General features: G+C 62.5%; 28 protein-coding genes, 1 long non-coding RNA gene, 2 other non-coding genes and 2 pseudogenes across 120 annotated transcripts; 15 read left to right on the top strand and 18 right to left on the bottom strand.

Annotated features, from left to right (window-relative positions):
• Nucleotides 1–4170: 4170 nt before the first annotated feature.
• On the bottom strand, nt 4171–6535 carry LY6H (lymphocyte antigen 6 family member H). 2 transcript variants are annotated; one of them, XM_047726748.1, is made up of 4 exons: nt 6425–6535; nt 5802–5929; nt 4937–5056; nt 4171–4657 (listed from the first exon to the last, which is right to left on the bottom strand). In XM_047726748.1, the coding sequence occupies exons 2-4, from the start codon at nt 5866–5868 to the stop codon at nt 4422–4424; spliced, it is 423 nt and encodes a 140-aa protein (XP_047582704.1). In that variant the 5' UTR covers nt 5869–5929; nt 6425–6535; the 3' UTR covers nt 4171–4421. The 2 variants fall into 2 exon arrangements, with proteins under 2 accessions (XP_047582704.1, XP_047582705.1); XM_047726749.1 differs by lacking the exon at nt 6425–6535 and adding an exon at nt 6207–6385.
• An 18521-nt stretch (nt 6536–25056) lies between these two features.
• GPIHBP1 (glycosylphosphatidylinositol anchored high density lipoprotein binding protein 1) lies at nt 25057–28918 on the top strand. Of its 7 annotated transcripts, none has more exons than XM_047728659.1 (6): nt 25092–25139; nt 26379–26479; nt 26984–27088; nt 27576–27728; nt 28277–28393; nt 28576–28918. In XM_047728659.1, exons 2-6 carry the CDS (start codon nt 26392–26394, stop codon nt 28770–28772), a joined length of 660 nt encoding a protein of 219 aa, XP_047584615.1. In that variant the 5' UTR covers nt 25092–25139; nt 26379–26391; the 3' UTR covers nt 28773–28918. The 7 variants fall into 7 exon arrangements, with proteins under 7 accessions (XP_047584618.1, XP_047584617.1, XP_047584615.1 ...); XM_047728655.1 differs by having other exon boundaries at nt 25106–25139; nt 28537–28918; XM_047728657.1 differs by having other exon boundaries at nt 25112–25139; nt 27609–27728; nt 28537–28918.
• An 8785-nt stretch (nt 28919–37703) lies between these two features.
• Nucleotides 37704–47321, top strand: ZFP41 (ZFP41 zinc finger protein). Of its 10 annotated transcripts, none has more exons than XM_047728652.1 (5): nt 37704–38695; nt 39295–40803; nt 41122–41604; nt 42258–42393; nt 45275–47321. In XM_047728652.1, the coding sequence occupies exons 1-2, from the start codon at nt 38635–38637 to the stop codon at nt 40080–40082; spliced, it is 849 nt and encodes a 282-aa protein (XP_047584608.1). In that variant the 5' UTR covers nt 37704–38634; the 3' UTR covers nt 40083–40803; nt 41122–41604; nt 42258–42393; nt 45275–47321. The 10 variants fall into 10 exon arrangements, with proteins under 10 accessions (XP_047584608.1, XP_047584607.1, XP_047584606.1 ...); XM_047728651.1 differs by having other exon boundaries at nt 41122–41753; XM_047728650.1 differs by having other exon boundaries at nt 41122–42026.
• Nucleotides 47322–49665: 2344 nt separating this feature from the next.
• On the top strand, nt 49666–56384 carry GLI4 (GLI family zinc finger 4). Of its 4 annotated transcripts, none has more exons than XM_047728640.1 (4): nt 49666–49789; nt 51336–51498; nt 54508–54624; nt 55343–56384. In XM_047728640.1, exons 2-4 carry the CDS (start codon nt 51375–51377, stop codon nt 56254–56256), a joined length of 1155 nt encoding a protein of 384 aa, XP_047584596.1. In that variant the 5' UTR covers nt 49666–49789; nt 51336–51374; the 3' UTR covers nt 56257–56384. The 4 variants fall into 4 exon arrangements, with proteins under 4 accessions (XP_047584596.1, XP_047584597.1, XP_047584598.1 ...); XM_047728641.1 differs by lacking the exon at nt 49666–49789 and adding an exon at nt 49899–50627; XM_047728642.1 differs by lacking the exons at nt 49666–49789; nt 51336–51498 and adding an exon at nt 52499–52929 and having other exon boundaries at nt 54018–54624.
• A 2240-nt stretch (nt 56385–58624) lies between these two features.
• ZNF696 (zinc finger protein 696) lies at nt 58625–73101 on the top strand. The gene is made up of 5 exons (XM_047728800.1): nt 58625–58775; nt 59016–59034; nt 59462–60453; nt 68783–68890; nt 71481–73101. Exons 1-5 carry the CDS (start codon nt 58625–58627, stop codon nt 72587–72589), a joined length of 2379 nt encoding a protein of 792 aa, XP_047584756.1. The 3' UTR covers nt 72590–73101.
• Nucleotides 73102–95924: 22823 nt separating this feature from the next.
• Nucleotides 95925–105651, top strand: RHPN1 (rhophilin Rho GTPase binding protein 1). 9 transcript variants are annotated; one of them, XM_047727997.1, is made up of 15 exons: nt 95925–96108; nt 99071–99186; nt 100258–100389; nt 100737–100812; nt 101404–101481; nt 101933–102057; nt 102171–102337; nt 102623–102672; nt 103039–103195; nt 103270–103389; nt 103694–103888; nt 104323–104399; nt 104596–104742; nt 104880–105041; nt 105361–105651. In XM_047727997.1, the coding sequence occupies exons 1-15, from the start codon at nt 96028–96030 to the stop codon at nt 105520–105522; spliced, it is 1845 nt and encodes a 614-aa protein (XP_047583953.1). In that variant the 5' UTR covers nt 95925–96027; the 3' UTR covers nt 105523–105651. The 9 variants fall into 9 exon arrangements, with proteins under 9 accessions (XP_047583953.1, XP_047583949.1, XP_047583946.1 ...); XM_047727993.1 differs by having other exon boundaries at nt 101305–101481; nt 102479–102672; XM_047727996.1 differs by having other exon boundaries at nt 95926–96108; nt 102479–102672.
• Nucleotides 105652–138072: 32421 nt separating this feature from the next.
• MAFA (MAF bZIP transcription factor A) lies at nt 138073–140609 on the bottom strand. The gene has a single exon (XM_047728356.1). The coding sequence runs from the start codon at nt 140241–140243 to the stop codon at nt 139206–139208; it is 1038 nt and encodes a 345-aa protein (XP_047584312.1). The 5' UTR covers nt 140244–140609; the 3' UTR covers nt 138073–139205.
• A 5874-nt stretch (nt 140610–146483) lies between these two features.
• On the bottom strand, nt 146484–228600 carry ZC3H3 (zinc finger CCCH-type containing 3). Its single transcript, XM_047726294.1, has 12 exons — nt 228446–228600; nt 225834–227139; nt 224688–224884; nt 195124–195277; nt 170877–171064; nt 165761–165803; nt 165507–165668; nt 165330–165399; nt 163386–163517; nt 149633–149811; nt 148587–148984; nt 146484–146907 (listed from the first exon to the last, which is right to left on the bottom strand). The coding sequence occupies exons 1-12, from the start codon at nt 228531–228533 to the stop codon at nt 146876–146878; spliced, it is 2949 nt and encodes a 982-aa protein (XP_047582250.1). The 5' UTR covers nt 228534–228600; the 3' UTR covers nt 146484–146875.
• Nucleotides 160222–163355, bottom strand: LOC125097986 (uncharacterized; annotated as a pseudogene).
• A 7338-nt stretch (nt 228601–235938) lies between the features above and the next one.
• GSDMD (gasdermin D) lies at nt 235939–240311 on the top strand. 3 transcript variants are annotated; one of them, XM_047724787.1, is made up of 11 exons: nt 235939–236077; nt 236989–237210; nt 237366–237558; nt 238105–238273; nt 238408–238510; nt 238701–238763; nt 239036–239104; nt 239221–239396; nt 239480–239621; nt 239718–239791; nt 239894–240311. In XM_047724787.1, the coding sequence occupies exons 2-11, from the start codon at nt 236994–236996 to the stop codon at nt 240143–240145; spliced, it is 1458 nt and encodes a 485-aa protein (XP_047580743.1). In that variant the 5' UTR covers nt 235939–236077; nt 236989–236993; the 3' UTR covers nt 240146–240311. The 3 variants fall into 3 exon arrangements, with proteins under 3 accessions (XP_047580743.1, XP_047580744.1, XP_047580746.1); XM_047724788.1 differs by having other exon boundaries at nt 235971–236077; nt 236950–237210; XM_047724790.1 differs by having other exon boundaries at nt 235986–236118.
• A 1294-nt stretch (nt 240312–241605) lies between these two features.
• Nucleotides 241606–248476, bottom strand: MROH6 (maestro heat like repeat family member 6). Of its 5 annotated transcripts, XM_047724783.1 has the most exons (14): nt 247099–248476; nt 246836–246988; nt 246561–246715; nt 245875–245992; nt 245510–245694; nt 245289–245426; nt 245062–245176; nt 244821–244964; nt 244573–244746; nt 244269–244436; nt 243912–244031; nt 243554–243656; nt 243376–243441; nt 241608–243213 (listed from the first exon to the last, which is right to left on the bottom strand). In XM_047724783.1, exons 1-14 carry the CDS (start codon nt 247312–247314, stop codon nt 242954–242956), a joined length of 2115 nt encoding a protein of 704 aa, XP_047580739.1. In that variant the 5' UTR covers nt 247315–248476; the 3' UTR covers nt 241608–242953. The 5 variants fall into 5 exon arrangements, with proteins under 5 accessions (XP_047580738.1, XP_047580737.1, XP_047580736.1 ...); XM_047724781.1 differs by having other exon boundaries at nt 241607–243213; nt 244573–244964; nt 245871–245992; XM_047724780.1 differs by having other exon boundaries at nt 241607–243213; nt 244573–245176; nt 245510–245622.
• A 624-nt stretch (nt 248477–249100) lies between these two features.
• NAPRT (nicotinate phosphoribosyltransferase) lies at nt 249101–252561 on the bottom strand. Of its 2 annotated transcripts, none has more exons than XM_047724786.1 (13): nt 252281–252561; nt 252014–252102; nt 251775–251857; nt 251394–251524; nt 251184–251299; nt 250748–250944; nt 250532–250672; nt 250139–250223; nt 249961–250041; nt 249773–249875; nt 249534–249688; nt 249321–249428; nt 249101–249217 (listed from the first exon to the last, which is right to left on the bottom strand). In XM_047724786.1, the coding sequence occupies exons 1-13, from the start codon at nt 252504–252506 to the stop codon at nt 249155–249157; spliced, it is 1578 nt and encodes a 525-aa protein (XP_047580742.1). In that variant the 5' UTR covers nt 252507–252561; the 3' UTR covers nt 249101–249154. The 2 variants fall into 2 exon arrangements, with proteins under 2 accessions (XP_047580742.1, XP_047580741.1); XM_047724785.1 differs by having other exon boundaries at nt 251975–252102; nt 252281–252560.
• Nucleotides 252562–253658: 1097 nt separating this feature from the next.
• Nucleotides 253659–268043, bottom strand: EEF1D (eukaryotic translation elongation factor 1 delta). 2 transcript variants are annotated; one of them, XM_047724778.1, is made up of 8 exons: nt 267766–268043; nt 258978–259101; nt 258313–258384; nt 254790–254889; nt 254588–254688; nt 254196–254414; nt 253863–254057; nt 253659–253755 (listed from the first exon to the last, which is right to left on the bottom strand). In XM_047724778.1, the coding sequence occupies exons 2-8, from the start codon at nt 259092–259094 to the stop codon at nt 253717–253719; spliced, it is 843 nt and encodes a 280-aa protein (XP_047580734.1). In that variant the 5' UTR covers nt 259095–259101; nt 267766–268043; the 3' UTR covers nt 253659–253716. The 2 variants fall into 2 exon arrangements, with proteins under 2 accessions (XP_047580734.1, XP_047580733.1); XM_047724777.1 differs by lacking the exon at nt 267766–268043 and adding an exon at nt 260757–261859.
• Nucleotides 268044–268299: 256 nt separating this feature from the next.
• On the top strand, nt 268300–272409 carry TIGD5 (tigger transposable element derived 5). The gene has a single exon (XM_047724784.1). It carries the CDS (start codon nt 268300–268302, stop codon nt 270250–270252), a length of 1953 nt encoding a protein of 650 aa, XP_047580740.1. The 3' UTR covers nt 270253–272409.
• A 127-nt stretch (nt 272410–272536) lies between these two features.
• Nucleotides 272537–278219, bottom strand: PYCR3 (pyrroline-5-carboxylate reductase 3). Of its 7 annotated transcripts, none has more exons than XM_047724802.1 (7): nt 278064–278219; nt 276365–276429; nt 275678–275857; nt 275142–275354; nt 274738–274830; nt 274340–274529; nt 272563–272787 (listed from the first exon to the last, which is right to left on the bottom strand). In XM_047724802.1, the coding sequence occupies exons 1-6, from the start codon at nt 278164–278166 to the stop codon at nt 274347–274349; spliced, it is 837 nt and encodes a 278-aa protein (XP_047580758.1). In that variant the 5' UTR covers nt 278167–278219; the 3' UTR covers nt 272563–272787; nt 274340–274346. The 7 variants fall into 7 exon arrangements, with proteins under 7 accessions (XP_047580759.1, XP_047580758.1, XP_047580754.1 ...); XM_047724798.1 differs by lacking the exon at nt 272563–272787 and adding an exon at nt 273170–274050; XM_047724797.1 differs by lacking the exon at nt 272563–272787 and adding an exon at nt 273170–273928.
• Nucleotides 278220–278481: 262 nt separating this feature from the next.
• On the top strand, nt 278482–282094 carry LOC125097204 (uncharacterized). The gene is made up of 3 exons (XR_007126517.1): nt 278482–278581; nt 281270–281332; nt 281950–282094. It is a non-coding gene; the product is annotated as an uncharacterized LOC125097204 (long non-coding RNA).
• GFUS (GDP-L-fucose synthase) lies at nt 280476–286098 on the bottom strand. Of its 2 annotated transcripts, none has more exons than XM_047724794.1 (11): nt 285496–286098; nt 284407–284563; nt 283963–284077; nt 282670–282798; nt 282521–282594; nt 282195–282328; nt 282036–282100; nt 281607–281673; nt 281355–281434; nt 281092–281191; nt 280476–280824 (listed from the first exon to the last, which is right to left on the bottom strand). In XM_047724794.1, the coding sequence occupies exons 2-11, from the start codon at nt 284550–284552 to the stop codon at nt 280769–280771; spliced, it is 966 nt and encodes a 321-aa protein (XP_047580750.1). In that variant the 5' UTR covers nt 284553–284563; nt 285496–286098; the 3' UTR covers nt 280476–280768. The 2 variants fall into 2 exon arrangements, with proteins under 2 accessions (XP_047580750.1, XP_047580751.1); XM_047724795.1 differs by lacking the exon at nt 285496–286098 and adding an exon at nt 284935–285425.
• A 9831-nt stretch (nt 286099–295929) lies between these two features.
• LOC125099298 (translation initiation factor IF-2-like) lies at nt 295930–301835 on the bottom strand. The gene is made up of 4 exons (XM_047728776.1): nt 301731–301835; nt 297590–297943; nt 296918–297501; nt 295930–296855 (listed from the first exon to the last, which is right to left on the bottom strand). The coding sequence occupies exons 1-4, from the start codon at nt 301833–301835 to the stop codon at nt 296513–296515; spliced, it is 1386 nt and encodes a 461-aa protein (XP_047584732.1). The 3' UTR covers nt 295930–296512.
• ZNF623 (zinc finger protein 623) lies at nt 297526–309505 on the top strand. 3 transcript variants are annotated; one of them, XM_047724791.1, is made up of 2 exons: nt 297526–297613; nt 305707–309505. In XM_047724791.1, the coding sequence occupies exon 2, from the start codon at nt 305784–305786 to the stop codon at nt 307281–307283; it is 1500 nt and encodes a 499-aa protein (XP_047580747.1). In that variant the 5' UTR covers nt 297526–297613; nt 305707–305783; the 3' UTR covers nt 307284–309505. The 3 variants fall into 3 exon arrangements, with proteins under 3 accessions (XP_047580747.1, XP_047580748.1, XP_047580749.1); XM_047724792.1 differs by lacking the exon at nt 297526–297613 and adding an exon at nt 301360–302420; XM_047724793.1 differs by lacking the exon at nt 297526–297613 and adding an exon at nt 302437–302517.
• A 20442-nt stretch (nt 309506–329947) lies between these two features.
• On the bottom strand, nt 329948–331649 carry CCDC166 (coiled-coil domain containing 166). The gene is made up of 3 exons (XM_047728835.1): nt 330820–331649; nt 330250–330737; nt 329948–330219 (listed from the first exon to the last, which is right to left on the bottom strand). The coding sequence occupies exons 1-3, from the start codon at nt 331258–331260 to the stop codon at nt 329952–329954; spliced, it is 1197 nt and encodes a 398-aa protein (XP_047584791.1). The 5' UTR covers nt 331261–331649; the 3' UTR covers nt 329948–329951.
• A 3058-nt stretch (nt 331650–334707) lies between these two features.
• LOC125099322 (uncharacterized) lies at nt 334708–336349 on the bottom strand (annotated as a pseudogene).
• An 8082-nt stretch (nt 336350–344431) lies between these two features.
• MAPK15 (mitogen-activated protein kinase 15) lies at nt 344432–350664 on the top strand. Of its 3 annotated transcripts, XM_047728483.1 has the most exons (14): nt 344434–344584; nt 345988–346086; nt 346307–346336; nt 346447–346537; nt 347028–347158; nt 347248–347411; nt 347629–347768; nt 348492–348549; nt 348949–349086; nt 349237–349342; nt 349469–349670; nt 349787–349920; nt 349997–350125; nt 350236–350549. In XM_047728483.1, the coding sequence occupies exons 1-14, from the start codon at nt 344516–344518 to the stop codon at nt 350419–350421; spliced, it is 1677 nt and encodes a 558-aa protein (XP_047584439.1). In that variant the 5' UTR covers nt 344434–344515; the 3' UTR covers nt 350422–350549. The 3 variants fall into 3 exon arrangements, with proteins under 3 accessions (XP_047584437.1, XP_047584438.1, XP_047584439.1); XM_047728481.1 differs by having other exon boundaries at nt 344432–344584; nt 349015–349086; nt 349997–350664; XM_047728482.1 differs by lacking the exon at nt 348492–348549 and having other exon boundaries at nt 344433–344584; nt 348984–349086; nt 349997–350664.
• Nucleotides 350665–352052: 1388 nt separating this feature from the next.
• FAM83H (family with sequence similarity 83 member H) lies at nt 352053–364892 on the bottom strand. Of its 3 annotated transcripts, none has more exons than XM_047727530.1 (5): nt 364742–364892; nt 357621–358082; nt 356750–356914; nt 356545–356669; nt 352053–356324 (listed from the first exon to the last, which is right to left on the bottom strand). In XM_047727530.1, the coding sequence occupies exons 2-5, from the start codon at nt 358065–358067 to the stop codon at nt 353498–353500; spliced, it is 3564 nt and encodes a 1187-aa protein (XP_047583486.1). In that variant the 5' UTR covers nt 358068–358082; nt 364742–364892; the 3' UTR covers nt 352053–353497. The 3 variants fall into 3 exon arrangements, with proteins under 3 accessions (XP_047583486.1, XP_047583487.1, XP_047583488.1); XM_047727531.1 differs by lacking the exon at nt 364742–364892 and adding an exon at nt 361220–361424; XM_047727532.1 differs by lacking the exon at nt 364742–364892 and adding an exon at nt 358765–361161 and having other exon boundaries at nt 357621–358085.
• A 1889-nt stretch (nt 364893–366781) lies between these two features.
• Nucleotides 366782–371147, top strand: LOC125098586 (uncharacterized). 6 transcript variants are annotated; one of them, XM_047727545.1, is made up of 4 exons: nt 366782–366917; nt 368005–368524; nt 368759–368926; nt 369439–371147. In XM_047727545.1, exons 2-4 carry the CDS (start codon nt 368261–368263, stop codon nt 370090–370092), a joined length of 1086 nt encoding a protein of 361 aa, XP_047583501.1. In that variant the 5' UTR covers nt 366782–366917; nt 368005–368260; the 3' UTR covers nt 370093–371147. The 6 variants fall into 6 exon arrangements, with proteins under 6 accessions (XP_047583501.1, XP_047583506.1, XP_047583504.1 ...); XM_047727550.1 differs by lacking the exon at nt 368005–368524; XM_047727548.1 differs by lacking the exon at nt 366782–366917 and having other exon boundaries at nt 367556–368152; nt 368791–368926.
• Nucleotides 371148–380756: 9609 nt separating this feature from the next.
• IQANK1 (IQ motif and ankyrin repeat containing 1) lies at nt 380757–383920 on the top strand. 5 transcript variants are annotated; one of them, XM_047727537.1, is made up of 12 exons: nt 380757–381235; nt 381336–381476; nt 381529–381720; nt 381798–381923; nt 382257–382396; nt 382475–382529; nt 382661–382753; nt 382916–383024; nt 383123–383219; nt 383295–383429; nt 383495–383582; nt 383615–383913. In XM_047727537.1, exons 1-12 carry the CDS (start codon nt 380885–380887, stop codon nt 383795–383797), a joined length of 1710 nt encoding a protein of 569 aa, XP_047583493.1. In that variant the 5' UTR covers nt 380757–380884; the 3' UTR covers nt 383798–383913. The 5 variants fall into 5 exon arrangements, with proteins under 5 accessions (XP_047583493.1, XP_047583490.1, XP_047583492.1 ...); XM_047727535.1 differs by having other exon boundaries at nt 380759–381235; nt 383123–383429; nt 383495–383920; XM_047727534.1 differs by having other exon boundaries at nt 380757–381476; nt 381529–381923; nt 383495–383920.
• Nucleotides 383868–403614, bottom strand: SCRIB (scribble planar cell polarity protein). 7 transcript variants are annotated; one of them, XM_047727523.1, is made up of 37 exons: nt 403435–403614; nt 402318–402435; nt 402114–402192; nt 401932–402021; nt 401762–401818; nt 401596–401659; nt 401426–401500; nt 401213–401357; nt 400709–400827; nt 400329–400528; nt 400074–400240; nt 399838–399968; nt 399621–399746; nt 398810–398956; nt 398295–398684; nt 397607–397669; nt 397148–397237; nt 396615–396692; nt 395750–396073; nt 395568–395648; nt 395232–395486; nt 394791–394901; nt 394400–394693; nt 394108–394296; nt 388105–388215; nt 387975–388022; nt 387699–387773; nt 386638–386700; nt 385846–385953; nt 385598–385757; nt 385387–385507; nt 385091–385282; nt 384861–385003; nt 384747–384784; nt 384560–384634; nt 384342–384393; nt 383868–384250 (listed from the first exon to the last, which is right to left on the bottom strand). In XM_047727523.1, exons 1-37 carry the CDS (start codon nt 403591–403593, stop codon nt 384105–384107), a joined length of 4884 nt encoding a protein of 1627 aa, XP_047583479.1. In that variant the 5' UTR covers nt 403594–403614; the 3' UTR covers nt 383868–384104. The 7 variants fall into 7 exon arrangements, with proteins under 7 accessions (XP_047583479.1, XP_047583481.1, XP_047583480.1 ...); XM_047727525.1 differs by having other exon boundaries at nt 385598–385721; XM_047727524.1 differs by having other exon boundaries at nt 395589–395648.
• A 921-nt stretch (nt 403615–404535) lies between these two features.
• PUF60 (poly(U) binding splicing factor 60) lies at nt 404536–416844 on the bottom strand. Of its 6 annotated transcripts, none has more exons than XM_047727542.1 (12): nt 416706–416844; nt 412440–412523; nt 410106–410201; nt 409902–409991; nt 408917–408967; nt 406562–406723; nt 406387–406479; nt 406023–406236; nt 405740–405930; nt 405460–405595; nt 405058–405293; nt 404536–404958 (listed from the first exon to the last, which is right to left on the bottom strand). In XM_047727542.1, exons 1-12 carry the CDS (start codon nt 416727–416729, stop codon nt 404659–404661), a joined length of 1677 nt encoding a protein of 558 aa, XP_047583498.1. In that variant the 5' UTR covers nt 416730–416844; the 3' UTR covers nt 404536–404658. The 6 variants fall into 6 exon arrangements, with proteins under 6 accessions (XP_047583498.1, XP_047583494.1, XP_047583499.1 ...); XM_047727538.1 differs by having other exon boundaries at nt 412440–412520; nt 416706–416834; XM_047727543.1 differs by lacking the exon at nt 408917–408967.
• Nucleotides 416845–420881: 4037 nt separating this feature from the next.
• On the bottom strand, nt 420882–428268 carry NRBP2 (nuclear receptor binding protein 2). 3 transcript variants are annotated; one of them, XM_047727387.1, is made up of 18 exons: nt 427903–428267; nt 427286–427408; nt 427113–427214; nt 426913–427002; nt 426716–426756; nt 426534–426628; nt 426395–426418; nt 426240–426323; nt 426112–426167; nt 425934–426029; nt 424742–424874; nt 424549–424651; nt 424390–424440; nt 424180–424315; nt 423121–423174; nt 422952–423015; nt 422789–422844; nt 420882–422702 (listed from the first exon to the last, which is right to left on the bottom strand). In XM_047727387.1, the coding sequence occupies exons 1-18, from the start codon at nt 428023–428025 to the stop codon at nt 422634–422636; spliced, it is 1500 nt and encodes a 499-aa protein (XP_047583343.1). In that variant the 5' UTR covers nt 428026–428267; the 3' UTR covers nt 420882–422633. The 3 variants fall into 3 exon arrangements, with proteins under 3 accessions (XP_047583343.1, XP_047583344.1, XP_047583345.1); XM_047727388.1 differs by lacking the exon at nt 426395–426418 and having other exon boundaries at nt 427903–428268; XM_047727389.1 differs by lacking the exon at nt 427286–427408.
• Nucleotides 428269–430490: 2222 nt separating this feature from the next.
• EPPK1 (epiplakin 1) lies at nt 430491–444918 on the bottom strand. Its single transcript, XM_047727556.1, has 3 exons — nt 444885–444918; nt 433098–439762; nt 430491–431522 (listed from the first exon to the last, which is right to left on the bottom strand). Exons 2-3 carry the CDS (start codon nt 439704–439706, stop codon nt 430863–430865), a joined length of 7269 nt encoding a protein of 2422 aa, XP_047583512.1. The 5' UTR covers nt 439707–439762; nt 444885–444918; the 3' UTR covers nt 430491–430862.
• A 7384-nt stretch (nt 444919–452302) lies between these two features.
• Nucleotides 452303–452452, top strand: LOC125099372 (U12 minor spliceosomal RNA). The gene has a single exon (XR_007127135.1). It is a non-coding gene; the product is annotated as a U12 minor spliceosomal RNA (small nuclear RNA).
• A 9901-nt stretch (nt 452453–462353) lies between these two features.
• On the top strand, nt 462354–462492 carry LOC125099423 (U4 spliceosomal RNA). The gene has a single exon (XR_007127156.1). It is a non-coding gene; the product is annotated as a U4 spliceosomal RNA (small nuclear RNA).
• Nucleotides 462493–470759: 8267 nt separating this feature from the next.
• Nucleotides 470760–524357, bottom strand: PLEC (plectin). 19 transcript variants are annotated; one of them, XM_047726358.1, is made up of 34 exons: nt 524238–524357; nt 522880–523075; nt 493756–493817; nt 493491–493505; nt 493294–493383; nt 492334–492411; nt 492126–492218; nt 491123–491289; nt 490440–490555; nt 490254–490360; nt 490039–490158; nt 489868–489963; nt 489554–489681; nt 489228–489321; nt 488625–488779; nt 488232–488541; nt 488069–488146; nt 487816–487977; nt 487567–487671; nt 487320–487415; nt 487002–487127; nt 485968–486120; nt 485731–485885; nt 485522–485648; nt 485236–485419; nt 484986–485143; nt 484707–484885; nt 483554–483692; nt 483092–483448; nt 482932–483015; nt 482709–482813; nt 482517–482615; nt 478172–481552; nt 470760–478068 (listed from the first exon to the last, which is right to left on the bottom strand). In XM_047726358.1, the coding sequence occupies exons 2-34, from the start codon at nt 523067–523069 to the stop codon at nt 471850–471852; spliced, it is 13728 nt and encodes a 4575-aa protein (XP_047582314.1). In that variant the 5' UTR covers nt 523070–523075; nt 524238–524357; the 3' UTR covers nt 470760–471849. The 19 variants fall into 19 exon arrangements, with proteins under 19 accessions (XP_047582314.1, XP_047582315.1, XP_047582316.1 ...); XM_047726359.1 differs by lacking the exon at nt 524238–524357 and adding an exon at nt 523632–523829; XM_047726360.1 differs by lacking the exon at nt 493491–493505.
• Nucleotides 524358–533232: 8875 nt separating this feature from the next.
• Nucleotides 533233–536528, top strand: GRINA (glutamate ionotropic receptor NMDA type subunit associated protein 1). Of its 2 annotated transcripts, none has more exons than XM_047728087.1 (7): nt 533233–533388; nt 534357–534714; nt 534803–534915; nt 534999–535199; nt 535340–535468; nt 535568–535711; nt 535803–536528. In XM_047728087.1, exons 2-7 carry the CDS (start codon nt 534381–534383, stop codon nt 535950–535952), a joined length of 1071 nt encoding a protein of 356 aa, XP_047584043.1. In that variant the 5' UTR covers nt 533233–533388; nt 534357–534380; the 3' UTR covers nt 535953–536528. The 2 variants fall into 2 exon arrangements, with proteins under 2 accessions (XP_047584043.1, XP_047584044.1); XM_047728088.1 differs by having other exon boundaries at nt 533238–533495.
• The last annotated feature ends 929 nt before the right edge of the window (nt 536529–537457 follow it).

Raw genomic sequence — 537457 nt, 5'->3', positions numbered from 1 at the left:
ATTATGAATAAAGAGCACGAGCCGAACAGAGTCTGATTTCAAGTCCAAAGGCAAACGCTGACCCAAGGTGCCGCAGGGAGGACGGACGGTGAACCCAGACTGCCCCGGCCAGTGTCATCACTCCGCTGAGCCGCAGGCCCCGCCAGCGCGGCGGAAGCACAAACAGCGTGAGCGCGAACTGCTGGGAAAGCAGAGTCGTGTCTCCATTTGCTCACAGCCTGTGGCACGCCTTGAAAATCCAGGATCATGGACCACGCAGAGCTCGGGGGGAGAACAAGTAGCTTTTCCCTGCGTGGGTTCAGCGCCAACAGTGGCCGCCCTCGTCACCCTCACTCCCTCTGCACCCTCACTCCCAGCTGCCCCTGCTCTTGCATTTCTGGAATTCACGCTGCACTCAGCAGCCTCCCAGCCCCTAAGGCATCTCTCTGTAACCTTGGCTTTGCTGGGAGATGCGTCCAGACCACACCACAGAAGAGGGCTGTGGGGGGGCGGGCAAGGAGCACCTGCCCGCCTGGAGCAGCCCCCCTCCCCTGCCAGCAGAGCCCCCCGAAAGCCCTCCACATATGAGCACAGCCCCCAAGCCCAGGCGAGAAGAACAGAACTTTAACCTTTCTGTCACCGTTCTTCTCTCCAGACCCGTCTCTCCAGATGGCAGAAGCCTGACGTCTTGGTCTTTTCCGTCCCAGGGCTGCGTGCAGTGAGGGACGGCTGGCGGACCCACAGCCTTACCCCAGCCCGTCTGGTCCTCGCCCAGTGCCAGGACCCACAGGCTGTGCCCTCGCTCAGGTCACGGGGGCCTGGCCCTGACCCTGCTCCCAGGCCCACCGCAGCATGGAGGCCCGCGGCTGTCTGCAGCCCCCAGCCCAGACCTCCACCAGTGGGTATCGCTCGGAGGTCCTGCCCCTCGGGAGCCTCTCTCTGGGACCCACCCTCGGCTCCCCTCCCGCCAGCCCACTGCCCTCTCAGCCCCGGGCATCTCCGCCTAGTTGGAGGCAGCCCCCTCTCTCCTCCCTCCGCATCTTGTGGTGCAACGGGCCTGTCTGCAGACTCACTCCCGCCATCTTGGAGAGGCCTGTGGCGGGGGCTTCTGGAAACACGGAGGCCAGTGACCCACGGGCTCCCTCGGTTGTCTGCCATACTGAGCCCCCAGACCTCCCAGCTTAAATGGAGACCAGCTGGGGGCGGGGGGACTTCTGGAAAGAATGGCATGAAGAAAATGGAAAACATCAGCTTGCCGCACGGAAAATGACCGCTTTGGCTTAAAGAAAAGGAGGAAATCTCAATTACAAGCACCAAAACTGCCCGTTACCTAGCTTTGGCGTGGGGGAGGTACAAAGCCCGCAGGGGAAAACGAGCTGGAACAGGGCTCGATCCGGGCCCACGGGACGGAAGGAGCGCCACGCTGGCGCTGGGGAGCCCTCGCACAGGCGGGGCACATCGGCCCCAGCGGCAGGCCCAGACGGTGACCGCCGCTCCCGAGCACCATTCCGGAACCGGACAAACGGACCCCAGCGCTCACCTGTAAGAACAAGTCGCGAGAAGTGTCAAAAGAGGAGCGAGGAGGGGACTCGCCTCACCGGCCAGGAGCAAGGCGCCCGGTGGGGCCCATCACCGCGGCCAGAACATCCTGGCTCGTGCCGTGACCCAGGCAGCACCTGGAGTCACGGGGGACAGACGGGCGCGTTCAAGATCGGCGCTGAGAAACACCAGCCACGTATTTCAGAGAAGTCCTGACTCCTGCCATGTGGTAAGCACACTGGGGGACCTTCCGGGATCAGAGGGAAGGAGCCCAATCCGGAACAAAGCGCGGAATAGGAAGACCGTTTTCATATGATAAGCACCGAGGAGGCTCTCCTCAGATCTGAAAGCCAGAAACAACAAAGATCGACTACACTCAGCCACACGGAACCTGAGGACATGCCTGCGTGTGCAGGAAAATGCCCCAAAATGAAGGTCCTTGGAAAACACAAACCACGGGCAGCCGGTACCCCATTCAAAAAAAGGGTCTCACACTTCAGTAAGAAAAGACAAAAGCCACAGCGGAAAAGCGGACCAAGGCAATTACGAGGAAACACTCACAAGTCAGGACTTACGTTCCATCTCACTAATAAGCTCTCCAAGGGAAATCAGGATGAGATTCTAGTGTTCGTCTCCCAGGCGGACACGGAAGCTCCTGGGGGATCGCACGGGGAAAGGTGGGAGGAGCCTCCCTTCGAGGAGATCAGCTCCTTCCAAGGAGACGTTTTCCTGGCTCAGCTGCACACTCCCGGAATCCCCGGAGATGAGAGTCACTCGACCCCATAAGGACACCAGGCCAAGGGCGCTCACAGCCTGGCTGATCAGAGACAGAGAGCAGCCCCTCTGCCCGCAGGGGAGGGGTGGTTAAGAAAGGCAGTTGGCTCATTCAGAGGGACACTAAGCAGACCCCAAAAACAAAAGGTGTGCGTAGATCCTGAAGGACGACCTTGGTGGAGACTTTAGAAAAATAATCAGGGGGCACATGGGTTTACCAGCACCTGCCCTGCTGGTCTCAGCATGCCACACGGACAGTGGGGTTTGACCCTGCAAGGACAGATCACCCTGGGGGACAGGGCTCGCTCGCTCTCAGGCATGAGGACTCAGACTTAGACGGGGCAGCCAGAAGCGGAGAGCAAAGAGGTCCAAGTGGGCTCTCTGGGTCACGCTGTCCCCAAGCCCCCATCTGCCTGGAATCGCACTGCTCTCTCAAAGAGCTGGAAGAAGCTCCCCACTTTCTGTGCTTTAAATACTTCCCTCAGATAATAAAGTCAGCACACAAAGATTGACCTGAAAGTGGGCTTGAACCCGGTGCCACGGGGTGGCCCTCGTCCTCCGGGAACCTCCGGAGCCCCCACGGCGTCCTGTCCTCGCTGGCACCAGCGTTTGGCCTCTGGGTCCTCAAGGCGCTCTTTGCACTTGCCCTACATGACAGTGCCCGGTCCCTACACACCCCAGACACCAGGCCCCGCGGCGGACAGCACATGGTGCGGAGGTTTGGACGCCGTGGGAACCGGGTGCATTGTAGACCGAAGTTACAACAGAGCAGGAGACACGTCCCTGGCCGGTCCCACCAGCAGGAAGTGGACATGGTCTCCAGCGACCCCTCTCCCATCTGGCTCACCCCGGGCTTCCAGATTCCTCTCCGTCACGCGCGCGGGAGCCCCGGGAGGAACGCCACGGCGGCTCCTACGGAAACCACGGTTCTTGTCACGGGCTCCCGGCCCCGTGGGTGACCACAGCCTGGGTCAGCCACGAAGGATAAGGAAGGACCAATTGAAGGCCAGACCCCAGCAGAGCCTGCAGTGGCTACTGACCTCACATGGCGAGCCCGGGCCCCAGGGTGACGCACGTGGCCAGAAGTGTGGGAGACCGGGCTGAACCCAGCGGTGCAGAGACCCACGGCTACAGCAGGTCCCTAAGAATGACCTGTCGGTGCCCCTGCCTCCTCCCTCCCGAAGCACCCCGTCCCTCTGCGCCACTCCACATGGGCTGCCTCAGCCTCCACTCAGGGACTGGCCTTCACGACCCTCTCTGAGAAGGTGCCCTTGGTGGAGGCAGGGGTGTCTGGCTAAGAGGCAGAGTCTGGGCAGGAGCTCCCGACAGCGCTCTGGGGAGCAGGCCCCGAGTCCGATCACCCCAAGGCTCCACGAGAGAGCAAGCGAGAAAAAGAGCGAGAGCGGCGGACACGCAGGGCGTGTGTGCCCGTGTGTCCCTGTGTGTGCAAGGTGCTGAGGGCCAGGGATAGTGTACACGCAGATGTGAGTGTGTGGGGGCTGGGGCACACCAGTCCAGGCGCTGGTGGGACAGCACTGTTTCGGCGTGCACACCTGTGGACGTCTGCAGGGCGCGCGTGCACGCGGGTGTGGATGCAGGCATGGGTGTACACGTCTAGCGTGCCCATCTGCACGTCTGGCTGTCCACATGCACATACGCGCACTGACAAGGCCTTACCCTCATGTCCCGGCCCCGAGATTCTGCCCACTCTAACCTCCCCTCCCATCCGCTACCAGGCCCCAGGCCCCCCAGCAGCCCCCGTGCACCACAGACCCCCAGTCCCCATGCCCCACGCATCTCCACCCTCGGCCTGCACATCCTCAGAACCCCTCACTGCTCTGCCGGCCTCATCCCGACACCCAGGCTCAGACCCAGGTCTCTGGACCACAAGTGAGTTTATTTCTCCACGGAAGATGCCCTCGCAGCCAGGCTGTTGGGCTGGGCCTGGCTCTGCCTGGCTTCCCCTAGGAGACCTGGGGGTCCCAGCCCCCAGCCCGCCCCCCCTACCCAGGGCCTCCTGCAGACACTGGAGCTCAGAGCTGGTGGAGAGAGAGAGGCTTCCCTGTGGAGGGAGGGGTGAGGCCAGGCTCTGGGGAGGAAGCTGGGAGGCCTGCAGCTGCAGGAGGAGCTCAGGGCCCAGCCCCCAGGACGGCGGGCCCCAGGCTGAGCAGGAGCCCCCCGGCCAGGGCCCAGGGGCTGCCCCCCGCCTCCGGCCCCCCGTTGCACAGGTCTCCCCCACAACAGTCCACGTCCACTTTTAAGATCCCAGAGTTAATGAAGCCCATCAGATAGTCTGAGAAGAAGTGTCGCTTCACGAAGTCACAAGACGAGGCGCACATCTTGTTGACAGAGTGGTCTTTCCGGCCTGGGAGAGAGGTAGGGAGCCTGGGACGGGAGCTACACCCCGCCCTCTCCGCCTCACGCCCGGGGCCCGGATCGCCACCCCAGCCAGCAGAGCTGAGTCCCCCCACCCGCCCACACCATCTCCAGATATGGAGAGGGCCACACAGGGCCCAGGGCTGGAGAGGCACCTGCCGGGCCTCACACTGGGCAGCATCCTGCCCACAGCCCTGTGCCCTCAGCCAAGGACAGAGGGGCTCAGATGACACCCGCTGCTCCCGCCCAAGTCCTGGGCCTGACTCACTGCTGCTGGGGTCGGTGATCCGCACGCTGGCGCACACTGTGTCCGACGGCTGACACTGCTTTGGGGTGCAGTGGCTCGAGTTGGTGGTCAGGGTGCAGTCCTGGCACCACAGACCGTGAGCTGGGCAGGGCACAGGGACACGGATGACCGGAGGAGCTGGGGGGGGTCAAGCCCGCCGTCCCTCTGCCCCCACCCGCCCACGGCAGGCACTGCTGAGAGAACCAGGCCGCGGTAGGAGGCCGAGCACCCCCTGCCAGGAGCAAGCAGGCCAGGCTGGCACCTGGAGGTCAGGCCCTGGGAGAACCTCTGTGCCTTCCTAGCAGTTGGGGGGGGTCCCCCCACTGGAACTCTGGCAGCCCTGGGCACCCTCTGTGGCCCGTTCGCAGGTGTGCCCACACTCCAGCCACACAACTCCCGCACCTCTGGGGCTCTCCTGCACACTCCTACCCCATTCCCACACCTCCCCTTGGGCTTCAGTTGGGTCCAAGGAAGGAAGGACCACACAGACTTGATGTGAGGCCATGTGGGGCTCTGGGGGGGTTGATGGGGCGCGAGAACCCCGCCCCCTGCACCGGGCCAGGGGTGTCTGGGCGGGACTAGCTGCAGCGGGCTGCCGGGTGGGGATGGGGGGGGCGGAAGTCGCTCGGTGCCCTCAGAAGCTGGGAGGGCCCCACGTGGCTGGGGCTGGAGCTGGGGCTGGAGCTGGAGCACCAAGAGTGAAGGCGACAGGCGCGAGGGCCTGGAGAGGGCGTGGATGTGACGGGCGCCGTCGGAGGATGGCGGCCCCGCAGCCAGGATCTCTCCGGAGCCGCCTCGGGCTCTTCCGGCGACCTGGCCCAGCCCCACGGGCCGCCCCCAGACTCACCGGGCGCAGAGCACAGCAGGCCGGCGAGCAGCACCAGGCCGAGACTGTTCATGGCCGCAGGCGGCATGCTCCGGGCGGGCCTCGGGAAGGCGCGGGGGTTGTGGGCGGAGGTCCTCCGGGGCGCGGGCCTGGCAAGGAGGGGCCTCGGTCAGGAGCCCCAGCCTCCTGCGGAACCCGCAGCCCCCCCCCTTTTTCCGGGACGGGAGGGCAACCTCCCCCCCACACCTCGGAATCACCGGCCCGGGCAGGGGGGTCGGGGGAGGGGGTCGTTCACGAGCTCGAAAAGCCCCACCCCCAGCCCATCCCCCCCAGAGCGTCCACCATCACAGCATCCCCTCCAGGGAGAATAGGTCCGCCGTCTCGGGCAGGGTGACAGCTCGAAACGCCCCAACCCGCTCCTGGCACCTGTGGGGTGGGGGGTCGGGGGGGGAGCGCGTCTTCTCCTCCCTGGGGAGCGGTAGGTGCGTCCGGAGAGAAAAGGGCCAGACAAGGTGCGAGCAGGCGGTACCTGCCGATGGGGGAGGGGCGCGCGCCACGTCCCCACCCCCACCCCTGGGCTGGGGGCCCGGGAACCCCGCGCCGAGCCCCCTCACACGGCCTCCCGCGCGCGTCCGGGTGCTCACCGCAGGTCGGGGCGTGGAGCGCGGGCCTCGGGTCGGGGGCGCACTCACATCCCTGAGGGGTCGGCGCTCCGGGGCTCTGGGAGGCACGGGGAGCGGTGCCCTTCGGTCTCCCTGCGGACCAGAACCCGGGCGCAGCCTTGTCTTTCGGGGAACGCAGCCGCAGACGCGGACCCCGCGCAAGGGGCGGAGCGGAGCCGGGGCGGGGGCGCGCGGGGGGCGGGGGCGGCGGGAGAAGCGCGGGCGGGGCGCCCGGGGCTCTGGGCCGCGGCGGGTCGCGCCCCTCGACAGCCGGCGCCGGGCCCGCGCGTCCGCCCCCTCCGGTGCCAGCTCCTGCGGCGGCCGCCCCGCGCAGCCCTCCCCGGGCGTGGGCAAGATCCCTTCCCCCGCTGCTTGGCCGAGATCCCCTCGGAATCTCTCGGAAGGACGTTTACTGCGAAAGGAAGCGATCGAAGCGCACAAAGACGCAGAGAGAGGAGGAGGTAACAACCAAGGTGGTCCGCGCAGGGCCCGTCCGCGCTCCCCTCCCCAGCCCCGCTGTCCGGCTCCGGTGCTTTGAGGCTGCGCTCCCCCCATCCGCCGCGACCCTGAGCACCCGCGACGCCCCGGCCAGCCACCACTGCCCCCAGGCCTGCGGCTCCAACCACGCCCGCCCCCCGCCCGAGGGCGGAGGCCCGAGTGCTGGTCGCGGCGTTCAAGGCCGTCGGCCGCCCGCTCGGCCAGTTTCTCAGCTTTGTCCCTCGCCTTCCGGCCCCACGAAGCTTCTGAGTGTCGTGCCTTTGCATTTGCGGTCTGTCCGCGTGCCTGGAATCATCTCTGCTGAGCACGTGCTGGGGGTCCTTCCTCTTTGCCCGCCTTCATTTGGCCAACAAATGGTCACCGAATGTCCCCTGTTGGCGGGTCGCCGCCCGGGGCCTGGCGCCACAAAGGAGAAGATTCACCCAGTCTTGCCTCCGACAAAGGATCATCACTGATATGCCCTCGTGAGATGATCCAGTCACCGTGGGCACTGACCAGGCGCTCCCTATGTGCTCTGCTCCCCGCATCTGCGTCGTTAGAGCCTCACCCCCACCCGCGGGGAAGGTCTCTCCACATCCCCACCTTATAAGGAGAAAGCCTGAGCACAGAGACCTTGAGCTCCCTGCCCAAGGTCACACGGTGACAGGTGACACAGCCAGTGCTGGAACACCCCCCCCCCACCCCACCCACCCCCCCACCCCCCCCCCCAGGGCTCTGGAGGCCTGAAGACAAAGGAGACAGACAAGCAAACCCAGCCCCGATACTGGGGCTCCCACAAAGTCCATTCAAATAGGAGCTCAAAGTCAAAACTTAGTAAACATCCAAAGAACACAAACCTGCAATGACACGACAGAAACCATGAAGAGCGACCGATTTAAATCTCCACAAACTTTCTAAACTGGAAGTGATAGATATAGGATATAAAATTAACCTGTCTTGTGGGTTTAAGATATATTTAAAGGAAAGAAAACTGACCAGGCTTCGCTGTGAAAAACAGGAGAGCCTCTGGAAATGAAAAACTCTCCAGAGAAATTAAAAGGTCATCAGAAACGTTGAAAGATGTTTGCCAAATAAACATAAAAGTCGTTTTAAAACACGTGGCATGGTTTCACTTCTGTGAGACGTCCAGAATGCGAAAGCCAAAAAAGAGAGAATGGAGATTCATGGGTGCCTCGGCCTGGGAGGAAGAAGGAATGGGGAGTTTCCGCCAAGGTCAAGGGGTTTCCTTGTAAGTGATGAAATGTTTTTTTAAAAGATAGTGATGGGGACACCTGGGGGGCTCAGTGGGTTAAGCCTCTGCCTTTGGCTCAGGTCATGGTCTCAGGGTCCTGGGATCGAGCCCCGCATCGGGGTCTCTGCTCAGTGGGGAGCCTGCTTCCTCCTCTCTCTCTGCCTGCCTCTCTGCCTGCTTGCGATCTCTGTCTCTCAAATAAATAAATAAAATCTTAAAAAAAATTAGTGATGATAGTTGCACAACACTGAATGTACTTGAACCCACTGGATTAGAAACTTTAAAAGGGTGAACTTCATAGTACGGGAGTTACATCTCAGTCAAGCTGTTGACACAACTGAAGAAGGAGTTTGTGAACTGGAATGTGAGTCTCCAGAAATGATCAAGAATGTGTGCAAGGGGTAAGGAGATAGAAGACAGGAGAGGTTGGGGCACACAAAGGGTCCCGTGCTGAGCACTGAGGGAAGTCGCGTGGGTGCTGTCCTGAGCAGGGTAGGGGGAGCCTACTGGAGATGCTCTCTCTCCCATTCCCCTTCCCGCTCACACTCTCTCTTGAAAAAAAGGCTGATGAAAGATAAGCGTTTACAGGGAAACACAATGTGTACTAAATGGAATCAATAAACAATGATCCACGCCTCATGCAGCATCTGAAGCTGCAGACCGCTGAAGACGAAAGAAGATGCTTCAATAGCCGGCCAGAAAGGGACCTGAGCTCCACAGATACAGCCACTCCCGCCGAGGCGGGGACTGAGGGCCCGGGAAACGTGCTCAGATGAGAGGAACGGTCAGCTAAGAACTTCACACACAGTTTCCCAAAAATCAGTGCAAAATAAAATTTTCAGATCATTAAAACTTTAGACAAATATATTTTTTCAGATAAAATTTTGGAGATGTTGAGAGAGGTTAGGACTAGCAGGCACTTTTCTTTTTTTAAAATATTATTTGTCTATTTATTTGACAGAGATCACAAGTAGGCAGAGAGGCAGGCAGAGAAAGAGAGGGAAGCAGGCTCCCTGCTGAGCAGAGAACCCCATGCGGGGCTCGATCCCAAGACCCTGAGATCATGACCTGAGCCAAAGGCAGCAGCTTTAACCCACTGAGCCACCCAGGCACCCCATATATCCATAGACTCCGAGTGAAGCAAGTTGCGTTCCATGGTGTGGGTGGGCCTCGACCAATCAGTTGAAGACCTGAGAAGAAGGAAACACTGACTTACTCCGAGCATGAGGGAATTCCCGGCAGCCGGCCTTGAACTCGAACTGGAACCCCAGCTCTCACTGACCCTCCTGCCAGACTCCGATTCACATGAGCCAGTTCCTTAACCTGAATCTGTCTGTATAAACATACATATCCCACTGGCTCTGCTTCTCTGGAGAACCCTGCCCGCCACGGGGACTGACTGACACCCGGAGAGTCAGGGCTGGTGGGGCTCGAAGCTCACCGGAGGCTCTGGCCCCTCCCCCCGGGCCTCACGGCCTTCCAGTCAATATCAAAAGAAGACACACAGGGGAAAGGGAGCTGGGACAGCTCCAAGCTCCGTGGTCAGCCAAGTCCGCCGGAGCAGGGCTGGAAAGGGCTAAGGCAGGGCACACATACCATCCGCTGACGTTTCAGGCGATCTCAAGAGTCCCGGGTCTCAGAGGAGGGTCTGGAGTGGAGACATCCATGCGGTCCTGGTCAGCACAAAGGGACAGACGGCGTCACCAGGTGAGGAGGTGGAGAGCGAGAAACCACAAGCAGCTGCACCCAAGTCCTTCACAGCCTCCCGGGTCCCTCGGGAGCAGGAGTGCCTCACCGGGAGTCACTGTTGCCCGCGCCCGGCTGCCCTGAGTCCAGGAGCTGTCTGTCCGCCTGTCCTCCTCTCAAGGCCACTGGGCCCACTTCGGCTCACGTGCCTGCAGGTGTTCACGCACAGGGCCCTTCCCCTCTCTGGTCCCGCTGCCCCTCTGGAGCCACCCCTCCTGAACCTGCTGCTGCCGCCTCCAAGGCTCCCAGAGCCACCTGTGCCCCAGCTGTGCCCACAGGACTCCCTGGCAAAGCCCCCGTGTTCTCTCAGCTCTGGGAGACCCCTCCTCTGCCCCACCCCACACGTCCTAATTCTTCTCAGCTGAAATCCCCTCCCAAGACCCCCCGCTCCTGCCCAGGTCTGAGTCTGGGTCGAGTACAGGGGTGGCTATCCCCGTCTCACATGGGACAGTCTGCTCCTTCCAGGCTGGCATCCTGAGGCATTTCTGCCGCCAGCCTTCAGCACCCACACTGCTCCCCCCTGCTGCCCTCCTCTCCACGCTCCCTGTGCGACGGTCCAGGTGATCCCAGGAAGGTCCCTGCCGAGGAAGTTGCACCAGGTCAAGCACAGCCTCAGAGGCACTGTCCTCCCTGCACGTTTCGTTCCTCTCACTCAGCCTTTCCTTGCACGCTCCCAGCCCTGGAACACCCATCCCACACCTCACGCTGGGCACACGGAAACCCTCCCACCCCGCACTTTGTTTTTGTAGTAAAAGGTCCTGGACACCTCCCCCAAACGGACCTTCTGGTAGCTCTGGACCTGAAGCCAAGGTCTGATCTTAGGCCTTCCTATCCCCTCCCCCGAAGGCACTGTCTCTGGGAACCATCCACCATCCTGCACCAGCACCGAGTAGCTGCATGACCCAGCCACCATGCCAGGGCTCCAAGGCCAACGTGCCTGCAGCTGCTTTTGCCCAAGACCAACTCTCAGCAGGCAGGGTCTCCTTAAGGACCCCTGGCCTTCCTGGATGCTCAGGTCTGCTCCAAAGAACCCCTTCCCATGCCAGCATGAGAAGCTCCCGGGAGCAGCTGTGCTAGGGAGACTCTGCAAGGAACCCTTGAGCCTGGGAGCCATGCTCGCCCCAGGGTCCAGCAGGGGAAAGAGCCCCCAGCCCAGCCAGGCTGTAGCAGGGAAGCCGGGTGCACGCCGGGCTCCTCACCCCCTCCCCCGGCTGCCTACACTTGTGCACACACTCCACACACTCGTGCAAACATACACACACTCACCCACACACATCACGTTCATACCAATGCGTTTCCACTGTCACCCCTGCACACCTGCACACACGTACACAGTCACACACTCACTGAGACCTCAGGCCCTGTGGGTCAGCCCTGTGGCTCTCAACACTGCCCAGGGCTCTGTTCTGTGCTCTCATGGGCATTCTGCGTGTCTGCACAGCTGGCCTGGTCTGGGCAGAGCGGCACAGTGGTGAGATTGGGGCTCTGAGCACAGACAGCATGAGTCACCCCCAAGGCGTGTGGCTCTGAGCGTGCTGTGTGACCTCCTGAGCCTCAGTCCCTCATCTGCAGAATGGGGCAGGGCCAACAGTGGAATGCTCACTGGGCGTCCAGCCCAGGGGCCTGGGAGCGCACCATCAGGACAGTCATATTTCCGCCACACCACGTGCCAGACACGGTTGGGCCCCTGCCCCATGAAGGCAGGCAGGCATGACTGGGCAAACAGAAAGGTGGCTCTGGAGTGATGTGAGCGGTTCTGAGAGCAATCTGGGGGCAGGGACAAGGCCTCTTTGAAGGGGACATTGAGCCAAGGCGGGGAAGATGAGGCTGCCTGGAGCTCCACGTCCCAGAGCTGGGAGCAGGCAGGAGCCTTTGGGAGAGGAGCCAAGCAAGGGGAGGAGGGCAGAGCAGGAAGAGGGAGGGGGAGGAGGAGGAGAGAGAGGGGAAGGGGAAGGAGAGAGGAAGGAGAGGGGGAGAGGGGAGAGATGCAGGTGGAGGGGACTGGGAAGATGGAGGAGGGAGAGGGAGGAAGAGGAGGGGAAGAGAGAAAGGGGAAGAGGGGAAGGGGGGAGAGGGAAGGAGGGGAAGACGGAAGGAGGGGGAGAGAAGGGGAGGGTGTAGGAAGGCTGTGTGCAGAAAGGGTCTGGAGTTTGTCCTAAAAGCCGTGGGGCCCCAGGAAGTTTCCAGGCTGGGTTGTGCCCAGACCCCGTCATCCTCCTCAGAACTGACACACGCATTTCAGATTAACACTGCCTTCTTCGTGGGACTGGGGGCGGGCGGTGGACAGATGTGTCTGGGTGTCTGCCACAAGGCCAGCCTCTGTCCCCTTCTGGTCAGCTCTATTCCAGGTGCCCCGCCCAGTCATGGGGTACTTGCAGGGGGCACTTGGGGTCCCTGCCAACCACGGTCAGTCCACTCCAGGAATATGATTTTCAGCCAAATCTCTGTCCAGAGATGAATAAGGTTCCTGCCGGGCCTGGGGTGGGAAGGCCAGCCCCAACATCTGGAAATGGTGGCATGGTGGGTGGACTGGCAGAGCCCCTGGGCCAGTGCCCACACTAGGCTGGGCTTCATGGAGCACTCCTCTTGGGCCTGGGCTGGACTTAGCCATCTTCTTCTAGCGAAGAGAGGAGGGCAGAGGGACAGAGGGACAAGATGTCACTCTGAGACAAGGTTATAAAAAGACAGAGGCTTCTGAGGCAGGCTCCCTCCCACTCCCAGACCACGCATACTGGGGAAGCCAGCTGCCCCGCGGCAGGAGTGAGGTCACAAGGGCAGGAGTGAGGTCTGCCGAGAACCACACAAGGGAGCTTGGGTGCCGACCACCCCACCCAGCTCCCCCCCACCCCCGTCAGATGAGACCACAGAGGACAGCAATCTCCTGAGGGGCCCCAGTGAGGCCATGCCTGGAATTCTGGCCCCCAGACACCGGGAGAGCATAAACCGTATTGTCTGAAGCCCCTAAATTTGGGGTAATTTGTTATGCAGTAAGAGACAGCGCAGGAGGGTCAAGTCTGACTTGGGCATGCTGTGAGGGAACAGATGTCAGGTGTCTGAAGAGTGAAGTCTGAGGAGGCTGGTGCCAAGCCCTGGGGAGGCGATCTGGGCCCACTCCGCGGAGACCGAGAGCAGAGATGGCACTGTCCCCTCCCCCCTTGGTGGGCTTGGTTGCCAGGGAGACGGAGATTCCTAACCCAGTTTCCAAGCCACTCCGCCTCCTCCCAAGCATGTGGGTCAGTTTTACCCTATCAGGATTTTTGCAAACAAAGAATAACAATCAGTCATGATTAGCAGAAGAAAGGGCTTTCTGTAAAGCAGTGGGAGCAGGAGTCCATGTGTGTCCTAGGCCCTTGCGGTCTGGACATCTCCTGCACAGAGCTGCTGACCACCAGGCTTGCTCTCCATCTTCCCACGCTGCCCTGGCCCAGAGGCCCAGATCCTGGTGAGGGAGCACGGGGATCTGGCCCTGCCCAGTTTGGGGGGAGGGCCCTCTGCACCCGGAGCAGCTATATGGCAGCCCAAATCGCATGCTATGCTCAGGGCCCAGGATGATTGGCGGAGGGCCCCTCCTCACTGCAGAGGCCAAGCTCAGGTGGTCAGAACCAGGGACAGCGTCAAAAGCCCTTGCACTTGGCCAGAGCATCCTGAGTCTCTAAGCCCACACAGAAGCCGAGAGGACAGGCCTCTCTGAGGACAGGCCAGGAGCAGGCTGAGGTTGGGGTCCTGAGACCCGCTCCCAGAGCTTCCTGCCTTGTGTTTTGGCCACACTATCAGAACCCCTCCAAGCCATCCCAGACTGGCTACAAAGGAGTTTGTCCCCAAAGACTGCCCTGCCCCCTAGAGAGGGCCAGCCTCTCCACCAAGGGTGGACACTGTCACTCACGTGTCAAACACTTCCTGAAGGGCTGCCAAACTCAGGGAGGGAGGAAGTTTCTGATCCCCAGGATCTGCCCCCCCAGAAGAGTGGGTGCAGGGTGTGTGCTGGGCCAAAGTGTGGCCCCAACAACATGGCCAAGTCATGACCCCAGAATGTGACCTTGTTTGGAGATTAAGTTAAGGATCTGGAGATGAGGTCATCCTGCATCTGGCGTGGGCCCCACACCCACCATCTGGCACCCTTAGCCAGAAGGGAGAGATATGAGGCACAAACCTCCCGGGGAAAGGTCTCTTGGCAGCGGAGACCTACCCTGGGGGGAGGAGTGTGGCCGCAGGCCACCGCCCTCCTGGAGCCACCAGACTAGGAAGGAGCCAGAAAGAAGAGGAAGGACCCACCAAGTCTGCGATTTGCTGCAGGAAACAAACACAGGGTGTCTCAGGCACCGGGAGAGGGGAAGGTACTCCCCAGCCCTGGCCAGCTGCCGGTGTGCGAGAAGCCGGAAGGGCCTCCTGGGCTCTGAGCACCCAGGGACCCGTCCTGGGCCCAGGACAGGCAACAGAGGGATGCTCCGGCTCCCACTCACAGTCACACTCAGGCGCGTCTGCGGAGGGGCGGGGCCGAGGGGCGGAGGGGCGGGGCCGAAGGAGGAGGAGCGGACAGTGAAGCCTTGGCTAGGAGAGGAGCAGGGGGAGGCCAGGAAGAGGAAGGAGCTCCAGGCAGGCCCAGCAGGGCCTGGACAGGACGGAGGGCCCCAAGTGCGGCTACAGCTCACCCTCACCTAGGACACATCCCGAGGGCAAGACCCCATCAAATCAGCTCTGCAGGGGTTAACTCCAGTCTTCTGCAAAACCAGCCCCCACCTCAGCATCCAAGGGAGGGGGGGGCGGCTCTCAGACACCCTCTGTCCCCCTCCCCCACGGGGGCTCAGGCTGCCCCCGCCCCGCCCCAGCTTTACCTCCCTGAGTTTCCCACTAGGCCCACCAGGCCTGACCTTTTCCTGCCGCTCCAGCGCCCCCATCCCCACCCCAGGAGCCTGGGGCTGAGCTTCCCCTCCCCCTTCCCGAACCCCCAGCAAGGACGTGGCGGCCACTCCCAGCTGGGTTGGGAGCCAAGGGGGAGTCCTGGGAAGAGAACCGTGTCCCCTCCTTTCCACTCCCCTGCGCACCATGCGGGAACCCAGCACAAGGGCACAGGTTGTGAGGCCTGAGGCCTCTGGGAAGCTCCCGTGGGAGCTTGGCCTGGCCGTGAGGGGGGGTGGACACCTGATGTTGGGGATTCCTGTTTCCTGAAGGCGGTGGCCCAGGGGTATCTCCTGCCTCACGTGGGGGCGTGAGATGCCTGGGAGACCCCCAGGACACCCCTGACAAACACACACATCTACGAATGAAAATACATGTGAACACACGCACGTGAATGGGAAGACCCACGTGCACACGTACACACCCACACGTTAACACGCTAGTGTGCAAGGCCACAGACACACGCAACCACACGAGTACAAACAGGCAAACACACATATGCGCACATACGTGCGCTCACACACACGGAGTCCAGCCAGTCGTCCGCAAAGACTGGAAAAGACAGCATCTTTGGGAAGAGCCCCCCTTGTGTGGGAGGGCCCGAGGGTCGCCAACCTGAGAGAGACCAGAGGGCAGGGGTCAAGCCCAGCGAAGACACCAAGCCACGTCCCCCCACCTGCAGGGCCAGCGGCATTCCGGGAGTTCTCTGTCCGTCTGCTGTCCTCCGCAGGCCCCACCTGGTCTGGGCCCAACCACCTCTCACCTGGACCCCACCAGAGCCTCACCTGGGCTCCTCACACCCACTCCCACCCACCCCGACCCATTCTCCAGAAAAGGCCAGAGCAGCTTCAGCAAACATCCCTGTTTAAATGTTTCAGGGGCTCCCAGTAGTTCTCAAAATAAAGTCCAGATTCTCCTGCAGGGCCCACAGGGGTGCAGGTCTGACCCCGTCCCCTCTCAGTTCTTCTCCCACCGCCTCAGCTCCAATCATTCAGCTCCTTTCAGTTCCTTGTACTTGCCAAACTCCTCCTGCCTCAGGACATTTGTGCCTGAGGCTGGAACCATTTTACCCCTTCTCCTGCACCTGGCCAACTCCTACGCAGCTCTGAGGTCCCATCTTAAATGTCACTTCACCTGGGAAGCCCTCCCGCACTGCTCCTAAAGCTTCATGTTCTCACAGCACTTACACGGGTTTGTTTTCTGTAGAACCCCTCACCACACCACCATATTAAACAGTTGCTTGGGGGACACATGGGTGGCTCAGCCATTAAGCCTCTACCTTTGGCTCAGGTCAAGATCTCCGGGGTCCTGCGATGGAGCCCCGAGTCGGGCTCCCTGCTGAGCAGGAAGCCTGGTTCTCCCTCTCCCCCTCCCCAGGCTGGTGTTCCCTCTCTCACTGTGTGTCTCCATCAAACAAATAAATAAAATCTTAAAAAAAAATAAAAACAGAGAGGTGCTTGCAGACTTGCTGGCTGGGCAGCGGCCTCCGTCCCTCTCACCCGCTGAGTGTGTCTGCCATGTTCGCGCTGTGCTCCCCATACCCGGCCGTCTGGGCTCAGACTCTCATCGCCGAGTGAGGTGTGTGTGCTTCTGCCAGGAACTGCGACACTGCGGCCAGTGCTCACGAAGCATGGCTGGGAGACATGCTGGCATCCAGAATGGAGGGGGTCGAGACATTTAATCCAGTAGCCTTTAGTTATCTAGACCGACTCCTCCCCAGCCTTGGTTGGCTCTGTCATGCCCAGCCCAGCCTCGCACTCATGCCACCTGAGGGTCTCTCCTTGACCAAGCTCAAAAGCCACCTCCTCCAGGAAGCCCTCCCTGGTAGATCCCCACCAACTCCTCCCACCCTATGAGGAGCCCTTAACTCAATCTTCTCCCCTTTCCTATCTCCACCTACCCCCATTTCTCGGTCCCCAGTTCCCAGCTCAAAGTCCCACACAGCAGCTTCCAGAGAACATTATGTGTTTATCTGCCACCATGCCCCCAAACCGCACCTGAGATTCTGGACAGCAAGGCCCCCTGCTCCTCATCCAACCCTCTCCCTCGGTGACCCGTGGTCCAGTGCTCCCTGAGAGCTGTCTGCTGGGGCCAGAGTTCAGGGCTCAGGGGCATCTAGGAGACGCCTCTGCGTCCTGCACTCAGGTCCCAGGCCCCAGGGAGGGAATGACTGGATGTTTGCCTCGACTCCGGGATCAGGCTCCAGCCCAGCGGCCAGACCTGGACCAGCACCCAGCCCGCCCTTCTGGGGTTCCCACCCCGGTCCCAGCCTGGAACCCAACTCATGCCACGGAGGGTGAGCCTCTCAGCTTTTCCTTGTGGGCAAACACCCCAGGTCATAGGGGGGTCCGCCCCATAGGACCCTCTTGGGCTGTCCTGTGCACCCTGCCCCGTTAGGCGGTCTGTTCTTACATGTGTCCACGGCCAGCCCAGGAGACCCTGGACTCCTTGCTCAGTGGCCAACATGACCAAGCATCAGATCCAGGAAAATGCACTGAATCCCGGGACGGCCCCCAAATAAAGTGATATACCAACCCGCCAAGCACTAGCAGCCTACAAAGATGAGGACCCGACCCAAACCACACCCTGACCGGGACTGACACCCTAACTAAGACAAAAATAGAAACAAAACCAGAGTGCTCTGCTCGTGTGTGCCGTGACCCTGACGTCTGCTCCAAGTAAAGCCTCTCGCAAGCCAGGGGAGTCGTTTCCGCAGCAGTGAGAGAGGTGAGCACCCCAGCTGCGAACGGGGGATCCCCCAAACACTGCCTCCTCTACCCTTTACACCGGGATTCCCGGGGCCAGTCACCCTTGCAAAGAGCCGCAGGTAAAAATACTGGCGCCTGCCGGAGCACAGTAGGCAGGGCTCCCACCGCCGCGGTAGTGAGCGTCGCAGCGAGGAGAGTCAAATGAATGTGTGGTCTCCCGGCGGTGATCCAAGTCATGTCTACACCGCGGTCTGGTCCATGAAGCCTGCAGCAGCGTCAGGTCTAAAACAGCATCCATGCGCCTTCGTTAGAGAAGGTCCCCCTTGCCGTGAAATGTTCCCCGTCACCTGAGCTGTCAGCCAGTCCATCTTTCTGCCCGAAGCCAGCGGCGGCTTAATCATCCGCGGGGGGTGGGGTTGGGGGTAGTCTGGCAAGTTCTGAAAACAGGACATCAGTGAATTTGGCCACTGGGACTGCCCCTTCCTCTCACGGAACGGTCTCTCCACAGCCTGTGAAGCTGACGGCATCTCACCCACAGAACTGCCTCCGAAGCCGGCGTCCGTCCTCTCAAACCCAGCTGCCGCTGTGCGACTCGAGCCATGGAAGGTTCTAGATCCTCTGTTGTCTTTCCCCGTCTTCATAGCCTCCATCTTCACGCTCCGGGAAGCGCATCCTCCGCTCCTCCCCTCGCGGCACCTCCTCAGCCGTGACCTCAAGCCCAAGATCGCAGCAGTGCGGTCCCGTGTTCCGGCTCCACTTGGGGTTCTGGTCCTCCTGCTGCTGGCACCACGTCTGCGGGGACGCCCTCCTTGGACACCCTGAGCTCTTCCACCATCCAGGAGGGTGATCCCCTTCTTCCAAACTCCTGTCACTGTTCACATTTTGGCCTCTTCCCATGAACCACAAATTCTTCACGACATCTAGGATGATGCATCTGTTAGGGCCGTTTTAATGTTAAAACCTGTCTAACTCTTAGGGCCTGCTTAGCCAGAGCCACTCCATATTGCCCAGGTAGCCATATTGTTGTTTACATCCACGGACTTCATTCCGGGAATAAACGCCCCCGTAGTTCCTGGTATGGCTCCGGGTATCGATTCCGGGAGTAAACGCCTTAACAACAGAAGCCACGCACCTTGGGTCTGCGGTTCTGCCCTATAAACCCAGCCGGTGAGATCGGGAGGGGCCCTGGCCGGTCAGTCTAACTTCTACTGCTTGGCATAGAATAAGGCTTTGCATAACTTTCCCTTTGTCTCAGTCTCGTTCCTTTGATAACAGACCCCATCTGCGTCCTTTCCAGAAGGTTTTCAGCTGGCTTTGCCCAGCTCCATCGGAGGACTCCCTACCCATGGCCGCTATCACCTTCTTAAATAAGACGACTTGACCGTGGATGCTACTCCTTGATCTCCTGGCCACGGATCTGCCTAAACCTCTGCGTCGTCCCCATCAGAGCTCCTGTGACCAGGCGCACTGCGGGTGAGCGGTCCTACTTCAAAACGATCTTTTCTTCCGGGCAGGAGGGCTCAAGAGTGGGCTTAAAACATTCAGTGAGTCCGGCCATAAGCAGATGGCGGTCGCACAGGCTCTCGCTCCGTTGATAGAGCTCAGGCAGAAAGATTCCGCGTGATTCCGCAGGGCCTGGGACTTCCAGAACGGCCGGTGGGCACTGGCCTCATCTTACCCTCACCGGCTGTGGGAGCCCCTAACAAGGGGTCAGCCTGTCCTTTGAGGCTTTAAAGCCAGCCACCGACTTCTCTCCAGCTGCCGACGTCCTAGATGGCGTCTCCTCCCCGTACAAGGCTGTTTCGTCTGCACGGGACACCAGTTGCTTGGCGCAGCCGCCTTCGTGAGTGACCTGAGCTCGATCTTCCAGAGAACCGCGGCAGCTCTGACGTCAGCACTGCCGTTCGGTCCTGCACGGGCACGGTCTGGAGACGACCCCTTCCCTGCAGCCTCAGGGACCTCTGCGGGCTTCCGGCTGCTCTCCTGCGGCTTCCTCACCTCTCCCAGCGTCCCGGAACTGAAGAGTGCGCAGGCCTTGCTCTGGGTGAGGCTCTGGTTGGAGGGAAAGCTGTTCCCGCTGTGATCTATCCAGACCAGAACCACGCTCTCCGCGTCGGCAAGAAGGCCGCTTCGCTTTCCTACCAGCTGTGTATCCCGGAGAAGCTCGTGTGATTTCCTTCCAGAACTTCTCCTTGCGTTCACGATGTGGCTGTGGGTGCAGGAGGCCTGGCTTGCCGCCTGTCTGGGTTCCCATCGGCCTTCTCGCGACGCTTGATCGTTTCTAGCTTTCCGATTTAAAGTGGGATGTGGGACTTTTCCTTTCACCTGAACAGAGGGGTGCCTGTGGGGTTATTAACTGCCTAATCTCCACGTTGTTGTCTCAGGAACAGGCCTACCCGAGGAGAGGGCGAGAGAGATGCGGGGATGGCCGGTCCCCCGAGCGGCCAGCACAGAGACCATGTTTACGAAGTTCACCAGCTCCCATGAGCGCGGTTTGTGTTGCCCCAAAACAATCACAGTAGTGACATCAAAGATCACTGGTCACCATAACAAATTACTAACAATTAAAATGTTTGAAATAACACAAGAATTGTTGAAATACGACACAGAAGCATGAAGTGAGCCAACGCTGTTGGAGAAACGGCGCAGAGAGACTTGGGCGTGCGGTTGCCACAAATGCTCAGTGGTACAAAATGCAGTGTCCACGAAGCCCGATACAGTGGGGAGCCCGCAGGTGTCTCTCATTACAAATCATGACATCTCAGTGTTCGACCACTGTGACTGCTTGGAAATGTTCATGATGAAATGTCTACATGGGGAGAGGGGCCAGACCCTGTCCCCATGCATCTCCTTGACTGTATGATAATTAAAAAAAAAAAAAAAATTACCCAAACTTCTGTCACTAATTGAATGTGTCTTCTTTTTTTATTTTATTTTATTTATTTATTGGAGAGACGACACGGGCTGGGACAGTGCGTAAGAACTTGTACCACACCGGTAGATGATGTTTGAGCACCTACCAAAGCTGATCACGCATTAAGTCCTCATCCTGCTGCCCATCCAGTGGACACAAGGACTTGTCTACGCCGAAAACAGGTGTGAAGAATGGGCAGAGCGGGCTTCTTCATAAATGCCCAAACTGGAACCAATGCCAACGCCACCCCATGAGATGAGGCTCCGTCTCCAGAATTCCCACATCATGTAAGTCTACACGGCAGCAAAAACGCGTGTGGACAGACCTCCACTACACGGGGCCCGGGGGACAGTTGTCGCAAGCACTGTGGCCGGATGGAAGTAGTTGGATACAAAGCAGCTGAAACTCTGGGTGCCATTGACACGAGGTCTCACAACAGACAAAGTGAGTGTAGTGTTAGAAGTCCGAAGCGTGGTCACCTTCAGGGGATGGACACAGACTGAAAGGAACCCAAGGGAGTCTTCTGGGTTTCTAGAAAGCTCTGCATCTTGAATGATACGAGCTTTTACTACATATGTATGTGTGTGCGTGTTTCCTCGATCGTACGCTCGGTGTGCTATTTGCACACGCAGTTGTATATAAATTCTATCTCCGCCTTTTTCGTAAAACAAAAAGACACGTGCTAGAGTGTTCAGAGCCAAACGCTGGGAACTGCCCACAGCTCGTCGGCTGTGCGATGGATAAAACAACTGTGGGGTGTGTTCCCAGGACACAATACTGCGCAGCACTGAAGGAAACCAGTGACATCTAACCTCCACGGTGCAAACGGACCTCAGGGGCCCAGCAGGAGTCAGAGGGTCCCGACAGGAAAGAGCACCGATAGGCTGACTAATTACATAATTACATAAACAGGTTTCAGATAAAACCTTAGTTTATCTACCAAGACCTTCCACCTTGCACAGCTTCTCCGAGCTCCCCTCCTGGCGCTGGATGGGGCGATGCCTGATTGACAAATTGTTTAATAAAGTCAGCTAGGGGCGCCTGGGTGGCTCAGTGGGTTAAGCTGCTGCCTTCGGCTCAGGTCATGATCTCAGGGTCCTCGGATCGAGTCCCACATCCTGCTCTCTGCTCAGCAGGAAGCCTGCTTCCCTCTCTCTCTCTCTCTGCCTGCCTCTCCGTCTACTTGTGATCTCTCTCTGTCTAATAAATAAATAAAATCTTTAAAAAAAATTTAAAAAATAAAAATAAAGTCAGCTAGGGGTGCCTGGGTGGCTCAGTGGGTTAAAGCCTCTGCCTTCGGCTCAGGTCATGATCCCGGAGTCCTGGGATCGAGTCCCGCGTGGGGCTCTCTGCTCTGCGGGGAGACTGCTTCCTACTCTCTCTCTCTGCCTGCCTCCCTGCCTACTTGTGGTCTCTGTCTGTCAAATAAATAAATAAAATCTTAAAAAAAAATAAAGTCAGCTAGATCTTCCAATGCACTCCATCAAGTTTTCTTTTTTAATGCTTAAAAATAAAACCGCCAGTCATTTTTCCAGCAAAACTGGGTTCATTAGGGAGCAGCAGATATGGGCACTGTGGGACAAGCAGATAGTCACCTCCGCAGAACAGAAGAGAGGCTCTTTTTTTTTTTTTTTGAGATTTTATTTATTTATTTGACAGAGAAAGGCACAGCGAGAGAGGGAACACAAGCAGGGGGAGTGGGAGAGGGAGAAGCAGGCTTCCCACAGAGCAGGGAGCCGGATGCGGGGCTCAATCCCAGGACCCGGGGTTGTAGCCAAAGGCAGATGCTTAATGACTGAGCCACAGGGCGCCCAAGGGAGGCTCTTTTGTAGAAAGGGCAGGGGTGGGAGGAAGAGCGGTTGTCAACTGAAAGCTCATTGGAGTGAAGTGGGAGCTGGAAGTCTAGGGCTTCCCATGGCTGAGCTCTGGCATCTCTCACCAGCCGGGGAGGAGGAAACTGGGCTTCCTAGCCGGGTCATAGTAGCCGCCTGCAAGGCGCGGCTCTCCCTGTCAGGCCTGCAGCGGAGGAGTGGTTGGGGTGAGAGCCGCCCCTGCTGGCCTCCAGACTCCAGCTCAGTGAGGCCCCTTTTACTCATGTCCCTGTGTCTGAAGATCTGCCACCATACCCGCCAGGCATCCCAGTGGGACCTCTCCAGGACGCGGGTCCCCTGCTCTGCTGCTCGAGAGGCGCCCTACTGCCAGGAGGACCTCGGCAGCCCACGAAGCCTGGGGTGCGATCCAGCCCATAACCCGGCGAGGGGGCCCCGCTCACCCTTGGGCTTCCCCGCTGCCATGCTGGACTTACGGACCCTCCCCCAAGTGTGGACCCCTATGTCGAGCTCAGCCATTGGTGTCCTTCTGTCCAGACCCCCAGGGCTTTCACACACACACACACACACACACACACACACACACACACACACATGCACTCCTTTCCCCTGCAGTGGGGTGGACAGTCCCGGGGGCAAACTTGAGTGGAAGTTGGTCCTTTGGAGACCTGTTCCTTCCCTAGTCCCTCAGAAAGCAGCGCGCATGCTCGCGGCCGCTTTACCCATGTCATCTTCTTTCGATTGGGGACACAAAGAGATCCTTCATTCCTTTACACGGCTGCAGGGCACCCCTGCAAAATTCTAAGGCGACACAGTAAATGACAGCACCATGTGCCGGCCCCGCGTGGCTTTTCCCAAGGGAGCCCCAGTGTAAGGCACCGGAGCCCCAGACTCCTGGCGGGCCGACCAAGGAACCCCTCAGCAGGGGCACGGGGTGGGGAAGGGTCTCTGGGAGGCAGTGCCCAGGCAGAGAGGGTGTGGCGGGGTCGGCAGGGTGCGTGTCTGGGAGGGAGCAGCGGCCTCCCGACGCCCTGACCTGCGCGTGCACTTGGGACCCCGAGTTAGCGGCAGTTTAATGAGACACGTGGGTGCAGAATTGCAGAAGGAGAGGGACCGATGCGACACAGCCATGCCGCCCGTGCCAGCAAGCCCGCTCCTGAGTGCGCGTCCGCAGGATGTGACGGCAGGGGCTTGAAGAGACACTCGGGGTCACTGCGGCCAGAGCATGCTGTCCCTGCGCCCGTCCATGGGCGAGCGGAGAAGCAGCGCAGCGGATCTGCAGAAGGGAACGCCATGGAGATGTGTCACATGGAGGAAGACATGGAGATGTGTCATACACGTGTCACACGTGCGTGCACCCCAAGGCATGTGTGAGTGAGTAAGCCAGTCACAAGAGGACACATCGGGGTTTCACTTCTGCGAGGTCCCCAGGGCCTTCTGGTTCAGAGACAGCAGGTGGAAAGGCGGTGCCAGGGGCTGGGGGAGGGGAGCTAGTGTTTCAGGGGCAAGACGGAAAGTTCTGGAGGTGGATGGTGGGGAAGGCAGCAGAACCAAGGCGCTGACCCCGTGGGGAGGGGGACTTGGAGGGGTCAGATACCAGGGATCCTCGGTCACCCTCCACCATGGGGCTTCCATGGAAAGGGAGGCTAAGACTCTCCAGGGTTGATGTGGATGGAACCAAAGGTGTCCAAGGACTAGGGAAAATGAAGGCCACAGGTGCCTGGGGTGCGGCAGTGCAGGGGGCGGGGGGAGGCAGGCTGACTGACCAAAAGAACGAGGCACACCTCAAGCCCAAAGGGACGAATGGATGAGCTCCAAAGACCTTGAGCTTCCTCACAGGCTCCTGGTGTGACTGGGGGTGCAGGGCATGTGCCCTCCAGCACCACCCGGAGCTCCCAGTGGCCACCCCCGCCCCACCATGTCTGCTAGTTTCTCAGTGCTGAGTTGCAGGGGAGAATGGGGCTTGTGTCCCCTGGCAAACCCCGGAACAGCCTGCCTGGGCAGGAGAGCAGCTTGGAGAGAGAGAATCCAGGGAAACTCCTCAGGGCCCCCTGCCCACTGGGGTGACAGGGTCCAGACTCTGCTGTAAGAGGGAAGTCCCTTCCTCTGCTCCCAGAGACTGAGAGTGTCGGCTGCAGAGAGGGTGGGGGAGAGCCCAACCCGGGAGACACATGTGAGGACCAGCATGGCTACAGCCCACCTCTATCCCCCCAAACCCCATCCCCCTAGGCCTGTGGGCTGCAGGTGGGGATAGACACCCTTCCTGTCCCCACAGACACCAGACCTTTGCCCCTCAGTCAGAAACACCGCTCACGGGGTGCCTGGGTGGCTCAGTGGGTTAAAGCCTCTGCCTTCGGCTCAGGTCATGATCCCAGGTCCTGGGATCGAGCCCCGCATCGGGCTCTCTGCTCAGCGGAGGCCTGCTTCCTCCTCTCTCTCTGCCGGCCTCTCTGCCTATTTGTGATCTCTGTCTGTCAAATAAACAAATAAAATCTTAAAAAAAAAAAAAAAGAAAGAAACACCGCTCACCTTTCCCCAGGTCTGGATCTGGGTAACCGCAGAAGCCCACATGGGGAGGATGAGGGGGCACAGAATAGGGACTCAGGGCCAAGGCCAGAGCAGCAAGGCTCCCCAGGGAAAGCCGTGCCCTGCCCCACGCCCACCATGTCCTCCTCTGCCAGAGCAACAGCAAATATGGATGGCCGGGATGCCCTGTCCCCGTCTGACATGAGGTCTGAGCCCAAGTCTGCTCCTGCCAGGAAAAACAAGGTGACCCACTAGGTTCACTTGGCTGGAAGGAGGCCACGGGAACTCAGACCAGCCACGTCCACAGGGCCACCCACTGGAGACAGCCGGGCCCAACCGGGCAGCACAGGCAAGACCGGGTCGATGCTGTGCAGGGGTCTGCGGGCTGGGAGTGGGCGGCACTGGGGCTGCCCTCTGGATATGGGTATGGCCAAGGGGGAATGGCTCTGAGCCCAGGGCGCAGGCCATGTAGCATGCAAGCTCTAACGTGGCACTCAGCTGCCCATGGGGCTGCCAGCCCTGAGCCCGGCCCTGGGTGTATCTAAGGGAGCCAAGTCGCTGTGCTGGGGTTGTAGGAGGCGCCCCTGTCCTGGAAGCCTGGGGTCAGAGAGCCACCACTAACAGGCATGTGTTTGAACCAGAATATCTGAAAAGGCCTGGGTGGGGAGAGGGGCGGGTGCACCCTCCCCTGACCTGAGGGCTGGGGGTCCTGTGGATGCCAGTGGTCTGCCATCAAGGGGTTGGGACAGGAGGTTGAGCTCCCTCAGCCTCGACAGGCCTCCTGCACACACGTTGGCCCCAGCCCAGGGCTGGCTGGGCAGCGGCTTCTGCAGGGGCAGGCCTGGACGGCTCCCTCCCTGCACGGGGCAGAGGGCACAGCGAGCGCCCTCCATGAAGGGGAAGGGCCGCCAGCAGGGCTGAAGCTGGGCGGTGGCTCCCGGTCAGTAAGGCAGGGCTCTAACTCCGCTGCTCCCTGGGGCTGCCCAGGAGCTGCGATGTTGCAAGCACTGAAACGAACAGGACTGTTACCATCCTCCAAGGCTTCTCACAGGCAGTTCTGGCCGGGCCTGTGGGGGCGGGGAGCACAGGCGGCAGGGGGACCCCTGCTCCCTAATAGTTCTCGCCCCCCCCACCCAGGGCCCTCCTGGGAGCAGCTCTGGGCCTGCTGGCAAGTAGGGTCCAGGAATGAAGAGGGTGGGTCCAGGGCCGTGTGCACCTGGCAGATGGACGCTTGATGGAAAGTGACTTTGGCCCTGGTGTGGGGAAGGCCTGGGGGCAGCCTCCCCCGGAAAATGAGGAGGCTCTGGGAGAGGCAAGGGTGCATGGCTCCCTAGGAATTGAGGCGGGACAACACCTCTTGTTGGCTGAGACTTCAGAGAAGGGTCATGGCAGCCAGCCCTGTGGGGACCGAGGCCAGGTGCTGTCCTTAATGCTGGCAGGCGTTGGCTCCCACTGGCCAAGACATCCTATGACAACCCTGAGGCCCAGAGGCCCAAGTGGGGCTGGTCCCAGATGCAGAGGGGGAAAAGGAGCCAGGCCCCAGGCCCAGCTGATCTCACCCCTGAGCCACCTCTCACCTCCTCTCCAGGTGGCCCCAGAGAATGTTCGAGGCACCTGCTGACAGTCAGGGAGGTGACTCCAGGCACCAAGGCACGCACATAGCTGGCAGGCTTGCGGCCCGGGCTCCAGGTCAAATCCAACTCCCTGCCCCTGTCCCCACTTTCCCACTGCCCCCCAGGAGGGGGAAGGGGCTCTTAGTGCCCCTTCAGGTCTGCGGCCCACAGAGGAGGAGGGGTACCCCCAGAGAAAGAGCTGGGGGGCTGCCAAGGTGGCTAAGAGGGTAGAAGGAGCCAGGAAGGCAGGGCCCAGAGGCTCAGTCACAGGAGGCTTCCCCAGCCTTCCGCCAACACTGCCCCCAGCGTGGGGCCAGGTTCGCCAACTGCACTGCTCACGCCAGCAGGCCGGGCCAGCGTGGGGCTGCGCAGGTGGACAAGACGCCCCCCACAATGACTTCCTGTCCCCCCAGGCCCCTGAAGTCAGGGAGGGAAATGGCCATCCCTGGCCTGATGCCTGGCACTGGGGCCGGTGTGAGGCCCATTGTTTGAGGCTGGAGCCGGGGCGGGGGGGGGGGGGGGGGCAGGGCTCAGGGGCCTCCAGGAAGCCCCCGAATGCCCTCTGTCCCACTTCCCACAGACTGTGAGCCTGAGCAGGAGCCCTCGCGAGCAGACCGGCAGCCCCCCGGCAGGATGAAGGCGCTCTCAGCTCTCCTGCTGGCCCTCCTGCTGTGCAGGCAGCCAGGTACCGGGGCCAGGGGACACCCTGCAGCAAGAAGGGATGGCACGGTCTGGGCCCACAGGGACCCTCAGGACACCCAGCCTGAGGGCAAGACATGGCACGGGCAGCGCGGGGGTCAGGCTGGAGTCTGAGGCTAGAGGGATGTTGACGTGGGCTGTCCTGGGCTCCCACAGGTCCCCAAACCTGTCCCTCCCTAGCTCCAGAGCCCACCTTTTGAATTGCAAGCTTCGGGGTTACCTCTGCCTTCCCGGCCTCGGTGTCTTCTTCTGTTACACAAGCGGACTGTCCTGAGGGTTTATTGGGGCGGGAGGGGCAATGGCTACAGGACGGGCCCCACAGCAGCGGCTGGTGCAGGGAAGCAAGCCAGGCCAGCTGCTGGGGCCCGCAGAAAGGACAGAGTGGGAAGGAAGAGGGCAGAGGAGTGACGGAGGACAGATGTGTGTGGGGGGGACTCAGCCCTGGACCTTGAGCATGTGCGCTCTGTGCCTGGAAGCGGGGCTCACAGGCATCCCTGTGTGGCCAGGCATGGGGCAGGCACAGGACGAGGAGGAGGACGATGAGGACATCGGGCAGGACGGCTACGACGATGAGGAGGAGGACGAGGAGGAGGAGGCCAGTATGGCTGCAGGCGGCGGGGACAGAGGTGACCGTCCACCCCCACCTGAGGGCGCAGGCACTCTCACTTCCTGTGGGCTCTGCTGACCACCAGGCCTGGTGCGGGACTAGCAGGACGTGGAACAACAAACACAGCCTTCCAAGGGGCAGGGGAAGGGACGGGAAGGGCCCTGACACTCAGCAGCCCCTTGCCTCTCACCCTGGCTGTGACCCTCGACGGCCACCCAGAGTACGGAGCCTAGAGAAGGAGCCACTCCTGGGCAGGGAGGCTGAATAGGAGGTTGCTAGGCAGAGAGGGACGCAGTGGAGTCCCTGCCTGGAGAGACCAGCGAGTGTACAGGCCCTGGGCACGGAGTCCAGCTCAGCCAGACAGGACGGTTTGGGGCCGGTGGGGGGAGGCGGGGCGGGGCTGCACTGGCCAGCCCTGAGGCGGGATGTGGGGAGGCTGGGCAGGGGCTTTGAGAGGGATCTGCTGGGAACAAAGCACTAACCTGCAGGGGGAGGAACTGGGCTTGGGGGGGGGTGGCTCTGGGCTGCAGGGGGAGGCCCTTGGCCTGAGCCCGCCTTGCCTCCCAGAGCTGCTGCAGTGCTACTCCTGCCAGTCCCTGCGCAGAGGGGAAGGCTGCGAGCAAATTCAGAACTGCGTCCACAGCCACAGCTTCTGCAAAACCCTCATCTCCCACGGAAACACCGGTGAGCAGGCCCCAGGGTGACCAGGGCGGGGGGGAGCCCCAGCTCGCACGCAGAAAGGCACACCCCCCTGCCCCGGGTCTCCTCCCTGCCCCAGCCTCTCCAGCCTGACTAAGCCTTTCTCCGCCACCCCTCCCCCCTTCCAGAGTCAGGGCCTCTGACCACCTACTCTGTATGGTGTACAGACACGTGTCGCCCTTTCACCAAGACACTGGAGGGGACCCTGATGACCGTGACCTGCTGCCAGTCCGCCCTCTGCAACCTCCCACCCTGGCAAGACCCCCCAGGCAGCGGGGCCAGCAGCGCCCAGGGCAGCCGCACCATGGTGGTCATCGCCCTGCTGCTCGGCCTCCTCTCCGGCCTCCAGGCCATGGGGTCCTGAACAGGTCGTCCCACCCGCACCCCAGCTCCCACTCTGGATGGCCAGCACTCTGTCCAGTGCCCGACCCACTCGCCCCTCCTCCCAGCCCCGGTTTGGCGAATAAACTCGGAGCATCTTACTGGTCTAGCCAGCACTGGCCCTTCCCAGCCCCGTCTGCATTTCCTCTTTCCTGTCTGTCTGTCTGTCTTGGCCTCCTCCTCCCCACTGCCTGTGCCAGCATGTGGGCCCCGGGTCCAGGGCACCGCTGCTCACATGGCGGGTCCACATGGCCTGGGTAGAGAAAACATGCATCCTAGGCCGGGAGGAGACGGCCATGTCCTCTCCCCACCTTCCCATCACTGAAACACCTCCACCCACGACTGTGGCCTGGGTCCTGAGAAGAGAAGTGGGCAGTGGGAGGGGCTAGGGAAGGGAACCCCAGGGTGCCCAGCACCTGTCCTGGCCAGGCTGACCCCACTGGCTGCTGGGGGCTCTCAGCCTTCCTGACTGGTGGCAACACAGAGCCCTGGGATAGAAGGGAGGAGGCCTGGGTCTGGGTCTCAGTTTCCCCATCAGAGCAGCATGGAACAAGGCTTAGAAGACCCCTCAATCCCCACCAGCTCAACAGCCCCTGGGTAGAGAAGCCCAGAGTCCTACCCTGCCTGTCAAGTAACTCCAGCAGGCGAAGTAGCCTCCGCTTCCTTTTTTCCTTATTTTTTTTTAAAGGGAGTTTACTTATTTATTTATTTATTTATTTATTTGTCAGAGAGAGAGGGAGAGAGAGCAAGCACAGGCAGACAGAATGGCAGGCAGAGGCAGAGGGAGAAGCAGGCTCCCCGCCGAGCAAGGAGCCCGAAGTGGGACTCGATCCCAGGACGCTGGGATCATGACCTGAGCCGACAGCAGATGCTTAACCCACTGAGCCACCCAGGCGTCCCTCCTTATTTTTTTTTTTAATTTAAAGATTTTATTTATGTATTTGACAGACAGAGATCACAAGTAGGCAGAGAGGCAGACAGAGAGAGGAGGAAGCAGGCTCCCCGCTGAGCAGACAGCCCGATGTGGGGCTCGATCCCAGGACCCTGAGATCATGACCTGAGCTGAAGGCAGCGGCTTAACCCACTGAGCCACCCAGGCGCCCCCTTTTTTCCTTATTAAAGAAAACCTCAAGGCCTACCTGGGGGCATATCCCTGGGGTAGAGGAGACAGGTCTTCTTTGTCCTTCCTCCTCCCTGCTGGCTCGAGTGATGCCTGGGGCTCAGCAGCCACTTTGCACCATGGGGCAGCACACTGAGGCCAGCAGGGCAGCATGGAGGAAGGGTGCAGAGATCACTGGTGAACAGGAACCATTACATCAGCCCCACACTGCCTACCTCGGTACTCCTTTCCCTGGGAGGGAAATAAATGGCTGTGGGGTTAAAGTGAGTCATTTCTCTGTCATCGCCTCGTCACACACTGTCACACACATGTCCTCCTGCGGGTGCACACATTGTCATGTTACTCCCACCGGTGTACGCACTCGTGGCCGCACACACTCACCCACACAGCCCCTCCCAGGGCAGCAGATAAAAGCAGAGCTCAGGGGTCGCCCCATCTGGGTTAAAATGTTAGCTAAGCCCACGCCCCAGCTCCATGACCTGTATGAACGCCACGCGCACCTGCTCCGTGACCCAGACGAACCCCTGTTCCTGCCGCCCCCACCCCAGCTGGGTTTCCCTGTCTGCTGCGTGGCAAGGGAGGGGCCTCCTGGAAGGACCAGCCTCAGGGAAGGCCGACAAGCGCTATGGGGAAGAGCCCCAGGCCTGAGCCAGTGGTTGGGAGTGGCTGGAGGAGGACCGAGTCCAGTCTGACGCACCAAGGCCGGTCAGGAAGGGACAGTCACCATCAGAAGGAACTGCCGGAATCAGGAGGTGGTCCCAGAGGACGACTCCCTCTCATCCATCGTGGGCAGCAGCCCCCTCCCGACACAGTGGGCCAGCGACAGTGTCGCGCTTTCCATCCAGCTCCATCCCTGCCTCCACGGCCCATGACCGCCTGGCACGTGACCACGCACGCAGCGGCTCACACCAGCTCCAACCGGTCACCTGTGGTCCTGAGGCTCAGGCTCTGACGTGAAGGGCGACATTCCCTCCCGAGCCTGGGACCGTGCGTTTCTGCGTCAGCCTGACTGGGTCAAGGGAGGCCCAGGGGGTTTCTGGGTGTGTCCGGGAGGGGCTTTCCAGAAGACATTAGCATTTGAGTGCCAGGATGGTCCCTGCCAATGTGGGGGGCCTCACCCCATCCCTGAGCCCCAGATGGAACAAAAAGGCAGAAAGGGCAAATTGATCCTTCTGGAACTGGACCTCCGTCCTCTCCTGCCCTCAGACCCTGGGCCTCCTGGTTCTCAGTTCTCAGACTCCAGTGATTCCCCCCAGCGGCCCCTCTGGGGCTCTAGCTTGCGGGTCCCGTAGGGACCTCTCGGTCTCCACAGCCACCTGAGCCCGGCCCCGTGATCGCTCTCACAGACACCGCTGGGCATCCGACGCGTCTCTGGAGCTCTGTCCCCTCACCACCGTCTGCCTCAAATCTCCCTCCTCCCCCCTCTTACCAAGGTCTTTGCGGTGACATGGGGCCACCACCCAATGGAGGACAATCTCTTGTCCCAAGACCCTCAACCCCACCACATCGCTCCTTTGCCACATGAGGCCACACATCCCAAGCTGCAGGGATTTGGACGTGGACATCAGCCGGTCCCTATGGAGTAGCGCCCACCACCCAACCTCAGAGCCCCCAGCCTTGGACCCGAGGAGGGTGAAGCCCAGGCCCAGGCCCAGCAGAAGGGCTCACTGGCCACAGGGGCCACAGCCCAGAAGTCAGGCGTAGCTCTCAGTCCCCACATGGCTCTAGCAATGCTCCCGCCATCCAGACACCATATGCCCTTGCCTTTCCCACTGCTAGATTCAGGCTCCTAGAGAGCTGGGATTTTTAAGATTGAATCTGTGATGGGCAGGTGGGGGAGGAGGAGAAAGACAAACCATCCACCTGACGGACAGGCTTCCCCGCATTGCCCCTGCATGCATGGCCTCCCTGTGCCTGGAGGCTGCTGTCACCCTCGGCCTGAGGCGGCAGAGTCGCCTGGGCTGATGTGCCTCAAAGCAGGCAGTTCCCCAAGTCACACACAGCCTTCCCTCCACCAGATGCGCCAGTGCCCACCGCACTGTGCCCGGCGCCCCATGCCCCCACTGGTCGTCGCAGATTCCAACTCATGGGACAAATTCTAGCCACCCCTCCCTGCCCCGAGCTCTGGCCAGCTGGAGACAAGGCAGACAGAGACATGGGGCTCTAATGTTCCCCCAAGGAAGACACAGCTGAGGATGGGGGCCCCAAGCTGGGGGGTGAGGGTGGGGAGCGTGCCTGGGGCAGGCAGATCCCAGGGGCTGCAGGAGAGACAGCGGCAGAGCTGGAGGGCCGATATGACAGAAAGGTACTATCTCACAGTCCTGGAGGCCAGAAGGCTAAGGTCAAGGTGTCAGCGGTATTGGTTGCTCCCAAGGGCTCTCTCTTGGGTGTGTAGGTGGCCATCCTGTCCCCGCGTCCTCATGTGGTCATCCCTCAGTGCGTGTCTACATCCTGGTCTCTTGTAAGGGCATCGGTCAGTGGGGATCAGGGCCCCCAGTGATCTCCTCTACCCTCATGACCTCCACAAAGACCCATCTCCAAGCACGGTCACCCTCTGAAGTCCTGAGACAGAACCCAGCATGTGGATCCTGGGGACACGATCCAGCCCATAACCAGGGGCTGAGACAGAGCTCTGTGAGGGCAGGCAGAGTGGCGTCAGCCCCGGCTGAGTTTAGGGAGGTGTTTGCCAGGATGGGAGAGATGGGGCTTGGTGACAGCCTGGCCCGGGAGGACCCACAGACACCGGGGGTGCTGGAGCACGTGCCCAAAAAACCAAGAATTCTTCTCATGAGTGCCAGCCCTGCCTGTGGACCTTCTGAGTGTATACGGTAGCTCCTGCTGGCTTCCTCAGTCCTCTGTCCGTGGGTCCGTCAGGGTGCTCAGTGACCTGCCAGGGCTGTTTGTCATGCCTGTGTCCCCCATGCGTTTGCAGCGGCAGCAGCCAGCTGGCCCAGGAGCACTGGGTTCTGCCCACAGACCTCTGTAAATGGAGATGGGCCTCTCCCTCCCTCCCTGTCCCACAGAACTGGCAGTTTCTGGGGGGATTCGGCTCGGGCCGGCCTCAGGAGGTTGTAGTGGGTGACAGCAGGCACTTGGCTGAGGCCCCTTCTTCTAGACTGAAAGCCCGGGCAGGAGGCTTCCAAGATCCAGGCTCGCCCACGGACAAGGAAAGACATGTCTGTCCCAGAGGTCACTAGCATAGGACAGGGAGAGGCCGCGGCTGGGAAAGCAGCCTCTGGGGCTTGGTCAGACTTCAGCGGTCCTCACCCCAGGGCACCTGCAGGTACACAAATGCCCAGAAGGTGCTTCTCAAGAGCCCTAATGCTGGAAATTTCTGGAGCTGGTGGCCGTGCGGCTTGGATGCTCTTAAGAGTCTCTCTGGCCTTTATCAGTGTGCGTGGGAGCTGCTGAGGTGACAAGGAGCCCCTGGGCTGACCTGCTGGCCAGGCCTCAAGTCTGAATGGGCCACTTCCCAGCTGTGTGACCTTGGCCAGCCACGCGGCCTCTCTGTGCACAGTCCCCTGGCCCACAGAGCCCGAGGAGAGCAGAACCTGTCTCCTAGGATCCCTGTGGAGGCTGACTCAGGTGCTGGCCACCAGGCGCTAGTGCTCCTGCGCCAGGGGTGATGGTGGTGGTCCCTGCTCTGACCCCTAGAGCTGTTTCTGGGGGGAAGGGGAGTCCAGGCTCTGTCATGCTCTATCCCCCTCCCCGCACTGGGTCGGCCCACTCCCTCCCTCCCTTCTGCTCCCCCACAACTGACCCCCGACAGGGAGAGGACAAACAAGCCCACCCCTTCCCAAGCTCTCTCTCCACTGGCACCTTGGAACCAGCCCCTGGGGCCACCTCAAGGCCCTGTGTGCCCCCACCCAGTCCTGGCCCTGGGAGCAAGCTCAGCAAGAAGGCTCTGCTCCCTCTTCTGGGCCCTCAGGGCTGCTGGCCAGAATAAGGGATCCGGGGAGAGGGCGCATGCAGACAGTCCCTGGGCGCACCAGCCCTGCAGCCTCCATCCTCCCCACAGTGCCAGGCTCCTCCCCTCTCCTGCCCACCTATGCACTCCCCACCCCCGGTTCAGCTGCCATTGTCCACTCACCCCCCCCACCCTGGGGTGGTCTCAGGACATCCTTTCTCCCAAAACAGGAAGCAGGTGGCCATGTGCATTTCCTGTCCTTGTTCTCTCTGCGAGAACCAAGGATGAGGCATTGACCCAAAAGAGAGGCTCCTGACAATGGAGCTTGCTGAGCACTGGCCCTCTGGTGACCGCTGGGTTTGCAGAAGCTGATGGACCCAGGGCCCACCTGGAACTTTCCAGATGGAGAGGACTCGTGGGCTCCCACCCGTGCTAGTGAGGGGTCCCATGTGGTTTGGCCTCAGAGGAGGCTCCAGGCAGAGGTATGTCCTGCCTGAGGGTGTGCCAGGAAGGGCACTAGGCTCTGGGGCGGGGCTGCTGGGGGTGAAGGGATGGCTGGTGCCTGGCCACAGGGTCTCAGAGAATGGGGGGCAAGGAGCTGGAACGGAGAAACAGGGGAAAGCCTCTCCATGGCTCCCTCCCCCCATATCCACGTTCCTCCCTGAAAGAGCTTGAGCTGAGCTGTGGGTGTGGAAGTGTCTGTGCGGGAACTCAGTTCTCGTCCTGCTACAGAGGACAGAGGACAGAGGACGCTGGCCGGGGGCCCGATCCCAGAAGCCCTGACCCGGGAGCATCCGTCGACAAGCAAGCCTTGAAGGCCACGGCCACAGGAACGCCTTCCGTGCCCCTGCGGTGTGCTGTCCACACGGTCACACAACCCTAGAGTCGCCCAGAGAAGCCACGCCGGTGCCACACAGCCTCTGGGCCCAGGCGGACCTAACAGAGAACTGACGCTGGAGGGGAGCGGGGGCACGACCTAGGGCTCAGGCTCCCCGGGCCTGCTGCCACCCATGCAAGCCCCAATCGTTCACCTCCCACAGCCTGCCCGTGGGGTGCCTGCATGGCACTGACTCTTGGTCTCAGCTCGGGTTTTGATCTCAGGTTGTGAGTTCAGGCCCCAGGGTAGGCTTCGTGCTGGGTGTGGAGCCTCGTTAAAAAGAAACATATATAGAGACGTATGAGGCCCGTCAGCAGACGAACACGGGGAAGGAGCGTACTTACCACCGGCCTGTCACTAATCACAGCCTCGATGGGCCGGCGGTTAGCTTTTCCGGGTAAATGGGTGTGACGCATAATTGAGGACCCGCTCACGGGCAAGGAATCGGTGCTTCTAGGAATGGGAAACCTGATGCCTGACGCTCAGGTCCTCGCTCAGCACCCAGTGTCCGAGGCCTCACTGAGCCCCTGCCAGCGTCCCCACTCCTGTGCTCTGGAGCAGTGGTTCTGGCCCCCGGCCGCCCAGAAGAGTCCTCGAGGGGCACTTTTAAATCCTACCAATGTTAGGTGTCCACTCCCCCCGCCGTCCGCCACAAGATCGCCACCGGGAATCCAAACGTTGGTTCGACTGGCCTGGCTGTGACCTTTGCTTTACCGTGGCAGCCCGGAGCCTCGCCCTGGGGGCCTGCCTCCGCCTGATAAACACACAAATAAGGAGATATCAGAGTATGTCCAGGCCTGGAAGGTGCTAGAAAAAAAATTGCAGGGCAGAGCCCAGGAGTCCGAGGTGGGGGAAGAGACCAGCTGTGGTGTTACAGAGACTGCTCCCCTCCCCAAATGCAGGTAGCACCTGGGACTTGCTTCGAAACCACAGTATGGCAGAAGTGACAGGCAGGACGTCAGGCCTGAGGTTAGGTCAGTATATTGGCGACGTCACTCCCACAGTAAGGCTACACTCTATGAGACTCCATCTGTGCAGACCTGGGACAGAGGCTCTCTTGCTGGCCCTAAAGAAACAAACAGCCGAGCTGGGAACTGCCCACCGAGCGGGCCACACGGCAGGGAATGGCTGGGGCCACTAGGACCCAAGGCCAGCCTCTAGCCAACAGCCAATGAGAAGCAGGCCCTCGCTGCCACAGCCCCCAGGAAATACGTCCTGCCAGTAAGCAGGGGAGTGTGGAAGAGGATCCTTCCCCAGGTGGGCCTCCAGCTGAGAACGCGCCAGCTGGCACCCAGCTGCAGCCTGGCAGCACCCGAAGAGGACGGCGGCGCCTGTCTGGGCACCAGGATACCCATCCCGCAGGAACCCTGCTAACAGACAAGTGCGGCTGTAAGCAGCTAAGTTTGTGGGAAGCAGGAAAGGGGCACATAGGGCGGCCGGGTGGGCTCCAGGGAGGAGCTGAGCTCCCAGGGGGCAGCAAGTGGGAGTGCGCCCAGCAGACAGCCAGGGGTGCATGTCCAGGCAGAGCGAGCACCAGTGCCCCGGAACACCCGCTGTGCGTGAGGAGCACCGTCTGGGGCTGGAGAGGAGGAAGGGGGGCGCAGGGGCGAGGGAGGGGGCAAGGGCGGGGTGGGGGGGACGGCGAAAGGAAGAGTGCGCAGGGGTGAAGGAAGGAGGACAGGGCGAAGGAGGGGATGTAGGGGCGAGGGCGCAGAGGGGTAGGGAGAGGAGGATGCCGCGAGGGAGGGGGCGCACCGGCGAGGGAGGGGAGGACGAGGCGAGGGAGGACGGTGCGAGGAAGACAGGATGGGGAGCCGGTGCAGAGGTGAGGGGCGGGGCCGGGGCGGGGCCGGGGGCGGGCCGGGGGCGGGTGCTTACGGAAATGGAAAAGCGGGGAGAGCCGGGCGGGGCCGCGCGCGGCGTACCACTGAGAGGCCCGGGGCCCCGCCTCCTAGAGCGGCGCCGGAAGGGGCGGGCCCTTCCGGCGGGCTCGGCGGCCAGGCCGCTCAGCTGGGCTGGCGGCCGGGAGCTAGCGCGGGAGGCGGGTGCGGCGGGGCCGGGAGAGGGGGACGTCGGTCCCCGGGCCCCCGACCTGCAGCCAGGGACTCGCCGGTTCCCTCCGGCGTCGCTCGGGCCCGCCCCCCCGGCCCAGGGCCGAGGCCTCCCCTCCTCCGGCTCCCGGGCGCCGCGGGGAGAAGGGCGAGGAACCGCTCGGAGCGGATCGAGGTGACGCGGCGCCCCGAGGCTGTTGGCGGGGGCGCGCCGTGCTGCCCCCGGGGCCTTCTCTGTGGCCGACACCGCTCGCGGCTGCTGCAGGCGGGCCCGGGGGCTGGCGGGGCGCGAGCGTGTCTCTGGGTCCCGAGCCGAGCCCCAGGCATCCGACGGCGGGGTTTGCGGGGACCCGGGCCGCGGGGGCTCCCCGAAGCCTCAGGAGGCCTGGCCGGAGGGGAAAGGGCTGCCCCGGCGTTGCCCCGCGCGCCGCACCCCAGCCCTGGGGCCGGGTGGCTGGAGCGCCGCGGCGGCTGCGAGGTGCGGGCCAGGCCCTCGGGGCGACGCGGTTCGCGGCTGGTGCGGAGCTCGGTGCGCGCTGCCCCCGGCCCCTGCCGGCTGGAGCTGGGCGGCGGGAACGAGCCCAGAGGATGGTTCCCGAGCGCGGCGTGCGGGCTCCGGCCTCGCAGCTGGCGGTGCAGGCGGGAAGCCGCCGCCTCGGAGCCGGTCCCCCAGGAGCCCGGAGCGCAGAGGAGCCCCGCGCGGGCGGGTCCGGGGTTGAGGGCGCTTTCCCGGTGGCTCCTGGTGTTGCGGTTTCCCGCTGACGCTGGCTCCTCGCTGCTCGCCTCCCCGGCGCAGCGCCGCATCTCCCCGGGCCATCCTCAGCCAGACGAGCTGCCCTCGCCCTGAGTTCGGGCTCCGCGCAGGTGCTGAGAGCGGCTCCTCCCAGAACCTGCCCCCGGCAGGGCCTTTCTGGCGTCAGAGGCCTGAACCCGGACCTCACGTGCCTGCACATTCTCTTTCGGAAGGAACCAGACCCTCGGGCTCCTCAGGGATTTCCCGGCTGCCTCTGCATGGGGGCGAGGAAAGCCCAAGCCTGCCCTTTTGACTAAGAGAATTCAAAGTATTCATACCTTCGAACTGCTTGGGGTGCCTGGCTGGCTGCGTCGTGGAACCTGGGACTCTCCCCGCTGCGGTCTTGAGTTCAAGCCCCCACGTTGGGCATAGAGATTACTTTAAAAAAACTTTTTTTTTTAAAAGCTATAGTGTCGTCATACACACGAGTTGGGCAGACGCACAGATGAAAATGTTCAGGTAGATAAATGGGATGGAAAACAGGATTCAAAGAAAAATACATCACTGGGTCATTACCACCAAGGACATCGCGTTTTGGGTTGAGACAGCCTGTCAGGGATACGGTAGCCATCACAGGCCACGAGATACCTTTCTAGGAACGCTGTTCACAGGAAATGCTGGAGGGTCAGAACGGAACCTGCCTTTGGAGCTTTTTCTTTTAAAAAGGAAGGCGTTTTCTCAGTCTTGTGGAGATCTCTCACTATCAGTTAAAGAGTCTGAAGTTTGTCCGGGCTTGACGTTGGGGTTCCGCTGATTAGCACTGAGGGAAGAGGAGGGTGAGAAATAATACAGAAACAGAAGAGGGAACTCAACAAAGGAACTAGGGGCTGTGACGGTCCTAAAAACACGGGGGACTGTTGGATCCCATCTGAGTTTGTGGTGGAATTGGGTGCTGTTAGATGGAGTTAGGGACCGGGAACATCAGGTGTTCACAGTGTACGCAAGATCTAGGTGTTTAAGGAGTGGGCTCTGGTTCAGGGCCCCAGGGAGGACTGGAGCCTGGTCAGGGAACAGGGAATGGGGGCGGCGTTTCGTGGAGTCAGGGAGGCGTCTCTGAGAAGGACCCATTCAGAGCTCCGAAGTGAGGGGCCAGCCCCATGAACACCTACCCTTGGCCTATTTCTGGAATCAGCCAAGCACGGAGGCAGGAAGGACTGGGTATGTTTGAGGAGCCTAAAGAAAGCTAGATGGTGGGAGGGGAGTGAGGAGGGGGCCCAGTCGGCAGGTATAGGGCTCGTAAATATGAGGGAAGCCACTGGGGTTTGGGACAGATATGTAGGGGCTTTGCTGGCTGCTATATGGAGATGGACCATGGGAGGAGGGCTGGGGTGCCCCTGGGGAGCCAGCCCCACATCTGATCCATCTTAGACTCCAGGCTCTAGGTGACAGGAGGATAGCTCCCAAAGGGGCACTTGTGGGTTCCACACTCTAAGAGCATATCGTCTGGTTCCAAATACAGGCAGTGGAGAAGGAGGGAGAAAATGGAGGGGAAAAAAAATGCCAACATGGGTACCGCACAGAGTTATTGGTCCCTGGTCCATGTCAGACCCCACTGGACACAGGCCTGGAGACCCCATCCCCTGGGAGAGGGTTAGAGCGAGTGTTGTGTTTGAAAGGGGAACCAACAAGCAGAGAAAGGGCCAAGTTTCTGGGTGCCCCCATCTGTCCCCTAGCCTCTCTGCACTGCAGGGGCCCACAGCTCTGGTCCTCGCGCACACCTGTGTGATCTAACCTCCGCGGTCTGGCTTCTCTGGCAGCACAAGGATTGGTGGCGTCCTCCCTCCGGCGCAGACTCCCTGCCCCAGAGCCCAGAGCGCTCGTCACAAGCTCAGGAGGATCAAGAGCTGTGACTAAAGCAAGAGCTTTCGGAAGAAGCGGGGCGACAGGCCCCTGGCCTTTCTCCTCAGCCTATCCTGGCTTGCAGTGGCCCTTCCTCTCCCGGGAACAAAAAAAGATGGAAAAGCCCAGGGGCAAAAAGAAGGCACAGACCCCAAAAGAAGAAGGAGATTTGCTAAAGGACGCTCCCAAAGAAGAGAAAGCTTCTGGGGAGGAAAGGGCCAACCAGAGGATGGCGTCGGTGAAGAAGCCCAGGAAGGTCGGCCTGGGCCCTGGAGACAAGGAGCACGTGTTCGACGCCTTCGATGCTTCGTTTCAAGACGACTTTGAGGGGGTTCCTGTGTTCATGCCTTTTCAGAGAAAGCAGCCCTTCAAGTGCGGCGAGTGTGGCCGCGTCTTCAAGCACAAGACAGACCACCTTCGCCACCAGAGGGTTCACACGGGAGAAAAGCCCTTCAGGTGTGAGGAGTGTGGGAAGACATTCCGGCACAGCTCCGACGTCACCAAGCACCAGAGAATCCACACCGGAGAGAAGCCCTTTAAATGCAATGATTGTGGGAAGGCCTTCAATTGCGGCTCCAATCTCCTAAAACATCAGAAGACACACACCGGAGAGAAGCCGTACGAGTGCAAGGAATGTGGGAAAACCTTTGCCTACAGCTCATGTCTCATTCGCCATCGGAAGCGTCACCCCCGGAAGAAGCACTGAGCGAGGGGAAGCTGCGCCGTGTTGGTGCCAATGGGAGCACAGCACGCCTGTGCCTGGGCGTCCCCGTCTGGAAAATCAACCCAGTGGGGTAAGCAGGTGCTTGAGTGTGCTAAAGACCTGGACCGATACACCATGACAACGTGGGAGGGGCCTGTGGCCCCAGAGACGCTGGGGACACTAGCAGCTGTCTGGGACTCTGGAGATGGCTGCTTGCGAGCGGCCCAGCACCTTCCAGGGCAGCCTCTGCCCTTGGCGTCCACTGTGGCTTCAGCCCTCTCAGCTCCCTTGAAGACTTGACTCTGCAGACTCCGGACCTGCCGGGTCATGCCTGTGCAGCCTGGCGGGGGCCGGTGGCCCTGAGCTGGAGAGCTGTGTTCTGCGGTCATGCCCACAGCGCTGCACCAGACGCCTGCTGGCCCCACTCAGCTGGCCATGGTGACAGTGGTTTGTGCTCTGGCTTCCCTCCTCGGGCTGCAGCAGCACCATCCCCTACCCGACACCCGGGAACCGAACCCCTTGTGTGTCCCCCTGGCCCAGGTGAGTGGCCTGACTCACCCAGGTGGGTCCCTCGGGACCTGCGTGCCGCCACCGTGGGAGATTCCTGCCCCGGACACGTAGACGTCCCGAGGATGTGAGGGCAGCTTCGAGCCAGCCCGCATCTGCCACGGGGCTCTTCGGTTGTGAGGCCCTGCGCCCTGCCCCCCGGAGGGCAGCTCTCCAGGTTAGTTTCACTTCTTCCTGCCTGGCCCCCAAGTTCCATCTTATCCCCTGGGTGAGGCCACAAGCTGTGCCCACCTTGGTTTCCCCCCGGGAGTGGCCTGGAGGGGGCTCCATGTTCTCAGAGTGGCGCGGTGTGTCCCAGAGTTTCCGACAGTGTAAGGGGAGCCAGGTGACCGCCAACCGGCAGGTAATGGGCTTTTCACTAGGAAAATGTTGATGCCACACTTGCAGCTGTTGGGACCCCCCAGAATGGCCTTACTCTTTGGGGGTTCCATCCTGCAAGGAGGTCCTGAATGAGGGGGGCCTGTTTCTCCATCAGGTGGTCACAGACGCCAGAGGGCAGCTGCTCCCGGTGGAGGTGCTTCTCCAGGCTGGTAGGTGTTTGCTCCTGTTCATTCTAGAAGCCGCAGTGTTATGATGCCTGAGCTGGCACCCCTCCCCAGCCCCAGCGCAGCCCTCCCGGCTGACTCGGCTTGCCCCAGGAGTGGCAGGAGATCCAGGGGGACACACCGTGTATGGTCCTCGATGGGAAAGGTAGCTGCCGAGGACGTCACCGGGACGTTTAGCAAACTTCGTGTGCACGTGGGGGGGCAGAGCTGCACCAGTTTCCGGTTCCTGCTTGGACCACGGTCATCCCACCTGTCCTTGTCGGGAAGGACGCTCTCGAAGGTTTTCCCGGGGATTTGCGGTCATGCTGTCTGCAATTTACTCTCAGACGTTCAGCAGAGAATACAGGACCTGTGTTCGCTCGGAGCGCGACGAGGCAGATGGCGCGCGTTGGTCGTTCCTGAGCCTGGAGCAGGTCGGCAGACGTCTTCTGTGAAGGGTCGGATAGTGACCATTCCTGGCCTTGCAGCCCTAAGGCGTCTGTCCCCGCTCAACTCCACTGCGGCATGTGACCGCAGCCCCCACAGCACGAGCGAACGCGCGTGGCCGAGTTCCGCAAAAGCTGTATGTGCAGAGACTGGCAGCCACCAGGCTGGGTGTTGTCGGGGAAGGACACGTGAGAGTCGCCCGTCCCGTGCGCATGTCCTCCCAGACCCACTGCTGGGGGGAAGCCAGGGGCAGCAGACAGAAAGAGACCCTGGGAGGCCACCAAGGGGCCCCGAGCGGCGAGCCCGGCTGCTCGTCTTGGGGTGCTGGAGCGCAGGGTGCAATGCCCGGCCAGCGGCCACCCTCACGGCACGCACGTCCAGGGCTGTCCACCTCCTCCTCAGCGTGTAGGTTTGTCTTGTCTACGGCCTAAGACACGCCAGGCCGCGTGTGTCTGTAGATCTGAATCCCGGTTGCCACTCGTTTCTGCTCAGAGGGCGGCGAGCGTGGTCGGTGCCGCTGCCTGGAGGTGGGGGAGGGAGAGTGGTACAGAGAGGCTGACCGACTTCTAACGGGCACGTGGGCTGTTTCTGGTTTCGGGCATTATAAATAATACTGAGATAAATATGTTTCTGCATTTAGGGTTGACAGGATGGGTGCCTGGACACGGAACGACAGGTGGAGATGGTGGCGGCAGGCACCCTGCTCTGGGCCCTGCAGGGTGGGCGTCCCAGCGGCACAGTCGGCAGGCTGGCCCGGCCTCTCCATCAGCAGCCAGGTGGGTTTTCGTCATTGCCAGGTTGTCAGAAGAGAAAGAAACATGCTCTGACCCCATGGCTCTGATTTCTAGAGAGGGGGTGGGTGGGGAAGAGCACAGGCTCTCGCGACTCTAGCGAGTGCCTCGGCAACGTGGGACCCAGGGCATGTCCCTTAACCTCCTCGTGCTCCCTCAGTTTCCTGTGGCATGACGTGGGCATGCGCATGGGGCTTACCCCGACCCAGCAAGTCGCGTGAAGTCGCAGGTGCAGGGCCGGCTCCCCGCAAGTGTTTTAGGAGTGTCAGCTCGGGGCGCACCTGGCTGACTTGGTGGGTGGTGAGGTCCAGCCCTGTGTTGGGTGTGGACGTCTTGCCATGTGTTTGTGCTCATAGCGAGGCAGACATTTGCCCCTGTGCGTGGGAGGCGGGCCGTGCACACCCACAGCCCTCAGCACCTCTCCCAGGAAGGCTGCCGGTGACTTCAACTGCACTGGCCCAGAAGAGAGCCACAGAAAAATACATTTTAAAAAATAAGACTTGGAAATTTGCTTTTTTCAGTACAGTTTAGTCATGAGAAAAGTCACAAAATCAATCTCAAAGCAGCGAGCAGCCTTTTCTGCCTCCTGTCTCTCTGGAAGTTTTGAGGGGCTTTCTATTGTTCTAGTGAAACTCCTCTCTTAGGAAAAAGAAAACCTTCTCAACAATCTGACCCAAATTTAAAAAAAAAAAAAAAAAGACAAAATCTATAAAACACGCAGACCTCCCTGACACTGAAGAGAGGACTCGCCCAGCTTCTCTGGGAGCCACAGAAGCTGCATGGGGTCATGTCACCCCCAAGCACTTCAGTCCCGAGAGCAGACAAGCTAGAAGTCAGAAGGCAAGCCTCCAGCTTCGGAAGTTACACAAACAAGAACGGAACAAACGCACTCTCAAGGCAGGGAGGAAATCGCAAGGAGCAGAGAGTGGCATAACCCACGGGCACAGAGGCCGTCATGGGCAGGAGACAGTGGGCGCTGTTTGTATACCAGGACCGTTCAGGCTGGCGTTGGCCAGCAGCAGCGTCCAAGAAGAGAGCAGGAGCCCCCGATCCGTCAGTAATGCAAAGGGGACGTGACAGCAGGGACACCAGAGGTTAGGGAAGGCAAAACTCGGGGCCAGGGAATGGGAGCACAGATGAGGGAGGGAGGCTGGCGTGTGAGCAAGCGGCCCAGAGACCCCGTGCCTGCCACACGGGGTGTGTCCGGAGTCTCTAGTCTTCCTCGAAGAATGCAAGTCCAGATGGCGTACAGGGGGGTCAGGAACCCATTCCGGTCCTCTAGGGACTCAAAGGTTGAAAAGAGGAAACCCCTTGCCTTACTTTATGAGCTGGGACAGCCCGGATGTCTGTGCTCACAGCCACAGAGGCCGCCAGCACAGTGTGGACAGACCCGGTCCCAAAGGGCAGGAGCGCACCTCAGAGCACAGCCAGGTGAGGTCTCTTTCAGGAAAGGCAAAATTGGCTCAAAACGGATGTGATCTCTCCCCTCAACTGATGGGGGAGGGGCCTGTTATCACCTTAATAGTTAAGTCTGTGCCAAAACCCACCATCCGTCCGTGATTCGGATACCTTCATAAATAAGGAGCATCGCAGGGTTGTCTAAACCCGTACGGAACCTCTCCCGGCACCCGGAGCAGTGCTGTGGCCCGGGGTCCTGTGCGGCCCGTGTCCCCTCCGAGGGCAGAACACAAGGGGGCCGCCTTCACAGCTCCCCCTGTGCCCGGAGCCAGGCCAGGAGGAAAGGATGCACTAGGATTACAGTAGAAACCCCCGAGTGTGGTCATCAGCAGGTGATCCTACCATCTACGCAGAATCCGCACACTGTCTCTGCGTACTGGACCTGAAGGGCGAAGCAGGCTCGTGGCGAGAAGGTCAGCATCGGGTCTCCCAGAGGCCTGGGTGCGAAGAAGAGGAGCAGGGGCTCCTCCGGCGCTGGGGGGTGCAGTGCTGTAGCAGGCAGTCGTGGTGGCCTCTGGCGGGCACAGCTCGAGTGTCCCTCACCAGACAAGCGTGGTAATGCCGCCAGACGCGGGCTCAGCTGTCAGACGCCAGGGGAATAAGCGCAGACCCCAGGGTCGCAGGAGCCGGAGCCTTGGAAGCCTAGGGCAGAGTGCCAGAGGCCGGCGGGGGGGGGGAGACACAGCTGTGCGTCCTGCACTCATGTGAGGGGCCAAGGCCGTGCCCCACCCCACCGCCCAGCAGGAGACGTTCCCCGGGGACAGGGAAGTTTAACAGGTGCAGGGTTCTGTTGGGAATGATGAAAAGGCTTTGAGCGTAGGGCACGAGACCGTGACGCACACAGTTAAGTCAGTAAACACCCTGCGTATTTCCTGTCTCGAGAACAGTCCATGGAGTCCACGGTCCTGTTAGCAGCTGTCAGTCCACTTTAGCAACAAACAGCATTTCATAGCAAGTTAGAGACGCGCCCTACCTTGCTAGCCCAGAAGTCTCACTCGTTAAAATCCCGTAGGGAACCTCTGTGCATGCGCAGTAACGTTGCTAGTGCATGTGGAATGTCAGAAAAATTGGAAATAACCCAACGTGTCCCTGCAGTGGAGTGGGGGGGCGGGCGGGCAGCAGCGCGGGGCTCCTAACCCTCAGGGACCGGGGGCGGGGCTCTGAGCTGCTCCCGCATCACATCATACTCTCGAGGTTTACGTGGGTTTGAAATGTTAGTTTCTAACTTCCTTAACTTCTTTGAGACCTGATGCTCCTCTCCCCCCCCCCCCGCCCCCGTTCTGTTGCTGTCCAGGCCTGGGGGGCGTGGGTCAGGCCCTGGCCTCGAGCCTGGCCAGTCTGGCTCCCGCAGGGGGTGGAGTTGGGGTGGGGCGCAGCCAGGTAATAATTGCATTTCTTTGTTCAAAAGGTAATTCGTGTCCCTTTCTGGCTGTGAGAGCAGATCAGGAAGCTGGTCAGGAAGCTCCTGATGAGGTGTGCGTAAGAGTGAACCGTCCAGTCAGACAGGCCTGAGCCCTGGGAGGCCGTGAGGAGGGCGCAGGGCTAGCAGAGAGGCCCTAACCCAGACAACCTCTCCATCTGGGGGCGCGGGGGCGGGGCTGGGCTGGAAAGCTCCGGGCGGTGGTGGGGGCGCTGGTGGGCTGGGTGACCCCCAGCAGGTGGGCAGGTGACCCCCAGCAAGTGGGCGGGGTGGTGTGACAGGTGAGCGGCACCTCCTGTCCCCTCGCAGAGCCCCGTGAAGGCAGCAAACACCCTGAGGGCCCTTCACCGGTTCCCCAACCTCTCTGAAGGCCACAGAATTCACACCCATGGCCCCGCTGCACCCAGGAGGGCAATGCGGACACTACCCGCCTTCTAGGAAAGCGCTGCAGGCAGAAACCCCAGGCAACATCAGGAACTTCCCCAGCATCCTGGGACTGTCCCAGAGAAATGCCTTTTCCAAATGGAAAACCTTCAGGGCACCCCCGGCTGAGCATGGTTCTCAAAGCCCAGTGCCCGGGAACACTTAGGGCCGCGCCCACAGAGCACCTCAGCGCCTGGCCCAGCTTGGAGGGCGCGGGGAAGACACCAGGCAGGCGGGGGGGGGGGGGCATGGAGGACACCTGCGGACGACCCAAGGGAGGTGACATGGATCATCCTTCAGGCTGGCATCCTGTGACCCGGGCCGGCATCTGTCCCTACAGGCCTCCTGCCAGGCTCTATCTGAGGGAAGGTGGCAGCCAGCGCTGTGGGAGAGTGGGCAGTAAGGGCCACGCAGCCGGTGGGGCTCTGCTTCCTCCTCCCCGTGCAAATTGGGGAGTTGTCCTGTGACCGAGCCCACTGCAGTCCCGAGGAGGCTGTAGGCACCAGGGTGCTTCCTGGCCTTGATTTGCAGTGGCCTCTTGTGTCCATCCCCAGTCTGGATACCAAGTGTGCTAGTCCTTTCCCCTGTAAGTGAGCGAGGCCCCAAGACATGCCGCAGATAGCGCAGGTCTGGACACAGCCCGGACCTCGGCTTCGGGGACCTGACCCCCGGGTTCCCGAGTCCTGGTGCACGTGGCACTTGGACATTTGCTCTGGAGCAGGACCGGCAAGGGCAGGGTTCTCAGCCATGAAGGAGGGGTAAAAGGGGTGTCCCCAAGGCCCAGGGAAGCAGTGTTGGGACCAGAAAGGGAATGGACTGAAGGCCAGTTCAGGGTGGGACCAGCCGTGTGGATGAGGGGGCAGACTCCGTGTCTTGCGCCCAAGGACACAGCTCTGCTCTGGATGGGGGCCCGTGCCTCCTGGGACCTCTGTGCACTGAGCATAGAGTTGGTGGTCTCCTGGTGTCACAAACTCCAGCTGCCTGTTCCACAAACCACAGGGTCCTCCCCTTGACCAGAGTCCTGCCAGGACCCAGACAGGGCCATGAGGGCCTGGGGACACTGCTGCTGGGCTTGCCTGCCTGCAGCCTGAGCGCCCCGCCACCCCCGTGCCTCCTGCCCGGTGCCACGTGCATGCCAGCACCGAGATCCGCACGAGCTCCCTGTCACACTACGTGGGCCCCAGGTCCCTGCAGCCACCCTGTGGCCTTCTGGTTTTAACACGGGCATGTGTCCTGGTGAGCTCGAGCACTCGGCATTGGCGGCAGCGTCCTGGGATCGTCCTCATACCGCCGGGGGAGCGCGTCCACTGGGCTCTTGGCGCGCAGCTGCTGGTCCCACATGGGTGAAAATGGGACTTTCCCAACAGAGACATCTGATGGACTTCGACTCTGTAATCCCTTCACTTCCTTCAGTCCCCAGAGTGCGAGCACGTGCACATTCCATTTCAGTTTATCCGAGTTCTGTGGTTTACTCTCCATGGAGCGCTGCCTCCATCCCGACCGATGTTGCACTGGTTCTGGTACCTTCCAGGCACCCTTCTCCCCAGCACATGTCCTGTCCTGCTTGTGGATAATCTGTTTCCCCCTGTAATAAACTCTGTTCTGACCCGTTCGCTGGGTCCTGCTCATCTCTCTGCAGTTTAGGGGTGCAGTTGGGACTCCCCAGTGCCTGCAGAGCCAGAGACCCAACTGGTCACTTCCTCCAGGTGCGTCTCCTGGGGGCTGCCTCACATGAACCAGACTCGTAAGAGACTGACAACCAGAGATGGAATCCGCTGGCTCAAGATGGGAGTGAGCCCTCGGGGGACAAAATACTATGTCCCTCCAGGGACATGGGCCTCCTGGCCCCAGATGGTGGGGAACTAGGGGTTTCTCGGTGGCTGAGGCCTGTAGTCGTAGCGCTGGAGGGGTCTGGGAGGCACTCCGCCTGCTCCCCCACTTCTGCAGAGCCTGGGTCAGCCTGCCCTGCCGCACTGTTGTTCACTTCTCCTGAGGCCATTCCTGCCCCCCCCCGGAAGGGGATGTGGTAATGTCTGGAGACATTTGTGCTTGTCGCAACTGAAGGGAGGTGCTACTGGCATCTGCTGGGTGGGAGCGAGGAAGCCACTCAGCGCCCTGCAGAGCACCGGATGTCCAGTGGCTGAGGACCTGGCTAAGGATGGAACTCCAGGTCAGACCCAGAGTCAGGGACAGGCGGGGAGACACACAGGCAGGACAGAGAAGAGCAGAGCTGTTGGCTAGGGGAAGGCCAGGCAGCTCTGTACAGAAACCCAAACACTTGGTAGGAGTCTGTGGAAGCTGAGGAGCCTGGCTAATGGGCAGCTGGGGCTGGGTCCCCTGAAAGTGGGGCAGAGGCAGGCGGGACATCTGACTGGCTGGGAGTCTCCACACCAGTAATTACACACCCCCATCTCCCCAGCCTTGTAGGAAACAGGAGTGTGCTCCACCCCACTGAAGCTAACCCAGCAGGGCCACGCGCAGGCCAGCAAGGAGAGGGCGAGGGACAGACTGAGAAGGGGAACTGGGAGACCCCAGCTACCTCTGTGCATCGTGGGCCGCGTGTCCAAGACAGAACTTGGCTTGTGGCATTGCCCTGTCTCGAAGCAGGCTTTCAGTCAAACTCCAGCCTGAACCCCTAGTCGTCGTGCCCCACATCCCAGCAAGCAGCAGGTGCTGTCAGTTTGGTCCCCAACATGGGCCCTGCCCAGCCTACTCTCAACCTACACCATCTGTCCCTTCCTGCCTCCCTGCTGTCCCAAACTGCTGTTAAAATGCACAGCTGATCTCACACCCCGGCTCAGGACCCTCCGTGGCTCCCGGTGCATTTAAAATCCAGGCTCCTAATTGCGCCTTCAAGACTGCTTGTCCACCTTGTTTCATTCTCCCTTGGCCCACCACACTCCCAGCTTGCCTGGTTGCTGCAAGACCCTTGGCAACGCTCATGCCTCAGGACCTTGGCACATGCTCTTTCTTCTGCTTTGAATACTCTTCCCTCTAGCCTTTGTGTGACTAGCTTGCCCCACTCTCCTCTTCCCTTCCTCTGGTGTCACTGCCTTAGTGAGCCGTCCTTGGACCACTAAGCTCTTGGGAGCTTCCTCCAAGTTCTTACCGGGGCTGTGGTGCCGGTGTGTTTGCCCATGTGCGGTCTGCTCTCTCCCACACGCTGGAATGGCAGCTCCATTGAGTGAGGGAGCTAGCCTGTTCCCAACGTACCCCTGCTCCTGGCCCAGGGCCTGGCATGAGGTCAGGCAGAGGGGAGCAGCGGGCGGTTCTTCCAGAACCTGCAGGGCTGGGAGTCTAAGGTGCGGGCGAGTGAGGCAGCTGCGGCAGGAGGCTGCCCTGTCTGCAGGTTTTAACCCTCCGGGGATCAGCGGCTCGGGGCTGCCGCTGCCTGTTTGCCAGCGCTCACCCCGAGTCCTTCACTTGTCCCCGATGCCCCAGCTTCTCTGCCGGCCCGGCACCCGCCTGGGACCAGATGCCGGGATTCTTGGGTTTGGGCTCCCTCCCTGCGCCTGGGCATCCCCGCAGCCTGGAGCTCCCTGGCTGGTCCTCCCTGGCTGTCCTCGTACTGTCCACCCGCCCGGCCGGAGGGCCAGCGTCCCCCGCGCCGGGTGAGTTCGCGGAGCCGTGCCGGCTGTCCGCTTTGCTCTAAGGCCGGACTCCTGCTGCCCTCTCCCTGGGGCCGGAGAGGCGGGGCCGCAGAAGCGACGGGGCGCGCGTGCAGGAGGCGCTCCGCGGTGAGGGGTCGGGAGAGCCTGCGGCCGCCCCTCCGACGCGCCGGAGCTCGGGAACACTTGGCGGGGCGCGGCCCGGAGGGCGGTTGAGACACCCCGTAAAGAAGAGAACCTGGCGGCGACTGACGGCGGCCAGCGGGACCCCGCGAGGGCGACCGCGCGGCACTGACGACGCCCTGGGCGCAGCGGCTCCTCGGGACTCGAGGCCCGCCCGCCGCGCCCGCCCCCGCCACGGAGGCGGCGTCCTCCCGCGCCCAGAGCGTCCCGGAAGTGCGCGCGGGCGGGCCGGGGCGGGGCCTGGGCGCACTTCCGGCCGGCGCGCGGGCGGCCGCCTCCCGCTCGGAAGGTGAGTGGGCGCCGGGCGGCGGCGGCGGTGGCGGCTGCGGGGGTGCCCGGCCGGTCCGCGCTCGCGCGTCGTCCCCGCGGGCCCCACCCCGGCCGCACCCCGCGCCGCCGTGACCTCGGCCCGGGCCCGGCCTGGGGGCGCGGGGGCGCGCCCCGCCGCTCCGGGGCGCAGAGGAGGCCTCCGCGGGGTGCGGGCCGCAGCGGGCGCACCTGCCCCCGGCCAGCGCGGGCGTCCGTGTGCGGGGCGCCTCCCCACGCGCCGGGCACCGCGGGGACGGAGCCGGCGCGGTGCCCACTTTGCAGGTGGGACGCGGAGGCTCAGAGAAGTCCGCGGCCGGGGGCGTGAGCGCCGGACCTCGGCCGGGCAGCCTGCGCCCTGCCGCCCAGCGCCCCGAGATCGGGCGCTTCCCCGCGGGGCTCAGGCTCCGGGCCAGGAGGAGAGGGGGCGGGAAGGCCTGCTCTTGGCCGGGGCGCGTCTGTCCCTCCGCCCGCCCCCGCCTGCAGCAGTGTGCGGTGCAGTCTGCGCCCGGAGCCCGTGCCGGCGGCCGGGTGGGCGCCACCCCCGCGCGGACAGCCGGGGCGGGGAGCGTGCCCCTTCCCTGAGAAGTCCGGGAGAGCGGACCGAGTAACTTGAGCTGGACGTAGGAGGTGGAGGGCCCGCGCCCAGACGTCCTGACTGCGACCCCACCCTGCGTCCACCTGGGTCCACTTCCCTGAGTGTCCGCGACCCTTCCCGTCGTTAGGGAGTGCGGTGTGCCGAGATGGCCCAGGCGCTGGCCAGGAGCCCCGCGGCGGCTGCCTCCCCACGTCCTTGAAGCAGACACTGTTAGCGGCCGTTGGTTAGTGTCCTGTAACCCGTGTCCTTGTCACACCCCAGTAAGGAGCCTCGCTTCCCCACAGTGCGGAAGGAAACCCTTCTCCCCCGGCACCAAACCATTCTTGCAAACCAAATTAAAGCAGGTACCTTGGACCTCAGAGGCGGCGCAGAGCCCTGTGGGCTGCCCGTGTGGTCTCCAGACCCCACAGAGCCCCGGAGGCTGCCGGCTGGAGACCACACGGGCAGCCCACAGGGCTCTGCGCCGCCTCTGAGGTCTGCGGGGTCCGAGGACGGCGGTGCTCCTCTCAGGAACTGTCTTGTTGAGATTTAATCTGGAACGTTTATGCTTCAGCGGGCGGAGTGCGCCTTCTCACCCTTCTCCGGGGCGGCAGCCCCCAGCAGCGCTGAGGGAAGTTCTGCGGGGAGATCCCACGTGCTTTAAGCTCTGGGCTGGGAGAGCGTTCCAGACCAATGCTCGATGAGCGCTTGAGCTAGGTCCCTGCAGGTGTGCTGGTGCTGTCCACGTGATGTGATGTGGCAGAGTAAACATACCAGGGGCACAGCTGATCTCATCCCAGGCCCCACGTGGCCTCCCTGGCATCCTTGTTCCTGTCCCCACCCCATGAAGGAGCCCCCAGCTCCCTCGAGGCTGACGGGTAGCTGGCATTGCGCCCACCCTCCACTCGTCCCTCTGACCCCCCTCATCCTGCCATGGTTTTCATTTCCCCAGGTCCCAGGTGTGCATACCTTCAGCAGGCCTTGGGGAAGAATGGCGACCCTGGGGGACAGTCAGGAGCCCCCTCGTGTCCCGTCCCCGGTCAATCTTGCGTCACCAGGGACACCTGGAACCTGCCAGCGCGAGGCCCAGCTTCACCTCCACGGTCATGAACACGGTACTCACCCTGCGCTGCACTCCCTCCGCCTCCCTGCACCGTCCGCCCGCCCCGCACCACTGGCACTGCCTGCTGGAAACAAGGCAGCTCACCGGGTGCTGGGGTTCCTGCACCCTCGCGCTTGGGTCATGCCAGGGGCATCCATGGCGGAGGCCAGAGACTGAGCCTTGTGAGCGATGGCTCCCTGTAGTCCCCTGGGACTGGGTTTGGGGGATTGGGGAAGAGCAGCCTCAGGGGTAGGGTCCTGTGTCCTGCCCTCTCCCTTTATGAGCCTCTGTTCCCACCCCAAGAAAATAGCACCCAGAGTTCTGGGCAGGCTGGTTTGGGTTGGGGGCCCCCCAGGACCTGCAGGGATGGAGCTGCTGGCCTGTCCCACCCTCCTGGCAGGGTCTCAGGATGTCAGAGGCGTGGAAGTAGCCAGTGACTGGTGGGGGCCAGAGGCGGAGAGGATGTCCAAGCACATGGCGTGGGGTGCCCCTGGGTCTTGCTCACACTCAGCCATCAGGAAGCCACAGGGGCTCTGCCCGTGCCCCACATGCCACGGGAGGCCTGGCCTCAGTTCTCACAGCTGAGGACACCACGAACTGATGACCGCCAGGTCAAGGGCTTGGGTGTGTCTCATCCCACTCTTGGCATTACAGGAAGTGACGTGATGACGGTGGAGATGCGCCAGCTCTGTGCCGAGGACTCCATGCGGGCTGTGTTGGAGCCCAGTGACCGCCCTCTCCGGGGCATTAGCAGATGAGGACAGTGAGGCCCACAGGGGTCACACAGGGCTAGGGGACGTGGGATTCACCCCCCAGCTCAGTCCAGGATCGGACCAGGAGCGGTTCCTAACCTGTGCTGCGCCTGGCTCGGGGATGGCCCCTCGCCTCCCGCCCGTCCCAGTGGTGGCCAGGCTGGCGGTGGGGGCGGAGCTGGGTGCTGCGGGAAGAAGCCCATAGTCCGCAGGCCTGCACAGGCGCAGCTGCCTCTCCCTGCACGGTGCTTTCAGGCCTGTCCCCCACGCAGTCAGGATTACGGGGCCCACTCTTCCCCTCCAGTTTCTCACGTCACCTCTCACAACAGCCTGGCAAGGTAGGACCCGCTGTACCCGTGTTGCTGACAGGGACATGGAAACCCAGATGTGAGCCAGTGGAGGCCGGTAGGACTCTGAACACATCAGTGGGACTCAAGCCTGGGCCCTCAAGCCCACCTCCCCCGACTGTGCCCAGCAGGCTGGGGCTCAGGGCTCATGTCTGCTAATTGGCAGGACGTAGGACCGGGAAGGGACTGTCCTGGAAGACATGCTGACCAAGCCAGTCTTGCTGGATGTGAAGACTGGTGCCCGGGATGCAGGTCCTCCCGCCCCAGCAGAGTGGGGCTGCCCCTGATCCAGCGAGAGCCTGGAGGCCGGGCTGCACTCCCTGAGTCACAGCCAAGTGCCCTCAGGTGCCCAGGGGTCTTGCCCAGTGAGAAGGGGTGTGGACAGCAGCTTCAGCACTCCGTGTACTGTTCCGAAGTGGGCGGGGGGCAGGGTGTTCCTGCCAGGAGAACAACTAAGACTGACCCTAAGGAAGAGAGGCATGGGGCCTCCGGCAGGCTGTGAAGGAGGAGGTGTGGCTGGAGGGTGGGGGAGCCCAGGGAGGTCCAAGGGGCCAGAGGGAGGAGAGCAGTGCAACAGAAAGAGCCGGGCCGCACGATCGAGCTGCTCTCCGGGGCAGAGACTGCCCCTCGCCATCTCTGGACCTCATTTCCCTTGCTGGTGGGTTCCTCGGTGCCATGTGGTCCACCCATGCCCTCAGAGGAAAGACCCCAGCATCTCAGGAACCTGCCTAGGGCCCTCCAGCCAGTGAGACCAGGACTTCGGAGCCCCAGCCTCCCTGCTCCCAGACCAGAGTGGGTGGCGCAGGCCGGAAAGAGCACTGGGGGTGGGGCCTGCCCTGGGAAACCTGGGGTCCCCGTGCCTGCGCCAGGGCTGGGTCCCACAGTGTCCCACGCCGCCTGACAAGAGCCAGTCTCCGGAGCGGCCGGACGCGGTGCGGAGCGGCGGGAAGGGGCAGAGGGCACCCTTGAGCGGGGCACGTGTCCTTTGAGTGGGCTGCGCATGAAACCAGTCCAAAGAGCTGGCAGCCACTTGTCCCGAGCCTCCAGAGCAGGGAGCTGGGCAGGTGGGGTGTGGGACAGGACAGAGGCATTGGGAGCCAGGGCTCTGTGGGGCTGGCCAAGGGGCCTGGCACGAAGCTATGCCCGCCAGAGCCCCAGCTTCCAGAATGAGTTCTGGAAGGCATGGTCTGGAGCCCTGGGGCAGGACGGGCAGCCCGTGGGCAATGGCAGGTGACGGAGAAGGATGTGCCTCCTCCACGCCCCCACCCCCATACCCACAGCCCGGAGGTGGGGAGGGACCTTGTGGCCAGGGCAGCGCCCCCTGCCCCCAAGCAGGGGCAGACTTTCCAGATAGGGTTCCCAGCCTTGGCACTGAGACCTGAACTCCGGCTGTTCCCCACCCCAACTCTCTTCTCCCTGTGTTCACGTCTCAGTGTGGACTTGTGCCGTTTTACAAACAAGGAGTGCCCCTTCCAGCCAGAAAAGTTTGCCCCTGTCCTCTTGGCCCCAGAACTCCTTGGTGTCCACAAGAGCCCCAGGCCTGGGGCCTCCACAGAGGCGAAGCACTGTGTCACAGCAACCCCCCGCCCCATCGCCCAGAGGTGCCCAGGGCCTTTGGAGGTGGTGGTGAGCGACTTGGGGGCTGGGAGAGGGCAACGTGTGAAGGCTGCAGCCCAGAAAGGCCCATGTTCCCAGGACTGCCCCACACTCCAGAGCAGCCAAGCAGTGCCAGAGGGTCCCTCGCTCTCAGGGAAGGAGTGTCCCATGGCTGCGCCTGTCTCCCCTTGTGGCTCTTGGGGAGCATCAGCCCCGTGGGCCCCCCAGGAGGGCAAGGAGCAGGTGGCATTCTACAGGCAGCTGAGCAAGGCCTGGGCTAGGTTGGAAAGGAGGGGGAGATGAGCCCCCATCCCCCTTTGCCCCCAGACTCCCCTGGCTGCAGCCTGGAGGCGCTCTCCCAGCCACTGCAGGAGGAGGAGCCGTCCGGCCTGGATCTCCAAGATGTGGAGGAGGTCCAGATCGCCAGAGACACCTGCAGGCCAGGTGAGTGAGCAGAAACCCCGTCTGGCCCTGCCCGAGTGCATGTCCCATGGCTGCCGCGTGCCGGGCTCTCCGCAGCACCCCTGCATCGGGCACGACCACTGCCAGGACACCAGCTCATTTGTCCCTGCCTCAGTGCTCACTTTTGTCCTGGAGATGACCCCTACCCAGTTCAGTCCCAGTCTGTCACTGACATTTCCCCAGGCTGTGAGTGCAGCGCAGACCCCTTCCCTGAACCCCAGAGCCGTGGCCAGCCAGCATCTGCTGCTCAGTGGCACTCCGCAGCCAGGGAGTCATCTGGGTCCTACCCATCGTGTGGTGCCCTGGGCCTCCACTAGTCTCCTAGTTAAGCTCTGGTTCCCATCCCCTCCCCCTACAGCCTGGCGGGGCGGCACTGATCCCACCCCTTGCCACACGCACACCCTCACACCACCCCATGGAAGCCCTGGGAGCCGACCCTCCACACACACAGTGTTAGGAGGGGAGCAGCGGGCCAGGGCAGGAGACGGTGGCCACCCAGACTCCATCCTGTTCCCGGCAGTGCCCTGAAGTGGCCCCATCCCTGCCGGGAGCCCAAGCGGCCCCTTTTGGAGCAGGGGGCATGGTCCAGGTGGGTCGGCCGTCACCCCGGTCCCCAGCAGCTAGAGCTGCAGAGCCGGGGTGCGGCGGGGGAGGCCCATGCCTGAGGGGGTGCCATCTGCCCCTCCATGTCTCTTTTCAGACTCGGAGGCAGAGCCGGAGCAGGCCCCGTCATCCCCCCACCCCCACCACCCTGAAGCCCGGGCGGACCAGGCCGGGGGGGCACTGAGGACCTTTTCCCGTAGACCCCGGTGTGGGGGCCGCTTTGGGCAGGAGTCCAGCTTGGAGCGGCCCGTGGGCCAGCCGTTGGGGACCGCGCCTTGCTCCCAGAAGAGGGGCCCGTGGCGCGTGACGCTGCTGTCGCAGGGAGCCCCTGGGGCGGTGGGGGAGCCCGAGCGGCCCGGTGAGCTTGAGGGCGGCCGGGGGTCGGGGCCCGGGGTCCGGCAGGGCGGCCCGCGGGGCGGGAAGCCTCACCGCTGCGAGGCCTGCGGCAAGAGCTTCAAGTACCGGTCGCTGCTGCTCAAGCACCAGCGCATCCACACGGGCGAGAAGCCGTACGCGTGCCACGAGTGCGGGAAGCGCTTCCGCGGCTGGTCAGGCTTCATCCAGCACCACCGCATCCACACGGGCGAGAAGCCGTATGAGTGCGGCCAGTGCGGCCGCGCCTTCAGCCACAGCTCGCATTTCACGCAGCACCTGCGGATCCACAACGGCGAGAAGCCCTACAAGTGCGGCGAGTGCGGCCAGGCCTTCAGCCAGAGCTCCAACCTGGTGCGGCACCAGCGGCTGCACACGGGCGAGAAGCCGTACGCCTGCAGCCAGTGCGGCAAGGCCTTCATCTGGAGCTCGGTGCTCATCGAGCACCAGCGCATCCACACCGGCGAGAAGCCCTACGAGTGCGCCGAGTGCGGGAAGGCCTTCCGGGGCCGCTCCCACTTCTTCCGCCACCTGCGGACCCACACGGGCGAGAAGCCCTTCGCCTGCGGCGCCTGCGGCAAGGCCTTCGGCCAGAGCTCCCAGCTCATCCAGCACCAGAGGGTGCACTACCGGGAGTAGCGGGCCGGCGGCCGCGGCAGGAGGGGCCGGGTGGGGGGAGGTTGTGGAGAGAGGGCTCCCGCTCCCCCCTCGCGCCGCGCCGCTATCCCCACACGCCCAGCGGCCCAAATAAATTCTTTTTAACTGATGGAAGTAGGAGTTGCTGCTGCCTGTGTCGGGAGAGGTGTGGCTGGCTTTGGTCTGCAGGGGCCCCTGCCGGGAGGCCTCCTGACTTAACCTGGACCCATAGCCGGGTGTTTCCAGGTGCAGAGAGCCCAAGTGGGGCAGGCGAGGTCAAGTGGTGGCTGCCCAAGGCAAGGGCCCTCCTGTCCCTTACCTTGAGCCGTGTGCGAAGTGGCCCAGGCTTCATAGCTGCCTCCAGCCCCCAGAAAAGATGGGGTTGGGGGGGGAACGGGATGTTTGCCTCCTGGCAGGCATACACCTCTGCAGCTGTGGTCCGGCCTTGGCTTTGGCCTTCCTCAGACCTGGCCTGCAGCTCTGACTTCAGCCTGAAGTACCCGAAAGAGCTCAGCTTGGTGGAGAAGCCTGCGTGTTCCCCGCCCCACCTGCTCCCTCCTGAACACTTCAAGGACCCCGCCCCACACTGAGGAGCTGCTCAGCCCCTCCCATGGCTGCAACTCCAAGCTGGGCCTCCCCAGTTCCAAGCCCAAGGGCCTCTGCCTGGACCACTTTACCTCTCTGGGCCACGCTCCCAAGGCGCCATGGCCACCAAGCACTTTGGACTCCTCACCATGTGCCCCCACTCAGGGTAAGAGCAGGTGTAGGGGAGAGGAGTAGAGGTCAGGGTCAGGCAGTTTCTGGACCCCAGCTTTGAGGCTCCAGACACCTTCTGAGTCATCTTTGCTGGCCTGAAATAGAAGGGAAAGCTGCCTTCTTCCCCCAGTACGGCAAGGGTCATGTGGGACCTCGGTGTTCCAACAACCCTGCACACACAGCCCCCAGGGCTTCACGGGGAGCGGGGGTGACAGCCTGTGCACTGGAAGAGTCACCCCACCACCTCTGTGCCCAGGCTGCACTCGGATGCTGGTACCGTGACCAGACCTGGTAGGCAACCACCAAGAGCGGAACCTGGAGGTCCTCCACACTGCCCTAGACTGTCCCTAGACGCCAGTACCCCACGCACCTCTCTATAAGGACTGGGTGGGGCGGGGCCTGCACAGGTCAGACTGGACCTTTTTGTTCTATTCAGCCCTTCAACTGATTGAATGCGGCCCACCCACATACGAGAGGGAGCCCCTTTCAGCCTGCTAACTGAAATGTTCATCTCCAGAAACAGCTTCACAGACAAACTAGAATAATGTTTGACCAAATGTCTAAGCGCCCCATGGCTTGGTCAAGTTGACACATACAATTCACAACCACAAGCAAGGATAAGAATTGTCCTTAATGCATAGGGTCCGCCTAATTCCTGCGGCTACAGAGGGCCTCTCGCCGTGACAGAGAGCAGCCCCAGACCCGCCTCCTTCTATAGGGGCGAGGAGTCTTCTGAAGCTCAGGCAGCTTGGAAACATCCGGACGTGCGTGACGAAGCTTTGCACGCTGAAAAAAACAGCCGCAGGTTGGAGAGTGCCAGAGAGGACGGTCCCCCGGGGCCGCCGGGCGGGAGGCGCCGCAGAAGGAGCGCATCCCTCCCTCCCCGGGCGCCGCCCGCTCCGTCTGGCGCTCCTAGTGGCTGAGCCTCGCAAGGCGGCACCAGCCAGAGAAGCGGCGTTCGTGGGGCCTGGCGCGGGTGGGGAGAGGGACGGCGGGGGGACGGGAGGCCAGCGGGGAGCGCGGGTGGAGGTGAGGGACAAAACTTAAAGTCTGGTGACACTAGCATCTGAGTGTTATTCACAAGAGAAATGCTAAAGGCTGCAGTTTAGTCCGTGCTCAGGTGGCCTCAAGCGACACTTTGCGGGAAATCCTCACCCACGTGCAATCCCCCTGCTGTTCCTGGGCCTCAGACACGCGGCCACAGGGCAGACCGGCGCCCAATCAGGGCTGGAACCCGCAGTGCGCTCAAGAGACGAGGTGGATGTGCTGGCCGGGAGGGCACAGGCTGGAGCGCCGCGCACTGGAGCGTTTTGGGGTGGTGGGGTGAAGACCTCAGGACCGTCATGAACGCGCCAGCGGCCAGCGCGAGCTCAGGCTAGGTTCAACATCAGAGATTCACACCGGAAAGGAGCCAGTGAGTGGACCAGACATGGCGAAGCCTTTGGTAGGGGACAGTCGGTCGGGGATCAGAATTGATGTGCAGAGACACCCTCTGAATGTGGCGAATGTGGAGAAGCGCGCTGGCTGATAGCAGAGTCAGGGAGGGGACCGTGGATGCCGGGCTCAGGGACAGGCAGCAGTCATCTGCACCGGAGGGAACCGTGTCGCTGTCACCATGCGGGATACGACCATCACTCAACACTTCTGGCGTCAGAAATACCAGCGAGAGGACCCGCCACACCCCTGCAGCGCGCTGCCACTGCGGAGCCTTCAGGCAAAGACCTCGTGCCCCAAACACAGCACCGTTATGAGGGAAGCAGCAGGAGGTGACACTCTACTTCCCTCGTGTTCCCCCGACACCACAGCCGGGGCCCTCGCTGCAAAGGGCTGTGTGCCACACCCCCACGCTGAGCCCAGCTCGCCTTGGTTGCAGGAAACCAGAGCTGTCTCCTGCCCCTGCTGCAGGCCCCACCAAGACGCCCAAGAGAGGGAGGCTTCTCTACAGTCTGTTCGGCAGTGGACACATTTCAGGCACTCTCCCCAGCCTCGCCCTCCCTGTTGTTCAGGTTGTACCTCCGCCTTGGGGTAGCTCCATACACCCCTGTCTTGGCCTTGGAGGTCTCATGCTGCGCTCAACGAATTCTTCTCAGGCACCGCCCCCCCCCCCCAAGACCCCTTACTTTGTCTTTTCCTGAATCTTATTTCACGGGATGTGAGCACCCAGTGAGGGGCCACCAGGTTACACTGGCCGGGGAACGTGCTGGAAAACAGCTCGCCAGGCCTGGTGTAAAGCAGGGAATCTGGGTTTTCTCCCAACACCCCCAGGGACAGTGACAGCGCTCCAGCTTGGGACCCTCTGGTCTCACGCGCCCTCAAAGGAGGAGCACCTGTGCGGGCAGGTTGGGCTCAGACCCTGCCTGGCCCGGCCACTGGGACTGCCCGGCACACAGCCCGGCCAGCTGTCCCAGCCGGGGCCTCCGTTCTAAGCACCCGACTCCCTCGCTGGCCGCAGGGCTCTTGGACTGGCCGTAGCGGTGCACGCGGTGCACTCGCCCCAGTCCGAGTCCAGGCTGCAGCGATGCCGGCCTCGCCAGGCCTTGCCCGCGGCCCTTCCTGCCCGGATCACTCCAAACCCCGCAGACCCGGGGGTCTCCACTCAGACGCTGGCCTCCCGAAGCCCCTCCTACGGCCTTCCGGGCCCTACACGCCAGGTGCCCCGGCTCATCGCCTCCGCGACCGCTGCCGGGAGGCTCCGGCGCCCCGGCAGCCCCGCACCTCGGACAGCTCCCGGCTCGCGTGCCCGCCTCAGGCTCTCTGGCGCCCCCGCGCGGGTCCCCGGGGCAGGTCTCCGAGCTTCCTGGGGGGCCCGGAAGTGCCGGCGGCGCGGGGCGGGACTTCCTGTGGGCGCGGCGCGCGCCTGCGATTCCGCCGGCTGGGGTCGCGGCCTCCTGCGGCCTTGCGTCCTGTGGCCGCCGGGGCCCGCCGGGGCCAGGGCGGCTGGAGCTGCGGGAGGGAGCCGAGGAGGGGCGGCGGCGCGGGCGTCCCCGCTCCGGGGCCCCCTGACTGCTGCTTCGCCGCGGCCCCGGCCTGACGCGCGCGTCCCCACGGCTCGGGCTTGCGGGGCGGTGCCGGCGGCCCGGGGCCCTCGTCGCCCTTCCGGGGGATCCCCGCGCCCCCGACGACGGCAGGAAGCCGAGGCTGCGAGGAGACTCGCAGGAAGCGGGGCTCGCGGGAAGCCGGGCGGGGCCCCAGACGGAGAGCCGCGGTCCGCGCCGCACGGGGACCTCCGAGGGGACAGCTGCCCACGTGTGCCCGCGGACTCCCGGCCCTTTCCTGGGTCTCAGGCAGGGGATGTCCTCTGTCCAGACCCTCCCGCGCCGGCCTGGGAGGCGGGTGCTGTGACCCCGGCCCAGGGCCTCCCGGCCGGCCACCCCGCCTCGTGTGTGCAGCAGCCCTGTAGGCCGCCGTCCCTCGCTCAGCGCACGGGACCCTCCAGCTGCCCCGGTGAGCACCCCCGGCTCGCAGGGCCGCAGCCAGCCCGCAGAGGGTCGGCGGTGAGCCACACCTGGAACAGATGGAGGGACAAGGGGCAGATCGCTTCCCTGGACCGCGACCCACTCGTCCGCCCGGCAGCACCCTCCGCCGGTCCCGTCCGGGAGAGGGCACCAGGCGATGGAGCAGGAGGGGCCACACTTCACATCTCTGAAAGGCCTGGACACTGTCCACAGTCCCTATCCTTGAACGGCCCTCAAGCGTCTTTAAAATCCTTGGAAGTGTGTTCGTGGATTCGGGTTTTCCCTTGCGGGCCTCTCCTGAGCCTGAGCCTGTCCATGTTGTCGCCGCGGGGCCACCTCACGGTTTCCTGGCCCCCGAACTTGGAGAGCTTCCCCAAGCTGCATGGCTGCTGTGGGACACAGGAGACGGAATTTTCCCGAGATGGAGTGGTTAACATTTTTAATTTCTTCATCAGCGTGTAATTTAACATACTTAAAACTCCCCCACCTTCAGTGTCCTGTCCCTGGGGCCTGGCCTCAGATCGCCGGCCTCACCTGAGCATGCAGCGCCACTCGCGCGCCCCCTCAGACGGGCCCCCTAGGCAGCGACCCGCGGCTCCGGGTCAGCGCCTGCCCGCAGACGGTCCAGCCAGACCTGTCAGAGGTGGGGCTTCCCAGGCTGAGCCGCAGGGCTCCCCTCGCGGCTCGCCATTCTTCATGATCTTGATCTGCATGCTTTTGGCGGTTTGAGGGAAAGAAGTCAGTAAAAAGCAGTTATCTTTGACCGGAAGTTCTAGTTTATTTTTCGGAAAGGTAAGCAGATCCTACATATTTTCAGCGACATTGCTCTGTCGCACTAGCACCGAGCCAGCCTGAGGCACACGAAACACAAGCTGCAGGGGCATCTTTCCAGTCCGACACAGGGCGCGGAGACCCTCCTGCGGGGACCCCAGGGCGGCCGGCCAGGGCCAGGAGCAGGCTCAGTGCAGTGGTGCAAGCCAGCGCTCTGTCCCGCCTCCCCGCTGCTGTGAGACGACGCTACACCAGCCAACTTGCAGCTTGCGGGCTCTCCTCCCCCTACCCCTGCAGGAACCCACAGTCCCAGCTCCTGAGCCTCCCAGGTGAGGTGCATCCATGAGGAGGCCAGACCCCCAGGGGGTTAAGCTGCACTCCTCATATGTGGGATGAGGACGGTCCAGGGGCACACTGCCAGCCCTTTCCCGTGTCCCCACACGTCACAGCTTTCCTGCCACCCGGCCCTGGGCCCTTCTTAGCCTGCCTCTGGCCTGGCCTACCCCTGCTCCCAACACACCCCTTCCTACCTGGAGTATCTGTCCTTGCTGCCTTTTAATCCCTCACCCCGGCTCTAAGAAGACCCAAGTCTCTCCACGCTGTGGCTTGGAGTCTGATGACATTTGCATGTGCCCCACAAGGAGGAGCAGATTCTGCCGGAAATCCTGGCAGAGACAGACCCCCAGGGTGTGTGTGAAGAGGAGAGGGGGTGGGCAGAGCTCCCAAGGCCTCACCACTGGGCCAAGGACCTGCTGGGTCCTGCAGAAGCCATGGGGTGCCCAGGGGCTGGTGGGGCTGCCCCCAAGGAAGACGGGAACCATGACACGAGCCAGGAGGCAAAGGCAGCCTTACCTGAGCCTGGTGACCCACCAGGAAACTGGACAGGTGGGAGACACCGTAGTTGTGGCCCCGGCTAGAGGGGACACTAAGAATCCAGTAGGTGTGGGGAGACCCAGTGGGCCAAGCCAGCAATCACCCTGGCGGAGTCCCGCAAGGTCACCCGGCGCGGGGCCCTCGTGCTCCAGCCTTGGAAGCTTCCCGGCTGGGAGCAGCCTCCCGAGGGCGCTGGGGGCTGGAGGGGTTTTGGCCACCGGCCGGACACTGTGAAGCAGGGGCGCAGGCCCACGCGCGCGAAGCCGTGCGAGCCCGGGAGAGCCTCGTGCACAGCTCGCCCTTCACGCCGCACCCGCGGCCCCACAGCGGCAAGCGACCCGGTGCGCGCCCGGGCGCGGACGCGCCTCCCGCCGCTGCCGGCCCCTGATCCAGCGCCGTCGGTCCTCAGAGCCCAGGAAGCCCGGCGGCCGCGCCAGACGCGGGGGTGCGCCCTCACCCCGGGCCAGGCTAGCCGGGCCCTACCGGCGGGAGACCCAGCGGCCTGCCGTGGACAGACTCGCGGGGAAGCGCAGGACCCGAGGGCGGCGCGGACCCCGCACGGCAGCCCCGGACCGAAGCTCCCGCCCAGCTTTCCTGCGGCTGTCGGGCGCCGACGGTCTTTCCATTGCCAAAGGGCTCTTACGAAGGGTTACTACGCAAATCGTCCGTCCTGTCCGGCCCCTCACTTAGTTTGCGGGCTCCTGGTCCGGGTCCTTGCCCCGCGACACGGACTCGTCCGCTCCCTGGCAGCTCGTCCCGGGCCGTCGGGGGGGCAGCTGGGAGGGGGCAGGGTCGCGCAGCCCTTCCCGTCTCAGTGCTGGGATCGCGGGCTCGGGGCGGGGGGACTGTCCTGCAGCACCGAGGGGGCGGGGCCGGCGGCCTGGGGAGAGCCTGCGCCGGGGGCGGGGCCGGGGTCCAGCAGGTGGTGGGAGCCAAGGCTGGGGAGCGGAGGCGGGACTTGTCGCTGGGAACACCGCTTGTGGGAGGAGCCGCCCGCCACAATACCCGAGGTATTCCCTGGAATGCGGAGGGAAAACTCTCTCCTTCGAGATCATCCTTTTAAAATGTCTTAATTTTTACGTGTTTTTTATTGTTAGAAATAAGTAGTGCAGCGTGTGGTGGGCGTTTGCGGATGCCGGCGGCCGGGAAAAGCCTCGGCACACGAGGTGCGGGGGCTGGATGGGCGGGCTGCCCTTGGGGATTGTCGAACCGGAGAGGCTCCAGAGGAGGCCGGGGCCTGGCCGGAGAGGCCGAGGAGGACGGGGTGGGCTGCAGGGTCCTGAGGAAGCTCTGGGCCTGGCAGCCTGTGATCTCCATTCTGCCCTCTTCACACTGGGATTGTGAAACTTCTTTTGGGCCAGAAGAGTAACTATCCTGGGGTGGGGGGGGGGGGGTTCAGATGGCCTGGGCTCATTCCCTCCTGGCCCCACTGCTGGCCACCAGCCAGGGCTGTCCTCTGTGGTCTTGGCCCTCATCTTTTCCCTCAGGTCACAGCAGGATGACACACCCTAGTCCCCATGAACCTGGCTGCACCTACAGCTTGCGATAAAAGGGAACCACGACGAGCCAGCAGGCTTTCTCCAAATTCTTTCTGCCCTCTGCCTAGTGACCAGCAGTGTTTTGTCAGCCTGGGCCGGGAACGACAAGACCGAAGGAGCAGAGCCCGCCAGCTGGTTTCCAGCTGGTTTCCAGCCACAGAGACTGGGTCCTGGTGTCTCAGTACCAAAGCAGCCAGGATTATCCTGACTCGGTGAGGCTGTCACTTCCTTTACCCATGTGCCAGCTCCTTCCTCGGGAAACCCCCACTTTCTCCTCTGCAAAGTAGTGTCTCTCTCTCAGGGACCTTACTACCAGAAGGAGTGACAGACACAGTGAGGGGCTACAGACAGGCTGCACCAGCAGAGGGACAGACCCCATGTACAGCAGGGGCTGCAGACCAGTCGGCGAGACTCTGGCCCTGCCCTCCTCAGCAGGTGTCCAGCCTGGCTGACACCTCTCTGCTGCTCCAGGCACCTGCCCGGTCTTGGGGGCCCAGGGCCTGGATGCTCGAAGTCAAGCGGACCACTGCCAAGGCAACAGTGTGAGCAACAGGAACTCCTCAGCAGCGTCTGGGGCGCCCCCAGGCTGGGAAGGACTGGGGGCGGCCCATAGGGGCAAGCACTGCTCCAGCAACCCAGGGAATCCAGGTTTCCTGGCGGGGACCAGAACCTTGCTCTGCCCGTCTCCCTGTGCCCTTCCCACCTCTCATCCCTCCAGTGCCCCGCGTGGCCTGGGGCTCCAAAACGATCTAGGGGAACAGAGGGAGAGGAGTGCTCCCCAGAAGGCAAGGCATGCTCTTGCCAGAATGTATGAGGGAAGGGGTCCTGAACAGAAGCAAGTAATAGGTCCCTCGGATCCCCCCCGCCGGAACCTGCTGGAAAAGAAAAATAACGCGCAGGCCAGGATGGGGTCACCGCTCTAGCCAGCAAAAAGAAAGCCCTCTCCTGCCTCCTGGTTGTCAAAGCAGTTCCCGCAAGACAGGAAGTGGACCCCAACCCATTTTTTTATATTATAGAGGCAAAATATTTTGTAGAAAATTTGGGAAACGGAGATAAACAGATGTCACAGTAGTCCTGTGTGGCAGAAATGTACTCTTCAAATTTGTTTTTATCTACACAGATCCTTTTCTCCCAGACCTTTTTAAATGCTTTGCAAACACCAAGTGCGTTGGTTTCCTAATGCCTTTGTGTGTGCTTCCTACACTCGGGTGTTCTACGGAGCCACAGGACAGTCCCTGCCCCCAGCTCTGCCTGTGTCCACTGCTGTCACTGCGGTGCATTCCCTCCCATCTAGCGGCCATATCCTGCCTCCGGCTGCCACGTGTCCTCACGGTTCCTACTGTCATCAGCTCCCCCGCCTTGCTCCTCAAGGATGGCTTACTAGTTGCAAAGGGAGGAGAGGAACCACACAGTGGGAAACCCAGACAACACTTGGACCATGTAATCAAAATGATCCCTAGCTAGTGACCAGCTGACAGACGCAGTGGACACCTCACTGCGGTCCCCGCTCTGGCAGTGTAGGACCCGTGTTTGGTAAGGAGGAAAGGGAACGAGTCTGTGGACAGTGCCGGTGGAGCTTCCCAGGCTGGGAAGCAGAAGGAGCAAAGGCTGAGAGAAAGGCAGGAGCAGGCCTGGCAGGTTCAGGGAATGACAGCAGGTCCCATGGTTGGGAGATGGAGAGGTGGTGCTGGACATGCTGGGGTGACAGGCCAGCGCCAGGCTGATGAAGGTGAGGGCGCGCTGGGCACAGCAGATGGCATGGAGTTCCTAGCTCCTGGAGAGCCAGAGCCCTCCATGGCCGCCACTGCTGGCCCAGCCCAGCTATGACAATCCCCTTCTTCCTGCCTGGCACCAGGAGCCACTCACCACCTGTGCTTCTGTTTGGTGAGTGGGGTTAAGGACACAGGGCAGACACTAGTGCATAAGACTTTTGTAGAAGCTTGTAGAGAGGATCACCGTCAGGGAGCAGGTGAACATTTCCAGGGGCCCTCCGTGCTCTGGGGTTTCCGTCTGAAGGAGGAGGCTGAAGGGAGGTCACAGAAGTCACTGACAGGAAAGCTCCCGGCGCACGGAGAGACAACTGTATGGTGCCTTAGGGACATGCTGTTCGAGACCCAAGCCCCATGATGCACACGTGTGGAAGATGCTGTGAAGGTTTCTCAGCAGTGATGAAACATGAGAGCGTCCACTGTGTTGAGAAACCCCGGAATGCAGTGCCCATGGGAAAGCCCGCATCCCGGCCGATGAGGGGCCAGACGCCAGGGAACTCCCAACTCCCACCCTCAGGACCTGAATCCCGCTAACATCCCAGCCTGGAGGCAGACGCTACCCCTTGGAGCCTCAGGAGAGACCCGGTCCCCACCCACACCTTCAGGGCACCCTGGGACAGACCCAAACCCAGACGTGGCTGGGCTGGGCCCGACTCCCTGACCCAAACAAATGGAGATCGTAAAGGTAGGGAAGCTAAAGGAACATCATTTTTTCTTAATTTATTTTCTTAAAGACTGAGAGAGAGAGAGAGAGAGAGAGAGAGATCACAGAGGGGGAAGGGTCAGAGGGAGACGCGGCCTCCCCGCTGAGCCGGGAGCCGATGCGGGGCTCGATCCTGGGACTCCAGAATCACGACCCGAGCCAGAGACAGTCGCTCCACTGACTGGGCCCCCCGGGCGCCCCCAGAGTGCGGTTTCCCCGCTAGGCGCGAGCACACGGGCCTCCGAACGGCCGACGCTTGTTCCCGCCGCAAGCGGCAGCCAGACGGTCCTCACCGAGCCCTGTCCCCCGCGCACACGCCCGCACACAGCCGGAGGGGCCAGATCCCGGCCGCGTCCCAGCGAGCGGCGGACCGGCCCGGGCCGGCATCAAGCCCCTGCCGCCTCCCCCCCCGCCTCGGGCAGGGCCGCACCCGGGCCCCAGGCCACGCGGGGCTCACGCCCCCCCGAGTCCGCCAGAGCTGCGGCTGCCCTCGTCGCCCGCCACGAAACGTCCCCACCCGCTCCGCTCGCGCCCGACGTCGGCCCCCGCGAAGCCCAGCGTCCGCACGGCGGGTCCTCGGCCCCCAGTGCGCGGGTGCGGAAGGTCGGCGGGGAGGCCCAGCGGGCGCAGGAGGGTCCGGCTGCCGAGCGGGGGCCGCGCGCCCGGAGGGGGAGGGGGCGGCTGCGGCCTCCCTCCCCGCCGCGGGTGCTCGCGGCCCCTGGCCCAGGGAGCTTTCCCCACACCCTGCCCGGCCCCGCTGCTCCCCCGCCCCCCGCCCACGGCCCCCGGACTCGGCCCACCCCTCCCCCACCCCTGCCGGCCCGCACGGCCTTCGTCCGCTCCTTCGTTCATCCCGCGGCCCCCGACCCCACCCGGGCCTGGCTGGAGGCGAGGGAGGAAAGACTTGGGAGGGTCGCGGCTCTGGGAGGCCGGCAGGCCGCAGCGGGGCGGCGGTGGGGTCCGTGAAGACGCGGCGACCGGAGCCAGCGCCCGGGCCGCCAAGCTGGGGAGCCGACCCAGGGAGCAGCGAGGTGCACGGCCCTCCTGCGGCCTAGAGCGTCACCGGAAGTGCCCGCGCCGCGGCCGCCCGGGCAGCCGGGTACATAGTCCTCCCGGCGCCTAGAGCGTCACCGGAAGTGCCCGCGCCGCGGCCGCCCGGGCAGCCGGGTACATAGTCCTCCCGGCGCCTAGAGCGTCACCGGAAGTGCCGCGCCACCGCGCGGGGGACGGCGGCGGTTCCGGGGAGCCGAGGGGCTGCAGGTGAGTGGCGGCGTCCGGCTGCGGGCCCCCCCCCCGGAGCGGGGACCTGGGGCTCGGGCGCGGACGTGTGTGCTTATGCGGGGCGCTCGCTTCGGCAGAGCTGCACGTGCGCCGTGGGGAGTGACAGCCGGAGGGGAGTCGCGCCCTGAGCAGCGAGCTGGCGTGGGGACGGCTCCCTCCGACGGTGTGACAGCCGGGACCAGCCCCCGACCGGTGCGGCGGCCCCGGACAGCCCCGCCCCCACCCAAGCCAGTGGGACGGCCTCAGGGGACCCCGACCGGTGGGACGGCGGCGGGGACGGCGCCCCTGGTCCCGGGTGGTCGCCGGGGGCCGCTGCGTCCCCCGCGGCTCCGGCCCTTTCCGGCCCAGATTTTCGTTGAAACGAGGCCCTCGGCTTGCTCGGCGGCACCTTGGAGGCGCAGCGTCCGTGTGGGTCGCGCTCCCAGCGCCGCGGTGTGTGGGGTCGCTCCCCGCAGGTGTTACTTACCGTCCCGAAGAGTAGGAACGTGGTGTTTCTGTTTGAAGATTTTACTGATTTGCCAGAGAAAAAGAAACGGGGCAGCGGCGGGCAGAGGGGAAGCAGGCTCCCCGCCGAGCAGGGAGCCGGTCGGGCCGGACCATAGGACCCGCGATCGTGCCTGACCGCAGCCGGAGGCAGGCCGTTACCCGACCGAAGCGCCCGGGCGCCCTGCGTCACCGTCCTCCGCTGCGAATCAGGGGTCGGACGAGGAACTTCCGTCCAACACGGCGCTGGCCACCTGCCAGCTCTTCCGGGGGTCACGTGGTGACTTCACCCGCTCGCCCTGGTTTCCCACCAGTGTGTCGTGCTCCTCACGGAGCAAGGCCGTGATCCTGTGTTAGAAACAGGCCACCGACCCCCGCCCCCGCCCCAGGTTCTTTCCTTCTCTCGTGTCCGCACTGGACTTCCTCGTGTGCTCGCATCTGCCAGGCGGTGCCTTCGGTGTTGAGCGCGGTGGGGTCATCCTCAGGCCAGACCTGCACCGGTAATTTCCTGTTTCCCTGGTTTCGTAATTTTATGATCAGATCTTTATAATTACCAAGAAAAGCCGTACACCCCTAGATGTGTCTCCAGACACCTGAGGACTGACCAGCGGGCGCTGGGCTTGTTCCCCGCGAAGCAGGAGCAGGACCAGGCTGGCAGCTAGCCCCGGGCTGCCGCTTCCAGCTGTGCTCTCAGCCCGCCCGGGCAGGGCTCAGGGACGCCAGCGTGGTCCAGACGGCGTTCCCACACTGCACCCTATGGAGCCCTAGCTAGTGGGGTGTCTGTTTAGTCATGACTTCGAGTTCTCATGGCAGACACAGGCCCGTGCGGTCCCCAGCAGTGGCTCTGCGCTCACCCCACCTCCTCTGTCACTTTCTCCCCTTGTCTTCTCTCTTACCCAGGCAGGGATCCCCACTCCTGGTGCTTCTGTAAGGCACGGCAAGGAGAGCCCCCAGGCCTGGGTCTCCAGAACACCACGGAGAGGGCTACCCTGATGGACACACACACAGGTGAGGGGTGGGCAGCAAGGTGGGGTTAGGGAGGAGGGAACAGCTTAGGAATCAGGGCTCCCAGAGCCCACCTGTCTGGCTGCTAGGGGATGTAGCTGGGTTTGGGCAGCGCTTCCCTGTCCCTTTCTTTGCCTAACACAGCTCCCACCCCTACTGCCTGCCGTCCTCGCCACTCCATGTTCCATCCCCTTGCTCTCGTGGCCACACTCTGCACCCCTCTTCTCTGCCCCTCTCCTGCCTGGAGACTTCTGAGAACGAGACTGTTAATTCTGGCCCCATTTCTCAGGGCCCGGCTAGCCTGGGCTCAGACTAGGAGGCCCAGAAGAGTATGGAGAGAAAACCTGGCTAGCCTCCCATCCACAGCCCTCCCAGGCTCCAGGCCCCCCTCTGTTCTGAAGGTTTAAGGCCTTGATTACGGGCTGTCGAAGCTGAGGACTCCTGTCCCGCTTACCGTTGTCACTGCGGCCTGGGACAAGCAGTGCCTGGGACGATGGCCGACCCCCGTGCAGCACGGACACTCACGCTGCCGCAGGCTCTCCCACCTCCCGGCTCCGGTGCAGCGTGCTCGGCAGCGGGAGCCTGGCTGGAGTAGACCCTGGCCCACAGAACGTACTGCAGACCCCCTTCCCACACACCTGCACCCGTTCTCCCTGGAAGCCAGAGAACCCCTGTGTCAGGTGATTCAGCCGCCCTGTGTCCACGAACACACGCTCGTCCCTTCTTTGGGTCCTGCCATGAAGCTGCCCTTCAAGTCCTGGGCTTGCCCAGCCTACCTTGTCTGACCTTCATCCTGGCCAGATCTGTCCCAACGGGGCTCTTCACTGTCCTGCGGTTTTGGACCAAGTAACGGTTTTAGCAAATGTCAACATACACAGAGTGACGAAGAAACAGGTCACAACAAAGCGCACGTTTATAAAGGGAATAGGACCACCGTGTCCTGGTTGCTGGTCCCAAGCACATGTCCTGGGGTCTGTGGCCTGAAAGCAGGGTGCAGGGGAGCGTGAGACCGGTGGTAGGGCTGATGGGGCTGGTGCACGTCAGTCGGGAGACCAGCAGCTTTGGCCAGGGCACTGAGTGTCTTGGTTCGAAACCAAGTTCTAACCTTTTGGGAAGACTTCCCTCCACCAGGGTTTCTCAGCCTTGGCACTGGACATCCTGGGATGGAAGACTTCTCGTGTCCTCCCAGGTGTCCTGGGCATTCTAGAATAGTCAGCATCCCTGGCCTCCACCCACAGAAGACCAGGACCACCTCTCACAGTTGTGACAACCAGAGATGGTTCCCACGGGCACAACTGCCCCAGTTGGGAACAAGGCCTCCAAGTTTAGGGCTCCTCAGGGCACCCTGGGAGCTCATCACTGAGAGGATCCCCCCTCCACACCCACACGCACACACAGGGCTGCCTGCTGGGGGCTGGGATGGCCTCAGGAGGCAGGACCCAAGGCCTGACCCACTGGAACTGGAAAGGGTGTATGTGCCCCCCCCCCCCCGCTTTTAATTCTGAATAATTCTTCCTTCAAAACCAGTGCCTCTGAGTTGTTTTCTTGAACTTCTAAGTCTGCCAAACCTCACGACCAGACTGGGCCTTCCTAGAGGGCCTCCTGTTTCTTGGCCCTGTGCCTGGGGTCTCTCCCCATCTCCAGGTGCTCAGGTGGACAGCCCCCTAGCTAGTTAGTTAGTTAGGAAGTTGATGGAAAGCGGCTGTGGGTGCCTGCCCGCTCCACCGCCCCGGGGAATCCTGGCCTTGCCCCGCCCCTGCCCCCCCACGCAGGAGCCTCTATCACCTGGGCGGGCTCAGTCCTCGACAGGTGCCCTGTTACAGCGGTGCAGGCACAGCCCCCTTGGTACCCCTAGAAAGTGCCCTGGGGGCCCTCCTACCGAGCTACCTGCGAGGAACCATCCTTGTCTCACCTCCCGGGCCCGCAGGCCCTGCAAACGTGGCAGGAACTACCTGGCATTCTGTCCTGCGGCCACATCCCTACAGCCATTTGTCTTCATGGGCGTGTGGTCTGTGCCCGGGAGACAGCAGGGCCAGGGGCAACCAGCAGCCTCCCCACCGAGCAGCCAGGCCCGGGAGGCCCCGCAGTCCAGCCCGCGGCTCCGGACGCTATTGCTTGCTCTTGCCACGGATTGGTCTCTGAGGAAGGATTCTCTTACTTGCCTGGACCAGAGACCTTTGAGTTTGGTGGGTCGTGGGGAGGTGTCAAGGACAGAGTTGTTGGGGGGTCCAGAGCTGGGGAAGTGAGCTGGGGCGAGGACCCGTGCCTCCTGGTACCTCTGCCTCGGTGTTCCTCTGGCCGTGTTCTTTGCCTTCCAGGCCATACAGCAGAGCCAGCGGCACCCAAGGCCCGGGCTTCTGTCTCCTGCTCTCCTGAGCCTGAAGGGAGAGGCTCAGGCCACCCTGGAGTCCCAGCGGAGGGACCACAGGCATTGGGGAGAGCTGGGCAGACGTGGCGCCGGTGTCTGCCACACACCGTTACTGTCAGCTCTGCCCATACCCCGGTGGCCACCACCCTGTCCACGCCCATGCAGCTGAGTGCCCTCAGAGCTTCCTTAGGCCTCCAGTCACTCGCCTCTGACCCTCTTTTCCAGCTTCCCTGGCACAGGCGGCAGGTGGCAGCCAGGCTTCCTGCTGGGCTCCTTCAGTGGCCGAGCAAGGGGCTCAGAGTGCCAAGCCGACGCCAACGCAGGAGGCTTTGGAAGAAGAAGAGCCTCGCCAGGGAGAGAGAGAGCTGGGCCCGTTACAGGGGCCTCCCTGGGCCCTGGGACTTCTGGACGGCTGTGGGAATGAGGAGGCCGGAGACAGGCCTAGAGATTCCCTGAGGGTACCAGTTGTTCCTGCCAAACCTGGAGGGCAGTGTGGTCTGCACGGCAGAGTGTCCCCGTCAGAAGCCTCCCCAAACGCTCGCTCTGCCGCAAGCAGGAGGGGCCCCTGCAAAGGGCGGCCTTATCAGTGTGGCACCTGTGACCGGAGCTTCAAGTGCTATTCAGACGTGGTGAAGCACCAGAGCATTCACTCCGGAGAGAAGCCGTACGCGTGCAGCGACTGCGGGAAGGCCTTCATCCACAGCTCGCACGTGGTCCGGCACCAGCGCACCCACCACGGGGAGAAGCCCTACGTCTGCACGGAGTGTGGGAGAGCCTTCAGCCAGAGCTTCAACCTTGTCCGGCACCAGCGAACTCACACGGGAGAGAAGCCGTACGGATGTGCTGAGTGCGGCAAGTCCTTTGGTCAGCGGTCAGACGCCGCCAAGCACCAGAGGACACACACGGGCGAGAGGCCGTACGCGTGCAGCGAGTGCGGGAAGGCCTTCCTGCACAGCTCCAATGTGGCTCGGCACCAGCGCACCCACCATGGGGAGAGCCCCTACGAATGTCAGGAGTGCGGCCAGGCCTTCAGCCAGAGCTCCAACCTCCTGCAGCACCGGCGAGTGCACACGGGCGAGAAGCCCTACGCCTGCCCGGAGTGCGGCCGCGCCTTCAGCCGGAGCTCCTTCCTCAGTGAGCACCAGCGCATCCACACCGGGGAGAAGCCATACGCCTGCGGGGAGTGTGGCCGCGCCTTCAGAGCCCTGTCGGGCTTCTTCCGGCACCGGCAGGTCCACACGGGGGAGAAGCCTTTCCACTGCACCAAGTGCGGCCGTGCCTTCCGCCTGAGCTCACACCTGATCCAGCACCAGCGCGTCCATGGCACAGACTGAGCCTGCAAATGGGCCAGGATGCAGTGGGTGCAGCACCCATGAAACTCTGGCTGTGCCTGGAGGGCTGTGTCCCTCATCCCACCTGCATGAGGAGGATGAGGGAGCAGCCCAGCGCTTTAAGTTCTTGCCCATGGGGAAGCCCCTAGTGTGTCCTCTGCTCCCTGGCTGGCGGTCAGAGGAGAAGGAGTCCAAGGAAGGCTGGTTTAATAGCAGGGAACAAAGGCTTTCCCGAAGGAGGGCAATCTGACGAGGACACGTGTCCCCTGAGACTGATTTCGTATCGGTAGCACTTGCTGACGTGTGATTCACGTTTGCATACTGCATAGATCTTAAGGGCTGGGTTTATGAGACTTGACAAATACAACCTGTTTTGACCTTTAGAACCACTGTGCTCTCAAGATAACAGACTGTCTCCATTGTCCCCTTAGCCTCAGAAGCACCCAGTGATATCATTTCTGTGGCTCGTTTTGCTCGTTCTAGAACCTTATGTAAATAGAATGATTTCACATATACTTTTTAATGTCTGGCTTCTTTTCCTCTGCTTAACGTTTTTGAGATTTATCTCTCAGTGGTTCTTTGTTTTGCTTTATTGTGTTCTTAGTTCCATGGCGGTTTTTAAAAGGCAAGAGTCCCTTTCTATTTTGTGTCAAAGCTCTGAGTTTATGTCTGTGTCTCTCCGTCCGAGTAGGAGCTCCTGTAGCCAGAACTGATTGAACACAGCCCTCAATTCAGAGTATGCCAGAACAGAACATACTCCACCAAAGGGTGTCTGTGAAGTCTCTCGGGAAGGGTGTAAGAGATGCCCCACAGAGACCACAGGCTGGGCCAGAGGAGGAGAGGACACAGATCTGCTGTGTTTTCACACCGTTTCAGAGAATGCCACTTGCAGAGCTCTGCTCGGCCTCTTAAAGGCAGTACAAGGAAAGGAAGTTTAAGATATTTGTACTTTTTTTTTTTTTTAATTTAAATTTTACTAAGTTAACATATGGTTCAGTATTGGTTTCTGGAGTAGAATTCAGTGAGTCAAGATATTTGTACTTTTGGGGCACCTGGGTGGCTCAGTTGGTGGAAAGGGGAAGGAAAGGAAAGGAAAAGAAAGATATTTGTGCTTTCTGCAGATGTTTCCTAGGCACACACTTGTCCAGGCTCTGTGCACTGTTCTGGGAGAGACAAAACCAGCCTGACACATGTACTCAGGGACTCTACAGGTTAGAGGGTGACCCAGACAAGGAAAGCCTCTCTGTAGCACCCAGTGAAAAGCCCAGGAACAGCAGTACCTCCAGAGCACCAAGAGCACAGACGATCGGGGCAAGAGAAAGACATTGGGAAGAGTTCCCACGAGGGCTGATTCCAGAGCCCATTCTTCAAAAGATTTCATCAACAGATGGGCTCAGTGTCATGTACAAAGCAGAGGTCAGGGTGCACTCGGGGGTGTGAAAGGGTACGAGACATGTGCACACTTGTGGAACCTTGGAATCTGCAGTCAGAGAAGGCAGAAAGTAAAACTCAAGTGAATTCACTATTTATAACTTACTATTTCACATCATACCACAACAGCTCCTTGGATGCAGACATGTGTTATTCGCCAGGAATGGAAGGACAGAACGGCAAAGCGTCTTTGTTGCACATCCTAGAATTCTGCCATAATAAATCAAGTGAGGTCATCTTGTTGAAAGTTTACTGTAATGACTAAGAAAAGTCAGCAGTCACCTGGCCATGAGTCCTGGGGCCCAGCTTCAGGATCCCAGTCTGTGCTGGCCAGGCTGTGGTTCAGTGCCATTTCCTGGTTATTACCTGCTCCAGCTTAACTACTGATTGTGTTATTTTGGGTCCTATAAGCAACTGGGACCTCTAAAATCGCTGTACAAGTCTAAAGCTCTCGGGGGTCACCTATTTCTTTTCTGATGCAAGCTTAGGCCAAGGGCTATGCATCCTGTGGGGGCAGAGCTGCCCTCAGGTGGATTCAGTGGCACCACAGCTACTGGGCGCCTGACTCTTGGACCAATGGGGAGGTAGAAAACTGAGCCCACAATTCTGGTGCTGAGCCCAAATCCTCAGATAAGCTGAAGGGTCCCAGGTTCGTGGTGCCTCTCAGAGACCAGTAGAAGCCAAAGCATTAACACTTTGGAGGAATCAGACCTGTAGTATTCCTGTTTATAAGGTCAAGCAATGAGCTTAAAGATCACCAACCACACGGGAAGTTCTCACTGAATGAGGGACAAGGAAAACAGCAAACAGTAGACAGAAACCTCAAAGAACTGCAGGTAATGAAATCGCCAGGTGATACAAGCCAGGGAACAGTTATGTGTGAAGTGTGCACAGAAATAAAGAAGCCAGTCACAGCAATGAGAAAGCAATATCAGACTATCAAGCATGGACGGGCAGGGTTTTTAAAGAACTTTTAGAATGAAAAATACAACTGTTGAAATAGAACTAAGTGGGTAGGTTAAATAGCAGAGGAGATGCTGCTGAAGAGAGCATTAGTGTAGTGGAAGACACATCCAAGGAAATCGGATACCACATAGACAAGTTGATGAAAAATCTAAAGGAAATGTGAAAATATTTGTAAAGCAGAATAAGGAAGTCTGGCGTAGACCTGATAGGAGCCCCCGGAGAAGAGAGAGTGCAGGAGAGGACACCCAGTGAGGCCCTGCGATGACACGCGCCCTGATTATGCCAAGTTCAACTTTTTTATTTAAAGATTTTAAAAATTTATTTGTCAGAGAGAGAGAGAACGCACAAGCAGGCAGAGTGGCAGGCAGAGGCAGAGAGAGAGAGCAGGCTCCCTGCCAAGCAAGGAGCCTGACACGGGACTCGATCCCAGGATCCTGGGATCATGTCTTGAGCTGAAGGCAGCGACTTAACTGACTGAACCACCAAGGCATCCCGCCAAGTCCAACTTTATCAGCAGTTGGCTGCCACGGCCCACCCAGTCCCTATTCTCCTGCAGGCTCAATCTCCCATCCTGTGCCGGACTGAGAATGGAGGTGAAGGTGAGGTTGGGCAGGGAGACAGCACCCAACCCCAGCTGGGGAAGATGAGTGTCTGCAGCCCCCACCTGAACTGAGTCCCCCCATAATCAGGCCAACAAGACAATCAGTGAAAGGAGAGGACACTGAACTCGTTACCAATACACTGGAAGTTCCAGCCAGCCTCAAGACTGAGAACTGCGACCCTCAACACATCAGCCACAAAGGACAACGGTAATCAAGCTGCGCTGGCAGACAGCTGAGACACGTGGAAGGGCTGGCATCTGTGTGGGCTCATTAGTTCTTTGCAAGGACGAGCTTCTGCACTTTATAGGACTGGATTTCTTTGGAGCCCCCATTTATAGTGTCCCTTCAAGCTTTTCTTTATTTACTGAAAAACATAAACCTACATATCTGGGAAGCATAATGTCTTTGAAGCAGCGTAAATAAAGAGAAATCCACACCTAGAAACAGCACAGTGAGAGCACAGCCCAGCAAGAGAGACATTCACATCGTCCCAGAGAAAGGCTCAACTGCTCCCAAAGGAGCCAGCGGCCCACCCTCAGCAGATTTCTCGAAGCAGCACAGAGGGGGCAGTTGGCTTCGCCTCTTCGAGGCACTGGGAGGAAACACTTGTCAACCTAGAATTGCATGTCCAGCAAAATTATTTCTCATGAAGGTGAAAACAGACATTTATAGATAAGTAAAATATAAGATCGTTTACACTAAAGGACTTCCACTGAAACAACCTCTGAAGTTTATACAGCAAAGAGGGGGGAAATGACTGCAGAATGATGGTCTTAGGACACAGAGTGGGGAGCAAGCAAAATGACCGATATGAATGAGGTCCAAACGTCTGTATAAAAGAATAATGTCTCCTGGAATACCAGACAATCGTGTGCCTGTGAAGGGGGCAAACGTCCTAAGACCCTCCTATAGCTGGGAAGGGGCACACTCTTTAATTTCAGACTTTAATAAATATGTGTAATATAAGTTAATGTTAATTAGTATAAGCTGTATATATTTTCAATCTACAAGAAAAAAATGCAGTAATTCAAAGTGAACAACTACGATTGTTAAAAGGATAAGTTGGAAAAGAGGAAGAAAAGCACTGGGCCACCAACCAGAGTGAGCTGGCAGAGCAAGTCCGTGATCACGAAGGTCTAACAGGAGGAAACTTCCAGTTAAGAAACGAAAATGGGTTAGAGTCAGTTACTCAGAACCACAGCATAGACAAAGACAGAGGTAGATGGAGGTGTCAGCCCCCCACGGACGGGGCAAAGTCACACACGGACAGCCAGAGGGATGAGGAGCCGGTGTGCAGCGGAAAATGGGCAGCCACGGATGGGACGCTGGGAGGCTCGGGGCCCTCAGAGGAGCGTGACATCCCAGAGAGAAGAGAAGTGCTGTGCGCTGCAAACCTCAAAGCCAGTGTGCTCGAGGGCTGGGACGCCAGTGAGCTTTGCCTGTGCCCACGGGGCTCCTGGCCACCTTCTTCACTCCTGCGTGGCAGGAAGCCTGTCGTCACCAGGCATCTGACGGTCATTTCTGATGTGCAAGTGAGGAATCAGACCAAAGGGGGAGAGATGGTGCGGCCAGTGCAGAAACAGCCCGCAAAATGATGACTAGTGACCTGAGGCTGAAAAGGAACCGTGGGGGCACCTGGTGGCTCATGTGGTTGAGCGTCTGTCTTGAGCTCAGGTCATGATCCCAGGGTCCCGGGACTGAGCCCCACATGGGGCTCCCTGCTTGGCAGGGAATCTGCTTCTCCCTCTCCCACTGCTGCTTTCCTTGCTTGTGCTCTCTCGGTCTCTGTATCTCTCTCAAATGAATAAATTAAAAAATAATAATAATAAATGAAAAGGAACTGTGTGCATTAAAAAAGAACACATAGTATTTTAAAAGGGAAAATTCAAAACAAAACCTTTGAAGTTAAATGTAAGAGCCAAAATTCAAAACAAATTAGCATGTTGGCTGAGAGGCGAAGTGGGGAAATCTTTTCTTACAAAGAAAAAGGCAAAGAAGCAGGTGAGGAGGTAGATAGATGAGGCCTGATGGAGTTCCAGGAAAAACCAGAACATGGTGGGAACGGGATGGCCAGAGATGGCATCAGATTCTCCCCAGGCCTGACAGTCCCACGTCCCAGCAGCAGAAGCACCTGCCAGCTCCCCCTGCCACCCAGCGACAGCACTCAGGGCATCCCTGGCCGTGTGTGCAGACCCCACAGGGGTGAGGAGGCCTGGGGAAAACTTCTTCGCATCGTGTCACAGACCGAAGACAGTGCAATGAGGCTCTAACAATTATGCGAGAAAATAATTCACAGCCTAGAAGTTGACCCGTGTTCAGATCATCAGTCAAGTATTTTCAGAGATGCAAATTCACCAAAAATGCTTCACGACTTCCTGTGGAAACATTCTCCAGGAGACACTAAGAGGAGATCTCCCAAACAAGGGAGAGACTGAGAAAGAGGAAGAAGGCTCCAGCAGACTCTCTCGGGGGGAAGAGCAGAGGTCTGCGGCCAGCTTTAGTTTCCCCCAGCGCACTCTGCAGGCACAATGATTCACTGTCCTTGCACGTGCAGAATACACTGGCCCCCTTCACGGTCCCCACAGGTCTCCACCTTCCATGGCACGCACAGAGGCCACTGGGCATCTCACGATCTTCATCAGGTCTGGAACGAGAGGAGATGCGTCTCGAGCCAGAGATCTATCAACGAAAAAGAAGTACCTGACTGCTGGCAAGAGAATTTAAGCCCCCTCCCATCCCATGAACCCCTCGAGCTACAGAACCTGGAGGGAGAGCCTGGCCACGGGCACTCAGCAGCCCCACCCCGGGACACAGGCTTGGGGCGGTGCCGTCCTGTGTGTTCAGCAGGTCTGAGGGGTCCCTGCCCAGCGTGGGGACAGAGGGTGGGCGTGGCACACGGGTCTCTCGTGGGAAGATCAGATCCTTCCCTGAGTCAGGGCTTGGGGTCCACCCTCTTTAGGGCCCCCTCTGCTGGTGCCAACACCCCGCACATCCTTAGACATGTTCCAGAGGGGGGACAGGCAGGAACACAGCCACGGCCCAGCTCCTGGCCAGGCAGCCAAGTGGCACCGCCTCCTGTCCTTCCTGTGAAAAAAGCCTGAGAGCTGGAGGGGACATGCTTCAAAGGACGGGCCGCGTGTGTCGGTGATCTTCTTGTAACGGCAACAGACGCTAGCACAAATAGCCCATCGTACAAAATCCCCAATACTGCTTTTATAGTGAAAAAAAAAAAGAAAACACAAAGTGAGTTGCAGTGAGGCAGAGACATGCCCTTAGAATTCAAGGTCTTGGCTTGCCGGGTCCGGAGCCCACGGAAACCTCCCCCTGCACCTCCCGCAGACAGCCGGGCCTCTCAAACTTGCAGAGAAAGCCAGCGTCTCGGGAAGAGCCGGGACACAGGTCAGGACACCAGGGCCACCAGGACCTCCTGCCCCACAGCACAGCCACCCCTCCAGAGGTGCAGAGGGACCCGCTGGGGCCAGCGACCCCGGCAGCCACCACGTGGGGCTCACGGGCGACCCGGCTTCGCTCACATGCAGCGAGCAGGCTGAGTGCCTCCTGCCCCAGGGGTGCAGGCAGCCTGATGCTCACGGTCACCCCACCTCACCTGGCTCCGTGTCCCAGAGGCCTCAAGGAGGGAGGAACAAGACAGGAGACTCGGCATCAGGCGACAGGGGCGCCCATTCTAGGAACGGCCTCTGCTGGCCATGGGGACTCGGGGCCGAGCTGGAGCCTATGAAGCAGGTGACACAGATTCGGGGGTCCAGGCAGCTGAGGCTGGGTGTGGCCAGGGCCCCAGACTTGCTCTCCTCCTGCCTGGAGTCTGCACGCTCCATCTCACGGGCTGCTCCCCAGCTTCTCCAGCACTCTGGCGAAAGTAGGGAGGGTCACACTTCCAGACCTGGCCCCCGGCCCGCCCACTGCCCAGACAGGATAGGGGAAGCGCCGGGAGGCAGGGACCCTGCCCGCACCCCAAAGAGCCCTTACCAGGACGGAAGCAGAGTCATTCCGGTCCAGGCTTCACAGAGAGAGCAAGTGTGGACATCTGATGGGCAAAGGCCATAGCCAGAGAGAAGGAGCAAACAGAGGAGCCTGTCCATGCCAGAGAAGGTGCTCAGCTCCGATCTGCCTTTTTATTTGCTTTTTTCAGGGGTGGGCGGCAAAGCGAGGTTTCCTGAGTGATAGCGAAGGGGTTAGCACAGAGCTCCCAGAGGCGGAGGGGACCCGAGGGGGTGGCCCTCTGTTTGCCTTTTATGTATGTATGTATGTATGTATTTAACAGGGGGAGCGTGAGCACAAGCAGAAAGGGAAGCAGGCTCCCTGCCGAGCCAGCTGGGAGCCTGATGCAGGGCTCGATCCCAGGACCTGGAGATCACGACCTGCGCTGAAGGCAGACGCCCAACCATGTGAGCCACCCAGACGCGCCCCATCTATTCACCTTTTAAAGGAAAATCAAATGTGTTGGACAGGCCAAGGCTGTGGGATGGCATGGGGCAGACCACCGCTGCGCACGTGGGCTCCGGCCCCAGGCCTCCTCCGGGAACTCTGCTCCGGACACGCATGCACGTGGACATGATGCCGCAGGGCCAGAGCAGCCCCCAGAGGCTGGGGAAGTGGGCGTCCTTTCCGAGACTGCCAGGAGGCTCCCCGGCCAGGGCCGCTGGAGCACTGCAGGAGGACAGGAGACGCTGGGCTGCTGCTTCTGTGGAGCAGACGGAGGGCAACGGGCGGGTAGGGCCACACACCAGAAGCTTCCCAGCAGCTGCCTCTGGGGATGGGGAGGTCGGGGCGGGCTGCAGCCTTGTCCACGGGGACATTCTTTGATCTGACCGCTTGCCATTCCCCACGCGCACGCCCCACTACTAAAACCTCCCTCTCTCCCTCTGGCTCCGGTCCCCCCGACCCCCACTCACTCGCGAGCATACTCTCTAAAGGATTACTAAATAAATCTTTTAAAAAATGAAGTTGAGTGTCCGAGGTGTGCTGACCTCCGCTCCCCTTCGTGGCCTTGTGACCCTGAGCAAGTCAGCACCCCCCGGGAGCGCGGACCGCCCTGACAGAGGCCGACAGGGTCCCCCTCACCCAGGCCGCACCAGAAGCCGAGCAGCCACGGAGCACACGCCTCAGCGCGCAGGGTCCGCTGCACCCATGGAACCCACATCTGGGGCGCTGCGGGGCGCGGTGGGTCGAGCGCCCATTTTTGGCTCCTGCTCGGCGCGACCGCGGGGTCGAGCCTCGCGGTGCTGCAGGCCCAGCTCCGAGCTGGCTTCAGACGCTCGCTCTGCCCCTCCCCGCCAAGATAAACAATGAGCCTTAACACACACACACTGAAAAGCTGCCCCTGCGCCCGAGCCTTCAGTTCCCCCCCAGGCCTCCCCACGGGCCTCCCGCCGGCAGGTAGGGCTCCCCGCACCGAACGCACCGCCCTCCCCACGCACGCCCTGGGCCAGGCCGCCCTAGCTCCGCCGGGCGCCCTCCCCACGCTCGGACCCCAGCTGTGCCTCGCCGCTCGGCCTCTCCGCCCCTTCACCGCGTGGGTAGGTGGGAGGGGTGGGGGGGGACCTCCGCGCCGGTCTGCCCCGCCCCTCCCGGCCGCGCCTCCCCGCGTGCGTCCGCGTTCCCAGCCTCCCGCGCCCACGCCCCGCGGCCCCCTCGGCGTCCCCTCGGCGTCCCCTCCGCGGCTGGGCTCCCCGGGTCCCCGCGCCCCTTCGCGCTCGCTGCGTCCGCCGTCCTTCCGTGGAAAGCGCGGGCTCGCATCCGGACACGCTACCCTGCGCCCCCCGCCCGCCCCCCGACGGCGGTGCCCGCACCTGAGCCCGTGGCTTGGCTCCGCCAGCGCCTTCCATCCACGCGCCTCCGCCCTCCGCCCTCCGCCCGAGCGTGTGGCCTCGGCCTCCAGCCCGCCGGCCGCCAGCTCTTTGCTCCCGGATGCGGACGCGCCTCCTCCACGCCGCCCTCCACGCCGGCCGCTCGCCGGCCTTCTCTGGGGCGCGCTCCTCCTGGAGCCTCCGGCTTGTGCCTTTCCGATGATTTTTGCCGTTATTTCTCTTCTGTTTGCTTCTCGTGTTCACCCTGTCCTTTCCCTGCCTAGCGTCCGCTTGCTGCCTGTCTCCCCTCCGGCGGCCCCGTCCTCAGGGACAGCCCGCCGTCCACCAAGGGCCGGCTTCCCCTCGTCCCCAGAACGGAGCCAACGCACCGCGACCGGCTGCAGCGCTCGGGGAGGCGCTCGGGCGCCCCCGCAGCACCGCCGCTGTGACCCCAGGCTGTTTCTGCGGCCAGAAATGGCCCGGTTTGTCCTTCTCGGGAGGGGAACCCCCGGCAGCGCTCCTGCGGCCAGACCACGTCTCCAGCATCCGTCCCCCGCAACGGCTCCCCCAGCCCCGCCCGGAACACCGCCCCGCCCAGGTTCCAGCCATTTCCTTCACAAACTATCCCTACCCGAAAGTTGGGCCCTGGGTTCCTGCCCCGCCTTCTGGTAATTCAAGAATAAACATCACGGGGGCACCTGGGGAGCTCAGCGGGTTAAGCCTCTGCCTTCAGCTCGGGGCATGGTCTCGGCAGGGAGCCTGCTTCCTCCTCTCTCTCTGCCTGCCTCTCTGCCTACTCGTGATCTCTCTCTGCCAGATAAATAAATAAAATCTTAAAAAAAAAAAAAAGTATAGGGGCGCCTGGGTGGCTCAGTGGGTTAAGCCGCTGCCTTCGGCTCAGGTCATGATCTCAGGGTCTTGGGATCGAGCCCCGCATCGGGCTCTCTGCTCGGCAGGGAGCCTGCTTCTTCCCTCTCTCTCTGCCTGCCTCTCTGCCTGCTTGTGATCTCTGTCTGTCAAATAAATAAATAAAATATTTAAAAAAAAAAAAGTATAAACATCACAGCCCCAGGAGCACTGACAGGGCGGGTCAGGAGGCTCATGCTTTCGGATGTTTTCCGCCGTTCTCCTTGGATGGCTTTTCACGGTCATTCATCCTCACTGGCCTGCAAACCAGTGCAGATCTCGGACACAAACTGACCGTGACCGCCCAGCTCTGCGGCTCACTTACCAAGCCGCCGCTTCAGACACAGAGGGAAGGGTCAAAGTCTCGTAGGCGTCTCCGATCTTCTCGAGAGACTTCTCTCGTTACACCTGTGCTTGGGATAGAGCAGCAGCTCCGGGAGCTGGGCAGCAGAGGGGCACAGCGCCAGCCCCAGCAGGGGAGCTGAGGGTGCAGGGGCACGTGGGGCGGCGGGGGGCTGTCCCCCTGAGGCAGGGCCAGCACCCTTGCCCCCCCTCCCAGCCGTCTAGGAACACGGTCCTTCACAGCCGACTTCTAAGGAAATAACCAGCGTGAGAAAATCTATAGAGAAGCAGAAGGCAGACTAAACCGAGAGGACCCAACACCACGGCCTGAGCGCTCTCTCAGCTTGCCGCACAGCTGTCACCCACAAGGACTCCACATCACCCGCACGGGGCCCCATGAGGAAGACAGAAAACAGCCAGTGTCCTCAAGGATGCAGCGACATGAATCCCTGGGTCATGCCAGGGGCAATACAACTGTCCCCCTCTGGGACACGGCGGGCCGGTCCCCGACAAGGCACACAGTTACCACAGGACCCAGTGATCCCACTTGCACGAGTGCGTGTGAGCACGTGCTGTGAGTGCGCACAGCGGAAGCAGGAGCGATCGCCCAAGGGCGGGAACAATCCAGACGCTCAGCAGCACACGGACGGACCGGCAGAAGGTGTGGGCGCCCATCCGGCAGCATGTCCTCGGCCACAAACAGGAGGCAAGCTGAAACAGGCTACAGAGACACGAACGACAAATGCCGTGCGACCCCTTACCCAGAACGCCCGGAACAGGCCGGTCCGTGGACGCAGCAGGCTGCCCGGAGGCTGTCCGGAGCTGGGCGGGGGGAGCAGGACACGGGCTTTCCTCTGGGGCGCTACGGGGTTCCAGAAGCCGGCGGGGGCGGCAGCACAAGGCTGTGAACACGCTTCTCGCCACTGAACCGCAGACTTTAAAGGGGCTCAGGAGATGCCTTCTCTATTACTTAAGTTTTATCGCTATTAAAAGAAACACAAAATGAATGCTTCTGTAACTTTGTGACATTTTCCAGGAGAGAAAAAGGTTTGGAATGGGCCATCAGGGACAGAGAGAAACCCTGCCCCCGCCCACAGCACGGGACCAAAGGCAGTTGGCTCGCGAGCTGAATCCACGCCACACACGGTTCTGTCCCACGGGCCACGCAGCTCTGTGCAGGGTCGGCAACGTTTAACGGCGGGGACATGTCATCCCGACGGTCCCAATTTCTGTTACCTGAACAGATCAGCCACCTGGGCCGTGTGGGCCTCAGTCTGCACACGCCCACCTAGAGGCGGGCACACACCTCATGTCAGGGACACGGAAGCCACCAGTGGCCAGCCGTGGAAGGAGTGCCTGCTCCCCAGTCTCTCCCCTGAGACGACAGGAAACTGGTAAACACCCCTGGATGTTGCTCATAGAAAACAACAAACACAAGGCACATGTTCCAAGGCCAGGCGCTTCAGTCAAAAGTGGAAATGTATTCAGAACAGAAGTCAGCCTGACTGAAACTCACATCCCAGGCTCCGAGAAGTGTTAGGCAAACCCCGGGTTGAGGCTTGGGCTGCTCACTGCGCCAGATGTCTCAAAAGCAGATGCCTGGCGACCTTTTCCATCAGGTGTCTTCTCTGCTGCCCTGGACGCAGGGAGCCATTCACACGATCATCTGATACGAGAACGGGGTAGAGAACGGGAGCAGGAGAGGGAGGTTAGCATGCTCTGTGTCTCGTGCCTTGTTAATCATGTTTGCTTTTAGTCTTTGAAAGACACGTGGTTACTTTGATTGTTACCAAGCTCGCAATTATTTCTGGCAAAATCATTTATTCAAAACAAAAAGAAAGCAAAAAAAAAAAAAAGAAAAAAAAGGCCCATGGCAGCTGAGAGACGGCGCACACAGGCCGTTAGCCTTCTACCTCCGCTCCAGTTCGCCGGATTCTTACTTCTGCCTGAGCCAAGCAAAGACTGGCTAAACACAGCAGTGCAGGTCCCAGCCCCACTGCCAAGGCCAGACCGAGGCCCCCCCGCCCACTGCCCTCACCTCACTTCCCCGCCGTCTCTCCCCAACCCTCCTCCACAGAGATCAGAGATGGGGACTGAGAACAAACCCTACCTGGAAACAAGATTATCCTGGCCTGGGTTTTCTTTGGAAATGGAGAATGTACTGTCTTTCAAGCATGGCCACAAGTCACAAGGTAGCCGAGCGTTCCTTCACTGAGAGCTTTCCATGTCATGATAGACGGTGCCAACTTCTGTTAAAACTCTAAAAAGACCACCACCAACGTGGCCCTGGGAAGACCAAATATGGCACCTGGGATGTGAGACCCCTGAGAGGGGGCCCAGGTCACTGTGACACCCGCCAGCGGCTGCTGTTCCTCCGAAACTCAGCAGGGGCTCTGACTAGTGAACAGCCACACGCACCCCCCGAGGACAGACTCCAGTCCCGCGCACCACACAGAAAGCAGCGCACCTTCTGAAATCTGAAATAAACGTACTTCATGTGAAGACAAAGTGCATGTTTTTAAAATATTTTATTTATTTGACAGAGATCACAAGTAGTCAGAGAGGCAGGCAGAGAGAGAGAGGAGGAAACAGTCTACCCGCGGAGCAGAGAGCCCAATGTGGGGCTCGATCCCAGAACCCTGAGATCATGACCTGAGCCGAAGGCAGCGGCCTTAACCCACTGTGCCCCCCAGGCGCCCCTGAAGTGCATTTCTAATTAACAAGATGACATGCAAATTAAGAAAGGCTCAGGGGTTTTAAAACGCAGAACACAACATACTGAAGACTGCGGCTTTCAAAATGAGACACTGACAGCAGCTAGAAGACCCAAACCTGGTGTCCCCGCATCTCCCCCGATTTTCTTTTGGTTTGGTTCCTTCGCTTTCTATTTCTTGGAGTTTCTAGCCTCCTCTGCTCAGTGGCGTCTTCTTCCTTTAATCAGAGAAATGTCTCCGTGGGACTCCCAGGGGGAGAAATGCAAAGCCAACCTTGAAACAATGTCTTTGATGGGAAGAAACACAAACTGCACAGAAAAGTGGTAAGATCACCCCCTCCGTGTCCTTCCCGTTTGACAGCCAAGCCCTCGCTCCGCAGCATCTGCCTCAGTCGCCAGTGCACACCCCCTTCCCGTTCCCCGTGCTGCAGGCAGGGCTCAGGCAGACGAAGCGACTACAGGAGCCCCGCCAGCTGGTGAACAAAAAGTCACAGCCCACCCAGCCAAGGCCACTTCTTCCCAGAAGTATCCTGCCGTCTCAGGAGGGCAACTTTCTCCTTCACGGAGAGCAGCTTCCAGTCAGACACCGGACCACCTCGCACAGCCCCTCCTTTATCTGTAACTGCATATTCCCAACTGTAAGAAAGCACAGGGGCCTGGGCAGCGTCTGGAAGACCCCAGGGCAGGTGACAGGTCAGCTCTGAAGGGGAGCCGTGACCCATGCAGCCAAGAGGAGAGCAAAGGCGCACTGCCCACGAGGTCTGGTTGCACGGACGGTCCGCGCGCAGTCATTCTTCCCTGTTCTCACTGCTTGCGAGTCTCTCCAGGGAGCTTGCCAGAACTCCAACCAGGCGCTGGGAACGCGGGCTCAGACCCGCTGACAAGAGCCTGTGAGCCGACTCGAGCTTCAGAAGCATCAGACCAGAAGAAAAAGGGAAAACCCTGTAAACTCAAGATGTCACAAGATTACGGGGCGTTACTAGCACGGTGCCAAGGAGGAGGAAGGCACATGGGATCACGAATGAGGGGCCGGGAAGTCCAGCTCCCTAAGGTCAGCCAGGCGGGACTGGCAGGGTCCAGGGCAGGAGGCCCTTTACGGTGGAGGAGGACGGGGGCGTGGGGTGGGCTGTCAGCGTCCCTGGGGAGGGGAAGCCCGGGGGGCGGGGCGGGACTCCCCCCACCTGGGCCAGTGCAGGGGCAGGGCGCGGGGGCGGTACCCGAGCACCCCCAGTCCGCCGCAGCAGGAGGGGCAGGGCGCGGGGCGGTCTCGCGGAGGACAGGGTAAGGGCGCATGAGCAGGAGGCACCCTGAGCCGCGGCACAGCCGGGGGCACCGAGGCACAGCCCGGGTCAGCGGCGGGAATAAGTCACCCAAGGCACGGCCTCCTCTGGGCCCCACGATGGCCCCTGAACCCTCAGGCCGGGTCCCATCCCCCTGCGGCTCTGCCAGGCTCCCCGGAGCCCCCATACCCTCAGCACCTACGCCCCGGGCCAGGCCGCAGCCTCGCGGTAGGCTCCACGCATGCGCCGTCGCCGCCGGCACGTGCAGGCCGCTGCCGCGGGGGCCTCCGGGAAGGCCGGTGGGCGCATGCGCAGATTGCGGATGCAGGGGCGGGCCGCGCAGCAGAGGGCGGAAGCCCGGAGCCGCTCTCGGTGTCGGGGGTGCGTCGCGGGCCGGCGTGCGGGGCCTGGGCTGGGTGTGGGGCTGCGCAGCAGACGAGCGTGTCCTTCCGTCGCCCCCAGAGCGCGGCGGCGTGGGCCGGGCCCGCGGAGACGGTCGGAGTGGTGTCCGCTGGGCGGAGTCGGGAAGGCGGAGACGGACTCCGGGCGGACGCGCTGTGAGCACGAGACCGCCGCGGGGGCTGCCCAGGGCGGACAGCTGGGGGGTCCGCGCGCCGGGGGGGGGTCCGCGTGCCGGGGGAGGGGTCCGCGTGCCGGGGGGGGGTCCGCGCGCCGGGGGAGGGGTCCGCGCGCCGGGGGGGGGGTGTCCGCGCGCCGGGGGGGGTGTCCGCGCGCCGGGGGGGGGGTCCGCGTGCGCCGTGGGGGCGCGTGTCCGATGCTGGCTTCGCTTAGCGGCGCGCTGTGCAGGTGCCGTATCGGGCGGTGGGCCCAGGAAGCAGGGCTGAGGGAGCAGGACCCCCGCAGGACCGGGAGAGGCCAGGCCCTCGGGTGTCCCAGCGCTGAGCTGGTGCGGCGGCTGCACCGCCGCACACACCTGAGCCCTGACTCACTGGCCGCCGGGAGCCCCCCTGCAGGTCCCAGGTGCCGGCGGGAGGAATCGGGGGGGTGGGAACAGCCAGTGCTGAGGGCGCTTGGCCGGACTGTGTCTGGGCGACTGTGGGAGTGTGTGTGCCCGTGGGGGACGGGGCTCGGGTGGGGGGATGTAGCTGCTTCCGTAGCAGGGGCACCTCCAGGTCTGGAAACAGAACCACATCCTTCCACTTTTTCTTTTCTTTTTTTTTTTTTTTTTAAGATTTTGTGTATTTATTTGACAGAGAAACGGAGAGAGGGAGCACAAGCAGAGGAAGAGGGAGAAGCAGGCTTCCTGCTGAGCAGGGAGCAGGTTGCGGGCTGGATGCGGGGCTCCATCCCAGGACCGCCACATCCCAACCTGAGCCGAAAGCAGACGCTTAAGGACTGAGCCACCCACACAACCCCCACTGGCATTTTGGAGATGACTGGCTCGGTGGGCAGACGGCTCTGGGCAGGGAGGCCTGCAGGCAGCGGAACACCGCCCCACGGGAGACGGAAGTGAGGGTGCGGGGAGGTAGAAACTAGGAGCCTGCAGGGTTCTGGTCCATGGGGCTGGCTGGGCGGGGGCCTGTCTCCTGACCCTCCTGGCTGGTCACAGGATAACCACCTGGAAACCATACAGAGGAGGCCGAGGGGCTTCTCTGCATTACACTTTGATCGTTTTATAGGTTCGGTACCTTTGTGTGAGATGATTAAAGATGCTGTTTTCCTGCCTTCTGAACAAATGGACGTTAAGCAAATAGCTGTCTTCCTGCTTCGGTGAGTAATGGCCGACGGCAGCCTTCGTGGGGCGCGGGCCTCACACCGCCAGGAGCGCGTGCCGCCCGAGCTTGGCACAAAGGTGACATGTCATCTACAGTTGTGCCTGGATTTGCGCCAGCCCCACAGAGCCTGAACTCATTCTATTCCGAACGCCACTGGAATAACCAAAAAAGGGTACCGTGAAGGCAACATCTATCATATGCCTCTTAAAAAGCTCCTTGTCAGCATCAGTGACAGTGGCATCACCGCTCAGTCACTAAGATTAAAAATTAGTCATACGTGGAAAATAGAAACAGGTTTTCAGGAAGAAGGAAGCTTTGGTTCCACTGAATAATGCCCCCTTTTTTGCTTGGTAGATGAATGATGCATATTTTCTGATGATACATTTTTGCGGGTAGCTGTGGCTAGGTGGTCCCAGATTTGGAGTAAAGGGCTTGTTCTCAGGAGACGCTGGACATCTGCCAAGAACACTTCATAAATTATATCCCAAACCGTCTGCCCGTAAGGCGTCCTGTGGTGACGTCAGAATTACCTCCATCTAGAATCTGAATCTTTCTGGCTTCTGTCACAAACGAGTTACAGTTTCTGGGAATTAAAGGTTTTTCTTTCCGCCCATGTATCCCGAGTTACCGGGATGGCACAATCATCCAAGGCCTCATTTCGCTGTCCCGCACCGTGTCACCCCTGCAGCCCCCCCACCACAGAGCCCCACCCTCCTGCCGCCTCCTCTGTCCCTCCGAAGCCCACAGTCAGCGGGGGACCTTGCTTCCTTGTCATCAACACACAGAAACAACCCACAGGGAGCCACAGCACCCTCCCAGCCCCACGGGCGCCATGCCCACGTCCCCCTTTCCTCTGCCTTCTGTTCTGTGGTTGGACTGTTAGTACTTTTGCCAACGGCCTGCCGGCTCTGTAGGCACTGCGCCCCCCACCCCACCCCGCGGCCAGGGGTCACACCAGTCCTGTGCTCCCGCCAGCGCAGAATGCCCCAGACATGTGCTCTCGTCCTGCGTCCACCTTTCTCCAGCTCGCTTTTGATTCCAGTCAGAGCAGCCTTTTGTCCACGCCCCCCGAGAAGTCTCCTGGCAGGGTGTGCAGCACATCCGGGCCCCGTCCCTCCCGCCGTTGGCAGCATGACTCGAGGCATTGGCCACCAGCAGTCCTTGGACCTCGGCCCTCCCCAGGTCTCTGGGTGCCATCGGGCTCAGTCCCCGCTGCTCTGGGCTGCCCTGCTCTTCTGGACCGCTATGGTGCCCCAGCCGGGCTGCTCTCCACCCGTCCGCTGCCCTCCAGAGCGCCCTTCCGGCCTCCAGCCCCAGGCGCTTCTTCAGCAGCAGGAGGCATGGCAGAGGGTCCCGGGGAGGCCTCCGTGGTGGAGGACATGCAGATGTTCCCTGCGATCAGGCCAGTGCGTGCCTGAGAATAATGCTCAGGGACAACCCTGGGGCCCTGGCCTGGAGCCCTGCTAGGGATGGAGCCACTTCCCCACAGTGGCCAGGAAAAAAAGTCCATGGGGCCAGACCATTGTACAGATTTGCAAGGACAGTAATTTGTCGCCTCTCCCCGTTTCCTTGGACCTCATTCCCAAAAAGTACCATTTCCGCAGAGGCCAGCAGGCAGGACTCCTCCCTCCCTCCCTATGTGCACACCCGACCCCTTTACACCCAGGACAGAAAGAGCAGAAAGGTGGCCTGGGAAGTCTAGAGAGCGGAGGGCATGCAGAGCCCCCTCCCCCTGGGCCCCGTGGGCAAGGCCCCCTCTTGAAGACGGGAGCTTTAAGGAGTTCTCACTAGTCCCAAATGGCATTTTATATTGTGCCCTGCAAGTCGCCCTCCCAGTGGCAGTTCCCACTCCCGTCCAAATGACTCTCACCTTGTCTTCAAATAAGAATAAATACGTGTGTCTGTCCTCTGGGGCTTCTGACAGCACCGAGCTGGCCCCTGACTTGGGCGGGATTGATGGCGCCAGGTCTCCCGGTGATGAATGGCTCTCTCACACAGAATTGGGGATAGTATTTACAAACAATTCATTCTTCACGTTCTGCTGATTCTCCTCCAGTGTCCCTTGGCGACCCCCCCCCCCCCCACCGCTGATGGTCGGGGGTGATTACTGCCATTGATTGAGGCTTCCTGTGGTCCAGCGGAGCCGCGTCTCGGTTTGTCACAGACAGGCGACTTGCGCGCAGCAGTACATCACGCTCCCTCCGTGCCTCACTGTTACTTGCTTTTCAATTTATGTCGTTGAGCGCTGTGCGTTTGGGGCCGCGGCGGGGGCAGGTAGATGTGTGGTCACATGGTCCAGCTTCTCCCTGATCCCTGGGCCTCCTGCCTCCCACCGAAGAAACACACATGTAAATAAACAGGGTCAGCCGGGTCACCTAATTGAGACCTGGGACGTGAGAGAAAGTCACGGAAGTGCCCCCACGTGCTTGACATTCAGGACTGAACCAAAAAACCCAAACCTGGGATCTTCAGCACTTCTGGGGACAGTCCTGGAAGTGGCCCAGTCCCAGCGTGGGGAGGATTTTCTAGAATTGGCCACTTTCACCCTACTTATCCACCTAGCCTGGTAGCTCGTGACCGCAGACCTCCGACAGCGTCTCGCTCGGCCAGGAGCCGGGCTGCTCTGGGCAGACGGTGCTGGACCCTGCTGCGGGGCCCCGGGCTGCGGGCAGGGCTCGTCGGGCCGGCCCGGTCCTCCTGGGGGACGCGCAGAGGCTCGGGAAGGAGGGCGAGTTTCCTCCAGGCTCGACGGCCCGCGTGTTCACGTTCATGCCGAGAGCCTGTTGGGCTTGGGTTTGCAAATACGATCTGTGCGCCCGTGCGAGGCCGATTCACCAGCCCATAGTGTCCCTGTCGTGGAAGCCCCCGTGGAGGCCTTCGTCCCCCTCCAGCCACCGACCGGCCGTCTGTCTGCCTTTTCTAACCCAAGTTCTCCACTTCCTCATTTCCCATTCTCTTGTCCTCGCCCCCTTTTCTAACCTCAAAAGTACAGAGCGGAGCGCATTCTTGCTGCGACAAGTGCAATAACGGAACCGCGGGGGGCGACCTCGGCGGGCGCTGCTGCTGTCCGCTCTGCCAACAAAGACGTGTATTTGGAGCCTCCTTCCTCCTCTTTCTTTTTAAAAATACTGACGCGGGGTTCCCCGCCACACAGATGTCCTCTGAAGTTTGCGCTCTTTGCTTAATGATATGATGCAGGCTGCCTTTGAAGTCATTACATACAGCTCTCATTTTATTTTATTGTTTTCAGATATTTTATGTATTTGTGACAGAACCTGAGGGGCGGACACAGCCTCCTGCGGGAGCAGCTCGCTGGCGCCGGCCGGCCGTGGGGTCCTGGACTTTGTGACCTGGCCTGGCTCCGGGGCCCACACCTGCTGCCCTTGCTCCTCCACAGGGTCCCGCAGGCTCACGCCGGTGCCGGGTTCCATCTCCTCTGTTTGCAGCACCCGGCATGGGGCTCGCTGTCCCAGCTGGGCGCGGACGGACCCCTAACCTTTCCTCACTTCGTCCGCGGTCATGACCTTCGACTGCTCTGGAGTTAGTTTGGGGGCTCCGTGACTTGGGGTTCTCCTTTCTCCTTTACTGCACGTGTTGCAGTTTCCTCTCTCTCTTCTTTGTCTTTCGACCTCTTTGTGTTTTGTTAGAAATAAATATTAAATCTTGGGTGCCCGGGGGGCTCAGTCGGTGAAGCGTCTGCTTTCGTCCCAGGTCATGGTCCCAGAGTCCCACGATCAAGTCCCACATCGGACTCGAGCAGGGAGGCTGCTTCTCCCTCTGCCTCTGCCTCTCTCTCTGTCTCTCATGAATAAATGAATAAAATCTTTTTAAAGAACAGAAATATTAAATCTTCATATTATACAATTTTTTCCTCTACAGTGTCTGAATTTTCTGTTTCAGTGTAAAACGTTCCTCCAGTCCTGAGGTCATTCAAATTATCTCCTTTTTCTTCTCACGTCGTTGGCAGTTTGCTTGTTTACGCGGGAACCTTTAAGCCCCATCTAGGGAGAGTGGACATTTTTATAATAAGTAGGTATTTCCTCAAGGTGTGTGGTACAACCAGGGGTCAAGTGTGGTTTAAAGTTGATGAGTAAAACTGGGTACGTCTTGCAGATCACATAATTTCTTCTGAAGCTCCCTGCTAGGTGTCAGACGGTCTTGTCGTGCTTGTGACTGAAAATGTTCCCGATTCCTATCTTTCGATCTCCAGTCACGTGTGCGTGTTTTAAGCAGTCAGTCTTTATACGGTGTCTTAATTTGCTCCACCCCGATAACACAGTACCACAGGCTGGGCAGCCTACAGCAACCGGAATTGATTTGCTCACAGTTCTGGAGGCTAAGTCCAAGGTCGAGGTGCCCCTGCTTCAGTTTCCGGGGAGGGCCCTCTCCCTGGTTTGTAGACGGCTGCCTTCTCCGCATGGGCCTGCCTGCTGGGGGCCGTAGGCTCTGCTGTCCCTTCTTACAAGGACACTGATCCTGCTGTGGGGCCCAACCCCCCACCGCCTCATCTAAGCCTAACCACCCCCCACCCTCCTTCCAAACACTGTCACACTGGGACAGGGCCTCAACATATGAAGAGGGGGGCACAGTTCCATCCCTAACATAATTAGCTTGAAATGAGATACCTTACCAAGTTCTCTAGTCAGTTCTGATCGTTCTTTTGGCTGATATTCCTGGGATTTCAATTCACACAATCATGTCACCTCAATATAAGGATAATTTTGTCTCCTCTCCCTAAGATTTTGTTTTCCTGCATCATTATTATTACTATTATTACCATTATTATTTTTTAATTTTTTTTAAGATTTTATTTATTTGACAGAGATCACAAGTAGGCAGAGAGAGAGAGTGGTGGAAGCAGGCTCCCCACTGAGTAGAGAGCCCGATGCGGGACTCAATCTCAGGACCCTGAGATCATGACCCCCGCCGAAGACAGGGGCTTAACCCACTGAGCCACCCAGGCGCCCCTATTATTGTTATATTATTTCCTTAACGAGAACTACAAAGCCACACGGAAGAACAGTGGCACCCAGACCTTGTTCCTGATTTGAATGTGGATGGTTTTAAGATTTCCGTGTGTAATACACTCACTGTGTTTGATACACTGTCTTTATGAAAGTGGGCTAGCCCCTTCCATTTCCGTTGTACTTAGAATTTGTCATAGAATAGCGGCTGAATTGTCCCGACATGTCGGGGGCCCGTGGTCACCTTGGCTGGCGGGTTCCTGATGTGGGGCCTGCTCGGTCAGGCCGGTCATGCATTCTCACGCTGTGGGACCTGATTTGCTGTTACTTACATTCCTGCTGTGTCATGTTGGGACACTTTCGGCTGCCAGCATCCAAAGCCCGACTTTGGATGAGTGACTGGGATAGAGAGGAGCCAGAAACCAGAGGAGGTGCCGGGCCCGGGGCCTCTGCCACGCTCAGCATGTCCATGCTTTCCCCCGAATCCCAAGGTGATCACACCGTTCTCGGCACTGTGCCTGTAGCGATAGCGTCCAGAGGCGGGGAGACATAGTCTCCTCCCATGGGGCTCTCCCACACGTACCTGGAAGACTACCCTCTTGACCTGCTGTGTCCTCATGTTTTCCCGAACACTCAGCATTTTTGCTACATGACTGAAGCCAACTTTTAATCTTTATTTGTTTCCTCTTCATACTTTGTGAATTTCTGTCCTATACGCGCACACACAGGTATAGGCAGTAAACCCACCTAAGTTCACGGAATTGCCTTCGGTTTAGTCCATTTGTTCTATTTTTTTTTTAAAGATTTTATTTATTTATTTATTTGACAGATCACAAGTAGGTAGAGAGGCAGGCAGAGAGAGAGGAAGGGAAGCAGGCTCCCTGCTGAGCAGAGAGCCCGATGCGGGGCTCGATCCCAGGACCCTGAGATCATGACCTGAGCGGAAGGCAGAGGCTTTAACCCACTGAGCCACCCAGGCGCCCCACCATTTGTTTTATTTAATGTAATTTACTTTCCAGTTACATTTTAGGTAATGTGCAGTTTGTGTTTTAACTTTCTTTCCATTCAAACCTTGTTTTAGAATGATATCCTCACTTCCAAATGGTTATGTTTTCCTTTGAATGGTTTTTGTTGCCAATTTCTAAACATTCGCTGTCTAAAACACGGGCTCTGGGATGGCTTCATTACTGAAGGTGCCCGGGGTCACAAGCACAGCCCTCTGCTAGAACTGCTTAGGGAAGAAGCAGCCACCCTCCCCTCTCCGCCAGGGGCGACCCCTGTGACCCCTGGGGCTGGTGAATCCCATGGTTCTGAACGACATGCTTCTGCTTCTGGAGGACTGTTTCCTAATTTTGGGGTTACTGGTTGACTTAGGACGAAGCGTAAGCATGTCTCCCTTGCACTTGGCCTGTCCCCCTCCGCCTTCACCTCTCCCCTCCTCCTAACAGAATCCGGTGATAACTGCCCTGAGGTCAGGATGCCAGGAGGACGTCTGATTACATTATTAGGGCTGGAAAAGGAATGCACAGCCAAGTCAGGTGAGTCTGTGATTACTTTTTATTTTCCCTGGAGTTACCGGCTGTCTTGTTTTGCTGCTCTCCTGTGTCAGATGGCCAGGGCCGGCCAAGCGCTTAGCTTACAGGTTTAGCTCCGCCACTGCAGGCCTCGCCTTGCGTGGGGGGTAGGGGGAGCGAGAACGCAGGTAAGTACCGGGATGCGCGCGTGGGGGGGCAGCGAGCCCGCGGGCCGGGGCCGCAGGGACCCCGGCGGGCGGGGAGGCCGGGAGACCGGATCTTCAGCGAACCTGAGGAGCACCGGCCCGCCTGCTGCTTGTGCGTGCGTCTCTGCCCCCACGAGAGGTGTGCGTGGAGGGAGGCGAGCCCCGCCGGACATCCGCGCGTGTTCCGGAGCCCGCGGACCCGGGGAAGCTCTGGAGGGACGCGCGTGGGGGTCCACTGCCGGCACAGCCCCGCCGGGAGCGCGGGTTCTGGACGGTCTGACTCCGGAAGCCGGTTCTGCGGGCCAGGCTGGCCCTGGAGGCCGAGTCGGCTCTGGACGTCGATCGTGGAGGCCGGTGCTGCGAGCGGAGGCCGGAGTCGGGCTCCGGAGCGAGCGCGCGGGCGGGGCAGCGAGCCGACGGGCGGCGCGGGGGCAGCGGCAACATCCCTGGGACGCGCTCCTCGGGGGCCAGTTGCTGGGGGGCGGCACCCAGCCGCGCGGCGCACGTCCGTGGGGTCGGGCTCAGGGAGCCCAACACGCAGGCGCGTGGAAGGTCAGGCGGGCGGTGTTTACCAAGTTGCTTTTCTCCTTTTTCCCTAACTTTCCCGCACGCTGAGCGGCGCCGAGGCGCATGCGCAGTCTGAGCCCCTCCCGGCCGCGCGGCGTGGGGCCGGGCGGTTGCCAGGGGCGACCGCATTCCCCCGGGACTCCACGGCCGCGTGGGCGGGGCCTGGCCGACCCGAGCCCGCCTCCCTCGCGCTCTGGTTGGCTGCGGCTGCTGTTCGTTGGAGCCGTCGCGGCCGCCGGTTGGGCAAAGACAAGTTTCGCACGCTCGGCTCGGCACCACGCCCCCTTCAGCCGGCCCGCGCCCGCCGCTGGGGAGGAGGGAACGGCGGGGGACACCCCGCGCGGCGCCCGGGAGGGACCTTCCAGGCGGGCACGGCCCGAGCGGCGGGCGGCGAGCGGTGGGCGGCGATGATCCCCGAGGAGAGGCCGGACGGCCCGGGCGCCGGCGAGGAGAGCGCGAGGCTGCAGGAGGCCGGCGGCGTTCTCCAGGTGGGTGCGTCCGCGGGGCTGGGGCCTCCGGGAGGCGGGGTGCGGGACCCAGCGTCGGCTTGCGGGGTCGGCGGCGGCTCCTCGTTGCGGCAGCCGCGCTCCTCCGCTCTCCCCCGGAGGCAAGCCGGCCTACCTCTGGGGAAACTGAGGCGCGGTGCAGCGCCCGCTCCGCGATGCGCGCCTGTGCTGGCCTCCTCTCTTGCGGGTGCGGGACTCGTCCTGTGCCGCCCAGGAGTGGGTGGGGGCGCAGGTACAGCTCGGTCTTCTCTGCCGCTCCGCGGGGCTGGGGGGCGCTGCGGGCCCCGTTCTGGGGCAGGTGTTGGGCTCTGGTGTGTGACGGCCCGTGGCTTCCGTGCTAGTTCGGAACCCCCCATTTCTCCTTTCCCTTTTCCCTCCCTCTCCGCGGGGCGGTTCCCCTTTGCCCTGGGCACCTGGCTCTGTATTTGATGAAACTTTCCATGGCGGCAGGCAGGCAGCGGGAGCCTCCCAGGAGCAGGAAATGGCCGCAGGACTTCACAGCTGGACAGTTCGTCCTTTTCTCACTCCCCACGCACTCCTCCCCCTCTGTGGTCCCTAACCCTGGTGCCCCGACTGGGACTGTGGACCCTTTCCAGGAGTTTTGGGGAAGCTAGCTTCTGCAAGGTGGGTGGGAGGTGGAGACCGGGGGAGCCTGTGCTGGGAAGGAGGGCGCCGCCCCTCTCTTAGAGCTTAGACATTCCCTGGGGTTTCACCAAGAGGCGGTCACCGTGTTCATACCAGGCCCCTGAGGGGTGCTACAGGGCTCAGAGTAGCTTCTGGCTCGGAGGCTGCAGGTCTCCCCACTTCCAGCACGTCTCTCCGGGAGCACTGGACATCAGAGACCAGACAGTGGGGATGATGACAGTCCTCCTGAGCTGATGGGCTCTGCCCCGCACATGGACCACCCCCTATCCGGGCAGACGGTCATGGCTGCTGGCCCAGAGCCTGCTGGAGCTTTGTAGTCGGACTTTCAGAAAGGGAGGGATGTAGCTTCGACAGTGGCCTGCATCTCCCTACCCAGGTTCTCAGGCTTCCTGGAGGGGATGCTGCCCAGGGAGGTCTTCCTTGATTGATCACTCTTGAGAACGCTGGAGCGTGGGAGATGTTGAGTCATAATCCAAGTTGGATCCGCCAGGAGCCTTCAAGGTGGGAGGGTAGGAGGCCTTTTCTAGGGAGCCCTCCTTGAGGGCAAGATATAGCCCTTAAAGGGTGTGAAATTGCCCTGTGCTTAACAGTGGGGGGCACGCCAAGGGGGGATGCATTTCCTCCAACACGTGGCAGATGATGGACGCTGCAGGAGGCTGGTCTCAGCACTGTATGGAGACACTTCTCTGTCCCTGTGTCAGGATGGGGTCCCGGGAGCCACTGGCCTCACCCCCACTGTGCTCAGGGGCCATGTGACCATCTTTGGGGACGTTGCCCAGAGAAGGTGCATTCTGAGAAGTTCTTCCTGGCTCCAGGGCTGGTGACTGTCTCACACAGTAGATCCCTAAATGGCCAGGAGGAGGCATGGTCATGTAGGGCCCCGAGAGCTGCCCCAGCTCCCTGTCCTGGCTCCTGCGGGGACCCTCACCTTCCCTGGCTGGATCCTCCAGGCACCCGTCTGCAGCGTCTCTGTGCCTAGGGACCCCACATCTCTGCTTGCAGCTGCTGCATGGCTTTCCTGCCCCGGGGCCCCAAGACACCGGCAGCTGGCAAGATTGCCCCATACAATGAGGAATCATGGCCGAGGTGGGCAGTGGGTAGTCAGGAGGCCTGACCCGCTGCCTGGGAGCTGAGCGGCCCTGGGCCTGTGCTTTGAGCATTTGCCCAAAGGGACCCCACCAGTGAACAGCCCTCAGGGATGGAGCCCATCCCAGGCTCAAGTGCGCCAAGCACCCCAGAGAACAGTGGGCTGGAAAGCTTCCAGCGTCCTGTAGGCCGCCTCCTTGCCCTTAGCACCTTGGCAAGATCTAGGCTAGGTCGTCCCCGCATGGCCACGCCTGAGCTTATGCTAGAATTGTGCGGGAAGAGTGCATCATGGCGGTTATGGAATGAAATTCAGAAGTGCAGGAGGACGCCTGGGCGACTCAGTTAGCTAAACGTCTGACTCTACATTTCAGCTCAGGTCATGATCTCAGGGTTGTGAGATCGAGCCCCTGTCACGCTCCACACTCAGCAGGGCGTCTGCTCAAGATTTTTCTCTGCCTCTGCCCCATCCCCACTCCGTGCGTGCCTGCAAGCGCTCTCCCTCTCTCTCCCGCTCTCTCAAGTTAATTCATATACTTAAAAAGATTTTAGGGGCGCCTGGGTGGCTCAGTGGGTTAAGCCGCTGCCTTCGGCTCAGGTCATGATCCCAGGTCCTGGGTTCGAGCCCCGCATCGGGCTCTCTGCTCAGCAGGGAGCCTGCTTCCTCCTCTCTCTCTGCCTGCCTCTCTGCTTACTTGTGATTTCTCTCTGTCAAATAAATAAATAAAATCTTAAAAAAAAAAAAAAAAGATTTTAAAAAGCAGGTGCACAATCCAGGGAGTGCAGAGGGAGAGGGAGAAGCAGGTTCTCCACGGAGCCCAAAGCGGAGTTTGGACCCAGACCCCCCGGGATCAGGACCGGAGCCGAAGGCAGATGCTTCCCTGACTGAGTCACCCAGGTGTCCCTAAGTCTTTTTTAAAAGTACAGAAGGCTGTGTGGTGAGCAGATGGCCACCTCCTGCCAGGGGCTTCTAGAGTCCCATTGCACTGGTGCCGGCCCCACAGAATAGGAGCCCCAGCCCCAGCCACGGCTCCCACCTGCTATGTTCTTCCCGGCCCGGCTGCCCTACTCCCTCCTCCCGTGCTCCTGCCTCAGCCAGAGCTGGCCGCTGCCTTCAGTGGGGGCTGCGCCTCCCCCACCTGCCAGAGTCTTCTGGCACCGGGGAGCTGTTGGCAGACGCCTGGCCTGGCGCCTGTCACCCTCAGCCTCTCCACAGGGCTCCAACCTGCTGGCCCAGAGCCCGCGTGGGCGCCCACAGAGCCGCAGGGCCCGGGTCCGCCAGCAGATCACCAAGGAGCTGCGGATGCGGACAGGCGCTGAGAACCTGTACAGGTGAGTGCCGGCGGCCACCCCCCTGGCTCAGGAGGGGGTGCCGCCCCCGGGCCCTCAGCCAGCCGGGCCTGTGCTGGGTGATGAGCGCAAGGCAGCGACCCAGCTAGGTGCCCGCCCTTGTGGTCTGGTTTGGGAGAGGGACACGGGAGCGGATGACGATGGCCGTTGGAGGCTCCCAGGAGAAGGGGCTGGGCCTCCCACCAGGCTCTGGGGCAGCCATCAGAGGAAAGCCTCACAGGACACCCGGGCTCCTGCCTTGCTGGCCCTCCCTGGCAGGGGTCAGCTCAGGGGCTGGGGGGCGGGTGTGTGGTGTGGGAGCCTCTGATTTGTATGTGGTGGCCCACAGGCACTGTTCAGGCTGAGATCTGACAGGTGTCCCAAGGTTGGGGACCTGGGAAAGTGTCCTGTGGGCTGAAGGGGCGCGTCCCCATGAGAATGGCGGCTGCACATCTACTCAGACCTTCACCCGTGTCTCCCTGAGCCCGCTCGGTGGCTGAGGGCCTGGGAAGGTGGTCCAACCTGCCGGAGCCCCAGCTACTGTGTGCAGAGCCGGCCGACAGGTTCCGGGACCGGGTCTGCTGGGCCCCAAGGGCTCCTCCATTTCCTTAGCCGCCCTGTGTCCCTGTCCAGCCCAACCCTGCTCTCAGCTGGGCCTTCCTGGGGACCCATCGGCCCTTCTGTCAGGTGCCCACATGTAGGCACAGAGAGGGCCTGACCCCCCACCTTTCCAGGAAAGCCGATTTTTTGTGTCGCTGTGGAGAGCGAGCCAGAGCCTGCATCCAGGGAGAGCGGCGGGGGGAAGCCAGAGCCTGTGGCCTGGAAGGTCTGGGTCCGAGGGATGTGCCCTGGGCCGGAGGCGCTGTTTGTATGCGTGGACAGAAATCAATAGCAGCTGTAGGGGGGACTCGGAAGAGAAGAGGGAGGTCATAGGGTGGGCCCTGGACCCCAGTACTGTCCCCCAACGGGGCTGGGCCTGCAAGCACAGCATGCTGTCAGGGCTCCAGAGGCCAGGCCGGGGCCGCGTGCCGTCCACCTGCCGAGCTGCGGCTCAGCTCACCTTGGCCTCCCCAGAGCCACCAGCAACGCCTGGGTCAGGGAGACGGTGGCCCTGGAGCTGAGCTACGTCAACTCCAGTCTGCAGCTGCTGAAAGAGGAGCTGGACGAGCTCAGCGGCAGCCGCGTGGAGACCGACCAGCCCGAGGGGTGCGTGCGCGGGACACGGCTGGCCCCGGGGGTGTGCGTGTGCACGTGTGCGTGTGCGAGAACACGGTCGGAGCCGGGGGTGTGCGTGTGTGCATGTGTGTGCGAGGACACGGCCGGCCCCGGGGGTGTGTGTGTGCGTGTGCATCCGGAAGCACGGTATCCAGGTCAGAGGCTGAGTGGGAGCAGGTGTGAGGGCACCAGAGCAGCGTCTGTGTGCCATAGGGTATGTGTCGGACGCGGATCGGAGTCAGAGGGGTGGGGTTCCGTGCGGCTGGGGACGTAGGGAGTGGCCCCTGGGGACAGCAGGGTCCAGCCTCAGAGACTGGGCTCCATGGCTCTGGTTCCAGCAAAGGCATCACTGTCCCTATGATCCCCTTGGGGCTGAAGGAGACCAAGGAGCTGGACTGGTCCACACCCCTGAAGGTGAGCGTTGACCTATGACCTGGGCCTTGCACCTGCCCTGGGGTGTGCAGGGATCACGGAGGCTTCCCGGTCCAGTGTGTCCTTGAACAGATGGGGAAGGAGGTGCGGAGGGAGGCGGAGCCTGCCTGGGCTGGGCTTGCGGTCGGGGGGGGGGGGGGGGGGGGGGCTTTGGAGAAGAGCCCCTACCGGGGCGGGGGCGGTAGGCACGGCAGAGCCAGTCATCCTGCTGGAAGGCCGAGATGGTGACAGGGTTCCCCGACCCGCGCTCTGAGCTCCCCACTGGCTGGGGGCTCTCCAGTCAGAGCCAGAGCCTCTGCTGCAGAAAGCTCATCGGGGTTCGTGAGCCAGACCGCCTGGGGGCAGCTAGCCTGTGCCCAGCGGGCCTCTCGCCTGTCTGGCATCGAGAGCACCTGCTGTACAGGGCCCGGCGAGGGACTCTGCATCCCCAAACCCCATGTCTGTGGGGCGGGACCCCCCCACACCAGTCCTCAGCCCTTCTCCAGGGGCCTAGGGCTTCCCTTCCACTCCCCATCTTCGTCTGCATGGGGCGGGGTGACCAGAGAAGCCTGGCACCTGCCCCTCCCCACCCAGGAGCTGATCTCTGGGCACTTTGGAGAGGACGGTGCCTCCTACGAGGCCGAAATCAGGGAGCTGGAGGACCTGCGGCAGGTGGGTGGGCTCCCCCCCCCCGCCCCCCTCCCCACCCATCCCACCGCCCCCCAACTGGGAGACTAGCCACTCCCAGGTCACAAAAGAGGGAAAAGGGGATTCAGTCAGGAACAGAGAAGAGGAGCATAGGCATCCGGAGGGACAGTGGAAGGCACGCAGATAGCTCGTACATGCGGGGGGTGGTCTGTTCTCACCACCTGCTGGGCCTTTGGGAACCGCTGCTCTATGCCCGTCCCCTCCCAGGGACCCTTCCTGGGCCTCTCCTGGGCTTTTCACAGTCTCCCCGCCCAGAACGGGGCCCACAACAGCCCCAGAGAGGGCCTATGACCCCATCCCCCCAAGACCCTGGAACGCTCCTGCGGGGCTGGGACATCTGAAGGGGCTCCCGGGGCGGGGAGTCCATGCTGTGGCCTGGCCTGGGTGCCAGGGCCCAGATGGCACATACCTGCAGGCCGCCCGGACCCCCAGCCAGAGCGAGGCGGGCCTGGGGCCACTCATGGCCTACTACAACCAGCTCTGCTTCCTGGACGCACGCTTCGTCGCCCCTCCTGGGAATCTCGGGCTGCACTTCCACTGGTAGGGCCGGGCTGGGCGGGTGTCCATGGTCCCCACCGACAGCTCCCCCAAGCCCTGGCCTCGACTCACAGCCGCTTGCTGTGGGAACTCCACCCCACCTCACCCCGCCACAGGTATGACTCGCTGACAGGGGTCCCGGCCCAGCAGCGAGCCCTGGCTTTCGAGAAGGCCAGCGTGCTTTTCAACATCGGGGCCCTGCACACCCAGATTGGGGCTCGCCAGGACCGTTCCTGCCCCGAGGGCACCCAGCGCGCCGTCGAGGCCTTTCAGAGGGCTGCCGGTGAGGGCGGGCTACAGTCAGGGTGCCTCTGGGGTATGCGGGGGCAGGGCCGGTGGGATGGCCCCTGCTGCACGGGGATCCCCCCTTCCTGGGGGTGTGGCCGGGCCGTCCTGCCCCCCTGCTGTGAGCGCCCCTCTGCAGGGGCCTTCAGTCTCCTGAGGGAGAACTTTTCCCGAGCACCCAGCCCTGACATGAGCCCGGCCTCGCTCTCCATGCTGGAGCGACTCATGACAGCCCAGGCCCAAGAGTGCATCTTTGACGGTCTCCTGCTCCCGGCCCCTGAAGCCCCCCAAGATTGCTTGGCTCAGCTACGCCTGGCGCGGGAAGCTGCCCAGGTGAGGACAGCGAGCCCTTGTCTCGCGGGAGGCCTGGCCAAGCCGTGGGGGCTGGATGAGCCCGAGGGCCTGGACCGGGGATCCTTGCAGGGAAGGATGGGGTGCTGCGGCTGTGTCTCCAGCTGGTTCCCAAAGCGGCTGTTGTCAGAACCCTCGGGTCCTGAGTCCCTGCCCCTGCGGCAGCACCCATCAGAGCGGCAGCTGGGGCCCAGACCCCTGAGCTGGGCCCGGTTGGGGCGCGGGGTGGGGCCTGGGGTCGGGGCAGGTGGAGGCCTGGCCCCAGGGTGGGGAGGGGCGGGGCCGAGGCTGCCGGGTTCATCCTGGAGCCCCAGAGGAGACCCCAGCCTCCCACCATGTGTGCCCCAGGTGGCAGCCGAGTACAGGCAGGTGCACCAGGCCATGGCCCAGCCACCTGTGCGGGACTACGTGCCCTTCCCCTGGACCACCCTGGCACACGTCAAGGCGGAGTACTTCTGCGCCCTGGCCCACTACCACACGGCCATGGCGCTCTGCGACAGTCCCTGTGAGTGCCCCGCCCGCCCGTCTTTGCCCCTTCGAGGCCCCAGCTGGAGGGGCTCACAGCCCTCTCTCGCCCAGCAGCGGCCGAGGCGGACTTCCCCGCGCCGCAGCAGGCCTTACATGGGCGCCCGGCCACATCGGAGCCGGAGCCGTGGGGCGCTGGGCTGCCCCGGGAGCCGGAGGAACGCAGGAAGCTGGGTGAGGCGGCCTTGCGGGGTGGGGGGTGCCCTCTGAGGGGCCTGAGTGCCCCATCCTTCCTGAGTCACCTCCCAGGCATGCCTGGTGTCCCAGCCTGTCCCCTGCAGGCCCCCTGCTCCCCTCCTGCCTGTCCCCTGCTCGGGCTGACTCCAGGAGCAGGCCTGAGCGAGGCAGGGGGCCTGGGCGTGTGCGGGCACTCGCGGGAGGCCGCTCCTCTGTGGCCCGGCCTCCCACAAGGGGCAGCGCACCCCCAAGATGGGCTGGCTGGGGACCCGAGACACGAGGTCTGCCCCGTCCCACACAGGCAAGGCCCACCTGAAGCGCAGCATCCTGGGCCAGGAGGAGGCCCTGCGGCTGCACGCGGTGGGCCGCGCCCTGCGCACGGTCGACCTGCTGCAGGCCGTGCTGGCCCAGGCGCTGAGGCGCTCCCTGGCCAAGTACTCAGAGCTCGACCTCGAGGACGACTTCCTGGAGACCACTGAGGCTCCCGACATCCAGCGTGAGCCATCCGGTCCCTCGGGACAGGGGTGTCCAGCCTGCGGGCGCCCGTGGGCTAAGGCCCGCAGAGTCATGTGGCCATCCCTTGGGAGGAGGCCGGGGGGCGCGCTCCCTTGCTCTCCGGGTCTCCCTTGCTCTTCCGGGTCCCGCCATCCCCAGGGTGGGAATCAGCTATGGCCCGAAGGCAGGTGTCCACAGGCCGGCCACCCAGCATCTCCAGCTTTGCAGGAGCAGGCAGGTGTGGCTGGAGTGGGGGACCCCCAGGAGCCCCCGGGGTGGGGGTGGAGGGAGCGGTCAGGCCCAAAGGGTGGCAGTATGCATGGAGCAGGCTGCTCCTCGGGCCATGCGCTCTGCTGGGGCTGACCCAGGTCGCGGCTGCACCCAGGGCTGAGCGTCCGAGAGCTTTGGGCTTTGTCCTGTCCTTTGTCTTTTCAGCTAAAACACAGCAGAAGCCGGAGGTCAGGGCACCCAGCTTCTCCAGGGTGAAGGTGACTGATATCTTTCAGCGCCTGGTGAGCACCCTGTGCCCAGGTCACCACCCCCCCACTGCACCCCAGCATGGGCGGGCTGAGGACCCCGGACAGGCCGTGATGGCAGCCCAGCCCCTTTGCCACACCTGCTCTCGGACCCAAGACGTAGAGGTTGGGTGGGAGGTAGAGGTTGGGGCGGCCCAGCCAGGCCAGTGACACCCCCTCGCCCCACCCCCAGGGGCCCCTATCTGTGTTCTCAGCCAGGAACTGCTGGCGGCTAGTGGGGCCTGTCCACGTGACCCGCGGGGAGGCTGGCTTTGGCCTCACGCTGCGCGGAGACGCGCCTGTCCTCATCGCGGCTGTCATTCCTGGGGGCCCAGCGGCGGTAAGGCCCCTGTCCCACCCCCGGGGCCAAGGTCCTGGGCTGAGCACAGGCTCCTGGCATGTGGGGGCAGAAGGGACTGTGGGCAGAGGTGCTGGGTGCCCAGAGGGAACTCCCGGACCTCTGCTGTCTCCCCGCAGGCAGCTGGACTGCATGAGGGCGACTACATCGTGTCCCTGAACGGGCAGCCGTGCAAGTGGTGGAGGCACGCCGAGGTGGTGGCACAGCTGAGGGGCGTGGGCGACGAGGGCGTGAGCCTGCAGGTGGTCACGCTGCTGCCCAGGGCAGAGCCCCCCGGCACGGTGAGCCCCGGCGGCCCCAGAAGCCCAGAGGGCATGGGGAAGAGGATGCTGCACGTGGGTGACTCCCGCCCTGGGGTGGCTTCTGGGCAGCAGCCCCCCCGCCTTCCGCAGGCCTCGTGCCCACACTTGAGGACGCCTGGGGCCGAGGAGCTACAAGCGCTGTCCCGTGGCCTTCACCCAGCCCCGCGTGGCGCCCGGTCCTCCTGGGACCCCCGGCTCGCCCCTGATGGCCCAGCCACCCCCTCCCCTGTCACTCCCCGGCTGGCCACGGGCAGGATGGGCCAGGGGTGCTGACTGGGACTCGTTTCTGTCCCGACAGCAGGGGCACCATCGGCCGGCCCTGGGGGCGCTTCTGAGGAGCCAGAAGGAGTGTGGCTGGGGGGTGTCCACTCCCGCACAGGCCGGCCCCAGGCCCTTCCTTGGCTGGAGCCACAAGGCCAGGAGGGGCAAGGCCAGAGGGAGGCTGTCCCCACAGCCTTGAGTGGTGTGCCACGCTCCCCTCTGGGTGCCCCGCGCCCCACACCCCCGTGTGCCTTCCTCCAGCCTGAGGGAACTTCAGGCCAGTTTGCTGCGCAACCCCAGTGCTGCCATTAAAGACCATGTCACATGAGGCGTGTGTGAACCCGGTGCTGCAGGCGGGGTGCTGTACCTGCACGGGACGTGTCGCAGCTGCTCTGGGTAGGGGTCGCCGATGCCAGGACGCTGCCTTGGGGCTACCTGGTCCTCAGTGGGCCCTAAATGCCCACTGGGGGAGGGCAGCCCTCCACCCAAAGGGACAGGGGCGACTAATAGGTCAGCAGTGGGCCCCTGCAGCACGGATCCTGGCACCCCGACCCCACACTGCCCCGCCCCATCCCCCTGGCCACACCCCCCCAGGGCTGGGTCGGCCGCACGTCATGCTGGTCCTGTGACCCCCTCCATGTGCCCTTCCGCTGGCTCAGCCCACCCAGCACCCCTAACCCTGACCCTACCGCCCCACCTGCGCTCCCGGCCCTCATCTTGCCCGACTCCCAGCCCCACGGCGACTGTCCAGGCCTCCTCCGAGCCCTCCCTGGCCTGCTCACCCCGCACCACCCCCAGCCCGCCCAGCTCAACCCACCCCAGCGGAGCCCTGGGGTCTGCAGAGGCCTGGGGGCACAGGTGTGGGCAAGGGAGAAGTCCCAGGGCGCGGTGGGCGGGCCTGATGTCAGGCGGGGGCCGGCCTGGCCGGAGCCCGCATGGCCACCAGGGGGCGGCCGCTGCCCGCTCGAGCCGCCGCTGGAGGCAGCATTTGGGGAGCGACTGCCGGCCTTGGGGGAGAGCGGGAAAGCTCCCCTGCGGGCGGGGACCCCGTCTCTTGCACACTCGTCCCCGTCCCCTCTGTGGGAGCAGCACCGTCCTGGACCCTACCGCCTTCCCCTCCGTCCTGCAGTGGTGGTAGGCGCCACGGGGGCGCTCCGGGCAGGGCGGCCTTCTGGAGGAGGGCAGGGCTCCCCGCCTGCCCCAGCCTGGGCTGAGCATGTGCAGGTGCGTCCCGTCCCGTCCGACCACCTGCTCCTCCCGAGAGAACACCCCTCTCAGCAGAACCGGCCAAGGTCACCTCAGCACTTAGTAATTCAATTAACAAAACTGTGCGTCAAGGAGGCCATTACCCACTAATCAGGGATGACGGGGCTGGCAGGTCTCGTCCAGGAGGGTACTGCGGCTCCCCTCCCTCCGGCGGCCAGTCCAGACCCAAGAGGGGCACACGGGCTGGGGGACCGGCTGGTGGGGAGGGGGCCTTCGGCAGGGATGGCGCAGCTCCCCACCACAGACAGACAGACAGCCCATGGTGCCGGCCTTCTGGCCTTCAGCCCCGTTCCTGGGGCTCGTCACAGCCAGAGCCGCTGGGGCTGGAACTAGGCTCCCTCTCGTCAGAAGGGTCAGGAGCTTTCCAAAGTGGTGTCCGAGACCCCGCTGCCCAGGTGCTGCCCCCCGGACTGGGTGCTCCTAGGGTCAAGTTCTCGGCTGAGGGAGGCAGTGCCGGGTCCACCTTCATCCCAGGCCAGGCGGGGGCGGACATCAAGGGGAGTCTCCTTTCTGCTGGCTGCGACAAACCCCTTTCCCGGAGAGGGAAGTACACGGTGAGCGAGGTGCGCACACCGGCTGCAGTGGCACGGGCCGCTGAGAGCTCAGCCGGCACCTCCTGGCAGGAGCTAACCACCCTGTCCCGCCCCGCCCGCCTCTCCCCAGGCCACCCAGGCCGCTGAGCTGGGAGCAAGTGGAACCCCAGGCCTGCCCTTGGGAATGAGGTCAAGGACTGAGCAGAACCCACAGCTTTGCCCTGGTGGTCTGTCATGACCTGCACCCCACCCCGAGTGGCCTTGACACTGACACCGAGGCTGAGCCTCCATAGGCCTGCCTGGGCACGAGGCCGCTCAGCAGTTCACACAGGAGGCCCTGGGGCTGCCCGGTGCGCGCCAGAGGGAGTCACGTGCAAGAGAGCCCACCTTGACCAAGGCCTTTCTCAGGTGGAGCGGCTGCCCACGCACCCACAGGTGTGCCCGCCCGGCCCACACCAGCGCTCCCACCCCGCGCCCTCCGCCTGTGCTGTCCGCCTTCTCTGTCCTGCTGGAGCCCTCTCCGCCGTCCTCAGATCGGGCCACACCTCGTGGTGCAGGCTCCAGCCCCGCTTTTTGGCTCAAGCATGTCACCTATGTCTGTGTCCAGACAAGCCACGGGCAGGGACCACGCCGTCTCTTCTACACATGCCGTGAATATCTGGGAAGATTCAGGGACCTGGTAGGAGTGTCACATGTGTGCCGCTGGGGAGGGAGGGTCAGCACCCAAGAGTGGCTCTGGGAGCAGCGGCACTCCACCTCCCTCCCTGGCACCCCGAATGGCCCCGTGGGACAGCTCATTTCCCAGAGTGGTCCCCCCTGGGCAGGGAGGTCGGGGGTGAGCACGCATGGTGATCCTTTTTGCTTTGCCAACAGAAGACTGCCGAGAGGGGGAAAGGCAAACTCTGTTTCGCTTGGGTCAGCAGTGAGCCTCGCAGAGATTAATGTGAGCAGTGGCGCGGCAGGAGGGAGCCCTGGCGGTGTGGGAGGCGCAGGATGGGATGGACACAGAGTGGGGGCAGGGTCCGCCGTCCACACCAGAGAGTTGGGGGCCTGGGGGGGGCGCGGGGTGGGGGTCCCTGGCCTACGCTCCCTTGTCCCTCCCCACTCACCCCCTCCAGGTCCCAGCTCACCCCACCCCTACCGGCTCAGTGTGGGCACCTCCTAGGCAGCCTCAGTCGGCCCCCCATCCCCTAAGGGGCAGAGTCAGTCCCGGAGCCTCCAAAGCTGGGCCATACCGCAGCCAGGAGGAGCCCCGACAAGAGGGCGGCCTTCCCACTCTCGCCCCTTTAGACCCTGACCCCCAGAGTTAAGGCCACAAGAGGCGGCCCTTGGGGAGCCCAGCGTGGGTTTGTAAGGTGGTAAGATGCCCTGAACGCACCCAGCTATCGGGGGCCAGCCAGGGTGGTCCCCAGAGCCCTGCGGCCCCAGAAGCAGGGTGTGTGGGAGGTGGTGAGTGTGAGAAGCAACGGGAGAGCTCGGTTCACAGGCCCGGAGGTGGTGCAGGGGGGAGGTGGGGCTCCAGAGTCAGGGTCCAGAGAGCCCGTGACCGTGGTGCTGCCCCTCACGGGACCATTGCTGGAGAAGCTGCCATCAGTCAAAATTGCTCCCTGACTGCGGCAGGCTCAAGGGTGATCCCGAGAGATGTGTCCCCCCCAGAACCCGTGTACCTGTTTGGACAGTCTTTGCGGGTGTCACTGAGGAAAGGTTCTCCGTATGAGGTCCTCCTGGTGACCCAGGCAGGCCTAAGCCCCGTGACATGGTCCCTGTAGGAGACAGAAGAGGGGACCCGTATGGAGTGGGGGTGCTGCAGGGCTGCGGCCACCAGAAGCTGGGGGGACAGGACTGTGGGGCCCCGAGGCCACTGACTTCATACTTTAGGCCCCAGAACGGGAGAGAACACGTTCCCGTGCTGGTAAAGTCTCCAGGTTCATGGTCATTTATTAGAATGGCCCCAGGAAGCCAGGGCAGCAACCTCACCCATGCCCTCACACTTCTGGGCCTTGGTGTGCCCTTCTGGAGGCTAGGACATGACCTGCGCTGGGTGGCAGGCTCAACCCAGGCTTCCCAGGAGAAACACAGCCCATGCCTGGAATGCCCCCCGACTCCGGGATCCTGAGGCAGTGGCCTGAGCTCCTGCACGGGGGGCTGCTTGGCTGGAAACTGACCAAGCCAAGGAGGCAGCCACAGACCCCCCCCACACACACACACACAGACACCTGCCTCACCGCCCTGCCGGCCTTGGCCTCAGAGCATGCGGTCCCATAGCCTTCGATGACTGGCCACCAGGAGGCCATGCGGTTTCAGGCTGGGTCCAGGCAGACTGCCATGGTCTCTGCCATGCTGTTCCGGTGGCCTCAGTGGGACGAGGGTGGGGAGAGGTCACTAATGATCGGGCCTCCTTCTGGCTGGGCCATGGCATTGATCCAGGCCCTGCTGGAGGCTGTTGGGGCAACTCCTCCTCGTGGGGAGCGAGCCTGGCACAGAGGGGCCTGGGCTGGCAGCTGAGGGATACGGGGAATAGGCACCAGGGGCAGGGGACAAGCACGGTCTTTAAAGTCGTGACCCCCATGGCCGCTGAGGCCTCAGCCCGGACTGTGCGGTCACTTGGGGCCTGAAGCCACAAGAGCCTGCGAACAGCCCAGCCCACACCCCAGCTGTGCGTGTTGGGGGCGAGGCCTGGGGGCCACCCAGGGTTAGCGCAGCGCCCCCGCCACACATGGAGCCCCGTGGCCAACCCTTCCAGCTTCACTCTCTTGCTTCGTGGCCAGGGGTCTGTGCCCTTACCTGGCATGCCAGCGAGCTGACCTCACCAAACTCCCACGTGGACAACAGAGCCATCTGGGACCATCTGAGGAAGGGCAGCGCGGGGGCTAATGGGCCGCGTGGCCTGAGTCGAGGTCTGAGGGCCGCGCACGGCTCTCGGGATCCTGGAGAAGCTGAGCTGGGGCCTGAAGGGGAAGCCGGCCACCGAGGGCAGGACTCGGCCCTAGACCCTAACTGGAAGGGGCTCAGATGGGTCCAGACCCTGAAGGGCAAGGTGGTGGCCAGTGTGGGCAGAAAAGCGTATCCTAGCCGAGGCTGCCCCCAGCCGGGAATGGGGAAGTAGTGCAGGGGGGAGATGGTACAGGCGGCGGGGAGGTGGTGCAGGGGGAGGTGGTACGGGGGTGGGTGGGGGTGTTACAGGGGCTTCCGGGGGCAGAGAGGAATTTCCACCGATCCATGTGGCCACCAGCTGAAGGATGGGGACGCCTCAGGAGGGGCTTGGGCCCCCCGCAGAGGCACAGGTTCAGTGCTGCTGTCTTAGCAGGGGCAGGGCGGGCCGGGCCAGGGTACAGAACGCACATGGGCCAGAGAGCATTGGGTTTTGCCCCTATTGTCCATGGGCGCCTCCATTTCCAGCCCGAGAAGGAGACAGGATGAAGGGCTCAGTCCAGGCTCCCTGAGTGGCCTCCCACCCACGGCTGCCTCTCTGCGGCCAGCTGCCTCCTGGTGCGAGGGACAGGCAGTGGGGCTCCAGGACACTGCCCTCGGACACACCATTCGGGCCATCGGGAAGCCACAGTCCCCAGGGGACAGCCCGGAAGCCCCCCAGCCGCACCCCTACTTCCATCTGCTGAACCACCTCTGCTGGGGTGGGGGCAGGGCAGACCCACCAGCCCCGGGGCGCCCAGAGTCCCCTGGGGGCCAAGGGTCCCTTAGGGGGAGCAGGACAGAGAGGATGGTGACTTGCCTGAGTTCTCAGTGACCCAAGGAGACCCAGTGCTTTGACCAGTTGGGGACGACCTCTTGCCTCTGGGGCCACTGCTACCTGCCCCCCAAGAGCATGTGCCTTCCAGGCAGGTGCCAGGGGCCGTCTGTGCTGGGCCTCTCACACTAGCGCGGATGGGTCCCCGAGCCCCAGCCCTGCTCCCCACGAGGCTGCTCCCTACCCCCGACCCCTAGCCGGGCCAGTTTAGGGTCCCAAGCCCTCCCCCTCCTTGCCCTGCTCCTGCCGCTGGTAAGCGGCCGCCTCCACCATCTTGTCCCTTTGCCTTCCCAGCCTCACCTCCTCCAGGGAGCCTGGACTCTCACTGGCTCCTCGGCTACCCCAGGGAGCCTGAGATTGGGGGGCAGGAGGCGTCCTCCTCGCAGGCCCTGAGGGCAGCGGGGCAGGGAGGGATAAGGCAGAGCCGTCCATCTGGAGCCTAGGACTCTGGGGCACCCCTCTCCCAGACTGCAGAGAAAGCAGCTGGGAACTATCTGGGCCTCAGTTTCCCTGCCTCAGTTCAGACTGACAAGAGGCTGTGGGGAGCCCTGCTGGAGGAGGACGGTGCCCCTGGGAGTCCTGAATCCCTCGTGAGGAGTCATGCTCCTGACGGGGTTCCTCCCCACGTCTCAGGAGGTCAGCCCCCCCCATTGCAGCCCCACAGATATCATGTCGGGCTCGGGCCCACGCACGTGTGTGCACACGGACACACACACGTGGCCTGGGAGGACTCAGCTCCAGGGAGGGAGAAGGGACCCTCCTTGCTCACCCCAGCAGAGCTGGGGGGCAGCAGACTGGTTCCTTCAGAGGAACAGAGAGGGGCGGGCCTCCGCCTCCCGCCCCCTGCCTCTCCCCTCCCTTCCCCTCCCCTCCCACGCTTGGGCTGGGTGTGGTCAGACTGATTCCAGGAGGTCACGCAGGTCTGAGATGGGGTCAGCTCAAACCAGGACCCGCTAGCCCTGGACACGGGCGGGGCCTGGGGCGGGAGGGTCACCTGAAACCTTGGGAAACAGGAGGGACAGTCAGGCTGGAGAGGCCCAGGCCAGGCTGGCAGGAGGAGGCTGGTCCGAAGTCCTGGGCAGGTCCCATAAGTGGTCAGGCCCTTCGCGGACAGGGAGGCGGGACTCCGCAGGACACCCCTTCTGGGAGCGGGTGTCCCCCCCGCCGTGCTCCTCCTGGGGTGAGGCGCACTGTCAGCAGCCCGCGGCGGCTCGGAGGCCCAGGCCAGCCCCGGGAGAGTGCCCTCTGGGGTGGCCGCGGCTCTGGGGCCATACATGATGCAGGATTTACCTGGAGATGATGGGCGGCCCCCAGCCGCCTCTGCTCCCCGCCTCCCCCCACCCCTACCCTTCCCTGCCCGACAACGAGCCAGACGTGCATTAAGGCAAGAGTGACTTATCGAGCTGTCAGGAGGAGCGTTTTAAGACAGAATTATAGGGGAGAGGAAAGAGATTTTTACCAAATTAATGAAAAATCAATCTGGCCTCAGAAATCCATTAGGCTTCATAATGTGCCGGTTACAGGCTGGGCCGCGCAGTCCGACGGCCTCTGTTAAATACCGCAGCGCCCCCCCACCGGCCATTCGTTACCGCGTAGTGCTTGCTTCTGGGACTGACACCTGCCGCCCCTGTGCCCAGGCACCCGGGCTCGGCTGGTCCAGGGCTCCTGACCCCAGAGCCCCTCGGAAACCCCAGCCCTGGACCCCGTCCGGCAGAGTCGGGCGTGGGTTCCCCCAATACACAGACCCCGGGGCCCCCAGAGATTGGGCAGGGAAGGTGGGATATACAGGATGGGGAATGCTGAGCGCTGGGGGTGGGGGCGCCCGTGGTAACTGCTGCAGGGGCACAGGGGCTGGCTGGGTGATGGCGATGGAGGTACACGGTGATGGCCCGTGGCCTGGGGTCTGTGGCCCCGAGGGTCAGTGTCACTGCTGACAGTACTGCTGGCCGTGGCTGCAGGCTGCGGTCATGGGCCCAGCAGCTGTGGTGGGCAGGTGTGTTCCTCCCACCATGCGGGTGGCAGCTGGGCCCGGACCTCACACGCAGCCTCGTGAGGGGTGGCCAGAGGCCCAGGGCTCTGTCACTCCATGGAGGCCACAGGGACCCGGGGCTGGGACAGCAGGCAGGGTCTGGCCGACCCGGAACTTGAGCACTTGGAGCTGACCCTCCTCCACTAAGAGGCGGGGCCGACGCAGGAGTAACCGCTGAGACCTCTACGCCTAGTGCGGGATCTGCGCCGGCCGGAGGCTGGGTCGATTCTCTGAGACATCAGCATCGCTCTCTTTCTCATCCCTTAAAACCGTGCATCTGTCAGCTGACCCCTCCACCCTGAGTCCTCTCAGTGAGGCGAGGCCAGCTGCCCTCCTGTCCCCTATCACCCACCTCCCTCAGGCTGGGTCTCAGGCAGGCAGGACCCCCGGGAAAGCCCAGGGCCCACCTACCAAGCTGGGTCTGGCTACGGGAGGCCACGTGCACAGGATCCTGCTGCTGGGAGGGTCCTCAGGGGTCTCCACTGTAAGCCTGACTTGAGACATGAGCACACAGGACAGGGGCCGGCGTGGCTCCCCAGCCCTACAGGGCCTGGCCGGGGCGGGTGCTCTGGGGGGCTGGGGCACGGCTCCTGCTGCGCACCCACCATTCACCCAGCCCCTGGAGCCAGACAGTCTGGTGGCGGCAGGCTGTGGTTTTGTGGACCAAATCCCAATTCATTAGTGGCATAGGTTGGGGCAGGAGGGTGGGTGGGGGCAGGGGGCCGAGGCCCCGCCTGCGGTTTTCCGGGTGGCCTGGCCGCCTGGCTCCGGAGGCCTCCAGACCCCACTGGGCGAACCTGCCCCCAGCGATCAATCTGGTGGACAAAGCGCGCCGGCCGTGAATCACCAGGAATCACTTGGGCTGGCAGGGGACCGGCCGGTCGGAGAGGGGCGCCGCACAGAGGCCAGCCCAAGGTGACCAGAGCCTGGACCCGCCTCTGAGGGGCACCCAGGAGCCGTGGGGCCAAGGTCACAGCCCCACCCTTTCCCTGTCCTGGTGTCTCTGCTGCCTCCTGCTCTGTTTCTGGGTCTCTCCGTGGGTTCTCCCTGCCTGGCTGGTAGCCTTGTCTGGTCCTGGTGCACACGTCCCCTGCCTGCCGCCCACCCCCAGCCGGGTCCCCTTCCCTCGCAGCTTCCAAGGGGGACATCTGCACTTCCTCACACCTAAGAAGGTCTTGGGGGCCCCAGGCCGTCAATGCAGGAGGCAGTCAGGCCTTTCAGGTAGGGGAGCCCCACCGAAGAGGCCAGCAGCACACCCACCAGGTGCAGGGGCCAGAGTCCCATTCCTTGCTGGGGTGAGGGTCCCCCTGCCCAGCAGAGACCATGCTCCGGGGACCTCCTGGGGCACCTGCCAGACCTGGGAGCTCGGCCGCTGCAGCCAGAGGAACGCCAGCCTCCCAGGGCCGGGCAGGCCTCGGCTCTCCCCACAGGTACAGGGCAGCATCAGGGCCCCCCTGGCCCCCAGGGTGGGCCCGGCAGAACACAATGGGGGCGGGGAGGGACGTTCATCTCTACGTCTGTACACAACCCCAATAATGCTGCAAGGGCGGCCCCCCAGCTCCCTCAGGTCGCCTCCCGGCCAGCGTCCATCCATCCGATCAATGGCCAGGCACGTCCTGAGCCCGGGGCAGATCTGCTGACCCAGGCGGCCGGCCTGCCCCATCCTGCCAGTGTCTCATCGATAGCGAGTCATCCGGCTGCTGTCCTCAGCCCCCTAGGGAGCCGCGGCAGGACCACGGCCGGGACCCCGCAGCCACCAGGCGGGCGCAGCCCTAAGAGCAAAGCCGGGGTCAGCAGGAGAACCCCCAGCCTCCCCACCCCACCGGTCTCGCAGTTTCTCATGTGCTGGGGCCCATCCAGGCGCTGGGGGGTTGGGGGACAGGGTCCGGATACCCCTCCCTCTGCCCAGGGGGCATCTCAGGTCTTCCCAGGAACCGGAGCAAGGCACCCCGGATGGCGAAGCCACTGCCAAGCCTGGAGCAGAGCTGACCGTTCCGCTTTCCCCGGGGACCGTGCTGCAGCCCCCCCCCCCGCCCCCGCTGCCAAAACGTGGCGGCGTGGGGAGGAGGCGGGAGAGTGGCCCCCACGGGCTCCCTCCCGGTGTGCGGCGTCTGGGCCTGCGGGCTTCCCGTGCACGCGAGTCCGTCCAACCGCATGCGCAGAACCAGCCGGCGACTCACCCCTCGGTGCGGTTCCTGGCTCTCCGCTCAGCAAGCACCCCATGCGGGTGGCCCGGGCCACACAGGGCCGGGGGCAGCGCCGCGGGCAGCCTCTGGGGCAGTCACCCCGACGGGAGGCCCGCTCTGGCCCGGGAAGAGGCGCTACAAAAGGTTTGGGGGAACGAGTAGGAGTTCTCTCAGCTGCGCGCCTGGGCGGCTCTGCGGGCCGAGTCTCGAGTCTCAGTCTTGCCCTCAGCTCAGCCCTTGATTTCAGGGTCATGGGTTCAAGACCCGTGTTGGGCTCTGTGCTGGGCATGGAGCCTAGTTGGAAAAAAAAAAAAAAGTTCTCCAGGCCAAGCAAAGGAGCTGTGGTCCATCTGGTGTGGGGGCGGGTGAGGCGGCAGGCGGGAGGCGGGGCGGCAGCTCGCGGGGCCGTGGAGGAGGGCCTGGCAAGGCCAGAGCTGCCGTCAGGTCACTTGGCCACTGTGTGCCTTGTGGGTCGAAGGGGCAGCCGGGAGGTGTCCTGGGGCCTTGACTCGGCCTCTCGGGTCTGTGGGGCTGGAATTAGGCTCCTGCTTGAGTGCCTAGAGTGGTTCAGACACTTGTCCAGGGTCCCACAGCATCCGGGCGGGCTTGGCAGACTTAGACACGGCCCTCTGGGCCCGTTGAGGGCAAGAAACCCCCCACCCCGGGGCGGGCCCAGCCCCTGCCTCCACATCCCATGCGGTGGGGGCAGGGGTGAGCCCCACATGCGCAGGGGGCGAGGGGGAGGGGTGGGATGGTGAACTGGCGTTTGGGAATATTCTAAAGAGGAAAATCAGTAAATCCCCCCGGAACGGGGCCACTGTTCTAACTGGGGGGACAGAACAAGCAGTTTCTGGCCCTGGAAGAGCTGCGGGCTGCGGAGGCTGACGGCGCCCCTGCCTCATCAGCCCTCCGGACAGGGAGCTGGGACCCTCGGGGCAGCCAGCCCGGGACGGAATGTCCTTTTTTTTTTTTTTTTTTTAAGATTTTATTTATTTATTTGACAGACAGAGATCACAAGCAGACAGAGAGAGAGAGAGAGAGAGAGAGGAGGAAGGGAAGCAGGCTCCCTGCCAAGCAGAGAGCCCGATGTGGGGCTCGATCCCAGGACCCTGGGATCATGACCTGAGCCGAAGGCAGAGGCTTTAACCCACTGAGCCACCCAGGTGCCCCCGGAATGTCCTTTTATGCTCAGTCTCCAGCCAAGGTCCCCTCCCTGGGCCCAAAGACCTCCCGCCACCACGACCTTGCAGCCACATGTGGGCCCATGCGGGTCAGGGGTCGAGCCCCGCCTGGGGTCAGTCCTGGCCTGTGTGGGGGTCCAGCAGGGGCCGGGCTGGGGAGCCCCCCACCCTGGGGGGAGCGGGCAGCAAGGGAGAGCGTGGACGGCAGAGCTGAAAGCTCCGATAAACCAGCTAAGGTCCCTGTAGCTCCCGCCCCCACCCCGTTCCCGTTGGTCCCCAGGGCCCTGCACCGCTTCTCTGGGCTCCCACACGGATCCTCCAGCCTGGCGGGCCCTGGGACAGCCCCAAGCACCCCCCCGAGCTCAGGCCGAGGAAGGCTGCCTTCGGAAGTCCCAGCCCCAGCCTGGCCTGGAGCGCACCGCCCCCCAGGGCCCTCGGGCACCGCCCACCCCCCAGGAGAACCCTGGAAGGAGCCGTGGGCATGGGGTCTCCCCCTCAGTCCAGGCTCCACAGGGGACAGGTGGGCCTCGAGGCTGTGAAACCCAGGACAGCTCTATTCTTAACAAATGTTTCTGCGTGAGATAGATGTGACAGAGGATCCCGTCTTAACCTTTCTTAAGTGTGCCGTCCAGGGGTGCTAAGCACGCCTGCTTTGTCCTGCGACCTTCATCCCCATCCAGCTCTAGAGGTTTCCCCTGGTCCCAAACTGTTGAACAGCGCCTTCCCGGCTCCCGTGGAGCCCCTGGCACCCCCCGCCCCCGTCTCCCGGCTGGGGGCCCCCAATAACGTCTGTCCTGCAGCCGGCACCTTCCACCCAGCAGCCTGCCCTCCACGAAGCTTTGAAAAGGGGCAGGTGCCCTGCCCAGGCCAGGTGGGGGGGAGTGACGGGTTTGCTGGAGGAGGTGCGGGGGAGGGGCCACAATCTCCCTGTGGCCCGAGTGTTCGTGATGGTCCCCAGAGCCCTGGGTCAGCCCGCACTGAGCTCAGCATCACCCTGTGAGGCTGGGTGGGGGCACCTCTGCCCTCTTCTCCCAGCCCCTGGCCTCCCCTCAGGGCCACTGGAACCCAGGGAGAGGGGTCCAGGGCCCTTTCCTGTGCTCCATCCCATGCGGACCTCATGATGACCCCTTTTTGCCAGGCCAGAACTGCCCTCCCCGTGGGGCCCCGCTGGGGGCAGGGACAGACCGGAAGCTCCCTGAGCACCCCCATCCTGCTTGACAAGGGCCCACTGGGGGCTGACAGCTGCTTCTTCATCTGCCCAGCTGAGGGCTGGCTGCACACCCCCAGGTCTCCATCAATCATGGGCAGGCTCCTCCACCTTGGTCTGGGCTGGGGGCTTCTGAGTGCAGTCCCCCCCACCCCAGAGGCCCCAAAGAGTACTGTTTGTTTGGGGAGGATGTCATGTAGGACTCAGGGAACATGTCAAGAGGGGCGGCAGCCAGGCCATCCCCCAGCAGCACGGCCCAGGCCTGGCTGGCGACCAGAGCAGGCACCGGGTCAGGCTGCTTGGCAACGTTGGCCCTCGTGGCCCAGCCAGCAGAGGGGGCCTGAGGCTGACCCTGCTGGTGTTCTGGGCCCCAGTTTGCCCACTAGCTGGGCTAGAGGCTGCATGGGAGGCGGCCAGACCCCAGGAGGACCGGAACGGGGTCTAGCCACTGGCCTCGCAGGGCTCGGCCCCTGCTGCCGTGGGGAGCCGGCCCGGCCTGGGAAGAGCCTGGCAGCTCCCTCGCTCTTCCTGGAGACCGCGGCCGGCCGTGGGTACGGGAGATGGTCTGGCCAGGCTCAGCAGCGGCCCGGGTCAGGACTGCCCAGCGCACTGTGGTTTATTCATACGACGCCACTGACTTATTTATGGGGCTCTGGCTGGTGGTGGCTGGACTCAGACTAGGAGCTCCAGGCCAGGGAGGCAAGGGGGTGACCCCAAACCCCTCAGACCCTCAAGGACCCATGGCAGAGGGGCCCACTCACCTCAAAGGGGCCAGTGACCAGCACCAGCCTGGGAAGCGGTCTCCCACATGTCGCCTCCTCCGTCTGGGTAGGCAAGGAGGGGCCACAGGATGGCTGTGCAGGAGAGTCAGGTCGCAGCAGTGCTGGACTGCACCGAAGCCGATGGCCCTCCAGGCCTGCCTTTCTCGGGAGCCCATGCCCCGGGCGGGCCCCCAGCGCTCAGCAGGCTGCCGGCCCCCGCTGTGCGAGGGCGGTGGGGACAACCAGGACCCGGGGGGTGGACTGGGGCGGCACGGACCCTGCCAGGCTCTACAGTCGCCAGACCCCCTCCACATCAGGGTCTGCTGCGAAACCCACGTCAGCCGGGGGCAGTGAGTAATGGCTGTGTACTCCCCACACGGAGCACAGGAAATACTTACAGTAAAGATGTTTTGGTGCTGGTCTGGAATAACGGGCCTCTGGGGTTTTTGTCTGCAAACCCGGCCACCCTCGGAGCAACGGGCCTGCACCTGCTTGCCAGGGAGCAAAGGCAGGGCGGCCCCAACTCTGGGGACACACCGGTCCTGGCCCGCTTCCTCCTGGGGTTTCAACCTCCCCCGTGGGCCCGGGGCCCCGCCGCTGCGGCCCAGATGAATTTGAGAAGGACAGTGTTCGTTATCGACGTCTGCTTGCTGCCCTAGTGGCCAAATTTATAGTCTCACGAGATGGGCCTCATTGAACCGAATCCGCCCCTCCCCCCAACACACCAGCGCTGGGGCAGAGAGATGCTATCGATACAGACACCCCTGACCTTGGGCCTGCCTGTCTGCTGGGGGCCAGGGTCTCCCAGGAGAGGCTGTGGGAACAGCGGAGGAGAGGGAGTGACTGGGTTTCACCACTGCTCCCCCCATCAGGGCGCCCCCCCGCCCCCAGCAGCCGTGCCCTCGCTCACAGCCAGGGGCCGGCATTGCCCATGGGCCAAACTGCCCACCCCCGACACTGGGCTATGGGCACAGCTGGTGCAGAGGCCTGTGTCAGCCCGAGGTCCTTTGGGGACAGACTGGGGACAGTGCAGGCCTCCGGGACCCCTGAGCCTCCAGGCCCACGCCCAGGCTTGCCCCAGCCCAGGGGTCCGGGGTGGTCTGGTATCCTCCCTCCATGTGTGGAAATCCCTGCAGGGTGGCGGAGGGCAGGCCAGGCCCCTTCAGCCACGGTGTGAGCAGGTGTGTTCAGGGTCCCCAAGGGGCGCTGGGGGTGAACAAAGGCCTGGGGGCAGAGCCTAGGAGGAGGCCGTGCCCAGCCAGATGACAGGGGGCTGCTCCTGCTGGAGGGGTCCCCCTGGGGTGTGCCCCCTCAAGCCCTTTCCAGGTGGTACAGGATGGCAGGCCAGGAGGCCACAGACCTGGTGGGGAGGGGCCAGTCAGCCTCGACAGAGAAGCGATGGAGAAGCACCACTCCGTGGGTGCCTCCTGCAGCAGGAACGAGGGATGAGCAGTGGCCGTGCTGCTCAGGGAGGCCAGGTGGGGAGGGACGGAGAGAGAGGGGAGACCGGGAGGGGGAGCGGGAAGAGGGAGCAGCGTGGCCCACCCCGCCCCCCTCAGCCCCACCTGGACTGGAAGTCCTGCTGGGTCCCTCTGGGGAAAGGGATCCCACCCCTGAGAGACCCCCTGCCCGGTCAGAGGGGTGGCCCCGCCCCCACCTCATAGAGAGAGAGAATTAGCATGTTCAGGGTCCGTATTTACAGACGACTGAGCCAAGCGCCCAGTTTCCACACGCGCCCCCCTTCCCGTACCTGGTGTTCGGGTGCCGCCTCTGTGACTGTGACGAGCGAGTGTGCACGTGACGCGTCACCGTTACCGACGTCCACAGTGGACCTCAGCGCTCACTCCAGTGAGGACCCTCCGTGGGGCTGGACAAACCGGTAAGGACGTGTGTCCACCAGGACGGTGTCACACGGGACAGTCTCCCTGCCCTAAGTCCTCTGTGCTCTACTGTCCCCTCTGACTGTCCCCTGCCCCCAACCCCTGGCAACCACTCTTCTGTCTCCACGGTTCTGCCTTTTCCAGAATGTCCCAGCCCTGGGACCCCAGGGATGGGCGTCGTTCCCTTACTGACCTGCGCTAGGTCTGCCCCCCCATCTCTCCCCTCACGAGAACTCATTTCCCTTGAGCGCTGTCCGGATGGACCACAGTCCGTGTGTCTGTCTTCCCACCAAAAGACATCTCGGTGGCGTCCAGGTCTGGGCGCTTGTGAACAGAGCCTCCGTGAACACTCGTGTGTAGGTTTCCGTGTGGGCGCTATTTGGGTGAATGCCAAGGAGGGGGATTCCTGGGTCTTACGGACAAGATGAGTGTGTTTAGTTTTGTGAGAAATTTGCCCAGCGGTCCACCAAAATGGCTGGGCTGTCCCACTCCCGCCAGCCACCGGTGAGCGTCCTGCTCTCGGGGCCCTCGCCAGCCGTGTCCTGCGCATTTTCTCCGTATTTCTGAATAACCTGCGAATGCGGCTCTTTCTTGGTTTCCAGCTGTGGTCATTCCCAGTGACCTCCCTCCCGCAGAATAGGGCTCTCTGTCCCCAGCCATCTGTGGTCGGCCGTCTCCGGCTGGTCATCACCGTGAGGTGACACCCTGTGGTCCTTGGGGCCCCCACTCTCCCTGGCCCCCTCCCCCCTCCCCGATGCGCACTTACTCTTCTCTGTCCTTGCCGGAAGTGGCTCATCCCACACTTGGTGTCTGCAGCCCCCGTGAGCTTCCCCAGGCCTTACTATCTGCCATCTGTGCCCTGTCCTGGGATGACCCTGTCACTGTCCTATGGCTGCTTCCGAAGGCCTCCGTCCTGCACTGGACTGTCCCTTTTCCTGGAAGTCACGTCTTTCTCTTTCCAGGCTTCCGGTCACCTTTCCTATGCACCCACTCCCTCAGACAAGACAAGGCAGGCAGACTGTTGGGGACTTTGCATGCTTTCTGGTCGCAAACTGGCCATGAAGGGCTGCTCTGCTGTCCTCTGGTGCCTCCCTTTCTCATTCTCTTCTTTGTATGTGGCCTGCCCGCACCCCAACCTTTTAGGACCTTCTCTTAGTCCTCAGTTGGAAAGTTTCCTGCTGATGTCTGGCCTCAGCAGAGCCTGGTGGGCCCAGCCCCTCCTACTTGCCAGGGGGGCCAGCTTCCACCTCTTCCTGCAAAGCAGGGCGCCCTGCCCCCAAGCTGCCCTCCCCGTGCTCACCCCACAGCCTCAGCTCTGGTGGTCCCGGTCCCATACAGCCTGGGGGGTCTCTGGCTTGGCTGCTGTGGGGGGGCCAGGGCACACATGGGCAACTGGAGGGACCCCCAGTAGGGCTGCAGCTGGGAACCCCGGTGTCTGGGGTCTCCCTAGCAAGGATGCTAGGGCAGGAAGGAGGCTCTGGGGGTGCCCCCAACCCTGGGCTGAGGTCACCTTCCAACATCAACCAGCTGCCTTACTCGTGGCCAGCAGAGTAGCCTGAAGCCCAACCCTGAGTCTCCAGTTCGCTCCGCAGGGAGGGAGGGAGGGTGAGGCAGGCAAAGACAGGGTCAGAAAACATGGCGGGGGGGCGCTGCCCTGCGGTCACCCAGCCAGGACGTTGCCTTCTCCCTGGGGGGGGGGGGGGAGGCCTCTGGCCTCTGGCTGGGGGTCGCCTGTGAGGTCATTTCAGATCCCACCTGAGGAAGCCTGGCAAGGGACCCACTCAGCCGCCCTGTGGTTCCAGGGACCCTGTGGAATGAGACCAACCAGGGGGGGCGGAACCTCTAGCCAGAAGACTGGGCTGGCTGCAGCCTTGGACCCTCTCCCTCCCTCCCACAGTCCCTCTCAGCTTTGGAGCCCCCTTGCTTGTACCCCCTGGCCCCGGTGATGTCATCTGTGACAAACACACTCCACTGTGGGCAAATGGGTCTAATCAAGAGACGTACTGAGCTGAACAACATTGCTTTGAGGAAACAGAGTAACGCGGGCTGGAATTAAATCCTACTTGTTTTTATAAAAACGTATTGGTGATGAGTGCCTGGGGGGCTCCGTGGGTTAAAGCCTCTGCCTTCGGCTCAGGTCATGATCTCAGGGTTTGGGATTGAGCTCCACATCGGGCTCTCTGCACAGCAAGGGGCCTGCTTCCCTCTCTCTCTCTCTCTCTGCCTGCCTCTCTGCCTACTTGTGATCTCTCTCTGTCAAATAAATAAGTAAAATCTTTAAAATAAAGACAAAATGTATTGGTGAAAGTGGTTTTCCTTTTTTAAAATTTATTTATTTATTATTTATTTATTTATTTATTTTTGTCAGAGAGAGAGAGAGGGACAGAGCGAGCACAGGCAGACAGAGTGGCAGGCAGAGGCAGAGGGAGAAGCAGGCTCCCTGCCGAGCAAGGAGCCTGATGTGGGACTCGATCCCAGGATGCTGCCACTTAACCCTCGATCCCAAAGGCAGCCACTTAACCCACTGAGCCACCCAGGCGTCCCAAAAGTGGTTTTCTTTTAAGAGGGCCTCACCCCAGAGCCCTTCCCAGGTGTCCCCGCCTGCAGCTCCCAGACCCCACTGCAGTGGTTTGCCCCCGGGTATGTCTCCATGTGGTCCCACGCCCCGGCACTTAGGTCATGGGAAAAGCCCAGCTGGGCTCCCTTTCCAGGAGCCTTGTCCGAGATGTCCCCATCCGGCCAAGGGCCACAGGAGGCTCCGCTCAGGAGGAGACCCAAGATGAGGCCCCGAGGCCATCTGGACCCTCTGCAGCCCAAGCCCGGCTGCCCAGAGTCCCAGCGAGCCTGCTCCCCCCAGGCCCACCCCCTCCGGAGTGCTCCTCCTGAAAGACACGGCCAACATCTCCCCCAGGGCCTGGTAGGGCCACCCCTCTGGAGATGCGCCACGCCCAAGACCCTGGCCCATGGCCGCCCCACTCCTTGCCCCTTCACCTTGTCCACAGCGCCCAGCACAGAGCCTCCCGCAACAGCCAGGAGGGCGAGGGGTGGGTCTACTTCACCCTGGGGACCCTGGGGGCTGGCCCGACCTCCCCAACAGGTCTGGGCAGGAAGAGAGCTCTGCCCCGTCACCACCACCCCCAGCTCCTGTGACCTCTGATCCCCCCACCAGCAGGGAGCAGAGGAGGCTGGGGATAAGGCCCAGGGAGACCCGGCCCCAAGCTCTGCCCTGCCCGGTGCCCACCTGGCCCCCACCGCCCATACTGGGGACCTCAGCGCTGCTCACAGACAAGCACCTTGCCCAGAGTGCTGGCGGCTGCTGCCCTTGGGCCCCCAGAGTCACCACATGGGAGCAAAGCCACTGATCCGGACTCCCACCCTCATCCCCCTGGAGGTCCCCTGCGGTCACGTGCTTGCTGCTCCTGCCCCTGCTTCCCACAGGGCCCTCAGACACCCGCCTTCCACCCTGGACTAAGCTGAGGGGGGCCCGGAGTGCCCAACACCCACACCCTGAGAGAGAGTGCCAACCCCCACCCCACTGAGGTGAGTCTGGGTGCTGGGCCCCTCACTGTATAAGCGGCTTGCGTCCCAGGGCCACCTGGTTCAGGCGTGCGTCCCCATGCGCACAAGGCAGGCCTGTGCACCTCTCCCTCCTGCCCGGAGAATGGCCGCTGAGCAGGCCCCTGACTCCTCTCCTGGAAGCTTTCCCTGCCGGAACTTCCTGCTGAGCCAAGCTGGACCTTCCAGAAGCTTCCCTGGGACCCTGGAGCCCACCACGCCCACCCTATGCACACTGCGATTCCCCGTGGGGTGTCTTTCCTGCACGGGCCTTGGCGTGGGAGCCTGGGTGGGAACAAGCCCCCGGGAACACAGGTGCGCTTTCCACTCCGGACGAGGAGCCCGGGGCGGGAGGTACGGTGCGGCGGGTGTGGACCGGAGCCGAGAGCGGTCAAGCGAGCTCCCCAGCGCTCTCGAGAACACGGGGCCTCCATCCCCTTTTGTGCCCGCACTTTCTGTTTTTATGTCTGAGGCTCTCCGGCGGGCGCTCTGGGTTTCCCGCCCGTCATCTCAAATCCTTCCCCCGCCCGCCCCGGTCCTCGCCGCGGGCCAGGCTGGGAGCCGCCAGGCCGGGGGGGGGGGGGGGGGGGGGGCGCAGACCCTGCAGCGGGTGGGCCGGGGAGTGCGGGGGCAGAAGACCGGCCGGTGAGGGCCGGTGAGGGCCGGGGGGGGGGGGGGGGCGCGGAGAGGCCGGTGGCTGAGGGCGCAGGAGCCGAGCGGCTCGCCCCCGGGACGCCTGCGCACGTCCTCGCCACCCCGCCTCGCCCCTCCGTCCCCTCCCCTCCCTCCCCGCCCCGTCCCTCCCAGGGGGGGGGGGGGGGGGACTCGCCGCGCATGCGCATTGGCCTCCGGGCCGCCGCCGCCGCGCAGATGCGGGGAGACAGCTGCGCCCGCCCGCGCCGTTCCCACCTCGCCCCTCCCGCGCACGCGGGGACAGCCCCGGGCGCCGGCGGTGGCAGCTCAGCGTGTCACCTCCCGTGCCACCCGCGCGGCGCAGCGGGCACGCGGCCCCTCCAGATGCGCAGAGCCCAGGGCCCCCGCACGCTTCCTTGGCGGCGGGCGGGGGTCCGCCCGGGGCGGCGCCATCTGACGCGCCCCCACCCCCGCCTCCGCGACCCCATCCCGCCCGTGCCATCTGTCGGCCGCGGAGCCGCGCGGGGCCGGGGGGCCAGGACCCGGGAGCGTCCCCAGCCGCTCCCCGGGTCCCCCGTGGCCGCCCCTGGGCAAGACCTCCAAGCCCCTCGTGGTGCGGGGTGACGCCCCCGGGCCAGGACCCCGGCTAGGGGAGAAGCCGGGGCGGGGGGGAGGAGCGGAGACGTCGGGGTGCGGAGGGGGCGGTACCCTGGCCTCTGCTTGGCCCCCCAGAAAGAAGAGCCGCCTGGCTCCTGCTCCCCCGAAGTGTCCGCTCTGGGGCCTTCTGTGCCCGGGTCAAGCCCAGTCTGTCCCCACAGGGATACCCAGCCTTTGGGCTGGCCCCATCCCCCACCCTCCCCGGTGCTGCCAGGCTCCTCCGGTTGGTCCCTGAGGACCTTTCACCTCCATTTGGCAAGCCCCGGCCCCTGGGGACCTCCACCGCCCCCCCGGCCCCCCCCCCCAGGCCCGCAGCCCACCTCAGGCAAAGCAGCTGAGGCCCTGAGGGCCTTGCCTTCCAGTGTCCGCTCTGGGAGAGCCCTGCTCGCCTGTCCCCATCCTCCTGCCCGCCAGCCTTCTCATAACATCAGGCCTCCAGCAGATCCCTAAGGGGCCTGGTCCCACGCCCCCTCTACTCACCCCCTGCCAACGCTTGTCACCACTGCCCACTTCCCAGATGAGAGAGTGCTGTCCTAGTGGGGGGCTCCCCCTTCTCTCCTGCCCCGCAGCTCCTTCAAGGAAAGGAAGAGTAGCAGGTCCTCCCACCTGCCTGGGATGGAGCCGGGGCTGTGGGCTGGACAAGGATGGCTGAGGTCTCTGGGACAGACCCCAATGCAGCAACTCCCCTCGTAGCCTCAGCCTCCCCTCCCTCGCCTTCCTCATCAGCCTTCCTACCCCCTCCAGGGGCTCTGCTCACCCCAGGAGCCTGTAGGGGAGGAGCCGCTCAAAGGAGATGCGCTCAGATGGAGTGGGGAACTGACCACAGTCACCTTCCTGTCAGGCCGCTGTGTCCGGGGTCCCCCATGGACAGCTCCACTACATGGAGGGGGAGGGAGAGCCCGAGTCCTGAAGAGCCTGGGTGGTCACCGGCCAGGACCCTGGAGAGCGGTCAGAAACACACACACACACACACACACACACACACACCCGCCCAGCCCCAGGGGTGAGCTCTCGGCTCTTAAGGCTCTTAAGGCCGGAGCCAGGTCAGTTCGGGCTGGTGGCCAGAGGCTCTGGGACACAGTCTTCCCTGCCGAAGGCTGTGTGAGAAGTGGGCTTCCTGCTACTGGACCAGCCCAAGTCACACCTGCTATCCTTTCGGGAGGGGAGCAGAGCCCGAGACGGAGCAGCCGCAGGCCTGTCTGTCTGAGGTGGGCAGAGAGGGACAAGAGAGGCCACGGGGCCCAGGGCCAGGGGATGGAGGGAGCAGAGCCCTGAAGACAGAGGGCAAGGGGCAGGGAGGGCTTGAGGGCAAGGGCCTCGAAGTGGGGGGCAGACTGGGAGACAGAGAGAAGGCCAGGAAGGTGACTGTGGAGGACGCAGACACGGAAGGATCCGGGAGAGCAGGAGTGAGCTGGGGAGGAAGGGGGAGCTGGGCTGAGGGCTGGGGGCCGGACAGCAGATCCTGTCGGGGGAGGTATGCTCGCTGCCAAGGTTGCCCTTCACCCTCCTCCAGTCTCCATCAGGCTGCTAATTAGCATCCTGACCACTCAATTAATTAGACTGCATGTGCTTAATTATGACAGAGCACATGGGTGGGGGTGGGGTGGTGCCATCGGCACCCCCCCCCCGCCGGCACCCCCAGGAGCTGAGGTTTATTGACCAGAAAAGACACATGACAAGACCCTGGCCATTGGGGGTGGGGTGGAGTGGGGTGAGTAGAGAGGTCGGGAGGCAGGCAAGAGACCCTCAGCCCTGCGTGCATGCGTGTGTGTGTGTGTGTGTGTGTGTGTGTTTGGGTGCTCCCACATTCTCAGCCTGGGCCCCCGGGTCTCCGCAGTGGAGTCCTCCCCACACCACCCTCCAGCCTTCGAGCTCCCGCCTGCCTCTGCCTTGCCTGCGGACCGAGTTACCTGGAGTAACCTGTCCTGGGTGGGTCGGGCGCATGGCCTGGGTCCCCCCAGAGCAGAAGCTGCACCTTTGCCCCTTTTCTTTTGGGTTCTGGAGCAGGTGTGTGGGTCTGCCCCTCCCTGTAGCCTCTGCCCTGGGCCACCAACTGAGCCTGCAGCGCTGTCCTCCTGCTGGCCCTCTGGGCCCGGCTGGTCGTGCTGGTCATTTTCCTCTGTGCGCTTCCTGACCGGCGACCATCGGGGCCAGGCGAAGGCCCTCCTGGACGATGGCAGCCCACAGACACCTCCCTGTTCACTGCGGTCTGGGCAAAAAATAGTCACTTTGGTACTTAATTTTCCTCATAAATTCAGGAGGTCATGTCTTATGTCCTAACTAGATGATCATAAATGTGACTGGACCCTGCGTCCATGGTGAGCTCTGATGAGCTCGCGGCAGCGGGCAGGGCGGCGGCGGAGGTGACAGTTGTGGTGATGATGGTGATGATGATGGTGGTGACAGTGATGGTGACGATGGGGATGACAGTGATGACGGAGGTGGTGAGTGTGATGAAGGTGGTGGTAGTGGTCATGGTGATGGTGATGGTGTAGATGGAGATGATGGTGGTGACGGTGATGATGGTGGTGACGGTGACCGTGCAGGTGGTGGTGACGGGGGGCGAGGGGCCCTGCCTGGGGATGCTCCTCACAGGCTTGAGTGGGATGTGTCCTGAACACAGCTCAGCAAGTCTGGGGAGGGCAGTGCAGGGTGTGGGCTCCTGGGCTGGGGAGGATGCTTGGTGGGGACTGGGGAGTCCTCGCCAGAGACTCACTAAGGTTCTGGGTTTGTGTGTCTCCTGAGACCTGGGCCTGACCTCACCTTCTGCCTGGGGAAACAGAGCAGAGCTCTGTCTGACCTCTGACCTCTACCAGGGCTGGTACATCCCAGACACACAGGAGGGTCCAGCTGCTGTGGGGGGACCCCACTGTCCTCTGTCCTACTGGGCCTGGGCCTGATAGACGACAGGGACCTGGGGGGCCAGCCTGGGGAGAGGAAACAGAGAACACCTATCCTGGGGAGTGGGAAAGAGGGAGGAGCTCTGGTGGGGCCTCCCAGCTGGGTCGATAACACACCAGGCCGGGGCAGCAGCCCCCAAGTTCCTGCCCGGGACCACCCACCTGTGCCTGTGACCAGCTGCAGCCGGAGCAGGGCCTGCTGGGGGAGTCCTTGTACCAGAAGAGACAAAGGCCCCCACCCCCCAAGGGGCCCTTTGAGGAGTTCTGGAGGGCGGGAGGCTGAGAGGCTGATCTTGGGCTCAGGGGCCTGCATTCCCCACACGGGCAGCCAAGGAGGACGGCTGAGCCGGAGGGTCGTGGGCTGCGAGCTACCAGGGCTGAGAGGGCCGAAGGCTGGGAACCACCACGCGTCCCCAGGGGTGGGCGCAGGGAGTCAGATATAATTCCGCACTCAGTGTATCATAATTACTGCAAATAGCCCATTAAAGAGAAATTATCATCAATATGATATTAGCAGACGGCAGGGGAAATGAAGAAGGGAAAGTGCTTATTCTCTATTGTCCCCTTAATGGGGACAGGCGATGGGGAGGCCGGGGCACTCCTGCTCATAGGCCTCCCCCCTGCCCCCTGCTGCAGGCCCCAGGGGCCATGGCAGGGCCAGTGACCCCAGCCTGGGATTGGGATTGGGCCTCTCCCCTGCCCAGCCGAGGGGAGGCTCTGGGGGCCGTTCACATCGCCAGCCCAAGCCCCTGGCTCCAGCCCTCCCATCCTCGCCCCTCACCCCTCGCCCCTCGCCCCCCCCCCCCCCCGGGGTTGCTGTGGGGAAAGCGCTGGGCTAGGAGAGCACCTGGGCTGGGCCTGTGCTGGCTCCCGGAGAGACACCCAAGCCCCTTTGAATCCCGGGAGGGCAGACTTCTGCCGGACACACCGTGGGGGCATGGGCAGCACTGCCGGTGTCTGCCGAACAGCCACCAAAGTGACAGAGAAGGAACCACAGTGATGGAGAAGGAACAGAGAGGCGCAGTGTGGGGGGACAAACAGAGAGAGAGGAGAGGACACAGAGCTCAGGGCTGTTGTCCTGGGAGCAGAGAGACCACGGTGGCCAAGTGTCCACAGGCGGTGCCTGCTGGATGGGGGGCCCCTGTGTGGGCCTGGAGGGGAGCGCAGCTCACCCCTCTCACCCCTACGGCTGGCCCACCCCTGCAAGGCCAGGCCCAGGACGGGTCACCTCTGGAGGCCGCAGGTGGGACACAAATGTCATGGTCCTCTTGGGCAAAAGGCAGGTGGAGGCATGGGTCTCGGAGGGACACTGGCTCAGGTCGCCTTCTGGGGTGGGTGGGGGGCAGGCTGGGAGGAGGGTAGTATCAGGACCTCGGGGGAACTGGAGGGAGCCGGGCCAGAGCCGGTGGCCGCTGGGTGGGAAAGGAGGGCCGGGCGGGGGCTGCGGGGCGGGGCTGCGGGGCGGGGCTTGAGGGGCGGGGCTGCGGGGCGGGGCTGCGGGGCGGGGACCGTCCCCGCATCCCCTCCTCAGGGCTATTTCCCGGCCACCAGGCTGCGCCAGGCACTGTCGCTGCAGGGCAGGCTCTAGGACGGGTGGTGGAGACGCACAGACCCTGACCTCCAGGGCTGGCATTCTGGGGTCCAGAGACGGGTGACAAGAGAGAAGCAAGCAGGGGAGAGGAGAGGAGAGCAGTAGGGGTCCCCTGTGGTGACACAGATTTCTTTAAACCAGGGGTGCAGGACTTGAAGAGGACTCTGGAGGGAGGCGGGGAGAGCGGAGGGAGTGGGGGGGTGCAGACGCCGCCTGCGGGGTTGCCTCTCGGCCTCCTACAGCACCAGGCCCCCGTCCTCCTGCCCACCCACAGTCACCTCCCCTCGCCCACGCTTCACAAGCCACCCACCTCCCGTCATCGCCCAGCGCCTCCCTCCTCCGCAGCCATCGTCCTCCGGCCACCCTGTCTGTCCAGCCGTCCCACTCTCTGTCTGTCCAGCCAGCTGGCTCATATTCACCGTCCTCTGCTCACCCCAGGGGGCCAGTCCAGACCCTGGGTTCCAGCTGATGGCCTGACAGGGGTCTCAGCTGCAGTGGGGAGGCCCCAGGCGTGCCCTGTACCGGGGCTAAAAGTTGCGCTTTCCCGAGTCATAACTTTGATATGGCTTAAGTGCCCTGTGCACCCCCAGAGGTCCTGAACTCAGCTGAATTCAGCTCCCTGGCTGGGCGGGAAGTGTTGAGGGTGGGAGCAGACCTGTCCCCTGGGAGTGACCCCTGGTATGCAGGTTGGTGCAGGGACAGTGTGCGGACAGATCCAGACTGGAAGCCCTGGAGGAGCAGAGGGCTGGACAGCTGTCCCCTTCTGTGCCTCCTCCCTCCCTGTCCTCTTCCGCTAGGACCAGGACCTCAAGGTTAGGCTCCTGTGAGGTGGTGGCCTCCCTCCTCACACTCTGCCCCAGGGCACTTGGAGAGCCACAGGCTGCTCTACTTCCTCCCATCCATACAGAGCCACCTCCTCCAGGAAGTCTTCCCAGACTGACAAAGGACTTACTTGCCTTTTTTCAGTTGCCCCCCACAAGGACCCTGTGTGGATGTGGGAGTGGGTGGGGGGCGAGTTGTCTTTTTCACAGGAGACAGACTCAGCGCAGGGAATGTTCTCCCCCACCACCAGCTGGTGAGGGACGCAGTGGGAGTGGGCTCAGGCCTGACTCCTGCCATGTGATCTGCCATGTCTGCCCATGGCCTTGGTGTCGGTGGGGTGGTGACCGAGTGCAGGAACGTGGGGATCCACGGCGGGGGTCCCTCCAGCCTGACCTGGCCCCCAGGACCGGCCTCTGGCCACCCCACACTGCCAGGACCCACTGCCCAGGCACAGGCGGCCCCCCCAGTGGGCTCCAGAGAAGGGACACTGAGTTCTTTCCTGGCCTACCACCCTCCACACCAGTCCTGCACTCTCTTGGGCATTAGGGGGCCGGCGGGGGGTGGCCTCAGGGGCCACCTGTGCTCTCTTCCAGCCTGGGAGACCCGCGGGATGGAGGGACTGGTGCTGGGGACCCAGGCAGGGCTGTGCAGGAAAGCTCTGGGGCCAACCTGAACCTTACCACACCCACAGCGACACCGACAACACAGGTTTTTTGTCACTCCTAGGCCACAAATGAGGAGGTGGCCAGAATGGGACAAACTTTGGCCCAGCTCTTACCCCAGGCAGCCCAGGCAGAGCACCCCGAGAACCCCCGGGGAGCATCTGCCTTCAGCAGGAACAGGAGGGGGAAGGGCCAGGTCCTTGGGTGGCAGCCAGCTGTGTGTCCCCACCCCCTGCCTGCTACCGTCCACTCTCTCCCTGAGCAAGCCCACGGAGCAGGTCCTGTGACCCTCCCTCCACAAAAAGACTTGGCCTTTTCTCAGCCCCTGGGCAGGGGAGGGAGCCTCGCTGCTAGGCCACCCCCCGCCCTGCATGGTGGCCGGTGGCCCCCTGCTCTCGCCCCCACAAGCTACAGAAGTAGGGATCCTTGTGCTGTTCCCAGCCCTAGGACTCTGTGTCCTCCCCAGGTCCTCTGCTCCCCCTGCCCTCCCACTGCCCACCCCATGTCCCTCCAGCATCCCTGCTCCCTACTCCTTGCCCTGCCCCACTCTCTCCAGTGTGGGGACCCTCTCTGATTCCCTCTATCATTTCCCTCTTGAAGGCGCTGAGCTCCTGCGTGCAGCCCCGAAGCGCCCCTTCGCGCCCCTGCGCAGTCCTCGCCCCACCCCAAGTCTCACACACACGGAGACACACATCTGGAAGTGCCACCCCTTAACACCCTGTCACTGGCAGCCGCCATCACGTGTCCCGGCCAGGCGCCCTCACCTCCTCTGCTGCTAAGGGAGTTCAGGGTCAGGATAGTTGGAGTCAGGAAGGAAGGAAGGACAAGCCTGGGACAGGGAGCAGAGAGTGCAAAGGCCACAGGGGCAGGGTCTGGAGTCGGGGCTTGAGGGCACTTGGGAGCCACAGGGGTTTCTGTCGGGAGCTGAAAAGGAAGGACCCCAGGCGCCCATCCGGAGTCACTGGGGAGGGAGTCTGGGCGGTGGTGGGGTCAGGGGCCCTGCGTTGAGGCTATCCCCCCACCTGCCTCCCAGGCATTGGCTGCCACCCCCAGGGCCAGTACCCATAGAGGGGGACGATCCTGGTCTCTGGGGTCCAACTGGGCCCCATGGAGTAACCTCAGGCAAATCCTGGGCTTCTCAGCGCCCCAGCCCCCATCTATAGGAGGGTCATCGCCGTCCCCAGGGCTATTCCTGGGAAGCCACCAGGTCCCATAGACCTGGCATCTGGCGCTTGCTTCCAGGTCCTTCTCTGAGGACAGGGTGGGAGGGAGGGCAGTAAGGGGACCACCTGCAGGAGAGAAGGAAGGACGGCCCCCGGGAGCTAGTGCCAGGCTGAAGTGACCCAAGCGGGGTGAAGGGCCAGGGAGGTAGGGCCACCCGGGCAAGACCTGGAGGAATCTGCCCCGGTGGGGACGGCCGAGGGAGCAGCCCTGATGGACGGCGGCCTCCCAGGCAAGTCCCAGGGCAGCGGAGGGTGTCTGGGAAGGCAGCACGGGAGGGGGGCAGTTGCCCCTTTGAGACTAGAATGGCTGACCCCAGCCGGCCTCAGGACACCTAACTCAGGGCACCAGAGTCAGGGAGGCCACTGTGGAGGAGGTGACAAGGCTCAAGGAGCTCCAGGACGCCAAGGGACCGCAATAGCCTGCGGCAGCGGCAGGAGGTGTTGGGGGAAATGCCCCGCCCCTCCCCGCCCCCCACTCCTGCTCCGCCACTGCCAGGAGCCCGGCTCCTCCCGCCTCCCGGGGATCGCGGGGCGGGGGGGGGGGGGCGGGGGAGCGTCCAGCTCCTTGGCCAGCAGAGAGGCCGGGGCTCGGAGTGTGAAAGCCGACACCCCCCTCCCCCGCCGCCAAGAAACCTGCCTCCTCCCGGGATCCCATCCCCCCAAAAGAAAACTGTCTGGCTGTGGCCTCTACCCCTGCCCGGTGGCTTGGATCTGAGCGCCCTAGAAATTCAGGTTCTTCGCCCACCCTGAGGCCCAGGAATCTGCATTTTTGCAGGATTCGGAAGCAGCGCACACGCCCTGAGAACATCTCTCCACCCCGAGCCAACTCGGGGGGCGGGGGTGGCGGTGCCGGGCCACTGAGCCGGGAGGCTTCCTGGAGGAAGGGGTGGAGAAGGGAGAGGAGGAAAGCGGTGAGGAGGCAAGGGGAGGGGGCTTGGAGGGGGAGTGGCAGGTGGAGGATGAGGGGGTGGAGAATAGAGGGAAGGGAGGAAGAGGTGGGAAGGGGGATGGGAGAGCAGGGAGGGGGGAAGGGAGGAGCGGGAGGAGGAGCGGGAGGAGGACCGCCAAGCAGCTCCCCTGGGGGAGTGGGCACTGGCGGAGCTCCGGGGGCACCAGGCCGGCCTCGCCCGGGCCTACAGGTCGCCCCGCCCCGCCCCCGGGCCAGGCCCCGCCCCCAGCCCCGGGCCGCCCTCCACCGCCGCGGGCTAATGGGCTGTGACAGCTCGAGCCTGGTGCAGCTGAGCGGCGTCACTGTGCATTAGGCCCGCGCTGAGCCCGCCAACAGCAGATTAGTCGCCCCGGCTCCGCTGGTGCCGACCCTCGCGCGGGCTTGAGTGTGCGCGTGTGCGGGGAGGGTGGGCGTCCGTGCACGACCCCTCCTCCCCTGTCTGTCCAACACCGGGACTGGCCTCTCTCATCTCCCTGCAGACCGCTGCCCCGCCTGCCGCAGCTGGGGAGACACCCAACCTCTCCCTGACCCCAAGTCCAGCCTCCCGCCTCTGCCCGCCTGCTCCCCAGCTCTCCATGCCTGGTCCCCAGAAAGTGTCCTGTGGCTCCTGGGGGGGCTCCAAGCGGCTTCTGGAGGTGGTGGGAGGGGCGCTGCCCTGCTCCTGCACCTGATGGCTCCGCAGTGTCAGCTGGGCCAAGCCCACTCCCCGCAGCCCCACTGGCACCTGCCCCTTCCCTGCTCAGAGGAACCTCCCAGGGTGCAGTCCTCTCCCGTCCACTCCTCCTGGGGCTCCCACCGTCTTCACCAGACCCCTCCACCGGTCCTTCCCCTGTCTCACCTCCTCCAGGACCCAGGGCTGGGGCTCTGCCCACCCCCTTCCTCGCCCCCACTCTGCAGGCCTCTGCACCCCCCGCTGCGCTGGCTTCGGCCCACCAGGATGGCCCCAGCTTGTCCAATTCCTGGTCTGTCCCCGCCTGCTGGAATAGGCACACAGTAGGTGCTTAATCAATACTTTGAAGTGAATGAAGGAGTCCCCTCCCACTGTCATGGCCAATTGTCCTGGAGCCGGGGCAGCGGGGCCGGGGGGTCCCTGTGAGGGTCCATGGGGGCTGAGCTTGAATCTGGGGGGCCCCAGGCCTGGGGGCTCTTGAATCTGGGGGGCTCCGGGTCCGTGGCTAGACTTCAGGGCTCAGGGACTGCTGAATAAGTGGCAGGCCCAGGAAGTGACGGCGGAGCTGGTCTTGCAGCCAGAGCGGGGGGGGGGGGGGGGGGGGGGGGGGGGAGGCTGTCCCTGTCCCCTCTAGTGCGAGGGACAGCCCAGCTGCTCACCTCTGGGGCTGGCTCAGACCTCCCACAGGCTTGCTTCCCAGAAGAGCTAGCAAGGAGGCCTCCCAGGCTCCGCGGGGGTCTGGGGACAGGCTGGCTACTTCTTGTGGCTCACACTGCCCCAAGTCCCCAGACCCTGGGCCAGGCAGTCCCAAGCGTGGCCACAGACGGGTGGTTCGACCCTCCCTGGGACCCAGAAGGGGCCATCAGCCCCAGGCTTGGGGTCCTGTCCGGTAGACAGATGGGTCGCCCAGCCTGGGGCCCCTGTCGCTGAGCCCTTCCGGGCCCCATCCAGGCTGCTCCTAGGCCCCACCTGGGGAAGCCCCCCGGGCACAGGGCCTCCAACCCAGCGCAGCAGGTAAAGGGCCCACCTGAGGCAGAGGCTGGGCTTCCTGAGGGGTGGGTGGGCCTGGAGAAGGCCCTGCCCAGAGCCACGTGCTGAAGAGCAAGGCCTCTGGGCCTCCTGCTGGCACCGAGGCGCCGGGCTGGGGCTGACGAGGTCAGGAGTCCAGGGCAGGTGGTGGGGGCTGCGGGCTCCTGGGGTCACACAGAAGCAAGCAGACAGTGGGTGACTGAGGGCAACACTGCCCTTCGGTGGCCGGCGTCGAGGCCGCATGGCCAGGACGGGAGGTGCAGGGACCGGGACAGACAAAACCCGCGGGGTCCGTGTGTGTGGTCGCAGGCGTGTGCACTGGCCCATGTGTGCGCGTCTGTGCGCTCTCACGCGTGCATACCCGCGTGTGTGCGCACCTGTGGAGGGGTCGGGGGCTGTGGTTTGCACATCTCAGCCTATGCACGTGGCCGTGTCTGCACGCACACGCCTGTCTGTTTCTGTTGCCCAGACCTGTGCCTGCGGTCCTGCGCGTGCCTCTCCTCGAGGGGGAAGCTGGGAAGAGGACACCTTGGCCTTGTGCTTGGCCACCCTAGGAGCTGGCTATAAATAGGGAACCGGGGTGGGGGGGGCCTTTGGACAGGCACGGGCCCCAGGAGACTGGGCTGGAGTGGCCTGGAGACGCTGGGCTGCAGACAGAAGTGTGGTGTCCCCGCACGCAGCAGCCCTGTGGCCCGTCTAGGGCCAGCAGCTGGGAGCTGGATACCTGGAACCCCTAACCAGCTGGGGGATGAGGGGCAGCTGGGCTGGGTGCGGTGTGCGTCTGTCTGGGCTGTAGGGAGCCTGGCAGGCGAGGAGGACAAAGCTAGGCTGTGGGTTCTGTGTGGGACTCGGGGGCCTGGAGGGACGTTGGCCCCAGAGGCTGCAGGGCAGAGGGACAGCTGGGGTGGGATGGGGTACGGGGGTGCCCGGAGGGGACTCCCAGGGCTCCACTAGGAGCTGGGGTGGCCACAGCCCAGCCTCTAGGAGTTGTAGCGAGTACAGCTGTGGTAGGCGCTGGCGTGGGACAGTGGCCTCCGGCCAGGGACAGCTGCTGTGCGGGGGTGGCCACACAGGGCCCGAGTGTGTGGGGGGCATGTCCAGTGCACGCGGCTTCAGTGTGTACATCTGTGTTCGGGTTGGGGTGCACACGTCAAGCACATGCGTGAGGCCCTGTCCCCCCACAGCACAGCCCCTTCACAGTCTCTGGTCTGCGGCCGCCCACAGGAGTCCTCCTGCCCCCCGCCCCACCAGGTTGCCCGCCCTGCAGCAGGCGAACCAAGACCCCTACCTCCTCCCCCTGCACTCAGCAGTCCAACCTGCCATCTCCCTCGGGGCTCTGAGCCAGGGCGCTCATCTTGGTCCCTGCTGGGGTCCCTGCCACCAGGCACAGAGGAGGGACTCTCAGAAGAATGAGTGGACGCCTGCGGGGTGAGGGGCACGGAGACAGGAGGGAGGGCCGGACCCCTCAGAAAGAAGCATCCCGGCGCCTCCGCTAGGAAGTCAGAGCCTGGGCCGTGGGAGCCGAGGGGCTGAGGCGGGGGTGCCCCCATGGCCCCCCACACCGTCCCTGCGGGCCGCTCTGCACTCATAGACACACGGACTCCCGGAGGACCCTCTCTCCTGGCGGCAGACAGAACCCCCTCCTTAGCCCGGGGCCGGCCCCTCCCCAGGGGTGCCGGCCCGCTGGGGGCTGTGCTGGGCGAGCAGAGGCTCCGGCGGCGGCGGCGGGGTGGGGGGCGGCCAGGGGAGGGCCCCGCAGAGCCCTCGGACTGTGAGTTGGACTGTGAGCTGGGGGCCGGGGCTCAGCCGGTGCGCGCAGGAGAGCTCAGAAGCCAGAGGTGTTTCCCCACAAAAAGATCTGCCTCTAAACACAAAAATCTCCCCCGCCCCGCCCCCCCGCAATGACTCCCAGCCTCCGGGCTCCTTCTCTCCTGGGCAAGAGAAGGGCGGGGTTCGGGTGGGGGAGGAAGGAAGGAAAAAGAGAGAGAGGGGAGGAAGCAGAGACGCTAGAACAGGACAAGGACACCAAGCCCGGCTGCGGAGAAGCCACCGCGGGCTGCGGGCCAGTTGTGGGGACCCTCCTTCTGGGGCTCCAGAGCCCAACCCAGGCTCGGGCACGCAGGGCTCCAGGAGGCCTGGCGGGCCTGAGCGCAGCTCCCTGCCTGCCACTGGCTCCTCATAGGGCCAGCCGTGGGGCCCAGCGACCCTGGCCGGCCTCGGTCCTCGATGCGCCTGGTGCCTGCATTCTCCGCCAGGAGGAAGATTCCCAGGTGGGTCTTCTGGTGGCAACAGTGAAAACTAAGGGGTCCTCGTCCAACCCTGGCCGGCAGACTCCACCCATGCCCAAAAGGACACGGGCCTCCGGGGATCCTGAGTCCGGGGGTCCCCTTCCTGAGGCTGGCTGGGACCTGCTGAGCTGGCTGCCCCCCATCAAGCTGCTGGCCCCCCACCTGGTGCTTGAGCTCATCCCCGCCTCCCCCCATTTCTATCTCTCTCAGCACCAGCGTTTGTGCCCCCCAGATGTGCGGCCTCTTGCTCTTCCCTCCCCGGGGGCTCGAAATCTCAGCCCCGGGGTCCGGGAATTTTGCTGAAAGCCCCAGAGACCCCACAGTCTTGATACCAGTTTTATTCTAAAGCCAAAGGGGAGGCGGCCACTGTCACCTCTTCTCTGGGTCAGACGGGGACAGCAAGCCCAGCTCGGGTCGGCGCCCACAGAGACGGGCCGCCATCCTAGCACCGAGGACGAGCTTTCACTGTCTCCAGATGGAAACGTGCCGGCGCCCCTTGCAGCCCAGCTCAGTAAACGTGCACACAGTGGACCTTCACCGTCCTCCGTCCCTTGGTGAAGAGGTGACAAGTCCCCTAAGTCCTGCAACTGCCACGGACCCTTTAGGGTGAGAGACCTCTAGAGGTCCTGCTCCTCCCCGGCGACCCGCAGCCCGGCCTCCGCCCTTCAGAAGACAGAGGCCAGGCCACCCCTTGCGGTGGGACTGTGGGCTCAGAAGGCATGGGGACAAGTACCGGCCACTGCCCCTTAGAGGGAGCCTGGGGCCACCACCCTGAGGCCTTCCTCCCCACCGGGCAACCGGGGGAAGGTGCCTGTAGGTCCCACCAGCTGGCCACAGCCTTGTTTACAACTCTGGTCAGAGTCTCTCTGGTGGCCCAAGCGGGTCACCCAGAGCTAAGGCAGGGCCCTGGTCACGGGCCTCCTTTTCTATCTGGGGAGAAACGGCAAAAATGAAAGCCACAGAAAAACCAACCAGGCTCCAGTGACGTTGGATCTAAACGGATTTATTTTTTGTGTGTGTGTTTTTCCCCCTTTCCTCGGCTTCATAGCAAATGAAAAAATTATCCAACAAAACGCAACAACACAAGAAAACTTTCAACGACTTAGAGTGTCTCCCACTCAGAGCACTGGGCAGGAGCAGGCCTGGAAGGAGCACAGGACCCACTGGAGGCCAGAGGCCTGGCGGGCCTGCAGGGACCCCGGCCAGTGGCGGCTTCCTCCTCCCCACTGGCTAGTCCAAAGCGCCACTGGGCCTTTTTTTTTTTTTTTAAGATTGCACAAACAAAACGAAACACAATTTAAATTAAAATAAAAACACTTTCTTCACTTGCCCCCATGCCAGGAGGTTCAGTCTGAAACCTCCTCTTTAAAAAAAAAAATTTTTTTTTTTTGCTAGAAATACTGTGCATTACTTTTTTTTTTCTTCCACTTCTCTTGAAGGTTAAAATAAGATACATTTCCCCGGGACTCATAAATACGATCTGGTGCATAGAGAAATAGCAGGGGAGTCCGGGCCAGCCCCCACCCTCAGAGCGGCGACCCCCAGCCCCATCCCCACCCCCCTCCCCCCGTGAGTACAGCAGGGCAGCAGGACTGAACACGGCATAGATAATATCCCTCGGCTTCAATCTCTAGGGACGCCCGCGGCAGGGCGGGGGGCAGGCGGGCAGGCAGGGACCGGACCCCCCCCCCCCCCCCCCCCCGAGCGAGCGAGCGAGCGACACATGCTGGGACACGCGGACGTCCGAGAGTGGACCCCGGCCGGGAACGAGGGAACTTCCTCCGGGGTTTTCTTAACTAATCACCGAGCAAAAGAAACAGAAATGCTTCGAAAATAAAGTCGCTTTAAAAAGGAGTCGTAGAAACGGGCAAGGAAGGGGAGGCCGCGAGAAGGCCGGCCCGCGGCGGCGTCGGGGCCGGGGAGCCGCGCGCCGCGGCCGGGCAGGCGGACGCCGGGGAGGAAGCCGGCTCCGGCCCCGCTTGGCCGGGAAGGCCCGCGCTCCGTGCGCGGAGGGGGCGCGGCCCCGTCCCGGACCGCGAGCCGGGAAGGCGCGGGGCGCCCGGCGGGCAGGGGCCTCCAGTGGGTGGCGGGGCGGCGCGCGCTCGGCCCGGGCGGTCACAGGAAGAAGTCGGGTGCGCCCTTGGCCCCGCCGGGCCCGGCCTGCGGCGGCGAGGACTCCCGCGGGAAGCCGGCCCCGCCCGCGCCCCCGGGGCCGCCCCGGCCCGCCAGCTTCTCGTATTTCTCCTTGTACAGGTCCCGCTCCTTGGCCAGGCGCCCCACCTCCAGCTTCAGCTGCTCCACCTGGCTCTGGAGCTGGCACTTCTCGCTCTCCAGAATGTGCCGCTGCTGCACGCGCTTGAAGCGGCACGACTGCGCGTAGCCGCGGTTTTTGAGCGTGCGCCGCTTCTGCTTCAGCCGGATGACCTCCTCCTTGCTGAAGCCGCGGAGCTGCCGGTTCAGCTCGCGCACCGACATGGACACCAGCTGGTCGTCGGAGAAGCGCTCCTCCAGGCGCACGTGGTGGCCCGCGCCGCCGCCGCCGTGGTGGCCCGCGCCCGCGTGGTGGTGGTGGTGGTGGTGGTGGGCGGCGTGGTGCGCGCCGTGGTGGTGGCCGGTGCCCATGTCGTCCGCGCCGCCGCCGCCCCCGAAGCCCTGGCCCCGGAAAGCCTCGTAGGCCGCGGCGGCCGCCGGGTGGTGCGCGCCGTGGTGCCCCGCGTGGTGGCCGCTGCCGATGAGCGCCTCCACCGCGTCCTCGGGCGTCAGGTTGAGCGCCTCGGGGTTCAGGTGGTGCTGGTAGCCGCTCATCCAGTACAGATCCTCCAGCGCCGGCTTCCCCGAGGCGCCCCCGACGGCGCCCGGGCCCCCGCCCGTCGGCCCCGCGGTGGCCCCGGCCTGCGCCGCGCCGCTGCCGCCCCCCGCGCCGCCGCCGGTGCCCGGGCTGGGCGCGCAGAAGCTGGGCGAGGAGGGCACGGAGGAGCAGGGCGTGCTGAGCGGCGTCGAGGACAGCGAGCCGGGCGGCAGGCGGTGGCAGAAGCGCTCGGCCTCGGGCGGCTCCTTCTTCACCTCGAACTTCATCAGGTCGAAGTCGTTGACGTACTCGATGGCCAGCGGGCTGCTGGGCAGTTCGGCGCCCATCGCCAGCTCCGCGGCCATCGCCCAGGGGCCCCGGCCCCGCTGTCGCGCCCGGCTGCGCCTCGACGGGAGGCGGCGGCGGCGGCGGGGGGTGGGGGGAGCCGCGGGCCTCTCCCCCCGCGTCACTCCCCACCCGCGGCGGGTCTCGGCGGGGGCGGCGCCCAGACGCGCAGGGAAAAGTTTCGCGCGGCCAACTTGAGGGCGACCGCGGGGGACGCCGCCGCTCGGGCTTCTCCGGCGGCCCCGGCCGCACCCCGGGGGGCGCAGGCCGGCCCCGCTCCCTGTCCCCGCGTCGGCGGCCAGGCGGGTGGCCAGGCGGGTGGCAGGGAGGCCGCCGCCTCGGGCCGCTCGCGCTCCCCGCGCTCCGCCCGCGTCCGGCCGGCCCCGCCTCCACGCCCGAGCGCCGCGCCGCGCGCTCCCCTTTATAGAGCAGGGCGCTCGGGCCCGCCTTCCTGGGAGGGGCGCGAGCCCTCAGGCCAATCGGAGCCCCAGACCCACCGCCCTCATTTGCCTATCCCCATGGCAACCCGGAGCCCAGCTGTCAATCTCCTGCGGGGAACAGCTGTGGGAAGGGGTGATGACCCGCAGCCCGCGAGAGGAGTGGGCAGGGCCCTCTGGTGGCCGCCGCGGGGGACTGCACGCGCAGAGGGCGCGGGGCCGAGGGGTGCGGAGAAGGCGCCGCGCAGGGGGCACGGAGCTCCGCCTGAGGCCCCCAGGGCTCCGCGTCCGCGACGGGGAGGCCGGGGAGTCTCGGGGAGCCGACGGGGCCGCTCGGTGCCTCGCTGTCCCCGCCGCCCCGCGCGCCGTGACCCCGCAGCCCCGGGAGCGTGACGGCGCCGGGACCTTCCGGCCTGCGGACACCGGGGCCACGGCGCGGCTCAGGCGGGCGCGGCTCGGGGAGTGCCGGTTATTTTTAGCCGCGCGGTCCGGGCGAGTTCAGGAATTTAGTCAACAAAGTTGCTGGCACCTCGGTCGGCGGCTGCACCGCGGGGCGCAGGTGGGGGGGCCGGGCGGGGTGGACACTGGGCGCGCACGGCTGTGCAGCGGGGCGCGCTCGCGGAGCAGGGGACACGACCTCTCCGGGGTGGGCGGAGCCGGGAGGCGCCGCGCCTCGCGTCGGCATCGCAGGAGTGCTTGGGGACCCCCGGATTTTCCATACTGCTGTTCTAGGACTTCGGGTAACAAATTCCATCTTATATATAACCATCCGTGCATGGAAAGAAAATTCTGGAAGAACCTGGGCAGGAAGTCACTAGGGCAGTTTGTTTTTGTCTTGTTCTGGGCATAAATGCCGTTATTATAACAAAAATTCATACAAGTGGGACTGAAACCTCACTTCCTAAGATGTCATGGGGTGGCCCAGCCCGCACTGTCGCCTTCCTCCTCACCTCCACAACCCTCCCCGTAGGGCTGTGCTGGGCAGGCAGGGTCAGGCCCACCACCAGGACCCTCCTGCCCTTGCCGGGACAGCTCAGCCAGAGGCAGAAGCAAGGCCCTGGCCACGCTTGCGCTCCAGGCTAAGTGGGTTGCCAGTTGCCCTGCAGGGTTTGACCCCCACGCCGCGTTCAGACGGAGGTCACACTCAGCCACCACCAAGTCTAGCTAAAGTGGGGACAGGTTCCCCTACATCCGGCCCCCAGATGTGCTGTTCGAGGATGCTGGGCCCTGCCCTCCATCACACGCTCACCGGGCACACAGCGCTTTGTCCCCGCGCCCACACCTTCATTCACTGCCCGGAGAAGGGGCGGCCTGGGGAAAGCAGGGCACCTGTGTCCCCAACCGGCTCAGACACTGGCCTTGGAGTCAGACTAGCCAGCAGGCTTGCCTCAGCTCTCGGCCGCTCAGGAGTCTCAGAAGCAGGGGCCCCCAGGGGAGGCCCCCAGCCCTCAGCTTCTTGCTGGGATTTGGGAGCACAGCAAGGCAAGGGTTATTGAGTGAGAGCAAAGCGAAGTTTATTGAGTGACAGTCTGAAGTTCCCAGAGAGGGAGGGAACCTGAGAGGGCTGCCCGCCCTGCTGCCCTCCCTGCTGCCCTCCCTGTCCGGTCCCCATCGCCCCTGCGGCCTCCGCCAGCTCTCCTCCTGCCAGTCGTGGTCGGGCCGGTGGGAAAGGGCACCAGGGTCACTGCCCGCAGGTTCTTGAACCCAGGGAAGGTGCTGGCCTTTCTGGGCTCCCTCCTGCTCAGCCAGGGCTGGGGAGCAGAGGCCGTGGGGCCCGGGGCTCACCCTCCTATTGGCCGCAGGAAAAGCGGACGGGCGTGCCGCGGGCCCTCACAGCCAGAGCAGCGCTGTCCCCTCGGCCCCCTCGACAGCCCATCTGTGCCCAGAAGACGAGCATCCTGGTTCCGCGCTGCCCCGGAAAGTGTGCGTTCCCACGCCACACCTGCATGCCAGTCCTCGCTTGACCCAGCAGGTGTCCGCGGGGCCCACCCCCTGGCTCGCCATTATACGTGCCCCACAAATCTTTAGAGTTCCTGGTGCACGGCCTTGGTGTCATCCTCTGGTAAGGTGGCCCAGAGACAGACCTGTGGTGGAAAGCAAGCCGGTGGCAGTGGGAGGATGGAACGTGGCTTCTCATTCCGTGCCTGGGGTCCGTGCTGGGTGGGTGTGTCCCAAGGCTGAGCCCCACAGCTGGGAGTTCCTGGAGACAGGGGCAGTGGGGCAGGGGTGGCCGGAGCCACTGGGAGTGTCTTGGGGCCCCGGCCGAGCTGGGTCTGGGCACAGCCTGCACGCGGTCGCTCCCATGGGCTCCCCGGGCTGCCCCGCAGCACATGGCTAGGCCCGAGAGCAGCAGGGGGCGGGTGCCTGGCATTTTTGAGGGGGCCTCGCCAGCCGAGACGCGGCGGCCTGCCCACGGCCGTAGCCCAGGTGCAGGAACACGACTCGGTCCGGGCATCTATGCGGGGCTGGCAGAGCGCAAGTGCGTTGAGGGCAGAAATAAGCCACGTGGTAACCCACCGGCCGGCCTCGCAGCGTGTCGGCACTCCTGTCGGGACAGACTGCCCCGAGTCCAGCGACTTAACCCACACGGGCTCCGTCCCGGCGTCTGTGGCCTGCAGGCCTCGATGGCCGGCCCAGCCGCCTGCGCTGGTCTCGCAGGCGGTGAAGCAGCTCGCAGCTCCCCAGCTGCAGGCCTGGCCCTTTCCGAGTCGGAGGCACCCCGGCCCCAGCTGCCTGGTGGTCCCCTCCTGACCCCGAAGCTGCCCCCCTGGGCTGCAGGACAGCCTCTGGAGACTTCCATCTGCGGGGGACAGTCGGCCAGGTTCTGGGCCTGGAAGGGGTCCCAGGTCGTGGCTATCTCAGTGGGAGCCCCGGGAGGTGAGAGGCCGGCAGGGGTGCTGGGAGGAGCTGGCTGCAGGGTGTGGGGCATCCCCCGCAGGCCCACGGGGGAGCTCAGGCAGGAGCCGCCGGCGCCTCGCTTGTCCTAGGCCAAGGGCACTGCCTGGCGCTCGGGACCCACGATGCTAACTACGGCTCTGGTAGGGAGTGTGGTGCTGCACCGGGTCTGGACGGGTCACTGTTGTCCAGTCCCCGCTGCTCAGGGGTCCCATCTCCCACCACACCCCCTTTCTGGGCTCAGTGACAGCAGGGCCCAGTGCCCTCCCTGCTTAGAATGAGGCAGCCACTGCGTGCCAGGCACACTCTGGGGGGTGCCCACGACAGGGGGCAGGTACTTCCTTGGGGAACGGCCTCAGGCCGGGAAGCCCATCCCACCAGGGACACTCCCCCAGTCCCAGGTGAGGCCAGGCCCACCCCGCCCCAGTCCACGCCTACCCCTTCGCTGCTCTCACGTCAGGTGCCTCCCTTCACCCTGAGGGCGCCCCGGCTTACAGCTTAGACGGGGACAACGGGTCTAAGGTCTCCAACGCCCACTTGTCTGGGGCCCAGCCCCTCCCCTCCAGCTCAAAGGGTCAGCAGAGGGTCTCCCCCCTGCTGCGAGGTCTGAGCTGGGCCACCAGCCCTGCCGTTCTGCTGGCTGCCTGACCCTAGGCCTTAGCTGGACAGCTGTCCCTGCCCCGGCCACAGCAGGCAGCGGGCCAGCCAGTGCGAGGGGGCCCCGGCCCGGCTGCCACCTCACATGGGGCTCCCCGCCCTCGTGTGGCCCATCTCTGAGAGTCTCCACGACCTGCCACACCAGGGCAGTCCATGGACAGGCATGGACCTGTGGCCAGAGACATAGGCTCCAGGAGAGGGGGCGGCCCCTCCCTGGTCTGGGGGACCCGTGCTGTGCCCTCTGCGAAGGCCACATGCTCTGCCTGGAGCCCAGTCAGCCTCAGCCGGCAGCTTGATCTGTCTGGGTTGGTGCGAGGTGACCAGCACCTTCATCCCTGAGGGTCTCTGCTGGCCTGCGCCTGACACGGGAAGCCCAGAGTGTCCCCCTACACCACCCTGGGCTGCCCAGGAGCCCGGACTCTGACCAGGCAGAACCCAGGCCGACAAGGTCCCCAGATGGGTCGCAGGGAGTGTGGGGGAGCCGGGCCCCCACCCAGAACAGGGCAGCCACTGGCCCGGCCTCTCCTGCTTCCCAGAGTGCCAGCCCTCCCCGAGCCTTCCATGCTGGCCCACGGTGGTCAGACCTGCTGCTTCCGGGTGCTGGGCTTCACGTGGGGCCTGTGCGTGCCGCGTGGCTTGGAGCAGTCAGGAGACCGGGCTGAGCGTGGTGCTGGGAGGGGCAGGCCCCCCGGTGGCTGTCCTGCACGCAGTGACCCAGCTGTCCAGCCGACCGTGGGGCACCCACCCACCATGCACACAGCTGTCCACTCTGCAGCCCGGGCTGCGCGTCCCCGTCCACTGTGAAGGGAAGAGCAGGAAGGTCGGGAGGAGGTGAGGGTCTGAAGGGGCCACAGCTCAGATCAGGCCGGACCAATAACCACATCTCCAGCCATCTGTCTGTCTGTCCAGGCAGAGGAGGGAGAACTGACCCCCAGCCTTGTGGGGGGGGGGGTCACGGTGGAAATGGCAAGGATGCCCTGAGGGAGGAAGGGGCAGGAGATGGGCCCATGGCCTGGACTCCTGCCCCAGGGACTGGCAGCTGTGGGGTCCCCCACTGTCGGTGCCCCACCCAGACCCCACAGCCCCTGCCCCACTCCCCCGAGGGCCCAGCCCACAGCGGGGACCCCACTGCTCACTGAGGGGGAGTCCCTTTCCTTCCAGCCGGGGCTGACTCCGGACCCACCACGCCGCCAAATCAGCGGCAGTGGCCTCGAGCACACGTCTCGGGCCTCTGGGGACGTCCACCTGGGGTCGCAGGCGGGGCGGGGGCAGCAGCAACCATAGCTGACTGTGAACTCCTGTTCCACCTCACTGGTCACCGGCTGCCACAGATGCTGGCCTGTCCCCTTGCCGTGAACCAGCCCCGTCCTTGCCACCTCTGGAGCTGGACAGGGATGGCCCCCATCAGTCAGGGAGCGGTGGGGCGCAGGACCTCTCCCCGCTCCCTGTCAGTGTCTCGGGGGGGCTGGAGTGTCTGCCCGTCCGATGTGGGCTGGGCCCAGGAGGGCTCTGCTCTGGCCAGTGGGCCCCTCAGGGATGTGGTGTGGGCGGACGCCTGCACTCTCCCCATTGTGCTGGCCCCTGCAAGCCAGGGCTCCAAGGGACAGGCAGAGGGCCGTCACGCAGCAGACCTGACTGCAGGCTGACACGTGGGGCTGGCAGCCAGGTGAGGAGGAAGGCGTGGGGACACACTCAGGTGTGGAGTGACCGGGGGTGAGAGGGGAAATCCCCAGATTGTCCCTGTGCCCCTCCGATCCCTGGCCCTGGCCTCCCAGGGTCCCTGTCAGCCCAGACCCTGTCCTGGGCCCCTCAGCGGAGGCTACAACCCTCTGCCAGGCCTCCCCGGGTCCGTCCAGCAATGCAGATTCCGCCAGTTTCCCTCTGTCCCTTTCCCTGGCCCAGCCCCTCGCCCGAGACACCCAGAGGAGGGGTTGGGGACAGAACCTCAGCTTGGGGGCCCCGCTGGGCCCATCGGGTCCGACGCGCTCCTTGGCACCCCCACCCCAGGCCTCTCACTACAAGGCACGTGGGCTTGGCCATGGTGGGGAGGCTGTCCCCAACCCTCTGAGCCATTTCCGGGAGGCAGGGAGGAGGGCCGATGTTCCTGCCCAGAGACCCTGTAGCCGCCATGAATTGTGCAGCCAGCCCTTCCTCTCCCGCGGGGTACCCCATTCTTCTCTTGGGGTCTGTGGGCAGCGTGTGCCCCCCAACCCCTGCGAGCTGGTGCAGACAGGGCTGGACAGCGGCGCGACGGCACTCAGAACAGCCAAGCAGACACAGGGCAGAACCTTTATTGCTGAACATAAAACACCCACCAGGGAGCCGGGCAGGAGTCCTGGGGGTAGTGGGGGGAGGGATTTGCATGGCACAGCCGCTCTCACACCCACAGTGGGCACAGGCCTGAGGGCGCGGGGTGGGGGTGGGCGGAAGGTGGGTGTGCAGAGGGGCGGGCTGGCTGGGCAGAGCCCGGCCCAAGGACGAGGCGAGGCCCTGGGCACACACGGTCACGGAAGGCTGAGAGCCGGGTGGCCAAAGCAACAACCCGGGAGATCCCGGGGGGACTCGGTGGCAGGCGGCCCCTCCTCTGGGGCAGGGGCAGGCAGAGCCTCCTTCCTCTCCAGGAACAAGGGGCTGAGGTAGGCACGGGCTGGCCCCCGGGGCCCTCACAGACGGGGTTTGATGTGCAGAGTTTTCCCTGTTCCGAGAAGGGAAAAGGTAAGGTGCCAGGAACCACACCCCCCGCGCCGTCCCCACCGCCCCTGCCAGGGAGGAGCGCCTCTCCTGCCAAAGCTTCTGGGTCAGGATGCGGGAAACTCCGTCCAGCACCCCCCTGCCTGCCCCGGCGTCCGGGGAGCCCCAGCAAGCCGCCGGTGGGGCTATAAATGCCAGGTGCGAGCCGTCTGCACGCTGGCCCCATGACGCGCCACACTCACACCTGCAGCGGGCCTGCCGGACGCACACGTGGCGGCTCCGGGGCCTGTGAGCGGCGGGCAGGAGAGGGGCGGAGGGACCTGGGGCCCTGCGCACAGGGACAGGGCCTAGGGGCAGGGAGGGCTTCCCAAAGAAGAGCAGGGCGCCTGAGGACAGAAACCCACCTCCAAGGGGGTTTCCTGCCCCGCACAGCCCACGCTCACTGGGACTGCATGCCTCTCCTCAGCTATGAATGCTCCAGGCCACCTCTCAGGCTGCCATCCCCATGGACCACAGGTGCCTCCTCGTGGCTGCCCTGGGGCACGGCACCCTCTATGTTCCCTGTGAGCCGGCCTCACCTCCTGGGCCACCCACGGTGGGACTGAGGGCTCCAGTCACCTGTTGGCCAGGCCAGAGCCCAGAGGCCAGCGGGCCAGGGCTCCAGGCTGGCACACTTCACTGGCCTCTGCCTGCTGGCCACGGCCCCTACTGGGGGGCTGCCTGGGGATGTGCAGCCCAGCCTGCTGCCCCAGAGCCCTCCCAGGCCCACCTCCTCCAGCACCTGCAGCTCCCAGCCCCGGCCCGGTCGGAGGGGGCCGAGTAGGAGTCAAAGACCACCAAGGCCTCGGAGGCCAGTGGGGATCTCCGCGCCCCATCCTGGGCCTGGCCCACCCTGCCGGCCTCCACGGACGCTGGGCTTGGCTGCCTCGGGGTGGGGGGTGGGAAGGAGGGGGCCACCTGCGGCCTCCCCACTGCAGGGGGGCTGTGCAAGGGGGAGGGGGCAGAAGTAGCTGGTGCCCTGGTGCCAGGCCAGTAGGCAGAGGGCCCGACCACAGCTTCATGCCCTGAAGGGGGGCTGCGCATAGGCGCCGGGTCCGGGCCCCTTGGAGGCAGGCGTTTGAGCGAGCTCAGCGGAGCCGTTCGAGAAGGCTGTGGCAAGCATCTTCCATTAACGTTACGACCGTGAAATATGACAGTAAGATGATAGCCGTATGGTCGCAAATTTGCAGCCCGCCGAGCTGCGTGGGGTTTATCGTCACTCAAACGCGCGGAGAGCTGTAAAATGTTTACAGAAAGGGTCGTTTGCAGCCATAAAATCCTCTTTTCTCTCCTAAACAAGGCTGAGTGGAGCCATTTACCGAGCCCCAAATGTTCACTGGGGGGGGGGGAACATCTGTTTTCTCCAGGAGCGCGCGGTGATCTTCCAGAACAAATTAACAGAAATGGGTGCTTTCTAATTAAATCAGCCCTCGGCTGGGGTGGTCTGCACGGCAGCCGCCGCCGTGCTCACACCTTGGCCGGCTCTGGCCCCGTGGGCGGGAGGTGTGCACCTGCCACCCGGGCTGGGGCTCACAAACCATCCAGGCCCCACCTGGGAATTCTGCCTCGGTGGGTCTGAGATGGGCACTGGAAAAAGAGCCCCTGGCTGTGCCATACTGGGCCCTGAGGGGCCAAGCTGCCTACCTGAGTCCTTGGTTGGGGGGCTCCTGGGGGTCCGGGCCCTGGGCTGGCCTCCTGGGCTCGGCGAGGACTGCAGGGAGATGAAGGAAGGCAGCTTGGAGAGGCTGCCGGAGCCCGTCGTCGCCGAGGCAGCCTCCTCCTGGAGAGACAGCTCCTCCTGGTCCAAGGACAGGGAGGGGGAAGAGGAGGAGGAGGGAGAGGGGGAGGAGGGGGAGGGGATGGGAGAGGAGGAGGAGAGGCGGGAGGAGGGAGAGGGAGAGGAGGGAGGCTTTGACGACAGGGGAGAGCCCGAGGCTGCAGCTAACACCCGTGGGGAGGAAGGAGGGGAGGCCGAGCCAGCAGCCACGGAGGTAGGGGAGCTGGGCGTCTGTCTGGTGGGGCGCTGGGCAGCCGAGGCCTTCCTGCGGGAAAGGAAGGGGAGCAGAAGCATGAGGGTGAGTGGCTGCTCGGCAGGCTGGGGTCCAGAGGGCACTAGCCGACCAGCTGTGCAGCACCTGTCCCAGCAGCCACGGGGCATCGGGGCATCGCCATCCAGGTCTGAGGCCAGCCCTCGGTCACTAAGGACAGGCTGGTGACGACATGGGACCTCTGGCATGAGGCAGCTGGGGCGAGCCTGGCCGGTAAGACCCGGCTCCACACGGACCCTGTCCTCTTGCGCCAGAGGGCCTGCTCCCGGGACAGGTGAGCACGACGTGGGGTCCCAGCTGTGAGCATCACCCAGGATCCTCCCTTTCCTGGGGCATGGGAGTGGGGTAGCCAGAGACCCCACCTTCCTCCGTGGGGCAGGGACTGGGTAGTCCCACAAAGGCCGGTCTGGGCCAGGGATGTCCTCAGCTCTGTTCACCCTGGGGATGTGGGCTGGGGGGCCTCTGGAGGTGACATGATACTCAACCTTGAACTGAGATTTCTTTTTGGGTCTGAAACTGTAAGAGCTGGGAAGGGGCACAGAGGCTCCCCGCCGGGGTCCTGAGCATCTCCAAGAGCAGGGAGGGACTGCTTCCAGCCCACCCCTGGGGCTTCCACATGCACCCCTCCACTGTCCCTGTCACCTGGGTCCGTGGCTGGAGGAGGTCCTGCTCCTGGGGGGCGCGCTGCCGGGCTCCAGGGTGGGAGTGGGCCGCCGGCCAAGGCGCTTCTGGCTGCGGTGCAGCAGCTGGCACTGGGCGCCCCGGGGGCAGAGGCCCCTGCGCGAGAAGTCAGGGCACAGCAACGTGTGCTTCTTCTTGCACTGTGGGGGAGACGCGCAGCTGGGGGAGCCCGGCAAGACCCCTGTGCCGCGTGGGCTGGCCCTGTCCGCTCTGCCCCCCAGGGGCCAAGGCCCCCAGCCCAGGGCAGCCTGCACTCCCTCCCATCCACGCCCCCTAAGCCATCAGAAGGGTGAGGGCCAGCACTGCCCAGCTGGGCCCTTGGCCTGGATGGAAGGCAGGGACCACGGGTGGCCTGGGCAGGGGGTCTTCCGGCTGGGATGGGGATTCCTGGGACACGAATCCCTCCTCCGGGCTGCAGATGGGGTTGTGGGGGGGGGGCCTCCACGCCCAGGGGACCTTACCGCATGGGGTTTAGGCTTCAAGCCCAGGGGTACCCAGGTCGGCCGAGGCCAGCACACACCCGATCCACCACACCTGTCATGGTGGCTAATTATACCCAGTTTGGGGTGCGCTGTCCAGCAGGTGCTAGGGGCAACACGAGGCCTCGCTCTGCCCACGGCCCATAGGGAGCCACGAAGCTCTGCCCATGGCCCGCCTTGCCTTGGCCCACCCGCTTCCGGGAGCAGGAGCAGTAGGGAGTGATGGGCCCAACTCTCCAGGCCTGCTCCGTACCCATTTCCTGCCTGAGGCCCCTCCAGGAGAGGGGTGCTCGGCTCTCCATCCACCCCTGCGGCTGGCTCAGTAGGCATGACAGGGAGAGCCGGACTGCAGCCACTGCCCCTCGTGCTGACCAGGTGACGGGAGAGACACAGTCCCGGACAAGAAACCCTGCACGGTCCCTGCCAGTCCCACCCAGAGAAGAGCTGAGAACCAGCTTGGATGCTGGAGCAGCTGCAGCACCTACCCTGGCACGGGGGGCTGTGCGCCGGCTGAACCACAGGGAAACGTGCCAACAACCTCGAAGCCACTTCCTGCCGGAAGCCAGTCCCCAGAGCCCCGGCCTCGGCCCTGCTCCCGGCACCCAGCACAAGAGCCTGGCGGAGGAGGACCCCGCAGAGCGCGAGCCCATCCCTGGAGCGGAATCTGGGCACCGGTCCCATTCTTGGCCTCACACCTGTCCCCAGCTGCCACCAACAGACCAGAAGCCCCTCACACTGGTGCCTGGGGGCTGGCGTGCAGATGGGAGCCAGCCGGAACTGGCAGGGCCATCTGCATAGGCAGCAGGAGCCCTGAACGCCCACGGCAAACCCCCGCCAGCCCGTCCAGGACGGGGACAGACACCCCCACGCCCCGAGAAGGCTCATGCTTGTCCGCCTCTCCTTCCCCGTGCCCTCCAGTCCGCACAGAAGCCCCTGAGGCTGCCCAAAGAGCAGCAGAGCCTGGGGGACAGGGCCTGCCGGGGAAGGAGAGCAGTTTGTGGGCTGGAGGGCCAGGGAGGGTCTCCACATGGAGAGGGCCTGGCTCCGGACAGGAGAAGCCAGCTCCCTGGATGCCGAGTGAACGCAGAGAGGGGGCTGCTGGGGGCCAGGCACGGCAGGAAGGAAGAATGTAGAAGACCACAGCCATGTCTCCGCCCTGACGGCAGGCGGAACGGCGTGGCAGGTTCGCTAAATTCCTTTCACCTCTCGTGGCTGTGCTCTCGCAAGGCGGCCCCTAGGACACTCGGAACCTCACACGCAGCTCACATCTGGCGGACCTCCTGGGCTGTGCTCATCGGGGCTATAAGCCTCCTGCCCAGAACAAGCACACGGCCGGGGTCGGACGTAAGGAGCGCTCTCGAATCACCCACGAGCTGTGGAGAGCCCGACGATGCTGGACGCTACTCAGAAGCTTCCCGGACACAACCCGAGTCTCCCGCTCCAAGGGCCCCACATCTTCTGGCAGACCCGGCCCCCGAGGAAAGAGAGAAGCCAGACCACTAAACGGAAGCCCCAGAAAACCCCCAAATCCCTGGAAATGAGCAAAGACACTGCTAACTAATTCCCAGGTCAAACAAGACACGCAGGGGGCAGTCCTCAGGCTCGCAGCTCGGTCAGCAGAGCGGCCGGGCTCAGCAGAGGGAAGGGCGGGCAAGGGAAGAGCAGAAACAAAGGAGGCGCCTGGGTGGCTCAGTGGGTTAAGCCGCTGTCTTCCGCTCAGGTCATGGTAGGGTCCTGAGATGGAGCCCCGCATCGGGCTCTCTGCTCAGTGGGAGCCTGCTCCTCGCCCCCTGCCTGCCTCTCTGCCTGCTTGTGATCTGTCAAGTAAATAAATAAGTAAAATCTTAAAAAAGAAAAGAAAGAAAAGAAACAAACGAAATAACAAAACAGCAAGAACCAAGAGGGCGCAGAGCTGGTTCTCTGAAGGTGCTGGTAACTGAGCGGGCGAAGAGGAATCCGGAAAGAAAGAGGCGCCCGCCGGCATTAGTGGGGCCAACCCGCCCGCTGTGACTGTCTGCACGAAGAGAAGCGCCCGCAGGGCGACACGCCCGCAGCACTCAGCCAACCCGCGGAAGACACAAGCAGAACGCCCTCAGGAAGGAAAACAAACCCGAGCGAGCATTTCTCTGACGGGACACGCATGTGCCTCACTGGCCGACACACAGCGCACGCCCAGTGTCCTGGGTCCCGCCAGCAGCCGGCTGTGACCAGCCTTGCAGGGCACGGCCGGGGCCGAGAGGACACTGTTCCACTCCGCCCGGGGCTGGGGCAACCCCGAGGGCACGAACGGTGAGACGAACGTGCGGAAGGACAAGGTGAAAGGAGTTACTTTCTTACTAGGAATCACGGTGCAGCTCAAGGAACCCGGCGGGCACCCACCGGCTCAAGGACACACAGAGCAGAGCCGAGAGCCCCGAGACACAGCCACGTCCGCGAGCCCAAGGGAAACGGGCTCCCAACCAAGGTGCTCGGGCAAGATGCAGCCGGACCCCGACCTCACACCGCACACCGGCAGCAACGGAGACAGGCCCACATGTGAAAGGCCCTTCAGACTTTCGGAAAGTGGCAGGAGTTTTCACACAAGACAGTGGGACAAGCTGTAAGGAAAGATGGATAAGATCATTTACGTTAACATCAAGAACTTCTGTTCTTCAAAGTAACACAAGGAAGAAGGGAAAAAACAAAACACAAAGAAGATATTTGCCATTTACGTTGACTGCAGAAGACTAATGTGCGGACTACTTTACGTTTCCGTATTTTTATGTTCATGTTTATACTTTATAAATTCCCTGTGAATCAGCAAGAGAAAACCAACCCAGCAGAACTGTCCCCTCTCTCACCTACAGAAACCAACAAAACCCGAGGTATTTTTCAGAAGGAAAGGCCCAAAAGATCAAAACACAGGGAAGGCATTTGGCCTCATTAAGTCCAGTAGAGGGAAATGAAAAAATACAGTGAAGTAACTTTTTGTCCTTCAATTGTTCAAAGAGAAAAAAAGGTAGATTGTCACCAAGTGCTGGCAAGAAAACAGGTGCGCAAGTGTGAACGGACAAAAGCCACCTGGAAACCGGCCCCAGCCTCTATGACAGCAGACCGCCACCCCCCTGACCGGTGGCCCACACCCTGCTACAGACACAGGCCAACACCCTGATCCCCACAGGCTGTCGGCGGAGCCCAAGACGCTGGCCTGCCCTCCAGGAAGCACCTTCCAGAGAAGTGAGGCCCTGAGAGGCCAGGACCTACCTGCCGACCCGTGCTCGCACCCACAGCCCCCGGGGCTCCAGGGTCCCCACTGGCCGTCTGCTGCAGGCCAGCCAGACTGCTGGGACCCAGATGGGCCATCTGACCCCACACCACTGCCCTCTTCCCTGGCCAGGAGCCCAAGTGTCCCATCTGGCTCACGCACAGCAGCCCCCGACATGGGTGCCACACAGGGGCCCTGGCCTTCCCAGTCCTCCCGGGTCTCGCCAGCTCATGTCCATCCTCAGACGGCCCAACAGCAGGCTCCATCGCCAGCTGTCCCTCCTATGGGCCAGGGCCCACTCCTACTGCAAAGCTGGCGGGGTGGTTCATCAGTGTCCCCTGTCCCCAGAGACCCACCCACTTCCTTCCCACGCCCCCACACCAAAGCTATCCCTTCCCCACCTTGGTGACAGTCCCAACTCCCCCACCCCCCATCCTTCCTCTGACTGTGCCCCACCACTCTCCCTCTGGGGGTCGGAACAACGCCCAGAAATGTCCATCTTTGTCCACTCCTGCCGGCATCTGGGCCAAGGCCTCCTTCAGTCATTCACTCCAAAATGGCAGCCAAATCCTTGGGCCACCCAGAACGGAAAGTGGAGATTAGCGGCAAACCAGACGGAGTGCAGACAGAGCCTGGAGTCAGGCTGGCAGGAACACACCCATGGCACTCTTCCGGCTTCGATGCTTAGCCAGTGCTTCGCCGGCTGCTAGTGGGGGCCTTTCTCGGCAGGGGCTGGGGGAGGGGTGTGGGGGTTCTCCACTCGCTTTGCAACTTTTCAGTGAAGCCACAGTTACTACAAACAGCAAGTTTGTTAAATGCCATAAACGATGAGCACTGTCCGTGCTGGGCTCTGTGGAGTGAGCAGGCCCCCAGAGGAGGCAGTGAAGCAGGGGGCACTGGGCCCCACACAGGTGATGACCACAATTAGTGTCCATCGGGGACCTCCGCGCCAGTGTGGCAGGGGTTCCCCGGGACTTCCTTCTGCTGAAGAAGCAACCTGAAGTGTCCACAGGTGCCGATAAGGAGCAGCCCAGCCAGACACCCTGAAACACTGTGACCCCACCCAGGCCAGCAAAGACTACGTGGGGAGACCTGGCCCCTGCTGCCCCTTCCTGCCTTGCTGGGTTGGTGCTAGAGGAGGCCCTGAAGACACAGAAATGCGGGGCCCCTTCCTCTCCCAGTCAGGGGAGCCCCCAGTGGGAAGTGGCCTGGTGGGAAGTAAGTACCACCCAGCCAGGAGGAGTAGGAAAACCCTTCCTCAGGGGTCTGCGGAGGCCACGTGGGGACCTGGATCTCCACTTGACAGGGGCAAGACCCCACCTTCACTCCCCCTGCATCTGTGTGTCACACAAACACCAGCCGAAACAGAAGGTTTGAATAAGATGCAGACCCTCATAATAATACAAATTGTCCAAGTTTCAATAAAAAGTGACTCATCATACCAGGAAAAGGTATAGCTCTCACACTGAATGCAATTCCAGACAAGCAGTGCCTGGCAGCAAGAGGCAGCAGAGGTGTGGGAGTTCTCGGACAAAGATTTTAAAGGAGCATCATAAATGTGTTTATTTTATTTTATTTATTTTTAGGTAATTTTATTTTTAAGTAATCTCTACCCCCACCATGGGGCTCCAACTCACAACCCCAAGATCTGGAGTTTCACACTCTACCAACTAAGCTCGCTGGGTGCCCCCATAAATGTGTTCCAACAAGCAATTAAAAACATGCTGGAAACAATGAAAACATAGAAAGTCTCAACCAAGAAAAAGAAAATATAAGATAGGACCAAATGGAAATTTTAGAACTGAAAAGTACAACTGAGCTACACTCCGCGTATGGGCTCGACAGCAGGAGGGAGGCCCCGAGGAAGGCGTCCGTGCACCAGAAGATGTAACAACAGACCTTAACCAATCTGACTGCTGGGAGAGAAAGCAGAGTCTCTGACACCGAGAGCCCTTCAAGGGCTGCGGACTGAGAGGAGAAAGAACAAGAGACTCATGGCTGAAAATGTCCCCAACTTGCCAAAAAACACAAGCCTACAGATTCAAGAAATTGAGGGAACCCAAACAGTAAAAAGCAGAGAAATCCACCAAAAACTGCCCCACAGTCCGTCTTGTAAAAGCTACAGACAGCCGGAGAGGCCACTTCCCCGTGCGGGGGGAGTTCACATGCCGGTGGGTTTCTCCTGATGCACCACTGAGGCCAAGGAGGGGGTACAACGTGTGCAAGTGCTGAAAGGGAAGAACTATGAGCTCAGAAGCCCGTGTTCAGCAAAGAAATATCCTGCAAGAATGTGGGGAAATCCAGACATTCTCACATGAAGGAAAACCACGAGAATTTGTCACCAGCAGACCTGCCCTAAAAAGTGGCTCTAGTAAGTTCTCTAAACAGAAAGGAAACAAGACGAGACAAAGCCTTGGAACAACAGAAAGGCAGACCGAGGTGACAAAACATGGGTAAACATACCAGACTTTCCTTGAGTCTCCTAAATTATGTTTAATTATTGAGGCAAAAAACTGTCAGTGTCTGTTGCGGTTTTAAACGTCTGTGGAAGACATACGTAAGGCAGGTACCGGTGGAGAAGGGCATAGGGACACAAAGGAGGGGAAGGTTTCTACACTTCACCTGAACTGGTAAATGAGAACACCAGCGACAAGTTATGGGTGTACAACACAATGCTTAGTACAACCACTAAAAAAAGCTATAAAAAGATATACACACACTTGGGGTGCCTGTGTGGTTCAGTGGGTTAAGCCCCTGCCTTTGGCTCAGGTCATGATCTCAGGGTCCTGGGATTGAGCCCTGTGTTGGGCTCTCTGCTCAGTGGGGAGCCTGCTTCCCCCTCTCTGCCTGCCTCTCTGTCTAATTGTGATCTCTCTCTGTCAAATAAATAAATAAAATCTTTTTAAAAAAAGAAAGATACACACACTCAATAGCACAGATAAATCAAAATTCTAAAATTGTTCCAGTAATGCATAAAAAGACAGAAATGAAAAACAGAAAGAACTAACAAAACACAGAAACTGACAGAAGTCAAATTATAGGCTTAAGCCTTAATACAGCAATAATTACATTAGATGTAAATGACCTATATACATCAATTAGAAGACAAAGGTTGACAAAGTAAATTTTAAAACATGACCCAACTATATGCTGTCCACAAGAAAGGTATTTCAAATATAATGCGATAGGTAACCTGAGAGCAAAAAGGAAGGAAGTTATGTCAAGCCAACACTGATCAAAAGCGAGCAGAAGTGGGCACATTAATACCACACAAAGTGGACCTCAGAATAAAGAAAATTACAGACAGAGAGGTACATTTTATAATGATGGAGGGATCAATCCATCAAGAAGACCTAGCAATCCTAAATTAACATGCACAAAATAAGAGATCTGTGAAATACATGAAGTAAAAACTGATTAATAGGAACAGAGGAAGAAACAAATCTGCAATTACAGGTGGTGACCAATGCCCCCTCACAACAACTGATTCAACAACTAAACAGAAAATTGGCAAGTAAGCAGAAGAACCAAGAAATGTCTTTAACCAGCAAAACCTAATCAACATTTATAAAACACTCCACTTTACTCAATAATAGTGGAGGATATATTCTTTTCAAGTGCGCACACAGAACGTATACCAAGCATATCCTGGACCATAAAACAAAGACCAAGAAACTTAAAAGAATTAAAATCATACGAAGTATATTCCTCACCATCACAGACTCCAACCAGAAATCAGTGACAGAAAGACAACAAGAAAGTCTCCGGAGATTTGGAAATCAAATAAAAGTCTGTGGATCAAAGGGAAAATCTCAAGGGATGGTGGGGGGGGGTCAACAAAGGGGGGGTCAACAAACAAACAACCAGAACTAAATGAAAATATATCTCAAAATTTGTAGGACCCAGCTAACTAAATTCATACAAAAGGGGAAATTTTTCATATCAATAGTCTAAACTCCCACCTCAAGACCCTATGGGGGGAAAAGAGCGAAATAAACCCAAAGCAACAAAAAGAAACAGTAATGATATGAGCAGAAATCAATAAAACCAAAAAGAAGAAAAAACCAATAAAAGAAAAAAATCAATGAAAACAAAGAACTGGCCCTTTAAAAAGATCAATAATGTGGACAAACCTCTAGCAAAACAAACAAAGAAAAAAGATAAAAGTCACAAAGTTATATCAGGAACGAAACAGAGGTCATGACAGAGCCTGCGGCTGTCAGGAGGATAATTAGGGCACACTTCAAACAACTCTACACGTATAATTTTGACAACTTAGATGAGATGGACCAATTCCTACCAAAACTGACTCAAGAAGAAGAAGAAACTCTGGCCTAGCACTCTGTGTCGTAAGGGGCCTGAATCAGTATCAGACTGACCAATAAACAGAAGCCCAAGACCAGAGGGCTTCATTAGTGAATTCTACTAAACACATAGGGAAGAATGAACACCAATTCTCAAATTCTTCCCCAAAACTGCAGAGCAAGGAATCCTTCCTCGCTCCAATCAGCGGAACACCATGTGAGGCTAGCCTTACCCTGACACCAGAACCAGACAAAGATACTACAAGAAAAGACACCATAGGTCAATATCCATCAAAAATACAGATGCGAAAATCATCCACAAAATACCAGAAAACTGAATTCAGCCATGGCGTTTATTCTTCGGATGCAGGGGTATTCAACATCCAAGTATCAACCAACACGACTGTGATTCAAGGTGGTCAGTAGGACGGGCTGGCGCCTTAAGAGACGGAAGGGAGATGAAAACCCCACAATCATCTCAACTGATGCAAAAGAGATCGGACAAAATTCAACACCTTTTGTAATAAAAACACCCAATAAACTAGGACTAGAAAGGGACATTCTCGACAGGATAAAAATCATGTGAGAAGCCCACAGCGAACATCACACTCAACAGTGAATGACTGACAGCTTCTCCTAAGACAAAGAACAAGACAAGGATGCTCCCTTCTGCCACTTTGATCCAACACAGTACTAGAAATTCTAGTCAGAGCAATTAGGCTACATAATTATGTAAAAGATATATAAAATCTTAGTTTAAGGGGAGCCTGGGGGGCTCAGTCATTAAGCATCTGCCTTCAGCTCAGGTCATGATCCCAGGGTCCTGGGATCGAGCCCCGCACTGGGCTCCCTGCTCAGCGGGGAGTCTGCTTCTCTCCCTCTGCAGCTCCCCCTGCTTGTGCTCCCTCTCTCACTATGTCTCTGTCAAATAAATAAATAAAATATTTAAAAAAAAGAAAAATAATAATTATTTAAATGATATATAAAATCCAAGTTTAAAAGGAAGAAAATTATCTGTTAGTAGATAACATGATCTTATATATTAAAAAACCCTAAAGAACCCACAAAAAGAATTGCTAGAGCTAATATATGCAGTCAGCAAAATTCCAGAATATAAAATCAACAGACACACACACAAAATCAACATATTATTACGCACTTTGGAAGAACAATAAAAAAAGGAAATTAAAAAAAATCCCATTTACAATAACATTAAAAAACTATAAGATACTCAGGAATAAATTTAGCCAAGGAGGCAAAAGACTTACACACTAAAAACTACAAAACACGGCTTAAAGAAATTAATGAAGGTCTAAAGGAATGTAAAGACATCCCATGTTCATGGACTGGAAGACTTCCTACTACCAAGACCCCCATACCACCTGAAGGACCTACAGACTCAGTGCAATCCCTACCAAAATTTCAAAGGTTCCCCCCTTTTGTTAAAAAGAATCCTAAAATGCATATGGAGTCTCCAATGACCTTGAATAGTCACAATAATCTTTGCAAAGAAAAATAAAATTGAGGGATTTATTGTTCCTGATTTCAAAACTTATTAAGGAGCTATTGTAATCAAAATACTTAAGGACAGACGTAGAGACCAGTGGAACAGGACGCAGCACCCAGAAACGAACACCCCATCTGTGCTGGACGGACTTTCCACAAAGGGGCCGTGGCCGTTCAGTGGGAGAAGGACAGCCTGCTTAGCTCGCAGTGCTGGGCAAACTGCCCACATGCGGGAGACAGGCGCTGGGCCCTCATCTTATATCACATACAAAAACTGACTCAAAATGGGCCAAAGACCTAAACTTAGGAACTGAAACTATTAAAGTCTTATATAAGAAAACACAGGGAAAAGCTTTGCTAACATTGGGTTGGACAAGTATTTCTTGGATATAACAGCCAAAGTACATGCAAGAAAAAAATAAACAAAAAACAGAAAAATTGTACTTAATCCATGAAAAGCTCTCATGCATCAAAGTACACTGTCGAGAGAGTGAAAAGACAAACTGGGAGGAAGGAGTCCTACATCCTCTTCCAACAAGGGCTTCATTTCTAGAACATATAAGGAAGGGGCACCTGGAGGGCTCAGTCAGTGAAGCCCCTGCCTTTGGTTCAGGTCAAGATCTCAGGGTCCTGGGATTGAACCCTGTGTCGGGCTCCCTGCTAGGCGCGGAGCCTGCTTCTCCCTCTGCCTGCCACCCCCCTGCTTGTGTGCGCGTGCTCTCTCTCTCAAATAAATAAAACCTTTAAAAAAGAAAAGGAAATGGCAAATTTTGCATTATACTGATTTTACCACAATTAAGAAATTTAACAATATAATATAACAGGCGAATGGTATGCTATGTGAATTTTATCTTAACAAAACTGTTTTTTTGTTTTCTTTCAAAGATTTTATTTAAAAAAAAAAATTCTTTGAGAGAGAGAGAGAGCGCGAAGGGGGAGGGGTAGAGGGAGAAACTCAAGCCGACGCCCCACTGAGCGCAGAGCTTGACATGGGGGCTCGATCTCGCAACCCTGAGATCCTGGCCTGAGCCAAAACCAAGAATCTAGCGCTCAAGCGACCCCGCGCACGCACAGGCGCCCCCTCGGTAAAACCGGTACAACAGAGATAAAGCTCTCGGGCACACACCGTGTTCCACACCAACACCGTCGGCTGTCAGGGGACGCAAAGGGAAGCTACAGCCAGACTGCCTTGCGCCACCAGGGGCTGAGGTCAGCAGGACAGACCTAGGCGCTGGTCAGCACGTGACACCAGGACAGCCTCACTCGCCCCCAGGGACACAGCTCGGTGGCGCGGCCTCATGAGAAAGCAGGCAGGGAGGCCTGCAGCCCCCTTCCCTGGCACCCGGCAACCCCACTCCCAGGCACCCACCCGAGGCAGATGAGCGCCTGTGCTCATGAGGACTCACACAGAAACGTCCACGCAGCCCCACCCCGGGGACAACCCGGACATCCACCCACCAACGGATGGACACAACGTGGCCTCCGCACACGACGGAGCACCACTCGCCATGCACAGGGGCATAGGCCTAACCTTGACCGCAACATGGTGACCCCCAAAACCAGGCTAGAGGAGAGGAGGTGGGCAGCAGAGGCTGTGTGTCGCGGGACTTCTGCTGTGAGACGTCCGGAGGAGACTAGTGTACGGGGACGACACGTGAGCCGGCACTGCTGGCGGGTTAGGCACAGGTGGGACCGGCCACAAAGGGACTGGAGGCGTGTCTGGGGTGACAGACGTGTTCTAGAGCCGGATGCCAGGGGTCGCTGCACAACTGCCCCCCGGGGCGGTGAACCAGACACACAGGAGCGGCGCCCCCATAAAGCCGGGCTCCCTAACACGGGCCCCCGAAGCAGGAGGGAAGGCACAGTCTCATGCACAGTCTGGGGGAGGGCGTCCGCTCCATGGAGGACGCCCACGTGGGGTCCGACTTCACCCCACAGCCAACTCAACAACAGCTAACACCTGCCCCAGCCTGCTGCAAAGGCGACAAAGGACGCCTTCCTCACCACCATCCCCACTGCGGCACAGACTCCCATCAGCCTAATTTTACGGAACAAGAAGCAGAGGCCTGGAGAGGTCAGGTAGCGAGTATGGGGTGGGACAGGGTTGGGCTCAGGTCTGAGCCCCTGCCCCAAGTCCTCTTCTCGGGCCCGCTGCACTGAGGAGGACCGGGCCGGTCCGGGAACAGGACTGCAGGGTGAACATGGATGGACTCTGCCCCCCAAACACTGGAAGGATTTCAGCCGCAGGAAAGGCACCACTGGCAAGGCCAACAGGTGATGGAAACTTGGCCTGTGACCTTGAAGCCAAAGGGTGATGCCTGGAGGACATGAGACCTTGTGTGAAGCAGGACGAGGTAAGGGACAGGAAGGGCCGTGGAGCAGTGGACTGCCAGGAGCCTCACCAGCGAGCGGAGCAGCCAGCACAGGCCCTGTGCCACCATGCTGGGGCCGGGGAGTGGGGAGGCCAGCAGCGGCCATGCAGGGAGAGCGCTGGGCTGCAGCAGGGCTGGTGGCCGGGCGCCTGGCTTCGATCCGGAGGCAGCCGTGGACCCCGCACGCACACAGGCATCTCCCAGCCCTGCACGCTGGCGGCCGGCAGCATCAGGGGGGGCTGGAGCGCACCGATTGCCCGCAGCCAACACGGAGGGCCACAGGGACGTGCGGCAGGAGCCCGGGGCCACAGCCACGCACACGCCTCAACCGGGAGAAACGGGTGCCGTGAAAGAGAAGGGGGCAGGAGAGAATTGTGGGGGGCTGTGAAAACTAGCCTGGGGTGAGCATGGGGGCCTCCAGAGTCCCCCAGGGCCACCCTCAAACACACACTAGCCAGAGAGGAGACAGTCAGAGCGCAGGCACCCCGGCGGACATCCCGTCGAGGGAGCACGGGGAGCACGGCCCTTGCCGGGACGGTGGTGTCCGAGCGTCAGTCCCCCAAGGTGGCGGACATCCCACGGAAGGACGGCGTCCTTGCCCACGGGTCCTGAGCGGCTGAGGGATGGAGCGGATGCTCCTGAGGGATGGAGAGGAGACTGGCCGGGGGCCGGGGGCAGGGGGGCTGGAGCAGGGGTCCTGCAGCAGTCACGTGGCCCCCACAGAGGGAGAGGAGCGGAGATTTCATCCGGGCCTGAATCACGCACAGGAAAAGGGAGCGCGTCTCTTTAACAAGCCGTGGCTTTACGAAGCAAGGCTAACGATTTCACTTGATTCAGTGGAATATTATAAACTCTCTGGGGCCCGTTTGAGGACTTGTACATCAGGCACAAGGTGACGACTCAGCACTTTTTATATTATTTAGAGAATAAAATTAACCCTCGCCGGCCCAGGCTGCTGAGTCCCCTCCCGCCGGATCCGGCCTGCTCAGCGCTTTCCCATATATAATTACACGCCGCCATCCATCATGCCGCGGCCACGCAGCGCCAACATGCCGAAAGGGACGCAGTAAGCACTTCCACTAACAGAAGCAGAACTTAAATGCCACTTTGATATTTCCATTTACATTGGGATATCTTACAATGATCACGCACAGCCTCCGTGGGGGGGTCCCGCCACCCCCACCCCCACCCTGGCCAGGGCTCTGGGCATCCTTCAAGGTGACCCGCTGGCTCCAGGTCGGGTCCCCAGGTCTGCAGAGCCTGGCTGGGCCCAGCCCCTGGCCTTGTGGCAGGAGGGAGAGGGTGCTGGGAAGGAAGGGGCACGGGCCCCATGGTGTGAAATGGAAGGGGGTTGTCAGGGCCTCAGGCTGTCCCGGCCCCCTGGGGTTCCCCAGGAAGCCCCAGCTCTGGTCTCCCCAGTCCAGACTGCAGGCCCCAGCGCTGATGAGCAGGCTCCCGTCCAGGGGTTCCCAGCCCAGGGCCCCGCCACCCCCGCAAGTCCACATGGGGATGAGGAGAGGCAGCAGAGTCCCCTCTGGAGAGCAGGACAGTAATTCAGAAGGGAAGGCGCCGATGTGCCCAGCTGCTGGGAATTCCCCGGCACGGTGGCATTCCCGCGGACAGGAGAAGGCGGCCGGCGGCAACGACGAGCCCACTTGCGGGTGGCCCTCGCGACCCAGTTCCCTAGTTCCCTTTGCAGCAGCCCACTTCCACCCTCGTCACCCCGGGGTGCTGCGGGCTCCAAGGAAGGCACCGAGGAGCACAGCTAGCCACCGCGGGGGCCGCCCGCCACCCACCAGCGCCCCTCACCTTCGCGCCCAGCGGGCAGTAGCCTTTGAGAAAGTCCGTGCAGACCTCCGCCTTCCGGGACACGTAGACGTGGCTGTAGGGACAGTTGCTGTTGCTGCAAATCCCCTTCAGGAAGTAGGAGCACACGGGCATCTGTGGGGGCGAGGGGACGGTGCTGAGGCCAGCAGACCCCACGGCTCCCAGCGGCGCACGGGCCCCGCCTCCTCCAACCCTCCATCAGGAGCCTGCACCTCGCTTTACAGCTAGAACACCTGAACGGGAAGGACCGGCCTGGGGCTCCAAGGCCCGGTGTGAGCCACACACAGACCCTTCCCCAGGGGAGAAATGGACACACAGTGCTGGCCAGCAAGGGGGGCCAACAGGAGCCAAGAGCACCTGGCACCAAGCCAGGTGAGGGCTGCCCACCCCAAAGGCAGACCCCCAGCTTCCCCAGAAGGCAAAGCCGTACGGGCAGGGCACACGTGCCCTCAAGCAGCCCAGCCAGACATCCCTGCAGGAAGGCTAAGGTGCAGGTACTCCATCTCCACGTGGTGGGGCCGTGGTGGGACGGGCCAGGAGGAGCAGGGGCTGGAGGGTAAGGGGGACACAGAGCATAGGGACTCTAGGCAGGGCAACAGCCTACAAGGGACTGGAAATTCAGCTGATCTGCCAGCTGCCTAGACACCTGGCAGCGTCCATGGGCTAGTGACCTGATTCCACCCAGGAAAGCCTAAAGCTGTGGTTAGGCAGGGAGATGCCGTGGAACAGCCTGGGGCTGCACGGACCGCAGGCAGGCACTGTGGAGGCGTGGCAGGGGGCCTGTCTCCAGCACCCAGGCCACCAGCAGGTGGGCCCAGGGAAGACTGGGGCGGGGGTGGGGAGGCGGACATGGAGCAGGCAGCCTGGGCAGGGCTAGGCAGCATGGGAGTCCCTGGCCCCTAGACCAGGAGAGAAAGCTGAGGCCTGAGGGCCAGCAAGGAGGGGTCTCTGATCTTGCTCACCCTGACCTATGTGGTTGCCACTGTGCCAGCCGACTCCTCTCTGGGGCCCCTCCCTGACCATCGGTCAGTCCCCTGGGGGCCTCCCACCTTCCCCAGGCCTGTTACCCCTATAGGGGCCTCTCTGGGAACTCGCCTCTTCTCCTCCTCTCGCCTGTCAGACCTGCCCTTCATGCACCCCACAGCAGCTCCTGGTCCCCGGGGCGGGGGCGGGGGGGTTCTCCGCTATCAGACCTGCCAGGAGCCCCACCAGGGCAGAGGGGAACCCAGGGCGGTGATGAGGGGAAAGCGAAAAACAAAGGGCGAGTTAATGTGCAGGAGTTTATTTTTAATTGTCTTTTAACTGCAGTGCACAGGGGAGAAGGGCCGGCCCGTCTGGGGCTGGCACTGGTGAGCTTGCAGACAATTCCCTTAATGTGGCTTTTGATATAGAGCCCAAATTAGCTCTAATAAAAAGGGATAATAAAGCCAACTCTTACACCAAACGGAACTCCTCCTAGCTGTCAGCATGGCCGTTATCGAGAGGAAACTGCATTCTCATTTCAATTAACCTTGTTTGCACCCACCACGTCCACACAAATAACAATAACATTAATTCAGGGCGCGAGAGCGGCACCCACATTAGACAGCTCAGAATGTGCACCAGCTTCGGAGCCGGAGCTAATGAACCCGAAACTCGACGTGAATTTCCAAATTGCTCACAACAGAGTTTCAAAGCTCTATTAGGGAGAAAAATGCTGATTCTTTTCAAGTTCCTCAAGGGGAAAAGCTGTTGTAGCAGCAGCCTCGGCCCATCCCGCCTCCCGTAACCTTGCCGCGGCCCCAGAGCGGCACCACCCTGGCTCTGCCCCCCGCGGTGGGCGCCATGTGCAGGGTCCCCCTTGCTCACAGAGGCTGAGGGGGGCGGCGCCCTGTCCCCTGCCGGGGAGGACGGGGGCGGGGCTGCGGGAGGCCGTGGGGCGCTCACCTTCTCCTTGGACACGTGGTGGGAGAAGGGGCACGAGCCGTCCGTCTTCTTGCACGTGCCCCGGAGAAACCTGCGCAGACGGAAGAGGGTCAGCGGCGCTGCGGCAGGCGGGGCGAAGCGCCCCCGCGGCCCCCCCACCGCCTCCCCCCTGGCCCGGGGTGTGGGGGCGGAGGGCACCTGGTGCACACGGCCACCTTGTCGGGGTCGTGGATGTAGGGGCAGCGCTGGCCGTGGTGGCACCTGCCGAAGCGGTTGTAGTACATGCAGTATTCCGGGCGCTGCTTCCGCCGCCGCTGCCTCGCCTGCCGCACGATGGCCAGGCTGCGCTGCACGGCACGGCTGCGGGCAGGGACGGAGCTTCGTCAGCCTCGGGGGACCCCCACCCCCACCCCACCAACCCGGGAGCCCGGGCCCAACCCTGGGGGACGTACCTGGCCAGGGAGCGGCTGCAGCTGCCGGCAGGGTCCCCGCGGCCTGTGGGCGAAGGGGCCACGTCACGCCAGGTTCTCCCGCTACCCCCAGCCGCTCCGCACAGCCATCGGGGTGCCCGCGGTCGGCGCAGGCACCGCTGTCCTCCCCCCGCCCCCCGAGGGAGACCGTGTGCCCTCCCTTAAGAGGGGGGTCGCCCACCCTGCCCAGACCCTTCCAGACTCGACCTGGTGCGGGCCGCCCAGTCCAGGGACCAGATCTGGCAGCCACCCAGGGGCCTCGCCTCAACCCAGGTGGTCCCAGGACTGGCAGGTGCGGGTGGGGGGGGGGTCCCGGCCACCTCCCTCTGCTGGGAGCAGGGCCCAGGGAACTCCCCCTGGCTTCCTAGTGGCCGGGGAAGGACTCTTCTGTATTGACAGGGTCATAGGACAGAAACAGCACAACAGGGACGCAGCTGTGAAGCCCAAGGTCCTCGATCCCAGGCTCTCCAGGGAGCCCCGGGCCACCCTCAGCCTCCAAAGGCCCCAGGGAAGCACGTCTGGCCCTGAGGCCCTCATTGGCCATGGCAGGGGCCCATTCCTCAAAACCCTAAGCACAAAGACCAACCAAGTCCTCTCTGAGGTCACCGACTGTGGCCCAAAGGGAAGCTGTTCAGGAAATGACCAGAGGTAACAAGAAGGAAGCAGGTGACAAGATGCCCACAGCCAGGGTGGCTGGGCCGAGGGGAGGGGGCTAGGGCAGCAGGGGACAAGGAGCAGGTAAGCAATGCCTGTCCTGCCTGAGAAGCAGGAGGGAGTCCAGACTATCATACACCCTCCTGCCTTCGTTTCAGGCTCGAGGTCACCGCCCTCCAGGGCCAAGGAGGGCAGGTTGGGGCCAGAGGCTGCTCAGAGGGCCACAGAGGCCGGCGGTTCGTGTCTCTCTCTCTCTCTCTCTCACACACACACACACACACACACACACACGCACGCGCGAATGTTTTCAGACCAGATTCAGTTTCCCACAGGCAGCTGCTGAAATGGATCTGCTGGTAAGAGGCAGAAGTGACATCACTCAGAAATTCTAGGGACCTGAGGCAATGACAAAGCATCCCAGGCTTAAAAAGGGATGTCCCCAAGCTGCCTGGCCCTGAGCCGCCCCCATCCAAGCTGCATGGGAGGCCCAGGCAGGTGGCCCTCCTGCCACTTGGAGGCCCCTCCCTCGACCTCCCCAGGACGACCTTTGCCAGGACCCAGGCAGCTCAGTGCCCTCTCCTGAGTTCCAGACTTGGTCACACAAGCATCCTGACACTTTCTGAGGCTCATCCATGTCCAAGCTCCCCTATGCCCCCAGGCTGGACCTTCAGGCACTCCTCTCCGTATCTACTAGCCTGCCGTCAAGCCCTCTCCGGGCCGCCACCCTCTGGCTAGTGTCTGCCCCTCTGAGCCTCCATGTCCTCAAGCTGAGGGGGGGGTCTCCAGGACTGAGCAGCGAGACCTCCAGTGGGAAGGAGGTGCTCTGGCCAGTGGCCCTGGCCCAGGCTCAGGCCAGGGGTTTTTTTGGTGCAGGGGGTAGGGGGTGGGCGGGAAGGAGCTGGGCTGCCCCAGGCCGCAGTGACGTTCCCAAGCGGGGGATACTGACTGGGGGCTCACACCGGAGGTCGGCCCAGCGGGCACGTGGTGCTGCACATCTGACAGCCCGGGGTTGACAGAGTGTCATCGGATCGTGGCGGAGAGCACGGCTACCCAGGCTGTCATCCAGCCCCTGTGGCGCCATCTGCTCCGCCAGGGACCGCTGTCAACCTGTGTCTGCTTGTCAGACTTGTGCCCCCAGGCCCGGGGCAGGGCGGGGCGGGGCGGGGCGGGTTTACTCCCCTTGACTCCACAGTTCGCTCTTAAAAAATGCTGGTGTAGGGCTCACAGTGGGAGGCAGCCATCGGCCCGCAGTGGTACAGTGTTAAAAAATGCACATAAAGTAGCTGGCTGGGAAGGAGGCCGTGGGTGCTGAGGGGTGCTACAGGGCTCAGCGGAAAACCCTCGGCAGGCAGCTCGTGCTGCCCCGGGATCTTCCCAAAATAGACACCATGTGCTCTGCCGGGTGCCCCACCCGGCCAGTCCTCACCAGGGAGCGCCTCACCCTTCCCAGGCTGGGGAGCCCCATGCAGGGGCTCTGGGGTCAGAGGGAGTGGCCAGGCAGGGCTGCAGCCCCACACACCCCTGCGGGACTCACCCTTTCCAGGAAATCATGGCCCTGGGCAGGGGGAGTCCCAGGAAGAGGCACTGGTAAGGGAGGGAGGCAGCAGGGTGGGGCCGTGGCCGCCTGGCTGGGGGGGTCTCTCTTTAACCCTCTCATGCCCTCCTGGGTGGCTTCTCAGCACACAGGGCGGGGTCTGCAGGTCACACGGGAGGAGATGAGGCACAGGGGCCCGTGACCTGCCCAGGGGAGTGTGGCGGCCAGTGAGAAGCAGGGAGTACAGACCCGCCTCGCTCCGGGACCCAGGAGCCAACCATGCAGCCTGGACCGGGGAGGGGCTCTGGCGATGGACGCAGGACTTCTGCTCTGCTGCAGGCACCCCGATGACACCCCACCAGGAGCATGAGCCAAGCCCACACCTGGGTGCCCCTGGGGAGAGGTCACAGGGTCAGGCCCTTTGGCTGGGCAGACCATGGACCCTGGGGAGGAGGGTGTGGATGAGGCTCTGCGCTTCCCTCCCTGCCACCCCCCTCCCCATGGCCCGGGGGCCCCACACAAGGGCTGACACCACCCCACAGAAGCCCCGCAGCCGGGAGCAGCCTGGAGGAAAAGCCAGGAGGAGAGGGGAGCGGGCTGTACCCTCCCGCCAGAAGTCCAAGTTCTGCTGACACCAAAGGAGAAAATTTATTCCTTTAATTATTATTGGCCTAAGGAGGCCGCTGGTCAGTGGCGCTCCCGCAGCTGGGAACACCCCACCTCCCTCACAGCAAGGAGGCAGCCCCCGCACAGGGGTCTGGGCGGCTGGAGCGCAGGCCGCAGGTGGTCTCTTGGGCTCGGGCTCGGGCTCATACCTACCTACTTGCTCGCACTCCCCCAGGTTGGCCCCCGCACGGTCTCCTAGCAGCCGACAAGGAGTGGGGCCTCCTGGGAACCTGCCTGGCCCTGGAGGCCTGTCATCCCTGCACTGCTCCCTCGTGGCCCTGAGGCCAGGAGGCTGGGGAAGGCGAGGCTGGAGGCCAGGCGAGGCCACACTTCACTGGAGGGGGACGGCGCGACTGCACGGAGGTCAGCCCGGCAGGGAGTGGGCTAGGCGAGGCGTCCTCCCTCCCCGGGGAGACACGGGACAGCTGCTGGCTCAGGTGCCGTGAGGCCAGTGCCGCAGAGGGAGGGAGCGACCCACAGCCCTGACGCTGGCCCCTTTCACAGCCACTCTACCACCTCGCCTGTACCCGCCCCTCGAGCAGCGTCCAAGCGGTTCAAACCTGACCCTTCCTGTCTCCGGGCACCTCTCCTCCCACCATGGACCTCAGGCGCCAGCCCCAACCCCAAAGGCCCATCGGGGTCCATGTGGAGGGGCCCCCACGCAGCCCAGGGCACATGGGCAGCAGGGTGCCGGTGAGGGCCAGTGGAGCCCCAAGCCGTAACCCACTTCTGGGTCCCTGCACGTAGACAGTGTGGATGCCGGGACAGCCAGTGACGTCTGGACAGGCCAGGGAGGAGCCCCTCAGACCTGATGTGAGTAAGCAGCACAGGGCATCACTGGGGCTGACCTGGAGGGCAGGGAGCTCAAAGGGGTGTGGCCCTGTGACGTGCTTGGCTCAGGCAATGGCAGCAGAATGCCTGCCCCCACCCCATAAGCTCCATCCAGCTTCCAAAGGAGGATAGCAGGGAACAAAGTCTGAGTCCTGCCTGCTGGGGTTGGCTGTGGGGTCAGGGGTGGCAGTCCGGGGCAGAAAGGATGATGGATGGGAAAGGCCAGCTGGGGCCCTTCACTGATGAGGCCCAGGGGGAGGCTGGGGCCAGTGAGTGTTACCCACAGAGAAGCCTCCTGAGTCAGGCCGAGCAGAACGTCACTCCACAGAGAGACAGCCCAGAGCCCTCTCTGGCTCTGTCGAGACACCAGCCTGGCTAGGGACAGCTCTGCGAAGGACCAGCTGCTTTGTGTGCGGCCTCAAGGACCACGAACACCGATGCCGAGCCCTGCTGGGCCCCGGGGGTCGGAGGCTCAGGGTGACTCTCGTGCAGGCCCTGTGAGGAGGCCCAGCCGATGCTCCGGACCTGCTCCTCCACCAGGAGAGCCTCCGGAGGCCCTCAGACCACATAGCCCAGTCCCTTGAAAGGGATCAGGCAACGGAGGCACAAAGGTAGAGCAGGGTCATGGCCTTCGGGCCCTGGCCAGGGCGCCCCGTCTGGAAAAAGGCAGCCAGGCACCCATGCCTCCCTCCCTGTAGTCCCACAGACAGAGGCCCTGGAGACACAGCTGGGCAAGGGCTTCCGGGAAGGGCCTCCTCTCCCTCCTGCCCCCATGTGTGGACAGGGCAGGGGCTGGGAGCCGCTGGGCCTCTGCTGTCCCCGTACTGCCTGCCACCTCACCCTTTTTTTCTTGGCAGAAAAGGATGGGGGTAAAATTGGACTGAAACCGAAGTATTTTCTAGTTAATCTGTATAATAAGCAAATCCACAGCATTTCCTTCTCCTTGGCCTGTTTTCCCAGGCCGCGGGCGCGGCGGCAGCACGCCTCCAGATACAGTTGGGGGGCGTTGCCAATGAGATTAGGGGCGCCACGGCCCCAGGTGTTCAGCCGCCAGCGCCGTGCTCACCATACCTGGCCCATCTCCTTTATCCAGGAGCGAAACATGGAAAGTCAGGGTCTGCTCAGCCAAGCACGAGGCCGTGTGCTCGGGGGCTTCCCTCGGGGACGTGGAGGCCGTGGATCCCCACCCCATGCGGGCCCCAATGCTCCGGCCGCCTCGTCAGCTCCAGCAGGAACAGCCTCGGAGGCCCCGGAAGCACCGGACGGTACCACGAATGCCCGGCCTGGGACAGGCCCGTCTGGGAGGCAATCCCTGGCCCAGGCCCGCCCGTCTCGGTGCCCCACAAGCCTCGGCGGCCGTCCGTGAGGCACACGCAGGCGGGGAGTAAAGGACGCCCCCCCGAGGAGCCTCACCTGTGCGCAGGAGTGGCCTGTTCCCGCCGTCGCCACCGGGCCGGCCGCAGGTCTTGGAGAGCTTGTTGGCCGACACCCTGTACAGGACCCCTCCGATGCAGCGGAAGCCTCTGCTCCGCCACCGAGGGGAGCCGGCCTGGCCCTTCCCGCCCCCCGCAGCAGGGCGCAGGCGGTTCAGCACCAGAGACCTGCGGAGACAGGGAGACCCCGGTGTGTCCGGCCCCACGGCCCCATGGTCTGTCCCCTCCCCTCCTCCCCGCCCCATAGGTGAGCAGAAAGGGCACAGGCAGGGGACAAGCGTCCCCCCTTCCAGCACATACACTGCTGGGCCGGGACTGTCCGGGCCCCTCGGGCAGGGCGTCACGGGAAAGTCCCCTGAGGGTCCACACCGCAGCTGGTGGTCCACACTACCACCCGGGAACATCTTCCCTCACATGCTGCCCCAGTGCACGCCATCCAGGCCGCTCGGGTCAGCAGGCTCTACTGCCTGTCCCCTCTGTCCACCGTGTGGGAGCCCAGCATGGAGAGAGGGAGGGCACAGCCTCAGAACCCCATCTAGGCAAGCTCTTTGGGGGAAAGACTGGAGGTACCTTAAAGTCACGGGCTGGAAGAGGTCTGGGACAGCCTGTGGGACGAGCTGAGTGGCTGACCCGGGCCAGGAGGGCAGACCTGTGCCTGGATGGCCCCAGTGGCCACCTGACCACTCCCTCCCTCCACATTCTCCTCCAACCAGGTCCCAGGCCCTACCCCAGCCAGACCAGGAAGCCAAGGACAGAGTGGGTTGGGAGGAGGCCCCAGATGCCCCCGTTTCAAGAGACGTCCCCTGCAGACACCACGGCTGCCGCGGGCAACAGCTGCAGGCCCTCAGGCCTGGGGTGCTAGGCCAGCACCCCAGGCCAGGGCTGACCTGCTCCCCACCAGCTGTCACATGGGCAGGCGGCCACCGAAATGAGGGGACAAGGCCCTACCCCCTCAGGACTCATTTCAGCAGTAACTTGTTTATGCAAATTAACCTTAATTCCACATTAGTCCAGGCTCTGCTCATAATGTCGTTACCACCGAGTGCACACACCGTGCCCACTGGCAGGTCTGGGCCTGTGGGCCCCAGAGCCTCCAGGCAGCAGGAGGGGCAGGGCGAGGGGGCAGTCCTCACAGCAGCACCACCACCAGCGTGGGGACCTGGCTAAAGGGGGAAGGTGGTCTGGCCCGTGCGGGGCTCTCCCACGGTCCCGCAGCGCATGGATGGCCACCCCATCTGCAGCGGACGCCGGCCTGGGCACCCGGGGACAGGGCAGGCCCTGGGGCATCCGGGCACACAGGCTGCGGGGGCCGCCCCAGCCCACCTGCCTGGAGCTGAGTGCGGAGGGCTGAGCACTTCTGCTCTGGGGTGCAGCTGCCCCCCACCCACTTAGCCCCGGGGTCTCCCGGGCCTTGGTCTCTCTGAGATCTGTGGGTGACTCCTGCCAGTGCAAAGCTTCTGAGGGCACGTTAGAGAGAACACCGTGCACAAGTGAGCTGGGCACTCAGGGGACCCAAAGCTGCGGTGTAAGACAAAGGCCAGGCGGGGAGTGCCGAGGAGGACGCCGCAGCCCGATGGTACTTAACCCAGTTTTCTTTAATTAAAATTCAAGTTGACAAACACCGATCTCGGGAAAAAGTCCTGCCAAGGGACCCCGGCCAGCCTGGCTCAAGCTGTCCACGCCCTTACAGGCTCCAGTGTCCCCACACAGGGTGTATCTTGGCAAGAAGAGGGTGGGGTAGGCGGGGACCCTCTGGGGGAGGCAGACAGACTCCCAGGTTTTCCCCAGACCCTGGGACCCCAGCTCTGCTCAGCCTGGGCCTGGGGCATCTATGTGTCCTATATGGTTTGTCCTCCGGGTCACTCAGAGGCCAGGCCAAGGCGGGGCCGGGCAGAGCCATCTTCCGTGGGGCCCTGCCCCAGAGCCCTGAGCCCTCTGCGGGAGCTGTGCTCACGTCCACAGCGCACAGCTCGGCCGGAGTCCTAATCCCCAGAGCTGAGAGCCGAACTTAAGGCCGGGGCCACCACCGCTCGCTGGGCCAGAGGGCAATGGGCCCCCTCCAGCCCCAGCCCCCAGCCGTGCGGTGTCCAGAGCCCTCCGTGGTCTCCCCACCGACAAGGCAGCTGCCCCTCTGTACACCCACCTGGGCCAGGGCCAGCCCTGGGCAGCCTCCATTCCTTCAGCCTGGAGGCTGCGTGACCGGCAGCAAGCCCGGCCAGTGCCCACCAGACACTCACCCCGCAGGGCCAGGCCCCAGACCTCCCAAAAGGCCCTGCCCCGAGGCTGTGCGACAGCCCGTCCTGTGAGCACCACTCTTAGCTGCCTCTTCCCTCGGGGCACAGACCCCCCACCCCGGGCCACCACCCTCAGCCAACCCCCATCTGCACCACCGCCACCCAAGCCTCCCGATGCTATAAACCACGAGGGACGGGTGGGCAACCAGACCTGCGCCCACTTACGCACCTGGGACCTCACATCCCCAGAAACCCAGCCCTTCGAGGGGTGAGGAAGCTCACCTCGGGGCACGTGCCCCGGCTGAGGCCAGGGTCAGACCACCACTCCCAGGGGCAACCACACAGGTGAAGCTGCAGAAAGAGGCGGCCAGGCCCAGACAGGGACCCACGGAGGCCGGCAGGATCTTGCTTCGGAAGCAGCTAGAAGCTTCAGGATAGATTTCGTTCTGGCCCCGAGGGGGCTCTCATCCAAGCCCGTCCCACGGAGCCTCAGTCTGGGGCCGTTACCGGCTCACCCTGAAGAGTGAGCCCCAGGGACGCCCTCCTGGCTCCCAGGCTAGACGCCAGGGCCAGACACACCCAACGCGCTCCCTCGGAGAAGCACCTTTTGTGACCGACTTTCTGGCCGCATCTTCCGCCGCCCTCTCCCCTGCGCGTTGTTGGGTCCTGCGGCTACTTCTGCGGGCGCACAGCACCAATAGATCCCACGCTTCTTCCACCAAAAACCATACCCCTGGGTTCTAAGGCAATTACAGGGTGAGAGTCAGCCACCGGGGAGGCGACGGGGGCAGCCGGGAGGCCTAGCACTTCTTCCGTTCTCACGCCCCCGCCCAGGGTTTGCGGCCTATGCACACACACCCAGCCGAGAGACCCCGCAGGCCGAGGGACCCTGCATGCCCAAGGGTGTGTGGGGCTGCGGAAGGGCCCACCTACCCGGGGAGAGTCAGCCCAGCAGCCTGCGGCTGCATAGACCTGCTCAGCCCTGCCCTCACCCCTGCCGGGCCCGCTCACTGACTCAGGACCTGGGGCCGGGCGGGCGCTGGGCGGGCAAGGGGCTGCCTTGTAGCTTCTCATTGCCGTGGGTGTCACAGCACTCCGGTAAATTGTTACCCTAATGGAGAGGACAGGCTTTGGAAACCAACTGCATTGAGAAGAGGGGATAAAATTAATGAGATAATAGCCGGGCCAAGGACCCGGAGAACGCTCCTGCCCTCGCGGCGAGGGCCCTGTAATTCCTTTTCTACAACAGGAGCCTCAGATCTAAAGGCTTCTCCCATCCGTCCGGCAGGCCCACGCCGCCAGGAAATTTCATTAACGCTGGAAAATAGGAAAGGTATTAAGCGTGGATAATGAAGGCCAGGGAGGGAACCGCGCCTTAAGATAGTTCTCTTTCTCGCCTTTGTAATGGGAGGCATGAACTTTCCCTTCAAATCCATTTCTAATCCATTTGAAATACTACAGCAAATTATCTTTCCTTCAGCCCGAAAGCGGCCAGCCAATTTACTCCGAATAGAAGTGACAATGCCCCAGGATTTATCACCATAACCTTGACTACACCAGGGTGAGGGCTGGGCCCCCTCACCCCCCCGGGGGGCACAAGGAACGGGTGGGGGGGGGAGATAACATTTTAAATGAATAGCAGTGGTAATGGGGAGACAGACACATACACCACAAAAGTCGGTTTAAGAAGAAAAGCCGTCCACGTGTCTGGGGCCTGGGGAGCAGCTGGCAAGTGCCAGCCCGAGGACGCGGAGGCCGGCAAGGGGCTCTGCCGTGCCAGGTGTGGATGGTCCCCGGGCCAAGGTGCCCAAGAGGAAGGGAGGTGAGGGTCTGGGCAAGGCCGAGGGAGGCCTGCCCCGAGAATCCGGGCATGAGCGTGGTGTGTGCCCTGCTCGGCCTGCAGGGCCGCTCACCCCGTCTGCCAGGGCGCCCCCGCCCTCCAAGGGCTTGGAGGGCCAACCCTGGACATGAACACTCCCGCCCCTGCAAGCATCCCATGGCCACTGCCCACGCCAGGTCCACAGGGCCCCCACTCCTGTACACGGGGCGCCCCTGGCCACGGGTCTGGGGCTCAGGCTGCGGGGTGAGGCGGGCCCATCGCAGGCGTCGGCGGCACCACCTGTGGGCAGGTGTGCACAAGGGGCCAGACAGGGCACCAGCTCCCAAACACAGGTGCACACGCGAGCGCAAGCGCCCTGCCCTCCCTGGTCACGGGACTGGATAAAGAGCAGCCCCTCCCAAAGCCCTACGGGGGTGCTGCCCTCTGCACCCCAGACCCGGGGGGTGGTGCACAGGCAGCCTGCCCAGGCCAGGTCAGGTGAAGGTCCAGGGGGTGGTTCACTCCCGACTGAGAGCAGACTCAGGTGTAAGTGGGAGAGGGGTAAGTCCCAAATAGGGGGCGGTGCCCAGATGCCCAGACCTCCTCGGCAGGTCCAACGGCACCTTAAACGGATCCCACCTCCGGCCACCCTGCACAGCCACAGTGGATCTGGATGGCCCCAGCCCCCATCTGGACTCACTCAGGCCTTGGGTTTTCCTGAGCAAACAGCACAGAGCACATGGGCCTACGGCAGCCTTTCCCAGGCCACGTGGACCCAGAGAGGGTGGGACAGGCCCTCCTCCTGGGGACAGGGCCAGGCCAAGGGGCCACATGAAGGCTAGGCACAGATCTGCGTGCAGGACAGAGGTCCTATGCCCGGACAGGAAATCACCGGAGGGAACTTGCGAGGCACACAGAGGTGTTTTTGCCGATGGATTCTTCCCAACCCCCTCGGGGAGGCTCCTGGACCCTGGATATCCCCACTGTCCGTTCCCCACCTTCCACAGGGACTCCTCCTCCCTGGACCCCTACCCAGCCAGTGACCACAGTCACCAAGGAGACCTACCTCACCGACGCTGGCCCACTCTCTCCCCAGATGCAGGCTGGGAGTCCCCACCCTGATTTACAGCTTCCTTGGGGCATCTGCACCCCCATCCCACCAAACCAGCTGGTTTGGAAACAGCTTGTGTGATCAAGTTCTGTCCCCATTCCACTGACCCTGTGCAGCAGCCCCCATGCCCCTCGTGGGGAGGTCTGTCAGGAGACCCTGCAGTCGGGGCTGTCTGGTCCACATGGACCACTGTCCCCACATGCCCCCACCAGCCAGGACTCCAGCCACGCTGGGCAGTTCCACTTCCTGGAAAGTGCTGTGGAGCGTGAGTGTGGTGTGTGTCCTGCCGGGCCTTGCCTGGGCCTCTGTACACGCACACTGGACGGCTGCTGTCAGGGTTACCCCTGCAACCAAGCTCCAAGGTTGGGTCCTCAGGAAGCCTTCCCCCTGACCCCCCGATGGCTCGCAGTGATGCCCCGCCCCGCAAGAGCCATGTTGCTGTGGGCAGCAGGAGCTAGGGGCCGGAGTCCCATACCCTGCAGGCCCCTTGGAGCTCAGGCCAGGTGAGAGACGCAGAAAGGACACGTGTGCTGGGCAGAGAGACCGGGCCTGAATGCACAGCTGGCAATGCCGGAGGAAGCACCCAGGGGCCCCGAGCCTTGGATGTGAGCGTGGTGGGTGGGTGGACTGGAGTCGGGGGGCTGCGGCCGCTGCCCAGGGCTGGGAGGGCAGAGGAGGGGGCAGCGGAGGGCTAAGGCCGTGGGTTGCTAGCGGAGGGGCTGGACCTGGCTCTGGGCCAGAACTCGACCTCCCATCCTCCCTGGCTGGGGGCGGGGCTGTCAGTGCGTGGCCGAGGACCCAGCGGCCTCCAGGGCAGGCCGTCCCAGCCCGCAGTGACCGTGCAGGAGGCGGGCAGGCCATGTGGGGAGAGAGAAAACAAGTGGAGAGACATTTTTCAGGAAACGGAGCGCGGCTGTGGGAAGCTTCGAGGCGAGCGAGGAGTGCGCCGTCAGCAGAAGCCGGGGGCCGGGGGAGGCGGCTCGGCACAGCGAATCCAAGTAGGTCAGGCTCCGCCGACACCGTGACAGGCTGCAAAGTGCTTAAGTGGACTTTCCGCAGACGCTGACGGGCGCCGCCTCCGCCCGGCGCACAGGGTGGGAGCGGCCCCCGCGCTGGACCCCACTTGGAGCGGCTGCGGGGGTGGGGGGCTGTGAGCAGAGCTCTGGGGGGAGAGGCCTGTGCAGGACCGGCCGGGCAGGAAGGGAGAGGATGACCGAGGTGCGGGCCTCGGGGAAGGGGTTCAGCGGGACTCAGCGGCCAGGGACCTAGTGGACGGCACAGGCCTCGCGGCTACTGGCTGGCTGCCCTCCAGGACCCTCCTCCAACGGCACAACGGTTCTTCCCAAATGAGGCGCGGCTGCTCCAGGGACGCCCCCAGCTCCCAGTGAGTCAGAGCGGGGCTCCAGGCCCAGCAGGGGCCGCACACCCCACAGCTGGCTCAGGGTGCTGACCTGCCCACGTGCCCTCAGGCCACCCTGGTGCAGGGCCAGGCCAACGGCTTGGCCTTCCAGGACCCATCTCGCAGCAGACAGGGGCGATGGGCCTGGGCAGGAGCGGAGGCCCAGGGGACCTTGTGTGACCCGGGCCAGGCAGTAGGGGCAGGATATGCCCGGAAGGGAGCTGGCCCACAGTGGAGGCCGAGCACCTGACCATGGCCCTGGAGGGGTGGGGGGGGCCTGACTCCCACGGCTCCTGGGCTGACCTGGGGGTCACCCGAAGGCTTCAGCGCTGAGGCTGCCCCTGTCCCGCAGCTCCCCAGGAGCAAACCCAAGCGATGCAGGGCACCCGGCCAGTCCACAGCTGGTGGGCGACGCCAATCGTGCCACCCCCGTTACACAGGCAGCCGCTGCGTTATGAGGGGCTGGGACTGCTTCATGTGCTCGCAGCTACTCAATCGGTATTTCGATCAATGGATGCATTACAAGCTTTCCCTTTAAGAGCCTAATAAACAACAAGACGGAAAGTAAAATTCTCCATAAACTGACACTTTGAAAACGCACTTCAGCTGCTGCTACCGGTGTCTGTGTGTCAGCGGCAGAAGCCACGCGTTACCGGGCCTCAGCGGACCCCTGTGCTCCACCAAGTCCAGCTCGTGGGGGGTGGAGGGCAGGCGCTCAGGCTGGGCAGCCTGGGGCGGGGCCCTCCATCCCCTGTGTCCCCGTGTCACCCTCTGGACTGGGTTGTCAGCCCAGGACGGCCTTAGCCTGTGAGGGTCAGGGTTGGCCCTTCCTCTGTTCCCTTGCCCATCCCCCATGTCTGTCTCTCCCACCGGCTTCTCTGTCTCTCCTCTGTCCCTCCCTCCCTTCTTCTCCCTGCCCCCTTCACCCTGTTCACTGTTCACGTGGAGGCCTGGCTGACCATTCCCCCAGCCCTGAAATGGTCCTCGCCCCCAGAACTCCAAGCACAGGAGGAGCCAACACAGGGACAGAACTCAGCGCCAGCCACCATACCGAGGGAACCCGGCAGCTGGCCACGCAGCGCGGAGCGCAGGACAGACGTGCGACTGGCCAGCTGCAGCGGGCAGGGCAGGGGAGTAAGATTCAGTACGGCTGGTTCGGAGGCTGATCGGCCGGAAAGGCCGAGAAACTGAGCCAGCATTTCTAACATTCATCTGGGAAAACAGTGCCCGGGAGAGACGAAGACAGGCGGCCGTAAGGACGCAGCAGTGTGTCCAGTCCCTGGATGCCGGCCAGACTGAGTGCCCACTTCACTGAACGTGTCCCTGGGCTGCCTGGGGGCTCCGTCGGCTGAGCGTCCGACCCTTGGTTTCAGCTCAGGTCATGATCCCGGGATCACGGGGCCAAGAACCGCATCAGCTGAGTGTTGGGCGTGGAGTCTGCTAGAGGCTCTCCCTACCCCGTCCCTCCCTGCCCTGGCTCCCATCGACAAACCAGGCTTGGGTGAGGCACCAGTGCACCCTGCAGCCGAAGCCGCGGGAAGACGGCGCCGCGGGTGCCGCCAAAGCCATGGGGGCCGGAGCGCTCTCCTCCTGCCGAGAGTGCGCAGACGAGGACGGCCGCCAGAGCCCCATCCTGACCTACGGCAGCGCAGGACTCCCCCCACCCTGCCCCCGGAGCAAGTCCACAGAAACCAGGGTTCTGGGTCAGTCGGCGACAGGCCCAACAAGACCAGGGTGCAGCAAAGACTAGAAACGTGACGTGAACGTGTCATTGCACTTGCGACCAAGCTGCGCTATGTCCACATACCTCGAGGGAAAAGAACATGCTATCGCTACCCACGGTGTTGCACGTGGACCTGAGAACAGGGTCTCAGCTGGCCTGGGTTGCCAGACAGCGCCACAGACTGGGTGGCTCACACAGCAGGAACCCATTTTCGTCCAGTTCTGGGGGCCCCGAGTCCAGCCCCCTTGGTTGCAGGTAAGGCCCCACGTTCTCTGTCTCTGTCAGATAAATAAAATGTTTTTAAAAAGGAGAGAGAAATTAAACTTGAACTTTAATCTTATACCATATCTCTAAAGAAATTCCAGGTAGATTAAAGTTTTTTTAAATTTTTTTAAGATTTTATTTATTTATTTGACAGACAGAGATCACAAGTCGGCAGAGAGGCAGGCAGAGAGAGGGGGGGAAGCAGGCTCCCCGTTGAGCAGACAGCCCGATGCGGGGCTCGATCCCAGGACCCTGAGATCACGACCTGAGCCAAAGGCTGAGGCTTAACCCACTGAGCCCCCCAGGAGCTCCTAGATTAAAGTTTTAAACGTACAATTTAAAACCGCAGCACCAGAAGGAAATCTACCTGAACTCCTATAACCTCGGGCTGGAGAAAGCTGAGTCTTAGGAGAGTGACAGATTTAAGTACTCAGAAAGGCAAAAAGGTCTGCTAGAAGCCCTCATAACCGTAACGGGAAGGCCGGAAGGCCGATTCAAACTGAGGAAACTGAGGAACGAACGTTGGATCATCTTGGGAACACAAAGGGCCACACCCTGAACACGTGCGAGTCCTGCAAACTTGTAAGAAACAGGCCAGAGGCAAATGAACATAAACATAAAGAATGTTGAACTTGACCAATAATGGGAATGAAACTGAAATTAAAACTGAACAGCATCCTGGGGCGCCTGGGTGGCTCAGTCGTTAGGCCGCTGCCTTTGGCTCTGGTCATGATCCCGGGGTCCTGGGATCCAGTCCTGGCGCGAGCTCCCTGCTCAGTGGGGAGCCTGCCTCTCTCCCGCCTCTGCCTGCCGCTCTGCCTGCTTATGCACGCGCTCTCTCCGACAGGTAAATGCATAAGTAAATCAATGATCTGGATAGCATCCTCCTCCACTCAAGTGTGGGACAGGCTGTGGCAGTGGGGCTGCCCCTGAGAAGGGTGGGGTCAGCGGAACTGGAGTAGACAAAACAGTAGGGGGGATGAGCGCACCCTGAACTGCCTCGCCTGAGGGATACGACCCTCACGACCCTCCCGACCCTCCCGGAGTTGTGCCGGCCTCCTCCAAGAAGCCTTCCCGTCCCCAGGTCCCCAGTCTGCCTCAGGGAGGGAGCTCCTGTACTCCCGTCCCCGTCCTTGACTCACACTAGTGCCCTGGCCAGCACCCTGGGGCACGGACTCAGGCAGAGCCAGGCCTGGGGTGGGGGTGGGGGCGGGGATGGGGAAGGGGGGTGGGGGTGCGTGCGTGGGCCAGGCGCCCAATTCCTCAGACCCCCACGGGGCACTACGGTGTGGGTGTGGGGGGCAGCTAAGCCTCCAGACCGAGCGGCCCCGCCCCACCCGGGAGCTGGTGGGGCGGAGGGGGCGGGGCCAGGGGCGGGGCGGAGCGGGACTGGACCGCCTCCCCTCCTGCCCCGCCCCCAAGCAGAGGCACGCCTAGGGACAGAGCTGGGCCCTAATTTATGCCCCCCCGCCCATGCTTTATGGCTTTCTTAATTCGGCTCCTGCTACTATTAATGTAGTTAATGCTGAGATTATATCTATTTTCTGGCGTCAGGCGGTGATTTATTCAAGCCATTTTTCCGGTGGAGGCTCCCACGCTGTTAAATCAAGTGCCTTGCCAATTAAGTGCTGACTTGGGAAGTGGACGCAATCTTAACAGACATCTAACCGCAAATTAAACCGGGGCTCCTTACTCTGGGGAGTGGGCGGGGCACCGGGGAAACCTTGCTGACTTGGAGGAAAGTCACAGGAAAATCAAACCACTGTGCACCTGCCTGCTGGTGCTGGGGCAGTGGGGAGGGGTGTGGGCCTGGAAGAGCCAGGCTCAGCAGAAGCTGGGTAGGGGTGCCCCCCAGCTACAGTGGCTACCCAGCAGGCAGGGATCACTGGGCCTGTCCCCAACACAAGGAGGTCTCTGCAACTGTAGTCCTCATCCCCCTGAGACACAGCATTTAAAATGACCTGTCAGGGGCGCCTGGGTGGCTCAGTGGGTTAAAGCCTCTGCCTCCAGCTCAGGTCATGATCCCGGGGTCCTGGGATTGAGCCCCACATTGGACTCTCCGCTCAGCGGGGAGCCTGCTTCTCCCTCTCTCTCTGCCTGCCTCTCTGCCTACTTGTGATCTCTGTCAAATAAATTAAAAAAGGGTGCCTGGGTGGCTCAGCAGGTTAAGCCGCTGCCTTCGGCTCGGGTCATGATCTCAGGGTCCTGGGATCGAGCCCCGCATCGGGCTCTCTGCTCAGCGGAGAGTCTGCTTCCTCCTCCTCTCTCTCTGCCTGCCTCTTTGCCTGCTTGTGATCTCTCTCTCTCTCTGTCAAATAAATAAATAAAAAATCTTTTTAAAAAAATTAATTAACTTAAAAAATAATAAAAATAAAATAACCTGTCAGCCATCCCCACGATTCCTGAAGACCCCCGCCCCCCTGCCGGTCTGCACATGAAGTGGCACAGGGGCCCGTGGGCAGCCCTGGAAGGGTACAAGGCGGGAGATGGAGGAGGTGGATGGCCCCCGGCGTGGGACGGGCTGCAGCCCGGCTCAGCAGCTCTGACCCGTCAGAGCCCAGAAGGGCAAGGGAAGGCCCCAGGAAGGAGCAGCTCCCAGAGGGCCACACAGGGCGGGGCGGGGCGGGTGAGTACAGTAGGAAGGTAGGCAGGGGTGGGGGAGGGGTGAGGCTCCCTGCCAGGACCACAGCAGGGCGAAGACACCTGTCCCTAGGCCCAGCATCTCTCTGGGCGCCCCTGTGGGGGACACAGGGCAGGGTGGATGCTGGCGCCACAAAGTGGGGCCCAGGGACGAGGTGGCAGCTGGGGGCCAGAGTGAGGCCTCGCTTCCGGGGCTCTTTCTTTAGCGGTGGTCCCCAGCCGCTGCGGGGCTCCCCAGAACCTCATATCCCTCAGTGGCCTGCAGCGGCCCCAGCCCAGCTCCGAGAGGGGACCTGTGGTTTGGGGTCAGAGCAGGCTGAAGGGCTGACAGATGCAAGGAGTGAAGTATGATATCGACCATCGGAGCAACGCTTTACTGCTGCCTCTAAAACCGGGACAAAAGTGGTATTTAAAGTGCCATTTGAGCGTGTAACGTACCCAGGTACCGCCAGGCGACACAGACGTTTTATTTCCTCCTGTCAGAGGCGGTGTTTTCAGCTTCCCCTGCCCTCATCTCCAGGGACATCACGGGTCACCAGTCCTGTCACAGGAGGGCCCTTGGTGCTGGCCAGGCGTGGCCAGGGGGCTCAGGCACGGCCTGAGGGTGATCTTCCGGGGATTCCACGGGGACAGACCTAAGAGGACTTTCTGAGGCTTCCTTCCCAAAGGTCCTGCTATTTCCAGAATGAAACTCCCCTCCAGCAAACCAACGGGACGCGCTCTCTCATTCTCTCCTGAGAACCAGCCTCGGCCAAGGGGTCTCCCACTCCGAGAGCCACTGTACTGTTACCACTGGCCCCCGGAGGCCACACCAGGCTTACGGTCTGTGCTGCGACAGTGGCATCTCACAAGGTCCTGTCCCCCGGGGTCTGCACCCACAGGTGAGGCCTGGGAGAGGCGCCTGCCAGCCTGACCCCTTTCCCCTTGCTTCCCCGGTGCACTGGTTTGAAAGCTGCTTCGCGGGACTCAGCCACTCGAGCCAACTCGCAAAGGGCAAAGAAGCCATCCACATGTCACACGGATCAAGACTCAGGACACTAGAGCAGGTGGGACAGGCTGGCCCAGGCAAAGCGGGAGTGAGCTGGCGGGCACAGCCGTCCAGGGTCAGGTGGCCCAGGGCCCTCACACCGTAGGGACGGGAGGTGGCTGGGGAGAGGCAGATCCTTCAGGGCTAGCAAGGTGATGGGGAGGCAGGGAGGCTGCCAGAGAGGCTGGACCTGGCTCGTAACCACCGCGAGGCCCGTGTGCATGGAGGCTGGACAGCCCAGGGTACCCACCTGTCCTGGCTTCCCAGCCAAGGAAGGAGCCCTGCTCGGGGAACCCACGGCGTGCCCACAGCACCAGGGTGCGGCACCCACACCAAGAGACAAAGCGCCAGGCGACAGAAGCAGGACCGAGACACACACTCGTCCGTGGAGAAACGGGGACAAAGGCAGCAGCAATGGGAAGGACGCAGACACATGGAAGCAGTGACAAAGGAAGGCCACAGACTGAAGACAGAACAGTTGGAGGCGAGCGGGTCAGAGACACAGCCACATACATGAGGCCAGTATGGGCCAGAGACCTTCCCAGAAGGGATTCACAGCACAGCACACTGGCCTTCCCAGGCCTTTCCACTTGGGGCTCTAGCCCCAGCAGGGTCACCTACCTAGCAGGATGGCCTCTGGGACACAGATACAAGGGAACAGCTTCCCATGGGCCCAGAGAGAGAGGTGATCAGCCCAACATGATGGGCAGATCCCAGCCCAAGATGGAGCAAAGGGGAGGAGGCTCTGATGTCTGCCCCCCTCCCTTCCCACAAGGGCCTCCGCATCAGGCCTGTCCTGGAGCCCCTCCCTTCCCACAATATCCACAGACAGAGCCCAGGTACCGCGTCAGAAAACACAGTCTCACCCCAAATACTCTGGCCACAATGCCTGTCAGGCCAGATGCCAGCAGTCCCCATGGCCAGGGAGGAAATAGTGACACAAACACCATATGGTCACAGGGGCCGTGTGATCACTCGGGAGGGCAGGCCAGAGGCTCAAACTGACAGGGAGATGGCAGTTCAGTCCCATCCGGCACCCCCCCATGCCAACATCCTCCACTGAGGCCAATGCCCCCCCTCCCCGAGCCCCTGCCAGGGAAAGCCAAGGAGGAAGCAGTTGGGAGCGTGGCTGAGGTGCACCTCCTGCCTGAGCACAGGGCCACGCAGCACGGTGGGGGCCCAGCCAAGCGCGGCCTCCCCTGGGGGCTCTGCATCCTCACTCTGGACCCTCTCACTGGCCTCCATCATTTCATGGGGCCGCCCTAGAGAGGTCCACACTGGTGGGGACAGGGACCAAACGTGTGAAGAGACCCTGGAGCCAGAGGGACCAGCTGGTCTGCTGCTGGGGTCCTGAGGGCCCGATGCCAGACGGCAGGAAGGCCATCTCAGCTTGTGTACCAGCCAGACCCCGGCCCCCAGGGGCCCTCTCCTCCCTTCTCGGGATCCTGCGTCCCAGGCCATTGTGGCCAGCAAGGGGCCGACTACCAGCCCTGCCCAGAAAAGGTCCACCTCTTTGGCATGAGGTCCCAGGGGAAGATGAGGCGTCTTTTTTTTTTTTTTTTAAGATTTTATTTATTTATTTGATAGACAGAGATCACAAGCAGGCAGAGAGGCAGGCAGAGAAAGAGGGGAAAGGAGGCTTCCCGCCAAGCAAAGAACCCGATGTGGGGCTCGATCCCAGGACCCCGAGATCATGACCTGGGCCGAAGGCAGAGGCTTAACCCACTGAGCCCCCAGGCGCCCCAAGGTGTCTTTGACAGTAAGCATCAGGGCCGATGGGGCTGGGGCCAGGCTGGTCCCCCTCCCTTACCTTCCATGGAGGGGGCAAGGCCCTACATTCCCACCTGAGCCCCGGCCCCTCCCCACACTCTGCCAAGGAGCTTGGGCAGGTGTTCCGGCCTCAGGAGGACGGCTCAGCCCCGCTGCCACGGGGCTGCTGACAGTGGAAAGGGCCCCTTGCTTCAAACAGACACAGAAACAAATAAATCAGGCAGGCATGCTTTGAACCGACTTCCAAATTAAGAGTTGCATCCTTGCTGTCAGGCCCCCGCCAGCACTCTCCGCAGCACCTCCCGAGCAGAAACGCACCTCAGCCCATTTATTAGAATGATGAAGGCAAAGGGACCTACAATTGCACTCCTTCCTTAATGAGCAGCCGAAGGGATCGGTAAGCATAATTTCAGAGGCCAGTAATATTTTATATAATCGCCGAGTGGTTTAAATTGAAAACCCCCAACTGAATCAATATTTACTGCGTTGAAACGAAATGAATAGTAATAAGTCACTAAGCTCCCTGTCCTGTTTCATAAAATAAAAAATTATAAAAATGAGCAGAGGCGCAGGGAGGCCATCACATTAACTTTTACGGCACTTGGGGAGCTGTAACCGCCTGTTCTCATAAAATAAAATTCTAAAAAACCTGCCGGAGGAGACCTGCTTCAGCAGTGCTCAGGGAAGAGGCGGGACCTGGGTCACCCCCACAGGCTCTCCCCCGGAACCCTGCCTGGGGCCCCCCAGCACGGAGGCCCAGAGGAGACTCGGCTCCAAGTCAGCAACTGCCCTGTCACCCCCAGGCTCACCTCCTGCTCTCACTTCTTGTCCTTACAATGGGATAGGACAGGCGACAGCTGAGGGGTGTCCCCCACGGGGGAGGGAAAGGCCAGGGCCCTGGGCCAGTAAGGGACGTATGTGAGTGGGGGTGGAAGAGGGGGTCCGGCAGATGCGCCCCATCAGAAAGCATAAAGCAGGAGCCTGCCCTGCCCTGCAGAGGACCGCAGACACCTAGAAAGGCCAGGCTTTCCCTGGGGAGCTCTGGGTCCCCCAGGGACACCACAGCCAACAGGGGTCCTGGGGGCACTCCTGGGACAGGGGTGCTGCGGTGCTGACAGGGACCAGAGCCAAGAGAGAGTCCCCTGGGAAGGGGGACTGTCCTACTAAACTCAGCCCTCTGAACAAGGGGCGGAGACTGGCAGCCGGCAGCGACAGGGTTCAGCCCCCCAGAGACTCCTGGATGGGAAGCAAGACCACATCCAAGCAGGGACACACGAGTTCCCTGTGCTCCTGTAGCTTGAGAACGAAGCACAGACCAACTTAAAAATGGGCCAACGAGCCCATACGGCCTTAAGTAAGCCTATGAATGGGTGCTCCCAGCGTGGCCCCTCAGGGACACGCAGAGTGAACCATGGTGAGATGCCCACACACGGAAAATAGGAAAAATAGGAAAATAGGAAAATCAGAAAGACCGTAACACCGTCATGGGGACAGAAACGGCACCTCCGCTCTGGGAAGAAATGGGATGGCCCACTTTTTCGTGTCCCCCCGGGCCCCTGCTGGGCGCACACGGGATGAGGATACAGGTCTCCATGGGGCTGGGCGGGAAGAGCCAACAGCCTTCGTCCACCGCTCTCCAGAGCAGGACTCCCTCCCGCGTCCAGACAGGAGAGCTACTAACCAAAGAAGACAATCGGCAGTCAAAAGTGAAGTCCGGGGGCGCCTGGGTGGCTCAGTGGGTTAAAGCCTCTGCCTTCGGCTCAGGTCATGATCCCAGGGTCCTGGGATCGAGCCCCGCATTGGGCTCTCTGCTCGGCAGGGAGCCTGCTTCCTCCTCTCTCTCTGCCTGCCTCTCTGCCTACTTGTGATCTCTGTCTGTCAAATAAATAAATAAAATCTTAAAAAAAAAAAAAAAAAAAAGTGAAGTCCGGGGGCGCCTGGGGGGCTCAGCGGGTTAAGCCTCTGCCTTCAGTCCAGGTCATGATCTCAGGGTCCTGGGATTGAGCCCCGCATCAGGCTCTCTGCTCAGCGGGGAGCCTGCTTCCCCCTTTGCCTGCCTCTCTGCCTGCTTCTGATCTCTGTCAAATAAATAAATAAGTTCTTATTTAAAAAAAAAAAAAAAAAAAGTGAAGTCCTGGCACTCACGGCACGTGGGGGCCATGGGCCAGAGCCGGGGAGGGGAGGGTGGCAGAGGGATGCGTGGGGGATCTCAGCTCCAGCCCTGCAAGTCACGCGGGGCAGCGGGTCAGGGTCAGAACAGGCATCCTGGGATCCTGGATGTGGGTTGGCGACGGGGAGAGCGCAAAGGCACTCAGGGCGGCAGGAGTCCTGACCCTGACCGGGATCCAACCGACACAGGCGCGTCATTGGTCAAAAGTCTAAGCTCCGTACGTTTGGACTCCTGCATCTCACTGGATGTAAACTTTAGCTTAAAAAGACCTGTAAACAAATGGGGAGCTCTAGCGAGTGCACATCCTGAGAATAAGGGAGCAGGTGACCCTGGGAGCAGTTGACCCCATCGCCTAAGAGCCCCAAGCAGGCCGCCGCAGGGGAAGCAGGAGGGAGCCCGGCACTGAGCGGAACCGGCGGTGTGAGCGCGCGCACCAGAGCCCGCCCAGACAGTGGTGTGTGCAGACTCGGACTCAAGAGGGTCCGACCCTGCTGAGACTCCCCTTCCACGCACCCCCGTGCCCCCAGGGCCACGACACCCTCGCAGTGGGGGGCCGTGAGCCTCCGGAGCCCCTGCGCTACCAGGTGCCGGGTTCTGCAGGCAGGTGGCCAGCCCCGGGCTGGGGGAGGGAGCGTTCCTGGTGAGCCTGGAAGCCACGGGGGAGCCACATGGCAAGGACCCAGGCTCCTCAAAGGGGCTTCCACGGGCCACATGGAACAAACTGAGGGTTAAAGTGAATCGCTATGAGAACCGATTACAGACTGTCGGGTCTCAGCATTCCCAGTAGGAATCTGGAGTCCACACTGTTAGAAACAGATAAATGAGCATGCGCAGCAGTGGGGGAGAAGGGACAGGGATTCCTGGCAGGACACCCTCCAGCTGGTACAAAAGGGGACACGGGCAGAAATCATGAAGGGTCTGGAAGGCGCAGGTGAAGCAGGAACGCAACGCTCGGCGCTGGGTTGACAGGCCTCTCTGCCAACACCTGGAGTGAGCGTCCAGCGACCAACCGGACACTCAGGCTCACACCAGCACCAGGCAGCCGGACGCCAGGCCCCGGGGCCGCACGGAGGGGCCACCCAGCGCTGCGGCGACATTCCTGTTGAAAGCACATCAGAGCCTCCTCATGCTCACAGTGGCCTCCAAGCCCGGGACGCCGCAGGAAGCGCCTGGCCCCCGTTCTCCAAATCATCAGGGTCACGAAAGATGGAGCCAGGTGAGGGCCGGACTCCAGGACTCTGACAAGACGCAACGCCCAAATGCCACGGGACGCACAGCCCTCTCTGCCCCCAGGCGGCCCTCCCCAGGCTGGGGACCGCACCTCAATGGCCAGTCAAGAGGCACCGAGTCTCCAGCTCCTCCATGGACGGTTGTCCACGAAGGGAGGGAGAGAATGCTACGGCAGATGGGGCAAAGCGTGAATACTCCAGGAACTGTGGTGAGGAACACAAATTTTGCAACTTTTCTCTACGTACAAAAATATATCGAAATGAAGTTACTGAAAAAAACTAAATGCAAGAAAGTAACCTGGGCGCCAGCCCCAGAGCACATCTGCCTCAGGCAGGCGGCAGCCAGGCCACGACTGCCCACCAGGCTGGCTGGAGACACGCGCCGGCAACACGTGCCGCACCAGGGCCAGCATGGTCCTGGGTGGCCAGACGCCCCAGGGCAGGAGCAGAGCCAGGGTCACCTGCTGCCTGCCCTGCCCTGCCGAGTCGAGGCTGCCCAACGGGCTCCGGGGTACGGTTAGGCCCTGCCGCCCGAGGCCCAGTCAAGCCGCCGTCCTTGAACCTGCCTGGCCTCCTGCTCAGGCTTCATGCGGGGGTGCCATTTCCTCTGCCAGCGGTGAGCCCGCCACCTCCCGTTCACTGCAGCCAGGCCTGGGCGACACGCACACATCCCAGGCTGCCACACGTGTCAGCACGCTGGCCCGGGGACATTCTGCCACTGCCAGCTCAGGGTCTGTTCCCTACCGGGCCACAGCTTCCGGACAGGTGGCAACCTGACCCGGGACAGCCTCCATAAACCTCGGACTGGAGGCCGGCCTGGGTGCTCCCACCCCGTTCCGCCAGGAACCAGGGAGGGAGACGGCTCAAGTACCACCCAGTTAAGAGCCAGGACTCAAACCAGCCCCAATCTGGCCTGGGTCCAAGGCCATCTTCCCACCGCATTCGGGGCTTAGAAGCCCCTGTTGGTGTGGTCAGGCGCCCCTTTGCACCGAGTGCCCCTGGCCCAGACACCAACAAGCCACCTACATGGTCCATATCCAGTGGGTGGCTCTCACCTCGCTCTCCCCGCTGCCCTCTGAGGGGACCGCGGACACGGAGGTGAGTGGGGGTCACCCCCCCACAGGCCTAGCCATCCCAGTCAGTACTGGGAACCCCAGATGTGGACGGTGATGCCCCCACACTCTCCTCCCTGGGTGGAGAGGACCAGGGGCCTGTGGGCTCTTCAGGCACCATCGAGCAGAAGAGTGGGCTGCAGCGCCTGCCCAGCGCCCAGGGAACAGGCCATTCCTGGGGGTCAGGCACATGCAGCCTGGGCAGGACAAGCAGGCACATACCCACACCTGAGTCCAGCAAGGAGAGCCTGTTCGGGGCAGAGAGCAGTCCCCGCGGCACACGTCGGGGGATCCTCCCGAGCTGCTCTCACCCTCTGGAAAAACGCTCGTGGAAAATCCCACGAGCATACCCAGCTGGGCAGAACCCCAGAAGCATCCAGGCCAGGCCTTCCCTGCATCTGACAGAAAAGCAGGACCGCCCTGACGGCCCGTGGCACAGAGCAGGCCACACCTGGAGTAGGCGTCCCACACCCAGACCCCAGCTGGCTCCTGTGGGAAAGCTGCCAGACAGCTCTCTTCCCTTGATGGGGACACTTCTACTTGTGACAGAACCAACTCAAAGTCCTGCTGCCCTGGCCACAGTCTCTCAGCACATTCACGGACAGTGGGAGCCGTGCCTGGCCTGGTACCCTTCTCCAGCTGCTGGGACAGAGGCTGCCTTCACAGGGCATCTGGGGGAGCCGGGCATGGTGAAGGCTTCCCAGGCTCCACATCAGAGGGAAGGTGGGGCAGGCAGGTACCCCCAGGAACATGCTAGCAAGGTCAAGATCAAGGTTGGCCACGGCACATGCCTGGGCCTGAACACGGCAGTCGCAGCCTGGGAAAGGGGTTTGCCAGGCGGAAGGGCCACAGACTCCCTAATGCGCCCCACACCCCTACCAGCCCAGCAGCAGGGCTCAGGGCCCAACTTCAACACCACCCTCCAGCGGCCTCTGCCCTCTGAGCGAAATGTTCTGGGCTCCCTCCCCAGGTCCCCGCAAAAAGCCCCTGCAGCTCGGCCCACACCAACCACAGCCGCCCGACTCCTAGAGAGGCCTTCTCTGGGTGTCCTGTGGCCCTGTGCACCCTTCCCAGCCCTGACCACCCCATGGAGGTGCCTGCCTCCAGCTGGAGTGGAGCACTGTGGGCCAAGTGGGCCCAGCACTGGACGGTGGCACCCCTCTGCCTACGGGGGAGCCCTGTCGCCTAGTCCCAGGCTATTAGCCCCGTCACAGGTCCTGGCCTGGGCTGAGCGGGAGGGACCCATGGGCACACCACCAAGCAGGGCCCTCGCTAGAGCCAGGCCTGGGGTATGGCCGTGACGTGGAGGGGGCACGCCCCTGAGGGGGGACTCCCTCAGAGCTCCTCTCACCGCCACAGCCTTCGGGGCAGGTCGGGAGGCTGTGGGAGCCCCAGGTCCATGGGCCCGGTGAGGGCAGGTCTGGGGAGGGGCAGGCATTCCCCGAAAGAATCAAACCTCGAGCCCCGCAGTGGGGCGGTGTCGGGAGGCGCGCCTGTGAGAGGGGCTCAGGGCTACAGTTGCAAGGATGGCGCCCCACGATGGACTGCTGCCCCACAGGACGGTGCAGACCCTCAAGCGCGGTCTCTGCCTCGTGGGGCGGTGGTGAGAACGCGGCTCTCTGCAGCCGGGCCGGGAGCCCGTGGCGCCGCCACCCCGACCCCAGACGCCGGCCTCAGAGCTGTGCCCGACAGCCCGGTCCCGGGGCAGGCGGACAGCGGAGCGCGGCCGCGGCTGGGCATGGGGGGAGCACAGGGGACCCCACAGCCGGCCCCCAGAGGACGCAGCCCCTCCTCCAGCTCGACTCCTCTTTAATGAGACGTCACTTGGGAAAAGCATTTCAGAGCCTTCAAAATCGCAGCCCGAAGCTCGTCAAACCAGCGGAGATTACTTAAGATTTACCGCACAGACACAAAAATAAAACAGCCCGGAGCGAGGCGGCCCGCGCGGTGCTGACAGCACCATTTGTAGCCGGGACCACGCGGCCTCCAGCCTCGGCCGCGTGAGTGCAGCGGCCCCCGCCTGCTCCGCGCTGTCACGTCAAATGAATTTGGAAAGAGAAAAAAAGCGACAGGCACTTTAGGGATATAAGTCACATTTTAGCTTCAGTTCAGATTAATGACCTCGCCGGGAGCCGCCGCTGAGGGCACAGGCAAATCCGCAAATCTGAGAACAAGAACACGAACCCATGCTCAGCGCGAGCCTCAGCCCCCCGGGGTGCTCCAGGACCCACTGCCGCCCCCCAGGGCACCCCACACCCCGGGGCTGGTTCTGGGCATCAGCAGTACGTGGTCCGAGGGGCCCAGCCCGGCCTCCTGCAGGTCCCGAAACGATGTGGCCCATAGCCTCCAGGGCCATCAGCCACTGTCCCCGCATCCAGGCGGCCCAAGGCCAGGAGCCTGCCAGCCCGGGGGGAGGGGGACTGGCAGGTACCACAGACACAGCCCTCCAATGCAGCTAAGAGTCCTCGCCAGGAAGGGCTGCTCTTCTCCAACTCCACTGGCAGAGGGAGTCATGGATCCTGGACCCAGCCTCCAGGGTCAAGGGTGGCACCAGCCCCGTGGTCTCCATAGTCATGCTAACTAACACCAGGCCCCCGGTGGCACCGGACCGAGTGCAGTCATCCCCCCGACCACAATGAGCGGTGCCATCCCTTGGAACAAGCAGGGCAGGCACTGGCCATTAGCTTCAGGGCAGTGCTCAGGATGCCTGGTTTCCCTGGGCCAAGAGCCCTGCCCCCCGCCTTCCTGCCTGCCCCAGGTCACATAGCCTGTGCTACTCCCCGGCATCCCGCAGGCTCCCCGGGGAGGCAGCGAGTGTCTGCAGGAGGGTGTGATCTGGGGCCAGCGCTGGCACTCCTGGCTCCTGGGTCACCAGCCTTATTTCCCACCTTCTAGGACTGCTAGGGCCTGTCTGCCGCACCCCCCAGGGGTGTTCTCCTCTGAGGTGGGTACAGAGCAGGAGGCCCCAAGAGGGCTCATGGCCCGTGGGCTCAGGCTGGCTACGTGCTTTCTCACCACCACAGCCCTGATCCCACACTGCCCGGGGCCCCACCACCAGCTCAACCCCTCCTTCTGCCCAGGGAAAAGCTGAAGAGCCCACAGATGCCCAAGGCAGAGGTCAAAGCCACAGCCAAGGCCAGTTGGCCACACAAAGCCATGGGGCCCACTGACGGAGCTGAAGGCGGCAGGAAGGTGGGCCCCACACGGGCCGCCGGCCCCGGAGACGGGCCTTTTCTGCTGCCTCAACAAGCCAAGCCCAGGCGTGTGCAGCCCAGAGCACCGGCAGGCACCGGCAGGCACCAGCAGCAGCTGCTCTGCTGACAATGCAGCCCCCCAGGGTCCAGGTGACCTTGGGCAAAGGAAGCCCAGTCCACCGGCAGACACATTTGGGACCCTGAGCCACTCAGCCCTCAACAGCCACCCCCTCAGCCTGCAGGCCCGGCAAGCCCACCGAGCCCAGCGGCCCGGCGTCCCAGGAATCCAGGGCTCTGAACTCAGGCCATGTCTGACATGCCTGAGGCAACATGGTCAGGGCAGACAGAGACCCAGTGAGCAAAGCCTCCACACGCGGCCTCAGCTGACGTGCAGCCATCCGGAGGGTGGGCTCGGCCATGCCTGCCAGCACAGGGCGGGTTCAAAGGCCTACAGCACCTGGGGACCTGGCCTGAGCCTGCAGCCGTCCAGCACAAGCCAGGGCTATGGGACCTGAGCCGTGTGGCCCCCAGCACGGCCTGGGGGAGGGCTGCACGGAGCCAGCCAGGACGGCGCCCTAACTGTTCCCACCCACCAGACCCACAGGTGGGCCCCTGTGCCAGGGTACCCAGACAGCCACGGCCCTCCCTACAAAGCAGCTGGCCCAGCGCCGTCTCCGCTAGGGTAAGGAGCTCACAGGGCACAGTGGACGTGCAGGCTGGCAGCTGGATCTGGGCCTGTCCATTCGCAGCCTGGCCTGGGGCACCCACACCTACCTGACCCGAGGTCCGACCTCACAGGCCTACCCACATGGCTCTGCAGTTCCCACACTGGGGCGAAGGCATATTCCCCGTCCTGGGCTGACTAGGCTGTTCTCTACCTAATGGGCTTGATGTTCCGGCTGTACAAGGCGGCTACCGCACAGCAGTGCACCCGGCCACCCCCCACCTACCCATCAGCCCTCGCCCCCAAGGGCCTGGCTCCTGTTTCTGCTCGGTGACCCCCGCGGGGCCCAGCCAGCTCAGCACTGGCCCAGCGGAGCCCAAAGCAGGGGCCTCGGTGGCACTCTGAGACAGAAGCTACCGTCAGCCCCCAGCCACACCCCCGGGGAGAGGCGGGGCCTCGAAGGGGCTCGATGTGGGGCTGGAATGCGGACTGCAGGAGGGGAGGCACGAGCAGGAATCAATAAATCTGAACCTCATTCACGATGATCTGGGGCTCTTATTAAGTAAATTAATTTAAGTTAATTTAGCTCGATCATGACTCCCAATCACAGTGATTTAGTGAGGGGGAAATTGCATTAGGAAAGGCCATGCTCACTAGATAGGAGAACGGAAGAAAATTAGACCCACTTAGCACTGTGAATTAATATGGAAATAGCAGGTGTAAATTTAATCTTATCGAGAGAGTGAAAATTATCTTCATAAATTTGTAGAAATAGCCCCCAAGATACTTATAAATCTATTTAAAACAAAAATATTACAAAAAGTGCAGTAAAATTAATTTAAAATATACTTGCAGCCCTTGTCTCCAGAAAAACTGGCAGCAGGGCCAAGTTCAATGCAGCCTCATGGTAAGGGAGGAGGGTGGTGGGTGCTGCTGCCTGCCTGGGTGTCCTGCCAGGACATGAGCCGTGGGCCGGCAGGCGGCGGCTCCTTTCACAGCCCTAGAGCCCGGCATCCACAGGTGGGGAAGGCTCAGAGTAGGCTAGCGGGGTGGCCCCTGCCCAGGACTAGAGGTGGTCCAGCCCCTCGGAGCACAACGATCCCTTGCCCCACAGCCTCTAGCCAGAAGTTACGTGCCCTAGAGTGCCCGCGGAAGCCAGGAGAAGGAGCTCCCACACTGCTTCCCGAGGAAGTAGGCTCCCGGTGGGGGGTGATGAGAGGACAGAGGGAGGGTCTGCCACTGCCTGGTTCCCCCCACCCGCCAGAGCTGTCACCCTGTCACTGAAGGAGGGGCTGCACCCCACGCTGTATCTCCTGAGGCCACAAGGCTGAGCAGGCTCGAGAGAGAGCCCCCAGCTTTGGTTCCCTAATGTTGCTGCCCCTACGAGCCCTCTCGTTTCCGGGCTTGGGGCACCCAGAAAAGGGGGACTGCCCCCGGCCTGCACGTGGTCAGCCAGAAGCAGCCTAGAGCAAGGCTGCTGCGCACGGGGGCAGCACGGAGGGGCCCACAGCCTCACCTCCAGCCCTGCACTGCAGCTCCCCGCTTCCGGGGCACTACTCGGGGCCCAGACTCTGACCGGAAGTCTCCGCGTGAAGGACGCCCAGGTGCAGCTCGGCATGACCTCGCCAGTCTGGACGGTGGCTGTTCCCTCGGTCATCGCCCGCCAGCTGGCAGCTTCCTGACAACGGTGGGGGGCTCACGCATTCGTGCACGCAGCCCACACAGGCCGGCTGTATGTCCGGGACAGAGACCGCTGAACGGAAAAACGAGCCCGTTCCTCCGCTAGCAAACTGTGGGCCCAGCAATTCCGCGTGGCAAGCTCGGCCCCAGCAGGCCCCGGGCCCGTGGCAGCCTGGATGAGAGCCTCCTACCTGGATAGGGAGAGCCGCCGTGCTCGCCAGGAGGGCAGGGACGGGGGAGCCTGGGGGGCGCTGAGAGGGGACGCCGTCGTCTTCTTGACAATGCGGTAGCGGGTCTTGATCTCTCTGCCGGCGGGAGGGCTCCGCAGGGCGTGCGGACCAGACGCTGTGGAGAAAACCCACACAGAGCAGATCAGAGGAGGTAAGCAGGCCCTCCTCTCGCCTCCCCCGGGCCCTCCCCTCGAGGTGCACATGCACCCCCAGGGCTGCAGGAGAGCTGGGCCCAGGCCCCCGAGGTGACAGGGGCAGGGAAGGCAGCAGCCAAGCCTCCCAGGCCAGCCGAAAGGGGCGGCAGCACGGGCAGGCCCCAGTCCCCAGAGCTTCTTGTGAGCGGTGGGCGGGCGGGGGGGGGGTGCACCGCAGGCGGGTCCGGGAGGCCAGGGGTGCAGAGTGCTCACCACCCTCTCCGGGCACCCCCCCATGCTCACAGAGATTTATGTATTTAATCACCACTGTTTTCATAACACCTTGCGGGGTGACGAGCGCCACAGCTCTTTTCTTGCTGAATGTTTCATGCAATTACCAGGGATCTGTTTTGCCCGAGTTCCCCTCCACTTGATAGCCGGCAATTTCTCCACAGCTTCGAGGAATGTACCTAATTGCCCGGCTCTCATAATCTACGGCTCTAACTGCCCAGATAATTAAAGTGAACGCAGCACGGACGCAGGCGCTGAAGCCGCTCCCGCCCGGCCCACGGCCTCTCCGGGAAGCTACCCTGTGGGACACGCGCTGGGACCCAGCACCCTGCGGGCTCCGCCTGGCTCCATCCCACCTGGCCGCCCAGCGCCCGGGAGCATGGCCGGGAAGGGAGGCCACCAGCCCGGGACTCCCACCCACAGAGACACCCACACAAAGAACTGAAGGCGACGCCACCCCCAGGCAGCCGGGCCCGTGGTGGGGGGCGTGCACGCCACGAGGCCACCAGGAAAACACACATGGTCTCGCTGCTGGAGCATCAGCACCAGAGCCGACCTGTGACCCTTTGGAAGAAGTGCGCCCAGGGTCCAGGACTACCCAGGAGAGGGCGCAGGGCAGACACGTGACAGCCCCAAACCCCCAGATCCCCCAACCGTGCCCCGTGGCAGCCCCTCCACTCCTCTGACAGCAAGGCCAGCGCACCACAACCTCTGTCTGCTCCCCTGGGCCCCAAGAGGCACCCTCCCAGCACCCACAAATCCCGAGCCGGACTGGGAACCTCCCCATCACCAGCCCACAAGGAGCCCTTACGGGTCTACAGACAGCATCTAGAATTCATCCCTGGGAGCCCTGGACCCAACAGACCTCTCGCCCGCAGCCAGGCCCCACATCTGCACCGTGGCCCACAGACCTCTCCAGGCTTGCCCAGCCCGCTGGAGCCCACGGCACCCTCCCAGCTGGCTGGGAGCAGGCAGGACGAGCCTACCCTATAGGTGCCACTGCCCGCCACGGCCGGTGACTGCCTGGTGACTGGTACCCTGCCTCCTGGTCCAGATGTCAGAAGAGCCCCTCCTGCAGGTGTCCCCCCACCCTCTGCCAGGGTTCCCATGCACCCACACGGCCAGGCCAGGACACAGCGTGGTTCACAGCCTCCCGAGTGCCCCCAGACCAGAGGATCTGCCTCTGCTGCCAGACCAAGGAGAGTGTGGAAGCCCCTCGGACATGGGGCTTCGAGGCCCATAGTGCGCGAAGCGGGGCACAGCTCTGTCCCCATATGGCTGCCACCCACCAAAGGGAGCCATGACACACGCAGGCGAGGCCGGGCCAGACACCCCAGCAACAGGACAGGTCCCCCTCCCCCACTCGTCTCTGTCCCTGCCTCTCTCTTTCATTCTGTCTCCCTCCAAAAGCAGCAGCTCTGGGAACTCATGGAGAAAAAGGAAAAGCAAAGGCAACACGGTGTCCCCAGGGACAGCTGGCCTTGCTGAGCGGCCACAGTGGGCGGACCTCTAGCTCTGGCCACCCCACGCACTCTTGGGACATAGGGGAGAGCCTGGCGTACAGCAGGCGTCAGTAGACAAACATTTGCTGAACTGAATGTTCAAGGTCTTGCAGGCGAGGATAGACCAAACAAAATCGGTAACACCTTGTCCAGCTAACAGACTTCCTTTAAGTCCCCCAGGCCCACAGCCTCCCTGCTCCCACAGCCCTTGCATCTGGATGGCACACATGCCTACAGCCCCTGACCCCGGCGGAGGGGCCTCCCAGGGCATCCACACCCCCCTGCTCTGGGATGTGAGGTGCCCCCCCCACTAGCGCCACGCAGCCCTCTGTGGCCAGATTCCTGCTTGGGGGCACGGTTGCCTCACCACCCTCATCCCATTCCTCCTGAGCACAGGGAACCCTGAGCCCAGCCCAGCTCTGCTCCCCCCTTCCAAATGCACTACCCTGCCACCTCCTCCAGGAAGCCCCCCAGACCCCATGCCCAAAGGCCCAGGCTCTGCATTCAAGCTAACAGGCAGCAGCGCGTAGAATGCCTTCCTGCACAGTGCAGGCCTATTGTGAAGCCAATTTTTTGCTTAACTTACTGCATTTTACTTATTAGTGCTCCATTACCATTTCTAGGAAAGCACAAACTGATAAGGCAGATCTCCTCTTAAAAGGCCCGCTGGTGTCAGCTTCCCTCACATTGGCAACCGTCAGGCCTCCACCAGGTGGAGGTGGAGGGGAGAGGGGGCACACCTACCCATGCCCTGCCCCCACTGTGGCCTGCAAGCCACTCCTGCTCCCCGTCTCTCCCCGACAGGCAGTGCTGGACACAGGCAGTGGAAATGCTCATGACCGTGACCCCGGGAAGACTGTCTGGGGCATCCCTGCCAAGGGCACAGAGGGAGATGGGCGGTATGCCCACATGGCCAACGGACGTAGGGATCCTGAAGTCGCACCCGGCGTTCGGGGACCAGGAAGCTGGGGCAGGAGGGAGCGGGGGTGTCCAGCTCCGGAGCTGGAGGGCCTGTGCAGCCAGGCCGGGAGGCGGTGTCCCCGAGCTGCAGGCACCCAGGCCCTGCCCCGACCCTGTGGCTGGGAAGGCAGCCCCAGTAGCCTGCCATTCCTCCTGGCTGGTGGAGGGTTTGTGTAGATAATCATGTTATTGAGATAGGATGTGGGTTTAATTCCCTTCATTACAGACTCCCAGGGTTGTAATTTTTTTTCTCCGCATGATGTATTCCCTGTGGCACATTTCACTCAAATCAAACCCTTCGCGCCTTTATTGCCAACGAGGCCCGGGCGCCACGTTATCAGGCCCACACACACAGCCCTCTCCGCCCTGCTGTGCAGAGGTCACTTCTAATGACTAATCGATCTCATTAGCTTTCCTAATTAAAAACTTTACTACCGCAATGGAAGACAAACTACAAAAAAACTGCTGGCATCATATCTGAGTGGGATATGAGCCCATCTATCAGCAGAGCCCGCGTGCCTGCAGTCGGCCCCGGGGCTGGCCTCCCCGTGTTCCCCCGCTCAGGGGCCCTGCGGGGGTGGGGGAGACGCCCAGGCCGCCAGGGGCCTTCCTGTGCCCAGGACAGGTACAGCACACACAGGCAGGCCCGCTGCCGGGGTAGGGGGAGGCCGCCGAGGTCCACAGCGCCTGGGACCCGAGTGCCGAGCCCCGCATGTGCAGCCCTCCGTGATCCAGCTGCGAAAGCAGGGAGCACGCCAGCCCCTGGCCAGTCCCTCACCAGTCCCTCCCAGAGCTGCTGGGCACTAGGCGGGCGGCAGAGAAAGGAGGACCGAGGCCCGGCTCATCTGCAGCAATCCCTGGCCCCAGCTCGCCAACCCCCCGCCCCGCCTGAGAAGCCACCACAGATGGCAGAACCTAGCCCACGGAGGTCACGGCTCTCTCTCTGTGTTACCGCAGAGCAGGAGTTGAGACGGAGTTCAGATTTTTATGGAACTTCAAAGGGCAATAACTAGGTAGAAAATGAGTTGCTAATTTCACAATTGTTTAACGAATAAGGAAAAGATAAAAGCTCTGTGCAAAGATATGCAAAGATGCGACCAGCTGGTGGGCGGGCATCCAAAATAGGCCCGGCCAACCCAGGGCCACTAAGTGTCCCCTGCAGCACCCGGCTGTCCTCGTCTGGCTCCCTCGGGAAAGGCCTGGTGGCGGGGGAGGGGGGCAGGGACCACATGTCCCAGGCCCCACAGCTTCCCTACCCCGCCGCCAGCAACAGGCCACAGATGGGGGCACCGGGGCCTCCAGAAAGAGGCCAACTGGGCAAGAGGCTGAGGACGCCACAGGAAGGCGGCTGATCAGTTCACATCCGGGCTTTCCACCCTGTTCCAGAAGCCTCTCCCCTAAGGCTCTGGGGGCCAGGCAGCATGAGGCAGCCGGGGTGTTGCTGGTGGAGGTACAGCCCAAGGGCATGGCCGCCTCTGGCCCTTCATGCCAACTAGGGGATGGGACCGCTGAGCAGAAAGCCAGTGACCAGTACCCGAACACAGAATTCACCAGAATCAGCCACATGAGCCACCTGTGCCCGCAGAGCAGGACTGGAGACCCATGCACGGAGCAGCCAATCTGCCCAGAAACCCAGCTGTGCTCCTCAAGGAGGGGCACCAGGCCAGGCCCCAGACCCCCAGCTTTTCAGGGCCACGGCAACATGGTGAGGGGAGAGAGCCCCCCGACTGGGGATGGGGAGCCCGGCTGCCGGGGAGGCTGCGGTGGTGGGCCTCCCACCGGCCCTGGCTCCCCAGGGCACAATTCGCTGAGACCCACCTCTCGTGCCCACTGCTGGCTCTGCTCCCCAGATGGCGACGCGGACACGTCAGCACCCCCAAACGGCCCACGCCTTTCGCTGGCTGAAGACCAACTGCGGCTCCACAGTTCAGGAGCCACAGCGGCTGCTCTTCTGCTCCTAAACCATCCTCCACTCCTCATCGGCTCAGGTTGCAGCGGGACTGTCCCCGTACCGCCAGCCACCCGTGCCCCTCACTGGGATGGGCGCAGGGGCCCCTGGCTGCCCAGGGCCTGTAGGTGCCAATCACAGGCCTCCACACGCCCAGACGCGCTCTTCCGTGGTCGGAAAGGTCTTCCTCCCAGACAGTTCCAGAGGAGGCACCAGCTGTGGCCTGGGTCAGGATCTGGCCCTGGAGTCCTCAACCCCGGGAGGGGGAGCTCTGGCATCAGGCAGATGAGAGGGGACAAGGGTAGCCAGGGTGTCGAGCCGTGGGAACCAGCCCAGTCTCCTCCTGGGCAAAGATGCGGGCCAACACCTGGCCGTGGGGCTGCTGGTGCACCCCAGAGAGAGGGCAGGAGGCCCCGGCACGCTGAAGGCTGATGGTGTGGGGCCCACCCCCAGATCCCCTCTCTGCAAGGCCTGTGCCTGTGCCTCGGCGCCCACGGCCTTCAGGGCAGGCCGTGGCCACAACCCCGTTCTCCAGCAAGAGCAAGACTCCCAGACCAGCCTCCCGCTGCCAGCTGCGACCACACGGGAAGCCCCCCCATGTGCAAACAGGTGCACCCCACAGGCGGGACTGCCGGGAAGCACCCCCAGCAGTGAGTCCACCAGCCTGGGCCGGGAAGGAGGACCCTGAGTGGGGTCAAAGAGAGGGGACAGCATGGCCACAGGCTCTAGGCGGCCAGTGCTCTGGCTTCTCCTGGTAGACATGGGGAGGGGCCTCCAGGGGCTACTGGAACCCAGGGAGGAGCTGGCTAGCGCGGGGTCAGCCCTGCCCTGCACTGCCTCAAGGGTGGCAATTGGCTCACACCTGCGGCCGAGGCCTCACCTTGCTCCCAGACTCTGTGTCACCCCAGGGACAGTGACACGGACAGACATGGGGACAGGCTGGGCCAAGCAGGACAGGTGGGTCCAGACAGTGTGCAGGCGACAAGCAGCCCACAGACCCTGAGCTGAGAAAGGGTCCCCAGAGAGCCAGGCCCTTACCTTCCCACGCTTACCTGGCGGGGTAGGGGACGGAGGCGCAGGTCAGCCCAGAGGCCCCTGGTCTTCTCGGTAGCAGGAGGTGCCCCGGAGTGCCCCAACCCCCAGCTGCAGGAGAGCCGTGCAGTGGACACGGAACCTTGCAGCAGAGCAGCCTTGCAGGACGCTGGAGAGGCAGGCCAGGGTGGGGGCGCGGTGGGGCAGCCCCTCCCGACGACAGGGGAGCACAGAGAAGCCTTCCACAGGGAGCGCTATTCTCACACCCCAAACCCTCCCATGCATCTGAGCTGTCTCCGGGCCTTGAGCCTGGCAGGAACGCCGTGGCCACCACCAGAGCCAGAGCGCAAGTCAGCGGGACGCTCTGTCTTCCCTGGGGCGGGAGAGGCTCTGCCCACAGGGGCACAGACGTCCTGCACCTCTCGGCGGAGGGTGAGGCACCAGAGCAGCTCCTAGAGGCGCAGCAGCCCGGGCCACGGCCCAGGGGAAGGGCTGTCAGTCCCAGAGGAAACAGTGAGGGGTGCCTGTCCTCTCTAGACACTGCCCGTCCCCCCGGGCATTTCCCAAAGCAGCCCTCATCTGAGCTGTCCCCTCAGTGAGCCCTGGGAGCCTGGAGAAGGTGACGCCAGAGTGGCATCTGGGGGTGAAATGGGCCTGAGACCCTTCGGAGGGGCGGGCAGGCCCAGAGGCCACAAGGAGCGACTCCGTGGACAGACGCCGTCTGCAGGAAGAAGGGAGAGGGAAGCCCCGCGCGTGGTGCAGGCTCTGGTCCTCAGACGCTGGGGAGGGGGTCCCTGGATCGCCCTCCCCCTCCCCGGCCCACGGAGGCTCAGGCCAGTTTCTCCCCAGTCTCTGCAGGAGCCGCTGGCCTGGGGGCCGCCCCAGCAACTCTGCACCCCACTCTGACAGCGGTGACCCCAGCCCGGACCACCCCGCCTGCCGCACCAGCGTGTGTACGCCGGGCGAGGTCGTTTCCTGCTCACGCGGCCTGGCTGCCAGCCCCCAGCAAACCCACCTGGGCTCTCACACCACCACCCCCAGGCCCTTCGGTTCTGCACTTGGCCAGGATGGATGTGTCCAGACGCAGGGCTGGGGGCCTCAAATGGGCCACACCTCCGTGCTCCTGGGAGACTGGCAGCTAGAACGGCAGCCTGGAGAAGGACACCAAAAGCCTGGTTTCTACGGACGCTGGTGAGGTTGGGGGCCCAGCCAAGACCACCTGCCCTGGCTTGGGGCGAGCAACAGGGCTCTGCGAGGACCCTGAGGGACAACCTGGCCATCTCTCCCTCCCAGTGCCCCAGCCCTACCGCACGGCAAAGATGCAGCAAACGGCCCCAGGCACCCGCGCAGGCTGCTCAGCCCCGGGAAGCCCACTGGGTTCTTCCTGCAGACCAGGCCGCTCAGCCTGCTCCTGGCAGGACCGGCGAGGCCGTGGACAGAGCCCCCCAAGCTGGGTCCCATTCCCACAGGGATGGAGCTGTCGCGGGACAGGGCTGACGTGGTGCGCACAGGCGACCAGACAGGAGCTGCGCTTAGTGAGTGTCAGAGGAACAGCCCCGGGGCCTTCTGCCGCTTCAGCCTGGTGGGCAGCCAAGCTTCCAGAAGAAAGAAAACAGAGCCCATGCCCCCCACATGGCTCTCCACCCGGCCTGGGCTCACCCTGCCCCGCACCTGAGGCCAGCTCCTGAGGAAGACGTCTGCTAAGGAAGCCAGGCGGACCCAGCAACCCCCAAGGGAAGTTCCCCAGAGGACTTGGCTGTGTGAGCAGCAGACAGGGAAGGCCTCCTGGCCCCGACCGTCCCAGCCTTGTCCCGCAGTCCCCAGGAAGCAGGTGCCAGTCAGGTCCCCACAGTACCTCTCAGCCCCAGAGGTGAGCTGCACAAGCACCCCGGGCTCACAGGCGAGGGAACCCACCCGAAAGCGCATGGGCTCAAAGGCCGGGAGCGAAACGGCGGGGGAACCTCTTCCTGGCCGTCTGGAGCTCCCCGCCGGAGGGTTTCTTCCCTGTCTCCCGAGTGGCCTCCGCCCAGGGCAGCTTCCCTGGAGACGGTTCTTCCGGCCGCTCCCTAGTACTCAGGATCAGCACCCGGCTGGCTTCCGTCTTCCTCTCTAGTCCGTGCTCTTCGCCTTCTGAGTACATAGTTCGGTGCACTTGGGGCAGCAGCAGGACGCCTGGGTCCGCACCTACACCTGCCTGCCTATGCCCAGGCAGGCCTACCACGTGGCGTCTGGGCCGCCCCACAGACCCAGCAGCCCGTTGAGCGCCAGCGGGGGCCCCGCACCGGCCTCCCCAAGCTCCGTCCCCACACTGCTCCGCGGTGAGACGAGAAGCAGGGAGATGGCGGCCTCGGTCCCTCTGGTGAGCATCCCCTGTGCACCCGTCTAGGCCCCCCGCAGCCAGGCTCGGCTTCGGCGTGTGCCGCCCATCGCACAAATGCACAACCCTCGCCTGGGCTCTGGGGGGGCTCAGGGAACGTCTGCAGCACCCCCACTGCGGCCTCAGACACGGCCGGCGGCAGAGCGAGTGCCCCAGGCTCCCCGCCCGCTGCCGGCCGCTCCCTACCGGGCCCCGAGCAGGAACACGGACACACTCCCGGCCGCACGGCCTCCCAGCCGCCTTCGCAGAGTCAGCGAGGGTCACAGCGAGGGGATGGGAGATGAGCACTGATGAACACGACTTCCCACCCGTCAGGCGCGAAGCCACATGCCTGCAGGTGTCCGCACAGCCAGGAGGCAGGCACTGGCAGGTACCGGCACCCCCCGCGGCCTGTGCGGACGCAGACAAAAGCAGTGTCCATAAGAGGCTCCCGGCCTCTCTCCCCCAGCCCCCGCCCCTGCCCCGCCCGGCCCCTTTGCTGTCTGCAGGGGAGAACCCAAGTACTCAGGATGGGACATCCCCGTACAAAGCTGGGGGCCTCTGTGCCCTCATGACCTCCACAAAGAGCACACGATGCCAGGTGCACGGCAGAGCCAACGGGGCATGTCGGGCTCTCAATGCACAGACGCAGAACAGAGCCCAGGCTGGGGAGCCAAGGGGCCTCCACGCAGGGTCCCGGAGGATGGACAGAACGGACAGAGGCTCAGCTCCCACGGACACCAGCCAGAAACACGGCTGCCAGGAGCCCACATTCCCCCATCCCGTGAAGACACTCCAAACGTGCCTCCAGGCGGGCGCCCTCTTGCACGGTGCCCTGTCCGCCTGGCCAAGCCTGCTGTCCCCCCGGCCCTGGACAGTCCCAGCCCAGGCAGCTGGTGCAGGGAGGTGCACAGAGCACACAGGAGGCAGGGTCTGGCCCTCGGGCTCCCACCCGTGGACGCCCGCGGCGGCAGCACGACCAGCCCCCGCCTTGTGAGCAGGTGCTCATGTGCCTGCGGGGCCCCGGCTCTCCCAACGAGGCGTGACAGCGGCCCAGGCAGAAGGCGGCGGACACCCTGGCCCGCGTTCACGGCAGGAGCTACCACGCACGGAGCTCCAACAAGCTTCAGGAATGCGATGACTGTGGTCACAAAGTATGAATTTTTATGAGTCTAATAAATCACTCCACTTTTCCTGTGCTTGATGGTTCCCAGCCCTTCGAATGCTGGAAAAGCCCGGCTGCAATGAGAGGGTCTGGCCCTCGTCTCCAGCGGTGGCCACGAACAAGGAGAAAAGGCAGCGAGAGAGGCTCCCAGGCACCCAGGATGCCCCTGCTCTGCACGCCGAGGCCACAGGAGGTCAGCGCTCCCACGGGCTCGTTGGGAAGCTCTCAGGAGGGCTCTGGCTCCCCTCTGCTCAGAGACCAGCCTGCAGAAATGCCAGGATCCCTCAGGCAGGGCCTCCCAGCCAGAACCAGCACGGGCTGGTGTGGGGAGGCCAGGCGGACGCGAGCGCGCACACTGCCGGGACAGAGGCGCAGGAGGACCCCAGAACCTTAGGGGGGTCCGATGGGCAGCAGCCCGCCCCGCCCCATTGGCGTCCCACCTGCACCCCATGGCCCACAGGTGCTGGCCACCCGCCTTCCTACAGCACTGTCACCGCCGCGCCAGGGATCGGCCCTGACAAAGTTACCGATCATCAAATCACAGAGGCAGCCCGACAGGCCATACGTCAGCCAGCAGCCAGCGGCACGGCAGCCTGAAGAGCGTGGGCAGCTCACTGATGACAAACAACCACGGTCGGCTGCCTGTCCCCCCGCGGGCCGCGTTCGCCGTCGCCGCACACTACCTGCTGTTTAATGACGACACTGTCAGCCCAAGATGCGGCGCCAACGCCGCCATGGACTGTCAGGGCCCTATTAGACAGAAGATTGAGACCCTACTCTTCTCACACTCACTCAAGCAACTCGAGCCGCTCGTTCCTATAATTATGGTGCGCGAGCCATCGATCGCGCCGACACCTGACCCGTCTGTACGAGATGGCAGTAGTTTGCTCCGTGACAGTCGCTATAGATTATGGGGGGGGTCGTCCCTCCCCTTTTAACCATGCTGCTACGGGAGGAAGGGGGAAAGAGAGCCCTTCTCACCACCCACCCACCCACCCACAGGCATGGCCCAGAGGGCAGGGAAGCCCGCCCAGCCAGCCCCTGGAGCTCAGGAAGCTCCCCTCCCCCACACCGGGAAGGTCAAGGCCGCAAAAGTGTGGCAGGCAACTAGGGGAATCCAGGCAGGGAGAGAACCTCCAGGCCAGACACTCCAAGTGAGGGGGCAGCCCTGTACCATGAAGACGCCCCACCCACCGGGGCCCTCCTTCACAGACGAGGAGCATGGCTGAGAAGCATGCCGGGGAGCAGGGTCGGCCTTGGCCGCTGCCCGCCCTGCCCCCAGCAGACCCAGGCGGCTCGCTCCCTGAGTCGCCCCGGCTGACCTTGGGCAGAGCAGCTCGGCCAGGATGTCCTGGGACCGGGCATCTCTTCACCTGCCTGCAGCTGCCCGGGCTCCAGCACCTCGAGACCACCTCCAGCACCGAGGGTCGACCCTCCTCGGACTCAGCAGGCCCTGGAGGGACTGCGGCACCCCAGGGCAGCGTGTGGGGAGCGCACAGGTGTGCGGGGTGCACACGGGCGTCAGGGAGCAACCGGACCCATCAGGACACAGGGACCCGCCACACTGCACGCTGGGTCCTAGGGCTGGGCTTCAGCCTCACGGAGAAGGAGCTCGTGCCCAGGCGACCCAGCCCACGCCTCCTGCCCTTACCACGTGTCACAAGATAGGCCTGCACCCTCCTGTGCTCAGACCCCAGCCCTGACCTTGGTGACCCTGGGGACCCCTCAACCGTCCTGAGCCGAGGCGGCTGCTACCGCCCACACACCCCCACTGGATTCACTTCGGCTCATGGTACTTGGGGTCAGTCGGCCACAGCCAGAGACCGAGCCACACCAGCCTACCCCACAGCTCCCACTTATGTGGCCTGATGCCCACACACTACTCGCCGGGGACCGAGTGACCCAGGCCACAGAACGCCTTCAGGAGAGAACACGGGCGACACGAAGCTCCAGAAGTGACTGAAGACCAGGGAAGAGCCCGAGAAGGAGCGGACTAGGCACAGGGAGGGCCAACAGGAGGTGCGGACCCCGGCGCTCTGCCCCTCACGCAGGCCAGCCTCTGATGGAAGGCCGTCCCCGGGAAGGGCCAACACCGTCCTGTCCCTGCAGAAAACTCTGGCAGGAACTTGCTCATTCGTTCATTCAGCAGATTTCTGGCTGAAATCTAGCTATGCCCTAGGAAAACGGCAGGGAGCACAGTGAGCCCAACCCTCCCGCAGCCTCTGCCAGGAAGGGCCCCCACAGGGCATACAACAGAAGAGGCAGAAGCAGCACCTACAAGCCCGACCTTGAGAGCCTGCGGGGTCCCTGCCAGGGCCCAGCCTGCACAAGTCCTGCCCCCACCCCGAGCTGCAGGGGGTCTGGGGGCCAGGACCACAGGAAGCACTGGAACTCCTCTCGAGACAGCCCCGTTCCGTGCCTGACACAGGGCCCAGATGACCCCACAGTTGCGCCTGCCTGATGCCAACTGCTTTCCCTCTACCCACTGCAGTCCTCCTTGCCTGGCAGAACCCAGTGCTGGCAGCCCATCCTCCCTGTGACCTAGACGGGACCAAGCACAGAGCTGGGGGCCGCCCACCAGGCCCTGTGCAGGTAAACAGAGCTGATCCCAGCACCTCCTCCCCGAGCACCATGCTCAGCCTGGCTGCCTACCCCTGCCCAGGGACAGGACCTGAAGCCAGCCCAGCAGCAGAGGCCCTGGAGCAGCCCCAGGGTCCCAGCCCAACGCCTCCTGCCTGTGCCCTGGCTAGGGCTCACGTGCCCAATGCAGGGGCCCAAGGCCTCAGCCCTAAGTGCCAGCCAGACCGGGTGCCGGCCAGCACGTAATGGCACGCGGGCCCCCCAGCGCGTGCTCTCTGCCCTCACGAGATGGCCAGTGCTCTGTCCTCTCTGCACCCACTTCCGCTTGCAGGCCTGGCCCACCCAGGGCCAAGAAGGCCAGGAGAGACAGCCTGAAAGGTACAAGGTCATTCACATCCCTCTCAGTCAGGCTGAAACCCCATGAGACCAGAGGCTCTGAGGAGCAATGTTCGGGGGGGTCCCAAGTCCCCCAGTGAAAGGTGAGGCCACGCCTGCACTCCCTGACAGCACCAAGGCCACTCAAGCAGGGCCGATACAGCCAAGGGGACACAGTCGGCCACGAAACAGAGGAAGGGGCTGGACGTGCCCACCACTCCCAGACAGACAACCCCACACTCTCAGCCGCGATGCAGAAAGGGCCAGTTCCCTGTCCTGGGTGCCGAGGGCAGGCAAGGCGCAGAGCAGTGCGGACGGTGACGCCAACGGCGATGCCACTGGAGCCATACAGCCCCCGCGAAAGGAAGGGCACGTGTAGAGCCTGCCTCCTCCCGTCTGACCCCCGTCCTCTCCCTCAGGGGTGGGGGCACACAGGGGCAGCTCCCCCCACAGACACAGCAACCAAAGCCCGCAGGGTGGCCGGCACAGCCCCACGGGTACGACGTGCGCGGGCTGCAGCCTTCGCAGGGAACTGCCCAGGGGAGCCCCGGGGCCCCTCTCCCAGCCTGACGTCACCTGGGCAAGGCCTGGCCAGAGTCCATGGGTGCTGGGGAGCTGCCAGATGGCCTGCGGTCCAGGTGCCCAGGGGAGCCCAAGGCCTCCAGCCAGGGCACAGTGTCCCACTCGCCACAGCAGGGCCTTTTCTCGGGTCACCCCACTGCTTCCTCTGAGCCCGGGATAAAGGGAGATGCCTGCCAGGCAGCCTGGAAAAGACCTCTAGAATGAGCAGTGGGTCACTCACAGAAAACCACGCATGCCGGTCCTAGAACCCAGGCTGCCAGGCTGGCCTTTGCTGGACCAGCTCTAGGGGAAGGGTACCAGCCTGGCAGGCCGCGCCCTGGCATGCTCGAAGATGGCCCACCTCTGCCCCCGGGGCTCTCCGCACAGGGCAGGAGCCCCAGAGCCCACGGCTCCCCAGCAGGAGCCCACAGAAGGGCAGGCCGCAGCTGCAGGGGGGCTACAGGCACAGGCATCAGCCATCTGTGGACAGGAAGGAGGGGGGAGCAGGGAGGGAGCAGAGAGGTCCGAGGAGGGACCGTGCATGCAGGGCTGGGCGGGCAGGGCAGGCAGCCGCAGTGACAGGTGGACAGACGTCCCACCACATGCTGCCCCCACACACCCCCGGACAGCTGCCGCTCCCCGAGCGTCCGCACGGTGTCCTCACAGGGGCTGGGCTCACGCGCTCCCAAGCGCTAGGGTACGCCCCTGCAGAGCGGTGGGGTACACCCCCCCAGGCCGTGTTTGCAGACAAGGCAGCAGTCTGCAGTGTGGCCGGCCGCCAGGGCGCAGACTCAGCAGGGACGGGAATGCAGTGACGAGAGCAACTTTGTGACGGGCCCAGGCTTTGGGCTTTGGCCGGGCACCCCCAGACACAGGGCAAGGGGCTCAGGCCCAGGGCCTGTCCCAGCTCCCCCAGACCTCCCAACTCGAGCGACGCCCAGACACAGAGCAAGCCTCCCAGAGTCATTCTTGCCCGGATTCCGAGGTGGGGCCTGGGGCTGGGGAGCTGGGGTTTTCCAAAGCCCCAGGCCTGTCCCTCTTCAGTAGACACCCGGAGATAAGCCCCATGCCCCAGACACGCCAGCCCCTGCTGGCCAACCCGGCGGGCCCGGCGATGATCCAGGGCGAACACCACCACCGGGCCCATGCCCCGCGGAGCCCGGGGGGGTCTTCTGCCTCTGGCAGGTGCGGACCCCGGGGGGTGCAGTTCCCACGGCCCCTCACAGACTCCCTGCCCTCCTCCTCCCATCTTGCCATCTCCCCAGACACACGAGGACCCGGTGTCGCCATGCCCCTGGCCCCAAGAGAGGAAGCAGCTGCCCAACCACCAGGTTCATGACCACACCGCCCCCCAGGCACGCACAGGGCCGCCTCCACCCAGACATGGGCCTGGGAGGTGGGAGCCGGCTCTCAGCCCTGAACGGGGAAGACAGCCCGCGGGCGGCACAGACACGCCACACTCACCCGCGGAGGCCATTAGTGGCGGCCACGGGCCCTGCAGGTCTGAGCTGCTGTCTTGGGTCCCAGTTAGGCACGACTTGTGGAGGGCATCAGCCTGGAGGGGGCGTGCCCCCAGGCGCAGCATGTGCCCTTCCCACTGTTCCCCCAGCTTCCTGGGGGCCAGGGAGGGCGGAGGGATAGCAGTAAAACTTGGAACCCTGGAAGAAAACTCCATGACCTCATCTCAGCAGAGCCCCAATCCCTGCAGCTAAATCCAGTGCTCCCGGAACACGCCGTCCCCCTTAAGGGGCCCGCAGGTGCCTCTCTCTGACGGGTGTCGCGTTTCCTTTGACTCACTGCAAACTTACTGCCCTTTGGTCTTTGCAAGAGCCTATCACTTAGCCCGGCCCGGCCCAGCCCTTCTCGCTCACTGCTCCTGCACCTCTAAGGACAACGACCACGACGGTGCAGGCAGACGGCACCCAAGGCAGAACCCCAGTCCCCACGAGGGGCGGGCTAGGCAGTGGGATGGGGGCGCTCTTCCTTCGGGCTTGTGCCCTGTCCAAAGAGGCCGGGAACCGAGGGGACCGAGGGGACCGAGGACCATGTCTCTGCTCCCCAGAGCCAGGCAGGGGCAGGGCACCACAGGAGGCCCCGAGGAACACCTGGCCAGGGGACCAAAAATCAGGGCACCTGGTCACCCTGGCCTTTCCCACCGCGGCCCACGGCCCAGAGCTGGCAGGCAAAGCCGGTGTCTACTCAGCCAAGGCCTGGCCGTGACAAGTCAGAGCCCAGCAGGCACACAGGAACCCTCAGTGCACTGTGTGCCCTGCCCTGGAGGCACCTTGGAAACGGGGGTCCCCTTTCCCTCTATAAGAAGTCTTGGCCCGGGACGCCTGGGTGGCTCAGTTGGTTGAGCGGCTGCCTTTGGCTCAGGTCATGATTCCAGCGTCCTGGGATCGAGTCCCGCATCGGGCTCCTTGCTCAGCAGGAGCCTGCTTCTCCCTCTGCCTCTGCCTGCCACTCTGTCTGCCTGTGCTCACTCTCTCTCCCTCTCTCTCTGACAAATAAATAAAATCTTAAAAAAAAAAAAAAAAAGAAGTCTTGGCCCAAAACAGAGCCCCGTCCGCACGCCGGCTTAGGTCCGGCTTTGTATGCTCCCAGGGCCAGGGGAGGGCTCACCGCCCCCGCCCAGCTCAGGCGGGCCCTCTGCTGTCCCACAGCCACAGCCCTTCCCAAGGCCCACGGCCGCCTTGCTGAGGGCACAGCTCACACCACGGAGAGTGCTCCCGAGACTGCAGTGCCCCGCCGCGCCTCTGCACGCGCCCTGCCACTTCCTCGCTCCGCCACTGATGCGGAAAGGGCAATTAGGAGAGGAGCAGCCGGAGCCCATCCCGGATCCGAGCGGCTCAGAAGGCACAGCACAAAGGAAGCACAGCAGCTCCAGAATGAATTCGGGAAGTGGGGGCCCCACAGAGCGACAACAAACAGGCCAGCCCGGACGGGTGGGGGTGGTGGCAGGGAGGGCAGGGACAGCAGCCTGGGGGGCGGGGGGGCTCTGCACGGAGGCCCTAGGGCACTGGACGGCCACAGATGGGCAGGGCAGGCAGAAGAGGCTACACAGCTGTCAGGTCCCTACCACAGCCCAGAACGTGAATGAGCTGGGAGGGGACACGTGGGCCAGGGATAAGACCCTGGCATCACACAGGGCCCTGGGGACCCCTGGGCCAGAGACACCAGAAGGGCACAGGGCCCTGGGGCTTATCCGAGCCTGGGTCTCTGTCCTGCCGGGCCTGGGAGGCGCTCAGGCAAACCAAGAAATCACTGGATGCTTAACAGCGACAGACTTCGGGGCTTACGGTCGCTGCGTGCGGCTGTAGGTTCCTCTGCAAATTCCATTTGTTCTACGCACTCACACCAAACCTCCTCGTTGAAAGGCTACCGGAGTGAGCAGGAGAGACCCGGGCCGCACGCACAGTGCCAGGCAGCTCCATCTCGGGCCCTCACAACCGAGCCTGGGCTCCACCTGGAAAATGCTCTGCCCGCTGCCACCGCCCCCCACCCCTGAAGGCCACAGCAGGTGGTCTGGAGCAAGGGCCCTCACGGTAAACAGGTCATGGCCAATGACCTTGGGGCTCAAGGGAAGCCGCTAGCACCTCCCAAGCACCCAGGAATGGGGCAGAGAAAGCAGGAAGGCTGAACGCGCAGGGCCCAGGGCCTCAGGCACCATTGCCAGGATCACAACGTCTGCCCAGAAGCTCGGACAGCTGAAGAGGCTCACTGCAGGGGACAGCTGAACCCACCCTTTCTGTGACACCCCAGGTATCCGTCCCTTGGCAAAGCCACCTGCAGGACCCCAGCAGGACAGACCCAGCGGGTCAGGGAGGCCCATCCTAAGGGGCTCCATCTGTGTCCACATGGTCCCGCGAGGACACGGAGAGAAAAGGTCCCCAGCACACCTGCAACGTTAAAGAAGGCATTGAGAGACGTTCTTCAATCAGAAGGAGGGCAAACAAGAGAAAGGAAAGCGCACAGGGCGATCTGGGTGGACGCAGCGTCTGTAACCCAGCTGGAGAAGGCTGACGCGCAGGGAAGCTCAGGGCAGGGCAGGTGCGGCACAGGACGCGGGAGGGGACAGAGCGGGCGGGTCCTGGCATGCGCGAGAGCAAGCACAGCACGCGGCGCGACCTCCGTGGTGAGAAAGGACAGAGAATGTCTAGTGCGCGGACTGAGGGGAAAATGGGATAAAAAAATGTAGAGGAACGAAGAACGGAGCACCTGGGCAGCTCCGGAGCTCAGCTCAGGCCCCGCACGGGGCTCCCCGCCGGGGTGAAGCCACGTAGCAGACGGAGAGAGAAGCACTCGAGAGCGGGACGGACAGAAAGCCTGTGGCAAGTCAGGAGATTTAACCAAAACGCGCTCCTTCTTTCTCTCGAAAGGCAACTTCCGGCTGCGGGTAAGGCTACGCGCTGCACAGAAGTCTCTGAGCGTAACCGAGAAGCTGAAAGCACCGTGCGACCGCGTCGGGTACAAACGACACTCACGCATCTGAGCGCGCGTCTCCCAGTACCCGCCGGGACGGGGCCAGGGCGCGATGCCGGCGTCACAGAAAGCAGCCTTCGAGGCAAGATGCGTTACTGGAAATAACAAACGTTTCACAACCTTAAGAAGCTGCATCCGCCAGGGAGACCTGCCCGTCTGAACTCGCGTGCCCTCGGTACGGTGGCCGCCAACTGCGCCCTGCGGCACGGACCGCGGAGACAGCAGGCCCCCACCAGCACGCCTTCGGCCGTGACCGCACAGGGGCGAGACCACCCCCGGCCCACCAGCTGGGCCGGTAGGGGCAGGAGCCACAGGGTGAGCACCAGGTGCCTTCCCGAGCCCCACACGCAGCAGCAGCAACCCCGCGACCTCCACAGCACACACTGCCTGGAACTGAGCACGCGGGGCCCCGGCGCCATCTCAGCGCGCCCCGAGGGCCTGAGCTCCCAGCGGCGAGCAGGCTGGGCTGAGGCTACAGAGCAGCAGCCACAAACTCCTCCGAAGCACTCACAGGTTTGGGAATGACACAGAACACCTGCGGGTCAGGGGGAAATTAGGAAAAAATTTGGAGGGAAACAGGAATCGCTAACTTGAGGGATACAGCTATGTTTAGGAGAAACTTGTAACGGACAACTGCCTATTACTCTTTAAAAAAGATTTTATTTATTTGCCAGACAGAGATCTCAAATAGGCAGAGAGGCAGGCAGAGAGAGAGGGGGAAGCAGGCTTCCTGCCGAGCACAGAGGCCAAGCCGGGGCTCGATCCCAGGCCCTGAGATTACGACCTGAGCTGAAAGCAGAGGCTTAATCCACTGAGCCACCCAGGGACCCCAACTGCCTATTTTTCAAGAGACCTGGGCCACCCGTGCAAGCACCTGAGCAGGGCCTGCTGTGGTCCGTGGGGGTGGCTCTGACTCAGAACGGCAACCCTCACCCCTACCCTCTTCTCCCCACCTGCTATCCCCCGGGAGGACCTGTACAAGGCCCCCAAGGGAACACACGCCTGCCAGCACTGGTGCCCAGGACAGCTAGAGGGCTGGGGGGACTCTGCAGCCCTCCAGCCACTCCCTCCTTTACAAGCCAAGGGAACAACATGGTGTGCCCCCCCAACGTGGCACCTTTCCCCTTTAAAGCACAGGAGTAAGGAGAGGAGACCACAGAGAACCCCAAAGGAGAGACACATTCCAGGCCTCCTTGGCGAGATGCCCACCGCGGCCCCTTGGAGCCCCACGCCAAGTAGAGGAACCTCGAGGGCCGCTCGGGCCTGACTCAGGGCCACACCACCGCTAGCTCGCTGCCGGTGGGCACGGGGCCAGGCTGAGGTAGGCAGGGGAGGGGCCTCCGTGCGGGACCCTCGGAAGCCACAGCCACCTCACCCTGCCCCTCCCATGGGCCCACGCACCAAAGACACAACCCTCCGGCCGCAGAGCCCCCAGAAAGGGAAAGACGCCAGGACTGCCGTCCCCCACCAACTCAGCTCTTGTCCCCCTCCAGGGGACCAGAAGGCCCAGCCTGGGAATACTGTGTCCCTCCCGGTGTCCTCCTCCTCCACCCAGCCGTCCCCAGCAGGGAGAACTCCACCGGAGGCTCAGGCCCCAGGAGCACCTCCTCCCAGGCAGCTCCCAGCACCCCTCCCTGGAACCACTGTCCCAGGGCCAGAGACGGATGCTGCTCCAAGAGGACGATGCTCCCGCGTCACTGCTCCCCCGGCAGTGCTCCTGGGGGCTCCAAAGTCACACTCTTGCTCCTCCTCTGTCACACACACGCCTGGGCCAGGAGGTGCCAAGGGGCCAGCTGGGTCATACCCCCCAGCCCAGAACACAGGTTCCAGCCATAAATGCCACAGGGAGCCACAGACAGCAGGCAGCGTCCACAGCCCCCCGCCCGCCCAGGGCTGGGTTTAAGCCCTCAGTCCTCGAGACAGGAGTCTGCCACTCCAGAGAGCCCAGGACAAGAGGGGCACTGAGAGGCCACTGGCAACGAACCGGTGAACCAGGCGCCCAGGCCCCTCAGGGCCACCCCACCCACCTCCGCGCCCTTGTCCACCCGCAGCTACAAGGAATGCGTCCGCTTTGCTCCTGGTCGTTGCGCGGGGATCCCGGCACAGCCTGGCCGCCAGCCTGCACCAGATTCTTACCAAGGACCCAGGGCAGGGCCTGCAGACGCGAGTAGAGCTGGGGCTGGGGGCTGACGGCAAGGAGCGGGGAGGCACTGGACTTTGCTGGTCACACAGCAGCCCCTGTGCCTGCATCCCCTCCTGGACCGTTGGCCTCCTCCAGCCCTGGCCCCGCTTTGCGGGGAGGCCTAGCATTTGCTCCGTGGCTGGCATGGAGCCCAGAGCATCGCCACGTCCTGGAGGTGTGGTCCGCAGGCCACAGCAAGGGCCTGGGCCCACGGTCAGGTGCAGGCTGCCACCCACAGCAAGGAAGGCCCCATGGCTCCCTAGCCTCACTTTCTGCCTCTGGGAGTCGGATCACCCCAGGCCCAGCCCAGACAGCCCACACTCAGCAAACTGAACTTGGCCCTGTGCCCTCCCTTGGCAGCCTCCATGTGAGCCCAGCGCCCGGGACGGCTCCGGTCTGCGCTGCGCACGCCCATCCAGGCAGGAGGAGCCCGGCAGCAGACGGAGGTAAGGCAGGAATACGGTCCTCACACTCCGCTGATGAAGCCAAAGGGACAAGGGCCTCGCAACCGGCAGTCCCAGGGCTGGAAGTGGCTGATGGCTGCAGGCCTCCTGCTCCCTGTGGGCCTCCCCACGTCCCTTTGTTCTAGGCTCATCCAGGGGAAGGAAAGCCCGTGTTCCACCACCTGCCCTGGGCGCTCTGTGCTCACTGCTCGGGGCACCCCGCACTGCGTCCCCAGATTCCTCGCCAACCTCTGGCCCTTTGGAAGCCCTGGCCAGGCGGGCGCCCCCACCCTGCTCCCTGCCAGTGGGCCAGTCCCTCTCCGTCTTCCTTCTGCCACAAAGAGTCACATCTGTGTTGCTGTCGCTCCCTCTCATCCCCACACTGTGGGCCCTCGCTGGCACATACGTAGCAATGCGTAGGGCGCAGTGACCCTCAGTGACATTCGCTTATCAGAGGCAGAAAGGGCACAGAGGAGTAACAGGAAGACCATGGGCCCCACGGGCAGGGCCGGGAGGCACCAGCTGAGCTGTCCGCTCTCACACAAGGCTTCCTTCCCTGACCCTGCCCCGTCCCCTGCCCTGCGGCACGAGCCAATGGGAACCAGGACTTCCTTCCCACTGTGACCGCGGCCAGCATGCCAGCACACGTGCGGCGCGGGAAACGGCCGGTCAGGTGGGAACACGGGGACCCCTGATGGGGACCCACATCCACGTGGACTTCTGGCTACCTCTAGCCCTGCCCTGGAGGGCTGCCCCAGCACAGAGCACGCCGAGGGCCCACTGCCACTGCAGGTGCCCACAGCAAGGGTACCGTGGCAGGACCGGAGCTGGGGCGGAGGCTACTGCAACAGGAGGCGCGGGACCCCAGGCCTGGGAGAGGAGCCTAGAACATTCTGACAGCCGTGGAGAGAGGTGCCAAGTTCCAGAGGCCCAGAAGGCCGCACACTCCTGCCCTTGGAGGCAGGCGAACCCACGCCCTCTCACCAGGTGTCCCCACTGAGGCCAGCGCCATGCCCCAGAGGTGCAGGTTTAGGCCCGGGAAAGCTGGACGGACAGAGCAGCCGGAGGGTGGCGGCAAGAGCCCCAAGGCCGAGAGGGAGGCCGCGCCTTCGTCCTGCGCCCCAGCGCCCACGGATGGGCGGGCACCCGCGGCCCTGGCTGAGAGGGACCCTCACACCAGATGTGGGGTTGCTCCAGCCTCAGCAATCCCAGACCACCAGGCCCACGGCACGGCCCAAGCTGTCCCCAACCTGGGGAGACCCAGGCCCACAGAGGGCTGCTCCCGTTCCACAGGCCAAACGCCATCCTGAGGGCGTCGCTCCCTTCCCCCGCCAGGCAGGCTTCACTTCAGGATACCACTCGTGAGCCCCCAGCTCAGGGGCGGTCACGACTTTCCTAGAGGCGCCGAACCCGCCCGGGGCCACGGGAATGCCACGCGCAAGCACGCACACGTGCCGTCCCACGCCAGGCCTCGTGGAGTAGCTCTTAACCACGGACAAAGCACGATCGAGGCTGATGTGCCCGGTAACTCACGTGGGGCTCAAGGGGCTCAGCGCCTTCTGTTCCCTTACGAGCGCGGGACCGCGGAGCTGACTGCTCTGGACACGTGGCCTCTGGTGAAACCACCCAAGTGAGCTCCAGCCGGCGGCGCCAGCGGGCAGAGCCCTCTGCGGCGGGACTGTCTGGCAGCCGTCCTGGCTCAAGCCCGCGGCCACCCGGTTCCTGCGGTTGGCACAGCGGCCCTGTCACAGGTGAGGAAACTGGAAGTGAGTGAGGCTCCGGGCCGGGGCCCCTCAGCAAGGCCACAGCACGCACGCTGGCTTCCCAGCACCCAGGGCACGGGAGGGATGCGCCTCGTGTAAGTCCCCCAGCCCTGCCCCCACCCCCGACGCCCCGCCCCGCCCCACTCCCGCCGTGATGGCACCAGCCCTGGGGAACTCAGGGCCCTCCTGGGCCTGCGGCCAGAATTACCGTACACCCCTGCCCGCAACTTGGGTTCCAAGGGAGGCGTCCCTGGTGTCCCCTGCAAGTCTCCCACTCACCCACGAGGCTACAACCAGTGGCCTGGGGCAAACTCAGCAGAGGACAGCCAGCCAGCGTAGGAAGGTCCTGAGACCAGCCCTGCGTCATGCCGCAGAGGCTGGCCCTGGGCAGGCAGTGATGCGCCTCACCAGCAGGTTTCTGGGCTCCCCGGGCACCGTGCACTGGAGTCACGCAACAGCGCACAGCCCGCACTCCATGACGGTCAGCACCCCCCAGGGAGGCCACCTGCGCAGAGGGTCCAGCCCAGGGGTGCAGCCACTCCCAGCCGCGCCCCCCACCCCCCAGCCAGCCTAGAGTGCCCTGCAAGCGCCTGGGGTGAGGATGGGCCTCCCTCCAGCAGAGACCCAGGGCCAGGCCTGAGGCTCTGCTCTGTTCCTCTCGGCACCCCCCTGCCTGGGGCCTTGAGGCCAGTGCAGACCTCCCACGAGCCCCCGCCAAGCAGCGGGTTCTGGGGCTGCCTCCCAAGACCAACGCTGCAGCGCTGTGGCCTGACCCGCCCCCAGCAGCTGCTCGAGGGGCAGCTAGAGGACAGAGCCGGCAGCAGGGGCAGCCCAGGCCCCGTGCGGACGCGTGCCCAGCAAGAACCCCACCAATGTCCCCGCACAAACCGCACACACCCAGCGGGGCGTCGACGCCCAGGATCCGAGGGTGGGCCTGCTCTGACCTCTCCAGAAACAAGGGGACAGCCCCAACGTGGGCCCTTCAAGCCCCAGGACCGGGCGCCAGGAGACTGGCCTAAGGAGCCAGGAGCAGGTGGACAAGGAGCGAGACAGCCCAGGGACGGGTGGGGGGATGGGGAAACCCCCCGCAGAGCAAGCACTGTGGGGCTCCGCTCTGGGGCTGAGGGAGGTACAAGAGCCAGCCAAGCGGCCTGGGGAGGGACCCGGGTACAGGAGGGAAGTGGGGGGTCCAAGGGGAGCTCACATGGGGAGAAGCTCCCTGAGTACTTCCTTGGAGAAACTTGGGACACAGGGAATGGGTGTCCCACGTCTTTCTCTTAAAGATTTATTTAGGGGCGCCTGGGCGGCTCAGTGGGTGAAGCATCTGCCTTCGGCTCAGGTCACGATCTCGGGGTCCTGGGAGGAGCCCCGTGAAGGCTCCCTGCTCACCGGGGAGCCTGCTTCTCCCTCTCCCTCTGCTCCTCACCCCTGCTCACATTTCGTTTACTCTCTCTATATAAAATAAAGCCTTAAGATAAAAGACACTTATTTATTCTGAAAAGGAGAAAGACAGCACACGCACGCAGACACTGAGGGGAGAAGCACAGGGACAGGAACAAGCAAACTGCATGCTGAGCGCAAAGTCCAAGGGGGGAGCTGCATCCTACGACCCCAAGACTGTGACCGAGCCGAAATCAAGAGTCAGGCACTTCACCTACAGAGCCCCCAGGTCTCCCTTAGGTGTCCCACTTCTGGCTAGAGTGGCAGGGGCCCCCCAACACTGGGCGATCCCCCCCAAAGGAGCCCCTCGCTACATACCACCACCAGGGGACTGTCCCTGGGACCGCACAGTGAAGACCCGGTGAGACCCACACAAGGCCCAAGAGCACAGCCGCCTTTTCCGCCAGTGACCTAGGCCGAGGGGACACGCCACAGAGGAGAGGGCAGCCTCCCCGGGCTACATGGCCAATACGGCGGCCTAAGCGACGGGCGGCAAGCTCTCACCCAGAGGGGAGGGCAGCCTCCCCGGGCTACATGGCCAATGTGGCGGCCTAAGCGACGGGCGGCAAGCTCTCACCCAGAGGGGAGGGCAGCACAAGGCCTGGCTCGAGTGAGAGACTCAGCCACCCCCAGGTCTGCCCGAGGCCACCGTGATAAGTGGGCTCTTCCTGCGGTCCCACCAGAGCAACCTCCTAGACCCCCACTCTCAGCCACTGCACCAGCCGCTCATCTGTGCCGTCTCAGGGACGCTAGGCCAGCCCCCAGGCTCAAGATGAGGCAGGGGAGGGGAGGGGAGGAGGGCGGGCTGCCACTGTCCCGGGGCAGGTGAGCCAGAGGGGCTCTCCCACCCAAGTGACGTCTGGGAGGTGACACGCGCCCATCCAACCGCGGCTTCTCCTCGGCACACAAAGGGCACCACGTCCAGGTGGCAGGTAGGAATCCCATAGCCCATGGCCGCCGTGGAGCCCCCCAGCCTGGGGCACAGGTGCACATGCTCGGGTCAGCGCCCACTCTGCGTACAGGAAGGCTGCCACCTCAGGGTGGCCCGAGCCCCGGCCCTGGGCCCTGCATGGAGCGAGAGTCAACGGGAGCCGCGTACGCTGTCAACATGAGCTGGGACCACTAACTGCCGCAACAACATGGTGGTGAACTGGAAACCAGTTCTGAGGTCTATGAAAAGCTTCTTCTCTGCGCTTTCTCCAGCGTCTGTCGGCCCTGAGACCGATCGAGCAGGGTCTCTATGCAGCCACAATGTGGTAGACCCCACCAGCCCTCAGCAAACAAAGCTCTCTGAGGCCCTTTCTCGGGTATCAGCTCTTGATTCGCCCCTGCTGCCAAGAGACTCACCCCCAGGAGCAAAGTGAAGGGAAGACGGCTAGAGGCAGAGACAGGACGCACCAGTGGGGGGGTCACATAGTGTCCCCAAGTGACCACCTGCCCTACCCCCCCAGCCAAAGTCTGACTCTGGGTGGAGTGGGCAGGGAGGTCTCAGGGCAGGGGAGCTGGGGAGAGGAGGCAGAGGAGGGGAAGCAGGAGGAGGAGTGAGGCCGGAGCTTCATAACGCTCCGTCCCCAGGCGCAGGGCACCAGCGGCCACACGGCTGCTGAACAATGCAGTTTTGAATTCAATTAAAGCGATTATCTGTTGTGCCAAATAAATCGTGTACAGCATATATCCTGCGGCACTTTGCACCTCTGGGCTCATTATTCCCTAACTGTTTCCTCCTGTTTACGCGCTCTCAGATTAAATTGCTGATAATATGCGCCAAAATAAAAAATGAGCGCACCTTGTCCCAAGAAAATTGATTCTCCCTTTTCCTGAACCGGCGATTGCCAGGTTTTATATACTCTGTTCCTGGTGATCATTAGTAATTCAATTTTCTTTTTATTAGCCCCCTTATCTGCTGAGCAATATAGTGGCAGAGCTGACCTCTTTCGCACGGGTAAATGTTTAAAATCTTTTCCCTGATTAATTTTGCCAGTTAAGAAAAAGAGGAGAAATGGCCCGGCTCTTAGCCATCACAATGAATAAAGCTTAATGTTGATTGTGATGGAATTTCTAACGCCAGGGAAATTGATTGAGCGCGGCAATTACACGGGAACAGGAGCTCCAGGGAGATGGGATCGCTCTCTCCTGGCCACAGCCTTTTGGTTATTTAAAACAATCCAATTTGCAAGGATAATTATGTATTAGTGTTTTATCCGCCACTTGAAACGAACAGGGGAGTTTCGATACTGGCCCAGCATTAGCAGGTCATTGCCGCAAATTACTTGATATCTGCTTTCTTTCACATAAAGAGGAAATTAGGCAATCAATTACCAGAAAGAGGTGGGCTGAGGGATAAAGAGGGGCGAGTGCGCCCTCTGCTGGCCACTGGCGGCGGGGCTGAGGGCAGGCCCTGCCCCTCCCCCCCGCCTCCAGGCAGGAGCCCACTGGGGGTTGGGTCCCTCCCCTATAGGGCTTTCACGGAAGTCCGGACCTGGACCAATGATCTGTCAGAGGAAACGGGGAAGAGAAGCCTCGAAGCAGCCAGTCCACCGCGGGGAGGCACCCCCGGCCGGCCCGGAGCCCCGGAGGCCTGGGTCTGCACCGTAAATGTCCACAGAACCAGCCGAAAGCCACCGGCAGCTGGCTGGGGTCTGCCCAGGAGGCTCAAGCCCAGAGCCTGGGGGCCGGAACGTGGAGCAGGGAGAGGAGGAAGGCGGGGAGGGAAGCCGGTGGGTCCTGCGAATGAGCCGCTTGGGGGAGCTGGCCGCCCACACCGTAGCCGCCCTCAGCCCAGCTAACACTCGTCCTCGCTCCCAGCCCTGCCACAGCCGCCTCCGGCAGTCCCGGGCTCTCGGGCTGGTGTGTCTGGAGCCTCCTGCCCAGCGTCCCAGCGTGCTGCGATGCACCTGCCACCCAGCGTCCCAGCGTGCCCGCACATCGGCCACGAGGTCCCCGGCCACTTCTGAGAATGAGGACCCCGCTCCTTGGCCCAGCATTCAAGACCTTGCCGAAGGCTCTTCCTGGCCCCCTGCCTTTCTAGGCCCGCCCTCCCTCTGGCTTCAGCCCCCAGCCCCGGGCCTGCCACAGAGGACCTCCCTCTGCTCCTGCCACGTGGCAGAGCGCGTCCCACCTGAGCCCCTCAGTGGCGGGCTGGCGCGCTGTCCACTCTTCCCCACCCCCGCAGGCCTCCGTTTGGCGGTCATCTCCTCAGACGCCAACAGCCTGCCTAAAGCAGCCTGCCCCCCGCACAGCTCTCCACTATGGGACCCGTTTTCTTTCCTCAGGGTGCATCGCCCCCCCACCCAGGAGCACCCGCGGCTTGTTTATGAGGACCGGAGTAGCCGTCCTGACACTGCAATGCGGCCCCACAGGCGCACGACCCGCGGGGCGGCCCACCTCGCTGCACCACGGCCGCTCCGCACCTGCCTGCTGGCTGGACAGCAGAACAGAGGGCGGGCAGGGGACAAATGAACAGAGGGTGACGGGGGATGGACAGTGGTAGGTGGAGGACAGACGGGCGAGAGACAGATGAGGGGCGAACAGATGGGGAACAAGTATGGGGTACACAGGCGGGCAGATGCACACTGGGGGGTGGAGGGTGGACAGACGGGTGGACGGACGGATGGAGAGGATGGGGAAGCAGATGAGTGAGAGGCAGCCTCCTCCAAGCCCTTCCCCCCACAGGCCTCTCCCCACCCTCTCCGCAGTGCTCCCGGGGCGCCTGTGCCGCGGCTGTCACATCCCTCCATAACCCCAAGCTCAGCCGCTCACCTCCTAGTCCAGAGAAGTACGCAGGCAGGGACTCCCGCCACTCAGCAGCAACCGCCCTGCCGCCCGCCGCCCCAGCAGGAGGCAGCCTCTGCACGGTGCCGCAGCCGGACTGCTCCGGGCCCCGCGAGAGCCCATCACCCCAGGCCCAAGGCGCACGGTACACAGCAAGTGGGCCGGACGCACACCGCCTTCTGGGCCCCCCCTGAATCTACAGGTGCAGCATCCCCACTGGCCCCTTGACTCTCTGGGCCGTCATCCACCTGGCTGCCAGCGAGGGCCCTAGGGCACGGTGACCTGCGTCCCTATGTGAGGGTGCCAGCCCCCGTGTGGCCAGGGTCCTGCTCTCCCCGGTGGCCTGTAGCCAGCAGCCCCTGCCGCGAGCCGGGCTCCAGCAGCCCCCAGCACAGTGGGCAGGAGCACAGCAGTCCCGCCGCGTGGGAAAGCGCAGCTGTGCCCCGAGGGTCCCAGGGCTTGTCCATGCGTTGCCCCTTCTGGAAAGGAGGCCTCAGCGGCAGGCCGTCAGCACAAAATTTCTCCAACCGAATGGCGCTCCTTCCTCAGGGCTGCCTGCCACAGGGGACCACCGCGGTCAGGCCTGTCTGTCCCCAAACCAGGTTCCCTGGGGGCAGGGACAGGACACGCCAGGCCAGGCCACAGTCAAGGCCAGCTCAGTTCAACTCCTGGAGGGCGGCAGGGACCGATCTGAGGTAACCCCGCCCCCCTCAACGCCCAGCTCGGCACCTGCTCTACAAGCACTTGCTTCCGTGCCCAGCAGCTGCCCGGTGGTCCTCCGGGAATCCTATGCTCCGGAGCCCCCCGGCCCCCAGGCAAGCAGCCTCCGCCTGGGACACTCCTTCCCCAAGCCGCCTCGCACACATCCTCACACACGTCCTCGCACCATATCCTCACAGCACACCCCTGTAACTCAAATGTCACTGAAATACCACCATCTCGGGGCATCCGGCTTGGCCACCCGTCTCCGTCTGCCCTGACCCACTCTCCCTGCGCCAAGTCAAGGCGGAAATGCCTCGGGGCCCCCTGGAGCCCCCGCACCTGGAGCAGGATACGAAGGGGCCCGTGGATACACCGCCTGCCACAGCCAGGCCTGAGGCCCATCACCGCCAGCAAGTGGTTGTCCCCATGAGATGGCTTCTCTGTGGGGACAGATCCCTGTCGGCACCTTCTCCTCCACTCACTCGACCTCTCTGCCCCCTGAGACACAGGAGCTGGGTGGAGCCGTGAACCCCTGCACAGACCTGGACGCCCCCGGGCCCCACTTCTGATCTCTCTCCCGGCGGCCCCAACCTCCCCGGGCGCGCAGCCACCCGCTGCCAGCCTCCCAAAGCAAGGGCGCTCTCAACCCGTCCTCCTCCGTCCGTCCCACAACAGCCTGGCCATCGGTCCCTCCACGGCCTTCTGCCCACTCCCCGTCAGCTCCGTAGCCAGAGCCTCAATGCAGCCCCCTCGCCGTGGCCACCAGGAACGCCGTGGGGCTCCCTTTACTCCATCCACCCGGGATGGGGTCCGCACTTGCTGCGGCAGCCAAAAGTCAGGTGGGGGGCCAGCAACCTTCAGCCTCACTTCCTCAGCCTCCTGTGGCCCCTGCGCCCCGCTCTCCTGCCACCGGCTCCCACTCAGGCGCTCGGCTGGGCCCAGGCACCGCCTCCTCCCGGAGCAGAGTCCGAAGCCCCGATGGCCCCTCCAGGGGCTCCCCAGACACCCGGCACGGAACAGCCATCGGGCTGCGAGTGCCGGGGAAACCCCATCACCTCCAGACTCCACGCGCACCGGCCTAGGGAGCCGCCGCCATGCATCCGCCAGACGCTCAAAGGGGAGAAAACAGGGCTACCACGGGACACGGTCCACCCGGAGCAGCCCAGGCTCTCCAGGACACGGCGTCATGGGTGATCCCCCCTCTTCCCGATCCCGAGACCACCGAGGCGTGCCAGCTCCCCCAGTGTGCTGCCACGGCCACTCCAGGGGGGACCACAACCCACAATGCCCCCCTGCCCTTGACCCTTCACTAGACACCAGCAACTCAGGAAGGGGGCAACGCGGACTCCTCCCAGGCCAGCTCAGGGTTCCCAGGGAAGAGGCAGCAACCCACAGGGAGAGGAGGGTAGGCCGGTCGGCCCAGGACAGGCGGCAGAGGCCTAGGATAGGGGAGCCCAGGACAGCATACACCACCCCTCCTCCCCCTGCAGGCCGGTGAGGCTCCCGCCCTCTCACCCTCTTTCTGGCTCCTTCCACCAAGAGGAACGTGACGAGGTCTACCAAAGAGACCTGCTAAAAAGGCCACCACACACCTGCCCAGACGTACCTCCCCCACCCAGAGTGCAGGATACAGCGGCCCAGGCCTTCCCCTCTGCTCTCCAGCCCGAGCTGCCCCCCTGCCCAGCGGGCCGTGCGTTCTCGGGCTGGAGCGCTGACCTCGGGCGCTGCCGGTGGTGCCTGATGGGCCAGCAGAGCCAGCGCAGACGGAGGGAGAGGCGAGGCTCACAGACCGGGCGCAGCAAGGGCGAGCCTTCCAGAACCCCTCCTCCCGGTCGTACCTTCCTTGCCAGGGAGGTGGGCCCGGCCTGGAGGCGGGCAGCACAGCCGGTGCCTGGTGGCCTGCATCAGCCCCTTGCTGGGGGTCCTCCTCGGCACGGGGCTGCTCTTGCCCCGGAGGGCCTGCCTCCGCCGCAGGCTGAACTGGCTCTTGGCAGCGGCGGCAGGTGGGGGGCTGCTTTTCTTGTCCCCGGGAAGGCTGCAGAGAGAAATAGCGGCAACTCCCAATGGGCCCCACTAAGGCCGTCCTCCGGCCCCCCGGCCCACCCAGACCCCGGCACCAGGAAGCCAGCCCGGGAGGCAGCCCGCCCCTGCGGGAACCAGCCTTCCACCGAACGCTGCTGTCTGAGAGCTGTCGCCCTGCTCCTCCCCTACAGAGCCTGGAGCCGGGGCAGAGGGAGGGTGGCCCCAACCCTTGACCCCCACCTGGCACATGTGCTCCAGGTCTCCCCGGGCTCCCCAGGCCAGATGAACTCTCCAGTGGGGCTGGGGGAGGCCCCAGGGAGCAGAGGAGGAAGAGCTGCCCCGGCCTCTCGCCATCTCGGTGGAAGGGGCTGCTTCCCGTGGCTCCCCCTTCCACACCAGCTGAAACGCAGGCAGGCCGCCGTCCAGAAAAGGCGGGGGAGCCCAAGTAACCTGGCACCTGTCTGGAAGAGCAGGGCCAAGACCAAGGTCAGACAGCAAGAAGAACCTCCAGAGCCGGACTCCCAGCGAGAGCACCTCTGCCCTCGAAGTGAACAGCTGCAGGACTAAGCCCCGGAGCCCAGCCCCGAACCCCAGCCCCAGCGCCACTGCTCAGCCTCCTCACAGTCCATAAGGCTGGAGGGTCAGGGAAGTGACACCTACTCAGTGAGACAGGAACTCGCCTGGCCACTTGGCAGCCACCAAGGGGACAGACTTCCTCCCTGGAGCACCCTGGGTCTGGGCTGGATGGAAAGCCATCACCCACAAACCCCGAGGACCCCGAGCTTTAAAAGCTGAGCCAGCAGCCTCCAGTCTCTCACCAGGAGAGAGGCTGGGCGTGTCGGCACCCACCTCCACCCGTCCTCGCCGGCTGGGCCCCCGCTACTGAACTATGAGGGAGAGCAGTAACCCCAGCCTCGCTGGTCCCGCCTGCATGGGGCCTGGGGTGGCGGCAGGGCACCCACCTGGCACCGGCCCGCCTCCGGACGATCTTGGTGCGGCTCCTCACTTTGTAAGCCGAGAGCGGGGTCTCACCGAAGGGGGGCTTCAAACTGCTGGGGCCCACAGCTGCTCTGTCCCCTGGTGGGGACCGAGACGGGACCGGAGAGAGCTGGGAGGCGTGGTCCTTGCTGCCAGCTTCCGACTGCCAACGGAAGGAGGAGGACGAGGAGGCCGAGGGGCTGGATGCTTTCCACTTGTACTTGCTGGGGGAGGCCCCGGCCGTGGAGGCCGCCGCCGACCTCCTGGGCTTGGCATCCGGATCGGCTCTGAGCTGTGGCTTCTCCTGTGCTGCTGTGCCACAGGGGGCCTTGCACACGAGCTCTGAGGCCGCTCTGGGGCTGAGGGCCCTCCGAGGGGCCCGGGCGCTCTTTGCTGGCGCAGCCACCCACTTGTAGTTGTTCTTCCGGAACTTGTTGGTGCGGCAGGGCACGGGCAGCGAGGCCTGCCTGGGTCCAGAAGCTGGTCTAGCTGGGCCGGGGCCCGTGTCAGAGGAAGCCGGCTGATCTGCGTGGCCGGCACTCACTCTCCCGTCTCCAAGGAGGTGTGCGACACAGCTGGACGCAGAGTGTGAGCCCAGCTTCCGGCCCACAGCCAGGCCGCCGCGGTGGGGCAGGGTGGAGGATGGGAAGCGGGCCTTGACGGCAACTGCGCTCTCACTGACCGTGCGCCGGGGCTCCGAGGGGCTGTCACTCATGCTGCCCGCAGACTTCACCACCCGAGGCTTGCCAGGCTCCTTCTGGCAGACCGGCAGGGGGTCCTCGGCACTGCAGCTCCCCTTGACTCTTCCTGGCTTTGGGGGTTGACGCTGCGCACCCGGGGGCTCGCCCTCCCCCTCCTGAGGCCTGTGGTTGCTCCAGGGAGGGCCCTCAAATTCTTCCAAGGAGCCCCGAGAGACGCCCACAGCATTAGCCGAACCCGGTTTTGATGGCGGTTTGATTTTGATGACCATGTTCTGATCCGAACTCAGCCGCACCTGCCTCTCCAGGACGTACTGCTGGGGGTCGGGATCCTGGCTGTCCCCAGCCCTGAGGGACGGCTGCACAGCCCCGTCACCAGGCCGGTCCGAGGACGCTGGGGGCCGATTCACAAGAGAGTATTTCTTGCGCCAGGCGGGCCCGCGGTTCGGAGAGAAGCCCCTCCGGCTTGGGCGAGGGTAGCCGGCACTGAAGGCCCGGCTGCTGCCGTAAGCAGGTGGTTGCCACCGGGAAGCGGCTGAGGCGCCTGGGGCAGAGCCACCGCCATGGAGGTTTTTGTAGTCATCGATCAGACCTGAGGAGGCAGAACCAGAGGCCCCGTTAGCCACAGGGTGAACATAAATTCAACGACAGTCCCCCCGGAAGCGCATCCGCAAAACGCCCCACGGACCCCACCTCACTCCTGAGCCGCCGCCAGGCCGCAGCACAGGCGAGGCGGCCCCGGGAGCCTGAGACCATGGACATTCCCTCGGCCCACCGATCCCGAGAGCCTTCTCCCACCGGCTCGACTTCAGTCCTCTCTCTGGTTGTCTGTCCCTGCAGCACGACACCCCTAAGTTGCCAGGAGTGTCACTATCCTGGTTCCACAATCCTTCGAGGGGACGTGTCGCTCGGTGTGAAGAGACCGGCAGGGTCCCGTGCTGAATGCCCCAGCAAGGGAGCTCGTCAGCCCCGGCAGCCCTCCGGGGGCCCACAGGAGGAACGCGGCCAGGAGCGCACCTTAACAGTCTCCCTGCCGGGCAGACAGGACAAGGAGCACCAGGCAGCGGACACCTGTGAGCGTCCACGGTTGACAAGAGTGTCACACTGTCGTCCTCTGAGGAGAGAAGGGCCGCAGCAGTGGGCTGCCACCACCACACAGACCTTCCAAGGAAGCCCCTGGACAGTCGTCCTGGCTGGCGCAGGAGGGAGCGGCCCAGGGGCTTAGAACTCCACCAACGAACCCAAGCTGGCCTCCAGTTACACACTCGCCCACACAAGTCCTGTCCCCAGGCCCAAAGCCAGCCATGCCCTGACCCGGGGACACCCCGTGGCAAGCAGGACAGGAGCCCCAGAAGTCTCCTCCGGCCGACCATCCCCCTGCACGCTCTCCGGCTCCTTACGTCTTCCCAGTAAGGGGAACTTTGAACGGGAAATTTTTCAAGGACAGAACCGCACGTCGGGTCTAAAGACGGGAGAGCTGCGAACCTGAGGCCGAGGAGTCGGACCGCGAAGTGCGCAGCCGGACGAGACGTCCAGGGTTCCGCCCGCCGCCCCGAGGACAGGCCTCCCGCCCCACTGTGTGGCCCCGAGAGCGAGAGGGCGCCGGCCCGCGGGGCGGGGTGCGGGGTCGCCTCCGGTCGGTTACTAAGCGACGGCCCCGCCGCCACCCACCGCAGCGCCTGAAGGGCCCGCACTAGCCGTCGGGCGAAGCCCGGGCAAGGGGCTGAGCCCGGCCGGCCCGGAAGCCCGTCCAGGTCCCCTGCCGCCCTCCCTACCCGACCCGGCCGGGCCGTCGAGACCGCAGGCGGAGGGCGACCCGCTTCGGGGAGGCCGGCAGGGGCCCGCCGTGAGGTCCCGGGAAAGAGAAGGACTCGCGACCCGGGCCCGGCCCGACCCACCCTGCAGGAGACGGATTTGTCGTCGTAATTGCTCCTTCTCCTCCATCTCCCGAGTCCGCGACGCCGGGCCAGGCCCCCGCGACGTCATCGCGGCGCGACTGCTTCCCCCGCCCCCGCGGGCGGGGCGGGGCCGGACCGGGGGCGGGGCGGGGCGGGGCGGGGCCCGCCGAAGCGCCGAGACTGCGCACTGCAGCCAGGCCCGGGCGTTGGCGGGGCTGCGAGGGACGCGCCGTCGCCCTGGCAACGCCCGCGGAAAGGCGGGGCCCGGCGAGCGCCGAGCTAGGAGCGGGATGACGTCAGAAGGGAGCGCCGGCAAGTGGCGCCAGCGCGCCGGGGGCGGGGCGACGGCCGCACGGGGCTGGTCCCGGGGGAGACGGTGGCTGTCTCTAGACTGCGAGCCGCGGAGGGCGGGGCTCTGGGGCCGCTGCGAGGGCAGCCCGCGGGCGCTGCTAACGCCGCTCCGCGGGCCCGGGCGGGAAGAGAAAACGAGAACGAGGAGCCCCGGGGTCGGAAACCTCGGCCAAGCAGGGAGATTTCTGTTGTCGGTGGGAACACGTGTGGAACAGACGTTCGCACGCTCGTCGGCCGCCGGGCGCCTGAGACGGGGCGGCCGCGGGGGGGTGCGAGTGAGACGGGGCGGCCGCGGCGGGGGGGAGGGGGCGAGTGAGACGGGGCGGCCGCGGGGGTGGGCGAGGCGCGTGAGATGGGGGGGGCGCGAGTGAGACGGGGCGCCGCGGCGGGGGGGGGCGAGTGAGACGGGGCGGCCGCGGGGGTGGGCGAGGCGCGTGAGATGGGGGGGGCGCGAGTGAGACGGGGCGGCCGCGGGGGTGGGGGGCGAGTGAGACGGGGCGGCCGCGGCGGGGGGGGCGAGTGAGACGGGGCGGCCGCGGGGGTGGGCGAGGCGCGTGAGATGGGGGGGGCGCGAGTGAGACGGGGCGGCCGCGGGGGTGGGGGGCGAGTGAGACGGGGCGGCCGCGGGGGGGGGGGTTGGGCGCGTGGGACGGGGATGGACAGCGCGCGCCCGCTGAGGGCTTCTGTCCTGCGGAGACTCGCGGACCGAGGTGCTGATGGCTGCGGTGCCGGACGTTCGCACTGACCCGGGTTTGGAGCCTGCAGGGTCGTCGCGGGGCAGCTAAGACGTCATGACTTTTGGGGCCACCGAGTGAAACACGCGTCTGCTGCAGACCCGCACGGCAGCCGGTGTCCCAGGAAAGTCCTCAGGCGGCGCGGACACACGGGCATGAAGGCTGCAAGAAGTGGGGAACTTGCTAGGAAACAGTTACCGCAAAAGTAATAAAAACGGGAGGAACAGTCGCGATCGCACCCGCGGCGGGTACCGAGGCGGACGTTAGCCCTGCGCCGGTGTGACACAGATCCGTGAAGGTCTCCGTGGAAACTCATCGTTTCTGCCGCGTTTGCGAGTGCAACACGGCCAGCAGGGACGGCTGCAGGCCCGCCCAGCGGCCGCCTCCCGGGTCAGCGCCAGGCACCCTCCCGACCCACATGTCTCTGCAGAGAGGCGAAATCTATCTGGAACCATCTTTGCTTCCCGTGTCCTTTCGGTCCCGTCCATCCTCTGCCGTACCCTCCCCTCGGCTACTGCACTGTCCTGGCTGAACCCTAACTACAGGGTCCATGTCTCTGCCCCCCCCACAAGCCACAAGCAGCCAGAGGCACCCTAGCAGGGAGGCGTGTGGACGGGCTCGGAGTGACTTACGTATCAGGACTGGCATAGGAGCCTTTGGCCTTGGCAGGGAGGGGATTCTCAGAACAGCTGAGACGGAATTCCCCACGAGGGATCTTGAAAAGCTCTCCTGTGGGCCTGCCCTGTGTTCCTTCTCTGGAGACTCAGACGGCCACCGGCTTGCGAACGAGTCAGGGCGGGCAGCGCGTGTCCAGTAACACCACTGGGCCCCCAACGGCCAGCTCCGAAGCCGTGAACCCGGGCAGCACCCCCTGTGGCAGAGAGGACCCGCTTCAGCTGTCTCCAGCCCAGATGGCACAATTCAGGACGACTCACACATTTATGAGTGAGGAACAGATGTTGTTTACACTGCTGAGGTTTGGGGTACTTTTTTCCCCAGCACACACCGAGACTCGTGGTCTAGTCCTGAGCCTGTTCTCTTCTGCGGCCGGACAGGCTGTCCAGACCTGGGGTGGCAGAGAGGATGCGTGGTTTGGAGATCAGTTACAGCCGACTTACTCAAACCGGTCTTAGCAGGCACAGTCACACCTCCCTGACGCCCCTCAGATGGGCGACACGGGAACAACCTGCCTTCAGTGTCGGCCCCGAGGAGGGATGCGGAAGCTCACACCACTTAACTCCGGACATCAGCAGAGCCTTTCCTAAAGGGGAATTTGCAATGTGTGCCGAGGCCCTGAGTACTTTTTTGAGTAGTTTCATTTTTAGGAACTCCCCTCAAATGACCTGTTCCTTATGAACACCAGCAGAAACCCTTGGCCTGTTTATAGCCTTTCACGGTGAGCCCGGCCCCGCCCCCGTGTCAAGACTCAGCACACTCTGTTCCCACAACAGCCGTCTTCCGGGTCACTTGCATCTTCCAGACCTCTTCTCTGGTCCTCCCCGTCTGGCACATCCTGAGCTGCCTGCTGGCTGGCCATGTCCCCCACACTCCTTGGGTCTTGCTGATTACCCACACTCTGGGCAGCCTTCCTCCACCGGTCCTCGGCCCCCCAACCCAAGGGGCTCCTTCCCAGGGGGCTGCGCAGGTGCCAGAGTCCATTAGGAGAACTTCTCTGTACACGCAGGGCTGTGTTCTCCCCAACGCCTGGTGGCCACCAACTCCTACACACAGCTTCCCCTTTTCCTTTGGCAGATTTTCTCCACCCTGCAGGATTTCCTCCGCCCGGGCTGCTTCCTCCGGGGCTCTTACCACTGCGGCCACTTCCGCTTTGACTCCCAGCTTGAAGCCAGCAAGCGCCCCTCCTACCCTCCCCCCACTGGGCCGCAGCACGTGTCTAAAGGGAATGAGATATCAAGCACACTTTAATCACACAAAATCTCCAGTGCATCCTGCCTTATCTGCCTCCTCCTCCCGCCCACCCAGCCTGCACACACACCCCTTGGGGACACCCCTGCCCACTCCTTCCCTCTAGATAAGCATGCCCTTGGGAGTCCTCAGGTGGGGACAGGTGGTTGGCGGGCTGGGACCACTCCACCACCGGTGCCCCCTCGCCTTTCATCCCAGAGGGAAGGGAGCAGGAAGTTACTGCAGGAGACAGCCGCCCTCGGGAACCCCGCTTCACCGGGGCATCGCACCCCACACCCAACCGTCACTCAAAAGCATGACCCTCAGACTCTCTGAGCCAGATCCTCCTGGAGAAAAGTGTTGGGGTCTACGGGTCCCTCAATCGCGGCATTTCCCCAAGGCTCTTGGGGACCATCCTCACAGCTCAGCACTGAGCAAACCTCTTCTAGGGTCCCGCCGGTAACTCTTCCCCTCCCGCCCCAGCAATGCCTGGACTCCATCCAGCAGCAGTGATCGCTTCTCCCAGCTGGGGCAGAGGGGGGCTCAGGAAACCGGAAGCCAGAGCGAGGGGGCTGCTTCTGGAGCAGAGGCCCCGTTGGGGTTGGACGGGTTTCTGTGGTCCCCACCGCAGCAGGCAGAAAGCTCAGGGAACCCGAGAGATCACAGCAAGTCCCACAGTAGGGGACTCTGAAAGGAAGCTGCCTTCCTGCCACTCACACCCCTCCTGACTCCAGGGGCGCCCCTGAACTGCCCCTGAACCGACAGGGTCCCCGCTCTGGTGCTGGCCCATTCCCCTACGTGGGCCGAGCAAGTGCTGGGCAGAGGCACCCCAGCGTCTGGGCTACCGACGGGGCGGCCGCGGCGCTGAGCAGGAGGGATGCCCCGTGGGCAGGACGGAAGGGGAGATGGGGGGGGGGGAACAACCGCTGGAGGAAGGGGAGCCCAGCACCCGAGGCAGCCTGTGGAGGGGGAGGGCCATGACCTCCCAGCACCGGCACCACAAGAAGCTGGGAAATGTCCCTGGAAGAGTCAGCACTGGGAGGAGCTGGTCCTGGGTCACTTCCCCCCTTATGGGGCGGGGTGGCGGGGGGAGTGGGGGGAGTGATGGGCTGCACAGGCGCCCGTCGCGGACCCAGCAGAACCTGGGGCCCCTGGCGCCGGTCCCGGTGCCCACCACCCCCGAGCCTGGAATGCAGCTGCCTCGGGCCACTGTCCTGTTGGGTTCCGTTATCAAAGGAACGAGACTGAGACAAAGGGAAAGTTATGCAAAGCCTTATTCTATGCCAAGCAGTAGAAGTTAGACTGACCGGCCAGGGCCCCTCCCGATTTCACCGGCTGGGTTTATAGGGCAGAACCGCAGACCCAAGGTGCGTGGCTTCTGTTGTTAAGGCGTTTACTCCCGGAATCGATACCCGGAGCCATACCAGGAACTACGGGGGCGTTTATTCCCGGAATGAAGTCCGTGGATGTAAACAACAATATGGCTACCTGGGCAATATGGAGTGGCTCTGGCTAAGCAGGCCCTAAGAGTTAGACAGGTTTTTTTTTTGTTTTTTTTTTTTTAAGATTTTTTATTTATTTTATTTGACAGATAGAGATCACAAGTAGGCAGAGAGGCAGGCAGAGAGAGAGAGAGGAGGAAGCAGGCTCCCCACCGAGGAGAGCCCGATGTGAGGCTCGATCCCAGGACCCTGGGATCATGACCCGAGCCGAAGGCAGAGGCTTTAACCCACTGAGCCACCCAGGCGCCCCGAGTTAGACAGGTTTTAACATTAAAACGGCCCTAACAGTCCCATCTCCTCCGTGATGGGGCGGCTCCCTCCAGAGCTCTCTGGGTTATCTTTGGGATCTTAATGGCCTGTGTGTTTGCCCGGGGCTGGGCACCCGCTCGGCAGTGTCTGCACTGACTGCCACCGCCCGCCCTGCGCCAGCCCCTGCCAGCCGGCGGATGGAGGCAGAGTCCCTGGGTGCAGCAAGTTTCCTCCACCTCAGGGCGCCCAGACGGAAATGCCCTCCCTGGTCCTCAGTCTGGGGTCACAGCTTGCCTTCAGAGATGTGTGTCCTCCCTGGCTGTGGACCCCCAGGGCAGCCCCACCCGCCTCAGAGTAACACAGGGTGGGCTCGAGGTGGACAGAGTGTCGCCCCAGAGCTCCTGGCCCTCAGAACGTCCTGGTGGCCCCCTTTGCTCTTTGAAAGGGAACCAGGGAGGGGACAGGGCGGAGGGCCAGCACCTCCCACCTTCTCTCCAGCTCCTCTCCCCAGCAGGCTCACTCCTGTCCTGTCAGGCTGACCTCTGTCAAGAGTCAGGAGTCCAGGCATCCGGGCAATAGGCGCTGGGCTTGGCAAGTCCCTCTCACTCTGCTTACTGCTGGAAAACTGGAAACGGGGCCAGGGAACTGCAGCAGACTCCCCCCCGCCCCACCGCACCCCCACACCCGGCCCGAGGTGTCGCAGCCCCAGGCAACAGCCTCAAGGCAGGCAGGACCGCAGGCCACCCTCCGTGGTCACCGTGGCCCATGTGGCCTAGGTGCTGCCCCTCCTGCCCGCCGATGGCTCCTGCCTGGCACCCCTGCCTGAGACCCGGTCCCCCAGAGGCGGCTGCGTGCAGGGACCAGGCAGGGACCAGGCAGGACAGCCTTCTGGTACCCGCAACCCCGGGTGCAGCACAGGCTTGCGGCCCCCAACCCAAGATTGTGCACAACACATACAAGCGTGTGCAGACCCAACACGTGCATAAGCACACACGTGGGGCACCTGGGGGGCTCAGCTGGCTGAGCGACTGCCTGCAGCTCGGGTCGGGATCCTGGAGTCCTGGGGATCCATTCCTGCATCAGGCTCCCTGCTCCATCGGGCTCTGCTGCTCCCTCTGACCCCTCTCATGCTCACGCACTCTCATTCTCTCAAATAAATAAAATCTTTTTTAAAGACACACACGTGTGCATCCACAAACAGCACATGCAACGGACACGTGTGAACACGAACGCATGTGAACACCGGCATGCGTGTGCGCACTACACACACGCACATGCTCCCAGCCCTCCTCGGGCTCTCGGAGCCTCCCCACCAACAAGGACACGCTTTTCACACCAGCCAGTGGCTGGACTGGAGCCGGGGACTGCACACCAAGCGGAGTGGGATGTCCCTGCCTCAGAGAGCTCTCAGCCTGCCCCCGAGGCCCCGGGCGTGGGGAGTGGAGCCGCCTCGGGGCCTCGGACGCCCTGCCCCTGGGACGGCGTATGGGTCTACGTGCCCACCCACCGAGTGAACGAATGTGCTGAGCCTCCAGGGTGTCTCGGCCACCGGGAGGGGCCCCGGCGAGGGCTCCAGGGTGTCACAGGGTAGCAGCGGGGCGGGAAGTGGTGCTGGAGGAGGCAGAGAAGGAAGCTTGTGCGGCTCGCACCGTCCTGCACAGGTCGTGATTCACCACAGCTCGCACAACAGGATCACTGAGGAGCTGCTGACTCGCCTGCGGGCTCAAACTTGAGTCCAGACTTTCCCATGACAGCTTTACCGACGAAATTCACATGCCATACAAGTCCCCCATTTAAAGGGGAGAACTCCGTGGGCTTCAGCCTATCCAGAGCTAAGAAACCAGCAGGACCACTAACAGTAGCACATTTTGTCACCTCAAAAGAAACCGCGTACCTGGGGTTCCTGGGGGGCTCAGTTGGTTAAGCTTCTGCCTTTGGCTCAGGTCATGGTCTCAGGGTCCTGGGATCGAGCCCCGCATCGGGCTCTCTGCTCAGCGGAGAGTCTGCTTCCTCCTCCTCTCTCTCTGCCTGCCTCTTTGCCTACTTGTGATCTCTCTGTCAAATAAATAAATAAAATCTTAAAAAAAAAAAAAAAGAAAGAAAGAAACCGTGTACGTGTCAACCGTCACTCCCCAACCCCCCCCCCAACCTGGCGACCTCTCATCTACTCTGTCTCTAGGGCTTGTGCCTGTGTTTGAGGCTCATCCGTGTCACGGGCCATCAGCATGTCCTTCCTTCCCTCCTGGGTCTTCCCCTGGACGGAGGTCCCGTGCCCTTTCCTCAGCGGATGAACCTCTGCGTTGTTTCTACGTTTTGGTGTTTTCAGGTGATGCCGTGTGAGCCCTCGCAGCAGGCTTGTGTGTGAACAGACGCTCTCATTTCTGTTGAACCCACGTAGGACAGGAGAGGGCGAGGCTGAGCGTGGTTGTCTGTGGCCCCTGCGGGGGCCCCGGTCCCTCTGCCCCCGCCCCCCGCCCCCCACCCCCTGCACTGTGGGGTCTGTGACAGCGGCCGGCGGATGTGGAGTGGCCTCGCAGCGTGGCCGGGCTGGTGGCTCCCAGCTGGGTGTGGATGCGAACATCTCCACGACACTTGCCGGCCGTCTGCTCCTTCAGAGAGATGTCTGTTGGGCTCGAGATGTAAGAAGGAAGCCGCGGGAAGTACCTCCCACTGGAGGGGGAGGCGAGGGCACTGGGGCCACTGGTGGGGCCCCACGGGGTGCACTGGCTGGGGCGTTTCTGGGAGGGCCGGCCGGTCACGTCACTAGACTCAAGTTTCACTTTTGGGTCTGGGCTCCTGCAGCCGTGCACTTTCCCGGACACTTCCCAGCTCTGGACTGCAGGGCGGACTTGCTTCCCGTCGTGGGCCTGGAACCTGGGGTGACCGTCGCGGTGAGCTGCAGCCCACACCCAGTGCCGATCCCCACTGCCTGGTGAGGGGGAGCTCACGCTGAGTGGGGGCGATGCCGGCCCCTTTTGGGGGACCACATGGTCCCAGCACCCTCCCAGACCAGCTTAGGGAAGCCTGAGGCCTCTGGGAAGCCCGTCTGGGTTTGGGTTCAACTGCGGGGTGCGGCCTTCCAGGTACCCCGTGGCCCACTCCGAATCCAGACCAGCACCGAGGCTCAAAGGTCTTCGGCTGGCGGGAGTGGTTGGGAAAGGCTGGCTGCTCTGCCTGGGCCCAGGCCTCCTGTGTCCTGGGTCAGGCCTGCTTTGGGCTCTGGTCCCTGAAGCCTCAGCCTCGGACTGGGGGCTCATGGAACTCTGGGCACAGGAAGAGCCTTAGAGGGCATTCCTGGAAGCTGGGGACGCTGTGACAGAGCCTTGCTGTGGGCCCCTTGCCCAGTCCCCAGAAGCTTGGTGGTCTCTGCTGTTTCTCCTGCCTTCTGAACGTCTCACCCAGGGAGATGGCCGGTGCAGCAGCGAGAGCGTGGGGCTGGGGGGCACCCTGAGACCTCTGCCCTCCCCTGCCCCCCTGCCCAGCAAGCACTAAGAGTCCCGGGCTCTCCGGGGCTTCCTGTGGGCACTCTGGCCAGAGTACGGAAGGCGCGGGTGGCCTGAGTCCCACAGAGGGCTGCGAACCCCATCCCAGCCTAGAGGCGCTCACCAGCCCCAGGCGAGGCTGCGAGGGGGTGACGGGGCAGACACTGTTCCTGTGCTGAGTGGTGAGCAGGAGTGGAGCGTTCTGCCCGTCAGAGCGTCCAGGGCCGGCCTGTGGAGGAAGGGAGCTCAGCGACTGGTGCCCCCATCCCCCACTCTTCTAGCCCTGAGGGCAACACGGCTGGCCCATCTGTCCTCCTCAGGAGCCATGGCATCTACCTTCGAGGGCGTGATCAAGAGGGTGGTCCGGGAGCTGGACCACGGCGGCAAACTGACCCCCGTGGACAGCCTGCAGAGCTCCGCCAGCTTCCAGCCCTACGGCTTGCTGCGCAGGAAGTTCCCAATGTCCTGGTTCCAGAAAGCCCGCTACGTGAGCATCAACCTGTCCATCAGGGACATTCTGGAACCTGGTGCCCCAGAACCAGGTACCCCGTCCGCTGGGAGGGGAGGGATGGCGGCCTGCTGCCCGCTCCGCGCCTCTGGGCTTTCTGCCTTCAAACAACAGGGCCTTTTCAACCCTCTGCGCGGGCGGGGCCGGTGGCCGACGGGGGGCGGGGCCTCAGCTCTGGTCTGGCTCTAGATGTGAAGGAAAGCACGCCCATCCACGTCTTCGACTGCACGGACGGGGAGGCGCTGGGCGGCGGGGAGCTGGAAGCCGCAGGACAGGGGAGGCTCGCGGTCAAGGCGTCGGTGTCCGAGTACCTCAGGATCTCAATGAAAGTGTGCACACGGCAAGTGGACCCCAACGTCTGGGACGCCATGAAGCGAGAGAGGTGAACCCCCAAGCAGCCCCCGGGTCACCAGCCCGGGGCATCAGGAGTCACCAGGTGGCCGGGGTGGTGGGAGTACAGGCCCCAGGGGCACGCCAAGCTGGGCAGAGGGGGAGGAGGCTGCCGAGGTGATGGGCGACGGCATCCTGAGGGCCGGCGTGGCCTGGCAGAGCCGACACGGGACGGGGACGGGGACGAGGAACAGTAGTTCAGGGCAGAGCTTTGAAATTTCAATCCAGGGCGGGGCAGCGAATGGGGGGAGGAGCCGCTAGATAAGCAGCGGCCAAGGGGGTGGGTATCTCCAGGGTCTGCCAGTGTCCACGGAGCACTCCTGGGTCTTGGGCCTCCCCCGACCATGGCCCACCCCCCAGGAACACTGTTGGGCGCCCACAGGGAGGGAATGATAGAAATCCCGGGCCTAGGCCCCCCGGAACTCATGGGCTCCTGGGCCGCAGCAGCCCCCCAGCAGCGTGGCCCACAGCGGGGGAGGGCAGGTCCCCCCCCCCCCCCCCCCCCCCCCCCCGCCTCCAGGTCAACCACCTGCCACAGGCGCCTGCGGCGGCCCGAGCACATGGTCCTGCGGCAGCTGCGCAACTGCAAGAGCGACGTGTTCGTGGTGACAGAGGTGCTACAGACGCAGGAGGAGGTGACGGTCAGCCAGACCCAGAAGCACGAGGGCTCCGGGCAATTTGCACTGCTTGGAGCCTTATCTTTCCAGGTGTGCGGTGTGGGCCGTGAACTGGGCATGGGTCGGGGAGTCCAGCCTGTCCCCAGGCAGACCCTAACCACCAGCACCCAGCCTACTCAGCCCATGACCTAGAGCCCAGTCCTGAGCCCCTCTCTGCCCCTCAGGGCCAAGGCCGGGACCGCCGGAGCCGGAAGAAGAAGGTCAGCATCCCCGCGGGTAGTGTCCTGGCCTTCCAAGTGGCCCAGCTGCTCATTGACCCTGACTGGGGTGAGCCGGGATTGGGGTGAGATTGGGGTGCCTCCTGCAGCCCTGGCAGAGAGGTGAGGAGGCCCAGCTTCCCGGGCGGCCTAGGAGCCGTGGTTGGGCCTGGGAGGGGGCAGGGTAGCCCCCGGGGGTGAGGCAGAGGCTGAGGTCACTGGGCGACCTGCCCCCCATCTCTGCTCCCACCGGGCTACAGATGTTCTCCTCTACTGGGACAAGAAGGGCAAGAGGCAGAAGACTTTCAGGCCGCCCAACAAAGGTGAGGTGGGCACATCCCGCCCAGCCCGGGGCCTTCTGCGCAGCCCAGCTCGGCCAGCAGGCGCGGGGTCCCGGGTGCCCGAGGAAACACGCGCGCCGGGGGCAGGGGTGCTCTACGGCCACACCAACACCAGCCCCGCCCGGCTTCACCCCAGCCTCGCCCCAGCCTCGCTCCGGGCCTGGGCTGCCAGTGTTGGGTGGCGGTGATGGACGGTTAGGCCCAGGGGCCTGCTCCCGGCCCTGACTCGCCCTACCCCACCCTGCCCCACCCAGACCGCCAGCTGGTTTTTGAAAGTCCCACAAGCGACCGCCAGCTCTCCGGAGGCTTAAAGTTACAGTCAGGTCAGTACCTGCCCGACAACCCCGGGAACGGAGGCGGGCACCCCTTTCTGCCCCCCCGGGAGTCTGCCCTTCCCGACCAGGGTTCTGCAAGGTGAGTCCTAGTCCTCTCGCCGCAGACGGGTTTCCTGAGATCGGTCCTGCATTCACGGGAGACTTCCAGGACCTGCAGGCAGAGGTGGGGGCCCAGGTCCAGGCCCTGCGGCGCTTGTCCCGGGAACTGTGCGGGCAGCTGCTGGCGGGCTTGGCACAGGTGCTGCGGGAAGAGCGGGCCTTGCAAACTCTGGAGGACGAGGTGAGCAGCCCCGGGGCGGGAGGGCCGGCGGGAGGGGGCCCGCGCCCGCCACTCGGACTCACCGGTCGGCCACGCGTCCCCAGCTGGAACAGGGCCTGTGCTGTGGGTTGGTGTCTACCCTGGAGGGTCCAGCGGGCGCCGTCCTCGAGTGCCTCGTGCACAGCTCCAGGGAGCTGGAAGGGCAGCTGGCACGCCCTGTCCTCTACCTGGCGGAAGCACTGGCCGGTGAGAGGCTCCTGGGGTGGGGCCGGGAGGGGCAGGGGTAGGGGCTTGTCCAGCCAGGCCTTCTGGAACCCCCTCTGAGCGGAAGTCTCCCCCCAGTGCTGACTGAGACCCAGCGTGCGGTGCTCGTGAAGATGCTGGAGACCGGAGAGCTGTCTGGGCGGTTCGACCTGGTAAGAACACATGTGGGTGGCCGGGTGTGGGGGCGTCCTAGGAAGGAGCGATGGAGGGAGGCGGGCACGTGCAGCTCACGACAACCTCCCTCCCCATTTTAGCAGGTGGGGAGCGTCTTGGCACAGAGCAGCCCATGGCAGCAGCATAGGGACGTGTCCCTGCCGCCAGAGCTCCTGGGGAGCGGCTGGGGCCCGGAGACGCCTGCCTGGGTACTGCTGGAGGAATGCGGGCTGGAGGTGCAGGCAGAGGCCCCCCAGGTGCGCTGGGAGCCAGAGGCCCAGGACCGCACCTGTGCGCTCTTCGGCTGCCTGGCGCTGCTGCTGGGGCTGAGCCCAGACAGCTGCTGGGGCTGAGCCGCTCGCCCGCTCCCCTGGGCAGCTGCAGGGGCACGGGCATGGGACACAGCTCCAGCCCACCTGGCCACCCCCGCGCCCCCGGGGGCTGAGAGCCCCAGCCAGCCTGTGGCCAGTTTGTCCCGGGGCCGTGCGTTGGGAGAGTCAATAAATGTAGTGTACAAGGGAGAGAGGCTCACGGAGTTTTGAGGCGGCCCCAGATCCGGGAAGGGAGCACGGGGGCAGGGGTGGGGGGCTGCTCCGCGGTCCCACTGCTATTCTGCCGTGGGGCTAAGGGGCCTGCCAGGTGTTGGGACCCGGCCCCGCCGGAGAAGACCGGCCACACAGCTGGGCCCTGGCCCTCCCCTGAGGGCTGGCCTCCCCGAGCAAACGCGGCAGAGCAGCTTGCCCAGGGAACTTGAGGACGTCCTGCTGCAGCCGCGAGGACGGAGCGGGGACCAGAGCACGGCTGTCTGACAGGCACACAGACTGGTCCTCCTGGGGCTGCGTGGACCTAACCCTAACCTTCGTCTGAACGGTCAGGTCTTGTCCAGGCACATCTGCTCAAGGCTAAGAGTCTGTCCCTGTGCGTGGAGTGTCCTGGCCCCTGAGGTGCAGATCCCTGGGCACTCGCGGGCCTCAGCCACCCACGGCAGAGGGGGACCTGAGTGCAGGCACAGGCGGGAACCGACATGGCCTCATCACCAAGAGCGTGCACAGCCGGGAAATCTGCCTTTCCTTGGTGGGAACCGCAGTCAGCCTTCCTCTGCGTGCTGGCAGGTGAACGAAGGGGGGGTTCCACCACGGCCCGCCCCTGAGAGGGGGCTCCAGGACTCACCAAACAGGAGGGACAGTAGTCTCAGAGCTAGGACCAGAGCCCCAAAGAATATCTAGTGTCCCAGCCCCAGAGCGAAATGAATGCTAGAACAAAGGTGGGCTGTGCCCCACACGTCCTCGATCCTCCCACCTGGCAGGCAGAGGGTCTTGGGGGGCATAGCAAGCTGGGGGTGGCCACAGGACCACAAGCCGGTGGATGCACTGTGCAGGACACAGCCTGCGCTCCTGTAACCGGGAGGGATGTGGGCACGACGGACCTGGGGCAGAAGGGGCAGGGTGCCGCCTGCCCGAGCCCTCCAAGGAGCCCGGGGCCTCCTTCTGAGAGAGCATCTCTGGCCAGCCGTGCTCTGCTTGGTGATGGAAGTGTGCAGCCAACGCTCAGCCCAGGTTTTGGCTCCTGGGCGGCGGCCCTGTGGGGCTGGGCCTGCTTCTGACCTCAGCGGCCACTACTGAGGCTCCTGCTCCAGCCTTGGGCCCAGATCAAATCGGGGGCTCTGAGGATGGTCCCCGCACACACCCGCGGCCTTGAGGGAAACCGAAGACGGACACCCAGCCTGCCCAGCGCCCCCATCCTGGGAGCTGCAGTCCTGCCGGATAGGTGACTGGCTCGAGAGCCCCCAGGCCCTCACGGCCTCCCAGGACACCCCCAAACAATCCTTTCCTTCCCTCCCCCATCCTCCCTCGGGAGTCTGAGGGCCTCTGGAGGGTCTGTGACACATTTCGTTAGTTCTAAACGGAGACACCAGACCATATCCCCTGCTTCCACACCAACCCGTGCTCTTGGCCTGGCCCCGCTTGGGCCTCGAAGACCTAACGTCCTTCCTGCCTGAGCTCCGGAGCTTTCTCTCTGTCTCAGCAAGTGAACCCGTGCCTTTCCTGGCCGTAAACACGGACCTTGAACCAGCCTGATTCTAAGCCCCCGGCGGGCTGACCCTTACTCCTCGTTGGATACTCACTGCCTTATCTATCATCCCAGCCTGAGCCAGACGCTGGACCAGGCCACGGTCATCAGGACTCCATCCTTGGCCCAGACCCGGTTCCCAGACTCATACCAGACCCCTGTAATCCACCTGTGTTTATTTTAACCACTTCCCACAGGGGACAGGCGGGACCCCAAGGGGGTCCCCAGACATGGCGGGACGGGTCCTAGCCCTCCAAGAGGCGGCATGAGCCAAGGCCTCTCTGAGAACATGGCGTTGGGGGGTGGGCCCGGAAAGGCAAGAGAACGTCTCAAGACAGGCGTTCTGGGCGGAGGGGTCCGCCAGGACCCAGAGCCGCTTCCTCCCAGCACGTGCCGTCACGCTGTCCTCGTTCCAGCCCAGGGAGGGCACTGGGGAGCCACCTGAGGGCTCAGTCTGGAGGGGGCAGGAGGTGGCACCCCACACCTGAAGCCCACCCCCAGCCTCCAGTGGGGAAGTCAGGGGAAACCCAGAGAGGGAGGGCTCAGGTGAGGTCTGACGTGATGCACAGGAGTGGGGGGGGGGATGGTGACAGGCCAGCGAGGAGTGGGACATATGATGGGGGACTTTGGGCCACTGGGGAGGACACAGACAGGCAGGGGAGGCAGAGTGGGCCATGCGTGAAGACCCAGCAAACAGGTGGCCTCTCGTGGCACCAGCTCCCAGGGTTGGGCCAGGGTCACCGTGTCCCCCATCGGACCCCAGCTAGGTGCCAGGTGCCATCCAAGCTGGGGGGGTGGGGCACACTCAGGTTGCTAGCCTTAGTGGGGACAGATGGCCGACGCGAGCAAGAGGCAAGGTGGGCTGAAGGCAAGACCGTGCTTGGACGGAAGGCCCCACAGTCCTGGGTCGCGTGGCTGGGGTGGCGGTGCGTCCCTAGAGAGGGAGGGTTGGTGCGCATCCAGGCCCGGGGCCCAGGGTGGGGGGCCCTCAAGGGGAGCCGCTCCTGCACACCTGCCCCTGCCAGGACTGGCCACGGAGCCGCCGAGCGCTGCTGGTCTGCGACCCCAGGGACCCTAAGGCTGGCTCGGGCTCAGGCGCAGCTGGGTCCCAGGCAGCCCCAGCGGCCTATGATGCTCCGGGGCTGGAACGGGCTGTTGGGGTAGACTGGTGGGGGCCGGGGGGGCCGGCGACAGTGCCAGAGGCCTGAGCGGAGGAGATGCAGACGCAGGCAGAGGAGACGTGGGCGGCGGGGCCGGGCCTGGGCGCGGGCCAGCAGCGCCACCTGTTGGGTGGACGCATGAGCCGCGGCGACCACGGCGGGCTCTGGGTCACTCTGCAGCTGTCCCAGGTCTGCAGTGCAGGGACAGGGCAGCTCAGACAGGGCCAGAGAGCTCTCAGAACCACAACGTATCCCAGGCCCCAGGCCCTCCACCCGTCCATTCCCATCCACTGCGACCTAGCGCCCCCAGCCTCTCCAGGACCCCACACGCCGGTGAGCGAGCTGGCCCTCACCCTGGAACAGGGAGTCCAGCAGGTCCTGGTTGACACGGCCAGGGCTGGTGTGATGGACGAGGAAGCCTGGACCGAGACATGCCCGTAAGCGCTGGCCGCCGGCGCCCATCAGGAAAGGGCTGGTCCAGCTCCCAGAGCTCTGAGCGCGAGGGACAGACACCAGGACTGCCTCACTCACCTAGGAGCACGGCTGCGGCCCAGCGCAAAGGGGTCTGTGGGCTCCGCAGGTAGCCCTGGGTCTGGCTCAGGAAGCTGGGGGTGTGACTTGGGTACTGCTGAACCTGGGGGCAGACAGGGTCATGACAGTATCGCAGGACCCATCCCACATGGAAAGCAGGTGGCAGACGTCAGCCCAGGGCCCATGGGGCCCAGGGGAACCCCCAGGGCAAGGCCTCAGGGCCAGAGGTCTTAGACCGGCCACCACCTTGGCTGGGAGAGTGAGGAGACCGAGTTTTGGGGGTAGTGCCCTGGTGCATACTGGGCCGAGTGGGCAGCTGACCACACCCCATCGCTGTCACCGTCCTCCCCCTACTGACCAGGCAGTGGCAGATGCGGCTTAGGGCCTCAGGGCTGTCGTAGTGGGCCACGGTGACCGTGTCCTCCAGCAGGCCCCAACGCAAGGCCTGGTCACAGCGGGCCAGGGTCCACTCTGAACTCTAGGGCAGGGGAAGGGAGCAGGGTTAGGGTCCAGAAAGTGGCTGGAGGGAGCCGGTGGCGTGTGGCCAGGATGAGAGGTGGAGGAGCCCAGGGCAAGTGGTCCAGGAAAGACCAGGAACCCGGGAGCCCTGGACACTTGCACCTGAGGTCCTGGTAGAAATATGAGGAGCTGCGCAGGGTGGGGACGGGTGGGGGTGGGTGGGGACAGCAGTGGACAGTCTTGGGGGGCAGCTGACCTCAGCAGCCTCCCGGCTGGGATCCTGCAGGCGCAACAGCAGAGGGACGACGCTCTGGAGCACCAGCTTCCGGAGGGGGCCGCGGAGCCCCACCCGGAGCCCGCCCCGGCCCCGCCGCACCAGCGTCCCGAGAAGCCCCACGGCCGAGGCGCGGACAGACTCCCTGGCCTGCGTGGGAGGGCGCGGTCAGGGCAGACGGAGAAGGCCTGGCGGGGGGTGGGGGTCTGGGGCGGGGGAGGGATGGGCCGGAACGGGGGTGGGGCGGGGTGGGGATGGGGGCGCGGCCTGGAGGGGTGGGGCTTACGTCGTCCAGCAGCCGCGGGAGGCTCGGCCCCAGCTGGGCGCTCAGGAGCCGCACCGGCGCCCCAGGCTGCAGCAGGAGCCTCCCCAGCGCGCCCAGCGCCGCCTCCACGAGCCTCGCGTCGCCCTCGCCCAGCGCACGCAGCAGCGCGGGCAGCAGCCTGCTCACGTGCCGCACCTGCGGGGGCAGCGACTCGTGGGCGGCCCCTCGCGGCCCCCGCCCGGTCCGCCGCCCCCAGCCCTGTCCCTCACCTTCCCGCCATTCAGCGCCAGGTGGCCGAGGCCCAGCAGGCCCAGCCAGCGCACGGTGGGCTCGGGGTCGCCCTGCCAGGCCCGGAGCCGCTCCAGGATGACCTCCTCCCGCAGGAGCCTCGCCGTGGGCCGACTCTGCAGCAGCTGAGCCGGGGTGGGAGGGGGGGCACGCGGTCAGCGCGCGCGAGGGCGGCCGCACGCCGCCCGCGCCCCTCCCCGGCCGGGTAGGAAGCAGGCTCACCCCGGCGAAGAAGGCCATCGCCGTGAGGCGCTGCGTGTCGTCGGGGCTGCGCAGCTGCGGCAGCAAGTTCGCGAACAGGCCTCGAAGGTGGTGGTCCGCGTGGGCCACCATGGCACTGGATGGGGGGGGAAGTGGGGTGCTCTCTCGTCTCCCCTCCCGCCCCTGGAGAAGCCTCCAGCCGACCCCGCCTCCTGCCCCCGCCTCTTCCCCAGCGCCCCCTCCAGCACCTGGCCAGCAGCAGGACGCCTTCTAGGTGGGTGTGGGCTCCCACCAGCCTCCTCCAGCCTCCAGCCTGCTCCATGCACGTGACTACCATGCGGCCACCATCCCCGGTGAGCAAGGCCTTCAAGGCCTCCACCGCGCAGCTGGGTAGGGGCAGGCAGCGGGTGGGTGGAGGGGCCGGGAGGGCACCGGCCCCGCCCCCCTTCCCTCCCCTGCGGGCCCTCACCTGGCGTGGCTGTGCGGCGGCCCTGGCCGCGAGGGGCCCAACCCCTTCGGGGAGCCAGGGGCGCGCACGCCCCGCGCTAGCTGGTGTAGCTGCGTGACCAGCAGGAGCAGGAGGTGTGGGTAGAAGCCCCGCGTGGCACCCACGCAGCCAGACACAGCCAGCATCTCCCCAAGGGCCCGAGTGGCCTGCGGAACAAGTAGCCCAGCTCAGGTTCCGCCGCTGGAGAGCTAGGACGAAGCCTCGGACCCTTGAGGAACGTGACGAACGCGCTGGGCCTGCCGCCCTGGCGCCCCCACCCCGGGGCCAGACCCTCCCACCCCCTAGGTCCTGGGGGAGGCCCCAGGCTGCGTGGGCCCCTCACCTACCGCCAAGGCCTCCAGCTCCCGCCCGGCTTGGTCCTTCAGCGCCCACAGCAGCTGGACCAGCACCTGCCCATTCACGCACTGATTCCGGCTCAGGCTGGGCCACAGTTCAGCCGCCGCCCTGGGGATAGGAGCCGCTGAGACAGGGTCTGATGTGGGGAGTCCCCAGGTCAGGGTGGGAGGCGGCCACGAGGACTCCAGCCTGGGGAGGAGTCGGGAAACCATCCCCCAGGCACTCCACCCGCACACCCCAGAGGAAAAATTTAAGCTGCCCGGCGGGGGCCATCGGGGGCTCCCTGGGGCCACCAGCAGGGCGACAGACCTGGTGTTGGGCACAGTCACTGTACAGAAGGAAACCCGAGAGAACTTCTCCTGGGCAGATTGACCGAAGAGCCAGGGACGCTGGGGAGAAGCCGCCGCCTGGCGCGCTTGTCCCACCTTGGAGCCCCAGGCTGGGCTCCCAGTGTGACCTGGAGGGGGAGGGCAGGCCCCCGGGCCAGGACAGCCCTGAGGACCCCGGAGGACCCCCCGAGGCGTGAGGGGTGGGGAGGGGATGGAGGACTGGAATCGGGTGGGGGCGGGGCAATCAAGAGGCTCCGCCCCCCGGCTCCACAGCCAATCAGGAAGGGGGAAGGAAGCTACTGGGGGGCCTTGGGGATGTGGCTGCTGGCTTGGGTGAGGCGGATTACCGGTCTGGGGGCAGCGAGCTGCGCAGCAGCGCACACACCACCTCCCGAGCGTGCTCCCGGGCCAGCGCGCTCAGCACCCGGAGGGCTGCCCGCCGGGGCCTCCCTTCGGCCAGGCTGGGCACCTGCGCCAGCAGCCCGCTCACCAGGGCGTACACCTGGCGGGGAGGAACAGACGTCAGGGACCTATCGGCCCACCCCCGCGGGGCAGGTGCAGCCATGCCCCAACCTTAGAACTCAACAGCAGGAGCGAGGGGCGGGCCGGGGCGATGGCTCACCTGCGCCTCCAGAGGCTGGCCCCGGGCCTCCGGAGCTGAGGACAGTGTGAGCGCTGTTGCCTGCGTCCCTACTAAGCCGGCCTCCTCCAGGCAGGCAGCTGTGTACGCTGCCAGGTCCGCAAGGGCCCCCTCCTCCCGGGAACTCTGCGGGTCCTAGGGCAGGGTGGGTGGGATGTACCAAGTGCCCTTGCCTCTCCCAGCTGTCTTCCCCCAGCAACCCCATCTTCCTTCGTGTGGTCCCTGCAGTCTCCCTTCCCACTCACCTGACAGGGTCCCTCAGGGGACTCACAGCCCAGGGCGGGGATGGCAGCCGCACTCTTAGGCTCCGACTCAGGTTCAAGCCCATGTCCGGGCTGACGGCCAAGGGCAGAGCGACCTGGGGTCTGCCCCTGGTTGGCCTGGATCCCTTCAGCCAGAGCTGTCAGGGTTAGAGCCCCCACAGGGCCCCCACGGGCCTGGCCCCACGCCCCCCAAGCCATGGCCCCCGGCTCGCCCCAAGCCTTGAGGCTGGATCCAGCAGCGCCTGCTGCTTCTTCTGGGAAGTCGTGCCCGGGCCTGACCTAGAAGCTGGCCCTGGGCAGGCAGGACGGGGCAGGCGTGGTGGTGCGTGCGTGTGCTCCTGCGCTTCCTGGGTGGGGGCTGGGGCGCTCCCAGACGCACCCCCAGGTGTGCATATCCGGGGCACGTGAAGGGCCCTCCTGCCCTTGCTGCTAGCAGTGAGTAGCTGGCCTGAAGCTGGGGTGTGGGGGCGGGGGGCTGGCCTGCCCTCAGGGCCCCCGGGGCAGGGGTAGGACCCCCTGGGATGGTGGTTTTGCAAGAAGGGGGGGCCCTTCACCCTGACTCCGACCCCTCTGGGCTGGTGTGGACAGCCCTGGGGAGACCCCGGCAGGGTCCAGGTCCAGAAGTCAGGGCCCAGCCCTGAGCTAAGGCCCTGCCTGGGGCCCGGAGCTGGGCCGCCCCCCCCCCCCGGCGTTACGACCCAGCCAGACGTCTTGGCGAGGAGGGTGGTGAGACAGGTGTCACCACCTGAGTTCAGGCCGGCCTGGGGTGGAGCAGAGGTGAGGGGCGACGCCACTGGCACCCAGGTGCCCTTACAGGGGCCTGCCACCGTCGGGGTGGGCCTTCTGGGTCCTGGCCCGTTCTGAGGGTCCCCCTCCACCCAACCCTGCAGCGCAGGGCTCCTGGGTCCTGGCACGAGGAAGTGTGCTGCTGGGCAGCGGTGCCCCATGGGTACCTGGGCCTGGTTCCGCCCTTGGGTGTTTGTGAGTCTGTATCTGTCCCAGCCTCGCGCTCCGCAGGGCTGGCCTGACCGGGCCTCTGCCCCAAATCCTGTCACCCTCCCCCAGGGACTCGGGCCAAGGCCCCGCCTCAGTCTTGGGGTCCGGAAGAGCCAGTCTGGCCACAGATGCTTGAAGAGGTGAAGTGTTCTCGGAAGCGCCCCGGGAAGCCAGCACCCCGCCTTGCGTGCCCTGGCCACCTGGTGCTGCCAGGGTCAGAAAGGCCTGGCTCCCCCGCCCCACGGGGCCGAGAACATCTCTCCCGGCTGGTTCTGGTGGAACCCGAGTCACCCAAGCCGGCGGACACCTGACCAGCTTTGTCCGCACAGCAGCCGGACCAGCCCAGAGCTGTTCATCTCTTCTCTGGCTCTAACACCCCCCCCCCCCCCAAACCTTCCTCTCCTCGGTAAGGCCACGGGGTCGGGAGCTGGCTTCCCCCAAGGCGGGCCTGGCTGGCCCCGTGGCAGATGGTGTGGCGCCCACGAGCACAGCGCCCCCCCGCGGTAGAGTCCTGCAGGGCGGCCTCCGCAGCAGCCAGGGACACCCGGGCTTCTCCTGGGCTTGGCAAGCATGAGGGGTCCTGCTGACTCCTCCACAGAGTGCCCTTGGCTGGCGTGTGAATCTGGGGCCGCGCCTGGATCCAGGAAATCCCCAAGACCCTCTCAGTTCCTCATCCCAACCCGTGGCTCTCCCTCCCCAGCCTCCTGCAATAACTGCACCAACTCCTAAGTGGGCACCAAGAGCCCCCCTTTCCCTCCTGCCTCAGACCTGGCCCCACAGCCCAGCTGCACAAGCCTCCAACTGCCAGCCTCGGCCTAGCGGCCGGCCACCCTCAGACCCCAGCCCCGGGCCGCCTCCCCACCCTGGCAGAGCCTGGGCCTCCCTGGGAGCTTGAACCCAGGCGCTGACCCCCAAGGGCAGCCTCCCTTGCAGGCCCTGGGGGTCCAGTGAGCGGCAAGATGGGTAAAGAAAGACACGTGACAAGGTGTGCAGGACAGTGAGTGACTCGTGTTGGTCTGAGGTGGCCCTGACCCCGTCGTGTTCATGAGGACCCTCCGGCCAGCAGGCTGGCCACCAGGGCCCGGAGCTTATCAGACAGCACCACCTACAGGAAGGAGAGGATGATAGGTGGCCACAGGGATGGAGGGGCGGCAGGCGGAGGAGGGGGGCGGGGTGGGGTGGGGGCACATGGGGCGGGGAGCACCTACGGGGTAGGGGGCAGGCTGCTCCAGCCGCTTGTGGTCCGGGCTCAGATGGCTCAGGGACAGCTGGGCGAAGGCTCTCGATTCGGCCAGAGATGGGAGGGGCTCACACAGCTGGAGGGAAGAGGGAAGGCAAGGGCTGGGTCCGAGGTCAGGGTCAGAGGCCCGGCTCCACTTGGGTTGAAGGAGAAGACTAAGGGAGGAGGTGGAGGCAGCTACCTGTCCCCGCTGGACCCAGAGTCTCAGCAGGGGCTCCACATGGGCAGGCTTCACGGTCCAGGCTTCCTGGGCCCCTCGAGGCCAGACCCTGAGCTCTCGGCCAGCCTGGGGGGGTTGCTCCTCTGCTAACTGCAGCACGTCCAACAGCGGAGACCCTGAGTGTGTGCCGAGAATAACGCAGGGGGCCTGGGGACTTGAGGAGGACCACGGAGGAGTGGGAGGTGTGGGACAGGCCTCACCATCGGCGCGCAGGAGCCGGAAAGCAGCCTTGCTCCCAGGGAGCGTCTGTTTCTCGGGGTCCTCGGTCAGTTTCATGCACGGCTGACCTCCCACGGACACCAGCTGCAGAAACAGGCTTGCTGGACTCTCCTCCCCTGGCCGGTGGTCCCTCGGGCCCACCCCACTGGGTCCCAGACCCCACCCCGACCTTATAGACGCAGCCCAGGGAAGGCTGGCGGGGACACGTGACCACGCTGGTGCCGATGCCAATGACGTTGACCTCACTGCCCTGGACCAGGAGAGAGAAGGTGGCACGGAAGCCTGTTAGCGTCTGCAGGCCCAGGGCCCCCTGAGCCCCCCTCTGGCCCAACCCTGCCCTACCCCACCTCCTGGGCCAGCCGGGCCAGCTCCTCCTCGCCAATGTTGTTGCTGACGGCGATGGAGATGGATTCCAGCCAGGGCATCTGGAACCTGTGATGGGGGCAGCCTCTCAGATGGTCCCTGGTGCACCGATCAGCCCTCCCTCCCCGGTTACGCACCCCTCCCCCACACCTGACCATCTGCCTCCGGCCACATGGGCCCTAGCCTTTTGCTTATGGGGGCCCGGATGAACCCATCCCTGATTTCCCCGCCAAGGCCCCGAGGTCTCTACTCTGGCAGCAACCAGATCAGACCTCCTCACTTTGGGAGAGACACACTGCGCCCTCCTCGGCCCCGGCCCAACACTCCTGCCCCCAAGAGGATCTCTCAGTGGGCATCAGCCGCCCCAAGGGACTCACTGGCCCGAAACGGTCCTGAAGACCCTGCGGATCTCCTGGGCCTGCTGGAGCAAGTCACCGCTGTCCAGTCTCACACCCACCGCTCGGTAGCCCAGCTCCCCCAGCGCCAGGGCCACGGCCAGGAAGTTAGGGAGACCGCTCCTGCCGGCAGGAACGAGGTTCGATGAGGCCGCAGCTGCTCTGCAGGGCCCACCCAGGGGAGAACCTGGGCCTCACCTCTGCACACTGTACGTGTCCAGCAGGCCCTGAAAGGCCCGGGGGAAAGCCAGGGCATAGGCCACAAAGGCTGCCCGCTCCCCCCGGTGGGGCTCCTGCACCCCCCGTCCTAGATGGGCACACACGCGATCCAGCCACGCCTCCACACGAGCAGCCAGATCCACTCTGGGGCCCTGGCCGGCAGCTGGGGCCAACATCTATGGAAAGGGCTCAGTGAAGGCCGCGCAGCCCATGCTGCAGGGTGAGGACTGCCTAACCCCTGGCTGAGGGCTGCCCGCTCCCCACGCAGCACTGGGGCTCCCTGCCCGGGGGCTCAGCAGAGCAGGGCCAACCACCTGCCTGCGCGAAGCAGAGGCCAGACCATCCCTCCCCTGGGCAAGGACTGGCTTTGGGGTCTGCCCTCTGGGGCGCAGCAGCGGGGAAGAGAAGTACTGACCGGGTCGGGGGGCACCTCGGTGCCCAAAAAGGACGTGATGAAAGAGTGAGCCAGGGTTCCCGCCACGGGCACGCCCCGCAGCTGTCCCGCCAGCACATTGCTGCTGCCGTCAAAGCCTGCCCCGGGGTCGGAGGGCGTCAGGTGGGGCTGGAGGGCTTGGAGGGAGTCTCCTCCTTCCCGGGGCCCCTGCCTCCCTCCTCGGGCTCTTACCGCCCAGGTAGCTATAGGTAGAGGCCGTAAGACCCCCATCCGGGCCCTGCGCTCGGCGCAGCCCCATCTCCAACAGCCGCTTCTTCGGACCCGCGATCAGGCGCAGCCGCGCAGCGTTGGTGGCGATGAGGCTGTCGGGGGGGCAAGGAAGCAAGGGACCCGCGTTGAGGGTCACGACGGCGCCGCGGCCCGGGCTCCCTTCGCGGCCCCCCACAGCGAGAGTGGGGTCGGGTTGTGCTCTCCACAGTCCGGGGCCACGCGCTCCGCTCCGCGGGCATAACCACGTCCCATCCGGAAGGCCCGCCCCCCGGAAGTCCCCGTTGGTCCTCCAGGGGGCCCAGCTCGGTCCCGCCGTTGGCCTCCAGCTGGGCGGGGCCCCACCTGGCGTAGCTGACGAGGCAGAGGAGGGGCGTCTCCAGCAGCTGCACCACCAGAAGCGGCCCGCCCACCTGCAGCAAGGGCACCTGCAGCGGGGTCAAGGGGGGCCCGGGGGTGCGGTCAGGTCGGCGTCCCGGCGCGCTCGGCCCGCGCCCTCTGCCCCGCTCGGCCCGCGCCCTCTGCCCCGCTCGGCCCGCACTCACGCCGGGAAAGGCAAGGGAGCCCTCGGGCAGGGCCCGCACCGTCACGTCGGAGCAGTCGACGGCACGAAGGTACTCGAAGAAGGCGGGGTCCGTGTCGGGCGGCAGCACCGAGGCCAGAAACTGCACGTCTGCGGGTGACAGAGGCCTCGTGGGCTGGAGCTAGCGCCGACCGTGGAGGGCTCGTCGGGGGTCCCGGGAGGCTCGCTGGGCCACGGGGGACGCGGGGCGGGCGGAAGCGTGGGGAGGGGGAGGGGCAGATCCGCGGGGGGCGCAGGTGTCCAGCGGGGGCGGGGGGCGGGGGGCTACCTGCGTCCCGCAGGCGGAAGGCGCGCAGGAAGCGCACGCAGTCGCGCAGCCCCGCGGCCAGGGCGAAGGCGCCGCCGAACGGGCATCCGCGGAAGAAGAGCTCGAACTCGGCCTGCTCCCGCGCCCGCCCCGCGCGCCAGTAACCCAGCGCCATGGTGGCCTGGTAGAGGTCGGTCAGCAGCGGCCGAGCTGCCGCGAGCGCCTCGGGGTCCTGCTCTGCCGCCATCTCGCCCGGCCGCACGGACTCTGGTCCCGCCGAGTCCGCGCCGGGCCCCGCCCGCTCCCCGCTCCCCGGCCCCACCCCACGTGACGCCCCCGCCCGCCGAGCGAGGCCTGCTGAAGCCCCGCCCCCTGACCCAGCTTGGAGCCGGGTGGCGGGGCAGGGACTAGGGAACCTGCTCCTCAAGGACATGTAGGTGGTGCCACACTGTGGCTCAGGGACCAGTGTGGTGCTGACACAGAGCAAGGGGGCCGCTGGGCCACCCTCGGCAGGCACCCAGAATTTTGCACCTAACGGGGACAGCCTGTACTCAGGCCCCCCACCATCAAGGGGGGGCCCCTGAGGACAGCAGTTCTGACCGGAAGTCCCCAAAGCGCACACCCTTTATCCCCAGCTCAGAGAATGGCTGGCTCGCGAGGCAGGCTGGCCAACAGTCCAGGGAGAGGCCGCCAGGGCCAAGTACTGCCCAGACAGGACTGCGGGCCGACGCCACAGGCTCATTTATCCTGGGCCTGTCCAGGGTCCAGGTCGCCAGGGAGGGAGGGACGGGCAGGCCACAGAACAGACTGGGCTGCACACGGAGGGCTTAAGCAGCAGGGGCCTCATCTAAGGAGTCGGCCAGGCTTTGCGAGAGGCCTGGCACGGTCGCTCCCAGGCCCCACTCTGGCCCATGAGTCGTCAGGGCAGTAGGGCCTGGACGGCCGCTGGGACCTTTCTTCCCTGGACACCTCTGCTCCCATGGGGTCAGCTTGGCAGGGAATGGAACCCAGAGGAGGCAGAGTGGAGGGGGGGGCCTCGCGTGCCTCAGACGGTCCAGCAGCCCCTGCAGAGCGGGCGACCCACACCCTTTCTGGCTGCAGCAGCTCGAACTCAGCGTGCCCCTTGTAACCAAGGGTGGAGTGCCATCAGGAGGGCCATCGGGAGAGAGACAAGGGGCAGATGGAGAGTGAGGTCACACAGCCACAAGAACACCGTGCTGAGATCAGGAAAGGGGAGGGTGGGGTTGGCCCCTGGGGTCGCTGGTAGAGCAGCAGCAGGACAGGGGCCCAGCTGGGACACTAACGAGACGCAGGCCAAGCGTGAGGCCCGGAGCCTGTCAGTGCTGCTCACTGAATGTGCCCGCCCCCCGGGGCCCAGACGAGGACAGGAGCCAGACAGTGCACTCTCAGTCTTTAATGGCTGTGGGGCCTCACACACCCAGGCCTGGAGCCCGCGCTCAGATCTTGTTGAAAGCAGCTATGTCGACGCTCTGCACCTGAGGAGGAGGAAGGCCATTCATCACAGGGGGCCCAGTCTCCCGAAGACCCACCCACTCTGGCCACCCACCAGGCCATGGGTACGCGTGGGGGCCTGGCCACTCACATGCTCCTCGAACTTGGTGATCTCCTCCTCCAGCAGGTCGGTCCCCACCTTGTCGTCCTCTACCACACACTGGATCTGCAGCTTGCGGATGCCGTAGCCCACGGGCACCAGCTTGGAGCCCCCCCAGGTCAGCCCGTCCAACCGGACGGAGCGCACGCAGGCCTCCAGCTGGGCCATGTCTGTCTCATCGTCCCACTGCGGGGGAAGAGTGTGCAGAGGCTGGGTCAGGGGCCCGCAGACCCCAGGGAATGTGCCGTTTCCCCCGAGCAGTCTAGGCTTACAGCCCACAGTTCCAAGGCAACATGGGGGCAGAGGCAGGGGTGGGCCACTCACAGGCTTGACGTCCAGGAGGATGGAGGACTTGGCCACCAGCACAGGCTTCTTGGCCTTCTTCTCGGCGTATTGCCGCAGCCTTTCCTCTCGCAGCCGCGCGGCCTCCTTGTCCTCTTCCTCATCGCTGCCGAACAAGTCGATGGCATCGTCCTCATCGTCCTCCGCGGCAGTAGCTGCCTTCCTGCCAGGGGGCTCCACTTGGCGCATGGGGGACACGTGCTGCCATTGGGGGTGGGGAGGTTGAGGCCTATGCCACAGGGCCCCCAGCTACAGCACCCTAGCCAGGGGCCTCGAAGACACCAGGCCCCCATTGGGGTGAGGGCCAGGAGCACCTTCTGGCCCCCCCACCCCGTGCCCAGGCGGAGGGCCCCTGGTCTGAGAAGGGTCCTCACCTGGGTCTGTGGGGCTGTGGCCCGGTGGGTGGGGGAGCTCTTCTCCAGCGCGCTCAACCTGGCCTCGAGCCGGCAGACGGCCTGCTGCAGGTCCCGCACCACTGTGGGGGCAAAGAGGGTGTTGGTCCAAGGGCGGGGGACTAGTGGGGGACCAGGGGGCAGGGGAGGGCAGGCATCCCACCCATTAGGCTCAGAGACTCACCTCCTCTCAGGCTCTGATTCTCCACTTCCAGGCTGGCAATGCGGACGGCAAGCTCGCTGTGATCCCCGCTGGGTCCGCTGGAGGCCCCAGGGCCTGAGCTCTGGAAGGCAGAGGGGAAGTGAGGATGTGCCCCCGACCCCCAGCCTGCTCCCAGGGTGCCCCGGTTCACAGCCACCAAGAATCAGAACCTCAACACGTGTGGGGGACCGGCTGGACACTAAGAAGCAGCTCCTGTTGGCCCTGCTCAGTCCACCTGCGATACTCCAGCCCAGGTGGGGAGGTGGCCCTGTGAGCACAAACCCAAGCAGGAAGCACAGGGCCCAGGGGAGCCGGGCAGGGGGTAGTGCCGAACCCACAGCTGGCGTCACTGCCCATAACCCTGGGACAGCCAGGGCCCTAATGGGACCAGGCAGCACAGCGTGGAACTGCAGATGGGACAGAAAAGAGTTGAGGGCCCAGTGAGGGTAGAAAAAGGACCTGTTCTGTGCCAGGGACAGGCACTCCATAGCACCTTGCCTCCCCCAGGCCATACACCTGTCACCTGGCCCACGGGCTCAGCCCTTGAAGGCTTTGGGTGACTGGGGGCCGCACAGCTGCCTGTCAGCCTCCCTCAGGGTCCTCCCTGACGAGGAACCTGCGTCACCGGACTCAGCAGGGCACCGCATCTCAAGCCCACGTTACGCCTCAGGGGCCGACACCCCCCCCCAACAGAGTGGACAGGAAGCCCCTCCGTGAGGGCAAGCCCACGGCCTTCTCCTGTGTTTGATGCACCCTAAATCACAGATGGGCTAAAGGACCCCAGAAAGGACAGGCTGGCAGGCGCCCAGCTCCCTACTGGGGGTCAGTGGGCAATGCAGGCCAGTGCTCTCCGTGTCCGTGACCCAGGAGCTCCCACCTCTGGCTCCTGGCAGAGCCAGCCAGAGGCAGACCAGCTGCCGCGCGGCTGGGGCAGGGGCAGGAGCACAGGCAGTCCCTGCCTTCAGCTCAAGCCCTCGCCCACCCGCGGAAAGCTGGGCAGGGCTTCCCAAAGCCCTGGCCGCCGCCACCAGGCACATGGCCCCTCTCCCGCCCGTGTCCCCAGCACTTAGCTCCCACTGCCATTCTCAACAGCACTTCCCAAGAGTTTCCATCACATGGGAATGAAATTCCAGCCATCCCCTCCTGTTCCCCCAGCCCACACAGCCAGGCCTGGCTCCCCTCTCCTGGGGGCTCAGCACCGGCCGAGCAAATCCATCGGGGTCCAGCCGCAGGCTGTGGACACCACTGAGTGGGGGCTGCCTGCTGACAGGTCCCAAGGGGGCAAGCTCCAGGCAAGCCCCCCCCAACCCCCGACCACAAGGCTAAGTAAGGGAAGTGGCAGGCAGAGCCCCGGGGGCTGGTGGCCACTGCATTACCACCACCGCGCCCTGTGTGCACCCCCCGGCCTCTCACTGACATCTATGCCCTGGGACGACCTCACCCACCCTGACCCTGAGCCAGGCAAGGACTGGGGATGCCAGGCCATCTGAGACCGCAGCCCCAGCCTGTGAGGCAGACCGAGGCCACCCTGTCTAGTCCTGCCTGTGACAGTGACAGTGGGCCACAGGGGACCGTGCCATCTTCCATCCCCACGTCCAACCCTACCCCTGCCACCATGCACAATGCCCAGGAAGCTCTGGGTTCTAACATCCCAGCTCTCTCCAACCTAAATCCACGCCTGGGGCTGGGCCAGCAAGGTCTGTCCTGGGTCCCTATCAGCAGCTGAAGGGCAGGCCTCTGAAGTCCCCACCATGGCCTCAAAACACGAGCTTACTTGGATATTGGGCCTCCACGGTGGCAACCCAGTTACCGTGAGCTCCTTAGGGTGACCCTGATTCTGACTACTGTCCTTATAGAAGGAAAGCTAGACATAGACACCTGGAGGGAAAACAATGAAAATACACAGGAGAACAAGGGCCATGCACATGCCCAGAAGCGGGCTCAGAACCTGCTTACACCTTGACCTTGGACTTCTGGCTTCCAGACTGAGGGAATAAAGTTGGTGTAAGCCCTTGGTCTGGGCCGCTTTGTCACAGCAACTCAGCCCCCAAGTCCTAGTAGACGCCCACATGCTTTTACCAAGACCAGAACCCAGCAGTCAACCCCGAACCCAGGCAGAGAGAGTTCCCGCAGCCCAGGAACTCCCAGGGTAACTGGCCCAGAGCCGCTTAGATCCCCGGGCCTGGCTTTCCAGGGGCTGCGGTCCAACACAGGGGCCTGGGGCAGGCAACAGCAAGTGGCGGCCAGGCAGAAAGAAGGGCCCGGCAGTGGCAACAGCCCCTGGGGTTTGTCAAGAGCCGTCCCGCTGACGGCCCAGGAGCCGGGACGTCCAAACCACCTGCCCACGTACTGATTCCCAGAGCTGCTACAACGATGACCTCCGGTGGCAAAAGGGACTCTGCCCAGAGGACGAAGTGGAGGCTCTGGAGATGGAGAAAGGATGCTGGGGGACCTGGGCGGTCCCTGCGCCTGAGAGGCAGAAGAGAAGGAGACATGAGGAAGCAGGGGCTTGAGTCCCGACACGGCTGGCGAGAAGCCACGGGCCAAGGGACGCAGGCGGCTGCTTCAGGTCGGAAAAGGCAATGAAAGAGTCTTTCCTAGAAAGTCTCCAGAAGGGGGGTTCCTGGGGGGCTCAGCGGGTTAAAGCCGCTGCCTTCGGCTCAGGTCATGATCTCAGGGTCCTGGGATCGAGCCCCACATCAGGCTCTCTGCTCAGCGGGGAGCCTGCTTCCTCCTCTCTCTCTGCCTGCCTCTCTGCCTACTTGTGATCTCTCTCTGTCAAATAAAAAAATTTAAAAAAAAAGAAAAGAAAGAAAAAAAAAGAAAGTTCCCCCAAAGGAACACAATTCTGATCATACTCGGCTTTTAAACACAGGACAGCACATGTCGCAGAAAGACAACCACGTCCTGGGGCTCTGCTGGCTCAGGCAGGCGGAACAGCGGGTCTGTCTCCTCCTAGGGACACAGCTGCCCCACCACGCCGGGAACGGAGCTGGACAGGGCCCTGCCCTCTCTTGATCCCATCTGGGACCTGGGAGGCCAAACCGGTGGCACAGCCCCTCTCTGGGCCTCAAATTCTGTTTGGATGGTACACAGCCCGGGAACTCCTCTCGCTAGGGAGGGGGGGCCTAGGGAGCAAGAGGAAAGGGCAGCAGATGCACTGCTCAGGCTCCTCCCCACACAGGGCGCCAAGCAAGGCAGCTGTGTCCAGGCCTCGGCCTGCGGAGCGAGCGTGCCAGAGGCCACTGGCAGGGGCCCAGGGGTGGCCCTGAGCAGCAGCCGGGGTGAAGGCGGGAAGGAGTCCTGGGCAACCTCCAGAAAGCAGCCCAGAGGCTCCGCGGGGAGGGCTCCTGTGGGGGTGGGCGTCCCCCAGCACTGCACACCTTGCCCTGACTTGTTTCTGAAGGCCTGATGCTCAGCGGCAGGGCCGGGGCCAAGGTCAGCCAAGGTCAGACATGCCACTGGGCATGAGGCCAACAGTGCCAGGCAGGCCCGCGGTACTCACCCCGGCCAGGGATTTCTGGATGTTCTCTCTGGCTCTCGCAATGTCTCGGAGGATCACGCTGGCGCCGTTCTCCTGTAGACAGTGCAGAAAGAACCAGTCTTTTTTTTCTTTTTCCCCCATTAAAACAATTTTAATTAAAAAAAAAAAAAAAAAAAAAAAGAGGGCGCCTGGGTGGCTCAGTTGGTTGGACGACCGCCTTCAGCTCAGGTCATGATCCTGGAGTCCCGGGATCGAGTCCCGCATCGGGCTCCCAGCTCCGCGGGGAGTCTGCTTCTCCCTCTGACCTTCTCCTCGCTCGTGCTCTCTCTCACTGTCTCTCTCTTCTCTCAAATAAATAAATAAAATGTTTAAAAAAAAAAAAAAAAAGAGCGAAACAAAGCCTCCTACAGAGAGGCAGCAAGAGCGGCACAGAAGGACAGTCTGGCAGAATGGCAAGGAGCGCAAGGAGCTAGCGTCTGCCGGGACAACAAGGCCCGAGGGAGCCCGGTCTGCAGGCCCAGCGCAGGCCTGCACCGTCCTGATCGGTACCAGTGTGTCCAGTGCTCTGAGCTGTGGCGGGGAATGGTCTACCCCGCGCCTCAAGCAGGCCCTCTCCAGGGCCACGCCTCCAAAGACCCCACCCCAGGCTCCGGCCAACCCCCATCGTGCTCCGAGTCCACCCCTACCTGGCGCGAGGAGCCAGCCACAGGCCCGTTCATCTGCTCGTAGAATTTTCTTTCTGCGTCATCGTATTTGAACTTGTCAAACCAGATCTTCTCGTGCACTAGGAAGTTTGTAGCCATCTTCCTGCTACAAAGGGGAGGAGAAACTAAGTCCGCTAGAAGGAAAAGGGGCATCCCCGAAGGCCCCAGGCCTGGCCCGCATGAGCACCCTGCCAACAGCCCAGATGCCAAGGGGAGGGTGGCCAGGGGTCCGGGTCAGAGCACAGGTGGTCTTGGCATGGCTGAACCCAGTCTGTAACCAGCCCCCTCACACACACCATCCCGCCCACACCCTTTGGGTTCTCAACTGGCAGTTCCCAGGCTTGTCCCCAAAACCAGTGGCTCTCCAACTGGGGTGAGGAACTTCCAGGGGTGCCCAGGGCCCTCCTTTCCAACCACGCATCTGTGCAAGGCTCAATTTATTATGTCCATCAAACAATTCATGTCAACAGACTGAATGCAGAAGCCAGTGTGAGAATCCAGCTGCCTCCTGTTAGGCAACACACTAAAGAGAATTTCAGAGAACGTCAAACCAGGTCACCCTGCTCGCCGAACTATCCTCACAGAAAAACCAGCAAGTCGTTAACCGTAACAAGTAACAAACTTTTTTTTTCAACGAATAAAGTACTTCCAGCGTTTCTGTTTTCAATGCTAATATGGCAAAAAACAACAGACATGAGGGACGCTCTCCGAGCTCGAGGCCAGGAAGCTTGAGAACTCCCGGCTCTCTTCAGAAGGCCTGCCTGGGGCCCTCCCTCCACTGAGCACGGCCCCTCCCGCTCCTGACCCAGGGTGACAGAAATGGACCCGATCTCACCAACTCTCTGTGCCAAGGCCCCAGGCTATCACTGGACCTCATCAAGTATGCCCATGGTGACCACAAGGGAGCAGGTCCCGTGACTCTCCTCCCCCGACCCCTGTACCCCGGTCAGGAGAAGGCAGGCCGCTATGGAGAGTTTTAGCTCGAGGATCCCCCACATTGCCGATGGGGACACTCCCGCACAGGGGGTCCCACACCCTGTCCAACAGCATATCCAACCCCACCGAGGAGATGTGGGGTTGCCAATGGGAACACGGGGCCAGGGTGGCACGGCTTCCCTGGAGGCCTGACCCACGCAGCCACCCACGCCCCACGCCGTCCCGCTGCTGCGCGTGCAGCGTTCCCTTGGAGCCGGTCATCTCTGCTGGGCTGCACGACTCTACCCCCGCCCTTCTCCAGGCCCAGGCACCCAGGAACCACCGCTGGTGCCACTTGGAACCCTCCTAGGGAAAGCCCTGGGTCCCCAAGCTAGAGGCGAGTAAGTCTCTCCCAGGGGTGTCTTTCAGACCCAGGGTGCTCAAGGACAGCAGGCTTGTGTCCCAGACACACTCACCTCCCCTCAGAGGTGGTTCCAGATGAGGGAAGCGGGGGTACGTGCCGGCTTCCCCAGTGGGGTTTGGGCCGGGAGCTTTCTCCACACCCCTGCCCTGCCCTGTGACAGCCAGAAGGGCCTCTGGGAGTTGCCCTTAAGGGAAACCCTACACCAGACGAACTCAGCCCTGTGCTCACCCCCTCCTACCTGCTACAGCCCCAAACCTTGGGAGGATTTTGCTTCACAGCCCCAGGAACTACCCCTGCCTGACCCACTCCTGCATCCCACTTGGCCGGGTCCAGGAGTGCTGGGGAGGCTGTGCCGGGACGGGGGTGGGGAGAGGCGTAGGCAGGGCCCCAGCCCAGGAACCCACACGGCGTGTTTCTCCTACTTGGGTCTCAGGCTGGGCACGGACGGGCCCGAGCGGGCGCTGGGTCGGTGAGCCAGGGACGCGGCCTCAAGGCGCCAGGCCATGCGGAGGGCCTCAGCAGCGTGGTGGCGGCTCTCCGCGCTGTCATAGGTGGGCTTGCTGAGCCAGGGGGCCTCGGCGTCCCGGTGCAGGAAGTACCAGTGGGGCACAGCAGACGAGGCCTCCCCGTCGATCCGCCGAGGCCCGACCCGCTTGCCTCCCATGGCGTTTCGGCCTCGCCGGTCTCTGCGGCCTCGCCGGGCCCCTTCGGCCGGGCCCCCTCGCTCCTGCAGACGCACCTTCCCCGGGGGGTGGCCGTCAAACATGGCCTCGTAGAAGCCCCTCTCAGCTGCATCGTACTGGGGCTTCTCTAGCCACACCTCCCGCACCAGCGCCTGCAGGCTGCCCAGTGGGGCTGGGCTGGCGGCCAGTGGGGCTGGGCTGGCGGCCAGCGGGCTGGGCTGGCGGTCGGGGGCGGCGGCCTGCTGGCCTGTGTCGGAAGCCCCCGGCCGGCCGCTCCCCTCGGCGGCCAGCAGCAGGGCCTGAGACCATTCCACAAACGCCCGCTCGGCCTGGTCGAAGGCGGACTTGTTGACCCAGACGCCCCAGGTCACGTGGTGGCAGGCCACCTGGCTTCCGTGCGTGCAGGGGCCCCGGGGGCCCAGGGCGGCTGGCTGGGCCGTCTGGGCGGCCGCGGCCGCCAGCTTCTGGCGGTAGGAGCTCTCCGCCTGGTCAAACACGGGCTTGTCCAGCCACACGCGGTCGGCGGAGAGGCCCACCAAGGCCAGGTCGGCCTGGCCCAGGCCGCTCTTGGGGGAGCGCTTCCTCTTCTTCTGCGGCGGCTTCTTTCCATCCAGGCTCTTCCTGGGGTCACTCGTGCCGCTGTTGTCGGGGGCACCTGCCTCCTCGGCGTCCTTGGCCTCCTCCTGCCCTGGCCCGTTCACGGCCGGCCCCTCCGCCGGGAGCTGCTGGGTGGCGGCGGCTCGTGTGGCCTCCTGCTCGTAGAAACGCCGCTCGGCTTCCCCATACTTCTGCTTGTCCTCCCAGACCGTCTCCAGGGCACAGGAGGCCTTCCCGCTCCTCATCTTCCGCACAGCGTTAAAAAGCAAGCACAAGAAGGCAGTTGCAACACAGTGGGCCACGGGAGGACGGCCCCACCCCCCTCCTCAGCCTGACTCGAGGGGCTGGTGGGCCAGAGGGTGCTCCCCAACGGGGGTGCCATGCGGTAGCAAGCAAGGACCTAGAGTCAAGTCCACGGGAAACTCGGGGAAGCAAAGAGCAAACACGAGTCTGTGCTCCCTCCACTGCAAAACTCATCTTTGCTAAGGCACCCGGCTCTGCACGGGGTCTAGACAACACCGTTTCCCCGCTTCGGCCACAGACACCTCCTCTCCTAGAGCCTCTGCAGAGAGCTGCTGCACGACACACAGGGTGCGCGCCCTCAATGTGATTCTAGAACAACGACAGATCGCTCTTAGGACAAGCATGTTCCACAAGACAGACACTTGTGCTGAAAGATCGCTCACTGCTCGTCTACACTTCTCACTGGACGGCCTCTGTTTTTGCTACGTTCGGCCACGTGCCCACAGCACTGCCGGTTCTGGTTCCAGAGTCGCTCTGGGGGTCTCTGAGGCTGGCCGACCTGCCCCGGGGAGGCACACGCTCCTAGGGGAGCGGAGGCCGGAGGGCCCGTCCTGGCAGGGCCACACCGGGGAAGAACCAGGCCCCCCGTCAGCGGCAGCCGCCGGCCGTCCGCCCACTGCTCTGGCTGTGCTTACAGCTCGGGGAGGCCACCTGACCCTCTCCGGGCCCTAGGGTGTCGTGAGGACGCCCACCCCTCCTTTCAGCGCCATCTGACTCGGGGGCGCCTCCCCAGGCCGGTGATGGAAGGCAGGCTGGGGGCTCTGGGTCCCGTCTGCTACGGTGGACCAGGCCTCAGCTTCCTCGCTACAGATGCTGCTCCCTCCAGTTTGGAGACCACGGTGGCCTGAACCACGGCTCGGAGCCACTGCCACCATCACAGCCTCTGGCCAGCAGCGGTCAAGGCCAGAAAGACGCAGAAGCCGGTCTGCTCTTAGGGCGCACCTAGTGGTCTGAGCACACACTCTGCTTCCAGAGGCACGGATGCAAGCGGCAGAGGTCTTCCGGCCACAGATCTGACTCCGGGCCCTGCTCCCCGAAAGCAGAAGGACCCCCACCAGCCGACCAACACCCAGGAGCTACTCTGCCCGGGGGCTGACCGGCATCCCCTCAGGATGTGGGGTCCCCTGCTTCTGTGGGGTCACGCAGTGACCTACGCGGGGCACCCACGTGCTGGGCCCTCATTTCCAGAAGACGAGGGCTCCGCAGGGAGGACAGCAAACTGTTCCCACCATCTATATGGGGTCGACATCCCTTTCCTAACAAAACCAAAACCTGGTTCTCGTTACCCAGTGGGACACGTCAGCTGTCTAAGCCCACAGTCACCGGGATCTGGGGAAGAGTCTCCCTTGTACTGTGAAGGGACATGCTGGGGGCCTCTGACAGCACAAGAGCCTCAGGCGTGGACAGAGCTCTGACCCCCGCCTCGCGCCTTCCTCCCCAGGCGGGCAGCGGTACTCACCAAGGCCAGGCTGGCGGCAGAGGCAGTGGTGGGAGGCGGGAGCGGGTGCCCAGGAGGCAAGGCATTGTGACATCACCCACTGTCCCTGAGGAGACCACAGGCCAATCGGGCAGGGCTTGTCTGCCCTTCAGCCTTTCTGGCACCAAGCCCCTGGCAGACCCTCACCCGGACAGCCCAGGGCTGGGCTGGCCGGACCCCTCGAGCTACACCCACCAGACCGAGCCTCCCAGCGTGGAGGCCCTGCAGCCCCTATCGGCCTCAATGCTGTCCCTGTCTCCCAACATCACCGCAGACTCTGCCCAGAGGCGGAAGCCGGCCAGCTACTCCTGGCCTGCTCAGGGGGTGCCCCCGCCCCAAGGCAGGAACGGGCTCAGTCCAGGGAATCCCGGAGACACGCAGCCCCGCCGCTACCCTACCCCACAGGACCAAAGCCCAGCTCCAGCAAACCCAGCACCTCCCTGTTGCAGAAAGGAAAGGGCGGCCCGCCAGGCCCCACATGGCGTGACAAGCGGACCAGGGGCTCCCCGGCTGAGGCGGAGGGGACGCCGCGGCAGGGGACAGGGGTACTTACTTTTACTCGGGCCTCCTGGGACGGCATGAAGAGAAAGCAGCGAGGTTAGACGCGGTCAGAAAGGGCAGCACAAGGAAGCCACGAGGCCGTTGCGGAGGCCGGAGGTGTGTGGTGGGGTGAACTAAGGTCGAGCACCCGACACGCCCACCACCCAAACCCCAGCAGGCGACAGAGTCCACCCACTCGGCTGCCCCTCGAAATGAGCACCTCTCAGGACTGTCGCTATCCGGAGCCCAGGCAGGCCCTGGGGGACGCCTTCTGAGCACCCTCCCACCTGTTCCAACCTGCGGAGAGGTCAGCCAGCACCCCAGTGGCCCCCTGGAGCTGTACAGGGGACCCCTACCCAGCCCCACTGTCGTGCTACCACAAAACCTGGCTGCTGGACACGACGCAGGACAGCCACGCGCGGTCCACGGGCCTCAGCAGCCGCGGACCCAGGGCCCGTGCTGCCTCATGCCAGGCGTGAACAAGACCGTCCTCCTGTTGTGACGCAAGGACGGGGCTTTCGCCCAACCCCAGGTGGGAAAACAGGCCAGAAACACCCTGTGCCCCACCCCAAACCCAACAAAGGTGGCACCTCAGGAGCCGAGACTGCCAGACCCCGGCTGCCCCGGGATCCCCCAGCAGCCCCTCACCAGAGCCCTGGAGATCTGCCTCCTGTCTGCAGCAGGAACTCTGCCTCACATGCACAGGCACGAAAGCATCAGGTCCCTGACAGACGGGGACTGCCTGGGACCCTTGGGATGTGTGTGCGCGCGCGCCAGGCCCAAGGACAGCCAGCGACCCTGCGGGAGCACAGGCCGCAGTGAGCCACTCCCACTGGCTGTGTCACCCCGAGGCAGCGAAGCCAGTGTTGGGACCAACTACCCCCACCGGGACGCTGGAGGACCAGCCGGCAGGTCCTCCCCCTGCCCCCCTCAGATGCAAGAGCCCGGCCCACAGCCTCCGCCCCCGCCTCCAAGAGCTCCCTAATTCCGTGAAGAGCTGCGGAACTGGAAACCCATCTCTTGCAGGAGAAAAGCAAGTCTGAGCCTGAACGAACGCCTCAGAGAAGCCAAACACGCCTCCGGTCACACAGCGGGGACCCCAGGCTGCCTAGGAACAGGTGGGCCCCCTCCTACCATCTCTCCCAAAGGCACAGCAACGGCTCGCCAGTAACGGGGCGAGACACGGGACGACTCGAGAACACCAGGCCCAACACGGAGAAGGAAGGGCCCTGCGGTGTCCCCACCCTCTGCTCCTGAAAGTGGACGGGACTGCCAGTGTCTCCCTGTCCGCTCACCCGCCTGGCAATATAGCCGCGTGGCCACCACTCAGGCCGCCTGCACTGCTCCGAGCGGGCGTGGTCCCTCTCAGCTGCCCAGGGGGCCCCGAGGGCCGGAGGTGCAGGAGGCCCTGGGGGATCTCACCCCACCCAGCCGCTGGGGTCTTCAAGAAAAGCAGCCAGCAGCAGAGCTCGTCCTGGCTACAGACGGGCCCCTCCTTGGCCACCGTCCCAGCCAGGCGCCATCCGCACTCAGGACCGCATGGACTCGAACCCATGCTCCAGGCGTAGGTAGGCACAGCTCTTCTCAGAGGTGGGAAGGGAACCTGGCAGCAGACCCCCAAAGGACACCCCTGGCTGGAGGGCCATCAAAGAAAGGGACGATGTGGCCTGCCATGGCTGGGCCCACCCAGGTGCCAGTGCCTCTGAGAGCCTGGGTGACTGGGGAAGGTTTCTGGGAAGGGCTGCCCCCCTCCCCCGGCTCTGCCTTCTACACCACTCTCCCATCCCCCAGACACCATCCCATCAGTCACACACGGAAGAGCTCCCCAACTGTCCACCCAGGGCTCAAAGAGCCCATCTTCCAGGGGAAGTGGGACCCAACATGAGGACCACGGGGAATGGGGCGGGGCTGTCTGCAGGCCAACTCATCTCCTCTGGGACCCCAGGGTCAGACCAGCACTTCACTACAGAGCGTTCCGTGGTACCTCCCGTGTCTGAGGCACAGTGACGAGCACCTGGCATGTCCGAACCCACAAGAACAGCCGCACAGAGCGGAGGCTGCCCGGGTCGGCACCGGTCCACACAGAGGCTAGCTGTGCAAGGCAGGAATGCCGCCTTGTGCCGGGGGAACCCCAAGCCCCACTCGGAAACATCAACCTGTCCCGCTGGCAAAAAAGGGGCCCCCCCATGCCATCAGACTCGGCTCCCGCCGCAGCTGCCCACACCACCCCAGGCAGGCACAACAATGTCTGTACCTCTAATGCCACAGCCTGTCCGTTCTATTCTGTCCCAGCTGCCAGAGCCCGGTCTACGCTACTCGGCCTGGACCCTGCACCGCCTTCCCTCGGGGTGACCCCAGTACCACACATGCTTCCCCAACCTTCCAGTAAACACTCGAGTCCCTGTGTGCATCCCCAAGCCTCCCACACAGCGGATGGAGGGCGTGGGGAAGGGAAGCCCCAGTCAGGTAGGGGAGAACTGGGGACCCAGGTCTTACGCCACACCAGCACCACGTGGCCACCTACTCTGAGCACCTACGTGTCCTCTTACACTCTGAGCACAGGGCTAGGGCTCAACACATACCCTTGCCAGCATTTCTGCAGTCCCTGAAAAATACAGTGCACCAGATACCAAAAATAATTTTTTTGGTTAATCTTCAAAAAAAAAAAAAAAAAAAAAATCATCGAGAAAGCTACGGTCACAAAAACGAGGGTCAAGCCCATGTGACCATCTGTGCTGATCCCTGGTACCCTCACCGTGCTCCCCAAGAGCAATGCTGCGGACGTGGCCCAGCACCAGCCCCTCCAGAGGGCAGCTGTCTCCGGACCATCAAGGGCTCTCCCCGGGCGGTGAACCTCACAGCAAGCCCCACTCCAGAGAAGAAAAGGGTGGCCCGGAGGGCACTCCCCAGGTCTGGCAGGAGGCCCAGAACACGGACTGTCCTACAGCGGTGACAGGCTTATGTGTCAGTCACTCCGAAAGACGATGCCATCCACAGGGCTGGGCCTGGAAGGTTCAGGAAGCACCAGGTCCCCTGTGAGCCAGCACACTTACAGGCTCAGGGTACCCAGAAAAGGTCGGGCTGTCAGAGACGCTCCAGCAGACGCCTCCTAAGACGTGTCCCTCCCAGCCCCAGGCCAGGGTCAACTGAAGCGGTGCTCCCCCCTGGGGCGGGAACCCGGAACCCGCCCCCACCAAGTTAAGCCAACGACTTCCCTTGCTCCGGGTGCACTTCCTTCTGGGAACCTTGACACTCAGCCTCCACCGCACCAGCCCCCCAGCTCCGTGGCTCCAGGAGAAGCCCTTCCCTCTGCCCCGCACTCACAGTGCCCCCGTCTCGGGGAGGAATCGCCCACACCCCTTCAGACACTGGCTTCCACGGCGCCTGCTGCCGGGGCCACCTTATCCAAGTCATGGCTCCAAGCCGTTCCGAGAGCCCTGCGCGTTTCTTCCAAGTCTCTCAGCAGACGCGTCCTTGCTCTCTCCCGCGTCCACGAACCGCCAGGGTTCCACGAGGGTTGGGCCGACCCTGACCCCCCAGGCCCCGGACCGGAGCGCGACAGATACCCGACGAGCGCGCGCTGGACAAAGGAGGGGCTTCTGCCCCCCATCCCGCGGCCGCTGTCCCCCACGCCGGCGTCACTGCGGGGCCGGGAGCCTGCGGCAGGGTCGCCCGGCCACGTGGCCCGCGCGCCCCGCCCCCCTGCGCCCTCTGCCCGCACTGACGCCGCAGAGCCACGGGCGCACCCCGGGCGCCCGCCGCATCCCCGCCCCGGCCCCTGGGGTCTCCGCGGCGCGTGCGGCCCCTCCGGGAGCGGGCTGCGGTACTCACGCCTGCCAAGGACCCGGCGACCAGCGAGGAGCGCTCGTGGCCCGGGACGGCGGGGGAAAGGAAGCGGCAGCCAGGCCGCGCACGGGAAATGAAGCAGCGGGCTGTACCACGCCGCGGGCCGCGCACGGGGGGAGGCGGCTCCCGCGCACCACCCGCCTCGCCGCCACGGTCCCGGCGAGGCGCGACGCTCCCCGCGGCCGCCGAGACGGCAGGCACTGTGAGAGCACCACGGGGCTCGCCGTGTCCCCGCCGGGCCGCCGCGGGCGGCCGGGGGCAGGACTGCGGCTCACCCGACCCCTCCCCTGCCGGCGCAGTGGGCGCGTCGGGCCAGGGCGGGGCGGAAGGACCCACACGCGCCGGAGGACGCGCGGCGCGCGGGGCGGGGCCGGGCGACGGGGCCTGCGCGCCTGCGCCTCCGGAGCTGGCTAGACAAAGGGGAGGGCCCGGCCGGCCCCGCCCCCAGCGCCCCGCCCCGCGCGGCCGGCCGGGCGGGCGTGTGGCCCCCGCGTCCCCGCCGCCGCCGCCGCCGCAGCCATGTACCCCGCGGGCCCCCCGGTCGCCCCAGCTCCGCGCCGCGGCCGCCACCCCCCGCCCGGGCCCCCCACGCAGCCGCCGCGGCTTCCCGCGCCCACCCCGGCCCCAGCCGCGCGCCCGTCGCCTCCGGCGCCCGGGCCGCGGCCCGGCGTGGCCGTGAAGATGGCCTTCCGCAAGGCCTACTCCATTAAGGACAAGCTGCAGGCCATCGAGCGCGTCAAGGGCGGCGAGCGGCAGGCCAGCGTGTGCCGCGACTTCGGGGTGCCGGGCGGCACGCTGCGCGGCTGGCTCAAGGACGAGCCGAAGCTGCGCTGGTTCCTGGAGCAGCTGGGCGGCGAGGTGGGCACGCAGCGCAAGAAGATGCGGCTGGCCAACGAGGAGGAGATCGACCGCGCCGTCTACTCGTGGTTCCTGGCGCTGCGGCAGCACGGCGTGCCGCTGTCGGGGCCGCTCATCCAGGCGCAGGCCGAGGCCTTTGCGCGCCAGATCTACGGCCCCGAGTGCACCTTCAAGGCCAGCCACGGCTGGTTCTGGCGCTGGCAGAAGCGCCACGGCATCTCCAGCCAGCGCATCTACGGCGAGGCCGAGCCCCTGGCCGCGGGCCCCGCGCCGGGCCCGCCCGTCAAGCAGGAGCCCGCGCAGCCCCCCGGCTCCGGCGCAGGTCCCCTGCCAGACCGGGCCCCAGCCCCGCCGCCCCCCGCGGAGGGCGGCTACGGCGACGAGCAGATCTACAACGCGAACGTCACTGGCCTCTACTGGAAGCTGCTTCCGGAGCAGGCCGCGCCCCTGGGCGCGGGGGACCCCGGCGCGGGGGGCTGCGGCCGGCGCTGGCGGGGTGACCGGGTGACCGTGCTGCTGGCCGCCAACCTGACCGGCAGCCACAAGCTGAAGCCGCTGGTCATCGGGCAGCTGCCGGACCCTCCTAGCCTGCGCCACCACAACCAGGACAAGTTCCCCGCCTCCTACCGCTACAGCCCAGATGCCTGGCTCAGCCGTCCACTGCTGCGGGGCTGGTTCTTCGAGGAGTTCGTCCCCGGCGTGAGGCGGTACCTGCGCCGCAGCTGCCTGCAGCAGAAGGCTGTGCTGCTGGTGGCCCACCCGCCCTGCCCCAGCCCAGCAGCCAGGATGCCCGCCCTGGAGGACAGCGAGGACACCCTCTGGCGGTGTCGGCCTGAGCCCCTCAGTCCCCCAGAGGAGCTCCAGACCCCGGACGGGGCTGTGCGCGTGCTCTTCCTGTCCAAGGGCAGCAGCCGGGCGCACATCCCGGCGCCGCTGGAGCAGGGCGTTGTAGCTGCCTTCAAGCAGCTGTACAAGCGGGAGCTGCTGAGGCTGGCCGTGTCCTGTGCGGGGGGCTCACCGCTGGACTTCATGCACAGCTTCATGCTCAAGGACATGCTCTACCTGGCCGGCCTGTCCTGGGACCTGGTGCAGGCAGGCAGCATTGAGCGGTGCTGGCTGCTGGGCTTACGGGCGGCCTTCGAGCCCCGGCCCCCCGAGGATTGTGCTGGGCAGCCCGCCTGCCAGGCGGAGGAGGCCGCCGAGCACAGCCGGGTGCTCAGTGACCTCACGCACCTAGCAGCCCTGGCCTACAAGCGTCTGGCGCCGGAGGAGGTAGCCAAGTGGCTGCACCTGGATGATGACGGGGGCCTGCCTGACAGCTGCAGAGAGGACGCAGGCCCTGGCCGGCCCCCTATGCTGGTCCCTGCTGCCCCTCCCACCCTGGCCAGCCTACCCTGTGTCATGGGGGGTGGGGAGGAGGAGGAGGAGGAGGCTGCCGTGCCCACAGCTGGGGAGGCTGTCCGGGGTCTGGAGACAGCTCTGCGGTGGCTGGAGCATCAGGACCCCCAGGAGGTGAGGCCGCCCAAGCTGGTGCAGCTGCGCTCCCTGATCAGCATGGCCCGGAGGCTGGGGGGCATCGGTCCCTCTCCTGCAGTCCCCGAGGACGGGGTGTGACCGAGCCAGCCTGAGTGGCCCCCACGGTGGCTGTTCTCCTGCTGCACTTGGAGGGAGGGGACACACACAGTCTTCCATTTCCTCTCCTTCCCTTCTCTGGGATGGCCCACCCCATGGCTCAGGGGGCTCCAGGGATCCCAGCCCCAGGCTGGCTTGGAGGAGCTCTGTTAGGCTCTGCTCCACCAGTCCACCATCTTCCTGAGGGGGAGCTAGAAGTGGGGCCCCGGGCTCCTACATCTCCTCCCTGGGCAAGCACTCTCATGGGGTCTGTGGTTTTAGCTGGGGTCCCTTGGCACACACACGACGTAGCACGCTAATCAAAGCCGCTCTTGGTTTCCCGGCTCTGGCCCTTGTGGGGCTGAGACCTTGAGCCCAGTGCCTGTACCTCCTCCCTCCTCCCAGGTGGCCCATCACATGCACTGTACAGGGGCCGGCACTCCCGCAAGTCTGGAGCTCTGGTGCTTCACGGTTCCCATGCCTGGCCATGCAGTCATCGTGGAGGCACACCGTTTTGGTTTTCAGCACGTTACGCCCATTTTTACAGATGCCCTGCCTGGCGGCCAGCATGGTGTCTCATTCTCCAGCCTGGGGCTGGTCTTGGAAGTTGGTTCCACAGAGGATGGGGCCCAGTGACTGGGGACCCCAAGGTGCTGGACGCAGCAGGGAGTATAGATTTCTCTTCCACTGGGATTGTTAGTTTTCCTTAAAATTCCACTCCCAAACCGCTGTCCTATTTTATGGGGTTAGCAGCCTTCTAGACTTGGGCCCCCGGTGACTTGACCAGGGACCGAGCAAGCTCCCTCGACCGGCCACGCCATCCACCCGGAGCGGGCTTGTGCTACTGACAGCCACACGGGGACAGCCTGACAGTGCCTTAGTGCTCCTCCGAGGCCGCCCCACCGCTCCCAGCACTGCCAGGGCTGTGGCTAAGGAGCCACTTCCCACAGCCCAGCACCCAGGCTTCTGAGGGGTTCCACTTGGGAGAAAGAGCGCAGTGCTCGGCGTCCCCACCCAGCTCTAGCTGCAGGCCGGCTGCTGGTCCGCGGCCCAGCCCGTGTCCCCCAGGGGCGGCCTTTCTACCCTCTCTCCACCCCCACCTGCCTCACATCCTCCTGCTGTAGGTGGACGGTGTGTTCGTGGGAGGAGGCAGCCATGAACTGCGGAGGCAGCTGGAGGGAGCCCCCAGAGCAACTTCCTCACGAGTCTGAGAACAGAAATTATCCCGTGGAACTGTACTGTTTGTGGTGGGTTACACACATACATCTTGAATCTGGAAGCCAAGGGAAGGTGTAAAAAATCTGGGGGCAGGGGCTTGACTCGCCAGGCCCAGGGCAGCAGCCCCCAGCTGGAGACTGTGCACCCACTTAATAACGGACTAAAGCCCATGGCCCTGGAGGCCCCTTTGGCCGTCTGGCTGGTCCTGGGACTCGAACCCAAGCAGGTGGCACGGGGTTTTGGGAGGTCTTACCTTTTATAACATCTGATGGCAACTCAGGGACCTAGGGCTGGGAGGCCCTGGCCTCTGTTCTACCGGGCCTGCCCCCGGGGTTATCTGGAGAGGCCGACCTCAGGGCCCACAGGGGCACCAGGCAAGGGTGCACCTGGGCCTGAGTTTCTCTCTGCTGAATGGCTTCCAAAAAGCCGCTCTCGGTGAGGGCCCTCGTTAGGGCCTCCAGTGGGCTTGGCAGTGGGCTGGGAAAGGGAGGTGCAGGAGATGGAGACAGGCCAGTGTGCAGGTTCTTCTAAAACTGCCCTTGACCTGCACCTGTTAGGGTGGATGAGACCATGCTGCAGGAAGGGGAGCCCATCTGAGAGGCACGGTCTTGCTGAAAGGGGCCACAGGCCTGGGAAGCTACCCCCAGCCAACCGGTGGGCTGCGGGGCCAAGTCAGCATGTGGTGAGGGGAGGAGCGTGCCCTCCAGCCCGGCTCCCAGCCCAGCAAGTCAGGATCGCGGTGGAGAGCTGGGCGCTGTTTGTCCTCAGATAAGAGTGCCTACCAGTGAGGCTTGACTCTAGGAGTGTGTCCTGGGCAGAGCAGGGGCTTTTGGGGTGCACGCTCTATTGAGGGACCTTTTCACACCCATCCTTGCTGATGGGGCAATTCACGCAGTCAGATGGGCCCAATGTGCATTATAATAAAGGTTCGTGTCAACTTTATGTGTCCCTGTTCCAAAGTCTTAATATATTTTTTTGAGTTTTGGCGTCTATTTTACTTACTTTATTTTTTAAAGATTTTATTTATTTGCGAGAGAGTGCATGAGAGGAGGAGGGCAGCGGGAGAAGCAGACTCCCCACCGAGCAGGACTCAATCCCGGGACCCCAAGGTCACGACCTGAGCCGAAGGCAGACACATTGCCAACTGAGTCACCCAGGCGCCCCATTTTACTTATTTAAACAATCTCTCCGTCAAATGACTCTGAGCGCGTGACCCTGAGGATCTAGTTCCGTGCTCTATACCCTCAGCCAAGCAGGTAGTTCTGAAGTCTTAATTTTGTAATTTCTGACGCAATGCTTAGATCTAGACCACCTCATAATCTGAAAACATGAGGGAGACATGAACACTGACGAAAGGAGAAGTTCAAGTAACCTGAGCGTGGGCTACGAGGGGAGCTGTGGGCAGCCGGTGAGGAGGCTGCAGCCTGACCCCCAAAGCCACTCATGACTCCTGTCCTGTCCAGGGCACGGCTGCCCTCCCGCCTGGCTGGCCAGAGGTCGTCCCCTGTCCCACGAGCTGACCCCACCAGGTTCCCGGGCTGTATGAGGAGGCGCACAGCTGAACCCACCACACACCGGGGGGCAAAGGTTCCAGCCCACAGGGCCGACTGCACCCTGCCAGCTCCCAGGACCCAAGCCTCAGCTCACAGGTACCTCCGGGCCCCTGGACTCTGCTTTCTCAGCCTAAAGATCGGTCACTCAGTGTGATCGGACAGCGCCTTTATTCCCGCCTCCCAGGTCGGTCAGGTGCAGAAGCGCCTGGGGACGTGCTCGGGAGGCCAGGCTGGGGATGAGGGCAGGAGCAGGGGAGCACTGCTGCAGGGTGTCACCAGCCACCACCCGACGGACGGACTGGCTGCAAACCAGAGGTGGCCCACTCCCACCTCGTGGGGGCCTGGCATCGGCAGGCTGCAGGCAGGAGCGAGGGGAGTTCCGGCACTCCAGGGCCTTGGTGGGGTGGGGGAGCTCCAAGAGCCACGGGGGTAGTGTGGGGGGACAGCGGCAGGCAGCCCACCGTCCACCCAAAGGCCCCAGGGCCTTGGTTTGGGACCCAAGTTCCTGGCATTCCCAGCTGGTTGCTCCATGTGGGGATATGCCGAAGAGTCACGTCCTTCAGTCACAGGCCAGGCCAGGAGACCCTCGAGGATGACCCAGGGATCGGTTGTCAGGGTCAGCTCTGCCTGCCACCTGCCAGGAGCTTAGCGGAGGGAGGGGGCCCACACGCAGCTGAAGCCAAGTCCTTGCTCTGCAGCAGGCTAGGCACGTCCCCTGGGACCTCCCCTGGCCTGCTGGGGACCGGCACTGCGGCAGACCCACCCAGGGCTCTGTTCGTGGGACTCCCCAAGGGAAGGACCCGGTGCGGCTTCTCCTCAGCCCCAGGGTCTTCTCGGGGGCCGCTGGCAGGGTCAAGGCCTAGCTCCCTGTAGCTGACCTGCCGCCACCCCAGGCATGGCAGATCAACCTGGGGATAAAATAGATGTGGTGGCCTTCCAGCGCTGGCTTCAGTGAGGAGGAGCCTATCTCCCGTGCAGTATCCAGGTCCTCCCCCAGTCCCCCACCCCCGAGCTGGCTGCAGTCACACAGCTGTTGGAAGGGCCGACCCACCAGCTGAGCACACGGGGCCCCTGGCCCACACTGCCACAGCTCCAGCCCTCCAAACCCCAGTCACCTGTGATGGTGGCCACTGCTGATGCCTCTGCCCTGCGCTGGCCGGGGTGGGGTGGGGGGGTGGTTCCCATGGTGAGGGATGCCCTGCCTATGAACCCCTCTAGTCCTGTCCCTTCTCATTTGCTCCCTTGGAAGTCGGGGGTGGGGGCAGCCCGGAAGGCTGGGACCGGGGGAGGGGGGCAGGTGGGCAGCCCACAGCCAGTACCTGTTCCCTACTTCCCGCTGAGCTCCCTGGCCCGACAGGTGGCAGCCTCCACGGCGCTCATGGTGGCAGCCCGCAGCCCACCCCGCTCCAGGGCGTGGAGCCCGTAGATGGTGGTGCCGCCTGGCGTGCACACGTCTGTCCGCAGCTGAGCTGGGTGCTGCCCGTTCTGCTGCAACATCTTGGCTGTCCCCTGGGGAGAGGGGCCCTGGGGGTGACTTGGGGGAAGCGGGCAGCCTCTTCTCCTCTGGTGCAGCCTGCTTCAGCCTGCTCCACGGCCCACCCCCATCCCAAATCTCCATCCAGGCTTCCTGGGCCTGCTGTCCCTCCTCCGACCGCTCCTGGGAGACAGACCAGCGCATGCCCCCTCCCACAAGCCCTCAGGGGCTGCCCTCACTCACCAGCAGGGTCTGAGCGGCGATGCGGTGGGCCAGGCTGCCCGGCATGCCCATCTTGATGGCACCCTCGGCCAGGGCCTCTGAGAAGGCACACACCTGGAAGCGGGGGCGGGGGACCGTTAAAGCCAACACTCTTCCGCACGCAGCTCCCAGTCTGGGGAAAGCTTGGAACCTTCAGGAACACAGCCCAGAACATTGGCCACCAGTGCAGGAATTGGGCCTGAGGCTTGAGCCCAGGGGTCTGACTGGACAAAGGCCCAAGGAGGCAACGACATAGCACAGAGTCAAGCTCACAGGCAGCCCAAGAACCAAGTCATCGAATCCCAAAGGCTGGGGTCATTGCAGGGACTCGAAGTCTCCACTTTGCCAAGGGCTGGCCTGGGGGTGGCGGACGAGGCAATACTTACGTAGGCGACACCGCTGCCACTGAGGCCAGTGTGGATGTCCACGTGGGCCTCAGGCACCTCCTCGCACTGCCCGCAGGCCTCCAGCAGGGCCTGCAGGAGCTTGGCCTCACTGCTTCCGGCGTGGCGGCCCCTGGCCATCACCATGGCCCCTTCCTGAACCACGCAAGGCAGGTTGGGTGAGACCCGCAACACCCGTGCCGTCGGGGGCAGCAGCTGGTCAGAGAGAAGCCGGAGTCAGGGGTCATGTGGCATTGGCCCTGCCAGCTGTGGGCTCCCTCCCCTGCGTCCTGAGTGGGGTGCCAGCAAGAGCCTGAGTCCCAGCCCCCTTGGCCACCTGGCCATCTCTTCAGGCTGGGGTTGGTCTGAGAGGCTGTCAGTCGCAGGTGTCACCCATGCCACCTTCCTAAAGGGCTGAACCCAGGCTGCCACCAGTCTGGGATGGCAAAAGGAGGGAAGTTCAGACCAGCAGAACGGACTCTGGGGTCAGACCCTTTAGCTCCCACATAACCTCCCCCCGCCCACCCCAGGCCACTCACCTCTTCCAAGGTGCTCAGAGAGACCCCGGCAGCCACAGACACCAAGATGTGCTCAGACGTTACCACAGGGGCCACCTCTGCCAGGACAGTGGGCAGGACGTGGGGCTTGGTAGCAAAGAAGACCAGTAAGCAGTTCTGCAGAACCTCCCGGTTGGAGTGGGTGGTCTGGCAGCCCAGAGCCTGTAGTGCGGACAGTGGGATCGGGGCTAGGGTACATGGGACCTCCCAGACCGTGGCCCTACCTGCTGGAGGCCACCCTGCATCCCCAGGGGCCCCCATGGGTCTCTCCCATTGCAAGTGCCTGCACCACCCGACATCCAATGGCCAAGACTCACCCAGACCACCCGTTCTCGCTCAGGACCAGCCCTGCACCTCACAGGACCCCTGATGTCAGCATTTCTTCGCGCCCACTGACCCCAGTGAGTGCCCACAACCATCTCTGCCCCCCCAACACACATGCACACATGTGCACGTACATGAGCACACAAACCCTTCACTGTATCCTAGTGCTCTGCAACTTTGACTTTTCTTCTGATCTTTGGCCTCCCCTTTCCCAGTCCAGCCCAGCCAGTCTCAAAAGTTTAGCACTTCCCTGGCCCCAGGAACTGTCTCAGAGGGACAGGGGCCAAGAGCCACCATGAGCCCCCCAGGAAAGCCTCAACTCCGAAGAGCTGGGGCCTAGCTCACCTGGAAGTGGCAGAGGTTCCTGTCGGTTGGCGCGCTGGCCAGTATGTGCCGAGCTTCCACTTTCCCTGGAGAGGGGCAAAAGCAGAAGGGTCAGTGCAGAGGTGGGGTGGGAGGAAGGGAGAGTGGGAACCAGCCTGGCCTGTCCCTTACTGAAGGGCGAGTCACGGCTCAGCCATCCGGGCCACCCTGGCCCGTAGCTGGCCTGACACTCTGTCAAAACCCAAGTGCTTGGCAAGGGCGTTCTAAGACCCAGAACCAGACACAGCCCCATTTTATTCTGCTTGTCGGTCGTCACCACCTGCCTGCCCTGATGAATCCACAGGCAGGCTAGACACAGGACCCAAGAGCTTGCCTGGTCTCATGAGGACACAGCACTCAGGGATGGGAAGGTTGGGGTGGAGGACTGGGCACAGTGGGGAGGGGGACACAATAGGGCCTGGGCTTCCCTGGGTGTTGGGGGTGTGTCTGTGCTGGGATGTCCAAGCAGAGGCTACGAGCCCCCCTGGTAGAAATCACCTGCATTTGCGGTGTACAGGGCTGGGGAGATTAAGTTTCTGTACGGTCTAATAGGAAGGCAGAAGCGCATCCCACAACCAGAACGCAGAGCTGATTAGTCATGACAATGACACCACCACACGTGCCTACACGCACCAGTGCTGTGTTCCACACTAAACCTGTACAGCCCTGGGAGGAAAGCCATACAGCCAGGTTTCCCAGGTGAAACACCTGTGACATGCACTCAACTATTTTCTGATGATTCTGACCCTTCTGAACCCTGCCTGTGGCTGAAGGCGGAAAGCCAGCCCATAACGTGCACATAAGGCTTTCCAAATCCCGTGGAGTAAGACCAGGACAGCACTGTGGTCCTCCACCCGGGAAGTTTTGCCCCTCAACCCCAGGGGACACGTGGTAACCTCTGGGAACAGTTACGGCTGTCCTAACCGTGGGGATGCTAGTAGTATCTAGTGGGGCGAGACCAGGAAAGTGGCCACACACCCAGCAATGTGAAGGACGGAGAATTCTCTCTCCCCAAAGGGCCGCACTGCCCACGGGGAGGACACCTGCAGCCTGCGGCGCAGTGGGGCTGGCACACAAACAGGACAGAGTCGCCGTCTCAAAGGTCAAGCTCTGGACCCAGGCGGCGGGCCAGAAGTTAGTGGAGGTCCCAGCTCTGCGGTGGTGCTGCCCGAGGGCAGTGCCGCCGCCAAATACTTCACCTCACAGCTCCTAGCAGGCACGTCGAGCGAGCGGGAGAGAAAGACAAGTCGCCGCTGATACGCTTTATTGACCGAACGCAAGCAAAACGCCACCGCGCCAGCGCTAACCACCACCCAGACACGCTGCGTCCTCGCTCGCTGCGCGTCCCCCGTCTTCCCGACCACACGCGGTTCTCCGTCTCACCTCGGACCGCGCCCATGTCCAGGGCTCCGCGGCCCCTCGAGCCCCACGGCCGCCGCGGGCACCGCCAGCTCTACGCGCCCTCGCGCACCCCGGCCGCCGCGCTGAGGAAGCAGAGTCCGCGGTCCGCCCCGGCCCACCCTGCGGCCCCGCTGCGCCCTGCGGACCCGCGCGGAGGGCTGGCCTGTGGCCCGGGCGCATCCCCCCGGGCAGGTGAGCCCTTCCCTCGCACGTCGGGCGCGCGTCGGACGCCCGCTGGCTCGACCCGGGGACCCACGCGCCCACGCCCGCGGCGCCCCACCTGCTCGGATGAAGCCCTGCGCGATGGCCTCCGCCATACGTCCCGCGCCTACAAAGCCCACGCGAAGCGGGCCGGTCCCCGGCTCCGCCACCGCCGCCGCCATGTTGCCCCGGCCGGAGCCGACCGTTCCCCGCCCCACGCCCTCGGCCCAGCCAATGGGCTACGCCACCTCGCCCCTGTCCTCGTCGATTGGCTCCCGGGGCTTTACGCTCCGCCGGCCCCTTCCGGGCTCCGCGCTCTACGCTCGCTCAGAAGCGAGTCCCTGTCCCGCTGCTCGTTGGTCCGAGAGCGCGCGAGAGGGCGCGAGAGCGCGCGAGAGAGCGCGGGGGGCGGGGGCGGGGCCCCCAACGGTCCGCCAGACCGTTTCTCCGGGCCGCTGGCTCCGGGCCCGAGCTCGCCGTGGCAGGCTCAGGGTGCGTGGTGTGGACCGCTTGAGAGGCTCCATTCAAAGGCGAAGGGTCGGCAAGGGTGAGGGTTCCTCTGACTGTCCCGGCGGTCTGCGCCCTGGAGCGTGCCTGGTGGGTGTCCCTCGCGAGGACGCTGCAGAGGCCGGAAAGCTCCGGCGGGGGCTGCCGGGCAGCTTAGCTTCCAGGAAGAAGCATTCGCCCTGACTCTGATGAAAGGCCGGGGCCGGCAGGGCCTGGACCCCGGACCCCACACCCCACCATCGGGACATGTCGGGAGCCGGGGAGCGGAGCCCTGCCAGCCTTTGGCCGGTGTCTCTGGGTGGGAGCCGCGTCCTCGGGGCGCCCTGGGCCTCTGGAGCCGGGGAGTGGACTCAGGTGCGGAGGGCAGGGCTGCCAGGTCGGGGCTTGTGGTCAGCACCTCTCCAAGCCGCAGCGGGTCCAGGTGCCAGCGTAATGCGGGCGCTGCTAGGGGAATGGGAGCAGTGGCCTGTCGCTGAACGGGGTTAAGAAGCTCTAACAACCAGCTTGGATCCCGGTTTTCCTGGGCCTCCCAGGCTGCTGCAAGAAGGCAGGAGAGGCCTTCCTGAGGCCTGGGTCTCCAGGGGAGACCCGGCCCATCTTGCTGGCCCAAGGGTGGGGGGCGGGGCGATGGAGTGCTTGGTGGCGGAAAGCGGCCGACGGGAGGGTAGGGGTGGAGTACTTTAACTTTTAATTGACACGGGTAAAATAAGGCTTCAAAATCTAAGATTGTAGGTTTCTTTACAGATTGCATTTACGGGCGCCTGAGTGGGTCAGCGGTTTAAGCCTCTGCCTTCAGCTCAGGTCATGATCTCGGGGTCCTGGGATCGAGACCCGCATGGGGCTCTCTGCTCAGCCAGGAGCCTGCTTCTCCCTCTGTGTCTGCCCCTCTATTTGTGATCTCTGTCTGTCAAATAAATAAAATCTTCAAAAAAATAAAGATTGCATTTTAAAAAGTTTTGTTATTCTAAACTCTACTTTGACACATTCTAAGAGCTTCAACACTAAAACCCCCTCATTCATTCAGCGCTACCCCCACAGTGTGTGGGCCCTGCCCTGAGCGAGTGAGAAGGCCACCTGGCGTGGAGGATGGGCAGCCGTTGGAGGACCGGCCTTCCAGCTGGGGGGCCCGCCCGTCTGCAGTAAACACAGTGGCACACTCACAGCGGTGGAGAGTGGCTCATGCTGCCTGAACAGAGGAAAGAATTCTCATAACGCCAGGCACTTCTGGGGTCCGAAGGAGTCTGGGAGCCACCAGCATGAGGACAACAGGGTGACCCAGGAGCAAGGGCAGGTCTGGAGCCAGGGAAGGTATCTGAGGATTTTGGAGTTGGGCACTCCTGGGTCCACACCCCAGCACTGACTGACCGCCCTGGGGACTTGGCTGGATTCCTGCTGAGATCCAGAAGGTCTGTGTGGCTCACCCCCACCCACCAGGCCCAGCAGGCCTCCTTTGTGACACCCGCTACTCTCCAGGGGAGAGGGGCAGGTTAGGCCCCATCACAAGCTGCCGTCTGAGGGCTACGCAGAGGAGGGCCCAGGCCCGGTACAGCACTCTCCTGGGGGCCGCTCACCACCTTCCCCTTGGATCCATCCACATGCCTACTCAGCCTGTCCAAAGCCGGCACCAGCTTTGTCCCACAAAGTCCCAGCACTGACAGGCCCAGGGAGTTCAGGTCACCCGGGCCTGCACATGAATCTGTGGAAAGACTAAGCTGTGGCCACAGCGCCCGCTGGGACTGCTACAGGTCCCCTACCCTGCATCCCCACCAGCTGACCAGCCACCACCCCACCCTGCAGCCGGCCTGCTTCTCACCTGCACAGCTGCTTTGCCAGCCGCTGCTGCCCTACTACTCCAGGGACAGTCATCCGCCCTGGCCCAGCAGGCTGAGCGGTCAGCAGATGAATGGGTAGCCTGGGGTTAGTCCGGCTCAGGGAGACAGTGCCTGTGGTGGGAGGGGGTGGCATAGAGCTGCTGGGGCCAGGCCTGGGAAAATGGACTTTATTACCTCCCAGGGAGTGGGAGAGCAGGATTAGGAGGGGACACACTCAGGACCCCAGGACTGGTGTCGGGGAGCAAGGTGCCGGGCCTGACCAGCCCTTGGTTTCCCTGAGGACAGACATGAATGGCAGCCCCACTGCACAGCTGCCCAGAGCCACCCAGGCAGAGGAGTAGAAGGTGGGCCCGGATTGCCAGGCAGTGCCCTCCACTCCCGCAGGGTCTGAGGCTGCTGTCTCCGAGGCCTCTGCGGCAACCAGCGCCTACCCGCACGCCACGCTTCACTTCCGGGCCTGCTCATAGTTCTGGGTGAACCAGGCACAGGTCTCCTTCACAGCTGCAGAAGTGGGCAGGAGACAGGTGGTGGCAGGTGAGGGCTGGGGCTGCACTGATCTCCGCTGGAGGACAGGGGGAGGCCAGAGACCCCGGCGACACAGGCAGTTACCCCTTCTGTGTCCTGCCTCCCCGACAAGGGTTTGGACACCAGACCCTGAGGGGGTCTGCAGCCTGAAGCAGGGACGCCCAAGCCAGGAAGGAGGGGATAGGAGGTCCCGAGGGTCCCGAGGGATGGGTGGGAGAGCCGTGGGAGGACCAGGGGGCTCACCCTGCTTGAAGGGTGTAAACCGGAAGTTGGGCAGGTAGGTCCGAAGCTTCCCATTACTGGCCGTCTTCTTAAACTGCCCATCCGATTTGGTTGTATCAAACTAGGTGCCTGGTCAAGGCCACAGCAGAAGGGGTGACCCTGCCCCAGCCTGCCCTTGAACCTCTTCTGCCTTTCCCAGGGGGAGCCTTGGGGACAGAGCACCACCCCTCCTCTCCAGCTGCCAGGGGAAGAGCCATCTTGGGTGCGTCAGAGCCAAAGGATACGGTGACCTCCCCATGGAAGTCCATGGCCTCCACCACAGCTTCAGCTGCCTCCTGGATGGAGACCTCATCCTCCTCGCCCACTGTGGGGGAGCGGGGGTGGGGGAGGCAGGGGCCAACAGCCAGGTCAGGCCTCCTTCGCCTGGCCTCGCTGTCACCCAGTCCCCCACAATACTCATTCCCAACCCTAGCTGCTCCCAGGACGGACATGGGCTCTGCCCTGCCCCAGCGGCAGCGGCACTGAGGGGGACGCACCTGACAGGATGATGGGCTCCACCTCACTGTACTCCCGCAGGACCCAAACAAAGAGCCGGGCCAGGTCCTAGAAGTCACACAGGGTCAAAGGCCACAAGTTACAGCCACATGGGCCCAAAGGCCACCCCTCCTAGGTGCTCTGCTCAGTGAGGGCATAGCCCGGGCTCCATTGGGGCCAGAAGTCTCTCCCTTTGGGTGGCTCTCAGCCAGCTCCCCCCCAACAGAGAGTCACATCTCTCACTGAGCTCAGTGCTGCGCCTGGCGACGCCCAGAGGGCCAGGTGCCTATAGGGACCCAGGGAGGACCTGTGACTGCTCAGCCTGGACCCCTGCTCCTTTCCCAGGCTCCCTCACGCTATGGCCTTCCCACAGACAGGATGGACAGCCAGGAAACACTTGGGAGGAGAGCTAGACACCGCCCCACACCAACCAGTGAGTAGATGAACTGCCTCCGTGGCCTCCCGGTGCCCCAGACCGTCAGGGCGGAGCCGCTGCCTGCAGATTCAGGGAGGGCAGGTGTTGGGGGTGCTGTGCCAGACACACGCCTCCTCCCAGCTGAGGCCCTGGGGCCCCACAAGCAGGCACTCACTCTTGGCCAGGTGCACCTTGTGGATGAGGCCGGGCAGCACGTGGCCATCCTCGATGTTGAAGTTGTCGTGGGGCCCGAAGACGTTAGTGGGGATGACAGCGGTGAAAGTGCAGCCATGCTGCTGGAAGTAGGCCCTGCGAAGTCCCAACGTCTCCTCCGGCCCTTGCCCTGGGACCGCGGACCCACCGCACCCGCCCTGGCCTCATGGATGCAGAAACCCAAGACCCGCGAAGAGGGCTGTGAAGGGTGGGAGCCCTGCCCGGGGAACCCACGGGGCCCTCCTCCCTTTTCCTGTCGGGTCTCAGCTGAGCACGCGGGCGGAGGACCTGTTCTGCACGTCGATCATCCTCTTGGCATAGGAGTACCCAAAATTGCTGCTGTGTGGCGGCCCATTGTGGATCTAGGGGAGCAGGGGAGCCTTTGCTTTCCTGGCCCCGCCCCCGCTAGCCCCGCCCCCGCTGGCCCCGCCCCTCACCATGGTCTCGTCGATAGGATAGGTGGTCTTGTCCGGGAAGATACAGGTAGACAGGCAGGAGACCACCTTATGCACGCCCACCTCGAAGGCCGAGTGCAGGACGTTGTCGTTGATGTGCACGTTTTTCCTCTGGCGGGGGGGGGGCAGGGCAGATTCGAGCCCCTCCAGGCCGGACTGCAGCCCATACCTGCCCCCCCCCACGGGGACAGAGCTGGACACACTCTGGTCCGTCCCACGAGGGCAGCACCTGAGCCAGCTCACCCCAGCCGCTTCCTGGGACAAGCCAACACCTCCCAGCATTGACCTTCCAGAAACCACAGCCCCTCCAAACCTGTTACATCCTCCCCATCCCTACCCCAGCCCTGGGGCTCTGGGAGAGGGCTCTGGGAGGGGGCCGGAGGCCAGGACCACACCCCCTAGCTCAGCGTTGGACCTCGCCCACACAGATGCTGAGGGCAGGCCCAATCTGGCCCAGCGGCAGGGAGAAGGGGTCCCTCCATTCCTTTACCCCGAGGAGCCTACCCAACCACACCACCCAATAGGAGAGAAGCCTTGGCCAGCCCCACTCCTCCCCTGTCCCCCCTTTCCCTGGATCCTGGAAGGAAACTGGGCATTTGTACCACTTTTAGGAGAGGGAGAGATGGCAGCCAGGCAGGCTTCTGGGAAGAGTGCTACTGAGACAGGGAGATCTCTGGCGTGACAGGGGCCTTGGGCAAAATCTGACCTGAGCCTCTGCCATCGCTGTGCCTGATGCAGGGCTGAATCACACCAAGACCAGATGCCCAGAGCTAGTGGGGTCAAGCCTCAGGGGAACAGCCTGGCAGGAGCAGGGCTGTAGGCAGAGAGCTCTGCTCTCCTCCTGCCCCTTCCACCACACCTCACGCCCCCAGGCCAGATGCCTCAGACCCAGAGCCCAGCTCACATCTCTGCACCCCAGAAGGCTTGGCAGGCCTGGTTCAGTGCGGCTGGACCACAGAAGTCCGGGAGCAGGAGGGTCTAGAGGCCCAGAGGGCTCAGGGGTAGAAACCAACCCTACCAGGGTCAAGAAGCAAATACTGGTTTCTCTCGGTTCCCCAGCCCCCCAGTCAGCTCCATGACTTCTCCTACTGGGCCCACAGGCCTACCAGCTTGCCCGTCTACCTGCCAAGCAAATGTGGATCACTGGGGACTCCACAGGGACTGCCCCCAACCGGTCGGGCCAAGGTTGACCTTCAGGGACTTCCTGGGGCCGAAACATAGGCATGGGAAACCAACCAAGACGTTCCCAGTGCGGCACGGGGCCTTCACACTCACCCAGAAGTCCAGGTTGTATTTGATGTTCCGGAACAGGCCCCCCACCATTGCCGCAAGGTGGATGACATGCGTGGGCCGGACCTTTTCAAACAGGGCTCGGGTCTGTGCAGCGTCCCTGGGAGGAGTCAGGCCATCAGAGGCCCCCTGGAGGCCTGAGGGAAGGAACTAGCACCCTGGGGTTGGGGTACTGGAGGCCGGAGGCAGGGCTGATGGCAGGAGGTACTGCCAAAAAGGAAAGCGGCCAGTTCAGGCACTGGCTGTTATGAGGGCGTGAGCTTCCAGGAATAGATTTGAGGATGTTTGCCGAGAAGCAGAGCTGCACACACCCAAGCCAGGCCAGCCACCAGGCAGGAAGGACCCAGACATGAGGCTACCAGGCTCGGGGACAGGGAAGGCCTGGAGCTCTGGGTCTAAAGGCTTTGCTCCAGGGATGGGTCCACTCACGTAAGATCTGCGTCCTTGGAGGAGACGAATACCCAGTCCTCTCCAGGCAGTCCAGCTCCGTCTGCTACCACCTCTTGGATGGCTCTGCCCACCAGCCCAGATCCCCCTGTCACTAGGACTCGGACTGACCCTCCAGGTTCACTCATGTTGGCTGCACCTGTGGAGGCAAATGGTGGGAGGCAGACAGAACCCCACTCCCTGGAGATGCCCCTGCTTGGGGTCACTCCCCTTAGCACTGGATCCCACAGCAACCATCCACAGGCTAGCCCAGGGTTCCCTGTGGCGAGTGGAACAGGATGAGAACCACCCCACGCCCCTCTGACCACAGGGAGAAAAGAGAGCCTGCTGAGGACCACAGAGACCCAGATGGCCTCAGTCTTCCCCTCCCAGCCCCATTCCCTAGGGAGCCCGAGATCTGCACAGGGGCCTTGGGGCTGCCACCCAACCAAGAGAGCCTGGTCCCAGACTGCGCCCTGCAGGTCCAACCCAAGACCCACACTGCGCCAAGAAAGAGGACAGTCGGCACACCTCCAGCGGACAAGCGGTCAGGCAGACGATCTTGGGTTTGGGGGCTCCTGGCCCATATCATGAAGGTTACTCCCAGCCAAAGTTCACACGCCACAGGCACGGAAGGGGCAGCGCCCTGTTTGCGGTTCAATGCCCACCCTCGCGGCCAGCTGGTCCAGGAGAGACTTTGCCAGCCTAGTTCCTCCTGGGCAAGTGGGGCTTCCGGCTCAGAACCGGACAGGCCTCAGGGCACCACCACCCTTGAGGACTCGGGCCAAAAATCTGCTCGCGTCCCTGCAAGATGGTTTTGACCCGGCTGCAGGGCCCCATGGTCAGCATCGCCGGGAGGCGACACTGCCCCGACATCAGCGGCTCCTGACCGCGCGGGCAGTCCAGCAGCAGGCTGGCGAGCTGGTGAGGACTCCTCCCACGCCACTCCCATGCCCCCGGCTCCCCTTCCACGCCCTCGGAGTCCCGCCACCCCTCAGGACTCTCCGGCTGTCACGGAACAGCCAGGGCCCGGGCCCCGGCTCGCCACGCCGGGCTTCCCGCGGGGACCCTCGGCGCCCCGCGCCGTCTCACCTGCGACCGGCCCGTCGCCTGGAGAGCGGCTTCCGGCAGGGGCTTGAGTCTCCAGCCTCGAGCGGCTGCCAGGTGGAGGGGGCAGAACCGGGAAGGTACCTACGGGCCTGCCCTCGGGACTCTGGGAAATGCAGTCCTCGGGGACGCCCCGGGCGCTGCTGGGAAGTGGAGTCCGGGGACGCGCAGCAATCTGGGAAATGTAGTTCTCGCGGCTCGGCCTGGGCTGGGCGGGTCCAGCCACCGCTGCCTCCGAGGGCTGGGCGGAGACCGTTCTCCCAGCCCGGGAGGGTGGGGGACGCTGAGACTCCGCAGCCTCAGGACCAGAGAGCGGCAGGCGCTGGTCCGGGGCTCGAGGGACAGCGGCCGTCCGTGGGCCGGCCTCAGGGGCTGAGGTGCCAGCTGCCGGGGCCGAAGGGATGACGACGGCCAGGGCACGGTCCGGACGGGTCCTTCGGGTCCCCGGGTGACAAGCCCTGCCCTGTCCCTCGCCCTTCCCCCGCCACCGTGATGGGTCTGCCGGGTCCGTAGGGTCCCCCGGTGACTGGTCCCCCTGCACCCGCGGGCCTTCCTTGTAAATGCAAGCAGTTCCCGGCAACCGGCCTTGCTCACGCGGGCGAGCCGTGCGCGGCGCTCCGGTGTGGACAACGCCCCGCAAGGAGGCACACCCGCACGAGGGCACACCCGCACGAGGGCACACCCGCACGAGGGCACACCCGCACGAGGGCACACCCCGCAAGAGGGCTCACCCGCACGAGGGCACACCCCGCACGAGGGCACACCCGCACGAGGGCACACCCGCGCTGAGGGCACACCCGCACGAGGGCACACCCCGCAAGAGGGCTCACCCGCACGAGGGCACACCCCGCACGAGGGCACACCCGCACGAGGGCACACCCGCGCTGAGGGCACACCCGCACGAGGGCACACCCGCACGAGGGCACACCCCGCAAGAGGGCTCACCCCCGCACGAGGGCACACCCGCACGAGGGCACACCCGCGCTGAGGGCACACCCGCACGAGGGCACACCCGCGCTGAGGGCACACCCCGCAAGAGGGCTCACCCCGCACGAGGGCACACCCGCGCTGAGGGCACACCCGCACGAGGGCACACCCTTTTTGAGCTCGCTGCGCAGCTGGGCGTTGGCACCACTGGAGCCCCGCGTCTGGGCGCTCGGGGGATGGGGGAGGGGTGACCCCGAGGCCGCCTCTCCCCCGCACGACCTCCTTCTTTGGCGAGGGTTTCCCCAGTTACTAATTGTGTTGTTTTAATCAAACTGTGTCACGTAATTTGCATTCGAGTGACCCTGAACGCCAAAGTAGACACTTTCCTAAGTTATTACCGTTTTGGGGTTTGCTTTTTTGTTTTCACTTTTTTTTTTTTGAGGGTTTTTTTTTTTAAGATTTTATTTATTTATTTGACAGAGAGAGATCGCAAGCAGGCAGAGAGGCAGGCAGAGAGAGCGGGGGAAGCAGGCTCCCTGCTGAGCAGAGAGCCCGACGTGGGGCTCGATCCCAGGACCCTGAGATCATGACCTGAGCCGAAGGCAGCGGCTTAACCCACTGAGCCACCCAGGCGCCCATTTGTTTCACTTTTGCTTCAATTTGGAGAAACCGCTTTGCTGAGGCGGGAGCGCCTGGAATCGCCCATAAACCCCAAAGCGGTGCCGGCCCGGAAACGCGCCGCGCGTCTCCCCAGCCCCCGGCCCCGCTGCGGGGAGAACCCGGCGAAGGTTCGAGTCGGGACGGGACTCCTCGCCCCGCGCAGCGCCCTGTGCGTCTCGTCGTGCGGCAGCTCTCCAGTGTCTCTTCTCCGTCCCGCTTTAGAAGGCGGCGATAGTAGAAAGAAAACCTCAGTTTATCTCCAGCTCTTCTTAATTGCCATTATGCTTTCCTCGGGAACGGTCAGAAAGTCGTTTTTATTAAATTGCTTCAGGGCTGGGGCGCCTGGGTGGCTCAGTGGGTTAAGCCTCTGCCTTCGGCTCAGGTCATGATCTCAGGGTCCTGGGATCGAGCCCCGCATCGGGCTCACTGCTCGGCGGGGAGCCTGCTTCCTCCTCTCTCTCTGCCTACTTGTGACCTCTGTCTGTCAAACGAATAAATAAAATCTTAAAAAAAAAATTGCTTCAGGGCTTTATAAAAATTTTTATTTTTTAATTCAAATTCAATGAATTAACACGGTGTATCTTTCATTTCAGGCGCAGAGTTCAGGTTCATGAGCTGCACTCCCAGTGCTCGCTCCATCACGTGCCCTCCGCACTGCCCACCACCCAGTCACCCCATCTCCAGTCCCTCCGCTCTGGCAACCCTCAGTTTGTTTCCTAGAGTTCACTTCCTCTCATGGTTTGTCTCCCTCTCTGATTTCATCTTATTTTACTTTGCTCCCTTCCCCTGTGATCTTCTGTTTTCTTTCTTAAATTCCGCATATGAGTGAAATCATAGGATAGTTGTCTTTCTCTGATTGACTTATTTCACTTAACATCATATCCTCTAGTTCCATCCATGTATTGCAAATAGTAAGATTTAATTCTTTTTTAAAGTATTTTATTTATTTATTTATTTGACACAGAGAGAGAGACCACAAGCAGAGGGAACAGGAGAGGGAGAGTCTGTCTCCCCGCTGAGCAGAGAGCACGATGTGGGACTCGACCCCAGGACCCTGGGATCATGACCTGAGCAGAAGGCAGAGGCTTAACCAACTGAGCCACCCTGGTCCCCTGATGGCTGAGTAATACTCCATTGTGTATATGAACCACGTCTTCTTATCCATTCATCTGTCAGTGCACATCTGGGCTCTTTCCATAGTTTGGCTATTGTGGACATTGATGCAGAAAGCATTGGGATGCAGGTGTACATTTGGGCTTATTTTTGTGAGAATTTTCTCCTTCATGGTCATACAAACATTTTTGTTTCTCATTTTCTCAACATCACATATTTATTGGAACATTACTCTTGCATGTTTCTATTTTATTAATTTGTCAGAGAGAGAGGAAGAGAGAGCACAAGCAGTGGGAGCAGCAGGCAGAGGGAGAAGCAGACCACTGAGCAGGGAGCCCAATGAGAGACTTAATCCCAGGACCCCGGGATCATGGCCTGAACTGAAGGCAGATGCTTAACTGACTGAGCCACCCGGGTGCCCCAAAGTTTTCGTTGTTGTTGCTTTGTTTCATTTTCTAATTTTAATTTTATTTTTAAAAATTTAATTTCTGCCTAAGCCTATGTCTTTTTTTCTTTTTTAGATTTTTATTCATTTATTTGAGAGAGAGAGAGATAGAGAGAGCGTGAATGGGGAGGAAAGGGAGAAGCAGGCTCCTCACTGAGCAGGAAGCCCGATGTGGGGCTCAATTCCAGGAACCCGGGATCAGGACCTGAGCCGAAGGCAGACACCTAACAATTGAGCCACCCATGTGCCCCCACTGTGTTTTGTTTGTTTGTTTAAGCTTTTCACTTAAGTCAAAGCCTGTACCACTTTACAATGAGTAAAATCAGTGAAATACTCATCGTTTTTTTGTTTTCATTTTTGGAAGCTCATCATCATAGGCTATAAATACTGGTCCTGGTGCAGTCTCATGAAATGTGCTTGTGACAGTGACTGGTTTGGGCCCAGCCATGGGATGTAGGCACGGCTGGCCCCAGCTCACAATACTCCAGCATTATTTCTTGGGAGAGTCTGTTTCAAGAAGCAAGGGGACAGGGAGCAGAGGACTACGGAGTAACACGAAACAAGTACTAATGCCAGTTTTTACTTCTTGCAAAAACCATGCATTTATACCTCACACTGTTTAGGATGGCAACTGTCAAAAACATGGAAAACAACCAGTGTTGCCAGGGATGTGGACATATCTGCACCCTCGTGCCCTGCTGGTGGGGCTCTGACATGGGGTGGCAGCTGCTGTCCTGTGTCTGGCTGTGTACCCCCAAAGAATGGAAAGCAGGGACTCAAACAGATATCTGGGCACTGTGTTCCTAGCAGCGTTATTCACAATAGTCAAAAAGTGGGAGGTTTTCTCCTTCATAAAAAAAAAAAAAAATGCTGTTTGTGACTTCTTGACTTAAAGCAAGATGAAAACCACCCCCTCAATCCTTGTGAACTATTGGGCTGGGAGGAAAGAGGGGCAGAGGGTTTGAACCTTGAATAAGCAAACAACAAAGGGTAACCATCTAAAATGGAGCCGTCTGCACATCACTCTAAGGAAGATCAGAACAAGCCTTCCCACATTCCCCACAGGGCCCGCGTTAACCTCCCTACACTGTCCAGCCCTGGGAGGTCATCGTGTGGGCATGAGCGAGATGGAGGCCAAAGATGGAGTCAGTGTGGTCAGCACTCCTCCACCCATCCTCAAATTCACGTGGAATCACAAAGGGCCCAGAAGAGACAATACAGTCTTGGAAAAGAAGAGCACAGCTGGGGGGCTCACACTTCCTGAATTTCAAAATAAACTACAAAGGCATAGTAACTAAAATGCTGTGGTACTGGCAGGAAGACAGCCATAGAGACAAATGGGATAGAACTGGGAGTCCAGAAATACATCTATGATCAGCTGATTTCCGGCAAGTTTGCCAAGACCATTCAACAGGGAGGGATCGTCTCTTCAACAAGTGGGGTTGGGACAGCTGCACTTCCACATGCAAAAGAAAGAAGCTGGACCCCTACCTCACACCACATACAAGAGTTAACTTAAAATGGATCAAAGACCTGAATGTAAGAACTAAAACTTTAAAAAAAATCTTAGAAGAAAATAGGGGTAAATCTTCATGATCTTGGTTTGGTAATGGATTTTTAGATATGACATCAACAAACAACAAAAGGAAAACAGACAAATTGAATTTTATCAATTTTAAAAAATTTGTGTGTCAAAGGACATCATCAAGACACTGCAAAGACATCCCACAGGGATGCCTGGGTGGCTCAGTCAGTTGAGCATCCGACTCTTGGCTTTGGGTCAGGTCATGATCTCATGGGTTGTGGGATGGAGCCCTGGATCAGGCTCTGTGCTCAGCAGAGAGTCTGCTTGAGATTCTCTTTCCCTCTGGCCCTCCTCCCACCTATCCCTCTTGCTCTTAAATAAATAAATAAATAAATAAATAAATATTAAAAACTAAAACAAAACAAAGACAAGACATCCCACAGAATGGAAGAACATATTTGCAAATCATATATCTGATAAGGGTTTGGAATCCAGAACATATAAAGAAACCTTAAGCCCCATAACAAAAAGATAACTCAATTAAAATCGGGCAGACTTTAATAGACATTACAAAAGTATGTATCGGGGCGCCTGGGTGGCTCAGTGGGTTAAACCACTGCCTTCGGCTCAGGTCATGATCTCAGGGTCCTGGGATCGAGTCCCGCATCAGGCTCTCTGCTTGGCAGGGAGCCTGCTTCCCTCTCTCTCTCTGCCTGCCTCTCTGTCTACTTGTGATCTCTCTCTGTCAGAAAAATAAATAAAATATTAAAAAAAAAAAGTATGTATCAATGGCCAACAGGCATATGTTCAACCCCTCTAGAAATTAGAGGTGCAAATCACAACCACAATGAGACATCACTACACCCCCAACGGTAATACTCCTGCTAATAGGGGAACAAGTGTTGCCAAGGATGGGAAGAAATAGGGGCCCCATGCGCTGCTGGTGGGAACGTAAAATGCTGCAGCCACTGTGGGAACCAGTATGGTGGTTTCTCAGAAAGTTAAGTACAGAATTACCTTACGACTGAACAGTTCCACTCCTGGGTATATGCCCACGAAAAGTGAGACGTGTCCACACAGGAACGTGGACAGGGATGTTTGCAGTAGCAGTATGTACACACTAGCCAAAGGGTGGAAGAAACCCAAACATTTGTCAATACCAAAATGTGGCATACGCGCACTGCGGAATATTCTTTGGCCGTAAAAAGGAATGAAGTACCGATTCTCAAGATGGCATGGATGAGCCTAGAACCATCTGTTAAGTGAGGGAAGTCAGATGGAGAAGGTCATCGCTCTATGATTCCATGCACAGGAAACACCTAGAATAGGCAAATCCACAGAGACAGAAAGCAGACAGTGGTTGCCAGGACCTGGGCTGGATAGAGGGCAACGGGGAGGGACTGCTTCATGGGCGCAGGTCTCTGGGGGTTGAAAATGTTCTGGAACCAGATGGTGGTGATGGTTGCACAACTTTGTGAACACATCTGTGAATTCTATACTTCAACGTGGTTAATTTTATGTTATGTGAATTTCAACTCAGTAAAAAAAAAAAGTAAAAAACAGCAAAAAAAAAGTCAATCTCGGGGCGCATGGGTGGTACACTTATTCTCTATGGAATGATTGGCTAGAAAAGAACAATTTATTTTATTTTTTAAAAGGACTATTTATTTGAGGGAGAAGGAGTCTCCCCACTGAGCAGAGAGCACAATGCGGGACTCGATCCCAGGACGCTGAGATCATGATCTGAGCCAAAGGTAGATGCTTAACAGCTGAGACTCCCAGGCGTCCTAATAAAGAACAATTTCAGCAAAATGCACACCTTTAACATTTCATACCGCCTGACTTAAGCAAAAAAAAAAAAAAAAAAATCGGCACACACCAAAGTGACTGCAGGACGTCAGCTCCTACCTGATGCAGGTGTCTGGGGCTCACCTGCCCAAAATGAAACAATCACATCCTGTGGCAACGAATCACCTGAAAAGAAAAAGCCAGAACCGAGTGAAGACACGAACCTCGTCTCCCACGGATATGCTTGGCCAGGTGCTTGTGGGGCTGTGGGATGAGAGGCCATCCCAAAGCTCCAGAGCCCATCTGGGTGCAAACGGCCTTCAGAGCCCACCAAGGTTGCAAACACAATGACGTACGTTTTCAAAATACAATCCAGATTCCTTGGAAAATGGTAGTTTTCAGAGCCTCGGTCTGTCCAGGGTGGCCAGAGCGGGCAGCCCAGTGGTTTCCTGTCCAGGGAATGGCACGGAGAGGCTGTGTGGCCCCTGCACTGCGCTTGAGATTTTATTTTTCATTTGACAGAGAGAAAGAGAGAGCATGTGCAAGCAGGAGGAACGGCAGGGAGAAGGAGAAGCAGGCTCCCCACGGGGCAGGGAGTCCGAAGCGGAACTCGATCCCAGGACCCTGAGATTATGACCTTAGCCAAAGGCAGAGGCTTTTCCCCACGGAGCCTCCCAGGCGCCCCTATATTTTCAATGAAGTGTCTGTTCAGATCTCTTGTGTTCTAATTAAATTATTTTTCTTTCTTTGTTCAGAGAATTTGCCACATATTCTGGATACAGATACTTTGTTGGATGTGCGATTTGCTTGTATTTTCTCCCACTTCAGGGGCTCTGTCTGGAGCCTGAAAGTCTGTGGGTTGTGCAGGGGAAGGTGAGTGGTAGAGGCACTCGGTAGGCAAAAAATTAACTCACGGGTCAGATTTTCTTGCTTTTCTTCCTGTTTTGATCTGCAATTCCAGAAGTACTCAGAAATTAATGTAGTATTTGCAATAGTGGCTGAGGAATATGTTGCAATATTAACTCATATTCTCTTGAATTTGTATATATGTAGGTCTAGATGAAACACACATTTGACTTAAGGCAAGGACTGGAATAAAGCAAGAAACAATTTTAGGCACTGATTTACAATATTATTTTTTTTTAAAGATTTTATTTATTTATTTGACAGAGAGAGAGAGATCACAAGCAGGCAGAGAGGCAGGCAGAGAGAGGGGAGGAAGCAGGCTCCCCGCAGAGCAGAGAGCCCGATGCGGGGCTCGATCCCAGGACCCTGAGATCATGACCTGAGCCGAAGGCAGCGGCTTAACCACTGAGCCACCCAGGCGCCCCTGATTTACAATATTATTGAGGGGAAGAAGATGACCCTGGCGCTGAGAAGTTTGGAGAAAAGTGAACAAACCAGAATTTTTGGCCAAAAAGCCATAAGCTTTTTTTTTTTTTTTTTTTGATGCCATGTATCGTGTCCTGGGAGACCGGACTTCAGTTGTGCTGATCATGATCACATCCTCTAGGACAACTAGAAGATCAAACACAGTATTTTCTGGATCGGCCCAAAGATGAAACATCTTGGAAAAACACATCACATTCGACCTTGGACCTGAGATGGGAACGCTAAGTGCTTTGAAGCAAGTAGATTTAATTTGGATGCCAGAAGGCCCTGCCGAGCTACGCATACACTGGACGATTCTCAGGGAGCAAACAGTGGTCTCATGTGGAAAATGAGGTCACTCTTGAATCTGCACTACCCACAGATATTGGAGATGGACTGTTGCTTATTAATAAAACTGACCAAAATTTTAACCAAAAAAATCCAAGTTTGGCTACTTCCCTTTTTTTTTAAATTGATGAGCCAGTATTGATACTCCGTTATTAACTCCGGTGCATTTCTTCTGTACATTTGTCAAAATCAACTGGATGTGGCTCTGGATCCGGCTCCACAGACCTCAGTATCCGTCCCTCCACCAGTGCCACATGTGCTTGATGACAACAGCAATGCAGTAGGTCTTAGTATCAGGTAGAAGGAACCTCTCACTTTATTCTCCTTCTTCAAGATTGATTTATTGTTTATTGATTTATTATTTTTTAGCTATTCTAGGGCCTATCCTGTGCATATTAGTTTAAGGATAAGTTTATCTGTGTCTACTAAAATTCTTTGAGATTTTGATGGGAATTGCATTAAACTTTTAGATTAATTTTGGGGGATCTGACATCTTTTTCTTTTCTCAGGCTAAGCGCAGTCCTTAATCCCCATCCCCTATTTCCCCCGTCCCACTGAGCTGGGAGCCCGACCTGGTGCCCCACCCTGGAATCCTGGGTTCGTGACTGGAGCTGAAGGCAAAGCTTCACCAACAGTGTCACCCAGGCGCCCATGTTCTCAGAGAGGCCGTCCTCTCTCCCCTGAGGCATCTGTAAGAGGCCTCCTCCTCCAGGAAGCTTTCCCTGGTGCGCTGAGGGTGAGGGGGGTCAGGAACACCTCCTCGGGGCCCAGAGCCCTTTCGCGATGCTGACTGTAACCGTTCCTTGTGAGTCCCCACACGCCAGCATCTCAGCCCTTGTGAATACTGTCCTTCCCCAACTCCAGCTAGATTCCGTTCCGCTTCAGAAAGCTTGCTCTGACTGGGCTAGTGTAACAGTCATCACAACCCAGATGTGCCTGGGGTCCGGTGTGCATATGGGGGGGGCAGACAGCCACAGCTAAGCAGAGGCCACACAGCTGGTCTGCCTGGGTGGCCTGGCACCTGGCACCAAGTTCTCATGGCAACAGTTCTCTGCAACCAGACTCAAGCACCACTGAGCTGGTCTATTCCCGGGGTGTGAGCTCCCGCAGGAGCCTGTGGCAGGCGGCCCTCCCACAGTGACAATCACCCGGGCACCACCAGTAGAGTCCTTCCTGGGAGACATGCCCCGGAAGAGAAACCCGACAATCAGCAAGCGTTTCTGTAGGCTGGAAATGCACATGCGTTTCCTCCGGTGCCATCTACAGAGGCCCCAGCCAGGACAGCCCTCACGGTGTCTGCAGATCCCACCCCAGATGGGCGCTGTTCCTGCCAGCCTCCCACTGGCCGGCCGCCAGCACGGGTGCAGCCCAGGCCTGCGCTGAAGGTTGGGGGAGGCCAGCTTTGCTCTGACCCGTTGGTTTCAACACCATCCGATTTCTCAGACTTTTTTTTCTTTTTTACTCTCTACCCCCAACATGGAGCTAGAATTCACAATGGAGATCAAGGCATGAGCTCCACCGAGTGAGCCAGCCAGGAGCCCCTCTGAGTCTTAAGTAGGGATGGGGGGTGCTTCTTCGCAGGCCTCCCCTGTGGACCACACGTATCACAGCGAAGCATGTTGTTAACTCCCTACCTATCACGACCCCTCACGTCCTAGTTTACCCACACCTGCCTCCACTCCCTACGGCTGCAACACTCATTTCTCTTCAGTACCAGTCTTCCGGACGCTTGTCTTCCATAAGGCGGTGTGTAAGGGCGGTCTGTTTAACTCTTCATGGGGATACTGGCTCATCATATGGGAAAGAATCAGACCCCAACACCTCATCATATTCAGAAATAAATTCCAGGTGGTTGAGTGAAAACGTTAGGGCTCTCTGAGAAAAGACAGCACCATGAGGGTCCTGGGGTGGAGGGCAGAACAGAGCACACATCACAAAGGAAAAGACAAACGGGCCTGAACAGGCAAGTGTTAGTGCAGGGCACAGGTCACTCTGTGAGCTGTAAAGGCAAGACATTCGCAACATATTAACAGGCCAATAATCTGTATCCAGGCTGAAAAGAAAGTCCATCAAATCACAAGGAAAAAGACCACCAGCCCAGTGGACGAATGGGGCGAGGGCATTTCAGTCGGAGTTAATCCATTCAGGTGACTGATTGTCGCGGGCAGCGCGACAAATCGATCAGGAAAACGTGAGGGTAAGAGGATGGTGAAAAGAAATGAAGAGACAAAGAGATGGGGGCAGGAGGGACAGTGAGGATGATTTTATTCCACATCTTACACGCATTTATAAGGCAGACCACAATGGAAGGAGTAAGCGCAGTTCCTCTAACAGGTTTACATTAGCTACAAACAAATCTCGTGATGCCTGGTAGCCACGGCTCATGCCATTAGCTACTATTGATACAAGAAGTTACAATCAACCAGAGAGTGGATTATGGGAGGTACAGGAACAAGGACCAACTAATACAATCAACCAGGCAGTGCGTGTGGGAAGTCACCTAGGCGAGCACGCGACACGTAGCACAGACCCTTTCTCTGTGCTACGCAACCTTTCCTGTCCTTAACCCTTTGTTAAGGTATTTGGACTTAAAGGGACTTAGACACAAGTCAGGGCCTGGTTTGGTCCTCGTCTCAAGCCTTATCGTGGCCTCCAACAACTGATGAGTATGGAGGTTTGGCCTCGTGAGCAATGGATTTGCAGCAGCTGGAGGGGTCGGGAGGAGCCCAGGTACCGGCCTGGGGAGGGCCACGGTGTTCTAGGGCTAGACTGCGGAGCTCGCCTGGGAGGATACATTTGGCAAAACTACTTGTCACATGAATTCATTAGCAGCAACCACATGCTTGCAAATGACCCGTCACTGATTTGGTAACAGAAACCAGGATACTGCTCTTCGCCCCTCGGACCGGCCGAAACCGGACATTAAGGGCTGGGGAAGATGCAGGGGAACGTCCCTCCCATGGACGCGGCGACCAGCGGTCACCGAGAAGCCAACCCGGCAGCAGGCTAAGCGCCCGCGCGTTCGACGGCGTCTCCGGGCCCGCGGCCAGGAGGAACCCTCGCTCGGACGGGAATGCCGCACGCGGGCCTGCGCTCCTTACCCGCCGAGAAACGCGGGAAACCGAGGAGCGCTCCTGGAGGAGGAGGGCCGCGAGCCGTCCGAGCGGGCGCAGCGGGCCAACGCGCGCCAACACGCGGCTGCGCGGGGACCGCCAGCCGCACCGCGCGGGGACCGGCGCGCCCGCCCCACGAAGGCTTCACGCGCGCCCGGAGCCGCGCCAAGCGCTGTCGCGGACGCACGGCGGGGCCTTCCCTCTCCGGCCTCCGCGCGCTGCCCCGTCGCTCGCCCCCCGCTGTCAGGCCGCGGAGCCGTCCGAAGGGTCGCGCGCCTCCCCCGCAGGTGGGGCCGGGGGCGCGGGACTTCCCGACCGAGCCGCCCCCGCCCCCGCCCCGCGGGGCCCAACGCGACACCCGCTCCCACGCGCGGGGCGGGCTGCCTCCGGGGGCTTCCGCGGCCCCGGGACGAGCCGCACGGCCAGCTGCAGGCAGTGGCCCCAGGGGCGGTCGGCCGGGCGCTCCCCAGGGCGGGGAGCTCGCGCCCGCGCCCCGACGTCTTCAGCTTCAGCCCCCGCCTGCCAAGGGGCGGCGTTCGAGGATCGGGAGGCCCCGGCCGGCCCCCGCCCCCGCCCCGAGCTCCGGCCACGGCGCCGACACGCGCAGCTCCGCGGAGACGACACGTCGCGATGACGCCCCCGGAGCACAGGGGCCGGGACCGGAAGTCCCCACCACCGAGAGGCCGCCGGCCCCGGGGCGCCTAGAGCGGCCCCGGAAGCTCTCGGGCGGGGCCTCGGCCGACTTCCGGCCGGGACGAGCGGGCGGCGGTGCGGGCTTTGTCGGCGGGCCGTTGTGTCGCCGCCGGCGTCCGGGTGAGTGGCTGGCTTCCGGCCGCAGGGCGGGGGCGAGGGCGGCGGAGTCGTCGGGGCGGGCCGGGGTCGTGGGCACGGCCTGCGGCCCGGGCCCGCGCCCTCTCTCTCCAGGGAGCGCCCTGGGCGCACACGCTCGGCACCCGCGAACGCGCACCCTCCCCGCGGGGCGCCAGGCTCCCGCGCCCGGCGTCGCTCGGGTGCTGCTCGCAGAGCCTGAGGGCTGAGCCGCAGGGCGGGGGCCACGAGTCCGGTGCGGGCAGCGCTGCCGTTCGCCCCGCCCTGGACGGAGCGCTCCGGACGGTCCTGGCGGAGGGACGGGGTCTGGAGGCCCTGGTGCGGGAGGGGAGACAGAGCCGCCCCCGATGCCCGCTGGGGTGGAGGCGGGGCGGAATCGGGAGGACCAGACCTGCCTCCGGACCTCGGGCCCGAGGAGTTCCCAGGCGCGAGAGCGGTTTGCCGCGCGGGGGCGGTTTTCCTAAAGGCTCGCGTTCCCCTGGAAGCCTTCATCGGTCCCCGTGGCTGAGTCCGCCCAGGTCGGGGACCTGTCACCCCTTCTCGCTCGGGTTGCGTCACGGCGTCGGGAGTCTCGGCCTGAGGTTCCCCAGGAATGTCTCCTGGAGGCAGGCGGGGGACCTCGGGCCGTGTAGACGTGTGCTCATCACCACCGTGCAGCGCGCCTTGTCCCCCGGGCCCAGTCCGACGAGGGGTAGAAATGGGTGTTTTTTGCCCATCCCGGATCTGAGATGCCCGTGTGTCCCGGGCTTCAGTGTGCCTTGCCCCCCTCCGCACCGATGGAGCCGTTCTCCCTACTGTGGACGCAGCATCTCACAGGCTGTTAGTGCCAGCAGTGACCCCAGAGCCTCTCTTAGGGCAGATGGAGGGGGAACTGGGGGGAGGGACTGCCGCGTTTTCCCGCAAGCCCGCACCCAGGGTCCAGCCTCTCTGGCGGTGATGGCGATGGATTTCGGACTCCTGGGAAGGTCTTGGGGGTGATGTGGAGAGGGCAGAGCTGAGAAGGCCCGCACAACGCTCATGAGCCAGAGAGAGGGGTGGTCAGGGAAGCCTCCCACCTGGAACCTGGCGGTGGCATTGAAGGGCTCAAGGAGCTGTCAGGCGTGGCCGTGCTGCCTCGTGTCCTGGAAGCTGACTGGTGAGAGGACACTGGACTTGTCAGGAGAGGAGAAGGCCGGCAGTATCCTTGGGAGCGGTAACCGAAGTGCCCTAGGGTGGGATGGGGGGAGGAGGAGACAGCATCTAGCAGATGGTTTGGCCTTAAGCAAATCATGGATAGTTGTGAGGAAGCGAGAAACGAGACACCTTGCGTGGTGACTGGTGCACACCAGGTTCTCAGTGCCCTTCATCCCTGCGGGAGCCGGGGCGGGGCTGGGAGCGGGCGCAGATCCTCCTGCAGCTCCGGGCTGTGTCTCCCTCAGGTGCCCATGCTCTGGGTATTCCCAAGAGTGAAGCTGGGAAACCTTCCTGCTTCCTCGAGGCTGTAAGGCACAGACAGGGGCTCGGGCCAGCCTGTGAGTCCTTTACCAGCGCTCGGGACAAAAGCTCCTGTTGCCTGTGTAGGGCATGCCCCCCACTTGTCATCCCACAGCTCACAGGGTCCCACTCCAGATTAGCATCCCACTTCCGTTTCCGGCTCCAAGGATTGCCCCATCTCTCTCAACTTCACCTGTTTATTTACAGTTTCACGTTACAGTTTATCCAGCAGATTCTGTGTGTCGCGACAGAAAGGTGGGTCACGGTAGCTCAGTACCTTGCAGAGTCACAGGCGCGTTGTGTCTTTACTTCCTTTCGTTCGTTCCATTCTGGTTTTTTCCTTTCTTTTTTTTTTTACATTAAGGTATGCACATTGATTTCTCTCTCTCTTTTTTAAAGATTTTATTTATTTATTTGACAGAGATCACAAGCAGGCAGAGAGGCAGGCAGAGAGAGGAGGAAGCAGGCTCCCTGCAGAGCAGAGAGCCCGATGCGGGACTCGATCCCAGGACCCTGAGATCATGACCTGAGCCGAAGGCAGAGGCTTTAACCCACGGAGCCACTCAGGCAGCCCCAAACTTTTTTGGTTAAGAAAAGTAAGGCTGGGCGCCTGGGTGGCTCAGTGGGTTAGGCCGCTGCCTTCGGCTCAGGTCATGATCCCAGGTCCTGGGATCGAGTCCCGCATCGGGCTCTCTGCTTGGCGGGGAGCCTGCTTCCCTCTCTCTCTCTCTCTCTCTCTCTCTGCCTGCCTCTCTGCCTGCTTGTGATCTCTCTCTGTCAAGTAAATAAATAAAAAAAAAAAAATCTTTAAAAAAAAAAAAAAAAGAAAGAAAAGTAAGGCTTAGGGGCGCCTGGGTGGCTCAGCGGGTTAAGCCTCTGCCTTCGGCTCAGGTCATGATCTCAGGGTCCTGGGATCAAGCCCCGCATCAGGCTCTCTGCTCAGTGGGGAGCCTGCTTCCTCCTCTCTCTGCTGCCTCTCTGCCTGCTTGTGATCTCTCTCTGTCAAATGAATAAATAAAATCTTAAAAAAAAAAAAAAGAAAAGAAAAGTAAGGCTTAAACTATCAGCTTACTTTTCTAATACCCCATATGGTCTTGTAAAAGTGACAGGTGACACTTGGGAAGGGGAAGAACCTTCCACATTGAGGAGCTGGGCACTGGAGGAAAGTAGACCTGGATTGAACCTTACTGCTGCCTCTTACTAGTTTAGTGATCTTGGACAATTGCTTGTCTCTCTTAGTCTCCGTTTTCTCATCTGTGGAGTAAATAACGGAGGAAACAGCTGCCTTGGAAGGTTTGGAGGAGTGTGTGAGACCGTGTGAGTCCGTTGCTCACCACTGTGCCTGCTGGGGTTCGAGGGGCCCTAGTAAGTAGTGCCCTGTCTCTCCTCCGGAGTTCTGAACTAATGAGGCACATGGCCAGCTGCCACCTCACTTCCGGGCAAGGCTGGGTCAGAGCATCAGACAGACCCCGGTGCCCGCTCACAGGAAATGCCAGCTGCTGGAGCCCCTCAGAGGCCACTCCACCGACCCTGTGGCTTAGAGGGGCAGAGCGCGTGTCCCCGTGGAGCAGGTCGTGTGCTGCCTTCCCGTTATTCTCCCAGACTTTCATCCTGCAGCTCCTTCCATCTATGGGGAGGAGAAAGGGTCAGGCAAGTGGGCAGAGTACCTCGTGACATCAGAGGCACAGGGACAAACGTTCCTTCCAGTGCCTGATGGGAGTAGGGATTCTGTGACCGCCTGTGCCGTGACAGTGTGCAGGGGACCAGGTCAGCATCTGTGTGGACAGACTTGAGGAATGCCGGGACATATGACAAACGGGGGAGAGGTTGCAGATGGACGAGTGTAGTGGGATCCCATTTCTGCTTTTGAAAATCGAATTTATGTTACTAAGTGTGTAATTGTATTTGTTCAAGCAGGTGTCAGGGGACGCGTATTGAAGCAGCTAACGGTGGTGACCTGTTGAATTGGCGGAGGTTCTCGTTGTGTAGATTTTGTCTGTGTCGTCTACGCTTCGTTACTTGAGGTGTGTTTACAGTGCGTATCTGACGTGTGATGGCTGCGGATTAAAGAGATACAAAAGTAAAACGGGATGTAAAACAGTGATAGTCCTGATTTCCTAAAAATACTAGTGCAGGAAAAAGACCAGAGGAAAATGTTCAGTGGTCATCTTCATAGTGGGGTTAAAGTTCCTTTTATTTTTCTTTTTTCAGGTTTTCTGTTGTTTCTGTTTTCTCAATTGGCGTAATCTACTTATAGCTTGAAAAAATAAAGTAATTTTTATAAGCAGGAGAAATACATATTTTTTAAACCAAGTTGTTGAGCCTTTAACTCTGAAGACCGTCCTCAGTGGGTACCTGCAGCAGCTTCGTCTGGGACGCGCCCCAGCTCCGCTGAGCCCTGCTGAGCCGCTCCCGGGGGCTGTGCTGGTGGGTGAATTAGCACGCAGGCCTCCTCATCCTTGTTGCCAGTCACTGGTGTGTGGGTTCAGTTTCTTCTTTATCACTGGGAGCCTTGGTCTGAGTAATCAGCCTGTTTCTTAGCATTACCTAAGCATTATTCAGGTCGCCATAACAGATTCAAAATAGTGTTTCTAACAAAAAAGTTAACTTCTGGTTCCACTTTGCCTACCTGGGTGGCTCTGGCTGTCAAGGCCTCCTGGGAGCCTGGCCGCTTTGCCTCATCAGGGTGTCGAGGTGGGGGGTGTGTGGAGGTGGGGGCCTTGCACACACGCATTCCGTTTCCAGCTCATTGGCTGGAGCTCAGTCACAGGGTCACAGCTCTCTTGAGGGGACTCCAGGAAGTGTAGTCATTGGCTGGGGGGCCACATGCCTTCTCATTTCCGGTCGTGTTTCTGTCACTCGGAGCAGAGATTCTGGGCAGTCTTGAGTCGGCCACAGTTTACCCCACTGGCCACTCTTTGTCCCACACCAAGTACTTCCTCTGGCCCAGGCGGTGGGGCGTGGCTCTTTCATCAGGTGCCAGTGCAGGTGCACACAGTCAGACTCTCAACTCATGCCCGGCCCGGCCGCCCGGAGTGTTGTCTGCAGCACCCACCGAAAGCAGCCTGACCATGTGAACTCGCCCCTCAGGGAGGGGAAGAATCGCCACCCACGGCTGTGCTGGTTCCCAAAGGAAGAGGTGTCCTGACCAGGTGACCACTAAAGGGAAGCAGTGGCACGACCTGGGACCCAGCAGTCACTCCCAGGTCTACACCCAGCAGAAACGAGGATCCTCATCTACCATGAGACAAGTACAGGAGTGTGTGCAGCCGCTCTGACTGTCACCCCAGACCACAGGCAGCTCAGGTGTTCGTGAGAAGTAAGATGGTGGCCTGTGCACGCAGTGGTGTGCCGTGCGCCAGTGAGAAGAGTGCTCCGCCTGCGGTGTTGACTTCCGCAGGCGGAGTGCTGAGCAGGTACATGTCTGGGGGCGATGAGCGTGTTCTGGAAGTGGGTAGTCGTGGTGGTTTCACAGTCTTAGGAGTACTTGAAAACACACTGAGTTATGCACTTAAAGATGGTGAGTTTTATGGTACGTGTTCTCATTCAGCAAAAAAATGGGTACATATTGGGGCTCCTGGGTGGCTCAGTTGCTTAAGATTTGACTCTTGATTTAGGCTCAGGTCATGATCTCAGGGTCATGAGATCGGGCCCCGAGTTGGACTCTGCACTCAGCACAGGGTCTGCTTGGGATTCTCCCTCCCTGTGTTTGTGCCTGTGCATACTCTCTCGCTCAAATAAATAAATAAACACTTTTCGTTTAAATGGGTACATGATGAATAAAATGCAGGCACAGAAACATGTTGTATAATTCCGTTTAAATGAAAATTTCTTTTTTTTTTAAAGTAAGCTCTGTGCCCAGCATGGGGCTGGCGTTCACAACCCCGAGAACAAGAGTCACCACTCTGCTCACGGAGCTGGGGAGGTGTCCCTAACTGATGTATCCTAAATGGGCAGAATTCATCTGTACTAAGAGGGGTCGCCCTTGGAGGGGGGCCTTTTGGGTGGCAGAAATGTTCTGTGTTGGCCTGGAGTGGTTAAACCGGTGTCACAGGAGTTCAAGATGTGTGTGCTTTATGCAAGTTCTAGCTCACATAAAAGAGAAAAACATTTTGAAACGGAGCCCTCTTGGGGCCACAGAGCACGTGTTACCTGGTCACTTCCTGTGCTTCTGCTCCCATTGCTGCTGTACCCCCCAACCCCCAGCTTTGCCCTCAGAGGCAGGTTCTTGTCCTTGATGGCCACACTGGAAATATGTCTGGAAGCCGTCCCTTCATGGGGTGCACAGCAGGGTGTGCTTCCCTCTGGTGCAGGTTTGGGGCAAGAAGTAATTGTTTAGGATCATCTTTTTATCTTTTTTTAAAGATTTTATTTATTTATTTGACAGAGGAGGGAGAAGAGTACAAGCAGGGGGAGAGTGGGAGAGGGAGAAGCAGGCTCCCCACTGAGCAGGGAGCCTGACGTGGGGCTTGATCCCAGGACCCCAGGATCACGACCTGAGCCAAAGGCAGACACTTAATCGACTGAGCCCCCAGGCGCCCCTGTGTGGCCTCGTCTTGGATGGAACTCCCTGGAAGTGCACTCAGCTGTGTAGAGGTTTCAGTGATGCGTCTGTAAGGAAAGCCGTATTGGACAGTGGAGTCAGAACTGAGGCTGTGGCCAGTCCCAGTGGAGCTCTTGGGTTGGGATAACACTTGAGTTGCTGCCAGGGCACTCTCGGTTCCTGTGATGGACCAGACATTGGCTGTGGCGTGGTAGGCATCTGAGATGGCCCTCCAATTCCTGGCCCCTAAGGTACACACACCTCCTCCCAGCTGCCGTGGAGGGTTTTGCAGATGTAAGTCAGTTAGGGGATGTAAGGTGGCAAGGCTCTCCAGGTGGGCTGACCTAATCATACATCCCCTTGGAAAGCAGTTTTCTGCAGCTGGTGGCAGAAGAGAAGTCAGGCGTTCTGTGCACTGTTCCTGCTGATACAGGTGTTTCTAGGAGCCGAGAGCAGCAGACAGCTGGCAAGGACTCAGGGACAGTCCTGTAGTTGTAGGGAACTGATTTCCACTGGCATCTGAATGAGTTTGGGAACAGGTTTCCCAGCACTTCCAGATGTGACCTTAGCCTGGCCGACACCTTGTGTGAACAGCGATCCCAATCACACTGGGCTGGACATCAGACCTTGAGAGGCGTGAGGTGACAGACGTGCCATTTTCTGCTGCTGTGTTTGTGGTGTGTTGTCCTACAGTGATGGACAGCCAAGAGTGGGCCTTCAGGGAAGGGCAAGACCTTGGGAAAGGCAGAGTCCTCCCTACAAGTGGTTCCCAGCGGGGTGGGGATTTTGGGGTATAGCTCTGAGCAGGGAAGCTGGGCACAACACCCCAGCAAGTGTAAGGTTAAATAACTCCCGACTGCACAAGCTTTTCCACAGTGACACGCCTGTGGGATTCAGAGTGCCATATAGATCACCAGCACCCCAGTGCCCCTGTACTCCCTGCCAGTCCTTATCTTCTCCCTAAAGGTGAGCAGTGTCTCAGTTCTCCACCATGGATTGTTTTTGTCTGTTTTTTAACTTGATGTGAACAGAATCATGCAACATGAACTCTTTCGTGCCTACCTTCTTCGGCTCACCTTTGCTTTTGTATAGCAGTTTTTCATTGCTCTGTATTATTCCCTGGTAGGAGTACTCCTCAATCTGCCCATCCCCTTACTGGTTATTTTGGTGGACCTGAATGCTGTGAACATTCCAGCTCTAGACTTGTGCAGAGGAGCCTTGGTACCATTGAGTGGATGAGGAGGCGTGGGTTTTTGTGCCCAGATGGAGGTGTTCACTCTAAATTGGATCAAGGACAGCGTAACACATATAAGGAGGGAGGCCATGGCTTGGGTATAGACAGACAGATTGGTAGACTGGGTAGGAGAATATTGGCATTCTCATCTCATTTCTTCTCTCATTGAGATAAACAAGGACATCAGCTGAGAGGGAGGAGGGAATGTTAGACAGGTGAGAAGAGAGGACAAAGGAGGGGTGATCTCTTAGGAGAATGAGGAAAGTGTAGAGATTGCTGGTGGCTCTCAGGGTCCCATTAACCAAGGGATTGTAAGTGTAGAGAGAGCTCAGTTGGCATAGATGCAGACACAGAATGGGAAGCAAATGGAATTTAACCCAAGTTGGGGTTTTCTCGTGCAGGGATGATAGAGGAAGGGCAGAGGGAGTTAGGATGATTAGAGTATGTAACCCAAAATAAACATAATACTATAGAACATGGGATCTAAGCTGGGTATAGAGGGAAAGGAGGACAATGAAGAGGTGGCAAGACCAGTACATCTGTGTTTCTTTGGAAATATGTCTTAATTTTTTAAGAGTCCAAGCCACATCTTTCCCCATCTACTATCCAGCCACTCTGTCCCTGGGGTTGGGTGTTGGAGGTGGAGCCCCAGAGAAGCCTTCTCAAGTGGATGAAGTAGGTAGCTAAGATGCACACTGGGGCAAAGAGTGTGGGCAGAGGAAATAGTCCTCTTTCCCACTCTTTGAATGTGTTTTACCCCCCACCTGCTCCACTAGATTCCTGTCTCTTGACAAAGGGAAAAGATGATCTTATTTTCCTTTATTTCAGATTCTGACCTAGGAAACTTGTGACAAGAAGGTGACTCTGGAGCCTGAATTTCTGAGGATGGAAATCTGCCTGAGAACATGTCAGAAACACTCACAGTGATGGAGCCCCCTGCCTCTGAGTCTGGGGCATTCCCTGCACCCAGATTAGAGGGACTTTTGGGAAACCCAGAGGGGAGCTGCCCCCCTCAGGAGGGCGGTTTCAGGGGGGTGACGATTACCCATTGGAAGATCCAAGCAGGAGAGGCAGCTCGGGTGGGCAGTAAATCAGGAGAAAGCCCAGTTCTAAGCTCAAACCTCCTCCTTCTCCAGAGAGAGCTTGTGGAAGGGGAAGCCCATCAGTGTGAGATTTGTGGCAAAAGCTTCACATTTAACTCGGACCTAGTTAGACATCAGATTTCTCATGCTGGGGAGAAACCTTACAGATGTGAGCAGTGTGGGAAAAGCTTCAGCCAGAGCTCTCACCTTGTTGAGCATCAGCAAGTGCACACTGGAGGAAGACTCTATGTGTGCAACATGTGTGGAAAGGACTTCATTCATTACGCAGACCTCGCTGAGCACCAGAGAGCACATACAGGAGGAAAACCATTCCGATGCATGCAGTGTGGGAGAGCCTTCCATCACAGCTCAGACCTGGTTCGGCACCAGCGAGTTCACACCCGGGAGAGGCCTTTTGAATGCAAGGAGTGTGGGAAAGGCTTCAGCCAGAGCTCATTGCTTATTCGCCATCAGAGAATTCACACAGGAGAAAGACCTTATGAGTGTAATGAGTGTGGAAAGTCCTTCATTAGGAGCTCGAGCCTTATTCGACATTATCAGATCCACACAGAAGTGAAACAGTATGAATGTAAGGAGTGTGGGAAGGCCTTCCGTCATCGCTCAGACCTCATTGAACATCAGAGAATTCACACTGGAGAGAGGCCCTTTGAATGTAACGAATGTGGGAAAGCCTTTATTCGGAGTTCAAAGCTTATTCAACATCAGAGAATCCATACTGGGGAAAGGCCTTATGTGTGCAATGAGTGTGGGAAGCGCTTCAGCCAGACATCAAACTTTACCCAGCATCAGAGAATTCACACTGGAGAGAAACTCTATGAATGTAACGAATGTGGGAAAGCTTTCTTTCTGAGTTCGTACCTTATTCGACACCAGAAAATCCACACTGGAGAGAGAGTGTATGAATGTAAAGAATGTGGGAAAGCTTTTCTCCAGAAAGCCCATCTCACCGAACACCAGAAAATCCACACTGGGGATAGGCCCTTTGAATGTAAGGACTGTGGGAAAGCTTTCATTCAGAGCTCCAAGCTGCTTCTGCATCAGATTATTCATACTGGCGAAAAGCCCTATGTATGTAGTTACTGTGGGAAAGGCTTTATTCAAAGGTCAAACTTCCTTCAACACCAGAAAATTCATACTGAAGAGAAACTCTATGAATGTAGTCAGTATGGGAAAGACTTCAACTCCACCCCAAACTTTAAAAATAATCAAGGTGTTCACCAAGAGGGACTTCCCTTGAGTAAGACCGCCATGCATGTGGGTGAGAAGTCTGCAGGTCAGGGGGAACACACAAATAACTTATAAAATATTTACTCTCCAACTCAGTGATGTTTAGAAGGAGTAGCATGACTCCCTAACGGGTATGACTTTGGATGTGTCGGCTTTTTCCAAAGTCCTCAATAGGGCCGCTTTCAGATTGGGCTGTCACCTACCACTGCGCAGCAGCACTGGGCCACTGTCCTCCCCACTACGAATGTGTGACGTCAGGAGAGCCACGTGACTGGACAGCTGATGGAGCTGGAATAATGCTGGGGGAGGGGCTAGGTCTAAAGAAGCTTTCTGCATGTTACTGCACAGTTACAGTCCATCCGAGTTAAAAATACTTCTTAAAACAGAACTATGTATCTAATCTTAAAAGAATATCACATGGTTAATTTTGGTCTATCAAAAAGGCAAGTTGGAGAAAGACCTTCGTTATTTCAAACCACAGGTTGGTTCCCCGTTGTCCTTAGGATAATTTCCAAGCTCCCAGTCCTGCTTTCTAAGGCCTTTTGCTTCCTGGAGTTTTATCTCCCACTCCTTAACCTCCCGCCGCAGCAGCTCTAACTGCTTGACATTCCCGCTTAACCCAAGCTGTACTTGCCTCCTCTTTGTCCTTGTCTGAACGCTCTCCACTGCACACCTGGTTAGCTCCTTACCAGGAGTCAAGACCCATGTCAGGCTCAGCCAGCTACCCCTCTGTGCTCGTGTTGCTGGCGTGCACTTCTGTTACTGCACTTGCTTTGGTGTATCAAAATGATGTTCTTATCTACCATCTCTCACTAGTACACTACTAATTCCTTAAGGAGTTGGTCATAGTCGATGGGTTCATGTGTCCGTGGCACCTGGTGCAGGGCAGTAAGAAGCACAGCCGGATCTGTGTGTCACTGGCTCTTCTCTCCCTTGTGCCGCTGTAGTTTACGTTTTTGGGTTTTGTTGTTTTGTAACAGTATAATTTGCTGGTCTGCTGGAAGTATCTTCTCTCTCAGCTCTGTTGATGTCTTCTGCTTCTATGTAACTTGGAAGTTGTAAGCAGTAGCTAGTGGAAGACCAGCGTGCCTTGTGTTTATGCCTTCAGAGCTCACCCATGACCGTCTCCTTGCTGTTGGGGAGTGTTGTCTTCACCTGGCTGCCTGTGTATTTTTCTAATCCACTCAAGGGGCACACAATCGCAGTGCACTGCTCAAGGTTTCCTGTCTCAGCAGTTCCACGATTGACCTCATCTCTTATGGTCACTTTCTCTGCTTTCTGGCTCATTTTGTCATTTATCTGAAAATGTATTGATCTAAAAGGACTGGGTCTGAACACTTGGGAAACAGATGAAATTGTTGATTTTGATGGGGAAGACAGATCATTGCACAGAGTTAAGTGCTGAAGTAGAAGTTCCACGTTGTGTAGGAGCATAGGTAAGGAGGAGACTGATCTGTTGTGGAGGATCTGGGCCAGCTTCACAGAAGAGGTGACCCTAGAACTGAGAGAGCGAGTGCCATGGCAGCTAGAGAAGAGGATGACCTGGGAGAGGAATCTGTAGATATGGAGAGGGGCAGTAGACATATCTTTGGGGAGCTGTAGTACACAGTAGATAATGGTCTACCCAACTTTCAGTTGCTGCCTCTGATTTTCTTTTCTCTGAACATTAACAAAAACAACCAGTTTTGAAATTACATGAACCCCCCCCCCCCAATATGGGCATATTCTGAGTTTTTAAATTCCAGCAACACTAGAAACCTTCAGGGGTAAGTGATAAAGAGGGGCATACAGTACATCTTCTGGAAAATCATTACTAGAGATGTTACAAATGGTACAGAAGAGAGATTATCAAGGCCATTTCAATCAACTTTGGTGACATCTATTTTCCATACAGTAAAACATATTTAAAGTGTACAGAGTTTTGAGAAACCATATACCTGTGTAACAACCATTAGAATAAAGAAAAATAACATTCTTGTCATTCAAACAGGTTCCCCTTTGCCCTTTCCCAGTTAGTCGTGCCCTAGTCCCAAATACCTGCTTTGGGTCAGTGTAGATTAGTTTCGCTTGTAGGGCTTCACATAAATGGACCCATACAGTATATAATTCTATGTGTCTTGACTTCTTTTGCTTTGGCATGTTGTAAAGACTCAACCAAGTAGTTATGTGTTTGGGTGTCTCTCTGCTGAGTAGTGTTCTATTGAACGGACAAACTTTTGTTCATCGCCTGTTGATAGAAATTTGGGTTTCCAGATTTGGCTTTTATGAATAAAACTGCTATGAGCATTTGTGTAAAAGTATTTATTTGGACATGCCTCTTTATTTTTCTTGGGCTAATGCATAGGAACTTAATTTCTGGGTTATGAGTGTGTTTTCATAAGAAATGGCCAAAAATTCTCCGTAGTGGTTGCACCATTTCACACTCTTCCCACAGTATGTGTGTTCCTGTTGCTTCAAATCTCTTGCCAAGCCTTGATCGCGTAACTCGCCTGAAATGTGTTCCGCCCCAAGTAGGTGTGATGTGTCTCTGATTTGGATTTGTCTGCTCCGTGGTGCTGTTGAGCACCTTTTCATGCGCACGTTGCCATTTTGCCTCACTTTTTTTTAAAAAAATTTTTAAAGATTTTATTTATTTATTTGACAGAGATCACAAGCAGACAGAGAGGCAGGCAGAGAGAGAGAGGGAAGCAGGCTCCCCTCTGAGCAGAGAGCCCGATGCGGGGCTCAATCCCAGGACCCTGGAATCATGACCTGAGCCAAAGGCAGAGGCTTTAACCCACTGAGCCACCCAGGTGCCCCTTTGCCTCACCTTTTGTGATGTGTTTTTACATGTTTTGCCCATTTTTAAATTGGGTGGGTTTTTTTCTTTTAAGGTTTTATTTATTTGATGGAGAGCTCAAGCAGTGGGAGCGGCAGGCAGAGGGAAAGGAAGAAGCAGGCTTCCCACTGAGCAGGGAGGCTGATGCGGGCCTGGATCCTAGGACCCTGGGACCATGACCTGAGCTGAAAGCAGATGCGTGACTGAGCCACCCAGGAACCCCATGTGGTGGTTTGTCGTCTTACTACTGACTTACAAGAGCCTTTCCTATTTCGTAGATGAAGGTCTCTTTCCAAATATGTATTCATTATGAATACTTTTAGTCTTTGGCTTACCTTTTCATTTTCTTTGCGGGGGGAGGGGTAGTGGGGGAGGGGGAGAATCTCTTCATTTTCTTAATGGTATCTTTTGAAGATCACATTTTAAAACATTTTTCACTAGTTCACAAAAATTTGTATAGTTTATGCTTCTCGAGTTCTGTCTAGGTTTTAAAAAAGCTATTTTCCAGTTGTTACTGCTAGTGTGTAGAAACACATTTGATTTTGGCTTGTTGACCTTGTATCCTGCAACCTGGATGGACTCACTTACTAGGTCCACTAATATTTAGAATTTTAGATTCTTTTTGTTATTGTTCCTTTAAGATTTATTTAGAGAATGTAAGTTGGGGGGGAGAGGCAGAGTGAGAGAGACAATTTTTTTTTTAACATTTTATTTGTGAGAGAGAGCTCAAGCAGGGTGAGGAACAGGGATAGGGAGAAGCAGATTCCCTATTGAGCAGGGAGCTGTATGCAGGGCTTGATCCCAGGATCCTGGGACCATATCCTGAGCCACAGACAGACACTTAACCAACTGAGCCCTCCAGGGGCCCCTGGAGAGAGAATCTTAAGCAGACTCCTTGCTGAGTGTAGAGCCTGATTCAGGGCTCAAGACCCTGAAGCCATGACCTGAGTTGAAATTAAGAGTTAGGCACTTAACAGACTGAGCCATCCAGGTGCCCCTGTATTTCTAGATTCCTTTTTTTTTTTTTAATTTTTTTTTTTTTTTTTATTTGACAGACAGATCACAAGTAGGCAGAGAGGCAGGCAGAGAGAGACAGGAGGAGGCAGGCTCCCTGCAGAGCAGAGAGCCTGATGCGGGACTCGATCCCAAGACCCTGAGATCATGACCTGAGCCGAAGGCAGAGGCTTTAACCACTGAGCCACCCAGGCACCCCTGTATTTCTAGATTCTTAAGCATTTCCTAGGCAGATAAAGAATTTTACTTCTAATTTCTGATTTATATGGAATTGTTCTACCCATGGGGCGCCTGGGTGGCTCAGTGGGTTGAGCCTCTGCCTTCGGCTCAGGTCATGGTCTCAGGGTCCTGGGATCGAGCCCCGCATCAGGCTCTCTGCTCAGCGGGGAGCCTGCTTCCCCTTCTTTCTCTGCCTGCCGCTCTACCTGCTTGTGATCTCTTTCTCTTCAAATAAATAAAATCTTTTAAAAAAAATAAAAGAATTGGTATACCCATATCCTTTTCTGAAGTTGTTTGTGTAATAATAATAGTTCTTGTTTTTATTTCTAAATTATTTTTATTACCATATAGTGTATTTGCCCCAGGGGTACAGGTCTGTGAATCGTCAGGCTTACACATTTCACAGCACTCACCCTAGCACATACGTTCCCCAATGTCCACCACCCAGCCACCCCATCCCTCCCCCACCCCGCCCAGAGAACCTCAGTTTGTTTCGTGAGATTGAGTTTCTTATGTTTGTCTCCCTCCTGATCCCATCTTGTTTCATTTTTTCTTTCCCTGTCCCCCAATGACCCCCCAACCCTGCTCTCAAATTCCTCATACCAGGGAGATCATACGATAATTGTCTTTCTCTGATTGACTGATTTCATTCAGCATAATACCCTCTAGTTCCATCTGTGTCATCACAAATGGCAAGATCTTGTTTTTTTGATGGCTGCATAGTATTCCATTGTATGTATATATAAACACCACATCTTTATCCATACGTCTGTTGGTGGACATCTAGGTTCTTTCCATAGTTTGGCTATTGTGGACATTGCTGCTATAAACATTGGGGTACACGTGCCCCTTTGGATCACTACATTTGTATCTTTAGGGTAAATACCCAGTAGTGCAAGTGCTGGGTCACAGGATAGCTCTATTTTCAACTTTTTGAGGAATCTCCATGCTGTTTTCCAGAGTGGCTGCACCAGCTTGCAATTAGTATTTCTTCTTTATTTTTTAAAAAAGATTTTATATATTTATTTGACAGAGATCACAAGTAGGCAGAGAGGCAGGCAGAGAGAGAGCGGGATGCAGGCTCCCTTGGTGAGCAGAGAGCCTGATGCGGGGCTCGATCCCAGGACCCTGGGATCATGATCTGAGCTAAAGGCAGAGGTTTTAACCCACTGAGCCACCCAGGTGCCCTAATTAGTTATATTTTAAATGAATTTCCTTCTTCCTGGTATTAGTGATCTGTGTCTTCATTCTCTCTTTGGTCAATCTAGCCAGAGATTTACCGATGTTATTGCTACTTTTAAAGAAGTAGCTTTCATTTTCCTTGATTTTGCTCTATTTATTTTCTGTTTCACTGAAGCAGAATCATTTTATTTCTTTCCTTCCACTTTGAGCTAACTTCCCCTTTCCTTTTCTGGCTTATTCAAATGGAAGCTTATATCACTAGTTTTAGGCCGTTTTTCTTTTCTCATATAAATACTTAAAAGCTAACATTTTTCCTTGTGGTACTGCATTAGCTGAATTCCACAAATGTTGATATGTTGTTTTCATAATCATTCAAGAAAAGGTATCTTCTGATTTCTTACTTTCTTCCTCTTTCTTTCTTTCTTTCTTTCTTTCTTTCTTTCTTTCTTTCTTTCTTCTCCTTCCTTCCCTCCTCCCTTCCTTCCTTGTTTTGTTCAGACAGAGGGCATGTGGTGGTGGGGGGCCAGGGAGGGAGAGAGAATCTTCGCAGGCTCCACACCCAGCACAGAGCTCATTGGGAGGTTTGATCTCATGACCCTGAGATCATGACCTGAGCCGAAACCAAGAGTTAGACACTTAACCTTTGAGCCACCCCAGTTACCCCTGACAGTATTTTCTGATTTCTTGTGATTTTTTTCTTTGATTGTGACTTATGTAGAAATCTATTCAATTTCCAAATAGTTGAGGCATTTTTCAAATACATTTTTATTACTGATTTCTCAATTAGTTCCATTATGTAATCAGACAACATATGCTGTATATTAACACTTTCAAGTTCAGGACTTGTTTTATGGGCCAAGTGACGGCCTATCTTTGTGAATGTTCCACATGCCCTTGGGAAGTATTTGTGCTGTGCCGTTATTTGGGTGTGAGCACTCTACACGTGGCACTTAGGTCACATTACTGATGGGCTTGTTGAAGTATCCTCTGTCTTTCCTGATTTCCTTTCTACTTTTTGTCACTGAGAAATGAGTGTTGAACTCACTAATTATAACTGTGGATTTGTATTTTTCTCCTTTAACGTTGTCAACTTTTGTGTGTTTTGCAGCCCTGGTTTTAGGTACATAAACATTTAAAATTGCTGGTTTTCTTGTGTCCCTGTGTTTATCTCCGGTATTTTTTCAAGCCCGAGATCCTCTGTGTCTGAGAGGTGATGCCTCTGTCTCGGGGCTTGATTAGTGCTTCCAGGGCACGATGGTTCTTTCTCCTTTAACCTAAATATGTTAGCGTATTTAAAGTGTGTTTCTTAGAGACAGCTCATTGTTGGGTCTTTTTCATCCAGTCTGGTAAGTAGTATTTGTACTTAGTCTAAACTTTGTTTGCTTTCAATATTGATGTGGCTGATTTTATTTATTAAAATATTTTATTTATTTATTGGGCAGAGAGAGAGAGCAGAAGCAGACAGAGAGGGAGAAGCAGGCTTCCCACGGAGCGGAGGCTGACGCGGGGCTCGACCCCAGGACCCTGGGATCATGACCTGAGCTGAAGGCAGAGGCTTAGCCCACTGAGCCCGCAGGCGCTGACTTTAAAACTCCCACCCCTGCTGTTGCTCTGTTGCTCAGCGGCTTTGTCCCCATTTTCCTGACTTCTGGGTTGAGTAGTTATTGGTACTTCACTTCATCTCCGTTTTCCTATTTGCTGTCCCTATTTGTTTACTTCGTTGCTCTCTGTTTTACAGTGTGTATGCGTCCTAGTCTCCTTTCACATCCATTGTGAGAAACCTGCGTTCTCTCCTGTCCCTGCCCACCCTTTCTGTGTCCTTTGTTGTACGTTTTACTGTTAAATATGTTCTTAGGAACATACCATAATTACTTTTACTTTACACAGTAATCTTTTTTTTTATTTTAAAGATTTTATTTTACCTGAGAGAGAGAGAGTGCGTGCTTGCGTAAGTGGGGGGAGGGGCAGAAGGAGAAGCAGGGTCCCTGCTGAGCAGGGAGCTGGACAGAAGGCTCCAACCCAGGACCCTGAGATCATGACCCGAGCCGAAGGCAGACCCAACCGACTGAGCCACCAGGTGCCCCTATTTTAATGCAATTTTAACATTAGAAGAAAGAGGCTTTTACATTTACTCACACATTTACTATTTCTGGCCCGAGCTTACAGTTTGTTTCCTGCAACCTGAATAATGTGCTTATCATTTCCTTTATTGCAGGTGCCCCAAGGCAAGTTTCAGCTCTGGTCTGCTGAAAATATCTGTGTTTTGTCTTCAGTTTTGAAAGATACTTTTGCTGGACATGAAGTTTTAGGGTGACGGGTTTTCTTTCTTCACCTTGAAGATGTCCTTCCATTGCCCTATTACTTCTGATGAACATTTGCAGTCATCTCTGGCTTTGTTTCTTGTTCTATCTTTTTCTCCTCTAGGTGCTTCTAAGATCTCATCAGTGGCTTTCGGCCATTTGGCTATGATGTGCATTGGTATGTTTTTGTTTTCATCCCAGTCGGGGTTTATTGGCTTTGTTATTGGTTTTGGATTTATTATTTCCATCAAATTTAGAATCTTTTCCATTATGGCTCTTTCTCTCTCTTTTTAAGATTTAATTTTTAAGTAATCTGTACCCCCAGCGTGGGGCTCGAACTCACAGTCCCGAGATTAAGCTTCACATGCTCCTACTCCTCCAAATGAGCCCATCTGGCTATTACACTGAGTGGTGGTGGGTGCTGGTGGCACAGGGGCAAGTCTTGCCCTGCCTTGGGGTGTGGGGAGTGCCCTGGTGTGTAGCGTGCGGTGGACACGTGCTGTGGAACAAGTCGCTGGGGCAGTAGCATGAGAGGGTGGCTGGGTGGAGCACAGTTCCAGGTGAGGCGAAAGGGCTCAGGGCTGGGTGTCCACACACCCCAGGGGTATAGGGACATCTGATCAGGGTTTGGGCTAAGAGGTCTCCCACGGCAATGGACTGCTGGGATCCCAGTTGCTCCCCATGCCCGTGTCCCCTCACCAAGGGAATGAGCCAAAGCCACGTGCCTGAGCACGTGCCTTCATGGTTAAGGTCTTCCCGTCCATGAACCAGGTTCACTGGACTTCCCATGAGGGGTCTGCACACCCTCCTAGCTCTTCCTGGGATGGCGCTGTTCCCCTAGGTCATCCCTCTTGGGGTCTCCCACTCAGTCTTTAGGAGGGGATCACGTAGGGGGCTAGGTCTCCCCAGCTCCCCAACCTTTGACAAGTACCAGGACAGCCACAGTTGTGCTCCATGCAGAGGGAGCCAGGTGGAGGCCCCAGGAGCAAAAAGATCGCCCCTGGGTGTGGTTCAGCATCACCTGGAGAGTTTTAACAGCCCCTGGGGTTGCCCTACTGGAGCACAGGCTGATTTAATTAGTTCAGGCATCCTCCAGGGTCATGTTTTTATTCTTAAACTTTTTGAGATAAGTATAGATTTTTATCCACGTGTAAGGTGTAACACGGAGGGTTTGTGTATTCTGTTTGCCCCGCCTACGCCAGTGGCAGCATCGTGAAGACTGTAGTACAACATTACAATCAGGAGATGGACATTGATACCAGGATACCAAGATTTGCTCACCAGAAGATCTCTCCCTACGCTTTTATGGCCATATTCACTTCCCTTCCGCCTAAAACCCCTCCTTCTCAGCTAGCAACCATTAATGTTTTCTCTGCTTCTATAATTTTGTCATATCAACAATGTTATATCAATGGAATCATGCAGTATTGTGGACTCGATCTGCTGGGGCCAGATCTCCAGCTTCCAGGGGTATCAAGTCTGGTGGTAGGTACTAGCATAAAACAGACCTACAGACCACTGGAATACTGTAAAGCCCAGGGATAAACTGTTCTGTATACAGTCAGAGGTTTTCTAGCAGTGGTGCCAAGAACATTCAGTGGGGAAAGGATGGTCTTGTCAGGAGATGGTGCTGGGGAAACTGAACACCCACGTTCGAGAGAAGGGATGTTCGGCTCTCACCTAACACCGTATGCAAAAACTATATAAAAACTAACTGCAAGTGAACCAAAGGCATAAACTTAATAGTTAAAGCCATAGAACTCCCAGGGAAAAACGCAGGGAGACGGATATGATGTCTTGGGTGGGGAACTAGGGATTCCTTCCACCACACTAAGTGTTTGACTTTTTGTGGTTGTTACTTTTAAAATTTTACTTTACTTTCCCACTATTCATTGCTAGTAGCAACGTAAGGGATTTTTATGTTCTTTGACCTCACTTAATTCACTCATTAGCTTGAGTGTTTGTGTGAAGATTTCTTAGGATTTTCCTAGAAACAGTCATGTCATCTTTGGATAGTAAGTTTCACTTCCTTCTCTGTCGTCTTGAGGGCTGGAGTTTTCTTCGTCTCTCACATTGGCTTGGACCTTTGAGAAGCTGAGCGGAAGCCGGGAGTGGTCGGCCTTGCCTTATTCGGGATCTGAGAGGGACGGTGTTCAGTATTTGTTAAACACGAGACTGGCTGGAGGTCTGGCTGGTGGAGGAGGCTCTCCTGAATTCCTTGTTAAGAGTTTTCATTGGAATTGGATGCTGAATTTTAACAAATGCCTTTTCTGCTTCTGTTGAGGTAATCCTATGACTTGATTGGGTTTTCTCATTCATTCTGTGTTTTTAAGGGGGGGCAGGGACAGAGGGAGAGAGAGAATCTTAATCAGGCTTAGCATGGAGCCCCCGGCATGGGGCTCGATCTCGCGACCCTGAGATCATGACCTGAGCCAAAATCAGGAGTCGGACACCTAACTGACCTGGCCCCTGGGTGTCCCTCCTCATCCTAAGTGGGTGATTGTGTTGCCTCCTTTTCAAATGATTTAGGAGCAGGTGGGGAAGCCATTTTGAATAAAGCTGATGCCTTGCTCCTGAAAACATAAAATCTCCAGCCGAAGGTCGTACTCAGGAACACATTTAACAATCAGACGTAAACACCCGTGAGTGTCAAAAGGAAAAACGGAATGAATGATTATCACAACATTCAGAGGGGTAGCTGCCGGGAGGAGGGGGGCAAGCGAGGCAGACGTGAGTGGAGAGGGTCCTGCAGTCTCCAGGCGGTGACTGCACGAGCGCGGCTCACGAGGGCGACGTTCCCCAGCAGGCCGATATTCTCCGGCCCTTCCAGCCCCGAGTCCCCGCCTCCACCGACTTTGCATTGTTGGAGGACTCCACTTGGTCGTGACCTAGAGTTCTCTGTACATGTTGCTGTATCGGGCTTCCTGACGTTTTGTTAGGAACGTGTGTGTCCGGGGTGCCTGGGTGGCTCCATCCTTTAAGCCTCTGACTCTAGATTTCGGCTCAGGTCATGATCTTGGGGTTGTGGGATTGAGCACCCCCTCCTCCCCCCAGGCTCCGTGCTCAGCCGGGAGCCTGCTTGAGACTCTCTCTCTGCCCCTGCCCTGCTCCTGCTCTTTCTCTTTCTCTCAATAAATAAGCGGGGGGAGTGGGAGAGGGGGAAGCAGGCTCCCCTCCGAGCAGAGAGCCCGATGCGGGACTCGATCCCAGGACCCTGAGATCATGACCTGAGCCGAAGGCAGATGCTTAACCAACTGAGCCACCCAGGCGCCCCATAAATAAATCTTTAAGAACATAATGTCTGTGTGCTGAAGAGAGAGACGGTCCTGCGCTTTTCCATAACGTCTGTCAGGTTTTGGCGTCCGGGCTTCGCAGGCCGCCAGGAGCCGAGCGGGTGGTGGCTGTCCGTCCGCCTGTATCTTGGGGGTTTCGGACGCGGGCGCTGCTCCTTCTTAAGGGTTTGGTGGAGTTGGCCTGTGAGCCAGCTGAGGCTGCTCTTTTCTCCAGGGGAAGAGTGTTTCTTTCTCTTTTCTCAGTTTCACGATGTGCTTTTAAGGGAATTTATGCGTTTCACCCAGTCGCTGACCTCGGTGGACCTTTGCCGCACGGGGCCCTTCGCGCCGCAGTTGGTGTGTGTGATCCGGAGTGAGGTCTCGTTCTTTCATTCCCCGGATGGGGAACTAGGCACCTTCCTCCCACTGGTTTGTCTCTTCTCGGGGCATCTTGGAGACCAGCCTCTCCTGGATCTCGGGGCCCCTGTGCTGCCTGGGAAAGGCACAAGTGCCCCTGGCGGCAGGAGACGTGGTGGTTCTGAGCAGAGCTGCGGGCGAAGCTGGAGCTGAGCAGACCCCGGCCGCCCAGTGCAGGGGAGGGGTGGCTTAGTGCCCAGCCCCAGGAAGGGTGCCCATGGTTCTGGGGGAAGGCTGCGACAGGTCCTCGTCCGTGGGGGAAGTGCAGGAGGACGTCTCTGCATGAGGTACCCTGGGCGTGGGCTGTCTGGGCTCGTGTCCTGCAGAGGAACCCAGGCTGCCTCAGTGGGCTCTTAGCCCCCACTTCTGCAGGTCCATGGGCGAAGTGGAGCTGCCGGCTTCTGGCCCTCAGTGGCAGCTCTCAGCCGCCATTTGTGCCCCACCGTGCCTTGCTCTCTAGAATGTCTGGGCCCGTGCGTATGGAAGGTAAAACTCAGTCGCCCCAGCTGTCCTGTTTTCTGCAGTGATGCTGGCCCCTCCCCACCCTCAGCCATGCCTTCTGCTCTGGAGCAGACCCTGCAGAAGCAGTTGTGAGCCCCGTGTTTCCCGACTCCCCTGGTCCACTGAGCAGGTGCAGCTGGGGTCAGGCGGGGCCTTGGGACTGCAGCCTCGCTCACTCGTTGTCTCCCCAGATCAGCTGCTTCTCTGCACCTGCCTTTCCCCAGAGCCACCCCAGCACTACCGTCTACCGTCTCCCCGATGGATGTGCCCCAGGTGAGCCCCCAGCGCCCAGCGCCTCCATGGGGAGGGGCTCCTGATGATAGCTTCAGAGATCAGCAGCTGCCAGCCCGCAGCTCTCATCTGTGGAGTTGGGGGGGAAGGTGACCATTTACATTAAGACCGTGGTAGGTGGGGGCTTCTGACTCCTGATTGCAGCTCAGGTTGTGATCTCAGGATCCTGGGATCGAGCCCCACGTCGGGCTCCCCGCTCAGCATGGAATCTGCTTGAGGACCTCTCTCTCGCTCTCTCTGCCCCTCTCCCTGCTTTCTCACTCTCTCTAAAATAAATAAGTAAATCTTTAAAAAAAAAAAAAAGACTGTGGTAGATGTCCTAGAGAACCGCTCTCCTCGGTGCTAGGCCAGCAAGAGCAACCGCAGCTCGGTCCTGGAGGCGCGTTTTATGTGCTTCTCCCCACTCCGGGGCTACAAGTCCCACATCAGGTCTGCCCGCTTGCGTCCTGCGGAGAACCACTTCCTGGCTCATGGATTGCAGCCCAAGGGAGAGGGAGCGAGCTCTGGGGTGTCTCCTCTTACAAGGACGCTAACCCTGTGGGGTCAGGGACGCACCCTTAGGATCTTTTAACCATAATCACTCTCTTAGAGGCTGCACTCTCAACTACAGCCATCCCGGGGGTCAGGGATTCCACATGTGAGTTTGGGGGGACGCACACAGCCCGTGACAGGCGTCTTCCCTGGGGAAGCCTCAGGCCTCTTGAGGTTTTTCCTCCTTGGGGACTGTCCCCCTTCTTTTCTTCCAGCCTGAACATGCGAGTTTTAGCTTCTTCATTTCTCACTGTCCTGCAGCCTCTGGAGAGGCCGTGTCTGACGTCCTGCTCCTGGTGCGAGCTGTCTGTGTTACAGGAGCCAGGCAGGGACCTTTGAGGACTTGTGCACACAGTTCTTGGGAAGAGTGGCAGCATCTGGACCTTGGCCAGCAGGGCCTCTCCTGGGGCTGCTGCTGGGCCATTTCAGGAGCTTGGCTTCACAGGGTAAGGGCTGTGCCGTTGGCCTCCAGAACCTGTCTGGTGCCTGGCTGGCCCTGGAACCTCGAGGCCAGGCTGAGGGGGCTGGGAACCCGGGTTCTTGTCCTGTGTGCTGTAAAGGGGCCGACTCTGGCCAAGAGCATTTCTCCATGCCGCCCTGGAGGCAGCCCCATCTTCCTCCATCAGACCTTTCCACGGTTAGCTTTCAAGCTGCGGGAAACTTCCGTGGGCCTTTCGCAACAGCAGGGTCATGTGGGGAGAGCCCATCTGGCTTCCCGTGATGCCCCCATTCCCTTCTCCATTTCCGGTGTCTCTGCTTCAGGGGTGACATCTCTGGAGGACCGCCCACGGGCTGGCCTGAGCCCTGGCATGCTTGCTCTGTGTGTACAAATGAAACGGAACCTTTTCTGTCTTTTGAGAAGGATTCCATGGTCCCAGACCAGACCTCGTCTCTCCTGCAACAGCGAGCTGAGCCGAGTTTCGGGAAGCCAGAGGAGTTGGTGCCCAGGGCATCTGCTGATGGCATTTTCCTCTCACAGTGGAACAGTGGGGTGTGCAGCTGCTTTGCGAGCTGGGCTGCAGGACGCCGAGGGTGCAGCGGCCGTGTTCCTGCACTGAGCGCTTCCCTGGGGAGTGCCAAGCACAGGGACGGTGTGAGGCGGGACAGGAGGGCCGTGTGGCCTGCAGTTTGGGTCAGGTCTGCAGGAGATGCTGGCTGGTGTGGATCCCCAGGTCAGAGACCCAGTTGGAAGGACGCTTACGGCCTGGAGGGTGAGTGGCCCAGAACCAGGCAGGGCTGCACAACTTCTGGGCACCGGGACCCCCTGGCAGGGCCCTGCTGCTGGGACTCCCCAGCCCCCTGCACTGTCCCAGAGCCCACCCGCTGGGGCCCTTGGAGCTCACCTGACTATGAGGCAATGGTGGGGGACACTGGACTCAATTTTCCGTTTTCTGCCATTTGCAGTTTTAGCTCCTCTGTGTGCTCCTCTGTCCCTCCCGTGCCACTTTGCTGGAGTGAGTCCCTTGTTCGACTGACCTGAGCCGAAGGGACAGACTTTCCTCTGGTAGCTTCTCTCCCTGCCCCCGGGGCCCCGGTACGCTCTTCCTTAGGTCGGGGTCCTCCAGCTTGTGCCCTGTGACCCCCGTGACCCCCAGAAGCACAGCCCCTGCGGCCAGCACCTGCGTCACTTGCGAGCACTTCAGAGGGTCAGGAAAGCCACCTTCGTTGGCCAGACCTTGCGGCCAGAGCTGTGCTCCGCAAACCCTCCGCGAGCGGCCCTGGCTACGTGGCCACTGCTCTCCCGGCGCCGCCCTCCCGTGCAGCCTCTCCGGCCGCGCTCAGCGCCTAGTGCTTGTTTGTTCCTGGTCGCGAACAAGGGCCCTTGGCAACGGTGGTCTCCTGGGGTCCTGTGGCCAGACCCTGGTACTCGCTGACGCAGGCCTGCGTGGGGTCTGCTGGTCCTTGGGCCTCGCCCCTGCCTCTGCTCTCAGGAGCACTGCTGAGACCGGGGTCTGCCCAGGGTCTGTTTGCGATCGTCTCCTGCTGCCCCAGCCCTGCTCACTGCTCGCTCTCCGAAGTACATACGTGAGTAAATAAATAAACACGTTCATTCTTTTATTCATTCATTCGAAAGATGGGGGCGCCTGGGGGGCTCAGTGGGTTAAGCCGCTGCCTTCGGCTCAGGTCATGATCTCAGGGTCCTGGGATCGAGCCCCACATCGGGCTCTCTGCTCAGTGGGGAGCCTGCTTCCTCCTCTCTCTGCTGCCTCTCTGCCTCCTTGTGACCTCTCTCTCTCTGTCAAATAAATAAATAAATAAAATATTTTAAAAAAATAAAAAATAAATACAAATAAAACACACGTACTGAAGATGGTTGAGAACAGCCGCTAAGCCTTCAAGTGACAGAATCTGTCCTTGTGCTCGGCCCCGTCACACAACCCCGCGGGCTGGGCAGCCTACGCAGCACACGGGTTTCTCGCAGCCCTGGAGGCTGGAAGTCTGAGACCGGGGTGCCGGCAGGGCCGGGTTCTGGCGAGGACCCACTTCCTGGCCTGCACACGGCCCCCTCCTCGCTGTGTTCTTACCTGGTGGTGCGGGGAGCTCTGCCGTCCGATCTTACCGGGGCACAAACGCCTTCGTGGGGGCCCACCCTCATGACCTCATCTGACCCGATCACCTGCCGACGGCCCCACCTTCAAGCACAGCACACCGGGGTTGGCGCTTCAACGTAGGAATCTGAGGGGACAACTGGGTTCATGGCAGGAGCCTCCCTGGGTCAGTCGGGCTGCAGACCAGCTGGAGGAGGGCGCTGCTCCCACAGCACAGGCCTGGAGCGGCGAGTAAAGCCAGGGGCCACGGCCCCCAAGGTCCCCAGCATACATGGGGGTCTGCACAATGGAGTGCGGGAGCGTCCGGCACCCACAGACTCCAGCCGCTTCCGGCAGCGCCAGTGTTTTTCTCCCAGTGCGGAGCCGTCGGGCAGGGAGGCGGCCGGTGTGTTCCCACCGACACGTGGAGCTGCGAAGGCCTTGGAAGGGCATTTGAGCGCGGGTTGTAGTGGCCCGACCCGGATCCGTGGGCAGGAGGCGCTGAGGATGACACTCGCCCCAGCCCTGTCCTGCGGGAACCAGCTGTCTGGTCCCTGCTTCGGGGTTTTCATCTCTCGCTTCTTGACACAATTGTGTGGAAGGAAGCGGGAGCGGCACAGAGCTGTGCAGCCCCTGTGTTCCGTCCGCTGACGCGCCTGGAAGGATGCGAGTGGGCCATGCGGGTGCTCCGGGCCGTGGAACCGGGCGGGGCCAGGCTCCACACGGCCCCTCGCTCACCCGGCCCGGCTGGCTGGGCTGCGCCGGCAGGCTGCGTCCCGTCTGAAGTTGTCTGTGCTCGGCTCTGTGGGCAGATGCTGGGGTATACCGAGTGACGGCTCACGCAGGGGGATCACGGAGTGTGGCCACGGAAGGCCACGGCGAGGTCTGCATCTCAGCCCTCGCTGCCACCAGAAGCAGCGTGCGTATGGAAAGATGGACAGGAGTTAAGGGGGACACGCTAGTGCTTGGGCGAGGCATGTCCTCCCACTGAACGCGTTTCCTCCTCCCTGCGGCCTCCCCTGGCCCCTCAGTCGTCTCTCCTGAGAACCCTCTGTTCCAGGAGCTTCGTAAGGGGACCCGAGGACCGGCACCAGTGTGCCGGCTGGCAGCTCCCACCAGATCCCCGTGGACACCGCCGACATCCTGTACTTCCCCAGAAGACCCCTCGGCTGCGCACCCCAGGCGCGTCTGCAGTTGTGGAGGCGTGAGCGTCCCACAGCCCTCTGGGCCTCTGCGTCTCCATCCACAAACTCTGTGCGCCCGTTGTATGCTGGCCACGGAGCACCGAGGTCAGGTTTGGACAATATCCCCACGTCCCTGGGGGCAGAGTGACCCATGAGAGGAAGTATCAGCCTTCTCAGAGAAGGCAAGCCTGGCCAGCAGCGCGCTGCCCCCATTATGCTGCCTCTTTTATTTTTATTTTTTTAAAGATTTTATTTATTCATTTGACAGACAGAGATCACAAGGAGGCAGAGAGGCAGGCAGAGAGGTGGGGGGGGAAGCAGGCTCCCCACTGAGCAGAAAAGCCCGACGTGGGGCTCGATCCCAGGACCCTGGGATCACAGGGATCACAACCCGAGCCGAAGGCAGAGGCTTAACCCACTGAGCCCCCAGGCCCCTATGCTGCCTCTTTTATCTGCAGTTTTTGGGACGGAGGACACGAGCCTGCTCTGAGCCAGAATACATGTTTCACTGGGGGCCGGCCACTCACCCCTCTCCCCGGGGGGACACTCAGAGCGCCCTGTGGGTTGGCCTGGGCCCCGTGTGCCATATGGAGGTCCCTCCTCCTTCCGCACACGTTCTCCCCCCAGCAGCTGCCGCCATCCCGTCTTTGGTCTTCTCGGGAGCCTGGGACCCCCCATTTGGGTCCTAGAAAGCCCAGGTGGTATAGTGTCGCTCCTTCATCCCTGTCCTTTAGGACCCTTTGAGAGCCCCTCACCGGGAGGCCCCAGGGTCTGACTGTCTGATGAGAAGCTGCGGACAGTCACGGCAGGAAGGGTGCAGTGAGGTGGTTCCCTTGATCAATTACTCAGGCGACTTTTGTCTAGAAAAGAGAGCCAAGTGCATGTTGTTTTAGTGACATTTATTCCACGTTACAGTTCAACATGAGCTCATTGAATACAGTGGGAGGCAGAGTGGAAAGCGGGAGATCCCGGCCTCTGGCCTGTCCCCAGGGGAATTCTGTGACTGCCGGAGCGAGTCCCCCAGGGCTTGTCACATGCTGCGTGAATGAGCCTGTGATTTCCGTTTGTTTGCCTCACGCTTGCGGAGCCCCACGTCCGTCCACAGGTGCTGGGCTGGTCTGCCGTGGGCCTTCCTTGTCCCCGTCCTCTCAACACCACCACGGGCTGCTGTACTATGCGTCCTGCCAGAGGACGTGTCTGTGCCGACTGTGCCACCGTGTGTGTGCACACGGGCTGGGGCAGTTTCCTGGGGCGGCTGAAGACGACAGAAATTTGTCTTCTGGGTACTGCAGCCGGAAGCCTGAGGCCCAGGTGGAAGCCGTGCTGCCCCTGAAGCCTGCGGGGGAGAGTCTTTCCGGGGTCCTGCATGCGGTGGTGCCTATGACACCTGGGGCGCCCAGGCCTACAAGCGCGGCTCTGCCTCTGCCGTCAGGGGTGTTCCTGCGTCTGTCTTCATGTGCCCATCTTCTTACAAGGACACTGATCCCCCTGGACGAGGGCCCACCCTGCACCCATGTGAGTGCTGTAGCCTTGTTTCCAGATAAGCTCGCACTCGAAGCTAGGTCTTGAACGTGTCTTTTGGGGGACACAATTCAATACACAACACACAGCGGAACAGGGTCCTAGGAGACAGCGGAATCGAAGGATGTCTGCTTCAGACGGAGGAGCAGCACCGGCCGGCAGGCCCTCCACGCTCTGCTCCCCGCCCCCCATGATGCTTCTTCTCCTGCGCCCTTCTGAGGCCTGGGCAGTGTGGGGGAGGGGGGCTTCTTCTCCAGGTCGTGCACCTGCTTATCCTGGTGTGTGGTTGGCTTTTTCTTTACATCATCATAAAGACTTATCCTTTCTCTATGCTATTAGTTTATTTTATTTGAAAGCTGAAAAAGGTCATTGGCTCTTTTCTGGGAGGGGACAGAGCATGGCTGTAGGTGATCCCCACTCTCTGGGCTGGCCTGGAAGTTCCAGGGCAAGGGATTCAGGCAGCGATGGGGAAAACCCCATGGGACTTGGGGCCGGAGCCACAGAGCAGTGGGCAGGTGCTGAGGGGACAGAGGAGGACAGTCATGACAATCTGAGGGAGGCCTGGACTGCAGGTGCCCAGCTGGGTCGACCACCCAGTGGGCACCCTGCAGGCTGGGTGTCCTATGTGGCCCAGCCTCAGGGGCCCGAGGGGTCACACTCGCCTCCATCCTCCTAGTGGTTTCAGGGCAGTGGCTGGACAGGGCAGACCACGGCTGAGTTTTAGCAGCTTGTTTAGACGAGAGAGGCCAGAAAGCTGCTCAAGGACAAGGGAGCGGCAGAACCAGCTCAGCAGGACTTCTAAAGTAAACATTATCCAATCAAAACACACATACACATGCGTCTCACATGCCGAGTGTCAGCTGGATGAATTTTCACAAGGAAAGTAATGATGTCTGATTTGTGGGTCATCTTGTTCTCAGTAGCTTCTAGACCGGGAAGGTTTTTTGTTTTTTGTTTTTCGTTTTTTCAGACTGGGAAGGTGTGATGGAAATCTAAAGCATTCTGAGGGTTAGGAGGAGGGAAAATGTATTATCTTCATGAATTATGAACTTAAATGTGCATGTTTCCATTTCTCAAGTGAGCACTAAAAGAGGAGAAGAAGAGTTGATTTCCATACAAGTAGAGGAAAACAAATGAAACATGAAAAGAGAAAGAAAACACAAAGTATAAAATAAACTGAAAAAAAAAAAAAACAAAACCCACTGGGAGCCCCTGGGTGGCTCAGTGGATTAAGCATGGGCCTTCAGCTCAGGTCATGATCCCAGGGTGCTGGGATCCAGCCCCACATCGCCTAGTTTGGTGGGGGGGGGGGGGTCCCTGCTCAGTGGGGAGTCTGCTTTTCCCTCTGCATGCCCCTCCCCCACTTGCACGCACATATTCTCTCTCAAATAAATAAAATCTTTTAAAAAATACTACCAGTAGGTGCTTCCTCCTCTCTCTCTGCCTGCCTCTCTGCTTACTTGTGATTTCTCTCTGTCGAATAAATAAATAAAATCTTTAAAAAAAAAAAAAAAAGGGGCGCCTGGGTGGCTCAGTGGGTTGGGCCGCTGCCTTCGGCTCAGGTCATGATCTCAGGGTCCTGGGTTCGAGCCCCGCATCGGGCTTTCTGCTCAGCAGGGAGCCTGCTTCCTCCTCTCTCTCTGCCTGCCTCTCTGCCTACTGGTGATTTCTCTCTGTCGAATAAATAAATAAAATCTTTAAAAAAAAAAAATACTACCAGTAGGGGCACCTGGGTGGCTCATGCGTTAATCCACTGCCTTGACTCAGGTCATGATCTCAGGGTCCTGGGATCGAGACCAGCATCGGGCTCTCTGCTCAGTGGAGGCCTGCTTCCCCCTATCTCTCTGCCTGCCTCTCTGCCTGCTTGTGATCTCTCTCTCTCTCTGTGTCAAATAAATAAATAAGTAAATCTTAAAAAAAAAATACTACCAATACTGCAAATCAACGAATATAAAATAACTATAGTGTGTAGTTAAAAGATGAAGATTGTTGGACTGTATTATTTTTAAGTTTTTTTTTTTTTTTTACTTTTTTAAGAGAGTGACAGAGTGAACAAGTGGGGGCAGGGGGTGGGGGGAAGGGGCAGAGGGAGAGGGAGAAGCAGACTCCCCACTGAGCAGGGAGCCTGACACCCGGCTCCATCCCAGGACCCTAGAATCATGAACTGAGCCAAAGGCAGATGCTTCACCAAATGAGTCACCCAAGTGCCCCTGTTAGACTGTATTTAAAATAATAAGCACCACTTATAACTGTTACTAGGGACACATCTGAAATATAAAATGGACACCCATAGAAAGGGGCATGCAGGGGCGCCTGGGTGGCTCAGTGGGTTAAAGCCTATGCCTTTGGCTCAGGTCATGGTCCCAGGGTCCTGGGATCGAGCCCGGCATCAGGCTCTCTGCTCAGTGGGGAGCCTACTTCCTCCTCTCTCTCTCTCTGCCTCTCTGCCTGCTTGTGATCTGTCTGCCAAATAAATAAATAAAATCTTTAAAAAAAAAAAGTGGCGTGCAAGACAAACCAGAAGAAAGCTCGAGCAGCCATCTTAATACAGACAGACTGCGGGCAGAGGTGTAAAGGAGAACAGTGCAGACCCGTGAGAGAGCTGGACCCCCCCATACTGCAGGAAGGAACTACAGGAAGAGTTCTAAACTCCTATGCAATTAACAATTGCTTCAAAATACATAAAGTAAAAATGACCAAACTACAAGGAGAAATGGACAAATGCCCAATCTGAGTGATGTCTCTTAGGGAGCTGTTTTATGGGAATCAGTGGGCTAAAGGGTCTTGAGAATGGGGTGTCTGGGCAGAAGAGAGACTGGAGTATCCGTTGCCAGGAGTACCCAGGAAGAGGAAGTGTGGGACATACCACTGCTTACTAGCTTCATGAGTACCAAAGCACTTCATCTTGATTTAACACTTCAAATTAGAATGGGGGTTTGAACACGGTCTGTATGTTGCATTTAGTGGAAAAGTATCTTAAGTCTGTTAATCCATAACAATTCCCTTCCCTCTTTTTAAAGATTTTTTTAAAAAATTATTTATTTGACAGAGACAGAGAGATCTCAAGTAGGCAGAGAGGCAGGCGGAAGGAGAGGGAGAAGCAGGCTCCCCGTTGAGCAAGGAGCCCGACTAGACGACGCAGGGCTCGATCCCAGGACCCTGAGATCATGACCTGAGCCGAAGGCAGAGGCTTAATTAACCCACTGAGCCACCCAGGCGCCACCCGTCCCCCCCCCCCCCCCCCGCTAGGTCCTTTTAAAGAGAAATGCTGAGCCCTTGCAAGAGTGCTGTATTTACTGCTGGGTGGGGCGGAGGAACCCAGTCCACCCAGGACCAGAACATTCCAACTGAAGTCTCACGGGGGGAGGGTTGCGAAGCGTACAGAACCGTCTACACAGCTAGGTGCGGCTGGGCGGGGCTTCTGCCCACTGCCCCCGGGTGGCTCGCCGTCAGTGTACACTGCCCTTGATGACTAAAGGCTCCACGTTAAACCTGGGATCCGAACTCCTGTCTCCATCCGTCCCGGCCGACCCCCGGGGTCTTCCCGCGCGGGCGGTGATCATCAGCCAGCGGCGGCCTCGTCCCGCCAGGAGCAGCGCTCACGCCGGCCTCGCTCTCGAGGACCCCGCGGGGACCTTGCAGTCACTGCAGCTCGGACCCCGGCGGGAGGAAGACCGGCTTCCTCTCCTCCCCACCAACAGCTCGGCCTCAAGAAACCGCTGCACTCCCTCTGGCCGGCGGGCTTTTTCCTTACAGCCGCCCGCGGGCGCCCCCTTCCCTCCCTGAAACTGTGCGGACGGCTGGTCTCGGGCTGCGATGCTGAACAAACCTGTTTCTGCAGAGTAACTGGCAGTTTTAATTTAAGGCTGACCGGGCCATCAGGACTTGCTGCTCGGACCCCTGCCACGGTAGGGGCGGCTGCCCCGGCGAGTCCCCAAGGCTCCCCCAGCCCTGCCCTCCGCCGCCGCCGCCACCGGAATGCCCCAGCCCCGGCCGCGACCACCTCCTGCTTGGGCCTAGCGGGCGCTGGGCCCAGGGCGCAACCAAAGACCCTGGATTTCTAAGAACCTTCCCTCTGTGGTCAGGATGAAGTCCCCAGCCCTTGGGTCAGTACTGAGGGTATGCGGGACCTGGCCTCCCCCAGGAGCTGCTGGACCTCCCACAGCCACAACCGAGGGGCATCCCACTGGCCAGCCTTGGCGCACGGACTGAACGCTGTCCCTGTGCAGCCCCGGAGAGCGGGACAGCCGACATTTTCGTAGGAGCTGGGGCTTAGTGAATACTGTTTTCTCCGTACTGAATTTTCGGATTTGGGTCATCGTACCCGGGTAAGGTAGAACATTCTTGTGCTCAGGAACACTAAGGATTTTCAAATCCTCTAACTGAAGGGGCATAATGTCTTGAACCGAATCTCAAGTGGTTCAGGGAAAAATGCAGACACAGACCTGGGGACGGAATCTCGGTAAACGGGAGTTCTCTGTACTCAGCAACTTTTCTCTGTTGGAAATTATATTAAAAATTACTCCTCCCTGTGGCCCTTGGTGGCAGCCCCACTCTCCCCCGCCCCCGCCCCAGTGGCCGTCCTGACCGCAGGTCATCGCACGCTGGCCCTCCGGGTTACAACCCGTGGTCGCCCAGCTCCTCCCGGCTGGCCTCCTTTCCTGCTCTGGCAGCTTCTGTCGGTGCGGGCGACGTCCGTCTCTGCCAGCGCCGGCGGGAGGATACTGGTGTGGTCCGCTTGCGGGGCAGCCGGGGTCAGCCGAGGAGGAGAGGAACGCATCAGGCCACCGCGCAGTTAGGGAACTGGAAGCCAGAGTGAGGGGTCCCTGTGGCGCCAGAGCCAGGAGGGCCGGTCACACCTTTATTAACACCACGTTCACGCAGTCCTCGGGCGCCGCGCGCTCAGCTGCCCCGCCCGCGCCCGCGTCCGAGCGCGCTGGCCCGCACTCGCCTTCCGCCGCGGGGTCAGCGCCCGCCGTCTCCTTCGACCGCGGGACAGGAAGAGCCTGGGCCCAGGACAGGCCGAGCGGAGGGAGTCGTGCTGTGTGCGGGCCCAGATAAGGAGAACCTCGAAGAGACCTGGGAGCCTGGGCGCGACACGGTCAAGGACGGGTCCCGGGAGCCCCGGTGGGGCGGGGTCAGGGACGCAACCCGGGAGTCCGCGCGCGATGAGTGCTGGGAAGGAACCCGTGAACCGGCCTTCGAAGGGGCCTGCGATGGGATCCTGGGGCCCACGTGCGACGGGAACAGTGACCGGGATCCCGCGCGCGACGGGGTGCGGGGAGCCACGCTCGATGGCGCTGTGGAGGGGGCGAAGGACCCGGGACGCGAGGCGGGCGGCGGCGGCTGCCACAGCGGCGGTCCGTCGCGGCCCCGGCGCAGCCAGCCATGCACCCGCGCCAGGTCCCGGGTGTCCTCGTGCTCGCGCCGCAGCTGGTCCCGCTGCTCCAGAAGCCGGCGCCGCGTGTCGTGCAGCAGCTGGGCCCAGCGCAGGAGCCGCAGGAGCTCCCGCCGCAGGCGCGCGTTGTCAGCCCGGATGGCCTGCGTGTGCAGGACGAGCGCGCGCGCCGCCTCCCGCTCCGCGCGCCGCGCCAGGGACTGCACCCGCTGCCGCGCCTCGCGCTCGAAGGCCGCCTTGTCCTCCAGGAAGCGGCCCTTGACGCGGTGCAGCAGCTGCGTGTGCTCCACGCGCATGTGCAGCAGCTCGCGCTCCAGCGCGCGGATCCGCGCCAACTGCTCCAGCTGCAGCTCCTGCGGCGGCCGGGGACACGCGGGTCAGCGCGGGGACGCGCGGCGCGCGCCCGCCCCGCCCGCCGGGCGCGCGCTCACTAGCCTTGTAGGGCCGCAGCTCCTGCACCTGGCGCGCCATCCGCGCCGCGCGCGCCTCCATGTCCAGCAGCTGCGCGCGCACGCCGTCCTCGCGGCCGCGGTACAGCGAGGCCAGCTCGGCCCGCTGCCAGTGGATCTGCGTCAGGTCCACGCGGCTCTGCTCGTCCAGCCGCACCACGGCCCGGGCGCAGCGCTGCGCGCGCGCGCTCACGTAGCTGGCGTAGAGCCGGTTCTCCTCGCGCAGGCGCGCGGCCTCGCGGTCCAGGCCGGCGTTCCCCCGCAGCACCTGGTCCACGCGCGCCTCGCAGGCGTCCAGCTGCTCCGACAGCAGCCTGTGCTCGCGCTGCAGGTACTGGCCGCGCTCCGACAGCCGCGGCTCGGCGCCGTCTCCCGCCGCGCCCGGCCGCCGCCCCGCGCCGGGCCCGCGCTTCTTCTTGGGCGCCATGGGCCGCGGCCTGGGGCGCCGGCACGCGGGACGGCGGTGCCCCCGGCCCGCGCCTCCAGCCTAACCCCTGCCTTCCCCCGGCCTGCGTCTTCTGGCGGGGTGGACGCGGCCCTGGGCCACGGGAATGGGGGAGGGGTCAGGCTGGGGGTCAGGGTGTCGTCTCCGGCCTTTCTTTCCTTTTGGGCTCCTTGCGGGCCTTGGCCGTCGGGCGGGGGTGCCGGCCTTTCGTGGCGTCGGCGGAGCCTGCTCGGTCTCCGTGGAGACAGAACTCGGCCGCCCTCCCGCGGAGCCACCCCGTCGCCCGGACAACGGCTGACCCCTCGGGGCATTTCCGTCCAGTCCCTCGCCCCGAAGTCGGTGCGTGACGGCCTGCGTGGGCGCCCTGCAGAGGTCCGACCGGGCCGGCGGGGTTCGGGCTTCCGGAGGAGGACGCTGCCCCCGAGTCTGACCGAGCCGCCCGCAGCCGGGGCAGCCCCCACGCTCCAGTGCCGCACTTGCGCCCTCCGCCGTCCGCCCCGCAGCGGACTCTCAGCCCCGTCGCCCCGTGTGGGAGAGGGCTCCCCAAGTTGCGGCCTCCAGGCCCTGCGCTGTGAAGGTTCCCTCTAGCTTGTCGGGACAGAGCGCCCCACCGCTTTCCTCTGTCTGGGGCTCCTGGTTTTCCTCGAAGCACTTCGTGACTCTTCACTCGTTCTGGAGGCCCCCGAGGGAGTTGGGGTTACTAGGAAGATCGTGTCCGTTCGTGGGTTGTGCGTTGTTTCTCTCTCTGGGATTTCCTCTGTGGGGCTCCTAAGCCCACACGTGCGCACCTGTTCAACTCATTGAAAGGGTCCGTAGACAAAAGGAGAGACTGACACAAAGCGAAAGTTAAGGAGGGCTTTATTTGGCGCCAAGCATCCAGAGTCAAACTGACCGGCCAGGGCCGACTCTTGCAAAGAGGCGACCCCTCCCAGCCTCACAGACTAACTTCTGGAGAGCAAAGGCCTTGTGGTTGAGCCTGGCCACACACAGGCGGCCAGTTGAATTACAGTTCACCCTATAGTAGTTATTTGAACTAGCCTATCACTCTGGTCAGAATTGGCGCCCAAAAGGCAGGGCCCACATTCTTGGGTGGTTAGGGAGGTGCTTTCCCTTGATTGGACGTTTCCACCTGGCCTGACACATCCTGGAATCTGGACTCCGTTATCGGGGGCTATTTGGCCGTATTTCACCAATTCTGTTTCTAAGCGCTTTCCTCTTGGGGGGAAGGGGCAGGTTCAATCTAAGTTTACTGCATAAACAACAAAATGGCTCCCTCTGGCTAAGTAGGCCCTTACATTCATCCCACTGACCAGACCGGGGTCAGCTTCCCTTCCTAGCTGGGGGGATGGCTGGAGAGCAAGGGGTCCACCAAGCATTTTCCTGTTGCTCTTTTTGCTGTGACATGTGGAAAACAGCACCATAAACCCTTCATTTAATTCCACCTTGGCTAGGTCTGGGAACCGTGCTGACAGCAGCGGCACCCCCGCCTCCCAGGCTGTCAGATGCCCGTCCAAGAGGTGTCTCTCTCTCCCCTTTGACCTGCACCTTAAATCTACACCTGTTTGGGTCCTGTTGTCATATAGGTCACTGCCTACGTCTGTCCACGTTTGCTGTAGCATGAACAGATTTCAGACTTGTCCACTGGTGAGTCTGGGAGGAGCAGGCCAGAAGGAACCCCCATCGGTAGGAAGGCTTGTGTGGAAAAGCGTGTTAGGAGGCTGATTGCAGAGCTGCGATGACCCTCCTCTCTCTGGACTCGCTACTGTTGGCCGCAGCCGCATGGGGTGTGGGGTAGAGCCTCTTCCAATTACGAACACAGAAGAGGCGTTTTCTTCCTAGTAAAAAGTGAGGTTTATGAGAAAGAATAAAATGACGTACACTCAGGACAATGCACGCTCTCCACTTGGCGTGAAAATTTTGAAGAAACGTCGATTCATAAACAGCATCTGAATGTCGGCCTTAAATGACAGGCTCCTCGCCCAGCATGGAGCCCAGTGTGGGACGTGCACTCCTGACCCTGAGAGATTAAGGCCTAGCAGAGATACACGTAGAGTTGGAAGCTTAACCGATGGAGCCACCGGGTGCCCACATATGTATTTGTTTTCTTTAGTTTTTAATATGAAATTGGTGTCAACTTCTTACAGAAACCGGTGGAAAGACCAAGTAGAATCAGGGAAGATACTGGGTGGGCGACTGTGCAGCGGGGGCTCCCCCGCCCCTGAGAAAGTTTGCTTCTCTCTCAGAGCCTGGCGTCTCCAGCCAGGGGTGCTCTGCTCCCAGGACCACCGGCAGCGCTCTCCCCTTGGCCACCCTCAGCACCCGGCAGGGGCCACCATCCCCATTCGATGGATGCCAGCAGGCCGCCCCTGCCCCTCCCGGGCTGCAGGCCCCACACTGCTGTCTTGGGGAGAGGGGGTCTGGTTGGCCTCCGCCCTTTAATCTCTGGTGCCAGGCGAGGGCTCCAGGGGCATCGGGTTTCAAGTCGTGCCAGCCTCCCGGATTTCTCCGTGCTTCGTCTTGGTTTCACGGCTCCCAGATGGCTCCTCCCAGGGCAGGGCTGGCGAGCGCCTTGTTCTCCTCTGCCTCCAGTGTCCCCGATGCCCCCTTCTTCCCATGGCTGCAGTCCCGACACAATGGTTTGGAGAGCCGCGTGGGAAGCACCGGCCCCACACCCAGCCCTGGAGCAGTCGGGGCTCACCCAGACAGCGCCCCAGCCCCGCGGGTCCACAGCCTGGGTCCCGCCCTCACCCCCTCTGGGCCGCGCCCAGCTCTGGCTCCTCCCCGGCGCTCAGCGCCTGCCATCCTCTCCCCCTGCGCCTCTGCACCCCCTGGAGTCGGCCCCCACGTTGGGGCCTCGCTGCAGAGCCCCAGGGTAGGGGAAGGCGGGGACCCTGTCTGCCTGCTCCCTGGCCCTCACTCCGCCCCCAGACTCGGCTGCAAGGTTGGTTGCAGGAGCAGCCCCTCTCCCAGGAAGGGTTGAGTGCCTGGCCCGGAGGCTGAGATGCCCCCCGCACCCCAGGGGCCTTTCACGTGCTGTGTCCTCCGAGTTCCCCGCCGCCCAGAGAGCCAGAACCAACCTCCGAGGGCTCGGAGTCAAAGCCAGGCCTTACCTACGACATCTCTTCCCCACAATTGGGGTTCCTGCCCCCTCCCCCACTCTGTGGATAGGGTGGTGGTCTTTGTCCCTCCAGACTCAGGCTGGGGAGGGTCTGGGGTGAGGGGTCACTCATCTCCTGGCAGGAACACTGAGCTGGAAAGACACTAGGAGGAAGGGGGGGTGAGCAGTGGCTCAGCTGCGGCCAAGGCTGCCCCCTCCCCCACTCCCCTGCCCTCACGTCCTCTCCCAGCGCTCTGCTGGCAGCTTGCCAGGGAACCCCAGGGCGGGTTTTTGGGTAGCTGCTCTCAAGGCTGGAGGGCGCGCTCTCCTCAGGTCTTGCTGTGCCTTCTGTCCAACTCACCCTCCCTACTCAGCTCCTGACACTTGGGTGAGCCCCTCCCTCAGGAGTAGCCAGTGGGGTTGCACACTTCATGACCCTGAGGGGGCAGTTCCAGCGGCCTCTGCTCCCATTTCACAGATGGAGAAACTGAGGCACAGGGCGACTTGTCCAAGGACCCCTGGAAGCAGCAGGGCTGTGAGCGGGACATCAGTGGGCTCTTCCCACCGTGCAGACTACCCCTTGGCAAGTGTTTCCCCATCTCTGTGCTGTGCCCCGATGAGAGGGGTGCAGGGCCGCCCCATAACGCCCCCTTTATGGAACCCCACCCCACAGCAGAGTGAGGCCAGCACGTGGCCACCAACCCTTCTCCCTGCCCAGGCCGAGTGAGCCTGGAGAACTGGTGGAGTCAGGTGATAGAGAAGACCTGACCCTGAAACACAGCCCTGGGCGGGAGGCAGGGACCCTGGGGAGTCTGGCGGTAGATATGTCCCCTCGTCCCTTGATCAGAAGCACAGCACTGACGGTGGTCACCACAGCCAAGGGGACGGTGGGCAGGAACGTGAGCAAGACCCAGGAGAGTCTGTCCAGTGCGTCCTCTGGCTGGGGTCAAGCCCTGGAGGGCCCGGGCCTGGCTGTTGTCTGGGCCCCAAGTGGGACCCAAATCTGTCCCCTTGCTTATATCCTCATTTGGGTACTGCCTGCCTGCCTCCTCCCTCACCGCCCCGCCCCTGGCCCACACCCCCAGACCAGGGAGCTGGCTCTAAGCTGGGCTTGTGGGCCAGGACCCTTCCTCAAGGGGCCTCCCTCTCACAGCCAGGTACCTTGGGACCTGTACCAGACCCACACCAGGTTCACGGTCAGCCCCACGTGGAATGCCCAGGTCCAGGCCACGATGTGTGTCAGCTCCCACAGCCACGGCTGCCCCTGCAGGAAGCACTGTGCCCTCCCTGACACACGGTGCCATGAGGAGGAGCAAAGACAGGCCAGAGCCAGCAGGAGCCCCTGGGGGTGCACGCGGAGCCCACAGAAGCCAGGAGGGGCTCCACGGTGCAAGGCGGTGACCCAAGGCACTGGCCTGCTCAGGGTCAGCACACGTGCGGCTTCCGGGCAGGCCGATGAGCTCTGAAAGGCCTTGCTGGAGCCCAGGGCCCTCGGGCTTGGCTCCCTCCTCCTCCCTGGAACAGGTCAAGCCAAGAAGGCTGGAGCTTGTGGTGTGGTCTGAGCCAGCCTGCGTCCCCCCTCTCCAAGGGTGCTCACCTACCTCTGTTTGTGAGGAAGAGGGTGACAAACAGCAGGATGCCCAGTTTCCAGAGGCCCCCGCAGGCCCCGAGGGCGACGCCCACGCCAGCCTCTGCAGGCTGGCTCGGAGACGTCCCTGAGAGACAGCTGTGAGGGGGAGCCCAGCCAGGGGCACATCTCCTCCGGGACCCTGATGATCTCAGAGGTGAGCACATCTACACCCCCAGCATGCCTTCCTGGAGTGACCCGCAGTACCTGAGTCCACAGCCCACGCGGGCAGCAGGAGAGAGGGGAGGACGACTTTAGAGATCCAGGAGCTGGAGGTGCGGACCATGTCCATCCCCGCCGTAGGGAGATGCTGTGCTTGAGAACTGGGGTGGGCAGCAGGGGACACAGCAGTGCTAGGCACTCAGACCTTGACACTGAGGGGTGGGGCCAGGCCCCCACCCCTGGACTGTGACCTGCAGGAAGGGGTACGGCCCGCGCACAAGGGCTGGGACAGTCTGCAGTCTGGTAGGTGGGGACCGTGCGGATCGGGTCTCCTGAATCACAAGGAGGTTGGTGATTCGTGAGGTTGGCGGCGCTGACCATGTAGCTTCAACCCAGGGCCTGGCGCTTGCTCCGCTCACCGCCGGTCGGTCTTCTGGATGCAGACTCCCGATACTGCCTTGTATCAGCTAAAAATTAAATACACAGTCCACTGTTTAGCTGATGCAGAATAAATACCACAGCTGATAACGTGCTCAGAGCAAGGCTGGGGTCACAGCTGCGACAGAATTTATTGTTGCTAACGACTGGTGAGAAAATAAAATCTCCTTGGCCAAATTTCTATCTGCAAGCGTATTTGGACAGGGTACAGTTGGAATACGTAGACATCTGGCCACAAGAGAGAACACAATAGCAGCTTTAAAAATAACTATCGGATGAATCAAATGCCCACTGAAAAATTGACTCAATAATTAAATGTAATAAAGTCCACTTTGCAGAATTCTTTTTTGCGGAAGTTCACTGATAAACTTTTGCTTATGGGCTACATTCTTGGTGGCAGAATGGAGGGTCAAGACCTCCTTTAATTTGGGGTTTGTGGGGGAAGGCAGGAAAAAGAAGGGCTGGCCTGCCAGCTGTCCCATGTCTTTGGTGATCTCTCTTCCCACTGCCCTCAGCAGCTGCCTGGGACTGCTCCGAACTCCCCTGGGGAGAGGCTCTTTCTGAACAAGCTCGTGAAGGATCCTGCTGCCCCTCTCCTGGCCATGGGCTCTCCATCAGTGCGTCCAAGGCTCAGCAGCCTGGCCAACTAGCTACCACGCCTCCCTCCATCTCCATCCACTTTCTACCTACTGTGGGTTTAATTTTGTGTCCTTTCTCTAGTATTTTAAGGTGGAAACTGAAATCGTTTTGTTTTTCTGATACAAGCATTTACAACTATGATTTCCCCTCCAAGTGCTGCTTTAGCTGCACCCTGCTCATTCCCGCCTCCTGTTTTCAGCTTGAAATTGTTTCTGATTTCCCTTGTAATTTCTCCCTTGACCCACTGTTTACTTTTATGTGTTGTTTAATCTCCAAATTCGTTTCCAAATATCTTTCTGATATTTAATTCTAATTCAATTCTGTGAGAACATACTTTATTTCATAAATACATACTTTATTTCAGTCCTTTAAAATTTGTTGATCTTTGTTTTATGGTACTTAGAATATGGTTTATCTTAGCGACTCTCTCTCTCTCTCTTTTTTTTAAAGATTTTATTTATTTATTTGAGAGAGAGAGAGAGACAGAGCACAAGCAGGAGGAGAGGCAGAAGGAGAAGCAGCAGGAGACCTGCCATGGCGTCGGGAGCCCAATGTGGAGCTCAGTCCTCAGACCCTGAGATGATGGCCTGAGCCGAAAGCAGACGCCCAGTCATCTGAGCCACCCAGGCGCCCCATGGCTTGGTGACATTTGTACACATTTGAGAAGAGTGTGTGTTCTATTGGTGGTGGGAGATTGTTATACAAATGTCGATTAGGTCAAGTCGGACAACAGTGCTGCTTGGGTCCCTTGCGTCTTTATTTCTGCATGGCTGCTCTACTCATCATTGGGAAAGGACTGTAAACTCTTCAGCTGATTTGATTACTTCTTTCAGTCCTCTCAGATTTTCTGTGTTTTGAGAATTTGTTACTAGGTGCGCAGACTTCTCAGCATTGCGGTGTCTGCTTGGTGACTCGACTCTCACATCGTAGCGAAGTGTGCCCCTTTCTCACAGTCCGTGTCCTGGAGTCTGCCTTGTGCTGCATTAACATGGCCACTAAAGCTTTCTTGCGACAGCTGCTCCTAGAGTGTATCTCTTCCCATCTGTCTTAGTCTGTTTGGGCTGCCATGACAAAATGCCACTGCCTGAGTGGTTTATGAACAACAGAAGTTTATTCTCGTGGTTCTGGAGGCTGAGACGTCCAAGATCAGGGCTAGGCTGCTGCAGTCAGTGGAGCGCGCAACCCTTGATCTCGGGGTCATGGGTTTGAGCTCCACGTTGCGGGGTAGAGTTCCCTTTAAAAAAGGTGTCCAAGATCAAGGGGCCGGAATGGTTGCAATCCAGAGAAGGTCCTCTTCGTGGTGCACAGCTGCTCGGGGTTCTTCCATGATGGAAGGTTAGGTGCCTCTTTGAAAAGATCGTTAATTCCAGCTAGGGGCTCTATTTGCACAATCTGCGCACCTCCGGGAAGCCCCACTTCTTAATACTATCGCAACAGGAGTTAAGGTTTCCACACAGGAATGGGGGGGGGCAGGGGCCGGTGGGTGGCCCTATTCAGACCACAGCATCTTTCGTTTAACTCATCTGTGTCTTCATGATTAAGGTGCATGTTTGCAGATAGCGTATTCTTGGATTTTTGATTTTTAAAAAATAAGGTTGTATAAATGCTGCCTTTTGATTGGAGTAACAAGACCATTGACATTTAATGTAAATATTGATATGGTTGTGTTTAAGTGTACCATCTCACTGTCCTTTTCTATTTGTCTCAGCTCTTTCTTATTCCTTTTCTTCATTTTTCTGCCTTCTTTCTGATTAACTGAGTAATTTTTAATGTTTCATTTTATCTAGACTATGGGCTTATTAGTTATGCCTCTTTGTTTTTATTTTATTTATTTTTACTTTTACTTTACTTTTATTTTATAAAAGTAAAAGTAAAATACTTTTATTTTATATATATATATATATATATATATATATATATATATATCTTTAAATAATATTGCCATTTTTCACATGTAATGTAAGAACCTTACAATAGTGTGTTTCCATCTTCCTCCTTTGCGTATGGGCATAATACGTTTTGCTTTTACATGTTATAGACCTCGCAATATATTGTTACTATATCTACTTTAAAGTCAATTTTCTATTTAAAAAATTATTTTTAGTTGTGGTAAAAAAAACAACATAAAAGTTACCACCCTAGCTATTTTATGTGTATAGTTCAGTGGCATTAAATACATTTCCGTTGTTACATATATTCACATAGTCACTGGTCTCCTGGACTTTTTTATCTCGCAGTCTGAAACTTGGTCCACATTAAACAGTAATTCCCCATTCTCCCTTCCACAGAACCCCTGGTAACCACTATTCTGCTTTCTGGTTTTCTGTGACTTTGACTACTTTGGATATCTGTACAAGAAGAATCACACAGTGTGTGTCTTTTTGTGATTGGCTTATTTCACTCAATGTTGTGTCCGTGTTGTCCATGTTGTAGCGTGTAACAAGATTTCCCTCCTTTCTGAGGATGAGCAGTGCTCCGTTATATGTTTATACCACATTGTGTTTATCTGTCTACCCACCACTGGACGTTGGGGTCACCTCTACCTCTTGGTTGTTGTGAATAACGCTATGAACAAGGGATGTGCAAATATCTCTTTGAGACCCTGTTTTCAGTTCTTTTGAAACTATACACTGAGATTACACACACACATCGAGAAGTGGGATTGCTGAATCATGTGGTGATTCTAATTTTAATTTTTAAAAAAGATTTTATTTATTTGTTTGACAGAAAGAGACACAGAGAGAGAAGGAACACAAGCAGGGGGAGTGGGAGAGGGAGAAGCAGGCTTCCGCCGAGCAGGGAGCCCAATATGGGGCTCAATCCCAGGACCCTGGGATCATGACCTGAGCTGAAGGCAGACGCTTAAGGGCTGAGCCATCCAGGCGTCCCTAAGTTTAATTTTTTTAGGCGCCACCATGCTGTTTTCCATATTGGCTACATCATTTTCCAATCCCATGGACAGTGTCCAAGGGTTCCTATTTTTCCACATCCTCACAAACACTTTTTATTTTCCTGTTTTTTGGGTTTTTATTTCTTTGGTTTGGTTTGGGTTTTTGTTTTGTTTTTGTTTTTGTTTTTGGAGTTTTCTTGCCATACTAATGGGCACGAGGTGGTATCTCATCCTTGTCATGATTGGATTTGAGATAGGCTTTTGATCATATCATTGAGTTACCAGGTCTCGCTGGGGCAGTCAACTATCTTTCAGTGAAATTGACTAGATGAGAAAAATGTCTTTTATATTTAGCCACTATATCCCATTTCTAGGGTTTTTTCTTTATTTGTCAACCCAGATTTTTATCCAGAATCATTTTTCTTCATTCAAGAAAACTTTCATTAATATTTTTTGTAGTTCAGGGACACCTGGGTGGCTCAGATGGTTAAGCGTCTGCCTTTGGCTCAGGTCATGATCCTGGGATCCTGGGTCAAGTCCCGCATCGGGCTCCCTGCTCAGAGGAGAGCCTGCTTCTCCCTCTGCCTGCCGCTCACTTGCTCTCTCGCTGTCTCCCTCTCTCTCTGACAAATAAGTACAATCTTTAAAAAATATATTTTTTGTAGTTCAAGTCTACAGTTGTTATATACTCTCAGCTTTTGTTTGTCTGAAAAAGTATTGTCTTCGTTTTGGAAGGATATTTTCTCTGAGTATATAACTCTAGATTGGCAGTTTTTGTTTTAATTTGTGTAATTTTTATTTTGTTTTTAGCACATTAAGGATGTCCTTGCTTTGTCCTCTGGCTTGAAATTGTTTTCTGACAAGAATCTGTGGTTATAGTTATTTTTGTTCCCCCCTTTTATTAAGTTTTTTGGGATAATTTTAGTATTTTTTAATCACTTTTTCAGCAATTTAGTTATCATATGCTCCCTTTGTGTTTTTCATTATGGCTCCCTATGTGTTTTTCCTACTTAGGTTTCATTTAAATTCCTGGATCTGTGAGTGTGTTACTTTTCCTTCAAATTTGCAAAAATTTCAGCCATTACTCTCTCAAATATACTTCCTGCATCGCTCTCTTCTCTTGATACTTTCTCAAAGTTTCTTCAATTTAATTTTTTTCCCCTTTTTTAATTTGGATAGTTCCTATTGCTGTGTCTTCAAGTTCGCTGATATCTCTTCTGGTGTTAAGTCCATCCAGTGAGTTTTAAGTTCAGATAATTTAACTTCTAGAAATTCCACTGGGTTATTTCTTAAAACTTATAACTTCTCATCTCATATTCATGTTTTCCTTTAAATCCATGAGCATACATGTAACAGCTGTTGTTTCGAGTCATTGTCAATTCCATCATCTCTGTCATTTATGGGTCTAGTTCTATCAACTGATTTGTTTCCTGGATATGAGTCATGTGTTCCTGCTTCCTCACAAGCCTTGTAACTTTTTTATTTAGGTGAAATGGACATAAAATTACATTAAAGTATACCTCTCAGCAGCATTCGACACATTCACAATGCTTTGTAACCACTACTCTATCTGTCACAAAACATTGGCACCACCCTCAAGGTCACTACCCATCCTCCTTCCCTAACTCCAGGAAGCTGCCAATCTGCTCTCTCTGTGGACGTACCTATTACAAATGTTTCATGTGTGTGGAATCATGTACGTGATCTTCTGTCTGTGACCTCTTTCACCCAGCGTGGCGTCTCAGGTGCAGCACATTGTACTACGTAGCATACCTTCAGTCCTTCTTGGGGCTGAATTCATTCTACTGTGTGGATAGACCGCCTCTTGCTTATCCATTCCCTACTTGGTGGACACTCGGGTTGTTTCCACGTTTTGGCTTTTGTGAATGTTAAGAACACTTGTGCGCAAGTACTTGTTGGAACACCTGCCTCCTGGCAGTCTCTCTCCTTTGCTGTCCTGCCTGCTGTTTCCTGGTGCTGTGTTCAGTAAACTCCTGTCTCCTTTGTTCTGTCCTTGGTAAATGGTATCCCAGACACACTCCTGGCCTCCACCTGATGCAGTCCCCTCACAGGATTTCATGAATCTTTGATTGCATTAATTATGTTCATTAATCACTCTTCATGTGCTGTGGACCATTTGTATATCTTCTTCAGAACTGTGTCTATTCAAATTCTTTGCCCATATTTTTAGTTGGGTAAATCTAGTCACTTTTTTTTATTATTATTATTTTAAGGAGCCTCCATACCCAGCATGGATCCCAATGCTAACTCATAACCCTGAGACCTGGGCTGAGAACAAGAGTTGGAAGCTTAGCCTACCAAGCCACCCAGGCGCCCCAATCTAGTAACTTTTTATGACATTCTGGATGCTGGATATTTTGAATTTTCTGTTACTGAGTGTTGTTTTCTTGTTGTTTCCCTTTAAAGAACATTGGCGCTTTTAGGCCGGCAGTTAGGTGATGTTTGTAGCTTCCTGTCCTTTTTAAGGTTTGTTCACACTCACGATGGGTGTGCAATAGATTTTAGTCTAGAGCTCACTTAGTCGCTTTATTGAGATGTGACCTGTCTGGGGGCTCTCCTAGATGCCGTGGCGTCCGCTTGGCTATGACCTCCCTACCATCGTGAAACCTGGAAATTGTTCAGCAACACCGTCCCCCATCCCCTGCCACCAAGTTGTTCTTTCTGTGGACTGGATGCCAACAGGTTGGGTCCAAGGACCCAGGGGGTCCCACAGGACCAGCCAGGATGGTCCTCGGCTTCATGGAAGATAGAAGTCAAACAGGAGCCAGCAGGACGTGAAAGCAGGACTATTGATAAAGAGCAGATACAGAGCATCTGGGAGACTCAGGAGGGAAAGGAACATGAGTTGAGTCTTTGGGGAAGGTTTTTGTTGTTGTTGTTGTTGTTTTGTTTTGTTTTGTTTTTTTTATCAAGGATGGTGGCCTGGTCTATTTGTCCCCTCAGGCATCCAGGACGTGGTCAGAACAAAGATGAGAGCTCAGGTGGTCTTCCCAGGAGCCAGGAGGCCTCAGCACGGAGGTGTGAGGCCCTGGCGGTCCGGGATATGCATATGATGACTTGTCTGCTCATTCTTACCTGGTCCTTCCCTAGGCGCTATCTGTTCCAGAGAAATCACGGACTCCTTGTCCCTTACAAGGAGGACATATACTACTTGTATATCGGAGGCCTGGATGAGATGGGGTTGCAGGTCCTAGCAATAATCCAAGCAGGAACAGAGCAAAAAGCAGATTTTTATGGAGTCCTTGAGTTTCCCCATCGCAGACCGGTGGAAATCTTCCCCAACTCCTCCCTGACACAGAGCTGGCACCGAAGTCAAGAGGTTGTTTGCTCCTGGTTTCCCAAGACCACAGCCCTGCACTGCCTGTTGTCCAGTTCACAGAAAGTCGTTTTGCACGTTTGGTCCAGTTTTCCGGCCGTTTTCTGGGGGAGGGCATCGTGTCCAGCGCTGGATACTCTCCGGGGCCAGGAGACCCGCCCCTCCCACCTTGCTTCTCTGCGCATCCTCCAGCTCTACACGGAGACACAACCTTGTACTTACAGAGCAGGATTCGGGTAACTGAGGCCCAAGCGTACACCCTTGGGAGCTTCACCACGATTAGCCGCTTCTGCACCGAGGTTCCAGCGCCTCGCGCCCACCGCAGGCGCCGCCGCTGAGCCGTGGACGGCATCCCCGCCGGTCAGTGTGAAGGGCCGGTGCCCGGAAGCCTGGGTCCGACGGGCCTGGAGATGTCGCGCGCAGCCGGTGGCTCCTGCAGCGTCTTTCCTCTTGCGCAGCAGCGTGCCGCCGGACGCCTCGGCCGCATTCCGGTGTCCTCCCTCTGTGTCCGTCGCGTGCGGGCCTCCGGACGCAGAGCTGCGGGCGGCGTTCGCGTGCGGTTCCGCGCGGCAGACGCTGCCGTTCCCGGGGCAGACGCCCGCGTGTCGGCAAGTGCGCTCTCAGCACGCGGGGTTCGCGCTCGCACTCCGCCCGCCTCCGGCCGCCCCGCCCGAGAGCCCCCCTCCTGCGGCGCTCCTGGCCCCTGGCCCGCCCGCTAGGGCCCGCTCGCTCCTGGGGGGCGGGGACGCGGGAAGGCGGGAGGCGGCGGGAAGAGCGGCCCGGGCGAGGGCGCCCCGCGAACGCACGCCCCGCGAACGCACGCCCCGCGAACGCACGCCCCGCGAACGCACGCCCCGCGCCCCGGGATTCGGAGGCGGGGGCGGGGCTAGGAGCCGGGTGGGCGGGGCGCTGGGTGGGGTCTGGGCCGCACACCCCGCCCCACCCCGGCGCGGCGCAGGCGCAAGGAGGGGCGGTCTCCAAGGCAACCGGATTCAACAGTTCCAGCCCCGCAGGTGTGCGGAGGCCTCCGGGCGCCCACCCGACGGCATGTGCGCGGCGGAGGTGGACCACCACGTAGCCCAGCGATACCTGCTCAAGCGGCGGCTGGGAAAGGGGGTGAGCCCGGCCACCTGCGGGGCGGGGGCAGGTCCCGTGGGAGGTCTGTTCTCTCCGACACTGCCAGGGGTCCTGGACTCACTACCAGTTTTCTCCACCGACTGGAGGGTGGCCTTGGGCAAGCCACCGAGCCCCTCGGGCCTCAGCTTCCTGTAACGGGGTTCTAACGGTGCCTACTTCCAGGGGGCCCACAGTGGTCTCAGGCCGGTGGGACCCTGGACAGATCCCCTCCCCAGACCCCACCGAGCGTCCCCTGCTCCCAGCTGCCACTTCTAGTGCCCACAGGACACTCCAAGGAGACTGGGCCCACCATTCCAGTCGCTGAGGGCGATGGGTGGATCCCAAGCCTGGCCCAGGAAGGGGCTGAGTGGGTAGATGGGCATGGAGTGAGAGCCAGAACCTTGGGTGAGCAAACATACATTTGTGATTGGGTGTGAGAGCATGTGGGATTGTGTGTAAGAGTGTATGTGAGGGGCGCCTGGGTGGCTCAGTGGGTTAAGCCTCTGCCTTCGGCTCAGGTCATGATCTCAGGGTCCTGGGATCTCTGCTCAGCAGGGAGCCTGCTTCCCCCTCTCTCTCTGCCTGCCTCTCTGCCTACTTGTGATCTCTCTCTCTGTGTCAAATAAATAATTAAAATCGTTTAAAAAAAAAAGAGTGTATGTGAAGGTGGGTGACTGGGTGTGTAATGGGGGAGGAAAGAAACAATGTTCCAAACAGTGCAGACAGCAAGTGCAAAGGCCCTGCGGCATGGACCTACTGGCTGTGGGGAAAAGGCAGAGTTGGTACAACCTGTATAGGAGTGACTGAGGGAGGGCTCTGATCACCTGAGCCTTTGGGAAACTGCAAGAGCTTCTGCTGAGCATGACATAGAGGGTGGTAGCAGCCTTTGGTGCCACAAGTTACCCTGTCTGGTATGTAGAGGATGGACAGTGGCGCAGGCTAAGGAGACCAGTTAAGAGGTTAGTGTACTGATCCAGACAGGAGATGTGGGAGAGTCAAGAGGCTCAGACCAAATGCAGCAGCAGAGATGGTAGCAAGTAGTCGGATTCTGATGAATTCTGAGTGTGGCGCCAGTAGGATTTGCTGATGGGCTGGAGGGGGATGTGAAAGAGGGTAAATGGGCCCAGAACAGGTTTCCTCTCCCATCCACAATCTCCCATCTGTGACCTTATTTCTTTCTGGGGTCTTGCTTCCTGTCACCCTCCTCTGGAAGCCGCCGGGGTCCTGGGCAGCAGGCTGAGCAGCCCGCCGCTGCAGGGACCTTCTCGCCCAGAGCCACAGCCCCTCACCACACCCTCATTCCCTCCTAGGAGCCAGAGCAGGCAGGAGGAGCAGTCTGGTGGGGCAGGGGAGGGGGCAGGAGGCTGGCTCTGCGCCCAGCAAGCTGACCAGCCTTCTTGCAGGCCTATGGCATCGTGTGGAAGGCAGTGGATAGGAGGACTGGTGAGGTTGTGGCCATCAAGAAAATCTTTGATGCCTTTAGAGATAAAACGGATGCCCAGGTAAGTGAGTGGAGAAGAGGAGTGAGAGGGACAAGGGCGGGGGTGTGGGGTGATGCCCTGCTGCTTGGTGCCTGGTAGCTCTGTCACAGCGGGTCTCTGTCACTGCTCAGAGCGCCATCTACTCGGTGACCCTGCGGTCCAGTGGTTTGCACAACGAGAATCGGTCCTTATGGAGCCTTCCAAGATCCAAACCCACACTCATATTTCTGTCTCATTCCAGAGAACGTTCCGGGAAATCACACTGCTCCAGGTAAGTGGCCAGGGCCATCTGACCTCCTCCCCAGGTGTAGCTGCTCCAAACGAGGGGGGAAGCATGGACCCTCGCCCCTCAAAGCACACAGCCCCAGGCTCTCTCCTTAGGAACTTGGGGACCATCCCAACATCATCCGCCTCCTGGATGTGATCCGGGCGGAGAACGACAGGGACATTTACCTCGTGTTTGAGTCTATGGGTGAGTGCGGCCTTGCTCAGCCCTGGTGCTGCGCCCTCCCGGGGCCTGCCCCCCTTTTTATGTCCCTCTGCTGCCCAGGCCACCATAGTGGCCAGCTGGGACAGTTCCTTGGTGCCCGATGACAAACCACAGGCGTGTGTCAGCACCGGGTCCTGGCAGTGACCACCTTGAGCCCATCTCTACAAGGCTCCTGCTTTCTCCGCTGCTTGCAGCTGTATTTTCCTTTTTCTACCTATTTTATGAAACAAAGGGACAGGAAATAAAGTATTAAACATAATCCCACAGACTTTCATTGCTACACCAACCAAGGCAGCCAACAGGCCTGAGAAGCTGACGGAACCACTACGTGTGTGTGCCCAGGACAGGGTCAGGGACAGGGCTGCAAGGGAGGCCAGTGGGACCTGAGGGCTGCGGCCATGGGAGGGGTCCAGCGGGGGGCAGACCTGTGCCCTCTTCCCAGGCCCCTGGGCTGACCCGCATGCTCCCCTAGACACGGACCTGAATGCTGTCATCTGTAAAGGCAGGCTGCTGAAGGACACCCACAAACGCTACATCATCTACCAGCTCCTGCGGGCCACCAAGTTCATCCACTCGGGACATGTCATCCACCGGGACCAGAAGGTGCCCCCCTGTGCTCCATTCGTGGGCCCCATCGCCCCCACCGTGTGCACCCACCCCTGACAGTGCTCAGCCTGCCTCCTCCCCTGCAGCCGTCCAACATTCTCCTGGACTCCAGCTGCTCAGTGAAGCTCTGTGACTTTGGTCTCGCCCGCTCCCTCGGTGGCCTTCCTGAGGGGCCTGAGGGCCAGGCCCTGACAGATTACGTGGCCACGCGCTGGTACCGGGCTCCCGAGGTGCTGCTGTCCTCCAGCTGGTAAGAGCATCAGTCCCCCCCACACCCTCACCATCCGCTGCAGCACCCCCATAGCCTCCACTCAGCCAGGGCCCCCCCAGGCCTTCTTGGGCCCCCCGTGAGCCCTCACCGACTCCCTTCCAGTGCCCCAGACCCTGCCCCCTTGATTGTGTCCCCTCCTCCCTCCACTTCTGCCTCCAGGGTCCCCTCCCCATGCGTGCACCCTTTCCTGCCCCAGGTACACCCCCGGGGTGGACATGTGGAGTCTGGGCTGCATCCTGGGGGAGATGCTTCGGGGAAGGCCCCTGTTCCCAGGCACGTCCACGCTGCACCAGCTGGAGCTCATCCTGGAGACCATCCCACCGCCGTCCAAGGAGGGTGAGTGTGTGCAGGGCCCTGCGGGGCATCAGGGAGTCTGAGGGTCAGCACACAGAGCTGTAGGGGACAGCACGGGACAGGCCGGGACTGGTGGAGAGGAGGTTGGGGATGAAAGGGAGGGGAAGGGTCCAGAGCCTCGGGAAGACCGGAAAGGGCAGGGCCTACACATGATAGGCCTGGGGAGGAGCTACAGGTCCCTGAGGGCCAAGCAGTGCCCATAAAGGGTCCAGCTGGGGCAGGACAGGAGCTGGGGCTGGCGGGAGCAGGTCCAGCAGCTGTGCCGGGAGCGGGGCAGCAGAGGGTTGGGGGAGAGGTGGTGGAAGATAGCAGTGGGGGTCAGGTAGTCTAGGGAGTCCTTCCTCTTCCCTGGGGGGCGTTGGGGAGCAGGGCAAAAGAGAGGGGAAGAACCAGGTGGGGGGAGCCCTATTGTCTTCCCCTGAGTCCCTGCTTTACCGGGGGGAGGGGGAAAGGGTCCTTCCATGGAGGAGGGAATGCCCAGATGTGGAGTGCGTGTGCAGGAGCGGGAGGAGAAAACTGTGCAAGGGCAGGCACAGGTAGCATGAATCTAGGCATTCCAGCTCACAGTCCTGCCAGACAGCCCAAGCCTGGAAAGGCAGGCACTCCCCAGGGCAGGAAGAGACCACTGGTCCCCGACCTCCCTGAGTGGTCCCACTGGACCAGGCCCTCCCAGTCACACACCATCTTCCGTCCACCCATCTGCAGACCTCCTGGCTCTTGGCTCAAGCTACAGTGCCTCGATCCTGCCCTGCCTACGGGCCTGGTGAGTGGGGGTGCTTAGGAGCCTGGCTCTGATACTCTTCCTGTCAACTTGTGGGCCAGTCCGCCAGCCCAGACCTGGGCCCTGGGCTTCTGATGGCGGTCCCACAGCCAGCAATTTGGTCACACTAATAATGAGGAACCTTCAGCGTCCCCCAGCATGGCCGGAGGTGTGGGGAGGCCCACAGGAACGCAGCAGGGCTTGGAGAGGACGGGACCGAAGCAAGGCGGGGAGGGGTCTCGCCCCTTGCCAGACTGCCTGAGGGTGTTGCATGGGGACAGAGAGGCACCGGGTCGGTTAAGGGGTGCTGGGCAGAGGGTCAGGGTCGGAACCGGAGCTGCCACAGATATGGGTGTGGGAGCAGCCTGCACCTGGAGAGGGGACAGTAGCGGGCACCCGCAGGCCACGGCAGCCGCTGGACACCCTCCTGCCGCCAGACACACCCCCGGAGGCCTTGGATCTCCTCAGGGGCCTCCTGGTATTTGCCCCCGACAAGCGGCTCAGCGCAGCCCAGGCACTGCAGCACCCCTACGTGCAGAGGTAGGGGCGGGGCGGGCGGGGTGCAGAGGGCAGGGTGCCGCGGGCCAGCTCCTCCCTTGCCGGGGCTGGATGTTGGGTCTCGGATCTGCGCCGGGCTGGAGAGACGGAGAGTCCCGCTTCTGCCACGCCCTCCTCGCTGGCTCGCGGCAGGTTCCACTGCCCGGCCCGTGAGTGGACCCTGGATTCAGCTGTGCGGCTCCCGGTGCTCGAAGGAGTTCAGCTCTCAGCCCCCGAGTATCGCAGCCGCGTCTATCAGGTGCTGTGGCGGCGACCACTGACGTCCCCCATGCGCGCTCACCCTCGAGCCCCTCCCCTGCCTCAGCGACCCCCGGACCCTCTACACCCGCACGGTGCACCCCTGAGCGCCCCTCCCTCTCCGCAGATGATCCTGGAGCGCAGGGCCAACAGCCGGGTCCCCAGAGAGAAGGGCGTGGGGGGCACACCCCCGGGCGCAGAAGCCGGCGCCCCCCCGCCCCAGGCGCACCTGCTCAGACCCAGCGCCGCCCCTCCGCCGACTCCGGGCTCGCCCACGCGGAACCCCGGACGCAGACCTCAGAGCGGCCGGGCTCAGCGGCCCGCGCCGGGTGTGTGATCTCCGACGGCCTCCCCGCACCGGGCGCGGCCCCTGCCCCTGCCTGGTGGAGCCACCGAGCGTCCGCTGCGCCAGACTAACCCGGGGGTTGATATTCCGACCCCCCAGACGTCGCCCGCGGAGCCAAGAACCTTCCGCGGCAGAACTCGGCCCCCCTGCTCCAGCCTCCGCCCCCACGAGGTCTCGGGAGAGGCGAGAGGCCCCCTGCAGCGACGCCGGAGGCCCCCTCGGCACCCTCGTGGGTAGGTCGGCGCGGGAGGGTCCCTCTCAATCCCTTCTGAGGACCGGGCAGTGACCCGGTGGCGCGCCCCTTCCCAGGTGAAGCCCAGTGGCAAGGGGGCGGCACCCTCCCTCGCCAGGCAGGCCGCCGCCCAAGTGGCCATCCAGGCCCTAGTCCGGAGCGACTGGAACCCGGGCCGAGAGCTGCGCGCGAGCGGCGCGCGACGGGTGAGCTCCCGGGACGTCCTTCCCGCCCCCTGGGCCGCTGGGGTCGCCAGAGTCGGGGCCCTCCCCTCCCTCTGGTCCCGCCCCTCACGCCGCCCCTGGACCGTGTGCAGGTCCCTCGCGGGCTTCCCGACGGCCGGCCGGAGCCCCGGCCCGGCCGGAGGATGTTCAGCGCCTCGGCCTCGCAGGGGGTCCAGGGCGCCGCAAGGGCTGCGCTCGGGGGCTACTCTCAAGCGTACGGTACCGTCTGCCGCTCGGCACTGGGCCGCCTGCCGCTGCTCCCGGGTCCCCGCTCCTAAGCTGCCCCACCGGCCTTCAGCCGGGCTCTTCTGCTCAGCCCGTGCCCCTTGCCCAGTCCCCTGCCCCTCTCCCAGCCCCAGATTTACCCCCGAGTCCCCCATGCTCTCCAACCCCCTTTTACCGGCCTGCGTTTTTGCCTGGCCACATTCTCAAGATCCAGGGGGCTTGTCCAGGCCTCCCCCGCGGGGTGGGTGAGGTTCCCACCCATGCCCAATCACTTCCTCCAATAAATTCGTGTCCGTCTCCAGCCTGCCTGCCTATCTTCTGTTCTCAGTGGGGACTCCCTCCGAGGTCACACCACCCCTTCCCTGGAAACCACCCCCTTCAGAGGACCCCCGTGTCTAGTACAGAGCCCATGAGAAGCTGCGTGGATACCTGCTGTCCCTGTGTGGCTCCTGTCTGTCCAGTGCCCAGTGCTGTCCCTGGAGGCTCACACCACCAATGACTGGCCTAGGAGGCTCCTCAGGGCCAGCTTCCCATCCTCTCTCCACAAATGGTCTGGGGCCTGCCTGGTGCCAGAGCACCATCAGAGGGACAAGGTTGTCCTCAGGTTGCTGGGGGTGCGTGGGTAGGGACTTGTGCCCCTGCTGCCTCAGTGCAGACTATCATGTGACAGCATTTGCAACTCTGAGCCAGAGTAAAAGTGGAAGAGAGGATAGGGCAGTGCCCCAGGGTCCAACCCCTGACTGTGATCATTGTGTTCTTGGCCACCAACAGTGACTGGCAGCTGGTCTGTCCTGGTAGGGGGTGGGTCCAGGAGAGTGGGAGCTGAAGAGATCCGAGGGGCTTCGGGGGACACCTGTCTCATGGTCCCAGGTGAGCCTTGCACCACAACTGACCTCAGGCAGGCGCTGGAACACAGGCCATTTCCCAACTGCCGGCTGGAGCTCACGGTCTACAGGATGTGGGCTGTGCTGTGCTTGGGGCTGGGCTGCCAGGAGCGGGAGCTCTGCGCACCTGTGAAAGCTGCCGGCGCCTGCTGGAGGCGCAGGTGGGAAGAGCGGCGAGAGCTGGGCAGAGGGTGGGCCCAGACCAGGGGGCTGCCAGCGATGGGGCAAGCAGGCGAGGACTTGGGAGGGAGCCCAAAGAGGAAGTGAGAGTAGATGGCCCGGTTCTGGCCTGGAGGTGAGCCAGTCGGAAGACCGGCGGCTGGGGGGTGAAGGGGGAGTGGGCTGAGTTCCGAGAGCCTGAGGCATAGCCCCCAGGTGATGGATGAGGGGGAGGGAAGGAACCCCATAGCCTAGAGAGGAGCAGGTGGGGCCCTAGGAAGCCCAGCCCTGCGGTGGGGGGGTGGTGGTGGCAGAATGGCTGAGAGATCTGGACACCTGGGCACGTGGCCAGAGGGGCTTGGTGACCAGGAGCCCCCAGCGGGGTGTGCCTATACAGAGGGCTGGCAGAACTGGAAGTGGGAGTATGGGACTAAAGCAGTTTGCCTGTGCAGGGGAGCAGGTCCTGGGAGGGCGAGGAGATGGAGAGTCTCCTGGGTCAGATGTGGCCACAGGTGATGGCAGTACAGGTGTTGGGGGGGTGGGGTGGGGAGTCTCTAGTGCTCCCCGAAGGGATGGGGCCATCCATAAGGAAATGTGAGTTCCCAAGACTAACGTTTGCCATGTATTAACTGGGAGGTATCTATATTTAGGAATGTGTTGTTGTGTTTTATTGTTAACACCAAGATGTGCAGAATCACATTTGACATGTGTCATTCAGCACGACGTGGAGGACACAGACAAGGGCTGCGCCGAGACATGTGAAAGCAAACGGGTTAGCAAGTGCCTCTAGGCCGAGGGACACTGGAGAGCATCTGGCTCCTCGGTGACCCCCTCCACCTGACCCAGTGTCCCCCAACCCCCACCGCCCTTCTCCAGGGGCCTGGAGTCAGAACTGCCACCTCGGCTCAATGGCCTCGTTCCTTAAATCCTTTCCCAGGCTGAGTGACTGCCATTTCTTATTCTTTAAAAAAAAAAAAAAAAAAAAAAAAGGTTGCAGAAATACTAGTTTCCCAATGCTAGCACTTACAGTGGCGCTTCCTAAGCATTTGGTGTCAAAACGTGTTATTCCAAATCAAAGTCACTGTCCAGAAGTGAAAGAGATACAGAAATGGGCAGCGGGGAAACTTCCATTTCGCAAGTTGGTGACAAGGAAGAATCCAGAACAGGGCACGTGAAGGGGTCCTGCACCCTTGCACGGACCCCTGCCCTCAGATTCAAGTACAAGCCTCCATCCAGACTCGGCTTCCGAGTGTTACAAACGCAGAGGCTCTCAGCCCTTCAGCCCTTGCCGGGGGCTGGGGTGCTGGCTGGAGCCCCACAGGAAGAGCCACCAGGCCGGCCTCAGTTCTGGCAGGACGGTCTCTCAGGAGTCCCCTGGGCACCCCCCCCCCGCCCCATCAGCAAACCCCTGGACCATGCTTCCTGAGACGGACCCCTTTTGGGTCTGGGTCTATCCCACCCCCATCACAAGCTGCCCGAACCAGCTCTGCCCCACCCCCCCTCCAGTGAATGGCCACTGAGAAGGGTGCCAGGAGGCAGAGAGGGAGACCGGGAGGAATGCAAGCAGGGTAGGAAGCGAGCCTGGAGCCGCGGGGTGCAGGGGGAGACGCCGGCCCGGCCCGGGAGAGAGAGAGGCTGGGCTGCCGGCACGCAGGAAAGTGGCAAAGCATCTGGGCAGGGGAGCAGTGAGCAGAGGGGAGTCCTGAGACACGGAAGCCCTGAGATCTGGGGCCCCCAAAGATGGGGGACTGAGGCACAAAAAGATGGGCCCCCGAAAAGGTGGGGCCTAAGGCACAAAAAGGCCTTGAGGTGAGTGCAGGTCTAGAGGGGCCTGAAGCCCAGAGATGGTGGACGGGGGTGCTAGGACGGGGGCCGTTGGGGCACTGCGGCAGAGGTGAAGCTGGAGGAGTAAGGCATGGCGTGAGGGAGGAGCCAGGCCAGGCCAGGGCCGCAGCTGGGCGAGCTCCAGGTGGGGTCGCGCTCCACCACCGCCGCTTCCACCCCGAGTCCTTGGGAACGCCAGGCATCTTTCCTGGTGGGGGGCAGTGAGGCAGGCGCCTGGTCGGGGGCTGGGGGACCAGGAGGCTCACTTCTTTTTGAAAGTACCCAGGATCCTGGGCATGAACTTGCCCACCTTGCTGTCCCTGGTGTCTTCCTCCGCTGTGCCCTCCCCCGCCCCTGGGGCTCCGGCCTCTTCTTTTTTGCAGAAGACCTCAAACCGGCTGTAGACGCGCTTCTCCTTGCGCATGCTCTCCATGCGGCGCAGCAGCCGGTCGCGGTCCTCCGCGCTGGCTGGCAGTGTACGGCTCAGTCTACCTTGGGTCCCCAGGCTGTCCGAGCGGAAGATGGCAGAGCATTTGTCCTTGTCGGACATATCCGGAGCCAGGCCGCCAGCAGCTGGGGAGCGGCCCAGTTCAGGACTGCTGTGAGCCAGGCCCGGGGCCGCCGCGGGGATCCCGCGGTGTTTCTGGCCGTGGGCGCTGATCTGCTCCAGAATCGCTTTTGTGTCATCCCGCAGGTTGCTGCTGTACAAAGCGTTGGCCGTGGCGGAGGCCGTGCGCGCCCGCGGGCCCCGCTCGTCTCCGGTGGCCGCCTCCGTGCTATCCGCCCTGCCCAGCGACGGCCGCCGGGGGCTCTCCGGCTGCCCGTTCTCCTGCGGCGCTGGGAAGCCGCCCTCTTCCTCCGTGCGCCGCTCACCCTTGGGGCTCAGCAGCTGGCGGAGACGCAGGGAGCCCTTGCGCAGGACTTCCATGGGGCCGCCAGCCGTCTCCTCCGCAGTCCCAGTCTTCGGAGACTCCTCAGAGAAGGTAAGGGTCAAGCTGCCCCTGCGCTCCGGTACAGCAGGGATGGGGCTGCCCCTGCGCTCGGGCACAGCGGGGACGGGGCTGCCCCTGCGCTCCGGTACAGCGGGAACCGGGCTGCCCCTGCGCTCCGGTACAGCGGGAACCGGGCTGCCCCTGCGCTCTGGTACAGGGGGGACCGGGCTACCCCTGCGCTCGGGATAGGCCGAGGTGGGGCTTCCTTTTGGCTCAGGGTAAGCAGAGGTGGGGCTCCCTCTTGGCTCAGGGTGAGGTGCCTGGCGTGGCCCATGCCCCTCCAGCGGGGGGCTGACCCGCCCTTGTGGGGAGGCAGAGCGGCCCTGGGCGGAGAGAAAGCGAGAGGGCAGCCGGTCGGCGCCGCTCCGGCCCAGCGTGTCTAGCAGCTGGGCGGCAGTAAGCGTGGCAGCTCCCGGCTGCCTCTCTGCCTCCTGGTGCAGCCGCTGTGCGAAGGAGTCACGCAGGTCCAGCAGGCAGCTCTCGAGGCTGCGGCGCTCGCCTCCCGCCCCACTTGGCGCCACCACCTCCTCCCGCCATGCCTGGGACACAACAGCCTTGCTGTGGCTGGCAACTGTGACTGGGGCCCCCACCCCTCCAGCATCACGCGCCGGGCCCTTGTATTTCTCCAGGAGCTCGGCCACCTTGGTGGAAGTGGCGGAGCGCACGGCCTCGCCACCAGGGCCCAGCATCTCGCTGACCGCCTGCTCTTTGTGCAGCAGCTGCGCTTTCTCAGTGGTGGCCCCCGTGGCCCCACCGGCGACCTCGGCCTGCGAAGCGCTGAAGATCAGAGAGGAGCGCAGGCGTGAGCTGCGCTGGATCAGCGGGTTCAAGCGGGAGCGGAAAGAGTCCTGCTTGGCCAGACCTGCCTCCTCCAGGCCCTCGCGCTCTGGGCTGTCGCCGCCGCCGGAGCAAGGCACCAGGCCCTTGGCCGGGAAGGGTGCACGGGAGGCTGAAGGGAGCAGGTCCCCGGGGGCCACTCGGCCCCCGGACACCAGAACGTCGTCCTCATAGGTCTCAGCCTCCATAGGCGCCGGCAGGCCCTCTTCGCCGGCGTCCTCGCCATGGCAACCGCTCAGGTAGGACGCCAGGCGCCAGTGCCGCAGCCCCGCCCGCCCCTCGGGCCCACCCCTGCGCTCGGGCTCTGCGTCGGGCGCGGCATCCGGGCCCAGCCTCGCCACCGCCGGGCACGGGAAGCGCTGGCCCAGGTTGGGGCGTGGGGTCCCACTGGGTTCCAGGCCGCGGGGCCCCGGCCCCGAGGCGGGGTCTGAGCCGTGGCGCACCTCGCGTGACGCGCTGGATGGCACGTAGTCCAGCCGCTGGTGTCCGTCGGGGCCGAGCTCGGGGAAGCAGGGCCCGGGCCCTAGCGCGAAGTCTTCGTGCTCTGCGAAGCCCGGGCGGCCAGCGCGCAGCTTCTCGAACAGGCCCTGCGGGCGCGCCGGCGCCAGCTGCGGGTCCCACTGGTAATGCTGCTGGTAGAGCTGGTCACGGTGGAAGTGGCTGGTCTGGAAGCGGAAGTCGTCCCCGTGGCTGAGGAACGTCTGTCGTGACACCTGCCGCGCGGCCGCGAAGTTCTCCACCGTGCCTGCGCCGTCGGCGGCGTAGCTGTGCCGCTGGAAGGAGTCGGTCTCCAGGCGCCGGGCCTGGAAGAAGCCCCGCGGGCCCGCGGGCTCGCCCCCGAGTCCCGCCTCCGCGTCCAGCCGCCGCGACAGCGGCCGCAGCCCGGTGTGCGGCTCCAGGGCTGCCCCCGGCATCCGCGCTGGCTCTTCCCGGCGGAAGGCCGACAAGAAGTGGCGGTCGGGGTCGAGGAAGGACGGGAAACCCAGGCCCTCTTCCCGCGGCGGTGGGAACAGGAGGTGTGCTCGTCTGGGGAAGGAGAAGGGGGTCGGCGCCCCGGTCACCGGGCCGCCCAGAAGGGGCCCGGCTCCCGCGTACGGAGCCAGCGCGTAAGCGTCCATGCGGGCCAGCGCCCCGGCCGAGGGCACCAGAGGCTCGGACTGTGCGAACAGGATGCGGAACTCCTCATCGAAGCTGGAGACTAGCTCGCCCTGGAACACGTGCGCCAAGCTTCGGTGGATCTTCTCGAAGGACCACATGAAGCTGCGGGTGGGGGGGGTGTCAAGGTCAGAGTCAAGGAGAGGGGCGGGGCCGAGTGTGGGGGGGTGTTGGGGGGCGCGGAAGGCCGCCTGCAGTTGTGGTGTCCTGTCTGCAAGGACCCGGGGGGGGGGGGGGGGGCGCCGTGTCAGGGGCTACTGGACCAGGGCTTGGGCAGAGGCTGCCCTTAGGTGGGGGAGGTGTCGGGGTTGCGGGCTGGGCGCACCTGTAGCTCCCACTCATCACCACGGCACAGTCCACCAGCAGGAACTTCTCCTTCACGTGGCCCTTGAAGGACTTCCCAGTGCGGCAGTAGTAGGTGGGGCCCGCCACAGTGCGCACGCGCAGGAACTGGGGGTTGGGGGAGAGGCATTAGGTCTCTGATGAGGCGCCCTCCACCTCCCCCCCACACCCCCGCCGGGGTCACTCACGTCCACGTGGTGCAGGTTGACGCGGCACTTGTCGGCCATGTCTAGGAAGTGCTGCGCGTTCATCTCGTCCAGGAGGATGTAGACGGGGACGCGGCGTGCCGCCGCCTCCAGCACTTCACCAAGCAGGTCCACGTCTGTGAACATGTCCATCACCACGGCCACAACCTGCGGGGGAGCGGGTCAGGGACAGAGAACAGACCCCTCTGCTGTCCCCACCATTCTTTCGCCATTCCTGCCTACCTGGGCAGGCGGCAGGATCACCCAGAACCGCAGATCGCCCTCTGGCCCCTCCTGGGGACAGCAGGCCCTGCCAGGGAAGGGGAGCCAGGAGAACGCCTACCAGAGGGGGTGTGGGGCTGCTGGCTGCCAGCAGGCCCAAGATGGAGCCCTAGGCAGGCAGAGCCTCCCTCGTGTTGGGGAAGGGACGAGGCAAATGCAACCGCACAACCCGCCCCAGAGGCACCACCCAGGCCCTAGCTCTCTGGCCCTGCGAGGACACTGCGCTCCAGAGTGCACAGGGCAGTCTGGGACCTCTGGCTTCCAGACCTGCTGCCTTCAGCTTCCATCTCTGGTTCCTGTTTGGTGGGGCCAAGCCTGGGTCAAAGGTTCGACTAGAGAGAACTCTCTGAACCCCAAGTCCAGACCAGGAAGGGGGCCCAGCCATCCCAGAGCCCTGGAGTTTCTGGACACTGGCCGCGTCGGAGGGCAGGCAGAACCACAGTGTGCAATAGGCAAACACGAGACCCAGAAAGAAGGCTGGAGGGGCGTGGCCAGCCGGTGGGGTGGGGCTTGCCCCCCCCACTCCTACTCAGGCTTGGGGCTCCAGCTCAGGCATCTCCCCCAACTAACCACCCAGCCTGCGAAGGCACACCTGCTGGGCGGAGCGAATCATCCTTCGAGCCTCATCCTTGATGCTGGGGCTGTCCGGCGGGGGTGGCTGCACCAGTGTGGTGACCTCAGTGCCCTGGAAGCCGAAGGTCAGGGGCCAGCCTAGGTCGAGCTCAGGCACTGCCTGGTCTGAGTTCATGGGCCAGTAGGTGCCCGAGGAGCCATCCATGTCCACGTCGGGGGGGCTGCCTTCAGGGGGCTCGCGGGCAACATGCTGAGGGGGCCGCAGGTGGCGGCTCACGTGCTCTAACTCCTCCGGGCACAGGAAGGCAGGTGCCCCCTCAGACGCCAGGAAGCGGCTGTAGGCCTCGGGACCCCCCTCGGCCAGGGCGTCCAGCGCCAGGCGGTAGTACTCTTTGTAGTGAGGCGGCAGGTACCCCGGAGCCAGCGGGTTGTCCCCCTGCGAGGAGCTCTGGGAGCGACGGGCCATGTCGGGGCCAGGGGCCTGGGGAAGGGGCAAGGAGACACATTCCTGGGGCAGTGGAACTGGGGTTGCTCCCCCGACCCTGCCGTGTGTGGACACACATTGTAGCAAGGGCTGTCCGTGACCCTGAGTGGGCTGTGGAGTGCAGGCCACACGTGGAGGCCTTCTGGGCACCCCTGGGCCCCAGGATGTCCCCTAGCTGGGGGGGGAGGCCAGCAGGGGGCCCAGGTACAGGTGCCCTGGCCCTGTCTCATGTTACTCTGTGCGGGGGCCCCTCCTCTCACCGGAACCTCTGGAGTGCCCACACCCTGGTTTCCAGTCGGGGGTTCTGGCTGCACAAAGCCCCCACTCAGGGTTCCTGGACGGCCCGTGACCCAGGTACTTCTCTGTACCTCTATTACGAAAAAGAACAACCCAATACATTCTGGTTGTTGGTATAAAGAAAATATAATCCAGGCCGAATTCTTTATTGTATTTGCTGTTTTCTTCTCATTTGGGCATGAGCTCATTTTCATAAGCCCTGAACTACAGTGTGTGCTGACATGCCAGGTGGCCCCCGCCTATGTGTCTGTGTCCACAGTACAGGGGCGTGAGTGGGGCCTCAGGGCCGGTCACTGTGCCCCACTGGCTCATTACCCCCACTGTAAAATGCAGCCGTCAGGGTTGGCCTGCCACCGTGCCTGGCCCAACCTGAGCTCAGCTTACAAAACCTGTCACCACTTCTGTCCCAGGACCCAGCATTCAGTCTGCAGTCCTCTCACACCCGCAGCTGTCCTGTGGGGTCACACACTCCAAGCCCCACAACTTATTGGCACACTTCACGGCCCTCCAAACTGACCCCTGCCCTTTGTCCCTGTCCACCAGGACCACTCCCTTCTCTTTGGCCCATCCCTCCCCGTTTCCAGCCACCATGCCACCTTAGATAAAACTCCCAGAACCACACCCCTGGCAGATCCGGCTGCAGCCTCCTCTCACTGCACAAGCTTGGAGTCCAGCATGGCTCAGCCCAGGGCTGTGCGCGGGGGGTGATCTTCCATCTCTGGTCAGGCCCTGCTGCCCCGCCGCCCCCCGGCTCTGGATGTAGCCTGAACCCTCGGCTGTGGCCATCAGGCTCATCCCGGGCTCCATATGTGCCTCTCCCCTTGTCCCCACTTCAGGAGGACACCTGAACGCTGCCTGGTCCACTCCAGTCCACATGCCTCCCCAAGGGGCCTGCGAGGGGGCCTAGGCTGACAGAAGTGGCCATGAGCTCTGGAAGGCCACCGTGGGGGGGGGGGCTCTTCTGAACCCCCAGGGGTCATGAACCTCCAATCCCTGAACCGCCCGGATAACAGTCCTCCTCCTACCCTGGAAGGAGCCCCAGGCCCGGTCCCCCCAACCCCAGCCACTGCTTGGGGCCAGGACTGAGCGGGATTCAGATCCCGCCTAGCTCCCAGGCTCCTGGATGCTGGTCCTGCCAGAGTGCAGTGTGCCCCGGTCTGCAGGAGCGGCTGGGTGCTGCTGACCGGCCGGGGTCACTGGGTGCTCGGAGACAGCTGGGAACTGGACGGAGTCGGGGTCAAGACTGTTTGTTGTGCACGATTACCTGAGGCACCTTCCCTGTCCACTCTCCCTGGGGACTGACAGGCCAACTGGATGTGCAGTGGGGGTGGGACATGCTACCAGGGAGAGGGTCTGCAGGAAACCAGATCTGCCGTCCCTCATCACTCCGCGCAGCTACACGAGAGATGCCCGTACTGGTCTCGGGCGGACTGCACCAGGGTACCAGGTGCAGGTCTGCCTGTAGTGGGGCCTCCCCCAGGACCCGACAGAGGGTGGGGGGTGGGAAGACTGGAATTCCGTGGTATGGGGTCTGTGCTGGACCAGGCAGGGCCTGGGGGCACGATCGTGCTCCCTACATTTGAGAGAGAGCCCTTCCCAAGCTGAGGGAACACAGGAGGGATCCTGTGCTCCAACCCCACTGGGAAAGGGAGTCAACAGAAACCGTCCAGGCTGGTAGCTATGGGGAGGAGGGCAGTGCCAAGGCACCCAGGAACCACCGTAGCAGGTGGGACTCATCAGGAAGGGGGTGCCCTCCTGCGTGCCCACGCCAGGGGGCCCTGCATGGCCTCACACAGCAACAGCGCTAAGCCCACTGCTTTTCTTCCTTTCACCGTGCATACCCTTGAACTGTGGACTGGCCAGCGGCCCCTCTCCAGCCCCTGACAGGGCCCCAACGGCGCTCCCCCTCACACATCTGCCTACTGAACGCCTGCCCGAAGGGAGAGAGGGAGGGACACCCGTCCCACCCCACCGGTGACTCAGCAGGAATCAGCTCCTTTGCTGCTGACCTCTGACCCCGGGCACAAGGCACAAGGCGGACAAATCCTCCAGGGCCCCTAACTAGGGCCTTCCCACCTGGGTAGGAGGTGGGTTTTGTCGGGGACTGGAAGGAGCGCAAGGCGCAGTGAGCGTGCGCTAGGTACGGGCGGGAGCGCGGGTTCCCGGCAGAAGTCTGCGCAAGCCTGGGGCTGGGGGTGGGATCCCGCCCGCTGGGACTCGCCGACTGAAGCCGAGCCGTAGTCTTCGGGGTGTGCTCCGCAGGGCCAAAAGGGCTCCATGCACGCATGGAGCCGGCGGCTGCCGGGGCCCAGTGTCCCATCCACTCGCCCCAGTTCCGGGACGTGGGCGCGAGGGAACCGAGGCCTTTCGCTCTCCCGGCACTTCAAGCAGGATACCAGACTGCGCGTCGGCCTTCCGGCCACCCCCGGTCCAAGGAGCCCGGGGCGGGGGCCCCCTCGGGGAGGGGTCCAGGCCAGGCCCAGCTACCTCCCCAGGCTCCAGCTAGGCCGCGAGGGCGGGAGCCAGTAAGGACGGCCCGGGCGGGCTGGCCTCGGGGCCCGGGGTACGGGGCCCCTTCCCCCTCGGCTCGTGCCGGGCCGGCGTCGTGCGAGGGCGCTCGCGTCCACGCCCGCACACGCGGCCCCGGCGACCTACCCCCGGCCCGGCGCTCGGCCCCGACCCAGGTGCAGGGGGCGGGGGAGGGGCCGCCCAGGTGAGGCCGCGCGGAGGGGCGCCGCGCGCGCCGTCCCCGCCCCACCCCCGGGGGCCCGGCCGCGGCCTCCCCTCACCCCCTCCGGCGCGCCCCGCCCCGCTCGAGCCCGGGGAGGGGGCCCTACCTGGCCAGGTGCGCGGGGGTCTCGGGACAAGGGCAGCAGGAGCCGACCGCCGCCCAGCGGCCTCGCGGTCCGGTCGGTCCGGCAGCCACTCCCCGTCGCGGCCCGCCCGCCGCGCGGCCTGATTCACGCGCCCGCCCCCGCCCCGCCCGCCGCTCCCGCTGCCGGCCTGCCCGGGCAGCACCTGGGGGCGGGGCGGCCCCACCCGCGGCGCGCCCGCATTCCGCCGCCGCCCGCGCCCCGGCGCCCCCCGGCCCCCGCCGCGCCCCGGCCCCCGCCGCCCGGGCCCCGCCGCCCGGGCCCCGCCGCCCCCCGCCGCCCCCCGCCCGCCCCCCGCCGCCCCCGGCGCCCATCCGCTCGCCGGAGCTCGAGGTCCCTATGCCTGACCCCTGACCCTCGCCCCGGAAGTCGAGGTGACTCGGAAGTTCCGGCTCAGTCGCTAGGAAACCGCCAGCCCGACGGAGGGGGCGGGGCTTCTCGCCGGCGAGCGGGGGCGGCAGGTGAGGCAGGTGAGGCCGCGGGGGCGGCGCCAAGCCGGGGGCGGCCCCCGGGTCTGGGGACCCCGCGAGCACCGGGGGTCCCTCGCCACACCGGGCACCCCCCAACCCGACGCCCTCACGGAGGACCCCCCGCCCTCCGCGCACAGTACTCACCGGTTCCTGGGACCCCGCTGGCGCACGGAGACACTGCGCGCACAGACCCCCGCACGCCTGCGCGCACGACGGCCCTTCCCACACCCCAGTTCCCTCCCAGGACGGTGCCCCCCCACCGCCCCGCGTAGGTCGGACCCCACAGTCGCGCACACGAGGACTCTACAGGGCGTCCGGCACACACAAGGGAGGCCACACGCACTTGCCTCCTTACACGCCGACCCGTCCACCTACGGAGGACCCTGCACCTACCGGGGCTGCCCGCCCCCCGTACCTGGGACACCACAGGGACCCCTGCACACTTACGAGACCCGCCGCGCGCGCACACAAGAGACCCCGCATGCACGTGGGAAGCGCTCACACCGCAACCCCACACCCCACACCCCAGCAGGGAAGCCCACATTCATGGATCCCGCAGCACACCAGGACCCTCCCCCTGCAGCAGCATGGCGATGCACAGGACCCCACACGCACGCTGAGAGTCCTCTCGGCAGGTTCGCTGCTAGCATTACTCCATGCGGAAGGTGGCCCGGTGAGCACACACTGCCCCCCAAGAAGTCCTTAGTCCCCAAACACTTATGATCCTTGCTCAGAACCCTAGTTCCCCATCAGATCCCACTTAGGGCCTGCCCTATGGTCAACCATGTGTCCAAGCCAAGTGCCCTGCCCAAGGCTTCTCCCTCCCCAATCCATGCCCGAATCCTGTTCCTGCCGATCTCGGGTCATCCTCCTCCTTGTCCATCTTGCCACATGATGCTGTCCTCTCGGTTGCTAGGGTTGCTCTCAGTTTCCTTCATTCCTTCCCCAAACGCTCTGAGACACCCCCCCCCCCACCAGAAGGTGGTGGGCACACAGGCACAGGGTCACACCGGTGACCCTGGTGCGCCGTGGGGGAGACGCAACCCAACTTGTGCCAAGGAGGTTGTCCCCAGGGAAACAAACTTTGGAGTCAGCCACCTGGGTTAGGGAGGAAGGCACTGCTTCCAGGCCCTGACAACAACACGTGTCAAAGCTGGAACAAGAGACGGTTGGGGGCCCAGAAGTGTCGGTGTCCCAGGGGGGCTGCGGGCAGTGAGGAGGCGTGAGCATTCTCGAGAGTGGGCTGGCATGTGCGTTAGGAGGAAGCCCCCAGCCTGGGGCTTCTGTCAGGGCCCAGGACCGAAGGACGGATGGACCAGAGAGTAGAGGCAGGTGAGAAAGGGCAAGGGGGTGAGCTGGGCCAGAGGTCCTCGAAACCATCCCGCTGGGGAGCTGCTGGCACCCTCAGGCCACAAAGCAGGACCAAGCTGGTAGGCCCAGAAGCCACAGGAAGCTGGGGTAAGGGGGTCTGGGGTGGCGGTGTGAGGCTGTCAGTGCACACAGGCCTCTCTAAGCTCACACTCCTTGACCTTTCCTCCCTCCCCCACAGGAAGATGACCAGCAAGAAAGGGGGGCCCAAAGCTGCACCAGGGAAGCGGCAGACGTCCTCCCCTGCGGCGGAGCCAAGAGCTGTGGCTGGCAAGCGAGTCTGACCTCTAGAGCACCGCTGCTGCCGTTGACTTGGGACACCCTTGCTGTGGCCCCCAGGGCACTCTGAGAAGACCCTTCCCTTGGACAGTGGCTTTCAGGGGGTCTCTGAGTTGGGCTTGGGCTCGGCCGACCGAGGATTCAGAGCTCAGAAGTCCTTTCCAGACCCTGACCGTGAGACTTGTCCCCCTGGGTGGGTTTCAGGGGCAGTGCTCGGAGGAGCACAGCGTTAGAGCCCGTGGAGATGGGATGCAGGCCCAGGTGCACTGGGCACAGGTTCTGAAACAGAGCTCACTTAGAATGCATGTGAGGGATTCTCAAGCTAAGTGTGGACCACTCTGACCCTCTCTCCCACCTGGGCCGTCCCATTGTTTTTCTCTGCCTGCAGCTGCTCTCTTAGGTCACCCTATGCATAGCCGCCCCCAGAGTGAATGGCAACAGCTTGCCCTTGGTTCTGTCCTGCTGTGGGTCAGGAAGGACACCTCCTCTCATCCCTCCCCCCTCCCCTATGGTCCTTTCATTCCCTGAGTCGCATCTCTTCTCTGTCCTGGCAATCATGAGTTCTCTGTGACGCCATCAGCACCTTCCTGCTGCAGTTCTGGGCCCTTCTGGCACCCAGGCCTGCACCGGGGTCTGTGTTGGCTAACGGACCACCCACCCTATGCCCCAGATGCAGCCCCTCTGCTTGGAGTGGGGCTGGCCCAAGTCCCTGGAGCGCAGAGGGCTCGCAGCGCACACGCCCTGCTGGGGTGGCCGTGACCTTCCCCGCCAAGCTGGGTTTAGACCCTAGTTTCCCAAAATAGCCCCAGCGGCGTCTGCAGCCTTTCTGGAATGAGGATGATGGGCTCAGAGCCGCACGCTTCTGCTGTGATCTCAAGCCCTGGGGACACAGCCTGCAGTAAACAGTGGAGGCGGCGGGCAGCCGGGCAGCTGGGCAGGAAGCCCCGTTGGGGTGGGGAGAGGGTGGGCATGTTCCTCGCCGCTGCTACCTGCTGACCGTCCACCTAGGTCCTGCTGCACCCTCTCCCCACACGCCCCGCACACTGCCAACGACTGCTCCAGCAGCTCCGTGCGCTGGCCCACCTGGCTAGGAGGCCTGGGTCCTCTGTACGAACACCTCTGCCTCAGTGTCCCCGAACGAGTATCCTCTCTGGGCGCTCTCTCCCTGCGCAGCCCTGGGCCACCCTGTGCAGAATGGCTGCCACATGGTCCTTGGAGTGTCCTGTGCAGGGGGCACCCGCCTCGAGCGCCTGATTACGGCCCCCAGCCGGCCCCCATCACCCCCCAAGCCGGCCGCAGCAGGGATCCGTGCGATGCTCAAATGGCTCCCGCGCCCCCGCAGCTGTCCGGGGCCTCCCCGCCCCCTTACCTGGCCTTGGGTCTGCAGCACCTCAAGGCCCTCGCTGCGGAGCTGCTCCAGCGCCAGGGCCAGCTCCAGCCCTTCCACTCGCACCCAGGCCTGCTGCTGTTCCAGCTGCTCCCGCCACAGCTGCTCCTCCTGCCATAGCTGCTCCCGCCACAGCTGCTCCTCCTGCCATAGCTGCTCCTGCCACAGCTGCGCCTCCTGCCACAGCTGCATCTGCAGCTGCACCTGCCGCCGCCGGTCCTCCAGCAGCAGCTGCTCCTGGGCCAGGCACAGCTGGACCTCGTGGAGCCTCAGCAGCTCGGGACCCAAGCCCGGCAGGCCCCCTGCCCCACAGCCTTCCATGTCCGCAGTGGGCACCGGCACTGCCACCGGCTTGGACCCCAGCGCAGTGGCCTGCACTGGCCCCTCAGCTGCTCTGGGCCGCTCTGGCTCGGCCACCCTGGGGCGTCCCCGGGCAGCCTGCGTGTTGCGGGTCACGTGCTCTGCGGGGGCCACCCCCACCTCGTCCCGAGGGCCCCCTGCAGCAGGGGGCGGGGGCTGGGCCTCAGGGCCCTGCTGACCCAAGGCCTGCTGTGCCTTGCCCGCCCTCCTGCCTCGGGGTTTCCGAGCCCGACTTCGTTTCCCTGACATGGCCCTGATCCGGCGCCTTTCACCAGCTTGTCTGCCTCCTGGGGGCCCGGGCTCATCGCTAACCAGCCGCGATCAGGCGGGTGCAGCGGGCATCGCTGGGAGGCCACGGCGGGCCCTCTGCTCCTGCCCTGCCCCTGGGCCGGTGCCTGTGGCTGGCAGCTCCGGGCCCTGCGCTGCCTGTGGGCCTCCCGGGCCCCACTCACTGGGCTGGGCCACGCTGGGGAGTTTATAGGGACTCAGCGGCGTGGTGGTTCAGCCGGGTGCGAGGGCTGACTAACGTGCTGACACAGGGCGCAGGACTTTACAGGCCACAGGCCTCGTCGGCCAGACTGGGAGGCAGACCGAGAAACTGGAGGAGGTGACTCTGGGCAACCAGATCCCTGGCTGTGCGGAGCGGCGAGTCTGGTCCTGCCCTGGGCCGCCCAGCGCCTCCTCCCTGCCCCCACCCCGCCCCTGGTCCATGGCTGCATCCCAGTCACACTGACCATCCAGGGGAGACCCTCACCGGCCACGGGCAACCCCAGCCCAACTAGCCTGTGAGCCCCCAGCCAGTGGGCTCCTCTGAGCTCCATGGGGGCCCAAGCTCGCCTGGGGGCTGTGTGGAGATGACACAACTCTTCGCCCAGCCTGGTGGCCTCCTGCCAGTGGCTGGTGGAGATGGATTCTCAGGCCCAGATGGCCTGTTGTGGACTGAGATGGGGTAGCAGGGCCCTGTCCAGCCTGTCCTAGCATGGGGCAGGCGCTCATGATGCCTGCTGGCTGGGGTGCAGCTCCCCGGCCCAAGGAACACAGGCCTTTCGGGGAGGACCCTGGGGGGGTGTTGCACAGGACCAGTGGGAGTGCTGGCGTCCCCAGGCTTCCTGTTGGGAGGAGGCCCCAGACAGCCTCCTCCCCAGCGTTTCCCCAGCCCCGGGCTGCTGACTCACACCCACGCCCAGGGCCCCATCCCAGCCCGCTCTGCTACACAGGCCTGACTGGTTTGCCCGGCATAGCCCTGCCGGGAGCACCTTCCTCCCACTCAGCCCTCGCCCCTGAAGCTTCAGGGGGAGGTAGACAGCAGGCCACCGGCCGGGGTTCGCAGGGAGACGCACACGGACAAGGGCACCAGATGCGTTGGGGTGCGGGTGGGGCAGAGTGCGCCTCGGGGAACTTGGCTACACCTGAGTTCTCAGAGCCTGAGCTTCAGGACCTGGGACCCGGTGGTCCTGCCTGCTGGGCTCACCGGCGCCCCCCCGCGGCACCCCAGGGGAGACACCGGCTTGCCGTGGAGGACACACCCCGGGTGGGCGCTCTCTCACAGCCAAGAAGCACCTGGTCTCCACGTAGCCCATAAACGCCTGGCGGGGGGGGGGGGGGGGGGGGGCGGGTGGTGGGGGGAGTGATGGGAAGGGGTGGGGGGGGGGGAGTGATGGGAAGGGGTGGGCCCACGCGTCCACCGCACTGAGCGCCCCTCCCCCAGGGAAGCCAGGAGGGACGCGCCAGCCGCCGCCAAAGACCGGCCAGTCGGCCAAGCAGCCCGCCGACCCTGAGCGCCCAGAGGCCCCCGCAGGTGAGAGCCTGCGCGCCCCGCATCCGCTCTCGGCCTGTTGGGATGGCCGGGACTGGGGGTGGGCTGGCGGGAAGGGGGCTGCCATGGGCTGGGACACGCGTGCTGCGTGTGAATGGGAGTGTGTGCGCGCTCGAGGAGCCTTGTGGTGCTTCCTGGAGCAGGAGGAGCGGGCCGGCCCTCTCTCCCACAGGGTGCTCCGTGCTAGTCCGGCCAGGGCTGGGCGGGGTTGGCCCGGTGCCTGGCTTCCAGGGGTTCCGCCTGCCTGGGAGTCCCTCTCCCTCGGAGCCTTTCACCCGCTGTTGGGGGGGGGGCGCCCTCCTCCCGCTGGATCCGTGTCAGCTGGGGCTGGTGGGCGTCCTGGGGACTGGAGGGGGGACACCACCTTAGTGTCCCACTGTGCCTCTTCTCGCTCTTGGGTGCCCTTTTATTTTATTTTTTATTTTTATTTTTTTAAGATTTTATTTATTTGAGAGAGAGACAGTGAGAGAGAGCATGAGTGAGGAGAAGGTCAGAGGGAGAAGCAGACTCCCCATGGAGCTGGGAGCCCGATGCGGGACTCGATCCCGGGACTCCCAGGATCATGACCTGAGCCAAAGGCAGTCGTCCAACCAACTGAGCCACCCAGGCGTCCCTTGGGTGCCCTTTTAAAAGATGTTTTTATTTGGGCGGAGGAGGAGAGAGGAGGTAGAGAGAGGGAGAGTGGGGAGTCCCAGGTTGGGCTGGATCTCTCAGTCCTGAGCTGAAGTCCAGAGTCTACCGCTTGACCAACCGCGCCCCCAGGCGCCCCCAGTCCATCTTCTCAGGGAGGCCATCCTCCACCTGGTCTCTGGACACTGACCTCCAAGCCGCGTCTTTACTAGACCATCGTCCTGTGCCTGGAGTCCATACTCCCGCTGCGGCCCCCAGCCCGGCCTCACCACATCCAAGTGCAAACCCCTCGTCCCATTCCTCTCCGCTGTCCGGTCTCCCAAGCCTGCACCCTGGTGACCCTGTGCCCAAGGCCTCGTGCCCACAGAGAGGTCCTTGTGTTCTCTGTTTCCCTCCCAGGTTCCTAACCCCCATTTGGCTCCTGGCCTGTCCCCCACAGAGTGGCTGGTCTCAACCCTCACGCAAGCTTGGTCTCGTGTGGGTGGTGCTGCCCTTGCCCCAGGATGAGCCCCCAGCACCGTACGCACACACTGGGGGCTGGGACAGGAGCCTGACCTTGTCCTGAGGACAGGGCTGGACCACAGAAGGTTTGTAAAGTGCTAGCTACTGGTTTTAGAGAAGTTACATGTGCACGACACATTAATCGTGGTTCTGGATTAGGCCTAGTGGGCTGCGGCTCTGCCATTTAAACAGAAATGGAATGTGCTGGAAGGAGGTTTGGGCTGGGAAAGAGGCAGAAGAGGGAGGGAGTGGACGAGTCTGAGCAGGATGTCCCGTCTGTCCCTGGAAGCCAGGGCAGGCTCTACCCTCCACTCGGCAGTTCCGCCAAGAACCATCTCCTCCTGCGCCCCTGGCTGGCTCTCAGTCCCAGGAGAAGCCGTCCACGCTCACAACACGCTCGCCCTGTCGGCGAGGGAGAGACAGACGTTTGTCCCCAGGCCCCTGTTCCAGTTTCTGTAGTGGGCAGAGGCCCCCACCAAATCCCTCAGAACTGCCCCCGGGCTGCCCAGGTGGGCGTCCCGAGCCTCCGGCTGCCCAGTCCTCCTTCCCTAAGGCCGGCTGTTCTGGGCGGCAGAGTGAGCTGGGCAGACCCACTGCCCTGCCTCTCTCTGCTGCGAGGTGGGGGCTCTGACTGGGCATTTGGGGTCGGCAGATGCGGGTGCGAACCACTGAGCCAGTAGGAAACCCCTCAGGAACCACGTCGGCGCGGATGGTGTCTGTTCAGCTGCCGCATTCAGGCCGTGGGCACCCGGAGGGTGAGGATGCGCCACCCCCGCCCCCACCGCCGTAGCCGCGTGGCCCGTGAGCTCTGGGAACAAGTCTGTGTCCATCTGCTAACCCACCGGGTCTGCACCACACGGGTAAAGCGTTCTCACAATCCAACTTTATTCTAAGAAGTCCCTTCTGAGGGCGTCCCCTCCCCGGTGTCCTCGCCACCACGCACGTTTCCAATCGCCTGTCCAGATCCTCAGCCAGAGCACAGGAGGCGGCATCAGGGAGGTCATCGGGCCAGACGGTGTCTGATCGGCCTTGACAAGCAGGGCTCGTGCTGCTTGTCCCTGCCGTCTTGGCCACTCTGCACTGGCCGTCACAGCAGCTCTGGGTGGCCGAGGAGAGAGGCCAGCCGACATCCACAGGGCACTTGTGATGTCCACCTGGGTGTCCGGTGGCTCTTCTGCAGTGGCCCCTCTCTGGGCCTGGCACAGTGAGAGGCAAAGCCGGCCCCACACCGGCACCCCACTCCCCACCCTTGCTCAGCCTGCCGGGCCCCCGCGTGCGCCTTTCCCAGCCCTGCTTGTCTCCATGGTTCACTTCTGGCTCCTGAAGAGCCAAGCCTTTCCCTGTTGTCCCGGGCCCCCCTTCCCACCTGCAGGAAGCGGATGAGCAGGTGCCCCCAGAGGTTGTGGCCCCGCTGCCCACAGGGTCCCCGACGGAGGAGCTGCAAGGTGGTGGCGGCCCGGTTCCGGCTGCAGGTGTGGCGCCACAGGGACCCTGCTGTCAGGGCTTGCCTCCAGCTGTCCTCCCAGGAGGCGGCGGCTGTGGGCTGAGGGGTGGCGGCGACACCAGGGGAGGGAGGAGAGCGTGGCGCGGCTGCTTGCGTCTCGGAGGGCCTCATGACTTCTGGCTCATGCGACGGGTTCCAGCTGTGTCTGCCTGGTGCCGGGGTCCCCGCGGGGGGACCGCAGGTCGTGCCGGCTCCTGGGCAGTACGTGCTCTCCTGCCCTGGGGGACCCTGGCCTCCACCAGGCTCTCCTCCACACCGAGACCAGCGTCCTGCCATGGAAGGCACAGCCGCACCTCTGCCGGGGAAGGGGGGCTTGCCAGCGGCTCTGCGGGGCCCCCTTCTCCCCACAGATGCCTGCAGCTTGCCGGACCCTGCGGATGCCTCAGCCACAGCCTCCGGGCACTGCTGGGACCGTTAGCCTGCTGGGCCTCCCAGGACCCGGGGTGGGCGGTGTTCCCAGCCTCGCGACGCTGCTCCAAAGTCCTGGTGGGCTTGCCTGCGGCCACGGGGCCACTGTCCTGATGCAAGGTCGTACGAGGCACAACCACTTATCTTTTACCTCCTGACGTCCGGGCAGGTCCCAAGTCTGTGCACCATGAAAGTGTCCCCAGCAGGTGGTTTTGTCTCCGTCCATCGGGAAGATGGGGGGTCAGCGCACCGCCAGAACGGTCTTGTTTCCTCTGTCAGTCCCCGTGTCGGTCCCCACGGCCTCTGTAACCGCCGTGCACTGGTCAGTCAGAAGCACTGCAGACTGGTCGTCTTGCTGTTCCGTGAGTTAGACGACCAACACGGGCCGCAGTGGCTTACGGGTGCCGCCCTGGCGACTGTGACCCTTTCTTAGGCTCTCAAGGGAAATCCGTGTCCTTGTCCTTCACCTTCTGGAGGTGCCCGTGTCATGGCCTCTCGCCGCCTTCCAGGTCAGCGGTGTCGTGTCTGTCTGACCTCTGTCCAGGTCGCAGCCCCAGTGGGCTCTTCCTTCTCTCTCCCACGTTCAGGGACCTGTGTGATTCGGGGGGCTCTGGCGCATAGCCCGTTCCCTCCTGCATGTGACACAGCTCGTGCCCAGGCTCCGGGGAACACGACGTGGACATCTTTGGGGGGACCCTTGTTCTGCCTCGTGTGGCCCCATGAGCCATAGTCTTCCAGGAACGCCGAGTATGGCGGCAGTCCTGAGGAAGGCAGTGAACGTGGAGCTATCCTGGCCAGATCGGGGGGCGGGGAGCTCCGGACCCTCCCAGTGAGGGATGTTGAGAGGAAGGCGTTTGCCAGACCCGCTGTTCCACACCGGAGTGCCAGAGGCTGGGTTGTTCTGCTCCTGCACGGTCCCTCTGACCGGTTCTGCCACTGTCCAAGTTCAGTGTCGTCTGCCATCTTCCATTACTCATTTGTCTTCTGCGAAGGCTAGACCAGCGGGTTCAACAGAGGCCTGATGGGAACCTGTGCACCTGCTTTCCTCAAACCTGTCTGTCTGGGTTTTTTTTTTTTTCTTCAATTAAGGCTTTATTTGTTTTTTACGATTTTATTTACTAACACAGAAAGAGAGAGACAACAAAAGCAGGGAGACGGAGGGAGATGTAGATTCCCCGCGGAGCAGGGAGCCCGATGCGGGGCTCGACCCCAGGACCCGGGGCCACGACCCGAGCCAAAGGCAGACGCGTAATCAACCGAGCCCCCCCAGGTGCCCCAGGTCTTTATTTTCAGAGCAGTTTTAGGTTCCCTTCGCTGGGGGAAGTACAGTGATTTCCCGCGCAGCCCTAGCCCAGCTCCCGTGCAGTCTCCCCAGCTACTGCCATCCCTGCCGGAGTGGTGCAGGGCTACAGCCGATGAGCCACGCAGCTCGTTCTGCTCTCCCGCCGGCCGGGAGTGCCCGTCCCTGCTGCCCCGCGTCCTCGCCGGCATCTGGTGTCGTGGGTGCTCTGGATTTTGGCCATCCCAGCAGGTGTGTTGTGGGATCTCGCTTCCCCGATGCATCTCCCCGATGACGTGACGTGGGACATCTTTTATTTGGTCATTCGCCACTGTACGCCTTCTCTGCCGCGCCGGTGAGCTCTCCGGCCCGCTTCTTAACGGTGCCGCTTGTCTCCTCGCTGTCGAGTGTCAGGACTCCGTGGTGGGTCCCTGCAGCCCGTCTTTTCCGGACGCGCCTGTTGCAGGCATTTCCTCCCGTCTGCGGCTGGCTCGTCTTCTCGCTCTCTTGACCGCGGCTGCCGCAGAGCGAGAGCCCAGACCGTCAGCTCTGGATGACGGCTTTGCTGTTGTATCTGAGAATCGTCGCCGTGCCCGAGGTCGCCCAGGGTTTCTCCGCGCTCTTCTAGGAGCCTCCTCGCCTTCCGTTGAACATATGGGTCTGTGATCCGTTGTCTAAGAACATTTATTTACTTGAGAGAGAGAGTGTGTGAGCACAAGCGGGGAGAGGGACAGAGGAGAGACTCTTCACGCAGACGCCACTGAACACAGAGCCCAGCACAGGGCTCGATCCCACAACTCCAAGACAGTGACCTGAGCTGAAACCAAGACTCAGACGCGTAACTGACAGAGCCATCCAGATGCCCCCGTGGTCCATTTTTTAAGAAATATTTCATTCTTAAGGGATGGTCTATAGCTCAAACCCACAACCCCAAGATCAAGAATTGCACAGTCCACGGACTGGCCCACTGGGCGCCCCTGGTCTCTGACCCATTTTGAGTTAATTTTTCTGTACAGGGTGTAACGTGTGTGTCTAGATTCATAATTTTTTTTTTTTTTTTTTTTGGTGGGGATGGCGGTTGTGCTTCCACCGTTTCTGGGGAGGACGGCGGCTCCTTCAGAGGTCCACTGGCTGTGCTCCCACGGGTCCTTCGGGCTGGGGTGTCGCCCTTGATCTTGGCGGTTCCCCTAGGAAAGTGCCGCTCCATCTTGCTCCCTGTCTTGGTGGGCATGGGGGTTCCCTGGGCTCCCACTTGGCTCTCCTGCTGTAATGACCCCATTGGTTAAGGACCCGACATGAGTATTCTGCAGAGGCTGAGCGTACCCGTCTCAGCTGCCCGGATGGCCCCACAGACCCGTGCCTGGTGGCGGTGGACTCAAGCCAGGCGCCTACTCCGATTGGCCTCCAGTGCATACACAGAGGCCTCTGGTGCTGTCACAAATCCACACGGTCCATGTCCGTTTACGTCCTGTGCCCGAGTCCTCTCTAAGTCCGTGCATTCCCCTTGCCCCCGGGCACGGTTCATCCTTGTCAGTGGATGCCGGCTCCTCCAAGGACGGACGGGGAGAGTACCCAGTGTCGGGAGAAAACTGCGGCGTTGCTGGACCCTCCTCCAGGGGCAGCTGGCTTCCCCCCCATCTGAGAGCTGCGAGTCTTTGACCCTGGCCCTTGCCTGGGAGCAGTGAGGGACTCTGATGGCTGCTGTCGGACTTCTGATGGGCCAAGCCTGGTGTCTCTCTGGGTTTACAAACCTAGCGACTCCTACAGATGGCCCGTCCGCCCCACTCCCGGCCAGAATGTCCCAACCGCCAGTCTGGCTTGTGGCCCCTCATGACCCCAGACACCGTCTTACAGCTGCTGAACGGCTTCTCAGAATCTGGCCGTCTCCCCCTCCAAGAGTGAGCTCTGCATTCGCTCGCAAGTGTCTTTCTTCCTGTCCTGGTGAAGAGATTCCCCTCTGAGCCTTTGCAAGGACCCTAGTCAGGTGGAGGGTTTACAGACTAACATTAACCATTTCCTGGAAAAAAAGAAGAAAAGCTTTTTGGAAGCAGCTACTTCTTTCTGGAGCTGACTTGCACGTCCCTCTCCATTTGTTCTGACTCCGGACTCTGGTTCCCGGCCTGGGTACCAGGAGGGGTGACGGGGGCCCCTGTTTCCGGTGAGGTCATGACAAGGTTCAGAAAGACTGCCCTTGTCCTGGCGCAGAGCCCACTGCGTGGCCGTGGCTGGGGTGGCAGGAGGACCAGCAGACAGGAAAGAAGAAATGCATTCTCCCTTGTCCGTCCTTGTCATCCCCCTCACGTGCCCCATCCGCAGAACACGGCAGGGAGCCGGCTGGCCGAGGCCCGTGTGGCGCAGGCCCAGCAATCCAGAGCCCCGCAGAGGAGGACCTGCTCAGGCCCTTGGCACGTGCCCTTCACGCGAACGTGAACTTTCACTTGCAAGTGCCTCTGCCTAACGAGACGCGTCTTCTGTTGGGAGGAAGGCGTCCTCTGTCCGTCCTTCGGTGCGCCGCTGGCTGGTGTGCCTCCCACCCCGAGTTGCTCGTGTCCCACTCGGAACTTGGGTTTTCTGAAACTTAAATACCAAATGGTAGAGTTTACCAGTATCAACAAGTCTTATGTAAAAAAATGAGAAAATCAGGGGGCCTGGGTGGTGCGGTCAGCTCAGTGTCCAGCTCTTGGTTTCGGCTCAGGCCGTGGTCTCAGGGTGGTGGGATCACGCTCCGTGGGCTCCATGCTCCGCAGGGCGTCCGCTCGGGGCTCTCTCCCCTCCCTCTGCGCCTCCCTCCTGCGCCCTCTTTCTGTCTCCTCCTAAAATAAGTAAATTCTGTAAGAAAATATCAGAGACCAGAATAGAGTAGAAGATATCAGTTCATCTCTGCAAACACACAGAACAAATATGGAGGAAGCTTCGCGCCTGTCGCTACGCTTGTTCCTGGACCCATCGCGGCCGGAGCTGCTGCTCAGACCTTTCCCCGCCGCCCCTTCCACGTGCCCTTTGCCCTCAGCTGGGGCGTCTGCGGGGCTGGGGTCTCTCCTGGCAGGGTGTGACCCCCGTGGACTCTCGCCCCCCAGGGTCCAGACACAGTCCTCACGGTGCCTGTGAGGACAGGCAGCCAGCCCGCGCAGGGGCAGAGCGTGTCACCCCGGCTGGGGTAGAAATGCACTTGGCTTCCTTGTTGGTCAGGTCTGAGCTCGGGCAGCTGCCGCCGTCCGCGGTTCCAGCCGTCCTTCCGTCGCCCGGAGGAAGCCTTCGCTGGGAGCCGGCCCGTGCCCCGGCAGACCCCAGAGCCCTGCAGAGGAGGAGAACTAATGCGGGTGGGTCCTTGGGGTGATGGCGACAGGAGCCCCTCCCGCTTCTGCCTCCTGGTCACTGGCCCGTGTTTGCCGGCTGCGGCAGGAGCAGCCCGTGTTGGTTGTCAGTGGCTGCCACATGCATCCCACGTGGGGGGCTCCGGTGTCCTCTCAGTCCTGTGGGCCAGGCGTCCAGGCACAGCGCACGGGGGTCTCCCTCGGGCTGCGGTCTTATCCCGGGGCTTGACCGGGTAAGGGTTTGCTGCTTTGTGGGCCGTGGAGTGAGAACCTTGCTTCCTCCTGGCTGCCGGTCCCACCGCGTGGGCCTCTCCCGAGGGCGTCTGATGGTGTCCAACACATTCAGGGACTGGGGAGCAACCAGACGGCGGGTCCACGGGCTGCAGCCCGAGTCCCACCTTCTCCTGCCCAGGAGACGTCCCCGTGCTCACTGGGGGGCTGTCGTGGGGTCCGGGGCCCCCAGTGTTTGATCCCTGAAGTCTGGCTATGCCTTCCTCCAGGGACAGTCACCCGCGTCAGTGGTCGGGGCTGCCTGGGAGGCAGGTGGGCTGTGCACACTGTGATGGGCGGCTGGCTGCCTCCTGGAGGGATCCGCAAGTGCTGATGGGGTCACTGTGGTCCTGTTTCTCACCATGGATTCCTGGCGGCTCACTTCCTGTCGGCAAGGAGCTCAGCAGCAGGGTAAAGCAGGGGTTTTACTTCAAAATCTCATCGTTATATCAGAAATAGGGATCCTTTACAATCTATTTAAACTTGGTATGAAAAACTTTAAATGTCAACTTCAAAATGGGCAAGGAGGAATATAGTTTTGCATTTTTTAAAAAAATATTTTGAGAGAGAGCACAAGCAGGGGGAGGGGCAGAGGGAGAGGGAGAAGCAGACTCCCCGCTGAGCAGGAAGCCTGACGCGGGGCTCGATCCCAGGACCCTGAGATCATGACCTGAGCGGAAGGCAGACGCTTAATGACTGAGCACCCCGGGTGCCCCTTTCCTTTGATTTTCTGTTTTGGTGGGAAGTTCACGGCTCTTCCACTTGGCCTTTCTTACAACAAACACTTACTGAGTGCTTACTGTGTGCGACACCCCATCCTAAGTATCCTAAGTATCCCAAGCCCGCACCCTGGGAAGCCAGTGGCCGGTTCTCCCTGTTCCGGGGGCTCGCGTGCTGATTTCCCGACGTGCACGGCCACACCTCGATTTTGGGTTCATCTGTCTCAGTCTTGCACCTTTAACACCTAAGATATTGTTGTCACAAGGTCACAAAAATCTCCTCAGGTTCCAATGCGGGAATTCAGGGGTGTTTCGCTGGCCGCGGCTCCACAGTTCTTGAAACCTGCATGTCCCGAATGTCCCGATCCCCTGCTCTAGCAGCGAGAGCAGCAGCGGGGGGGGGGGGGGGGGGGCGCCGGTGCAGAAAGGAGGCGCAGCTACGGGTCGGCGCCTCCGAGTCCGAGTCCGTTTCCTCGTAACAAGGGGAGGCCATGCCCGAAGGTCGCGTGTCATCTCATGGTCCGCCACGGGGTAGTGCGGAATGACGGCCTCATGGCCGTTGTGTGGCCGCAGGTGGCTCTGCGTCAGGAGCCACTGCTGGCGGTGCTTGGAGTCGCCGCTCCAGCACCGGGTGTCGCCTCCCGGTTCTCTCTTCTCCCTGCGGTTGGCCGTGGGCGCCCGAGCTTGACGGGCATCTCACGGAGGGGATGTGGCCGCGGCCGGCGGACTGTCCTCCCCCCGAGGCGGAGTTTCAGCGCCCACGGCCCTCGGATCTCAGCCGCTGTCCCTCTACTCTGCCATTTCGAAGGGTCCTGGCTTCCGGCCGCCTGGCCCTGGGATTTGCGGACGCGGAGCGGCCAGTTGTACCCGTGTGTTCGCGAAGAGCCTCGCTGGAAGCAGCCAGCACCACCGGTTGTGGCCACACGCGTGTTCCTGCCGAACGAGAGCTACAGGTTCGGTCTGTCCTGGAGGGTGACCCTGACGGCTCAGCGTGTTTCCTGCCAGTGCCTGGGGCCGCCGTCCCCAGCCTCCGCCTGGAGCCCAGGGCCCTGTCCTCGTTTGGGGCCTGCCACGCTGTGGCCCGCCTTCCGCTACCCCTGTCTGAACTGGTCAGGGTGGGCTGCATCTCCAGTACCCGGCTTCCTGCTTTAAGAGAACAAGCTTAGGGTCACCTGAGTGGCGCAGTGGTCAGACACTCAGCTCGCGGTGTCGGCTCAGGTGGCCTTGGGGTCGTGGTCTCGGGGTGGTGGGACTGAGCCCCCGCGTTGGGCTCTGCACTCAGCCGCAAGTCTGCCAGAGACTCTCCTTCTCCCTCTGCAAAATAAATAAATAAATTTAAAAAAAAAAAAACAGTAGAGAAAACCTGAACTCCCACCCAGGCTCTGCCGTGGGGCCCAGATGCACGGACGAGCTCACCGCGCTCAGCTTCCCCGTGGGGCGCTGTCACAAACGTTCATGTCCACGCCCTTTATCGTTTTCTCCTCTGGCACGTGGGCTATTATAAATTGTACTTCAGGATTTCTAAATATATGGGTATCTCTAATTTTTTTTTTTTAAGATTTTATTTATTTATTTATTTGACAGACAGAGATCACAAGCAGGCAGAGAGGCAGGCAGAGAGAGAGGAGGAAGCAGGCTCCCCGCTGAGCAGAGAGCCCGATGCGGGGCTCGATCCCAGGACCCTGAGATCATGACCTGAGCCGAAGGCAGCGGCTTAACCCACTGAGCCACCCAGGCGCCCCGGGTATCTCTAATTTTTTGATTTTCAGCTTAGTCTAGCTATATTCAAAAAGCATATTTTTAAAATTTTCTGTTCGTGATCCCAGCAAGGCCAGATGCGCAGCCCCTCTAGGTTCTGTTTGCCCAAAGGTGGGTTTATTTAGCCTTAATTTTTTTTTAAGATTTATTTATTTGACAGAGATCACAAGTAGGCAGAGAGGCAGGTACAAAGAGAGAGGGAGGCAGGCTCCCCGCTGAGCAGAGAGTCCGATGCGGGGCTCGATCCCAGGACCCTGAGATCATGACCTGAGCCGAAGGGAGAGGCTTAACCCGCTGAGCCACCCAGGCGCCCCTCACCTTAATTTTTTTAAAAAAATTTTATTTATTTGAGAGAGAGAGCGTGAGTTCACCCACAAATGGGGAAGAGGCAGAGGGAGTGGGAGAAAGAGAAGCAGGCTCCCCGCTGAGCAGCGCCCCCACGCGGGGCTCGATCCCAGGACCCCCAGATCATGAGCTGAACTGAAGGCAGAGGCTTCACCGACTGAGCTGGCCGGGTGCTCCTTAATTTTATTTTTTACCCCTTTGGAGGTAATGTATCTTTTTTCCTGTAAGCAATTTATTTTCTTTAGGATTTATTCTCTTTAGAGAGAGGAAGACGCACTGCCCTGCAAGTGGGGGAGGGGCAGAGGGAAAGAGAGTCCCGCAGGCTCCCTGCTGAGCGCCGAGCTCAATGCCCGCTTGATCCCAGGCCCTGAGATCGCGACCTTAACGGAAACTGAGACGCGGACTGACGGAGCTGGGCGGACGGACGGAGCCCCCTGCGCCCTCCTGACTCAGGAAGGACTTTCCTGCTGTGCTCTGGTTTTAGCCGTTTTGCTAATAGCGTTTGTCACCGCTGTGACCTGATGCCTTCTTTCACTGTGGCTGCCTCCTGCCTGTCTGTTCCGTTTGTGGCGCGAGTCCCCTGTGCCTCAGACCGGTCCTGGCCTCTGCACCCGGACACCCCCGCGGGTGTCACGTTCCAGCTCCGGGGCTCCCGTGCGTCCGAGCGCAGCCGTGTCTGTGACGCCACCAGGTTTACCTGTTGAGCTCTTGTATGTTTACGTTCTTGAACTTGCTGTCGGTTCTTCGGTTCTTCGTTGTTTCCGTTCTCCGCCCAAACTCTGTAATCCTTAATGCCCTGAACGCGTGCCTTGAAGTCGGCCTCCAAGAGCCGCGCGTCCGCTCCGTCCAGGTCTCCTCTTGTCCATCGTCTTCCTCGTGTTTGGGTCGGACCGTGTTTCTGCACTTGCCCAATTATCTTGGGGGTGCTGTACGCTGCATAGTAAACGTTTTGGGGGGTGCTTGGGTGGCTCAGCCAGTTAAGCATCTGACTCTCGACTTCAGCTCTGCTCGTGAGCTCCGGGTCGAGATCCAGTCCCGTGTGGGGCTCTGTGTTGAGCTGGGGGTCCGCTTGGGACTCCCTCTCTTCCTCTCCTTCTGCCCAGCCCCCGACTGGTGCGCGCACGGTCTCCTGCACAACGCCCTGCTCCTGCCACTGCAGATCGCCTGCCCCCATCAAGGACTGAGTGGCCTGCAGCTGGGCTGTCTGTGCCCACAAGGGCGGTCATTTCCCGGAGAACAGAGTTCTTCAGGATTTCTACCCAATCCGGCCGCCAGATAAGACACAGGGCGCGCATTTACATTGGAATTTCAGATAAACAACTAATCCTTTCGCCTATGCGTGTCCAAAGCTGCGTTGTGTAGTTTTATCAGCTCAGCCCGGCGAGCCCAAACCCAGGGCTTCCTGAGCACTCCGGCTGGCACGCCAGTTGTACCCTCTGGGCACGGTGGTCTGCCCAGGCCTCGCCCTGCTGTTGGCCCCCCGCCGTTGGTGCTACTGGGTGAAGCCCACCTTCCCGGGCAGGGCCCTCCCTCCCGCACTCCCTGCGGCCTCCATGCAGACTCAGGATGGGGTCATTGTGTCGTCTTTCTGTCGCTGTCAGTGGGGAGGCCGGGAGGAGAAGCCCCGAGTGGTCTCGAGCTGCTGGCTTCCCGTCAGAATCCCACAGACACCGACTCACCAGCTTGTCACATTCACCGTTGCCATGGCGGGCGAAGTGTCCCAGGAGACCCCGCCGTGGCGTCCCCCTCGGGCTGGGTGCCCGGCGCCGCCAGGGTTCCTGGTCCCTTGTGCACTTTTGTCATCCTTAAGGTTTATATCAGGAACATTTAGAACAGATTTATTTATTCATGAGAGAAAGACAAGAGGGCCAGAGAGGCAGGCAGAGGGGGAAGCAGCTCCCCTACGAGCAGGGATCCCGATGCGGGACTCGATCCCGGGACCCCGGGATCATGACCTGAGTTGAAGGCTTCACTGACGGAGCCCCCCAGTGCCCCAGGCAATTTTTCTGTAGTTCGTCTCTAATTATCCTCACAGTCCCGTCTCCCCTGCTGCTGCACCTCTGCTCACGTCCCCCACGGTCACCACCCGGTTCGCGCCGCTGGCCGGCGAGCCTAGTGCCCCTTCCCTCCGTGGCCGCATCTGTGCCGACTCCCCTCCTGTGGGCTTCGCCTTGTCTCCGAGCCCTTGTCTCCCTGAGTCCCACTGAGGCTCCGCCATGGCTTGGGGAGAGGGGGCCTCGTGGACTGGTTCCGTGGGGTCGCCGTGCCATACGCTACGGTCCCTGCAGCCTGGCCTGGCCCTTTCTTCTCCCACCGACAGCGGTCACTGGCACCGTGACGCCCGGAGAACTGCAGCAGCCGCAGAGCAGTTAGGATCGTCCGGGAGCCGCGGGGCTCTAGGATCAGACAGCTGGACAGGCCTGTGGGCTGTGACTGCCCCCAGGGCCCTGTTTCCAAGAAAGGCACACAGAAGCCCAAAAGCTGACCGACCTGACCTCAGGTGGGCAGAGCGCCTGCGGGGCCTGGTGCAGGCAGCGCCCAGAGCTCTACCTCACGCTCAGACCTTCCGCTGGGGCTGGTGTGCTGGGAGGTGACACCCTGGGTGCCCTCTTCTGAGTCCCAGTGGGCAGCTGAGTGGAGACCCCCACTTCGGCCTGGCCGGCCCAGCCGTGGCACATGGGTGCCTGAACGCTGTGGGGGCCTCTGGCTCTGGGGGGAGAAGGGTCCTGTGGGGGTGCACGGGGCTTCTCCGCCAGGGGCCACCTTCCTCACCATGCCTCAGGTACCCTGGCGGCTCTCCAGCGGGACCTCTGCAGCTGGTCTCCAGGGGCCCCTGCCATGTCTGGGCTGGGGAAGGTCAGGAGGCCCTGGGCCCGCCTGTGCTCCCGGCTCAGTTTTCACACCTCTTCCAATGCTTTCTGCTGCATGGTCTCAGGTGCAGATTTTAAAGATTTTATTTTTTTAAGGAATCTTTGCAGCCAATGTGGGGCTTGAACTTACATCCCTGAGGTTGGTTTGTTTGTTTGCTTTTTAAGATTTTATTTACTTGAGAGAGAGAGCAGGAGCGGGGAGAGGGAGAGGCAGGGAGGGAGAAGCAGGCTGCTCCACCAAGCAGGGAGCCGGATGTGGGACTTGATCCCAGGACCCCCAGGATCATGATCTGATCAAAGCAGATGTTTAACAACTGATCCCCCAGGCGCCCCCGAACTTAAAACCGTGAGATGGAGAGTCACAGGCTCCACCACCTGATCCGGCCAGGCGCCCCTGCCTCTGTGGGTTTTAGACCGTGTCTGGCCCTTGGCTGGGTGGGAAGAGATGTGCGGCTGCACGTGCCATGTGGACCCGGAGACCTGGCGCGCCTGGAACGGGAGACCCCAGTGGCTGCGGGAGGCAGCTCGGAGGGGACCGGGACCCCTGAGCCCCCCCTCTCCCCGCCAGGGCCAGCCGTGGAGGACCCAGCGGCCACCGTCATCCAGTGCGCCTTCCGGCGGCTGCTGGCCCGGAGGGAGCTGGCGCGCCGGCGGCGGGAGCGGCGGGACTACGGGCAGCGGATGGAGCAGCTGCAGCGGGACGTGAGGCGGGGCCGCGCGGCGGTGGGGGCGGCCGGGACCCCCGGAACCCCAGGGGCCGGTGCGCGCGGGTGGGGGCTCCTCGGTCCACGTGTGCCCGCAGGCCTTCGTGGCCCTGGTGCGCAGGGAGCAGGAGGCGGCGGGCGGCGGCGGGCGGCGGCGGGAGGAGCGGCGGCGCGGGGCGCGGCTGCGGGAAGCGGCCTTCGACGGCGACCTGGGCGAGATCCGGGCGGTGCTGCAGGAGGTGCGCGGCGGCGGCGGCGGCACGGCGGGGGCGGCCGGGCTCCCGCGCGCAGGCGGACGAGCTGCTGACCCGCGAGGGCCTGGGCCACGACGAGGCGGGGGCGGCGCGGCGGCGGCGGCGGCGGGTGGCGCTGGTGGAGAGCGAGGACGCCGGTGGGAACACGTCGCTGTCGGAGGCGGCGGCCGGCGGGCAGCCCCTGGCCATCCAGCTGCTGGCGGAGCAGGGCGCCAGCCCCAACAGCAAGGTGGGCGCCGGGCCGGGGCCGGGGGCCACGCGCCACGGCTGCCCCCGCGGAGCCCAGCTCAGGAGCCCCTCGCGCAGGGCGCCTTCGGCCGGACGCCGCTGTACCGAGCAGCCTTCGGGGGGCACCTGGAGGCCGTGGAGGTGCTGCTGAAGCTCGGAGCGGACCCGCGCGTGTACGCGGATGACGGCAGCACCCCGCAGCAGGTGTGCGCGCGAGCGCGGCCCCGGGCAGGGCGCGGGCAGCTCGGGCTGAGGCTCAGAGCCACGCTCGCCTGCAGGGGGCCTGGGGCACTGGCCCGCGGGGAGGAGGAGGAGGGAGGGAGGAGGGGATCCGGAAAGGGACGTGGAGACTGTGTGGTCTTGGCAGGGGAGGCCCAGAGGACCCCTGGGTGTCTCCTTTTGGGGGCAGCTGTGCCGTGATGGTCATGGCTTTGGGGGCGTGATTCTGCCAGTTGGCGCCCTTTTTTGTAAAATGGGAGAGTCGGGGGCAGCACGGAACCCAGCACTGAGCTCCTGGCCAGTGTCATCCATCCCTAGGTGGCCTCCCTGGACACTGTAGCCCATGTGCTGCAGTCGTGGGACCTGGACCTCACAGATGCCATGCTCCAGAACATGGATGCTGAGAGGCAACGCCGGGCCCGGGAGGCTGAGCAGCAGGAGGAGGCAGAGGCCAGGCAGTGCGCCCTGGGGAGGGAGGGAGGGAGGCAGGGGGTGGCGGGGAGGGCCTCCGATGACTGGGCTGCTCTCCCGACCAGCATGAACCTCAACGTACAACAGCTGGCGAAGGCACAGCACCAGCGGCAAATGCAGGTAAGCAGGCTGGGTCCCGGGAGGTGGGGACAGGCGGGGTTGGCGGGGAATGCCCTGCAGGCCACTGGCCTCTGTGGGATGGAGCTGGTCTGGAGAATGCCGGGACAGCCCGCCTGGGCCCTCGTGTCCAGCTGCAGCAGGCCTACTGTGAGCTCAACCGGAGGACCGCGGAGCACGAGGAGTGCGCACAGAGGGACCCGTGCCGGGCTGATCTCACCCTGCAGGTGAGCTGTCGCCCTCTCGGGCCTGGGCTTCCATGGCCTGCATCCCCTTCCAGAGCGTGGGCGCCACCTTCCAGCAGCAGCCTCTGGGGGCATCTGGGCCGCTCCGCGTGGAGGGGGGTAGGCTCACTCAGAGCGGAGCGTGGGGCCCTTCCTCTCGTGCAGGCCATCAAGGATGCGGAGGCCCGAGTGGACAGGCTGCGGCTGGAGGCCCGGGAGGCTGCGGAGGCGCTGGCCATGGCCAGGTTGGAGCTTCGGGAGCAGACACAGGAGGGTGGGCAGTGCTGGGGGGCAGGGTGCCAGGCCCAGGGAGGGGGTGTGGTAATCGGGTCCTCCCGTCAGTGGCCCGCCCCACTTGTGACTCCCCCATAGGCGGGGAGGAGGAGATGCCCGGGCTGAAATGCCGGGTCCCCGAGCTGCACGACGTACTCATGAAGGACGTGGGTGGCCGCATCCGCGCAGACGGCCGGTCAGTGGTGGTGACTGGGTGGGCCGGCGGCCAGAGGCACTGGGTGGGCAGCAGTGACCCGGTTACCACTCCCAGGTGGCCACTTGTTATCGACCCTTCGGGCCAGGCAGCCACCTTCCTGCGCTACCAGGACACCAACTACGTGGCTGCAGTGGACCCGGCACACCTGCGGCCAGAGAGGCTCCGGCTGGCGCTGCTGGGGGCGCTTAGGTAGGCTGGCGGCATTGGGGGGGGTTCCCCCGGGCCGGGCACCTCACCCACAACGCGCCCCGCAGGTACGGGAAGCCGCTGGTGTTCGACCTGTGCGAGGTGGACCTTTTCCCCGTGGTGCAGCAGCAGCTGGAGGCCGTGCGGCCGGGGCTGGTGCAGAAGCTGCTGGGCGGGGTCTCCTGGAGCATGAGCGCTACCTGTCGCTGCTGCGGCCGGCAGACGGGCCCGAGTACAGCCCCTCGCAGTTCCAGCCCGCGCGCCTGGGGCGCTTCCGTGCCATCTTCGTCACCAAGGCCCAGTGGTCGCCGACGGAGCAGCTGCAGGTGCTTCTCCCCGTGCGGGTGCTGCTCCCCGGCGGGGGCCTCTAGGGCCTCGGGAGCTCGCTGCGCAGGGCCCAGGCCCAGCCTTGTGGCGGCGGACAGATGGATAGACAGGAAGTAAAATGTAGTCAATTTTATTCCTCTTAAACCACAAAATAGAGTCTTTGGTTGTACAAACGTCACTAGTTACAGTCTTGCCGATGGGTCCCAGCGGGGGAGGGGCGGTTAGTCAGCGGCTGGAACTCCCGCAGGGTCTCTTGAAAACGCTAACACCCAGGTTAAAAGACTCGGGGTCAGGGTGGCGGTGTGGCTGGCAGGGCCCCCTCCCTAAGTCGAGAGGAGGCACCAGGAGCCTCTAGGAGGGCACAGGGCCCAGGCCGCGGCGTCCAGGCCTCATGGGCCGCCGGCTGCTGCACAGTGTCACCTCCTCGGGGCCTGTGGTGCCAGGCGAGGGTCTGCCCAGGAGCACCATGGCCACTTCTCCATCCTCCTCCTGTAGGCCTGGCGGGCAAGGCGGGCAGGCAGTGAGTGACTGGGGGGGTGGTGGGCAGTCGCCCTGAGCACTGCCCCAGGGCTGAGCCTGTTGACTCACCAGGGCTGGGAGACGGTTCCAAGGACCTCAGCTCCTCAGCAAAGTCTGGGGACTGCGAGGGGGAGAAGGGTGGGGTCAGGACCGCAGCCCAGGCCTTGCAGCCGCCCCCAAGAGCCTGGGTGGGGGTCCCCGCGCCCAGAGGCCTCGAGACAGGCAGAGAGAGGGGCACGGGCCAGGCTAGCAGGTGCGCGCGGCTGTCCTGCGGACGGGCCTGGTACCTGCATGTCATGGACAGGTCTGGAAGAAGGGAGGGCTGCGAACACCCTGTAGTCAAACTTCCTCCCAGACAAGGCCTTGGAAGGACAGCGTGAGGGAGAAAGGCAGAGAGCGTGAAGAGGGCGAGAGGAGGAGAGGGGAGGGGAGTCTGGGGAGGGGTGCAGGGCAGCAACAACTGTGGCTCCTCACCAGACGTCCAGGGGAGCTGCCGGTCTGGGGCCCGAGGTCTGAGGGGACAAGAAGTGGGCGTTGGGAGAGGTCTGGGCTGTGGGGCGGGCCGCCCACCTCTGCCCGGCCACAGACCTTCTACAGGGGTGGGCGACGGGGTGGGTGCAGGCGAGGGGGCCTCGGCCAGCCGCTCCAGGGGCCCCCGCCTGCTCCGGCCGTCCTGGGACTTGCTGAGAACCATCTGGGCGCGGAGAGCGTCCTGCTCCAGGGACTTCATCCTGTGGGCCGAGGGGAGGCGGTGCTGGGCGGGCGGGTGGTGCGGCCGTGGGGCTGGGCTTGGCCTCACAGGGCCACCAGGGCCTCACCTCGCTGCCCTCCAGAGTGCGCGCTTCTCGGCCTCCAGGGCTCGCCGCTCGGCAGGGGACAGAGCCCGATCGGGCACCTGCATGGACAGCTCCGGGCTCTGAACGCGGAGCCGCTCCTGCTGACGGCGCTCGGCTTTGGCCGTGCGCACCGGGGCGCTGCCTCCGAGAGGCTGGGGGGACGAGGGGCTGAGCCTGGGATGGGAGACAGGGCGGGAGGGGCAGGTGGGTGAGGTGCAGCCAGCACAGGGTCACCCGGGAGATGGTGGGGGTCCCCGACTCAGTTCAGCTCAGCTCACCCCGCGGCAGGGCCGGCCCAGGGTGCTGGCTCCTCCGGCTCCTCCCCGTCCAGGTCCAGGGCGAGCCCACCGGCCTCGGCCTCCCGCAGCAGCTGCGCCCGCTTCTGCTGCAGCTTCCGGGCTGGGGGCGGGGCGTCGCGTCAGGTGGGACCTCCGCCCCGGGCCTTCCTGCCCAGCCGCGTGGCCGCCCACCTGGCCGCCCACCACCTACCTTCCTCCTCGTGCATCTTGCGTAGGTCATCGGCACCCACGAGGGACACACGCTTCGGGGGGCCCTCAGCCTGGGGTACCCGCACCTCCAGCTCAAAGTACTTCTGCCGCTCACGGAAAGACAGCTGCTCCGGGGAGGCTGTGGCCCCGGGGGGAGGGGGCTGCGGGAAGTGGGTCCTGAGACCTGGCGCCTCCGGGCACACGGCCCAGAGGCCCTCGCGGCCGAAGGGCGGGCGGCCCGCTGCGTACCTGGGTGGGCGTGTCCTGCAGTGGGTGCGGGCCAGGCACGGCGGCGAAGGTCCTATAGGCTTGCTTCACGTTGGTGGGCAGTGCGTCGGGCGACGGTGGGGCTGGGGGCTGGGGAGGGACCACAGGTGACCAGAGCCAGGCCAGGACAGCTGTCCCCGCCAGCTGCCTCTGACTGCCGTGCCCCGTGGGCCCGAATACTCACAAAGTGGGGTCCCCTCTATCCCTGGGGACCACGGAGCCTTCGGTCAAGCCCAAGCCAGGCTTCTCAGCAACAGGCAGGGGCGGGGACCAGGAGGTGGCACTGGGGTTCTGGTAAAGGGCTGGGGGGGCGGGGCGGTGCTGGAGCAGAGAGACTTGGGGCCAGAGGGGTGGCGGCCGGGGTGGGTGTCCAGGGGCACAGGGCCGACACTCACCTGTCTGCCGCCTCCTGAGAAGGGGCAGAGGCTGGCAGCTGGCCTCCAAGCTGGGCCTACCAGTGCTAACCCCCAACCACAGGCAGTAAGAGTGGGAGTGCCCTGGCCTGGCCCTCCCATGCAGCAGACCCAGGGAGCCTCAGCAGGACCACGTTGGCCCCCAGGGACTCAGGCACAAGTGGGCAGGTAGAGGTGAGGCAGCCCTGAGCCCCCATTCTGTCCAGGAGCCACAGAGAGCTGCCCCCCCCACCCCGCCCGCACTGCCAGCCACCTCTAGCTGGGGAGGTGCTCACAGGCTGTGCCCTCACAGGAGGGGCAGCTGGGGGGAGGGGCCATCCCCTGGCACCCCTCCCTGGATGGGGGTGCCCCAGACACTCACCTGCTGGCAGCTGGGGGAGCAGGGGCTCTCCGCCATCTTCCCTCCTGTTGCCCCAGATTGTACCTGCAGGGGTCAGGCAGTGCTGGGGTGAGGGGCAGGCAAGGCTGGGGCCCCACGAGGAAGAGCTCTTGGGGTAGGGGGTGTTTGCCCAAAGCTGCTGCTCCATTCCCCAACCCAAGCCCAGCCCAGAGCAGGTGCACTATGGCCTAACCACGGGTCAGCCAGCATGAAACTGTTTTCCCTAAGGGACTTGGAGTCCGCCAGGCTCCCCTCTGCCCCGATGTGCCAGGGAGACAGGAAAGAGGCTCTCCCCACACGGGGCAGGGGGAAGCAGCTGTTCCATGAGCAGTTTCCCCTGCTACCCTCCCCTGAGGGTATGACGGGGGTGAGCCAGGGAGGCCCCAACTGCCCTCTGCCAGCCCAGAGCTAGGCCCCCAGCCCTCCTGGGCCTCCCCACTTGGCTGCTGGAGGATGCACTGAAGCCCACAGGCCCTTCCCGCACAGCCCCCACCCTCCCTGCGGTGCCTCCTAGAGCCCAGCGGGCGGTCACTCGCCTCCCTGAAGGCCTTTGGAGGACAGCCGGCTGGGCACAGCCTCTGGGAGGGCTATTCACAGCTCTTGTGGGAGGGACAAGACCAACTATCCATCCTGCCCGGTGCCTGCCGCCCCCGCCCCGGACCCGGTCTCCACGACTTCTCAAAGCTGCTCCAGGCTGTTCCCGCCCAAGCCCACCATGACCCCCCAAAGGCCATGGGGCCTCCAGCTGCCCGTGTTCCCTACTCTGCAGCCGGCTCAGTGAGTCTGGGGTGAGGTGGGGGCTTCCCGGGACCCAGGCTGAGCCCTCGGCTGCCTCAGGGCTTGGCTCCAGGGTGAAGAGGGACCTGGGCCAGATCAGGAGGCAGAGCTCCGGCATGGACGCCCGTGTCCTGTGTCCCCTGCAGGCCCTGCCTGCAAGCCCCATGCCCCAGGGTCTCAGTGGCGAGTGGGGGCTCGGGCAGGGGCAGGACAGAGCTCAGATAGGGAGGTGGACAGCAGGCCAGGGACGTGACTGGGACACTGACCCTCTGCGTGCTGCTGGCGCCGGGGACGGCGGCTAGAGTGCGGTAGTCCAGCTTGAGGCTCTCCGAGCTCAGGCCCTGGGGGGCAGAATCCAGAGTGCTGCGAGGGGCCGGGTCTGCACCCGAGCAGGGGGCTGGTGGACGCCACCAAGAGTGCCTGCAGCCACCTGCCGCACTGTGTCCGCCCTCGGGACCCGCGGTTCTTCGGTGGGGGGGGCGGGGGGCAGCCAGAGCACAATGAGAAGCCAGTGTGGAGGGCGGGGGCGCCTGGACACTCACCACAGCCTCCAGTCCCCACGGTGGCGTCTGTCCCGGTGGCTCCTTCTCCTGCGGGCAGAGAGGATGCCTGTCAGGGGCTGCCGGCCTCGGACCCCCAGCCCCGGGGCTGCCGGCTGCAGGCGCTTCTGACCTTGGCGGAGCCCTCGGGGCTCAGCTCGCGGTCGATGGAGGAGATGCTCTCCAGACTGTTCCGGCGGCCGAGGCCTGCTGCGAAGGGGTTGGCGATGACGCCTGGGGACACCTGAGGAGAGGAGCAGGCTAAGGGCGGGGCCCCCAGTCTCAGGGCCCCTCCAGTTGTTGGCTGCAGGCCCAGCCGAGGCGGCCTCCGGGGCAGAGAGGTCTGTGAGCGGTGCTGCTGGCCACAACCCCGTCTGCAACACGGGGTGGCTACGGGTGACGGAAGCACGTCACGGGCACTGGGGGCCGTTCCAACACGTGGCAGGAGCAGGGAGGCCGACTGCGGACACTGAGCCGGGGGCACCTGGTGGCTGTTCCCGGAATCTGCAGCGCGAGCACCCAGAAAGGACTCTGAAATAAAGGCTGTGATGCAGGAGAAACCTCGCGGCTCTGAGCAGGGGAGAGCCCTCGGTCCGGCGGCCAGGGCGGGGGAAGGAGGGCGCGTGGCCCACCCATGAACTGTGCTGTGACCGCGAACCCTGAAAGTGATCACAGGCGACGAAAACACAGACGAGGGCAACATCCCGGCCTGCGCTGAGAGCAGGAGCCAGAGCGGGGGCGGCACGGAAGACCCCCTCCCCCCATGGGAACGGCCCATGTGGCTGAGACACAGACCCGGTGCGGCAGCCACTGAGAAAGGCCGAGTGCGAGAGAGAACGAGGTGATGGCAGGGCAGTGGCACCCCAGGAAGCAAGGCCAGGAGAGCCCCCAGCTGGGAAGAGGGAGCCCAAGGCTAAAGGCATCAGGCAGACACGGGGACGCTGTCGCGACAGATGGGGCCGCTCACGTGGCGGGTTCAACGGCCGTGAGCTGTGGACAATGACCCTAGAGAGGCGGGCTCAGCGGGAACAGGCGGGAGGCCCGGCCACGGCTGGGATTCTGATGGAAGCAACTTTAATGACACTAAGGAACCCACCTTCCCACCTTCTGGAATACACTGGGCAAGAGGCCGCAGGGAGGCCCTGGTGTGGTGGGGCCCTCGGTCCGGGGAGGACAGGGTGCGCAGCCCGGCCGAGTGGAAAGCACCCACACAAGGCCGCCGCCGGGTTTCTCTCGTCAGAGAAGGCTGCGCGTGCACAGAGAAGGGCTGTCCCGTGGGGCAGGTCGTGCACTCTGGTTTTCCAGAGTGGGAGCTGCTCCCACTTCCCGGCCTCAGGCCGCGCAGAGGCCCCAGACCCAGACCTTGGCTTCTCAAGACCACTTTCCAAGAGGAGCCGGTGCTCCCTCGCGAAGTGGGACATGGGGCTGTGCGGGAGAGCGGGACACGAGCCGGGAGCACAGAACCAGCAGCCACAGCGACACACCGGCCCTGGGAGGCGCCGTACCAGCCAATGGGGAAGCCCCTCAGCACGGGAAGGAGCCCCGAGTCAGAACCCGGCTGCGGCCGCCACTCTGCTGCTTGCGCTGCTGAGGGAAACGGGACGGGGAACCCCACAAAACACACGCTGGTTTCACAGGGGAAAGAGCCACTCTGCGGTGGGAAACGGGGAGACAGCCCGTAGAGGCCGCTGAGGACAGGACACACTGCTACCTGTGCGCCCGGTCAGTGGGCTCCAGCGGGCAGCAGTCATCCCAGCAGCGCTGCGCCCCTGAAGCCTTCTCGTGCGGCCCTGGGACCCTGCACTCGGTCAGGGTCGGGGAGACGAGGGAGACGGGGCAGCCGGACGCTCGCACACCCATGGCCTGAGGCCTCTGCTACAGAGAATGCTGCGCACGAGGCCTCGGAGGGAGAGTCTGTGGCCTGTTCTTGCTGCTCTTCTCCAAGTTTAAGGTTATCTTATGTATTTGTGTTTTGCAAAAACAAAGAATGGGGGGGCGCCTGGGTGGCTCAGATGGTGAAGCCTTCAGCTCAAGCCATGATCTCAGGGTCCTGGGATTGAGCCCCGCATTAGGCTCTCTGCTCTGCAGGGAGCCTGCTTCCCCCACCCCCCCTCTGCTGCTCCCCCTGCTCCTGCTCTCTTGCTCTCAAATAAAATCTTAAAAGAAAAACGACGGCAAGATAACCCCAAATGCACACTACGACGGACTGGAGTGGGGCGTGGGGACGGTCGCAGGTCCAGGTGGCGAAGACTCCTCGCAAGAGCCGGCTGTGGTCTGGGCTTGGGACCACGTAAAGCCACGCTCCAGCACAAAACCCATCTTTAAGGGTTGAAAACAAGAGGCGTCTGGGTGGCTCCGTGGGTTAAAGCCTCTGCCTACAGCTCAGGTCGTGATCTCAGGGTCCTGGGATTGAGCCCCACGTTGGGCTCTCTGCTCAGCGGGGAGCCTGCTTCCCCCTCTCTCTGCTGCCTCCCTGCCTGCTCCTGATCTGTCAGATAAATAAATAAGACCTTAAAAAAAAAAAAAACTGAAAACGAGCAAGGCCAACTGTTGGCGCCGTAACACACAGAATTACTTCACGTGACTTGAAGACTCAGTATTTTGGTGACGCGTCCCAGTGAATAGATCTCAGGGACGCGGGACCTTACCTCGCTCTCAGCGGCCTCCTTAGCGGCAATGCTGCTACTGCACTTTGAATCGTTAGGAATAACGTTACTTGAAAAGAACTTCAGTATGAGAAAAAGAGACACAAACATAAAATCAAAAGTTAGTGAAAACGCTGCACTCCTGGCTGGCCCAGTTGGAGAAGCCCATGACCCCTGATCTCGGGGTCATGAGTTCAAGCCCCACGTTGGGCACGGAGCCTACTTGAAAAATAACAGTACAAACTAACGGCTTCTCTCTTTCTAGAAAAATCCACATTCCAGGCTCCGAGGGCTCCCGGACCCGGCTGGGTTCTCAGTGCCGGGGACCCCTGGAAACGGCTGGCTCCAGGGCTGGGGCAGGAAGCACCTGGATACCTGCACAGTCCAGAGAGCAAGGAAGCTGTCAAATGACACATGTCACGCTGGACAGACAGCCGCACGCCCGACGGGGGCACAGTGCGGCCACAAACATGCAGAACATACGGACCCATGAATTCAGCAAGAGAAAAACACTTCAGACCTCCCGGGCCCCAGCTCGCTCCCGAGAAGACGGACAAGATGAAGGGGACCAATGTGTCCCGCAGGTCCAGGTGGCGAAGCTGGGGGGAGGTGCCCCCCTGCAGGGAGCGGGGCACAGAGGAGGCGAGGGGAGCACCGTCCCCTTGCGCAGGAGGAGGAGGAAAGGGGAGCGAGGACGGGGCGCCAGCTCTCCGGGGAAGCTGGTGAGAGCCAGAGGCCAAGGATGTGAGCAGAGCGCTCCCACTTCCGGCGCGGACAGGCTGGCGGGCACGCGGGTGGTGCTCCTCGGTCTGAGCCTCCCTGGGAGTGCCGAGAGGAGGGCACAGAGCCCAGGCAAGCCCACCGGCTGCATCTGCGAGGCCGTGCAGGTGCCCGAGGAGGCCCCGGCCACGAAACAGGGCCAACAAGTGCACACGCGTCCCGCCTCCAGCCACTGTGCAGGGCACCAGGGGACAGACGTGGCCAGGCACGAGCCGGCACCAAACAAGCCTGGAGCTCAGAACCCAAGTGCAGCTCAGACACTTGGCAAACCCGGACTCCTACAGGGTCAGACGCGCTCACGTTAAACAAGAGAAAAACACAGCAGATGAGACGGGCAGGCCGGGGTTAGGGAGAACCGGGGTGGGGGGCGGCGAGCGGAGCCATACGAGCGTCCCCGCCCGCCCCGGGGCTTCAGACACGGAAGCAAACACCGAAGTGCAAGCTGAAACCACCCCTTCAAGTTGGCACGAGGCAGGGCCACTGGCCGCCATCACGGCCCCCGACACCGGGCTCCCTGAGCGACGGTGGGGTCTGACCGGGATGCAGGGTTTCCAAGCAGCTTAGCAGGAGTAAGGAAAGCAGAGCGAAGACGCGGCCCCTCGGGAAACGTGTTCCGAAAGCAAAGGTAACTGTCGAGGCCCTGCTGACTCGTCAGAGAACCCGGCGGGCTCACCTGGCAGAGAGAACACGCTTCTCTGGAATTTTTTTTTTTTTTTTAAAGATTTTATTTATTTACTTGATAGAGAAAGATCACAAGCAGGCAGAGAGGCAGGCAGAGAGAGAGAGAGAGAGGGAAGCAGGCTCCCTGCTGAGCAGAGAGCCCGATGCGGGACTCGATCCCAGGACCCCGAGATCATGACCCGAGCCGAAGGCAGCGGCTTAACCCACTGAGCCACCCAGGCGCCCCTGGAATTTTTTAAAATACAAAATGCAGGGCGCCTGGGGGCTCAGTCCTTAAGCCTCTGCCTTCAGCTCAGGTCATGGTCCCAGGGTCCTGGGATCGAGCCCTGCACTGGGCTCTCTGCTCAGCGGGGAGCCTGCTTCCCCCTCTCCCACTCCCCCTGCTTGTGTTCCCTCTCGCTGCGTCTCTCTCTGTCAGACAGATAAAGTCTTTAAAAATAAGTAAATAAATAAAATAGGAAAAAGCGGCAACGTGACCAATTAGGGATCAAAGCACACGGGAAAGCGAGTGTATTTAGGACACAGTGAGCACATAAGGGAGGCCCCATGTTCAAACCCGCAGGGACGACGGGAGCAGAGTCCCCACTGCTGACAAGACGCAGCCGTCCAGCCGAGTGCCAGTCCCGGAGGACAAAGGAAACGCAGGTCTGTGTAGGGTGGGGGAGGACCTCGAAAACGGGGAGATATTGCAAAGGAAAACCCCAAGTCCACAAGGCACAAAGGACAAGATCAGAACATGTAATTCATAGAAAACTCAGATTTCTAGACCCTCAGAGACACTGTTCTTAAAAATCACGAGCGACAAAGACACTTGCATCCCATCAGACAAAAACCCGACGCGGAATCACGGGACAGACACGCGCGGGTGCCCAAGCTGGGGCCGGGGACGGGGGCACACAGGGGCAGGCCTCCCAGTCTGCCCACCGCCGGTCCCCAGGACGCCCTCCCACACAAACTCCGCGGAAGCCAAGGTGGGCTGCCGGGCCTGCTGGCCACTGTGCTGGGAAGCCCCCGACAGCCGCCCACGGGGCACAGCCAAGTGCGCGCACCCCACCTGGAACCCGGCGGGGCTCACACCCTCCACCGTGCAGCGGTTTTCTTCTTTCTCTTCAGACAGAAAGCTTTAAAATCAGCAAACGTGCTGATCGAAACACCTCTAAACACACATAAGAAATAAACAAAGGTAAAGGTGTCCTTGGGACTGCTCGGTCCGGCCTCAAGGCCTAAGAGAAACTCCTCCCAGAAACCACCAGGATTCCCATGAAGACGGAGGTGTGGGCGCAGGGCCCCCAGCACAGTGTCCGGGCCCAGAGTGCAGGCTCCCTTCACGTCAGTGGACACGCGATGATGGACAAACCCTTGCCGGCACTGACCCCCAACCCAGGGACCAACCCCCCCCATGGGCCAACCTGCAGTGACTGCCTTGTCCCCCTCCAGGCGAAGAGCCCTCAGGGACCTGTGTGGGCTGTGTCAGCTTCCACCCAGGGGCTCCGGGGACAGCAGTGGGCGAGGAAGGACTGCGTGGGGAGTGGGGGACCCTCCGGCGCAGAGGGGACGCCGAGGCTCAGAAGCCAGAGCCGCTCAGCACACAGGCCAGGCCGAGGGTCAGGGCTCTGGGGGACCGGGCAGGAGGACAGCTGGTGCCCCCAAGCCCCACCCAGAATGCTGCTCTTAGGTAGACGGTCCCAGGGAGTACACCGTCTGGGGAGGAGCCGCCAGCAGGGGACAGGCCCTGGACAGGCTGGGGGTCCCTGGGTGGGTCCGAAGGCGCCATCCTGCAGGGCTGCAGCCTCACCATGCGTCTGATTCAGAGCCCCCCCACCCCTGCCCAGATGCTGCCTGGCTCGACCACACACCTGCTCTCGTGGACTCGGTGCCAAAGGCTCAGTGTGTGGTCGTGCACAGGTGGCCAAGAGCACAGCCTAACCCTGCGGCGCCCCCGCCCGCCGCCTCCCGGCGCCCCCCGACACGCACACGGTCCCTCATCACACAAGCCGAGCCGCACACGCACTGACGAGGCAGGCACTGACCTCGGCCGGGACCACGGGGCTGGCGTCGAAACCATCGCAGACGAGCACGGTGAGGGTGTCGCCGACGCCACGCAGCAGCTGCACTGCCTCGCCGTGGGTGAGGCCAAGCAGGCTCTGCTGGTTCACCTCCAGCAGCCGCAGCCCGACCCGCAGCCGGCCGTCGCGCCCGGCCGCTCCCGTGGGGCTCACCTGCAGAGACCGGGCCTCGCACTCCAGGATCCACCAGGACCCGGGCCCTCGTCCCCTCCCTGAGCAGCCGGGTGCTGCGGGGATGGCCAAGGAGGGGCCTCACCTTGGAAATGAAAATGCCCTCGTCTGTGGGGTCACAGGGGTTCCCTGCATGGCCCTTGGCGCCCCCTCGAATGCTGATGCCCAGCTTCTCCCCGGGGGCCTTCTGGATACAGAGTTCCCGCATGCCTGGGGGTGGTGGGTCCCTCCTCACGAGCAAGACCAGCTCCAGGCAGGGCCGAAGCAGGGCATTGACAGCCTCCTGATGCGTGGCCTCCCGAATATCCTGCCCGTTCACTGCCAGGATGCGGTCCCCGACCCGAAGGCCACTGCGCGCAGCCAGGCCCCGTGGGAGCACCTGTCAGGAGAGGGATGCTGAGCGGGCTGGAGGCCTCGCTGCCCCGCGGCCAGGCTGGGCCCTCCTGGCACGGGAAGGCCTATGGGGCCTGATCTACCTTGGAGATGAAGACGCCAGGCTCCTGGATACCAAACGGGTGGCTGGAGTGATCGGAGCCCCCGACGATGCTGAGTCCCAGGGGGCCCCCGGCTCTCGGCAGGCAGATCTCCTGCGGGTACCAAGGGGCCTGAGGGTCTGGCTGGGATGAACCCGCTAGAGCAGCAAAGCAGGGCCTCTCCAGCTCAGAGGGCATATGGGCCTAGGTGGCTGCAGTCAGCTTGTCAGGGATGGTGGGGGCTGGGGAGGCGGGGGGCGTCCCCGCCACATCACGGCACACGAGCACACGAAGGCCACGTGGGGATGCGGCAACCTACGGAACGGCCCCAGAGCAGAGGGTGCAGAGCCCGGGAGCACCGGCTCTCCTGCCCGAGGGGTAGATGCGTCACACCAAGCTTTACGGGGGGTTAGGGTACAGGCAGGGAGAAGCCCGGGGTCTTACCTCCACCGGGTACGGCCCCTCTGAGGCAGCAGCTGGCAGGCCAGGGGCCAGCCTCAGCAGCCCGGATTCCCCAGGGGTGGCAGTGACCACGGCGGTGGGGGCTGCAATGGGGGGCGGGGGGGAGTGTGGCAGAGGGCTGGGGGGAAGGGGCCCCCCGGCCTCCCGCTCCAGCAGTAGGGCGATGGTGGGGGAAGCGGCAGTCAGCAGGGAGACGGCGTGGTCGTGCCTGGCCTCAGTCATGTCCACCCCGTTGATCTGCAAGAGTGTGGCCAGTCAGGGTGCCCTGTGGTGAGTGGAGCAGAGGGGGCAGTGAGCGGCCCCGCTAACCCCACTCACCGAGAGGACACGATCGCCGACCTGCAGAGTGCCCGCCCGGTGGGCAGCGCCCCCCTCTGCGATGCGGGAGATGAAGATGCCCTGTGGGCGGGGGTGGGGGGAGAGCCCGGCACAGTGAGTCCGAGTTCCGTCCTGTCCCGTGGCCCCGAAGGACCCCCGTCCCCCCACCGCAGCCACCTCACCCCGTCACCAGCCCGGTAAGGCGTGGAGCCCTTCCCACCGGCGATGCTGAAGCCCAGCCCCTTCTCGCTGCGCACGAGGCAGGCCACATGGCGCTGGCGGGGGGCCCCGGCAGACTCCGGCTGGAGCAGGGGCAGGCGCAGGCCGGCTCCCCGCCACTCCCGGGGGCTGTAGTCGTCCTCGGGCCGCAGAGGCGTGACGGTGACGGCATTCTCGGGCTCGACCATGCGTTCGCGCCACAGCCGCATCCTCACGGTGCTGCCCGCGCCCCGGAGGGCCTCCACGGCCTGGTGGTGCTCGGCGCCGTGCAGGGCCATGCCGTTCACCTGCGAAGCCCAACGCCCATCAGGACAGGGCCATAGCCCCGTGAGTGCTCCGTGCACCGCTGTGCAGACGGGACTCCCAGTGGGCTCACCACGCCCATGGCCTGAGCGGCCCTGGGGGTGGGGGCAGGGTAGGACGCGAGCCAGCTGATGGGAACACAAGAGTGCCCTTCCTGCTGGTCCACACCTAGGTCCCCAGCCCCACAACCCCCTGCCACCTATCCCTCATCCAAGCAGTCCCACGACTAAGGACACCCGAGGCCCCTGGCTGTCTGAGCCCGGATCGGTGAGGCTCCTGCCCCACCACCTGTCCGTGGGCCCCTCCAGATCCTCAGGCTCCATCCTGGTACGTACGCATCATCACAAGCACACGGTCTCCCTGGGGCCCTCCTGACACACTTACCAAGGCTCCGGGGCAGGACTAAACCTCCCACCCAGCTTGCTGGAGGATTGACCACCTCCCCGGCCAGCCTCCAGGGGCAGCATCTGCTCCAAACACAGCCGGTGCCGTTTGTGTGAAACCGGAGACGTGTCCCCAACTCACCTCGAGGAGCTTGTCACCCACTCGGACCCCCGCCCGGGCTGCAGGGCCCTCTTCGGACACCCGAGAGATGAACACGCCCTGGGGAACGAGCGGGGGCTGAGCGGGGAGAGGACGGAGGCCACGAAGGGGCCCCGTCCTGTCCTGCTGGGGGAGCAGCTGGCCAAGACCTGGAAACCCCCCGGGGAGCCTGCAGAGACGCCCAGCGGCACGGGAAGAAGAGGACGGGCCGGGGCTGTCATGGGCCGGGCTCACTGCGGCAAAGCCCACGGAGCCAGAGGGCCCAGGTCAGTCTCCAGATACGATTTGCAACCCCAAACCCAACAGGGGCAAATACGGGAGCGAGGCAGAGTGCAGAGGAGAGCGCCAGCGCCCTGCACCGCCTCTGAGCCATGGAGCCAGTCCTGGGCCGGCCGGCAGGGGGCCCAGAACGAAGTGAGCCACGAGGTCTGAAGGGGCAGCTGGAAAACCCTCAAAGCCATGACCGGCTCTTGGGGAAAAGGCAGGGATGCTGGGAGAAGGATACAGCCCCTTACCTCGTCGCCCCCCTTGTAGGGTGTAGAGCCCCGGCCGCCAGCGATGCTGATACCCAGACCCCCTGTCTGCCGCACGATGGTGAGCATCAGCTGCGAACAGAACACACGTGGGCCGTCGGGGGCTGCCTGTGGGCCCAGCACGGCGAGAGAAGGGCCTGGTTCCGCCCAGCAGCAGAGGTGCCCCTTGGGGCAGGGCACGGCCCAGACAGAGGCCCGAGGCCTTGCCCCCGCCTGCAGATGCCGCCTCAGAGCCCCGCAGATCTCGAGGCACCCCGGCACCCCGACAAGACCGGCTGCCTTCCCAGGCCCAACGCCACATCTGTCTGTCTGTCCGCATCAGAGGGCACCCAGGCCCCACCCCAGGAGGGGGAAGCAGCACAGACGGGCATGCGGGGCAGGGCAGGGAGTGCGAGCGCCCACAGCCCGGGACCCAGGCACCAGCAGAGAGCGAGTACAGACCTCCTCCTCCTCAATGCGTGCGGGCTCGATCAGCAGGTTATTGGCCGGGTCAAACGACACCCCCTGTCAGGACGGGACCAGCATGCAGTGAGCCGCGCCCGCCACCGCCGCAGCCGGCCCACCACGAGCAGCAGGGACAGGAAGCACCACACGACACCGCCACCGCCTGAGCACCGGGCCCCTCCCCTCCAGCCCACAAGTGTGGCCGCCACCACCAAAGGGGGCAGACTCCACGGGGCGGGGGACCCCACAGTGGGCAGGGGCCGTGTCTGACTGTCCCAGGCCCCTCAGCTGCCACGGCCTCACGCCCGTGCTCGGGATGGAAGCTCGATGTCAGATGCACAGAAGAGCCAGGGGCGCCATGTCCCCAGGGAGCGGCCAGGGACAGGACTGGCATGAGGGGCCACGGTGGCCCAAAGCAAGCGCTGAAGAGGACCCGAAACAAAGCAGGCATCCAGGCAGCAACGCGCAGCTGCCAGACCCCGGGGCCCCAGTCTGAACGCGGCCCAGGAAGACCCTGGAGTCAGCAAGCCTTGGGGGCGTCCGCCACTCCACCGAGGGGCAGTCTGGCCTGGGACGTGGACCCAGAGCTGCTGTGCCAACTGCCGGAGACCCCTGCACAGGCCACAGCCCGACCAGGAGGGGCTGGCGCAGCCCAGCTCAAGTGGGTTTGTGAGCAGAAGCCCACCTTGATGGAGGGCGCGGGCGCCAGGGTCGCCTCCTCCTCCTCCTGCTCGGCCTCCGAGGCCGCCTCCTCCTCCTCCTCGGGCTCCTCCTCTTCCTCCTCTTCCTCCTCCTCTGCCCTCGGAGCCCAAGGTGCGTGGGGGCCATTGTGCCAGCCCGAGGGCGCTCCGAGGCCTTCACCATCCGGCTGCGCCCCCTGCAGCAAGGCCACGACGGCCTCGGGCTGGGGCAGCTTGGAAATCTTGAAATGCTTCTTGTAGTGAGGCGTGTCCTTGCGGATGAGGCGCTGTCTCCCGCCAGGCAGGGGCCAGGGCACCTCCGGCTGGCCCTCCTCGCTCTCACCGTCCTCCCCAGGAGGCAGCAGCAGCGTGTCCTCCGCGAAGCGCACCGTGGGCTGAACAGAGGCAGCCGTGAGGAGGAACCCCGTGCTCGGGGCCGGGAGGAGCCCACCCAGGAGGCCCAGCCGCGTGCGCACGGCTCCCACCCCCATGTCTGCCTGGCCCCCCGCGCCAGCCTCACCTCTTCATAACTCTCCTCTGTGGCCTCCTCCTGGGGGCCGGGAGTGGCTTCCTGCAGGCTTGGGCCCTCAGGCTCTCCCTGGGAGGCTGTGCCGGCAGACGGCTGTGAGTCCTCGCTCAGACCCGACTCAGTACTCAGCCTCTTGTCCTACAGAGGGGCAAGCGCGGCTCAGTCCACGGCGGCTGAGGTGGGCTGCGCCCTGCACAGGTGGGGGCCGGCCACCCCAGCTCGCGGGGGAGCCACACCGCCACCCAACTCGACAGCTGTGTGCCACGGCCCCTCGCAGACCTTCACCAGACAACCGAAGGACGAGGGCCCACAGGCTCGCAGGAGACGCAGTCCCACCTGGGGAAGGTCCGGGGCCTCACGGGCCGGGGGGCCTGCCCTCCAGTCCCCAGCTGTCCCCCTCGGGATCCCAAAGCTTCCCTTCCCAGCTCCTGTGGCCCAAAGCCTCCAAGGGAGCAGGATGGGGCGGGCGCTCCCAGCTCCCGACGCCGGATCTGACCCTGCCCCCGCTGGCTGCGTGAGCAGTTCCAGCCCTCGCTCTCCATCCCCTGGGCCACCAAGAACGCAGCCGCCTTGGGCTCCCCCTGCACATCTACACTACATGCTCCCCTGCACCCATCCCCGCAGCCCCTGTGCAACATGACCCCGCCCCATGGGAGGGGGGCGCTCGGCCCTGGACAGCACCCCCAGCCACCCTGAGGTCTCCAAGCCCCACACCCAGGATGATGAGACGCTCAGGGCTCCCGCGAGGTACGAGCCTGCAGGGCCGGTGTCCCCCCTGTGCCAAGCGGGTTCCCACAGGCACCTCCTCCAGGGGCGAGGGCGTTCTGGACTCTGGCCGGCGGGAGTGGGCTTCTCCTCGACGCTCCTCGACGCCCCTCTTCATGACCTTCAGCTCACTGGGGTGAGGCGTGGCTCGACGCTGCAGGCCCTGCGGCACGCACAAGGGTGCGGGGTGGGGCAGGCAGGGGTCAGGGGAGGGCAGGGAGGAGGCAGCCCGCCCAGGAAGCCCCCCACCATACCCGCTTCTCAGCAGCAGCTCCCTCAGCGTCATCGCCGCACGGGGGGACCTCCAGAAATTGGATGACGCTGACGCGGCTGGGCGGGACGTCACTCCAGCTCTCCGAGGGGCTGCTCCGCTGCCCGTGGTCCTCTGATGGAAACCAGCGTCAGGGCGGCTGGGCTTGCCTGGGGCCGGACGCCCCCCCCAACCCCGCTCCCCCTGCCGGCTCACGGCAGCCCATCACCAGCAACCTACCGAGGCTGGGCGGGGGCTGTTGGGGCAACAGGTAACACGTGAGCACCTTCTCGCCGGTCTGAGCGTCGTCCTCGGTCTGGAACCGGAGCATCGGCTGGGCCTGGTTCTCGGCCAGCCAGAGGGCCTTGAGGTTGAGATGCGTGAGCGCGAACGGCAGACTCCGCAGCCTGGTGGCCGGTGGACACGGTCAGCTCGCCGGCGGCCGGCGGGCATGGTCCGCTCGGCAGGGGCTGAGCAGGGCGGGCGGGCACTCACCGGTTCCCGGCCACGTCCAGCACGTGCAACTCCGCCGTGTGGGCGAGCTCGGGCGGCAGGGCAGCCAGGCGGTTGTCCCTCAGGGAGAGAACGCTGAGCGCCGCGCAGCCTCCGATCTCCGGTGGCAGCGCCTCGAGGCGGTTGCGGTCCGCATTGAGGTTGGTCAGCTTGGTCAGCTTCCCCAGTGATCGAGGCAGGGCCTGGCCAGGGAAAGGGCGGGCCGGGGTCTGCAGAAACCTGCTGGGCTTCAGAAGGAGACGGGCGCCCCCCCATCCCCCATGCCGCGCCCACCGCTTCCTGCCAAGTGCCTCCTGCCAGCGACCTCCCACCACACGGCTGACCCCAGCCTTGCACCCCTGGTTCTGCCAGGCCGGCCGTACCGTCAGCAGGTTCTCCGTGAGAACGAGCTCGGACAGGTTCTCGCAGTCGCCAATAGCCTCAGTCACCTCGCACAGCCGGTTCTGGTCCACCTTCAGGATGGACAGCTGCTTCAGCTGACCTGGGGCCGGGGACACGTGGTGCCAGGGGCTGAGTTGGGGGGAGGGCCCGGCTGCCCAGGCAGCACCCAGCTCGGAAGAGGGCGGCGCTCCTCCCTGCCACCTACCCCGTCCTCCTGCTCTCGCTGTCCATCGAGCTCCCCAGCCCCAAAGAGCACAGCCATGCGCACCTGCGAGCCCTCTCCTGCTCGCTGTCCCCACCCTGTCCCCCGCGAGACGCCTCGGTTCCTCAGGTGCAGCACCCGGTCACCCCGACCCCCAGCCTCGGCGTCCTTTCCCCCTCTCAGGGGCCTCTCTTGGAACCCAGGTGGGGTCACGGCTCCCCCCACTCCCCACCCAAGGTTCATGGCCAGCCATGCCCCTCCCCGCGCCCAGACCAGTGCTGACCGATGCCGTCGGGAAGCCGCTGCAGCAGGTTCTGGGAGAGCAGCAGGTCCGTGAGCAGCAGCAGCCCACCCAGCTCCGCGGGCAGCTCCTCCAGCCGGTTCTCCGACACGTCCAGGCACACCAGGCGCCGCAGGTTCCCCAGCTCCTGAGGGCGGGCGCGGAGGGTCAGGGGACGGCAGGGCATGAGGCTGGGGCTCCCACACCCTCACTCACCGGGGGCAGTGCCGACAACTGGTTCCGGTCCAGCCACAGCTCACGGAGGTTGGGCAGAGCCCCGAGGGTGTCAGGCTGCGATAACAAATGGGGAGAGGGGATGGGCTCAGAGGGACGGCTGGAGGTTCGGCGGCCCTGCCTCACCCACGACGGCCCCGCCCTCTCCGCACCAGCACTTCCAGCTCGTTGCCTCCCAGATCCAGCTGCTCCAGCTTGACCAGGAAGGACAGAGACCTGCGGAACAAACCGCAGGATTTGCCGGGGCTGTGTGGCCCAAGGCGCCCTAGGACCGTGGCGCAGGTAGAGACGGGGGGGGGGAGACCCGCACCCACTCACGCGGGCAAGGACTTCAGCAGGTTCTCCCGGAGCTCCAAGGTCACCAGATTGGCGAGGCTGAAAGAGAGATCCGGGTGGGGCGTGACGGAAGCAAGGACAGTGGGGAGAGTGGCGGGGTGGGGCTGAGCCTGTGCCTGTCCCTCCCGCCCGCCCCCCCCCAGGGCACCCACTTGCCCACGTCCCCAGGCAGCGCTTGTAGGGACACGTCATTCAGTGCCAGGTGGGCCAAGCTGCGGAGTTGAGTGAAGCCTTCAGGGAGCCTGCGCCAGGGGAAGGGGGATCCCAGATGTCAAGGACAGGGCTGTGGGGGCCCCCAGGCCCACCACCGCCCCCTGCCGTGGCCACCACCCACCTGGACAAGGGGTTCCCGCTGAAGTCCGCGATCTCCAGAGCTTTGCAGAACTTGATGCTCTCGGGAATCTCGGGGATGTCTGCGAGAGGAGGGGGGTCACCGAGAGGAAAGGGTCACCATGGAGATGCACCCAGAGTGCCCACGCGCTCAAAGCCCTTCCTGCCAGCCCGCAGCCGCAGCCCCACCCCGCGCCGGGCCCCTCACCGTTCCGGGACACGTCGAGCTCCACGAGCTGCATGAAGTTAGCCACCTCGGGGGGCAGTCGCTGGATCTCGTTGTCACTCAGGCCCAGCTTGCGCAGGTTCAGCAGTCGGAAGAAGGGCTGTGGGCAGGGAGCAGGGTCAGGGGAGGGAGGACTGGGCGGCCGAGCCCCCTCCAGAGCAGACATCAGTCGCAAGCCACGGACCCCGTGGGTCTCTGCCTGCTCCAGGCCACACAGGAACCCCGGGTCCTGCCTCATCTCCCCTGTCTGCAGCAAGAAAAGAAGAGAAGAACGTGTATGCACGCCTTGCCACACTTCCACCTTCCTAACTTCTGGTACCCGGTCTCTCGAAGTCACCTCGGATGCCTCCCCTGCTGCCGTCTCGCCATACGGCCGACCTCTGAGCCCAGATCTCAGCTGGGAAGTTCACCTGCTCCCGACCAGGCGGCTCTTCCTTCCCTGCGTGCTCCCTCAAGGCTGCCCTCGCCCCCCGAAGCTCCTCTCCTACCGACCCAGGAAGGGAGCCCGCCAGGACCCACAGTGCCTTCTGCCACAGCACCCGACCACCCTGGCCCGCGTCTGTGGCAAGAACTTGACAACTACCAAGAAGAAAAAGGCAGTAAGTGACAGGCACACAGGTAGTCAGTCAATCCCGGAGCCTCCTGCACACGGCAAGGGACAGAGCCTTCCCACCCAAGCCCCGGTGGGCCACACCCTTTGTGGCACACAGCCCCCAGGCACGGGGCCACCAAGCACCCTGTCTCCAGAAAGGAAACCCTTTTATGACCTGCTTCCTTTAGTCTCCCCCGCGGAGCAGCCTTAGAAGGAAAGCGAGCGGACCAGGACGCGCAGCAGCAGCCGGCAGAGGCGGAGAGCCTGCGGACCCGCCTCGGGGAGAGCTCGCCGCCCCAGCGCGGCCGGGGCGAGAACAGGCCGAGCAGCAGGCGGGGCTGCCCGCCCCCCGCGCCGCGCGGCAGGTTGGTCCCCACCTGCCCGGCTCAGGTTCCCGGTTTCCGGCCCCCGGGGCCCCCGACCCCGCCGCGCCCTGCCGCCCGCTGCCACCTGGTGCCAGCGCCCGAGGCAGGCGAGGCCGGCGCCCAGGTGCGGGCGGCCGCTCACCTTGGGCAGCTCGCGCAGCTGGTTGGCGTCGAGCAGCAGCTCCTCCAGGCTGCGGCTGTAGCGGTAGATCTCCTCGGGCACGGCCTGCAGCGAGCAGTGCCGCTTGTCCACCGACTCCACGTGCCGGTTGCAGCGCCACAGCGGGATGCACTTGAGCATGGTGCGGGCGGGCGGGCGGGCGCGCGGCGCGGGCTCAGACGCGGGCTCGGGCGGCGGGCTGGGCCGGGGGGCGGGGCTCGGTCCGCATGAGCGCCGGGGTCGGCCGGGCGGGGGAGGGGCGGGGGGGCGGCGGCGGCGGCGGCGCTGGGCCCCGGCCGCGCTAGGAACGCTCGGCCCGAGGCGGTCCGAGCTGGGGTGAAGGCGAGGGGCGGAGGTCGGCTGAGGCGGGGGCCGGGGGCCCTGGTGGGCGCGGCCCGGCCGGCGCTCAGAGTCTGGGGAGACGGCGACGGCGGCCGCGCATCCCGCCCAGCCCGCTCGTCCGCCGCTGTGCCGCAGCCGGAACAGCCGCCGCTGCCCGCCGGACTGCCCCGCCGACAACCGCCGGCCGCCGCGCAGCCCGCCGGGAAGCCGAGGCCCGCCCTCGCCGCTGGGAACTGCAAACCCCACAAGTCCCCGCGCTGCTGGCGCCTCCGAGAGCCCGTAGCTGCCCCACGCACAGCCTGCCGGGAAGCCCCGCTCCCGTCCGCAAAGCACGCCGGGACATGAAGTCGGCCTAAGGCCCGCGCTCCCGCAGGCGTCCTGGAGGCTTCCTGGCCATCAACCCCCATCCCCCGCCTCGGTCCCCTCCCCAGGATGGTACCCACGAACCCCACCGCGGCTGGCCAGCCGTCCCCCCCGCCCACCCCGCCCGGCTCCTCCCGCGGGCCTTCTCCTAGCACCCGTCGGGTACAGGTGACACGGTGGGGGGGGGGGGGGGGGGCGGGGGTGTAAGCCCCGCTCCGGGACCGCAGGGGAGCCCCAGTGTACTCCGCAGCCGGCCCGCCTCCCCCTCCTCCGGAGAAGGGAGGTGCTCGCAGGCCCTCAAGGACCCCTGTCTGTTCCTTCCCCCAGGCTTGCCCCCGGGAGCCCAGAAGCACAGGACCACTGTCACACAGGGAGGTTGAGGGCCAAGGCATCTGCACCTTTATCCCCACGTGGGCGGCTGGGCCTGAGACACCAACACATCACTCTAGAGAACCCCGAGGAAACAAGGAGCAAGTGCAAGTCCGGGCAACAGGGCCAAGGTCACGCAGAAAGGTCACTGTTATCAAAACGCTCCTGGTCATACACTTCAGCCACCACCTTGCGACCAGCAAACCAGCGCCCATTGAGGGCCTGGATGGCCTTGTGAGTCTCAGAGGCTACGGAGAACTCCACAAAAATCTTGACGATGATCTCCGCATCCTCCTCCTCGCCTTGCTTCTCCTGGTAGATGATGACGCGGTTGACAGCACCAAACTTGCCACACTCCTCGGTCACCTCCCCCTCCAGGTCATCATCGATGTCCTTGGGGTCCACCATGTTGCGCAGAACCATCACTGTGGACTGTGCGGGGGAGGACAGCGGAGCGCTGCAGCAGGCTGAACCACCCCCGCCCCAGCTACCCGCCACCGCCACCACCCTGCACAGGCCCCCACCGCCCACCTCCTGCTTGCGCAGCAGCTTCTGCATCACCATGTGGCGGGCGCTGCTGCCGGAGATGCTCATGTGCTCCTGCTCGCTCAGCATCTCCGGCCGCTCCGATTCGGGGAACAGCTCCTCCTCTTCCTTCTCCTTCTTGGGCTCCAGGAGACCCAGCGTTGGAGGGCTGGCCAGGATGGGGTTGACCACTCCCACAGAGGGGATGGTGACCGGAATGGGAGGCCGGGCTGGGGTCACACCTGCGCAAACCCACCAGATCCAGCAGTCACGCTCCCCCATCTCTGCCCCTCCCGGGAAAGTGCCCCCACCCCACTCAGCCACGGCTGAGCAAGGTCCTACCCACCCAGGGTTATGCCCAGAGGACTAACAGGGGAAGGAGGGAAGGCATGACCCATCCAGGCTCACCTGTGATGACTCCTGGGGCCTGGGCAGCCATGACTGCCTGGGGCAAAGCCCCCAGAGGCTGGGCCAGAGTCAGTGCGGGGGAGACCAGTCCAGGCGTGGCCAGGGTACCCAGCACCGCTGCTCCAGCCACTGCTTCCTGCAGCCCGGAAGATCACCACACTCAGTCCCCAGTCTGGCCGCCCCCGCTCAAGACCACACCAAGAGCCAGCCCCCAAAGGACGAGGGAGGGAGGGAGGGGCTGTCACCCACAAATGAACTATGTGGCTGGGCCATCCCTCACCTGAGCTGTGATCTTGGCTGTGGCAGCAGCTGCAGCCACAGCCGCAGCGGGCGGGAGGCCTCCAGGGCTGGCAGGTGTGAGCAGGGGCATGGGGGGGGTGACAGCCTTGCCCACTCGCAAGTACTGGCCACCCAGATCAAAGAGGTTCATGGAAGACACGGCATCCTGGGACGACTGGGCCTTCTCATACTCTGCAGGGCAGGAGCAGCGGTGAGGGGGAGCTACGGTGCCGGGTGGGCCCCACCCGTGGGCCCCACCCTTGCCACGCTCTCTCCAGACTCACCAATGAAACCATAACCCTTGTGCTTGCCAGTCGTAGGGTCCCGGGCGAGCGTGCAAGATTTGATCTTGCCAAAGGCCTCAAAGACGCTCTTGATGTCATCATCTGAAAGGTCCTGGTGCACAGACGCCACATAGATGCGGTTGAAAGCTCGAGCCTCCTCAGCCAGCTGGTCTATGATGGGCTGCGCCTGGCCTATGTTGCTGGGTCTGCCCACCTGGGAGAGAGGCAGGGCACACAGCCCCCAGTCAGCAAGGCCTGGCCACGTCAGACTTCAGGCTTCTAGAGAGGCTGCTCGGCGTTGCCTGGCTGACTGAGAACAGAGAACACACGTGCCAGCCCCGAGGCCCATCTCCCTGGCCCTCACCTTGATGTTCCTGCCTCCTAGCATCACCGAGTTCATCTGCTCCAAGGCAAGCTGAGCAGCTTCTGGGACCTCGTACTCCACAAAGGCAAAGCCCTGGGTACAGGAACGTGCCGTGAGGCCAACAGAGCCCAAGGTGGGGAGGGTGGGGCCTGGGGAGGGGCAGACTAAAGCCCACCTTGTGCTTCATGGTGACGGAGTCCCAGGACATGTCAATGCTCTTGATGGGTCCAAAGGGAGCAAAAGCCTGGCGGATGGTGTCCTCCCCAAGCTCATAGTAGATGGACCCCACGTAGACCCGGCACATGATGGCCAGTGCCCGCTGCCGCTGAGCTGCCATCTGGAGCAGGACACAAGGGGAGAGAGAGAGCCCCTGGCTTGTGAGGGGGTGGCAAGAGGCTGGGCAGCCCACTCCCCTCCTGGCCCACCTACCCAGCTCCGCCGGGGGGAGGGCTCCCCACGCGGCAGCACGGTGCAGGCCCAGCTCCTGCGGTCAGGGTAGCAGGGGTCAACAGCACCCTACCCCCAGGAAGGAAGGTCAGGCCCAAAGGCAGGACACGGACGCACCCCGGCCCATCCAGGTCCTGGGCAGACCGGCAGCAAAGCTGACAGGGGCCAGGAGGCAGGGCTGCACGCCCTCCCACCATGCCCACCTTCCAGTCTGGGGGCCAGGTACCCCAAGCTGGGCTGGAAGATCCTCCCAGGGTCCTGGGCGAGTGCTCCGACAGAAGAGGGAAGGGGAAGCCATCCAGGCTGGAGGGACCCGCTAGCGTGGAGGCAAGAGAAGGGGCACAAGACAGGGCAGCTACTGCCCAGAAGAGAGCCCAGGGGAGGAGGTCAGGAGCCCAGATGGGGGCTCCCCAGAGAGAGAACAAAGAGCAGCTGCTCAGGCAGGGCCAGCTCAGGCGGGGGCTGGGCATTCTGCAAGCCCCTCAGTGTGCTCAGCACCTGACCAAAAAGGGGTGGCTGGAGCTCACGCCGGCAGCCCCGAGGCCAGGCCCCCAGGAACATCAGAAGGTGGCAGAGCCGCCAAAAAGAGAAGCCCTGGGGCTCCCTGGAGTAGGGAGACAACAGGCCCAGCAGGCCCAGAGCTCTGCTTGGACAGACACTGCCTCTGCACTAGGGCCAGCCGGGGCCGAGGGACCTTTCCACGCCCTCAGGGATGGGCTTCCCACCCAGGCCCCCTCTGCACGATGTGCGAGGCGGGGCGGGGGGGGGGGGTGTCCCCACAGCCACACGCAGTGGGCCACCAGGAGGAGCTGAGCCCTGGGGAAGACCACAGACCCAGGAGAGGCAAAGAAGATGGGGCCCTGGCTCTAACTTCTCCATAAACAGGGGCTCCCCTCACCCTCACAAGGCCCCCATAACCGGGGGCCAGTTTCCCTCTTCAGACACCACCTGGCCTAGTATATAGACCAGGCCTCCCCTTCCCTCCAGGAGGAGCCTAAAAGTCAAGTCCGCATATCCCCCAAACTAGGAATCCCCCCGCAAATGGGACTGCCCTCCTCAAACTGGGCTCCCAACAAGTATGCCTCAGGCCCCTGCTGAGACCGAGGACCCCAAAAGTGGAACTATGTCCCCTCTTGCAACAGGCAGCCCGAAAGGAAGTCACATGCCTCTCGGGTCACAACTCCCCACGAGGGAGCCTATCTCCTCTTCAGTGTGGGCTTCCCAACAGGTGGGCCAAGAGCCCTCTCCCTGACACCCCCCGCCCCCGACAGACGCTTCCCAGAGAAGACACTGGGTCTGTCTGGCCACACCTCCTGTGAGAGCAGCACACGCAGGGATGAGCCCAGGAAGAGCCATGCTTCCCCTCAGACTTCCTGGAGCAGGGCCTGGCCTCCTCCTCAGCTGGCCTCTGGGATGATGGAGGAGCATCTCCTTCCCAGACTCCTCCGCCCATGGCAGCCAAGGCCTCAGGCACCGCCTCTGCCTCCTCCCGGGCCCACTCTGGGCTCAGCCCAGCCCCTGGCGGCTCCCCGGCTGCACGGCCCCTACGCCCTGCGGACAGCCAGGCCCAGAGGACCAAGTCCTCGCCCGTCCCTCTCCTGCTTGCTTGGCACTCCCCAGCCCCCCCACCCCATCCAACCATCCTCCCTCCAGGGTCTGATGGGGCCGGGAGTCAGGACTCTTCTCCCCTCGGGGGCCTGACCCCTTCTCAACCCAGGAGCCCAGGCCAGCCCGGAGACCAGCAAAGCCGGCGGCCCAGGCATGGCACCTTGTGCGTGCGGGCGACATGGATGCCGCTGGGCCTGGCGTGGGCAGCTGCCGTCCTGGCCTGCTGCCCTCCGCAGTTACCTGGCCGGTTAGTTTTAAGGCGGGACCTCAGAGCAGATGGAGGCCTCCCCAGGGGCGGTCCCGGCTGGGTGCCCGCCCACACCACTGGCCCCGCCACGCCTGGCGCTGTGCTGCGCTCGTCCCGAGCTGGCGGGCAGGGCCGGCTGGGGGAGCAAGGTCCCCAGCGCGGGCTGCACTGCCCCCCTCTAGCCTGACTAAGGACATGAGCCCGGAAGAAGTGAGCATTTCTATTGACCGATTGCAAAGGTGAGAGAGGATCTCCAAAGCCCATTGTCACTGCTGCCATCTGAAAGACAGTAAACACAGAGTTCAGTCTGTTGCGGCCGAGCAGCCTCCCGCTCTCGCACCTCACGCAGGCGGCGGCAGGGCCCGGAGTCCCGCCCTGCCAGGGACGTCCGCCTGCCTTCCCAAACTGCCAGCCGCCTGGCCAGCCACCGGCACCTGCCCGGGGCGGGCCTCAGAGCCCCAGGTGCCCCGCCCCACAGCCTGGCCGGCAGGGCAGAAGGAGGGGAGGGGGCGGAGGGAGGGAAGGGAGGAGGCGGCGGAGGAGGAGGTGGTGGAGGAGGAGGAGGAGGAAGAGGAGGGTGCAGGTGGAGCACAGTGAAGAGCCAGGGTGTCTCCTGAGGGCCGGGCAGGGGGCAGGGGGCTCGAGGCCCAGGCACCTGTCAGCCTCGCCCTGGCCTCTTCCCCACAGCCATGGCTGCTGGTGGCCACAGGGCTAGAGCAGGAGGCTGCTGGAGGCGCCCCCAGCCCTGTCCTCTCTGTCCTGGACCCCTACTCAGGTGGTCTGGACTCACTGCAGGGGTCGGGGCCTGACCGCTCTCATCCGAGGCCAAGGGGACGGGAAGGAAGGCCCCTACATGCCGCACCACCCGGCGCACAGGCAACCTGAGGCAACAATTTCAAGTCCAAGAGGAGGAGCCAACTCAGGGGGCGGGGCACAGCTACAGCGCCAGGGCAGGGAGGGGCCCATGGGCACTCAGCGGATGGGTAAGGCTGGGCCACTCGTGCCCCACGGAGGAGCCTGGGCGCCCCAAGAACGAGTCCTTGAGAAACAGAAGCACAACAGCTTGTGGGGATGGCCACAGGCACAGGAGGAAGAGAAGGAAGAGGAGGCGGAGGTGGCGGGGAGGGGCGGCGGAGGTTCCCCGGCCCAGGCGGGTGGGGCGGCCTCCAGCAGAGCCAGCAGCGAGCCGGAGCGCGGGGGCCCAGGGGCTCACCTGCAGGTTGGTGAGCTGCTGCTGCTGGTGCGCGATGGTCTGCTTCACCAGCACGCTCTTGATGCTCTGCTCCATGGCGTACTTCTTGGCCTGCGGGAGGAGGTGGTGAGGGGCAGTGGGGGGCCCGGTCTACAGAGGGTGCGCCCTCCTCCACCCTCCGCCCCCCAAGCCCTGCCCCCGACTCCCCAGGAGGTGCGCTCTCACCTTCTGGAGGGCCTCTTGCTGCTCGGGCGTCAGAGGAGGCAGTCCCAGCTTCGCGGCCGTGCTCTGCCCGTTCTCCATCTTGATGGAGTCCGTCCCCTGCAGGTGGGCAGCAGGGAAGTCATTAAGAACGAGCTTGAGAGCTCCCCCACACGGCCCCCGGGACCCCGCCCCGCAGAGCCGCACAAGGCCTCCAGGCCCGGCCCACTCCCCAGGGACAGGCAGCTCTGCCCTTCTACCATCTCCCTGTGCCTGTCCCTATGCCTGTCTCTCCCAAGACCCATGCCACTGAGGCAGGCAGGTACCTTGGGGGCCTTGGGACGAGCCAGAGCATCGGCAGGGCCCTGGCCACAAGGCCTCCTCAGGAGTTAGGAAGACAGGCAGGAAGCAGGAGGGCCCAGTGCTCGTCGCAAAACCGAGCCCAGAGCTTCAGCCCTGAGCCGGGAGAGAGCTGGCCCCAGCCACCCTTTACAAGGCAAGGGGGCCATGGTCCCCTGGATGTGCAGGGACTCCTCATTCCTGGACCACGTGGCATCCACCCCCGCCCCCCACACCCTCCCTCAGCCCCAGCCAGGCTCGCAGACTCGACGTCCCTGCTTGGGCAGAGTTCTAGGGGCCACTCAAGAAGCAAGTAAGGGAAACGGTCTCCCTCCCAGCACACCTCCATGCAGCGCCCCACCCCCCCCACCCCCACTGTTGAGAACCTGGAGCTGCTCTCCCTGGCCACAACAGCCCATCTCCACCAAACTCCTCCCTGGGCTGTGCTTAGCCCCTGGGAAGAGAGGCCAGGAGCAGACCAGCCACGGAGGAAAGTGGGGCTCTCCGCACCCTAGCCCGGCGAGCATGGGCACCCGGAGATATTCTGGGGGAGGGGGAGGGCAGGCACAGCCCGCCACAGATAGACTCAATGCAACCAGGATTAAGTTTACATTCCTTCTGCCAAAACCCCTGTCTAAGCTGTCCGCAGGGAGAGAACAGAGCCGTGCAAGGAAAAAGCGAAGCACAGCTACTGAGCCAAAGAGTGTGTGCACCAGGGGTCGGGTCACAGCAGCCTGCCCACCAGCTCACAGGGCCTGGCACTGCCCAGCAACTGCAATGACAGACCACCGCCGGCCCCCGCCAGAGGAGGTGCTCTGCTGCAAACAGCACACAGCCTAAGGAGGGACAGCGGAGAAGGCAGATCCCCAGTGCAGACGTGAGGAGCAACGACAGAGTTTCGAAGGAGGCAGGCAGGGGCCAGCTGACCCAAACCCCAAGAACCACCATCCTGACCAGCCCAAGTATTGGGTTTCTAGCACAGGGTCAAAGGGCAGGAGGGGCCTGGAGGCCCCCAGTCTGGCCCCTAAAGCCTGTCCTCTCCGCCCTCCCAAGCTGGCCCCAAGCCCGGTTCTTCTTAGTGGGACAGAGGCCCTGAGAGCCAGGGGCTGTGACTCTAGAGCAGGCTGTCACCATGGTAATCAATGCCAACCCCCTTCCAGCCCCTTAGAAGCTTTTCAATCTCTTCTTTGTCTGGATAAACAAAAGGGCCTTCTCCCATCAACCAGGGCAGGGGAGGGCTGGCTAGAGGGACGTCCTGGCCCTTTCGCCCATCTGCTTCAGCCCCCGTAATTTCTCAGGATCCAGGCTGCATACCACGGCCAGCCCTCCCCTGAGTGTGCCGGGGGGCCCACAAGAGGGCCCAGCTCCAACAGGCCCCCAGGCCACCTTGTCAGGCCCCCACTACAACCCACGGAGAAGCACAAAGAACCTCATTACCCAGCAACAAGGCCTGGCTCCACCTCCTACAGGACATGCTCCCAAGGGCAGAGGCACCCCAGCGGGACCAGGCCTGCCCACACCCACTCGGAAGCCCGGCCCAAGCCCCACACAGACCCCGGGCTCTCACTTGCAGGTTACTCTGCTTTGTTGTTTTATCTAAATTTCAGATTTGAAATGAAAATCTGTGTTTCTGGTCCTTACTACCCATCACATTCTGCAACAGCGCGGCTGCCCTCTGGAACGGCGTGATGGCTAACAACTGACACCAGCTCTGGCTCAGCCCCCACCTGGCCATCGTCACCACCTGCCCGAAGTCTGAAGGCGCACGACGCTGCGAGCCACCGCAGAAGCAGGGTGGACGCTATGGGGAGAGGCTGGAGCCAGGCATGAGGCTGGGCGGTGAGGGAGGAGACAGGCACCTCTACCCAGGAGGCAGAGAAGAATCCCTAGGGCTCCTCCCACCCCACCCCCATCTCTCTGGGCCCAGGGACACGCAGGCAGGCGGGCGGGCGGGCAGGCAGGCAGATGGGCGGGCGGGCGGGCAGGCGGGCCTGAGGGCAAGGATGCTGAGGTCAGTACCTGTGGAGGTTTCCATTTGTCTCCCGCTGCCACCACTGCCGCCGCCGCCGGCTCGGACCCCCCTCCTTGCTGGCCATTGACCTGCTGCAGGCAGGAAGGAGAGGCTGTAATGGACAGTCATAAGACCACCCGCCCCGGCCCTCTCTCCCCTTCCCTAGCTAAGGGCTAAGTGCCCACGGATGAGAAAGAGAATCCAGCTGGGGCAGCCCAGCTCTGGCCTGGCTCCTGGACACCCCACAGTAGCCCACTCACCCCACTCGTTCTGCCAGGACACCTGCAGCTGCCCAGGGCCCGGCAGAATCTAGGGTAGCCCGGAGTCGGCAGGGAGTCATCAGGAAAGGCCAGGACAGAGAATAAGTAAGAGAGCTCCCGCCCCATGTCAAGGAAAGGCATCCTCCCTGCACCTGAAGCCGCCCCCTGGCCCCAGAGCTGAGGTCCTGAAAGATCAGTTCCTCTCTGGCCAGCAGGCTGGGACAGGCCAGACGGGATGACGAGGGGCACAGCTGGCCATCTTCCCTCACCCCTCCTGAGGCAGACGGGCACCTCTCTGCAGCAGCACGCCCCCTCCCCCGTTGAGCATCAGTCCCAACGCCTTCCACAGACTCTGCTCAAGCCCACACCCCCAGCCCCTCGTGAGGGCCCTTCTGAGGAGGGCTGCGCTCTGCGTGACAGGGCCAGGCAGGTGGTCTGTGTGCACAAGCCTCCCTCCCGCAGCGGACAAACGGTCCAGGGCTGGCAGCTGAGAGCCTGGCCACACCCCACACCCAGAGGAGCCAACGGCAGGAGCAAAGGCAGGCCAAGGGCAGGAGGTGGGCCACGTCACGGGGAAGGGAGACCGCTGAAAGGGCCTTGAGACCTAGTCCGCCTTCTCGGAGGCTACACGGCCGGAACTGAGAGCAGAACACACTTACCCTGCTCCCATCTTCTAAGGCCTACCGCCCTCTAGGAACACAGGGGACAGCCATGCCCATCCTTGGAGCCCCGTACACAAAGTCAGAGGCTAAGCGGACGTGGCCAGAGCGCGTCTGAGGCCTTCGAGCCCCAAAGGAGACAGCAACACAAGCCTGTGTGTGCTAGAGCCGTGGCCAGCGGCACGGGCGCTGCGGCTGAAGCTGCTCTGAGCTCCGCGACGCCGCTACATCAGAGAGAGCCGAGGGCCGGGGCCCTTCTGGCATGGGTCCCCCCAAGTGGGCATTCGGCAGCTGGGGACGGTGCCCGTGTCCGGCTTGCCTGAGTCCTCCGGCACCCCAGGAGCACATGTGGAGCGGAGGCTGCCCTGTCAGGGCCCACAGCAAGGACCACTTCAGTCCGGGGGCGCAATCCCGTCTCTTGACCCACGAACACAGCCAACCCGAGGGCGCGTTCATCAACAGCTTCCGGCTCTCCCGAGTCAACCACCAGCCCGCACAGGAAGCGGGCGTCGCTGCGGCAGAGCACGGCTCAGGGGAGACGTCTAAGGAAAAATCAGTCCAGGAGCAGGTGCTACACACGACCTCCCACTGCCTCCAAAAGAGACCACGTCCCTCGTCCCGCAGAGCCCCAGCTTCCGCTCTAAGTACACACTAGAAGAGCCTGGAGAAAACGGTCACTTATCATCACAGCTGGTCACACGCCGCCTCCCCCTGGCAATGGAAACAGGAGGCTCTGTGATCACAAAGCTCCCCACACCTGGCGGCAGTCCGTGCCTGAAGGGGGAGAAGTGCCCTCTGGGGGGCAACACGGCCCCTTGAGTCGGGCCCCAACTCCAGCACTGCCACAGCTCACCAGACCAAAGAGGATTATTTCCATCAGAAAACCAGCAAAGTTAAGCAATTCCTTAACATTCCCAGGTTTCTGGCTCCCCAGGCCTTGTGCCCTGGGGCTGGCACGAAGACTCACTCCGTGCGCGGCAGGCAGGCCACCAGTTCCGTGACCAGCAGCACGGGCGTGACACCCAGAGTCCACGCCACAGAGCGGAGCCGCTGCGGGGCGCTCCCCGTCCACTCAGTCCTCTGCCCGTGGTGCCCTGCTCGCTGCCAGACGAGACACACGCCAAGTGGCACCCACAAGAGAGGACTTCTGTGCGTCACGAGCACTAGCAGGGAAGTCAAGCACAAGATGCAAAGAAAGGGACGGAGGAGGCACCTGGGGTCTAGGCAGCCGCGGAGGCCGAGGAGACAGTGCGCACGCAGGGTCTTCAGGAGGAGGAGAGAGACAGTGGCCCCAGGGAAGGCAGAGGGTCTGAGGCCCCTGCCAGATGGAACCCAAGGGTAACGGTCCCAAGCAGGAGTGAGCCCAGCTGTCACAGGTAGGGAAGAACGGCCGGTAAGTCAGAGACACGCTGCGTCCCCGGAAGACTGTGTCCCTGACACGAAGGGCTGTGGCCTGCTCCTGCAGCCAGCGGGTGGAAGGCACGGTGACAAGAGCACTTCTGCATCCTCCTGTGTCCTTCCCTAGCGGATCACCAGCCGCCCAGTTCAGTGCCCCTCTGCCCTCCCAGAAGAGCCGAAACCCGTCTAAGGGCAGAAACCGGCGTTGTCCAGCAGGCGGGGCCCCGAGACACAACCAGTTCTCACCACGCCCAGCCGAGGCGACAAGAAAACAGACTGGAAATGTGGCCGCTGAACAGGCATGAAGAGGAGCCCGTCAGGCCACAGCCGGGAGCCCACGCCCGGAATCGGAGACACACCGGACTCTGGATCTTTGCAGCTTCCCGCACCCACGGACACGTGCACGGGTTAACCCCCGGAGAGGACTCACGGCCAACACAGCCTACGGCCACCTCAGCTTACGGGGCTCGGACCTCGTGCCCACGTCCGCCTCTACCGGGATTACGTCGGGCACTGTGCCGCAGCAGAGCGGGGACAGCTCTCCCCTCCGTCCGCAGCCGTGCAGGTGCTGCCGGTCAGAGCCTCCCGCAGCCACCGAGGCTGAGTGCGCTCAGGGGACACCCACCACCCACCCTCGTTGGCTCCTCTTCCTCCTCCACGTTCCACACCTTCCCAGGAGCGTGGGGCCCCATCTTCAAGCCGCCGCCTCCTTCCCGGCCGAGTCTGGCCGCTCCGTGGGACCCGCCGAGCCCTCCACCCCATCTCTTCTCTAACTTCCCTCCCGCCCAAGTCACGTGCTCCTGGGCTTCAACGGGAAGACGCGGTAGAAAGATGGCCGGGTCTCCGAATCCCACACTGGGTTCCCCTAACCGGGGACCTCTCTTCCCTGGGGGTCCGATCTCGCTGGGTGACACGGGTCCAGCCTCCCTCCCTGTGTGCAAGCCCCAGCTCAGGGCCTGGCCAAGGCCTAGGTCTAGCCTAAGCAGACTCCCTGACCCCAAACGCCTTCCCTATCCTTCCAGCCTGCAGCCACCTGCCAACGCTGCCTTCACAGACAGGCCCCATCATGTCCCTCTGGGTACAGGTCGGCGGCAGGTAACGGGGATGAAGTGACGCCGTGAAGAGTCCAGGAGGACACTCATTTGAGAGGAGAAGGGAGGCAAAAGGGTCAAGGGAGACGTCACCATGGAAGCCCGGCACCAGGGCTCTCGTCCAAGCGACTCACTCGATGTCACTAAGAAGTAGCTGAGCACTGAGCGGGGCAGGGAGGGGCTCCCCCGTGGGTGCCCAGAGCACCCCGAGCACTGGTCCCTCGGGCTCGCAGTCCGTGGTCTCCGTGTCCGCCAGACCCGCCAACAGGGCAGGGGCTGCCTGCGGCTCCCCACGGTGGCCCGACACCCGTGACCGCCCGAGAGAGTAACGGCTCGAGGAATGTGTGCTCAGCACGTTCGTTCCCCCGTCCTCGGCCGGAGCGGAGCCCCTGCTAGCCGGCCGGCCCTCCCCGCAGAGCATCCGCGAGCCCCGCTTCCTGCCCACAGGCCCCGCACGCCCGGCGGCCCCTGCGCTCCGCCGGGAGGAGACGCCATCGCTCCCAGGAGCCCCGCCGTCAAGTCCGAGCCACGGGCGCCCGGGCTGGCAGAACGCTGCGACGGCCGCCTGGCGCCGCCCCGAGGCCGCTCGCCTCCGCCAGATCCGCCGCACCCGGAGGGGGCCGCGCCCCGCGCGCCGCACGGCCCCCCGACGGCGGCCGCCGGAAGCCGCAGCCCGCGAGCCGGAAGCTGAGGCCGCTGGCCGGCCCCCGCCTCACGCCCGCCCCGCCCCCGCCCCGCGCGACCAAGAGCCGCGAAGGCCCGGGACCGACGGCCGCGTCTCCGAGGGGCCTTCGACGCCCTGGCCGGGACGACGACTGCCCCCCGCCAGCTGAGCGGCGGCCCGCGGTGACGGGCGGCTCACTTACGAGAGCTATGGTCGCCGTCGCCATCTTGCGTCCGTCGCGGCCGCCGCGCGCGCCACACGCTCCTGCTCCCTCTGTGGTCTCGCGCGATCTGGGCGCCGGCGAAAGAGCCCGAAGGAGATCGGAAGTCTCGCGATAAAAGGCTCTTTCGCCTTCGAAGGGGGAGGGGCTGGGGGAGGAATCAGCTTCCGGTGTGAGGAAGGCCCGTTAAGACCCCGTAGCAGAGCGGACGGAAGGGGCGGGGCCGGGGCGGGGCCAGGGGCGGCTCTAGTCCCGGCGGTGGCCGTGGCGCGCGTAGCTCTCCCCGGCGCGGTGCGTGTGCGGGCTCCGCCTGGGCTTCCCCCTCGTCGGCGGAGGGCCGTCCCGCCTCGGTTCGTCTCAGCGAGCCCCTCGCGGCCCCTCCCGCCCCTCTCCTGTCGCTGCTCCGTTTCCTGGCGTCCTTCACAGAAGAGCTTCGGTGCGGCGAGGGCGTCCCGTGTCCCCGGCCGCACGCAGGCGGCAGGCGGAGCGAGTGCGGACCGCGGCGGCCGCAGAGATCGCGTTGAGAGCGCGGCAGAGAGTCGCCGTATTCCCGAGTCGCGCCCGCGCTGCTGCGCGTCGTGCCCGCCGGAGTCGGGACGCGCCGCCTGCGCACGGCGGGGCCGCGTCCGAGAGACGCGCTCAGGCCCCGCTTCAGCGTCCCCCGATGCTCCCCGCCGCGTTTCCGGGCGCCAGGTCCCCGTCGGGGCGTGGAGCTGCGCGGAGTCGGCCGCAGGTCACCCCCGGTCCCCAGGATCCTACTCGAGGAGGTCACTTCCGCAGCCTCGGGCGATGAGATTTTTCCGTCCAGAGGCGGCAAAGGGTCTTTCCCATTAGGCGGGTGCTTTTCCGCCCTGGGAGGGTTTGAAGAGAGATGCGGACGCCGCTAGTAAACGCGGCGGACCGCCTGCTTCACGTCCCTCGCATCTAAAGTGAGAGGAAAAGAGTCGCGTAAAGGCAGAATCCCAGGAGCACAGAAGTGGGGTATCGTGCAGCCGGAGGAAGGCGGGCAACCTCTAGCCGGCTGGAGGTGGGCTGCGACGCCGAGGGCGTGTGGGTGGAGACGGAGTGCGAAGAGGAGACTCCACTCGGCTCTGCCCGCGGGCGGTGGCTGGGCTGCCCCAGCGGGGTCCCGTTCCAAAAGCGAGGGACTTAGCGAGATTCCGTCCCTTTCCTCACCTCCACCCTAGCCCCAAGTCTACCCCAGCGCGCGCCGCCCGTGAACCTCAGAGCTGCTCTCTGCAGCAGCTGGAGGGCGCTCAGGAGAGTGGCCTGGCCCGGTCCCTGGCCTCAAAGCTCACCAGGCAGTAAGCCCCACCAGTAAGACATCACTCCTAGAAGCAGCTGAGCAGCCCGGCATCACCAGAGACCTAAGGAGGAGGAAGGAAATAAAAACGGAAAGGAAAAGGGACTCAGAAGGAGCAGAGACAATAAAGCAAGAAGAAAACCTAAAACCATATCCTCAGAGGATGTTGCGTCCAGAGTCAAAACAACCAATATATTGCACACCCAAAACTAATAAAATACTGTATGTTAACTCACTGGAAGTAAAATAAAAACTTAAAACCAAATTCTAGAACAAGAAGGTATAAGAGGGGCGCCTGGGTGGCTCAGTGGGTTAAAGCCTCTGCCTTCAGCTCAGGTCATGATCTCAGGGTCCTGGGATGCCCCACAGCATGGGGCTCTCTGCTCAGCAGGGAGCCTGCTTCCCCTCCTCTCCTGCCTGCCGCTCTGTCTACTTGTGATCTCTCTAGCTTGCTATTAAATAAATAAATAAATAAATAAAATCTTTAAAAAAAGAACAAGAAGCTATAAAGAAAAAATGTTCAAAAACTGAGAAAGAGTACTTATAAATTAAAAATATGAGAGGAAAATGAACAATTAAATGGAGGGTTTAAAGATATAGTTGAAATCTTCCAGAATGTATAAAACAAAACCTGATAAGTAGAGAAGAGAAAATACAATCGGTCACACTGAGTGGTATTCTCCAGTGCTTAGAAATGACCTGGTACCTAACCAGCCTCCATGGGAGAGGGGGAATGGATGAAGTGGTGAATGGGCTGGGATTTGCCACCACCACTGCAGCGGGTGGAGGGCACAAGCACCACTTTCTGGCAGTAGCTTATCTTACGAGATTTGACACTGATATATAATAAGGCGTTCAGAGTGCTCGGGTGCTGGGCACAGTTCTCATTACCTTACAAACATTACTTTGTGTGATCTTTACAACAATTCCATGAAGTGGGTACTGTTATTTTATTTTATTTTACTTTTTTAACATTTTATTCATTTACTTGACAGAGATCACAGGCAGGCAGAGAGAGGAGAAAGCAGGTTCCACACTGAGCAGAAAGCCCGATGCGGGGCTCAATACCAGGACTCTGGGATCATGACCCTCTGAGCCAAAGGCAGAGGCTTTAACCCACTGAGCCGCCCAGGCGCCCCAAAGTAGGTACTGTTATTATCCCATTCTTCCAGATGAGGAAGTAGGGGCACCGTATCCCACAGCCAGAAGCAGCAGAATGACTCAGAGCCTGTGCTCTTAACTATCACATATTGTGTCTCTTAAAAGATAATTCCAACATCTAAATAATAAAAGTTCCACAAAACAAGGAGGGCGGAGGAAATAAGCAAAAACAAAAAACAGAAAAACCAAAACAAACAAAAAATGTCCCAAACAAAGTTTCCTAGAACTGAAGGGTTGGGATCTCTGGACAACAGATGAAATAGAAGTTTTTAATCCAGAAATACCATTGAGATTTCCAAAGGAAAGGAAGGAGAGAGGGAAAGGAAGAGAGAGGGAGGGGAATCACCAATGGTTAGAATTCAGAAAGACATGGGAAGTCTTGGGATTAGAAGAAAATCACATGACACCCTCAAACTCCTGGGAAGAAATAGTTTTCAACTTAGGCAAACTTTTGTGCCTCGCTACACTAACGAGCAGACGTAAGAGTAGACTAAGGACAAATGGGCAAAGACTCCCTGATTTCCCACGTGCTCTCTCTCAGGAAACTTGGAGGATGTTCTTCTTCAAACAAAGGGTGAATGAAGGAAGAGGAAAGTGAGGGATCCGGTAAAAGGAGGAAAGATGTGCTCCGGGATGCTGGTAAAGGAGCAACTCGTGCTGGCGGCTAGGCCACAGGCCCAAGAATACACAGCCTGGGGCAGAGAGCTGGCATGGTGGTGGCTCCGGGAAAAGAGGAAACAGAGCAGTCCATTGTGCAACGAATCTCAAGTATTGAGAGGTTCGCACGTCTGCCGGAGAATCTAAGAACGAGTTAACGAGATGTGTACAGAAAACTAAGCAAACAAACAAAAAGGGCAATGATTAACTCCAGGCAAAACAAAAAGTTGTGCAAGAAACCAAATATAACCCTAGGACAGGTTGTTCTCTGCTGAGACCTGCAGTAATGAAGCTGTAATAATACACACCACACTGGGACGATGCTGGGTCAGGACCCTGAGGCCAGTGAGCCCCCTCTTCGCCAAGGACACCAGCAGGGGACACCTTATGTAGAAAAACCAATAAAAAGCAATAAAAGCATGTGCAGCTTGTGATAGATGGATTTTACATGCCTGAAGAAATAGCTAAGAGTTAAATCTGGGAAGGATCAGACTTGGAGACTGCATTGATCATTTATTGTTGGCTTAAAAAAACAAACATTCCACTTTTAAAATGATATGTGTATAACTTGGATAAAAATTAAAATGAAATCCTCATTAAGCATGACTAAATGAAGCAATGATAGTATTGATACTTTTGAGTTCAGTTTAATGGGTACACAACCTGTTATGCACTCGACACTCAAATTGTTCAAGACAGCATCGGGATTTCCAACTAGACTTGAATGTTACTGTAGATTTGTTAAAGTTGAAGGAGTAACTCTGTAGGGTATTGGGGTGTTTAAGACAACTTAAGATTCACTATGGGTTTTTTGGTGTTTTTTTTTTAAAAGATTTTATTTATTTATTTGATAGACAGAGATCACAAGTAGGCAGAGGGGCAGGCAGAGAGGGAGGAAGGGAAGCAGGCTCCCCGCTGAGCAGAGAGCCTGATGCGGGGCTCGATCCCAGGACCCTGAGATGATGACCTGAGTTGAAGGCAGAGGCTTTAACCCACCAAGCCACCCAGGTGCCCCAGATTCACTATGTTTTGATGTGTATTTGATACACCTTGGTAACTTTATTTTAGTTTTTGGTTAGGGTAATGTAGTAGGTGGAAAAATGATGCCCCCTCTCCAGGATGTCCATGCCCTAACCCCCAGAACCTGTGACTGTTACTTTATATGGCAAAAGGGATTTCCATACATGATTAAGGACCTTGTGATGGGGAGATTATTCTCGATTATTCAGGGGGACCCAACCTAATTACATGAAGCTGTCCTGGCTGCAGAAAACCACAGATGGATCATGAGAAAGACTCAACCGGCTGTTTTTGGCTTTGAAGACGGAGGACGAGTACCTGAGCCAAAGAATGGCGGTGCCTGTAGAAGCCAAAAATGACCTTCAGTTTATAGCAGGCAAGAAGATGGGGACCTTGGCCTTACTGTTGCAAGGAGATGAATTCCTGGCCAGTGCCCATGCCATCCCTGACACCCGCAAGCCAACAACCTGAAGCAGAAAATGGAAACCTAGGCAATAGTTTTAGGCTCACCTAGAACCTTCAGAAAGGAATGCAGCCTGGCTAACGCCTGGAGAGACCTGTACCAGACTTTTGACCTGCAGAACTACAGTAAATCTGTGGTATTTTAAGCCACTAAGTTTGTGGTAAATTCTTCTAGCAACAACAGAGAAGTAATACAGTGGTGAGCTTTCCTGGTTTGAAATAGAAATTCCTCAAAAGAAACCTGAATGCAGTAAGTTCATGCAATTTAAAATGTTGAAGAACGCTTAACTCATCTTGGAGACAGAGGGGAGGCGGTCTGGGAGAAAGGAGGCTCGGGCAGTGAGGAGTGGGAGGGAGTTGAGTGGGAGAGACAGGGAGTCAGGGGCTGCTGTCCTCGGGACCTGGGAGGCAGCTGCCACAGGAGGGGGTGAGTGACTATAAGTGGGGGGTAGTGAGTTTGAGAGAAAGCACAGTGAGAGCAGGGAGGATGCCTGAGCCCAAGGCCTCCAGGTCTAGGAATGTGGGAGGGAAAACAGCTCTTTGGAGAGGGCTGTGGGGGGCCAGAACAGTCTGCAGAGGGTGTGGCAGGTCCCTGTCCCAGAGCAGTGGTAAGTCAGAGAGGGTCTCCAAGGTGGGTCTGCGCTGGGCAGGGGCTGGAGGACTGTGCAGGAGCCGTGTCGGGCTGGGGACTCATGAAACGTCTCTGCCATCTGCTTCTCCAGCCAGGTCGTGGCCCTGCCCAGTGCCCAGCATAGTGCCTCACGCCTGCAGGTGTGGTACCACTGGCTTAATGGGGGGTTCCCAGGGTGGGTCTGTGGTTCCAACAGGGTGTGGAGTGTTGCCTTGGGCAGGCATCTGTCCGGGACTGATCCCCCAGCCCCAGCACGGTGGCTCCCTGCAGCGCAGCCTCTCCCGTGCTGAAGGCTCGATCACCCACCAGATATCTTGGGGTGGGGGAGAACTCTTGGCCAGGAAATACAGGATATGAGAAGGGACTGTGAGTTGTGCAAGCTGGCTAGGTGGGAAAATCCTGATCCGGACAACATGTGGGGCCTAACTACTCCCCTGAGTCCCAACCCAGGCTCCTTGCCCCCGATGGGCCCCAAACCCACCACCCTCCCCACCCCACTCCAGGGCCTCCTTGAAAGCCATGGAAGGCAGAAGCTCCTCACTAGCCGGCATCTGGTCATCAGCCCCCAAGCACGTAAGCAGAGGTCAGTCAGCCCCTGGTCCCCTAAGCCCTGGGCCAAGGCTGAGCTTCCCCACGTGGGCGGCCAGGGCCGGTGCCCGGGGACTGGGCTGCGAGGTCACGGCTGAGCTCCAAGGTACTTGAGGAAGGTGCTTTCCAGGAAGGCAGCCAGCTTGGTCCGGTCATCCTGCAGGGCGGGAAGGAGGCATGGGGTGACAGGGGTGCAGACTCTGCTGTCTCTCCCTCCCAGCCTGGCTAGGTCAGCCCGCACACCTCGTGAACGAAGCCATAGTGTACCAGCTCGGCGGCGAGGTCCTGGGCACTGTCAGCTGCAGCAGGGACATGGTCAGTCGGGACATCAGCGGGACAGAGGAGTGAGGCCACCGCCTGTGCCCACACCTGCACCCGCCCCTGCCCCGGGCCCCGCCTGGCCTACTTGGGAGCAGGTCATAAGTGAGCTGCCTGTGCAGCCGGTCCTCCAGCACCAGGAGCAGAGTCAGCTGTGGAGGCAGGAGGGCGTGCTTGGCTCCCAGAGTCCACCCAGCACCCCCAGCTGCCTCCCCCTACCTTGCTCCTCCGTGGCCCCCAGCCCCTGCCCTGCTTACATGCCAGCGGGCCTTGTCCTCGCTTCTCTCCAGGTTGCACTGCATCTGGATCACCTGGGGACAGGGTGGACCAGGGTCACCCACGAAGGCCTGGCTTCAGCAACTGGCAGCAAGCGCAGAGGCTGACTCGGGGCCCCGAAGGGATAATAAGGACTGGCAATGGGGGCAAAGCTCTAAGGAGAGCCTAAGAAGCACATTCACTGCAGGTGGCCTGGCCAATTCAGGAACACTTCTAGAAGGGTGGACACCAAGTCTGGGTACTGAAGGACAAACAGAGTTTTCACAGGTGGGGAGAAGACCTGAATGAGGAGAGAGCTGGGAGAAGCAGCGGAAGGGACGGGCTGGCAGGGAAAGGAGCAGAGGCATGCGACGCCAGCAGCGCCAGGCCTCAGGACACCTGGGGATCAGGCTGAAGACCCCCAGCATCTCTGGGGGCAGCTCTGGCTGTTAGGACATGAATCCTGGCTGGAGGGAGGAGGCTAGGTTGGCGGCTGGTTCAGCATCCAGGTAGGAAATGGGGGTGACCTAGATCAGGGTGGAAACCACGGAGACACACCCAAGGCCAAAGCCAGAGCCTCTGGAACCCAGTAGGTATGGACATGGAAAGGGGGAGCGGGGCTGAGGCTGACTGGGGCAGGCCCCTGGCCAGGAGGGAGCCTTCCAGGAGAAGAGATTGGGGGAAACACAATGTCTGGGAGGCCTTTGAGGACGCACTGGGACACAAATGTCAGGGAATCAGCAAGCCGAGGGTGGGGGCATCAGAGAGGCCCGGAAGCAGGTGAGATTCCCGGCTGACGGCTGCTTGGAGCCCAGCAGGACCCGGGCAGGGTTGGGGGGGCTAGCACCAAGGGTTTCGGGAAGGGTCTGCAGGGGGCAAAGAGCCTCTGAAAAAGGGGGTATCCTAGCTCGTCTCCCATCTCCTACCCCCAACATCAGGGTCAACCAGGACCTGGTTTCTGGCAGCCTGGAGGAGTGCTGGGCTGTGAAGCACTCAAAGCCCCTGGCAAGAGACCCCTCTGGGCTGTGAATGGTCTCAGTGCAGCAGGAGCCCAGGCTCACCTTCCTGGTTTCAGAGTCAAAAGGTTCTGGCGTCGGGGTCTTGGCCTTCTGGGCCTCCTCGGGGGGCGGGGCCAGCACACGGGGCAGCCCCAGGGGCCGAGCAGCCGCGAAGTTCATCAGCGGGTAGATCCCGTTCCTGGGGATACACTGGGGTGGCTGGGGGCTCAGGCCCTGCAGCCCCTGGTTCCCCAGACTCACGGCAGCTCTCACCTGACATCCTCCAGGAATTTGTCGAGCTCCAAGCAGGAGACCTCCGAGTACCTGGCACAGGTGGGAGGGGCACGTGAGGGGCAGCAGCCCCCCTGCCCCACTGGCGGGGGCTGACCATGCGGAGAGGGGACGCCTGGGGAAGGGGGGGCCCACGCTCACCGCCATTGCCGCGGGGGCCGGGGCGGCCGGGGGATCTCTGCCAGGACTGCGTGCAGGTCCACCGCCTTGCTTTTCTCCTCCACCACGTTCTCAGGCATGAGGTCTGCAGGCGGCAGGAGCACATCGGGTTCTGAAGGGAGCCCTCTCGCACACGGAGCCCAGGCCCCTGGCCGCCCCGCCCGTCGGGCCTCACGCTGGTGCTGGATGACGCAGTGAGCCGCCAGCAGCTTCAGCGAGTGCACCTCAAAGAGCACCCGGTGGAAGAGGAGGTTGTGGGCGGACGGCCGATGGCTGGGGTCCCGCGCCAGGCAGGAGAGGATGAACTCCTGGGGTTGTGGAGAGGGGAGGCCAAGGAGGGCGCACAGTGAGGAGAGCAGGGCCCTGAAGTCCCCAGACCCCAGGGGTCCGGTCCTCGGGGGAGTCTTCTTGCAGGAAGGGGCAGAGGGACAGGCATACTGTTAGCAGCCAGGCCAGGACCCACATCTACAAGCGGGACCGTCAGGCCCTGGGTCCAGAACTGGCCGTGCTCTACTCCCTGGACCGCTCGCAGAAATCACGGGGGGTCAGTGTGGTCACCTGCAGTCCACAGATGAAGCCTGCACTGTGGAGGGAGGACGACCGCCCCTGCCCTGAGGTTCTGGGAAGGGTAGGGCGGGTGGGGAGTGATGGTGCTGGGCAGAGGGCCAGATCAGCCCAGGCTCCTGGAGGTCTGTGCAGCCCAGCATAAACCCATCTACCCACAGACGCTCCCCTTGGTTGCCTCAGCTCAGGCCCTAACTCCAGAGATGCCCTGATGGGTCCGCGCCCCAGAGCCCCCACACATGTCCTCCGCTGCCCCCCACATCAGTTCTGGCTTCACTTCTCACCAGCCCCATCCAGGCCCCATCACTTCTGACCCTGATCCCCAGAGGCCACGTGGTCAAGTCAGATAGCCTAGACAGACTGTGGACACACCCTCCAACCCATGTTCCCTTTGCCCCCTCCCCGCCACGACCCCGACCTAAGCTGGGGCCGCGTCACCTCTAGCTGGCTTCCTGGAGGCTTTAAGCCAGGGACGTGGAGTGGAACACTGGCTCCACCCCTTATCCCAAAGCAGCCTCTCTGAGCCAGCCTCTCTCTTGTCTCCAAGACGAGCATGACAGTAGTACTCCCAGAGGAAGGCTCTCTAGTCTCTCCTTCCTTAGACGGACCTTTAGGGCCTGCAGGCCTGAAACTCCATAGGCACCATGTGTCAGGCTGTCCTTGTGGGTGAGCCTTGGTGCAGGGGGGCTGGCTCATCCCTCTGCGGCACTGAACCCCCGAACCTCCTGCATGTCCTCAGCACCACACCGGCCCTACCCGGGACCCCTTGGAGCCAGGTTGGGGGGGCAAGGTCAGCTGCTCACCCGCATGTTGGGGTCGCTCAGTGAGTGCCTGGCACGAGTGATGGCCTCTTCTGTGACCCGGGTATCCCCATTGGCTTGGATCTCCAGCACAGCCATCTATGGGGCAGGGTCAGGTCAGGCATGGAGAAGAGACGCAGGGTGAGCTAGCTGGGCGGCCGGGAGGCCCCTGGGCTAGTACCTCCAGTGCACACATCCCAAAGGAAAAGATGTCCACAGCAGTGCCGTCAGCAAACTCTGAAAGGGGAGAACGGATCAGGCTGGGCAGGGGAGATGCACGACAGCGGGGTCTCCAGTCTCAGGACTCACCGCCATACTCCGGCGGGAAGAAGTGCAGGTTCCGGACATCCTCCCGCTGGGCACGGACTGGGCTTCGCAGATCACCTGGGAGCGCTGTGGACAGAGCAGACGATGAGCAGACCAGGCAGCCCCGTGCCCGCCAGCCCCCGTGGGTCCCCACGCACCACTGGAGAAGACACGGTGCCACACTGCAAGGCCGCCACAGGGAGGAAGAATAGGCGTCAAGGTGAGGGGCGCTGGGGGTCCTCTGCCCCTGGCTTCCGGCAGCCCCTCCCCCGCCAAGCCCCCCCACCCCGCCAGCACCGGAGCCAATCTTGATGAGGCCATTGTGCTGGATGAAGATGGTGTCACTGGTCAGGTTGCCGTGGATGATAGGGGGACTGCACGCATGTAGAAAGCTGCAGGAGGGAAGGAGAGTCGGTGCGGTCAGGTGGGGGGGGCACCGCGAGCACGGGGGCATGGCAGGGGCAAGCCCAGGCCCTCACCTGAGTGCGGACAGGATCTGTGTGCACCAGCGCTTCCAGGCCTGGTGGCGGATGGATTCCATCGGACCGGTGCGGAGAGGCGGCCGGGCCTGCGCTGCTCACCCACCTTGCATCCCTGCCCCGGCCCAGGCCCGCTCCTGTCCCCAGAGCTGCCTCTCACCCACACCCCTGATGCAGCCCCGGCCCACTCCCCATACCCGGGCGTTCATGGCCTTGTGGTTTTTCTTGGTCTTTTTGAGGAATTGCTTGAGGCTGCCCGAGGACACGTACTCAGTGATGAAGACGACCTGTGGGGTGGGCGGGCTCCGCCAACTGCAGGTGGGTCCCTACCACCCCCCATCCCCCACCTCGGCTGCAGCCGCCCCCCACCCCATGGTGCCCTGTGCCCGTGGCTCACCCGCGCCCGGGCTTCTGAGGCATCCAGCCAGTATTTGTGCAGCTTGACAATGTTGGGGTGGTCCACCAGCACCAGCTGCTCAAACATGGTCTGGATCTTCTCCTGGGAAGGGGCGTGCGGTCACGGGGTGGGGGGGGTGGGGCCCGGTCGCTCAAGGAGTGGGCAGGCCTCACCTCATGGGCTGCGAAGGCCTTCCTATCCCCGAAGTGCAACTCATTCCACACCACCTCTACCCCCTCCTCTGTGTCCATGGCCAGGAAGGTGCTCTGGACCCCTGGCATGTTGCCCTGGTTCACCTGGCAGTGGGGATGGGGGACATGAGTGTGCTGATATGTGTCAGGAGACAGAGTGGGGGCTTGGGCTCTGCCCACATCCTTGGACCGGACAGCAAGCATGGGAGGCTGGCCCTCAGCCCCTCCAGAGGACTGGAGGAGGGGTGGCCTCTACGAGCCAAGTAGGGGTATCTAGGGGCTGGGCTGAGGGGGTTTGGAGGTTTCAGGGTATTCAGGATGGTCTTCATGGGTCTGGTCGCAGAGGCATGGGGAGGTGGTCCTGGGAGAAGACTGAACCTAGGGAACTGGGGGTCCCTCAGCAGGGCGTGGGGACCAGGCCAAAGGGGTCCAAGGCCCGGCCAATTAGGGGGCTGCCTGCGCAAGGCCACGGAGAGATTTCTGGCCTCCTGGATTGCCCAGCGCTCCCATCGCCACGCGTGTCCTCCTCGGCCCCTCCGCGGGAGGTGGGCGGCGACCACACTCTCCGCTCCCCGACCCCCCCGCCCCGCCGTGCCCACCTGCTCCCGCCGCTTCTGCCAGCGGCCGCACGGGCTCTCCTCCAGGATGTCGCTCTCGTCCTCGCTCTCCTCCTCCCGCTCCCGTTCCCGGCCCCGCCTCGGCGCCGGCTCTGGGGCCGCCATGGCTCAGCCGGCCCAGGCCGCCGCCCTCCGAGGGATCCGCAGCCCCACGCCGCCGCCGCCGCTCGCCGCCTGCCCTGGCCCTGCGCCCAGACGCCCAGGCGGGAGCGGAGCCGCCGGCCGCCGCCTCGAGCCCCCACGCTGCTTCTGGGATCGCGAGACGCGGCGCGCGGCCGGCGCGGGGAGGAACCCGCCCGCCCCCCTCCGGAGCCGCAGTTTCGGGCCAAAGCCCTAATGGAGATTCCCAGCTAAGGGCCGAGCCCGCGCCGCGCCCAGCCCAGGCCCCGCCCATTCCCGCGCAAAGCCCCGCCCCGGACCCGCCCCGCGGCGGAGACCCCGCCCACCACTGCCCCGCCCGACGGCGGAGGCCCGGCCCACCCCGCCTACGGCCACGCCCCACCGCAGGTCTCGCCCGGGCAGATCCCCCACTCGCGAGCTCCTTCCCTTAGGAGTCCCCCTTCCTGGCCGGAGTTCTGCCCGCACCTGACTAAGGCCCCGCCCCACAGATCCGGGTCGGGGTCCCGCCTATCCCACCTAGGGCCCGCCCCTGGAGGTCCTGCTGGGGGCCTAGGCCCCCCAGCGCCTGCAGGAAATCTGCGCTCCCGGCTGCGGGGACAGCAGTCCCCGCCACCAGCCTGACTCCAGCGACCCGACCTCAGGGCTTTGGGTGCCCGCCTGGAGCCCGGTACGTCGGGTCCTCCCGGGGCGCTCGGCCACTCGCGTGGGACCCGGTCCGGGGCTCCGGGAAACGTCCCCGCCCAGCTCTGGGAGCTGAGCGTTTCTCCTTGCATCCCTTCCGTGCCTCCCCATCACGCTCCTGCTACACGCAGCCCAGAACCCAGCCCCAGACCGCCTTCCAGTCCCCAGGCATCCCCCTCCCCCAGGGAACAGGGGGGACGGTCCTGAAGTGACAAGGAGCAGGCTGACCAGGTGATTTTAATGCATGATCACAAGCATCCCACCGCTCGCGCTTGTGTTCTTTCCGTTTATTTGCACGTGTTTACTGTCCCACACTCCGAAAAGGCAATTTCTTCCCTTCTCTTCCCTTTCTGTTAACACAGAGGAGGCCAAAGTGGGGAGCCCCCCCCCACTGACCTGCAGCCACTTTCTCTTCAGGAGAGCCCTTGTCACACCCTCTGGCCATGTCAACAGAGATGCGCTCTAAAATTCTTGCCTAAAATCTCCCTTTACCCCACAATCCCCACTGCCTTCCCACGGTCTCACACTCTCAAACCTGCTGAGTTCCTCACCCACCCTTCATGGTCTCCTTCTAGGGGGAAAAGCAGTGCACACATGTGTCTTCTCTTTAATTCGAACCCCAGCCCTCAACTCCTACTCCATCTCTGTTCAGTGGTGTGTCAGAGACAACAGGGACACCTCCCTTACCCCCCCCATGTTGCCCCAGATGACATCTCACCCCTTCTACCCCATCCCGCTTTCATCCTCATGTGACCCGTGAGCTCATCAGGGCTGCTACAGCCGCCTGCCCCGTGCCCCAGCTGCCACCCAGCACCAGGAGGCACGACCAGGGTGTCCCTCAGCTGCTCACAACTCTCTCTGTAGCAAAGAGGGAGACTGGGAAGGATGTGCCCCATGTCCCAACGAGACACCCTTCAATTAAGGACAGAAGTTCTAGAACCTTCCAGGGCTCACACTCAAAGACCTGCACCATTCACACAGACTATTCTAAGCGCAGCTCCTGCTGCCCTACGTTTGTCCCATGGTTTTTTAAAAAAAATTGTTTACTGTCTCATCTCTACATTTAAAACATCTGAACACTCAAAAATCTGAAGACACCTTTGTGGGGGTGCCTAGGTGGCTCAGTCATTAAGCATCTGCCTTCGGCTGGAGGCATGATCCTGGGGTCCTGTGATCTAGCCCCGCTTTGGGCTCCCTGCTCAGCGGGGAGCCTGCTTCTCCCTCTCGCACTCCCCCTGCTTGTGTTCCCTCTCTCCCTGTGTCTCTCTCTGTCAAATAATAAGTAAAATCTTAAATAAAAAACAAAACAACCTACAAGCCCAGCTGGGAGGAAAGTTGGTTTCTTAAAATAAAAAAAAAAGAAAGAAAGCTGGTTTCTTTAAAAAAAAAAAAAAAAAGACCTTTGTGTATAAACATGAACCTTTCTCTGTAAATTGTAAAGAAGAGAGGGCGAACCATGCTAGCCACACAACCCATGAGAGGAAACACAAGCAACAAGAGACAGGTCCCAGAAACAGCTTCAGACAGAGCCCTCGCGGAGCACACAGCACAGAGCACGGCCACCAAGAGGAACCCCAAGAGCTGCGGACCACTGACGGAAAGGAAATGAGTCCACAAGCAGGACACCACCTCTGAAACGTATGGGAATGCATTTAATGAACACAGGAGAACAACGATTGCCCAAAAAACAAAAGCAAAAGAAAGGACCTCTTAAATCTAATTACAATGAAGTTCTTCTTCTTCTTTTTTAAGATTTTATTTATTTATTTGATAGACAAAGATCTAAAGTAGGCAGAGAGGCAGGCAGAGAGAGGAGTAAGCAAGCTCCCTGCTGAGAGGAGAGCCCGAGCTGCAACAAAGTTTATCAGAAAAGTTTACAATATCTACACCGAGGTACACTGAGTAAAATTTCACAGGTAAACACTGCAGGCCGGTACATGTGAACAGGGAGAAGGAGCCTGTTCTTCATTACCATGGGAGGGAAAAGACGAGGACACTGGAGAAACTGGAAGTGACTGTTTTGTCAAAGGACATATAAAAAAAAGAGGAAAGATGAACCAAAAAGATTGGGAATTTTTGACATTTCAGAAATACAACACTATGGCCATAAACCACACAACACAGAGGAAAACCATCCCAACTCAACTAAGAGAGAGAAATAGCAGGCCGGACTCTGGGTCAAGAGTAGCTCTCTGGAGAAGCTGCACGTACGTGAGGTTCTCGTGCGTGTTGGGGTCGAAGAAGCCCTTGGTGTCGTCGCTCGGGTCCGCCAGGACGCGGTTCATGTCCTCGTCGAAGTAGCCGCGCCGGTAGGCCACGTCCACGGGCAGCCGGTGGCTGTGCACGGGGTCGATGATGCCGCCCGTGGCGATCTGCGCCTCCAGCAGGCGGATGCCGTGGTCGCGGACGATGAGGTCCTTCTGCATGGCCTGGAAGAGGGAGATCTGCTCCCCCGTGTAGGGGTCGGTGTAGCCGGTGACGGCGCGCTCCGCGGACAGCAGCTTCTCCCGGATCTCGCCGCCCACCACGCCCGCGGCCACCGCCTCCTCCACCGTCAGCCTCTGGTTGCGCTCGGGGTCGATGACGAAGCCCGTGGCCGCCTGTGCCTCCAGCAGCACCAGGGCCGTGCCGGGCCGCAGGACGCCCTTCCACATGGCCTGGTAGATGCTCATCTTCTCCTGCCGCCCGGGCTCGTCCTTGGCGGGCACCAGCACGCCCGCGATGCAGCTCGTGCCCTGCAGGTAGCGCTTGACCGAGTCCATCTCCGTCACCTCCTGCGGCGTCCTGGTGCCCTGGACCAGGTCCCGCAGGGTCTCGGGGCCCAGGATCCCGGACGTGTGCAGCTCGGAGGCGGACACGCGGCGCCTCAGGCCCTGGAAGGACACCTTGCTCAGCCGCTCCTCCGCCTCCTCGATGGCCTGGGTGAGGACGGCGACCAGGGCCGGCACGGCCAGGGCGCCGGCCGCGTGCTGGGCCAGGAGCTCGTCCCGGCGGGCCCGGCTCAGGTAGGAGGAGAAGAGGACGTCCCACACGGAGGGCCGCCGCCCCCGGAACTGGCCGACGTGCACCTCCATGGTGATGGCACGCAGGGCCTGCTCCTGGGGGCCGCCGGCGGTGGGCTCGGCGGGGGCCTGGCCTGGGGAGGGCCCCACGTCGCCGTCCCCGCCACCTCGCCCGGCTGGCCGGCCCTCCTGCGGGCCGCGGGCAGCCTCCTCCGGCCCGCGATCGGGCCCGCCGGCCGCCTCCGCCTCCTCGATGATGGTGGTCAGCCTGCGGGTCAGCGCCGGCAAGCCCAGCGTCCCCGAGCCGAAGCCGGCCAGCAGCTGCTGCCGCGTGGCGCCGCTCACGTAGCTGGACGCCAGCACGTCCCACACGGGCACCGCCGGCCCCCGCAGGCGGCCCACCTTGACCTCCATGGTGGCGGCACGCAGGGCCCCGCGGGGGTCCGGGGGAACCGGGCTGGGGCTCCCGCTCCCGTCGGCGCTGGCACGGGCCAGCAGCGAGGTGAGGGCAGCGCCCACCTCCTGCACGGTCAGCGCGCCCGCCCCGTACCGGCGCACCAGGTCCTGCCGCAGGCCCTCGGGCACCTCCCGGTAGAACAGGAGCTCCCAGATGGAGACGCTCTGGCCCTGGAGCACGCCGTGGCCCGGCGCCACGCGGGCGTCACGCAGGGCGCCGCGCAGCTCCTCGCTCAGCTGGTGCACGGCGGAGCCCCGGCCGGCCAGCTGCAGCATGTAGAGCCCCGTGTCGGGGTCGAGCACGCAGCGACGCAGCAGCTGCACGTACGTGAGGTTCTCGTGCGTGTTGGGGTCGAAGAAGCCCTTGGTGTCGTCGCTCGGGTCCGCCAGGACGCGGTTCATGTCCTCGTCGAAGTAGCCGCGCCGGTAGGCCACGTCCACGGGCAGCCGGTGGCTGTGCACGGGGTCGATGATGCCGCCCGTGGCGATCTGCGCCTCCAGCAGGCGGATGCCGTGGTCGCGGACGATGAGGTCCTTCTGCATGGCCTGGAAGAGGGAGATCTGCTCCCCCGTGTAGGGGTCGGTGTAGCCGGTGACGGCGCGCTCCGCGGACAGCAGCTTCTCCCGGATCTCGCCGCCCACCACGCCCGCGGCCACCGCCTCCTCCACCGTCAGCCTCTGGTTGCGCTCGGGGTCGATGACGAAGCCCGTGGCCGCCTGTGCCTCCAGCAGCACCAGGGCCGTGCCGGGCCGCAGGACGCCCTTCCACATGGCCTGGTAGATGCTCATCTTCTCCTGCCGCCCGGGCTCGTCCTTGGCGGGCACCAGCACGCCCGCGATGCAGCTCGTGCCCTGCAGGTAGCGCTTGACCGAGTCCATCTCCGTCACCTCCTGCGGCGTCCTCGTGCCCTGCTCAATGTCCTCCAATATCTCTTTGCTGAGGATATCTGCTTGGAAGAGTTCTGAAGCAGTGATGTGTTTTCTCATCCCTGGGAACCATAGTTCCTTTTTGTTTTTTTCTTTCTCCTCTATTAATTCTAAAATTATGTTTACTACCTTTTCCAATGCTCTGGTTGTGTCTCTTTTATAGTCCCTCACCAGCTGGAGTTTCGTCTCCTGAGTCACGTACTCGGAGTTGAGCAGCTCCCACAGCGACGGCCTCTGGTCCTTGTACCTTCCAATTGGGACCTCCACTTTCTCGGCCTCTAGGGCCCTCCTCGTGGCCTCGTCGACATAGGCAGTGCTCTGGCTTTCACGGACTAGCAGGAAGAGAACCCAGCCCGTCCCTGCTCCTTTCTGGCTCCTTTCCTGTAGCTGTTGGTATGTGACCCTCTCCTGAGTGTTTGGATCCACAAACCTTTTGTTCATGCGGTTCTGATGTGCAATGAGTGGGTAAATGTCTGGGTGCAGACAGCCGCGTCTGTAGGCCACGTGCAGTGGGAGGCGGTGGTGGTGCAGGGGGTCGATGACACCCCCCGTGGCCACCTGTACCTCCAGCAGTCTCAGCGCTTCCTCTCTTTGGACAACCTTCCTCTGCATTGCCTGGAACAGGGACATTATGTCTCCCGTGGCTGGGTCTGCATAGCCTAGGGCAGCCTTTTCAGCCTCTAGAAGCCTCGTCTGCAGGTCCTCACCCACCAGGCCCTTAGCCACGGCCTGCTGCACGGAGAACTTCTTGTGGCTGCAGGGATCCAGCAGAAAGCCTGTGGCTGCCTGGGCCTCCAGCAGCTGAGTCGCAAACCCCATGGGGATGAGTCCCTCCCTGCTGGCTTCGTAAAAGCTCATTGCCTTTTGGGTGGAGGGTAGCACCACCCCCGCGATGCAGCCAGTCCCTTCCAGATAGGGCCTCAGTTGCACCAGCCTGCTGAGATCCTGCCCCCCAGATGTCTCCCCAGGCAGGGCATCTAGGGTCTTTTCATCGAGGATTTCAGAGTTGAACAGCTCTGCGGCGGTCACCTCCCCACCGATGGCTGTCACCTTCATGCCTTGGTACCGATTCTCTGTTTCTTGCACTGTCGCGGTGATGATCTCCAGCAGCTGCTCTAGGGATGTGTTCTGGGCTCTGTACTCGTGGATGAGCTCCCGTTTCCTTTCCTCTGTGAAGTACGGGGAGGACAGCAGGTCCCAGAAGGAGACTGTCTGATTGGCAAACCTCCCCACTTGCATTTTTGTGGTTTGGGACTTGAGCTGTTGTCTTGTGGCTTCGTCAATATAAACGTAGGTTTCTCCTTTCTTCACAATTTGCAGCATGTAGAGCCCCGTGTCAGGGTCGAGCACGCAGCGCTCCAGCAGCTGCACGTACGTGAGGTTCTCGTGCGTGTTGGGGTCGAAGAAGCCCTTGGTGTCGTCGCTCGGGTCCGCCAGGACGCGGTTCATGTCCTCGTCGAAGTAGCCGCGCCGGTAGGCCACGTCCACGGGCAGCCGGTGGCTGTGCACGGGGTCGATGATGCCGCCCGTGGCGATCTGCGCCTCCAGCAGGCGGATGCCGTGGTCGCGGACGATGAGGTCCTTCTGCATGGCCTGGAAGAGGGAGATCTGCTCCCCCGTGTAGGGGTCGGTGTAGCCGGTGACGGCGCGCTCCGCGGACAGCAGCTTCTGGTAGGTCTCCCTGCCAAACATCCCTGCCACGAACGCCTCCTCCACCGTCAGCCTCTGGTTGCGCACGGGGTCGATGATGAAGCCCGTGGCCGCCTGTGCCTCCAGCAGCACCAGGGCCGTGCCGGGCCGCAGGATGCCCCTCCTCAGGGCCTCGGAGATGCTCATCTTCTCCCTCGTGCCCTGGGCAAGGACCCCGGCAATGAAGTTGCCTCCCTCTAGGTACTGCCTCACACCGCTCCTCTCCATCACCTCCTGCACCGTCCTTGTCCCCTGGGTCAGTGCGTCCAGCGTCTCCTTGTCAATCAGCCGTGACCTGAACAAATCACTGGCTGACACCAGCTTCCGGAGTCCTCTAAAGGTGACCTTTGAGGGCTGTGTCTCTGAGGCCTCAACCAGGGCAGTGACGGCCGCAGCCACGTGCCGCAGGGCCGTGGCCCTTCCAGACTGGCAAAGGGCCACCAGCTCCTGCCGTGTGTGGATGTCGATGTACTCTGAGTGCAGCAGGTCCCACAGTGACACGCTGAGGCCTTTGAACCTGCCGGTGCCGACAGGGACCTTCATGGCTCTCAGAGCCACCACCATGTGCTCGTCCACCTTTAGCACCTTGTCCTGGGCGAGCGGAAGCAGCCACAGGCCAGTGTCCATGTCCAGGACACAGCGCTCCTTGAGCTGACTGTATGTCACCGTGTCCTGGGCGCTGGGGTCGAAGAAGAACTTGTTGTCCTCGGCTGTGGAGGTTAGTCCCCGGCTGACCTGCTGGTCCAGGAGGCCAAGCCTGCAGGCTGCCGCCTCGGGCAGGTGCACCCCGTGGACAGGGTCCATGGCACCCCCTGTGGCCAACTGTACCTGTAAGAGGGGGAGGCCCTCGCTTCGGGGCACTAGCCCCTTCTCCATGGCCTGCCACAGTGAGAGGGAACCTCCCGTGTAGGGATCCGTGTACCCAACCACGGCCCTCTCGGCTTGCCGCAGCCGCTCATGCAAGGCCGCACCCACCAGGCCGGCTTTGACGGCACCTTGCACAGAGAGTCTCTGGTTGGTCAGAGGGTCAACGAGAGAGCCAGATGCCACCTGGGCCTCCAGCAGCCTTCGTCCCAGGCCCTGGGGCAAGAGGCCATCCATCACAGCCTGGCTGATGCTAACCTTGGTCCCGGACGGCTGCAGCAGCACACCGGCCACGCACCCCGTACCCCAGAGGCAGGCCTTCACAGCGGGCTGCCCAGCAACCTCGGCAGGTGACCGCGTGCCCTCAGCCAGTGCCGCCAGGGTCTCCCAGGGGATGATGCCGGCAGCCAGCAGCCAGACGGCAGGAACCTCCCCCCGGGGGCCGGGCACTGTGACCTGAGCCTGTGCCACGAGCTCTGCCTCCCGCACCCACTTCTGCACGGTCTCCCGGAGCTGCTGGGTACTGGTCTTTCCCTCCTTGAAGTCCTCCAAGAGGCTTTGCCGCTGCTCATCCGAGAAGTGGCGGGAGCACAGGAGCTCCCAGAGGGACGTGCCATCCTCAGCCCCCTGCATGGCCTGCAGGGTCTCCCGGACCTGCTCGTCAGTGGGAGCCGCAGTAGCGTTTTCGGGCAGGGGCAGGAAATGAAGGCCAGAAGCCTCGTCCCTCACACACTGCTCCAGGAGCCAGGCATAGCTGGTGTGGCCCCGGCCATCTGGCATGGGGAAGGTCTCGGGGGAGCCGCACAAGGCCGTCTCCATCTCCTGGTCAATGTAGCCGCGCTGGGTGGCCACGGGCATGGGGAGGCGGTAGTGGCCTGTGGGGTCAATGACTCCTCCTGTGGCCACCTGGGCCTCCAGGAGGCGGGCAGCCTGCTCTACGGGGATTAGGCCCTTCTTCATGGCCTGGAACAAGGATACCCGCTCCCCAGAAAAGGGGTCTCTGCAGCCAGTGACCGCACCTTCCGCCCACCTCAGCCTGCCGTACAGTTCGGGCCCCACCAGCCCCCTGCGCACGGCCTCGTCCACTGACAGGGGCTCCGGACCATGGGGTTCGAGAAGGGCCCCGGTGGCCGCCTGGGCCTCCAGCAGGGCTAGTGCCACGCCTGGGCCTAGCAGCTGCTGCTTCATGGCCGCATAGAGGCTGAGCCGCCGGCCGGAGGGCTGTAGCAGCACGCCACCCACAGCCCCGGAGCCGCGCAGGGCCCGCTGCACGCTGTCCATGCGGAGGAGCGCCTCGGGGCTCACTGTGCCCTCCAGCACCTGGTCCAGGAGCTCTTGGTCGATGATCCGGGCCTCCCAGAGCTGGTAGGCGCTGACTCGGCCCTGCGGCGCGCACGCCATGGGCAGCGTGAAGTCCACCCACCTCGAGGTCGCTCTCTCCAGCAACCGTGACACCTGCAGCAGCGAGAGCCTGCGCTGCTGGTAGTCCCGCAAAACCTGCCTCCGCTGGTGCTCGCTGAAGCACTCGGAGTTGATGAGCTCCCACGCCGAGACCCTCTGTCCCTTGAACCGCCCGTACCTCATGGACAGCAGCAGGCTCTGGAAGGCCTGCCGGGTGGCGCCGTCCACCAGCTGCGGCTGCGGGCGGCTCAGTGGCAGCAGGCGCAGCCCCGTCTCGGGGTCCTCCACGCAGCGCTCCAGGAGCTGCAGGTACGTGAGGTTCTCGTGCGTGTTGGGGTCAAAGAAGCCCTTGGTGTCGTCGCTCGGGTCCGCCAGGACGCGGTTCATGTCCTCGTCGAAGTAGCCGCGCCGGTAGGCCACGTCCACGGGCAGCCGGTGGCTGTGCACGGGGTCGATGATGCCGCCCGTGGCGATCTGCGCCTCCAGCAGGCGGAGGCCGTGGTCGCGGACGATGAGGTCCTTCTGCATGGCCTGGAAGAGGGAGATCTGCTCCCCCGTGTAGGGGTCGGTGTAGCCGGTGACGGCGCGCTCCGCTGACAGCAGCTTTGCGAACATGTCGGGCCCGATGAGGCCGGCCCTCAAGGCCTCCTCCACAGAGTATCTCTTGTTCTCCTTCGGGTTAAGGATGAAGCCCGTGGCCGCCTGCGCCTCCAGGAGGATGAGGGCCGTGCCGTGCCTGAGAAGCCCCCTCCTTCGAGCCTCGTAGATGCTAAGCCGCTCCTGGGAGCTGGGCAGCAGCAGGCCGGCAACGCACCCGGTCCCTTCCAGGTATTTCTGCACGGGGTCCAGCCTGCCCACTTCCCGGGCTGTGGTCTGGCCTTGCTCCAGACGCTCATACATGTCCTGCTCGATGATCCCTGCTTCTAGAAGCTCAGCGGGCATCACGGGCCCCCTCAGCCCAGCGAAGGTGGTCTTGGCCGTGGCTGCAGCATGCTCAAGGATGGCCCTCAGCGCCGCTGCCAGTTCCTCCGCTGAGATGGCGCCCTCCCGGTGCCGCTGGGCCAGGGCTGCCCTCTGCTCTGCGGGGATGGCCTCGGAGAAGAGCAGCTCCCAGAGAGACACGGGCCGGCCCTGGAACTGGCCCACGGAGACGGTGGTCGTGGCCTCACTTAAGGCCTGCCGGGTGCTGTGGTCGATGAACGGGAGTCCTTGTGGCTCCCCTCCAAGGGTGCCATTTGAGAGCGGAAGGAAGGCCAGCCCTGTCTCTGGGTCGGTGACACAGCGGGCCATCAGCTGCCCATAGCCAAGGCTCTCCTGTGTGCTGGGGTCCGAGAAGCCAGTGGCCCGTGAGACACACCGCCGTGTTTCTTCGTCCAGGCATCCGAAGCGTAGGGCGCCCTCCAGGGGCAACCGGAGCCTGCGGGCTGGACACACGAGCCCCCCCGTGGCCAGCTGGGCATCCAGGAGTCGCAGCGCCAGGGACCTGTCCACCAGCTCCTTTTTCATGGCCTGGAAGAGGGTGACCCGCATGCCGCTGAAGGGGTCGTGGTAGCCCGTCACCGCCTGCTCTGCCACCAGGAGCTGCCCATGGAGCTCCGGGCTGAGCAGGCCAGACCTGACGGCCTCATCCACCCACAGCCGCTCGCCGGTGCCTGGGTCCACCAGCGTGCAGGTGGCGGCCTGAGCCTCCAGGAGCGGGAGCGCCGTGGCCATCGGGAGCAGGTGCTCGGTGACAGCCTGGAAGAAGCTCTTCTTGTGGCCGACGGGCAGCAGGACGACCCCGGCCACGCTGCCCGCGCCCTGCAGGTAGCGCCTCACAGCAGCCCGGGCACTCACATCCGACACCGACAGCTTGCCCTCCCGAAGGCCCCGGGCAGTCTCCCCATCCAGGATGCCCGCCTCCTGCACCTCTGCCAAGCTCACTGCCCCACACAGGGTGTGGAACGTGGTTTTGAGGGGCAAGACGGCCAGCCCAGTGCTGGGGGCTCTCACACACCTGCCCAGCAGACTGCCATAGGACAGCCACTCTCCCGTGTTAGGGTCCTGGAAGCCAGGGGTGCTGGAACTCGGCTTGCCCTCTGCCAGAACACGCCACGTCTCCTGGTCCAGGAGGCCCTGCTGGCAGGCCAGCTCTGGGGCCACTCGCCCACCCCGAATGGGGTCCACCAGGCCCCCAGTGGCCAGCTGAGCCTCCAACCAGCTGTACCCCTGTGCTCGCCCTATCACCTCCTTCCCGATGGCCTGGAAGAGGGCCAGCTTCCCGCCACCATAGGGATCAGGGTACCCAGTGACTGCCCGCTCAGCAGCCAGCAGCCTTTCCTTCAGCCCCAGGCCTACCAGGCCCTGCTGCACGGCCTCAGACACAGAGAGTAAGTGGCCCCGCGTGGGGTCCACGAGGCCCCCAGTGGCAGCCTGGGCCTCCAGCAGAGCCAGCCCAAGCTCACTGGACAGGAGGCCCTGCTTCATGGCAGCGTAGAGACTCTGGGCCTGGCTGGAGGCCTCCACGTATACCCCAGTGATGCTTTTGGCCTGGGGCCCGGAGGAGGTGCTGGCTCCCAACACGGCCTTCATGGTCTCAGGGATGATGGTCAGCTCGGTGCCATTGGTGGCCAGGACATCAAGAGGAGGGGAGCTGTGGCCGTTCATCGTGCTTGGCCCTGCTGTGCAGAATCCACTCACCCAAGGTCCACTGTGTCTGCTCCCTGCAGGGGGGGCAGAAAGGCTCCATTAGGGGCCCTGGGATGGTCCAGGCAGGCAGGAGGGGAACAGTCAGGAGTCCATCCCAAACCCTGAATCAGCTTCCAGACATGGCTGGCCCTCCTGGCCATGTGAGGTCCTTTGTCTCACCCTGTGCGATCCCAGGAGGGACCATGAGGGACCTCAGGCCAATCAGGCAGCTGCCAGCATGTGTGGGCTCTTCTCCTGTGGGCCTCTGTCCCTGCCCAACACCTTCCAGCACCCTCCCCAGGGTCCTGGTGTGGGCCGGGCCAGAGGGGCCTGCATGCTCTGGGCGGAGTCAGCCCTGAGCCCCCGGGGTGTGGCCCCTCCCACCTTCACCTTCCACCTCTAATTCACACCTTCCAGCCTCCCAGGCCTCCCCCTGCTCCCAAGAGCTCTTTCCCCCTCCTGCCACCCTCCGGGTTCAGGGCCACCAGTACCCTTCCCCCTTCCAGTCACCACCTCCACCCCCCCACTCCATCCTGGACCCTCAGCTCTGGCCTCCGTTCCTTTCCCAGACCCGCACTGGGCTCCAGGCAGAACCCCCAGAGTCTCCTGCCTCAGCCTGACTCGGTGCCCTCCCAGCCCCCCAACCCCTGTGCTCTCTGGGATAAGGCCTCCCTGTGCCCAGACCCAGCCTCGGAGGCCCGAGAGAGCAAAGACTTGGTGCCCGAGGGCCAGTCTAGCAGGAACTGTGGGGATGGCCAGGCCCTGGGCCCTGGTCAGCGGCTCAGAGCCCCAGCAGCCCCACGGCTGTGACCCGATTGTCAGAGCGTGGTGCCAAGTGCCTTACCTCCCCTCCCCCATCGCACCTGCACACGAGCCTGCGTCACCTCCACCCATCCCTGTCCTGTGGGGTTCAATCACGTCCCCGCAAAAGAACTGTCCAAGTCCTAACCTCCAGGACCTATGACTCCAGCTTTATTTGGAAATAGGGTCTTTGCAGCTGGAACTCAGCTGAGGCCCCAGAGCAGGGAGGCCCCTAATCCCTGGCCTGCTTCCTGCACAGGAAGACCGAGGCGAGATCTCCCACAAGGGGCCCAGAGGCACAGAGGACCAGGTCCCAGGGCAGAAGCGGACTCCAGCCCTGGCCCCAGGAACCATGAGAGGGGTGTCTGCTGCTCTAAGCCGCCCAGGCTATGGCAATGGCTGCGACAGCTCGGGGGAGCCACGGCCTCCCGCCTGCCATGCCCCACCCGGCGAACCGGCCCACACCCAGTTTCCTCAGATGCACGCTTCATTCCACCCCAGTGCCGGCCGACCACACCTGTCCTGGCAACCCAACCAGCTCGTGCCCCTACCCCACGCCCACTGCGGGACAAGGCTCAGGACGCCTGTGCCCCTTCACTCTGCAGCTCTCCCGGAGGCAACCTTGGACTCTGGCTGCCAGACCCAAGAAATGCATTTTGGATCAGACGGCCCCGCCTCCGGCCACAGCTCTGCAGCCTTCTCGCCGGTGACAGGGTCTGCTCCAAACCAGGGAGCCCCTCACACTGCCCTCCACCCCCCCAGCCCGACCTGGAGTCCCAGAACCACGTGCCCGGCTGGCTCCTGGACACCCGCGCCCAGACCCTGAGGCTCTGCGGCAACCCCGCGACGGCCTGTGCTCTATAGAGGGTCCTCCCTCACGCAGTCTGTCCAGCCCGAGCCCTGAGTCCCCTCACACCTTCTCCTGCCCCTGCTGGTCCCACCAGGGGTCCTCACCGGGCCAGCCCATCTCACGTCCCCGCCTACGGCCTCCAGGCACCCCTTAGCCTCCAGGCACCCCTTAGCCTCCCGGCTTGCAAGGACCACCTTCCCTGTTCCCGCCCTCTCCACCGCCTCCAGCCCTGGAGCAGGGCAGGGTCAGCAAGTGATAGAGGGGCTGGGCAGCTGGGACCTCCATGGGAAGATCTCCATGCTGGGGCTGGACAGGGGGCAGCATGGCTGAGCTGGGTGCCGAGCTGCCACGGTCACCCGGAATCAGCCAGGGCTTCGCTGACACAGATCTAGTACGGTGAACACTTCCAGTGCTGCCCAACCCCACCTGGGACCGAAGGAGGGCCCCAGGCGGATGGCCCCTGCTTCTGCCCCCTCGGGAATTGCGTTGCCCTTCCTAGTCCCTCGACTTGGCTTGGGACCCTGCTACGAGCCCCCGGGGTATGGGTAGAGTCCTGCCCCCTTCCCTTCCCACACACAGATGTGGGGCCTGAGCCTTCTGGACCCCAGCAGCTCTGTGCTGCACAGACGGGGTGGGGGGGGCAGGACCAGACAGACACTGAGCGGGACTTTGTTGGGGGAGCTGCGACCTGGCTGGCCATGGGAGCTGGGCTCCAGGAAGGGCCTCGAGCCACCCGCCTTCCCACCCAAGTGGAGCGTAGCACCAGGCATCAGGCATTTGAGACATGGAGGCTAGCCCAGAGCACGCGGCGGGCGGTGTCTGCTAAGCTTCGGGAGATCACAACGGCTGAGCGGCCAGCTGGGTGTCTATAGCCATGTGGGTCCCAGTGGGGCTTCACAGTGACCATGACAGTGACCGTGAAGACTGCCGTGGGGGCAGGCTGGGCAGCACCATCCTGAGAGCTGGAGCCCCAGCCCCCAGGTGCCCCCAGCCCCCAGGAGAGGTGTACTACCTAAAATGTGATGCACCTGTCCCCGCAGATGGACCACGTGGGTCCAGGAGCGAAGCAACGGAAGCAGGTGCGGCCCCCCACCATCCCTCCAACGACCCCACTCTCTGTCCCTGTGGCTCTGGGGTCCATCCCAGAGGATGACGGCTTCTGCCCGGGACAGTCCCGCTGTGCTGACGGCCAAGGCTGCTCCCAGAATGTTCCAGCTCCTCGTGTCCAGGACCAAGAAGCCTGAAGAAGAGCGAGCCGACCGCCAGGAGAAGGGGGGTTCTGGGACGGGGTGGAGGCAGGGGTGGGCCCCAGAGGCCCACGCCGGGTTCTGGCAGCTAACAGACAGTGTTCCCACCTGAGGGGCGCGCCAAGCCAAGCAGAGAGGCAGTAGGGGTGGGTGGGGGAACGAGGAGCGGAGAGGAGACCCTTAGTTCGTGGGTTTCTTGGGACGAGAAGCCCGTCGGCACCCTAGGACCTGGTGGTGGGTGAGGGCCACCCTGACCACCTGGCCACAGTGCAACTCCATTACAGGCAGGCTGGCTCCCCCTCCACCATCGTCCCTCTACAGGAGCTGTCCTGAGACCACCTAATGGTCCTGCCGGCAGACTCTGCTCCTGGCACCCCACCCGGACACATGCTTTGCGGCCCAGCCGCACCGAGGATGGGCATGTTTGTAAAATGTGCCTGTTCCCAGGTCCCAGGACTGCCTTCAGAGGGGTGTGAGCCCAGGGAGCCATGCGTGGCCCACACCCAGCCCTGCCCCAGTCCCAGCAGGGGTGCCAGAGAACAAGGCTATGGGGTAGGGAAGACAGTGTGCCTTTCGCCAGGCAGAAGAGGGAGGGAAGCGTGTTCTGGGCCACGTGGGGGCGGGAGCAGCTAAGCGATCAGGGCTGTGGGTGGCCCTTGGCCTGGACATGGGCAGCCAGCCCGGAGCCAGCCAGGCTGTGCTGAGGGGCGGGCAGTGCCAGGCAGGCACTAGACAAGAAAACTAGAGCCAGTACATGCTCTGGGAACAGGAGGCTCCCGTTTCCTGCACAGAGGGCATTCATGGCTGGAGTTAGGGGGCTGAGTGTCGGAGGAAGCAGGAGAGCAGGAAGTGAGGGCCCAGAGAGGCCCTGTGCCTATGACAGCTGGGCCACACCCTCCTCCCCCCTTTGGCTGGCAGTGACCTTGAGCCTGGTCTGAGTCTCCCTGGACCCTGCCCAGGTGGGACCCGAAGAGGACTCCAGGAGTGGGTACCTGAGTCTGCAGTGGGGACCTTGGGAAGGCAGCTGGACAGAGGGGTCTAGAGCTTGGGAGAGACAGACCAGGGCATATGACTGGTGTCCAGGGCCTGGGGAGTGGGGGAGGGAGAGCTTTCAAGAGTGGGAGGCCCAGGCAAGCCCAATGTCACAGAAGCCAAGCCAAAAGATGGGTGTCCCAGAGAGGGGGCCACCAGCCGATGGGGGCTGGCTTTGGGGCTACTGGCCTTGGGGCTACTGGCCTTGGGGCTGGGGGAGAGAGGCTGAGCAGATTTTCCAGGAAGGAAAAAGGAATCTGAGGCGGGGCGGGGGGGGGGGGGTGTCTCTTCCTGTGGCTTCCTTGAGTAGCCCCATCTCAGGTGGGCCCCAGGCAACAGGGGGAGGAAGACAATTCCTGAGCAGGGTGAGTCTGCATTCCTTGGGCATGGGCCATCAACCGTCACCAGTGCTGAAGGTCAGCCCCCACCCCCCAGCCTGGGATGGGAGCGGGGCAGCGGGTGGGCTGGCAGGCCACCTGAGCCATATGGGACAGAAGCAGGAGGCCAGGCTGCCTTAGGCCTGCAGAGAGAGGCGGCAATCCCGGCCTTTGCCCGGCTGCGGACACCTGCAGGAAGGTCCCACCCACCTCTACGGGGCAAAGACCAACGGCCACAGAAGTCGTCATGACAGGAGGGTACAGGGAGGACAGAGCCCCTACAGACCCTGCCTCCCAAGGACCTTGAGATGACCCGGCGCAGGCGTCCCTGTGCCCACCCATCCTCCGACCCCACAGCAGGTAGCTCCCCCAACTGGCTAGCCCCCCCCAGACCCCCCCGCCCGCCAGGAGCAGCACCGCCCCTCAATTTGTCAGTCTAATTACCTCGCACCGTCTGCCACCCAGGCGCCCGGCTCACTCCTGCCCCTACTGTCCGCACCCCCTCCCTTCGCCCCGCCCTACAAGGTGCCCCCACCCCGCCCCCCAGGAACCTGACCTGCGGACCCGCCCGGAGCCACCCACCAGCCCTGCGGGGGTTGGGGGGGAAGCGCGGGGTCGGAGAGGATCCCCGCGGGCGGCGTCTCCCACGTCGGGGCTGGTCACCAGGATCCCCGCCCAGCAGGGCCGGAGGGAGGCCAGCGGCCTGGGTCGGGGAACAGCCGAGCCCAGAGCTCCGGCCGCTCCCCGCGCGCGTCGCGCCCCCGCGCCCGCCGCCCCAGCCTCCCGGGACCCACGCCCCGCGCCCTCGCAGGGGTCTCCGCGTCGCTCCCGGTGGCCCGGCCTGTCCTACCTGCCGCCCCCCGCTCCCACGCTCAGTCAGTCGCCGCTCGCCGCTGGCCGGTGCGCCCGCCCCCGGGGGTTTAAACGCGCCGCCGGCCCCGCCCCGCCGCGGCCCCGCCCCTGTGGGGGTGGGCAGGGGCAGGGGGCGCGCCCCGAAGCGGGTGCGGCTGGCAGGAGCCCGGAACCCCGCGGGGTCCGGACCGACGCCCCGGGCGCGCCCCTCTGGCAGGCAGGCCGCCTTCGAGCACCCCTGTTGAGGAAGGAACGGTGGAGGGCGGCTGCCCTCTCCGTCGAACCCCGGCCTTGCCGACCGCCCCCCAGAGCCCCCGCGTGGGGTGACCGAGGGGGCGCATCCCGAGCCTCAGGGCGCTGGAGTGGAGTTTGTAAGGGAAACGCAGACCCACCCACGAGCTTTCCCTCTCCCAAACGCGACTTCATTGCCCGGCTGGGAGGCCTGCTCTGCCGCATCCTGTCCAGACCCCTCTCGGGCTGTCTGCTGGGTTTGCTGGCTCCCAGGGGCCACCTCCCACCTCTACTCCCTGGGGCCAGCTCCCTCCACTGCTGCTTGGACTTGTGTGGGCTGAGCCGGGGTGTCCTCAGCCGCTCCCCCTGTCCTTTCTGAGAGAGATGGCCAGGCCCCATCCCACCAGTCCAGCCCCGCCACCTGGGCTCAGGGGAGGTCCCCTGTTGGTCCAGGAATACCTAGACCACATCTGGAAAGCCCATCCGAGCGCCAGCCCTCTGGGGCTGCTGCAAGGCGATAGAGGCCCAAACCTCGGGGGCAAAACCTTGGGGGCCAAACCTTGGGGGCCAGCCTGCTGGGGACCACGGCCCAGGGCAGGAACCTCTCATAGATCTCTTGGCTGGTCTCCCTTTAGACTGCCCAGACACTTTAGATGGGCAGGGTAGTGCTGTGCCCCTCATCCCCCCAGGGCAGAGCCCCAGGCAGCCACCTCCATCCCCAGTCCCAGCCCTGGGGCTCAGTCTCCCTGCTCCCCTAGCCCCCACCTTTGCTGAGTCATTCCTGATCTCCTTCAGGGCCAGCCAGCCACCTCTGACAGGTCCCTGTGCCCTGGGGGTCTGGACTGCTGGGGGAGGGGCTCTGGCCTCACCCCTGCTTACCACGCCCACACTCACACCTGCTCACCAAGGCTCCCTGGACCTGGGGCTAGCCTCCGCTCACCGGGGCAATGGTCCCCATCTCTGTGGCCTGTACTTGCCATCCTGTGTGGCTGCTGCTGGCCCCTGGAGGGCCCTATCCCCCACAGAGGAGTGAGCTCTGGCCTGCACGTCCTAGCACTAGTCCTGCACTCCCCTAGAGGGAAAACAGCCTCTGCCCACCATGCTGCTGGGCACTCACCGACAGGCCTTACTCTCGATGAGGAGCTGTGTCCCTCCCCCGGGTTCACCTGTTGAGTCTTAAGCCCGGGCTGGACCTTGCCTGGAGGTTGATGCGGATGTAGTCCGTTCAGACGAGGCCTCTGGCCGCCTGACTGCTGCCTCGGGAAAGGGGGGTTTGGGCAGACGCCCCCAGAGGGAAGACACCATCCTCCCGCCGAGGAGAGAGGCCTGGAGCAGACCCTTGCCCTTGTACCCCTCAAAGGGAGTCAACCCTACGACACCCAGACCAGCCTCCTGACCCACCGCTGACTGGTTTGTGCCGTTGAAGCCTCTGTGGAGACCATGTTTGCACGTGCAGACAAGATCTGTGGAAAGGGGAGCCGCCTCGGCATCTACCGGCCACCCCAGCCCTCCTGTGCTGCAGGAGATGGGGGTGGGGGGAGGCCCGGGTGGGCTGTGCCTCTAGGCAGCCTTAAACCTGGAAGAATGCCTGACCTGGGCTTCAGAATTAACTTTCTTTACATCTTGCTCCAAATATACGTTTTCTTTCCAGTTACTGTGTAAGTGGAGGGTCATAATTAGCAACACTGAGCTCTTAACTAGGAGCTCTACTTGTTAGAGCCGCTAGAAGGTGCCCCCCTCTCTGTCCCCAGCCCAACTGGGACAGCGTCAAGCTGACCCAGTGCTGTCTCCAGCTGCCCGCACCTGCCTCTGGTGGCCTGGCCAGGCCCCCGGTGTCTGCAGCCCTGACCCTGCGGGGGAGGGGACTTGAGGTTCCACAAGAGATGGGAGCCAAATCTGGAAATTGCCACGAAAAGCCTTCTTTTATTTATGTATGTATTTATTTGAGAGACAGAGTGAGAGTGAGAGAACAAGTGGGGGGAGAGGCAGAGGGAGAAGCAGGCTCCCCGCTGAGCAAGAACCCCCAACGTGGGGCTCGATCCCAGGACTCTGGGATCATGACCTGAGCTGAAGGCAGATGCTTAACGACTGAGCACCCCCAGGCGCCCCCCAAAAAGCCTTCTGGTCACCCTGCCTGCCCCAGCTTTCCTTCCTCCTCAGCACTCCAGAGGACAGGTCTCTTCTGAATGGACCCCTTCCAGGGACAGCCAGGGCCCCAGGGCAGAGCCCCCAGGCTGTCCAGCTTGCCTGGGGTCACCTTTCTCCTCCCCGAAGACTCTGGGGGAGCTAACCCCACCCCGCAGTGTTCTGGGGCACCTGCAGGACTTCGGCCCAGCTATCCTCAGCCTATAGACCCCCTCACTGGTGACCAGCTCCACCGGCTCCCACGCCGTCGGCTCACCAAGGCCCCCACGTGACCTTCAGTTTGGAGTCCTGCTCCCCGCTCCGTCCCAGAGGCTTCACCTCTACCTGCAACATGGCTGGGGAGGGAGAGCCCAGCCTCAAGGTGCAGCAGCCCACTCACCCCTCCTCCCTCCCAGCCCACCTGCCCCCAGCCCCCGCCACCAGCCCCCTGGGTGGTGCCCCAACCTTCGCCCCACCCCAGACTGCCTAGGCCCCCCAGGACTGGCTGCCCCACTGGTCAGCAGGACCCGCCTCCCTAGGTCTTGGCCACTGCTGTCCCTTCCCAGGCCCAGGGAGACCCCGGTGGGAACAGCCCGGGAACTTCGGGCAGGCCCAGGTCTCTGGTTTCCCCAAGGCGGACAGGGCCTAGGGCAGCCTCCAGCACGAGGGATGGGCAGCGGGGTTGGGGGGGGCTCATGGCCTGCCCAGCACCCCCATACCTTGGTGCGTGCGGCCAGTGCTGGCCTCACACTGTGGACTTGCTGTCTTGGGGTCACTGCCGGTGGCCCCTGTCCGAGCAGGCTCAGGCATGCGGCTCCCACCCTCCACAGCCTGCACGGGAGCCCCTGGAGCCGCAGTGTCAATTGTCCGCCTGGCGGCATCCCCCCTGGCACAGCTCTGCAGCTCCTGGCCAGCCCCAGCTGTCCTCACTGTGCCGTGTCACCCTGTTTCCTGGAGAACAGTCCCAGGGCCTCGGCATGAGCGTGGGGAGCAGGCTGGGGCTTCTCACCCCCTCCTCGTTCCCTATGCCACGGATGGGGCAGCGGGCTCTCACCCCCAACCAGACCCCACCCAGCCCACAGGCACCGGAGGGGCCACGGGCGATGGGTACCAAGCCTGCCTTGTGTGCGACCGGGGGTCAGGGGAAGTGGGGCAAGGCTCACACGCTGGGGAGCCTCTGGCTGGATCGACAAACCAGGGATCGCAGAACGACTCTGGGGGTTCCCACCTCCCCCTCCTCCTGAGCCGGATCTGAGCCCCTGGTCTGCCTTCTCCTCCCACCTCCACGTGGCCCTCACTGGCCTCTCCCTCTTCCTCTAGCCACCCCACCCCTGGGGCCTGGTTACCCCACATCCCCCACCCAAGGCTTCCTGACAAGACACTCCCAACTGGTGGCTCTTACTTCCAGGAACCCCACATGTGGGACGCACCCTCCCCCATCCAGCCTGGAAGCCCCTTCTCCCAGGCCCCTTGCACAAGGGTTGATTCCCCCAGAAAGGGCCCTCCTGGCTCCCTGCCGGCTCACGGTTTTCTAACTCGCTTTTGGTCTGTGGTCGGGTTTGCCCATTCATTCGCTTGTATACTAATTCCTTGTCTGGTGTTGGCTGCTTCCAAGGAGTGGATACTCTGTCCAGCAGACAAGCCTAGGAACGTGTCCACCACCATGCTGAGCCCCGGACCCTCCCAGGAACACACCCTGCCTGGGGAGGGGTGCCCAGAGATCCAGCCTGCAAAGGAAATCCCAACCTCGGGGGCAGCCTGGAAGCACGGCGGCCCCCCAGCGGCCTGACAGCAGAGTGCCTGTCTCCCCGCCCACCTCACAGCCTGAAACCGCTCGGGCCTGCCCTTGCCCGGGCTCGTCCTTATCCTGGGGTTTGTGCTGCTGTTGCCCGGGTAACTTTCCATCATAAAATGCTGGGTGGGGTGGGCGGGCAGACAGGCCGGGGCAGGCTGCAGACAGGGGTGGATGGACGGCCCATCCCACGGTACCGCCTGGCCCACCCTGCCCGTCCGACCCTGTGCTCAGCCTCCACCCTTGGGTCCGCAGATGGCCTAGCGTGTGGGCCCCACACACAGATGTCCCAGTGCGCCTGGGTGCGCCCAGCCACCGGGGTGGCCTCTCTGTGCCCAGGGAGTTTCTGGGCCAGCTGTGCCCTCTGGCCCCTGGGTCCCTGCCACCTTGTCCCTGCTCTTGCTCGGGCCTCCCATGGGGGAGAGGAGTCCCCGCCTCCTGACACCTGGTCCTTGTGGTCAGTTCCCCACCCGAAGCAGGGCCGGGTCAGACTTCTGTTTGTGCCTTCACAGAACTGACCAAAGGCCTGTGGCAGGGGACGGGGAGGCCAGGGGCAGAATTGGGGCAGCCTCTGGCCTTGCCCAGGGGGACCTGGGGCCAAGGTCTTGGGCTGAGCCAGGCTCCCCCGGGGAGGACAGTAACCACCACCTAGAGGGACTCCGAGTGGGTCTCACCCCACTGGCAGCAGCTTGGGTGGCCACGTGGCCCTCCTCCCCCACGGAGCATGGCTCTCGGGTCCCAGCAGCAGCATGGAGTGGCCTGTCATCGAGAGGGACAGGAAAGGAGCAGGGGCCCCGATCTCTGGGCAGCCCCATTCTCCCGGCTGCATGCCCAGCAGAGACTGGTTTGCTGAAGCCGCGGGCTTGGGTGCCGCACTTCCCAGGACGTCACGCGGCCTCCGGGCTCAGGCACAGGCCGCGTCCACCTCCAAGACTTCCCTTCGGAGCGTCCTCTCCTGGCACCTTCAACCTGATGCTCCCGGGACCTCTCCAGAGACCGCAGCTCACCCAGCGGCCCCTCCCCACCTGGGATAAGGCCGGTCCAGCCCTGGCTGGGCTGACTTCCACCCCACAGCCCAGCCACAGGCCCTGCAACACGGGCCGTGGCCAGACCGGGGTCTCCGGGAGGGAATGCCGTCAGCACGAGTTCTGCAGACACAGCCCAGACTGGCCGCCGTGAGCCCCACCACCATGACCCCCCGGCCTTTGTCGGGGGAATTGGCATGAACATGCCGTGGCTGGCGTCAGGGAGGCCGGTGTGGGGAGCCGGCTTCGGAGGGATGGGGCCTGATGTGGCCCGGGGCCTGAGGGCTCCAGGTTGCCATGGGTCGAGTCTGCTGGGGTGAGGAAATTCAGGTGTCCCAGGAGGGGTCAGGAGGGAGCTGTCGAGGGGACCTCTGCTCCCCCCACCTGGACTGAGCCAGGGAGGCCTGGCAGCTCACACACCTGAGGCTTTGCCCCCCGGGGGCTGGGGGCACTCCGAATGCCTAGAGGAAAGGGTGGCACGGGGTAGGGGTTCTCTTGGGAGAACGGATTCTGAATGTGAAAACTCATTTACCACCCCTTGACGGGCAGGAGGTGTGTGTTGAAGTTAGAGGCTTTTCTTTGCAGATTTACGAGGTCTTGGCAAGAGCCACGGTTTGGCCCTTACAGGGGCGTGTGGCTTCGTGACAGAAAGCCCGAGTCTGGGGGATCCTGGGATCCGAGGGACCTGCGCCCCTGGCCCGGGCGGGCCTTCCCCCAGAGTCGGAGAGGCAGCCACACAGCTGGGCCAGGCAGAGGTCCCTCTGGGCCATGGAGGGCCGGGAAGACCCTAGGCTTTCGTGGGTCACCAAACACTCGATTCAAGCTGGCCCGAGGGAAGAGAGCAAGAGGGACCTGACGAGGCTGAGCCGCAGGGCGTGGGCGTCCGCGCAGCCCCAGCTCCAGGCTCCCCGTCGCAGCGCCACAGGGTAAGAGAGAGAAACCTCCGGTTTTCGTCCCAGAGGATCTGGAGAAGGTCTCGTTAGCTTTTGTTGGCACTGAGGGGACGGGTGTCCCCCCCCGGGCTAGGCAGAGGGGCTGGCGAGAGGCAAACATGCACCTTCTCCATCCCTCCCTGGCTGCCTGGTTCCCGCACGCCTTCCCCGCTCCGAGCACCTCACAGGCGCCCGAATCCCGGCCCTCAAGGGCACGACTATGTCCCAGCCGCGGCCAGCCTTTCTCCCCAGGCCAGGTCGCCGGGTGCAGTGGGGCGTGGGGCCGGGCGGGTCCCCCTGCACAGAGCATCCAGGACTCCAGTCTGCCCTGGAGACCACTGCCCCCTGGGCCATCCCCTCCACCTGCTGCCATGTGGGGAAAAGGCCCCTTCTGTGGACAGTCAATCCACGCCCGACTCCCTCAGCAAGGGGCTCAGGGGCTGCCCAGCCGCTCAGCAGCTTCTAGAACCTTGAGCACCTGGGGCACGATCCCCCCGAGAGCAGCCCGGGGTCGGGCTCCCACCACCTGTCAGCACAGGGCAGCAGCTGGCCGGGGCTTTCTCTGGCCGTCCACCCAGCCCACCGCCTTCGCCCGGACTCTGCCCTAGAGGTCACTGCCCATGTCCTCCTGCTCCAGGCTCCATCCGCCCTCAGCCCCTTTCCCTGCAGAGCAAGCCAGGTCACTCTCCCATGCTCTGGCCCCACCTTCGGGCCTCGTGACCCCACCGGCAGCCTCCCCCATGGGCAGGAAGCCAGCCCGCCCTGAGCCGTTTACAGGCCCGAGCCTGCGTCCGCTCCTCTGGCGGCCATGACAAGTGGCAACAACTGGGAGGCTTCCAGAGAGGAGGAGCGTGCCCTCCCAGCCCGGGCGCTGCCTCGGAGCCCCTCTGCCCCGTCCTCCCCCACCCCCAGCTGTGGGCACGGGGCCACTGTGCCTCCGGTCTGTGGCCCGTGGCTGTAGCGCTTCAACCCCGCTCTGTCCTTGGTGCCTCTGCCTTCACGTATCACGTTCACGTGGCTCTGGTGAGAACACCGGTCCCGCCAGGTGAGGGCCACCCTGATGACCTCACCTTCACTCGATCATGTCACCTGCAAGAGCCTTAGCACCAAGTAAGGTCAGATTCCCAGGTCCTGGGTAAGGGTTTCGACATCTTTTTTGGAGACACGGTTCAACACATACCAGCTGCTGACCCAGTGGCAGCCAAGGAGACTTATTCGGCATGTTGGGTGTGATGAATGGGTTTCTTCTCTCTTGTGGCCGTGAGGCACACGGGGTTGCACCCAGGCTGCCTTTAAGAAGTAACAGGAAAACATGCCTTAAACTTATGAGTAAGGAAAATAACGATTCGGGGTGACGCCCGAATCCTCACTGCTAATGTGAGACGAATTTTTGAGCAGGTAAAGGTTGCCCCTAAGGTGACCCGCCTACTTTGTGGGATGCCTGGGTGATGCGATCTGCCCGTCCCCTTTTTTAATATTGAAAAAGCAGGGGCGCCTGGGTGGCTCAGTGGGTTAAAGCCTCTGCCTTTGGCTCAGGTCATGATCCCAGGGTCCTGGGATCGAGCCCCGCATCGGGCTCTCTGCTCGGCGGAGAGCCTGCTTCCTCCTATCTCTCTCTGCCTGCCTCTCTGCCTGCCTCTCTGCCTGCTTCTCTGCCTACTTGTGATCTCTGTCAAATAAATAAATAAAATCTTTAAAAAAAAAAAAAAAAGAAGTAACAGGAAAGCAGAGAAAAGAAGCCGCTGTGCTCTCCCTGACCGGCTGGACCAAGCTGTTCCTAAAGGCGCACTTGGGGGGCTTCTCATGCATGTGAGCTGAAGGCCTGCCTTCTGCAAAGTTCTGTCACTAGCAACCCACTGATGAGAAGCTGGTGCAAGGGCTGGGCTTTACAAGCTGTGGCCCCTGAGGAAGTGGGGGGACCAGAGGCCACTCCCTGCTCAGGGCAGTTGGTGATACACTTGGCCCAGGCGAGGCTGGTGACCGCGCCTCCTGCCCCAGCCCTCCCTGCAAGTGGTTGGCGGCCGGGCGAAGGCGGTGGGCTGGGTGGACGGCCAGAGAAAGCCCCGGCCAGCTGCTGCCCTGCGATGACAGGTGGTGGGAGCCCGACCCCGGGCTGCTCTTGGAGGGATCGTGCCCCAGGTGCTCGAGGTTCTAGAAGCTGCTGAGCGGCTGGGCAGCCCCCGAGCCCCTTGCTGAGGGAGTCAGGCGTGGAGTGACTGTCCACAGAAGGGGCCTTTTCCCCACATGGCAGCAGGTGGAGAGGATGGTCCCGGTGACCCCCCTGGGCAGGAAGGGCCACAACTCAGCCAATGTGAAAAGAGGGCATCGTGGTGGCTTGGGCTTAAGATCCTTCCCAGCTGCTGGTGGGCCTTACACGACGTCCTCAGAAAGGGGAGCCCGCGGCTGAGCCGGCTGAGTGGGAGGGTGCACCAGAAAGAGAAGAGCAGCGACTCCCTTTACACACCGGCGCTATGGTCAGCGTGAGCAAACTGACAGCACACAGGCCGCCGCCCCGATGGCCCGGTGCCCTCCACATCTGAGAGCCTGCGTGGCTTTCCTCTCGCCTGGGTTAAGAGGGGAGTCTCACCAGGCCTTCCTGGGCCTGCGGAGATCTGCCCGCCCCCACCCGCCCTCCCCCTTCTGGCCCCCTCACTTCCGCTTCCCGCTCCCCCCCCCCCCCCCCGTCCTCTCCCCACCCCCACACTCTCAGGGCCTTTGCATGTGCTGCTCCTCCTTGTTGGTGTGTCTCCACCTACGGGACTGGCAGGTGTCTAAACAGAGCACGCACAGTATCACCGGGTCCCGCAGCCAGGACACCCTCGTGTCACAGATCAGCGTGATGTGCCCGGCACCCGCCGACCAGGGTGTCCTGTGGCCCATTCTGGGACACAGGGCAGCAGTGTCACCTGCCTGGGCACTGGCAGCATCCCAAGAAAATGCACACTGCTCACAGTCCTTTCTTGATGGGCGCCGAAAGGGACAGACTCCCGGGCCTTTGACAGCCGAGGCCACCATGGTTGCCAGAGGATCTGAGGAAAGTCCCCCTGACCACCGCCCCCCTTGCCCTCCAAAGCCAAGGGGCCACTTCCCCAGCACTCCCCCTGAGAGTGTGTCCACTCGGGAGGGACGGGCATGATGGCCAGGCAGCTTCTGTGGCAACTGGCCCAGGAGAGGGAGTGTGGGCAACACCACCAGTGCCCTGAGGGAACAGCCACGGTCTCACAGACGACGCCATGTAGCATGCGACCTGGTGCAGACACACCGGGATGGACGGACCCGTGAGCTACACACGGACACTTGGGGAAACATGGGGGAGGCAACTGGGGCCTCGAGGCGAGCACCACGCATCTGCGGCAAAGGCTGGAGGCCCGCATTCTGCGCGAGGAGCCGCTAGGCAGGCTCCGCGAGGCAGAGAGAGGCAGGACGAGCAATGGGGACGCAGGGGCGACCCTGGTGACCAGGCCACGGCCTCGCTGCGGGTGGAGGTAGAGGCGTCCTGGCGGGTGTGATGAACAAACCTCACGGGGCGTCCGGAGGAGCAATGGTACAGGACAGGGGGTGGGTGGGGACCCAGGAGAGCGGCCCTGACGCGAGTCCCAAGACAAGAGAGATGTCCACACCCGTCAGGAGAGGAGCGGGCGCGGCTGAGAGGGCCGGTGCCGGACTCTGGACGCCAGATAATGGGGTTTTGTCCTCACGCACGGCGTGGGGAGGCAGCTGCGAGCCAGTCAGCCTGGGCAACAGGAAGAAGGAAGGAGGAAAAGGAGCCAACGGACGGGGCGGGGGGGCGTCCACCGCGGGACCAGAGGACAGAGCCAGCGGCCGGAGCACGGACACGAGGGGCCGGGGGAGGCCGGCAGCTGCCTGGGAGCCAAGATGTGGACGGAAAAGGAGGGGAGGGGACCGGAAGAGCAGCGACAAGAACGCAAGCACAAGGAGCGTCTCCTTAGAATCGGGGTCGGGACGAGGTTCCTGCGGCGGGACGCGGGTGGGGGGGCCACCCCGGAAGCAGGGAAGGAGAGGACGCACCGCAGGAGGACAGGCAGCAGCCCCCGGTGGTGGCCGCCGGAGCCTGAGGCCGCGCGCTGAACTCGCCAGTTAGAGGAGATCCTCGGGCTGGATTTGCAAAGCCAACAGGATCCCGCGGCGTTCCGTGTGCAGGGGCCGATCTTACTGTTTTTAAGATCTTGTTTGTGTCTTTGCTCACTTCCTTATCGAGACGGCGAGCGTGCGAGCGCCGGCCACCAGCGGGGAGAAGCAGAGGGAGACGGAGAATCTGAGACAGACTCCTCGGGGAGCGCGGAGCCCCACGAGGGCTCGATCCCACCACCCCGAGATTATGACCTGAGCTGCAACCAAGAGTCGGAGGCTCAAGCGACTGAGTCACCAGGCGTCCTGCGAGGATCCACTGAAAACCAAAAGCCAGGGGCGCCTGGGGGGCTCAGTCCGTCGAGCACCTGCCTTGGGCTCAGGTCATGATCGCAGGGTCCTGGGATCGAGTCTCACGTCGGCCTCCCTGCTCGTAGCGCCCTGCGTCCCCCTCTCCCGCCGCCGCTCCCCCTGCTTGTGCTCGGTCTCTCTCGTGCACTCTCTCTGTCGAGCGAATAAATGATATCTTTAAAAAAAAAAAAAAAAAAAAAAACAGAAAACAAAGCAAAAACCCAAAAGCCTCATGAACCAAAGAAAGCAGTCCTGACTCCCGACCAGGCGGTGTTGCAGACAGGCATCCTGAAGGATGAGAGGAGCCCAGAGCTCGGGGCACCCAGCAGCCCCTCAGACTTGGTCACGAAATGCAGGGCCAGGTACCGCCGCCAAGGGCACATGCCCCAGAGAACCGGGTGGTTCAGAGAGACGGAAACTGGAGAGACGCGGTGAAGAGCCAGCGATGCGGCCAGCAGATGGGTTCGCCAGACACCCTAGACTCACCAGGTGCCCAAGTCCCACAGACCAGGCACACCTATGCTTTGAGCCCAGAGGGAACATTTCTGCCCGAGCATCAGCCCAGGAAGAAATCTTGGAACATCCAGCACGGTCCATAACGAAAGACATAAAGAAGATTTCTGCAAAGACTCAAGTCATCTGAACACCTAGTTACGGTGTCTGCGTTCCTGGAGGTATAGAATATGTTCAAACTGGAAAACAAGGACGGAGGCTTTCAGCAGGCCGGTCAATGAGATGGTGGTTCGAGCATCTCCCTCCGGGAAGTCTCCAGGTCCACACACCTCTAGACGTACATTCCACCAAACTTGCAAAAAGAATTTTTTTGTGAACTCATGGCGGTGGTTCCCACGAAACCAAATAAAACAGGAAAAGGGAAGATCTAGCAAATTTGTTTTATGCGGCTAGAACACTATCGATTCCAAAACCAGAGAAGGACAACGCAGGGCCAAGGGGTGCTGACCTGCACAGTGTCAAGACACACGCGCAACACGCTACCTAGTGAAACACCACAGCGCTGGAGAGAAGAGTCCAGGAGTGTCGGCCACGCAAGGTGGCCCGACGGGCCGAGCAGCCCACGTCACTCACATGGTTGACAGACGGTAGGGAACAAAGAGTGACACGGATCCATGCAGGAGAGCAGCCGATCGACCCCAGTACCTATCTGTGATTATAAAAACAAGCAAATCCCAGAAAAACTCTTAGCAAATCAGCTCTAAAACATGACCTTTCTTTAAAGTAGGTCCGTACCCAGCACGGAGCCCAGCACAGGCCTTGAACTCACGACCCCGAGACCCAGCCCTGAGCTGAGATCCAGAGTCAGACACTCACCTGACTGAGCCTCCTGGGCGCCCCTAAATCCTGACTTCTTTGCCTGCCCTTTTGCTTTTTTTTTTTTAAGATTTTATTTATTTATTTGACAGACAGAGATCACAAGTCGGCAGAGGGGCAGGCAGAGAGAGAGGGGAAGCAGGCTCACCGCTGAGCAGAGAGCCCGATGCAGGACTCGATCCCAGCACCCTGGGATCATGACCTGAGCCGAAGGCACTGAGCCCCCAGGCGCCCCTGCCCTTTTGCTTGTCACTGAAAGTCCGCAGGAGCCGTTGTGCCTTGCACACAAGCTACACAGTCAGTCGGGGCCTCAAGCCTCTGGGGAATGGAAGGCAGGAAGGCAAAGTAACTGCGAGAAAAGAGAAGGAAATTGTCTCTGTCGGCAGGAGACACCACCATCCACTGGGGAAAAAAAAGCAACAAACTCTTCGAAGCAAGTATTTCTCTAATACTTGGGAAGAGATGTGTAGCCTTGCAGAGCTCGGGGGCGTGAACCCCGGGCCCAGGCGGAGGAAAGGCCAGCGTGCGGACGGAGGACCTGGCTGCTAGGGGGAAAGCAGGCCGCCCTGGTGTTCAGGCCCCAGAACTCAGGCCCCCAGAGACTGGACGCCCTCCTGCCCTTCAGCTGACCGCACATGCCGGCTCGGGGGTTGGGGGGGGCACCAGGAAGCCCTGGGAACTCCATGTCAGGAGCTCCTGCTAGGGACGGGTGTCGGCTCGTCCTGGGTCCACCATCCCCGTCCCAGCTCCTGGAGCCCATGTTCAGTCTGCTGAGGGTGGGCCTGGCATGGGGGCAGTGCCAGGGCAGCGGTTTCTAGAACTCCAAGTGGACTCTGGGCTCGGCTCATCTCACAGTGTGTCTACCCCACGCAGTGTCTGTGGCTTTCATTTGTATCTTGCTCTGGGTGGGGGCACGTCTGGATCCCAGGGTCCTGATTACTTGATAATATTGAAAAGGATTGCTGGTTTAGGCACCATAAGGGTATTGTGATTATTATCTTGCAAAAGAGCCCTCGTCTTTGTGGCGATGAGGGGTATGGGGAGCAGGATGGGTCTAGAGACCAAAACGTCGGCCATGGGCTCCTCGTTGTTGAGGAGGCTGGTATGGGTAAGTGGGAGTGGCTTCTTGTATTCCAATTCTCCGCTGTAGAAATGTTTTCAAAGATTTTTAAAATTAGCTTTTGAGAGAGAGCACCTCACCAGCAGGGGGAGGGGCAGACGCAGAAGGAGAAGCAGACTCCCGGCTGATCAGGGATTTTTTTTTCCCCCATATGGGACTGGATCCTAGGACTGGATCCCAGTACTCCAGGATCATGACCTGAGCCAAAGGCAGATGCTTAACCCACTGAGCCTCCCAGGCACCCCAGAGAATTTTTTAAAAAAATAAAACTAACTGGGGGCCCCTGGTTGGCTCAGCTGGTGGAATGTGTGACTCTCGATCTCAGGGTTGTGAGTTCAAGCCCCACATTGGGTGTAGAGATTACTTAAAAATAAAATCTTAAAAAAAAAAAGACCAAAAAACAACGAACTGGTTTCTTACCCATCTGATGCCAGTGAGCTCTGTGTGTCCGCGGACATGCCCTCGGATCTCTTCTAGACAGTCTGTGGAATCTTGAGATCCCTCTGGACACGCAGATCCTGTTCTCCTTTTCTTGACTTGGTCGTGAACTCCTCAGCCTCACCCGGAACCTTCAGTCTCTTTACCTTGAACCATTTTGTAACTTGAGAGGATGTACCAGGCGCTGGCCTAACCTGCCGGAGAGCTGAGCGAGCACACGGTGCTGCCCAGACCTACCCCTGACTTCAGGCTGAGGTGTAGCCGCTCCTGTCCCTCGGATTTCTGTCCACCCTTGAAAACCAGTTGTCTCTTTGTAAGTCCCCGAAATGACAGACTGGCTCCCTTCCCTTTCCCTGGCTTGCAAACCAGTCCGCCTTGTCTCAGCGTCTCATGCTCTCTCTCTCGAAATATAATTCGCTATCATAAAATTCACTCCTTTAAAAGTGAACACTTCAGGTTTTTTTTGAAGAAATTCCATTTAGGTTTTTTTTATGTTATGTTATTTTTTTTTTAAGATTTTATTTATTTATTTGAGAGAGAGAGTGAGAGAGAGCACGAGAGACGAGAAGGTCAGAGGGAGAAGCAGACCCGCCTTGGAGCTGGGAGCCCGACGCGGGACTTGATCCTGGGGCGCCGGGATCATGACCTGAGCTGAAGGCCGTTGCTTAACCAACTAAGCCACCCAAGTGCCCTATGTTATGTTATTTTTTAAAAAATATTTTATTTATCCATTTGACAGAGAGACAAAGATCGCAAGTAGGCAGAGAAGCAGGCAGAGAGAGAGGGGGAGGCAGGCTCCTGGCTGAGCAGAGAGCCTGATGTGGGGCTCGATCCCAGGACCCTGGGATCATGACCTGAGGCGAAGGCAGAGGCTTTAACCCACGGAGCCACCCAGGCGCCCCAATGCAGGGTTTTTTAGTATATACCGACGTTCAACAACCATCACCACCATCCAATTCTGCAACATTTCATCATTCCTAAGAGCAACCCCATACTTTCTAACAGTGATTCTCCAGCCCCTAGAAACCCCTCATTCCTTTTGTGTCTCTAGGGACTTGCCAGCCCCGCGCGTTTTCCTGTCCACGGACTCGCATGGTGTGTGGTTCGCGCCGGGACTCTTCCACGAACGTGATGTTCCGAAGGTTCATCCGTGTGGTAGCAGGTGTCAGTGCCTCCTTCTTTTTACGGCTGAGTCACATCCTATCACGTGGATGCCCCACATTTTCTTTACCCTTCGTCATTGGTGGTAATCTGGGTTGTTTTTACTTCTTAGCTATCATGAATAATGCAGCTATGAATGTTAGTGTGTAAGTTTTCCTTAAAATTTGCTCCGTGATCCCTGGGAGTGGAGCCGTGGGGTCATCCCATCCGACTGTTCCCCCATGGAGCCGCACCCTCCTCGTTCCCGCCGGCAGTGCACAAAGATTCCAATTTCTCCTCGTCCTCTCCAATTCTTGCTATTTTCCGTTTGTTTGTTTTTAAATTAGGGCCATCCTTTTAAAGATAAAGTGGTATCCCATTGTGGTTTTGATTTGCATTTCCCTAGTGACTAGTGGCATTGAGCATTTTTCATGTGCTTCTTGGACATTTGGAGATCTCCTGTGGAAAAGTATCCACTCAAATCCTTGCCTGTTGGAAAGTTTTTCTTTCTACTGTTGAGTTTTAAGTGTTCTTTACGGATTCTAAATACGAGGCCCTTATCAGATAGGTGATCTCCAAATATTTTCTCTCATTATGTGGGCTGTCTTCTTACTTTCTAGTGTGACCTTGCATTCCTGGGGTAAATCCCTACTGGTACTGTGTATAACCCTTTTCATACACTAGTGGATTCAGTTTGCTAGTATTTTGGTGGGACTTTTTCCATCCATGTTCATAAGAGATATAAGTCTGTAGTTTTCTTGTGGTGTCTTTGGTTTCATTATGATGGTTATAACGGCCTCTCAGAATGAGTCAGGAGGTCTACACCTTCTGGAAGAGTTTATGACAAGTTGGTATTGATTCTTCTTTAAACCTTTGGTAGAATTCAGCAGTGAAGCCATCTGCCTGGGCTTTTTTCGAGGGAAGATTTTAGTTTGCTGTCTCTCTCTACTTGTTGTTTGTCTGCTCAAATCTTCTATTTCTTCTTGAGTTAGTTTAATATCCTCCAAAGAATCTCTTCATTTCATCTAGGTCATCTAACTTTTGGCATATAGTTGTTTGTAGTATTCAAACCATCTAATATTAAAAAAATAATCATTTTTATTTCTGTAAGGTCAGTAGTAATGTCTCCATTTGCATACATGATTTTAGTGATTTCAGTCTTCTCTTTTTCTCTTGGCTGGTTTAGCTAAAGGTTTTCCGATTTTATTTATCTTTTTAAAGCGACTTTCGGTTTCATTGACTTTTCCTCCTATGTTTTCCTATTCTGTTTCTGCTCTCATCTTCATTATTCCCATCCTTCTGATTGTTTTGGGTTTAGATTTAGTTTACTCTTCTAGTCCCCCCTCCTTTTTTTTTTAAGATTTTATTTATTTATTTGACACACAGAGAGATCACAAGTGGGCAGAGAGGCAGGCAGAGGGAGAGGCGGAAGAAGGCTTCCCGCCCAGCAGAGAGCCCGATGCAGGGCTCGATCCCAGGACCCTGAGACTATGACCTAAGCTGAAGGCAGAGGCTTAACGCACTAAGCCACCCAGGTGCCCCACTCTTCTAGTTTCTTAAGGTGAAGGATTAGGTTATTAATTTGAGATATTTGTTCTTTTCAGTACAGGTGTTTATTTTTCTTTGAAAGATTTTATTTATTTATTTGATGGAGACAGAGACAGTGAGAGAGAGAACACAAGCAGAGGGAGTGGGAGAGGGAGAAGCAGGCTCCCCACTGAGCAGGGAGCCTGATGTCTTGGTTTTGGGGTCACGAGTTCAAGCCCCAGGTTGGGCATAGAGATTACATAAATGAATAAAACTTTTTTAAAAAAATTTAAAAATTAGAAAAATAAAATAAGTTTCCAATTGTGTTAAAATGCGTAAAACACAAAATTTACCATCTTAACCTTCTTAACATGGTACAGTTCAGTGGCATCAAATACACTCCGTGTAGTTTACAGCCATTGCCACTATTCATTTCCCAGACTTTTTTGTCATTCCACAGTGAAATTCTGGACCCATTAAATGATCCTGGCCATGTCCTGCCCCCACCTCTGGTGGCACTGATCTCCACTCTGTCTCTGTGTATTAGACTACTCTCTGCAGTTCCGACGGGATCTGTCTTCTTGTGTCTGGATTGCTTTGCATTCCATAATGACTTTAAGGTTCATTCAAATTGTTGCGCATATCAGAATTCCATTCTTTTTAAAGGCTGAATGAGTCTCCCGCATGTACACGGGTACATGTCAATGGATACTTGGGTTGTTTCCCGTTTCCTTTTGTAAATTTATTCTCGCTCCTAATAAGTGAATTGGCTGAGACTCTGCTCCACTGGCTTCATTCTGGGATCCAGGCTGAAGAAATGACCACGATCTAGAACATTCCTGGTCTTCCTCACTGAGGGAAAGAACTCTGGCAATTAAAGGCTCTGGTAGGAAGATGCCACTTCCTTTCACCCCTCATTGGCCAACATTAGTCACGTGGTCTCACCTGCCCCCAGGGGCCAGCCGGGCCAGCCACCCGCGCAGCAGAGGAAGAGGGGGCACAGCTGGCCAGCACTCACTTCCCCGGAAACCATCGTACTTGTCACATTTTCCATCATTTTAATTGTTCGGTTTTGTAGTTTTTATTTCCTCTAAATAATGAGTGACATTATTTGGTACTGGTGATTGTTTCCTGCATAAATGATCTGGCATCATGTTATGGAATTTTGCTATGATTTCCGCAAAATAAAATAGATCCACCTTATCCCAGGTGTACAGGTGTTTGTATCCTAGACCTTGCCTCGTCCAAACCCAAACCTAGGACAGGCACAGTGTACAGACGTCTCCAAGGGTGACATTTCTGACACAGAAAACTTCCGGGTTTTTGGTATCTCAACTGTGAGGACATACGGATCTCTGGAGCTCTTCCCGGCTTTGTGCAGTGGCCGTATCACAGCCGGTGAGGCTTATCTGATGGGCGATTATTGCTAATTGAAAACTTTTCTCAATTTTTTCCCAGCACTATTTATATAGGAATCTTTTATATTTACAACCCCCCAAATCAATAAAAGAACTTTACCAAAATAATATGTGGAGGGGGCGCCTGGGTGACTTAGTTAAGCGTCTAACTTTGGCTCAGGTGATGATCTCAAGGTCCTGGGATTGAGCCCCATGTTGGGTCCCTCCTCAGTGGACGGTCTGCTTCTCCCTCTGCCTCTGCCCTCCCTCCCACCACTCGTGCTCTCTCTCTCTCGAATAAATAAATACAGTCTTTAAAAAAATATGTGTCTGGGGCACCTGGGTGGCTCTGTGGATTAAAGCCTCTGGCTTCGCCTCAGGTCATGATTCCAGGGTCCTGGGATCAAGCCCCGCATCGGGCTCTCTGCTCATCGGGGAGCCTGCTTCCTCCCTCTCTGCCTGCCTCTCCACCTACACATGATCTCTGTCTGTCCAATAAATAAATAAATAATCTTGAAAAAAGAAATAATAATGTGTGGGGAAAACCGAGGGTCACAGCTCAGGAACAATGGGTAAGTGATCGCAATCCCAGGAGGGCATTTCGCAGGGCCCAGGGATACACAGAAGAGTGTGCTCACACTCGGGGCAGGGCTGGGGCCGACAGAGGTCGAGTGCCTGCCATGGGCTTGTGCACAGCCGTGCTCATCCCTGTGTTTGGGAAGGGAAGTGTTTAGCATTTCACCTTCAATGATATGTAGGTGTTACTTGCACAAAGATGTTTTCCTGGTTTTTAGTACTATTGTAATTTTTCCCACTTAAAATGGACTCACAGCTGCTGTGGCTGTGGACACTGGCTTCCAGGCATAGATGCTTGACATTAAACGGAAGAGACCTGCGTGGGAGCCACGGGTACCCGCGAAGCTCCTAAATCACATTTTTAATATTTAATACAGCATCTATTCCAGAGCACAGACGGTTAATTTTTTCCCAGACTTTTAAGAAAGCTCTCACGCCCGGCCGTGGTACTGACGGGCACCATGTGTCTTCGGGTGTCAGATCCGCGGGGTCCCTGTCGTCTCGCATCACCTGGTCGCTTCCACGCCCGAACACGCTGGAATAAAAACAAAACCCACCATCTTCTGAGAGTCCCGTGTCATGCCGTGCTGAGAAGCACGGGTCTGAGATGACGTCGGGCCAGAAAGGCGCTTGGATTCCGGACCACTTCTCTGCTGCCTCAGGAGCCCACGGGCACTGAGCGTCCCCTGGAGCCTCCCGGGTCGGTCCGGGCCGCGGTGAGGCCGGGTTTGTCTCCAAACAGGCGCGCGGCTGCCACCTGCTGGGAAGCTCTCAGAATACATGCGTTTTCGCCACCTTTGCCGCCGCTGCCGTAGGGGACCACAAACCCTACCTAAAACATACCATGAGGAAAATAAATCAAGAGTCGTCTAACAGAGGAAGGACGTCCGGGAGGTGATGCTGTCTGCGTCGAGGTGACGCTCGTGCAGCCACTGTCCTTCCGGCCTGGCCGGGGCCAGTCGCGGAGACAGACAGAGGACTCGGACAGGAGAGGACCGGATGGAGGGACGTCCCCCGACGCGGAGTCTTCTCAACCCAGACGTCCAGGTCACGACATTGGCAAGTTCGGTCCGTTGCCCCCGTCCTCTGAGGCGGGCAGGGGAGGTGGGTGTGGGGTGGAGGCGGACAAGGCCAGCGGCCCAGGGTGCAGAGAGGAAGGGCCGCGCTGCACCTTCTCGCACTCCAGACCCGCCAGAGAAGCGCCCTTGCTTTCTGCAGGGTAGGCAGAGGGGTCCCCCCAACATCGCGGCTTTTGTCCCCTCTCCCTTGTGGGGGGTGATGGAGACCAGCTGTCCATCAGCACACTCTGCCCCTCTGTGTAGGCTCCTTCTCCGACACCGTCACGCCCCCTTTGTGCCCCTCTGGGGACCCTCCTGGCTGTGTGGGTGGGGGTTGCTCCCCAGAAGGCTCAGGAACGCACCAGAACGGGAGGCCGGTGAACCCGGCTGGGTGTCGTCTAGACTGTGCGCTTCTGACCTTTGCTCCTGGGCAGCGGACAGCCCGCCCCGGCCTCGGTGTGTTACCGGCCGCGCTCGGAGACGCCCAGTTTGCGCGGGAAAGCAGGAGGGCCACGCCCAACTCTCTCTCCTTCCGGGTTAAAAATTCTCCAGTTGCCGCCTGTTTAGCTTGTTTCCAATTTTTAAAAAAATTGTTTCCTTTTCCTTTTTTTGTTATTGTGGTAAAATATACACAACGTCCTCCTGACCCTTTGTGAGCGTGGAGGTCTGTGGCGTCCCGTCGCCGCGTCCCGTCGCGTGGAGAGCGCCACTGTCCCTCTCCAGGGCTCTTCTCGTCCCGGACGGCTGATGTGGTCCTGTTGGACACCGGCTCCAAGTCGTCACCTCCTCGGCCCCTGAGATCAGCCTTCCGCTTCCTGTCCCTGTAATGCTGGCTGCGGATCTGGTGGAGTCACACGCTGTCCGTCTTTCCGGCTGCCTCATCTCCCCGAGCACAGCGTCTTCAGGGTTTGCCCATGTTTACACGAGGCAGAATGTCCTTCCCAGCAGAAGCTGACAGCGTTCCCGTGTGTGGGATTCCCGCACCTCCCCAGTCCGTTCACCCGTCCACGGACACTGGTATCCCTCCCGTCTCTCAGCTCCTGCGAACATCGCTGCTATGACCACGGGGTGCAGATGCCGTTTCCGGTCTCTGGGGTCCCTGCCCGAGAGTGGAATTGCTGGGTCGTGTGGGATCACGTGACTGACAGCTCGAGGAAGGGCCCTGCTGTTCCCCTGAGGGTGACCTTTTGCTCCCAGCAGCAGGGCCCGAGGGGGTCACATATAAGGGGGTTACATATAAGACCACATTATCTGCAAACAGAGACAAGTTTACTTCTTCCTTTCCAAAGGGGATGCCCTTTATTTCTTTTTCTTGTCCAATTGCTCTGGCTGGAATTTCTCAGACTGTAGTGAAGAGAAGTAGTATAAGCAGATGTCCCTGTTCTATTCCGATCTTAGAGGAAAAGCTTTCCGTATTTCGCCAGTGACTATGAGGCTTGTTATGGATTTTTCGACTACGGTTTTTATTATGTTGAGATAGTTTTCTTCTACTCCCAGTTCATTGAGTGTTTTTATCATGAAGGGGCGCTGAATTTTTGGCTCATGCTTTCCTCTGAATCAGTTGAGATGGCCATGTGGGGATTTCCTTTACTACGTGACTGTTTTCATCCCACCCTGCAGAACTCCTTTGAGCATCTCTTTCAGGGCAAGCCTAATGGTAATGAGCTCCCTCCGCATTTGTGTACGGGGGAATGTCCTAATTTCTCCCTCACTCTTGAAGGACAGTTTTGGTAGAAATAGGATTCTTAGTTGACACTTTTTTTCTTTTTAGCACTTTGGCTATAGAAGCCAGGTGCCTTCTGGCCTCCAAATTTTCTGATGAGAAATCCACCCGTTGTCTGACTGAGGACCCTTGGATGCTACCAGCAGCTTCTCTCCTGCTGCTTTCAAAATTCTTTCTATTTTGTCTTGAAGGTTTGATCACACTGTGTCTCAGTGTACGTTCTTTGGGTTTACCTTAACTTGGAGGTCACTGAGCCTCTTGGATGTTTATCTTATGTTTATATTTTATATATATCACACACACACATAAAATATATATATTATGTTTATATTTATATTTATGTCTTTCATCAAATCTGGGAAGTTTAAGCCGTAATTTCTCCAGCTGCTCTCCATCTCTTTCCCTCGCTCTCCTCCTTCTGGGACCCCCTGATGCACATGTTGGTGATGTCACAAGTCCCTTGGGCTCTGTTCGCTTCGATCTTTTTTTTCTTCAGTTCTTCAGAGTTGATCGTTTCTATTGTCCTGTGTCGTGTTTGCCAGTCCTTAGTTCTGCTGCTCAGGTCCGCCCTTGGATGATTGTCTTTATCTCCGTTCTTGCGCTTTCCGCTCCGCGCTTTCTTTTCCGTCTCCCTTTCGGTTTTCTACCTCTTTGTCGGTCTCGCCACTTTAGTCACACATCATGTCCTGGACATGCTCCACATCTTCCTTAAGTCTCTGAGCATCCTTCAGACAATTGTTTTAAAGTCTTTGTTCAGCAGACCTGCCAGGTCTTTCTCAGGAACAGTTTCTGTTGAGCTCTTTCCCGTCAAATGGGCGTGCCGCTTTCCCATTTCTTGGTGCGCCCGGTGATTTTTCTGTTGAAGACTAGATCTTTGAATCTAATAATGTGGTAACTCTGGAAATCAGACTCTCCTCCTTCCCCAGGGTTTTCTGTGTTATTGTTATTATTACCTGTCTCTGTGCTAAGGATTAGTGTGAGTGGTAAACAGAAAGTCTGATTTGGTCTTTTCTTAGACTGCGTGACAGCATGGTCATTTTCTTACTTACTTACTTACTTTCTTTCTAGATTTTATCATTTATTTGAGAGAGAGAGAGAGAGACCATGAGTGAGGGCAGAGGCGGAGGAGAAACAGACTCCCCACTGAGCATGGAGCCCAATGCAGGACTGGATCCTGGAACTCTGGGTTCATGACCTGAGCCAGAGGCAGACACCCAACAGACTAAGCTACCCAGGTGACCTGCATGGTCACTTTCTAATTTTTCTTTTATATGCGGTTGCATTTGAATATCTTAGTCTATAATGTTTGGGTCCCAAAGGGGAGAAAAGAGGAAAATAAGGTCAGAGGAAAGGGTGCTAGCCCTTTATTTTATTCTTAAGAGACATTTATTTGTGTTAGGGGGTGGGGAGAGGGACAGAGGGAAAGAGGGAATCTCAAGCAGACTTCCTGCTGAGCATGGAGACGGATGCAGGAGGCGACCTCACAATCCTGAGTTCACCACCTAAGCCAAGTCCAAGAGTCAGATGCTGGACTGACCGAGCCACCAGGGTCCCTTAAAATACCCTGGAAGGGGCGCCTGGGTGGCTCAGTGGGTTAAGCCGCTGCCTTCGGCTCAGGTCATGATCGCAGGGTCCTGGGATCGAGTCCCGCATCGGGCTCTCAGCTCAGCAGGGAGCCTGCTTCCCTCTCTCTCTCTCTCTGCCTGCCTCTCCATCTGCTTGTGATCTCTCTCTGTCAAATAAATAAATAAAATCTTTAAAAAAAAAAAAAATACCCTGGAAGTCACTTCAGCCAGAGGGCCTCGCATCCGTGTGGGAGGCGTAGAACGAGCCCGCCCCCCAGCCACGTGGGCTCCTGTGTGCTCAGAAGGGGCGCTCGGGGGTCCCCACGCACGTCTCCATACTTGGAGCCAGGGCCCTCTGTGCATCTGGATCCCGTAAGCTGTGCGCGATGCGCCAGGAGCACCAGTGCGGCGGCCTGCCACGAGACCGGCGGGGATGGGAAGCTGCTGCTGCGCCAAGAGCTTGCGCTGAGTGCAACGAACCACATCGAACCACCGGAGTCTTTCCCGGCAAGTTACAAACCTTCCACAGACTCCAGGTTTCCATGAGTGGCTCAATCCGATGGAGGCCACAGCACAGGCTGTTTTAGCGGAGGGGTTCCTGGTGCCTCGCACACGGCCGTCTTCCAACGCGGGATCCTCTTGCGTTAGGTACCGATTTTAAAATACATACAATAAGTTGGTTCCCCCAGGGTCCTCCAAGGACAAGCATCTCGTTTCCTTTTTAACTTGCAGACTGAAGAGGCTGTTCCCCTCACTGACACTCCGCTTGTCCCATCTTCCAATTTCCAACGTTGTAAAGTCTCACACTCTGAGAGCAGACCAGAGACCCTTTTTGGCAGATCACAGAAGTCCCATCCTTTCTGGGGACTGGCTTCGGGGAAGCTGCTGCTGTTTGGGGCGTGTGGTGTCCAGTGTGGCCGATAGCTCTGCCCGTGTGGGGGACGCTCTCTCGTTCAGTCTTGGCTCTTTGGGAACAGATGCCCCCGACATCCTGTTGAGATAGGAGCTGAGATGCCCCTGGGGCCTGGAGCCTAGAGGAGAGGCTTGGTGGAGGTCAGGCGTCCTCCAGGGCACTCCTGGGCTCTGCCCCGGGCAGCCACAGTTAGTTGCAGGAGCTGAAGGAAAGCTGGCGCCTTACCCCTCCCACCCGCCCCCCACGTCCAGGGCTCGTAGGGCAGCCAGCTGCAGGACAGGGATGGGGACGTGGGGAAGATATGGCAGGGGCTGAATCCAGGGCTCGGCTGGAATTCGCGGAGGCCCTGAAAACAGCGACAGCTCGTGTGTGCTGAGCCTGGGGAGGAGGAGCCTGGGAACAGCGCTGTCTCTGGACCCTGGAGGGCAAACAGGAAGGGGTGAGTGTTCAGGAGATAGGACACCTGAGTCCTGCCTGCCTAAGAACCAGTGGGACATGCCACGTGCCACCAAGGCCCACACACACGAGCTGGCACTGTCCCTGAGAACCTCACCAGATGGGCTTGTGCTCGGTGGGCCTACGAAGCCCCCTCTGCCGCAGGCCTCCCATCTCCGGTGCCAGGCCCTCTGCCTTCCGTGGACAAGGTCCCCACAGGTGCTTGACCCCAGGACTCAGGGGCTCCACTTCTTGGTCCCTGAACCACGACACCCACATGTCCCAGGCACTCTGGTCGCTGTCCCTAGCAGTGAAGAATTACCAGCTTCCAGAGCCCTGACAACAGAGTAGTCAGACTTGTGGTCCCCCAAGCTGGGAGGAAGCACATGCTGGGGGCTACTGGGCCGTGGTGCCCGTTCCAGCGGCTGTGGCTGACCAGGGCCCACGGCACGGTCGAAGTGGTCCAGCGGGCCTGACCCACAGAGTCGGCGCAGGCAACCCCCCAATACGGTGTTGCGAGACCTGGGTGTCCGGCAAGGGGGTGGCTGACAGTAGCAGCTCCCACACTTGGGCACGCGATCACAGGTGGGGCTAGGACAGGCCTGGAATTTCGGTTTCGGTGGGTCCAGGGTGGGGCCGAGGACGTGTAGCTCACCGCACGCCACCCTCACCCCCGCCCAGAGGCCCCGGGACCATGCCGGTGTGCTCAGAGGTCACGCTGTGAGGAACACTAGCTTACAGAGAACAGGGACCTAAGGTAAACAACGTGGTTGACGTCCGCTGCCCCAGTGGGAAATGGGATCGCTTGACCTGCTTCCCTACCTGAGCCAGTTCTCGGACCCAGAATCCATGAATCGGAAGATCTCCTCGGTCTCCCCAAGACACTCTTGTGGAGGCAGCAGGACTCCAAGGCCTTTGGTAAAGCTCCCCAGCCACCACCCTGGGCAAGCGAGCCCGAGAGAGCTGGGGCCGCCAGTTCGGAGTCGGGGCTGGTGGACCCCAGGGGCCACCGCGCACCAGCGCAGACCCTGGAGAGTGGGGAACTCAGGGGTCAGAAACAAAGGGAGTCCAAGTCTGGTCGCACTCACACGGGCTCCCTCTCACTCATCCCAGTGTGGCACAGAAAGCTTTGCCAAGCCAAGCATCACAAAGCACTTCCCAGAGGCCACGTTCACCTGCTGTAGGAAACAGCCTCACCCCTGCTCACCTCTGCCGTGCGAGCCTGGACGCGGTGTGTGATTTATTACACCGAGGTGTGGGGAGGGGTATCTGGGGCTCCCACCGGTCTTACCTGCTACAGGAAGTCTGTGTTCTGTAGCCCGAGGAGCCACAATGAGGGTCCCGCCCGTAGTTAAGTGTGTCCGTTCCAGCTGTACGTTCCCGGACCGATGAGGGTCTGCCCGTGGTTCTGTGGACACACTGGACCCTCTGTGAGCAGGACGCCTGGCTCTAACTGGGAGAGCAGAGCCTGACAAGGACCCAGTCACCGGGATTCAGACTCCCTAGGACAAGGGTCTCTGTCCGCTGTCCCTGCTCCGGGCAAAACAGGCAGATGAGCTCTGGTCATGGCTCAGGGCCAGAGGCTGGGTGGGACATGCTTGGCCCTGCTCACCCTGCCCCTGGAGGCTTTCCAGGAAACAATCCGGGAAGCTGGGCTCTGGCGGGCGTGAGGGGCCTGTGCGGACTTGGAGGGAGAGGCCGGCTGCCAAGGCTCACAACCGTGTCCGCCTCCGGAGCGCCACCCTTCACGAATGGGCACACCACTCCGGCCCGACGATGGGCCGCAGGGACACAGCCAACGGCAGGCGACAGGAGAGCATGGAGCCCCGGCCTCAGTGGTACCAGGCGTGAACGGAGCCCTGGGGGCCTGGCAGAACGACAGGTGGCTGGCCAGACCAGCGGCAGGGGCCGGGCCGTCCCGGAGCAGACCTCCGCGGGGTGGGCCTCCGCCTGGCTGCTGCTCAGTCAGCTTTCTCTGCTCTGAGACACGTGGCCACAGGCCAGTGTCTTCTCCCAGGCCCTGCTGCTCCGTCCCCGGCCAAGCACTGAGCCTGAGGCAGTGGCCCCCACCCGACCCCAGAATAAGAAAGCAAGACAGGACCCACGGGAAGGTTGGAATTGCTTTTATTGGGGTGGGCAGTGCAGGCCCACCATGGTCAGGTTAGTGCTCTGCCCTCACGGAGGCAGCCGGAAACCCGCTACCTCACGTACCGCCCGCCTAGGTTAGTGGGACATGCAAAGCTTCGTCAGAGGGTGGAGGCAGGGCAGGGAGGGGGTGGAAGCCACAAAGGTGGCCCTGGGCCGGGCAGCGGTCTCCTCGGAGACAGGCAGGAAGCACCCAGGGCGGGACCGCAGGGGGGCAGAGCCCACAGGAGCCCCAGCCATACCCAGCCTGGCCCCGGGCTGGCGCGCCTGAGAGCTGGGCCGTGGGGAGTCTCCCCAGAGGGTCTCCCTCCGACCCCAGATCTGGGGCCCCGGGGACTGGGGTGGGAGGAAGGACATTGAAGGCACTTACTAGGGGGCTGAGGCTGGAAGGCGGAAGCCAGAGGCCTGGGGTCTCGGGACACTGTCAGTGGGGGTGGAGGGGGCAGGGTCCGCAGCTTGCCAGGGGCCAGCTGGCTCTGTACACCGGACCCTCCTCTTCCCGTGGTGAAGGGGCTTCTCCGGGCAGGCTGGAAGAGACGGCCGACCCAGGACTGCCTGCCCGCCCCGGCGGGGCCCGCTGAGCACGGAGGTCAGCCCGGAAACAGGAGAGAAAGCTGGTCGTGAGGGCTCTGCTGGTGACGGGGGCCGCCCCCCCGCCTCCCCGAGCAGCGAGGCCTGGTGTTTGGTGTCAGGGAGTCCGGCGAGCAGGGCTGGCAAAACCGGACCCAGACAACACCCTCCCTGGAGACCCAGAAGGGCTGGGCTGGGGGCCTGGCTCGGGACCCTCCAAGGCACCTGGCTGTGGCGAGTGGCAGGTAGACAGGAGCAGGGAGGCCTGCGGGATGAGGGGGTCCGAGGGGCCCGGCTGGCCCCTTGCCCCAGACACAGGCGGTCTGGACAGAAAACAGGTACTAATGTATTAGTCTCATTGGTTCTTTTTGGTTAAAGTTGAGGCACCGCTTGGGAGGAAGACACCTTTAGACACGCAAGACCCAGCACCTGGGCGGGGAACCTGGCCACATGCAGAGCGGGGGGCAGGGCGCGGGCAGCCAGTCAGGCTGCTGCGGACTCGGGGCCCCCCAGGGAGGGTGCAGGCCCGGAGGCGTAGCGGCGGCCGTAGCCTGAGGACGAGTAGGAGGATGAAGAGAAGGTCATGGAGAAGCCAGAGCCGGTGGCGTCGAAGCTGCCTCGACGGGAGCCGGCCCGGGAGCCGGTGCGCGAGCCAGAGCGTGAGCCGGCCGTGGAGCCTGAGCCACTGACGCTGTACGGGCTGTAGTAGCCCTTGCTGGACTGGGCGGCGGCCTCTAGCAGCCGTAGCCCCGTGCCCTCCTCCACCATGCTGCGGTCCAGTGCGTCCTTGTACGAGATCTTCAGCTTGGTCTTGGGGCAGGTGAGGTACTTGGAGTAGGCGCCAACGTCACGCAGCTTCTGGGCGGTGCGGGCGTCCACCATGCCGCGCTGCAGGGCCTCATCCAGGGGCACGCGGCCTGGGGCATCGGGCTCGATCAGGCCGCCGGTCAGATACTGCACTTCCAGGAACCGCTGGCCCGCCTCGTAGTACAGCCAGCCCTTCTTCAGGGCCTGCGCTGCCGACATCTTGGTCTTGGTACGCGGGTCCTCGAAGCCACAGAAGGCCTTTTGCGCCAAGTTGATGCGGTCCACCATGATCTTGTCCACCAGGCCCTTGTTGACGGCATCCGTGACGGGGAAGCGCTCGCCAGTGCTGGGGTCGAGGATGCCGCCCGTGCAGGCCTGGGCCTCCAGCAGCCGCTGGCCCGTGATGTTGTCCACAAGGCCGCGGTGCATGGCCTCCGTGATGGACACCTTCTCCAGCGTCTCCGTGTCCAGGATGCCGGCCACAGGGCCTGTCTCCTCTGTGGGGTCCGACCAGGAGGTCACCTGGGTCCTGGAGGGGGCAGGGCTGACGGGGTAGGAGGAGGACGACCCCACGGAGGAAGAGCGGGAGCGGAAGCCGCTGGCGTTGCCCGAGAGCATGTCCGCGAACTCCGTGATAGAGAGCGTGCCAGCACGGTACTGGTCCAGTGCCGAGCGGTCAATCAGGTTCCTGGCGATGGCCTCATCGATGTCATACTGGCGGCCAGAGCGGCGGTCGATGATCATGGACTTGACCACGCCGTCCGAGGAGGAGATGGTGATCTCCTCCCACTCGCACTCCTGCTCGGATAACTCCAGGTACGTCTGGTGGTCGATGAGCCCCTTGCGGTAGGCCTCGTACACGGACATCTCCTTGCCTGTCTCTGGGTCCACGATGACCACACGGCGCTTGCGCACGGAGGACTTGGAGGACGTCTTCCGCTCCCTCTTCTTCTCCTTCAACGGCAGCAGGCGCAGTCCCGTGCCAGGGTCCTCCACGCAGCGCTCCATGAGCTGGAGGTACGTGAGGTTCTCCTCCGTGTTGGGGTCGAAGAAGCCCTTGGTGTCGTCGCTCGGGTCCGTCAGGATCTCGTTCATCTCCTCGTCGAAGAGGCCACGCTGGTAGGCCACATCCACGGGCAGCCGGTGGCTCTCCTCGGGGTCGATGATGCCGCCCGTGGCGATCTGCGCCTCCAGCAGGCGGATGCCGTGGTCCTTCAGGATCAGACCCTTCTTCATGGCCTGGAACAAGGAGATGAGCTTCCCGGAGTAGGGGTCCTTGTAGCCGGTGACTGCGCGCTCTGCCGACAGCAGCTTGTCCTTGAACTCGGGGCCCACAATGCCCATGCGCACGGCCTCCTCCACGGTCAGCTTGAGCCCCTTGATGGGGTCGATGACGTAGCCGGTGGCCGCCTGCGCCTCCAGGAGCTCGAAGGCCGTGCCGGGCCGGATGACGCCCTTCTTCATGGCCTGATATACCGACAGTCGCTCCTTGGTGGCGTCCACGAGGACACCAGCGATGCAGCTGGTGCCCTCGAGGAACTTCTGCAGGTTTCTGCTGACCTCCTCCACGGATGCCAGCCCTTCCTGCAGCCGCAGCGCGGTCGCCTCATCCATGACCTGCGAGCGCACCAGCTCCTCCACCGTGATCTGCTTGCGTAGGCCGCGGAAGGTCAGCTTGCGGGCGTCCGACAGGGGCAGGAGGAGCTGGCCGCTGGTCTCGTGGCGACAACAGCGGCGCAGCAGCTGCGTGTAGCTGAGCCGCTCATCCGTGGATGGGTCCAGGTAGCTGCGCACCTCGCTGGGCTCCGACAGCTGCTCGTACGTGTCCTTGTTGAGGTAGCCCCGCTGGTAGGCCACCTCCAGCGGCAGGTGGAAGCCCAGGCGCGGGTCCACAATGCCGCCCGTGGCCAGCTGGGCATCCAGCAGCCGCAGGGCCTCCTCCGCGGGGATCAGCTCCTTCTTCATGGCCTGGAAGAGCGAGATGGTCTGCTCCGTGTAGGGGTCACGGTAGCCGGTCACGGCCCGCTCGGCCGACAGCAGCCGGTCATGCAGCTCGGGGCCCACCAGGCCCTTGCGCACGGCTTCATCCACGGTGAGCCGCTCGCCCTTCACGGGCTCCAGGAGGAAGCCCGTGGCCGCCTGTGCCTCCAGCAGGAGACGGGCCACCTCAGCACTCAGCAGCCCCTTCTTGAGCGCCTGGTAGACAGACAGCGTCTGCCTGGAGCCCGGCAGGTAGACGCCGGCCACGCAGCCCGTGCCGTACAGGTAGCGGGAGGCCGACTCCTCCTCCAGCACCTGGCGCAGGCTCTTGGTGCCGGCCCGGAGGAGCCCGTAGGTCTCGTGGGAGATGATGCGGGCCTCGTGGAGGTCCTCGGCCGTGAGGCGGCGACGGACGTAGTCGTAGGAAGCCAGGTTCTGCTGGCGGATGATCTCCGTCTTCTCGATGATCTCGATGATGATGACGATCACCCGCTCCTTGGTCACGCGGCCGGCCTGGAAGTCCGCCAGCAGCCGTGCACGCTGCTCCTCCGGGATCAGGTCCGACTGCATCACCTCCCACAGCGACATCGTGGAGCCGCCACGGCCACCGCCGCCGGGGATGTCGATCTGCGTCTCCTCGAAAGCCCGGCGCGTCTCCTCCTCTGTGTATACCTGCGTGGTTTCCACCACCTCCGTCCTCTCAGCGTCTCTCAGCGGCAGCAGGCGCAGCCCTGTCTCGGGGTCCTCCACGCAGCGCTCCAGCAGCTGCAGGTACGTGAGGTTCTCGTGCGTGTTGGGGTCGAAGAAGCCCTTGGTGTCATCGCTCGGGTCCGCCAGGACGCGGTTCATGTCCTCGTCAAAGTAGCCGCGCTGGTAGGCCACGTCCACGGGCAGCCGGTGGCTGTGCACGGGGTCGATGATGCCGCCCGTGGCGATCTGCGCCTCCAGCAGGCGGAGGCCGTGGTCCCTGAGGACTAGGCCCTTCTTCATGGCCTGGAAGAGGGAGATGGTGCTGCCCGAGTAGGGATCCTTATAGCCGGTGACAGCCTTCTCGGCCGACAGCAACTTCTCGTGCAGCTCGGGGCCCACAACACCTGCCTTCACAGCCTCATGGACGTACAGGCGCTGGTTCCGCACAGGGTCCACAAGGAAGCCGGTGGCCGCCTGCGCCTCGAGCAAGAGAGTGGCTGTGCTGGGCCGGAGCAGGCCTCGCCGCATGGCCTCGTAGATGGTCACCTTCTCCTTGGAGCTCTCCAGATAGATGCCGGCCAGGCACCCGCCGCCCTGCAGCAGTGTTCGCACGGAGCTCAATTCTGACAGGTCCTTCACCGAGGTCCTGCCATCCTTGAGCTGCTCAAATTGGGTGCTGCTGAGGACCCCAGAGGCCACAAGCTCGCTGGCCGGCACTGGGGCACGCAGGCCACTGAAGGACAGCCTCTCTCGCCGCACGGTCTCCACCTCCTCCACGATGGTGATGAGGATCTTGATGACTTTCTCCACGGTGACCGTGCCCGTCCGGAACTGGCGCACCAGCTCCTGTCTCTGCTCTGCCGTGAAGTACTCAGAGCTGAGCAGCTCCCACACTGTCACCGTCCTGCCCTTGAAGCTGCCCACAGGCACCTCCACAGGAGTCTTCTGGAAGGTCTCCTGGGCCTGCAGCTCGGAGCAGAGCCCCTCGCGCCGGGCCTGGGCGGCCTTCTCCGAGACCGGCAGCAGGCTCAGCCCCGTGAGCTGGTCGGGCCGGCACTGCTGCTGGAGCTGCCCATAGGTGACGGGCTCCTGCGAGGTAGGGTCGCAGTAGGTCCTGGCTTCTTTCCCGGGTGCTGACAGGATTCGGCGGGTCTCCTCGTCCAGGTAGCCCCGGGCACAGGCCACGTCCACGGGCACACGGTGGCTCTTGCTTGGGTCCACAATGCCACCAGTAGACAACTGGGCATCGAGCAGACGCAGGCCTTGCTCCCGGGGGATGAGGCCCTTCTTTAGGGCCTGGAACAGGGAGACGCTCTGCCCCGAGTAGGGGTCCTTGTAGCCTGTGACGGCCTTCTCGGCGGATAGCAGCTTCTCGTGCAGCTCAGGCCCCACCAGGCCGGCACGCACCGCCTCGTCCACAGTGAGCCGGGCGCTCGTGGCAGGGTCAATGACGTGGCCGGTGCCGGCCTGGGCCTCCAGGAGAGCCACAGCCGCCTCTGGAGGCAAGAGGTCTTTCTTCAGAGCCTCATAAATGCTCACCTTCTGGCCCGCCTCCTCCAGCCACACCCCGGCTATGACGCTGGCACCTCGCAGGGCCCGCCGCACGGCGTCCACGTCGGCCACCTCCCGCACGGAGCGCTCGCCCCGCTGTAGCTGACGGAGGAGATCGCGGTCTATGACCCCGCTCTCCAGCAGCTCCGCGGCGGGCACCAGGGCGCGCAGGCCCTCGAAGCAGAGCTGGCCTTTCTGCTCGTGCTCCTCCACCACCGTGATGACCATCTTGATGATCTTCTCCACCGTGACCTTGCCCGTGCGGAACTGCCGCAGGAGGTCCCGCCGCTGCTCTGCCGTGAAGTACTCAGAGTTGATGAGCTCCCAGATGGTCACCGTCCTGCCCTGGAACCTACCGAAGGGAGCGGACACGGTGGCCTTTTCGAACACGTCCCGGGCCTCGGAGTCTGTGTAGACCAGCTCACCACCCCTGGCAGCCTGATCCGTGAGCGGCAGGAGACGCAGCCCCGTCTCGGGGTCCTCCACGCAGCGCTCCAGGAGCTGCAGGTATGTGAGGTTCTCGTGCGTGTTGGGGTCGAAGAAGCCCTTGGTGTCGTCGCTCGGGTCCGCCAGGACGCGGTTCATGTCCTCGTCGAAGTAGCCGCGCCGGTAGGCCACGTCCACGGGCAGCCGGTGGCTGTGCACCGGGTCGATGATGCCGCCCGTGGCGATCTGCGCCTCCAGCAGGCGGAGGCCATGGTCACGGACAATGAGGTCCTTCTGCATGGCCTGGAAGAGGGAGATCTGCTCCCCCGTGTAGGGGTCGGTGTAGCCGGTGACGGCGCGCTCCGCGGACAGCAGCTGGTGGTGCAGCTCGGGGCCCACCACGCCCTCCTTCACCGCCTCCTGGACGGTCAAGCGCCGGTTGCGCACGGGGTCCAGGAGGAAGCCCGAGGCGGCCTGGGCCTCGAGCAGGATGAGAGCCGTGCCTGGGCTCAGCAGCTGCCTTTGGAGGGCCGCGTAGATGCTCAGCTTCTCGTCGGTGGGCTTCAGCAGCAGCCCGGCCACGCCGCTGCGGCCCTGCAGGTAGCGGCACACGTCCTCCCGCTGGGCGAGCTCGGCCACCGTCGTGTGGCCCTGGGCCAGCCGCTGTAGCTCCTCCGAGCTCAGGACTTCAACCTCCTGTAGCCGCTGGGCCGGCACCTTCCGCCGAAGGCCGTCAAACGCGAGCTCGGGCTCTGCCTCTGCAGCCGGGCCGTCGGGCGCGTCCCGGCCGTTGGGCAGGGCTTTGGCGGCCATGGCCTGCGCGGCGGCGATCTCCTCGGACTGCGCCTGCGCGGCGCGGTGCTCCTCCTCCAGGCGCTGCAGCCGCTCCCGCAGCCGCCGGTTCTCCTCCGCCAGCAACTCCTCCTGCTGCCGCCGCTGCTCCTGCAGCCGCTGGAGCTCCTCCTGCTGCCGCCGCGCGCCCTCCTCGGCCTCACGCTGCCGCTGCCGGGCCTCCTCCATGCTGGCCACCAGCTGCTGCTTCTCCTGCTCCATCTGCTGCCGCTGCCGCTGTTGCTCCTCGCGCAGCTTCTGCGCCTTGGCCACCTCGTCCTGAAAGAGCCGCTCCAGCTTGGCCTTCTCCTCCTCAACGAAGTGCTCGCGCTGCAGCAGGCGGTCCTTCTCGGACAGGAGGCTCTCCTGCAGGGCCCGCGTCTCCTGCAGTAGCTGCTCCTGCTGCACCACCTGCATCTGGGAAGGAGGGGAGGGGGCGGTCAGGGACGCCGGGGCCCGCCCAAGAGCAGCCCCCCTGCCCCGGGGCCCACCCACTTGCGAGTGGAGGGCAGGTCGGTACCTCCTCGGACTTGTGCTGGAGCAATGCGGCCTCCTCCTTGAGCTTCTCCTTCTCGCGCTCCAGCTCGGCGATGGCAGCCCGGAGGCGCTCCGCATCCTGGTCGCTCTGCTGCCGCTGGATCTCCAGTGTGTGCACCAGCGTCACCTTCTCCTGCGTGGCGAGCTCCGTGCGGTGCAGCTTCTCGCCGATCTCCTCCACCTGCTTGCGGAAGCGCTGGGCATCTTCCTCGGCGCGGGCCTGGGCCCGGCTCATCTCGGCCACGCGCATCTTGAGGCGCTCGGCCTCAGCGCTCATCTCCAGCTGCCGCTGCCGCTCGGCCTCCAGGGTGCGCTGGAAGCCCTGCGTCTCCTGCGCCAGCTGCTGCGCCATCTGCTCCTTGTCCTCCTGCAGCTGCCGGGCCTGCTCCTGGGCCAGCTCCTTCTGCTGCTGCAGCAGCTCCGCCTCCGCCTTCAGGCGTGTGGCCTCCTGCACCGCCTGCATCTTCTCCTTGAGCATCTTCTCGGCCAAGGCCCGCTGCTGCGCCAGGTCCTCCTCCGCCAGCTGCCGCAGCCGGGCTGCCTCCTGGGCTGCCACGCTCAGCCGCGCCGCCTCCTCCGCCACCTGCTTCATCTTCTCGGCCTCCTCCTGCAGGAAGCGCTGCGTGTTGTCCTTGTCGCGCAGAATGAGTGCACGGTTCTCCGCCTCGATGCGAGCCTTGAGCTTGCCCAGCTCCTCCATCTGCACGCGCACGGAGAAGAGCTCCTCCTCCACCTGGCTGCGCTGGCGGGCAGCCTCCGTCACCTCCGCCTTCAGCCGCTGCAGCTCCTCGTCCAGGATGCTCTTCTGGTGGTCGGTCTCCTCCAGCTGCAGCCGCAGCGCCGTCAACTCCTGCTCCACCTGCGCCTTCTGCCGCAGGGTCCGCTCCGCAAACTGCTTGTGCTTCTCCATCTCGGCGTCCGCCACCTGCTTCTGCTTCAGCGCCGCCTGCTCGGCCTGCGCCCGCCGCGCCGCCTCCTGCTCCGCGTCCTTGCGCAGCTTCTCCGCGGCGGCCTGTGCGCGCGCCCGGGCCTGCGCCTGCTCCTCCGCCGACTGCTTCAGCCGCTCCGCCTCCTCCACCTGCCGCCGCGACTGCGCCGCCTCCCGCTCCGCGTGCTCCCGCGCCTCCTCCGCCTCCTCCGCCGCCCGCCGCGCCGCCTCAGCCTCGGCGCGCAGCCGCTCCAGCTCGCTCTGCTCGTGCTGCAGCGTCTGCTGCAGCTCCTGCTCCTTCTGCTGCACCGCGAACGCGTGCGCCTTCTCCTCGGCCTGCAGCCGCTTCTGCGCCGCCTCCCGCGCCAGCTGCAACTGACGCGCCGACTCCTGCTCCGCGCGCTCGCGCAGCCGCCGCGCCTCCTCCACCTTGGCCTTGAGCCGCTCCACCTCCTCCAGCGCCGACTTGCGCTGCCGCGCGGCCTCCTCCTCAGCTGCCAGGCTCTTCTGCACGCGCTCCTCGGCCTCGCGGCGCCGCTGCTCCTCCTCGGCCGCCAGCTGCCGCTGCCGCGCAGCCTCCAGCTCAGCCTGTTCCTTGCTGCGCAGCGTGTCCTCGGCGTGGCTGCGGATGCGGCCCAGCTCCAGCTCCAGCTCCGCCTTCCCGGCGGCTGCCTTCTCAAAGCTCGCCTTGAGGGCCAGGATCTCCTCCTCCACCTGCCGCCGCTGCCGGACCGTGTCCTCCACCAGCCCCTTCTGCCGCTCCAGCTCGCTCTCTGACGCCTTGCGCAGCTGCGCCAGCCGCTCCTCGATGTCCGCCTTGTGCTGGGCCGCCTGCTCCTCCAGCCGCCGCCGTTGGAAGGCCTCGTCCTCCGCCAGCCGCCGCAGACGCTCGTTCTCTGCCTCCTTCTCCTTGAGCGCAATCTCCGCCTCGGTCTTGAGCCGCGTGGCCTCGCTGATGGCGGCCAGCTTCTCAGCCAGCACCCGCTCCGCCTCGGCCCGCTGCCGAGCGGCGTCCTCCTCGGCCAGCTGCCGCTGCCGCTTGGTCTCCTCCGCCAGGGCGCGCAGGCGGGCGGCCTCCTCGGCCAGCTCGCGGAACCGGCCGGCCTCGGCCTCCAGCCTCTGCTTGGACTTCTCGCTGGTGGAGCGCGACTCCTCCTCTGCGCGCGCCTTGCTGGCCAGCAGCACCTCCATCTCGGCCCGCACCTTGGCCAGCTCGGCCTCCAGCTCCTGGCGCTTCTGCGTTGCCGCGCCCGCCTCGCGCTGCAGCCGCGCCAGCTCCTCCTCCAGCAGCTGCCGCTGTTGCTCCCCCTGCTCCGTCTCGGCGCGCAGCCGGATCAGCTCCTGCTCCGCCACCAGGCGCTGCTGAGCGGTGCCCTCCGCCAGCTGCCGCTGCTTCTCCAGCTCCTGCTCCGCCAGCTCCCGCTGCCGCACGGCCTGCTCCTCCGCCTTGCCGCGGCGCCGGGCCTCGCGCTCCGCCTCCTCCTTCTGCTTCTCCGCCTCGGCCTGTGCCAGGCTCTTCTGCTGCGCCACCTCCTCCGCCTGGAGCCGCAGCCGCAGCGCCTCGTTGGCCTTCAGCCGCCAGCGCTCCAGCTCCTGCTCCGCCTCCTCCCGGGCACGCTCCGCCTCCGCCTGCTGCTGCGCGTGCCGCTCCGCCTCCTCCCGCAGCTGCGCCACGGCCACATGCTCCTCCTGCAGCGTGCGCTCCAGCTGCGCCGTCTTCTCGGCGAAGGAGGCCCGCTTGCTCTGCAGCTCTGCCTCTGCGCTGCGCTGCGCCGTCTCCAGGGCCACTTGCACCTGGCGGGCCCGTTCCGCCTCCGCCTGCCGCAGCCGCCGCTCCGCTTCCTCCGCCTGGAGCCGCAGCTCCTCCAGCGCCTGCACGGCCCGCTGTTTCTCCCGGGCCGCCTCCGCCTCCGCCTTCACGCGCAAGGCCAGCTCGGCCTCTGCCTGCCGCTTGCGCTGGCTCTCGTCCTGCACCTGCCGCCGCAGGCGCTCCGCCTCCTCCTGCGCCTGCCGCTTCTGCGCCTCCGCCTCCTCCGCCCTCGCACGCAAGGCCTGCAGCTCGCCCTCAGCCCCGCCGCGCTGGCGCTCGGTGGTCTCCAGCTGCAGGCGCACCACGCGGATCTCCTCCTCGATGCGCAGCCGGCTGCGCTCGGCCGCCTCCACCTGCCGGGCCTTGGCCTGGATCTCCGCCTCTGAGCTCTCCCGTAAGTGCTGCAGCTCCTCCTGAATGCTCCGCTTCTGCTGCTGTGCGTCCACCGCGGCTTCCTCCCGCCGTGCCACCTCCTCCTGCATGCGCCGCTGCAGCTCCTGTGCCTCGCGCTCCGCCTGCGCCTTGGCCTGGGCGTGGGCCTCGGCCAACTGCCGCTGCTTCTCCAGCGCGGCCTCCACCTCCGCCAGCCGCTCCCGCTCCTCTGCCCGCTGCTGCTCCGCCAGCCTCTGCGGCCATGGCAGAGAGGAAAGAACCAGAGACAGCGGTGAGCACACAGCGGGCCGCCGGGCGCAGCACAGGACGCGGCACCACCACAGTTCACTCCGACAGCGCGGGGGGCGGGGGGGGGGGGGGTCGAGGAAGGACGGAGGTCACAGCCCGGTCACAGCCCGGTGGAAGGAGACAGCGTGCACCCGCCCAGGGCACTCAGGGCAGAGAGCGCAGCCTGGCCCCACCGTGCTCACCAGCCTGGGGAGGGAGGCCCAGGCGTCCTCCCCTCTTCCCGCAGACAGGCCATGGAGACAGACGGACAGGGGGAGAGAGAGAGAGAGAGAGAGCAAAGCAGGAAGTTCGAAGGGCCTGCGGGCCGCGCCCACCACATGGCCCTGCCCGAGACCCGCTGAACACCAGCTGGCCTCGCTCTCGCCAGAGGGCCCCTGTCCCTGACCCAGGCCGGCTCCTGCAGCCCTTTGGGGCTGGGAGGAGCAGGGCAGCTGGTGCGACAGAGTAGTCCCGAGGGACTGCAGGCCTGCAGAGAGGAGGTGGGGTAGGCTAGACGATGTATCCACCAGGCAGCAGGAGGAACAGGAGAGGGAGCCACTGGGACCCTCCCTCCCCAGCCCCCATGATGTCACACTCCCCAGCTCTTAGAGCAAGTGGCCGAGCACAGAGGCCGCACAGAATCCCAAGGAGGAACACACACGCGCGCACACACGCACACACACGCACACAGAGCCAGGAGAACACCTGGTGGGGGGGCACGTGCCAACAGAGGAGGGGGACCAGCCACCGTGGGGAGAGAGCCAGGCCAAGGTGGGGCAGGCCGTGCTGCAGGGGAGGGTGTTGGTGGGAGGGGAGGGGGTTGGCAGGAGGGGAGGGGACAGAGCTGAACTACGTGGTCTCACATGGGTTTCTAGAGCAGCATCTGGGGAAGGGGGCGGGAGGACGGCACTCCCATCCCCCAGGCCCTACCTCCTCCTCCTCCATGCGGCGCAGAGTTTCACTGATGAACTTGATGTACTGACTGGTGAGGGTGGTCAGCTCGCTGTATCTCGTGCGCAGGTCTACGTACTGGGGGAGAGGGGCCAGCCAGGGTCAGGCCTGCCCCCAGGCCACGGGTCCAGGCAGCCCACCCAGCCCCACCAGCCCCACCCCCGGCCCCACCTCCTGGATGACACTCTCAGAGCCGGACTGGACCTTGGGCTTCTTGGCCGGGGAGGCCACCGGCTCCAGCTGTGCCTTGTACGTGACCAGCTGTAGCTCATAGTCCTGTGAAGACACGAGAGTCGGCCACCAGCTTCCTGCTCCCCTCCCGCTGCGCCTGACCGTGCCTTGGGCTTCTGCCAGGGTGGCCTGCACTCGAGGCACCTCCTCTGCGGAGCCTCACCTTGATAGCGTTGATGTACTGCTTCGCCAGGCGCTGGCACTCCTCCACCTTCTCCCCGTGCTGCTCGATCTCCTCCAGCAGGGCCTGGGAGGGGAGGGCGGTCAGCAGCCACGGGCGCCCCCCGCGCCCCCTACCCCAGCCCCGATCAGCCCACACCCACCTTCTCCTGCCGCAGCTGCTCCCGCACCGCCTGGCTGTTGGCCAGAGGCACGGCCTGGATCTGCTCCTGCCGCTGCTTGGCGTCCCGCAGCCAGGCGTCCAGCGGGTCCGCGCTCTCGCGGTAGTAGCGCAGCTGCCGGCCCAGCTGCTCCAGCTCACGCAGCCGTACGTCGGTCTGGCTCAGCACGGCCTGCCAGCGCTCCAGCAGCGGTGCGACCCGCTCGCGCCAGCGCTCCACCTCCACGTCCCGCTCGCCGTGCTGCCGCTGCAGCCGCTCGCCCACTGCCTGCGCCCCCCGCAGCTCGTCCCTCAGGGCGTCGAACACGGGCTGCTGTGCTTCCGCCTGGCCCCTGAGCTTCTGCAGAGGGGCGGGCGTGGTCTCAGCCCGGGGCCCCGCCTCTGGCCCCCAGGGCACAGCCCACTCCAGCCTCCCCGCAAGGCCCCGGCCCCACCCCTGCCCCACCTTCAGCGCAGCCTTGGTGGCCTCCAGCTCGGGGAGGGTGGCGGGCACGGCCTGGGCCTCCTTGAGCTGCTCCTCGTGGGCCCTGAGCACCTCCTCAGCGCCCTGCGTGCTGCGGATCACCAGACTGATGGTCTTGAGCCTGCGGGGAGGGGGGGCTCAGCACCGGGGCTCGCAGGGCTCGCACCAGTCCCCGCGCAGCGGAACCACAGGACTCCTGTGGTCATAGGTGTCCGCAAGAGGAACAGAGGCCTCGGGGAGAGGGTGGCTGGGGCGCTCTGGGACCCAGGGACACGCCAGCTCCGACTGAGTCCTGGAGACAGCTGTGCTGTCCAGAGAAAGCCCTGGGCCCTGGGAGAAGCTCTCAGCCTTCCAGGTCCAAAATTGGGTAAGGGGTGACACCACGTACCACATGGTGACGTTTCTGACCTAGCTGCCTTTGTGCAGAAAAAATTAGTAACACTTGGATGTGCTATTCACGACACAGACGTTACAGAAGGACCACGGGCCCTGGGAGCCAGTCCGTGATAAGACGGAGGGAAGGTGTAGAGAACGGCACGCCACCCTTCCCAGAGGTCAGAGCCATGTGAAGTCCACGCGGCAGCGGGTCGCAAGGGGTCGGCAGAGGAAGGGGCCTGGAAGGGCTGCATTTCCCCAGAGATGCAAGAGCGAGTGCAGACTGGGGGGATGGACTGCAGCCTCCAGAAAGACCTCAGCCTCAGGCCCACTCCCCCCTGCGCCCCACCTGCATGCCCTCTGCAGCTCCTCGTCCCCACCCTGCACCAAGACTGGCGCCGAACCCTGGCCGAGCCCCCTGTCTGAACCTCACTGGTCACAGGCCACCTCCTCTTCCTCCCCCGGCTCCTGCTCGGTCTTCCCCCGCCTGCACACCCGCAGTCCCATACCTCAGTGAGCCCCCTTCCCACGTCAGGTCACCAAGAACCCCCACCTTTGGGACACATCAGGGCTGTGCCCTCTGGCCACATCCACACCCACCATCCTGGTCCACACTGCCTCTCGGCCCGAATGCTCAGCAGACCCTTCCTCCTGGCCCCCATCCATCAGCCTGTCCTCCGCCAGCACACGGCGCTCAGACCCCCCTCTGCCCAGAACCCTCCCACCCTCGCAGCTCCCTGCCACCCACAGGCTCACTCACTTCTCCAGGTAGATGGCAGACAGGCTGCGGACCTGCTCCAGCTTGCCCAGGGTGAGCTCCAGCTCCGAGCGCAGAGTGGGGGCAGCAGGGGATGGCTCCGGCAGGGCCAGGACCTTCTCAGCCTCGGCGGACAGCCGGGCGACCCCCTTGCCCAGCCCCTCCACCTCTACCTGTGCTTTCTGGGGAGAAACCGAGCAGGGCATGAGCTGACTTGGGGACCCCCGCACCCAGCACCCGGGGAAGGCTGGGGAGGGCAGGGTGGGAGGGGCAGGGGCCTGCCTGTTGCTCGGCGATGCGCTGGGCGCATTCCCGCGCAGGGTCCTCGTCCAGCGGCAGTCGCAGGCGGTGCACGGTGCGGGTCTCGCAGGCCTCCAGCTGTAGCCGGATGTCCTTCAGCTCTGAGATGCATCGTTGGCAGCGGGACTCCTCCTGTGCGCCTGGGGACGCAGCTGCTCGTGGGCCTGCCCGGCCTGCCCCCCCCAGCCCCCCACCCTGTGCACCCCAGCCCCGCAGCTCTGCGGCCGCCTACCTTGCTCCGCACTCTGCACCAGCTGCTGGTAATGGCGGCTGCAGGAGCCGTAGTCACGCTCGGCCTGGAGCCGGTCCTCGGGCCCAAAGCTGCCGGCGTCCTGACTGTCCCGCAGGAAGGCCTGGTAGTGCAGCTCTAGGCTGCGCAGGGCTTGCCGCTGCTCCTCTGGTTTCAGCGTCCGGAACTGTGGGCGGCACCGGGGACTGAGCATGGGCAAGGGGCACCCGGCCCGCGAGACGCCTCCCTCCCTTGCCCTGCCCCACACGGCCCCATGGGTGACTCCTACCGTGACCAGGGACCAGGAGCGGATGAGCTGCAGGTCGCGGCTGAGGCTCTGCCATGCCAGCAGACTCTTCATGTCCACGTGCAGCTGGTGCCACAGGGTGACCAGGGCCTGGTGCTGGGCCTCCAGCCTGCGGGTCAGTGCGCGGTCAGAGCTGTGGGGGCGCCCGCCAAGGGCCACCCACCGCAGCTGCCAGCCCTCCGCCGACCCACCTGGTGACAGCCTCCTGGGCCTCCTGGTTGGGCGGGGGCACAAGGAAGCACACGGAAGGCACGGCGGCCTCGCTGCCGGAGCTGCTGAGCACCTTCCAGTGGGACGGCTGCGCGGGGCCCAGCAGCTGACAGTCATCGCCCTTGTGCACGGTCACCTGCGGGAGCCGGAGTGGTCACAGAGCGGCCGTGCGGCCCCCCACTGGGCCCCGCGCAGGGTGCCCTCCACCTGGCCCTCACCTCCATCTGCTTGTAGTCACATGCGGCCAGCAGCGGCACGCGGCCCCGCATGGGCTGCGTGAGGTTTCGGGGCCTCAGCTGCACAATGGCCTTGGCCCGCTTAGCCAGGCCCGAGAGGTGTGCCCTGTACTCGTTCAGCTGGTCCTTCTCATCCTGCCAGGGAGAGAAGGCTCAGAGACTACAGTCCAGGAGGCAAGACCAGGGCAGCAACCCAGGGCTCGGCCCCCAACACATCCCGCTGACCCTCCTTTCTTCCCGGCCGGAACTCTGCACCCCTCCCTCCCCTAGGGCCCCACGCTGTGCCCTCCAAGAGAGCAGCCCCAGCCACGCCTGGCCACACAATGTCTTCCCCCCACTGAAGGTCATCCACTCCTCCCATCTCGCTCCTCCACGGGTCCAAAGCCCGCCGAGGACTGTCCGAGGCTGCGGTCAGTCTACCCTGGAACCGCCCGGGTCTCTTGTGCCTCTGCCCGAAGAACCCCAGCTTCTGCTCCCAGAGGCCCCCAGCCGGCAGGACTGTCCAGTGTCCTTCCCCACCTCCCACCAAGCCCGCCCCTGCCCCAGGGCACATGGGCGCAAGACCCAGATGCCTCTCTGCCAGCTGACCATGCCAGCGGCAGGGTGGCTGACCAGGTCTCTGCTCGCTCTGGAGGCTCAGGTGACGGGGAGCTCACGTTGCTCTAGCTGCCACCCCGCCACTACTCCAGGACCCAGCACTAACCTCTGAGTGCCCCCACACCCCCGTCCCGTGCTGTGACCGACCCCCCTCTGGTCTTCCCCCCCGGCACCCTGGCCCCTCCCACTGCTGCACGCCCACCCCCACAGGGACCCTCACAAAGCAGCCGCGCAGCACAGACTCTGAGCCAGTCTCTCCGGGCTCCTGGGAGGACCCACACTCCCCCCACGGCCACAGCTGCCTCCGCCAGGCCATTGCATCCCGGAAGGGGACAGCCACCTGCCCTCACGGCTCCAGGCCCCGCAGCCCCACTCATCCCTGCAGAGCCCCGGGCCAGCCGAGGCCTGTGCTCCCTCACCTGGGCGTCCTGCAGCAGGTCCTCCAGGCGCGTGACGGTGACTGAGCGGTCACAGGTGTACTTCCTGCGCAGCGTCTCCTGCAGCTTCCGGAGCTGCTCCTCGGTCTCCCGCACGTCTGAGAAGAACTGGGAAGAAAAGTGGGTCACACGGGGCTCAGGGGCCCCCGGCTGCAGAGGATTCTGATGCGAGCCCCGCAGGATCGCGCCAACCCTGCTTCACCCCCTGCAAACGGACACGGGGAGGGGCCCTGCACCCACTGCCGTGGTCTGGGGCCCCTCAGGGACGCCACAGCTGACCCAGGAGGAGCCCATTCTCACCTGGAAGTAGGCCGTGTTCTCCTTCAGGTGCGTCTCGATGCAGCAACACAGCTGCAGCATCCAGCTCCACTGGGTCTGCAGGGCCGCCTGGAAGGACTGCACACCCCCATGCCCCCTCAGGCTCCCGCCCGGCCGCGGCCATCCCCCACGGGCTGCCCGCCCCCCATGGCCGCCGGGGTCCCCAGGGCGGTCCCCCATGGCCTGCCCACCCCACCCCATACCCATGAGGGGCCCTGGCCCACCCCACCTCCACTGTGGGCCGAGCAGGGTGCCCCTCCCGTAGCAGCCGGTCCCCGGTGCTCTGAATCTCCTTGATTTTCTTCTCCCGAAGCTCCAGCTCACGCATCAGGGCCTGACATGGAGACAGAGGGCTCAGGAATGGTGTCGGGCCCACGCCAGGGTCCACCAGTCTCCCATAAGCGTCCCCCCACCAGCCAGCACCCAGGGACCCCACAGGGGCAGGACGGTCCTGGAAGATTCCAGAAAGAGGCCTCACCGAGTAGCTCTCCTTCTTGGCGGCCATGTTGGAGTTGTGCTCTCCCCAGTCGAAGCCCACCTCCTCCTCCTCCTTCTCACTGAGCCACATCAGCTCCTTGGTGGCCGCCGCCACAAAGCCATGCAGGCTCTCCAGCCAGCGGAGACGGGCCTTGGAGGAGTTCTGCAGGGCGGCGGGAGCCCGTCAGCGGGTCCCGCGTCTGTCCGGCCTTCCGGTCCCGCCGGCCCCGCCCCCAGCCGCAGCCGGCACTCACCAGGAGCTTGGCGTACTGCAGGTCCAGCCGGCCCAGGCAGTCTCTGTAGGCGCTGCGGGGGGCCGGGGCGAGCTGGCCCTGCGGGAGACAGACATGGTGACACTTACCGCAGCCAGGACCCGCACCCCCCAGCCTGACTGCCCGCCTCCAGGCGCCCGCGCACCTCATCCGCTCGCGCCCGCTCAATCTTGGCGCGGAACTCCTCGACGGACTGGTGCAGGCCACGGTGGCTGCCCAGCTGGGCCTCCACACTGGGCAGGTCCCCGCCCCACTCCGCACTGTCCACCCGCCGCTGGTTCTCCTCCACCCAGGCCAGTAAGTCCTGCAAGTAGCGCAGCGTGACGTCCTCCAGCTCGGGGTGCCTCTGCGTGGTCTGCACCGACACCGGGGTCACGGGCGCCGCTACACCCGCCTTCAGCCGGAGGTTGTACTCAGTCCGGATGGCCACCAGGCGCTCGTGCAGGCGGTACACCCTGGCGGCAAAGGGGCCGCGGAGGGATGAGCCGGCCGCCAGAGCATCAGGGACGCCCCCACCCCGGCGAGGGGCGCAGCCCACCTGCGGTACATCTGCTCCCCCTGCGGGTGCCGCCCATCCTTGAGTGTCTGCACATCATTGAATAGCAGGCGGATCATGCCGTCGGCCTTGTCCAGGTCACGCTCCACCTCGGCCGCCCGCTGGGGTGCCTTGCCTGCAGCCAGCAGCCGTACGTCCTGCAGGGCATCCCCAGCACTTAGGGCCTGCGGGCAGGTGGCCTCCTGGGGTCCCGATACGCCCTCCCGGCCAGGCTGCCAGCCCCCGGCTCTCTGCGGGAATGGTGCTGACCCCCAGGGCTCCCTCCACATGGTCCCGGGCCCCATCCGCCTCCACAAGCTCCAGCCCAGGCTCACAGCCCCAACCCCACTGGGCCCCATGAGTGTGGGGCCCTCCCCGCCAGCTCCTCTGGGCAGCAGGCCTCCCAGGCCTGGCACCGAGCTCGGTGGCCTCTTGTATGTCCTGCTCAGCGCCCGGAAACCAGCTCTGCCCAAAGGGAGCGATCAGAGTTGGCAGCGCCCCAGGGGAGGAGCTGGGGCTGCTCTCCACCCACTGGCCACAGGGCGTGGCAGGCTCCCCACTCTTCCTGCCTCCCTCCTGCCCCCCACCTCCCCTCCCTGCCCTCACCGACTGCAGCAGGGCGTCAGCGTGGTTCAGCTGCTCCTCGCACAGCCCGGCCTCCATCTGCAGTTTGCTCACAATGCGCTGAAGACACTCCAGCCTGCAGCGCCCCGGGGAGCCGCCGTGAGTGGGGTCCCCCCGCCAGGCTCCAGGACGTACACCCCTCCTGCCACGGGCCTCCCTGCCGCCCGCGGCCCACAGCAGAGCTGGCCCCAGTGTGGGATTCCCAGTTTCCTCCCCAGGCAGTGACTCACCCTTGGGTGGCTCCCCTCTACCCCCGCCGGCCGCGGCCCCACCCCCCAGCTGCCTCCCCCAGCCCTGCCCCCGCCCACCTCTCAAACTCGCCACGGAGCTGCTTCTCCCGCTCCAGGATGGCCATGTGCAGCTTGCCCCACTCCTTCTCCACGTCCAGCGGGTGGTAGCCGGGGGGCACCTTGAGCTGGCCCACTTGCACCGCACCCTGTGGGCGGGGCCCGAGCTCAGGGGGGTAGGGGCCGAGCCTCCTAGGACCCCCCAGCCTGCCCACCCTGGAACAGCTCTAGTCCCAACAGCTCAGCCATGAGGCCCTGCCCTCCCTGCTGAAGAGGGCCTCACTCCCGCCGGCACTGCCCCCGTTCCCCCCGCCCCGGTCCAGGACACCCCTCACCTCCAGGGACTGGAAGATGCCCTTGGAGCGGTTCTTATCCGCCTCCTTGGCCGGAAGCTCCGTCTCCTTAAACTTCAGGAACTGGCACCACAAGGTCTGTGGAGAAGCATGTATTGAGCTGCCTGCCTGGGCCACACCGGGCCAGGAACGGGGGTGGGAGGCCAGGCCCACCTCTATCTCCTCGAAGCTGGAGGGGAACCGGCGCTCCTCGAAGGCCGCGGTGTGGTGGCGGATCCACTGCAGCAGCAGCAGCACGAGCTCCCGGTACTCCTGCCAGCGCAGCTGCAGCTCCTGTGGCCGGGGACGGGGGGAGCCGTGAGGCGCAGCCAGCCCCCCGGCCTGGGAACACCCCCCCCGCCCGCCCCCGCCCACCAGTCACCACTCACGTTGGCCTTCACGCCGTCCTGCACGTCAGGCACCCGCGGCATGGCGTCGTACAGGGACGAGACGTAGGTGATGATGGACTTCTCGTCGGGCTGTGGGACGTCCACGTCTGCAGGGAAGGGACCAACATCAGAGGGGACCCAGCAAGGGGCAGTGGAGGGGCAGGGGGCGGAGGACAGGGCACACACCCTCAGGGTCCAGGAGCCGTGTCACCCCCAGGTCCCGCTCTGCCACGGAGAAGGCCTGGTCCAGGTTCTCCAGGTTGGTCTGACGAAACACCTTGTTCATGTCAATGAGCATGGGCCTGTGGGCAGAGGGGCAGGGGGGCTGTGAGGCCCACGGGGCAGGGTACTCACCCTGAAAACGACCCCCCCACCTCTCTAGTGCCCAGTACTGCCTGCCTACGTGGCCTTGCCCCTGGAGCTCAAGGAGCCTGCACTGGCACAGAGGCTGGGACACACCAAGCAGAGGCTCCTCGCCTGCGGATGGTTCCTGCGGCTGCCCTGGCCCCCAGGCCTCAGGTTCTGGGCTGGGGCAAAGGTCCACTGAGAGCCATTCCCACTGTGGTCTGGCCACCCTGGCCCCTTCTGGGGCGTGCACGTGGGGCTGAGGCCCCGGCTCTGAGAGCTGTCAGCTCACTCGCCATCTGGCTCAAGGAAGCCAGTTAAGCCTCAGAAAGGCTCCGGGCAGAGGCGGGCCGTCGGGGGGCTGGGCCTCCTGCACCCTTCCAGAGGGCTGGGCTGGCACCGGCACACAGCCCCCCGGGGCAGCGGGTTCCCGTCGCAGCAGATGCCCCTCCTGCCATGGCCCCTGCCCCAGCTTGCTTACAGTCGCCCAGCTGAGGTGCTCTGGGGCACCCCAGGCCACATACTTGTGCCGGTGAATGATGGCATTGAAGAGGCGGCCATCCCGCCAGCTGGAGGTGAAGTTGTCGCAGCGCAGGCCTTGGTAGCCCTCCACCATGCGCTGGGACCACAGCAGCAGCTTCTCCTTGGCCGTCATGTCCTCGGACTGTCCGCTCACCTGGATGTCGGAGATCTGCCCCGCGCGGCGGGCCAGCAGCACTCAGCCATAGCCACGCACCCCGCCTGGCACCCACGGCGCTTATCTGAGTCCATGCGAGCACGCGGGCCCCACGGGAGCCCCCAGACCAGCGGAGGCAGGGGGAGACCTCCAGGTTCCCTCCCCCATCAGCGCCACAGCCCAGGCTGCTTTCGCCGGGCTACCCTGGAATAAGTCAAGAGTCCCCAGGCCCTGCCACCGTCACAGGGTGGGTACCATGGATGCCTCCCTGAGCTGCTGGAGGCCGGGCCCTAGGAGGGCAGCCGTAGGCACCACGGCCGGCCCAGAAGCCGCAGGCCCAGGAAAGGTGGTCCCAGTGGGGATAGGGCCCAGGTCAGTCCCCCTGCTCCCCGAGACTCCAGAATGGGGGTGGGGTCTCTGGGGGATGGGCACGGTCCGGGGGGCGGCCTGTCTGTCAGCCTGCCAGCCTGTGTGACTCAGCTGCCGTGCCACCAGGCTCTGCCTGCTCAGCTCCTAGATTTGTGGCTTCCTGAATGGCTGGGGCTGGCAGTGGGTGAGTCAGCCAGTGCAGCGGGTGCTTCTCCAAAACCCTCCCGGGGCAGGAGGCCGCACGATGCACAGAGAACACATTCCTCTGCAGGGAGGTTCTTCGGCCCTGCCCAGCCCGGGCCAGAGGGCACAGCACAGAAAGGCCCCAGAGAGAGCCCAGAGCCCTCAGGCCACGGGGCTAGCTCAGGGCGCGGGCGCTGTCTGGGGCTGGGCTTGGGGCTGGCAGGAAGGTGCCAGGACGCCAAGGGCCCTGGCTCCTGGGCCACACCCCCCCTTGGCCGCCCGGCCAGCCCCCAGACTACCTGGAAGTGCAAGATGATGGTCCAGATGAGGCCCAGGGTCAGCTTGGGGTTGCCGTCGGCAATGTCATCGTTCCTGATGTTGACCAGCTTCACCTGCACGCAACACCCACAGCCAACTGTCGGCCGGCCGGGGAGGGGGCTCCCGGCCAGGGGAGGGGGCTCCCGGCCGGGGAAGGGGCTCGCGGCCGTGCCAGCCAAGTGGCCTCACCTGCCGGTGTCGCAGGTAGTCCAAGGCAATCTGGACGTTCTGCAGCTTGTGGAAGCGCATCCTCCCCTTCTCCCGGGGCTGCGGGAATAGGCCCGGCCGGTCAGAACCCCAGGGCAGGGCACGGTCCCACCTCCAGCTGCAGCCCCCTGCCTGCCCTCAGAACCGCCAGCGCAACTGCGGGAACGGAACCGACCAAGGGTCTTCCCCAGCGGGCAGCAGCCCTTCCCATGTCCCCGTGTCACCCTCCCCAGCTAGAAAAGGGGGACCGGTGGCCCAGAGACCAGACCCGGCAGGGGCTTTGGAAGTCCAGGAGCCAGGCCCAGGCTGTGGGAAGGAAGGAAGGGAGGAGACAATAGCCAGGAAGCTGCGGGCGGAGGGCAGTGGCACTGGGGGCAGGGTCCTCCTGGACAGCGGCAGCAGCCCCGGTGGGTCCCAATCCCAGCCCCGGCACCGCCACAGGCAGGACACCGGGCAGCTGGATACAGAGCCATCTGCCTGCCCAAGCGCCAGGCACAGGTGGGTCCAGATGGGCCACCAGCCCCAGGTGAGCCGGGCTCCCGGTCTTGGGGAGCCCACGCGCTGCCTCAGCCAGCACGCACAACCACTCACTCACCAGGCGCGAGCTCCTGATTACGTCCCGCTCTCTTGGCTGCCCCGCCAGAGCAGGGCATAGGATAAAGGGCAGAGGCCAAGGTTCACAGTCCAAGCAGCAGAGAAACCAAAGCAGAGCAGAGCGTGAGGTTACAGAGAGCAGCTGGGCCGCGAGCCCACGGCATGGGGAACGGGCCACACTCCCAGGCTGGGCCCAACGCTCCAGGCCGGGAGACCCAGGAGGGGCCGAGGCCAGGCTAGATGTGGAGTGGGCATGTGGGAAAGGCCCCAAGAGAGGAAGGCAGGCAGGGGTGTCCGGGTGAGAGGCAGGCGGGGCCCCCGGGGGGGCAGGCGGGCAGGTACACGCACCAGGCTGTCCCCGGAGAGCACCTCCAGCAGGGAGATGAGGTTGTGGCCATCACGGAGGTCTTCATACAGGTCACTGATGTGTCTCTGGGCCTGTGGGGACAGCGGTACTGGGCTGCTACACAGCTGCCACCAGGCCCTGGCGGAGGGGGGACAGGCCCTGACCCCAGAATGTGCCCCGCCCCCACCGAGGCACCTACCTCTGCCCTCCAGTGCTACGAGGAGAGCAGGAGAGGCCGGAGGAGGAGGAGGAAGAGGAGGAGAAGGAAGAGAGGGGAGACAGGAGGCAGGAGCAGGAGCGGCGTGGGGGAGGCACGGAGAGAGAGAATAACAGGTTTCAGAGAGGAAAGGTGAGCCCTGGCCAACAGTGAGAGCAGCCCTTGTTCCAGCCATAGGACCAGGGGCGCCCTCCTCCACCCCATGACCCTGCACACACATGCACACACGTGTCCACACGCCACCAACCTTGATGAGGTGTTTGTTGACCCACTTGGTGAAGGTTTTCTTCTGCACACGATCCCGTTCATCTGGAAGAAACAAAACCAGGTGACCTAAGGCCTGGGAGCAGCCGCAGGGGCCCCCAGGAGGCGACCACCAGGCAGACACAGTGGGCGGCACCTGAAGAGGGTCTCAGAATCCCAGAGACCCAGCAGCCTCCCACGCGCGGGGGCTCTGGTGCTGGGCAGGCAAGCAGCCTCCGCTCAATCCCCTATTGTCTCTCTCTGGAGATGGGAGGGTCCAGAGCTGGCAGCCACTCTCTAGGCCCACAGAGTCCAAGTCCCAGCTACCCCACCCCCACACACACTGCCTTAGAGACCTGGGCAGAAAGGTTCCCACTCAGGACCCAGGGCAGGGGCGGATGAGCGGAATGCTGTACCCTCCCAACATGGCAGCCGGCTTCCCCAGGGCCCAGGGAGCCCCCACCCACCACGGCCCTATAATCAAGATCCAGAGCCAATACAGGCCAGCCCTCTCCATGTTGGGCACCAGTGGCTGCCCACGCCCCACCCCCACCCCAGCTCTGCACTGGGGCCAGGGTGTGTCACAGAGGCCCCGGGGGCCCTAGCTGGTCTCAGACTCTGTCCCGGTTCAGGGTCCCCACCCCCGCCGGGTGCCAGCCTTCCTGCGGCAGGAAGTGGACCTGCCCAGCAGGTTGCCCACTACCTTTCTTGCCCTCCGAGGCCCTGAGCACAGCCAGGTAGAGGTTATCCTCCGAGCTGGTTCTCTTGCGGCCCAGGCCCTCAGGCTCCGGCACCCGCAGCCGGTGCTGAGACATGGTGCCGCCCCACCCCTCTGGCGCTTGGTCCCGAGGCCCCCCGCGCTGAGCTCCGGCCCTCGTGGCACACAGGCGGCTGGAGGCTGGCGCTGCACAGGACCCGTGGGCTCGCTCGGCTCCAGGCAGAGCTGGTGTGGCCGCTCCCTGCCTGCCGGAGGCCTTCGTGCCGCTGTCCCCGCCCCGAGCCCCACCCCACCCTGCCCACGCCCCTCCCCCCCCAGCGGGAAGGAGGAAGGTGGCCCCTCCCCCACGGCCACACCCAGGGCCCCACAGAAACAGGAAACCCAGGGGTTTCCTCACCCACCGGCTGCCACAGTCCCAGAGGGACACCCAGGGATTTGAGGGGGCCTGGCATGCTGCTCCACACCTCCTGCTGCCCCACACTCCAGCCCCCCAGCCACCCCACGGGTCACCCTGCCACAGGGAGGGGTGCCTGAGTGTGGCTGGGCCCAGGGTGCCCCCCAAGGCCACACCTCCCTTCAGGGCTTCAGCCCAGGTCCACCCCTCAGCCTGCCCACCCTGTCAGCTGGGACCCCAAGCTGAGGGACCCCAAGCTGGGGGGATGAGCTGACCGCCTCTTTCTTGCAGCACTATAGATCACACCCTTGGGCCCTATTTCTGTGGCCTCCACCCCCTGCTAGGCCCCACGATGCCCCAGCTCAAGAGCCACTATGGTCCCGTGTCAGCCGGGCCCTTCTGAGCTGCCCACCAGGCACATCCTGGAGCAGTGCCCCCTGACCAGAGGCACAGCACAGCGGGCTCATAGCTGAGCGTTGACTCATCAGGCAGCACCGCCCAGCCCCAATCTGCAGGAACTCGGCCTGAGTTAGGGGGAGGAGGGGTGCAGGGGGCACTGGGGAGCGGGGGGAAGGGGGCACCAGTGAGTCAGGGTCCGGGAGGGGACCCGAGTGACTCACAGGAGAGGAAACCACACCTGGGGGCTGTTTGCGGTCGGGCGGGGCTCACAGAGAGCAGCTGTTCGGGGCTGTAAAGGGAGGCGGAGTGAAGGGTGCCCGGGTGCAGCCTGGCTTCCTCAGGTCTGGACAGACCCGCCTATGGCCAGCACTCCCGCCCCAGCCGCCCAAACAGCCACAAGAATTTTCCAGTCAGAGCATCTGGCTTGATGCGATCCAGCTGCGAGCGGAGCCCCCCCTACCCCGAGCCTCGCGGCCAGGGTTCCAGGAAAAGCTCACCCCACCCCGTCCGTGCTGCCCCTCTGCGGCCACAGGAGGGCGCCCAAACACCATGGGGTAAAGGGGGCGCCTGCCAGGAGGAGCTGGTAACACCCCACCGCCCCCCATGTCTAAGTGACACAGCCAGATCCTCAGGCTTGGAGCCCCGGCTCTGCACCTGGCTCCAGACGCAGGAGGAGGTCCAGCTCCACACTCCCCACCCCCCATGCAGAGCCCGGGGCAACGAGGTGGCCTGGGGAGGCAGTCTCCACAACCCCACCAGACATCAGCTCTCCACGTTCCCGAAGGCCTCCCAAATCTGGCTCCCAATACACCCACCTGCCCCCTCCCAAGGTTTGGAGTGGGCAGAAATGCCTCTTCAGAGGACCCCTTGCCCTAGCAGCCACCCGGAGTTCCAGAAGCCTAGACTGAGCACGTGCAACGAGCAGCCACTGGGCAAGTCCAGCACGAGCGGGGAGGCGGGGTCCCTGCCGGCAAGGGTGCGGGTGTCATTCTGGGGAAGGTCCCTGGGAATGGGCCAGGAGGTGCGAGCAGGGAATTCTAGGTCAAACAGGACCCAGGAGCCAGGGCCTGAAGTCTGACACTGGCGTGAGCCCCCACCCCCAGCCCCAGCCCAAGCTCCTTCTCCAGCTTTCTGCCACTGGGGGTCTCCAAGGATGCTGCGGTGGGTGGGCAGCCCCAGCACCTGCTCCCCCAGGGAAGCTCTCCTGCCTCTGAGCTCCCCCTTTCCCTCCACCTCCAAAGCCCTTTCTTCCCAGCCCTGCCTGCCCCTGGCTACCCTCCCCCATCACATTCAGACCCTCAAACCAAGAGGCAAGCCCTCCCAGGCTGGCTCAGCCTGCGTGCCCTCCCCTAGGCACACCAGCCTCCCAACACTGCCGGCCTCAGCAGTCCCCCTCCCCAGCAGGGGCACTCCCGCCTTGTACTGTCCAGAACAGCAGATCTTCTGCCGCCAGCCGGGGTCCCCCCGAGCCGCCCACGCCCCTTTCAGGGGTATCATCGCCCCTTTGTTCAGATGTAGAAACTCAGGCTGGAGATCCCACAGCTAATGAAGACGCTCCTGGGACCGGAAAGCTCCGGACGGAGGGTATAGCCCGCTGGCCAAGGAGAGCCCCAAGGCCGCAGAGGGCCTGGAGCGCCGCCGCCGCGCCTCCCTCCCGCCCTCCCCCGGCGTCCCGACTGCCCACGGCCTGGTGCCCAACGCAGAAGGAAACCGCGGCCGAAGCCCAGGCCGGCCCCGCCCACCTTCCCAACCCCGGCCTCCAGATAAGGAACAGATGGGCCCGAGGGGACCGAGCTCGCTGCGGTCCTTCCCAGGTGTTTCCGCAGCGGGGGGCGGGGCTGCACCTGGGGCGCGCGCTCCGCCCCTTCCCGGAGCCGGCGGCTCCCCGGGAGACCGCGCCCCCCGCCAGCCGCCCCGCGGCCGCACGCACCTACGCAGCACAGCTGCCCGTAGAGGTAGCCCCTGCGGGCCCGCTCACAGCCCCCGTCCAGCCAGCGCGGCCGTTCCAGCACGACCTCCCGCACGGCGAAGGCGCCGCCCGCCCGCCCTGTGCCCGCCGCAGCCATGAGCCCGGGCGCCCTGGGGTCTGCCAGCGAGGAGCACCGCGCGCAGCCTCTGCTCCCCAGCCCGCGCCGCGAGGCCGCCGGCAGCGGGCGCCCGGCCCAGACCCGAGGAACCTGCCCCCGGCGGGGCGCCCCGCCCAGCGCGCGCCGGAAAGCCGCGCCCCTACTTGGAAGGAGAGGACCCCGCGGGGCCCGGGGCGCTGGCGGCGCTGGGAGGCTGCCCGACAGAACAAAGGGGCATGGGAACCCGCAGGATGCCCGGGTTCCCGCGGAGGGGAGCCTCGGGGGACGCCGAGGCGCCGGGAAACTCCCCTAGACTGACGCCCACGGACTGACGCTCCCAGAGGCTGGGGCTTGGGGACGGCGCCGGGAGCAGAGGGCTGAGAACTGCCAAGAACAGAACCGAGGGGCACTGCAGGGCAGCCCACGACAGCAACGGAACAGGAGCCCCTCCCCCCGTGGGGACGGGGGACACAGTGGGCGGAGGAAAGATCAAATCTGCGGGGAGAAGAGCCGGCGCCATGCATTGTATTAAACGCCCCGCAGCTGAGTCACTCGCGGCTCCCAGGTCCCCAAAGCCACGCCTAGAAGCCTCATCCTGACTCGACCTCAGGTCCCGCGGGCCTGGCACCCAAACTGGGAGCCCCTGCCCCCCCAGGTGCACCCAGGCACAGACCAGACACAGCTCCAAATGCATTAGGCAGCCCCTCGGCCCCCAGGCCAATTCCCGCCCCCGCCCCATTCACAGGAGGAGGCAGGCCCCACCCCATCCCTGCTGGGCGGTCCCTGGCTGCCGCCTGCAGGCGCCCAGAGCGGGTGACTTTGAGCAGGCGGTCGGGCAGAGCTGCAGCCTGGCTGCCTGCCCCTTGGCAGTCTTGGGCCCAGCCGAGGATGGTCAGGCCCAGCCCCACCTCAGTCCTGGGCAGAAGCCTCTCCCAGGACCTGCCCCAGGACAGCAGCCCTGCACCTGCCCTACACCTGCCAGCCCCCGTTCCTGTGTCCTTGAGAGCAGGGCAGAGGCCTTCCTGGCAAAGGGGTGCAGGACCAGAGGCTGGGGAGGGGAGCTCTGCCCTCAACTGTGTGTGGGCCCTGCACTGAAGACCCTGCCCGTTTCCCTGGGGTGGGGCTGGGGTTCAGTGGCTCCTGTACCCAAGAGCCCCAGCCTGGGCAGGTAGGTGGGTGCGGAGGAGTTTGGGGGCAGGGGCTCTAGAGCAGGGCCAGGAGCAGTACAGGAGCGCCTCCTTTGCAGTCAGCAGCCACTGCCCCTGCCTGGCTGGAGGCGGGGCGGGGTGAGGGCCGCCTCCCTCCCTCGGTTAAATTTCCCTGTTCCCTCCCCTTCCTGTCCCTGAACCGCAGCCCCAGCTCGGCCCAGGTGGTAGCTGCCAGAGGCGCTTACCTTGCACGTCCTGCACCCGCCAGCGCCCCCTGCGCCAGTGCCACACGGCGGCCAGGGTGACAGCGTGGCCCACGACCACCAGGGAGGGAAACAGGCTGCCCGAGGGCTCCATGGCTCTGGGGCTGCACCGCTGTGGGCACAGCAGGCGGAGCTGCCCTTGGGAGCCGGCTGCCAGAGACCCGGTAGACCCCTCCCTTCCCTGCTTGGAAGACAGGTGGGGGGGGGGGGTGCCTCGGGACCTGGGACCGCCCAGCCTGCGGGATCACCCTACCGCACCGTCTGCCGGGCGCCCCGGGGACTGGTCTGGTCCACAGCCCCAACTGTGCTCCCGCCCGCCTCCTCTCCCTCCTCCTCCCTCCCGGACACTCGGATCTCCCCACCCACCTCCCGCTGCGCCCAGCTCAGCTGTCCCCACACAGAGCTAGCACGCTCAAGGTTAGCTGGAACCTTAACCCCTGCTTACCCACAGCCACACCCGCCAGGAGGAGGGACCTGTAGTGACGCACAGCCCGCCCCCCCCAGCACAGCCGGGCAGCCTCAGAATGGCCCCCCCATGCCTCCCCAGGAGGGTGACTGCAGTGTCCCAGCACCCCAGTCTGCCTCCAAGAAGCCCTCTTGGTGACAGCTGCCAGGAGCCCAGCAGGGGTGGGGGGCAGCACCCTGGCCCCTTCTGGCCCCCCAGGCTTGTAGCGGACCCAAGCACCCCCCTAGAGCCCCAACGACCCCATGTGGGACAGCGAACACGGTCCAAGGGAGGGCTGGGGCGATGGCCTGGGAGGGCAGGGTGTGTGTGGGGAAGTAAGGACAGACAGAGCCTCCGGCCCACATCCCCAGGGGCCCCTGTGGGCTCTCAGGAAGCTTTCAAAGACGGCCCACCTACCCGGCACGATCTTCATTAGGGACAGCAGCGGGAGCCCACGGGGCAGACAGGGAGTGGGAGCAGGCTGTGCAGAGGGTCACAACCCCTCGGAGGCGGCCGCGAGCCCCACGGTGGCAGTGGGAGGAGGGCACGGCTGGCCGAGCCACTGTCAGCAGCACTGCCTGTGTCCACGGGGGAGGGGAGGGGTGGACGGGGGGGATATAAATATCTGAGGAGAGCAAGCAGGGCCCGTCACTTGTCCAGACTTAGAACATGACGTGCAGAGCAGGGCACTGGGGCCCTCACCGGAGTCCGGTCTTGCTGGGGGCGGCGCCACCCGACACTCAGTCCCAGGCTCCTGCCCGTGATTCTAATAATAAGAGGCCGCCTGGTATCGGAATCCACCTCAGAACAAGGCCCAGCACTGACACTGAGGCTTGGGGGGCTCCCACCCATGGGAGGAGACGCAGCCTTGCCCGGCCCCGCCCCACCCCGCCACTCAGGGCGCAGGAAGTGGTGGGGGCTCGGGGAAGGCCACAGGCACAGGGGGCTTGGCTCCCTTTCTCCCAGCGGGCCCCACACAGGTCAGTCCACACGACACCTGGCCCAGGAGAAACAGAGCAGCCTCTCCAAGGTCACACCAACAGCCAGACACCCGGGGCGCCCCACTTTGGGCTGAGCCACAGGAAGGTTTGCCAGCCCTGCAGCACAGGACCCGGGACCCTACCCCAGGCTGCCCCCGATGCCCACACTGGCCCCACCCCAGAGCCCCCGCAGCCTCTGGTCTGCAGGTGGCCTGACGCCAGAGGTCACGGTCAGCAGGCATGCCCAAGCCACATCCTGGAGGCCTGGAGCTCAGCCTGGCCAGCAAACAGGACATGGGGGTCACCGTACCACCCTCTCCTCCCTGGGGCCTTCAGGGCCCCGGCCCACAAAGAGTTAAAAAGGATTTATATCCTATTTTGTAGCATTTCCTGTGCGTAAAGCACCATATTCTATTTCAACCTCAGAGAACCCCTGAAGGAAGTAGAATGCTCTGGCTGAGCCTTGGGGATGGGGAGCCTGTGGAGAGCCAGAAGCCGGCCCCGGGGGCCCGGGCAGTGGCCAGCACCTGTGGTCACCCCACAGCAGACCACGCTTGGCCTCTGATCACTGGGCTACAGGCACCATGGTCCACCTGGGGAGACCAGCCGCTATGAGGAGAGGGCCCCGGGCCGGCCCCCAAACCTCCCACTGGCCAATCCCCCATTTCAGAAACTCATTTCTGAAGGACAACGGCCTGCAGCCCGTGGCTCTGGCGGGAGCCTCATGGCAGCCCCAGGACTCCACGGCCAGTGAGAGGACCCCTCTGGGGCAGTGGGTAGTCCCCCACTGCCCACCTAGAACAGGGCCTGTCACCTCCAGCTGCCTCCAGCCACGCCCACAGGCAGGTCTGAGAGGGAACCCGCTCATCCTGCACCTCTGCATCCTGGTGTCCCAGGCAAGGCAGGCGGTCCCCAGCACCCCCAGGGCCCCAGCCACAGCCCAGCCGGAGAGCCCAGTTCAGCCCAGCCTGAGCCCCCATGCCCACAGCTCCCCAGGGGGGCTCTGCCCTACCTTGGCCCAGCTGAATCAGCTCCTCCATGCTGTACCTGTCCATGGCGGCCGAGCACGCGCCAGGCCACGGAGCAAACGGGGAGGAAAGGCAGGGACGACAGGAAGGAGGGAAGGGTGGGAGGCAGAGGGAGGGCTCACTCAGGCCCTGGGCTCCCCACCCAGCTCTGGGAGCCGTGACTCCTCCTCATGGCCACCCCTGAGTCAGTGAGCAGAGCCGGAGCCAGCAGAGCTGAAGCCCGGTGGGGCAACGGGTCCGACCAGCCCAGGTGGTACAGTGGACGCGCCTGCCCAACATCCCCAAGCCTCAGTGGAGCCCACAGGGCCCACCGGTCTTTGATGGCCTGCCCCGACCAGCCCGCGGGCAGCAGCGTGCCCCCCGCCTCCCCCCCCAGGCCCCCTCCCGCCCCTATGGGTCTCCAGCCTGCGCAAATGCCACACCTGTGTCCCTCTCTCTGTGTTTCCCCAGGCATCTTCCCACCCAGCCGATCAGGGCCCGGGAAAGGCAGATCTGATTCTGCTCCGGAGCCCCGCCCAAGTGCCACAGAGAGCCCGGCGCAGGAGCTCCAACACAGACCCGGAGCTGGTGACTGTTGCCAAAACCTGTCCCCCCCCCACACGGCGCTACATGGCCACAGGAAGAGCACAACCGTTGCATGTGCTGACCCTGGGTTCCCTCTGGGACACAAGCACCACACGGGAGAGACAAGGCACGCTGTGGGGTGGGCCACCGGCTGTGTGACCATGGTGCTGGGAGCATCAGGTCCCTTTCCTTTCGAGGCATCTTGGGTCAGCCGGAGTTCTGAGCCGGGCAAAGCAGTACTACTGGAAACCTAGAAGAAATTCCTACACAAACACCCCGGCCTCGGCTTCCCACCACAGAAGTAAACCCCAACTCCTGCCACAGCCATGGACCCAGGTCTGTGTCCTCCCAGCACCCCCTACCCTCGCCCACCCACCCCCCAACTCTGGGTGGGGCCGGTGCTGCTCAACGGTCAGGTTCAGCTCAGAGCACCTCCTCAGGGGGTCCCTCCCCGATGGCTTCTAAAGCTAGCTCCCCGTCGTCCATCCCTCCTCTCCGTCGCTCCCCAGGTGCTGGGGGCTTCCCTGGCCAGGGGCTTGGTCCGGGTCTGGCCGGTATGCGGCTGCCGGAGCAAGCTGGCCCACACAAACAAGCAGACCACCAGGGCTCGCAGGCGGGGATGGAGCAGGCGCGTGTGACTGCCTCACGGCGTCCGAGCTCCTTGGCCAAGGCTGGACAGGCAGAGGTGACCCACTGACCGAGGCCATTCCGGGGATCAGCACGGTGGGCCTTACCCTGACAGCACAGAGGCGAGGGAGAAAGGGGTCTCTCTGAAAAGTCACTGACTCTAGGTGCCACCCCAGAGACGAGGATGTGCCCATACTGCAGCTAGCACCCAGCATGCCCAAGGTGCCCCCAGCAAGGGTGGTCCTCAGGTCCACACTCGGCCCTTGGGAAGCCCACACCCGCAGGCCTGACTCAGCCTGGAGCTGGAGCTCATTTCCTGTTGGAAACTCTGAGCGGCCGCCTGTGGCTGCGGCTGGGAGGAACACTGAGTCACCTCCGCTGGGGCCGGGGGCGCCCTCCACTCTGCCCGCTGCCACACCCAGTCCCCCATCCTGGCACTACGACCATATGCCCGCCCAGCCTGGCCACAAACAAGGAAGGAAGGAGAGAAAAGGAAAGAGGAGCTCGTGCTCACCACACCCGTGACAGGAGAGGGAGAGGACTGGAGTGCCGGTGGCAAGGGTCGGAGGTCCCCGGGGCCCACTGGACACGAGTCAGTGCTGACCAAACACCCAGCCAAGCGTGCACTGTCCCCTTGTGGGAGATGCTGTCACCCCACTGACAGAGGAGTTGGAAGATCCACGCAACTTTTCCACGGCCACGGGGAGCACCTGAGAACATCCCTCTAGCCGACAACCTCACTGATCCTCCCAGATGGGCTCCCAGCCCTCATGGGGCCAACGAGACCAGAACTTGAATAGAACTTGACCCGCAAGAACAGGCTCTTGCCTTCCCAGCCGGCCTCCTGGAAGGCCCCCTTCCTAGACCCTTAGAGACCCCATTCCTCCCCAGGTGACAAGACACAAAGATGGAAGCGGCAGCCAAGCCTGACCTCTGCTGGGGCACCAAAGCCACCCCAAGTCAGCACCAAGGCCAGGGGGCTGGGAAAGCGCATGTGTGAGCCTCAAGCTAGCTACATGGGACACCTGAGTCTTGCCAGCACAGCTGCTTGGGGACAGAGGGATGCCGCGGAAGGAGGACACTGTGAAGGGTCCCCTGGCAACCCCTGGGACCACAGGACCTGTTCCATCCTCTGGGAGCCCCTTCCACCGTCGGCCCAGACCCAGGATGGGGCCCAGCGCCCACCACACCCTGGCCTCTGGTCTGCTCTTCTCCCCCCCAACCCTGGGCTACCCCCTGGGCCATCCCCAACCCCATGCCAGTCACGCTCCCAGTCACAGTACCACATCACAAAATGATATGAGCCACAAAACCATGGGGGTAGATGTCACCCGCCCTGGACAGACCTGAGGCTCAGAAAGGTCAGACAGTTGGCCCGGGCCACGCTACTATAGAGCCCCCACCCCGTCCCGTTCTGGCATGTCCTCTGCGCTCCACAGCCTCGCCCAGAGAGGGCCTAGGGGCAGCCAGGCCATGGGGACGTGCAGGGAAGGCTCAGGCCAAAGGCAGGGCCAGGGTGTGGGGCAGGGCTGTGCAGAACAGCTGGGCCTGCCAGTCCAGGCCCACAAGCCCCACCCCTAGCCCCAGGGGGAGCCTGGGGCTGGCCTGGCAGCAGCCCAAGTGCTCCTCCATGGCCTGCCCACCCCAAGGTCCTCAAGCCGCAAGGAGGAGCCACATGGGTCCAGCGGCTGAGCAGCTGGCACCGCAGGCAGACAGAGCACCACCTGCCGGCGTGAGCAACGTTCCCACACGTGTGCTGCCCACACCAGCCCACCAGGCCGGTGCCCGGGCACCCCGTTCCCGTCCCCCACAACTGGGGCCCGGATGCCACTGACCTGTGGCTGCCGCTGGCTCCGGACCAGGCCTCCCCAGGTTCCCCAAGGCGGCGGCGGGCCGCACAGGGGGCTCAGCCGGCTCCTCCGCGGGCTCCTTCCGACGGTAGACCCGCCGCTCCTCACGGGCAGGGTCCTCTGCTGGCTGCGGACCCCACTTCGGCGGGCAGCCCAGGGGACCCTGCACAGACTGCACGTGGGGGGTGCGGCGCGCGGGCATCACCATGGCGACGGGGCGGCGCATGCGCTGCAGAGAGGCGGGCACGATCTCCGGCGGCAGGTGCAGGTACTGGCGCAGGTGGGCCGTGCCCTCATTCGTGAGGTACCAGTAAAAGTGGCGCCAGGCGAAGGTCTCCCGCACCAGGCCACGGGCCCGAAGGGAGGCCATGGCGCGCATGACCTGCAGGTTGGTGACGCCGGGGACGTGAGGGTGCAGGCTGCGGGGTCGCCGATCCTTCTTGGCCACCATCACGCCCTCGCGGAAGAGCACCTCATAAATGGCCCGCAGCTGGTCCAGCGGCATGAGCATGCCGGCCACCATGGCTGCCAGGGCCTGGAGGCCGGGTGGGGCCGGGGAGGAGGCCAAGGAGGTCCAGGAGGCCCAGGAGGCCCCCCGCGGCACAGCTGAGACACCGGTGCCGGGCACCGCACTGAGAGCGAGGGCGCGGGCTCCGGGGCTGGGGGCTCTCGCGCCGGGCTCTCTGGCTCCCAGAGACTCTGCCGGCACTGTCGCCTGCCCGCCGCCTGCGAGAGCCTCCGCCCGCCCTCCCGCCCGGGCCGGCCCCCTCTGACTCAGCAGCACCGGCGGCCCCTCCCACCCACAGCCAGCAGGGGCCCCTCGCAGAGTGGGGGGCACCTTGCCGCGCGGGCACCCCAACAGCCCCCCTTCCTTCCCGGGCCCACAGCTCCGACGTCAGGAATTACATCAGTTTCTAAACACTTCCTTCAAGGCTCCTAAGACAGGGCGCGGGGCGGGGGGGCGGTGTCCGGGAGCAGCCACGGAACAAGAAGCCGAAAAGGTGGCAGAATGGGCAGCAGGGAAGCAGGGAGCAGAGAGGACAGAAGGGGTCCTCAGGCTGGGGACCTAGCTCAGGGTTGTGGTCTCAGGGTTTCGTGGAATTATAAGGATCTGACAGTGGGGTGCTGGGCTGTCTGCGCCTGGGGGTGGGGGCACTTGAGGTCTGAGGGGAGAGCTGGGGTCCGGGGAGCAGGGCAGAAATCGGGGTGGAAAGCTGGGGTCTTGGGGAGCAGAGGCCTGAGGCAGAATGGAAGCAGCAGCTGCTGTAGCACATGGCCAGGCGGGTAGCCGCCACCACTGGCCACCATTGGCTGCTGTCCGTCAAAGGGGCAAAGGGGCAGAGCCCCTACCTCCAAATGCCAGGCCCGAGACACTCTACTTAACACTTCCCTTGCCAAGCCAGCTCAACAGGGACACAGGAACAGAGCCTGCTGGGACCCACAAACAGAGCAGCAAGCAGAGTAGGGGGCTCTGGGCAGGCCTTCATCCACCCCAACCCCCAGGCCAGCTGCTGGAAGCCAGAAAAGCTCAGTGGCCACAGAAAATCAGTTACCAAGTCCCCACCGGCCCAGGCAGGCCTGGTGCCCCTACTGCTGCATGGACACCCTGCCCTGGATGGCCACGTGGCCGCCTGTGTATTGGGGGGGGGGGGGGCAGACGCAGGGGAGAGGAGTAGCGCACTGGCAGAGGGTCAGGGGCCCCAGCAGGGTCCACAAGCGTCGGCGGGTTCCACGGCAGGGCCCTGGAGCCCGGCGGGGCCGCACCCATGAGTCACTTCCAGGCTCCCACAGAGGGGGCTCTAACCGTGGACCTCCCGTGCCTCCCCCATTCCACCCGAGACCCCGCTGTCGCGCACTGTGCTGCACGCACCCGCCCCCAGACCTGTTCTCTCCCCCTCCCCCCAGGCCGACACACCCATTCCCACCAAGCGCAGCTAACGCGGGAACTGATTATAAATAGGGCAAATAGGGCGGGGTGGGGCATCCCGAGGTGGGAGGCGCCCGCAGGCAGGCGGCCAACGGGCAGCGGGCGGGGGCGGGCGTACGGGCCGTTGCCGTGGCACCGCAGCGCCAGCCCCAAACAGCGCCCCGAACACACGCGCACGCACGCGCACACACGCCGTCACGCGCGCGCGCACTCGGGAGACACACGCGTGCGCCAGGGCTGGCGGGCGCGGCACTGAAGCGGAAGGTCCAGCCAACAACTGTCCCCACGGCCCCGCCCTCCGCCCCCCGCCTGTCCCCTGCAGCCAGGCGGGCAGCCAGGCGGCCCCAGCCGCAGGGAGACGGGCTCCGGGAGGACGCACCGCCTGCGCGCTACTGGACGGCGTCCACGCCCCTTCGGCCCCGCAGCGCCGGAGGAGCCTCCCCGCCTCCCGGGCCGCGGCTCGGGAACCAGCACCAGCCGCAGCTCAGGACCGCACTCAGGCAGGCCCGGCCCAACCCCGCGTTCAGAGACGCCCACTCTCCTGGTCGGGCCCCAGCCACAGGCCTCCCGCGCTCTCCCCTGCGCACCCCACAGCCCTCTCCTCACTTGCTGCTCTCCCGCCCGTGCCTACTCCCTTCATCCAGGCCATCTTCGTGGCATGATGTCCCGACCTACTCCCCCATATCCCCAAGCCAACCGATGCCCCCCAAAATGATTCCAAGCCACCCCCAAGACCTCCCAAACTCTTGGACCTAAGGTATCTCCTACAGGAGCCTGCTCCGGCAACTGCAGCAACTTGGGGAACCGCAGAGAGGGGGCGGGGCACGGTAGGGAATTCCCCCCTCCCTCCCACCAGCCCGGGCGCCCATGGTGGATGAGGGGAGGAGCAAGCAGGAGCCTGGAGCAAGCTGTTCCCGACAGCTTCGTCTGCTCCCGCACACACCCCGCCCCGTCTCTCTCCGTGCCAGGGTGGGGGCGCCCCCCCCCCCAAAGTCCCAGAGCTGGAAGGATGCCCTTTTCTGCCCCGCCCCACGCTGCAGAACCGCAGCCGGAGTTGCTGATTCGGCACCGGGAGGGCCAGGGCGTGGGGGGCTTTGTGGGGGTGGAGGGCAGGACGGCCTCCTACCCTCACACTCCAGGGCTCTCGGGGGCCCTCCAGGTTTCCAGGGCAACCAGTCGGAACCCTCGGGCAGCCCCCAGCCTCCCCACCCCAGAACAAAGAGCCGCAGTGTGGACTTGCCCGGGGCCAGCCCGCCTGGCGCCTCCCCACAGTGATACCCACTGCCCTGGCCAGTCCCCTCCGACGCCGAGCTGCAGGGCGGCAAAGCGGTAGGGAGGCTGGGAGGGCCGCAGGCGGGGCGGGAACTCCACAGAGGCCTGGAAGAAAAGGGGCGGACCCGCCGCAAAGGCCAGCTCTCACCTCCGACCCGCCCCCGTCGCTGCAGCAGCCCGCCCCGCCCCCCCACCCCGACACTCACCGCAGGGCTATAGCGAGAGTAGACCCCGGCCAGCCCAGGGCAGACCCCGGTCAGGTGGAGCCCTGGCGGTGCATGGGCCTGGGGTCTCCGGCGGCTCCGGCTCCCCATCCCCAAGGCTGCTCCCGGGACAGCAGACCTTGACCGCGGCCCTGCGCAGGTCTGCACCCAGATAGAGGTCACTGCCCGGCCCTCGCCTCCTGCCTCGGGCCCCGTCCCCGGCCCGCACCTTTGAGGGAGCTGATCTCCTGCTGGATAGCTCTCGAAGGGTCCATGTCTCCACCGGGACTGACGGCGGCGGTGCCGCCGCCACGCAGAGTCCAGGTCCGCAACTCACTGCCGGGGCCAGAGCCGCAGCCTGGGGGAGGAGCCGGGAGGCCTAGGGCGGGGCTTGTCAGCTCGGGGCGGGGCTTCGGCTGATCAATGCTCAAGGCCAGGCCGCCCAGGCGGGAGCTCCCGCCGCGCCCCACCCCCTTCCAACAGCCTCCACCTCGTGGTGCTGGACCCTGCCAACTCCAGCTAGACTGCCGGGTCAACAGGTCCGATCCAGGTGCGCTCCGATGGCCCATCCTTCCCCACCCCACAGCCTCGCGGTCAGAGTGACCGTCCAGTCGTTCGTGCCGGTGGCTTCCCGGACCTCGAAGCCACGGCCACTCACTCCCTGCAGGAGGTACCCACTGGTCTGGGCCACCCAGCGACCTCCTCAGCCAGTGTCCTGGTCCTGAAAGGCAAAGGCCCAGAGACAAGAGAGGAGAGTCTGGCCAGCCCCAAAGAATGTGGAGACAGCAGGACCAGGGGAGGAAGGGCTGGAGACAGCTGTCCCTGGGGGTTCACCAAGCTAGGGAGCTCCCTCAAACTACCCTGGACAAGGGCCTGGAGGCAGGAGATATGGACCACCGGTGAGGATGAAAGAAAGCAGGTTCCCCAGGTCCAGCCCGTGAGAATGGAAGGCAGCCCACCCTACATCCTCAGCTTTTACCGGGCTGCACGGCCCACAAAGCTTCCTAACTAGATCCTCAGGAGGGCGAATGGTCTGACCCAGCGGCGTGGCTCTTCGTGCCTGCTAGGGCCTCATCAGGTTGCCTGGGCCAGGCACTCAGACCTTGGACATGCCAAACCATCTTGAAGCTCTCTGCAAATCCCAGGACCGGCTTGTGCCCTCGGCGCCCCTGGAACCTGTGTCATAGCACCCCAACCGGGTCCTCCCTCCTTTCCAGCCCCTCTGGGACAAAGCCCTCTTCACAATCCCAGGAGACCAAGGAGGGATGCCTGCCCCCATCTCCACGTACCCTCATCTTCTCTCCCGCTGCTCCCGAGACCCTACCTGGCCTCAGCATGGTGCTCCTCCTGATGGTCCCCACCCCCATGGCAGCCAGCCCTGCTGGGGCTCCCAGCAGTTGATCCCCCTTAGGGGGCACATGTAACAGCTGTAGGCCATGGGACAATCATGGGACAATCAGGGAAGACCTGACCCAGTGAGACCCCACAGACTGCGTCTGTGGCAGGAGCACGGGGGCCACATCCCTCCCCCCCCGCCGCCCCGGTCACAGCCCAGAGTCCACCTCCACCTTGGGAAGCTGTGGGGCCTGGGCAGGAGAAAAGCCTTCTGCCTGGGAGGCCATGCCATGCTGGGCAATGATGGCAGGAACACCAGCCACCCTGGGCGGCTCCTGGAGGTCGAGGTCCATGACACCACCAGGCCAAGTGCCTGCTGGGGCTCCTGCAGGTGCTGGGCAAGACAGCGCCAAGATCACCCCTTCAGGCCCCGGCCTGCTGTCTCTGTGCAGCCCCCTTCCAGAACAGCGCTGTTACCAGGCACCTGCCAGAGACTCTGGTGGGGGATCCTGGTTCCGGCCCCCACACCCCCTGCTTGGCCATTCTCCCCCAACTACCTCTCAAACCCATCCTCATCCTCCCGCCCACTGCCTGACCACCACCCTTCTCAGCAGGCTCGTCCTGGCAGCCCCCAGAAGACCGCCATGCACCCACCGGGTCCTGCCAGGGCCCGGCTGCTGCCCCCCAGCCTGGGCTACCTTGCTCCCCTGCAGTGTGGTAGACCCAGGCCTGTGTCCCACCGCCCGCACCCTTCTGCTGGTCCCTCCCAACAGGGACAAGCACACTAATGCAGACACTTGACTGGGTGGCCCCAGGCAGCTATCTCAGCATCACCAAAGCCCAGACCTGGACATCCAGGCCTCGCTGTGGGGGAGAGAAGGGCGTGGTCTCTCGCTGTGCCAAGGGGAGGGGCTCCCAGGACCTCTATTGATATGGTTTTGCCTCACTGATGGTTAAAAGAGAAAACCTGTATATGAATCTCAAAAACACTGAGAACTCATTCGATAAAACTCAGAAGCAGCGCTGGTCTTTACAGTGTCCCAGTAAGCCACGAAAGGCACACACTGCTTACAGGAGGCCAGACAGGCTCTCCAGGCTGTCCTCCCAGGGCCCCCCCAATCCCCGGTCCCCCAAGGACATTCTACCGTAAGACGGGGAGTGTCAAAAGGAGCAAGCCAGTGCCCCTGCAGGCCGAGAGGCCCTCGGGGCAGTGGTCAGGGAACCCTCCTAAACCCACCGCCTCCCACGCAACTTCCAGCGTGTGCTCCTCTCCGCACCAGGACAAACCCCACGGCCCACCCGTCGGAGCCCATAAGAGACCTCTGTGATGTGGCTGGCTTGACCTTCACCTCTCAAAGACTCGGGAGGTTTCATATACGCCGGCAACAACGACTTAGAAAAACATACGGGAAAAAAGTCTTCATCAGCAACACTAGCTATAAAGTGCTTAGAAGAAGATAAAAATCCTCCAGAACTCGAGTGCGGAAGCCCCCCTCACCCCGCGCATAGAGATGGAGCGGGGGACTCACGCGCCCCGGTGCGAGGGTCCAACACGCCCCAGGCTGAGCCCTGCCATTGCGATGGGCCCTGCGGCTGGCCTCTGTGCTCACCTGTTAACATGGCCTCACGTACTCACGTCTAGCATGTTCTAGACCGGCAAGGCTCTGCCGTCCGTTTGAAAAGGTAATCCGGGTGCTGGGCAGGTGTCGGAGTGAGGCTCCCGGGGCCCCACAGCAGAAGCACCAGCAGCACCTACAAACTCCCCAGACAGCGGACGTGTTGTCTGCAGGGAGATGGTCACCAGACGCACAGGGACCGCACGCTGGGAAGGCTCCTCCCTGGCTTCCCGTTCACTCCCCTGCCACTTCTTTATGGAAAATCAAGCAGATACAAACATGAATCTTGGTTTTCCTCCTTTGGGCACAAAAAGTGACGCCTCACATGTACGGTCCGACCCTTCACTGCCATCAGCCCGCGGCACAGAGGGGAATCCCCCAAGTTGGCAGAGCCCTTGGCCCTCCCCCAGGAGCCCTGTCGCCTGCCAGGACCCCCAGGAGCACCGTCCCCTTGGGCACCCATCTGATAGGCGCCACCACTGGCCTGGTTCCCACAGTTTCCCCAACACAATCCAAAAATCCAAGTGTTGGGATTTTTGCCAATCTGATACCTAAAAAATGGTATCTTGGTGTAGATAAGGCTTGCGTTTTACACACGATTTGATTCAGAAATTCTATTTCAAACAGTAGTCACAGACACAGCCAACAGTTACAGAACCGCTCCTTGCTGCCGTCCTCGTATCAAATAAACAAATAAATAATAACCTTAATGCTGTATGAGAGGGGTTAGGTTGAATATGATATGATTAGGGGCACCTTGTTGTCTCAGTCGGTAGAGCGAGCGACTCTTAATCTCAGGGTCGTGAGTTTGAGCCCCACATTGGGGGCGGAGTTTACTTAGTGAAAAAAAATTTTTTTAAATATACAGTTACCATACCAAGGAATATTATGTTATATTATATTGTAAATAAATGTTATAGAAAGACGTCCATGTTGTAACATTAAGTAAAAAGTTACATGTGTCTAAAATGCTCTAGATATCAAATTGTATAATTATAAAATTATACATACATTAAATTGTACTACAAAATATCGTGCACATTTTTTCAAAACAAGCACAAAACAAAAAGATGTGGAGGTTTTGAGTACATCACCCGACACTGTAGGGCGTTGAACAGGGGCCTTGACAACCATATGTTCACATCTGAATCCCTGGTGCCTTTGACCGTGACCTTAGAGGAGAGAGGGTCTCCACAGATGTAATTAAGGATCTCAAGATCTGATCACCTTGGATCATGGGGGTGGGCCCAAATCCAATGAGGCAGAAAAGAACAGAGCCACAAGGAGAAGCCATGTGAAGACGGGGATGCCAGCAGCCACAGCAGCTAGAAGTGAGGAGGCTCTCTTCTAGAAGCTTGCCAGGAAGCATGGCCCTGCCAGCACCTCGATTTTAGACTTCCAGGCTCCAGAGCTGAGAGAACACGTCTGTGTTTGTTAGACCACCTGTGTGTGGCACTTCTTACGGCAGACACAGGAAACCAGTCGGCACTGTGTTACGGGGGTGGGTGACCAAGGCCTGAGCGTGCGGCTGTGGCTTTGGGAGTGGGCCGCAGACAGAGGCTGGAGGACTGCAAGGAGCATGGCAGGAGAAGCCTGGACTGCCGTGGACAGACTGGGGGTAGAAACATGGACGGCAAGCATGTTGCTGGTGAGGACCTAGAAGGAAGGGAGGAATGCATTCCTGAACACTGGAGGAAAGCCGATCCTTATCAAATAGTGGCAGGAAACAGGGCTGAACGGCGTTCCACTGTTGGGTGGACACCAGAACTTGTGAGCGTCTTTAGCTATGGAGATTTCCAGGTGAAGCGTGAGAGGCGTGACCTGCCTTGCTGCTCACAGGAGGGTTCAGGAGGAAAGACATCCGTCGTGGAAGGGACGGTTAGCGCTGGTGACCCGGGAGAGCCCCGACCTGTTCAGACTGCAAAGGATGCTAAGGCTGGGAGAGTATGTCCTGGAGGGAGACAGCCAAGGGTGACTGGACAGCCTTCCATGGAGCAGATCAGCTGTCAGACCCACGGGTCCACTCCACCATCTCAGCAGAAGCTAGGAAGGGAGTGGGGTCATCCAGAAAAGATCTATGGAGACCTCTCTTGTCTAAGGACATGGGACCCGTGACATACACAGGAGACCCACAGGTTTATGAGAATGTCAGACCAGCGGAGACACCACCAGCTTGGACTGGACAGAACACAGCACACAGAGGAAAGGCATTAGGAATCTGGGATTCCTGGGAAATGGGCTGTCAGGGCTACTCAGCTTCAACCCTGGGCTACCCTTCAAGGAAAAGGAGACAGGGCTCCTGGAGCAGAGCCTTAGGGCCTGAGCGGGAGGCCAGAGCGCAGAGCATCACGCCACCACCACCGGAGGAGTAAGGAATTTGCCCTGCAGGTTTCAAACTTGCTGGGACCTCAAGCCCCTGATCACTGTCTAGTTCCCCCCTTGGAAAGGGGGTGTCTAGTCTGTGCCTGTCTCACCATTGTATTCTGGAGTCTTGGACTGGCTCACTACTTTCTCAGGTCCACCCCCAGACAGGAATTCTGCCCCAAGGTGTCCAGGGCCTCACCCAGTCCTGATTTGGACAAGATGTGGGGCTTTTGAGCTGCTGAAATTTAGATGAGGTTTTGAACTTGAGTTGATGCTATAATGGGCTGATGCTTTGGGGGACGGTGGGAAGGGGTGAATGTATTTTGCATATGACAAACATGAGTTTTAGGAGGCCAGAGGGCAGACAGCTATGGCCTGAATGGTTGTCCCCCAAATCTGTGTCCACCTCCAAATCCAAGAGCCCACAGTGTTCTCTTATTCGGAAAAAGGGTCTTTGCAGTTACAATTCAGAATCTTCAGATAAGATCATCCTGAATCACTCAGGGAGGCTCTAAACCCAGTGACAAGGAGCCTTACAAGAGACAGGAGAAGACACAGGGAGGAGGCCTTGTTGAAGACGGAGCCATAGTCACTAACCAGGGAAGGCCCATGGCCACTGGGCGCTGGGACAGGAGCGGCCCTACAGCCTCTGGAACAGTGGGAGGTACCATGGTGCTGTGTGAGGCAGCAACCCAGGAGAGGGTGTTCTTGGGGCCGGCTCTATCCCACAGCCAAGCATGAGCTGTCCTAGTAATAACCACAGTCAAGCTCAGTCGTGTCCCTCAAGGCTCACTCCAGTCCTATAAGCTTTCCCCGTAGCCCTTCACTTAATGAGAAAGGAGATAAAAGGATACATTTAAAAAGTTCAAAATGCACATTCATTTCAAAAACGGAAACAGGGGCGCCTAGAGGGCTCAGTGAGTTAAACCTCTGCCTTCGGCTCAGGTCATGGTCTCAGGGTCCTGGGATCAGCTTCTGCGTTGGTCTCTCTGCTCAGTGGGGAGCCTGCTTCCCCCTCTCTCTCTGCCTGCCTCTCTGCCTGCTTGTCATCTCTCTGTTAAATAAATAAATAAAATCTTAAAAAAAAAAAAAAAAAACACAGAGACAAGAAGAAAGACTCTAAGGGCCCCACACCCAGAGACACCTGCTGTGGACACTGCTCTCAGGCCTCCCACCAGCTGGCCCACACCTGCCCCCTGAGGCCTGCACATGGGTCCCAGAGGGCCCAGAGGGCCGCCCCTCCCCCACTGTTCTGGGCACCAGTGCGGCCACCAGCCCGCCTGAACCCAGACTCCAGACCAGCTACACCAGATGTCCTTCTAGGGCATTCCTTGCCTGCAGAATTGGCCCTTGACCTGTCCCCACTCCAGGAACCAGGGTGGGCAGTAGAGTGTCACCCCTCCTATTCCTGGCTCCCCATCCCTTTTGCCTCAGAACAGCAGTAAAGGTCCCTGCCAAGGGCTGACCACCCACGGGGACAACTCCTCTCCTAAATCACGACCCAAGCACCCCCAGAGGAGAGGAAGGGAGGAGAGGCGAGCGCCCAGGCCTCCAGGCTCCTGTCCCATGGCTTCTGAATGGGGGCTCTCTTCCCATCACCTGAGAATGAGTTCCTGACCTCCCCTTCACCCGGTCCACCAGCAACCTGGGCCCCCCCAAATGACCCAGCGCCTGCCTTCACTTGGGTCCCCAACCTCGTGCCCCACAGCATCGGGTCCTCTGCCCACGGCTGGCCTACAAGTGGCCCCCACTTGTACCACTGCTCCCCAGCCTCCTCGAGCCCCCTCTGAAGGCACCCAGACCCCACCCCCCTCCTGCCAGCTCCCCTCGGGCCTTATGGGGAAACCGAGGCTAGGAGGCACCATCACTCACACCTTGCTATACTCTAAGGCCTGACAGCCCCACCCCCTGCTCACCCCACAGGCCCTCGGTAGGAAGGGGCAGTCACATTCAGCCCCCAGCACAGGCAGATGGGTCAAGGAGAGAGATGGCCCAGCATTCGGCAATGCCCATACCCCCGATGGCCACAGATGCCCCTCCGGGCCAAGGCCACCCCTGCCCCAGGGACCTCAGACCAGTGTTTCATCTGTGTGCCGGCACTCTGTCCTGGAGGGCCCCCTCCCTCCCATAGTGTTGGACACCCTCCAACCCTGCACCCCTCTTCTTCCCCGAACATCACCCTCAGCACCTCCAACCTGACTACACCTTCAAACAGGTCTCACCAAGGTGCCCAGTGTCCCTTATCACCGAGGGCCAGGCACTCTTGGAGCCTTGTCCTGCTCAGGTGGCCCTCTTCTGGTCTGTCACCCCTTCCCATTCACTGGGCTGCCGGGACACTGTGCTGTGGCTCTGCCCCTGCTTCCCCTGGCCGGCGTCCCCAGCTGCCCCAAGGCTCAGAGATGGGCCTCCTCCCTTCCTCATGAGGACCCCAAAGCATGGCCCCAGACGGGCCTCCCTCAACTCATCCAGCCTTTTCTGGCATCCCGGGGTCTCCACAGGCTCGCTCATCTCCAACTCGCAAACCTAAAGCAAACTCCTGCTGTCCCGCCTCCCCTGCTGGAGAGAAGGCCGGCTCCCACCCTGCCTTCTGCCACCACCAGGACTCTCCCCTCAGCACCTGCTCTGGGGGCACCTAGGGCAACTGACTGGGACCAGGTGTCCCGCGAGGGTCTGGCTCAGGGCCCACTTCTCCCTCCCACTCACTCACTCGTTTCTAAGCGATCTTGTCTTACGACAGAGGAGCAGCGGGACACAGACCCTGCCCTCAGGAAGCTGAGTTTGGTGGGAAAGGAAATATGTAAAATCCTCTTGGTCACCCACTAATGCAAGTCCAAACCCTGAGCACGACACCCCAAGTCTCCCACACACCCCAGCCCAAAACAAATTCCAGATAAAGAGGAAGATGTTGGAAAACAAACACACCAGAACTGGAGGACACTCTCAGCAAACGTTTTTTACAAAAGAAGAGTGTCCTGACGGACATGAAACTCAGAGATCACAAAATAAAAGAGGAAAGTTTTCGAGTTGATACGGATGAAGACAGAGACAGGATGAAATGACAGGCGACCCCACGGCTGTGTGGTGTGAGAAGTCAAGACAGCAACTGGAAACACGGGGCCTTTTAAGAGCCTAAGAAGCTATCTCCAAGATCTCAATGCTGGTCACAAGGAAACTGTGAAATTTAAGGAAGCGACATGTATATAATTTGCATGCTTTTCTGTAGAAATGTTATATTTCAATAGAACGCTTACTTACCAAAGGTAACAAACCAGGAGAAAAGTTTGAAACATATATAACAAATAAGGAAGTTAATATTCATAATACATAAAGAGCTCTTTTTTTAAAGGCTTTTTAAAAAGATGTATTTATTTATTTTAGACAGAGTGAGCAAGCAGGGAGAGGGCAGAGGGAGAAGCAGAGAAGCAGACACCCCACCAAGCGTAGAGCCGGACCCAGGGCTCAATCCCAGGACCCTGAGATCATGACCTGAGCCAAAACCAAGAACCCAAGAGACGGAGGCTTAACCGACTGTGCCTCCCAGGGACTTCTGTAAAGAGCACTTATAATTCAAAGAGAAACACATCATACAGAAAGATTAACAATGCTTTTTTCTTTTCAAACCTGATCCTACCTGCCTCTAGCCTAGCTCTGAACAAGGGATTTGAGTAGGCAACTCGTAAAAGAAGAAAAGTGAAATTAGCCGAGAACTACAAAACGATGCTTAAAGAATGCGAATTAAAACAGTTTGGATTCTCTCATCAATCAGTTGGCAAAGATCTGGAGAACGCGTGTGTCTTGTATCTGCCATGCTCACCTATGCCAGAGCGCAGCCTAGAAATGCAATCGTTTTTAACGACAAGCCCAAATGTCCACGTAAAGGGATGAAGGAAATAAACGGAAATAAATAAACAAAAAACCAGATCAAAGACCTAAATGTAAGGCCTAAACCATAAAACTCCTGGAAGCAACTGTAGGCATAAATCTTCATGACTTTGGAGGAAACAATAGTTTCTTAGATATGATGCCAAAAGCACAAGCAAAAAAAAAAAAAAAAAAACCAAAAAACAAAAACAGATCAACTAGACTCATTGCAATTAAAAACTTTTCGCTTCAAAAGACACCACGAGGAAGGTACAAAGACAACCCACAGAATCAGAAACTTTTTGCAAATCCTGTATCTGGTAAGGGACGTGTATCTATCATACATAAAGAATACCTACAACTCAACAATAAAAAGATAAAGACCCAACTTAAAAACAGACAAAGGATCTGGATAGATGTTTCTCAAAAGATGGTACGCAAATGACCAATAAGCTCTTGATATGGTCAGCCATCAGGAAACGGAAAGCGAAGTCACAATGAGATCCCCCCTCTGCCCACCAGGACTGAATGTCTGTACTCAAAGAGGCAGGTAAGCCTAAGTGTTGGTGAGGATGTGGAGAAGTGGAAAGGCTCGCACACCATTGTGAGGAATGCGGGACTGGGCAGCTGCTGCGGAAAACAGCCTGGCAGCTCTTCCAACAGTTAAACATAGAGTTCCCACGTGACCCAGCAATCACACTCCCTGGTGTCCACCCAGGAGACATGGGGACGCCGGTCCGCACAAACACCTGCACACAGATGTCCATGGCGGTGTTATTCGTAATGGCCAAAAAAAGGCCCGGATGTCCATGAACTGACGCACAGAGAACAAAGCATGTGCGTCCGTGCCGGGGGCTATGATTCCACCATGGAAGGAACGATGTCCTTCACACACTCCCACACAGACGAACCTTGGAAACATCATGCTAAATAAAAGAGGCCAGGTACAAGATGGTTTGTCTCCACTGATACGAAACGTCCAGAACAGGCAAATCCTTAGAGACCGAATATAGACCAGGGTTTGCCAGGGGCCGGGGGATGTCAGTGTTCTGGAATTAACTGTACTGATGGTTTCATGAGTCTATTAATATGCTAAAAACCTCTGCTCTCCCCACCCCCACATACACAGGTGTGCGCACGCACGCACACACACACACACACACACACGCTGTGGTCCCCCCAGCCAGTGAGACTGGGGCCCAGAGGTGTGACCATAACTGTTTTCCTTTATGTAGTTCCAGTGTGGTCATTGTTTGTCTTGTTTTCTCTGATCGCACTGCACTGGGGACAGAAGACCACAGCCCTAGAGTCCTCTCCAAAGAGCCCAACTAACTACCAGCCCGGCCTCTGCAGCTGAGCTCCGGTCGGTCACCAAAGACAATGCCCTGTGCTGACCACCCACTCACCCTGCAAGCACTCTGCAGATGCCGTGACGGCCTGGGGCAGTGCGGGGGACACAGATGACCCAGCGCAGAGTCCAGGCCCTGGGAAAAGTGGGACAGGGAAGGAGGGTGCCAGGCATAATGCCAGCCCTGCCAGGGAGTGGGGAAGCCCCTCCAGCTGAGTCTCAAAGAAAGCACAAGATACATGCTGGGCCCATGCCCAGCAGACACGTAGACAGCTCCCCCCACCCCAGGGCCTCTCTGGACCCACCTTCTCCCCAGGCTGATACAGGCTCCCTACCCCAACCCCCTGCCTGGAAGCCCTGCCCCCCACCAACCCCACCCAGACCCCCAAAGCGACTTCATCAGAACCCCAAGGTGCTGCTTTCGAACCCACCCTGCTCCCGGCCCCATGGGACAACCTTGAAGGCTCCACCCTGGCCGCCCGGGCCCTGCTGGCAAGCCCCAGTCCCCCCTAATCCTACACACAGGCCTCTGGCCCTGTGCACACAGCACCACGGGAGAGTTGAGCTGCCCCTCTATCAGCACCCTTACCCCACTCACCTGGCCCACCTGGGTCCTCCCTCACCCACACCCTCCCTGCCCTCCCACAGCCAGCCTCAGAATCGGAGTCACTCTAGGCCAGGCTCTGGGGAACCGGGACTCAGGAGAGCCCTTGCAGCCCCCCCTCCCATGGGGCACCCAGAGCTCTCCCACCACAGACCCAGTGGCTCTAGCTCCAAGGGAATGTGCCCTGAAGAGAAGGCAGGGGGGATGGGCAGGGGTAAGGGCTCAGGCTGACAGGAAACTGAGAATGTTCTGGGAGGAGCAGTGACCCTGAAGGGAGGACTGGGGATTTCCAGCGGGAGAGCCCAGGAATGAATGACGTGTCCGGGGTGGGGTCTGGGACACTGTGGGGGGAGGGGATCACTGGGGGCAGGGACTGAGTGGCTGGACTTTGGAAGGGCCACCGGGGAAGGAGCTTCTCATGTGTGGGGCTGGGAGGGTGAGAGCTAGCTTGGGCTAGAAACCAGGAGGCAGAAGCCAGAGCCCTTGGTGGGCCCAGTGAGGGACCAGCAGGGCTTGGGCATGGCTGAGGGGCAGTCCCCCAGGCAGAGCTGAAAAGTGCTGTGCTGGGACCCAAGAGAGGGGGGCTCAGCCTCCCCATCTGCACCCTGGCTGGCATCAGGGGCCACCCCTTTCCTCCCTCCCCCACTGGGAGCCCTCCACCTCCAGGACAGGGTGGACCAGGGCCTTGGTCCTCTGGTAGGTCCAAGGCATGCACAGTGGTCAGGCCTGCGGCCTATCGCCCAGCCACCTATGGCCTCCTCTAGGCTCCTCCTGGCCTTGGCAGTGGCCCTGGGCTGGCCATAGGCACCAACCTAGCCCCTTATCAAAGGAGCTAAGGAGTCCCGGGGGTGCCTGGTATGACCCAGAAGCCCTCCGATGCTCAAGCCCGTGTGGGAAGCCCTCAGCACTCGCTCTCCTACTAAGCCAGGCCAGCTGCCAGTGCCGCCAGACCAGAGAGCTGGGCCGCGGCCCCGGCGAGGCCGTGCTGTGCCCCTGGGTAAGAAGCCGGCTCGAGTCGCCAACTGCCTTCTCGTCAGACTCCAGCCACCACGCCAGGAGGTGGACATGGGCCAAGACAGCCCAGTGTGTGCAACACCAAGCCTGGCATCCAGGGAGGCTGGGTTGGGGAGGGCGGGCACGGGAGACAGGAAAACCCCCAGGGACCTGTCAGATCTCACTCCTGGGAGGCAGGCCTCCAACCCAGGGAGAAGAGGGAACATGGCTACTCTTGTCAGGACACCTCACCTGGACGCCCCGGACAGGACCTGGACCAACCTGATCACACCAAGGAAGATTCTGGAACAAACCACTATGTATTCTGTGTATTTTGCGTAGATGTCCCTACTTCAAACAGAGTGACCACTTCATAAACAGTTCTGTCCTGGGGTGTGCCAGGAGAGCTGTGGCCCACGTGGGCAGCTGCTTCCTTGCCCAGGACCCACCCAGATGAACCCTCCAAGGCCAGGCCAGCTCTGGGAGCTAAGAGCAGCAGCCGGCCCTCTCTGGACCTAGACTCCTTCCCTCAGGAGCCCATCACCCCAGGAGCATCTCTGTGAGGACCAGGCCAACGGGGCGGCCACAGCACGGGCAGGAGAGCGCACAGCACAGCCAGAGATCAAGCAGAAGCTCTTTGCGGAGGGGGGCCTGGTGGGGAAGAGTCCTAGGCGCTCTGCAACCTCTCCCTGCCTGGGGGAGGTCAGTAGGCAGAGAGCAAGGTGAGGCCCTAGCAGGAGCTCTCCCTGAGCTGCCCTTGGGGGCCGAGCCAGCCAAGCGGAGCTGGAAACAGCTCTGGTCAGCTCTGCCCAGGGCCGCCGCCTCGACCCTCTGCCGCAGCTCACTCACCCGGACCTGAGCCTGTGTGGGCCAGGACCCAGGGCTGTGTGTGCCGGCAGCTGACAGCACCGAGGGCCTGGGCAGGTCCGAGGCCCCAGGGGCCCCCTGCAGCAGGCCAGGGGGTCTGTCAAAGTCAGAGAATCAGTTCTTCTGAATAGGAGGGGAAGGTGGCCCTGTCTTCCCCAGCCCATGGCTTGCTTGAGAAGGGGAGTGAGGAGGTCCCTGCCAAGGAAGGCTGGCAGCCTAGGTGAGGGCCCGTTTGGGGACGTTAGGAGAGGCCACAAGTATGCGACCCACTGCCAGGTGTGGCCGCGGGGTCCCCACCCCACGGGGGGAGGCACCCTGCTGAGGGGCGCGGGAGGGCTCGGCCTTGACCCACGTGTCTGCTGGGCACCGGCTGGGAACACTGGACCCCGGCCCCGCGAGCATCCGCCGGCGGCACGGCCCACCCCACCATCCTCGCCGCGCGATGCCCTATTAAGGGCATGACCGCGGGGGCTCCACCGGGCGCTCCCGCCTCTCCCGGGGGCCGCCGCAGCCGCGAGGGGTCGAGCGGGGCCGGCGAGGCAGCGGGCTGGGCTGTGCCCGGGGCCGCGATAGGTGCAGCCACGGCGGACAAGCGGTCGGAGGCCGGGCCGTCAGGCTGGAGGACCCGCCAGGGCCCGGCCGGACGGCAGGTCGCCCGCACGGTGCGCGGGGCGGGCGGCGCCGTACCTTTGTACTTCTCCCGCACCTCCTCGTAGGCCTGGATGAAGTCCAGCTCGTCGGGCGGCGGGCCCGGGGGCGGCGGGGCGGCCATGCCTGGGCGCGGGGCGCGGCGGCGCGGAACGGCCTCCAGACCCCGCGGCCACCGGCCCCGCGGCCGCGCGCCGCTTAAAGGGGTGGCCCCGCCCCGCCCCCCCGCACCCAGGATGCCCCACGGGCGGGGCGGGGCCGGGCGAGGGGCCAGGGGGCCGGGGCCGCGCAGGGCGCGCTGGGCAGGCTCCCGGCCGCCGCACCCCTCCCGCCCCCACCCCGACCCCCGCCGGCCCCGACGTCCCGGGCGACCTCACCTGGCCGCCCCCGGGCGCGCCCGTCCCTCCTCCCCGCGCCGCTCCTGAGACGCCTCCCGCCGCTGGAGACCAGAGCTGGTGGCTTCGATATAAAAAGAGCCTCAAAGCACAACAAATTTTAGTCTAAAAGGACTAAAATAGGGAATGCGCAGCCAAAAGAAAAAAGATTTGGTAAAACTAAAAGACAGATTCTTTCCCACCCACGAAGTGGGCAAAGCCCCCCGTGTCCCAGCGCGGGAGACGAACGTCCTCCTCTGCGGGCCGCAGACTCCGCAGCCCACGCCCCGACGGCAGCTCGCCCGGGGAGGGCTGCGGCCACCACCCCGCGGCGGGGGCGGACGCCGAAGACGGAGTGCGGTGCGGGAGGACACTCGTGATCCGCTTTCACGTGGATAAAAATCCTCCTTCAAAATCCATATGTGACGCCCACACACCCTCACGGCGTCGGGTGCCTCCGCGCTGCCTTGCGCTGCTGCCGGGCCTCCCACCCATGGAGCCCCTCGCCGCTCATCTGCTGGCCTTGCAGGCTTCTGGCCACCTGCCTGAGTGTCGCCCCGGCCTCCTGCAGGGGCCGGCCTGCCCTCCACATGCCTCTCCCTCAATCTGCCCTGGGGGTAATGGGGTCAGCCGTCTGTAGCCTGCGCCAGCGAACCCTCAGCCGGCCCTTCCCCCTCCCGCCACAGCCTGCCTGATGGCCTCCAGCCCTGGGTCACCCACTTCCAGGGGCAGGGGCCGTCCCCAGCTGCCCCGCCCTATACTCGCAGGGGCCTCCGGCCGGGCTCTTCCCGTCCTCCACTGCAGGGCAGCGGCTGGAGGCCAAGGCAGGCCCCCGGCCCACGGAGGCCCCGCAGCTCTAGCCAACCGGGATCCCTCCCCTCCGGCTCCTGCGTGCTCCCCCGCGCTGCCGGGGGTGGCGGCTGAGAGCAAGGGGCCTGGGAGGTGGCCCTGCCCCAGAAGCCCCAGAAAGTATCATGGCATCTGGGCACTGGCTCCTGGTCATGAGGCCCATGATGGCGCCGCCAGACCCGACTCAACCTTGGCTGGCTCCGGCGCGGGCCTCCTGCGGCGGACAGGCGGGGGCCAGCAGGTGGCGCTGTGCGGCCCGCGGTCACCTGCCCCCGAGGCGCAGCGGGGCTCCCACAGCTGACACCTGCGGGAAGCCGCGGGCAGGTGCTCAGTCAGCAAGCGGGCGCCAGTGTCCGAACCGGACCGACGAGGCCCACGGCGTTACCTGCAATGCGAATGACCGCCCGCTCGGCGGGGTCCAGCACGCTCCCATTGCCCCCGGAGCCCCCTCCGCTTCGCCGGGTCCTCTGTGTCTTCCCCAGGTTCCAGGGCAGTGTGTCCCCAGGGCTGGGCGAGCTGCTGCCTCCATTGGCATCTTCAGCCACCGGCCGCCCCTCGTGGATCTCGCCTGACATGGCCTCCTGGAGAGGGAGCAGGAGGGGGTCACACCTCTGGGCTTAGGGGTTACTGCACACCAACCGCCACTTCCTTAATCTGGACATTGACCGCACCCTTCGCACCCTAACCAGCCGGACACTGACCCCCACTCCCCTCCTGGGTCCCACTTCACACGTACTGAGCCCCCCAACCCAGACACTGACAACTCTCTGCTCCCATCCACAACTGGCCTCACTCCCTCCAGCTCACCCTGGGGACACCCACACAAAGACACCCCTCCCCCCAACACTGACCTCACTCCCTTGTCTATCGCCAGGACACTGGCCCCTCCACACTCTCTGCCCCAGGGCTCACGCCATCACTCAGAAACCAGCCCCCACTGGCTGCGTCCCAAACCTGCACGTCCCCTGAAAACCTCTGATCAGCAGGCCAGCAGCACCATCAGGGAGCCCTGACCGCACTCCCTGCCCTCACCCCGCCTGGCCCCATCCGCTGGACACCGGCGCTCTACCTCCGAGCTGTGTCAGCCTCTAGGACTCCCCACCGCCTTTCCCGACCCCCACCTCCGCGCAGTCCCACCTTGCTCTCCGCAGTGAAGGCCTGTGAGCGTCGGGAGCCGCAGCGGCGTGGGCGGAGCTCGGGCCTCCCCTCCTGCCCCAGCCCAGAGCCGCACGCGCACCCGCACCGCCGGCGCTGCCGGGGCACACGCACACCCACGCGTGACCGCTCTTCAGCTCCGGGTCCCCAAGAGCGCTGGCGTGCGGGAGGTGAATGGGGCTCTGTCCCGGCAGGGCCGGGTGGAGTGGGGGGCACAATGTGGACTCTGTGCCTCCGCCCTGGGGCTAAGCGCTGGCGAGGAGACAGCGGGCACCGGAGCTGGGGGCCACCCCGCCCCGCCTACCCTCTTCCCCCCACCCCCGCTCCTCCACCTGCACCTCTGCTCCAGTCCCCCCGCCCGGCACGCCGCTGTCACCGCACCTCCCCAGCAGCCTTTCCTGCTCACACTCCGGGCACCGCCCGTCCAGTTCCGCAGTGCTGGGCGCGCAGAGGTGGTGTCCTCCGCAGGGAGGACGGGCCGCGACGCAGTCCCTAGTTCCGGAACGCCTGAGGCCGCAGCGCCCCCAACCCCGCCCCGCAGCTCCCGCGCGCCGCCCGCCTCTCCACCCCCGGCTGGGTCCTACGTGCCTGGTGGCTCAGCTCGGCTAGGCTCGGTCGCCGCCGCGGGACTGCCGGGCAGGGAGAGCCGCGGAGGCTGCGCAGGCGGGGCGAGCCCGGAGCCCCGCCCCGGCCCCAACCGAGCGCCGCCCGTGCGGTCGTCGCGCCCGGGTGCGCGCGGGGCCGGGGCCTCCCCGAGGCGACGGGCCGGAGCGCGCGTTCCGCTCCGCGGGCAGCCCCCGCCTGGTGCGCGCCGCTCTGGCCGGGCGCAGGCCTCCCCGCGCGCACAGGGCGGGCCGGTCGGCAAGGAGACGTTGTTGGGGAGCGTGCGTGTCACTAAGGCGACGTGGGGTCGCAGGGGTGCGCGCTGGGTCCAGCCTCCGCCCGCGGCCCGGGGCTACCCCGAAGGAGCCACGGACTCTGCCCGCCGGCCCTCGCCCCTAGCCACGCCGGGGTCCCCCATTTCCCTAGCAGAGGTCGGACCCAGAGGTCCCGTAGGCCCCGCCGCCTGGTTTCCCGAAGACGTTTATTCAGGAAACAGTGGCTCTTGGTCGGGGTTTGGCCGAGGCGGGCGGGGTCGAGCGGGCCCACCCTCCCTCCGGGCTCTGCTGACCCCTGGTGGCTGGACCGGCTCCGGCGGGTACGGGCCCCCAAGCGGGGACACAGCCCTGGTCCCCCAGGTTCGCACCCTTCTGTCCACTCCCCCCAGCCAGAGGTGGGGCGACCCCAGGGGCAACTCAGGCAGCCCAGCGGGGCGGGAAGGCTGTGCGCAGCCAGGAGCCCAGGGACTGGAGGGGGTCGGGAGAGGAGGGTCAGGAGGCTGGAAAATGGCCCAAATGCCCAGAGGAGTCCTCTGGGGAAGCCCGGGCATGTGCTCGCAAGTAATGAGGTGGGTGGGCAGGGCCTGGGTGTCTCGAAAGATGACAAAGTTGCTGGGCTGGCGGAGGCTGGCCACCGCGCTCCTGGCGCAGGAACACGTGGCTAGGGGCCCGCAGGGGGTGGGGGGCGCCCACAGGTTTCCACCACCGGGAACACCGCCTTGTGGCCATCAGCGCTGGGGTCAAGTAGCAGTCCTGCAGGGACAAGGAGGCACGCCCCTGCCTATAGAGTGTGCCTGCAGGGGACAGGCGAGGGTCAAGATGGTCTGGAGTGGCCAGAGCCAGAGACCACCGCTTGGCCTGTCAAAGCCTCCCTAGCTGTGGCTGAAGCCCTGCGCACGTGTGGTACTGCCTGGGGGATGGGCCATGGGCATAGGACCTGCTCCTCTGGGCGCCTCTCAGGGGCCTGTTCCAGGTGCAACCCAAGGCGTGGGACCCGCTGCTGCAGCCCACGCTCACGCGCTCCACCCTGGGAAAGCCATCCAGGGCCAGGCTCTCAGGAGACGCTTCTACCCCTCCCAACCCCAACCCCCGGGGAACCCGCAGCAGAGCTGTGCCTGGAAACCAAGAGCCTTCTCTTGGTGGAGTTCAGGGTCTGGGGAGATGGTCGAGCTCCAGTCACGCTGCATCCCGCTGCAGAGATTAGGCAGACATTAGCCACCCGGATGGGGCCCCAAGTGGCACTGGAGGGCTTCTCAGAAGCCTTGCTCCCTCCAGGGAAGTCTGGTCCTTGCAGGAGGAGGGCTGCAGGTGGGCAAGCCCAAGCACTCACCAGGCCCTGGCACCCACAGCCAGGCTCTGCAGGGCAAAGCTGAGCTAGGTGCCCCTACTGCCCACAGGACATCCCTTGAGATCCCACGAGATGGCCCGGACCCCTCAGCACTGGGAAGACCAGCAGCCAGCCGCGACGGAGCCAACTCAGCGGCTCAAACAGAGCTTCCGAAGAAATTCCAACTAATCTCTCCAGGGGGAGGCAAGAGGGTATCACATCCACATACCAGAACTGGCTGCTTGGAGGAAGAATCAGTCTGAAAAGGCTGGGGATGGGATGCGGGCGCGGGGTCCAGTGGGCGGGCTGGGTGACGAGGTCAGGAGGCGGAGCTGGGGAAGTGCCCCCCAGCTCAGAGAGAAAGGGAGGAGATGGGGACCCATAGGGACCTTCCCCATGGGGAAGGTGGCGCACAGGGGGCCAGCCCCTGCCAGCGAGGGCGTCCTGGAGCCCGGTTTCCCTGCCCTGAGCTGGCAAACTGGCGTCTGCTGGTGGAAAGGATCCGTAAAAAAGCCCAGAAGGACAAAGGCGAAAGACACATTTCTGGCGCCTACCTGCTGGGGAAACTCCCAAGTGTCCAGACACACGCGCGCACACGCATGTGCACACACACGCACACACACGTGCACGCACACGCACGTGCACGCACACCCCTAAGTCCTCCTCCTCCTTCTTGGAAAAACGCCACATGCTCACCACCAATGCTACTAGGTACTAAGATACCATAAATGGATTTTTTTTTAGCTTTCCTAAAACAATGTTTTTTAAGTGAAAAGAGAAAGGGCAATGTCTTTCAGAGCTTGGAAGGAAAACATAGTTTGTCCTGAACACCACGCCTGCCTACACTACTAATGAGGACAAAATAAGGACATTTTAAGATACGCAAGATCTCACTGTGTTTATTTAACTTGTTTTAACTTGTCTTAACTATGTCTCAAACACAGAGCAGTTTTCACTCGAAAAACAAGTTTCTACCAATTACAGTTGCGAGTTACCTCTAATGGTAAAAAGCAAAGTAAATGTTTCCTGGCCTGTCAGGGAGGTTCTCTACTAAACCAGAGAGTCCGTACAGGCTGGGACAGGGGGCATAGAGGGTAACCACACAGGAAAAAAAAGTGAAAGTTAAAAAAAAAAAGAGAGATGAAGAGCCCTGGGTCTGCAGAGCCTGGCTGGCTCGGTCAGTTGACCTCATGACTCTGGTCTCAGGGTCATATGCTCAAGGTTCAAACCCCACACTGGGCATGGAGCCTACATAAAAAAGGAGGAGGAGGAGGAGGGGAAGAAAATGAGCCATTAGTCTTTGAACCCTTGCATAATTCTCTTTCATGCAACACAGTTTTAATGACGAGGATTTCGTTTCCTGGTTTCCTCTGGTTCGTTGGTAAATACTTTCCGTTACCATCACGGTAGTCACAGACAGGGAGTGACACCTGTCAACCTTGATGACATAAGAAAAATGCAACTGGCCAAACCGTGTGATGGAAGAGGAGAAGGGAGCCCATTCTCTGCACCCCCACAGAGCAAGTCAAGAAACGGTCTCTGACGTTGTTTACGAAATACAAGCCGCGAGTGCCAGGTCAAGAGCCTGAGCCAGCAAGCCCCGTGAGGGGTCGGGGGGAGCCACACGTGGCGGAGCCTGTTTCCGCAGAGCAGAAGGAGCAGCTGCTAAGTCCAAGCGAGGAGGGAAGGGGCCCTCCGAGCTGGAGCGACCGCCTGTATGAAAACAGCGGTGCTGGGCCATCTGGGGAAGGGGGGGACGTTCTGCATCTCTGCCCGGCTGCGGGTCACGTCTGCTGCCCGGCCTGCCCGCAGCTCTGTGCATCCAGCATCCGGAGTGCCTGGCTGGCCTCGGCCGCCACAGAGGCCTGGGCTCTGCAAGGCCCCTTCCTCCCGCCTGTCTACCCAGCGAGCACCCAGCCCGCCCTCCTCCCTCACCTGACCGGCTCATCTGCACCTGTCCTCACCTCGAGGTCACTCCCCTGCCAGCTCGGTTCAGCTCCGGCCACTGCCCTCACCCCCTGGCCACCTCCTGAGGCTCTCTGCAGCCTCTCCTTCCCGCTGCCTGACAGGCCGGGGCTCACTCTCGGTGTCCCCCCCGCAGTGGTTCTCCGTGTTTGAAACACACCCATAGGGCCGGGGCCGCCTGGGTGGCTCAGTCAGTGAGGCATCTGCCTTCAGCTCGGGGTCCTGGGATCGAGCCCCACATCAGGGTCCCTGCTCAGCCGGGAGCCTGCTTCTCCCTTTCCCTCCGCTGCTCCCCTGCTTGTGCTCATGCTCTCTGTCAAATAAATACAATCTTCAAAAAAGTTTAAAAATTGAAACACACCAATGCTCAGAGTTGCCACATTTAGCGAATAAAAATAGTGCAGCAGGTCCCGCTGGGGCAGACGCTGTGTGGGGATCCCCAGAACAGCGCCAGGTCCCTTATCTGCGGGGTGCGTAATCCTCACAGTGGCCACAGGATGGCGCCACCACCCCGCGCTTCCGACAAGGAGAGCGGGTGCCACCCCCCGCCCTCACTGGGCTGCAGTCCGCAAAACGGGGACCCCTGTTCCGGCCTGCTCCGGCCTGTCAGATCCTGGGGCCCCCTGCCCTCTACACCCTTCTGTCTCCCCCCACCCCCAGAACAGGGACGGGACTAGGGAGCCCCATGGGCCCTCGTCTGACGGGCCAGAGTGACAGCTGGGGGTGGGGGTGGGGAGGGGCTCAGCAAGGCGATGTGGTGCCATGAGACCAGTGGGCGACCACACGAGGCCGGCAGCACAGGGTGTGGAAGCACCTGGGCCATGCGGATCCCATGTGAGCAGCCGCCCCACGGCCCCACCCGGGCCTCCCTGCTGCTCTCCGCCAGATCCCAGCCTGTCCAAGGACCCTCCCACCTCTGCTGAGACACCTGGAGACCCAGGGGATCTGGGCCATTCCTAGGGCACTGGACCCTGATGGCTGCCCCCCCCCCGCCCTCCCCAAGCCTGGTGCAGGCTCACAGCTGGGGCCCAAAGCTGCCAAGACAAAGGCCAAACTCTGATCCCGGGGGTGGGGGAGTGGGCAGCCGGCAGTTCTGCTAGGTGGCGGGGCCCCAAAGTCCAGGAGACTGGTGCTGTCACCCCCAGGGCAACACTCACATCTCGACTCCAGACGGGCTCCCAGGACCCCACCATCTCCTCCTGGACCTGTGCCTCCTAGGCAGCCCCCAGCGCCCGGTCCAGCTCAGCTACACCCTGCCTGAAAGCGGGGCCACCAGCTCCCTGCCCACGAGCTTGTCTTCTGCCTCCCACAGGTTCACCACAGCGTGGCGGCATCCCCTGCAGCCACCCCAGCCCCCTCCTGAGCCCTGGAGGCCAGATCCCACTCTGGGCGCCCCTCAGAACCCCACTACGCCCAGCTCTGAGACAGCAAGTCCTCCCCACCCAGGTCCTCCAGGGTGGCCAGCGGCACTCAGACCTCTGCTGGGGGCAGGGAGAGATGTGGGGTCAGTGGCCAAGCCCAGGCAGGGTACAGGGTAAGCTAGGTGAAAGATGGAGAGAAGGGGAAGGGTACAGAGTCACAACACAGGTGCGACCATAGGGAGAGGTAGAAGGCCAGGTCGAGAAAGGGCCCCAGGGTGTGCTGGGGTCCCCAGAAAGCCCTACCCACATGCACTTTCTCTTGGTCACTGCCTATGCAGTCTGGGGGCTGCAGGGTGTGTGGGAGACCTGCTCCAAAGACCTGCTGGCCATCTCCACTGCGCCCACTGGGCCTGGAGACCCCACAGGCCATGGCCCACCAGCTCTCCATCCCAGTAACCCGGTAAACCCCAAGCTGACTGGCCCAGCCTGGCCAAGAGACCCAAGGGGACCCATCCCCAGAGAGGCCCTGCTTCCTCCTCAGAGCACAGTGTCCCCATCCCTGCCCTCCTCAGTGTCCTCACTGGCTCTCCAACCTCTGGGAGAGCATGCTCGGTGGCCCCTGGCCCCACTGTGACCAGGTAGTCCCCTCTGCCGCCGTCTGTGGCAAGCTGCTCGGGCTCCACGATGTCACAGTGGGGGGCCAGGCTCAGCCCTGAGCGCCGCCACTGGGGGTCCTGCTGTAGGACCCACCTGGCCACTTGGAGGAAAGGAGAGGACAGAGGCCCGTCAGGGCTCTAAGGAGCAGGAAGGGTGGGCCCCACGTCTATGCAGCTCCCTTCAGCCTGCCGCTGCTGGAAGGAGGCAACCATGTGCAGGCACCCAGGTGGGCAGTCCAGGCCCTCCTGGGCCCCCCTGCCACTGCGGAGCATGGGCTCCAGACATAGCCCCTGCAGCAGCACGCCCTCGGGGGGACACTCCCCACCACATCCGCTGCTGGGCCTGGGACGCCTTAACCCCCTCAGGCCCAGGGTCTGCAGGACTCAGACTCCTGCGGGGGAGGGTGCAGGCCGGCTCCCAGCGTCCCCCCAACAAGCACACCTGCCCCAATCTTGCGACTCCCCTGCCTCGGAGAGGGGCTGGGGCAGGTGGGCCAGGACCCAGTCTGGCCGGGGACTGTCCAGGGCACAGCAGAGTGGCACTATGTGCTCCGTGACACACAGCAGGGTCTGGCCGTGCTGCTCCGGATGCTGGGGCACAGGCAGGGAGTGGGCAGCTGCACATGGGCGGGTCCGGCTTTGGGCTCAGCCAGCACCATGGAGCCTGTGCTCCTCCCAGGCCCACCGGCCCTGTAGCGGTAGGCAGGGGTGGAGTGGGGCATCAGGGTCCACAGCCAGCTGAGGGCCGCAGGCTGCTGAAGGGGAACAGCCTGGCCCAGCACAGCCTCCACCCCGCCCAGCACAGCCGCCGTCTGCTGTCCTCCTGGGGGCTCCCTGGTCTGTGCACCTGTGTGTCTTCCCGCCCGATGCGGACGCCATTGTCACTGTCATCGTGGTCAACCCAGCAGAGGTTGCACACTCTGCAGACATGTGCTGCTGAGCAGATTCTCATCACAGAAGGGGAAAGGGAGGCGCAGACAGGACCCAGGGCGGTGCGGTGCCTCCCCCCGGCTGCACCTTTAGGGTCCACCTGCGCTCTTGCTACCAACCGCCCCCCCTTTGGTCATCGGCCTCCAGCCTCCCAGATTCATTCCCACGGCTGCTGCCCACTTCCCACCTCTCACTGACCCCTCAGCCCACCCCTGCGGCTCGTCCGGGGGACCTGGGGAGCCCACACTCGGGCTGCACCCCCGGCACCCTGGCCTGAGCCTCCCTCATCTCCCCCCTGGATCACTGCACTAACCTTTTGTCTTCGTCTCCCTCTGACACGCCCACCCCACCCCACCCCACTGTCCATCCTCAACAGAGCGCAGCGGAGCCTTGTGAAGTGGTGCCCACAGTTCCAGCTTGGGCCGTGGGAAAAGCCAGAATCACTCACTAAAAGCCAAAGTCCTTTGGGGGCCCTGCCAGGCTTGGCCTGACCAGGTCCCAATCCCCTCTCTGTCCCCACCCTCCCTGCACTCGCCCCTGCTCAGCCAGCTCCAGCCTCTTTCCGTAGAGTAACAGACACTCCCCGGCTCAACACCCAAGCATGGGCCTGTCCCTCTGCAGGGATGGGCCTCTCAGAGCCCCCGGCTACCACCCCCATGGCTCCCCTCACCACACTCTTCTTGGTAGATTTAACTTGAACCTAAAGTCCCTAAGGATTGGAGCGCATGGAGGGCTCAGATGATTAAATGTCTGCCTTTAGCTCAGGTCATGGTCTCAGGGTCCTGGGATGGAGCCCTGCATCGGGCTCCCTGCTCAGCGGGAAGCCTGCTTCTCCTTCTCCCACTCCCCCTGCTTGTATTCCCTCTCTCCCTGTGTCTCTCTGTCAAATAAATAAATTTTAAAAATCTTAAAAAAAGATTTTATTTATTTATTTTACAGACAGAGATCAATCACAAGTAGGCAGAGAGGCAGGCAGAGAGAGGAGGAAGCAGGTTCCCCGCTGAGCAGAGAGCCCGATGCGGGGCTCCATCCCAGAACCCTGAGACCATGACCTGAGCCGAAGGCAGAGGCTTTAACCCACTGAGCCACCCAGGCGCCCTAAATAAATAAAATCTTAAAAAAAAAAAAAAGTCCCTAAGGACCTTTGACTTGCTTGGGCCCCATCCAAGGCCCCCACCTCCACTTCATAGTTGTCGTTTCTAAACCCTGTAAATTGCGTGGGCTTCCTGTTCTACACCCTGCCTGCCCGTGTCTTCTCTTGTTCTAGAGCAGATCACCTTTCGCACACTGTCTCCGGGCGTGTCTCACACCCCAACCTGCAGCCGAGGGCCAGCCTCCCAGCCTGTGCCAGAGCAGGGCCCACCGCGACCACGGGGGTGTTTTCCGGGATTTTTGTGGATCAGCTGTCACACTGGTGGCTGCTGGGAACCCGCCGTGAGGGGCGAGTCTGTAACACCAGCACGAGCCGAGTCAGAGCTCAGGGCTTCACCAGCTACCCCTGGTCTTGCACGGTGGGCCAGTGCGCCATGGGCCCGGGACGGAGCATTCTCCGAACCACTGCGGGTCTGGGGAAGGCCACGAACAGGGCCCCCAGGCACTGCGGCCCAAACCAACCGGGCTGCGACAGTCCGCGGGCCCCAGCAGCACTGCAGGAGCCCCGGGAAGAAGCTGACTTGACCTGCGGCCCCGGTGATGACGCGGGGCTGAGAAGGCCACCTTCACCGGCCGCGAGGATGCGGTGAGGACCGAAGACATAGAAGGTCTAGTGTGGTCTCAGTGACTGCGGAAGCGGGGGGCGCTCAGAGGAGAAGGCCCGCGGGTTTGGGAGAGCCCGCACGAAAGGGCGAGAGAAGAGGGAAAGCGGGGTTTGAAGACCAGCGCGGCCTGGAGTCTCGGGCAGCGCGTCCCAGGCTCCGGAGTGCACTTCCAGCTCCCCGAACCCAAGCGGCCAGGCCGGGTCTCTGCCTCCAGGGTCTTCAGCCCCCGCGGCCCAAGCCTGCACTTCGGCGGACAGTGCAGGACGCCGGGCGCCGGCCTGGGGATCGGAAAGGAGCCAGCACGGCGGCTACAGCGGGTAGGACCCAACCGCGAGAAGCCCGGAGCTCCCGGTGGAGCACCGGCCCGCGGCCCCGCTCCTCCGCCTCCCCGCTCCTCCGCCTCCCCGCTCCTCCGCCTCCCCGCTCCTCCGCCTCCCCGCTCCTCCGCCTCCCCGCTCCTCCGCCTCCCCGCTCCTCCGCCTCCCCGCTCCTCCGCCTCCCCGCTCCTCCGCCTCCCCGCTCCTCCGCCTCCCCGCCCAGGCCCCGCCCCACCGCCCAGGCCCCGCCCCACCGCCCAGGCCCCGCCCCACCGCCCAGGCCCCGCCCCACCGCCCAGGCCCCGCCCCGACACAAGACCTCGCAGCGTCTCCGCAGCCGCAGGCCCCGCCCCCGCCCCGCCCCCGCCCCCGCCCCGCCCCGGCCCCGCCCCGTCACAAGGCCCCGCAGCGTCTCCGGAGCCGCAGGCGCAGGCCCAGCCAAGCCGGCCGCGGAGCGGGTGCGGGTGTGGGTGCGGGCGCAGCGGCCATCGACCGCGCGGTCGCGCACCGGACACCGTGCGCACCGTTCCGGAGGCGCCCCGCGAGTGGTGAGTCCCTGGCCCGAGCGCAGCGGCGTGGCTACCCGCTCGGCCGCTGGGCCGGCCGCCCCCGCGCGGGCCCTGCGCAGCCGAGCGGCGTCGCGGTGGGTCAGTCGGTAGGTCCCGCCGGGGCGCCCGGCCCGTTTGGGCCCGGCGCGGCGGCGGGCGGCGGGCCGGCGGGGTGGGGGGCGGGGGCGGCAGCGACGAGACCCGCGTCCCGAGCGCCCCCTGACCGGGCAGCGGGACCCATCCGCCCTCGGTGCGGGTTCCGTGGCCGCCGCCCCCACCCGCCTCGCCGTCTCGCCCGCTTTGTTCCCCCGCACGCCCTCTGGTCGCTTCCATCCCCCACACGCCCCCGCACCCCGCTGTTCCTGGCGTGCCCTCCTGGCAGGCGCCCCGACAGCCGATCCAGGCCTGCTGCCCCCCACCTTGGGAGCGAGGGACAGTCCGGCCTGCTTTTGCACAAGGGTCAGGGCTCTCGCTGCTCACAGATGGCCTGGGGATTTCCTGGGATAGAAATAGCCGCCGGCTCTGGCCCCTTCAAGCTGCTTAAGGGGAGGGTGGCGAAGGGGAGGGTCCGGGCACACCTCCACACCTCCCTGACCGCGCCCCCAGCCCCGACCCGGCCTGAGCTCTGACCTGGGAGACGCCGCCGCGGTCACAAACCTCCCCCATTTACTCCTAAGAAACAACCAAAACCAAAAATCGCGGAGCTGGCGAAGTCATCCTCTCGTCTGTCCCCTCCTCCACTTTTGGGGTCGTCTTAGAACAGCCTCTTCCAAAGCCCCACGCCCTGCCAACGACTCCTCCATGGCTTTGTGGTCCTTCTGCTCGCGGGTTGCCAATGGCCCTGGGGGCAAAAGTCATGAATGCCCCCCTTTGTGTCCTGGTTCCCTGCAGCAGGTGGGGCGGGGCAGCGGTGGCTGCTTCCGGGGACTTGTCACTGCGGGGCTGACTTCTCTCTCTCTCTCCTCTAGGGGGAGACCACAGAATCTGAGGCCATGCCCCACGAAAAGAGTTTCTTGGTGTCTGGGGACAGCTACCCTCCCCCAAATCCTGGATATCCTGGGGGACCCCAGCCCTCCATGCCTCCCTACCCTGGAGCCCCTTACCCACAAGCCCCCTTTCAGCCTTCTCCATATGGCCAGCCAGGTTACCCCCAGGGCCCCAGCTCCTACCCCCAAGGGGGCTACCCGCAGGGCGCCTACCCCCAAGGGGGCTACCCCCAGGGCCCCTACCCTCAAGGGGGCTACCCTCAGGGGCCATATCCACAGAGCCCCTTTCCCCCCAACCCCTATGGACAATCACAGGCCTTCCCGGTACCGGACCCTGGCTGTGAGTACGAGGGGAGAAGCTTTGGGGGGAGGGGCAGGGGCTCCAGGTGCCCACTTGAGCTGCTGACCCAGCCCACCCTGCTCCTCAGCACCTCAGCATGGAAACTACCATGAAGAGGGCCCCCCGTCCTACTACGACAACCAGGACTTCCCCGCCACCAACTGGGATGACAAGAGCATCCGCCAGGCCTTCATCCGGAAGGTGGGCGAAGGAGGCTCGGGGCGGGGGAGGGGGGAGACGAGGAGGCTCTGCGGGGCAGGGCTCTGAGCTGGCTCCCACCCTAGGTGTTCCTGGTGCTGACCCTACAGCTGTCTGTGACGCTGTCCACTGTGGCTGTGTTCACCTTTGTCGGGAAGGTGAAGGGCTTCGTCCGGGAGAACGTGTGGACCTACTATGTGTCCTATGCCGTCTTCTTCATCTCCCTCATTGTCCTCAGCTGCTGTGGAGACTTCCGGCGCAAGCATCCCTGGAACCTCATTGCCCTGGTAACCCCAGCCCCCGGCCTGCCCCCTCCCCTAGCGTCCTCACCTGCTGCCCCCACTCTTTGCAGCCACAGGAGGGTGGGGATGGGGCGGGGCGGGGGTGGGGAGCCACTGCCCCCACACGAGGCTCTGTGTCCCCACAGTCGATCCTGACCGTCAGCCTGTCCTACATGGTGGGCATGATTGCCAGCTTCTACAACACCGAGGCGGTCATCATGGCCGTGGGCATCACAACGACCGTCTGCTTCACGGTGGTCATCTTCTCCATGCAGGTGAGGGGCCCTTGAAGGCCAGGCTGCTGGCCCCGTGGGCCCAGACGCCTTCCGGGCCGGCACCCAGACCCCTGTCCCCACCCCCCCCCGTGCCCGCAGACCCGCTATGACTTCACGTCGTGCATGGGCGTGCTGCTGGTGAGTCTGGTGGTGCTGGTCGCCTTCGCCATTCTCTGCATCTTCATCCGCAACCGCATCCTGGAGATCGTGTACGCCTCGCTGGGCGCCCTGCTCTTCACCTGTGTGAGTGCTGGGGGCGGGAGCCAGGGGCGAGCCGGAGGGGCACCTAGGCCGAGGCAGGGGCGTGTCCCTCACCGGCCCGCCGCCCCTCCAGTTCCTGGCTGTGGACACCCAGCTGCTGCTGGGGAACAAGCAGCTGTCCCTGAGCCCCGAGGAGTACGTGTTCGCTGCGCTGAACCTCTACACCGACATCATCAACATCTTCCTCTACATTCTCACCATCATTGGCCGTGCCAAGGAGTAGCTGGAGCTTGGGGCCCCACTCAGGCGGCGTGGCTGTCCTGGGTCCTGGCCCTGATGGGGCAGCGCCGTCACACCTCCTCCCCTCGCGCCCCCGCCTCCCGCCGGCCACAGCCCTGGACCGAGGGGCCCCTCTCCGACCCTCCCACGTGTGACTGCAGATTCTCCTGTGTGGACCTGCCATGGCCAGCATGGCCCCTTCTCGCCCTCCGGCCCCGCCCAGGGCAGTGGGGCCGGGTTCCCAGGCCACCGCCTGCTCACTCACCGTTGCATGAGCCGTCTGCCAGCCCGCCCCAGGGTCTGGGGACCACACCCGGTCCCAGGGGAGAGGGGGCGAGCCAAGAGGTGAGGGGGCACGTCTCCCTTCCTGTTCCAGCCCCCCCCAGCCTGGCCTAGGGTTCCCCTTCCCTCACCCCTCCCCCGCCCTGGAGCGCTGCCCTCTGGGGGCCCTAAGGACTGAGGGCCTTGTCCCCCTGCGGAGCCCTGAGGGCAGAGAGGATGAGGCTATTTCAGGGGGGAGGGAGACCTTTCTCTCGTCTTGCTGTCTTTAAAATTCCAATAAATGGGACCTTGTGCTCTCCACGTTGTGATCCCTTTCCTGGCCGCATTTTCTGGGGGTGGGGAGGAGCCTGCGGGGCATCGCCAGGGTAAAGGGAGCAGGAGCAGGTGAGCCTGCTGGGAAGGGAAGTCAAGGACAGGGAGTGCACAGTGCACAGTGGGGAAGTCAAGGACAGGGAGGGCAGCCAGTGCACAGTGGGGAAGTCAAGGACAGGGAGGGCAGCCAGTGCACAGTGGGGAGTCAAGGACAGGGAGGGCAGCCAGTGCACAGTGGGGAAGTCAAGGACAGGGAGGGCAGCCAGTGCACAGTGGGGAAGTCAAGGACAGGGAGGGCAGCCAGTGCACAGGGGGGAAGTCAAGGACAGGGAGGGCAGCCAGTGCACAGTGGGGAAGTCAAGGACAGGGAGGGCAGCCAGTGCACAGTGGGGAAGTCAAGGACAGGGAGGGCAGCCAGTGCACAGTGGGGAAGTCAAGGACAGGGAGGGCAGCCAGTGCACAGTGGGGAAGTCAAGGACAGGGAGTGCACAGTGCACAGTGGGGAAGTCAAGGACAGGGAGGGCAGCCAGTGCACAGTGGGGAAGTCAAGGACAGGGAGGGCAGCCAGTGCACAGTGGGGAAGTCAAGGACAGGGAGGGCAGCCAGTGCACAGTGGGGAAGTCAAGGACAGGGAGTGCACAGTGCACAGTGGGGAAGTCAAGGACAGGGAGTGCACAGTGCACAGTGGGGAAGTCAAGGACAGGGAGTGCACAGTGCACTGCCCTTCCTGTCGCCTTCCTGAACTCCGTCTGAGGTACCCCGCAAGGACGGGGGCAGGGACCTGAGGACAGGGACCCGAGGCCTCCGGAGCTTAAGTGTGGTGCCGGGTTTGCAGGGTGGTGAACGGCCTGACTTTGCCACTCGCTCCTGGGAACCGCACAGCATGGCGGAGGGTCTTACGGGTCCTCTGGGTCT

Source organism: Lutra lutra, chromosome 4 (assembly GCF_902655055.1).
Source record: "Lutra lutra chromosome 4, mLutLut1.2, whole genome shotgun sequence".
NCBI lineage: Eukaryota > Metazoa > Chordata > Mammalia > Carnivora > Mustelidae > Lutra > Lutra lutra.
This window is presented reverse-complemented; position numbering and strand designations above follow the sequence as displayed.

Excerpts from the sequence above, each read along its gene's own strand:
- LY6H (XM_047726748.1), bottom strand. The coding sequence starts at position 5,868 with ATGCCGCCTGCGGCCATGAACAGTCTCGGCCTGGTGCTGCTCGCCGGC. Across the intron at positions 5,057-5,801 it reads CCTGCTGTGCTCTGCGCCCG|CTCACGGTCTGTGGTGCCAG; the intron begins GTGAGTCTGGGG and ends TGCCCTGCCCAG. Across the intron at positions 4,658-4,936 it reads GATCACCGACCCCAGCAGCA|GCCGGAAAGACCACTCTGTC; the intron begins GTGAGTCAGGCC and ends CCTCTCTCCCAG.
- GPIHBP1 (XM_047728655.1), top strand. The coding sequence starts at position 26,392 with ATGTTCGAGGCACCTGCTGACAGTCAGGGAGGTGACTCCAGGCACCAA. Across the intron at positions 27,089-27,575 it reads CCTGCTGTGCAGGCAGCCAG|AAGCGGGGCTCACAGGCATC; the intron begins GTACCGGGGCCA and ends CTCTGTGCCTGG. Across the intron at positions 28,394-28,536 it reads CATCTCCCACGGAAACACCG|AGTCAGGGCCTCTGACCACC; the intron begins GTGAGCAGGCCC and ends CCCCCCTTCCAG.
- ZFP41 (XM_047728644.1), top strand. The coding sequence starts at position 41,217 with ATGATGCCTGAGCTGGCACCCCTCCCCAGCCCCAGCGCAGCCCTCCCG. Across the intron at positions 42,023-42,257 it reads GTCCACCTCCTCCTCAGCGT|GGTTGACAGGATGGGTGCCT; the intron begins GTAGGTTTGTCT and ends TTCTGCATTTAG. Across the intron at positions 42,394-45,595 it reads GCCTCTCCATCAGCAGCCAG|AGCCCCGTGAAGGCAGCAAA; the intron begins GTGGGTTTTCGT and ends GTCCCCTCGCAG.
- GLI4 (XM_047728640.1), top strand. The coding sequence starts at position 51,375 with ATGGCGACCCTGGGGGACAGTCAGGAGCCCCCTCGTGTCCCGTCCCCG. Across the intron at positions 51,499-54,507 it reads CCTCCACGGTCATGAACACG|ACTCCCCTGGCTGCAGCCTG; the intron begins GTACTCACCCTG and ends CTTTGCCCCCAG. Across the intron at positions 54,625-55,342 it reads CAGAGACACCTGCAGGCCAG|ACTCGGAGGCAGAGCCGGAG; the intron begins GTGAGTGAGCAG and ends GTCTCTTTTCAG.
- ZNF696 (XM_047728800.1), top strand. The coding sequence starts at position 58,625 with ATGCGGGATACGACCATCACTCAACACTTCTGGCGTCAGAAATACCAG. Across the intron at positions 60,454-68,782 it reads GGGACCCTCCAGCTGCCCCG|GCAGGGATCCCCACTCCTGG; the intron begins GTGAGCACCCCC and ends TCTCTTACCCAG. Across the intron at positions 68,891-71,480 it reads CCTGATGGACACACACACAG|CTTCCCTGGCACAGGCGGCA; the intron begins GTGAGGGGTGGG and ends CCTCTTTTCCAG.
- RHPN1 (XM_047727989.1), top strand. The coding sequence starts at position 96,028 with ATGATCCCCGAGGAGAGGCCGGACGGCCCGGGCGCCGGCGAGGAGAGC. Across the intron at positions 103,196-103,269 it reads GGCGCTCTGCGACAGTCCCT|CAGCGGCCGAGGCGGACTTC; the intron begins GTGAGTGCCCCG and ends TCTCTCGCCCAG. Across the intron at positions 104,400-104,595 it reads CTGATATCTTTCAGCGCCTG|GGGCCCCTATCTGTGTTCTC; the intron begins GTGAGCACCCTG and ends CCCCACCCCCAG.
- MAFA (XM_047728356.1), bottom strand. The coding sequence starts at position 140,243 with ATGGCCGCGGAGCTGGCGATGGGCGCCGAACTGCCCAGCAGCCCGCTG.
- ZC3H3 (XM_047726294.1), bottom strand. The coding sequence starts at position 228,533 with ATGACGTCGCGGGGGCCTGGCCCGGCGTCGCGGACTCGGGAGATGGAG. Across the intron at positions 224,885-225,833 it reads CGGAGGCGGGCCGGTGCCAG|CCTTCCCGGGGACAAGAAAA; the intron begins GTGGGTGCCCTG and ends TTCTCTCTGCAG. Across the intron at positions 163,518-165,329 it reads ACCACGTGTCCAAGGAGAAG|ATGCCCGTGTGCTCCTACTT; the intron begins GTGAGCGCCCCA and ends TCGCCCCCACAG.
- GSDMD (XM_047724787.1), top strand. The coding sequence starts at position 236,994 with ATGGCATCTACCTTCGAGGGCGTGATCAAGAGGGTGGTCCGGGAGCTG. Across the intron at positions 238,764-239,035 it reads TTTCAGGCCGCCCAACAAAG|ACCGCCAGCTGGTTTTTGAA; the intron begins GTGAGGTGGGCA and ends TGCCCCACCCAG. Across the intron at positions 239,105-239,220 it reads AGGCTTAAAGTTACAGTCAG|ACGGGTTTCCTGAGATCGGT; the intron begins GTCAGTACCTGC and ends CTCTCGCCGCAG.
- MROH6 (XM_047724779.1), bottom strand. The coding sequence starts at position 247,314 with ATGGCTTGGGGGGCGTGGGGCCAGGCCCGTGGGGGCCCTGTGGGGGCT. Across the intron at positions 246,989-247,098 it reads CCCCTGAGGGACCCTGTCAG|GACCCGCAGAGTTCCCGGGA; the intron begins GTGAGTGGGAAG and ends ACCCTGCCCTAG. Across the intron at positions 244,437-244,572 it reads TCCCGCGGCTGCTGGACGAC|GCCAGGGAGTCTGTCCGCGC; the intron begins GTAAGCCCCACC and ends CCTCCCACGCAG.
- NAPRT (XM_047724785.1), bottom strand. The coding sequence starts at position 252,506 with ATGGCGGCAGAGCAGGACCCCGAGGCGCTCGCGGCAGCTCGGCCGCTG. Across the intron at positions 250,673-250,747 it reads GACACGTACAGTGTGCAGAG|GAGCGGTCTCCCTAACTTCC; the intron begins GTGAGGCCCAGG and ends TCCTGCCGGCAG. Across the intron at positions 249,689-249,772 it reads CCGGCTCCTGCGCGCCGATG|GGTCTCCGCTGTTGGACGTG; the intron begins GTGAGGCCTGTC and ends GCACACACTCAG.
- EEF1D (XM_047724777.1), bottom strand. The coding sequence starts at position 261,859 with ATGAGGAGCGGGAAGGCCTCCTGTGCCCTGGAGACGGTCTGGGAGGAC. Across the intron at positions 259,102-260,756 it reads GTGCCCAGCCTGAGACCCAA|CAGGAAGATGGCTACAAACT; the intron begins GTAGGAGAAACA and ends TCCCCTTTGTAG. Across the intron at positions 254,415-254,587 it reads CCACAGCCCCACAGACCCAG|CACGTGTCCCCCATGCGCCA; the intron begins GTGAGGACCCTT and ends CCCCAATGGCAG.
- TIGD5 (XM_047724784.1), top strand. The coding sequence starts at position 268,300 with ATGTACCCCGCGGGCCCCCCGGTCGCCCCAGCTCCGCGCCGCGGCCGC.
- PYCR3 (XM_047724802.1), bottom strand. The coding sequence starts at position 278,166 with ATGGCGGCGGCGGTGGCGGAGCCGGGGACCGGCCCGCTTCGCGTGGGC. Across the intron at positions 276,430-278,063 it reads GCAGGGCTTCATCCGAGCAG|GGAAAGTGGAAGCTCGGCAC; the intron begins GTGGGGCGCCGC and ends GCCCCTCTCCAG. Across the intron at positions 275,858-276,364 it reads GGAACCTCTGCCACTTCCAG|GCTCTGGGCTGCCAGACCAC; the intron begins GTGAGCTAGGCC and ends TCCGCACTACAG.
- GFUS (XM_047724795.1), bottom strand. The coding sequence starts at position 284,995 with ATGATATGGGCCAGGAGCCCCCAAACCCAAGATCGTCTGCCTGACCGC. Across the intron at positions 284,078-284,406 it reads TCCAAGGACGCAGATCTTAC|GGACGCTGCACAGACCCGAG; the intron begins GTGAGTGGACCC and ends GACTCCTCCCAG. Across the intron at positions 282,799-283,962 it reads AATACAACCTGGACTTCTGG|AGGAAAAACGTGCACATCAA; the intron begins GTGAGTGTGAAG and ends CCCCCCCGCCAG.
- LOC125099298 (XM_047728776.1), bottom strand. The coding sequence starts at position 301,835 with ATGCGTGTGTGCAAGGCCCCCACCTCCACACACCCCCCACCTCGACAC. Across the intron at positions 297,502-297,589 it reads ACGCCGGCGGCGACACAACG|GCGCCCCGGGGCCGGCGGCC; the intron begins GCCCGCCGACAA and ends GGGCCGCTCTAG. Across the intron at positions 296,856-296,917 it reads GTGGGGCGGGCGCGCCGGTC|CCCGCTCGGACGGCTCGCGG; the intron begins CCCGCGCGGTGC and ends TGGCCCGCTGCG.
- ZNF623 (XM_047724791.1), top strand. The coding sequence starts at position 305,784 with ATGTCAGAAACACTCACAGTGATGGAGCCCCCTGCCTCTGAGTCTGGG.
- CCDC166 (XM_047728835.1), bottom strand. The coding sequence starts at position 331,260 with ATGGCGCCCAAGAAGAAGCGCGGGCCCGGCGCGGGGCGGCGGCCGGGC. Across the intron at positions 330,738-330,819 it reads AGGAGCTGCGGCCCTACAAG|GAGCTGCAGCTGGAGCAGTT; the intron begins GCTAGTGAGCGC and ends CGGCCGCCGCAG. Across the intron at positions 330,220-330,249 it reads CCCCGCACCCCGTCGCGCGC|GGGCCCCAGGATCCCATCGC; the intron begins GGGATCCCGGTC and ends CCCGTCGCACGT.
- MAPK15 (XM_047728481.1), top strand. The coding sequence starts at position 344,516 with ATGTGCGCGGCGGAGGTGGACCACCACGTAGCCCAGCGATACCTGCTC. Across the intron at positions 346,087-346,306 it reads GAGATAAAACGGATGCCCAG|AGAACGTTCCGGGAAATCAC; the intron begins GTAAGTGAGTGG and ends GTCTCATTCCAG. Across the intron at positions 349,671-349,786 it reads GGCTCAGCGGCCCGCGCCGG|ACGTCGCCCGCGGAGCCAAG; the intron begins GTGTGTGATCTC and ends CCGACCCCCCAG.
- FAM83H (XM_047727530.1), bottom strand. The coding sequence starts at position 358,067 with ATGGCCCGTCGCTCCCAGAGCTCCTCGCAGGGGGACAACCCGCTGGCT. Across the intron at positions 356,915-357,620 it reads TGATTCGCTCCGCCCAGCAG|GTTGTGGCCGTGGTGATGGA; the intron begins GTGTGCCTTCGC and ends GCTCCCCCGCAG. Across the intron at positions 356,325-356,544 it reads GTGATGAGTGGGAGCTACAG|CTTCATGTGGTCCTTCGAGA; the intron begins GTGCGCCCAGCC and ends CCCCACCCGCAG.
- LOC125098586 (XM_047727545.1), top strand. The coding sequence starts at position 368,261 with ATGGAATGTGCTGGAAGGAGGTTTGGGCTGGGAAAGAGGCAGAAGAGG. Across the intron at positions 368,525-368,758 it reads CCCCTGTTCCAGTTTCTGTA|GAACCACGTCGGCGCGGATG; the intron begins GTGGGCAGAGGC and ends GAAACCCCTCAG. Across the intron at positions 368,927-369,438 it reads ACCGGGTCTGCACCACACGG|GAAGCGGATGAGCAGGTGCC; the intron begins GTAAAGCGTTCT and ends TCCCACCTGCAG.
- IQANK1 (XM_047727533.1), top strand. The coding sequence starts at position 380,885 with ATGGAGAGTCACAGGCTCCACCACCTGATCCGGCCAGGCGCCCCTGCC. Across the intron at positions 383,025-383,122 it reads TCGGGAGCAGACACAGGAGG|GCGGGGAGGAGGAGATGCCC; the intron begins GTGGGCAGTGCT and ends ACTCCCCCATAG. Across the intron at positions 383,430-383,494 it reads GCGCTGCTGGGGGCGCTTAG|GTACGGGAAGCCGCTGGTGT; the intron begins GTAGGCTGGCGG and ends CGCGCCCCGCAG.
- SCRIB (XM_047727523.1), bottom strand. The coding sequence starts at position 403,593 with ATGCTCAAGTGCATCCCGCTGTGGCGCTGCAACCGGCACGTGGAGTCG. Across the intron at positions 402,436-403,434 it reads AGCTGCGCGAGCTGCCCAAG|CCCTTCTTCCGACTGCTGAA; the intron begins GTGAGCGGCCGC and ends CCCTGCCCACAG. Across the intron at positions 387,774-387,974 it reads CGTGGGGACTGGAGGCTGTG|GGCCTGAGCTCGGAGAGCCT; the intron begins GTGAGTGTCCAG and ends TCTGCCCCCCAG.
- PUF60 (XM_047727542.1), bottom strand. The coding sequence starts at position 416,729 with ATGGCGACGGCGACCATAGCTCTC. Across the intron at positions 410,202-412,439 it reads ACAAATGGAAACCTCCACAG|GGGACGGACTCCATCAAGAT; the intron begins GTACTGACCTCA and ends GCCCACCTGCAG. Across the intron at positions 405,931-406,022 it reads CAAGGGTTATGGTTTCATTG|AGTATGAGAAGGCCCAGTCG; the intron begins GTGAGTCTGGAG and ends CCTGCCCTGCAG.
- NRBP2 (XM_047727387.1), bottom strand. The coding sequence starts at position 428,025 with ATGGCGGCCCCAGAGCCGGCGCCGAGGCGGGGCCGGGAACGGGAGCGG. Across the intron at positions 426,324-426,394 it reads GCACCGTGTCTTCTCCAGTG|CGCTCCCAGGTGATCTGCGA; the intron begins GTGCGTGGGGAC and ends CTCTGTCCACAG. Across the intron at positions 426,030-426,111 it reads TTGGGATGTGTGCACTGGAG|ATGGCTGTGCTGGAGATCCA; the intron begins GTACTAGCCCAG and ends CCTGCCCCATAG.
- EPPK1 (XM_047727556.1), bottom strand. The coding sequence starts at position 439,706 with ATGAACGGCCACAGCTCCCCTCCTCTTGATGTCCTGGCCACCAATGGC. Across the intron at positions 431,523-433,097 it reads GCAAAGAGATATTGGAGGAC|CTGGTCCAGGGCACCAGGAC; the intron begins ATTGAGCAGGGC and ends ACCCTGCGGGAC.
- PLEC (XM_047726354.1), bottom strand. The coding sequence starts at position 504,756 with ATGGTGGCCGGCATGCTCATGCCGCTGGACCAGCTGCGGGCCATTTAT. Across the intron at positions 492,412-493,293 it reads TGCTCTCCGGGGACAGCCTG|CCCCGGGAGAAGGGGAGGAT; the intron begins GTGCGTGTACCT and ends CTATTCCCGCAG. Across the intron at positions 487,416-487,566 it reads CTGCTCGGCCCACAGTGGAG|TCCTTCCAGGCGGCCCTGCA; the intron begins GTGGGGTGGGCC and ends GGGGGTGTGCAG.
- GRINA (XM_047728087.1), top strand. The coding sequence starts at position 534,381 with ATGCCCCACGAAAAGAGTTTCTTGGTGTCTGGGGACAGCTACCCTCCC. Across the intron at positions 534,916-534,998 it reads GCCAGGCCTTCATCCGGAAG|GTGTTCCTGGTGCTGACCCT; the intron begins GTGGGCGAAGGA and ends CTCCCACCCTAG. Across the intron at positions 535,200-535,339 it reads CCTGGAACCTCATTGCCCTG|TCGATCCTGACCGTCAGCCT; the intron begins GTAACCCCAGCC and ends GTGTCCCCACAG.